We start from the raw sequence: 576,716 nt of genomic DNA, 5'->3' as shown, positions 1-576,716 counted from the left end.
CTGGTAGTGTAAGTCCACCAATGTTGCTCTTCATCAAATTTTATCATCACACATAAGGGACTTCTTTTTTTTTGGAGACAGAGTCCCTCACTGCCACCTGGGCTGGAGTGCAGTGTTGCGATCTCGGTTCATTGCAACCTCTACCTCCTGGGCTCAAGCCTCAGCCTCCTGAGCAGCTGGGATTACAGGTGCCTGCCACAATGCCCAGCTATTTTTTTGTATTTTTAGTAGACACGGGGTTTCACTATGTTGGCCAGGCTGGTCTCAAACTCCTGATCTCATGATTCACCCACCTTGGCCTCCCAAAGTGCTGGGATTAGGACTAAGTTTTATAGGGAAAACATATAAGCCACGGGTCTGGAAGAGAACGCACAGGACCATAATTTCTCACACCACTTGAAGAAGCACTAGGGCCTGGGTGAAGCAGGAGATAGACCACACCTCACCCCTATCTTTTTATCCTTCTTAAAGAGCAATTGTGAAGGCATCCATGTTGGTGAGGAAACAAATTGACTATGCAGGTAATCTGGAATACTTAACTAAAGCAGACAATCTGACTTTAGTTGTCAGAGCTTCACAGAAGTTGCATGAGAAAGCCAGGTTCTAACACTTCCCATCAGAAAGAGAAAGCCGCTGGGAAGTTGAGCTCATGTAAAGCCCTTCCCACTGAGGAATGTGGGAGTCTGAGGCTCCAGAGAGCTCCTCATCTAGGCATCCCAAAGGGAACTCCCAGAATTACCTTTGTACAATTCTGGTCTTTGCACACAAGTGTTATTGTGAATGAAACATTTTGGCTACATTTTATAAAAGACTCTTACATAGTAATGCTATGAATTTTCATGTGCCAACTTTGTGTGAAACCAATTTTTTGACCTGATCATTTTAAAACAGACTTCAATTGGTCAAATTTTACAGGCAGATTTGAATTTTATAAGTAAATAACATTATTCTCTAACATAAAAATAGTACCTTCTTTTTCCTTCCAACGATTACGTCTCAACATTTTTTATCTTGTCTTAATCCCACTGCATGAATCTGGGCCAGTGTTGTGACTTGCTTTAATCTTAGAATGTGGTGGAAGTATCATTGAGCCTGTTCTCTGATGAGGCCTTAAGAGATAACAGCTTTTGCTCTTGAAACCCTGGCACTATAGGACCAACACTAGATTGGTCTTCTGGAGGATGAGAAACCATGATGACAGAGAGAACTTCGTTGTCTCATCTATGACCATCATAAAACAGCCAGGCCCAGATGAGCCATCAGCTGAATGCAGATGCATGCACAAAGCCCAGTTAAGATAATCTAGCATGTCCCACAACAGAACTGCCCAGCTAAGGCCAACTGAACTTGCCAGCTCACACATCATGAGCTAAATAAATTTGTATTTAGAGCTACTCAGTTCTTGTGTGGGTTATGAGGCAGAAGCTGATACGCATATTTAGGATAAATTATACATAAGCAGAGTCTGTTATGCTTTTATCAAATCATTGGATTTGACATGCTCATATTTATTTAGGATCTCTGAATCTACATTTGTAAATGAGTTTGGCTACCACTGATTGGGAGCTAGACTAATTTCTGCTTTTTCCATGTTACTTTGTTACAAGAGGAAAAGCAAACAATGTTATGAAGTAGGGAGACAATCCTGTTAGCATCATTTATTTAAAAACCTTAATGTGATATGCAAGGGCTGCTCCTGACCAAACTGGAGGATTGCCTGGGACACCTCCACCAAGACTGAGGGCTGATTCTGTCATGAGGGAATGTTGCACCCCTTGTAAACCCCAAAAGCTTCCTGGGAAAATGTGTATCCCAGATTTTTTCTCTAACCTACTGTTTGCAAGTAGGAAGACTGAAGCATGTGGTGGACATGGACAATAATATGTGGACATTTTTATAGATCTAGATCATTGTTGATGGAGCCATGTTATTCCATTATATGGGATGCCTTAATTTACTTAATCTCTTATACATGAAGCTTCAGGTTGTTTACAGTCTTCTCATTGCAAAATTCTTAGAATATATTTCTTTCTGAAACCATATTTTTCCACTCATGTAATTTCATCCTAAAAATACATTCTGAGAAGCAGGATCATTGGCTCAAAGACAATGCAAATTGTACATCTGATACATATAGACAAGATCCTCTCCAGCAACTTTGTACCTGTTTTTTTTTCCCCACCAACTTATGTAAGAACACTCATTTCCTCATTTCTACTGACACAGAATTTTTAAAATATTTCACTCTTATCCACCCGATCAGTAAGAAAATGACACTTCAGGGATGGTTTTATTTGCACTTGAATGGCTGTTCTGTTTAAAATTTATAACTGGCAGGAAAATGTATTGCAAGAAAAACTAGGAATAAACCATGATCCAAATGAAGAAACCTATAAGTCAATTAAAACAAAAAAGGAGATTGTTTTTGAAAAAAAATAAAAGACATTGTGGGCTGAGTGCAGTGGCCCATACTTGTAATCCCTGCACTTTGGGAAGCTGAGGTAGGAGGATCACTTGAAACCAGAATGAGACTAACCTGGGCAACAAAGCAATACCCCATCTCTACAAGTAAATTTTTTAAAGAAAATATTAGCTGAACACGGTGGTATATGCCTGTGGTCCCAGCTACTCAGGAGGCTGAGGCAAGAGGATCACTTGAGCCCAGGAGTTCAAGGCTTCAGCAGCGAGCCATGATCAGGCCACTGTACTCCAGCCACCTGGGTGACAGAGCAATACCCTGTTTCCAAAAGAAAAAAAAAAAAAAAGGAAAGAGATCTTCTCTCGAATTCATCTATTATCCCCAATTAAATGACAATTTTGGGAGGAAGCTGACAGAAAGAGCACCCTTTAAAAACACATTATTATACAAGTCTGCTGAGAAGAAGACTGCATCAGTCTGCAATGAACACTGTTGGTTTTTGACATGTTGTTGCTCATTTTAGTAAGTATTAGTTTTATTCAATTAATTTTATTCAGTCTAACCACAGAACACCTATTCTAGTTAATTTTTAATCACATTTAAGGTGTGAGCTGACAAATTTATTCACCTCCTACACTACAAAGTTTCTCTATTGTATGAGATTTCTCACGTCTGTGGGTGTAATTTTCAGTAAAGTTTTACCACAGCTATGTCATCTTGAACATTTCTCTTTGGTGTACACACCAATGAATGAAGGTTATCACTGGAGAAGTCCCATCCATACAATTTTAGATGGTTGCACTGCCACATCAAGCCTTAAAGACTTAAAAGCTTTGAACTCTGAATTACAATGTTGCTTCTGTATGTGGATTCCAATGACAATGAAACATATTGCTACAAAATCCCTCCATGCTAATCAGGATGGCCTAGGCAATGCTGCAGTAACAAATAAACCACCAAAAATCTCAGTGGTGAGACACAATGAATTTTTATTTCTTATTCTAAAAAGAAATCCAACACAGATCAGATGGCGACCTTCTATCAACCCAGTCTGAAATAAGCAGCCTCCAAGTCACCTTGGCAGGGATAGAGAAGCCTGAGAATGTTTATAAAGGCTAGACATGAAAGTGGCTTATGTCACTTTTGCTCACACTCCATTGGCTAGAACTCAAACATGGGCACACTCTTAACTGCAAGAGTTACTGGGAAATAGGCTCTTCTTATTTGCAAGGAAATGGAACCAGTTTGATAACATAGCACTGCCTCTGCCACACCCTTCAAATGCCACTTCTGTAGAGCTTCTCACCTGTGCAGAGAATCTCATGGAAAACCTGAGTACTAACGTTCTTTCACAGTAAGTGCATCGGTTTCATTTCTGAGCACACTTTTGAATGTTCTTCATACAGAGAGTATTTTTCTATTTGGGACTAAAAAAACTCTAAGGACTTCGGCTGAACTGAAGAACTTTCCATAATCATCCCAATTAGAATTTCCATCCTGGACACACCCTTTAATGGAAATTTGACCTCTAACTACAAACACTACCACAAACCACCCATTTGTCAAGAGTAACCTACTTTGCCATTGTAGCATACAGCAGTTGATAGGAGCTTCACAGAAGTTCTTGAAATCCACAAGCCTTGCCTGGCACACTCCAATGCTGCAGGGGGACATTATCAATGGCAGTGTCCCTGTCTTTTGCTCCCCCAGCCCTCACACAGGCTGAGTAAGCCTCTATTATCTGGAATACAGTGTGGCTTCTGTTTTCCTAATTTAACCCTGATTTACTACGTTTATAATGTTTCTCTCTGCTCATGTAGTCTTTGATGAGTCAGAAGGTCTTTGCCATGCTCACAATGTGTGTGCTGTGTCTCATCTATATGCATTCTCTGTTGGGCAAGGAGGTATGAATTACGACTGAAGACCTTACCACATACCTTACACTTACAGGGCCTCTGTTCTGTGTGGACTCTGAGATGAACATGAAGATCTGAATTCCGACTGAAGCCTTTACCACACTCATCACGTTTATATGGTTTCTCTCTGGTGTTATCGCTTTGATGGAAGTGAATATATGAACTGTAACTAAAGCACTTTCCACACACTTCGCATTTATATGGTTTTTCTCCAGTGTGAACTCTGCTGAGTGTGAAGAACAGAGCTATACACAAAATCCTTTCCACACACATTGCATTTGTATGGTTTCTCCTCTGTGTGGACTCTCTGGTGAATGTGAAGGTGTGTACTTTGGCTGAAGCCCTTTCCACACTCACCACACCTATAAGGTTTCTCCCCTGTGTGAAACCTCCAGTGGAGTTGAAGAACGGAGCTTGAACTAAAGCACTTGACACACTCACTGGATTTGTAAGGCTTCTCTCCAGTGTGGACTCTCTGATGGATAAGAAGGTTGGGGCTCTGTTCAAAGCCCTTCCCGCACTCTTCACATTTGTGGGCTTTTTCCCTGTGTGTACTCCCTGATCGGTACAAAGAAGTGACCTAAATCCAAACGCTTTCCCACATACGTCGCATTTGTAGGGCATCTCCCCTGTGTGGACTCGACGATGGTTGTGAAGGGAAGAGTTCACCTGAAGCCCTTGCCATAATCTTTACATTTTTAGGGATTGTCTCCTGAGGGGACTTTCTGACATCTGGGAAGGTCTGAGCTCTGTTTGCAGCCTGTAGGCCATCGTGGAATTCATAGGGAGTCTCCCCTGAGTGGGTTTTACAATGAACAATAAGATATTGGCTCTGACTTAAGTTCTTTCCATACTGGTCACATTTATAAGATTTTTCTCCTAGGTGAGTGCTGTGATGGATACGAGGATCTGTATCATCTGCAAAGGCCACCCCACAGTTATTACATGTGAAAGGCTGCGGTAAAACATGGGCCACATGATGTTGTTCAACTGTTGATTTCATACCCAAGTTTTTCCCACAGTTGCGGTGCCTACCAGGGTCCTCTGCTTTACATTCTTGGGACTCATGATGATCACGTGAGGTCCAATTGAGGCTGTCATCATGCTGAGCACTTCTGTACAATTTCTCTTCCACATAAATTCCCTTATATCTTCCCTGAGATTTCTGGGGCTCGGTCATTATGTTGCCTTTCCTCCAAGATTCTGGGGTAAGAAGCTGTGTCAGGCTTTGCCATGCTGTGATATCTTGATTTTTGATAATGGCATTTACTACATATTTTTCGTTTTCAGAAATCTGAAGAGACACGCCTGCCCACTCTTTACAGAGGGAAACATCTTCTAAATGTGGGGAACACTGTTCTTGAAGGTTCATGATATAATCCTGACACACAGTTTAATCCTGGATCCTTTGTTTCCAAATCTGCCAGCAATGAAGCACTTCTTGAGAAAGGAAACTTAACCCCTTTTACTGAAGATTCAAAATGTTGTTTTTAATCCCATCTCCCATGAGAAGAAAGAGAATTTGTGAATCACCTGTCCAGAGGTTCTGAGAAAATGAAATATGATGGGGTGGGAAGTTGTCCCTGGCTTCTATTGACATGTGAAACAGTTAGAGCAACAATAATTCTAACCTGTGAGCTGCCAATTAGAAATCAAGTGTTGTAGGGAAATTAAGAGAAATCTTGGCCAGGTGCAGTGGCTCATGCCTGTCATAGCAACACTTTCAGAGGCTGAGGTGGGAGGATCACTCAATCTCCGGAGATCAAGACCAGGCTGGGCAGTTTGGTGAGATCGCATCTCTACACAAAAATTAAAAATTGGCTCAGTTTTTCCTATGATTCCAGCTACTTGGAAATCTGAGGTTGGAGGATTGCTTAATAGTGGAGCGCAGAGGCTGCAGTGATCCAAGATTGTGCCACTGCATTCCAGCCAGGGTGACAGAGCAAGGCCTTCCACCCCCACACAGCAAAAAAGAATAAAAGGAAATCTTAGGAAAAATTTATGAAGGAAGAAATTCACCTCCCCTCTATAAGAGTAGTCAATAAAAAGCCTTTAATAGTCTTGCTACAAAAGGTATGGGAAAGGCTCCCATTTTATGTAGTGTATGTGTGTATAGAAATAATACATATTGATGGAGTGTTTTTTATATGTTGGGCAGAGTAAGGGACACAAATGGTCACAAGAAGTTTCAGAAACAAACAGGTTCTATCTCCTGATGTCTTCCCTTCCTTCACATCACTGTCATATGGAGGACTTTGATGTATGTTTGTGTACAACCTGCCCAACTGTACATGGTTAGACTTAAGGGGATGGGGATAAAAAGGCAATGGGGATTGAAATAGGGATAAACATTGTGAAACATGGCCCTGGCATTGTGCGGGGATACATCTGTAAACCTCTGAGACAAGCTTTAAGAGACATCCTTTTTATTTTCCCCAAGGTTCTTTGTCTTCATGAAAAGATAGAGACCACTCAGATCCTATAATCCATTTCCTTAAATTTTGACCTTTTAAGTTATTGCAGAATCCCAAACAGACATGACTATGAGAATGGGGAACAGATATTGTGGTACTGTCAATGGCCTGGCACCCAGGGAAGCAAGACTTAGGTATATAACAAACCGGGAGCTGAGGCAGAAGAGGATGATCATATTTTTGGGACCCTACGATGGGTTTCAAAATGGCATGAATATCATGGTCAAGTCCCACTGGATACTGCTTCTGGTTTAAGGTCCTTTCTGGGTTGTTTTATTGAAAGTGACTTTAGTTTATAAGATAGTATCAGGGAAAAGGAGACCATGAGCTGCACCAAATGGGCTTTAATCAGTGGTTTTCCAATTGTTTTGATTGTAACCCACAATAAAATCAGCATTGTGACTCAGTAGGAATAGGCACGAACATCAACACAGACTGCCCACTAAAACAGAAGTTTTATCAGCTGATACTTACATACGATGTGCAATGCACTTTGATAAATTCTTTTGTTTTCTGTTCTATTAATCTATTTTGCTTTTTAAGAATTGCTAGTTATGACACAGTAATTTGATTTCAGGACTCACCAAGAGGGTTTTATCCTGCAGTTTGAGAAACAACTGCAGGGATATGCAGATTTATGTAAAAGGTCCTGTGTCTACAGATTACGCTTTGGTTTCACGAGGTTATTTATTAAAAACACAGGAACTAGGGCAAGATTAGGGGGGCTCAAATCCTAGTTCTTCTTATAAGCTGTGTGATCATGGGCAAGTTATGAATTCTGTGACTCAGTTGTTTCATCCATTGATATGGTTTGGCTGTGTCCCCACCCAAATCTCGTCTTGAATTGTAACTCCCATAATTCCCAGGTGTCATGTCCCATAATTCCCACATGTCACAGCCTCCACACAGAGTCCCTACCAGGGCCCTACCTAGTGGAGCTGCGAGAAGAGGGCCACTGTCTTTCAGACACCAGAATCCTAGATCCACAAACAGCTTGAACCGTGTGCCTGGAAAAGCCACAAACACTCAACACCAGCCCACAAAAGCAGCCGGAAGGGAGACTATACTCTGCAGAGCCACAGCAGTGGAGCTGCCCAAGACCATGGAAACCTATCTCTTACATCAGCGTGACCAGGATGCAAGACATGGAGTCAAAGGAGATCACTTTCGAGCTTTAAGATTTGACTGCCCTGTTGGATTTCAGACTTGCATGGGGCCTGTAGCCCCTTTGTTTTGGCCAATTTCTCCCATTTGGAACAGCTGCATTTACATAATGCCTGTACATGCACTTTATCTAGGAAGTAAATAAATTGTTTTTTTATTTAACAGACTCATAGATGGAAGAGGCTTGGCTTGTCTCAGATGAGACACTGGACTGTGGACTTTTGAGTTAATGCTGAAATGAGTTAAGACTTTGTGGGACTGTTGGGAGGCATGATTGGTTTTGAAATGTAAGGACATAAGATTTGGGAGGGGCCAGGTTGGGATAATATGGTTTGGCTGTGTCTCCACCCAAATCTCACCTTGAATTGTAACTCCCACAATTCCCATGTGTCATGGGAGGAACCAGGTAGGAGGCCATTGAATTACAGGGATGGGTCTTTCCTGTGTTGTTCTCATGATAATGATGAGTCTCATGAGATCTGATGGTTTTTAAAAGGGAGATTCTGAATGGGTGCAGTGGCTCACACCTGTAATCCCAGAACTTTGGGAGGCCAAAATGGGTGGATCACGAGGTCAAGAGATTGAGACAATCCTGGCCAACGTGGTGAAACCCCGTCTCTACTAACAATACAAAAATTAGCTGGGCATGGTGGTGCATGCCTGTATTCCCAGATACAGGCAGGAGAATTGTCTGAACTTGGTAGTTGGAGGTTGCAGTGAGCCAAGATAGCACCACTGTACTGCAGCCTGGCTACAGAGCCATACTCCTTAAAAAAAAAAAAAAAGGAGGGTTTCCCTGCACAAGCTCTCTTCTCTTGTCTGCCACCATGTGAGATGTGCCTTTCACCTTTCACCATGACTATGAGGCCTCCCCAGGGATGTGGAAGTGTAAGTCCAATACAGGGATAATAACAGTAACTATCCATATTAGTCCATTCTCATGTTACTAATAAAGACATACCCAAGACTGCATAATTTATAAAGTTCCATATGGCTGTGGAGGCCTCACAATCATGACAGAAGGTGAAGGAAGAGCAAAGGGACATCCTACATGGCGGCAGGCAAAGAGAAAGCCTGTAGGGGAACACCAATTTATAAAACCATCAAATCTCATGAGACTTATTCACTCTCATAAGAACAGCATGAGAAACACCCCTGCCCATGATTCAGCTACCTCCTTCCAGGCCCCACCTATGACATGTGGGAATTATGGGAGCTACAATTCAAGATGAGACTTGGGTAGGGATATAGCCAAACCATATCTCTATCTCATAAACTAAACTTAGGTAACACATAACTCTATATGAACCTCTGAGAAATGAAAATGAGGTTACATATTTATCAAAAAGTAATCAAATAAGCCAACACTTAGATTACACTTACTACATACCAGTAAGTATTGGCTATTGTAACTGCCAACCAAACCAAAGTTCTCCCTCGGTTCCTTTAACACTGGTTTATCCAAAACATTGGCTAAACATTGATTTTCCTCCAGAAGCAACCAATAGATCAAGGCTCTTGGTGATGTGTGAATTTTATAGGTCTCATTCTGAGAAATATGAGGAAAGAATGAGAGCCTAAATGTGTGATTAGGGGAGGGAGGGATTACTACCTGCATTGAATGCCCACAGGCCAGGGGTATGAGATTTGGGGAGAGCTCCCTCACAAACCCATCACAAGGGGCCAGATCCTCACACTGATCTGTAAAAGCTTATTAACTGCAGGGTTCTAACCTTCACATGCATCCCTTAGGAGTTTTATTTCCAGTGTCCAAAGTTTCTCTTTGTGATCTAACTGGAGTTTTCTATCTGGTTTGAAATGATGATTTCAGGACACATGTCCAGTGGTCTGATGCTCAGTTACTCATCCACTGAGATGAGGTTCCTGAAGTTTTCCAGCATCACATCTTGGTACAGGTTTATCTGGACTTTAACCAATAGTGCCAGCTCTTCCTTGGTGAAGACAACAGCCATGTCCTTGAATTTCACCCTTTCCTAAAACATCAACCACATGCCACATCAATCATCCACGCAAATGACTGGTCTTAGTCTGTTTGGGCTGTCTTAATAAAATACCACAGTCTGATTAGGTTAAACAATAAACTAACTTCTTACTGTTCTGGAGGTTGGAAAGTCTAAGATCAAGTACCACCAAGATAGGTTTCATTCAGGTTTCATCTCTTGGCTTGTAGACAGCTGTCCTCTCACTCTGTCCTTACATGGCAGAGGGAGAATGAGAGCAAGCTCTGTTGAGGCTCTCTTATAAGGACATTAATCCTATTGGATCAGCGATTCCCAAAGGACAATATTAATAAAATTATAAAATATGGCCCAGGAAATAGGTACAGATAAATCTATACTAACGTGTTGTGCTGACACACGAGTCTAGTACTGTTCCATGAGTTCATTTCTCATCACACACCAAGATTTGGTATTTTCACTTTTTCAGGGCAGATTAATCCATTTTTATCATGTTAAAAGGAACTCAGAAGACAGGGTAACTAAAAGCATGGCTCCTAGATTCAAAAAACACAATAGAGTAAAGGGAGATTATTAGGATAATTAAGAACACTTGGATATCAACTAGGTATTAAAACATAGTGGTATCAATGTGAAATTTCTTGAGTATGTTAACAGTAATGTGGAAATGTAGGAAAATGCTCTTACTCTTAGGAGATACAAGCTGAAATATTTAGAAATGAATTATAATAATGCCTGCAATTTATCCCCTACTGGGTCATCAAAATAAAATACAGATATGTGTATATATATACGTATATTATGTATATGTTTGTGGGTGATTGTTAACAATTGGTGAATCCAGGTAAATATTACACATTATGCTATTCTTTCATTTTCCTGATAAATTGAAATTTCTCAAAATAAAAGGATGTGGGGAATAATCTGATATTAATAACCATCTCCTAATCAAGAAACCAATTTTTACATAAAATATTTCTATCTCTGCATATATCACACTGCTCAGAGTTAAGTATTTACAGATATGTTCTCTCAATAGACTCTGCATCTCTAAATAATGCAGAGCTTTCAAACGAAAGTTGTAAGCGATTACAAAGGATGTCACGAAGAATATGTTCCTAACAATTGTCCAATTACCCAAATCTGACAATGATTAAAATCAAAATCTAAGGGAGTCAGCACGGCTGTCCTAATAGCATCACTCTCTCAGTAACACTACTGTATACCTTCTTCTGTGGGAGGCAACAAAATCGAATTTGAGTTAATCATTCAGGAAATACGGATACCCTGAAGTCTACTTGGGGTGTTCAAATGTAGGGAGAAGGGGTTAGGGATAGAGGTTCACCCAGCCTACGCCCCATTCTCCCTTCTCTGCCTCAACTATAGAGCCTGGGAAAACAAAACACTCATTTCTCCACCACCCTTGTAGCTGGATGGATGCCTTGCAGGAAGCCTAGGCAGTGATTGTCATAGGATGCAGATACAAGGAGAGCCCCCAAATATCAAGAAACCAAATTTATCAACGAATAAACACTTGCAAAAATCTATAAATCTTTTCCTGTCTTAAGTATTCTTGTATAACCATCTATGAAGTATTCTTGTAAAACCTTGAACCTGAATCTATTTAAGCATCTGGTGCTTCCACTTACAAGAAATACTGTGGATAGATAACACATTGAAAGATAAGAAAAGGAAGCAAACAAATGCATTCCAAACATAGGAAAGAACACAGGACACCAAACTTGGTTTCTACAACAAGTCAATAGCAGGAGAGAATAAAGTAGAGGGGCAAATTTCTCTAGATTAAAAGAGATTATGAGACACAACAGCCAACTATATGATAGTATAGACCTTGGTAAGATCCCATTTGAACAAACCAACTGTTAAAAAAATTTTTGAGATAATCAGGTAAATTTGGTTATTGTCTGGGTATTAGATAATACCAAATAATTATTGATTATCTCATTAGTCAATATTTTAGGAAATATATACTGAAATACATAGAGAATGTGGTAAATTAGATTGCTGTTTAGAAATATCCTCTTCCATACTCACTAATCCCACCAAAGGACCAGAGTGTGTTTTCTTACCCCTTAGTTTTGACTTGGCAATGTAACTTACTCTGGCTATCGAAATGAAGCAGAAGTGAGAATGTGCCAGTTCTAACCTGGGCCTTGACAGATCTCACGCGTTCACTTGCTCTCTTGTCCCTCTCTCTTCACTACGAGGGCACACCCAAGCTAACCAAAACCAGCAGAGTGCTACCAAATATTCATGGCATCGGCTTTAGGTCCAGGCCATAACCATTGAGGACACTGTTATACGAGGTTGGAAAAATGGTGACCTGGATGTAGTGGTGAACATTTGGTAAACTGTTGCTGTAATTTAGAAGATAGAAAATTTACCTAATGAATCTTGGACTTGGGCAAGATGGTTTCCAGGCAGAAGGATAAAAGTGTGAGCTCATTCATTTTAGTTGCATATATAATAAAGTACTATACAAAAGTGATGTGCTCAGAGAAAAACCAATACAGTGTAAAATAACATGCCTCTTTAAAATACTCTGGGAAAGAAAAAAATGAAAAAGAGATTAAGCAATGATTAAGCAATGATTAACTTTGGCGAAAAGTTAACCATTGAAACTGCATGATGGGTACTGCAAGTGGAGATTCATAATACCATTTGTCCTTTTTGTGTACTTTCATAATTAATTTTGTTCATGATTAAAAGAAAATCCTTCCTCCACACTGTGATGGTGTTTTTAATGTGACAACTTGGCTAAGCTACAGTCCTCAGTTATTGAATCAAACACAAATCTAGGTATTGCTATGAAGATAATTTGTAGATGTGATTAAAGTCCATAATCAGTTTACTTTAAGGGAGATTATTCTAACTAATCTGAGTATGTCTGATTCAAAAAACTAAAAGGTCTTATGAGCAGAGCTGAGTCTTCCCTGAGAGGTGGAGAAATTCCACCCATAGACAGCGGCTTCAGTCTGTGTCTAAGAGTTCTGGCCATCCTTCCTGAGGGACTGCCATGTGGATTTTGGACTTGCCTAGTTAGCCTCCATAATCATATAAGTCAATTCCTTAAGATAAATCTCTTAATATATATCTCTTACTGGTTCTGCCTTGCTGGTTGAACTCTGACCAATAGATACCCATTCAAATCTTGTTACTTATTGAACGAGACCAGTGACATTTAGAGTATAGTCATGTATATGCTGCCCATGCACTCAGATGCTGCGGCAACACCAAATTGCTATAAAAGTTTCTGAACTTACTCTTGATTCTTTTTCCCTCATGGGGCAGTGATAAGCAGTTCATGGACTGGTACTGCTACATGAACCACACTTAGAGTAGCACCAAAGTAGACATCTTGAAATCTGTGAGTTTGTTTCTTCACTTCTATAAAGGGAGTCAAACCATCTGCCTCACAAAGTCATTATGAGCAAGATGAAGTACCTAATACATAGTAGTCATTCAAAAAATGCTGACCTCCTTTCAGAAAGCAGAAGTGTCTGGTTCCTCAGAATGAACAGTATATTTAAAGAGAAAGAACCCCTTAACTTACCTGGAACTTAATCATACCATCTTCCTTTTGGAAAGGGCAGGATTCTGGAAAAGCAGAACTGCAAAGAAGAAAGAATCCATGAGATCATGGATTCAACAAGTTATAAATGAACATTGGTTCCTTCCTTATCTGTACAAATTTCTCTCAGTTCCTTCTCTCCCTAGATATCGTCTCTTCTCGTTCTGAACAGACTGAACTCCCACCTCCTCAAGACTTCCCTAGATTTGTCCCCAGTCCCTCAATCTCAGACCACTGTGTAACTCCTATCTCTCTCCTCAAGCTTTTGGGTCAAAATCTGCACATTCTTTTCCTTTTCTCAGATTTGTGAATGAACTGACATAATCTACATCTGTATTATGCTGGAAAAAAGGCTCCAGAATTGCTGAATAAGGGAGCAATCTCAGGGCTGGGCACAGTGGCTCACGCCTGTAATCCCCAGCAATTTGGGAACCTGAGACAGGTAGATCACTTGAGGCCAGGAGTTCGAGACCAGCCTGGCCCACATGGTGAAATCCGGTCTCTACTAAAAATACAAAATTAGCTGGGATTGGTGGCGGGCACCTGTAGTCCCAGCTACTCAGGAGGCTGAGGCAGGACAATCACTTGAACCTGGGAGGCAGAGGCTGCAGTGAGCTGTGCTTGCACCACTGCACTCCAGCCTGTGCAACAGAGACAGACTTTGTCTCAAAAAAAAAAAAAAGAAAAAAAAAGAGAGAAATCTCAGGATGACAGGGGCCTTCTGCTATTTCCACTTTTACATGCAAGACTTGACCTTGTATGGCCAGGCCTGTGGTCTAAAGAACTTGCAATTAGCCAAGATATACAAATTAAATCCCAATTTTTATTATTATGTTAATCAATAATGCAAATTTTTAAACATCTACACCTTGACTCTTGGCTTCCTAAACTATCTCTCCAGCAGCCATTCTATCCACTGCTTTTGCAAATATTGATGACACACCTATGACATATAAGACACATCCTCTGCTCTGGAAATGCTCATGGTATACTGAACTATACATGCTCTCAGACAGCAAGTAGCAAATTAGATAGACAGACCTTCTAAGCTTGCCACTTCATATACACTAAAGCCCCTTCCTGTACTGCTTATATCAGTGGATTCCCTTGCCAATTAGATTCCAGTTGGGTTCAGCCAATGGGGAAAGTCAGCAAGAGATCCAGGGAAGGGACAAGAGTGAAGTCAGAATATTTATTCCCCCAGGTTTTTCCCTAAAGGTTGCTGTGGAATGGCTATGATCCATATCCATTGACCAAAGTTCATGGTCACCATCAGGCAGCTGTCATCCAATGAATCTTTCTTCAGGTTTTAGCGACTGCCTCCTCCCTTAGCCCTTCAGTCCTAAAGGCAGTAAGTTACCCTGCTATCAATAGCTCTTAAATATTGCCATACCCTTTGTTGATTACCACAGCCTGCCTACAACTTTATAGATTGTCCCTTTATTAAGCTCTTCTCAAATTACCCCATTTGAGTGTTCTGTCTATTTTTTATTGGGATTCCATCCGATAAACCCTGTAAACACAATTGCCTCTCGCCTTTGTGGAGAAACTTACTGAATAAAATTGCCACTTTAAGCACTGTGGAAACTCCAAAGATTAAAAAATAAAAGCCAAAAACCAGGTTTCTGCCTTCTAAGATAGTGCTTCTCACACTATCTGTGATAAAAGACTAGTTTTTTTATTATTATTACTGTTACTTTCAGTCTGTCACAGACTGATATTTTGGTAAGATACAGTAAAAAGAAATTACTGGAAAAAGGAAATTAAGAAGGTATGCAAATTAAAGCCCAATTGTTATTATTATGTTAATCAATAAGACAAAATTTTAAACATCTACACTCAAGTTCTCAAATTATCTGGTCACAGACCAATATCATTTATTGGCACTGGTCTGTTGGCTACCCTTTGAATTGCAGCTCACAGGGTTATAGAAACAGGTTAATAGAATATGAAATGTCTTTAGGGTAAATCCTTGGACTCTTTTTCTCTCTTTTACTACCTTTAAGAGACATCATTAATCACTTCTTATTTTGGGCTCCAACAAAGGCCAAAATAAGGAATGTTCAAGTCATTAATACAGCATGAATTACATCATTTTAAAATAGTTAAAACCTACCAAGGAAACACTCCTCCTTTCCCCTGTCAAAAAAACTACAAATCCTAAAAACAAACAAACAAACAAACAAACAAACAAAAAACCAAGCCGTAGTCTTTTATCCACTGTACTTGCTAAGGATCTTATCATTTAACAAGCACTCAATCAGTGTTTCTTAATATTAACAAATGCACAAATAGAATTGGCTTGGATATTATACATTAGATGCACGTGCAAAGACATAAACTCACCCTCTACTTCCAGTACCTGTTCTCACTTAAGAGCCAATAATGGGACAGGTTTATTTTCAAGCACACATCTCCACACATGCAGTCACACATATATGGTTGAGGGTTTGGTTTCCTGAATTTCTGGCTTCAGACACTCCCTGCCTGTGTCAACTATGGGCCATGGCAGTAACCAGATGGCACATTCAAATTTGAGGTGAGTTTAATAAACAGACGGCTTACAATGGTGTTGGCTGGGGGTAAGGAAATCAGAGTGGATAAGGCTCTATCCTGGGAAGTGACAGGGAGGTGACATTATACTACCTGGGCTTTAAGAGGTAAGGGGAGGGAGCAGTCCCTGGAGCCTGGAACTGAGAGGACTGTGTGGCCAGGACCACCAAAACCATGACCTGTTGTTTAGAAGGGCAGCTAATCTGTGACAATCCTGCAGAGAGAGAACTCGGGGACAAGATCCTCCAACTCACACTTCTTCCTCTCTCCAAACCTTCCTGTTGAGACTTCCCATTGGCCAAAGACAAGCAATGAAGCAATGCCAAAAGGCAATGGCGGCCTTTCAGGGCAGACAGCAGGGTGGAAAAGGTGGGGAGCCAAAGGCATGGGACACGTGGCACCTCAGGACTCTTGTTTTTTCCCTATCTGCCAAAGTCCACACAGCTCTCTCACACAAATGCCTTTCTCATCCCTCAACCTGACAACTACTCTGATCTGAGGAATAAATCACGAATGAGACCAGATGCCCATACCAACCTCTTCAGCGAATGAAGACCTAGAGGAAATGTGCAGCTGAATCTGGAACTGCAATTGTTCAGAAACACGATCAGAAATGTAATAAAAGCTGCCATTACACCTAAAATAATTAACACTAAATCTCTAACTTTATCAAATATACAGAGAGCATTCAAATTTCAAATTTGTTGAGTGTAATTTAACACTTACATTTGCTCATGTGCTTTATAATACTCAAATTCCGTACTCCCTGGCTCACAGCCTGTGAGGTGAGAATGGAGTTAATAATTTGGGGAAGTTCTTTTCTTTTCTTTTCTTTTTTTTTTTTTTTTTTTTGAGACAGAGTCTCGCTCTGTTGCCCAGGCTGGAGTGCAGTGGCGCGATCTCAGCTCACTGCAAGCTCCGCCTCCCGGGTTCACACCAGTCTCCAACCTCAGCCTCCGGAGTAGCTGGGACTGCAGGCGCCCGCCACCGTGCCCGGCAAATTTTTTGTAATTTTTTTTTTTTTTCAGTAGAGACGGGGTTTCACCGTGTTAGCCAGGATGGTCTCGATCTCCTGACCTCGTGATCCACCCAAAGTGCTGGGATTACAGGAGGGAGGCACCGCGCCAGGCCTGGGACCGTTCTTTTCAAAATGTATGCGGTGATATTAAACTCCTGAGTTATTACAGTCTGAGTTGTTTCTTTATTGCCAGAAGCCGGAACCTCTGCCCTGAAGTCAGAAATGCCCCAATGGAGTCAGAGCTGCTAAAATCCAGAGTTCAGACCCAAGACAATTCCCCATCCAAGAACCTAGGGGTGCTGAGCCAGAATCGCCCGCGCCAAACTGAGCGAGAATAGCCCAAGCCATCCTCTATCTCCAGAGAAAAGCTGCTTAAGCAAATCCCTCATCCCATTCAGGGAGGCACAGCCCCAGCCATTACTCCCAAACTCTGAGCCAGCGCCCCTCTGCCCTCATCCAGAGATGCACATTCCAAGACTGGACCCTAAGCCTCGACCCAAGGTGGCACAGCGCAAGTCGCTGTCACGAAACGTGAAGATGCACGTTTTGTCAAACCCAGGGCTGCTCCCCAAACCGAGCCCACGCGCTTCCCATCCCACCCCGGGTAGGTAGGGGCCGCTGAACTTCCCCAGCCTACCCCACCCACGAGGCCATATCATTGGTCACCAGTCCCCTCTTCCACTCCTCCTACTTCAGTCCACAGGGACAGGTCACAGCTGCACATCCTGCAGCCCTACTCCTGGCTACGCTTCCGAGAGGGGCGCGGTCCACGCGGGACTCACCGCAGCATCCCAAACAATGTCGCCCGCAGCTAGCGTCTGGTACCACGGCGCATGTGCAAGGAGGCCTATGGACTACAATCCCCAGAAAGCCCCGCGCGCAGCAGTGGACATTCGCAAGGCTACCAGGGTGAAGGTAGCCTTTGACTTCCGTGCACTTGGAAGTCCTTTGACTTCCGTGCATTCGTCTAAAATAATGACAATCGTAATAACGATAAAATATTGAAATGTTAAATAAATCACTATCAACGATGAAAAGAAAAAGTTTCAGTATTTTACCACTTGGAAATGAGCACTTTACCATTTTAGTGAAGACTTTTGTGGGTTCTTATTTTATAGGCATGTCTTTTAATGTTAAAACCACGAAACTTTTCAATTAAAATTCACTTAAATATTTCCATCCCCGCCCCCTATCATGTTTTGTTTCTGTTGATGAAGACTGCATAATCTACACTTGCAATATAACGTACCCTGTAATTTGTTTCCTAGTCTCAGAAGAAGCAGAATGAACTAACCACCATTGTCTGAATCCTTAATAGGGGAATTAGTGGAGCACTTGTTACAACATAACAAGAAAACGCGGGAAGTTTTCAGATTCTTTCTGAAAATTTCCCCTTGTTGGGACTTAGGCTTTATTTTACTTTATGTTATTGCACTTAAGATTTAAGATCATTAAAAAGTCAGGAAACAACAGGTGCTGGAGAGGATATGGAGAAATAGGAACACTTTTATACTGTTTGTGGGACTGTAAACTAGTTCAACCATTGTGGAAGTCAGTGTGGCGATTCCTCAGGGATCTAGAAGTAGAAATACCATTTGACCCAGCAATTCCATTACTGGGTATATACCCAAAGGATTATAAATCATGCTGCTATAAAGACACATGCACACGTATGTTCATTGCGGCAGTATTCACAATGGCAAAGACTTGGAACCAACCCAAATGTCCATCAAAGATAGACTGGATTAAGAAAATGTGGCACATATGCACCATGGAATACTATGCAGCCATAATAAATGATGAGTTCATGTCCCTTTTTAGGGGCATGGGTGAAGCTGTAACCATCATTCTCAGCAAACTATAGCAAGGACAAAAAACCAAACACCACATGTTCTCACTCATAGGTGGGAATTGAACAATGAGAACACATGGACACAGGAAGGGGAACATAACACAGCGGGGTCTATTGTGGGGTGGGGAGAAGGGGGAGGGATAGCATTAGGAGATATACTTAATGCTAAATGGGTGCAGCACACCAACATGGCACATGTATACATATGTGACAAACCTGCACGTTGCGCATATGTACCCTACAACTTAAAGTATAATAGTAATAAAATTTTAAAAATTTAAGATTTCTATTAAAGAAAATTTTGGGTACCCTAATGGGGTAAGAAAATTGAATAAGAATTCCATTAGAGACCCACAGTTTTAGCCTGGAGGAAAGCCTTGATAATGGGTGAGAACAATCTCTGTCCTAGGAATGGTCGCCTGGTCCTGCTGGCGGAGGCTCTGCTTGGAATATCTGGCTGGCATTCCGTTTTCCACCCATCCTCAAGCTGTAGGGGTCGTGAGGCAGTTCCAGTCCTAGAATAGACAGGGAAGTGAAGACCCCCACATCTAGGCAATGGGCAGGAAATGGTTGAATAATATCCAACTATAGCTTGACATTGCAACTTAGGGCACATAAAGGGACAGTGCCATTTTTGGGCTTATCTCTGTCTTTTGATGTTTACATGTTTGATGTTCTTATATATTGCTCTAAGTTGAAGGATTACTTGATTTAATTTGACATACTTGAATTTTAAAAAACGAGTTCAGGAACATTTTTATTTTTGACCTAATACAAGGTTAATTTTTGTGACATCTGTGTGTATTGGAAAACAATGTGTGTTCTCTATCAGAGGGATATGCATACATTTATATTTTCACCAGACTTGTTAATTGTTTCTATTTAAATTTCGTACGTGCTTATTTGTGCTCACTTAGATTTTTTCATTATGCATCTGTCAATGATTGAGAAGTTCATGTCAAAAAGTCACCCAGGCTGGGCGTGGTGGCTCAAGCCTGTAATCCCAGTACTTTGGGAGGCCGAAGTGGGTAGACCATGCGGTGAGGAGTTCAAGACTACCCTGGCCAGGATGGTGAAACCCCGTCTCTACTCAAAGTACAAAAATTAGCCGGACATGGTGGCAAGCACATGTAGCCTCAGCTACTTGAGAGGCTGAGACAAGAGAATCGCGTGAACCCAGGAGGCGGAGGTTTCAGTGAGCCGAGATCACGCCACTGCACTCCAGCCTCGGTGACAGAGCGAGACTCTGTCTCAAAAAAAAAAAAAAAAAAAAAGGAATAAAGAAAAAGAAAAAGAAAAAAAGTCTATAATGGTAAATTTGTCATTTTCCTCTCTATAGAATTTGCTTTATTTATTTATTTAATTTATTTTTTGAGACTGAGTCTCGCTCTGTTACCTAGGCTGGAGTGCAGTGGCGCCATCTCAACTCACTGCAAGCTCCACCTCCCAGGTTCACGCCATTCTCCTGCCTCAGCCTCCCGAGTAGCTGGGACTACAGGCGCCCGCCACCATGCCCGGCTAATTTTTTTGTATTTTTAGTAGAGGCAGGGTTTCACCGTGTTAGTCAGGATGGTCTCCATCTCCTTGTGATCTGCCCGCCTCTGCCTCCCAAAGTGCTGGGATTACAGGCGTGAGCCACTGCCCCCAGCCTACTTTATTTTTCAAAAGTCGTGTTATTAGGTATACAAGCGGCTTTACTTTTCAAAAGTCGTGTTATTAGGTATGGAAGTGGCCTGTTCCTTATCTGCAACACTTGGGACCAGAAGAGTTTCAGATTTTTTATTTTTTTCAGATTTTGCAATATTTGCGTATGCACAATGAGATATCTTGAGGATCAGACCCAAGTCTAAAGCAAAATTCATTTGTGTTTCCTATACACCTTACACACTTTCCCTGAAATTAATTTTATAGAATTATTTGATTAATTTTGCTCACAAGGTTTGTATACAATCTTTGTGTGCATTGAACCATCAGAAGCAAAGATTGCCTTCATCGTATGATCAAAGAAAAATCAATTAATGAAAAGAAGAGGTAGAAAGCAAATATTTCAGGTGTGGAAATTTCCTCTTTCGGTGTCATGTTCACATTTCAAAAGTTTCAGATTGTGGAATATTTTGGATTTTTAAATTTAGTGATGCTGACCCTGTGTAAGTTTCATAATGGCCATATCTTCTTGATGGACCAAAAATTTCATTAAAATTTTAAGTACTTTTTATTTTCACCTTGAGTTTACTTTTCATTGCTGACTGTACCTGCTTTCTTTTCATTAGATTTCATCTAGTATTTATTTTTCACTTTGTCCTAAAATTAGCATTTTTTAACTTGTTATTTATATACTCTTTATTATTATAGTTATTTTTAAATGTTACTTTTACCTAATCTAAGAGCTTGTCTTTAGTCTGAAAATACACACTTAAATGGGTGTGTTAGGAACAAAGGGGAAAGTGCTTGTATAATTGATCTAGGAGCTTCTCCTATTTCCCAACTATAGAACAGTGACTCTGGCCTGTAATCCTAGTTGATCAAGCAGCTGAGGTGGGAGGATGGCCTGAGCCTGGAAGGTTCAGGGTGCAGTGGGCTATGATGGTGCCACTGTACTCCAGCTTGGGTGACAGCATGAGATTTTATGTCTAAAAAAAGAAAAAGAAAATGAAAAAGTAGAACAGTGACCCTCAAAGAGGAAGGAAATAACCTCCCTAAGACTCCTTTGAATTGTGTGAGTGATCTTTGCTTGCTCCAGTGACTGGGATATCAGTTTAGTATGCAAAGGTAAGGAATGCTAAACATATTGCATCTGTAAATTAATTCTCTCAACAAAGAAGTCATCCATTCAGAACACCCAACAGTAACCCCTTGAAAATCATTGCTCTAAAGGAAAGAAAATGAAAAACAACAATCTCAATCAAATAAAAGGAGGGAAAGAAACGATCGAATCAGTAAAGAGAAAGTCAAACCGCTGCTGTTTGCTGATGATATGATCATATACCTAGAAAATCCTAAAGACTCCTTCAAAAAGCTTCTAGAACTCATAAATGAATTCAGCAAAGTTTCAGGATACAAAATTAATGTACACAAATCATACCTCTGCTGTACACCAACAGCAACCAAGCTAAGAATGAAATCAAGAACTCAATGCCTTTTACAATAGCTGCAAAAAAAAAAAATACTTAGGAATATTTCTAACCAAGGAGGTGAAAGGCCTCTACAAGGAAAACTATAAAACACTGTTGAAAGAAATCATAGATGACACAAACAAATGGAAACACATCCCATGTTCATGAATGGGTAAATCAACATTGTAAAAATGACCATACTGCCAAAAGCTGTTTTCAAATTCAATGCAAGTTCCATCAAAATAACACCATCATTGTTCCCAGAACTAGAAAAGGCAATTCTAAAATTCGTATGGAACCAAAGAAAAACCCACAGAGCCAAAGCAAGAATAAGCAAAAAGAACAAATCTGGAGGCATCACATTACCTGACTTCAAACTATACCATAAGGCTATAGTCACGTGAACAGCATGGTACTGGCATAAAAATAGACCAAAGACCAATGGAACAGAATACAGAACAAAGAAATAAATTCAAATACTTACAGCCAACTGATATTTGACAAAAGAAACAAAAACATAAAGTAAGGAAAAGACCCCCTATTCAGGCCGGGTGCAGTAGCTCAGGCCTGTAATCTCAGCACTTTGGAAGGCCGAGGTGGGTGGATCACAAGGTCAGGAGATGGAGACCATCCTGGCTAACACGGTGAAACCCCGTCTCTACTAAAAATACAAAAAATTAGACTGGCGTGGTGGCGTGGGACTGTAGTCCCAGCTACTCGGGAGGCTGAGGCAGGAGAATGGATTGAATCAAGGAGGCGGAGCCTGCAGTGACCCGAGATCCCACCACTGAACTCCAGCCTGGGTGACAGAGTGAGACTCCATCTCAAAAAAAAAAAAAAAAAGGCCCCCTATTCAAACAAATGTTGCTGGTGTAATTGGCAAGCCACATGTAGAAGAATGTGAATGGATCCTCATCTCTCACCTTACACAAAAATCAACTCAAGATGGAACAAAAACTTAAAACTTGAAACCGTAAAAATTCTAGAAGATAACATCAGAAAAACCCTTCAAAACATTAGCTTAGGCAAAGACTTGATGACCAATAACCTAAAAGCAAATTCAATAGAAAAAATGAAAAATAGGTGAGACTTAATTTAAGTAAAAAGTTTCTGCACAGCAAAAGAAACACTGAGCAGATTAAACTGACAACCCACAAAGGGGGAGAAAATCTTCACAATCCATACCTCTGAAAATGATGAATATCCAGAATCTACAAGGAACTCAAACAAATTAGCAAGAAAAATATGAAGAATCCCATCAAAAAATGGTCTAAGGACATGAATAGAAAATTCTACAAAGAAAATATACAAATAGCCTACAAACATATGAAAAAATGCTCAACATCACGAATGATCAGGGAAATGCAAATGAGAAACACAATGCAATACCACCTTACAGCTGCAAGAATGGCCATAATAAAAAATTTAAAAAATAATAGATGTTAGTGGGGATGTGCTGAAAAGGGAACACTTTTACATTTCTGCTGGGAATGTAAACTACTGCAACCACTATGGAAAACAGTGTGGTAATTCCTTAACGAACTAAAAGTAGAGCTACCATTTGATTCAACAATCCCATTACTGGGTATCTACCCAGAGGAAAAGAAGTCATTATATGAAAAAGATAGCTGCACACACGTTTATAGCAACATAATATGATGTTTTATAAATATAAGTGATAAAATTCCTCAATTAAAAGTTTATTAGAGTTCATCAGTGTTGATATCATCTTTCCAAATTAAAAAAAAATGTTTTCTGTTCGTTGTTTTGGTTTTTGTTTGTTTGTTTTGATGCATGGTCTTGCTCTTTTGCTTACTGCAGCCTCAGCTTCCTGGGCATGAGTAATCCTCTCACCTCAGTGACCCAGGTAACTGGAACTACAGGTGTGCACCACCATGCCTAATTGATTTTTAAAAATTTTCTTACAGAGTCTCACTGTGTTGCCTAGGCTGGTCTGAAACATCTGTGTTCAAACTATCCTCCCACCTTGGACTGAAAAAATGTTGACATTACAGGCACAAGCCATCATGTCTGGCCAGAAATGTTTTTTCCTTAATTTTTTTTCTTTCTTTCTTTTTTTTTTTTTTTTTTGAGACAGAGTCTCTTCTCTTGCTCTTTTGCCCAGGCTGGAGTGCAATGGCACGATCTTGGCTCACTGCAAGCTCCGACTCCCAGGATCACGCCATTCTTCTGTCTCAGCCTCCCGAGTAGCTGGGACTACAGGTGCCTGCCATCACGCCTGGCTAATTTTTTGTATTTTTAGTAGAGATGGGTTTTCACCGTGTTAGCTAGGATGGTCTCAATCTCCTGACCCCGTGATCCGCCCACCTTCTCCTCAGAAAGTGCTGCGATTACAGGTGTGAGCCACCAGGCCTGGCCCAGAAAATTATTTTTAATAAGCTTTCTTCCTTTCTTCCCCTCTCATCTCCCATATTTATGTCTTCTAGAATCTTAACACTAAATTTTCTTTTTTCCTCACATATAACAATTATTTAGATTTAACCTTAAGATTTACTGTGTATTCTTGCTTGTTGTACATACTGTACATCTTCCTCTAACTTGAATTTATTTATTTTTCTGGACAGTATTCTTAAGAAGTTTTTTCAGACAGTCTGAAGTTGGTAAGTTCCTTGCGTCCTTTTGTCTTATGTCTTCATTCTTCCCTCACAGCAAATGTTGGCTTGCCTGGGCATATAATACTTAGACACAAGTTACAGTTCTTCATAACTTTGAAACATTATCTCTCTCTCTTTTAGTTTTTATTACTGATGAATACTATGATACCAAATTAATTCTTCAATCTCTAATAGGTAATATTTTGGTTTTACTTTTTTTCTTGAGGCATTTAGGATTTTTTTCTTTATCAGCTGAAATTTTACCATAATTTAATTTGATGAGGTTTTTGCTTCTTCCTGTTAAGCACTCAGCAGGAAATTTCAATAAGAATCTCAAATCTCTCCTCCAGCTCTGGGATACTTTATTTTATTTTTTCTTTTGAGGTTTTCCTCCCCATTATTGTATATTCGCTACCTTTGAGATACTCTAATTATCCATATGTTGGTTCCTTTTTTCATGTCTCCTTATATCCATCATATACCCATCATATATACTAATGTGCCATCTTCTTGCATTACTCTCTGGAATAATCCCTTGCCTAATCTTCCAGCTCACTAATTTGCACCTTCAGCAATATGCATCCATTATTCTGCCCATCAATTCATATTTTTGTTTAAAATTCTGAAATAAAATGATTGTCAACTTAGACCCAGTAATAGTTATGCAAACTATAAATTGCCTAAATGGAAAAATACTGGGATTCAGAAAATGTACTTCCTATGTACTCTTTATGTACTCTTAGGAGAAGTAACCCTCATGCTGTTACTTGATTATGTGCTGCAGCAAATGAGGTAATAATTTAAGAAAGAGGAAGACTTAGCATCTAGGGAGTGGGAAATTCGACCCTGGATTTTTTGCTGGATCACAGCGAAAGGAAGTCCCGGGAGACTGAACCAGACAGTAATCAGGCCAAGATGGTAATCAGCCCTCAAGGAAGGATAAAGATGGGGGGATCCAGGGAGGTGGAATCTGGAAAAAGTAGACTCCATACATTATAGAGCATATTTGAAACACTGAAAACTTGGAGAAATAATAACTATATATAATGTACCAAAAAGCATTTAGAAACACCAGGAAAACAAAAACTGTATGAGTGGTAGTAGAATCATAACTTCCCACATGGCTTTATAGTGAATAATATTAATAGAATTTATATTAATGCATATTAATGTAATTATACTAATTGAGACAATGCTGTATTATACTAATGAAGACAATCATCCACACTAATGATACAAGTGGTGTCATATGCTATTGGTAGGTCAAGTAAGATGAGAGACGCTGAAAACTGACTGCTGGATTTGGCGATGTAATCTTAACTAGAGCAGCTATGGGGAAATGTGTGTGCCAGATAAGATGATGCGGAGGTTGTGGGAAGCATGAATGGAGTGAGTTTTAAAAGAATTGGATGAGAGAAGCTGAGGCAGTGTCTCTTGACAACTTGTGGTCAAGAACAGCTGTGAAAGGAGGGAGGGTAGCTAGGAAGGCTAATGGAATCAAATACCATTCCATGCCTACCAAGACTGGAGATGTTAACCGAGTTCCTAAGTTGATGGAAATGCACTGAAAGAGAGTGATGCTGTTGATGCTGGAGAATCGAAGGGGCAGCAGCAGGAACAGAGTACTTGAGTAGGCAAGAAGAGATAGGATCTTCGGCACAAGCTGAGGGGATTACAGTTAGAAGGAGGCACAGCCCAGCCATGGTGACATGAAGGCATATGGGGATTCAGTGCAAGAAATTTGCTAGATTTCATGGTAGAAGGTGGAATATTTTTCCTGATTGATTTTACTTTCTCAGTGAAAGGAGAAGCAAGGTCATGAGCTAGAAGGGAGATTGCCTGGAAGCAGTGAGCACTGGCTCATTGTGGCCTGAAATTTAGAGGAAGACCAGGTAGCACAATTGTGTGTTTTTTTCTCCGGCCACTTCTCAGGTAAGCTTGTGATACATTTTCTTGCTGTTGTAGTTTATTTTGATTTTTTGAGACAGAGTTTTGCTCTTGTTGCCCACGCTGGAGTGCAATGCTGTGATCTCGGCTCACTGCAAGCTCTGCCTCCTGGGTTCAAGCGATTCTCCTGTCCCAGCCTCCTGAGGAGCTGGGGTTACAGGTGCCCACCACCATGCCCCGCTAATTTTTGTATTTTTAGTAGAGATGGGATTTCACCATTCTGGCCAGGCTGTTCTCGAACTCCTGATCTCAGGAGATCCACCCACCTCAGCCTTCTGAAGTGCTGGGATTAAGGCATGAGCCACGATGCCCAACAAGTTTGTGATAAAAATTTGCATTTAATAAGGATAAGAGTTTTGCGACAAGAGCAACAGAGATAATGGAAACAAAACTCAGGATATATAAAATGTTGTGGTTATAATGCACCATGGATTGGGTATGGAGAAAAAAATGTGAACATGAGGTGTGTGATAGAGTCATAGAAATTCATGGGTTTATGAACTGAAGTTTCCCTCAGGACAAGGTATTGCTGGAGTTGGGATACTAGAGGGAAGGATGCATAAACTTCAGGGATGGGGTTGCAGATTGATCATGGAAACTGAGGTATTGATTTTTTTTTAAATAAGGACTAGTGAATGGCCGTGGAGTAGGATGAATGCGATAGAATGAAGAACATCATTTGCTTTCCAAAAGTGACAGAGACATTGACATAAAATGAAAAGATACAAAGGTTTTGAAATACAAAATGCTGTAAATATTCATGTATATGTAATTTTTATATCACAAAGACCAGAAAAAAATGTATGGCTTTTGTTGTGGGTTGAATCGTGTGCCCTCCCATCCCAAAAATATGTTCAAGTCCTGACACCCAGTACCTATGAACATGACTTTATTGACCAACAGGATCTTTGCAGATATAATCAAGTTAAGATGAGACCATATTAGCTTAGGGTGGACCTTAATGTAATGATTTCTGTCCTAAAAAACAGAAGAAACTTTGGACACAGACACACCCAGAGGGAAAACTGCCACTTTAAGATGGAGGCAAAAACTGGAGTGATACAAGCCAGGGGATGCCAAAGATTGCTGGAAACTGAGGCTAGGAAGAGACAGGGAAGAATTCTTCTCTAGAGCTTTTAGGGAGAGCATGGCCCTGCTGACATCTTGATTTCAGATTTCTATTCTCCAGAACTGTGAGAGAATTAATCTCTGTGTTTGAAGCCACCCAGTTTCTGGTACTTTGCTACAGCAGCCTGAGGAAACTAATATAGTTTTCAAACATGCATTAAAAAGCACTGAGAAACAAAGATGAAGAACAAAATATAGACTACATAGGACAGCTCAAGAATTATTTTCTGTGAGAGATTGCAGAAGTGACCAAATCCTTCACTCTTGACAATGTGACATTGTAGCCCCTTATTTCTTCAAGAGCTAAAGTCTATTCCCCTATCCCTTGAAAGCTGGCATTGTGACTTGCTTTATCTGACAGAATGCACACCTCTGTTCAGTCTCTTGGGCCATTGTGACTGCTATGACTTCGTGAGCATGTAACCTGCTGGAGAATAAGACCAAGTGGGGCAGAGATCCCAGTTGAGGGCCCCACCCCATCCCAGGACCCAGCTGGTGCAGTTGACAAGGATGCGTGAGTCCTATTTTATGCAGTGTTAACTTAGAAGTTGACTCAGATGCATGCGTGAGCCTGGCTGAGGCACCCTCAAACTACTGATTTATAGAATCATGAGTTAAACACATAGGAGGTTTTGTTTTTTGTTTGTTTGTTTGTTTTTGAGAAAAGGAATCTCTTGTCTCAGCCTCCTAAGTGGCTGGGATTACAGATGCATGCCACCATATGCAGCTAATTTTTGTATTTTTTGTAGAGACAGGGTTTTGCCATGTTTCCCAGACCGGTCTCGTCCTCCACTGCCTAAGTTCCCAAACTGCTGGGATTAAAGGCCTGAGCCAACTCGCCTGGCACAAATGGTAGTTTTTGAATGCAATAGATAACATATGTCCCAGAACAGAAACCATGTAGGTCACATTCATTGATCATAATGCAATTAAATTCACAAAAGGACATAAAGAGTGGTCTGTAAGTTATTTATTTACCTCAAGATTGAAAGAAACCTGAGGACACTCTTTAAATGCAGGCTTGGATTAAAGAGGAGATCAAAATAATAGTCACATACTATTGAAAATAAATAAAAACAAAAGAAGTACATATCCAAAACAATGGAAAATAGCTTAAAATCATACTCGGAGGAAAACTTGTAACATTGGTTAAATTTATGAAACACAAGAGTGAAAATAAATTAACTTAACTTCCACTTCAAGAAAGTGGTAATAACAGTGGTAGCTGATATGCATTGAGGGTTTGTGTGTTCTAAGTCTTTCATGTGTATTACTTCATTTAATTCTCATGTCACGCTATAAAATGGGCACTTTTATATTGCTAGGTTATCGATGAGGACACTGAGGTACAGAGAACAGCATGTCTAGTAAAAGACAGACCAATTACTAAACAATCTAGTACAACAAACTGAGAGGAAGTTTCCAGAGCTCAAGCTTTTTTTTTTTTTGACAGAGTTTTGATCTTTTTGCCCAGGCTGGAGTGCAATGGCACTATCTCAGCTCACTGCAACCTTTGCCTCCTGGGTTCAAGCGATTCTCCTTCCTCAGCCTCCCAATTAACTGTGATTATAGGCCTGAGCCACCACGCCCCGCTAATTTTTTGATTTTAGTAGAGATGGGGTTTCACCAAGGTCGTCAGGCTGGTCTTGAACTCCTGATCTCACGTGATCCACCTGCCTCGGCCTCCCAAAGTGCTGGGATTAGAGGCATGAGCCACTGCATCTGGCCCCATGCTCTTAACACAGAACTGTCTATGTCTCAGATATACAGCAGCAAAACAAAACCAGAGAAAGTGGAAAGCAGATAATACAGAAGAAACAGAGGTGAAATGAAGAATATAATACTCAGAGAATATATAGGGAATGCAAATATATTTAAGAATCAGTATAAAGGCTAAATAAAACAACAACCTCAGAAGAAACCTAAGGTTCATCCCCAAATAGGAAATCCATTCTGAATGCTCTAAGAGATAAATAAAACAAACCTACAAAGAGGTGATTATTAGAATAAACTTTTCCAGAGAGCAGAACGTGTTAGGAGCTTCTTAACTTATTATATTACTTCCACAAATCCTAGTATAATCTTGATAACCAAATTATACCCTAACAGAGCAACAACAAAAACAACAATAACAATAACAACAACAACAAAAAAAGCCAGAAAACTAAAGGAAAATGTCTCAATGAATAGAACTGAAAAATTTTATGAAAAGCAGCAAACAAAATCCATCAACATATTAAAATTATTACAGTACAACAGTAATGCATGGAAATTCATCATTACTTCATTTAGCAATATAATTCATCTTATTAAGAAATATTACTTTGTAAAACATATCACCATGAAAACAAATGTCAATCAACAGGTAAAAAGTAAATTTCTTGTTAATACATATAACAGAAGAAAAAAGATCAAAACCTAGAATAAAATACACACAAAGGGTTCATAAATAAGATGAATACCTAAACAGAAAGAAACAAGGAGTAAATAGCAAGGGGAATACAAAGGAATAAGCTTATAAGAGGATGAAGAGGCAGGGAGAGATGAATCACACCTGTAATCCCAGCACTTTGAAAGGCCAAGGCAGGAGGAGAGCTTGAGCCCAGGAGTTTGAGACAAGCCTGGGCAACATAATGAGACCTCGACTCTACAAAAAATTTAAAAGAAAATTATCAGGTGCAGTGGTGCACACCTGTAGTTCTAGTTACTCAAGAGACTGAGGATCGCCTGAGGCTCTAATTGTATCATTGTAGTCAAGCCTGGGAGACAGGGTGAGATCCTGTCTCAAAAAATAAGAGGATGGCCAATATCTCCTACCTGGAATAATTAACATAATGTAATGCCATAATTGTTCGCTTGATGGAAAAAGACTAAAAGGATTAATAAGAGCCAGGTTTTTTTGTTTGTTTGTTTTTGTTTTGAGATGGAGTCTTGCTCTGTCACCCAGGCTAGAGTGCAGTGGCATGTGATCTTGGCTCACTGAAACTTCAACCTCCCAGGTTGAGGCAATTCTACTGCCCCAGTCTCCCAAGTAGCTGGGATGACAGGCGTCCACCACTTAAGCAAAAACAAACACACAAACCCCAAGCTCTATTCCTAACTATACACAAATATGTGTGTAAATATATAGAAACCGATCTGAAACAACTGAGGTGAAATTGTTAATAACGGTGATTTTGGGAGGAAAAAGAAAGTAACAAGATAGAAGAGGTTGATATAGCAATGGGGACATTCATTTTAACTTAAAAAAGTTAAAACATAAGCAAATATTATCTTAAACATGCATGTAATTTGCATTAGCAAAAAGAGAAATGAAGTCCCAGAAATATGCCGACATTTAAGAAAACACTACTGATGTGAAGTCATTATCCTCAGCAAACAAATCCAGGAAAAGAAAACCAAACACCACGTTCTCACTTATAGTGGGAGCTTAAAAATGAGAACACATGGACACAGGAAGGGGAACAACACACATTGGGGCCTGTCATGGGGTGAGGTTGGGGGAGGGAGAGCATTAAGAAAAATAGCTCATGCATGCTGGGCTTAATACCTAGGTGATGGGCTGACAGGTGCAGCAAACCACCATGGCACACGTTTACCTATGTAACAAATCTGCACATCCTGCCCATGTACCTCAGAACTTAAAAATAAAACAAAACGCTAGTGGTAAAATAAAGTCTCAAAATGAAAAAGTGACAGACCAATTTTTGGTTCAAATAATGGTTCAAATTTTTGGTTCAAATGAGAATTTGATCACATATTGCAATTAAGACATACAGCAAATGACTAGAAAAATTATTCTCAACACATATGACGGTTAGTAGCTAATTTCCTTAAAAGGAAATGGTCATAAAACAATGAATGGGGGACAATGAACACTTGAAAATGGACGAACAGCTAGGTCTGGTGGTGTGTGCCTGTGGTCCCAGCTACTCAAGAGGCTGTTGCAGGGGAATTTTTTGAGCCCAGGTTTTGGAGGCTATAGTAAGCTGTGATTGGACCACTACAGTTCAGCGTGGATGACACAGCAAGACCTTGTCTCTAATTTTTTGTTTCTTTTTGAGACGGAGTCTAGCTTTGTAGCCAGGCTGGAGTGCAATTACGCCATCTCGGTTCCCTCCAACCTCTGCCTACCAGGTTCAAGCTATTCTTCTGCCTCAGCCACTTGAGTACTTGGGACAACAGGCGCAAGCTACCACGCAGGTAATTTTTGAATTTTTAGTAGAGACGGGGTTTCGCAATGTTGGCCAGGATGGTCTCGATATCTTCACCTCGTGATCCGCCCGTCTCGGCCTCCCAAAGTGCTGGGATTGCAGGTGTGAGCCAGTGAGCCCGGCACAAAAGATTTTTTTAATTAAAAATTAAATAATTAAAAAGTGGGTGAAAGACGTGACAAGGCAGTGAAAAGAAAAATGAGAAAAAGACATCAAATATGATCACCTTGATTGTTAGCAATAAAATGAAAAAAAATCCGTTTTATATATCAAAGATTAAACATTTTTATTGTAAATCAAGTGAACTTCAATAGTGTGAGAAAATAGACCCGTTTACATTTTAGGCTGAGTGAAAAAAACAAAAACTGTATTTCCTCCACTCTCATATCACAACAATTAACAAAGAAGATTTCTGTGTCAACAGGTCTGGGGATTTCTCTCGGTCAGTCAAGCACACAATGCATTCTGCTCTCGACATCAGTTGGGTGTCTTCTAATTCAATTATGAGGCTATCTACCTGGACATAGCGTTAGATTCCACAGGGCTTTGTTCCACAAGACTGGCCTCCCACTCTAATACAAATGGCAAGTCCTAGGTTGTTTTACCTGTGCTTCCGACCAAGAGGCTATAAATCAGGTTTCCACCACTCCTGATTTAGCTTCATTAATTTCCTAGAACACCTGACAGCAAGCAGGAAAACACTTACATTTACCATTTTATTATAGCGGATATGGCAAAAAATTCAGAAAAAAGATTCATGGGGCTCGGCATGGGGGGAGGGGCGCACTACATTCCAGGAAGTTTTACCTAGAAGCTCTCTAAAGCCAGTCCTTTTCAGTTATTATGGAGACTTCATTATACAGGCATCATGAGTTAAACCATAGGCTATTGGTGAACAACTCACCCTGAGGCTCTCAAGCCTCCCTGGAAATTGGGGGTGAGGCATTGCCATTCTCAGAGTAAAAGAATTTACACAAAGTGAAATTTAAAACAAATTACAATAACTGAAAACTTAATTAGATGATTGAATTATCTGGAGCCACACCTTGATATTCCTAACGCAAGCACACTCATCCAATGAATGCTCCACCCAACTGGCACCGGAGTCTCTACGGGGTTCCAGAGTAGAAGAATGTTTATACAAAATATATCTCCAATTTTTCTTCAAAGCCTTTTCAATTACAAGGGTAATTCTTAAGCTGCCATGCATCAGGGTTGGCGGAGGGCTTGTTACAACACAGATCTGAGATCTCCGGGGTTTGTGGGTTGCAAGGACGTTGCTGGCCTCAAAACCACAATGAGGGAACCACAGAACCACTAGTTGGTTTTCAGTGTTTCAGTGCATTTAATTCATAATGTAGTTGACGAAAAAAGCTTGTAAGTTCTTAGATTATCCCAAATGTGTCACAAGACATCAAATCAGGAGAGCAGTTTCCAAAGAGGTGTAGACTGGTAAAGTGGGGATGACTCATGGAAAGGAGTAGAGAAGGTCCGCCCTTTCCGACATCAGGCTGAGCCCAAGGCTATTTAAACCCACCCTGGCGGGCCTGTACTCAGATCTTCCAAGAGCGGAGCAGGTGCCGGAGCGTTATGCTGGCTCTGCGAGGACTTCGAGCTTACAGCGTCTTGCGACTTGGAAGCGGATTCAGAGGACAGAACAGAATACTTGGGTAATTGCATCTCTGTCTGTCTATCTGTCTCATAGGTTGGTTTATTTCCATTTTCTTCAGGAGCACATACCTCACAATACACACATACACACACACAAACAAACACACACGCACTCCTTCATTCTGTGGGTTAGAAAATTGGTAGAGGTCCCTGGGAGCTACAGGTTTCCTAATCATGTCTGCAAATGAGAACAGTAGGCTCTTGTCTGGCTCTTCTTATGAACGGTACCCCAGGCCGGATTCCCCAAGATCCATGCTAGCCTCACCCAGCTTCTCCCTCTCCCCTCTCAGAAACTCAGACTTAAGAGGAAGCTCCTCACCAGGGATCAGGAGCTACAATTCACCATCACCTAGGGCTTCACCACACTCACCTCTGTCATCACCAGAATCCCACAAGCTCCCATTTCCCTATCCTCACCGTGATGGGCAATCAATGAAGCCTTTGGGCTCTCCCGTGTCCTCCTCTGTGGATTCTTTAGAGTCACCACGTTCATCAATAATATACCATATGTTCTTACTGCCATCATCTAGCAGCTCAACCCCAGCTCTCGGGGAGTCTCCTGTGTCTCCCAGCTACTCTCCAAACAACCCAGGATTTCAGCAGGAGTCAGACCCCATACCAAGGAATGACCTACAAACTCACGAGCCTCACGGTGCTCCTCCCCTATGTCTTTCATCTCTTCACCCCCAGGCCTCAAGGACTCTGCCGTGTCTCCCAATTACTTTCCAGCCATCCCCAGATTTCTGCGAGAGTCAGCCCCATGCACTCAGGAGTCCCCCAGAGACTCACAGGTCTTGGGAGATTATGAGGGGTCCCCCAGGGCAGACTCCTCAAGATTCATGCCCGCCTCACCCAGCTTCTCCCTCTCCCCTCCCAGAAACTCAGACCCAAGGGGCAGCTCCCCACCAGGGATGTGGAAGTACTCTACATCATCCCGCAGGGCTTCACCACTCTCACATCCGTCATCAACAGAATTTCACAACGTTACATTTCCCTTTCCTAACCAAGCAGGACAATCACTCATGTCATTGTGCTCTCCCGTGTCCTCCTCCGGAGATTCTTCACAGTCACCTCATTCATCAATAATATACCATATGTTCCTACTGCCATCATCCAGCAGCTCACCCCCATCAATGACTCTCCTGTCTGTCCCAGCTACTCTCCAACTACGCCCAGATTTCAGCGGGAGTCGGTCTCCCACACCCCAGAAGCACCTACAAACTCACAGACTTCAGTGAGATCCTCGCCAGTCTCTCTCACGTCTTCACCCCCAGCCCTTACGGACCCTCCTGTCTCTCTCAACTACTATCCAGCCACGCCCACATTTCAGCGGGAGTCAGTTCCAGCAACCCAGGGATCACCAGCAAGCTCACAACTTTCACTGAGTTACTCCCCAGTCTCTAGCACGTCTTTATCCCCAACCCTCAGGGACTCTCCTGTCTGTCCCAGCTACTCTCCAACCACGCCCACATTTCAGCGAGAGTCAGTTGCAGGCACCCAGAAATCACCACCAAACTCACCAATTTCACTGCGTTACTCCCCAGTCTCTCTCATGTCTTCACCATCCCTCAGGGACTCTCCTGTCTGTCCCAGCTACTCTCCAACCACGCCCACATTTCAGCGGGAGTCACTTCCAGGCACCCCGGAATCACCACCAAACTCACCAATTTCACTCAATTACTCCCCAGTCTCCCTCATGTCTTCACCAGCCCTCAGGGACTCTCCTGTGGGTCCCAACTACTCTCAAACCACGCCCACATTTCAGCGGGAGTCAGTTCCAGGCACCCCGGAATCACCACCAAACTCACCAGTTTCACTCAATTACTCTCCAGTCTCTCTCATGTCTTCACCAGCCCTCAGGGACTCTCCTGCCTGTCCCAGCTACTCTCCAGCCACGCCCAGATGTCAGCTGGAGTCTGTTGCAGGCACCCCGGAGTCACCACCAAACTCACCAGTTTCACTGAGTTACTCCCCGGTCTCTCTCATGTCTTCACCCCCAGCCCTCAGGGACTCTCCTGTGTGTCCCCGCTACTCTCCAACCACGCCCAGATTTCAGCGGGAGTCAGTTCCAGGCACCCAGGGATCACCTACAAACTCCCCAGTTTCACTGAGTTACTCCCCGGTCTCTCTCATGTCTTCACCCCCAGCCCCCTGGGACTCCCCTGTCTGTCCCAGCTACTCTCCTGCCACGCCCAGATTCCAGCGGGAGTCAGCCTCCTGCATTCCAGAGTCACCTACAGACTCACAGACCTCACTGAGATCCTCCCTGGTCTCTCTCAGGTCTTTGCCCTCAGCCCACAGGGACTCTTGTGTCTCTTTCAGCTACTCTCAAAAGTTCTCTAGATTCCAGCTGGAGTCGGTTCCAGGCACCCAGGACACAACACCAAACTCACCAATTTCACTGACTTACTCCCCATTCTCGCTCATGTTGTCACCTCCAGCCCTCAGGGACTCTTCTGTCTCTCTCAGCTACTCTCCAACCATCTCCCGATTTCACCTGGAGTCAGCTTCCCACACCCAGGAATCACCTGCAGACTCACGGACCTTACTGCATCCCTCCCCCATTTCCTTCACCTCTTCACTCCCAGCCTTCAGGGACTCTCCTGTGTCTCCCAGCTTCTCTCCAGGCTTCCCCAGATTTCTGCCACAGTCAGCTCCAGGCACCCAGGAGAACCCTAGACACTCACAGGCCTCACGAGACGATCTCCCTATGACCTGTATCTATACAGGGATGGCTCCCACCTATCCCTCAGTGACCCCAAACCCATCTCCACTTACACTCAGACACTCCCAGGGCCTGACAGCTACTCCCCGTTATTGTCCTTCAGTTCGAAACCCTGGCCAATCTACTGGCCAACATGACGCAGTTACCTGGCCATTTCTCCACATTTCTGGTGCGGGCCCCACACCCAGCCGCAGAAGAGCCTCTCCTGCATTCCGCCCTCACACACAGGCCTGTCCATCTACTTGCTACTGTCACACTCTTGCCAGCAGAAGAGGCCCCTGTATTGGCCGATATCACCACCCAGGCTATCCTCACCCCACAGCTGTGCAGCGGGACCCTCCTGATGGCCCACGTGGCTGCCAGAAATCATGCGGACACGAACCTCCAGCATGTCGGCGTCCCTGCGGGCGACACTACCGGTGACATGGCTAGCACGACCCTCCTCCCTGGCTGTGACACTGTTGATGTGAGCCCCACTTGCAGATCTGTCATTTGTACATAAGGCCATTTCCCCTTTTCTCTCTCTCTTCCGTTCACAGGGCTATTCGTTCTCTCTGTTTCTGCCTCCGTTTCAGATATTTACTCACCTTTTTCCTCTTTCACTCTGTCTGCCGTGGTCTCGATGAGAGTGTGCAACATAAGATTCCCCCATTAAAAGTCATGAATTGAGTGGCTTTTACTGTATTTCTGGTTGTGCACATTCCATTTTAATTCGCAATCCATTTTAGAACATTTTATCACCACCGACCAGAGAAAAACCCTGTAAACATTGGTCACTCCTCATTCTCTCTCAAACCCTCTCCCTGACCCTCAGCCCTAGGTAACAACTACATAGAGCGATCAACCCCATATCCATAGATTTCCATATTGTGGGCATTTCATATAAACACAATTGCACAATATGTGAGCTTTTGTGACTGACTTTACGCTTAGCACAATATTTTCAACATTCATCCACATTGTAGCCATACCCACAGTGGGAAACCATTTTCTTTCTTTTTGGTTTTAGTAACACCGGGTGTTTTCTCCTTCCTTCCTTCTCTCCTTCCTTCCTTCCTTCCTTCCTTCCTTCCTTCCTTCCTTCCTTCCTTCCTTCCTTCCTTCCTTCCTTCCTCCTATTTCTCTCTTACACCTTCTGCCCTGTCTGCTTCATAGGCCTTAGCTGCATCCTACATTCTGCGTTTTTTTTTGGGAAATCCTCGGCAGTTTCCGGAAAATTGTGTTATTATTACTATTTACCGCTGTCTCTCATTCATGATTCTCCATCAATTGTAAACCTCTATTGGTTTTTCCCATTCACTAAGTATATTTTAATTAGGTACGCCTGTTTTTCTTTAGGCAGCCATTTCTGGAGTACAGGGTCAAATACCCAAAAACACTGTGTAACTCAAAAACTCATCTAATATCCCAATATACCCATCACAAAGTTGAAAAATCATAAATCAAACCATGATAAGTCACGGTTTGTCCGTGGATATGGGCTTCATCAATTCCATTGTATTCAATAATGCTGTACACCATTAACAGTGGCAGACTCTTGGGGAGTGGATTTTGATAGCATTTTAAAAAACAGTTATTAGAGGGATACTTTAACCTGACTGAATATGTGATCTAATTGTATTAGCACGGTGAATGATTATGTGAAATGTTTTGAGACAGAGTAGTACATTTGTGAATGAAATTTTATGGCTTTTTTCACTTAGTAGGAACCTTTGTGTGCGGAAAGCTGAGAAAATTACTTTCTGCTGTAGAGCCTGGCATTCGTTGTAGATTAAAGCTTATTTTTCTGCGAATAAATCTTATTCAATAAAATACTATTTTCTAAAATTAAAAAAAAGCACTTGTGCTGTGAAGTCATTATCCTTAGCAAAGTAATCCGGAAAAGAAAACCAAACACCATATTCTCACTTATCATGGGAGCTGAAAAACGAGATCACATGGACACAGGAAGGGGAACAACACACACTGGGGCCTGTCGGGAGGCAGAGCATTAGGAAAAACAGCTAATGCATGCCGGGCTTAATAACTAGGTGATGGGTTGACAGGTGCAGCAAACCACCATGGCACACGTTTACCTTTGTAACAAATCTGCACATCCTGCACATATACCCCAGAACTTAGAAACGAAACGAAACGAAACGAAACGGAAAAACAATAACAAAGGCTAGTGGCAAACTAAAGTTTCAAACTCAGAATGTGACGGACCCACTTTGGTTCAAATCATGGTTCTCAACCCAGGTTCCATAAGGTCAGGATAAAGAATTTGGTTACATATTGTAAATAAGACATACAGCAAATGACTAGAAAAGTTATTCTCAACCTATGTGTGTCTTGTAATTCAAGGATGACGCTATCTACCGGGACACAGCATTAGATTCCAAAGGGCTCAGTCCCGCAAGACTGGCCTCCCACTCTAATAACAATGGGAAGCCCAGCGTTGTTTTACCTCTGCTTCTTAGCAACTGGCTATAAATCGGGTTTCCACCACTCGCAGTTTTAGTTGCATTAATTTGCTGGAAGAGTTCACAGCACGCAGGGAAACACTTACATTTACCATTGTATTATAGCGGATGTTGCCAAAAATTCAGAAAAAAGACTTTGGGCCCGGCATGTGGGGAGGGGCGCACTACCTTCCTGGAAGTGTTATCCAGAAGCCCTCTAAACCCAGTCCTTTCGGGTTTTTATGGAGACCTCATTCTATAGGCATGATGGGTTAAACCATAGGCTATTGGTGAGCAACTCAACCTGAGGCTCTCAACCCTCCCTGGAAATTGGGGTTGAGGCTTTGCCATTCTCAGTCTGAGTAAAGGAATTTACATGAACGGAATTTTAAAAGAGATTAGCATAGCTGGAAACTTAATTAGGTGATTGAATTATCCGGAGCCACACCTTGATGTTCCTAACCCGAGCACCCTCATCCAATGAATGCTCCACCAAACTGGCTCCCAAGTCTCTACGTGGTTCCAGAGCAAAGGAATGTTTATACAAGGCATATCTCCACGTTTTCTTCAAAGTCTTTTCGCTTCCACGGGTAATTCTTAAACTGCCATGCACCAGGGTCAGGGGGAGGGCTTGTTACAACACAGACCTGTGGATCTCCGGGGTTTGAGGGTTGCAAGGACGCTGCTGGTGTGAAAACCACAAGGTGAGAACCACAGAACCACTAGTTGGTTTTCAGTGTTTCAGTGCATTTAATTCATAATATATTTGGCCAAGAAAACTTGTAAGTTCTTAGATTGTCCCAAATGTGGCGCATGAAATCAAATCAGGAGAAGAGTTTCCCAGGAGGTGTAGCCTGGGAAAGTTGGGGGTGACTGATGGAAAGGAGGAGCGAAGCTCCGCCCTTTCCGCTGCTAGGCTGCGCCCGAGGCTATTGAAACCCACCCTGGCGGGCCTGTACTCAGATCTTCGCAGAGCGGAGCAGCGGCCGGAGCGTTTTGCGGGCTCTGCGTGGACTTGGAGCTTACAGCGTCTTGCGACTTGGAAGCGGATTCAGAGGACAGGACAGAACACTTGGGTAAGTGTATCTCTGTCTGTCTGTCTGTCTGTCTGTCTGTCTCATTGGTTGGTTTATTTCCATTTTCTTGAGGAGCACATACCTCACAACACACACACAAACACACACACACACACACACACACACACACACACACACACACTCTTTCATTCTGCGGGTTAGAAAATTGGTAGGGGTCCCTGGGAGCTACAGGTTTCCTAGTCATGTCTGCACCTAAGAACAGTAGGGTCTTGTCTGGCTCTTCTTATGAACGGTCCCCCAGCCCGGACTCCCCAAGATCCATGCTAGCCTCACCCAGCTTCTCCCTCTCCCCTCTCAGAAACTCAGACTTAAGAGGAAGCTCCTCACCAGGGATCCGGAGCTACCATTCACCATCCCCTAGGGCTTCACCACACTCACCTCTGTCATCACCAGAATCCCACAAGCTCCCATTTCCCTTTCCTCACCGTGATGGGCAATCAATGAAGCCGTTGGGCTCTCCCGTGTCCTCCTCTGGGGATTCTTTAGAGTCACCAGGTTCATCAATAATATACCACATGTTCTTACTGCCATCACCCAGCAGCTCACAACCAGCTCTCGGGGAGACTCTTGTGTCTCCCAGCTACTCTCCAAACAACCCCAGATTTCAGCTGGAGTCAGCCCCCCACACCCAGGAATCACCTACAAACTCACGGGCCTCACGGTGCTCCTCCCCTATGTCTTTCATCTCTTCAACCCCAGGACTCAGGGACTCTCCCGTGTCTCCCACTTACTCTCCAGCCATCCCCAGGTTTCTGCGGGAGTCAGCCCCATGCACCCAGGAGTCCCCCAGAGACTCACAGGTTTCGGGAGATTGTGAGCGGTCCCCCATCCCTGACGCCTCAGGATTCATGCCCGCCTCACCCAGCTTCTCCCTCTCCCCTCCCAGAAACTCAGACCCAAGGGGCAGCTCCTCACCAGGGATGTGGAAGTACTCTCCACCATCCCGCAGGGCTTCACCACTCTCACATCCATCATCAACAGACTTTCACAACGTTACATTTCCCTTTCCTAACCAAGCAGGACAATCACTCATGTCATTGTGCTCTCCCGTGTCCTCCTCCGGAGATTCTTCACAGTCACCTCATTCATCAATAATATAACATATGTTCCTACTGCCATCGTCCAGCAGCTCACCCCCAGCCGTCAATGACTCTCCTGTCTGTCCCAGCTACTCTCCAACTACGCCCAGATTTCAGCGGGAGTCGGTCTCCCACACCCCAGAAGCACCTACAAACTCACAGACTTCAGTGAGATCCTCGCCAGTCTCTCTCACGTCTTCACCCCCAGCCCTTATGGACCCTCCTGTCTCTCTCAACTACTATCCAACCACGACCACATTTCAGCGGGAGTCAGTTCCAGGAACCGAGGGATCACCAGCAAGCTCACCACTTTCACTGAGTTACTCCCCAGTCTCTAGCACGTCTTTATCCCCAACCCTCAGGGACTCTCCTGTCTGTCCCAACTACTCTCCAACCACGCCCACATTTCAGCGGGAGTCCGTTGCAGGCACGCAGAAATCACCACCAAACTCACCAATTTCACTGCATTACTCCCCAGTCTCTCTCATGTCTTCACCATCCCTCAGGGACTCTCCTGCCTGTCCCAGCTACCCTCCAATCACGCCCACATTTCAGCGGGAGTCAGTTCCAGGCAGCCCGGAATCACCACCAAACTCACCAATTTCACTCAATTACTCCCCAGTCTCCCTCACGTCTTCACCAGCCCTCAGGGACTCTCCTGTTGGTCCCAACTACTCTCAAACCACGCCCACATTTCAGCGGGAGTCAGTTCCAGGCACCCCGGAATCACCACCAAACTCACCAGTTTCACTCAATTACTCTCCAGTCTCTCTCATGTCTTCACCAGCCCTCAGGGACTCTCCTGCCTGTCCCAGCTACTCTCCAGCCACGCCCAGATGTCAGCTGGAGTCAGTTGCAGGCACCCCGGAGACACCACCAAACTCACCAGTTTCACTGAGTTACTCCCCGGTCTCTCTCATGTCGTCACCCCCAGCCCTCAGGGACTCTCCTGTGTGTCTCCGCTACTCTCCAACCACGCCCAGATTTCAGCGGGAGTCAGTTCCAGGCACCCAGGGATCACCTACAAACTCACCAGTTTCACTGTGTTACTCCCCGGTCTCTCTCATGTCTTCACCCCCAGCCCCCTGGGACTCCCCTGTCTGTCCCAGCTACTCTCCTGTCACGCCCAGATTCCAGCGGGAGTCAGCCTCCTGCATTCCAGAGTCACCTACAGACTCACAGACCTCACTGAGGTCCTCCCTGGTCTCTCTCAGGTCTTTGCCCTCAGCCCACAGGGACACTTGTGTCTCTTTCAGCTACTCTCAAAAGTTCTCTAGATTCCAGCTGGAGTCGGTTCCAGGCACCCAGGACACACCACCAAACTCACCAATTTCACTGACTTACTCCCCAGTCTCGCTCATGTTGTCACCTCCAGCCCTCAGGGACTCTTCTGTCTCTCTCAGCTACTCTCCAACCATCTCCCGATTTCACCTGGAGTCAGCTTCCCACACCCAGGAATCACCTGCAGACTCACGGACCTTACTGCAACCCTCCCCCATTTCTTTCACCTCTTCACACCCAGCCTTCAGGGACTCTCCTGCGTCTCCCAGCTTCTCTCCAGCCTTCCCCAGATTTCTGCCGCAGTCAGCCCCAGGCACCCAGGAGAACCCTAGACACTCACAGGCCTCACGAGACTATCTCCCTATGACCTGTATCTATACAGGGATGGCTCCCACCTATCCCTCAGTGACCCCAAACCCATCTCCACTTACACTCAGACACTCCCAGGGCCTGACAGCTACTCCCCGTTATTGTCCTTCAGTTCGAAGCCCTGGCCAATCTACTAGCCAACATGACGCAGTTACCTGGCCATTTCTCCACATTTCTGGTGCGGGCCCCACACCCAGCCGCAGAAGAGCCTCTCCTGCATTCCGAACTCACACACAGGCCTGTCCATCTACTTGCTACTGTCACACTCTTGCCAGCAGAAGAGGCCCCTGTATTGGCCGATATCACCACCCAGGCTATCCTCACCCCACAGCTGTGCAGCGGGACCCTCCTGCTGGCCCACGTGGCTGCCAGAGCCCATGCGGACACGAACCTCCAGCATGTCGGCGTCCCTGCGGGCGACACTACCGGTGACATGGCTAGCATGACCCTCCTCCCTGGCAGTGACACTGTTGATGTGAGCCCCACTTGCAGATCTGTCATTTGTACATAAGGCCATTTCCCCTTTTCTCTCTCTCTTCCGTTCACCGGGCTATTCGTTCTCTCTGTTTCTGCCTCCGTTTCAGATATTTACTCACCTTTTTCCTCTTTCACTCTGTCTGCCGTGGTCTCGATGAGAGTGTGCCACATAAGATTCCCCCATTAAAAGTCATGAATTGAGTGGCTTTTACTGTATTTCTGGTTGTGCACATTCCATTTTAATTCGCAATCCATTTTAGAACAGTTTATCACCCCCGACCAGAGAAAAACCCTGTAAACATTGGTCACTCCTCATTCTCTCTCAAACCCTCTCCCTGACCCTCAGCCCTAGGTAACAACTACATAGAGCGATCAACCCCATATCCATAGATTTCCATACTGTGGGCATTTCATATAAACACAATTGCACAATATGTGAGCTTTTGTGACTGACTTTACACTTAGCACAATATTTTCAACATTCATCCACATTGTAGCCATACCCACAGTGGGAAACCATTTTCTTTCTTTTTGGTTTTAGTAACACCGGGTGTTTTCTCCTTCCTTCCTTCTCTCCTTCCTTCCGTCCTTCCTTCCTTCCTTCCTTCCTCCTATTTCTCTCTTACACCTTCTGCCCTCTCTGCTTCATAGGCCTTAGCTGCATCCTACATTCTGCGTTTTTTTTGGGAAATCCTCGGCAGTTTCCGGAAAATTGTGTTATTGTTACTATTTACCGCTGTCTCTCATTCATGATTCTCCATCAATTGTAAACCTCTATTGGTTTTTCCCATTCACTAAGTATATTTTAATTAGGTACGCCTGTTTTTCTTTAGGCAGCCATTTCTGGAGGACAGGGTCAAATACTCAAAAACACTGTGTAACTCAAAAACTCATCTAATATCCCAATATACCCATCACAAAGTTGAAAAATCATAAATCAAACCATGATAAGTCACGGTTTGTCCGTGGATATGGGCTTCATCAATTCCATTGTATTCAATAATGCTGTACACCATTAACAGTGGCAGACTGTTGGGGAGTGGATTTTGATAGCATTTTAAAAAACAGTTATTAGAGGGATACTTTAACCTGACTGAATATGTGATCTAATTGTATTAGCACGGTGAATGATTATGTGAAATGTTTTGAGACAGAGTAGTACATTTGTGAATGAAATTTTATGGCTTTTTTCACTTAGTAGGAACCTTTGTGTGCGGAAAGCTGAGAAAATTACTTTCTGCTGTAGAGCCTGGCATTCGTTGTAGATTAAAGCTTATTTTTCTGCGAATAAATCTTATTCAATAAAATACTATTTTCTAAAATTAAAAAAAAGCACTTGTGCTGTGAAGTCATTATCCTCAGCAAAGTAATCCGGAAAAGAAAACCACACACCATATTCTCACTTATCATGGGAGCTGAAAAACGGGATCACATGGACACAGGAAGGGGAACAACACACACTGGGGCCTGTCGGGAGGCAGAGCATTAGGAAAAACAGCTAATGCATGCCGGGCTTAATAACTAGGTGATGGGTTGACAGGTGCAGCAAACCACCATGGCACACGTTTACCTTTGTAACAAATCTGCACATCCTGCACATATACCCCAGAACTTAGAAACGAAACGAAACGAAACGGAAAAACAATAACAAAGGCTAGTGGCAAACTAAAGTTTCAAACTCAGAATGTGACGGACCCACTTTGGTTCAAATCGTGGTTCTCAACCCAGGTTCCATAAGGTCAGGATAAAGAATTTGGTTACATATTGTAAATAAGACATACAGCAAATGACTAGAAAAGTTATTCTCAACCTATGTGTGTCTTGTAATTCAAGGATGACGCTATCTACCGGGACACAGCATTAGATTCCAAAGGGCTCAGTCCCGCAAGACTGGCCTCCCACTCTAATAACAATGGGAAGCCCAGCGTTGTTTTACCTCTGCTTCTTAGCAACTGGCTATAAATCGGGTTTCCACCACTCGCAGTTTTAGTTGCATTAATTTGCTGGAAGAGTTCACAGCACGCAGGGAAACACTTACATTTACCATTGTATTATAGCGGATGTTGCCAAAAATTCAGAAAAAAGACTTTGGGCCCGGCATGTGGGGAGGGGCGCACTACCTTCCTGGAAGTGTTATCCAGAAGCCCTCTAAACCCAGTCCTTTCGGGTTTTTATGGAGACCTCATTCTATAGGCATGATGGGTTAAACCATAGGCTATTGGTGAGCAACTCAACCTGAGGCTCTCAACCCTCCCTGGAAATTGGGGTTGAGGCTTTGCCATTCTCAGTCTGAGTAAAGGAATTTACATGAACGGAATTTTAAAAGAGATTAGCATAGCTGGAAACTTAATTAGGTGATTGAATTATCCGGAGCCACACCTTGATGTTCCTAACCCGAGCACCCTCATCCAATGAATGCTCCACCCAACTGGCTCCCAAGTCTCTACGTGGTTCCAGAGCAAAGGAATGTTTACACAAGGCATATCTCCACGTTTTCTTCAAAGTCTTTTCGCTTCCACGGGTAATTCTTAAACTGCCATGCACCAGGGTCAGGGGGAGGGCTTGTTACAACACAGATCTGTGGATCTCCGGGGTTAGAGGGTTGCAAGGACGCTGCTGGTGTCAAAACCACAAGGTGAGAACCACAGAACCACTAGTTGGTTTTCAGTGTTTCAGTGCATTTAATTCATAATATATTTGGCCAAGAAAACTTGTAAGTTCTTAGATGGTCCCAAACGTGGCGCATGAAATCAAATCAGGAGAAGAGTTTCCTAGGAGGTGTAGCCTGGGAAAGTTGGGGGTGACTGATGGAAAGGAGGAGCGAAGCTCCGCCCTTTCCGCTGCTAGGCTGCGCCCGAGGATATTGAAACCCACCCTGGCGGGCCCGTACTCAGATCTTCGCAGAGCGGAGCAGCGGCCGGAGCGTTTTGCGGGCTCTACGTGGACTTGGAGCTTACAGCATCTTGCGACTTGGAAGCGGATTCAGAGGACAGGACAGAACACTTCGGTAAGTGTATCTCTGTCTGTCTGTCTGTCTGTCTGTCTCATTGGTTGGTTTATTTCTATTTTCTTGAGGAGCACATACCTCACAACACAAACACACACACACACACACACACACACACACACACACACACTCGTTCATTCTGCGGGTTAGAAAATTGGTAGTGGTCCCTAGGAGCTACAGGTTTCCTAGTCATGTCTGCACCTAAGAACAGTAGGGTCTTGTCTGGCTCTTCTTATGAACGGTCCCCCAGCCCGGACTCCCCAAGATCCATGCTAGCCTCACCCAGCTTCTCCCTCTCCCCTCTCAGAAACTCAGACTTAAGAGGAAGCTCTTCACCAGGGATCCGGAGCTACCATTCACCATCCCCTAGGGCTTCACCACACTCACCTCTGTCATCACCAGAATCCCACAAGCTCCCATTTCCCTTTCCTCACCGTGCTGGGCAATCAATGAAGCCGTTGGGCTCTCCCGTGTCCTCCTCTGGGGATTCTTTAGAGTCACCAGGTTCATCAATAATATACCACATGTTCTTACTGCCATCACCCAGCAGCTCACAACCAGCCCTCGGGGAGACTCCTGTGTCTCCCAGCTACACTCCAAACAACCCCAGATTTCAGCTGGAGTCAGCCCGCCACACCCAGGAATCACCTACAAACTCACGGGCCTCACGGTGCTCCTCCCCTATGTCTTTCATCTCTTCAACCCCAGGCCTCAGGGACTCTCCCGTGTCTCCCACTTACTCTCCAGCCATCCCCAGGTTTCTGCGGGAGTCAGCCCCATGCACCCAGGAGTCCCCCAGAGACTCACAGGTTTCGGGAGATTGTGAGCTTTCCCCCATCCCTGACGCCTCAGGATTCATGCCCGCCTCACCCAGCTTCTCCCTCTCCCCTCCCAGAAACTCAGACCCAAGGGGCAGCTCCTCACCAGGGATGTGGAAGTACTCTACATCATCCCGCAGGGCTTCACCACTCTCACATCCATCATCAACAGACTTTCACAACGTTACATTTCCCTTTCCTAACCAAGCAGGACAATCACTCATGTCATTGTGCTCTCCCGTGTCCTCCTCCGGAGATTCTTCACAGTCACCTCATTCATCAATAATATACCATATGTTCCTACTGCCATCATCCAGCAGCTCACCCCCAACCGTCAATGGCTCTCCTGTCTGTCCCAGCTACTCTCCAACTACGCCCAGATTTCAGCGGGAGTCGGTCTCCCACACCCCAGAAGCACCTACAAACTCACAGACTTCAGTGAGATCCTCGCCAGTCTCTCTCACGTCTTCACCCCCAGCCCTTACGGACCCTCCTGTCTCTCTCAACTACTATCCAACCACGCCCGCATTTCGGCGGGAGTCAGTTCCAGGAATCCAGGGATCACCACCAAGCTCACCACTTTCACTGAGTTACTCCCCAGTCTCTAGCACGTCTTTATCCCCAACCCTCAGGGACTCTCCTGTCTGTCCCAGCTACTCTCCAACCACGCCCACATTTCAGCGGGGGTCAGTTGCACGCACCCAGAAATCACCACCAAACTCACCAATTTCACTGCGTTACTCCCCAGTCTCTCTCACGTCTTCACCATCCCTCAGGGACTCTCCTGCCTGTCCGAGCTACTCTCCAACCACGCCCACATTTCAGCGGGAGTCACTTCCAGGCACCCCGGAATCACCACCAAACTCACCAATTTCACTCAATTACTCCCCAGTCTCCCTCATGTCTTCACCAGCCCTCAGGGACTCTCCTGTGGGTCCCAACTACTCTCAAACCACGCCCACATTTCAGCGGGAGTCAGTTCCAGGCACCCCGGAATCACCACCAAACTCACCAGTTTCACTCAGTTACTCTCCAGTCTCTCTCATGTCTTCACCAGCCCTCAGGGACTCTCCTGCCTGTCCCAGCTACTCTCCAGCCACGCCCAGATGTCAGCTGGAGTCAGTTCCAGGCACCCCGGAGTCACCACCAAACTCACCAGTTTCACTGAGTTACTCCCCGGTCTCCCTCATGTCTTCACCCCCAGCCCTCAGGGACTCTCCTGTGTGTCCCCGCTACTCTCCAACCACGCCCAGATTTCAGCGGGAGTCAGTTCCAGGCACCCAGGGATCACCTACAAACTCACCAGTTTCACTGAGTTACTCCCCGGTCTCTCTCATGTCTTCAACCCCAGCCCCCTGGGACTCTCCTGTCTGTCCCAGCTACTCTCCCACCACGTCCAGATTTCAGCGGGAGTCAGCCTCCTACATTCCGGAATCACCTACAGACTCACAGACCTCACTGAGGTCCTCCCTGGTCTCTCTCAGGTCTTTGCCCTCAGCCCACAGGGACTCTTGTGTCTCTTTCAGCTACTCTCAAAAGTTCTCTAGATTCCAGCTGGAGTCGGTTCCAGGCACCCAGGACACACCACCAAACTCACCAATTTCACTGACTTACTCCCCATTCTCGCTCATGTTGTCACCCCCAGCCCTCAGGGACTCTTCTGTCTCTCTCAGCTACTCTCCAACCATCTCCCGATTTCACCTGGAGTCAGCTTCCCACACCCAGGAATCACCTGCAGACTCACGGACCTTACTGCAACCCTCCCCCATTTCTTTCACCTCTTCACACCCAGCCTTCAGGGACTCCCCTGTGTCTCCCAGCTTGTCTCCAGCCTTCCCCAGATTTCTGACGCAGTCAACCCCAGGCACCCAGGAGAACTCTAGACACTCACAGGCCTCACGAGACTATCTCCCTATGACCTGTATCTATACGGGGATGGCTGCCAACTATCCCTCAGTGACCCCAAACCCATCTCCACTTACACTCAGACACACCCAGGGCCTGACAGCTACTCCCCGTTATTGTCCTTCAGTTCGAAGCCCTGGCCAATCTACTAGCCAACATGATGCAGTTACCTGGCCATTTCTCCACATTTCTGGTGCGGGCCCCACACCCAGCCGCAGAAGAGCCTCTCCTGCATTCCGTCCTCACACACAGGCCTGTCCATCTGCTTGCTACTGTCACACTCTTGCCAGCAGAAGAGGCGCCTGTATTGGCCGATATCACCACCCAGGCTATCCTCACCCCACAGCTGTGCAGCGGGACCCTCCTGCTGGCCCACGTGGCTGCCAGAGCCCATGCGGACACGAACCTCCAGCATGTCGGCGTCCCTGCGGGCGACACTACCGGTGACATGGCTAGCATGACCCTCCTCACTGGCAGTGACACTGTTGATGTGAGCCCCACTTGCAGATCTGTCATTTGTATACAAGACCATTTCCCCTTTTCTCTCTCTCTTCCATTCACAGGGCTATTCATTCTCTCTGTTTCTGCCTCCGATTCAGATATTCACTCACCTTTTTCTCTTTCACTATGTCTGCCGTGGTCTCGATGAGAGTGTGCCACATAAGATTCCCCCATTAAAAGTCATGAATTGAGTGGCTTTTACTGTATTTCTGGTTGTGCACATTCCATTTTAATTCGCAATCCATTTTAGAACATTTTATCACCCCCGACCAGAGAAAAACCCTGTAAACATTGGTCACTCCTCATTCTCTCTCAAACCCTCTCCCTGACCCTCAGCCCTAGGTAACAACTACATAGAGCGATCAACCCCATATCCATAGATTTCCATATTGTCGGCATTTCATATAAACACAATTGCACGATATGTGAGCTTTTGTGACTGACTTTACACTTAGCACAATATTTTCAAGATTCATCCACATTGTAGCCATACCCACAGTGGGAAACCATTTTTTTCTTTTTGGTTTTAGTAACGCCGGGTGTCTTCTAATTCCTTCCTTCAGTCCTTCCTTCCTTCCTTCCTTCCTTCCTTCCTTCCTTCCTTCCTTCCTTCCTCCTTTCCTTCCTTCCTTCCTTCTTTCCTTCCTTCCTCCTATTTCTCTCTTACACCTTCTGCCCTCTCTGCTTCATAGGCCTTAGCTGCATCCTACATTCTGCGTTTTTCTTGGGAAATCCTCGGCAGTTTCCGGAAAATTGTGTTATTGTTACTATTTACCGCTGTCTCTCATTGATGATTCTCCATCAGTTGTAAACTTCTATTGCTTTTTCCCAAGTCTCTAAGTATATTTTAATTAGGTACGCCTGTTTTTCTTTATACAGCCATTTCTGGAGTACAGGGTCACATACTCAAAAACACTGTGTAACTCAAAAACGCATCTAATATCCCTATATACCCATCACAAAGTTGAAAGATCATAAATCAAACCATCATAAGTCACGGTTTGTCCGTGGATATGGGCTTCATCAATTCCATTGTATTCAATAATGCTGTACACCATTAACAGTGGCAGACTGATGGGGAGTGGATATTGATAGCATTTTAAAAAACAGTTATTAGAGGGATACTTTAACCTGACTGAATATCTGATCTAATTGTATTAGCACGGTGAATGATTATGTGAAATGTTTTGAGACAGAGTAGTACATTTGTGAATGAAATTTTATGGCTTTTTTCACTTAGTAGGAACCTTTGTGTGCGGAAAGCTGAGAAAATTGCTTTCTGCTGTAGAGTCTGGCATTCATTGTAGATTAAAGCTGATTTTTCCGCGAATAAATCTTATTCAATAAAATTCTATATTTCAAAATAAAAAAAAAAAACACTTGTGGTGTGAAGTCATTATCCTCAGCAAAGTAATCCGGAAAAGAAAACCACACACCATATTCTCACTTATCATGAGAGCTGAAAAATGAGATCACATGGACACAGGAAGGGGAACAACACACACTGGGGCCTGTCGGGAGGCAGAGCATTAAGAAAAACAGCTAATACATGCCGGGCTTAATACCTAGGTGATGGGTTGACAGGTGCAGCAAACCACCATGGCACACGTTTACCTTTGTAACAAATCTGCACATCCTGCACATATACCCCAGAACTTAGAAACGAAACGAAACAGAAAAACAATAACAAAAGGCTAGCGGCAAACTAAAGTTTCAAACTCAGAATGTGACGGACCCACTTTGGTTCAAATCATGGTTCTCAACCCAGGTGCCATAAGGTCAGGATAAAGAATTTGGTTACATATTGTAAATAAGACATACAGCAAATGACTAGAAAAGTTATTCTCAACCTATGTGTGTCTTCCAATTCAATGATGACGCTATCTACCGGGACACAGCATTAGATTCCAAAGGGCTCAGTCCCGCAAGACTGGCCTCCCACTCTAATAACAATGGGAAGCCCAGCGTTGTTTTACCTCTGCTTCTTAGCAACTGGCTATAAATCGGGTTTCCACCACTCGCAGTTTTAGTTGCATTAATTTGCTGGAAGAGTTCACAGCACGCAGGGAAACACTTACATTTACCATTGTATTATAGCGGATGTTGCCAAAAATTCAGAAAAAAGACTTTGGGCCCGGCATGTGGGGAGGGGCGCACTACCTTCCAGGAAGTGTTATCCAGAAGCCCTCTAAACCCAATCCTTTCGGGTTTTTATGGAGACCTCATTCTATAGGCATGATGGGTTAAAGCATAGGCTATTGGTGAGCAACTCAACCTGAGGCTCTCAACCCTCCCTGGAAATTGGGGTTGAGGCTTTGCCATTCTCAGTCTGAGTAAAAGAATTTACGTCAACGGAATTTTAAAAGAGATTAGCATAGCTGGAAACTTCATTAGGTGATTGAATTATCCGGAGCCACACCTTGATGTTCCTAACCCGAGCACCCTCATCCAACGAATGCTCCACCCAACTGGCTCCCAAGTCTCTACGTGGTTCCAGAGCAAAGGAATGTTTATACAAGGCATATCTCCACGTTTTCTTCAAAGTCTTTTCGCTTCCACGGGTAATTCTTAAACTGCCATGCATCACGGTCAGGGGGAGGGCTTGTTACAACACAGATCTGTGGATCTCCGGGGTTTGAGGGTTGCAAGGACGCTGCTGGTGTCAAAACCACAATGTGAGAACCACAGAACCACTAGTTGGTTTTCAGTGTTTCAGTGCATTTAATTCATAAGATATTTGGCCAAGAAAACTTGTAAATTCTTAGATGGTCCCAAACGTGGCGCATGAAATCAAATCAGGAGAAGAGTTTCCCAGGAGGTGTAGCCTGGGAAAGTTGGGGGTGACTGATGGAAAGGAGGAGCGAAGCTCCGCCCTTTCCGCTGCTAGGCTGCGCCCGAGGCTATTGAAACCCACCCTGGCGGGCCTGTACTCAGATCTTCGCAGAGCGGAGCAGCGGCCGGAGGGTTTTGCGGGCTCTGCGTGGACTTGGAGCTTACAGCGTCTTGCGACTTGGAAGCGGATTCAGAGGACAGGACAGAACACTTGGGTAAGTGTATCTCTGTCTGTCTGTCTGTCTCGTTGGTTGGTTTATTTCCATTTTCTTGAGGAGCACATACCTCACAACACACACACACACACACACACACACACGCACACACACACACACACACACACACACACACACACATACTCGTTCATTCTGCGGGTTAGAAAATTGGTAGGGGACCCTGGGAGCTACAGGTTTCCTAGTCATGTCTGCACCTAAGAACAGTAGGGTCTTGTCTGGCTCTTCTTATGAACGGTCCCCCAGCCCGGACTCCCCAAGATCCATGCTAGCCTCACCCAGCTTCTCCCTCTCCCCTCTCAGAAACTCAGACTTAAGAGGAAGCTCCTCACCAGGGATCCGGAGCTACCATTCACCATCCCCTAGGGCTTCACCACACTCACCTCTGTCGTCACCAGAATCCCACAAGCTCCCATTTCCCTTTCCTCACCGTGCTGGGCAATCAATGAAGCCTTTGGGCTCTCCCGTGTCCTCCTCTGGGGATTCTTTAGAGTCACCAGGTTCATCAATAATATACCACATGTTCTTACTGCCATCACCCAGCAGCTCACAACCAGCTCTCGGGGAGACTCCTGTGTCTCCCAGCTACACTCCAAACAACCCCAGATTTCAGCTGGAGTCAGCCCCCCACACCCAGGAATCACCTACAAACTCACGGGCCTCACGGTGCTCCTCCCCTATGTCTTTCATCTCTTCAACCCCAGGCCTCAGGGACTCTCCCGTGTCTCCCACTTACTCTCCAGCCATCCCCAGGTTTCTGCGGGAGTCAGCCCCATGCACCCAGGAGTCCCCCAGAGACTCACAGGTTTCGGGAGATTGTGAGCTTTCCCCCATCCCTGACGCCTCAGGATTCATGCCCGCCTCACCCAGCTTCTCCCTCTCCCCTCCCAGAAACTCAGACCCAAGGGGCAGCTCCTCACCAGGCATGTGGAAGTACTCTACATCATCCCGCAGGGCTTCACCACTCTCACATCCATCATCAACAGACTTTCACAACGTTACATTTCCCTTTCCTAACCAAGCAGGACAATCACTCATGTCATTGTGCTCTCCCGTGTCCTCCTCCGGAGATTCTTCACAGTCACCTCATTCATCAATAATATACCATATGTTCCTACTGCCATCATCCAGCAGCTCACCCCCAGCCGTCAATGGCTCTCCTGTCTGTCCCAGCTACTCTCCAACTACGCCCAGATTTCAGCGGGAGTCGGTCTCCCACACCCCAGAAGCACCTACAAACTCACAGACTTCAGTGAGATCCTCGCCAGTCTCTCTCACGTCTTCACCCCCAGCCCTTACGGACCCTCCTGTCTCTCTCAACTACTATCCAACCACGCCCGCATTTCGGCGGGAGTCAGTTCCAGGAATCCAGGGATCACCACCAAGCTCACCACTTTCACTGAGTTACTCCCCAGTCTCTAGCACGTCTTTATCCCCAACCCTCAGGGACTCTCCTGTCTGTCCCAGCTACTCTCCAACCACGCCCACTTTTCAGCGGGAGTCAGTTGCACGCACCCAGAAATCACCACCAAACTCTCCAATTTCACTGCATTACTCCCCAGTCTCTCTCACGTCTTCACCATCCCTCAGGGACTCTCCTGCCTGTCCGAGCTACTCTCCAACCACGCCCACATTTCAGCGGGAGTCACTTCCAGGCACCCCGGAATCACCACCAAACTCACCAATTTCACTCAATTACTCCCCAGTCTCCCTCATGTCTTCACCAGCCCTCAGGGACTCTCCTGTGGGTCCCAACTACTCTCAAACCACGCCCACATTTCAGCGGGAGTCAGTTCCAGGCACCCCGGAATCACCACCAAACTCACCAGTTTCACTCAGTTACTCTCCAGTCTCTCTCATGTCTTCACCAGCCCTCAGGGACTCTCCTGCCTGTCCCAGCTACTCTCCAGCCACGCCCAGATGTCAGCTGGAGTCAGTTCCAGGCACCCCGGAGTCACCACCAAACTCACCAGTTTCACTGAGTTACTCCCCGGTCTCCCTCATGTCTTCACCCCCAGCCCTCAGGGACTCTCCTGTGTGTCCCCGCTACTCTCCAACCACGCCCAGATTTCAGCGGGAGTCAGTTCCAGGCACCCAGGGATCACCTACAAACTCACCAGTTTCACTGAGTTACTCCCCGGTCTCTCTCATGTCTTCAACCCCAGCCCCCTGGGACTCTCCTGTCTGTCCCAGCTACTCTCCCACCACGTCCAGATTTCAGCGGGAGTCAGCCTCCTACATTCCGGAATCACCTACAGACTCACAGACCTCACTGAGGTCCTCCCTGGTCTCTCTCAGGTCTTTGCCCTCAGCCCACAGGGACTCTTGTGTCTCTTTCAGCTACTCTCAAAAGTTCTCTAGATTCCAGCTGGAGTCGGTTCCAGGCACCCAGGACACACCACCAAACTCACCAATTTCACTGACTTACTCCCCATTCTCGCTCATGTTGTCACCCCCAGCCCTCAGGGACTCTTCTGTCTCTCTCAGCTACTCTCCAACCATCTCCCGATTTCACCTGGAGTCAGCTTCCCACACCCAGGAATCACCTGCAGACTCACGGACCTTACTGCAACCCTCCCCCATTTCTTTCACCTCTTCACACCCAGCCTTCAGGGACTCCCCTGTGTCTCCCAGCTTCTCTCCAGCCTTCCCCAGATTTCTGACGCAGTCAGCCCCAGGCACCCAGGAGAACCCTAGACACTCACAGGCCTCACGAGACTATCTCCCTATGACCTGTATCTATACGGGGATGGCTCCCACCTATCCCTCAGTGACCCCAAACCCATCTCCACTTACACTCAGACACACCCAGGGCCTGACAGCTACTCCCCGTTATTGTCCTTCAGTTCGAAGCCCTGGCCAATCTACTAGCCAACATGACGCAGTTACCTGGCCATTTCTCCACATTTCTGGTGCGGGCCCCACACCCAGCCGCAGAAGAGCCTCTCCTGCATTCCGTCCTCACACACAGGCCTGTCCATCTGCTTGCTACTGTCACACTCTTGCCAGCAGAAGAGGCGCCTGTACTGGCCGATATCACCACCCAGGCTATCCTCACCCCACAGCTGTGCAGCGGGACCCTCCTGCTGGCCCACGTGGCTGCCAGAGCCCATGCGGACACGAACCTCCAGCATGTCGGCGTCCCTGCGGGCGACACTACCGGTGACATGGCTAGCATGACCCTCCTCCCTGGCAGTGACACTGTTGATGTGAGCCCCACTTGCAGATCTGTCATTTGTATACAAGACCATTTCCCCTTTTCTCTCTCTCTTCCATTCACAGGGCTATTCATTCTCTCTGTTTCTGCCTCCGATTCAGATATTTACTCACCTTTTTCTCTTTCACTATGTCTGCCGTGGTCTCGATGAGAGTGTGCCACATAAGATTCCCCCATTAAAAGTCATGAATTGACTGGCTTTTACTGTATTTCTGGTTGTGCACATTCCATTTTAATTCGCAATCCATTTTAGAACATTTTATCACCCCCGACCAGAGAAAAACCCTGTAAACATTGGTCACTCCTCATTCTCTCTCAAACCCTCTCCCTGACCCTCAGCCCTAGGTAACAACTACATAGAGCGATCAACCCCATATCCATAGATTTCCATATTGTCGGCATTTCATATAAACACAATTGCACGATATGTGAGCTTTTGTGACTGACTTTACACTTAGCACAATATTTTCAAGATTCATCCACATTGTAGCCATACCCACAGTGGGAAACCATTTTTTTCTTTTTGGTTTTAGTAACGCCGGGTGTCTTCTCCTTCCTTCCTTCTGTCCTTCCTTCCTTCCTTCCTTCCTTCCTTCCTTCCTTCTTTCCTTCCTTCCTCCTATTTCTCTCTTACACCTTCTGCCCTCTCTGCTTCATATGCCTTAGCTGCATCCTACATTCTGCGTTTCTTTTGGGAAATCCTCGGCAGTTACCGGAAAATTGTGTTATTGGTACTATTTGCCACTGTCTCTCATTCATGATTCTCCATCAGTTGTAAACTTCTATTGCTTTTTCCCAAGTCTCTAAGTATATTTTAATTAGGTACGCCTGTTTTTCTTTATACAGCCATTTCTGGAGTACAGGGTCACATACTCAAAAACACTGTGTAACTCAAAAACGCATCTAATATCCCCATATACCCATCACAACGTTGAAAAATCATAAATCAAACCATCATAAGTCACGGTTTGTCCGTGGATATGGGCTTCATCAATTCCATTGTATTCAATAATGCTGTACACCATTAACAGTGGCAGACTGATGGGGAGTGGATATTGATAGCATTTTAAAAAACAGTTATTAGAGGGATACTTTAACCTGACTGAATATCTGATCTAATTGTATTAGCACGGTGAATGATTATGTGAAATGTTTTGAGACAGAGTAGTACATTTGTGAATGAAATTTTATGGCTTTTTTCACTTAGTAGGAACCTTTGTGTGCGGAAAGCTGAGAAAATTGCTTTCTGCTGTAGAGTCTGGCATTCATTGTAGATTAAAGCTTATTTTTCTGCGAATAAATCTTATTCAATAAAATACTATTTTTTAAAATAAAAAAAACACTTGTGATGTGAAGTCATTATCCTCAGCAAAGTAATCCGGAAAAGAAAACCACACACCATATTCTCACTTATCATGGGAGCTGAAAAATGAGATCACATGGACACAGGAAGGGGAACAACACACACTGGGGCCTGTGGGGAGGCAGAGCATTAAGAAAGACAGCTAATGCATGCCGGGCTTAATACCTAGGTGATGGGTTGACAGGTGCAGCAAACCACCATGGCACACGTTTACCTTTGTAACAAATCTGCACATCCTGCACATATTCCCCAGAACTTAGAAACGAAACGAAACGAAAAAGCAATAGCAAAAGGCTAGCGGCAAATTAAAGTTTCAAACTCAGAATGTGACGGACCCACTTTGGATCAAATCATGGTTCTCAACCCAGGTGCCATAAGGTCAGGATAAAGAATTTGATTACATATTGTAAATAAGACATACAGCAGATGACTAGAAAAGTTATTCTCGACATATCTGTGTCTTCTAACTCAATGATGACGCTCTCTACCGGGACACAGCATTAGATTCCAAAGGGCTCAGTCCCGCAAGACTGGCCTCCCACTCTAATAACAATGGGAAGCCCAGCGTTGTTTTACCTCTGCTTCTTAGCAACTGGCTATAAATCGGGTTTCCACCATTCGCAGTTTTAGTTGCATTAATTTGCTGGAAGAGTTCACAGCACGCAGGGAAACACTTACATTTACCATTGTATTATAGCGGATGTTGCCAAAAATTCAGAAAAAAGACTTTGGGCCCGGCATGTGGGGAGGGGCGCACTACCTTCCTGGAAGTGTTATCCAGAAGCCCTCTAAACCCAGTCCTTTCGAGTTTTTATGGAGACCTGATTCTATAGGCATGATGGGTTAAACCATAGGCTATTGGTGAGCAACTCAACATGAGGCTCTCAACCCTCCCTGGGAGTTGGGGTTGAGGCTTTGCCATTCTCAGTCTGAGAAAAGAATTTACATGAACGGAATTTTAAAAGAGATTAGCATAGCTGGAAACTTCATTAGGTGATTGAATTATCCGGAGCCACACCTTGATGTTCCTAACCCGAGCACCCTCATCCAACGAATGCTCCACCCAACTGGCTCCCAAGTCTCTACGTGGTTCCAGATCAAAGGAATGTTTATACACGGCATATCTCCACGTTTTCTTCAAAGTCTTTTCGCTTCCACGGGTAATTCTTAAACTGCCATGCATCAGGGTCAGGGGGAGGGCTTGTTACAATACAGATCTGTGGATCTCCGGGGTTTGAGGGTTGCAAGGACGCTGCTGGTGTCAAAACCACAATGTGAGAACCACAGAACCACTAGTTGGTTTTCAGTGTTTCAGTGCATTTAATTCCTAATATATTTGGCCAAGAAAACTTGTAAGTTCTTAGATGGTCCCAAATGTGGCGCATGAAATCAAATCAGGAGAAGAGTTTCCTAGGAGGTGTAGCCTGGGAAAGTTGGGGGTGACTGATGGAAAGGAGGAGCGAAGCTCCGCCCTTTCCGATGCTAGTCTGCGCCCAAGGCTATTTAACCCCACCCTGACGGGCCTGTACTCAGATCTTCGCAGAGCGGAGCAGCGGCCGGAGCGTTTTGCGGGCTCTGCGTGGACTTGGAGCTTACAGCGTCTTGCGACTTGGAAGCGGATTCAGAGGACAGGACAGAACTCTTGGGTACGTGTATCTCTGTCTGTCTGTCTGTCCGTCTGTCTGTCTGCCTCATTGGTTGGTTTCTTTCCATTTTCTTGAGGAGGACATACCTCACAACACACACACACACACACACACACACACACACACACACACACTCGTTCATTCTGCGGGTTAGAAAATTGGTAGGCGTCCCTGGGAGCTACAGGTTTCCTAGTCGTGTCTGCACCTAAGAACAGTAGGGTCTTGTCTGGCTCTTCTTATGAACGGTCGCCCAGCCCGGACTCCCCAAGATCCATGCTAGCCTCACCCAGCTTCTCCCTCTCCCCTCTCAGAAACTCAGACTTAAGAGGAAGCTCCTCACCAGGGATCCGGAGCTACCATTCACCGTCCACTGGGGCTTCACCACACTCACCTCTGCCATCGCCAGAATCCCACAAGCTCCCATTTCCTTTTCCTCACCGTGATGGGCAATCAATGAAGCCTTTGGGCTCTCCCTTGTCCTCCTCTGGGGATTCTTTAGAGTCACCACGTTCATCAATAATATACCACGTGTTCTTACTGCCATCACCCAGCAGCTCACAACCAGCTCTCGGGGAGACTCCTGTGTCTCCCAGCTACTCTCCATACAACCCCATATTTCAGCTGGAGTCAGCCCCCCACACCCAGGAATCACCTACAAACTCACGGGTCTCACGGTGCTCCTCCCCTATGTCTTTCATCTCTTCAACCCCAGGCTTCAGGGACTCTCCCGTATCTCCCACTTACTCTCCAGCCATCCCCAGGTTTCTGCGGGAGTCAGCCCCATGTACCCAGGGGTCCCCCAGAGACTCACAGGTTTCGGGAGATTGTGAGCGGTCCCCCATCCCTGACGCCTCAGGATTCATGCCCGCCTCACCCAGCTTCTCCCTCTCCCCTCCCAGAAACTCAGACCCAAGGGGCAGCTCCTCACCAGGGATGTGGAGGTTCTCTACATCATCCCGCAAGGCTTCACCACTCTCACATCCATCATCAACAGAGTTTCACAACGTTACATTTCCCTTTCCTAAGCAAGCAGGACAATCACACATGTCATTGTGCTCTCCCGTGTCCTCCTCCGGAGATTCTTCACAGTCACCTCATTCATCAATAATATACCATATGTTCCTACTGCCATCATCCAGCAGCTCACCCCCAGCAGTCAATGACTCTCCTGTCTGTCCCAGCTACTCTCCAACTACGCCCAGATTTCAGCGGGTGTCGGTCTCCCACACCCCAGAAGCACCTACAAACTCACAGACTTCAGTGAGATCCTCGCCAGTCTCTCTCACGTCTTCACCCCCAGCCCTTACGGACCCTCCTGTCTCTCTCAACTACTATCCAACCACGCCCACATTTCAGCGGGTGTCAGTTCCAGGAACCCAGGGATCACCACCAAACTCACCACTTTCACTGAGTTACTCCCCAGTCTCTAGCACGTCTTTATCCCCAACCCTCAGGGACTCTCCTGTCTGTCCCAGCTACTCTCCAACCACACCCACATTTCAGCGGGAGTCACTTGCAGGCACGCAGAAATCACCACCAAAGTCACCAATTTCACTGCGTTACTCCCCAGTCTCTCTCATGTCTTCACCATCCCTCAGGGACTCTCCTGCCTGTCCGAGCTACTCTGCAACCGCGCCCACATTTCAGCGGGAGTCACTTCCAGGCACCCCGGAATCACCACCAAGCTCACCAATTTCACTCAATTACTCCCCAGTCTCCCTCATGTCTTCCCCAGCCCTCAGGGACTCTCCTGTGGGTCCCAACTACTCTCAAACCACGCCCACATTTCAGTGGGAGTCAGTTCCAGGCACCCCGGAATCACCACCAAACTCACCAGTTTCACTCAATTACTCTCCAGTCTCTCTCATGTCTTCACCAGCCCTCAGGGACTCTCCTCTCTGTCCCATCTACTCTCCAACCACGCCCAGATGTCAGCAGGAGTCACTTCCAGGCACCCCGGAGACACCACCAAACTCACCAGTTGCACTGAGTTACTCCCCGGTCTCTCTCATGTCTTCACCCCCAGCCCTCAGGGACTCTCCTGTGTGTCTCTGCTACTCTCCAACCACGCCCAGATTTCAGCGGGAGTCAGTTCCAGGCACCCAGGGATCACCTACAAACTCACCAGTTTCACTGAGTTACTCCCCGGTCTCTCTCAGGTCTTCACCCCCAGCCCCCTGGGACTCCCCTTTCTGTCTCAGCTACTCTGCTGCCACGCCCAGATTCCAGCGGGAGTCAGCCTCCTACACTCTGGAGTCACCTACAGACTCACAGACTTCACTGAGATCCTCCCTGGTCTCTCTCAGGTCTTTGGCCTCAGCCCACAGGGACTCTTGTGTCTCTTTCAGCTACTCTCAAAAGTTCTCTAGATTCCAGCTGGAGTCGGTTCCAGGCACCCAGGACACACCACCAAACTCACCAATTTCACTGACTTACTCCCCAGTCTCGCTCATGTTGTCAACCCCATCCCTCAGGGACTCTTCTGTCTCTCTCAGCTACTCTCCAACCATCTCTCGATTTCACCTGAAGTCAGCTTCCCACACCCAGGAATCACCTGCAGACTCAGGGACTTTACTGCAACCCTCCCCCATTTCTTTCACCTCTTCACACCCAGCCTTCAGGGACTCTCCTGTGTCTCCCAGCTTCTCTCCAGGCTTCCCCAGATTTCTGCCGCCGTCAGCCCCAGGCACCCAGGAGAACCCTAGACACTCACAGGCCTCACGAGACTATCTCCCTATGACCTGTATCTATACAGGGATGGCTCCCACCTATCCCTCAGTGACCCCAAACCCATCTCCACTTACACTCAGACACACCCAGGGCCTGACAGCTACTCCCCGTTATTGTCCTTCAGTTCGAAGCCCTGGCCAATCTACTAGCCAACCTGACGCAGTTACCTGGCCATTTCTCCACATTTCTGGTGCGGGCCCCACACCCAGCCGCAGAAGAGCCTCTCCTGCATTCCGTCCTCACACACAGGCCTGTCCATCTACTTGCTACTGTCACACTCTTGCCAGCAGAAGAGGCCCCTGTCTTGGCCGATATCACCACCCAGTCTATCCTCACCCCACAGCTGTGCTGCGGGACCCTCCTGCTGGCCCACAAGGCTGCCAGAGCCCATGCTGACACGAACCTCCACGATGTCGGCATCCCTGTGGGCGACACTACCGGTGACATGGCTAGCATGACCCTCCTACCTGCCAGTGACATTGTTGTTGTGCGCCCCCAGCGTCAGTTCTGTGATTTTTAAGTAGGGCCATTTTCCCTTTTCTCTCTTTCTTCCAATTACAGGTCTTTTCTTTCTCTCTGTTTCTGTCTCCATTTCAGATATTTACTCACCCTTTTTCTCTTTTTCACTATGTCTCCCGTGGTCTTAATGAGAGTGCATCACATAAGATTCCCTCATTAAAAGTAATGAATTGAGTGGCTTTTCGTATAGTTGTTGTTGTGCACATTCAATTTTAATTCACAATCCATTTTAGAACATTTTATCTCCCCCTACCAGAGAAAAACCCTGTAAGCATTAATCATTCCTCATTCTGTCTCAAACCCTCTCTCCGATGCTCAGCCCTAGGTAACAACCGCATAGAGCGCTCAAATCTTTCCCCATAGATTTGCATGATCTGGACATTGCCTATAAACAGAATTTTACAATATGTGAGCTTTCATGACTGACTTTGCACTTAGCACAAAATTTTCAAGGTTCATCCACATTGTAGCATTATCCAGAGTGAGAAACCATTTTTTTTGTTTGTTTTAGTAACACCAGGTGTTTTCTCCTGCCTTCCTTCTTTCCTTCCTCCTATTTCTCTCCTACTCTTTCTGCCTTCTCACTTTTATATTCCTTGGGTGCATCCTACATTCTGTGTTGTTTTGGGAAGTCCTAGACAGTTGCAGGAAAATTGTGTTATTGTTTTTATTTACCGGTATCTCTCTTTCATGTTTCTCCATCAATTGTAAACATCTATTGGTTTCTCCCAAGTCACTAAGTATATTGTAATTAGTTACACCTGTTTTTCTTTATATAGCTGTTTCTGGAGTATAGGGTTACATACTGATAAACCCAGTGTCAGTCAAAAACGCATCTAATATCCCAATAAACCCATAGTAGTGTTGAAAAATCATAAATCAAACCATCATAAGTCAGGCTTTGTCCGTGGTTATGGGTTTCATCTATTCCGTTGTACTCAATAATGCTGTACACCTTTAAAAATGGCAAAGTGTTAAAGAAGTGATAATACTAGCATTTTAAGATTCAGTTGTTACAGGGATTCCACATAATATTTTGTCATTTATATGAGGGGGGATGAGGACTGAAAGTTTATCTTGGGTGTTGTAACAGATTCATGGGCACACATTTTAAAGCGATTGGTCCTCAGTTCTGCAGGTTAAGAAACTCCAATTCATTGATTTCCCAGGGTAATGAGAAAATGCCGTGAGTGATATATAACATCCACCACATTCACAGGAAATGCTCTCCTGGATCAAAAACTGATCTGGTCATTGAATTAAGATGGGGAACTCATAAGAATTCCATGGAGAAAGTGATATTCAAGTTGGGTCATGAATTCTGAGTAAAAGTTTAAAAACAAAGGGGAGGATAGCCTTACAGACAGAACAATTGCAGCAAAGTCAGAGACTAGTAGAAATGGAAGACCGGGCTGGAAATTAGGACAGTTCATATTCAAGCAAAAAGGGGTGGGTTTGTGAACAAATGCCTTGAAGCTTTGGATGCCGTGGATCCCTTGACAGTTTTTGAGAATGTATCAAAATAATTAAATAGTCTATTTGGAACTGAGAGTCCTGGAACTTCTAGGATGTAATTTTTGAACGGTAATGAGAATGGAGTAATAAAGGAATGTGTTATCACTCTAATTGACAACTCTTGTTGTGGCACAGAAAAAGATATGTCTATCTTGGCAACAGAATTGTATCCCAGAAAATATCTAATATATAATATATAGAGTAATGTAGTAAGTGATCAAAATAGTATTTCAATCTATACGGAAAGAATAAATTTTTCAGGAAATAATGTTGACATAACTCGACAAACATTTGGAGAATCAGAAAATAAGATCTTCCTTTCATACCACACACAAGGATTAAAAACAATAGAAGCATTAGAAGTGAATATAGACATGTGTTTATTGGGAGTCAGGGTAAGGAAAGTCTTTATGATCCTACAGGAAAATACACAATCCAGAATAAAAAGACAGATAAATTTAGACAAATCAAGGTGTTTTTAATTTAAACTTCTTTACCGTATAACATTTCAAACTTGGGAATAATTAATCATTTATAACAGAGTCAATACCATTAGTTTAGACAGAATTTAAAATAAATGAATGAAGAAAGTGGGCAAAGGATATAAACAGAAAATTCACCCCCATTGATAATATCAACGTCTGTTCAACATTTCCATGATCAACGAAATGCAGTCAATAATAAGACAGCATGATCAGTCTACCAAATCGTGATAAAATTAAGAAAATGATTATTTCTAGTTTAGCTACACTGTAATTGGAAGTATAAGTTTACTGGAGGACAAGATAGTATGGGATCTAAAAACTAAATTATCCTAGGCAACCATTACAAATGATTTCATGATGTAGTGAAAATCTATCTACAATATACGATCTGTGATTGAAAAAAAAATGGTTACAAGCTATTATGGGCCATTTGCTAGAGGGGATTTAAAATATATATATATAGACTCACGAACATCAGAAAATAAGTAAGCGAAGATATTAATAGTGTGTTCACGCGTGCTAGGATTACGTAAGACTTTAAATTCATTAGATTTTTTTTCTTTCTTTATGTTGAATATGCACACCTTTTAAAATAAACCTTTAAATGTAATTTACATCAAAACAACCAGTAATACTGCATATGCAATGGTGATGGATATGGATTTTTTTGAGAATATTGTAAGGTTTTCTTCAACACGAATATGTCAGGAGTGAGTAAAGACGTTCTAAAAATACAAAAAAATTAGCGGGGCGCATTGGTGGGGGCCTGTAATCCCAGCTACTTGGGAGGCTAAGGCAGGAGAATCGCTTGAACCCGGGAGGCGGAGGTTGCAGTAAGCCGAGATCTCGCCACTGCACTCTAGCCTGGTCCACAGAGCGAGACTGCATGTCAAAAAAAAAAAAAAAAAAAAAAGAAAGAAAGAAAGAGAGAGAGAAGAAAGGAAGAAAGGAAGGAAGGAAGGAAGGTGTGGTGGTTCCGAAATCCGAACATACGACCACAGGACAACATGGAGGGCCACCTCTCTTTTCTGAGTAGTGGGGGGCACTCGAGGGGGCGCTCATTTATGGCCCTATGTTGACCCTAATTCAGACCTCCTGGCGGAGGGTTCTGGGAAATGTCCGACCGTCTGGAGTCACTCACTTCCGCTTCCGTCAGGCACCCCACTGAGCTCATCTCAGACAATGCTGAAGCACTCTGGGAAACACTTACATTTACGAGTTTATTATAAAGGATATTGCAGAAATTTCAGAAAAAAAGATTCATGGGCAAGGTATGCCAAGAGATGCACTACCTTCCAGGAAGTTGTATCCAGAAGCTTTCTAAAACCAGTCTTTGGAGGATTTATGGAGGCTTCATTATATAGGCATGATGGGTTCAACCATAGGCTATTGGTGATCAAATCCACCTGCAGCCTCTCTCCCCTTCCTGGAAATTGGGGTTGAGGCTGAAAATCACAGCTCTCTAATCCTGCCTTGGCCTTTCTGGTGAACAGCCCTATCCTGAAGCTACGTAGGGGGGACCAGCCATCAGCAAAGTCATTAGCATATATCCAAACGAAAAACACTTATCCTTTGAATATTGTTAAAACTTTAGGAGTTGTATGCCAGGAAACAAGGATGAAGACCAAATATATGTTACATATACATACATAATATTGGTATAAAATCTTTTCAGAAAAGTCGGCAATATCGGCTACATTTAAAAATGTGCATGACCTTGAAATGATTGCATATCTAGGAATTGATACAAAGACTCTTCCAGGTAAGCTTATAAAAATACATATGAGGGCCAGACGCGATGGCTCACACCTGTAATCTCGGCATTTTGGGAGGCCAAGGCACGTGGGTCACAAGGCCAAGAAATCGAGACCATCCAGGCCAACATCGTACAACCCCGTCTCTACTAAAAATACAAAAATAGTGAAGCATGGTGGCGAACGCCTGTAATCCCAACTAGTTGGGAGACTGAGTCAGCAGAATCACCTGAACCTGGGAGGCGGAGGTTGTAGTGAGCCAAGATCACAGGCCACTGCATTCCAGCCTGGGTGAAAGAGCAAGACTCCATCTCAAAACAAAAACAAACAAACAAAAAACCCTCGCTCTTATTAATCCTTTTAATTTTTTTCCATCAGGCGAACAATTATGGCATTATATTATGTGAATTTTTCCAGGTAGGACATATTGTTCATGCCCACCCCTTTTTGTTTTTTTTTTTTTTTTTGAGAGAGGATCTCACCCTGTCATCCAGGCTTTAGTGCAATGGTCGGATCAGAGCCTCAAGTGATCCTCAGCCTCTTGAGTAGCAGGAACTACAGCTGTGCACCACTGCACCTGATAATTTTCTTTTAAATTTTTTGTGGAGTTGAGGTCTCCCTATGTTGCCCAGGCTTGTCTCAAACTCCTGGGCTCAAGTGATCCTCCTGCTTTGGCCTTCCAAAGTGCTGGGATTACAGGTGTGAGCCATCTCTCCCTGCCTCTTCATCCTCTTATAAGCTTATTCCTTTGTATTCCCCTTGCTATTTACTCGTTGTTTCTTTCCGTTTTGGTATTCATCTTATTTGTGAACTCTTTGTGTGTATTTTTTCTAGGTTTTGATCTTTTTTCTTTTGTTATATGTATTAAGAAGAAATTTACTTTCAACCTGTTGATTGACATTTATTTTCATGGTGATATGTTTTAGAAAGTACTATTTCTTAATAAGATGAATTATATTGCTAAATGTAATAATGATGAATTTCCATACCTTACTGCTGTACTGTAATAATTTTATTGATGGATTTTATTTGCAGCTTTTCATAAAATTTTGCAGTTCTATTCATTTAGACATTTTCCTTTAGTTTTCTGGCTTTTTTTGCTTTTTGTTGTTGTTGTTGTTTTTCTGTTATGGTACAATTTTGTTATCAAGATTATACTCCTCTCCAACCAGCCCCAGATTTTACAACAGTCGAACCCGCACAGCCAGACAACACACAGAAATTCAGAGTCCTCACTGCACTCCTCCCCTATGTGTCCCATCTCTTCACTCCCAGCCCTCGGGGACAATCCCACGTTTCCCAGTTACTCTCCAGACCTCCCCACATTTCTCTGCCAGTCAGCCTCCCACACCCAGGAAACCCCTGGAAACTCAGGGTCCTTGCAGGGCTCCGTCTCCATGTCTCCCAACTCTTTACTCCAGGCCTTCAGCTACTCTCCCATCATCCCAAGGTTTCTGCAACACTCAGCCCCTCACACCTGGGGGTCACAGACAAAGTCACAGATCTCAGTGCCCTCCTCAATCTGTGCTCCTCGGCTATGTCTCCCATCTATGCATCCCCATTCCTCCGAGATTCTCCAGTGTCTCCCTGATCCTCTCCAACCATAACCAGGTTTCTCCTAGGGCCAGCCCCTAACACAGAGAAGTCACCTGGAAACTCACAGACCTCACTGTGCTCCTTTTCCACCTATCTGACCTTTGGACCGCCATTCCTTAGGGTCTCTTCCGTGTCTCCCAGCTACTCTCCAACCATCCCCAGTTTTCTGCAAGAGTCAGACCCCAGCACCCAGGAGACCCCTAGAAATTCACAGAGCTCACCAGATTCTTCCCCAGTGACCTCCATCTCCATGGCAGCAGGCCCCACATATGCCCTGGGGGGCCCACACCCATCTTCTTTTACACTCATACCCTCCCAGGGCCTCACGGTCACTCCTGGTTATCATCATTCAGCTCGAAGTCCTCGCCAGCCTCCTAGCCAACTTGATGCAGTTACCTGGCCATTGCTTCACATTCCTGCTCAGGGCCGCACACCCAGACACAGAAGAGCCCCTCCCACATTCGTCTCTCAAACAGACCTGTCTTTGTACTTGCTACTGTCACACACTTGCTGGCCAACATCACCACCCGGGCTATAGTCACCCCTCAGCTGTGCAGCGGGACCCTCCTGCCTGCCGACATGGCTGCTGGCGCCCATGCCAGCACGAACCCCCAGCCTGTGTCCCTGCGGGCGACACCACTGGCGACATCTCTCACATGACCCTCTTTCCTGGCAGTGACACGATTGGTGTGAACCCCCGTTCTCAGATCTCTGATGTATACATATGACCATTTTCCCTGCGCTCTGCTTCTTCCATTCACAGGCCTCATTGTCTCTCTTTCAGCCTCCACTTCAGACATTTACTCATCCTCTTTCCCTGTGTCTGCCCCTGTCTCCATGTGGATGCCCTGGATAAGATTCACCCGTTTAAGGGGATGAATTTTATGGCCTTTAGTATATTCATAATTGTGCACAGTCCATTTTAAATCACAATAATATTACAACATTTTCATCAACCCCCTAAGAAAATCCCTGTAAACATTAGTCACTCCTCTTTCTATCTCCAGGCACCAACCCCAACCGGTCCTGGGGTGAGTTGGGTCCCTCAACTGGGATCTCTGCTCCACTTGGTCTTTTTTTTTATGAGACAGAGTGCAGATAGAGTGGAGCTCCCTATGGAGCTGTGACCTAGGTCCACAGGGGCCTCAGAGGGTTCCAGCAGAGGCGAATCCTAGGTTCCCTGTCCCATGGCTGGCCCCTGAGGCTTGCTCCACCTGCCAGCTCTTTCCACAAAGACATCAGGATGGCAAACCCAACCCAGCCCCCTCCCAGGGAAAGGGGATTAATATCAGGGCCCATGCCCATCCTGGCCTTTTCAGTAACTGTTTAAGTAGTGAATAGATTAGGCCAGAATGTGCTGCTGTGGCCCCTGGGATCACATCCCTGGAGGGAACTTGCCTGGGGTTGAGAACTGAAGGGCCAGGCTGGACAGCCCACTTGGGGCTCAGTGAGCCGAGACTTAGTTTTCAGCTTAGTTCCCTCTGCCACTCCTGGGGCACTTGGGCTTGTCTAGAGCAAGCATTGAGGATGACCTACAGCATACATTCTGAGCTGTCAGGTGGGTGCCAAAGGGTGAGCATGAGGCATCACGGGGGTTGGAGCCATCAGAAAGCCCTCAGGTCAGCCCAGAGCCAGGCCAGCCTCCGTACCTGGAGCTGCAGGGTGGGCGCTGTGCAGTGGGCTGGTCAGAGTGGACTGAGAAGCCAGTCAGGGAGGGGCTTTCATTGCGCATTTTCCTGCGGTGCAAATCAAGTCCCCAAGGCCACAAGCCAGGTGAGGCAGAAACACTGGGCTGAGGCATCGCCTTCTCTCCTCTTTGGCTCACATAGGCCCCTGACTTTCCTGGGCTTCCCTGAAAGTGAGAGAAGATCCCTCTTCTTGTGAGGGTGGACACAGAAGTCACCAGTCACGTGTGGTGAGGAGGGCTGAGGCACCCCCAGAGTCTTTGCAGGGCAGCACCCACTACTTGCTGGCTGGACTGGGAGGCCAGGCTCGGACATTGTAGGAACTGTGGTCACCAGTCCCCGCTATGCCTCGAATTTTTCTCCAGCCTGCAACATTGGGCCAGCTCAGGCTCTGCCACCAGCTCCCCACATCGTCGTCCCTCAGAGCCCTAGGGTGGGTTCCCCCTACCTAGTGTCTCTGGCCCCTGCTCTCCACTCTCAGGCCTGACAAGCACCCAGCCCCCACACCTGTGTCTTCCTAAAGGCGTGGGTGTTGGGACTGCTGGCACAGAAGTCACAGCTTAGCTACATGTGTGTCCCAAGTTTGCTTAATCAATGGAGCAGTGAACCCGCAGCTTCTGGGGTACAGTCTCCTGCATTTCATGGGTCAGGTAGACAGGCTGCCTCCCTTTCACCCCCAGGTGTGCGCACACACAGTCATCTCCACCTGCAATCCAGTCCCACCTGAAGCTGCACGCTCTGCAACAGAGGCCTGTGCACGACCTCGCTGTGCACCCAGCAGGGGCTGCCCTCTGTCCCTCCCTCTCCCCTAATGTCCCTGCCTCCCAGCCCCACGACCCACAGGAGAAGCCAGTCCCCTAGCCCAGGGAGCCAGGGTGGGTGCGGCCTGGGGACTGGGCGTGGCAAGCTGGCCCATAGGGTCGTCCCTAGCACCTGCCAGAGCGCGTAAGAGGGAGCCGAGGCTGCAGCGCCGGGTGGGCAGCGAGCTCCCTGGAGACCCATGCAGCGGGTCAGGTGCCAGCAGCCCTGGACCGCCGCTTCCGCCACTAAGCCACCCTCCCGGCCTAGGTGACCGGTCGCCCTGCCCAGGGAGCATCGCCCTCCTTCACCGGGGCCCGAGCCTGGCGTGGGGGTTGCAGGCCGGCGCCACAGCCTGAGGACACCCCGACCTCTGCCCATGGGAGCGCGCGTAACGCCAGGTGGGAATGCTGTCGCAGGCCGTGGTGTCGCAGCCCTGCTGGAGGGCAGGGTCCGGCTGGGCGTCGGGGTCCTGGCAGAGACCGCGGCGAACGCAGGAGCAGGTGCACTGGCCGCTGCACAGGCGCCTCCAGGCTCCCAGACTCCGCGGGCGCGCCCCCTGGTGGCAGCCGGCTCCGGAGCTGCGGGAGGGCGGTGCCCAGTCCCCAGCCAGGCGGCAGCGCGAAGCTCCTTCCCAGCTTGGGGGAGTGGGCGTGGCCCAGCAGCCGGAGTGCCTCACTAGTGAAAAAGCTGGGGTTGGAGCTGCCACGGGGGGAGGTGTGGGGGCCTAGGCGGCTCTGCCTGGACCTTCTGGGTGTCCTCCTGCGACCTCAGGTTCCTCACCTGTCTCAGAGGACTGATGGGCTGCTATGGCAGGGTTGTTTGGGGATTAAGCCAGATAGTCCTAGTAAAGCCCCATTAGCACTCCCTGGCCTCTGAATTTTTTTTTTTTTCTGGCTTTCTTAGGAAACTTTCCAGAATGCGTCCACGTATTGAATCAGGAAGGCTGGACACCCTCCCTTGGCGCTGTGGTTCCTTCAAGACGCCCCCTCTTCTTAGGCTCTTTTCAAGCGCACACCCGGCAACATGTGCTCTACCCAAGAGCGCTTCACAGATATTCCTGCGGGTCTAAAACTAGAACGCTTTCTTCCCTGACCCCTGCCCTCCTACCACCCCAACCCTAAGTCTTTTGGCAGAGCTGGCTACGGAGTCGAGTGTCAGTTTAATGCTTCTTCCCTGAGGTCTCCCGAGGGCTGTTAGGACGGCCTTAGGGTTAGGATTCGGGTTCAGGTGCGCCTCTCTGCGCCTGCGCCCCTCTGCGCCTGCGCCGGCGCTGCGTTCTCCTCAGCACACACCCGGAGAGCATCGCGAGGGCGGAGCTGAGCTCTCCTCTGCACAGGCTTCGGAGATACAGCGAAGGCAGATCAGTGTTCTCCTCAGCATAGACCCGGGTGGACGGGGGCACCGCGAGGGCGGAGCTGCGTTCTGCTCAGCACAAACCCGAGGGACACCGCGAAGGCAGAGCAGCTTTCTCCTCAGCACAGACTTTGGGGGCACTGCCTCGCTTTGGGACAACTCGGGGCCGCATCGACGGTGAATAAAATCCTTCCTGTTTGCAGCCCAGTATAATCAGGGTCAGAGACCAGTTAGAAGGGTTCAGTGTGGAAAACGGGAAACCAAAAGCCCCTCTGAATCCTGCCCACTGAGGTTCTCCCCAAGCCAAGGCGAGGCGGCCGCAGTGCGAGATCCACACCGCTGCCTCGGAAGACAAATGCAGCATTCTTAATGCAGACATGACACCCAAAATATGACACCCCCATTGCTCATGTAACAAGCACCTGTAATGCTAATGCACTGCCTCAATACAAAAATATTAATATAAGATCCGCAATTCCCTCGCTGCCCTGCAGTCCTAAGACAGCGATCATAACAATCAACGTTGACATAGTCAATACAAACGTAGTAACGAACCTAGGGTTAAGGTTGGTGTTAGGGTTAGGGGTTAAGTTTAGGGTTAGGGGTTGGAGATAGGGGTTGGGGTCAGGGTTAGGGGTTAGGAGTCAATGTTTAGAGTTACGGGTTAAGAGAGGTTAGGGGTTAGGCATTAGGGGTTATGGTTGGGTTAGGGTGAGGGTGAGGGTTGTGGTTAGGGGTTAGGGTTAGGGGTTAGGGTTAAGGGTTAGGGGTTAGGGGTTAGGGTTAGGGTCAGGGGTTAGGGGTCAGCGTCAGGTGTTAGGGGTCAGGGTCAGGGTTCCCATACTGTGGGTTGTCTATTTACTCTGCTGACTGTTCCCTTTGCCATGCAAAAGCTTTTTAGTTTAATTAAGTCCCAGCTATTTGTCTTTGTTTTTATTGCATTTGCATTTGGGTTCTTGGTTATGAAATCCTTGTCTATGCCAATATCTAGAAGGGTTTATCCAGTGTTATCTTCTAGAATTTTTATAGTTCAGGAATTAGGTTTAAGTTCTTCATCCATCTTGAGTGGATTTTTGTATAAGGTGAGAGATGAGAATGCAGTTTTATTCCCCTACATGTGACTCGCCAATTATCCCGACATCATGTGTTGAAAAGGGTGTTCTTTCCCCACTTTATGTTTTTGTTTACTTTGTCGAAGATCAGTTGGCTGTAAGTATTTGGGTTAATTTCTGGGTTCTCTCTTCTGTTCCATTGGTCTATGTGCCTATTTTTAAACCAGTACCATGTTGTTTTGGTAACTATGGCTTTATTGTACAGTTTGAAATCAAATAGTGTGATGCCTCCAGGTTTGTTTTTCATTGCTTAGCCTTGGTTTGGCTACATGGCTCTCTTTTGGTTCCATATTAATTTTAGAATTGTTTTTGTAATTCTGTGAAGAATGATGGTGGTATTCAGATGGGGATTGCATTGAATTTGTTGATTGCCTTTAACAGAATGGTAGTTTTCACAATATTGGTTGCACCCATCCATGAGCATGGGGATGGGTTTCCATTTGTTTGTGTCATCTATGATTTCTTTTCTTTCTTGTTTGTTTTTTTTTTTTTAATTTCCAGAGGGAGTTTCGCTCTTGTCGCTGAGGTGGGAGTGCAATGGTGTGATCTTGACTCACTACAACTTCTGCCTTCCGGGTTCAAGTGATTCTCCTGCTTCAACTTCCCAAGTAGCTGGGATTATAGGCATGCGCCACTGTGCTTGACTCCATCTATGATTTCTTTTAGCAGTGTTTTGTAATTTTTATTGTAGAGGTCTTTTGATTCCTTTGCTAGGTATATTCCTACGTTTTTTGTTTGTTTGTTTGTTTGTTTGATTTTTTGCAGCTATTGTAAAAGGGGTTGTGTTCTTGATGTGATTCTCTGCTTGGTAGCTGTTGATGTATAGAAGAGCTACTGATTTGTGTCCATTAATCTTGTATCTGGAAACTTTGCTGAATTCTTTTATCAGTTCTAGGAGCTTTCTAGAGGAGTCCGTAGGGTTTTCAAGGCGAAAGATCATATCTTCAGCAACCAGTGACAGTTTGACTTCCTCTTTACCGATTTGGATTTCCTCTATTTCCTTCTTTTGTCTGATTGCTCTGGCTAGGAATTCCAGTACTATGTTGAAGAGGAGTCGTGAGAGTAGGCTCCTCGTCTTGTTCCAGTTCTCAAAGGGAATGCTTTCACCTTTTCCCCATTCAGTATTATGTTGGCTGTGGGTTTGTCATAGATGGCTTTTATTACCTTAAGTTATGTCCCTTGTATGCCTATTTTGCTGAGAGCTTTAATCATAAAGCAATGCTAGATTTTGTCGAATGCTTTTTCTGCATCTGTTGATATAATCATGTAGTTTTTCTTTGAATTTTGTTTATTTGGTGTATCACATTTATTGGCTTGCATATGTTAAACCATTCCTGTATCACTTGTATGAAACCCACTTGATCATGGTGGATTATCTTTTTGATATGTTGTTGGATTCAGTTAGATAGTATTTTGTTAAGGATTTTGGCATCTGCGTTCATCAAGGATATTTGTCTGTAGTTTTCTTTTTTGGTTATGTCCTTTCATGGTTTTGGTATTAGGGTGATGCTGGCTTCATAGAATGAATCAGGGAGGGTTTCTTTTTTCTCTATCTTGTGGAATACTGTGAAAGGATTGGTATCATTTCTTCTTTGAATGAAAGAAGACATTCTTTGAATGTCTGGTAGAATTCTGCTGTGAATCTCTCTGGTCCTCGGCTTTTTTTGTTGGTAATTTTAAAATTACCATTTCAATCTTGCTGCTTGCTTTATTGGTCTGCTTGGGGTATCTAATTCTTCCTGATTTAAGCTAGGAGGGTTGTATTTTTCCAGGAAATTATCCAACTTTTCTAGGTTTTCTAGTTTATGTGCCAAAAGGTGTTTATAGTACCCTTGAATAATCTTTAATATTTCAGTGGTTTCATTTGTAATATCCCCTGTTTCATTTCTTAGTGAGGTTACTTGGATTTCCTCACCCCTTTTCTTGGTTAATCTTGCTAATGGTCTATCAGTTTTATTTATCTTTTCAAATAACCAACTTTTTGTTTAATTTATGTTTTGTATTTTTTTGTTGTTGTTGTTGTGTCAATTTCATTTAGTTCTGCTCTGATCTTGGTTATTTCCTTTGTTTTGCTGGGATTGGGTTTGACTTGTACCTGCTTCTCTAGTTCCCTGAGATGTGAACTTAGATTGTCTGTTTGTGCTTTTTCAGACTTTCTGACATAGGTGTTTAGGGCTAGAAACTTTCCTCTTAGCACTGCCTTTGCTGTATCCCAGAGGTCTTGATAGGTTGTGTCATCCAGTTCGAAGAAATTTTTTACATTTTACATTTCCACCTTGACTTTGTTTTTCACCCAATGCTCATTCTGTGAGGAACCACCAAATTGTTTTCCACAGCGAGTGCATCATTTTCTATTCCTAGCAGCCAGTTCATGAGGGCTCCAATTTCTCCACCTCCTTAGCAACATTGATTTCCTGTGTCATTGTTATGAAAGCCTTACTAGTGGATGCAAAGTGGCATCTCATTTGGGTTTTGTCTTGCATTTTATTAATGAATAACGGTGTTAAGCATCTTTTCTTGTCCTTCTTAGACATTTGTGTATCTTCTTTGGAGAAATGTCTACTCAAGTCCTTTGCCTATTTTTTTATTGAGATGTTAGAAATTCTATTGTTGAATTGTGGGATATTAAGCTTTTATCAGATACACATATTGATTTTATCAGATACGTATTTTCTCACATAGTATGGGTAGTCTTTTTACTCCCTTGATAGTATCCTTTGATGCATAAAGAGTTTTTATTTTGATTAAATCTAATTTACGTGTATTTTCTTTTGTTATCTGTGCTTTTCTGTCATATTTCAAAATACACTTAAAACTCAAAGGTCATAAAGGTTTACCTTGTGTTTTCTTCTAAGAGTTACATATTTTTAGTCCTTACATTTAAGTCTTTTATTAATTTATAATTAATTTTTGTATATACTGCAAGGTAGGGGTCCAATTTCTTTCTTGTGCACTTACATTCAGCTGTTGAAGAGACTGTTCTTTCCTCCCTTGACTAGACTTGGCCACCTTGTTGAACAGTCATTGACCATATATGTGAGGACTAATTTGTAGTATCTCAAATCTGTTCTGTTCTATTGGTCTAAAAGTCTATTGGTCTTATGCCGGTACCACATTCTCTTGATGACTGTAGATTTGTAGTAGGCTGTGAAACTGAAAAATGTGAGTTTTCCAATATTCTTTTTCAAGATTGTTTTGAATGTCAGATCCTTTGAATTTTTTTATGAATTTTAGAACGAGTTTCTTTGTTTCTGCAAAAATGCCTTCGGAATTTTGATGGTATTGCATTGAATCTGTAGATTACTTTAGATGGTATTGTCATTTTAACAATATTGTCTTACAACCTGTGAATGCAGAATGTCTTTCCAGTTATTTCCACACTCTTTATTTTTTTTCAGCAAAGTTTTGTGTGTACCATGACGGTTAGATTTCTGCCTGAATAACTTATTCTTTGATGCTATTATAAATGGAATTTTTAAAATGTTTTCATAGTTCTTTACAACTGTATGGAAATATAGCTCATTTGCCTATGTTTGTTTTGCATCCTGCCTCTTTTATTAGTTATAATCGGTTTTGTGTTTTGTTTGGAGCTTTATACCCATAAGATCATGTGTGGATATAATTTTACTTCTATTTTTTATTTCTAATTTAGATGCCTTTTATTTCTTTGTCTTGCCTAATTGCTCTGGCTAGAACTGCCAGTGCTACATTGAACACAAGTGGCAAATGCACCATCCTTGTCTTGTTCCAGATGTTAGGAAAACAGCTTTCAGTGTTTCATCATTGATCATGATATTAACTGTTGGTTTTTTATACATCCCATTGTCATGTTGCAGAAGTTCCCTTCCATGAGTAGTTTATTGAGTATTTTTATTATAAAAGGGTGTTGTATTTCATCAATGTTTTTTCTGCACCAATGAAAATAATCACCTGCTTATTCATTTTCCTGTTACAGTTTATTACACTGATTGATTTTTTATATGTTGAGCCGCCCTTGCATTTTGGGGATAAATCTCACAGGGTGATAGTTTACAATCCTTTGATTATACAGTATTGCCGCTAGTATTTTGTTAGTATTGCTAGTATTTTGCTGAGATTTTTGCTTATATATTCATAAGGGATATTGTGCTGTAGCTCTCCTTTTTGTGCTCTCTTTGGCTTTGGGGTAAGGATAATGCTGTTATCAAAAAATGAATTAGCAAGTATTCCTTCTTCATATATTTTGTCAGAAGAGTTTGAGAAGAAATGGTATTAATTCTTCTTTAAATGTTAGGTTGACTCAACAGTTAATGCAGCTATTTGGTCATAAATGTTTCTTTGTTAATCGCTTTCGATTACTAATTCAATCTCCTAGGTTATAGGTCTATTCAGATTTTCTCTTTCTTCTTGAGCCACTTTGGTGGTTTGTGTCTTTCTAGCGATTCTTCCATTTCATCCAGGGCACCTAATTTTTTTTAGACAGTTGTTCACAGTATACTCCTGTAATCCTTTTGCATTTCTGTAAAGTTGGTAGGAATGGCTCTGCTTTCATTTATTGTTTTAAAAATTAGTCTTCCATGTTTTGCTCAGTCAATATAGTGAAAGGCTTGATCTTTCAAAGAATCTGTGTTCATTCTACTGCTCTCCAACCTTCTATTTTATTGATTTATGCTCTAATTATGCTGTTTATTATTTCTTTCCTTCTGCTAGCTTTGCATTCAGTCTTTTTTTGTTTTCTTCCACTGCCTTTAGGTATAGAGTGAGGATATTGATTTGAGATTTTTTCTTAAATGTAGTTGTTTATATCCATATATTTTCTACTTTCACTGTATTCAATAAGTTTCGGTATGTTTTGTTTTTATTTTAATTTGTCTCAAGATATTTTATAATGTTGCTTGTGATTTATTTTTTCACTCACTGGTAGTTGAAGACTCTATTGTTTAATTACCACATTTTTGTGAATTTTCCAGTTTTCACTTATTTATCTTTTGTTTCTTCCATTGTGGTTGTAAATTATATTTTGTATGATTTCAAACTTTTAAAAATTATTAGGACATATTTTGTGGATGAAGATATGGCCTATCCTAGAGAAAGTTCCATATACACTTGAAAAGAATGTATATTCTGCTGTTGTTGGATGGACTGTCCTGTATATGTGTATTAGCTCTCAGTGGCTTATACTGTTGTTTAAGTCTTGTATTTCTCATGAAGCTTCTGTCTGGTTTTTCTATCCATTAATTAAAATGAGATATTGAAGTGTCCAACTGTGACTGTTAATTCTTTCAGCTTTACTGAGGTGTAATAGAGAAATAAAAATTGTACATGTGATGCGTGTATATGCACATTCTGAAATGATTACTAAAATGAAGTCAATGAACATGTTAATTACCTCACAGAATAGTTACCTTTTTGTGTGCATGCGTGGGATAAGAAAACTTAACTCTATCCCTTGTGACTGCAGAGTGGCCATTCCAGCTGCTCCAGGCTCCAGCAGAGGAAGACCGGGGCAGTTGACACCACCAGGGGGGCCCTCAGGCATGGCGCGCACGCATTCCAGAGGCCACCCATACCATGCTCCTGGCCGCCCAAGCTGCAGTCTCCCTCTGTGTGCAGGCAGCAGCTGCCTGGCAAACCCCGAGCCCGCTCGCACTCCCAGCCTCGCAGAACCAGGGCCTGGTGTACCAGTGGCTGTGGTCAAGCCAGGCATTCTGCCCGGCGGCGGCTGCACAGGAGCGAGAACTGAGAACCTGCCAATCAGCCCCACACGGGGTGACTGCCGAGTGCCCATGGCAGCAGCCCCGATCTCCCTCAGGTGGAGGAGTGGTTGGCAGGCACGGCCTGGGGGCCCTCAGGCTGGGCACGCTGGCGATCCCGAGGCCGACCAGGCCATGCACCTCCCTCCCGCCTGGGCACCCAAGCTGCAGCCGCCTTCTGTGTGCAGGCAGCAGCCTCCAGGTAACTCCCGAGCCGGCTGACACTCCCCACATCTCGGAAACGGGACCAGATGTTACTGTGGCTGCGGCCAAGCCAGGCGGTCTGCCCTGCAGCAGCTGCACGAGGGCAGGAAGCGGCCCTCTGTCCCATCTCTGGTGGCTGCAGAGGGCCCCTGACTAGAGGTCTCGAGCTCTGACAGAGGAGAAGCCGGGCGGGGGTAGGGTCCGGCTTGACCATTTGGAATTACAATACACTTCACCCATCAACCACAGAACATACAGTGGAGTATCATCTATGTGCAGGTGAGTATACTGCTCAAAGCGATTTACAGATTCAATGCTTTTCCTATCAAACCACTAATGTCATTTTTCACAAAATAGAAAACATTTAAAATTTTTATGGAACCTAAAAGGAGTCTGAATAGCCAAGCCAAAGCAATACTAAAGCAAGACATAAGCTAGAGACATCATATTACATGACTTCAAACTATAATACAAGACTATAGTAATCAAAACAAGATGGTACTGTTAGTAAAACAGACACATAGACCAATGGAACAGACTAGAGTACTAGAAACTAAGTCCACATGCCTGCAACCATCACATCTTTAACGAAGTTGACAAAAGTAAGCAATGGGAAAAAGACTTTTTATTTAATAAATAATGCGGGGATAACTGGCTAGTCATATGCAGTAGAATAAAACTAGACCCCCATATTTCACCAAATACAAAAATTAGCTTAAGATGGATTAAAGAGTTAAATTGAAAATCTCAAGCTATAAAATGCCTAGAAAAATACCTAGGAAATACTTTTCTTGATAATGGCCTTGGCAAATAATTTATGGCTTAGTCCTCAAAAGCAATTGCAACTAAAACAAAAATTGACAAGTGGGGTTTAATTAAACTGAAAAACTTTTGCATAACAAGAGAAACTATAAAAGCAGTAAAGAGATAACCCACAGAATGAAAGAAAATATTCACAAAATACACATCTAACAGAGGTCTATTATTCAGAACCTATAAGGAACTTAAACAAATCAACAAGCAAGCAGCAAGTAACTCCATTAAAAAGTGGGCAACAGCACATGAACAGACACTTCTCAAAAGAAGACATACACACAGGCACCCAACAAACATATGTAAAAGTGCTCATCATCACTATTTATTAGAGAAATGCAAATCAAAACCGAAATGAAATACCATTTCACACCAGTCACAATGGCTTTTTTTTGAAAAGTCAAAAGAAAAACACATATCAGTGACGATTTAGAGAATAGAGAACACTCATACCTTTCTGAAGGAATGTAAATTAGTTCAGCCACTGTGGAAAGCAGGTTTGGAATTTCTTAAAGAACTGAGAGTTGAACTACCATTCAACCCAGTAACCCCATTACTGGGTATATATCCGAAAGAAAATAAATATCTACCAAAAAGACACATGTAGCCATATTTTTATCACAGCACTATTCACAATCACAAAGACATAGACTTAACCCAGGCGTCCAGCAGTGGTGATCTGGATAAAGACTCATGAAATACTATAGAGCCATAAAAAATTATGCCATTTGAAGCAACATGGATGCATTGTTTCCAGCAAGCTAATGCAAAAGCAAAAACAAAATACCGCATGTTCTCTCTCATAAGTGGGAGCTAAATGCTGGGTACAGATGGTCATAATACAGAGGGGCAGGAGGGGCCGGGACTGGTGGCTCACGCCTGTAATCCCAACACTTTGGGAGGCCAAGGTGAGCGGATCACCCGAGGTCAGGAGTTTGAGACCAGCTTGGCCAATGTGGTGAAACCCCGCCTCTAATGGAAACAAAAAAATTAACTGGGCATGGTGGCTGGAGCCTGTAATCCCAGCTACTCGGGTGTCTGAGGCGGAGAGTCGCTTGAATCCGGGGGGCGGAGGTTGTAGTGAGCCAAGATCGCGCCACATCACTCCAGCTTGGGAGACGGAGCAAAACTCTGTCTCAAAAACCAACAAAGAAACAAAGAAACAAACAAAAAACAAAGAGGGAGGAGGGAGGGAATACAGATTGATTAAAACTATCGATTGGTTAGTGTCCTCTCTAAATTGGTAATGAATTCATTCACTTAATTCAAAATTCATCCATTCAATTCATAATTCAGTTCCCCCTGAGAAAAAAATATTCACTTGTCATTAAAATCTCTCTGTATCTTACTGATTTCAGATAGAAGTTAAATTTCACCTTAATAATAGAAACAAAAGAACTAGTTAAACTGACAAAAACTAATAAACGTTTGCTCAAATTTACTGACAGAGTCGTGGGTTCTTCATATAATAGTAACATTCTACCAGTTTTAAGTAAAATAAATAAGGAAACAATCTTATTTCCATCGCCTACCGGGAGGGACGTGCCCCCGCTCCCAGGTGAGTGGGACCCTGCGCTCTGGGCGGGTTGCGCCGCAGCCTCTGGCACCTCTTGTTGGCAGCCTTGCCGTTGCAGGCACAGGGTAGGCATTGGGGGGCGGGAAGCTAGCCAGGCCCAGGCGATTCCTTTGCCAGGGGATGGGCAGGTGCAGAGAGGGGTGGAGCGGTGATGCCCGGGGCGAGGGAGCCTCCAGCTCTGGACGGTTCGCCGCCTCTGCCTCAGGAGGGCGCTGCAGGAGCTGGGTGGGGAAGGGGAGGGACGAGGGGACGCAGGCCAGGCCACGTGGCCCCTTAGACCTGGGTGATGCAGGAGGGGCTGTGGGAGACCAGAGAGGACCCAGAGCAAAAACCGGGAACTGATACCACTGGCTGAATATTTGTCCTCTTGCGGAAGTTTGAAAGTCAGTTATTTCATTAAAGTTTAATTTTATTATAAAAATAACAACCATTAAAAATTCCCTGTAGACACTGGAATGATAAATTTTGGTACAGTTTCAGCATAACAATCTTTGGAGATTTTAGATATTCTAATTATTCAAATTGCGGCCATGCTTCAAAATATATGCCGTATATTTTTATGGCATCCACCCCTGTGTCCCTGTGTCCCGCATCCACCTCTGTGTCCCTGCTGTCTCAGGAAACGAGCTTCTTCCTCCTTCCGCAGACTCGGATCAAGCTGTCCTCCCTCCGGCGCCTGAGGCGGTCATGGGGACAGCCTGCCCTCGAATAGCCCGAGAAGGCCCGGCCTGTGCCCTGTGCTCGGCGTGCTGTCCTGGCTCGTGCCCCTCAGAGCCCCTCACAAAGCAGTGTGACAGGTGTGGAAGGAACCAGCACCAGGCAGCGGTGAGCGGATGGATGCTCCAGGGATGTGGGGCTGCTGGCAGCCAAGAACCCAATGCCAAATTCCATGGCATAATTTTGGATATTTTTCCCTTATATTTTTGTGTAAGGCTTTCAGACTTACACATTTTGAGTTTTTAAAAAAATATAGAATAAACTACAATTCTGACTTCCATACTTTACCTGTTGATAGCAAGTCTTCATAAAGTTTTTTGTTAAAGGGGGCTATGCCCTCTCCATAGGTTGGCCTTTGCACCCTTGTTGAAGATCATTTTGACCATATATACAAGGCTTTTGTGGAGAGAGGTGTCTCTATTATTTACTATGTCCGCATGTCTTGATTTAATACATTTCTTTTTAGATTTTCTCCTTTTTACCTTTTGAGACAGGTTCTCTGTCATCCATGCTGGGGTGCACTGGTGCGACCATGGCTCACTGCAGCCTTGCTCTCCCAGGCTTAAGCAATCCTCTCACCTCAGCCTCTGGAATAGCTGAGACTACAGGTTCATGTCACATTGCCAGGTTAATTTTAATTTTTATTTTAATAGCGATGGGTGTTCTCACTATGATGCCCAGTGGGGTTTGAACTCCTGGGTTCAAGGAATCCTCCTACCTCAGCCTCACAAAGTGCTGAGGTTACACGTGTAAGTCATAGAACCTGGCCTCAAAATACCACATTTGAAAACAGTTCAACAGCGCTGCAATTAGTTTTTGATTTAAAAATTGTGAGGGCTCCCCACTTGACATTCTTTTACAAGTTTAATTGGCTATTTTCAGTCTTGAGATTTCATAGGTTTTAGAATTTTGTATTTCTGCAAGTAAATATTGTTATGATTTATATAGCTATTGAATTTAATCTCTTGTTGATTTCATTAGTATAGACTAAAGAAAATTGTTTTCTAATTTATGAACATGGGATATCTTTTCAATTATCTAATCTATAAACATAGAATATCTTCCCCATTGTTTGTGACTTTTCTTCAGCAACTTCTTACAACTTCTAGCATACTAGTCTTACATCTCTTTGCTTGTTTATTCCAAAGTATATTCTTCTTAATGCTGTTTTCAATGGAATTTTAAAAACTTGGATTGTACATTGTAATGAAGAGAAACACTTAATTTTGTATTCTGCAATTTTGCTAAATGCAACTATTAGCTCTAACAGGTATTGTTTTCAGCATATAGGATTTTTTGTATCTAACATCATATCATAAGTAACAGGTAATTTTACTTCTTCCTTTAGAATGTGGATCTTTTCTTTCTTTCGTTGCCTAGTTGTTTTGCCAGGACCTTCACTGCTATTTTTGAATAGATGTGGCAACAGTGAATATCTTGCCTTATTATTAATCTTAGAGGATAAACTTTCCACACTTCAGAATTCAGTATAATATTAGTGATGATTGTTTCTGTTTTTTTGGTTTTGTTGTTGTTTTTGTTTTTTTGAGATATTATCTTGCTCTGTCACCCAGGCTGGAGTGCAGTGGCATGGTCTGGGCTCACTGCAACCTCCACCTCCCGAGTTCAAGCTGTGCTCATGCCTCAGCCTCCCTGATAGCTGGGACAGCAGGCATACACAACAACGTCCAGCTAATGTTAACATTTTTTGTAGAGAGAGAGATTCACCATGTTTGTCAGGCTGGTCTGGAACTCCCGACCTAAAATCATCTACCCCCCTCAGCCACCCAATCTTTTGAGACTATAGGCATGAGCTGTTGAACCCAGTTGGTGATGAGTTATTTACATAACCTTTGTTATGTTAGTTTCCTTGTATTTCTAGTTTATTGAGTGTTTTTTATCTTGAAAAGATGATTAATATTGTCAATTGACTTTTTTGCATTATTTGAGATGATTGTGTGGTTTATATCTTTTACTCTGTTAATATGATATATTAAATTGATTGATTTAAACTCTTATTCCAATATGGCCAAATAGGAAGAGCTCTGGTCTGCAGCTCCCAGTGTGATCAATGGAAGATGGGTGATTTCTGCATTTCCAACTGAGGCACCTGATTCATCTCATTGGGACAGGTTGGACAGTGAGTTCATCCCATGGAGGGTGAACTGAAGCAGGGGAGGGCATCAACTCACCCAGTAAGTGCAAGGGGTTTGGGGGATTTTACTTTCCTAGCCAAGGGAAGGCATGACAGACAGTACCTGGAAAAACAAGACACTCTCACACAAATACTGCACTTTTCACAGAGTCTTAGCACCTGGCAGACCAGGAGATTCTCTTCTGTGCCTGGTTCATTGGGTCCCACACCCATACAGCCTTGCTCACTGCTAGCACAGCAGTCTGAGATTAACCTTCATGCTGCAGGTATGTGGAGCTGAATCCGCAATTTTTGAGGCTTCAGTAGGCAAACAAAGTGGCCAGGAAGCTTGAAAGCGTAGAGCCACTCACAGCTCAGTAAAGCATACTGCCTTTATAAACTCCACCTCTGTGGGCAGGGCATAGCTGAATAAAAGGTAGCAGAATCATCTGCAGACTTAAACATCCCATCTGACAGCTCTGAAGAGAGCAGTGATTCTCCTGGCATGGTGTTTGAGCTCTGAGAATGGACATACTGCCTCCTCAAGTGGGTCCCTGAACCCCATGTAGCCTAACTAGGAGACACCTCTTAGTAAGGGCCAACAGACACCTCATACAGGTGAGAGACCCACTTCACTGAAGCTTCCAGGGAAGGATCAAGCAGCAGTATTTGCTGTTCTGCAGTCTCCTCTGTTGATACCCAGGCAAACAGGGTCTGAAGTGGACCTCCAGCAAACTCCAACAGACCTGCAGCTGAGGGACCTGACTGTTAGAAGGAAAACTAACAAACAGAAAGGAATAGCAGCAGCATAAACAAAAAGGACTTCTACATCAAAACCTCATCTGTAGGTTACCAACATCAAAGACCAAAGGTAGATAAAACCACAAAGATGGGAAGAAACCAGAGCAGAAAAGCAGAAAATCCTAAAAACCAGAGCACTTCTTTTCCTCCAAAGGATTGCAGCTCCTCACCAGCAACGGAACAAAGCTGGAGGGAGAATGACTTTGACGAGTTGACAGAAGGAGGCTTCAGAAGGCTGGTAATAACAAACTTCTCCGAGCTAAAGGAGCATGTTTGAACACATCGCAAGGAAGCTAAAAACCTTAAAAAAAGGTCAGACAATGGCTAACTAGAATAAGCAGTGTGAAGAATACCTTAAATGACCTTATGGAGCTGATAACCATGGCACAAGAATTGTGTGACACATACACAATCTTCAATAGCTGATTCAATCCAGTGGAAGAAAGGATATCAGTGATTGAAGATCAAATTAATAAAATAAAGTGAGAGGAAAAGTTTAGAGTAAAAAGAGTGAAAAGAAACGAACAAAGTCTCCAGGAAAAATGGGACTATGTGAAAACACCAAATCTAAGTTTGCTTGGTGTACCTAAATGTGACAGAGAGAACGGAACCAAGTTGGAAAGCCCTCCTTAGGATATTATTCAGGAGAATTTTCCCAACGTAGCAAGGCAGGCCAACCTTCAAATTCAGGAAATACAGAGAACACCACAAAGATACTTGGATAAGAGCAACCCCAAGATATTAATTGTTAAATTCACCATGGTTGAAATGAAGGAAAAAATGTTAATGGCAGCCAGAGAGAAAGGTCAGGTTACCCACAAGTGGAAACCCATCAGACTAACAGCAGATCTCTCAGCAGAAACTCTAGAAGCCAGAAGAGAGTGAGGACCAATATTCAACATTCTTAAGGAAAAGAATTTTCAGCCCAGAATTTCATATCCAGCTAAACTAAGCTTCATAAGTGAAGGAGAAATAAAATCCTTTACAGACAAGCAAGTTCTGAGAGATTTTGACATCACCTGGCCTGCCTTAAAAGAGCTCCTGAAGGAAGCACTAAGCATGGAAAGGAACTACTGGTACCAGCCACTGCCAAAAAAATGCCAAATTGTAAAGACCATCGATACTATGAAGAAGCTGCATCAATTAACGGGAAAAACCGTGTGTTAACATAACAATGACAGGATCAAATTCACACATAACATTATTGACCTGAAATGTAAATGGTCTAAATGCCTCAATAAAAAGACATAGACTGTCAAATTGGATAAAGAGTCAAGACCCATCAGAGTGCTGTATTCAGGAGACCAATCTCACATGCAGAGACACACATAGGCTCAAAATAAAGGGATGGAGGAAGATCGACCAAGCAAATGGAAAGCAAAACAAATTAAAAATTAAAAAAGTCAGAGATTGCAATCCTAGTCTCTGATAAAACAGAATTTAAACCAACAAAGATCAAAAGACACAAAGAAGGCCATCACATAATGGTAAAAGGATCAATTCAGCAAGAAGAGCTAACTACCCTAAATATATATGCACCCAGTATAGGAGCACCCAGATTCATAAAGTAAGTCCTCAGACACCTACACACAGACTTAGACTCCCACACAATAATAATGGGAGATTTTAACACTCCACTGTCAATATTAGATAGATCAATAAGACAGAAGGATAACAAGGATATCCAGGACTTGAACTCAGCTCTGCAACAAGCTGACCTAAGAGAAATCTACAGAACTCTCCACCCCATATCAACAGAATAAACATTCTTCTCAGCACCACATCGCACTTATTCTAAAATTGATCACATAATTGGAAGTAAGCACTCCTCATCAAATGTAAAAGATGTCACAACAAATTGTCTCTCAGATAACAGTGCAATCAAATTAGACCTTAGAATTAAGAAACTCACTCAAAATGGCACAAATACATGGAAACAGAACAACCTGCTCCTGAATGGCTACTGGGGAAATAAGGAAATGAAGGCGAAAATAAAGATGTTCCTTGAAACCAGTGAGAACAAAGAGAAAAACACCAGAATCTCTGGGACACATCTAAAGCAGTGTGTAGAGGGAAATTTATAGTACTAAATGCCCACAAGAGAAAGGAGGAAAGATCTAAAATAAACAGCCCCACATCACAATAAAAAGAACTAGAGAAACAAGAGCAAACACATTCAAAAGTAAGCAAAAGTCAAGAAAGATCAGAGCAGAACTAAAGGAGATAGAGACACAAAAAACCCTTAAAAACTTCAGTGAATTTAGGAGCTGATTTTTTGAAACTATCAACAAAATTGATAGACCACTAGCAAGACTAATAAAGAGGAAAAAAGACAAGAATCAAATAGACACAATAAAAAAAGATAAATGGTATATCATCACTGATCCCACAGAAATACAAAATACCATCAGAGAATACTATAAACTCCTCTACACAAATAAACTAGAAAATCTAGAAGAAATGGATAAATTCCTGGACACATACACCCTCCCAAGATTAAACCAGGAAGAAGTTGAATCTCTGAATAGACCAATAACAGGCTCTGAAATTGAGGCAATAATTAATAGCATACCAACAAAAAAATATCCAGGACCAGATGGATTCACAGCTGAATCCTACCAGAGGTACAAAAAAGGAGCTGGAACCATACCATTCCTTCTGAAACTATTCCAATCATTAGAAAAATAGGAAATCCTCCCTAATTCATTTTATAGGACCAGTATCATCCTGATACCAAACCCTGGCAGAGACAAAACAAAAAAAAGAGAATTTTAGACCAATATCCTGGATGAACATCAATGTGAAAATCCTCAATAACATACTGGCAAATGGAATCCAGCAACACATCAAAAAGCTTATGCACCATGATCAAGTAGTCTTCATCCCTGGAATGCAAAGCTGGTGCAACATACACAAATTAATAAATTTAATCCATCACAGAAACAGAATCAATGACAAAAACCACGTGACAATCTCCACAGATATAGAAAAGGCCTTGGACAAAATTCAACAGTCTTTCCTGCTAAAAACTCTCAAGAAACTACATATTGATGAAATGTATCTCAAAATAATAGCTATTTATGACAAACCCACAGCCAATATCATACTAAATCAGTAAAACTGGAACCATTCTCTTTCAAAAATGACACAAGACAAGAATGATTTCTCTCATCTCTCCTATTCAAAATAGTGTTGCAAATTCTGGCCAGGGCAATCAGGCAAGAGAAAGAAACAGAGGTATTCAATTAGGAAGTCAAATTATCTCGTTTGAAGATGACATGATTGTATATTTAGAAAACTTCATTGTCTCAGCCCAAAATCTCCTTAAGCTGATAAGCGACTTTAGCAAAGTGTCAAGATAAGAAATCAATATGCAAAAATCACGAGCATTTCTATACACCAATAACAGACAAACAGAGAGGCAAATCATGAGTCAACTCCCATTCACAATTGCTACAATGAGAATAAAATACCTTGGAATGTATCTTACAAGGGATGTGAAGGACCTCTTCAAGGAGAACTACAAATCACTGCTCAACGAAATAAAACAGGACACAAACAAACGGAAGAACATTCCATGCTCATGGATAGAAAGAATCAATATTGTGAAAATGGTCATACTGCCCTAGGTAATTTACAGATTCAATGCCATCCCCATCAAGCTACCAATGACTTTCTTCACAGAATTGGAAAATACTACTTTAAAGTTCATATGGAACCAAAAAAGAGCCCATATCGCCAAGACAATCTAAGCAAAAAGAACAAAGCCGGAGGCATCATACTACCTGACTTCAATCTATACTTCAAGGCTACAGTAACCAAATAGCATGGTACTGATATCAAAACAGATCTATAGACCAATGGAACAGAACAGAGGCCTCAGAAATAACACCACACATCTACAACCATCTGATCTTTGACAAACCTGACAAAAACAAGCAATGGAGAAAGGATTCCCTATTTAATAAATGGTGCTGAGAAAACTGGCTATCCATATGTAGAAAGCTGAAACTGGATTCCTTCCTTACACCTTATACATAAATTAATTCAACAGGGATTAAAGACTTAAATGTTAGGCCTAAAACCATAAAAACCCTAGAAGAAATTCTAAGTTACACCATTCAGGATAGAGGCATGGGCAAAGATTTCATGACTAAAACACCAAAAGCAATGGCAACAAAAGCCAGAATAGACAAATCAGATCTAATTAAACTAAAGCGCTTCTGCACAGCAAGAGAAACTACAAACAGCGTGAACAGACAACCTACATAATGGGAGAAAATTGTTGGCAATCTATCCATCTGACAAAAGGCTAATATCCAGAATCTTCAAAAAAACTTAAACAAATTTACAAGAAAATAAACCATCAAAAAGTGGGCAAAGGATATGGACAGACAATTCTCAAAAGAAGACATCTACGCAGCCAACAGACACATGAGGAAACGCTCATCATCATTGGTCATCAGAGAAATGCAAATCAAAACCACAATGATATACAATCTCATGCCAGTTATAATGGCGATTATTTGAAAGTCAGGAAACAACAGATGCTGGAGAGGATGTGGAAAAATAGGAAGGCTTTTACACTGTTGGTGGGATTGTAAATTAGTTTCACCATTGTGGAAGACAGTGTGGCCATTCCTCCAGGATCTAGAACAAGAAATACCATTTGACCCAGCGATCTCATCACTGGTATATACCCAAAGGATTATAAATCATGCCACTATAAAGACATGCACACGTATGTTTATTGCAGAACTATTCACAATAGCAAAGACTTGGAACCAACCCAAATGTCCATCAATGATAGAACTGATTAAGAAAATTCAGCAAGTATCTACCATGGAATAGTACACAGCCATAAAAACGGATGAGTTTTTGTCCTTTGCGGGGACTTGGATGAAGCCGGAAACCATCATTTTCAGCAAACTATCACAAGGACAGATAACCAAACACCACATTTTCTCACTCATAGATGGGAATTTACCAATGAGAACACTTGGACACAAGGCAGGTAACATCACACAACGGGGCCTGTCAGGGGCTGGAAGGGCTAGAGGAGAGATAGCAGGAGGAGAAATATCTAATGTAAATGATAAGTTGATGGGTGCAGCAAAACAACATGGCACATGTAAACCTATGTAACAAAAACGCACGTTGTCCACATGTACCCTAGAACTTAAAGTATAATAAAAAAATAAAAAACAATTAGTTGATTTACATGTGTTGAACAATACTTACATTGGAGAGATAACTGCTTCTTCGTCACGGTGTATAATCCTTGCAATATGTTATTGAATTTGGTGTTCTAATGTTCTGAGGAGAACTTTTACATCAATAGTCAAAAGGAAAATTGATTTGTAGTTGTATTTTTTTTTCCTTAGTGTCTTTGTGGGGTTCGGTGTTGTGTTAATGCTGGGCTCATACAATAAGTTGGAAATTGTTTTCTCTTTTTCATTTTTCTGAAGTAGTTTAAGAAGGGTTGGTGTTAACCCTGCTTTAACATTTTGAAAAAAATAATTTAATGAAGTGATCCGTGCCTGGGCTTTTTGAGGGGAGGTTGTTGTTACTACTTATATGCCTATTCAGATCTTTTTATGGTTTATTTTTAGTATAATCTATATTTCTAGACATTTGTCTATATCTCTTAGCTTATCACATTTTTTAGCGTATACTTGGAATTAAACTTTTATAATCTCTTCTTTTCCTACTTTTGTGGCATCAGTAGTAATAGCTCCTCTTTTATTTCTGAATTTAATTATTGAGATAACTTTTTTCTTTTAATCTAACTGTTTGTCAGTTTTTTTAATCTTTTCAATAAAACCAAACTTTAATTGATTTTTCTATGGCTTTTAATTGTTATTTATTTATAACTGCTGAAATTTTTATTCTTTACTTATGTTTGGTTATATTTACTGGTTGATTTAGATAGATTTTTTTAATGTACACATTTACTACTACAATTGAATACAAGCTTTAGATGCATTCAATAATTTTGTTATGCTTTGTCTCCAGTTATGTTGAAATTTTCTCTGTGATTTCTTCTTTAACCCATAATGTTGTTTAGGAGCATGTTACTTGATTTTTATATATTTGCAAATTTTTAAATTTTTCTTCTGGTATTCACTTCTAGTTCCATTCCATTTTAGTTGTAAATGATAATTTGTGTGATTTTAATTTTCTTGAATTGATTTCTTTGTGGTCCGATTTGTGATATAGTTTCAAGAATGTTCCATGTGCGCAGCAGAAGCATGTGCATTCTGTTGTTGAGAAGACCCTTTCTAAAATTCTGCTGGATTTGGTTGAATAACTCCCAGCTCAATCCTCTGTCTTCATTTGGTCTGCCAGGTTGTCCTCTCCGTTATTAAAATCTCCTATCATTTTGCTGGTGGTCTCTATTCCTCCCTTTATTTTTATTTATAATTTTGTTTTTTACACAGACGAAGTGTTGCTATCTTGTCCAGGTTAGTCTCAACTCCTGGGCTCAAGCCATCCTCCTGCCTCAGCCCCCGCCAAGAGGCAGGGATTACAAGCATGCGTGATCCACTGTACTCAGGCTATTTCTCCTTTTAATTCTGTAATTATTTGTGTTATGTGTATGGAATAGTTGCTGATACATGTGCACATTTTAATTATGATGTCTTTTTGGAGATTTATTTTTATTATATAATGTCCTTGTTTGTCTTTATGACAGTTTTTGCTTAAAGTCTAATCATCTAATGTAAGTGTGATCAACTTTTTTATACTTTGGTTGCTATTTTGGATGATTTGGTTACCATATAGAATATAATTTTCCATCCCTGCATTTTCAATCCATGTTTATGCTTAAATAAACAGAATTTATTTGATTTTATATTTTTAGTTTTATAAACAGTTTATAAACAGAATTTATTTGATTTTATATTTTTATTTTTTCAGTGACCTTGTGTCTGTTATTGGAGAATTTAACATTGTTACCTATAAGGTTATTATTTGCAGTTAAGGAGTTACTATCGCCATTTTGTTAATTGTATTGTGTTTCTTTTGTAGTTCTTTTATTAGTTTATTTTATTTCTTGCTGTCTTCCTTTTTGTCTAATTAATTTTTGTACTAATATGTTTTTATTTATTTTTCTTTTGTATACATTCTACATGTATTATCTTTGTGATTACTATACAGATTACATGAAACGTCTCAAAGTTATAACAATCTAGTTTAATCTGATGTTATCTCCAGTAGCATATAAAAACTCCAGTCTTTCACATGACTGTCTTTCCCAACACACACGTTGTTCTTGATGTCACAAATTAGGCCTTTTTATATGATGTATTCTTTAACATACATATAAACTATTTTTGTGTATTTTGTGTCAAATTCTATAAGGGAATTAAAATTACTTACCAACATCACAATAATACAGGATGCCATATTTCTCTATATATTTGCTTTACAGTAGAGTTTTATATTATTGTATGGCTTTTTGGTACTCTCATTTTTTAATTTCAAAGGACTTTCTGGTATTTCTTGAAGAACAATCCTAGTGGTCATAAACTGCTTCGGCTTCAGTTTATCTGAAAAAATCTTAATTTCACTTTCAAGTTTCAATGAGAGTTTTCCCATATATAATGTTCTTGGTTGGTAATTTTTCTCTTTTTTTTTGAACTTGAATATGTCATCCCACAATCTGAACTGCAAAATATCTTTAAATACATCTGTTGATAGTATTAGCAGGCCTAAATTGTATGTGTTTAATCTTTTTTCTCTTGAAATTTTTGAAGTTTTTTCTATGAGATATTTAACAGTTTTATATTGTGTCTCACTTTGGTTTTCTTTAAATTTATTCTGGTCAAAGTCCACTAAAGTTCTTGAGTGTGTTTGTCCATTTCTTTTTTCAAATTTGAGCAGTTTTTGTCCGTTAATTTTGTTTATTTATTTATTTTGAGATGGATTCTCTGTCTGTTGCCCAGACTAGAGTTCAGTGGTGTGTTCTCAGCTCATTGCAACCTCTGCCACCCGGGCTAGAGTGATTCTCTTGCCTCAGCCTCGCAAGTAGCTGGGACCAAAAGTGAGTGCTACCAGGCTTGGCTAATTTTTGTATTTTTGTATTTTTTTTAGTAGAGATGGGGTTTCACTATATTGCCAGGTGGATTTGAACTCTTGACCTCAAGTGATCCACCTGCCTTGGCCTCCCAAACTGCTGGGATTACAGGTATGAGATACCGTGCATGTCATGTCTTTTTTTTTTTTTTTAATAACACACTTGGGACCTGTTATTTATTTCTTCTTTCCTATTTCTCCCTTTTGAAACAGCAATGTCTGTCCTTTGCCTTTCCCACCTTTGTATTTCAAAAACACATAACATGTTAGATTTCATAGATCCACAGCTAAATAAAAATCTTGCATTAGAATGAATTATACCTTGACTTTCACCCATATGAGGTTTGGGCAAGATTTTGAAGTTAGATTTTAAAGTTGATTCTGGAGTGAGTTTAGAATTATGGAGTCTAGTAGATGGAATGATTGTATTTTGTGTGGAATTAAAAATGAATTGGGGACATGAGGCATGGTTTTCATGTTTTTGTTTCCCTTAAAACTTTATGTTGAAAATTAATCCCCAAAGCAGCAGTATTGGGAGGTGTGGTCTTTCGGGATGTATTTAGGTCAGGAGTGCTCTATCCTCATAAATAGATTACTGCTCTTATTAAAAAGTTTGATGAAGAAAGTTTGATGAATTACACATTACAACTTCTCTCCACCTCATATTAATTCGTAGAGTGAAAAAAAAAATGACCCATGGATTGTCTACCTATCTCCAGTCATTCACCTTTTTATAAAACTTAACCTAACACTGTACCAAGTGTGCAGATACAAATGTTCATATGTCATTGTCCATGATCTTGTGTAATTTAACAGAAGATATAAAAATAAACTAAAAAATTCCAGGAAACATGGCACTTATAACTGTTCAGGAAATGTGAAGATAATAAAAGCACAAAAGGAGGGGGCTTCAGTGACATCATTGCATATTTGATGTTTATGGGAAGTGAAGGAAAGAGCAGGCTAGGAGGATGGTTCACATGGGATTGCTAGGGATGACTCAGGACTTTTTGATTGAGGTAACCATGATGGTCGGCACTGAGGAGAGTGGTGGTCTTGGTTGACATAATCACAGAGATTTTCTAAGAAGAGACTTTGTTGTCCTGTTTGTTTTTCCAGATACGCATTTACTTTTCTGATAAAGGACACATCTTCAAATAATAGTGCCATAAAAGTGCTTTTTATTCCATAGAATTGGAATCTCTGTCATGTTCCTTCCTGTCTTCTGGATTTTTGCCTGCTTTTTGGGTTGCAGGCCCAGGTCCTGTGACCAGAGCATCCGTAACTAGACCTTCATCTACATAGTGATGCTCCTACCATGACAAACTTGTTCTCTACAGACATAGATTGGCAAGATGTTCTCTAGAGTGGCCTCAAATAGAAGCCTACTGTCTATCTTAACATGACAATGAGCAGCTTCTTCCCATGCACCACCTGCTCTTTGAGCATACTACAAGCCATTGCCATTAATCCCAGAACGTACTGGTTGGTGAATTTCAAACTCACTCATTTTAGTTATACACTATGAGTTGTCTTCCTCTCATGGATTCTCAACTTCTGTACTAGTAGTGACTGGCTCTATCCCACTAAAGGTAAACCAAATGTAACCTGGGCAAGAATTATTTTTCTTATTTACTCATTTATTACCAAATTTACTCTTTTATTTAATATAACACTTGGGATAATATATTTTTTATTCTTCCATAAATGTGCGTCATATGGATATATCACACATTGTGTACAGTTTGACACAGTGTTAATATAGTTTCGATCTATTTGGATGTTTGTACATTTATTTTATCTCAATATTTGTTCTCAGGAAGAGTATTTTTCTTCATAATCTAAAGTTTCAACAAATTTTAAATGCATTTTACTGAGGTAAATATACTCAGTTTACATTGCTTTTTTGTATTAAGGCACATTTTTCCTCAATCCTGAAAATAACTTTTGAAATATATGTAATTTTAAATTTACATGTCTTTCCCTCAGAACTTTGAAGACCATAATCAACTGGATTCTTGATCTTATTCACATGTTGAGAAATAGGTTTGTTTTCATTGCTTTATAATTAATTTGAATTTTATCGTAGATGGCTTTATGTGATTTTCTCTATTTTGGTATTATGCTTTTAACTATTGTATTTCTTTTAATAGTTAGGCCTTTAAGCTATTATAATTAATTATTTTAATAATTATATATTTTTATTCTCTATTTGACATTCACTCCATTTTATTTATTTAAACTGGGACCTAAACTACATGACTTATTCTAGATTTTTATGTATTTCAATTTTTCATATTGTTTATTTGTTTTAACCCTATTCGGACTTCTAAATATTCACTTCATCCTACATTCTAATTCATAATTCCTTTTTTCATTTATGCAATTTTTCTATTTATTCTATCCTTTACATTGAAAATTTTTTTTACATCTGACATTTTTACCGAATTATTTTCATAATCTACTTTATTTTTTTCTTACTTTTAAACTTTTCCTCTACTATATTTAATCATTATAACTACTTATGTTATTTCTGCACTATATATGCAGTTTGAGGATTAATTAAGAGCTAATTGTACAGCCGTGTTTGGATTAGTATTTTGTTTCTGAATAACTTTGGTCTTGATGACTCTTACTTGGTATATTTTAAAAAGAATAGTAGATTTCATTTTATTATAAATGACTGACCTCAAGTGATGGGGTCATTGAAGATTCTTGGTCGCGGTATTTTATTCCAGTGAAAAGATATCTGTAATGTGAACAATGTTCCCTTTGCAGACACCTGAAATGATTAAGTCAATGTATTTATCTAAATTGTCCTGATTAAAACACAGGGTGTACATATGAACCAGAAACTAATATGAGGATTGGTGTTAATTCCCAAATCAACCAAAGAGGAGAGATACCACCTCCACTAACTACTCTAACCTGTTTTTTCTAAACTTTTGAAAATGTAAGGATTCTACCTTTAGATAGCATAGTCAGATCCAAATACTCCTGCATCTATGCTGCTGTGACATTATATTCACCAATCAGACATGTTCAATTCTAACAACCTGTGCTTCCATTATTAGCAATTCTGAAAGGTAGCATCAACTTCTAGTCTAATTTTTATTCTACAGCTGTGCTTCTTTATTCTTTCCTGAAAAATTAATTGTGGAGGTACCTGCCTTTGAAGTTTCTCTGCATATACGGTTATTTGAGTTTGAAAAGATAAGATTATCTAAATTTTTGCCAGAAATTCTGATACCCACATTATATCTTTGAAATCATTGGTTGTCACACTCCTGCTGACATGTGCATTTAGGAGAACTATATAAATGTCAGTGCTTTGCAGTCTCTGAGGGGTTGAAATAAACAATACCGGCCATCTTGGCCACTGAGGCTCGCATGTAGCTTTTCATTCCCAGTCCAGGCATCTAGATTCAGGGGCACCTTGCTGAAGGGCTTTTGGTCGAGGCCTTCTTCAGAAACTTTTGTTCAGATCCCTGTTTCTGGAGAAGAAATGGAGCTTTGATAACGAATTTTATACATTCTTATTAATACTCCATGCTTTTTACTCTTGCCCATATCACACATTCTCCTCTACGCACTCCTGCCCCCTTTTGTACAAAATTGCAGGCCTGTTTTTAATGAGGGGGCCACCTCGGCAGTGAGACAGTGCCATCTTTGTGCTGATCCATCTGACCCTTTCCTGGTGCTTTTCCATGAGGAAAAAATGGAACAATGAGGAGTCGGTGCTTCATCTGATTTTGCCTGTTGCTTACCACAATCACAGAAAGGAAGACAAAAAGGCTTAACTATTACTTTGATGTGGGCCACTTGCTTTAATTTCCAACTGTGAAATCAAGCAGTTTAGCTCTTCCCAGCTCAGCTCAACTCTTGAAATTTCAAGGAAGAAATTCTGTTTTTATTGGTCTAAATTTTGTGTCATTTATATAGAAAAAAAGGTAATAAAATTGCATCATATATTTAAAAATTGAATGCCTTCTGTTTGGCCATTTTACTGAAGAGAAAATTTGTGTAGCATACTGGAATTACTCACGGTGAAGCTCCAAGTACTAATATTCAGAAAAATTAAGGAATCAAAATATAACTATTTCTCATAGCATTTCTTTTTTTATAAACTTTCTATTTTATTGTTTGTAATTTAAAAACTTTGTAGAAAATAGTTTAAAATTTTCAAAGTTAATACAAATTTAGTTTTAGAATTTCTGTTTGCATAAGTGTTGTAAGTAGCTAATATTAATTAATTGTAATCATCAACTATTGTCTAAGCTGTACATTAAAAAATGTGTTAATATTTGCTACTGCCTAAAATATAATACATATTTACATAATCTAAGTTACTAAAAATAATATAATTTTGCATAGTAACATACACACAGATAAATAATCAACATACACAGGTCTTTTTAAATTTTATTATTATTATACTTTAAGTTTTAGGGTACATGTGCACATTGTGCAGGATATTTACATATGTATACATGTGCCATTTAGCATTAGGTATATCTCCTAAAGCTAACCCTCCCCACTATCCCCACCCCACAGCAGGCCCCAGAGTGTGATGTTCCCCTTCCTGTGTCCATGTGTTCTCGTTGTTCAATTCCCACCTATAAGTGAGAATATACGGTGTTTGGTTTTTTGTTCTTGCGATAGTTTACTGAGAATGATGATTTCCAACTTCATCCATGTCCCTACGAAGGACATGAACTCATCACATAGTATTCCATGGTGTATATGTGTCACATTTTCTTAATCCAGTCTATCATTGTTGGACATTTGGGTTGGTTCCAAGTCTTTGCTATTGTGGATAGTACCACAATAAACATACGTGTGCATGTGTCTTTATAGCAGCATGATTTATAGTCCTTTGGGTATATACCCAGTAACGGGACAGCTGGGTCAAATGGTGTTTCTAGTTCTAGATCCCTGAGGAATCGCCACACTGACTTTCACAATGGTTGAACTAGTTTACAGTCCTACCAACAGTGTAAAAGTGTTCCTATTTCTCCACATCCTCTCCAGCACCTGTTGTTTCCTGACATTTTAATGATCGCCATTCTAACTGGTGTGAGATGGTATCTCATTGTGGTTTTCATTTGCATTTCTCTGATGGCCAGTGATGATGAGCATTTTTACATGTTTTTTTTGGCTACATAAATGTCTTCTTTTGAGAAGTGTCTGTTCATGTCCTTTGCTCACTTTTTGATGGGGTTGTTTGTTTTGTTCTTGTAAATTTGTTGGAGTTCATTGTAGATTCTTGATATTGGCCCTTTGTCAGATGAGTAGGTTGTGAAAATTTTCTCTCATTTTGTAGGTTGCCTGTTCACTCTGATGGTAGCTTCTTTTGCTGTGCAGTAGCTCTTTAGTTTAATGAGATCCCATTTGTCAATTTTGGCTTTTGTTGCCATTGCTTTTGGTGTTTTAGACATGAAGTCCTTGCCCATGCCTATGTCCTGAATGGTAATGCCTAGGTTTTCTTCTAGGGTTTTTATGGTTTTAGGTCTAAAGTTTAGGTCTTTAATCCATCTTGAATTAATTTTTGTATAAAGTGTAAGGAAGGGATCCAGTTTCAGCTTTCTACATATGGCTAGTAGGTGTTCCCAGCACCATTTATTGAATAGGGAATCCTTTCTCCATTGCTTGTTTTTCTCAGGTTTGTCAAAGATCAGATAGTTGTAGATATGTGGCATTATTTCTGAGGGCTCTGTTCTGTTCCCTTGATCTATATCTCTGTTTTGGTACCAGTACCATGCTGTTTTGGTTACTGTAGCATTGTAGTATAATTTGAAGTCAGGTAGCGTGATGCCTCCAGCTTTGTTCTTTTGGCTTAGGATTGACTTGGCGATGCAGGCTCTTTTTTGGTTCCATATGAACTTTAAAGTAGTTTTTTCCAATTCTGAGAAGAAAGTCATTGGTAGCTTGATGGGGATGGCATTGAATGTCTAAATTACCTTGGGCAGTATGGCCATTTTCACGATATTGATTCTTCCTACCCACGAGCATGGAATGTTCTTCCATTTCTTTGTATCCTCTTTTATTTCATTGAACAGTGGTTTGTAGTTCTTTTTGAAGAGGTCCTTCACATCCCTTGTAAGTTGGATTCCTAGGTATTTTATACTCTTTGAAGCAATTGTGAATGGGAGTTCACTCATGATTTGGCTCTCTGTTTGTCTGTTATTGGTGTATGAGAATGCTTTTGATTTTTTACATTGATTTTGTATCCTGAGACCTTGCTGAAGTTGCTTATCAGATTGAGGAGATTTTGGGCTGAGACCGTGGTTTTTCCAGATAAACAATCATGTCCTCTGCAAACAGGGACAATTTGACTTCCTCTTTTCCTAATTGAATACCCTTTATTTCCTTCTCCTGCCTAATTGCCCTGGCCAGAATTTCCAACACTAAGTTGAATAGGAGTGGTGAGAGAGGGCATCCCTGTCTTGTGCCAGTTTTCAAAGGGAATGCTTCCAGTTTTTGCCCATTCAGTTTGATATTGGCTGTGGGTTTGTCATAGATAGCTCTTATTAATTTGAGATACGTCCCATCAATACCTAACTTATTGAGAATTTTAGCATGAAGCGTTGTTGAATTTTGTCAAAGGTCTTTTCTGCATCAGTTGAAATAATCATGTGGTTTTTGTCTTTGGTTCTGTTTTTATGCTATATTACATTTATTGATTTGCGTATATTGAACCATCCTTGCATCCCAGGAATGAAGCGTACTTGATCATGGTGGATAAGCTTTTTGATGTGCTGCTGGATTTGGTTTGCCAGTATTTTATTGAGGATTTTTGCATCATTGTTCATCAAAGATATTAGTCTAAAGTTCTTTTTTGGTTGTGTCTCTGTCCGGCTTTGGTATCAGGATGATGCTGGCCTCATAAAATGAATTAGAGAGGATTCACTCTTTTTCTATTGATTGGAATAATTTCAGAAGGAAGGGTACCAGTTCCTCCTTGTACCTCTGGTAGAATTCGGCTCTGAATCCATCTGGTCCTGTACTCTTTTCGTTGGTAAGGAATTGATTATTGCCACAATTCCAAAGCCTGTTATTGGTCTATTCAGAGACACAACTTCTTCCTTTTTTAGTCTTGGCAGAGGGTATGTGTCGAGGAATTTATCCATTTTTTCTAGATTTTCTAGTTTATTTGCATAGAGCTGTTTGTATTATTCTCTGTTGGTAGTTTGTATTTCTGTGGGTTCGGTGGTGATATCCCCTTTATCATTTTTTATTGCGTCTATTTGATTCTTCTCTGTTTTCTTCTTTTTTAGTCTTGCTAGCGGTCTATCAATTTTGTTGATCCTTTCAAAAAACCAGCTCCTGGATTCATTAATTTTTTGAAGGGTTTTTTGTGTCTCTATTTCCTTCAGTTCTGCTCTGATCTTAGTTATTTTTTGCCTTCTGCTAGCTTTTGAATGTGTTTGCTCTTGCTTTTCTAGTTCTTTTAATTGTGATGTTAGGTTGTCAATTTTGGATATTTCTTGCTTTTTCTTGTAGGCATTTAGTGCTATAAATTTCCCTATACACACCGCTTTGAATGTGTCCCAGAGATTCTGTTATGTTGTGTATTTATTTTTTTTAAGGCAGAGTCTTGCTCTGTCACCCAGCCTTGAGTACAGTGGCTCGATCTCAGTTCACTGCAACCTCCACCTCCCTGGTTCAAGTGATTCTCCTGCCTCAGCCTCCGGATTAGCTGGAATTACAGGTGCCTGCTACCACACCCAGCTAATTTTTGTATTTTTAGTAGAGATGAGGTTTCACCATGTTGGCCAGGCTTGTCTCAAACTCCTGACCTCAAGTGATCCACCTGCCTCAGCCTCCCAAAATGCTGGGATTACAGTTGTGAGCCACCGTGCCCTGCCTCTTTCTTGTATTTGATGATGAAAATCTGTTATTGACAGGCACCTGGACTGTTTCTTGTATTTTATAATGAAAATCTGTTATTGACAGTAAGAGGATGGGGGCTCAGGTTAACAACAGGGTGTTAGAAAAGCAGCAGTAAAATTTGGTTCTCAAAACATTTGATGTCTTATTCCTTTATTTGAACATGGGTTTTGCTAATAAAAGGCCAGCCATTTTGAAACTTTGAATTTATTGTCATGTTTTCATTTTGAAATTCATCTTGTTGTTTGTACGAATTGGCAGCCGTATGAGGTAAATTTCAGTTTTGCATAATTTCAAATTATTTTCACTTTTACATCAGAGATTTTGAACAGATGCTATACAAAAGTATTCATTTATTTATTCAACAAAATTTTGTGCTGGTTATGTTGGAAGCACTTAATGAACTTCATGCTGTACGTGCCTCAGATACTTTTGTGAATGTAATGGCAACATCAAAAACTTTGCCCTTATATACCTTATAAACCTTTAATTTCAAGGCATGTTGATTAGTGGGCATCTGCTATAACATACTTTCATGGTCATTTAATTAACCATTATTTGGGTATACCTTTTTTTAAAACTGATTTTTAAAAACTGGAAAATATTTAACACATCTTCATCTTGCCCTTTCCTTAACATATGTAGATCAAGGGAGTCACTGAGAATCAGTTTTAGGGATAGTTATAAAAATCTTAATTTGCAACTGTTACTTTGTCCTCAATGTAATAACTGGAAAAATAATTTACGTTTCAAAGGCTTTAATCTTTGTATTTCTTTGAAAAGGAAACTTCACCGAGGTTCTTTAAAAATTCTTGCCCTGTCCTAGAGTAGAGACTGATAGACTCATGGATATGGTCCTCTAATGGATCTGTACCACTTCAGTTCTCTGAGTGTCGCCCTCCTGTGGTGAAAATTAAAGCTTATTTTCATTTCATGTCTAGGATGTAGTATGTTCTTTTTGGGAAAAAATGATGTTTCTTGAGAAATAAGTGCCTTCAGTATCACTGTGTGTCACTTAATAAATATGACTAATATCTACTTTCACCAGTTGCTGCAATTTGATCCTTAAACAGCCATCTTTAAATTATACTTTTTCTTTGGTTAAAGTAATTATAATAGACATTAATTATTTTTACATACTTTTCTTATGTGGACAGCCATTCTTAGAACTGAAACATTCATATGTTTATATTACAAGTACAATTATTATTTATTATTATTAATGTCAGTAGCCAAATGTAATCAACTCTCTTCTTTTTACTTCCTTTTTTGAATCAAAATGTTACACTTATACAAGCAAGAGCAACAGCTCTACATCTGTATCACTGCAGTGCCTAGAAGATACAACAGGACAATTTACAAAATCAAATTTCCAGGAAGTCTTTGCACACACCTCTACTACAAAAGATGCTTCAGAGACTAGAGAGTCAGAGGGCAAAGAGAGGAAATATTCAAATCCCAGTTCAGATCAAAAGGGAAGAAAGCCTGGTGTTGAAAGAAATCCAAGAATGACTGAGTCTGCAACTCACTCCTTTCTGTAAAGTTTTCATGGCGTTTTACTTAAAATATTTACTCTTATGATGGTCAATAATATGAATAGTTATGCTTTGTAAGAGATTTATTCTTTACTTATAATTAATGGATCGTTCTAAGTCATTATATGTTTAGTTGCTATAGTAAGATGATATGAAAGATTTGTTGCCTGTTAAATGTTTCTGGGATCTTTACTTTATTTCTATATTATGATCTGTGCTTCCAAAGTTGAGCTGTAATTTTATTGTTTATTCAAATGTAGAATAAAGCTTAAGTTTTGGGAGACAAATAAAAGCTAAAGTTTTCTTTTCAGCTCTATAGAACAGTCATTTATTTCTATAAATGTTCTTTATGTAGCTTTCCTAGTTCCACATTTAGAAAGATAAATATGGGGATCTACACAGGTCTCAGTAAACAATAATTCTTGATTAATAATGCATTTATTATAAAGCTTGAAGTTTAAAGTAGAATTTTGCTCAGCCTACATATCTTTTATAGTCAGGCTGCTATAATTATGTAATACCCAGTTAAATTTCAATTTCAGATAACAGAGAATAATATTTTAGTATAAGCATGTCCCAAATATTGCATGGGATATACTTACACTGAAAAAAGTATTTGTTTATCTGAAATTTAAAATTAACTGGGCATGATATATTTCCTGTGGCAACCTGTTTTATAGAGAACAGAGTAAGTCAGCTAAATTTTATAATACTTAACCCTAACCTGGTGTTCTAAGTCTTTCTTTTTGTAATTATTATTATTATTTGGAGTCAGGGTCGTGCTCTATCACCCAGGCTGGAGTGCAGTGGCACAATCACAGTGCCCTGTAGCCTTGAGCCTCTGTTCTCCAGTGATTCTGGCACCTCTGCCTTTGCCTCCGAAGTAGCTAGTACCACAGGTACGTGAGCCCAGCTAATTTTTTTTTTTCTCATAGAGACAGTGTCTCAGGCTGGTCTGGAACTTCTGGGCTCAAGCAATCCTCCCACCTCTGCCTTCACTTCCTAAATAGTGGAGACCACAGACACACGCCACCACCATACCCAGCTTACTTTTTATCAGGTTGGTGCAAGAGTAATTGTGGGTTTTGCCATTGAAAGTAATGGCAAAACCCGCAATTACTTTTAGCACCACCCTAATAATTTTTTGTGGAGACAGTGTCTTGCCCTGTTGTCTAGGCTGGTTTCCAACTCCTGGGCTCCAGTGACCCTCCTGCCTTGGCCTCTAAAATTCTGGAATTACAGATGGGAGCCACTGCACCAAGCTACTTTGTATAATTGTTAACATAAACATAAATATTTTGAGAAAGAGGAATGTCAAAATCATTGGAGGAAAATATATTGTAAAGTATACAATAGAAAAAATCAAACAAAATACAACAAATACAACAAAAAATTATCAAAATTTTCAGAGGAACAAAACAAAATCTAGTTTTACAATCTTCAGAATTCAATCCCATTATATCAAACATATAAAGAAACATATTCAAAGAAAAAGGCAATCAATAGCGACTGACCTCGAGATGACCCAGATGTTGGAATTAGTGTGGATTTTTAAAGTAGTTATTGTAACTCTTATTAAAATCAAAACCCCAAAAACCCTTAAAATAAATGGATAGGAAATCACAGCAGGGTAGAAGAAACTACAATAATAACAAAGGCTCAAGTGGAAATTCTAGAAGTGAGAAAGTTTTCAAAATTAAAAAATAATCAGTTGTGTTGAGGAGCAGCTTGGAGGTGGTAAAGGGTCAATGAACCTTAAAATACAATTGAAATGATTCAATCTGAAAAATGTGAGCAGTCATAGGTTGGGGTGAGGGAGCTTTTCCTTTGGTTAGTGCTTTTAGGTAATCTTGGTTTTGATAAGATTACTAGACTGATCCGTCAGGGGCTTGCTAAGCCAGAGTTTATCTTGGTTTCAGTAGTGCTTTAAACAAAACTCATATCCTTGTGTACAAGATGGAAGAAGAGTGGACCAGATGACAATATTTAGATGCAGTCATTCTTAATCTCCGTTGCTCTCCCAGTGGTCTAGCTGGGTTTTGTAAAAAGTGGAATGGGAGGAATAGGGAAGGAGCCCCCACCTACCCTCTCCCATGGTCCACTTGTCTTCCTTCACTAGTGGATAAAGTCCACGGGAACAGGCAAGTTATTTTAAATCTGTATCTTCTGTTGTCAAGATCTGTAATTAGTTCTGCTTGCTGGACTGGGGACAGGAACCAAGGGAACATGAGGGTGAACGAGTTAACATGGAGTGCAGGAACACACTGTGCCTACATGCAGAATGTTTGTGACAGGAAAGCCAGTCAGCAGGCAGATGGTCTCAGATACCAAGCTAGTGTTGGAAAGCAAGATTCAGTCTCTTGAAGGCGGTGTTCCTCATTGTGTGGTTTGTATCACTTGCTTCAGAATGACCTGGAGTACTTGTTAAAATGCAAATTTTGAGCCCAATCCTAGACCTCCTAAGCCTGCAACTCTACGGATGGATCTCAGTAGTCGATATTGGAAACGTACAGGTCCCTAGGAGATGCTTATGCATATATATTTGAACTGTTGTGTTTAAGGGTTAGGGAGCTGACAGAAGCAAGGAATAGACCAAGCCCTTGGGTGGGAAGGCTCCATAACCTTGGCACTGTTAGCATTCTTGGCGGAACAGGATTATGCCACATGCTTTGCAGCATCCCTAGCCTCTACCCTCTAACACCGTATTCCAGTTGTGAAAACCAAAAATGTCCCCTGGAAGGCAAAATAGTCACCAGTTGGGAACCGGAACCTCTGCTTTGTGGGATCAGAGTGGTTACTTTGTTCCCAATCCAAGGATCAGAACACACGATGAGAGAAAGTCCAGCTATTGGAACTGGAGTGCCAAGTTGAAGCTAGACCTACAACAAAAGCTCCAAAAGCTCCTTTATAGGGCTGATCCCATGCCTCAGCTACCTAGCTTGTACAGAAGCCATGTAACTCTAGATTTGGTGACAGAAGGAATTTAAAGGCTAGAACTAGATAGGGTCTTTCAGGTTAGGCCAGCACACAACGTGGACTTTTGACATCATCCAGATGGTTGAACCAACCTCAGTCCTGAGGCAGAATTTCCCGTGGCATCTGATACACGGCCTGGATTTGGAGCTCTCACTGGGATTAGATGCCACGGGAATATTGTGTTTAGGAACTCTGAAAGACACAGGCTTCAACAAAGCAACACGTAGCATCTGAACTTCTTTATTAGCTTCCATTCCAGCCCACGAGGACAAAAGCATCACATACATATCCACTGTGGCAAACCTGTCCTCAGTAGGGTTTTTCCCCAGTACTACTCTCGCCTCTGTCCTGAGCCCACTTGCTTCTTTGTAATGTTTCCACTTTCTGTCCCACTCCCTAATAGATGATTTTTCCTCTCTGCCCATCCCCCTGGTTCTGATATTTGGATTGTCTGTGATCTGAGTAGTACTTAGGAGGTAGAATCAAAGCCTTGTTGATTGGATTGGGAGTTTCTCACTTCCTATTAAAGGCACTGATTAAGCATCTATTGTATAAAGTAAAGTAAGATTATGATCCAGTAAGAAAGATTCCACAAGTAGCGCAGGAAGAATTGGTTTCTAGTACACTTCATGCTTCAGGACAGGAAATCCAGAAAAAAATTCCGTGGTACGTTAAATGTGTACTGTAAGTTTCATTTCCATATGAAAAACTGTAGTTAGCTAAAAAGTACATCCATGAAGAATCCTGATTAAACTTGCTTAATCCTGGTTAAACTAGCTAATAGCTAAACAACAATTTCACAACAACTCAGGAACTCTGTAAAAGCATTTCCTCTGAATATTTTATTCAGAAAAAAACACAAAAAGATAAGGCAGAAACAAAAGTCCCAGTCATTTGCAGTATCTGTCGGTTTCAATTTGGCTCTAATGTTAAAACAAAGAAAAATAGTAAAATTAATCTATGTAAAACATGCCATATATATTCAACTGCTAATAAATATAAAAAGCTTTAAAAATGTGTGCTCAATTTTGGTTACTGTGTTACCACAACACTTATATTAAAATATGTATACTTTTAAATTTGGTTTCTATAAAAAATGGATTCTAATCTTATAAAAGTTATTTCCTAATATTCAATAAATGTTGTCTAAGGGCTTTTTCAATCCAAATAGCAATTTTAATTATTCCAGAATTTAATGGTGCTCTAAATTTCCATTTAACAGGGTGAGAATGCTGTATTATTACAAGTGATAAAAGTTACAGGACATAGAGGTTATTCCATTTTAGAGTCCACATCCTGATTATATTTTATAACCTCTTCTTGATTTCTTACAACTACATACATATTCATTTGCTCAGCTGGAAAAAAATTCTTAACATTATTTACCGACTTTAGGTATGAACTCTACCAGCAAGTTAACAGGAAATATGTAATTAAACATTGCCTTTATCAAGTAATGTAAAAAAAGGGTAAGAGTAACTTTGGAACATATGACTTGAATGAGCAGCTGGTGATTATCAAAATCTGGCACTTAATTGATTTATACTTGTACACTCACAGCTAAACATCTCTGTTTTTCTACGTTGTAACTCTAGGACATTACTTGTCTACATAGGAAGAGTAATAAATATTAATAATGTGCTATGATAAACATCCTGCACTCTTCCAAATCTTACAAAAAAACTGCTTCAATTTCACTTGTTTAGCTTTTATACTTAGTTTTTTAATTGATCTATGCTTATTTTAAGGAACCTGAACTACTCTAACAGAATCCACATAATTTTTATATTAGTCAAACTGCTTCTCTCTAAATCTGGTTGTAATAGTTATAAAAAGATAATGATAAATTTATGAAGTAGATACAGTCAAACCTGAATTTCTTAAAGGATATACTTAGAATCGGTTATAATTTTTAGATATTCTTTCTTGACAGTCTTTTCCCAAACTCATGATATCCTCTCTAGGTAATATTGCCACACTCATAAATTAGAAATAAAGACAAAATTGTGAAAACTACAGTAATTTAAGAGAATATAGGTTTTCTACATGCCATTTCTATTGGCTACTGAAAATAGTGGAAATAAGTAAATAAATAGCTACCTGTCCAGAAGCATCTCATGCAAAAATCCATCTTTCTGAGCCTTTTTAAGAATTTTACTGTCTTCTTTAATTATTTTAACTTTGTGGTCTTGGAAGCTCTGAAATTTCTTTCTCCAAAGAAAATGTCTTCATTGAAAAATACCTCAAACTCTGATTATACATATTTACTATTAAATTTATAAATACTGTTAATTTCTTTTTCACTTATTAAAAAGTCTAATTATAGGCCAGGCACAGTGGGTCACACCTGCAATCCCAGCACTTTGGGAGGCCAAGGCAGGCAGATCACTCGAGGTCAGGAGTTCGAGAACAGCCTGGCCAACATGGTGAAACCCCATCTCCACTAAAAATACAAAAATTAGCCGAGCATAGTGGTGTGCGCCCGTAGTCCCAGCTACTCTGGAGGCTGAGAAAGGAGAATCACGTGAACGTGTGAGGTGGAGGTTGTGATGAGCTGAGATCGTGGTGCTGCACTCCAGTCTGGGGGACAGAGCGAGACTCCTTATCGAGGAAGAAAAAAAAAGTCTAACTGTATTTTTTTTAATAAGCTGGAGATTCTGAACAACAAAGACGACCTTCATGACCTCTCAAGAGCAGGGCCACTCATTGACTGGGTACCACAAGGCCCCACTTCTATTAGGGCATGCTGGCTGGAGTCCCCTGTGTCCTGGCCATAGCACAGACTTTGACTGGCATCACGCCCATTCTATGAATTAATAGAGAGATTGACTAACCCGAGTGACTAGCTTTGGGAGCTGGTAGGATGATTAGGAAAACTGAACGCTCAAGAAAAAAAAGCATTTAGCTCAGTGCTCTGTCCTAGAGGCTACATTGTGTTGCCTCTTCTTGTCCATCAGTTTTCATTTTTTCAGACAGGGTCTTGCTCTGTCATCCAGGCTGGAATGCAGTGGTGATCAGAGCTTACTGCAGCCTTGAACTCCTGGGCTCAAACAATCCTCCTGTCTCAGCCTCCCAAGTGGCTGGGCCTAGAGGCATGCACCACCATCCCCAGCTAATTAGGTAATTTATTTTGAAAGCACTTTGAGAAGCACTTCACTGTCAAATGTGTAGGTCTAAAAGGAAAAGCATACATACACATAATTGATTTCACATTGTTTTACATTTCCTTTGTCTTCTTCTGGAATGTCATCTTTTTTCTTGGTTTCTCTTTCAGCACAGGATCTAATCTAGATATTGAAAAAGAGAATCCAATGGGTTATATGTTTATCTTCCACCTTCCCCACTTTACATATCACATAAAACATTCGAGATGATTTCTTATGCAGAAGAAAAAATTAACTGAGCAACAATATTCAGAAAAAGACCGGTTCTGGCTATGTGTTTTTACTTCATATATATAATCTATATGAGTAAGTGCTATCACATGCTTCCTCCTCAGCCCTTGTGTCAGAAACACTACAGACAAAATTATTTCAGAAACATTTTATACATCAGATCCTGCTAGGCAATCAAGCAATCATTAATTTAATTTTGTCCTCCAAGTGAATACACTAGGATCAAATTATCCCTAGTAGACAAGTGTCATTTGGTCAGATTGAAAGCTCAATAGCTATTTCACATTGCACAGGCTATTACCAAACTATTAAAACTTTTAACATTACACAACTTGTTTTTAATTAATTGGAACCCACCTCTTTTAGTAGCTTCTTATGTCCTCCTAAGTTGGATAGATGTTTACTATCACATGTCATAAATTAATTAATCTTCATTCAACAATTAGGATCACCCACAGAACAGGCAATGGGCAATGAATGGTAAGGATTCATGTCTCCTAAGGGATCTCTGTGGCCAGAGTCCAGTTTCAGAGCTGCTTAGAAAGTGATGACAAATAACATGTTTGTGCCAATGACATCTTTGTGACAGTTTTGATTTGAGGGTTCCCAGACCTCAAAACATTCCCTGCTAGGGCCTGTAACACAATGCTACCTTTAGTAAGAGGGATCTGTGTTCTGGTAGATAAGGCAAGGTCCTAAAGGTGAAGGGCTGATAGAGATTAATTAGGACAACCTGCAATTAAATGGTATGAAAAGAGTCCTAAATAATCACTGTTCAGAGCTTCCCAGTACTTAAGTAACCAAAGAGACCCAGAAAACTTTGTATTTCATCTGAAAATTGCTTTAAATAGTGAAAAATGCAATCTTTGTGTATCTTTGTGTCTTTGTATAAGTGCAAAGCACTGCACATATATTTGCAATTGTTGCCTTCAATAACACTTTTGTGATGATATCCAGATGAAAAAAATTTAAACATGATACAATAAAATATAAATAAATTAAATTAAATGCAAGTCACAAACCCATCTGCATTTCCTCAATGACCTGTTTCCTGAGAAGCAATGTGAAATGAAATACTGAAAGTGGCCTCCGGAGTCAGCTGGGCCTGGGTACACATCCTGTCTTACGACACCTTGAAATCACTGTGATTTCCATGAACTGACTGACAAAAACCACGAGGATGTAAGGAGGGTCAGAGGCTGTCTTCCTGTCTGTAAGGCTGAGCTCACATCCACCTGACAGGAGCATTATGGAAATTCAAGACTACAACGCATGTGCCGGATGCATGCAGTGAAAAAATATAGCATTTCACTTCTCTAACTGTAAGAAAATCTCTACATTTTTGATTGAAATTGTTTGAGCTTTAGATTTGAAATTATCTGAAATCAAGACTATTCTAAAAAGAAAATCAAACATATGACCGGAAATCTAACATGAAGCACGTACAGAGAATTGAGAGATGCTTTTAAATTACACTGGCAGTAAAGAAAAATGTAACATAAATTTTTATGCTCTAATTATAAGAATGAAGGGCATTTTAGAAAAGGCATTTGCCCCCTCTCTTAGAGCCTTCCACTCTGGCCCGCACAATGCCAGCAAATCTAGGTCAGACTGGATGCAACTTATGATTCCCAACAGAGACAAACAAATCAAGGTTCACGATGCTCAGTATTGCGTTGGAATGCCAAGACACAGAAAAACCATGTGTTAAGAAGGGGGGAGTTATTCTTTAGACACATCCTGGTATATGTTTATCATTAAAGATCAGTGGCTTTTGTGAGTCTAAGAAATTAGGCCTTAAATGTTTTCATCAAATTCCAGTTAACTACCTGATTTATCTAGGTTATATTCACAGTATTATTTAGAATTTCACCTTGATATGAAGATGTCTGTTTAACTTTTACAATGATGTAAAACAAACAGTAGGATTAGGGAGGGCACAGGCCACTGGTGCAATGGATAACGTGTCTAACTACGGATGAGGGAATTTAGCCTGGAATAAGGAACTTTTATTTCCAGCTTAGTGAGGCACACACATTTTAAAAATAAAATAAAAATCATGTTTCATGTGATTCATGTTTCTCCTAATGCAAAGAAGACAGGTACTATTAATAAAAATATTTTTAAAATGTAAGGGGTAAGGCCCCAGAAGTTCTGCTATGATTTTTTGTTTCATAGAGTGATTATCATCACAGAAGCTAAAGCATTACATAAATACAAATGCTTATACCCCGACCTGGTAATTCTGCTTCTGGAAATTTATCTTCAGGTCCACCTGCACATCCACAAATTGATGCATATTCAATGTTATGTACTGCAGCACTGTTTATAAGAGCAAAAGACTGGAAACAGCCTAAATTTCCATCTATAAAAGACTACATAAATTAAGGTACATCCCTAAAATGGAATATTATGTGGCTTTTAAAAAACAGAGAGAAAAAGAAAAGCAAGAAAAAGAGAAAATTTTGTACATTCAAACTAATAGTAGAAAACTCTCCAAGAAACAATTTTAAGGAAAAAAAATCAGAAGTTGAGAAGACTATAGAGGAGGCTGCCTTTAGTGTAAAAATATTGAAAATTATAAATGTATTCATATGTTTATAAAGAAATTTTAGGAGGCTATAAAAAAACAAAACAAAGGGAAAGAGGAACAGGAGCTGGGACACAGGTGAGTAAGAAGCATGGCAGGCATATGTCTTCATCTTCATATGGTTTTATTTAAAAATGTTGGATCACGTGTACATGTTATCTATTTTAAAAATTAGATTTTAAAATACAAGCAAGAAAACAAGAAAATGAAAGCTTAAAAAGAGCATGTGGAACTACCAGAAAAAAATACTAATCCATGGAGATAATGGCAAGGCAGCTCCTAGATCAACTGATTTCTCTACAACATTGTATAAACAAGCCATCAACTATGTGACTTATAATTAAAAATGAGTCTATTTGAAACAGCACATTAAAAAAGCTATTAACTAAACCTTTAATGTGACAGTAAATGATGATTTAACATTTTAAAGAGATACAGTCACATCGCATGTGTGAATGCAGTCATCCGTATAAAATGTCATCATTACCTTGATCATTTCTTCTTCTCCTGCTGTTTTACTTTTTGCTTCTATGTCTCCTGCTTCATTGCATCTAATAAAGCAGTTATTTGAGGCCAATAAAGCCATTTTCCCCTAAGTGAAACAAAATAACAAAATAGCCATGAGGATACTTCTTGTAGAAGAAACATTAAGTGTTTAGACTGAATTAATTTTTCCTCCCTGATTTAAAAATCACAGAAAAGAACTTAAGAGAAGAACGTAAAAAATATAATACAAGAACATATAGAAAAGGAAACCAAAATTACCTTTCATTTTACTATTCAAAGATTACCACAATAAACATTTGTAGTGTATCTTCCTAGTAGGACTAAATTCTAATTAGATGAGGTAGGATTGCTTCCTTTCTAAAAGATCTACTGAAGATAAAACTGTTTAGTTCTGTTTGAAAAATTAACTTTAAAGACAAGAACATAATTATGAATGCATACTCTATTAAAATATTAGCATTTTAAGTAAAATTTATTTTCTTCGGAATTAGAAAACATGAAAAGGTATATACAATGCCTTTGGTGTTTTGAACTTAAGAATCAATGACTGAGGGACTTTTGTGTGTGAAAATAAATATTCATATACTATTTTAGTTGTTTAATGTTTGATGTATTCACTGCTTTCTATTAAACAAAATTTTAAAAACTGATTTTATTGTGTATCTAAATCTGGGTTATAAATATGGTTAGCTTAACTCCCATAACAAATAAAATGTTTATTTATAACTTGTATTTGATTGATTCTTTTGGAAAACTTGGAATACCATAATATTTAGACAAAATATTTATAAATATAATGATTACAAAATATGTTAACCTTATATCACATCCAGTTAAAAACGTGCTGATAACATGGATTTAATATCTTAGTCAAGTCACAAGGGCTGGGTGGTCTCTCATCTGGATGGCTCCTGGTGAGCCCTGGAACATGGCGGTTCACATCGCATGGTGTGGTCCAGGTGATTTAAACCTCTGCCACAGATTATTCAGCTGAGTCCTTTTTGCAATAGAGTTTAAAGACCCTCTTTCATTTAAATTTAAATTTTTGAAACTTAGTGTCATTCCTAAAAATAAAATGAAATGAACTTTCCTAAAGTGTTGTATTATTAGTACTATCTAAGTCATCATCCTGGCCTTATGAAATATTGGCATTTTCTACTGGTGTAACTTTTATTAGAAGTATCTCATCATAACTAGTAGGATCATCTCAAAGGGGTTGCAACACATTACAGGTAATGAAATCAATGTAGTGTTTCCTGAACGGTATTGGGTGGGTGGGGGGGAAAAGGAATACACACAGACACACAGAGGAAGGGGTAAAAGAGAATAAGAAATATCAAGGTGCATAACACATGGATAAGTAAGTATTGTTAAGTACAACTCTTGCTTCAGTTATACATATGTGTGTGCTGGGCTGCAATGTAAAAATGCATTTCTCAATGGATTAGGTCAAAACAGTTTTCAAGTCACTGACTTAAGATTTTATCCTAGGGGATGAGGAACTTAGTCTAAGTGATTACCTCTTTCTGGTAGGATGTTGGTTTAATCTGTCATCTTAGAAAACACTGCTGACTTCCTATTTTCAGTTCATTATTGTATACTACTAAAGCTGCTACTCAAAGGCTGAACTTATCTTCTATTTGCTTGTTCTGCGTGGTGCCCACTGGTCCTTACTGTTTCTGATATAGTGATCTACTTTTTAAAGACAGTTTAGCACTCACATATTTTTGTTAAATCTTTACTTCTCACACAAACAGAAAAGGGAAATTATGTATTCTGTATCAACAAAGATTTAACAAATCATCCATATACTACAACTGTCTACTTACTAAAATTAAGAATTAGTATATTATCATTTTTCTTCTTATATTAAAACTATCTTTTCGTAAACTATTTTAAGCTTATGAACTGAAAGTCTTTTAGAGATAATTTACTTCAATGAACTATTATTATTTATATTTTATACACAAATTGTCACAACTTTGTCTTAGCTAGCTCCACAGTTCGCTTACAGTCTGTAATGTTTCTGAAAGCATCCATGATTTCTGCTACAAAGAAGATACTTAGGAACTATTCTGTTTTCCTACTCTGAGACCTAAAATTGACTGGTTCTTCAATGGAAATGAGATCCATATCTAGGCACTAAGGGTATACAGAAATAATTGTGGGCAAAAGTACTAATGCTATTTTTGTTGCACTATATTATGAGATCTCTTTAAGGCTCTATGTTCTTACTGATTTATTCCAGTTTAATGTATTATACTATTGCATCCTACTTTTTCTTTTTAAATATATTATGATTGACTGTTACAGACTTTCTGTTAAACTGACAGGAAGTTTTTGTAAACAATAACAGCACTTACATTTGAAAGACTGGATCCCCCTGTTCTCTTGGTTCAATTGCATCTGAACGCTCAACAACAAGTTCATCTGAATTTATACGAAGATATTTTCTATAGCCAGATTTCAGGGCAATTCTATACATTAATATGATAGATAAAAGTTAAAAACTGAGAGAAAATTAATTATAGAACATCAAAACAGGACATGTGTATGTGTGTGGGTGTGTACATATCTAAAATTTCAGACTGGACATATTCCAAGTGTTCAAAAGATGCATGTGGCTGAATGGTGACTCACTCCTGTAATCTCTGTGCTTTGGGAAGGCAATGGGAGAATTGCTTGAGGTAAGGAGTTCAAGATCAGCCTGGACAACAGAGTGAGACTCCATCTCTACAAAATATTTAAAAAGTTAGCTGGGCATGGTGGTGTGCGCAGTTTTAAATTTAGTTTTATATTTTGCTGTTTTAATATAAACATTGTACCTTATATATTACATAACAAATATTTTCAAAATTCATCATTCTTCAATTATACCTCTTTAGTTATAAGTTCAATAATAAATTACTAAAACTTACTTTTTCTCTTATCACAAATAGTACTATTTACATCTATTCTGTACATAAAACTGATTTATCCTTAGAAAAAATTCCTAGAAATAATTGGATCGAAGGGTATAAACTATAAAGTTCTTATGTCATCACACTGTTTTCCAGAAAATGCTGCTTCCATTTACATTCTTACCTCAAATTAACAGAGTATGTTTTGTATCATGGATTTTTTTTTAAAATTATGACTCTAAGAAAATACTTGAAAACCTGATATGGGAAAAGAACAGTATCCTATTAATTTGTATTTTAGTAGTTAACTAGAATAACAATTGTTTTTTTTTTTTTTCCTTTCCTTTTTAGTTTTTAGATTATCTGGTAATGTCCCTGTTCATTTTTCTATTCAGATCTGACTGTTCGCAATTTTTCTACTGGGGTCTTCAGTGCTATGAATTCTAAACAAGATACATATGAAGAGTAAAATCTCACTGCCTATTAAGGTTGTTGCAAATATTTTCCTCATTTGTCAGTTAACTTTCTTTATAATCTTTTTTTGTTTATAATTGTAAAGCAGTTTAAAACTATTGAAATTTTTCTTCCTCTGCTTTTATTCTTTGTCTTTCACCCTACTTATCAGACTTTCGAAGAAAGTATAGAAATAATCATCTTAATGTGATTTTTTAAAATTATGATTTCTTTCACCTTACCAAGAATCTCCTCGGATGCCAGAATTGAATTTTACTCCTTTATACATTAATGATTATATAACGGAAATCATTATCATGTTGATGTAACCAATTACTAAAATATGTAAATTCACTTTCAGTATCTTTTACCCAAAGAATCATTCTATACTGCTGCACAAGGAGAGAATAAAAAAGGTTATTTTATAAAATGACTGTAAAAATAGTGAGTAAATATATTCTTTTGGTAGTTACAATGCTGTAACATTCTCTGCTGGTTTCAACAATATTCCTTTTTTTAGTCTTCCTGTTTGTCTTTAGCCTTCCAAACAGTGAGTTTAAATATCATAGCAACAATGAACCAGGTTTTATACTATTTGATTTATTTTTTAATCTATCTCATTTGGTGTGTGAAATTATTAATCTGCATTTTTTAACTTACACATCTTTTTTCCAGCCTAGCATTATATATTGATAGGAAATCCATTAAAATTAGATCACAAAATCTACTTTTAAAAAAGCTATTTTGTTTTTTATATCAAAATTACCGTGGGCTTAAGACAGATACTAAAATTTTTAATGAATACAATTAAATTTTTAAAATAACTAGTTACTAATTATATTACAATATAAGATCACCTGGAATCAGATAATTTGACAGCCATAAACTGCTCTGGAGGACTAGGGCCCTCATCAATTATTGGAGAAAAAACATGTGAAAATAAATTTGACATTTGCTGTAAATATAAAGACATTATTTTGCTTTAAAAAATGTGGTTATTTTCTTCTGCAATTAAATGTAAGAATATTCAGATATACTGATGTCACTGTAATACTGTATCTTTGGAATCAAGATATATTTTACCTTCTTTTAACTACAATGTTAATTTTATACACTGAGTAAGACAGGGTGATATAATGCTTATTTAATAACTTTCGAGATAGCTTCTCTTTATGTTTTAAAATACAGTCATAAATAAGCATTTATTTAAAAAGCTAAATGCTTTCATTTATTTAATGGATGGCCTTGCTGACCAAATGATACTGCTTTTTATCTACTAATTACTTTGTAACTCGTTAGTGCTTCCTCTAATGGACTAAAGAAAATGAGCAAACTTCAAATTGTTAAATGCACCCAGGTTAGTTTTGGTAACAGGTCTGAATAAAAAAGAAATTCAAACATGTTTGACTCAAATATGTTTCCTTTTTCTTTCCACTTACTATTTTATTTATTCATGTTGTTTTGATTTCCAAAGATACCCTTCTGGAACTACACGGAATGTTTTCAAATGCTTATGTTAGAAAGAGGGACTTGCCAATGGCTGGTAAATATTAAGGAATTAAAAAATAATGGAAGAGTCAAATTCAATGGTTCCATTCCTTTGGAAAATATTTGAGACTAGTTAGAGTTTGGCCTAAGTGAATGAATGTCCTAAAATCTACACTTGCGGCAGGATCTTCCCTTCCAGACACAAACCTTCTTAGTGTGGAGCTCCCAGGGTAAAAAGACCATTGTTAAGTGCTTGTTTATAGGTTCCCTCATCCATTTCAATGGCTATGGTTCCTGAAATTTCGCCAAAGTTTTTTACTGTCCACCAGGTTCCTAAAAAATAAAATTGATATTTCAACTTTATATTTTAGTTTTGACACAGAGTTCTTTGTTATTATAACTTAGTTTTAAAACTTTTTATTTTCAGTCGTAAGAAATAATACAAAGATCTCACATATCCTTTACTCGCTTTGTCTCAATGATGACATCTTGCATAAGTATCATACACTGTTAGAATCAGGAAACTGACATTGATATAATCCATGAAGCTTATTCAGATTTCACCAGTTTTACATGTATATGCATGTATGTGCACAGATTCATGCAACTACCAGCACAGTCAGAATTAAGTTTTTAAAATACAAAATAGCAACATACAGCCAGCCATGGGGGTGTATGCCTGTAATCCCAGCTACTCGGGGAGCTGGAAAAGAGAATCACTTGAGCCCAGGAGTTCAAGGTTATAGTGAGCTATGATCACGCCACTGCACTCTAGCCTGAGTGACAGAGCACGGTCCTGTCTCAGAAAAAGACCAAAACAAAACAAAAGACAACATGTAAGATACAAATTGATATATGGAGAATGGTCACTCTCATGAAAGACCCCAGCCATCTATTCATGCCTGCTTTCCAGAGGCAATGTCTATCATAATGTTTCTTAAAAATGCCTCTACAGGAAGACTTTCTAGCATAGTAATCTTTTCTTTTTTTTTTTTTTTGAGACGGAGTCTCACTCTTTCACCCAGGCTGGAGTGCAGTGGTGCGATCTTGGCTTACTGCGACCTCTGCCTCCCGGGTTCAAACAATTCTCTGCCTCAGCTTCCCGAGTAGCTGGGGTTACAAGAGCCTGCCAACATGCCTGAATAATTTTTTTTGTATTTTCAGTAGAGACGGGGTTTCACCACATTGGCCAGGCTGGTCTTGAACTCCTGACCTCGTGATCCACCCGCCTCTGCTTCCCAAAGTGCTGGGATTACAGGTGGGAGCCACGGCGCCTGGCCAGTAATCTTAACTATGATTTTAGATTGAAAGCAAAACGAGCAGAATCTGTGTCTATGTATACTAAATTCCGATTTTCCAATAGAAATATTAGACTCTAGCAAAAATTATTTTAACAGTTGTTATAAAAGTTTATATCTTAATGTTAAAAAATATCCTCAAACCTCCTCCTAAATTGTACTTTAACTAGAATAGAAATGAGTCAATCATCAACTGGATATTACATATTAAGGAATTCTTGTTAATTTTACAAGGTCTGATAATGACATACTATAATGTATAAAAATAAAGAAAACAGGTGATGAGAGAAATACATACCACGTTAAGAAATGTACATTTATGTAGTTATGGGTAAAATGACATAATATCTGTGATTTTACTTAAAATTTTCTACGAAAAAATGTGTGTGTGGGTGATTAAGTAAATGAAATGAGATTGGCAAAATATTGATAATTAATGCTGGGGCCTGGGCACATGGGGATCCATTATATTCTATGTATGGATTAGCTTGGATATTTCCATAATAAAAAGGTTTTAAAGATTCAGTTAATTCCACTGCACAAAATTTTCTATTCAACTAAACATTTCATGCTTTTCATAATCAATTTTAAAATACATAAAATTTTAGCTAAAATGAAGTTGGACCCTTATCTAACACCAAATACAAAAAGTAACTTAAAATAGACCAAAGACCTAAATGTAAGAGCTAAAGTTAGAAAACTTTTAGAAGAAAATGGGAAAAGCTTCACGACAATGAATTTGGCAATGATTTCTTATATAAAGCATCAAAGGCACAGGCAACAAAAGAAAACATAGACAAACTGGACTTCATCAGAATTAAAAACGTTTGTGCATCAAGAACCACTGTCAACAGAGTAAAAGGCAACCCAGAGAATGGAGAAAATATTTGTAAATTACATACATTGTAAGGAATTAATATCCAGACTATATAGAGAACTCCAAAAAGACAAACACCACAATTCAAAACTGGGCAAAGGATATACACGGACATTGCTCCAAAGATGATATACAAATGGCCAATAAGCACTCGAAAAGATGCTCAACATCACTAGTCACTAGGGAAATATAAATCAAAACCATAATGCAGTACGACTTCACACCCATTAGAATGCTATTATCAAAACAAACAAAAAACAAAAAACAGAAACCAAGAAAACCAGAAAAACAAATGTTGGGCAGGATGTGGAGAAACTGAAACCCTCTGCAATGCTGGTGGGAAGGTAAAATGGTGCATGCATTTAAATGCCACTGAAGTGTACACGTGAAAATAGAAAAACTGGCAAATTCTATATTCTGTGTATTTTACCTCCACACACACACAAAACCAATGGAGAAAAAGAACATTAATCAAAATTAAAATTTCATCTAAAGATGATTAGAAAGCAATAAAACTAATGACAATTTAGATGATTGAGTTATACCTACAATTGTTTTCAGGAAAAGAAATAATGCTTTATTCTGAATCATTATGAACAGTGTTATGATTAGCAAGTCTTTCTTATAAATGTAATAGTTAATAATTTTAAATTAGTTTTACTTTGTATGTTCTATGCCACATTCACCAAGTACACTTAATATTAAATAAAATCACTTAAATATAATATCTCATTAATGTTTTGCAAATGAAGAAGAAATTTCTGGCAGACAAACTCCTCAAAATTTTCACACTCTGTCCAAGTAGGGAAATGATACAATAACATTACTTACAATATTGTCAACTGAAAAAGAAATTACTTTGAGCAGATGCCAGTATTTTTTCTCAATGAGATTTCAAAGAATAAGAAAGCTAAACACACTATCATCAAGAATTAAATGTGAGCATTCTGCCTATTTTCTGCAAGTGGCCTACATTCAACCTTTGGAGGTATGCTTATATGTTTAACGACTAAAGTAACATAACATAATACTTAACAGTGCCACTCGGGGGTTTTAGCTGTGAAAAAGCAGTGGATCCTAAGAACAGTGGGCACTGAAGTTGCCTGTCTCTATGTCAGGTTACAGCTCAAGCTGTGTATATGCTGCAGACGCCCAAGCTGAATTTAAGAGAATCCGCTCTAAAACATTACTTGCTATTTAGACACATGCTTAAAGTTATTTCCCTTTAAACCTTAGGCAGATTGTGAAATATTCCCGCAGTGTTGTCTCACAATGCATAATAAAGCTTTTCACATATTTTCACATAGTTTATAATGTTTACATATGTCTGGCATGCCTGTAATCTAGCACTTTGAGAGGTGGAAGCAGGAGAATCGCTTAAGCCCAGGAGTTCAAAATCAGCCTAGGTAACAACAGGAGACCCCCATCTTTACAAAAAAATTAAGAAATTAGCTGGGTATGTTGGTACAAGACTGTGGTCCCAGCTACTCGGGAGTCCGACATGAGAGGATTGCTTGAGTCTATGAGGTTGAGCGTGCACTGAGCCATGATCATGTCACTGCACTCCAGCCTGAGCAACAAAGCAAGAGCCTGTCTCAAAAAAAAAAAAAAAAAAAAATGGCCTGATGCACCAGTGTCATGGCTGATAAGATACTACCAGGGCACCCTCATTCTAGTATCAAGGCTGTGTGACAGCTCACCTCGCCTTCTGACTAACTCAGTGCTTCTGTGTTAAGGGCCCCTTTAAATCTCTGCCTTCATTATTTGCTTGGCACAAAGGAATGATATATCTTAGATTTTGTAATGGAATTTTCTTCCCCAATCTTACTGTAGTCTAAGTACCCTTCACAGACCTTCTATTAACCCATAGCTTACTTAGCTTTAGTTCCTGGGTAAATCAAATCTGTGTATTGCAAACTACGATGTTGTAAGTTCAATTGCTTCTGAATCTAGCAGAACTCAGTGAAACTCTTTGCTTACAGACATGCTCATTTTTATGAATGTCACACATGGGATTCTCCATGTGAAAGGCAGAATTTCTTTCATCCTATTTACCAATCCCTTCAGATCCCTGTGAGCAACCAACAGAACAGCTTTAAAAAATTAAAAGTTTTTTTTCTTTCCCTTCACAAATAGACCATGCTTACTTATACGGCAAGTTTAGAAAATCCACAATGCAAAAGAAGGTGGAAGAACAAAGAGAAAAAGACACAGAAGGACTTCCTCTTCCAGCCGAGATGGACTTGCCCTCCCACGATGCCCAATGAGAAAACTGAAACTGGATAGAATATTTGAGAAAACTGTTTTCGGGGATTGGAACACAGGCAGAACGGGACTGTGATATTTGAGAACAGGAAAACGCAGGAAGCAAATCTCACACACATTTCTGTTTTCTGCCCAATGGCAGTTTCTTGACCACACAGAGAGAGGTAGAGACCTCCAAAAATAAGGCAATGTCACTGTCACTAAGCTGAGAGTCTTGCAGTGCTAACATGTTTGGAGTTTATAGAATAAGGTACAGGAGAAGAGGGAACTACATACAGGTGAGGCCACAAAAGTGTATGCAAAAGTTCTCTGCAGGTCTGGGGCCAAGGGCTGGGGGGAGTGCATACAGTAGGCAGGCTCCACAAGGCCTATACAGAGTGGCTGGCACTTCTGAGGGCTGACTGGAGATGCCAGAGATCACACAAATTTGGGACACAGCAGAGTGGCGAGAACTCACCAAGTATACCTAGAACATGTGGCTGAGGCCCATGAGGATGAGCCTTTCCTAGAGTAAGAGTCACTGTCTAAGTCTACAGGCAAAAACCTAATAAATAAGCACAAACTAACAAAGCCCCAGGCTTGACAGAAGCAAAAGGGTGGTCAAATAATTTAACTAGGCATTAAGACATTTAACAGAAATAAAGGTTAAAATGTTATGGAAATGAAAGACTGAATTCATGAGGAAGACTTAAAAATCCTAAATGTGTACACATGACAGCTTCAAAATACTTTAAGCAAAAACTGCTCAAGTAGACAGATCTAGAATTACAGCTGGAGATTTTAACATAACTCGCAATACATTGCAGGGTGAGTAAAAAATCAGTAAGGACCCAGAAGATGTGCAGTCACAAGCTCCACCAGTTCATCTAACTGACATCTAAAGAACACTGAACCACCGGGCGCCACGGCTCACGTCCGTAATCCCAGCACTTTGGAAGGCCGAGGTGGGTGGGTCTCCTGAAGTCAGGAGTTTGAGACCAGCTTGGCCAACGTGGTGAATCCCCGCCTCTATTAAAAATATAAAAAAATTAGCCAGGCGTGGTGGCAGGTGCCTGTAATTCCAGCTCCTCCGGAGGCTGAGGCAGGAGAATCACTTGAACCAGAGAGGTGGAGTCTGCAGTGGAGCCTAGATTGCGCCACTGCACTCCAGCCTGCTGGGCAACAGGGCGAGACTTCATCTCCAAAAAAAAAAAAAAAAAAAAAAAAACAAAAAAAAAAAACAAAAAACCCCTGAACCAACATCTGCAGAATACACATTCTTTTCAAGTGTACATGGAAATTCACTAAGAAAGTATATTCTCCAACTATACTATAAATGAATTAGAAATCAGCAACAATAACATACCTATAATATGTCTATGTAGTAGAAATAAAAAACAATACACTTTTAAATAACTCAAGTGTCCACGAAAAGAAAAATCACAAGGAAAACTAGATAATATTTTGAATGGAATGAAAATGAAAACAAAATGTGTTGACTGTAACTAAAACTAAAGTGGAATGAAGAGATCTAACTCCCTTCTTAAGAAGCAATAAAACAAGAGCAAAGTAAACTGAAAATAAGTTAAAGGGAGGAAAAAAAAGACTAAAAATAAATGAAATAGAAAATGAAAAAAAGAAAATAAGTAATACTGAAACAGGCTTGTCCAATCTGAGGGCTGCCTGTGGTACAGGCCAGCTTTGAATGCAGCCCAACACAAATTCATAAACTTTCTTGAAACATTATGAGATTTTTTTGCTTTTCCTTTTCTTTTGGCTCATCAGCTTATCGTTATTGTATTCTATGTGTGGCCCAAGACAGTTCTTCTCATTCCATTGTGGTCCAGAGAAGCTAAAAGATTGCATACCCCTGTACTAAAAGATCATTAATCATCTAAAATAAGTGATCTTATAAAGAATTGATAAACCTCCAGCTAGACTGACTGATCCAGGAAAAAATACAAAAAACACAAATTACCAATATGAAGAGACTGCAATACAGATTAGATTCTACAGGCATTAAAAGGATATTAAAGGAATATTCTGAACAATTTTATGCCAATAAATCCAACAACTTGGATGAAAGGAAGTTTTCCTAAAAGACACAAATTACCAAAACTGACAACAGAAAAATCTGAAAATATCTCTTAAAAAATCTTAATTCTCCCACAAAAAAACTAAAACCAAACCAAACCAAACCCTCTAGGTTCAGATGACTTCACTGGTAAATCCTATCAAACATGTAAAGAAGAAATCATACCCATGTTACACAGCTATTTCCAAAAACAGGGAAGAGACAGCATTCCCATCTAATTTTATGACACCCAATATCACTTGACACCAAAATCAAATAAAGACATTACAAGAAAAGGATACAAAAGTCCACTATCTCCCATCAACCCCAATATAGAAATCTTAAATAAAAAAAAAAAACACCTAGAATTTAACTCTAGCAATATTCCAAAGAACAATGCACCACAACCAAGTGGGGTTTATCTCAGGGATGTAAAGTTAGTTTAAAAGTTGAAAATGAAACCAATGTAATTCATTGGCAGAATGAAGAAAGTTGTATAATCATCTCAACAGATACAGAAAGAGGCATTTGACATCATTAAACATCGTTATGATAAAAACTCCCAAGAAACAAAGTTTAAAACGAATGTATTCATTTTGATAAAGGTTTTCTCTGCAGATCCTATAGACATCACACCATATGGTGGACTACTGAAAGCTTTCTGCCTAAGCTTGGAAAAAATTCAATTATGCGCATTCTCGTGACTTCTGTTCAACACTATGGAAGTGCTGGACAGTATAATAACCAATAAAAAGCAAGACAAGACATAAGGATTAGAAAGAAAGAAGTAAAACGATAGTCACAGAAAACATAATTGCAAATTTCTTAGTTTTCTACATAAACAAAGCACAAGAAGTAATAAGTGAAACAGACTTATCAGACTACAAAGTCACTATACAAAAATCAACTGCATATCTATATACTGACAGCAAAAAACTGGAAAATCAAATTCAAAAGTTGTATTGACAGTAGTGCAAAATTATAAAACACTTAAGAATAAATTTTTAAACAGGCATGCAAGACTGCTACATTGAAAATTATGAAATATTGAGGCCCAATATTAAGATGTTGATTCTCCCTCAAATGTTCTGGACTCAATACAAAATCTGAGAAAATCCAACAGGCTTCACTGTAGAAATTAATAAACTAATAGCAAGTACAAAGTTGGAGGACACACACTACCTGATCTCAAGACTTCATGAAATTATAACAATCAAGAGAAATATACCAACAGAAAAACAGACAATCGATAGAACACAGTCCAGAAATAGACAAATACATAGAAAGGTAATTGATTTTTTATGAAGATACAAGACTGGATTAATGGAAAAAGGAAACACCAGTGGTGCTGGCACAAATGTCTATCAAGATGTTAAAAAAAAAAAGTAAATCTTGAAACCAAACTCACACGATGCCAAAAATTAATTTGATATTAATGACAGATTTAATGTAAAAACTAAAACTATGATGCCTCTAAAAGACAATGTACAATATTTTCCTGACTTTGGGATAAGCAAAGATCTCTTAGGTCAAAGAGATAAAGCAGTAACCATAAAAGAAAAAAATAAATTAAACTTTTTAAAAATTAAAAGCTTCTGACCATCCTGGCTAACATGGTAAAACCATGTCGCTACTAAAAACACAAAAAATTAGCTGGGTGTGGTGGCGGGTGCCTGTAGTTCCAGATACTTGGGAGGCTGAGGCAGGAGAATGGCATGAACCTGGGAGGTGGAGCTTGCAGTGAACCGAGATCACGCCACTGCCCTCCAGCCTGGGCGACAGAGCGAGACTCCATCTCAAAAAAAAAAAAAAAAAAAAAAAAAAAAAATGCTGTCCATCCGAAAACCATCTTTAAGAAACTGAAAAGATAAAACTCAGACTGGGAGAAAAGACTGATAACACCATCAACTCTTGGCAAGGATGTAACTGGAGCACTAATTCATTCTTGGTGGGAGGGTAAAATGGCACAACCACTTTAGAAAATTTTTGGCAGTTTCTTACATAGTTAAACATTCACCTATCCTTTGACACAGCAATTCCACATCTACATATCTACCCTAGATATTTACCCTAATTTTAGAATTGTTGATTTGCCATTTCAAAAGCAATGATTCTTCCAGAACAGTAGCTTTATACCATTCCATATTTTATATTTTTTTTAAGCTACCATAATTTATGAAGATTCAAAATGCAACTTGCCAAGTTTTAAAAGAGAAAAAAAAAAGTATGGAAACAACTAAATGGAAAATAGGCTGGTTAAATGTGTTTGGATCAGTTTATTTCTAGTATCATTTACAGGCTACCCTGATATTTATTTAAAATTTTCATTCATTTTAGAGTTGACAAAATAATGATTTTTCCTGTGAAGATACTTCGTTTAAGAGACAACTGACTTCTATAACTAAAATGTATACATGTTCAAAGACAACAACTTGTAAAATATATTTGGTTGAATAACATTTACATTAAGCCTTTAAAATTATGTATCAGAATCTCCGGCTACTAAGCAGTCTAATGGTGCCTACTAAGTCAGAGAGTTGTAATTCCTCTCTCCTGTGCTCTGTTCTGACAATGAAGTAAAGGCATCAATAGCATCTACTGTGCTAAAGAATAAATGGAATTCACAACTGTAGGTAATATTTAAGCACTTTAAGACAAATATGAATACATCATATATTTCTAACTAGGAAAATATTTTCAATGAGATCTCAAGAAATGTTAACTTTTTTCAGAACACAGCACTGAAAACTGACTCACCAACACTATCAAGCTGGGTTTCTTCATCTTCTTCTCATTTTCTCTTCTTTGCTCTTTTTTTTCTTACTACAGGACGTAATTTATATAGATGCGTTTAGGTATATTGATTTGTGTGATAAATAAATATCATAAGATTGAAACTTGGAAGTCTTTTAAGCTGTTTCATTTATAAATTATTGACTTAGGAAGACTTACATTGCTATGCCCTCTTAAATACAATACTGAGAATTTGCTTCAGGCTTTGTACATATTATGTTAAAGTTCAAAGCAGATTGTAGAGCCACACTGCCAGATTTTAAATCCTGATTCTGTCACTTCTTAGCTCTGCGATTTTTGGAAAAGGTACTGAATCTCTCTGTGAGTCAGTTTCTCCACTTAAAAAATTAGGATAATAACTTAACCCTTAAGGCTATTGTGAGGATTAAGAGGTAATATGCATCTTCACACATTGCTGGTGGAGATGTAAAATGGTGCAGCATCTACAGGAAACAGTTTGTGGTTCCTCAAAATGTTAGAGTTACCATATGACCCAGCAATTTTACTCCTAAATATGTATACCCAAGGGAAATGAAAACATATGCCCACAAAAATACTTACATAAGAATATTCACACTAGCATTAGTCAAAATAGTCAAAAAGGGGAAACAACCTAAATTTTCATCAACTGACGAATGGATGAACAAAGTGTTACATCCATAAAATGGACCACTACGCAGCCATAAAAAGGAACAAGTGCTACAACAATGATGGACCTCAAGAATATTATAAGTGAAAGAAGCCATATACAAAAGGCCACATGTTGCATGATTTCTTAGGAAATGTTCAGAATAGGCAATTTCACATAGATAGCAGACTAGTGGTTGCCAAGGACTAGGAGAGGGAGAGGATGGGATGTGACTGCTTTAATGGGTAGGAAGAGATTTCCTTCTGAGATGACGAAAATGCTCAGCAACTAGACAGTGGTGAACCTCATGAATATATACTAAAAACCACTGACTGTACAAAAGGGTGAATTTTATAATTATGAATTACATCGCAATAAAAAAATAAAAAATCAAGAGTGATTTGAAAAAAGTTAATGTGCAAAGTGCCTACAACAATTTCTTGGCACACTGAAAGTGCTATATAAGCATTAATTATGATCATTACGATAATCTTAAGACACTCTTGTCTGCATTTTCATCATAAAGTTTTCAGAAGATAACTCTCCTCTCCTCACAGGAAATTCACAGAGTAAAAATCTCAGATTCATTCAGAACATACCTGCCACTTATTCTGGCATCTTCATGAGCCCAGACTCCTCGAGAGGGTTCTCAAGGGCAGTGGCCTCAGCTCACTCCTTGATACTTTCTTTCCATCTCGTCTAAAAATATCAAAACCTCTGTTTATCACGGAGACCAGGAGGAAATGCTCAATATTTCTATGTACAGTCAACCTCGGGCAAATCTGCCAGTTATAAAAGAAGCGGGGATATGAGTGGACAGGTATTTTTCTCCTAAAGAGCTAATAAATTACCACTACGACCTCCTCCTCACATTTGGCTCAATTTATTTACTGCATATATGTTCTCTCATTTAATCCTCACCGTCTTCTAAAGGTATAAAAAATGGTCTGAAAGTATAAATGTGTAAACGGAGGTTCAAAGATATTTGATCTGTTAATGAGTAAATGGAAGTTCAGACATATTAACCAATTTGACACAAATTACAAAATTAGTAAATGACAGAGTGCAGGGTCGAGCCCACATCCCTATCAAAGCCCATATACACTTCAACCACTGTGTGATTCATCCTGGTTTCACTCTACATATTAGCTTAGAAAAAATTAATCAATAATTTTTCCAGGAAGAGACAATGGAGAAAATAATCATCCCTAACAAAGGAAGTTATTATCATGAACTACGAGATCAGACTAACGCAGACCACCAGGCAGAGGCCTGGAGAGATACCTCAGGGGACCCAAACTCGTGGGTACGGGTCCACGGGTCACCCGCCCGTCTATCCTGTTTCCAGGGTCGTCCGCGCGGGAGGCTGTTCCTCTCTGCACAGGCACCAGGAACTGCGGTCCTGCCTCTGTCCAGCCTGGAGAGGGGCCAGGGCGAAGCCTGGGAGGCCACAAAGTCGGCTCTCCGGGCCACGACTTCTACCGGATTCGCGGGGGTGGAGTGCGTCCGAAAAGAACTGAAGAGTCTCCCGCCCGAGCTGCAGGACCCACCTCTTCGCCTTGGTTCCCTTGAGCACAAGCTTGGTCGACTTCACATAAGAGTTCTCGGCCATGGCTCCGGGAGGCTCCTGCACGGAGAGGATGAAGCCGACTCAGGACGAGTATGTGACCCGCAGCAGCACCAGGGCGGAGAGGAACAGAAGTGGAGGGGAAGTAAACACTCCTTGACAGCGTACGTCTGTCCAGAACCCGCCTTTGTCTTGACCCAAACGCTGAATGGCTGAGATTTCCACTTCCGCGTTTCTGCCGGAGAGCTACGGCGGCCGCAGAGGGCCGAAAGATGTCCGCACGCAGCTGCTCCCTGGCTCCCTCTCGAGGAGCCCCTGAGGATTCGCGCCTCCCCGAGGGGAGGAAAGCCCGCCTGAGGCGCAGGTGCGGGCTGTGGTGGGGCTGCCGGGCGCACTGTGGAACCGCCTCCCGCTAGAGCTGCGGGCTGGCGACGGTCCCCGCGGGGGCGGGAAGCGGCTCAGGCTGCCCTCGCCGGCCTGCGGTGGCGCGGCTGGAAGCGCGGGCCACTGGTGCGCAGGTCACTCGGGGCTGTGCCTCGCGCGACTGTGTGTGCAGGAAACAAGCAGGAAATACCCTAAAATAGAATGAAGCGCCATGTTGAGGGCGGCGGACGTCGCGAGTGCTGTGGGAATGTGGGCTGAGGTGGAGAGTTATGGTGGCGCGTGTTACAGGCTCAGGGGTCAGGAAGAAGCCTAATCGTGGAGGCGGCATCTGAGGAGGGTCTTGAACGCTGGGCAGGCTTTTGCCCGATAGAGATGGAGGAAGCTAGTTCTGTCTGATGGAGGAAACAGGGCGGAGGCGTGGAGGGAGCCATGCAGCGCTGGTGTGAGGAGCCGCGAGCAGGCCAGGCCTGTAAAGCAGAGTGATAGGAACCAGGATAGAGAAGGCAAGTCGGGGTCCTGTGGTCGCTGAAGAATTTGAATGAAATCAGTAAACAGGTGAGAGGGATCCATCGCAAGAGCATGGGATGAAACAAGGAGTAGTCCACAGTGATTCTTCAGCAGAGGTGGGTATTATTCATCGCGTATGTGACACTAAAACGGTGGGTATTATTGACCGCGTATGTGACACCAAAACCACCCCACTCAAGCTGTGGCTCTTTCCCTAAATTAGAAAACAGAGACCAGTTGGGTTCCAAGCATCCACGAAGATCTTATTAAATTCGTGATCCCTGGTGGCACGATGGAGTCAGGATTGGCTCATCTCAAACCTGATTCAGAAACAAAACCATCTCAATGTGCAGAGATGAACGGCCTTACCCGCTATCATAACGTATTTTCTGGTGTTTTCACAGTGCTGCACTTCCTAATCCCCATTCCACCGCAATCCACATGCCGTGATGCCCAGAGGCATTAACAAAGGAGACACACAGGGGCTCCTCACGTTTGCTTTCCATGGTTTTGATGAAAATCTGTTTCCTCATCTCATACAATGTGGTTAGTAATAGTATCATTTAGGTTTGAAGAATTAAATGGTACAGATTATACAGGGTGCTTATTATAACCTACATGGAAAATGACTAGGATATGTTAGCTATGCTCATCACCAACATCGTTATATGATGGTAATAATCAGATAGTCAACAAGGCCGACACCAAGAAAATGGATACATGCTCTGAGGGAATGAATGTGGAGAGATCAGAAGGTCAAGAACAAAGCCGCACAACATGTCTGCAGTAAAGGGATAGAGAAAAGAAGGGCTATAAAAGAAGGAATGAAACACAGTTAGAGTAAAATTATAAAATCAAAGCTAAGGAGAATTTCCAGAAATGGTAATATCATTTAATATCATAGAAATTTAGGAGCACAAGGTGGAAAAAAGGCCTCTGGGTAACTGACATCAAGGCAGTCTTTAGGGAAGCTCCATTTCCAATAGAGAAGTAGACAGAAAGTCAGCTTGAAACAGGGACTAGATGAAGAAGCTGTTGGCTGGTCGCATGGGGAAATAAATAAGGGATGGCATATGCCATATTTCTGGATTTCTTTCTTTCTTGCCCAGCCTCTATATATGCATAGAGTTTGGCGAAAACTTACAAAAAATAAAAATGAAACCAATTTCGTTTGTAGACTCAAATACAAAGTTTTGTGTTAGAATCAAGATAAATTCATGCCTCTCCCTTCTATTGTCACCGTCAGTTTTGAAATTAAACATCAGCTTTTCTTCTTCATTAAAATCAATTTCAACTCCTCCCAGGTGTTGGTGGTTTGGGGGGTTACATAAGCAGTCAGGTCTTGATAAGTAGAGGAGGAGGGAACAAACACTTTCAGCAAAGGCAGAATTCTGAAATTCTGCTCATATTTTTCTCCAGTAACTTTCCTATGTTTGTGAGGATATTCAGTCATAAAGATCCTAGTGAAATTTTTTTCAAGCTTGACTAATCGTAGTCACTGTGGACATTTGTTTAAAATGTGTATTCCCAGGCCTCTCACCTGCTGATTCTGATTCAGGAGATCACGGATGGGACTCAGAATACATGTGTTTGACAAGTATCACAAGTGGTTCTTATGGTCAGGCAAATTTGGGAATCTAACCAGAAATTTATGTTTTTATGACTGACAGCTAGAAAAGATTCCTAGAGTTTTGCTTTTTGAAAATAAAATATTTCTTTTTTAAAAGGAAAATTGTATTACTAGATACAACATTTATACATGTGGCACATGTACTATACTGTGTACTTTTGTCATATTTACAATTAAAGATGTGTAAGAACACTCTGAGAAAAATTATATATTAAATGCAAAGAGGGGTAAGTCAGGGTGGGGGAGAAATGGGAAGGCTGTGCTTATTGTCGCTAAAAGGTAGAAAAGCCAGAATAATAGCCATCTAAGGTTGCAAATAGCACATTGTAAGTTGAGGGAGCTTCATAATCATGTCTGAAAGTTTCTTTGATATACTGAGTTGAAAAGAGTGGCTTTGGACAAGATTTGAGGGAGAAACCAACTATGCTTTAAAGTGTTCATTTAAAAGTCTTTAATTAAAAGAAAGTCTTTGCATTTACTTGAGCTAATTTAACTTCAGGACTTTAACAAATTACTAGCCCTTAACCTCTTAAAAATTCTCTTTCATTTCAAATGAAAGTTTAAGGTGGCCTTTATGTTCGATTGGTATACATGTGCGAAGACTTAACAGCAAGGTATTGTACATTTCTAAATGTTTGCTTCTTAATTTTGCTGGAAGAAATATACTACTCAATTGATTATTTTTAAAGCAAAGTAAAACAATTTGTTTTGACAAGCAACACTGTATTTTCCCAGTTTTCTGGTGGCAAAGATTAGGCTTAACATCACTAATCATCAGAGAAATGCAAATCAAAACCAAAACGAGATACCATCCTACAACAGTCAGAATAGCTACTATTAAAAAATAGAAAAACAACAGATCTTTGGAGGCTGTGGAGAAAAGGGAACATTTACACATAATTGGTGCGAATGTAAATTACTTCAGCCACTGTTGAAAGCAGTTTGGAAATTTCTCAAAGAATTTAAAATAGAATTACCATTCAAGCCAACAATTGCATTACTGTTATATGACCCAAAGAAAATCAGTTATTCTACCAAAAAGACACATGCACTTGCATGTTCATAGCAGCACTATTCACAATAACAAAGACATGGAGTCAGCCTAGGTGCCCATCAACAGTGGATTGCATCAATAAATTGTGGTACATCTACACTGTATTATTAGGCCGTTCTTGCATTGCTATGAAGAAATACCTGAGGCTGGGTAATTTATAAGGAAAAGAGATTTAATTGGCTCATAGCTCTGCAGGCTGTATAGGAAGAATGGTGACGGCATCTGCATGGTGCCTGTGGAGTCTCCAGGGAGGTTTTACTCATGATGGAAGGCTAAGAGGGAGTAGGCACATCACATGGCCAGAGCAGGAGAAAGAGAGAATGGGATTGGGGGTAAATACCACACACTCTTACACAACCAGATCTTGAAATAATTCACTATCACAACAACGGCGTCAGGCCATGAGAGATCCACCCCCATAACCCAAGCACCTCCTACCAGGCCCCACCTCCAACACTAAGGATCACATTTCACCATGAGATTTATAGGGGCCACCTTCCAAATCACTTCACACACCATGGAATACTATGCCACCATAAAAATAATAAAATCATGTCCTTTGAAGCAACATGGATGTAGCTGAAGGCCGTTATCCTAAACGAATTAATGCAGGAATACAAAATGAAATACCACATGATCTCACTTATAAGTGGGAGCTAAACACTGGGTACTCATGGACATAAAGATGGAAAGAATAAACACCGGGACTACTAGAGGGGAGAAGGAGGAAGGCAAGGTTTGACAAACTAACTATTGGGTACTATGCTCATGTATTAATCTGTTCTCACGCTGCTATATAGAACTACGCGAGACTGGGTAATTTATAAAGAAAAGAGTTTTAACTGACTCACATTTCCACAGGCTGTACAGGAAGCATGGCTGGGAGGCTTCAGGAAACTTATAATCGTGGCAGAAGGTGAAGGGGGAAGCAAGGCACGTTCTACCATGGCGGCAGGAGAGCAACTGAGCAAGGGTCAATGTGCCATATGTTTAAACCATCAGATCTCATGAGAACTCACTTACCATCTAAGAAAAGCAAGGGGGAAATCTGCGCTCATGAGCCAATCACCTCCCACCAGGTCATTCCCCCTACATTGGGAATTACAATTCAACATGGGATTTGGGAGGGGACACAGAGCCAAACCATACCAAATCAGCATCTGGATGATGGGATCATTCATACCCCAAAACTCAGCATTATGAGATATACCCTTGTAACAAACTGGCACATGTACCCCGAATGGAAAATACAAGTTAAAATTATTTTCAAAATAATTAATGAATAAATAAATATGATTAAATTAAATTAAAATATTGAAATAAAAATTTTGAGAGTGATTTCAGCTTGACAGTTATGTAAGTTATGTAAATGGAAACAGTGAGTTCTGTAGGGTTCGGATCAATTGCACTATCTGTACTAAGTTGATGTCCAGTTGTTTGGAGGAAAAGAAAACAGGAGAAACATATAGATCTAAGAGGAAAAAATGGACAAATTTTTATCATAGCAAAAAGAAGAATGGAGGAAATAGGACTGAGGTTATAGTGATTGATAGATATAAATAAACGACTAAGTCAAAAGACACTGGTCGCAGAAAATATTGATTAATTTCGTTTTATTCCAGTCAGACAACAAAATACTATAACCTGCCTCTAGAGAAAACCCTTTTAGCCCTGTAATTATCTTTATTCCAAGCACCATTCCATTCATTCAGTAGTGTATAGGGTGATTAATAAGTGAATTATTCACAGAATTAAGACAGAAGTTTTGAGTATTTCAGGATATTAATAGTATAGTCAATGAACTAAAATAAAATTTGACTAGAGGTGTGATCACCGTGAATGCCATGTTGGTATCTTGTTAGATCTGGCAACCTAAAGTTGACAAATTTATTAATAAAATAAACGTTCCTTGATGATTAATTTACATTTAGTAGACACGCTCTTTCTTCTTCCTTCCCTTTCTTATTCATTCATTCATTCCTACAGAGCAGTGACTTTCATTCTAAGATTCCCGGAATCCTAAGGAATTCTTGAATGTCATCATAGGGAGCCAGGTGTGAGGATTCCCAAAAGTTGTATTTAATACTTGAAAAATCTCGAAAAGTTATATATTTACACCAGAAAAAGCTATACAGATTTTGTTATATATATATATGGTTGAATACTTTTTATTTCTATCCAGAACTAAGTCATTAGTGTTAATAATGTTGATTATTTCATACTGACCTAATGGGTAGGCTTTATATATCATTGATTACTTATTAGTAAAATAAGACCCCCCCAAAATTACAAAGTAAACATATTTTGTGGGTTTCTCTTAAGGCTTTTGAAATGTAAAATCAGAGGAGAGGATTAAAAGTAATCCTTGATTGTTAAAAAGGCAGGGAACTACTAACTTAGAAAATTGTATGAAAACAGCAAGATATATACATGGCCCTCAGACCAGCTGCCTGTTTTAATAAAATTTTACTGGAGCACATCCATGGATCTATGGGGCTTTCCTGCTACAATGGTAGAGTTGAATGGTTGCTATAGACACCGTATGGTTTGCAAAGCCTAAAATATTTATTATCTGGTCCTTTATAGCAAAAGTGAACCCAGTTTTAAAACATTCACTTTACAAATTAAGACACAGTGCATGCTGCCTTAACTGACCTCCACTTAACTGATTTGCAATCAGCACTTTCTGGCACCCCTGTACAACTTATTGACTGATGTCCACTGCAAACTGAAAGTCGTTGAGCTACTTTTAATGCCTGTACATTTCTCCTTCCATCACAGAAGTTGTATAGTTTCTAAGAAGAAGCTGTGTTCATTCCTAAATATGTTTACGCCATTTGTTCTTGCTCTTGTAGTTATACAATTTAATTAAATATTATGTTGAGAGCCTGAGACGGGCGTATCACTAGGTCATGAGATCGAGACCATCCTGGCTAACACGGTGAAACCCCGTCTCTACTGAAAATACAAAAAAATTAGCTGTGCGTGGTGGTGGGCACCTGTACTCCCAGCTACTGGGGAGGCTGAGGCGGGAGAATGGCATGAACCCAGGAGGCGGAGCTTGCAGTGAGCAGAGATGGAACCACTGCACTCCAGCCTGGGTGACAGAGCGAGACTCTGTCTCAAAATAAATAAATAAATAAATAAATAAATAAATATTATCTAAACTGAGAAAATGAGTACAACAAGAGTAGTATTGTTGTTTCTCTGAGAAATAAACTAAATGTGTTGGAAAAATGAGAAACTCAAACAGTTTCTGTCAGCTTAACTGTTGGCAAGACAACTAGAAACAAATGGGAAAAATTGTGTAATCTAAGATTTCAGATTGCTTTACCCCAGTTGTCTTCACAGAAAGTGAACAAGAAATCAATGACAACATATCATTGGCATAGTTTCCACAAGAAACTCCACTCTGAATCCGTGCAAGGCTTTGACCTTGTCATCAAAATTCTGGCAAATTTATTTACACATGTCTTTTAAATTAAAGTTTTAAGGACTTACATCTAATACTTCTTATGATTCCTGCATCTAACTTAAATTTGTGATTAATCTGTTTATTACTGGCCCTAATCTGATTGAATAAGGGGGTTTCTACCGTTTTTGGCAACCAAAAGTTTACTTTGATGAAGATGGAATTATAAATAAAATAATTCAAGTTTAAAGAATAGAATGGTAATGGTTAAAACAACTTAGTATGCCTAAAAATCACTTGAAAAGCTTACTAACAATGTAAATGCTTGTGCCTTAGGCCTGAGATTTTGGTTCAATAGGTCTAGCATGGGGCATAGGAATCTGTATTTTTAGGAATGATAAAGGAAAATTGCTTAAAATAGGGTAAATTATGACTTACAAATATAAAATGAATACTTGTCTAAGATTTTAGTTTAACTCATTTATTTAATGAGGGAGCCAGTAAGATGTTATACTGAGTTTTATGGAGAATTAAAAGAGCCACACATATCTAGGCACTAAGGAACACTGAAATAAATTCGCTAGGTAGGTTCAAAACTGACTTCTTGATGGAAGGTGGAAAAAGGAAAATTAATTATACTTCCATCAAAATCAATCATTTGCCTGTCTATAGACAAGAATATTTGCATTACTCTCAGTAATCTACAACTAACAGAATTGCAAATAACAAGGAAAACAAAAGGCACAGAGACCCCATAGAAACAGATAACCCAGTTATTCTAGACAAGGCTGAGATTTCCATTAAAGACACTCAGTGGTAATTTTGTTGGTCCATCTTAAAATCTTTCCATGTTCTCCTGAAACAAATTGCTTAAGCAATTCAAATACAATGAATGTGGTCATTGGGTCACACCTGGAGAAATCATTTTCTAACCTATAATAAAGACTGTTGAATTACTCCCTTTACTGGAAAGAATAAAATATTACCACATAAATTCGTATTATGATAATGGCCCACTATGAATATTTTGGTGTTCTTAATTTTCTTAAGATTTATTAATATTTCTGAAGTAACTACTAAATGCCAAGCAATATATTTTCTAATTTAATCATTCATTGACTTTTACTTTCACTTTAATTGAGCTACTCACTTTCATGGCTATAAACTCAACTTTTCAATAACTTAAAAATTGATTTCTAATGTTATAAACTTTAATGTTCCACTCTGTGACCTGCTCTTTCAGACTCTCTCTTCCTTACTGCCAACTCACCTTCTTTTCTGCCTCTTCCAGTGCCCCAGTATTTTGACTCTTCCATTTTCTTTTTTCTTTTCTTTTATTAAGAGGATACATGATAATTTCACATGTTGATGGGGTACAGTGTGGTATTTTGATACATGACACATCGTTAAAAACCTCTCCTCCCTATCTTTCCCAGTCTGGTAACCTCTCTTCTACTCTCTATTAGATCAGTGTTTTTAGATTTCACATATGAATGAGATCATGTGATATTTGTCTTTCCGTGGTTAGCTTATTTCACTTACCACAATGTCCTCTATGCTCATTCATGTTGTCAGAAGTGACACGATTTTACCCTTTTTTATGGCCAAATGTGCATATGATATAGTTTAGATATTTCTCCTGACCCATATCTCATGTTATATTTTAATCCCCGCTGTTAAAGATGGGGCCTGGTACGGGGTGTTTGGGTCATGGAGGTGGATCCCTCATGGCTTGGTGCTATCCTCATGATAGCGAATGAGTTCTCAAGCTTCCTGACTAGTCAAGCAGATGTTGGCACTATGCTCCCTGTACAGCCCATGGAGCCAATTAAGTCTCTTTTCTTATAAATTATCCAATCTCAGGTATTTCTTTATAGCAATGCAAGAATGGCCAAATACAGCATATATGCCACATTTTCTTCATTCATTCATTGATGGACACTTCGGTTGATACTAGGCTATTGTTCATAGTGCTGTAATAAACATGAGAGTCCAGAAATGTCTTTGACATACTGATTTAATATTCTTTGAATATACACCCAGTAGTGGGATTGCTGGATTATGTGGTAAGTCTATTTTTAATGTTTTTGGAAGTCATATTGTTTTCCATAACAATTGCTCCAATTTACATTTCCGCCAACAGTGTTTGAACATTCCTCTTTCTTCACATCCTTGCCAGCATTTGTTATTTTTTGACTTTTTCATTAAAAGCATTCTAAACAGGGTGAGATGATATCTCACTGTGCGTTTGACTTACATTTCTCTGATTATTAGTGATGGTGAGCATTTTTTCATATAACCGTTGGTGATTTTTTTGTCTTATTTAGAGAAATGTCTATTCGGCTCTCTTGACTATTTTCTAATCCAATTATTTATATTTTTGCAATTGAGTTGTTTGAGTTTTCTGTAAATTTGGGATATTTACCCCTTATCAAGTGAATAGTTTGCAGATATTTTCCTCCATTTTGTAGGTTGTCTCTTCACTCTTGTGATTGTTTCTTATGCAGTGCAGAAGCTTTTATTTGGTGTATTCCCATTTGTTTATTTTTGCTTTTGTTGTGCATGTCTTTTGATGTCTTTTCCAAAAAGTCCTTGCCCAGACCAATGACATATAACATTTCACCTATGTTTTCTTCTACTAGTTTCATAGTTTGGGATCTTACATTGAAATATTTAATTTATTTTGAGTTGACTTTTGTATATGATGAGAGATAGGGGTCTACTTTCATTCTTTTGTGTGTGGATATTCACTTTTCCCAGCACTATTTGTTGAAAAGATTGTCTTTTCCCCATTGAATGTTTGCATCTTTGTCAAAAATAAGTTGCATGTAAATGTGTGGATTTATGCCTGGGTTCTCTATTTTTGTTCCACTGGTCTACATGCCTGTTTTTATGCCAATATCATGCTGTTTTAGTTAGGATAGCTTTGTAATATATTTTGAAATTAGATAGTGTAATACCTCTAGCATTGCTCTTTTTGCGTAAGAATTATTTGGCTATTTGGGGTGTTTTGTAGTTTCACATGTATTTTAAGATCTTTTTTAATATCTGTGAAGAATGAAATTGGAAATTTGATAGAGATTATATTGGATTTATAGATTGATTTTGGTAGTATGGTCATTTCAACAATATTAATTCTTCTAGTCCATGAACAAGGGATATCTTTCTATTTATTTTAATTTTTAATTGCTTTTATCAATGTTTAATAATTTTCATCTTTCCATGGCTTAATTTACTTGTAGTTATTTTGTTTTTTTAATTGCTATTTTAAATGGGATTACTTTCTTGATTCCTTTTTCAGATACTCTGCTATTGGTGTATAGAGATGTTACTGATTTTTATGTTGCTTTTGTATCCTGAAACCTGATTGTATTCATTTACCATTTCTGATTCTCAGTGGCATATTTAGGGTTTTTTACATATATGATCATGTCATCTGCAAAGAGGGATAATTTGACTTTTTTTTTTGCAATTTGTATGCCTTTTCTTTCTCTTACCTAATTTTTCTGACTATGACTTCCAGTACTATGTTGAAAAAAGTGATTAAAGTGAACCTCCTTGTCTTATTCCAGATCCTAGAGGCAAAGTTTTCACGTTTTCACCATTCACTATAATGTTGCCTGTGGGTTATCACATATGGTCTTTATTTTATTAGGTTCTTTTATAACTAATTTGTTAAAAGGTTTGATCATAAAAGGATGTCTAATTTTGTCAAATGCTTTTTCTGCATCTATTGAAACGAGTATAGGTTTTTTATCCTTCATTTTTTAATGTGATGTATCACATTTTATTGATTTACATGTATTAGACTATCCTTACCTCCCCGGGTAAATACCACTTGATTATGGTGAATAATATTTTTAATGTGCTTTTGAATTATCATTGCTAGAACTGCTGGTTTTGAATGTTTGCATCTACGTTTATCAATGATATTGGCCTGGAGTTTTCTTTTATTTGCTGTTCTTGTCTCATTTTGGAATCAGAAAATGCTGTCTTCATAGAATGAGTTTGGAAGAGTTCCCTCCTTTTCAATTTTTTGAAATAGTTTATAAATAATTTGTATAAGTTTTAAATGTTTTGTAGAATTTGTCAGCGAAAACCACCAAGTCGTGAACTTTTCTTTCTTCCTCTATTATTTTAGAGACAGGGTCTCACTCTATCACTGAGGCTGGCATACAGTGGTGCAGTCATAGCTGACTGCAGCCTCAAACTCCTGGTCTTAAGTGATCCTCCTGCCTCAGCCTCCTGAGTACAAGTACACATCACTATACCTGGGGAATTTTTATTTTTATTTTTAGAGATGGAGTCTCGTTGTGTTGCCCAGGCTAATCTTGAACTCCTGGCCTCTAGTGGTTCTCCTGCCTTGGGCTCCTAAACTGTGAGATTACAGGTGTGAGCTACCGTGTGAAATCTTTTGGATTTTCCTTGACTGAGAGCCTAAATCATTCCTTCAATCTCATTATTTGTCATTGGTGTGTTCACATTTTCTATTTCTTCTTTCTTCAATTTTGATGGGTTATATGTGTCCAGAGTATACGTGTTTCTTCCAAGTTTTTCAATTTATTGGCGTATAATTGTTTGTAGTACTTACTCATGATTCCTTATATTTCTCTAGAGTTTATCATAGTATATCCTTTTTCATCTCTGATTTTATGTGAATTTTCTCTTTTTTTCTTAGTCTGACAAAACATTTGTCAATTATACCTTTTCAAAAAAGATTCCTTCATTTAATTAGTCGTTTGTATTTTTTGTCTTCGTTTTGTATATTTGTGCTCTAATCTTTATATTCTTTTGCTAATTTGGGTCTTAGTTTGTTCTTGATTTTATAGTTCCTTGAAATACATTGCTAGATGTTTTATTCATTATCTTTCTTCTTTATTGATGTAGAAATATATTGCTATAAGCTTCCCTCTAAGAACTGGTTTGCTGTATTTCATAAGTTTTCATATGTTCTGATTTCATTTTTATTTGTCTTGACATGTTTTATATTAATTTTTTTTTCATTGACCCATTGGTTGTTTATGGATATGTTATTTAATTTGTATGTATTTGCACAATTTCTGAAGTTCCTCCTGTTGTTTATTTCTAGCTTTATTCCATATGGTCAAAAAAACACATGATATGATTTGATTTTTTGATTAGCTAAGACTTGTTTTGTGGTCTAACATATCTATCATGGACAATATTCCATACGCAGGTGAAAACACAGTGAATTATGCAATTGTTGGATGAAATGTTATGTAAATAACCGTTAAATTCTTTTGATCTAGAGTGCAGTTTAAATGTTTCTTTGTTGAGATTCTCTCGCAATCATCTGTTCATTGCTGAAAATGGGATGTCGAGGTTTCTTACTATTATTGTACAGTTTTTTGTCTCTCCTTTTAGATCTATTAATGTTTGCTTTATATATTTAGGTTCTCCAATGTTGAATGCATTATATATTTACAATTATTATATTCTCTTGTTGTACTGACCCCTTTATTATTACATAATGGTCTTGTTTGTCTGTGTTTACAGTTTTTTTACTTGAAGTCTATTTTATTTGATATAAATATACCTACTTCTGCATTCTTTTGATTTCCATTGTCATAAAATATATTTTCCATTTGATCACTTTCAATTTATGTGTGTATTTACAGGTGATGGGAGTCTCTTGTAGAAAGAATATAGTTAGGCCTTGTTTTTAATCCATAATCCATTTACCCATTCTCTGTGTTCTTACTGGATGATTTAATCTATTTACATTCAAGGTAATTATTGATAGATAAGGATTTGTACTGCCATATACTGTTTTCTTGTTGTCTTTTATAATTTTTGTACCTTTTTGTCCGTTTATTGTCTTCTTTTGTAGTTAAGTGATTTTCTCTGTGTGTTTTTGTTTCTTGTTCTTTTATTTTTAGTGTATCTAATAAAGATGTTTGCCTTTTGGTTATTATGAGGCATGCGAAGAATATTTTATAGTTTCAATAGGTAATTTTGAATGGATAACAACTTAATTTTGATAATAAGAAATGGGGAAAAGCAATCACTCTGCTATTTAACTCAATCACTCCCCCACATTTTGCATTTTTGATGTCTTAATTTACATCTTTTATATCACTTATCCCTTAACAAATTATTGTAGTTGTTATTATTTTTGTTTTGTATTTTTACCTTCTTACTAAAAACATGTAAGTGGTTTACATTCAATTATTCCTGTATTAGAGCATCCTGAATTTGTCTGAATATTCATTTTTACCTGCGGATTTATACCTTCCAATTTTTTGTATTACATATTAGTGCCCTTTTCTTTCAGTTTGAAGACTGTTCTTTAACCTTTCTTTTAAGGCAGGTATGGTTACAATGAATTCCTTCATCTTTTGTTTGTCTTAGAATGTTTTAACCTCTCCTTCATTTCTAAATGAGAGCTGTGCTGGATACTGTATTCATGGTTGACAGTTTTGTTCTTCAGCACTTGATTCTATTATCCTACTCTCTCCTGGCCCATATTGTTTCTGCTGAGAAGTCTGCTGCCAGGCACATTGGAATTCTCCTATGTGTTATATGCTTCCCTTTTCTTAGTGCTTTCAGGACGTACTCTTTGTTTTTGACATTTGAAATTTAATTATAATACGTCTTGTGGTTGTCTTATTCACATTAAATCAGATTAGTGAGGTTTGGCCATCCTAAACATCTTAATCCTTCTCCAAGTTTAAAAAGTTTTCTGTTATTTCTCTGAATAAGCTCCTAACGCTTTTTCATTCTTAGTTGCACTTTAACAATGTAGATTTGTTTTTTTTTGATGGTGCCCCAAGGATCTCATAAGTTTTCTTTGTTTCTTCTCATTTGTTTCTCTTTTCTACTCTGACAGTGAATTTTCAAAGAGCCTGTCTTTGAGCTCACTGTTTTTTTCTCTTCTACTTGATCAGTTATTCTCTTGATGCCCTCTAGTGCATTTTTCAGTGTGTTTACTGAACTTTTCACCTCCAGGATTTCCATTTGATTTTTTTCCATTATTTTAAATTCTTTGTTGAATTTCTCATAAATTTCCATATTTTTTCTCTGTACCCTGTTGAAGCTCACAGATTTTTTCTTTAAAAAGCAGCTATTTGAATTTTTTTGTCTGCCACATCATTCATTTGCATGTCTTTAGGTTCAGTTGCTGACACCTTGTTTTCTCCATTTGGGGAGGCAGTTTTTCCTAGGCTATTCTTATTTTTTGTAGATATACATCTCTGTCTACACCTTGATGAATTAAATATTTCAATCTTCTCAGTCTGGGTTTGTTTTTGACTGTTTCTCAGTGGGCTTGTTTAGAAACTCTGTGTGGATTTCCATTATATTCCATTTTAGCATTAGGAGGTGCCCAAGGCAAAGGTTAGACATAAGTCTTGCAATGGGGCTTCACCACTGATGCAATGTAACTGGATGGGCCCATGGGTGATCCACAGAAAGGCTGCTGTCTGTAGGGGGAGAACAAGTCAGGCCATCAAATATGTACAGTCTGTGTATCATGTTTCCCACAGCGTGGTGCCCATAAACAACCTGTCTGGTATAATGTTTCCTCTGGTAGGAATGGCTAGCCACTGCTAAGTTTCATATAGTAAGTATTGCTAACCCAATCCTTTCTCTATGTCCCTAGCATGCCTCTGGTGGTTCAGCTCTGTTGACACTCATGATGCTTCTTGTGAGCTGATGCAGGAGTAAGTCTACTGTGAAGGCACTCAGTATGGAGGAAAAAAATATTCAACTTCTGCTCACTTTATTCAGTGTAAGAACTGTGAGTTCAGGAGGACTTTCTGCATATTATACCATAATGGCCTGGGGGAGGAGTATCACAGTCACAGAGTACTGGTTCCCTTACTGTCCAAGCATGGTTTTACTCCTCTTTGCAGTCCAAAGGGTCTTCATAGACTCACTCATGTATTCAGGGTTCATTAGCTCTTGTAAAGTTAATTTCATATGTGGATAGTTGTTCATATAGATGTGTCCATAGGGGTATGATTACTGGAGAGATCTACTCCACTACCTTGCTCTGCCCAAATCCTTCCCCTTTCCAACAGGAGTTTACCACCTCCTAGTTTTCTTTTTTCTTAACCAAACTAAGTTTAGCCTTTTAATCCTTCACCCTCCTCCACTTCTAATACCATTGCTTCTTTATATGCTTATTGTATTTTCCATGCTATATGACTTTCAGCTGGTTATTTACAGTATGTAAGTTTTAATATCCCATAAAACGGGGATAATAATAGCATCCATTTGATAGGGATGTTAAAGATATTAAATGACACTGTCCATGTTAAATAACTTTTTGAGATACATTGTTTCTGTACTTCCTTGCTCTGGTCTTTTTGTTGAATGAGAGGAATCTATTGCCATGAAAAGCAATAAAACTTTGGTAGTAGAAATTAAAAGTGAGTAGGAACTTTTTTAAAAATCATCATTCCCCTTTTCAATGCAAAAAAAAGAACTAGAAACTTTTAATAAGGCAATAGTCCAAAGAAATAACTTATGGAAGAGAACATGGGTTTTTTAATCCTGAAGGGTTCTTTTTTATATTCAAGGGTCGAGATTGGCTACCTTGAATCCTACTAAAATTTCAATGTAAGTTTTAGAGAAGGAGGAAAGAGTCAAAGAAAAAATTGCACTGGAAAAAGTTAAATAAGTAAGGAAGATATTATTCAAGCTATTGCAATAGGGGAGAGAGGTCCGACCTAGTCTGAACTCAGCTCCCCTGATACAAAGGGCAGTGGAGTTTTTGAAAGTGAGGGTAAGGGGGCGATCATAGGGCACCTGTCTTTGCTAACTGACTTTTCTCAAAGGAAAAATAAACTTCTTTTATCTTTATGATATAAGGTAGTTTTTACAACTTGGAGCAAGATTATGCTCTTACTCTGTCATGGAGACTGGGAAATAAGGTATTATCTTTCTGGAGGATTACATTTGAAAGGATGGCTCCCAGATCCTTGAAAAAGGAAATTTTCTGCTTACAAGTTACACATGCCACTTCTAGCTGCATTTCACTGGCCAAGCAGGTCACATGTCTAAATCTGACCCTTCCTTCAATAGAACAGAAGTGTATAATCTTCTAGGAAAGGGCCACTGTGGTAGGAAGACCAGGTAATGGGAGAATGGTAATATAATCTACCACAATGACCACAGTGAAAACGTTAGTAATCCTCAGGGTTAAACCAAGTCTTCTTGAACACTTAGGTTGATTCTAGGCTATTGTGAATAGTGGAATAATAAAAAATAAAGAGAATAGCCCATTTACTTTTTGCAGAGAAGCTAGACAATTCACAGTAACTTATGGCCTAGACAATTTTATTTCTTGATCAACACGTCTCTTTATACATGCCTGTGGTCCAAAACTGCATATTCCTAATCACCCCCAAAAAGAAGGGAACCTCTGCAAGGCAACCTGGGAGGGAGTTTAGGATTGTTCTGAGGCAGTGAGAGCCATTGAGATTCACATGTGAAAGGGTAGAGAAAGGGAATCCACATGTATTGATCCCTCCATGCGCTGGATATAACTTGGTATTCATTACATTGCACCACCTTTGGTGTCAGAGAGAACTGGATTTGGATCCCAGTTCCACCAGTCATTATGATTTGATGGTGAATGTGTTTTCAATTTGTCTGAGCCTCAGTTTGCTCATCTATAATAGGTGGGATTGTTATGAGACTTGCATAAGGTAAGTGTGTAAAAATCTGGGAATAATCCCTGTAATTTAAAAGACGGGGTTGTGATGAGGCTTCAATAAGGTAAGTGTGTAAAAATCTGGACACAATGTTACTAATTTTGTAGGTTTTCAATATATAGAGAAGGAGGATTATTTTTCTCTCATTTAATTTTTAGAACAAGTTTATAAAATTGGTGTTATTCATATTTTTGAGATAATCAAAGGATCAGTAAGTTCAAACAAATCACTATAGTCACAAAGCAGTTCACAATCTATTGACTGGATAATTGCTAATGAAAAGTAGCAATGATGATCACATTGAAAATCTTGTGTTAGGTGGTGGTTTTCTCTTGCATAAGCCTCTTCATTTGTTGAAACCATAGATTCTAAGTTTGCTCTATCAAAGTGATCATTAGAAAAATATAATGTACTTAGTGTATAAATTTTAGAAAATTTCCTTTTTGGTCCTGTTAATTTGATTGAATATGTGCATTTTGAATTATGAATATAAATATGAATATGTATGACATATGAAATATGACTTGACATCACAGAGTAACCTTACGTCGTGTCAATGTTTTCTTCTGAAAGCACCTGCAGAAATGTATCTTCTTTCTAGTTTCCAAAAAACTCAGAGGTCATGGGGGAAGAGGGGACTTTGGCTGTCAGATAGTGCATGAGGTACATTAGGATACAGTAATTTCATCATAATTCATATTCATAATTCACAGTGAGGAAACCTGAAAGTTGCTACTAGCTACCAATAAATGAAAGGTGGGGCGGGGTCACTGGGGGGCGCGGCTTTGTGAGCCAGTGCCTGGACTCCCACGTCACAAATGGAAGGCCAGCGCGTGGAGAGAACTCAAGGCCTGATTGGTTCTTTCTATGCAGGACACGATCTGGTTGGCAGGGCAACCCGCCTTCAGTTGGTAGCCTTCAGTGTGTGCCTTAAGTTGGTGGCATTTGGTTGCCTTTCCTGGGGAGAGGCGGCAGGTGCTCAGCTCTGCGGACCTGGGGGCAAGCGAAGGCCCAGGCTGCCTCGAGAAGAGGAGAGGTGCCCAATGGAGACAACTATGACCGGTCGCATGTGCACCAAAGCCAGCCCCCGGCAGGGCCAGCGCAGGGGTTCTGCAGGGCCGTCCTGTGGCTCTGATATCTATGAGTGGGTGGCCAGCAAAGTCACAGGCACCAGCAGAGAGGAGCAGAGACGACCAGAACATGCTGTCCTCCAATGCCAGCCCCAAGCGGGGCCAGCTTAGGGTGCGGTGGGCAGAGCCATCCTGCAGCTCTCAGATCCACGAGGTGGAGGTGGGAGTAGCGCCAGGCTCCACTGCGTTGGAGCTCGCACAATTTGAGCCCAATTTGATTCCGGAGCCAGGACCTGCAGCACATTGGCGACCAGAAGACGCCCAAAGGTAGGGAGGCGACAGATACCGCTTGGCCTCAGGAGCTCCTCTGGCCGTTGCTGAACCAAGGTTCCCCCAGAGACATCCACAGCCTGGGGCTCCTCCCTTCTTCACCTAGTTCCTTTCCTAGGCCCAGGCCCCAGTCATGAGGACTGGCTCTGCCTGGCTTCTCCATCCCTTCGTCTTTCCCTGTTGCATCCAGCCGGTTTCTTTTCCCCTCCCTACCCATATGCCCAGTTCTGGACCCTCTTCTTCCTAGAGGCTGGCCAAAAACTAAGTTTTCAAAGTACAAAATGGATGCTACAGATTTCGTTACTGTAGAGGAAATGTCTGACAGCTCTTGTATTTAAACTTAAGTAGCTACACTGGGACTCACAATTTCATATCTTGAGTTCTAGACCAGAGCTCTGTACCCTAAAGCAACGGCAAGGGGTTAGATGTACTTTTCTTGATTCTAATAATAAAAAATGATTTTTTTGTAGGGACAAGGTCTCACTGTGTTGCCCAAGCTGGTCTCAAACCCCTGGCCTCAAGTGATTCACCTACCTTGGCCTCCCACACTGCTGGGATGACAGGCAAGAGCCACCACACCTTGTCATTGGAGGTGCTCTTCGTTTGTGTGTTTCGGCTGGTCTTCAGGCACAGCTGTCAGTAAGATGCTCCTGCAGTATAGTTCTAAGTCTTTCTGCACGGATTCAGTGGATCCTGTGATTTTTTTTACATGGAATAGCCCCTTTATTTATTTCAGAGAAGCTAGACAATTCATATTAACCTACGGCCTAGAAAATTTTCTTTCTTGATCAACACAACTCTTTATAGATGCTTGTGGTCCAAAAATTCAGATTCCTAATCATCCCCACGAATAAGGGGGCCGTTGCAAGGCAACCTGGGAGGGAGTTTAGGATTGCTCTGAGGCAGCGAAAGCTATTGAAATTCCCACATGAGGGGGCAGGAAAGGGAATCCACATGTTTTGATCCCTCCATGTTCTGGGTGTAACTTGGTCCTCTTTAAATTGCACCATTTTTGGCATCAGAGAGAACCGGATTTGAATCCCAGTTCCATCCCTCATTATGATTTGGTGGTGAATGTGTTTTTAACTGCTCTGAGCCTCAGTGTGCTGTTCTATAAAATACGTGATTGTTACCGGGCTTCTATAACGTACATGTGTAAAAATCATGGCAAAGTGCTTGTAATTTAAAAGAGAGCGTTGTTAGGAGACTTCTATCAGGTAAGTACGTAAAAACCTGGACACAATGTGTATAATTTTGTAAGTGTTCAATATATGGAGAAGGAGGATTACTTTTCTTTCATTTAATTTTTAGAGCAACTTTATAAAATTGATGATACTCATATATTTGAGATAATCAAAGCAAGGATCAGAAAGGCTAAATAAATCACCATAGTCACAAAGCAGTTCACAATACATTTACTGTATAATTTCTAGTTAAATGTAGCAATGATGATCACATTGAAAATCTTGTATTATCTGATGGTTTTCTCTTACATAAGTTTCCTGGAATTTAGTAAGATAAGTTGCATCTCAAAAAGTATATCCGTAGAATATTTTATTCCAGAGATTGTAGTGGGGGCCAAAGTATTGCATGAGTTTTGTTGGGAACAAGGTGTAGGCTGAGAATCTAAGCAAGCTTCAGTTGGTGGTTTTCAGTTGGTGGGCAGTGGCAGAAGGAGGAGGAGCTCCGTCTGTGCTCTCTCTTCCCCCAGTCACAGTCCTCAGGCTTGTTGCATCCTGGCCCTTCTAAGTTAAACCAGGCAGGTTGACAGGTTTATTTAGCATTTAGCAGACAAGTCAGCTCAGGGTAGGCGGGTGAGTTGGGGTGTGGGCTGCTAGTACAGTGCCGCCCTTTGACCCAGGGCTGCCCATGTCCATGGGGCTATTCCATATATTATATATTATATATATATATATAATATTTATATATATGTATATAAGCCTGTTGGTTTGTTAAAACCAAGGATTCTAAGTTGCCCTATCAACGTGATCATTAGAAAATTGTGATGTACTTAGTGTGTAAATTTTAGAACGTTTCTTCTGTTAGTCTTGTTAATACTCAATTCTTTCCTAAAACACCTAGCCCAAATCTCCATAGGTTTTAATCAAATTATATTATAATTGGGATTTTCTGGTCTGCCTATATTCCAAATAATAAAATCCTTAAAATTAATTTTCTATTGCTGCCATAACAAATTACCACAACTTTCTGGCTTAAATCAAAGACTTACGACCCTATAGTTCTGTAGGGCAAACCTCTGACCGTGGTCTTACTGGGCCTAAGTCAAGGTGTTGTCGGGGCTGTATTGCTTTCTGGAGGCTCTATAGAGAATCCATTTCCTTTTCCAACTTTTAGATGCTGTCCCTATTCCGTGGATCATGGGACCATCCCTCCATCTTCAAAGCCAGTAATGTGGGATGTCTGTGACCATTGTTCTGTAGTCATATCACCTTCCGACTGTACTTAGGAAAGATTCTCTGATTTTATAGACACATGCAATTAGATTGGCCCGCAAGATAATCAAGGATAATCCCCCTAACTCAACGGTTAATCACATCACAAAGTCCCTTTTGCCCCATGTAAAGTAATATGGTTACAGATTCCAGGGACTAGAACATCTTTATGGTGTCATTATTTTGACTGTCACAAAAGCAAAGTCTTGGACTTATGCATATCTAGATTTTCTTTGCTTAATTTCAGAGCCTAGAACACATTGGACTCTAAATAAATGTGAATGGGTGATAAATATTATATTTACAGATTGCTGCCACGTTGCAATTCTGTCCTCCCACTGGTGGTGGAATAATATGTACTTTTTACCATCTACATTTTGCATTCAGACTGAACATGGCTATGCTATTCCTTTCACCTGGGTGATTTGAAACCATCTCTCTATTTCTATTTGTAGAGATCTTATCTATCAAGCCCTTCTCAAATGCCACTTCAAAATCTTTTTCTAATCCCCAATTGTCTTAGTCAATTTATGCTCTTACAACAAAATAACACTGACTAGGCAATTTATTAAAACCAGACATTTATCTGTCACAGTTCTGGAGACTAGGAAGTCCAAGATCCAGGCATTGGCAGGCCTGATGTCTGGTAAGGCTGTTCTCTCTGTTCAAGATGGTGTCTTGATGCTGCATCTTCCAGAGACAAGGAACACTGTGTCCTCACATGGTGGAAGGCGGGAGGGCAAGAGGGATGAACTCCCTCCATGGAGCCGTTTCATGAGGGCTCCTAAACCCATTCCTGAGATAGGAGTCCTGATGGCCTAATCACTTACTGTAGGCTCCACCTCAACACTATCACATTGTCAACGCTGAAGCTCGGAGGAGGCACAGTGAAACCACAGCACCAATCAAGTATGATCTTTCTCTCCTCAGAAACCCCCTCATATGTTTAGACCTCCCATGCACTTTTGTACATTTTGTCTCATGGCTTCTTCCTGTACAAATAAGGTGCTATAAATGGATAGCTATAGTTTTGGGTTTCATTTCAACAAAACACCCTTCCTAGGTTTTGAAACCCAAGCGAAATATGAAGACAGGCCCCACCTTCCATTACAAAAGCTGAAAGGGATTGCATGATCCTTTTTGCAGTTTCTTGGCCACTCACGTGTGGGCACATATCTAGGCCCAGCCAACTGATGTCTCTTTATTAGTACTTGGAACCCTATGAAATGATACAAAATACCTGAAAGAATCAGAGATGATTCTGAGAAATTGAGCAGAGATGCAGGTCCAAGAATCTGGCAGCAAGTGCCTAGGTTCAGCAGAGCCCAGCTACATGGTGACAAGTGTCAAATGGCAACATCCTAGTGGTGGCATCTCAAGATCTGCTTCCATCGAGTGAACTTGGCTGTGCTGAGTTTCCCTCAGTTCTTACTTTGTTTCTCCAGCATCTTCAATGATTTCGTGAGCTATTCAATATCTTTTCATTGAATTCCTATTTTGCTTAAGTTGTATAGAATTTGTTATTTTCAGTGAAAAATGTAAACCAATTATCCCCTCACATTAAAACACACTCCACTTAGGCATATCCTGTGATCTCACTGGAGAAAAGTGTGGACTTTATTTTTAATTTGACTCAGAATGATAGGATTAGTTTGGTACTAGTAACAATGGAGATAAGTAACTAACATTTTGTGAAATTTCTTCTTGGGGTGAAACAAAATCTATTGTGGAAACTCTTTCCAATCATCTCTGGAAATGTATTAAGTGACGTAGTATATAATGATAATTTACCATGATATTTGATAAAATAGTTTTGTGTGTTCAGAATAATTTCTTTTTTCTTTACCTTTGAAAATAATGCATCGATAGTTAATTTTCTCCTAAATTGGCTGTTTTTATTTCCAAAAAAGGTATTTATTGAATGTCTCCTTACTTTTAATGTAACTAGGCATTGTGTGGTCAAAATAAAATAAATATGTTCTTGTTTCTGGAATTACTAAAGCTTTGAAAATGGACTTATCGACCTCAAACCAATGGGACATATTCCCATGTGACTTGCTCTCCTGTTAGGGTTCCCAGGGTAAGTGGTGATTCCTTTTCTGTCTTTTAAAGATTTTAGAAATGCAGCTTCTGTGGTGGGCCACTAGGCGGAGTACTTCAGAGCAGGGTTTGTGGGTGTACAAAACTAACTTCTGCTGCTTTTGCTTCATGCTTCCGCAGCTTCCCTGACTATTGCGGATGATAAGTAACCATTTTCTTCCTCTTCTTTCTTTTTTCCCCTCACTCTTTGGAGTGAACTTGAAACATTTAGGAAGTTTGTTGATCAACATATACCGTGTTTATGAAAATCCAGCTAAGATAATATGGTAAGACTCCTTTGGTTATAAATAATAGACTTCAAACTCAAACTGGTCTAAGCCAAAAAAATATTAATTTGTGGACTCGTATAATGGAAAAATACAGGATGTAGCTTCAGAATGGCTGAACGTAGGGACTCAGGACTTGGCTCCTCTCAGCTTCCTTGCTTTTTTCTTCCCCATTGATTTTATTCTCAGACAAGTTTTCTCTTTGTGCTGCAATGTGGCCATCATCACTCCTCCAGTTTACATTTCCTTAGTTCCACAGCCCCAGAATAAAGCAAAAAGAGAAACACTTCTAATATTTTCAATAAGAGACTAGAGATTGACTTTGGGTGTGAGGCTTGGATTTCATGTCCATCTCTAGTTTCATCTGTGCCAGGATTAGAAGTATATTCATTGGCCAGGTGTGTGTCACGAGCTCATACAGGGTTTCCACTTTCCACACAGTGCCTTTGCAAGTATTAGAAAATGGCTCTCCTTTCTCCAGTTAGATGCAACCATGTATCGGGGTGTGAGGCTTGGAGAAGAGCATGCAGGCTGGATTTCAGCCCTCCTTTCTCCCTTAACTGGGTTTCTTCCTTGAGTGAACAACATACTTGTTATTAGCTGTCCTGTGCTTATTCCTGAAACTGGGGGTGAAATCAGCCCCCACCCCAAAACTGAAGGACAGAAGGTGGTTTCATCTAGGGTATCAGATAATGGCAAATAACAAAGGGAGGGGAAAGAGGGTGCTGTGTGGGCAAAAGGAGCACAAAATAATCCTAACCTGTCTAGACTTCATCTCAGAAGCCATATGCAACCTTCTTCAATGGAAATATTTAACACTTCAAGAGTGTCAAGAAGGCTATAAGGAGCATATCTCTTAAGGACCTAATTTAGGGCATTCTAGAATGTATGCTTTATGGATTTACCTTATAAATATATAACATTGACTAATACACACAGAAAATATATTGCAGAGTAACATAGATAACACAGCTTGAAATACATGATATTCTACCGCAGTCTATCATTATTTTCTAACTTATCAACGGACTCAGAGGATCTTTTTTTTCGTATTGATAAATTCCTAACCAGAGCCCTATTTACTCGTGTCTTGAAAAACAGAGTATTTGCAAATATGTCTGAAGAGGGAAGAGAAAGAAAATGATTCCAAAAAAGTTGATAACGTTAAGACAGCTTTTTATAGAAGATGTGAATTTGCAACCACAAATCAAAAACCTATAGGAGATACACAAAATGTGAAGAAAAATAAATGAAACCAAACCACTACAAGAAATAACTAAACTAAGAAGACAGTAAGAGAGGAAAAAAAAAAAAAGAACTGCAAAACATATGAAAAACAATTAACAAAATGCAAGTTACTCCTTACCTATCAACAATGACTTTAAATGTGAAAGGGTTAAACTATCTAATTAAAAGACATAGAGTGACACAATGTGTAAAAGATACTCATCAGTACATATTTATAAGAGAGTCACTTTAGATATAAAGATTCATAAAGGCTCAAAATGAAGGGATGGGAAAAGATACTCTACGCAAATGGTAACCAAAAAGAGCATGGGTATCTATACTTAGATTAGAAAAAATAGACTTGAAATCAAAAACTGTCCCTAGAGACTAAGAAGGTCATTATACAATGATAAAAGTTCACTTCAATGGGAAGATTGTAAATATATATCCACCCAACATTAGAACACCTAAATATATCAAGTTAATATCAACAAAGCTAAGGGGAGAAATCGTAACACTAAAGAAATAGTAGCCAACTTCAGTACCCCAAATTCAATAATGGATAGAACATCTAGGCAGGAATAAAAAAAGAGGTAACAGCTGACTTGAACAACACAGTAGATTAAACACTGACATATACAGAACTTTCCATCCAACAGCAGCAGAACATACATTCTTCTCAAGTGCACACAGAATGTTCTCTGAGATAGATCAAATCTTAGGTCACAAGGCATCGTACAAATTTAAGAAGTTTGATATAATGCCAAGTATCTTCTCAGACCACAATGGAATAAAATTAGAAGTCAATAACAAAGAAAACAGAAACATTTACAAAAATGCAGAAACTAAACAACACACTCTTGAACAACCATTGGGTAAAAGAACAAATCAAAAGGGAATTTTTAAAATATCTTGAGACAAACATAAATGAACATACAACTCAAGAAAACTTACAGGATGCAGCAAAAGAAGTGCTAAGAGGGAAATGTTACAGTGATAAATACCTACATTAAAAAATAAGAAAGATCTCACTCGAACAACCTAACTTTACAAATAAACAATTAGAAAAAGAAAAACTAACTAAACCCAAAGTTAGCATAATGAAGTAAATAATAAAGATTCAGAAAGGAAAATGGAGACATTATAACAAATGTACGGGAATACAAATGATTATAAAGGACAATTAAGCAGTTATATGCCAACAAATTGGATAACCTAGAAGAAATGGATAAATTCTTTGAAAGATGCACTCTACCAAAGTGGAACAAAAAAGAAATAGAACAGACCAAAAGCAAGCAAAGAGATTTAATCAGTAATGAAAAATTTCCCAACAAAGAAAATCCCAGGTGCAGATGCTTTCATGGGCAACTTCTACCAAACATTCAAAGAACTAACACCAAAACTTCTTAAACTCTATAGAATAAATAGAAGGAGGATACTCCCAAACTCATTTCATGAGGCCGATATTACCATGACTTAAAAGCTAGACGAAGACAACACAAGAAAAAAATAATTACAGACCAGTATCCTTAATGAATATACATGCAAAAATTCTCAATAAAGTACTAACTAGCAAAGGGGAAAACTGACGCTAGAATCTGGGCCTCCTGGCTGAATCTGAGTCCACAGCCTGATGAGTAGGATGAGGTAGTCTCAGAAATCCAAGCCAGCCAGAACCCATGAGGTGTGCTCTGCAGATATTGACCGGCGAGCTGCATTAAGATGTTTCATTCCATTGAGCAAACATTCCTTGGTGGGTTAGGTTAGCATCCCACAAGAGCAGAGACAAATTCTTCAGAATTTGTCCATGAAGCTATAGTCCTAGAGCTTATATTTCAAGGGAGGAGGGAGGAAACAGCATCTCAGGATGGTAGGTGATTACAGCTAAACCGAATTCTGAAAATAAAAGGAACCCTATGTCTTTGTCTGCTCAGGCTGCTGCTACAAACAACTGTAGACTGAGTGGCTTAAACATCACATACTTGTTTCTCACGGTTGTGGGAATTCAAAGATTAAAATCTGGGCCAGCAGAGCCAGTGTCTGGTGAAGGCCTTCTTACTGGTTTGCAGGTGTTCTTGTTGTATCTTTACATGGCTGAGAGAAGAGGGCTCTAGTCTCCTCCGCTTCTTATTAGGATGCTAACCCCATTGTGGGAACTCCATCCTCATCGAAACCAAATTACTTCCCAAAGGTCACCCTTCCAATGCCATTCTATAGTTAGAGTTTCAACATGTGCATTTGTTGATGCAAACATGCAGTGCACAACATCTTATCTAATCAAATCAGTTGTCCCTTGAATAAAATTATAGCTCCTATAACAGGACTTACAATTATGAATTGGTTGTTGCCAAAACTGTCTATCTGGATTTGCTTGAAATCAAACATACTTGAATATTTCCTCTAAAGATTTTCTCATTCCTACCCTATTGTGTATATTTACAGAATTCTTAAATAATTACGTACCCAAGGCTTCTATTAGGTCTGATGAGAGCTTCTATTAGCTTTGACTATTGCAAGCAGTTTTATAGCACTGTAGGTATAAGCATGTGCTTTGAAATAATACGATAAATTTATTAAATGCTAAGCACTTTATATTCACTATTTAATTTTATCATCTTTATCACTTTCATTGTTACCTCCATTTAATGCCATTTTTTGGCTACTTATATTATTCTGATTTTGGCAATCTAAATTTGAGAGGCTTTCCCAATGTCACATAAGTTAATAAGTGGCATAGCTGGGGTTTGAATTAAAGTCTACCTGATTCCAAGATCTATTTACCATTGTTCTACAATATGTACTTTTTAGGTCCCTGAGAATGCTAACAGCCTTTCTTTTAAAATCTGCCTTCTTTCTTGATAGCAGCTTTATAAATATGTGATTAGGGCACCATATTTCAGGCAACAAATTCTTTGAAATATTTCATTTCCATAGTGAGATAAGGATAAGTTCTGTGGCACTGTCAGCCAGAAAACATCATTTGGAGACTATCTTGTACAAGAAGTAGAAGACACAGCTGGGGGCCTGCGGAGGACAGAAAGCTCACAGCTTCTGTCCATACCCCTTTCAATTCCTCCTCAAGGAGATGGACCTCTGTGGTTGGTCAAGCTTGAGGATCTTTTATGTGCCACAGCTAATGGTGAAATCTTCCTAATTCTAGGTGAAGATTAATAGGCAAGTTGGAGACTTAAGGTAGCTTGTGGCTGCTCCTTTTAGAAGAAAGTCTTATCATTGCTTTCTTATTTGTGGAACCCCTCTGTTCCCCCAAATGCTTGGTAAGACACACATGAAGACCAATCCTGTGTCAGTAGACTTCATATCTACTCTCTTCTACCAATCACATAACTACAGACAAATAAGAAAAATAAAACAAAGCTGAGACACACTCCCCTGGCACGGAAGCCACTCTCCAGCTGGCTGCTTTTCTCTAACCTGGCGCCTCCTGGGCATTTGGCTCTTTCTTAGATCAAACCGAGACATGGGTTTGAGATTAAAGAGAAGTAGGTGAAAGGGGTCTCTGGCCTGTTTTGGCACTAGACCAAGTAAATAACAGAGTTCTGGCTTAAGCTTAGCTCTGTAGAGCTTTCTCTGTGTTTGGGGAAAATCTCTGTTAGTAATGAAGTGGTATTTTACTGTGCTTCGTTTTCTGTACATATATCTCTTTCTTAGGTATGTTGTGAGGAGATTCGTTCCCTGGACAAATACCATCTTAATCACCTTCATTATGACCAACTTTATTTTATTTGCAGAATTAAAATTTAAATAGACATTCAGGAAACAAGTCTGGTGAGAGAATTATGTTATGAGGTTAATCTTTCAGCATCTACCTTAGGGACATTGATTATTTTCTCCCTTGTTTTTCACCAAGCTCCAGGCTTGCAAAAGAACTGTGATGTGGTCTCAGGCAAACTTACTGATGGGCTAGTGGTAAGTTAAACCATAACCTGTAGGACCACTGGGAACCATTGCTTGTCACCGGCCAGAAATCCACTGTTTGGAGGTGTGCGCTGGGAAGGATATTCATACTTATTGATACATGCTTTGTTCTTGGCACTATGTTAAGTACTGGACACATGCAACAATTTGGAATATCGTTTCATTCAACCCTCACAATAGTCTGATGTATATGTTATTAGTCCCGTATTAGAGACGAGTAAACAAGATTAGAAGAAGAAAAGCACACAGCTGGAACCACACAGGCTGCACTGGGATTGGAAGCAGTTCTGTCTCACCCTGGACCACCATTTCTATGCTGTGTCTCCACTAGAGGATCCTTTCTTTGGTTCTTCTAAATCATTAGTCATCAATAATTTATCTCCAAACTGTAGGTTTCACAGGAGGAGATGCCACTTGAAGCTTCATGGCTTAAAATGGAGATGGAATGTGGAACATGGTGGGAAGCACCCGGAGGGGTTATTGATAAATTTCAAGTACTTTGTGGGGCTCTGAAAGACTGTCTTCAAATTATTTGTCCTACTACCTCTTTCGTATTAGTTCAAATGTCATATGGGTATATCTTTTGGGTTAAATTAAGGAAAATCTCCATGAAAAGTACAAAACAAACAAAAAACCCCCCAAAAGAATAGAAGGAGATACGATGAAAAATCAACTCAGATTTCTCAGAGTTTTATTAACTCAAAGAAGCCTTGGTCCATTTGGAAGAAGACAGAATTGATTTTGACAATCTCTAGCAAACCCTTTAGCGTTCAATGCACTCTAGACCATGAGTATAAAGAAGTTCACTTAATAGATTCACCAAATTAGTTAGTTTGTGTGGTTCAAAGGGAAACAGACACACAGGACTGTGAGGTTTTGAAAGGGGCGAAAGGCAAGTCTGGGTCCAGTGAGCCCAGGCAGGCCATGAAGGGGCAGGGCAGGAGAAGGATGGTGCTGGGAGGCTAGGGAAGTGGCCACCTCTGTGCTGGCTGAAGATCACAAAAATCAACACAGCTTTCTCCAAACGCTGCCCGTGTCTGATGGAATTAAACAGAGCTCTGAGAAAGACAGCACCGGGGCCGGGGATGGGTCCTGAGCTGCCTACAGTCATCAATATCTTGGGCAATGGCTATGCACTCAGGGGCAATTTGGCTAACTTTCTTGATCCACACCAGAAAATTCACTTTTGAAGTGGTTTGGAAAGCTCCAAAAGGGACGTGCTTCATGCTATTGTTATTGCTGCCAAAAAGAAAAGATTCTGCTTTTCATCAGCTGTTGATTTTTTCTCTCTGTATTTCTCTAGCATCTGTTGCTGGTGGCCCTGGTTATGCTAACAAGCAGATAGTGTAGCTGCAGCAGCAGAACAGAAAAGACTCTCCTGGATTCTCAGTTTCAGGCTGGCCTGGGAACAGGCTTAGGGATGTTTCAATGCTTGAATGCAGGTGAGCTGGAGATCTGTGGCAATTCTTTCGACATGAGGCTGGACATTCTTTATAGCTTCCGCAGACACAGGAATTGGCAGGGCTTGAAAAAGAATCACTGGCAGGAGGTTCATTTTTTTTTTTTGCTACCTCCCCAGCCATAAAACTAAAAGCTTTTTACCTAAATCACGTTAGCCATCTCGTGGGAGTAGGAGATCATTTCCTTCAGAGTCTTTCCTGAATGAAGTCCAGTCCCAGGATGGTTTGAATGGTCCGTTTGAATTTGAAGAGCTTTCTAATTGATTCTTCTCATCCCCTCTCCAACCAGTCTTATTTGGTGTCATCTGCCTTTCCCCTTCCTCCCTACCAAACCTCAGAGTCTTGAAATAAAAATCTTTGTATTTTAAACTTCATCATGCTAATTTCATCACTTCAAACGAACGTTCCCTTGTTTGAGTTTCCTCCAACTATGTGACTTAGGGCTGTTGAACTCTTTCAAATACACAAGAAAATGGAAACCTCTTTTGGTGTCTAGTGATTGTATAATAAAACATTTTAAGATGCTAATCACATGCTTTGTGCTTTGTTAATGAATGGAAATCTAAGGATATTCTTATTTGAAAGGTTTAAAAATATAATAACTGTCATTACATCTAATTCTGTCTACATTTCTGGTGTGAAATGAGAAGTCAGGAGCCCTGCCATTTACACAGTGCATGGTTCTACCAGCTATTTCTGTGTCACTTCAAGCAAATCGCTTCTTTTCTGCCTTTTCTTTCTTTTTATGTAAAATATGGATAACTATCTGTCTCACTGAATTCACAGAGTGACTGTATTATGTACAACAAAATTTATTGAAAAGCATAAATCTCTACAATTAAGTAGAATGTTCCCTGTGATTTATAAGCTTTTTAAATCCTGGAGCAGTGGAGGAAGTATTCCTCTTACTGTAAAAGGACATCCCTCTAATAATCTCCCTTCTTTTCCTGACTTTTCAGGGATTCTGTTCATTGCTTTTCCATTTGTCATCTGCATCTTCAATCTCTCTCCTTCTTGATGCATTCTGTCAGCATTTAAATATAAATTTTTCATTTAAAAAATCTTCTATCTTGGAGGAACCTTAAATTTGGCTCTGTGTGTCTTTCTAGCTATCAAGCCATATCCTCCTTTCTTGGCAAGTTTTTCTCAAGGATTTTCCACACTTACTATCTCCTTTTGCTCATCTTCCTTTCACTCTTTATTCAGGTCAGTTTGGCTTTCACTTTCACCAAGCCTGTGAAACTGGTTGTGGTAAGGTCACCATATAAGAGTGCTAGGGGCTTCCATCACAAGCTGCCACAGATTGAGTGTTTTATCTTCTCACAGCTCTGAAGACTGGAAATCCAGGATAGAATGTCAGCAGGTTTGTCTTCTTCTGAGAACTGCTGCCTTGCAGATACCTCCCTTCCTACTGCGTCTTCAGGCTGTGTTGCCTGTGTCTCAATCTCTTTTTAGATGGATAGCGGCCATATTGGTTTAGGGTCCACCCATATGGCTTCATTTGACTTCACTTACCTCTTTGAATGCCTTCTCTAAATCAATCCCCTCTGAGGCAGTGGGGATCAGCTCTTCAACATAGGAATCTGGGGGGACACAATTCAGCACCCCCAGAATTGGTGATTCCTAAACATCGTGAACACTATTCCTCTTTTTCTCTTTCTTTCTTTCTTTCTTCTTTCTTTCTTTCTTTCTTTTTTCTTTCTTTCTCTCTCTTTCATTCTTTCCTCTTTCTTTCTTTCTCCCTTCCTTCCCTCCCTTTCCTTTCCTTTCCTCGCTCTCCCTTCCTTCTTTCCTTTCCTTTCCTTTCCCTTCCCTTCCTATCCTTGCTCTCCCTTCCTTCTTTCCTTTCCTTTCCTCACCCTTCCTTCCTTCCTTCTCTCTTTCTCCCTTCCTTCTATTTATTTACTTTTGTTTATATAAAATTTGTGGGATACATGTGCAATTTTGTTCCGTGCATAGTGGTCAGTTCAAAGCTATTAGGGTATCCATCACCCAAGTAACATATATTGTACATATTATGTAATATATAAGTCCAATGGGGCCTCAGGAACATTCGGTAGAGTAGACCCGTGACCTCTTCATCTAGCTTGAACTATTTTCTTATCTGCTTCTCCCTCTTTGCCCAAACTTTAAATGTTGAAGTTCCTAAATCCTGGGTCCTCTTCTGTTCTTATTCCATACTAAGCTTGTCCAACCCATGGCCTCCGGGCCACGTGTGGCCCAGGACAGCTTTGAATGCAGCCCCACACAAATTTGTAAATATTCTTCAAGCATTATAAGATATTTTATGATTTTTTTGTAGCTCATCAGCTATTGTTAATGTTAGTATAATTTATGTGTGGCCCAAGAAAATTCTTCTTATTCGAATGCAGCAAGGGAAGCCAAAAGATTGGACACCCCTGCCTACACAGACTCTAGAAAATGTTTTATTAATTCCTAAGGCTTTAGATACCATTTATATGCATATGGCTCCTACAGACCTCTCCTCCCAAGCTCCGAAAGATTATGTGCACCTGCCATCTTGAAATCTCCATTGGGATTTTCACAGGCATTCCTAAAATCAGAATTCAAAACTCATGAGTTCTGCCCCCACGTCTATGCCACTTCCTCAATCATTTCCCTTTTGTTAGTTTATTTCTTCTTCAGCCTTAGCATTCTTTATAAAAATTATCTTCATTTTCCTGTTTGCTTCTTCCAGAAAGCATCATCATCCTTGATGCTTTCTTCTTCCTGCAACCCCCCTACCATCACAACTTGCAACCAAGTACTGTTATTTCACCTTCAAAATATGTGTTAAAATTATCCGCTTCTGTCATCCGCATCTTTCACCTGGTCTGCAAACATATACTCCTCTTTCCAACTTTTTGCCTCTCCAATACCTTCTCTATGGCACACCCAGAGAGGTTCTTCAAAAATTTCAATTAGATCACGTCTCTCCTTCGTTTAAAAATCTTTAATGATTTTCTACCCACGAAATAATTCTGCTAGACTGCAAGCTCTAAAGATGCAAGGACAAGGTTTGCCTTATTTGTTTCTGTTTATGCAGAGCCTAGCCTTGCATTTAGTAGGAACTTAACACATTGACCTAGATCTTGTCCACCTTCTCAGCCTCACCTCTCATGGAAGCACTCATAGACCTCAGTCCAGTTACTCTTTTCTCAGATCCCTGAGCTGGCCTGGTCCAGGGCTGCCTGGGCCGTGATGCGTTCACTCCTGCTTTGTTGGCTGTTATCTGCTTATATTCTTGCTACTGTAAATGATGTCCAAGGCAGTCACATAGGCATCCCTGGGAGCTTGCTAGAGCTCAGGCACCGCTCTAGATCCAATGAATCAGAATCTGCATGTTGACAAGGTCCCCAGGTGGTTCATATGCACATTCAAGTTTACAGTGCTTTGCTCTGGACCCAGCCTGAGTGCTAGTTCTTTAAAGAGACCTTTCCCAACTGGCCAAATCTTATTAGGTCATGTGATGGATTCACCTACACGGTCTGTGATACAGAAGGGAGAAGGAGTTGAGGCCTATTGATCAGAAGCTGCTCACTTAAGAGTTTTACCTAAGTGTGATCCTATCAAAAGTTCTGGATTTTCTAGAGAAGCATACAAAGTATGTGAATAGTTTGATTTGAGCAAATTGAAAATTGCCAGTTTTCTTTGCTTTAACCAATATGTTTGCTTTCCCTCTGAAAATCCCTTGTTACAGGTCCTTAGTTTTAGTTTGCCACATTATGACACGATGGGAATAATGCACAGCAGTGATCCTCAGTTGGTTTGGGTTTTCAATACATAATTGATCCATGGTTGTGGCATGCGTTGTAAAATGTCTAGCTAGAACACCTATTCTTTCAATTGCTTTCATTACTTTCAATGGCAAAACCACAATTACTTTTGCACTAACCTAATAGCTTTGCTACAAGTCAGTTGTTCAGTTTTTTTGTTGTTGTTGTTTGTTTTAATTTTTGCAAACACCTTAGATACTGCATAGTGGATGCCTTAGTTTGGTTCCTGGGATCTTCTGTGTATTCTGTTGAAGCTCAATAATCACATTACTGCGGACCTCCAAAATTTTACAAGGGACTGCATAGTGAGTATTCAGCCGATAAACTAAACCACAGCTTATTACTGTGAGATGAAAGAAAGCACACCAATTAAAAGTAAACACTGTTTAAACTTATCTCAATGCATTTCTAAAGTGTCATACATTTATTATATTCTCTACTTGTAAAATATTTTGTTGTGTGTATTGCCAAGTGTTTCAAGATTTTATGGGTATAATGTATTCTATTAATTTAACTGGAAAACTTGTAGTTATTCAACAAGAAAACTAAAAGTGTTGGCAGAAATGTAATTTTAAAGCACAATCCCACTCACTCATTCAGTATTACAGCTGCTCCTTGTCTGTTTAATAATAGAACTGATGAGTAGTTAATTTGAGAGGAAAGCTGGTGCCGGTGTAGTGCTATTTAGATGTCATGGAGGACGCATGTGACATCTGCAGCTAGCTATATTGTAAAAGCAAAACAGAAGTTAAAATCAGCCCTGTGTCAAATCTGCATAGTTTTAGGCTTCAGGGAGTTTCTCTATATGTTGAGGCAGGAAGTTTAGTAGAATTCCAAGGTAATAAGAGAGGAACCAACATTTGTAGTATTTGCCTTCTATGGGGGAACTCATTCAATCATCAGGAGAACTCTTCAATAGGTTTTATTTGCTCCGGTTTACCTAGATGAAAAATTGAGACCCAGAATCCATGTTTTCTTTCCTGGTTACACATTAGAATCACCAATGTGACATTAAACACACACACTCACACACACTGCACACCCATTAGGATGGCTGCTATAAAAAAAGAAAAAACAAAAAAATCGGGGCCAGGCACACTGGTTCACACCTGTAATCCCAGCCCTTTGGGATCACCTGAGGTCGGGAGTTTGACAGCAGCCTGGCCAACATGGTGAAACCTCATCTGTACCAAAAAAATAAAAATAAAACAAAAAACAACACACACACACACACACACACACACACAAAATTAGTCGGTCATGGTAGCACACATGTGTAATCTCAGCTAATTGAGAGGCTAAGGCACGAGAATCGCTTGAACCTGGGAGGCGGAGGTTGCAGTGAGCCGAGATCACGCCACCGTACTCCAGCCTGGAGACAGAAGGAGACTCGGCCTCAAAACAAACCAAAAACACCCAGAAAATAACAAGTGCTGACAAGGATGTGGAAAGATTGTAACTCCTGTGCATTGAGGGTGGGTATGAAAAATAGTACATCAGCTATGGAAAACATACGGTTCCTCAAAAATTTAGACATAGAATTACCATATGATTCAGTAATCCCACTCACATCTATAAGTCTCTATATCTGTATCTTTATCTACCTATATGTATCTTCAAAAGAATGGAAAGCAGTTACTCAAATAGATACTTGTACACCTCTGTTCTCCCCATCCTCCCTCTTTTTTTTAAATAAATGGGGTCTCAGTATATTTCCCAGACCGGAGTGCCGTGGCTGTTTATAGGCACGACACCCTGCTGCGAGGCTGTCCACAGGCACGACCCCCTGCTGCGGGGCTGTTTACAGGCATGATCCCCATGCTGCGGGGCTGTCCACAGGCACGGACATCTGCTGCCGGGCTGTCCACAGGCACGACCCCCTGCTGAGGGGCTGTCCCCAGGCACGATCTCCCTACTGAGGGGCTGCCCACAGGCACGATCTCCCTGCTGCGGGGCTGTCCACAGGCACGATCTCCCTGCTGCGGGGCTGTCCACAGGCACGATCTCCCTGCTGCGGGGCTGTCCACAGGCACGATCTCCCTGCTGCGGGGCTGTCCACAGGCACGATCTCCCTGCTGCGTGGCTGTTCACAGGCATGACCCCCTGCTGGTCAACCTGGGAGTTGTGCCCTGCTTTGTCTCCAACCCAGGCCGGTCCGCCCCTCCTTAGGCAAAGTGGTAGTCTCTTATCCCAGGAGGTCACTGTACTAATTTCTAATTTCGTGCAGACATCTGATCAACACAGCACACTGCAGCCCAGGACACCTGGGCTCAAGCGATCTTCCCGCCTCAGAAGCCTGAGTAGCAGGAACTACAGGCACATGCCACCACTCCTGGCTGCTACACCTGTGTTCATTGCAGCATCACAGCAGCCTTATATACAGGAACCACAAGGTGGAAACAACCTAAAAAGTCTATTGAGGGTTAGATGGATAAACAAAATGTAGTATAGACATAAAATGGAATATTAGTGATCTTTGAAAAGGGAGGGAATTCTGATACTTGCTACCACATAGATAAAACATAAAAACATTACACTAAGTGAGACGTCAAACACAGACTACGTGATTCCATCTACATGAAGAACTTGGAACAGGCAAATTAATAGAGACACAAAGTAGAATAGAGGTTTTCAGGACTGGCAAGAGGTGGAAATGGGCGGGGTTAGTGTCTAATGGGCACAGAGTTCCTGTCTGGGATGATAGAATGTTTCAGAAATGGATAATGGTGATGATTGCACACCATTGTGAATGTAGCTAATGACAATGAATTCTTTACCAGAAAACAAAAACAAAAACAGAAACACATTGCTTAAGCTTCCCAGTCAGACAGGTGACGTGCTTGGTGTGAGCTGGGGCCTGAGCCCAGGCTGCCCTCGCCAGAGCTGCTTCAAGACCCCTCTTGGTTGTACTTAGGCCTGATTGCTCTGGACAGTCCCATACATGAAAGCCAGCTCTTGTTCTATCTCTCTCACTCCAGTCCTCCCTGCCCCCACCATCCCTTAGCTGGGCATTATGAGAAAAGCAAGATGACTATGAGTTTTCTGATTATTTATATGACCAAATAATCCCAAGGACTATTGCTAACTAACCTATGGGACTCCCACTACCTTCATGAGGTTCAGACGAGGTGAAGGGTCTCTAAAATCCTGCCACCTAGTCAGGAACTCAGTTGTCAATAACTTCTTTATTTTTGATACAAGCAGGGGTGGGGAAAGAGAAATGAACAGACTTGGAAGCTTCTCCGAGGCCCTAGAGAAGACCTCTGGGCTCCGATCACCAGACGCTAGGAACAAGGAGGGTAGTTCGTGACTCCCCACTCTTTCTCTAGCCCCTGCTCCTCTGTTTCTCCCCTTCACCCACTTCAGCTTCCTCAGGTCCTGGGTCCCGCGCCATCATCTCTTCGAATCACCACCATTCTATCCCTGTTAATAAAGGAGCATCAGCTGAGTGAATATGGTGATTTGCATTCACTTACATTGATTCAGAAATTGTGTTTAATTCCACACAAGAAAAAGAATGGATCTTTTTCACTGGCAAAAAAAAAGTTGCTATATATCATCTTAATCATATTTTCCTGGGATATAATCTATACATGACGCCTATTTAAGCCTTCATTGCATCTGTGCACGTGGCTTGCTTTCCTCTCATGTGAAATAGTGTTGGACCACACGGGTTTGGGCCACAGCCCAGGAAGACACAATCCTGAACGTCATAATCCCAAATGTTGAAGTCCCAAAAGATCTAAATCTGTACAGTCTAAAATCCTGAAAATTACAATCCTAAAAAAACAAAATTCTGAAAATAGAATTCTGGAAAAAAATTATTAACACATTCTTTAAAAAGCATTTATTGGGCAGTGTATGGTGGCTCATGCCTTTAATCCCAGCACTTTTGGAGGCCGAGGTGTGTGAATCACAAAATCAGGAGATGGAGACCATCCTGGCTAACACGGTGAAACCCCATCTTTACTAAAAATACAAAAAATTAGCCAGGCATCGTGACGGGTGCCCACAGTCCCAGCTACTCAGGAGACTGAGGCAGGAGAATTGCTTGAACCTAGGAGGTGGAGGTTACAGTGAGCCGTGATCGCACCACTGTACTCCAGCCTGCGTGACAGAGTGAGACGCTGTCTAAAAACAACAACAAAAAAGCATTTATTTATATTTTTAAGATGGAATTTATTTGAGAAACGTATAAAAACACAGCAGAACGCTTCCTAGGCCACTTTACACAATCAATAGGCAATAACAACATACATATATTTGCAAGCATAAAACTCAGGTATGCTAACGATAGTCTTACGGGTATAATGGTAATGAGCAGATGAGTTGTATTTGTAAAGAAATGGGTCAAAAAGCAAAATGTATAAAAGCATGGTTTGTAACTGGCTGCACTCAGCTTTATAGCTTATGTCATCTGGAATACTGTGACAGACAACCTAAGTCTTTTGACCTGATTCATCAAAAGCTGGGATGGGTTACCATCTAATATGCAGTCAAAGAGCTGAGATCCTGAGGAATTTTCTCTTTCCCAAATGCAAATGTGCAAAAAGGGTATCTTCTCATTTATTGAGGAAACTTTAATGTTTTTATGTACATGTACAATGCTTACACACAAAGTCAGTGTTGTCATAATGCACTCTTGTGGAGTCAAATTCGCAAAAAAAAAAAAAAATGCACAAAACAAATTAGAACTCTCTAAAAGTCTTTGCAAAATTTATACCTCCAATATTGGAAATGATACTAAGATGAAATACATAGCATAGCAAGTTGTAAAAAATAATGCTGAAAATTTAAAATAGTGGAAAAATGGAAAAAGAAATAACTAAAAAGAAAATTGACATATAAAAAGTATATTACATGTATAGATTATGGGCAATTGCAGAGTTCATCATAGCTGGCTGACTTTCATGATCATTAACTATATTTTGAAGTCTTGCATCGTGATGAATAGTTGCCTATTTTGTTTTTAGAGTTTGACTCTCCTCATAAAATACATTCACATTCATTTTCTATGTGGTACTGCTCTTTTTGAAATTCTTCTATAACTTGATACACACTGACATAAGCATTTCCTATTACATTTTCCAATCTTCTATGCCATTCTTGTCTATTGTTTTGAGTATGTGGAAATCCACTTTGCAGGCCCTCATATACAGGCCACTCATTTGGCAGAAACAATACTCTTGATTGAACAGCAACACCGTTGCCTAAATGACTTCTTATCCTACCTTGCACATCATTATTTTCAAACCAGTATGTAATATTTCTGGCTTCTTCAGGAAATTGTGGTTTTAATTGATCAAAAGCTCCTGGAATTTTATCGGGTGCAAGGAATGCCAATACAGACAAGTGACACATTTTTAAACTAAAATTTTCATCATTGCCATATGGCCTGGCCAATCCACTCACCTGAATTTTCTGGCAAATGAGCTGGGCTGAATGGAAGATATAAACTTTACTGGTAACAACTTGCAATTCACTTTTAGAAGGCTTGATCACATCTAATTAAAAACTTGTCATTATAATTTGGGGATCCAATTGAAATCTATTTTCTTCTGCAAAGCCCTCCAAATCTTCAAATAAGCTTTTATAAAGTACTTCACTTTTTCCAGTTATTAAACCATAAACATGCAGATTAAATTACAGAATTCTGTAATCCAATGGGGGCATAAACTGTATGAAGTTGATTTAGAAAACCCACTGGGGACAATTTTGAAAGTGCCGTTCATCAGCCAAAGTGAAACATGCACCAGTTTTGTTATGTTAAACTTAGTGGTAAATAAATATGTTTATCTTTTTTGAGAGTCAAATCCCTAATCAAGAATAGTTCATGATTTCATATGTGTTGTAGCACAGGAGGAAGCTGTGTGCCAGGAGGTGTCTGGCTCAGAAGGCCACTGAATTTGTTGAAATCTTTTCATTATCTGACAAAAGGCATTTTGTGAAGGCAAGCATGGTGCTACGTGTAGAGGTGCTTGGTACATGATTGCATAATTTGGCAGACAAGATTTTGTGCATTATTTACTTTCATTTTCACTTCTTCTGTGATATGCAAGATATTCAAAACAGTGGCAGCAGATCTTCCCCACCTAGTCTGCTCAGACCCACACACAGATCTCTTCTGAGAAAACTATCACAGACATACCCAAAATAATGTTTTCCCAGCTTTCCAGGGATTCCTTAATCCAGTCAAGTTGACACCTGAAATTAAGTCTGCAAGTCCACCCCTTGTAGATTTGGCACCCATATGGACCTCCTTAAACCATACATAATTTCCAAATAAAAAGAAAGCAAAGCAACAGTTATACGTAACACGATGCAACTACCGTGGTACAACTCTCTTGTGATTGTGATTTTCTGGATTTTAGATGTTAAAAATTCAGTCTTTAGGACTGGGCATGGTGGCTCATGCCTGTATTCCCAGCACTTTGGGAGGCCAAGTCAGGAAGATCACTTGAGCCCTGGAGTTTGAAATCAGCCGGGGTAATAAAGTGAGACCCCATGATATGGTTTGGCTGTGTCTCCAACTAAATCTCATCTTTTATTGTGGTTCCCGTAATTCTCACATATCATGATGGGGACCCAGTGGGAGGTAATTGAATCATGGAGACATTTACCCCCATGCTGTTCTCGTGATAGTGAGTGAGTTCTCACAAGATCTGTTGGTTTTATAAGGAACTTTTCCCTCTTTGCTTGCACTTCTCCTTCCTGCCACCTCGTGAAGAAGGTGACTTGCTTCCCCTTCGCATTCTACCATGCTTGTAAGTTTCCTGAGGCCTCCCCAGTTATGATGAACTGTGAGTCAATTAAACCTCTTTACTTTAAAAATTACTCAAGCTTGGTTATGTCTTTATTAGCAGCATGAGAATGGACTGATACAGTAAATTGGTACTGAGGTAGTGGGGCGTTGCTATAAGGATACCTAAAAATGTGGAACTGAATTTGGAACTGGGTAACAGGCAGAGGTTGAACAGTTTGCAGGGTTTGGAAGAAGACAGAAAAATGTGAGGAAGTTTGGAACTTCCTAGAGACTTGCAGAATGGTTTTGAGGAAAATGCTGATAGTGACATGGACAATGAAGTCCAGGCTGAGGTGGTCTCGTATGACGATGAAGAACTTGTTGGGAACTGGAGTAAAGGTGACTCTTGCTATGCAAAGAGACTGACGGCATTTTGCCCCTGCCCTAGAAATCTGTGGAACATTAAACTTGAGAGACATGTTTTAGGGTATCTGGTAGAAGAAATTCCTCAGTAGCAAAGTGTTCAAGAGGAAGCAAAGCATAAAAGTTTGAAAAATTTTGCAGCTTGATGATGAGATAGAAAAGGAAAACCCATTTTCTGCAGAGAAATTCAAGCCAGCTGCAGAAATTTGCATAAGTAACGAGGAGCTGAATATTAATCACCAAGACAATGGGAAATGTCTTGGTGACATGACATGTCTTCAGGACATGTCAGAGACCTTCACGGCAACTCAAACCATCACAGGCCAGGAGGCCTTGGAGGAAAAACATGGCTTCATGGGCCCGGTGCAGGGACTTTCTGCTCTGTGCAGTCTCAGGACTTGGTGCCCTGTGTCCCAATCATGGCTAAAGGGCCAATGTACAGCTCAGGCCATGGCTTCAGAGGGTACAAGCCCCAAGCCTTGGCAGCTTACATGAGGCGTTGGGCCTGTGGGTGCACAGAAGTCAAGAATTGAGGTTTGGGAATCTATGCCTAAATTTCAGAGGATGCATGGAAACGCCTGGGTGTTCAGGCACAAATTTGTGAGGGGATGGAGCCCCCATGGGGAACCTCTGCTAGGGCAGTGAGTGCAGAAGGGAAATGTGAGGTCAGCGCCCCCACAGAGTCTCCACTGGGGCACCGCCTAGTGGAGCTGAGAGAAGAGGGCCACCATCCTCCAGACTCCAGAATGGTAGATACACTGACAGCTTGCTACACTGACAGCTTGCACCGTATTGCCTGGAAAAGCCACAGACATTCAGCACCAGCCAGTGAAAGCAGCCAGGAGGAGGGCTGTACCCTGCAAATCAACAGGGGTGGAGCTGCCCAAGGCCATGAGAGCCGACCTCTTGCTTCAGTGTGACCTGGATGTGAGACATGAAGTCAAAGGAAATCATTTCAGAGCTTCAAGATTTGACTGACCCATTGAATTTTGGACTTTCATGGGGTCGGCAGTCCCTTCATTTTGGCCAATTTCTCCTATTTGGAACAGGGGTATTTACCCAATGTCTATATCCTCATTGTATCTATGAAGTAACTAACTTGATTTTGATTTTAGAGGCTCATAAGCAGAAGGACCTTGCCTTGTCTAAGATAAGACTTTGGACTTGGACATTTGGGTTAATGCTGGAATGAGCTAAGACTTTGGGGGACTGTTAGAAAGGCATGATCATGTTTTAAAATGGAAGGACATGAGATTTGGAAGGCGCTGGGGGCAGAATGATATGGTTTGGCTGTGTCCCCACCCAAATCTCACCTTGAATTGTAGTTTCCATAATCCCTACATGTTGTGGGAGGAACCCAGTTGGAGGTAATTGAATCATGTGGGTGGTTATCCCCGTGCTGTTCTCATGACAGTGAGCGATACCTGAAGGTTTTATAAGGGGCTTTTCTCCTTTTGCTCAGCACATTCTGCTGCCTTATGAAGAAGGTGCCTTGCTTCTTGTTTGCATTCGCCATGATTGTAAGTTTTCTGAAGCCTTCCCAGACATACTGAACTTGAGTCAATTAAACCTCTTTATTTTATAAATTACCCAGGCTCGTGTATGTCTTTATTGGGAGCATGAGAATGAACCAATTCACTGTGTCTCCGTTAAAAAAAAAAAAATTTAGACCTTAGGAATTTTGATCTTTCAGGATTTCAACATTCAGGGTTATGGTGTTTGTCACTGGGTCTTCTGGGATTATGATCCTCACCTGGACTAAACAGCCTCGCAGCTCTCTTCAAACTATGATCCTATTCTCCCACTGCCTCCTGAGTTCAGCCTCTTTCTTCAACTTGGCTGAGCCTGCCTTTCCTTTCCTATCTGTCTGCTTTCTTCCTCTGATTAATCCAAAGTAAAATTTGACTTTTTTTTTCATTCCAACAACTCCATCTTCTATCACATATCTCCTTTTATGAAGTTGGCCCCGATAATGTTTCTGTTGACATCAGTATAATATAGACAAGATTGCACATAGTAAAAGTACGTATTTTATTTATTTGGTGGCAGCATTCTGATAAGAAATTAAAACTCTTTCTTTTAAAATCATAATTTAATCACCAGGCAGAGCAAGTAAAGAGAAATAAGTTCCAGAATCTCACATCTGTCAAAAGTAAATGCTGATTTTTATTGAGGACTTCCTTATTTCTGCCACCAGTTGTCTCTCATACAGCTTGTTCCCAATAGAACCAAGTGTAGAATTGGCAAATGGGGTGTCATACATGCAGCGCTCTACTGGAGCTGATAATTAAGTACTCAGAAATTTTATGAAGTGTTTGTCAAACCATCAGTAGAAATATTTACACAATGGAAATCAGCAAATGCTACAAATCTGGGCTTCTCCCAACCCAACCCATAGGTTTACTAGCATAGAACTTTTATTCATCTTGTAAACGTTCAGAATTTATATAAATATTCATAGACACTCCTATACTCAGTGTCTCAGAATAACTCGAATTTCTTACAATAGCCAGTGAGGCTGAGTGTGAGTTGACCCACCCCAGTCCCTCTCTCTGACCTGTCTCCTGTTAGCCTTCTGACTCCCAGTGTTCTCTACTTCATGCACATGGGCCAGGCACCCTGCAGTTTGCTTGCCTTTTCTTCCTCGAGTGCTCTTCCCCAGATATCTGCATAGCTGGTGCCCTCACCTCCTTGGAATCTTTGTTCAAATGTTATCTTCTCAGTGGACCTTCTATATAAGTTTTCTATGACTGCTGGAATAAATTAGCACACCTCTAGTAGCCTAAGAGAACACACACTCTCTCTAGGGGAGAGAGAACACTTTCTTACCTTCTCCAGCTTTGAAAGGATGCCTGCATCCCTTGGCCCCTGGCCCCCTTCCAGGCAGCAACCACATCATTCTGACCCTAGCTGTCACGCTTCTTGCCTCAGACTCTCCTGCCTCCCTCTTTGCTTTTAAGTACTCTTCTGATGACATTGGGTCAAGCTGGGTAATCCAGAATAATCTCCTCATCTCATGATCCATAACTTCATCACATTCACAAGTCCTTTTTGCCATATAGGGATATGGACATGTAGAAAGGCCATTCTTCTGCCTATTACTCCCTCCTTGAGCATTCTAACTACCTTCACATCCACCCGCTCTCAGCATTCCTGAGCTCCCTTCCACGCTTCATTTTTCTCTGTGCCACTTATTACCTTCTGGCATATTATATATTTTACATATTTATTTTATTAATGATCTGTCTTTTCTCACTGGAATGCAATTTGCATGAGGGTAAACATTTTTATTTTATATAATTGCCATATTTTCATTATGTTGAACAGTGCCTTGCTATTAGTAAGGATTCAAGAAATATATATGTTTTGGCTGAATAAATTATGTTGCGAAGTTTGGGGGAAAATCCTGGCATGATACAGAAGACGGTTCCCAGTGATGGGAAAGGGCCATGTGGTGGGGCCTCCACAGGAAAACGGGATGCTCCAGAGGTCCCCCATGGCAGAGCTGCTTTGCTCACACAGAACTGTTTGCCCAAGTTCTGATTTCTAATGTTTTCTTTCATATTTGTTTTTGCTCTGCCTTTTTTTTAATTAACTTTTTATAGAAATGAGGTTTTACTATATTTCTCAGGCTGATATCAAACTCATGAGCTCAAGCAATCTTCCCACCTAGGCCTCCCAAAGTGTTATTACTACACGTGCAAGCCACCATACCCGGCCTGCTTTTGCTCTTTCTTTGAAATATACTCAAAATATTTATATTGGTTTCTAACTATACATCATGAACTCCTGAAGCAAAGTAACCACTTTGTTCTTCATTATTTCTTTCACTCTTCTACTCTGCACGGTGCCAGGTATTGGATATGTAGGTGCCAGACATTTGATTTTCTGATTTCTTACATATTATTCCTTCAAAATCAGCCTAACCACGTTGTAGAGAGGGATGATTTCCTTCCTTTGTTCTGAAAATTTGTACATGCCCAATGCTTACATTGTGTGGTTCAATGTTGCTTCAGCTTTTTTTTTTTTTTCTATTTTTGCCAGACTTTCGAAACTCTTAAAACTTGTTTGTGGTCAGCACAGCAAGGAACACGCTTTAGCTTTGAAAAAATCCTTAACATGAAAAAATGCACTGACATTGTTTTTAATGTAAGATAGGCTAGAATTTGCCTATGTTTGCACATGCTGAGAATTGTCCCACCCGGCTGATGTGTTCACCTCTTCAGCTTGCATCCTGTTGTGGATTTATTTACAAACATCAATTATCTTCAAGCCATCCTTTCTGCTGTATGTTTTGCAGCCTTCTATAGTAGATACACAACAAATAATATGGAGAGAAAAGACATAAGAAGAGGAAGGTAATGAGAGACTTTGTCAAGGTTGTAACCTTCTTGGTTTCTTTGAAGAATTTGTTGCCCTTCTACTAAGACAGCGAAGCAGCATTTTGTTACTGACCACCTAAAACCACTTAATCTCAGGTGAATGCACCACTTGCCAAGCTGTTGGAATGCTATTTGTGTTTTGTTGCACAATTTTTTGGTTGTTTATTTGGTTGTCTTTTTGGAAGGCAAATTTGGAAAGGGGACCTACACAGAAGTGCTGACCCAACCACATTCCCTTATTATCATTACAAACAAGAAGAAGCTAGCATAGCTAAGAATGGAGTGAAGAAAGGCAGTGTAATAAGCACCAGCAAAGAGTTGAGGGCTGTTGCTCTCTAAATTATTATTTGATTATTTTAAAATTATGGAAATTTTCTAGTCACTGAAGAAAGGAGGGGAAAGTGCACTTATTTTTATATGGAGTTACTTAACTACCTCCTAAACACATAAGTTGAAATTGTTTTTGCTGTTGCAAAGTATTTTAATTAGCAAGAATTCATATATTGAGATTATAATTAGAGAGCTCAATTTATACATTTGCTATCCTGCTCAAGCCTGACATGGCAAAAAAAAAAAAAAAAGAAAACCAGTTTCACTCCAAAGTATATAGCTTCAAAATAAAAAAAACTGGAAAATTTGCTGTGATAACTATTTTGTACTTTTGAACAAAAAACCTAAAGAACAAATTACCTAAAGAACAATTTGCTAAACATGAGCAATTTCTCCCTTTGAGTATATACAGGTAAGATAGGAAGAGTGTTCAGACCAGGAAATTATAGTTTATATTGAAGATAAAATTCAGTTGACTCATAACAAATAACCAGCATTCATGATAATAGTTCAGCATTTCCAAGGTGCCAAGTGTACTGATTTTTAAAAATATACTTTAGAAGGAATTTAGAACTGGTGTTTTTATTTTTATTTATTTAATTTTTTATTATTATTATACTTTAGATTTTATGGTACATGTGCGCAATGTGCAGGTTAGTTACATATGTACACATGCGCCATGCTGTTGCACTGCACCCACTAACTCGTCATCTAGCATTAGATATATCTCCCAAAGTTAACCCTCCCCCTTCCCCCCACCCCACAACAGTCGCCAGAGTGTGATGTTCCCCTTCCTGTGTCCATGTGTTCTCATTTTTCAATTCCCACCTATGAGTGAGAATATGCGGTGTTTGGTTTTTTGTTCTTGTGATAGTTTACTGAGAATGATGATTTCCAATTTCATCCATGTCCCTACAAAGGACATGAACTCATCATTTTTTATGGCTGCATAGTATTCCATGGTGTATATGTGCCACATTTTCTTAATCCAGTCTATCATTGTTGGACATTTGGGTTGGTTCCAAGTCTTTGCTATTGTGAATAATGCCACAATAAACATACGTGTGCATGTGTCTTTATAGCAGCATGATTTATAGTCCTTTGGGTATATACCCAGTGAAGGGATGGCTGGGTCAAATGGAATTTCTAGTTCTAGATCCCTGAGGAATCGCCACACTGACTTCCACAAGGGCTGAAGTAGTTTACAGTCCCACCAACAGTGTAAAAGTGTTCCTATTTCTCCACATCCTCTCCAGCACCTGTTGTTTCCTGACTTTTTAATGATCGCCATTCTAACTGTTGTGAGATGGTATCCCATTGTGGTTTTGATTTGCATTTCTCTGATGGCCAGTGATGGTGAGCATTTTTTCATGTGTTTTTTGGCTGCATAAATGTCTTCTTTTGAGAAGTGTCTGTTCATGTCCTTCACCCACTTTTTGGTGGAGTTGTTTGTTTTTTTCTTGTAAATTTGTTGGAGTTCAGTGTAGATTCTGGATATTAGCCATTTCTCAGATGAGTAGGTTGCGAAAATTTTCTCCCCTTTTGTAGGTTGCCTGTTCACTCTGATGGTAGTTTCTTTTGCTGTGCAGAAGCTCTTGAGTTTAATTAGATTCCATTTGTCAATTTTGGCTTTTGTTGCCATTGCCTTTGGTGTTTTAGACATGAAGTCCTTGCCCATGCCTATGTCCTGAATGGTAATGCCTAGGTTTTCTTCTAGGGTTTTTATGGTTTTAGGTCTAACATGTAAGTCTTTAATCCATCTTGAATTGATTTTTGTATAAGGTGTAAGGAACGGATCCGGTTTCAGTTTTCTACATATGGCTAGCCAGTTTTCCCAGCACCATTTATTAAATAGGGAATCCTTTCCCCATTTCTTGTTTTTCTCAGGTTTGTCAAAGATCAGATAGTTGTAGATATGTGGCATTATTTCTGAGGGCTCTGTTCTGTTCCATTGATCTATATCTCTGTTTTGGTACCAGTACCATGCTGTTTTGATTACTGTAGCCTTGTAGTATAGTTTGAAGTCAGGTAGTGTGATGATCCAGCTTTGTTCTTTTGGCTTAGGATTGACGGGTGATGCGGGCTCTTTTTTGGTTCCATATGAACTTTTAAGTAGATTTCCCAATTCTGTGAAGAAAGTCATTGGTAGTTTGATGGGGATGGCATTGAATCTCTAAATTACCTTGGGCAGTATGGCCATTTTCACGATATTGATTCTTCCTACCCATGAAAATGCAATGTTCTTCCATTTCTTTGTATCCTCTTTTATTTCCTTGAGCAGTGGCTGGTAGTTCTCCTTGAAGAGATCCTTCACATTTTTTGTAAGTTGTATTCCTAGGTATTTTATTCCCTTTGAAGCAATTGTGAATGGGAGTTCACTCATGATTTGGCTCTCTGTTTGTCTGTTATTGGTGTATAAGAATGCTTGTGATTTTTGTACATTGATTTTGTATCCTGAGACTTTGCTGAAGTTGCTTATCAGCTTAAGGAGATTTTGCGCTGAGACAATGGGGTTTTCTAGATATATAATCATGTCGTCTGCAAACAGAGACAATTTGACTTCCTCTTTTCCTAATTGAATACCCTTTATTTTCTTCTCCTGCCTAATTTCCCTGGCCAGAAGTTCCAACAATATGTTGAACAGAAGTGGTGAGAGAGGGCATCCCTGTCTTGTGCCAGTTTTCAAAGGGAATGCTTCCAGTTTTTGCCCATTCAGTATGATGTTGGCTGTGGGTTTGTCATAGATAGCTCTCATTATTTTGAGATACATCCCATCAATACCTAAATTATTGAGAGTTTTTAGCATGAAGGTTGTTGAATTTTGTCAAAGATCTTTTCTGCATCTATTGAGATAATCATTTGGTTTTTGACTTTGGTTCTGTTTATATGCTGGATTACATTTATTGATTTCCGTGTATTGAACCAGCCTTGCATCCCAGGGATGAAGCCCACTTGATCATGGTGGATAAGCTTTTTGATGTGCTGCTGGATTCAGTTTGCCAGTATTTTATTGAGGACTTTTGTATCAATGTTCATCAAGGATATTGGTCTAAAATTCTCTTTTTTGGTTGTGTCTCTGCCCGGCTTTGGTATCAGGATGATGCTGGCCTCATAAAATGAGTTAGGGAGGATTCCCTCTTTTGCTATTGATTGGAATAGTTTCAGAAGGAATGGTACCAGTTCCTCCTTGTACATCTGGTAGAATTCGGCTGTGAACCCATCTAGTCCTGGACTTTTTTTGGTTGGTAAGCTATTGATTATTGCCACAATTTCAGATCTTGTTATTGGTCTATTCAGAGATTCAACTTCTTCCTGGTTTAGTCTTGGGAGGGTGTATGTGTTGAGCAATTTATCCATTTCTTCTAGATTTTCTAGTTTATTTGCATAGAGGTGTTTGTAGTATTCTCTGATGATAGTTTGTATTTCTGTGGGATCAATGGTGATATCCCCTTTATCATTTTTTATTGCATCTATTTGATTCTTCTCTCTTTTTCTCTTTATTAATCTTGCTAGCAGTCTATCTGTTTTGTTGATCCTTTCAAAAAACCAGCTCCTGGATTCATTAATTTTTTGAAGGGTTTTATGTGTCTCTATTTCCTTCAGTTCTGCTCTGATTTTAGTTATTTCTTGCCTTCTGCTAGCTTTTGAATGTGTTTGCTCTTGCTTTTCTAGTTCTTTTAATTGTGACGTTAGGGTGTCAATTTTGGATCTTTCCTGCTTTCTCTTATGGGCATTTAGTGATATAAATTTCCCTCTACACACCACTTTGATTGCATCCAAGAGATTCTGGTATGTTGTGTCTTGGTTCTCGTTGGTTTGAAAGAACTTCTTTATTTCTGCCTTCATTTCGTTATGTACCCAGTAGTCATTCAGGAGCAGGTTGTTCAGTTTCCATGTAGTTGAGCGGTTTTGAGTGAGATTCTTAATCCGGAGTTCTAGCTTGATTGCACTGTGATCTGAGAGATAGTTTGTTATAATTTCTGTTCTTTTACATTTAGAGAGGAGAGCTTTACTTCCAAGTATATGGTCAATTTTGGAATAGGTGTGGTGTGGTGCTGAAAAAAATGTATATTCTGTTGATTTGGGGTGGAGAGTTCTGTAGATGTCTATGAGGTCTGGTTGGTGCAGAGCTGAGTTCAATTCCTGGGTATCCTTCTTGACTTTCTGTCTCGTTGATCTGTCTAATGTTGACAGTGGGGTGTTAAAGTCTCCCATTATTAATGTGTGGGAGTCTAAGTCTCTTTGTAGGTCACTCAGGACTTGCTTTATGAATCTGGGTGCTCCTGTATTGGGTGCATATATATTTAGGATAGTTAGCTCTTCTTGTTGAATTAATACCTTTACCAGTATGTAATGGCCTTCTTTGTCTCTTTTGATCTTTGTTTCTTTAAAGTCTGTTTTATCAGAGACCAGGATTGCAACCCCTGCCTTTTTTTGTTTTTCATTTACTTGGTAGGTCTTCCTCCATCCTTTTATTTTGAGCCTATATGTGTCTCTGCACGTGAGATGGGTTTCCTGAATACAGCACACTGATGGGTCTTGAGTCTTTATCCAATTTGCCAGTCTGTGTCTTTTAATTGAAGCATTTAGTCCATTTACAATTAAAGTTAATATTGTTATGTGTGAATTTGATCCTGTCATTTTGATGTTAGCTGGTTATTTTGCTCGTTAGTTGTTGCAGTTTTTTCCTAGACTCGAAGGTCTTTACATTTTGGCATGATTTTGCAGTGGCTGCTACCGGTTGTGCCTTTCCATGTTTTGCACTTCCTTCAGGAGCTCTTTTAGGGCAGGCCTGGTGGTGACAACATCTCTCAGCATTTGCTTGTCTGTAAAGTATTTTATTTCTCCTTCACTTATGAAGCTTAGTTAGGCTGGATATGAAATTCTGGGTTGAAAATTCTTTTCTTTAAGAATGTTGAATATTGGCCCCCACTCTCTTCTGGCTTGTAGAGTTTCTGCCAAGAGATCTGCTGTTAGTCTGATGGGCTTCCCTTTGAGGGTAACCCGACCTTTCTCTCTGGCTGCCCTTAACATTTTTTCCTTCATTTCAACTTTGGTGAATCTGACAATTATGTGTCTTGGAGTTGCTCTTCTCGAAGAGTATCTTTGTGGCGTTCTCTGTATTTCCTGAATCTGAATGTTGGCCTGCCTTGCAAGATTGGGGAAGTTCTCCTGGATAATATCCTGCAGAGTGTTTTCCAACTTGGTTCCATTCTCCCCGTCACTTTCAGGTACACCAATCACACGTAGATTTGGCCTTTTCACATAGTCCCACATTTCTTGGAGGCTTTGCACGTTTCTTTTTATTCTTTTTTCTCTAAACTTCCCTTCTTGCTTCATTTCATTCATTTCATCTTCCATGGCTGATACCCTTTCTTCCATTTGATCGCATCGGCTCCTGAGGCTTCTGCATTCTTCACGTAGTTCTCGAACCTTGGTTTTCAGCTCCATCAGCTCCTTTAAGCACTTCTCTGTATTGGTTATTCTAGTTATGCATTCTCCTAAATTTTTTTCAAAGTTTTCAACTTGTTTGCCTTTGGTTTGAATATCCTCCTGTAGCTAGGAGTAATTTGATCATCTGAAGCCTTCTTCTCTCAACTCGCCAAAGTCATTCTCCCTCCAGATTTGTTCCATTGCTGGTGAGGAACTGCGTTCCTTTGGAGGAGGAGAGGCACTCTGCTTTTTAGAGTTTCCAGTTTTCCTGCTCTGTTTTTTCCCCATCTTTGTGGTTTTATCTACTTTTGGTCTTTGATGGTGGTGATGTACAGATGGGTTTTTGGTGTGGATGTCCTTTCTGTTAGTTTTCCTTCTAACAGACAGGACCCTCAGCTGCAGGTCTGTTGGAGTACCCAGCCGGCCGTGTGAGTTGTCAGTCTGCCCCTCCTGGGGGGTGCCTCCTCGTTAGGCTGCTTGGGTGTCAGGCGTCAGGGACCCACTTGAGGAGGCAGTCTGCCCGTTCTCAGATCTCCAGCTGCGTGCTGGGAGAACCACTGCTCTCCTCAAAGCTGTCAGACAGGGACATTTAAGTCTGCAGAGGTTAATGCTGTCTTTTTATTTGTCTGTGCCCTGCCCCCAGAGGTGGAGCCTTCAGAGGCAGGCAGGCCTCCTTGAGCTGTGGTGGGCTCCACCCAGTTCAAGCTTGCCGGCTGCTTTGTTTACCTAAGCGAGCCTGGGCAATGGCGGGCGTCCCTCCCCCAGCCTCGCTGCTGCCTTTCTGTTTGATCTCAGACTGCTGTGCTAGCAATCAGGAGACTCCGTGGGCGTAGGACCCTCTGAGCCAGTTGCGGGCTATAATCTCCTGGGGCACCGTTTCCTAAGCCCATCGGAAAAGCACAGTTTTCGGGTGGGAGTGGCCCAATTTTCCAGGTGCCATCCTCTGTCACCCGTGGAAAGGGAACTGCCTGACCCCTTTTGCTTCATGAGTGAGGCAATGCCTCCCCCCTGCTTCGGCTGGTGCACGGTGCGCTCCCCCACTGACCTGCGCCCACTGTCTGGCACTCCCTAGTGAGATGAACACGGTACCTCAGATGGAAATGCAGAAATCACCCGTCTTCTGCGTCACTCACGCTGGGAACTGTAGACCAGAGCTGTTCCTATTCGGCCATCTTGGCTCCTCCCCCAGAACTGGTGTTTTTAATGAAAATCAGCATCTCTGATGTTGCAACATGTATGTGAAATGGGTGTTACATCTATCCTGCCGTTTAACGCCACCGTTAACAAAATGGCTGAAAATAACAGTAAGAAAAAATCAATCTAAGGGAGAAAACCACTAATGCTTTCAATTCTCTCTCTCTCTCTCTGTGTGTGTTAAGGGGGATGGCGGGAGGTGGTCTTAATTCTTCAAAGAAAGCTTCTTTGTATAGGAAGCATATTTCGGTTTAGGTACAATGATGAGAAAATTTAATTTTTTAATCCAGAAGACCAGATACCTTCAGAAATGATTTTTCCTGTGGGATTTCTATGACTGATATTCTGACTAGTGTGAAATGACAAGTTTGGATATCTATATCTACACCCATCAAAACCTCAGAGCTTCATGTGCTGCTATAACTTTTCTGTTAACTCTGGGTAAATTAGGAGGGTGGTACAGGGAATAATTTTAACTTCAGATTTTACAGTTTGTTTATGTTAAGTGCAGAAAGATCTACTTTTAAATTATCTGTATTTTAAGATATTGAGTTTTCCTGGTGCTATTTTATGATTATGGAGAAAATAGAATTCTTATTAGAAATCTCAACTCTGAATTGAGATAGATGTTTTGATACTTGTCCTGCTGTGGCCTGAGACTTGGAATCATGAAGTAAAAAAGACCTTGCTGTTTATCTACAGATTAGAACACACAAATAAACATCAGCGTAACATCCTCATTAGCAATCTGGTAGTTACATTTACTTATTCCAGAGCAAAATTAATATATAATAAGAAGTGGAATATTTTCTGTTGATATCTAGGGAATTGTGACAACAACCTTTCTTAGAAAAGAAACAGTGTATTATGAGGACAGTGGATGCTACAACATTATTTGCCTTCAAGGCATTGCGAACAACTGGGATCAATTGAATAACCTTCTCAAGCACAAGCCAACAGTGCAATGAAAATCATTTATCTGAAACAGCAGGCAAGAGCTTCATTGGTACACTCGGAAGGTGGCTCACTAACCCTGCCAAAGTTTTGCTCCATCTGATCAGGGCATAAACGTTTCATTGGCCCAATAACCAAGGTCTTAGAGTTTCACAGTGTTTTCTCTCCAATAGCTAATACAGGGAGCGTTGCTGATATTCTGCCCATGGTTGCCAAGGCTGAAATCAAACGTGCTTTGAATAATACTATAAAAACTTTGAAATTAATCTTTGCCATAGGAACCAATGTTCAACTGTGGGCTCTATACAAAGCCGCTTAAGGTGGGAGGGAGCAAACTTTTCAAGTTGGTTTTAGGTAACAGAAACAGACGTCTTTATTGGATTTGTCTGGAAAAAAAGTAAGGAAAATCCCAACATTATCTGTTCTGTCGAAGAAGTATAAGGCTCAGTCTCGTTTTATTTCTCTCCTCCTTTGGATCTTTTTTCCTTATTCTTGACTCTATACATGGAGAAAAAGTTCAAGTGCATCTAAAGCAGTAATGCTGGGAACTTGCCAACTTATTCCCATGATGCTACTATTTCTCATAAAGCATTTTGAGGATTCTTGTATTCAGAGCTATTGATAAGCCGCAAGAGGAAGTCAGTCTTGCTGGAGTACAGCTGCATTTTGGGTTCATGTATAGAAAAGCTAACATGGATTTCAGAGTCTCCCAGGTGTTTGAAATCCAGGCTCTGCTCTCAGGACTTTTGAGGTCTTAGATAAGTTGCTCAATCTCTTTGAGCCTCAGTTTTCTGAGTACAATGGCACATACCTTACAGGACTGCGGTGTGGATGAATTGTGATGATGTGTATGAATCCAGCTCAGGGTCTTCTTTCCTTCCTTCTTTCTTCCCTGACTCTGAATTTACACCAAGCTGTACTTCTGAGGTCTGACTCCTGATACGCTAGACACACAGTGAAGCTTGATGATTGCTAGAAACTGAGGGACTAGACTTGAGTGTTAGGGAACCTGGGAATAACATCTGTCATCCATCCGGGAAGGCCGAGGAGGAAAGCGAGGCAAGGCAGCAGAGCGGGAAGTGGTGCCCATGGAGGCCACTTTTGGGCTGGAGCCTGCTCAAAGCACTTTAGTGCTGAGTCATTTGGGGCCCAAGGTAGGGACAGATAGAAGAGAAGGAGGGCAGTTATCGCCTAGTCACAGGGGCAGATAGAAGAGAAGGAGGGCAGTTATCGCCTAGTCACAGGGGCAGATAGAAGAGAAGGACGGCAGTTATTGCCTAGTCAGGAGTTTAACAATCTCTATTTCCTTTGAAACCTCGTTTCAACCCTTCCATCCCAGTCAAATTCACAGGCAATTAAACTTCCTCCTGCATCTCGGAGCAGGCCTCTGCATCATCATTTCTCCTCTGCAAGTGTATCTTCTTCAGGCACGTGGGAAGGTCTTAGTACACCTGTGGTATTTAGGGACTTGATCCTCTCTCCTCTTTATTGTCAAAGTTGTGGCTTGCTGAAGTCAGGACAGAGTCTGGTTATGACATGTTAGCAATCGTCACCTCTCATTTTTAAGTAGGTATAGTTTTATGCAGTTTGAGCTCCCATTCATGTCATTTATTAATTTGTTCATTCGTTAACACATTCATTTGTGGAGGATTTGGCCTATAAAAGAGAAGAAACCCTTCCTTAGCATTAAGGGAGGAGAGAAAACAAAATGCACAGAGACACATGCTTGGTTTTGTATAACTTTGACAGTTTCTCAAATAAAACAATGCCTAACTTGGAAAACCGAAACCTATCATTGAAATATTTTCATAATCTAAAAAGTCAGTTTCAAAAGAACTTCCAAAATGTTTTAAAAAATGACTATCCTTTACAATAATGACGTAGCATACCAATGTTTTAGTGTGCAACCAGCATTTATTACTGCCTGCTGGGTGCCTGAGGCAGGACATTTGTAGTGAGAGCCACAAACATGAATTGAAAAACCGCTGCCCATATGTTCACAGTCCTTGCCAAATCATAGAACCCCCTGTAGATAGAGCCCCCTGTATAAGATGCCCTGTGTTCTGGGCGAGAGGATACACTAGGTCTGCAGGTATATCTGGTGGGCAGAACAGGAAAGGTGTCACTAAGGAGGTGCTATGTGAGTTAGTTGTGAAAAATGAGTACTGGTTTATGAGGCAGATATGAGAGGCACTTTGTTGAAGTTACAACTCCTATCAGTCACTCGTTTGAATTTTCTGTTTCATTTGCTCTTTGGAGATTGCTTGTTGGTACACTTACATCTTCTATGCCAGTCTTAAAAGAGAGGAGTGAGTGTGCATGTGTGTGTGTGTGTCTGTGTTTAGTATTTTTCGCAGAGTTTCTTTTTGTTTCCAAGCTTACTTTAGAGCTGAAGCTTGTCAGACTTCTCATAACAAATGTGTGATTGAACTAAATTCCAACCGGCCGCCTCTGGCATTGGAGCCTTACGGCACCTCAGTGCATTCATGGGGTGTGCTCTACCATCTACCTTCATAATTTATTTAAAGACCAAATCATAATGAATAACAATTCTTAGGCTTAAACCTATTGCAGGGGTAGGAACTAGTTCAAACCTTCTGACTTACATGAACAAATGCAATCTTCAAAAACTACTGTTTTCTAATCTGCATGAAAGTACTGAACTCGTTGCCACCTTCATTTAAATGAAGCATGGAATTTTCTTCCATTTGTTTGTATCCTCTTTTATTTCATTGAGCAGTGGTTTGTAGTTCTCCTTGAAGAGGTCCTTCACATCCCTTGTAAGTTGGATTCTTAGGTATTTTATTCTCTTTGAAGCAGTTGTGAATGGGAGTTGACTCATGATTTGGCTCTCTGCTTGTCTGTTATTGGTGTATGAGAATGCTTGTGATCTTTTACATTGATTTTGTATCCTGAAACTTTCTGAAGTTGCTTATCAGCTTAAGTAGATTTTGGGCTGAGACCATGGGTTTTCTAGATACACAATCATGTCATCTGCAAACAGGGACAATTTGACTTCCTCTTTTCCTAATTGAATACCCTGTATTTCCTTCTCCTGCCTAATTGCCTTGTCCAGAACTTCCAACACTATGTTGAATAGGAGTGGTGAGAGAGGGCATCCCTGTCTTGTGCCAATTTTCAAAGGGAATGCTTCCAGCTTTTGCCTATTCACTATGACATTGGCTGTGGGTTTGTCATAGATAGCTCTTATTATTTTGAGATACGTCCCATCAATACCACATTTATTCAGTGTTTTTAGCATGAAGGTTGATGAATTTTGTCAAAGGCCTTTTCTGCATCTATTGAGATAATCATGTGATTTTTGTCTTTGGTTCTGTTTATTGCTGTATTACATTTATTGATTTGTGTATGTTGAACCAGCGTTGCATCCCAGGGATGAAGCCCCCTTGATCATGGTGGATAACCTTTTTGATATGCTGATGGCTTTTGTTTGCCAATATTTTATTGAGGATTTTTGCATCAACGTTCATCAAAGGTATTGGTCTAAAATTCTCTTTTTTTGTTGTGTCTCTGCCTGGCTTTGGTATCAGGATGATGCTGTCCTCATAAAATGAGTTAGGGAGGATTCACTCTTTTTCTATTGATTGGAATAGTTTCAGAAGGAACGAAAGCAGCTCCTCCTTGTACCTCTGGTAGAATTTGGCTGTGAATCCACCTGGTCCTGGACTTTTTTTCATTGGTAAGCTATTGATTATTGCCTCAATTTCAGAGCCTATTATTGGTCTATTCAGAGATTCAACTTCTTCCTGGTTTAGTCTTGGGAGGATGTATGTGTCGAGAAATTTATCCATTTCTTCTACATTTTCTAGTTTATTTGCTTAGGGGTGTTCATAGTATTCTCTGATGGTAGTTTGTATTTCTGTGGGATCGGTGGTGATATCCCCTTTATCATTTTTTATTGCGTCTATTTGATTCTTCTCTCTTTTCTTCTTTATTAGTCTTGCTAGTGGTCTATCAATTTTGTTGATTTTTTCAAAAAAAACAGCTCCTGGATTCATTAATTTTTTGAAGGGTTTTTTGTGTCTTTATTTCCTTCAGTTCTGCTCTGATCTTAGTTATTTCTTGCCTTCTGCTAGCTTTTGAATGTGTTTGCTCTGGCTTTTCTAGTTCTATTAATTGAGATGTTAGGGTGTCAATTTTAGATATTTCCTACTTTCTCTTGTGGGCATTTAGTGCTGTAAATTTCCCTCTACACACTGTTTGAATGTGTTCCAGAGATTCTGTTATGCTGCATCTTTGTTCTCGTTGGTTTCAAACAACATCTTTATTTCTGCCTTTATTTTGTTATGTACCTAGTAGTCACTCAGGAGCAGGTAGTTCAGTTTCCATGTAGTTGAGTGGTTTTGAGTGAGTTTCTTAATCCTGAGTTCTGGCTTGATTGCACTGTGGTCTGAGAGACAGTTTGTTATAATTTCTGTTCTTTTACATTTGCTGAGGAATGTTTTACTTCCAAGTATGTGGTCAATTTTGTAATAGGTGTGATGTGGTGCTGAAAAGAATGTATATTGTGTTGATTTGGGGCGGAGAATTCTGTAGATGTCTATTAGGTCCGCTTGGTGCAGAGCTGAGTTCAATTTCTGGGTATCATTGTTAACTTTCTGTCTCATTGATCTGTCTAATGTTGACAGTGTGGTATTAAAGTCTCCCATTATTATTGTGTGGGAGTCTAAGTCTCTTTGTATGTAATTAAGGACTTGCTTATTGACATCTCACAGAGTTTTACCTTTCTTTTGATTGAGCAGTTTGGAAACACTCTTTTTTGTAGAATCCACAAGTGGACATTTGTAGCGCTTTGTGTCTTATGGTAGAAAAGGAAATATCTTCACATAAAATCTAAACAGAAGCAATGTGAGAAAGTTCCTGTGATGTATACATTTATCTCACGGAGTTAAACCTTTCTTTTGATTGAGCAGTTTTGAAGCTCTTTATTTGTAGAATTTGCAAGTGGACCTTTGGAATGCTTTGAGGCCTATGGTGGAAAGGGAAATATCTTCACATAAAAACTAGACAGAAAAATTATGAGAAACTTCTTTGTGATGTGTGCATTCATCTCACAGAGTTGAACCTTTCTTTTGATTAAGCAGTTTGGAAACCCTCTTTTTGTAGAATCTGCAAGTGAACATTGGGAGCACTTTGAGGCCTATGGAAGAAAAGGAAATATCTTCACATAAAATCTAGACAGAAGCAAACTGAGAAACTTTTTTGTGATGTGTGCTTTGATCTCACAGAATTAAATCTCTCCTTTGATTGGGCAGTTTTTAAATTCTCTTTTCTGCAAGTGGACATTTGGAGCGCTTTGCATCCTATGGTGGAATAGAAATATCTTCACATAAAAACTAGACAGAAGAATTCTGAGAAACTACTTTGTGATGTGTGCGTTCATCTCACAGAGTTGAACTTTTCTTCTGATTGAGCATTTTGGAAACCCTCTTTTTGTAGAATCTGCAAGTGGACATTTGGAGTGTTTTGAGGCCTATGGCAGAAAAGGAAATATCTTCACATAAAAACTAGACAGAAGAATTCTGAGAAACTTCTTTTTGATGTGTGGGTTCATTTTACAGAGTTTAACCTTTCTTTTGATTAAGCAGTTTGGAAACACTCTTTTAGTAGAATCTGCTTAGGGTGGAAAAGGTAATATCGTCACATAAATACTAGACAGAAGTATTCTGACAAACTACTTTGTGATGTGTGTGATCCTCTCACAGAGTTGAACATTTCTTTTGGTTGAGCAGTTTGGAAACCCTTTTTTTGTAGGATCTGCAAGTGGACGTTTGAAGTGCTTTGCGGCCTACGGTAGAAAAGGAAATATCTTCACATAAAATCTAGACGGAAGCAAGCTGAGAAACTGCTTTGTGATGTGTGCATTTATCTCACAAAGTTAAAACTTTCTTTTATTGAGCTGTTTTGAAACTCGCTTTTTGTAGAATCTGCAAGTGGACAGTTGGAGCGCTTTGAAGCCTATGGTGGTAAAGGAAATATCTTCACATAAAAACTAGACAGAAGAATTCTGAGAAACTTCTTTGTGATGCATGCATTCATCTCCCAGAGTTGAACGTTTCTTTTGATTGAGCAGTTTGGAAACCCTTTTTTTGTAGAATCTGCAAGTGGACATTTGAAGCGCTTTGTGGCCTATGGTAGAAAAGAAAATATCTTCACATAAAATCTAGACAGAAGCAAACTGTGAAACTTCTTTGTGATGTGTGCATTCATCTCACTGAGTTAAAACTTTCTTTTGATTGAGCAGTTTTGAAACTCTCTTTCTGTAGAATCTGCAAGTGGACATTTGGAGCACTTTAAGGCCTATGGTGGAAAAGGAAATACCTTCACATAAAAACTAGAAAGAAGAATTCTAATTAACTTCTTTGGGATATGTGCATTCATCTCACAGAGTTATACCTTTCTTTTGATTGAACAGTTTGTAAACACTCTTTGTGTAGCTTCTGCAAGTGGGCATTTAGGGTGTTTTGTGGTCTATGGTAGAAAAGAAAATATCTTCACATAAAATCTAGACAGAAGCAATCTGAGAAATTTCCTTGTGTAATGTGCATTCACCTCACTGAGTTAAACCTTTCTTTTGATTCAGAAGTTTTTCAACTCTCTTTTTGTAGAATCTGCAAGTGGACATTTGGAGCGCTTTGAGCCCTATGGTGGAAAAGGAAATCTCTTCAAATAAAAACTAGACAGAAGAATTTTGAGAAACTCTTTTGCGATATATGCGTTAATGTCACACTGTTGTACCTTTCTTTTGATTGAGCAGTTTGGAAACACTCTTTGTGTAGAATCTGCAAGTTGATATTTGGAGCGCTTTGTGGCCTATGGTAGAAAAGGAAATATCTTCACATAAAATCTAGACAGAAGCAATCTGAGAAACTTCTTTTTGATCTGTGCATTCATCTCACAGAGGTAAACCTTTCTTTTGATTGAGCAGTGGTGAAACTTTCTTTTTGTAGAATCTGCAAGTGGATATTTGGAGCGCTTTGAGGCCTATGGTAGAAAAGGAAATATTGTCACATAAAATCTAGACAGAAGAAATCTGAGAAACTTCTTTGAGATGTGTGCATTCATCTCACAGAGTTAAACCTTTCTTTTGATTGAGCAGTTTTGATCCTCTCTTTCTGTAGAATCTGTAAGTGGACATTTGGAGCGCTTTGAGGTCTGTGGTGGAAAAGGAAAAATCTTCACATAAAAACTAGACAGAAGAATTCTGAACAACTTCTTTGAGATCTGTGCATTCATCTCACATAGTTGAACATTTCTTTTGTCTGAGCAGTTTGGAAACACTCTTTTTGTTGAATCTGCATGAGGACATTTGGAGTGCTTTGGGTACAATGGTAGAAAAGGAAATATCTTCACATAAAATCTAGACAGAAGCAATCTGAGAAACTTCTTTGTGATCTGTGCATTCATCTCACAGAGGTAAACCTTTCTTTTGATTGAGCAGTGGTGAAACTTTCTTTTTGTAGAATCTGCAAGTGGATATTTGGAGCGCTTTGAGGCCTATGGTAGAAAAGGAAATATTGTCACATAAAATCTAGACAGAAGAAATCTGAGAAACTTCTTTGAGATGTGTGCATTCACCTCACAGAGTTAAACCTTTCTTTTGATTGAGCAGTTTTGATCCTCTCTTTTTGTAGAATCTGCAAGTGGACATTTCGAGCACTTTGAGGTCTGTGGTGGAAAAGGAAAAATCTTCATATAAAAACTAGACAGAAGAATTCTGAGCAACTTCTTTGTGATGTGTGCTTTCATCTCACATAGTTGAACCTTTCTTTTTTTTGAGCAGTTTGGAAGCACTCTTTCTGTTGAATCTGTATGAGGACATTTGGAGCGCTTTGGGTACAATGGTAGAAAAGGAAATATCTTCACATAAAATCTAGACAGAAGCAATCTGAGAAACTTCTCTGTGATGTGTGCATTCATCTCAGAGACTTAAACGTTTCTTTTGAATGAGCAGTTTTGAAAATCTCTTTTTGTAGAATCTGCAAGTGGACATTTGGATCGCTTTGAGGCCTGTGGTGGAAAAGGAAATATCTTCACATAAAAACTAGAAAGAAGAATTCAGAGAAACTTCTTTGTGATATGTGCGTTCAACTCACAGAGTTGAACCCTTCTTTTGATTGAGCAGTTTGGAAACCCTCTTTTTGTAGAATCTGCAAGTGGACATTATTAGCGTTTGGTGGCCTATGGCAGAAAAGGAAATATCTTCACCTAAAATCTTGGCAGAAGCAATCTGAGAAACCTCTTTGGGATGTGTGCATTCATCTCACAGAGTCAAACCTTTCTTTTTATTGGGCAGTTTTGAAACTCTATTTTTGTAGAATCTGTAAGTGGATATTTGGAGCACTTTGAGGCCTATGGTGGAAAAGGAAACATCTTCACATAAAAACTAGACAGAAGAATTCTGAGAAACTTCTTCCTGGTGCGTGCGTTCATCTCACAGAGTTGAATCTTTCTTTTGATTGAGCAGTTTGTAAACAGTATTTTGGTAGAATCTGCAAGTGGACATTTGGAGGGCTTTGAGGCCTATGGTAGAAAAGGAAATATCTTCACATAAAATCTAGACAGAAGCAATCTGAGAATCTTCTTTGTGATGTATGCATTCATCTCACAGAGTGAAACCTTTCTTTTGATAGAGCAGTTTTGAATCTCTCTTTTTGTAGAATCTGCTAGTGGATATTTGGAGCGCTTTCAGGTCAATGTTGGAAAAGGAAATATCTTCACATAAAAACTAGACAGAAGAATTCTGACAAACTTCTTTGTGATGTGTGCATTCATCTCAGAGAGTTGAATCTTTCTTTTGATTGAGCAGTTTGGAAACACTCTTTTTGTAGAATCTGCAAGTGGACTTTTGGAGCATTTTGCGGCCTAAGTTGGAAAAGGAATTATCTTCACATTATCCTAGACAGAACCTTTCTGAGAAATTTCTTTGTGATGTGTTTATTCGTCTCACAGAGTTGAACCTCACTTTCAATGGAGCAGTATTGAAACACTCTTTTTGTAGAATCTGCAAGTTGACATTTGGTGTGCTTTGAGGCCTGCGGTGGATAATGAAATATCTTCATGTAATAACTAGACAGAAGCATTCTGAGAAACTTCTTTGTGATTTGTGCATTCATCACAAACAGAGTTGAACCTTTCTTTTATTCAACACCTGTGAAACACTCTTTTTGTAGAATCTGCAAGTGGATATTTGGAGCACGTTGAGGTCTATGGTGGAAAAGGAAATATGTTCACAAAAAAACTAGACAGAAGAATCCTGAGAAACGTCTTTGTGATCTGAGCATTCATTTCATGTAGTTGAAACTCTCTTTTGATTGATCAGTTTAGAAACACTCTTTTTGTGGAATCTGCAAGTGGACATTTGAAGCGCTTTGAGGCCTATGGTGGAAAATGAAACATCTTCACATAAAAAATAGACAGAAGCCTTCTGAGAAACTTCTTTGTGTTGTGTGCTGTCATCTCACAGAGTTGAACCTTTCTTTTGATTGAGCAGTTTTGAAACTCTCTTTCTGTCGAATCTGCAAGTGGACATATGGAGGGCTTGTAGGCCTATGGTGGAAAAGGAAATATCTTCACATAAAAACCAGACAGAAGCATTCTGACAACCTTCTTTGTGATATATGCATTCATCTCAGAGAGTTGAAGCTTTCTTTTCATTGAGCAGTTTTCAAACACCCTTTTTGTACTGTCTTCATGTGGACATTTGGAGTGCTGGGAGGCCTATGGTGGAAAAGGAAATATCTTCACATAAGAACTATACAGAAGCATTCTGATAAATTTCTTTGTGATATGTGCATTCATCTCACAGAGTTGAACCTTGCTTTCAATTGAGCAGTTTTGAAACACTCTTTTTGTAGAATCTTTAAGTGGATTTTTGGAGTGCTTTGAGGCCTAAGGTCGATAACGAAATATCTGTATATAATAACTAGACAGAAGCATTCCACCAAACTTCTTTGTGATGTGTGCATTCATCTCATGGAGCAGAACTTTTCTTTTGATTGAGCAGCTTTCAAAAACTCTTTTGGTAGAATCCGTAGGTGGACATTTGGAGTGCTTTGAGGCCTATGATGGAAAAGGAAATACCTTCACATTAAAACTAGACAGAATCAATCTTACAAACTTGTTTGTGATGTGTGCATTCATCTCACATAGTTGAACCTTACTTTTCATTGAGCAGCTTTCATACACTCTTTTTATGGAATCTGTAAGTGGACACTTGGAGCGCTTTGAGGTCTATGGTGGAAAAGGAAATATCTTCACATAAAAACTAGACAAAAGCATTCTGTCAAACTTCTTTGTGATGTGTGCATTCATCTCACAGAGTTGAACCTTAGTTTTCATTGAGAAGTTTTGAAGCACTCTTTTTGGAAAATCTGCAATTGGACATGTGGAGCACTTTGAGGCCTATGGTGGAAAAGGAAATATCTTCACATAAAAACTAGACAGAAGCATTCTGAGAAACTTCCTTGTGATGGGTGCATTAATCTCGCATAGTTGAACCTTTGTTTTGATTGAGCAGTTTGGAAAACCTCTTTTTGTAGAATCTGCAAGTGGACATTTGGGGTGCTTTTAGGCCTATGGTGGAAAACGAAATATCTTCACATGAAAACTAGACAGAACCATTCTGAAATCCTTCTTTGTGATATGTGCATTCATCTCAGAGGTTGAACCTTGCCTTTGAATGAGCAGTTTTGAAAAACCCTTTTTGTACTATCTGCAAGTGGATATTTGGAGTGCTTTCAGGCATATCTTGGAAAAGGAAATATCTTCACATACAAGCTAGACAGAAGCATTCTGAGAAATTACTTCGTGATGTGTGCAATCATCTCACAGAGTTGAACCTTACTGTCTATTGAGCAGTTTTGAAACCCTCTTTTTATAGAATCTGAAAGTGGACAATTGGAGCGCTTTGAGGCTTATGGTGGAAAAGGAAATATCTTCTCATAAAAGCTAGACAGAAGCATTCTGACAAACTTCTTTGTGATTTATACATTCATCTCACAGAGTTGAACCTTTCTTTTGATTGAACAGCTTTGAAACACTCTTTTTGTAGAATCTGCAATTGGACATTTGGAGGGCTTTGAGGCCTATGGTGGAAAAGGTAATATGTTCACATAAAAACTAGAGAGAATCACTCTGACAAACTTCTTTGTGATGTGTGCATTCATCTCACAGAGTTGAACGTTACTTTTCATTGAGCAGCTCTGAAACACTCTTTTTGTAGAATCTGCAAATGGACATTTGGAGCACCTTGAGGCCTATGGTGGATAACGAAATATCTTCATATAGTAATTAGACAGAAGCATTCTGAGAAACTTCTATGTGATGTGTGCACTCATCTCAAAGAGTTGAAATTTTCTTTTGATTGAGAAACTTTGAAACACTCTTTTTGTAGTATCTGCAAGAGGACATTTGGAGCGGTTTGAGGCCTATGGTGGAAAAGGAAATATCTTCACATAAAAACTAAACAGAAGCATTCTCACAAACTTCTTTGGATGTGTGAATTCATATCACAGAGTTGCACATTACTTTTGAGTAGTTTGGAAACACTGTATTTGTAGAGTCTGCAAGTGGACATTTGGAGCACTTTGAGGCCTATGGTGGAAAACTAAATATCTTCACATAAAAACTAGACAGAAGAATTCTGAGAAAGTTCTTTGTGATGTGTGCATTCATCTCACAGAGTTGAACCTTTCTTTTGATTGAGCAGTTTTGAAAGTCTGTTTTTGTAGAATCTGCAAGTCTACAATTGGAGCGCTTTGAGGCCTGTGGTGGAAAAGGATATATCTTCACATAGAAAATTTATGGAAACATTCTGACAAACTTCTTTGTGATGTGTGCATTCATCTCACACAGTTGAAACTTTCTTTGCATTGAGCAGTTTTGAAAAACCCTCTTTGTAGAATATGCAAGTGTACACTTGGAGCGCTTTGAAGCCTATTCTGGAAAAGGTAATAACTACACATAAAATATAGACAGGATCATTCTGAGAAAGTGCTTTGTGGTGTGTTCATTCATCTCACAGAGTTGAACCTTACATTTGAATAAGCAGTTCTGAAACACTTTTTTTGTAGAATCGGCAAGTGGATATTTGGAGCTACTTGAGGCCTATCGTGGAAAAGGAAATATCTTCACATAAAAACTACATAGAAGTATTCTGAGAAACTTCTTTGTGATGTGTGCATTCAACTCACAGTGTTGACTCTGTCTTTTGATAGAGTAATATTGAATCTCTCGTTTTGTAGAATCTGCAAGTGGATATTTGGAGCCCATTGCCCCCTATGGTGGAAAAGCAAATATCTTCAAATAAAAACTACACAGAAGCATTCAGAGAAACAACTTAGTGATGAGTACATTCATCACACAGAGTTGATTTTTTCTTTTGATTCAGCAGTTTTGAAACATTCTTTTTGTAGAATCTGGAAGTGGATATTTGGAGGGCTTTGAGACCTTTTTTGGAAAAAGAAATGTCTTCTCATAAAAACTACACAGAAGCATTCTGAGAAACTTCTTTGTGAGGCGTGCATTCAACTCACAGAATTGAACCTATCTTTTGCTTGAGTAGTTTTGAATCTCTCTTTTAGCAGAATCAGCAAGTGGATATTTGGAGCGCTTTGACTCCCACTGTGGAAAAGCAAATGTCTTCACATAAAAACGACACAGAAGCATTCTGAGAAACTTTTTGTAATGAGTGCATTCATCTGAAAGCGTTGAACCTATGTTATGATTGAGCAGTTTGGAAACAGTCTTTTTGTAGAATTTGTAATTGGATATTTGGAGTGCTTTGAGGCCAATTGTGGAAAAGGAAATATCTTCACATAAAAACTACACAGAAACATTCTGAGGAACTTCTTTTTGCTGTGTGCATTCATCTTACAGAGTTGATCCTATTTTTTGATTGAGCAGTTGTGAATCTCTCTTTTTGTTGAATCTGCAAGTGGATATTGGGAGCCCTTTGTGGCCTATGGTGGAAAAGGTAATATCTTTAAATAAAAACTACACAGGAGCATTCTGGGAAACTTCTTTGTGATGTGTGCATTCATCTCACAAAATTGAACCTATCTTATGATTGAGCAGTTTTGAAACACTCTTTTTGTAGAATCTGGATGTGGATATTTGGAGAGCTTTGAGGCCTAATTTGGAAAAGGAAATATCTTCACATAAAAACTTCACAGAAGTGTTCTGAGAAATTCTTTGTGATGTGTGCATTCATCTCACAGTGTTGCACCTATCTTTTGATTGAGAAATTTTGAATCTCTCTTTTTGCAGAATCTGCAAGTGGATATTTGGAGAGCTTTGAAGCCTATTGTGGAAAGGAAATATCTTCACATAAAAACTACACAGACGCATTCTGAGTAACTTCTTTTTTTTTTCTTTTTTTATTTTATTATTATTATTATTATTATATTTTACGTTTTATGGTACATGTGCGCAATGAGCACGTAAGTTACATATGTATACATGTGCCATGCTGGCGTTCTGCACCCACTAACTCGTCATCTAGCATTAGGTATATCTCCCAATGCTATCCCTCCCCCCTCCCCCCACCCACAACTTTGTGTTGTGTGCATTCAACTCACGGAGTTGAACCTATCTTTTTATTGAGCAGTTTTGAATCTCTATTTTTGTAGAATCTGCAAGTGGATATTTGGAGCCTTCTGCAGCCTATGGTAGACAAGCTAATATCTTCAAATAAAAACTACACAGCAGCATTCTGAGAAACTTCTTTGTGAGAGGTGCATTCAACTCACAGAGTCGAACGTATGTTTTGATTGAGCTGTTTTGAATCTTTTTGCAGAATCTGCAAGTGGATATTTGGAGAGCTTTGAGGCCGATTGTGCAAAAGGACATATCTTCACATAAAAACTACACAGAAGCATTCTGAGAAACTTCTTTGTGATGTGTGCATTCAACTCACAGAGTCGAACTTATCTTTTGATTGAACAGTTTTGAAACCCTGTTTTTGTAGAATCTGCAAGTGAATATTTGGAGCGATTTGAGTCCTACTGTCGAAAAGCAAATATCTTCACATAAAAACTACACAGAAGCATTCTGAGAAACTTCTTTGTGATGTGTGTATTCATCTCACTTAGTTGAATCTTTCTTTTGATTGAGTAGTTTTGAAACACACTTTTTGTAGAATCTGCAAGTGGATATTTGGAGCGATTTTAGGCCTATTGTAGCAAAGGAAATATCTTCATATAAAAACTACATAGAAGCCTTCTGAGAGAATTCTTTGTGATGATTGCATTCAGCTCACATAGTTGAGCTTATCTTTTTATTGAGCAGTTTGGAATCTCTCTTTTTGTAGAATCTGCAAGTGGATATTTGGAGCCCTTTGTCGCCTATGGTGGAAAAGGAAATATCTTCATATAAAAACTACACAGAAGCATTCTGAGAAACTTCTTTGTGATGTGTGCATTCAAGGCACAGAGTTGAACCTATCTTTTGATTAAGCAGTTTTGAATCTGTCTCTTTGTAGAATCTGCAAGTTGATATTTGGAGCCCTTTGTGCCCTTTGGTGGAAAAGGAAGTATCCAATATTAAAACTACACAGAAGCATTGAGAGAAAATTCTTTGAGATGAGTGCATTTCTCACACAGAGTTGAACCTTTCTTTTGATTGAGCAGTTCTGAAACACTCTTTTTGTAGAATCTGGAAGTGAATATTTGGAGGGCTTTTTGACCTATTTTGGAAAAGGAAATATCTTCGCATAAAAACTACACAGAAGCATTCTGAGAAACTTCTTTGTGATGTGTGTATTCAACTCACAAAGTTGAACCTATCTTTTGATATAGCAGTCTCTTTTTGCAGAATCTGCAAATGTATATTTGGAGTCCTTTGAGGGCAACTGTGAAAAGCAAATATCTTCACATAAAAACTACACAAAAGCATTCTGAGAAACTTCTTTGTGAGGTGTGCATTCAACTCACAGAGTCGAACCTATCTTTTGATTAAGTACTTTTGAATCTCTCTTCTTGTAGAATCAGCAAGTGGATATTTGGAGCCCTTTGCAGCCTATGATGGAAAAGGAAATATCTTCACATAAAAACTACAGAGAAGCATTCTGAGAAACTTCTTTGTGATGTGTGCATTCATCTCACAGGATTGAACCTATGTTATGATTGAGCAGTTTGGAAACGCTCTTTTTGTAAAATCTGCAAGTGGATATTTGGAGCGCTTTGAGTCCTATTGTGGAAAAGGAAATATCTTCACATAAAAACTACACAGAATAATTCTGAGAAACTTCTTTGTGATGTGTGCATTCGTCTCCCACAGTTGATCCTCTGTTTTGACTGAGCAGTTTTGAAACACTGTTTTTGTTGCATCTGAAATTAGATATTTGGAGCACTTTGAGGCCTTCTGTGGAAAAGCAAATATATTCACATAAAAACTACACAGAGGCATTCTGAGAAACTTCTTTGTGATGTGTGCATTCATCTCACAGGGTTGAACCTATTTTTTGATTGAGCAGTTTTGAATCTCTCTTTTTGTGGAATCTGCAAGTGGATATTTGGAGCCCTTTGAGACCTGTGGTTGAAAAGGAAATATCTTCAAATAAAAACTACACAGAAATATTCAGAGAAACTATTTTGTGATAAGTGCTTTCATCACACAGTGTTGAAACTCTCTTTTGATCGAGCCATTTTGAAAAACTATTTTTGTGGAATCTGGAAGTGAATATTTAGAGGGCTTTGAGTCGTACTTTTGAAAAGGAAATAACTTCTCATAAAAACTACACAGAAGCATTCTGAAAAACTTCTTTGTTATGTGAGCATTCAACTCACAGTGTTGAACCTATCTTTTGGTTGAGTAGTTTCGAATCTCTCTTTTTGCAAAATCTGCAAGTGGATATTTGGAGCACTTTGAGGCCTACTGGGGAAAAACAAATATCTTCACGTAAACACTACATAGAAGCATTTTGAGAAACTTCTTTGTGTGGTGTGCATTCAACTCAGAGTCGAACCTATCTTTTGATTGAGGAGTTTTGAGTCTCTCTTTTTGTAGACTCTTCAAGTGGATATTTGGAGAGCTTTGAGGTCTACTGTGGAAAAGGAAATATCTTCATATAAAAACTACACAGAAATATTCTGAGAAACTTTTTTCTGATGTGTACATTCAACTCACCAAGTTGCATCTATCTTTTGCTTGAGCAGTTTTGAATCTCTATTTTTGTAGAATCTGCAAGTGGATATTTGAAGCCTTTTGTGGCCTATGGTAGAAAAGGAAATATCTTCAAATAAAAACTACACAGCAGCATTCTGAAAAACTTCTTTGTGTGGGGTGCATTCAACTCACAGAGTCGAACGTATGTTTTGATTGGCTGTTTTGAATCTTTTTGCAGAATCTGCAAGTGGATATTTGGAGAGCTTTGAGGCCAATTGTGCAAAAGGATATATCTTCACATAAAAACTACACAGAAGCATTCTGAGAAACTTCTTTGTGATGTGTGCATTCAACTCATAGAGTTGAACCTATCTTTTGAATGAGCAGCTTTGAATGTCTGTTTTTGTAGAATCTGCAAGTGGATATTTGGAGCCCTTTGCACACTATGGTGGAAAAGGAAATATCTTCAAATAAAAACAACCCAGAAGCATTCAGAGAAACTTCTTTGTGAGACATATATTCAACTCACAGGGTCGAAACTATCTTTTGATTGAACAGTTTTGAAACCCCGTTTTTGTAGAATCTGCAAGTGAATATTTGGAGCGACTTGAGGCCTACTGTCGAAAAGCAAATATCTTCACATAAAAACTACACAGAAGCATTCTGAGAAACTTCTTTGTGATGTGTGCATTCATCTCACAGAGTTGAAGTTTTCTTTTGATTAAGCAGATTTGAAACACTCTTTTTGTAGAATCTGCAAGTGGATATTTGGAGGGATTTGAGGCTTATTGTGGAAAAGGAAATATCTGTATATAAAACTACATAGAAGGATTCTGAGAAACCTGTTTGTGATGAGTGCCTTCAACTCACAGTGTAGAACCTATCTTTTTATTGAGCAGTTTTGAATCTCTCTTTTTGTAGAATGTGGAAGTGAATATTCGGAGCCCTTTGCACCCTATTGTGGAAAAGGAAATATCTTCAAATAAAAACTAAAGAGAAGCATTCTGAGAAAGTTCTTTGTGATGAGTACATTCATCACACATAGTTGAACTTTCTTGTGATTGAGCAGTTTTGAAACACTCTTTTTGTTGAATGTGGAAGTGGATATTTGGAGGGCTTTGAGGTCTATTTAGGAAAAGGAAACATCTTCAAATAAAAACTACACAGAAGTATTCTGAGAATCTCCTTTGTGATGTGTGCATTCAACTCACAGTGTTGAACCTATCTTTTGATTGAGCAGTTTTGAATCTCCCTTTTTGTAGAATCTGCATGGGGATATTTGGAGCCCTTTGCAGCCTACGGTGGAAAAGGAAATATCTTCAAATAAAAACTACACGGAAGGTTTATGAGAAACTTCTTTGTTAGGTGTGCATGCATCTCACAGAGTCGAACATATCTTTTGCTTCAGCAGTTTTGAATCCCTCTTTTTGAAGAATCTGCAAGTGGATATTTGGAGAGCTTTAAGGTCTATTGTGGAAAAGGAAATATCTTCACATAAAAACTACACAGAAGCATTCTGAGAAACTTCTTAGTGTCGTGTGCATTCAACTCAGAGAGTTGAACTTATCTTTTGATTGAGAAGGTTTGAATCTCCCTTTTTGTAGAATCAGCAAGTGGATGTTTGGAGCCCTTTGCGGCCTATTGTGGAAAAGGAAATATCTTCAAATAAAAAGTACACAGAAGCATTCTGAGAAACTTCTTTTTGATGTGTGCATTCATCTCATAGGGTTCAACCTATCTCTGATTGATCAGTTTTGAAACGCTGTTTTTGTAGAATCTGCAAGTGGATATTTGGAGCACGTTGAGGCCTACTGTGGAAAAGCAAATATCTTCACATAAAAACTACACAAAAGCATTCTGAGAAACTTCTTTATGATGAGTGCATTCATCTCACAGAGTTGAAACTTTCTTTTGAGCAGTTTTGAAACACTCTTTTTGTGGAATCTGATAGTGGATATTTGGAGCGATTTGTGGCCTATTGTGGAAAAGGAAATATCTTCACATAAAAACTACACAGAAGCATTCTGGGAAACTTCTTTGAGATGTGTGCATTGAACTCACAGATTTGAATCTATCTTTTGATTGAGCAGTTTTGAATCTCTCTTTTGCAGATTCTGCAAGTGGATTTGTGGAACGCTTTGAGGCCTACTGGAAAAGCAAATAACTTTACTTAAAAACTACACAGAAACATTCTGACAAACTTCTTTGTGAGGTGTGAATTCAACTCACAGAGTCGAAGCTATCTTTTGATTGAGCAGTTTTGAATCTCTCTTTTTGCAGAATTTGCAAGTGGATATTTGGAGAGCTTTGAGGCCTACTGTGGAAAAGGATATATCTTCACATAAAGACTACACAGAAGCATTCTGAGAAACTTATTTGTGATGAGTGCATTCTACTCACAGAGTTGAACATATCTTTTGATGGAGCAGTTTTGAATCTCTCTTTTTGTAGAATCTGAAAGTGGATATTTAGAGCCCTTTGCGGCCTATGGTGGAAAAGGAAATATCTTCACATAAAAACTACACAGAAGCATTCTGAGAAACTTCTTTGTGATGTGTGCATTCATCTCACTAAGTTGAACCTACCTTATGATTGAGCAGTTTTGAAACTATGTTTTTGTAGAATCTGGAAGTGGATATTTGGAGAGCTTTGAGGTCTATTTTGGAAAAGGAAATATCTTCACATAAAAACTACACGGAAACATTCTGAGAAACTTCTTTGTAATGTGTGCATTCATCTCAAAGGATTGAACCAAACTTATGATTGAACAGTTTTGAAACACTCTTTTTGTAGAATTTGGAATTGGATATTTGGAGTGCTTTGAGGTCAATTGTAGAAAAGGAAATATCTTCACATAAAAACTACACAGAAGTATTCTGAGAAACTTCTTTTTCATGTGTGCATTCATCTTAGAGAGTTTATCCTTTCTTTTGATTGAGCAGTTTTGACACACTGTTTTTGTTGAATCTGCAATTGGATATTTAGAGAGCTTTGAGGCCTGCCGTGGAAAAGCAAATATCTTCACATTGAAACTACACAGAAACATTCTGAGAAACATCTTTGTGCTGTGTGCACTCATCTCACACAGTCTAATCTTTCCTTTGATTGAGAAGTTTTGAAATACTCTTTTTGTAGAATGTGCACGTGGATATTTTGAGTGGTTTGAGGTCTATTGTGGAAAAGGAAATATCTTCACATAAAAACTACACAGAAGCATTCTGAGAAACTTCTTTGTGATGTGTGCATTCAACTCAAAGAATTGAACCTATCTTTTGATTGAGCACTATTGAATCTCTGTTTTTGTAGAATCTGCAAGTGGATATTTGGAACCTTTTGCAGCCTATGTTGGAAAAGGAAATATGTTCAAATAAAAACTCTACAGATGCATTCTGGTAACCTTATTTGTGATGTGTGCATTCATCTCACAGAATTGATCCTTTCTTTTGATTGAGCAGTTTTGAAACAGTGTTTTTGTGGAATTTGCAAGTGGATATTTGGAGTGCTGTGATGCCTATGGTGGTAAAGCAAATATCTTCACAAAAAAACTACACAGAAGCATTCTGAGAGACTTCTTTGTGAGGTGTGCATTCAACTTACAGAGTCGAACTTATCTTTTGGTTCATCAATTTTGAATCTTTCTTTTTGCAGAATCTGCAATTGGATATTTGGAGAGCTTTGAGGAATATTGTAGAAAAGGAAATATCTTCACATAAAAGCTAGGCAGAGATATTCTGAGAAACTTCTTTGTGATGTGTGCATTCCACTCACACAGTTGAACCTATGTTTTGACTATGCAGCTTTGAATCTCTCTTTTTGTAGAATCTGCAAGTGGATATTTGAAGCCCTTTGCAGCCTATGGTGGAAAAGGAAACATCTTCAAATAAAAACTACACAGAAGCATTCTGAGAAACTACCTTGTGATGTGTGCATTCATCTCACAAGGTTGAATCTATCGTATGAACACGAAGTTTTGAATCACTCTTTTTGTAGAATCTGCAAGTGGATATTTGGAGGGCTTTGAGGCCTATTGTAGAAAAGGAAATATCTTCACATAAAAACTACACAGAAACATTCTGAGAAACTGCTTTGTGATGTGTGCATTCATCTCACAGGGTTGATTCTTTCTTTTGATTAAGCAGTTTTGAAACACTGTTTTAGTAGAATCTGCAAGGTGATAGTTGGAGCGATTTGAGGCCTACTGTGGAAAAGGAAATATCTTCACATAAAAACTAGACAGAAGAATTCTGAGAAACTACTTTGTGATGTGTGCGTTCATCTCACAGAGTTGAACCTTTCTTCTGATTGAGCAGTTTTGAAACCCGCTTTTTGTAGGATCTGAAAGTGGATATTTGGAAAGATTTGATATCTATTTTGGAAAAGGAAATATCTTTACATAAAACTACACAGAAGCATTCTGAGAAACTTCTTTGTGATGTGTGCATTCAACTCACAGAATCGAATTTATCTTTTGATTGAGCAGTTTTGAATCTCACTTTTTGTAGAATCTGCAAATGAATATTTGCAGCCCTTTGTGGCCTATGGTGGAAAAGGAAATATCTTCCCATTAAGACTGCACAGAAGCATTCTGAGAAACTCCTTTGTGATGTGCGTATTCAACTCAAAGGGTTGAACCTACCTTTTGATTGCGCAGTTTTGAATGTCTCTTTTTGTAGAACCTGCAAGTGAATATTTGGAGCCCTTTGCGGCATATGGTGGAAAAGGAAATATCTTCATATAAAAACTACAGAGAAGCATTCTGGGAAGCTTGTTTGTGATGTGTGCGTTCAACTCACAGAGTCGAACATATCTTTTGATGGAGCAGATTTGAATCTCTCTTTTTGCAGAATATGCAAGTGGATATTTGGAGCCCTTTGTGGCCTATTGTGGAAAAAGAAATATCTTCAAATAAAAACTACACAGAAGCATTCTGAGAAACTTCTTTGTTATGTGTGCATTCATCTCACATGGTTGAACCTATCTTTTTATTGAGCAGTTTTGAAACACACTTTTTGTAGAATCTGCGAGTGGATATTAGGAGGGCTTTGAGGCCTACTGTAGAAAGGGTAATATCTTCACATAAAAACTACATGGAAGCATTCTGAGAAACTTCTTTGTAAGGTGTGCATTCAACTCACAGTGTCGAACCTATCTTGTGATTCAGCAGTGTTGAATCTCTCTTTTTGCAGAATCTGCAAGTGGATATTTGGAGCCTTTGCGGCCTACGGTGGTAAAGGAAATCTCTTCACATAAAAACTGCACAGGAGCATTCTCAGAAACTTCTTTGTGATGTGTGCATTCATCTCACATAGTTGAACCTTTCTCTTGATTGAGCAGTTTTGAAACTCTCTTTTTGTAGAATCAGCAAGTGGATATTTGGAGCACTTTAAGGCCTATTGTGGAAAAGGAAGTATCTTCACTTAAAAACTACACGAAAGCATTCTGAGAAACTTCTTTGTGATGTGTGCATTAGTCTCACACAGCTGAACCTTTCTTTTGATTCAGCAGTTTTGACACACTCTTTTTCTAGAATCTGCAAGTGGATATTTCGAGAGCTCTGAGACCTATGGTGGAAAAGGTAATATCTTCCCATTAAAACTGCACAGAAGCATTCTGAGAAACTTCTTTGTGACGTGTGCCTTCATCTCACAGAGTTGAACCTGTCTTTTGATTGGGCAGTTTTGAAACACTCTTTTTGTAGAATCTGCAATTGGATTTTTGGAACACTTTGAGACCTATGGTGGAAAAGGAAATATCTTCACATAAATACTACACAAAGCATTCTGAGAAACTTCTTTGTGATGTGTTCATTCATCTCACACAGTTGAGCCTTTCATTTGCTTGAGCAGTTTTTCTAATGTATTTATTTATTTTATTTTATTATTAAACTTTAAGTTTTAGGGTAAATATGCACAACATGCAGGTTACTTACATGTGCAATGTTTGTGTGCTGCACCCATTAACTCATCATTTAGCATTTGGAATATCTGCTAATGGTATCACTTCCCCCTCCCCACAACCCACAACAATCCCCAGAATGTGATGTTCCCCTGCCTGTGTTCATGTGTTCTCATTGTTCATTTCCCACCTATGAGTGAGAACATGTGGTGTTTGGTTTTTTCCTTGCAATATTTTGCTGAGAATGATGGTTTCCAGCTTCATCTATGTCCAAACAAAAGACATGAACTCATCATTTTTTATGGCTGCATAGTATTCCATGGTGTATATGTGCCACATTTTCTTGATCCAGTCTATCATTGTTGGACATTTGGGTTGGTTCTAAGACTTTGCTATTGTGAATAGTGCCACAATAAACATATGTGTGCATGTGTCTTTATAGCAGCATGATTTATAGTCCTTTGAGTATATACCCAGTAATCGGATGGCTGTGTCAAATGGTATTTCTAGTTCTAGATCCCTGAGGAATTGCCACACTGACTTACACAATGGTTGAACTAGTTTACAGTCCCACCAACAGTGTAAAAGTGTTCCTATTTGTCCATATCCTCTCCAGCACCTGTTGTTTGCATATTTTTTAATGATTGCCATTGCAACTGGTGTGAGATGGTATCTCATTGTGGTTTTGATTTGCATTTCTCTGATAGCCAGTGATGGTGAGCATTTTTTCTTGTGTTTTTTGGCTGCATAAATGTCTTCTTTTGAGAAGTGTCCATTCATGTCCTTCACCCATTTTTGATGGGGTTGTTTATTTTTTTCTTGTAAATTTGTTTGAGTTCATTGTAGATTCTGGATATTAGCCCTTTGTCAGATGAGTAGGTTGTGAAAATTTTCTCCCATTTTGTAGGTTGCCTGTTCACTCTGATGGTAGTTTCTTTTGCTGTGCAGAAGCTCTTTAGTTTAATTAGATCCCATTTGTCAATTTTGGCTTTTGTTGCCATTGCTTTTGGTGTTTTAGACATGAAGTCCTTGCCCATGCCTATGTCCTGAATGGTAATGCCTAGGTTTTCTTCTAGGGTTTTTATGGTTTTAGGTCTAACATTTAAGTCTTTAATCCATCTTCAATTAATTTTTGTATAAGGTGCAAGGAAGCGATCCAGTTTCAGCTTTCTACGTATGGCTAGCCAGTTTTCCCAGCACCATTTATTAAATAGGGAATCCTTTCCCCCACTGCTTGTTTTTGTCAGGTTTGTCAAAGATCAGATAGTTGTAGATATGCGGCATTATTTCTGAGGGCTCTTTTCTGTTCCATTGATCTATATCTCTGTTTTGGTACCAGTACCATGGTGTTTTGGTTACTGTAGCCTTGTAGTATAGTTTGAAGTCAGGTAGCGTGATGCCTCCAGCTTTGTTCTTTTGGTTTAAGATTGACTTGGAGATGTGAGCTCTTTTTTGGTTCCATGTGAACTTTAAGGTAATTTTTTCCAATTCTCTGAAGAAAGTCATTGGTAGCTTGATGGGGATGGCATTGAATCTATAAATTACCTTGGGCAGTATGACCATTTTCAGGATATTCATTCTTCCTACCCATGAGCATGGAATGTTCTTCCATTTGCCTGCATCCTGCTTTATTTCATTGAGCAGTGGTTTGTAGTTCTCCTTGAAGAGGTCTTTCACGTGCCTTGTAAGTTGGATTCCTAGGTATTTTATTCTCTTTGAAGCAATTGTGAATGGGAGTTCACTCATGATTTGGCTCTCTCCTTATCTGTTATTGGTGTATGAGAATGCTTGTGATTTTTGTACATTGATTTTGTATCCTGAGACTTTGCTGAAGTTGCTTATCAGCTTAAGGAGATTTTGGGCTGAGATGATGGGATTTTCTAGATATACAGTCATGTCACCTGCAAACAGGGACAATTTGACTTCCTCTTTTCCTAATTGAATACCCTTTATTTCCTTCTCCTCCCTAATTGCCCGGTCCAGAACTTCCAACACTATGTTGAATAGCAGTGGTGAGAGAGGGCATCCCTGTCTTGTTTCAGTTTTCAAAGGAAATGCTTCCAGTTTTTGCCCATTCAGTATGATATTGGCTGTGGGTTTGTTGTAGTTAGCTCTTATTATTTTGAGATACGTCCCATCAATACCAAATTTATTGAGAGTTTTTAGCATGAAGGGTTGTTGAATTTTGTGCAAGGTCTTTTCTGCATCTATTGAGATAATCATGTGATTTTTGTCTTTGGTACTGTTTATAGGCTGGATTACATTTATTGATTTGTGTATATTGAACCAGCCTTGCATCCCAGGGATGAAGCCCACTTGATCATGGTGGATAAGCTTTTTGATTTGCTGCAGGATTTGGTTTGCCAGTATTTTATAGAGGATTTTTGCATCAATGTTCCTCAAGGATATTGGTCTAAAATTATCTTTTTTCTTTGTGACTCTGCTCGGCTTTGGTATCATGATGATGCTGGCCACATAAAATGAGTTAGGGAGGATTCCCTCTTTTTCTACTGATTGGAAAAGTTTCAGAAGGAATGGTATCAATTCCTCCTTGTACCTCTGGTAGAATTCGGCTGTGAATCCATCTGGTCCAGGACTCATTTTTTTTGGTAAGCTATTTATTATTGCCACAATTTCAGAACCTGTTATTGGTCTATTCAGAAATTCAACTTCTTCCTGGTTTAGTCTTGGGAGGGTGTATGTGTTGAGGGATTTATCCATTTCTTCTAGATTTTCTAGTTTATTTGCATAGAGGTGTTTGTAGTATTCTGTGATGGTAGTTTGTATTTCTGTGGAATCAGTGGTGATATCACCTTTATCATTTTTTATTGCATCTATTTGATTCTTCTCTCTTTTCTTCTTCATTTGTATTGCTAGCATTCTGTCAATTTTGTTGATCCTTTCAAAAAACCAACCCCTGGATTCAAAGAGACAACATACCCGAATCTCTGGCACACATTCAAAGCAGTGTGTAGAGGGAAATTTATTCCACTAAATGCCCACAAGATAAAGCAGGAAAGATCCCAAATTGACACCCTAACATCGTAATTAAAAGCAGTAGAAAAGCAAGAGCAAACATGTTCAAAAGCTAGCAGAAGGCAAGAAATAACTAAAATCAGAGCAGAACTGAAGGAAGTAGAGACACAAAAAACCCTTCAAAAGTTTATGAATCCAGGAACTGGTTTTAGAAACTTTCTTTTGATTGAGCTGTTTTGAAACACTCTTTTCATAGAATCTGGAAGAGGATATTTGAAACGCTTTGAGGCTTATTGTGGAAAAGGAAATATCTTCACATAAAAACTACAAGGAAGGATTATCAGAAACTTCTTTGTGATGTGTGCACTCATCTCACAGAGTTGAAACTTTCTTTTGATTGAGAAATTTTGAAACACTATTTTGTAGAATCTGCAAGTGGATATTTTGAGCGCTTTGGGGCCTGTTGTGGAAAAGGAAATATCTTCACATAAAAACTATAGAGAAGCATTCTGAGAAACTTCTTTGTGATGCGTACATTAATCTAACAGAGTTGAACCTTTCTTTTGGTTGAGGAGTTTGGAAACACTCTTTTTGTGGAATCTGCATGTGGATATTTGGAGTGCTTTAAAACCTATGGTGGAAAAGGAAATATCTTCACATGAAAACCACACAGAAGCATTCTGGGAAACTTCGTTGTGATGTTTGCATTCATCTCACAGATTTGAAACTCTCTTTTGATTGAACAGTTTGGAAACACTCTTTCTGGAGAATCTGCAAGTGGATATTTGTAGAAATTTGAGGCCTATGGTGGAAAAGGAAATATCTTCACATAAAAACTATACAGAAGCATTCTGAGAAACTTCTTTTTGATGTGTGCAGTCATCTCAAAGTGTTGAACCTTTCTTTTATTGAGCAGTTTTGAAACACTCTTTTTGTAGAATCTGCAAGTGGATATTTGGATCACTTTGAGTTCTATGGTGGAAAAGGAAATATCTTCACATGAAAACTACACAGAAGCATTCTGAGAAATTTCTTTGTGATGTGTGCATTCAACTCGCAGAGTTGAACCTCTCTTTTCATTGAGCAGTTTTGAATCTCTCCTTTTTAGAATCTGCAAATGGATATTTGGAGCCATTTGCCGTCTGTTTTGGAAAAGGAAACATCTTCACCTAAAAACTACACTGGAGCATTTTGAGAAACTTCTTTGTGATGTATTCATTCATCTCACAGAGTTGAACCTTTCTTGGTTGAGCAGTTTTGAAACACTCTTTTTATAGAATCTGCAAGTGGATATTTGAAGCTCTTTGAGGCTTATTGTGGAAAAAGAAATATCTTCACATAAAAACTACACAGTAGCATTCTCAGAAACTTCGTTGTGATGTGTGTATTCATCTCAGAAAGGAGAAACTTTCTTTTGATAGGGCAGTTTTCAAACTCTCTTTCTGTAGAATCTGCAAGTGGATATTTGGAGCACTCTGCGGCCTATGGTGGGAAAGTAAATATCTTCACATAAAAACTACACAAAAGCATTCCCATAAACTTCTTTGTGATTTGTGCATTCATCTCACAGAGTTGAGCCTTTCATTTGATTGAATAGTTTTAAAACACTCTTTTTGTAGTATCTGCAAGTGGATATTTGGAGCGCTACTAGGCCTCTGGTGGAAAAAGGGAATATCTTCACATGAAAACTACACAGAAGCATTCTCAGCATCTTCATTGTGATGTGTGCATTTATCTCACAGATTTGAACCTTTCTTTTGTTTGAGCACTTATGAAACACCCTTTTTGTAGAATCTGCATGTGAATATTTGGAGGGCTTTAAGGCCTATGTTGGAAAAGGAAATATCTTCACATAAAAAAACACAGAAGCATTCTGAAGAAACTTCTTTGTGAAGTGCTAATTCACCTCACAGAGTTGAATCTCTCATTTAATTGAGCAGTTTTGAAACACTCTTTTTGTAGTATCTACAAGAGTGTATTTTGAGTGCTTTGAGGCCTATTGTTGAAAAGGAAATATCTTCACATCAAAATTACACAGAAACATTCTGAGAAACTTCTTTGTGAAGTGTGCATTCGTCTCACAGAGTTGAACCTATCTTTTGATAGGTCAGTTTTGAAACTCTCCTTTCGTAGAATCTGCAAGTGTATATTTGGAGCCCTTTGCTGCCTATTGTGGAAAAGGAAATATCTTCTCATAAAAACTACACAGAAGCATTCTGAGACACTAGTTTGTGATGTGTGCATTCAACTCATGGAGTTGAACCTAACTTTTGATAGAGCAGTTTTGAAACTCTCTTTATAGAATTTGTAAGTGGATATTTGGAGCTCTTTGCAGCCTATGATGGAAAAGGAAATATCTTCACATAAAAACTAAACAAAAGCATTCTGAGAAACTTCTTTGTGATCTGTGCATTCATCTCAAAGGGTTGAATCTCTCTTTTGATTGAGCAGTTTAGTAAACCCTCTTTTGTAGAATATGCAAGTTGATATAATGAGCTCTTTGAGGCGCGTTGTGTAAAAGTAAATAGCTTCACATAAAAACTACACAGAAGTCTTCTGAGAAACTTTTTTGTGATATGTGAATTCTTCTCACAGAGTTGAAACTTTCCATTGATTGTGCAGTATTGAAAAACTCTTTTTGTAGCATCTGAAAGTGTATATTTGGAGCACGTTGAGACCTATGGTGGAAAAGGTAATATCTTCACATAAAACTACACAGAAGTATTCTGAGAAACTTCTTTGTGGTGTGTGCATTCAACTCACAGAGTTGAACCATACTTTTGATAGAGCAGTTTTGAAACACACATTTTGAAGAACCTGCAAGTGGATATTTGGAGCCCTTTGCAGCCTATGGTGGAAAAGGAAGTATCTTCAAATAAAAACTACACAGAAGTATTCTGAGAAACTTCTTTGTGATGTGTGCATTCACCTCACAGAGTTGAACCTATCTTTTGATAGAGCAGTTTTGAAACCCTCTTTTTGTTTAATCTGCAAATGTATATTTTGAGACTTTTGCGGCCTATGGAGGAAAAGGAAATATCTTCTCATAAAAACTACACAGAAGCATTCTGAGAAACTTCTTTGTGATGTGTGCATTCAACTCGCAGAGTTGAAGCTAACTTTTGATAGAGTAGCTTTGAAACTCTCTTTTTGTAGAATCTGTAAGTGGATATTTGGCGCCCTTTGGGGCCTATAGTGGAAAAGAAAATATCTTCACATAAAAAGTACACAGAAGCATTCAGAGACACTTATTTGTGATCTGTGCGTTCATCTCACAGAGTTGAATCTCCCTTTTGATTGAGCCGTTTGTAAACACCCTTTTTGTACAATATGCAACTGGATATAAGGAGCGCTTTGAGACGTGTTGTGGAAAACGAAATATCTTCACATAAAACCTACACAGAAGCATTCTGAGAAATGTTTTTGCGATTTGTGCTTTCTTCTCACAGAGTTCAAACTTTCTATTGATTGAGCAGTTTTGAAGCACTCTTTTCGTAGCATCTGTAAGTAGACATTTGGAGCGATTTGAGAGCTATGGTGGAAAAGGTAATATCTTCACATAAAACTACACAGAAGCATTCTGAAAAACTTCTTTGTGATGTGTGCATTCACATCACAGAGTTCAAATTCTCTTTTGATTGAGCAGCTTTGAGACACTTTTTGTAGAATCTGCAAGTGGATACATGGAGCGCTTTGAGGTCTATGGTTGAAAAGGAACTATCTTCTTCTAATAACTACACAGAAGCATTCTGAGAAACTTCTTTGTGATGTGTGCATTTAACTGAAAGAGTTGAAAGTATCTTTTGATAGAGCAAATTTGATACTCCCGTTTTGTATAATATGCAAGTGGATATTTTGACCCCTTTGCAGCCTATTGTGGAAAAGTAAATATCTTCAGATAAAAACTATACAGAAGCATTCTGAGAAACTTCTTGTAATGTGTGCATTCATCTAACAGAGTTGAAACTGTCTTTTCATAGAGCAGTATTGAAACTCTCTTTTTGTAGAATTTCAAAGTGGATATTTGGATCCCCATAGCAGCCTATGGAGAAAAAGGAAATACCTTCAATTAAAAACTACACAGAAGCATTCTGGGAAACTTCTATGTGATGTGTGCATTCATCTCATAGAGGTGAAATTTTCATTTGATTGAGCACTTTTTAAAACCGCTATTTGTAGATTCTGCATTTGGATATTTGTAGGGCTTTGAGGCCTATTGTGGAAAAGGAAATATCTTCACATAAAAACTACACAGAAGCATTCTCAGAAGCTTCTTTATTTTGTGTGCATTGATCCCAGAGTGTTGAACCTTTATTTTGATTGAGCAGTATTGAGGAACTCTTTTTGTAGAATCTGCATGTGGATATTTGGAGTGCTTTGAAGCCTCTGATGGAAAAGGAAATATCTTCAGATAAAAACTACACAGAAATATTCTGAGAAGTTTCTTTGTGATGTGTGCATTCCACTTGCAGAGGTGAACATATATATTTATAGAGGAGTTCTGAAACTCTCTTTTTGTAGAATCTGAAAGTGGTTATTTGGAGCCCTTTGTGGCTGATGGATGAAATGGAAATATCTTCTCATAAAAAGCCTAAGGTGGAAAAGGTAGTATCTTCACATAAAAACTACCCAGAAGCATTCTGAGAAACTTCTTTGTGAAGTGTGCATTCATCTCACAGAGTTGAACCTCTCTTTTGATTGTGCAGTTTTGAGACGCTCTTTTTGTGGAATCTGCAAGTGGAAACATAGAGTGCTTTGAATTCTATGGTTGAAAAGGAAATATCTTCTCATAATAACTACACAGAAATATTCTGAGAAACTTCTTTGTGATGTGTGCGTTCATCTCAAAGGGTTGAACCTATTTTTGATAGAGCAGATTTGACACTTCCTTTTTGTATAATACGGAAATGGATATTTTGAACCGTTTGCGGCCTATTGTGAAAAAGTAAATATCTTCACATAAAAACTATGCAGAAGCATCCTGAGAAGCTTCATTGTGATGTGTGCATTCATCTCAGAGAGTTGAAAATTTCATTTGGTTGAGCAGTTTCGAAACACTCTTTTTGCAGAATCTGCAAGTGTATATTTGGAGTGCATTGTGGCCTATGGTGAAAAAGGTAGTATCTTCACATAAAAACTACACAGACGCATTCTGAGAAAGATTTTGTGATGTGTGCATTCATCTCAGACAGTTGCACCTATCTTCTGATAGAGGAGTTTTGAAGCTCTCTTTTGCAGAATCTGCAAGTGGATATTCGGAGCCCTTTGCAGACTTTGGCGGAAAAGGAAATATCTTCAAATAAAAACTACACAGAATCATTCTGAGAAACTACTTGTGATAAGTGCATTCATCTCACAGAGTTGAACCGATCTTTTGATAGAGCAGTTTTGAAACTCTCTTTTTGTAGAATCTGCAAGTGGATATTTGGAGCACTTTGCGGCCTATGGTGGAAAAGGAAATATCTTCACAAAAAAACTACATAGAAGTATTCTGAGAAACTTCGCTGTGATGGGTGCATTCATCTCACAGAGTTAAAACTATCTTTTGATTGATCAGTTTGGAAACACTCTTTTAATAGTATCTGCAACTGAATGCTTGGAGCCCTTGGAGGTGTATTGTGGAAAAGGAAATATGTTCACATAAAAACTACACAGAAACATTCTGAGAAACTTCTTTTTGATGTGTGCCTTCATCTCAGAGATTTGAACCTATCTTCTGATACAGCAGTTTTGATACTCTCCTTTTGTAGAATCTGCAAGTGGATATTTGGTGCCCATTGCAGCCTAAGGTGGAAAAGGTAGTATTTTCATATAAAAACTACACAGAAGCATTCTGAGAAACTTCTTTGTGATGTGTGAACTTATCTCACAGAGTCGAACCGCTCTTTTGATTGTGCAGTTTTGAGACACTCTTTTTGTTGAATCTGCAAGTGGAAACATGGAATGCTTTGAATTCTATGGTAGAAAAGGAAATATATTCTCATAATAACTACAGAAGCATTCTGAGAAACTTCTTTGGGATGTGTGCATTCATCTCAAAGGGTTGAACGTATTTTTGATAGAGCAGATTTGACACTCCCTTTTTGTATAATATGCAAGTGGATATTTTAAGCCCTTTGCGGCCTATTGTGGAAAAGTAAATATCTTCACATAAAAACTACACAGAAGCATTCTGAGAAATTTCGTTGTGATGTGTGCATTCATCTCAGAGAGTTGAAAGTTTCATTTGATTGAGCAGTTTGGAAACACTCTTTTGCAGAATCTGCAAGTGTATATTTGGAGCGCATTGTGGCCTATGGTGGAAAAGGAAGCATTCTGAGAAATTTTTTTTGATGTGTGCTTTCATCTCAGAGAGTTGCACCTATCTTCGGATAGAGCAGTTTTGAAGGTCTCTTTTGTAGAATCTGCAAGTGAATATTTGGAGCCCTTTGCAGACTTTGGTGGAAAAGGAAACATCTTCAAATAAAAACTACACAGAATCATTCTGAGGAACTTCTTTGTGATGAGTGCATTCATCTCACAGAGTTTAACCTATCTTTTCATAGAGCAGTTTTGAAACTCTCTGTTTGTATAATCTGCAAGTGGATATTTGGAGCACTTTGCAGCCTATGGTGGAAAAGGAAATATCTTCACATAAAAACTACACAGAAGTATTCTGAGAAACTTCGCTGTGATGTGTGCCTTCATCTCGGAGAGTTGAACCTATCTTCTGATAGAGCAGTTTTGAAACTCTCTTTTTGTAGAATCTGCAAGTGGATATGTGATGCCCTTTGCTGCCCAAGGTGGAAAAGGTAGTATTTTCACAAAAAAACTACACAGAAGCATTCTGAGAAACTTCTTTGTGATGTGTGCACTTACGTCACAGAGTTGAACCTCTCTTTTGATTGGGCAGTTTTGAGACACTCTTTTTGTTGAATCTGGAAGTGGAAACATGGAGTGCTTTGAATTCTATGGTTGAAAAGGAAATATCTTAACATAAAAACTACAGAGAAGCATTCTGAGAAACTTCTGTGTGATGGGTGCATTCAGCTCACGGAGTTGGACATATCTTTTGATAGTTTATTTTTGAAATTGTCTTTTTGTAGAATCTACAAGGGGACATTTGGAGCCCTTTGGGGCCTAGGTGGAAAAGGATATATCTTCACATAAAAATTACACAGAAGCATTCTGAGAAACTTCTTTGTGATGTGTGCATTCATCTCAGAGAGTTGAAGCTGTCTTTTGACTGAGCAGTTTGGAAACACTCTTTTTGTAGAATCTGCAAGTGTATATATGGAGCGCTTTGAGGTCTGTTGTGGAAAAGGAAATATCTTCATATAAAAACTACACAGAAGCATTCTGAGTAATTTCTTTGTGATGTTTGCATTCATCTCACAGAGTTGAACCTATCTTTTTATAGTGCAGTTTTGAAACTATCTTTTTGTGGAATCTGCATTTGGATATTTGAAGCCCTTTGAAGCATATGGTGGAAAGAGATCTATCTTCACATAAAAACTACACAGAAGCATTCTGAGAAACTTCTTGTGAAGTGTGTAATCAACACGCAGAGTTAAAAATGTCTTTTTATAGAGCAGTTTTGAAACTCTCTTTTTATAGAGTCTGCATGTGGTTATTTGGAGACCTTTTTGACTGATGGTGGAAAAGGAAATATCTTCCCCTAAAAACTACACAGAAGCATTCTAAGAAACTTCTTTGTGATGTGTGCATTCATCTCACCGAGTTGAACATTTCATTTGTTTGAGCAGTTTTGAAACACTCTTTTTGTGGAATCTGCAATTGGATACTTGGAGTGCTTTTAGGCCTACTGTGGAAATGGAATTATCTTCCCATAAAACTACACAGAAGCATTCTCAGAAACTTCTTTGTTTTGTGTGCATTCATCTCACAGAGTCAAACTTTCTTTTGATTGAACAGTTTTGAAAGACACTTTCTGTAGAATCTGCAAGAGGATATTTGGAGCCCTCTGCAGCCTTTGGTGGAGAAGGAAATATCTTAACATAAAAACTACACTGAAGCATTCTGAGAAACTTCTCGGTGATGTGTGCATTTGACTCACAGAGTTAAACCTATCTTTTGATAGAGCAGTTTTGAACCTCTTTCTGTAGAATCTGCAATTGGATATTTGGAGCCCTTTCTGGCCTATTGTGGAAAAGGAAATATCTTCACATAAAATCTGCACATAAGTATTCTGAGAAACTTCGTTGTGATGGGTGCATTCACCTCTCAGTGTTGAAACTTTCTTTTGATTGTGCAGTTTTGAAAAACTCTTTTCGTAGGGTTTGCAAATGGATATTTGTAGTGCTTTGAGGCCTATGGTGGAAAAGGAAAGGTATTCACGTAAAAACTACACAGAAGCATGCTGGAAACTTGTTTGTGATGCGTGCATTCAACTCGCAGTGTTGAACCTATATTTCAATAGAGCAGTTTTGAAACTCTCTTTTTGTAGAATATGTATGTGGTTATTTGGAGCCCTTTGTGGCCGATGGTGGAAAAGGAAATATATTCACTTAAAACCTACACAGAATCATTCTGAGAAACTTTTTGTGATGAGTGCATTCATCTCACAGAGTTGAAACTTTCATTTGATTGAGCAGTTTCAAAACTTTTTTTTGTAGAATCTGCAATTGTATATTTGCGGTGCTTTTTGGCCTTTTGTGGAAAAGGAAATATATTCACATAAAAACTACACTGAAGTATTCTCAGAAACTTCTTTGTTTTGTGTGCATTCATCTCACAGAGATGAACCTTTCTGTTGATTGTGCAGTTTTGAAACACCCTTTTTATAGAATCTGCAAGTGGTTATGTGGAGCGCTTGGAGTCCTATGGTGGAAAAGGAAATATCTTCACATAAATACTACACAGAAGCATTCTGATAAACTTCTTTGTGTTGTGTGCATTCAACTTATGGAGTTGAACAGATCTTTCGATAGAGTAGTTTTGAAACTGTCTGTTTGTAGAATCTACAAGTGGATATTTGGAGCCTTTTGTGGCCTATGGTGCGAAAGGAAATATCTTCACATAAAAATTACACAGAAGCATTGTGAGAAACTTCTTTGTGATGTGTACATTCATCTCACTGAGATGAACCTATCTTTTGATAGAGCAGTTTTGAAAAACTGTTTTCGTAGAATCTGCAAGTGGATATTTGGAGTGCTTTGAGGCTCTCGGTGGAAAACGAAATATCTTCCCAAAAAGATTACACAGAAGCATCCTGAGAAACTTCTTTGTGATGGGTATAATCAAATCACAGAATTTAGAATGTCTTTTTAAAGAGCAGTTTTGAATCTCTCTTTTTGTAGAATCTGCATGTGGTTATTTGAAGACCTTTGTGACCGATGGTGGAAAAGGAAATATCTTCCCCTAAAAACTACACAGAAGCATTCTGAGAAGCTTCTTTTTGATGTGTGCATTCATCTCACAGAATTGACCATTTTATTTGATTGAGGAGTTTTGAAACTCGCTCTATGTAGGTTCTGTAAGTGGATATTTGCAGCACTTTGAGGATTATTGTGGAAAATGAAATATCTTCCCATAAAAACTACACAGAAGCATTCTCAGAAACTGCTTTTTGACGTGTGCACTTGTCTTCAGAGTTGAACTTTTCTTTTGTTGGAGCAGTTTTGAAACACTCTTTTAGTAGAATCTGCCAGTGGATATTTCTAGCCCATTGAAGCCTACTGTGGAAAAGGAAATATCTTCACATAAAAACTACACAGAAGCATTCTGACAAACTGCTTTCTGAGGTGTGCATTCACCTCACCGATTTGAACATTTTTTTTGATTGAGCAGTTTTGTTTAAATCTATTTGTAGGATATGCAAGTGGATATTGGAACCTCTGAGGCCTATGGTTGAAAAGGAAATATCTTAACATAAAAACTACACAGAACCATTCTTAGAAACTTCTTTGTGATGTGTGCATTCAACTCACGGAGTTGAACATATCTTTTGATAGAGTAGTTTTGAAACTGTCTTTTTGTAAAATCTACAAGTGGATATTTGGAGCCCTTTGGGGCCTATGGTGGAAAACGAAATATCTTCACATAAAAATTACACAGAAGCATTCTGAGAAACTACTTTGTGATGTGTGCATTCATCTCAGAGAGTCGAAGCTCTCTTTTGACTGAACAGTTTGGAAACACTCTTTTTGTAGAATCTGAAAGTGGATATATGGAGCGCTTTGAGGCCTATTGTGGAAAAGGAAATATCTTCACATAAAAACTACACAGAAGCATTCTGAGAAACATCTTTGTGATGTGTGCATTCATCTCACAGAGTTGAACCCATCTTTTGATAGAGCAGTTCTGAAACTATCTTTTTGTAGAATCTGCAATTGGATATTTGGAGCCCTTTGAAGCGTATGGTGGAAAGGTTTCAACCTTCACATAAAAACTACACAGAAGTAGTCTGAGAAACTTCTTTGTGATGTGTGCATTCGTCTCACAGACTTGAAACTTTCTTTTGATTGAGCAGTTTTGAAAAACTGTTTTCGTAGAATCTGCAAGTGGATATTTGGAGTCCTTTGAGGCCCTTGGTGGAAAAGGAAATATCTTCACAAAAAAACTACACAGAAGCATTCTGAGAAACTTCTTTGTGATGTGTGTAATCAACTCACAGAGTTGAAAATATCTTTTTATAGAGCAGTTTTGAAACTCTCTATTTGTAGGATCTGCATGTGGTTATTTGGAGACGTTTGTGAGCAATGGTGGAAAAGGAAATATCTTCCCCTAAAAACTACACAGAAGCATTCTGAGAAACTTCTTTGTGATGTATGCATTCATCTCACAGAGTCGAAACTTTCATTTGTTTGAGCAGTTTTGAAACACTCTTTTTGTGGAATCTGCAATTGGATACTTGGAGTGCTTTGAGGCCTACTGTGGAAAAGGAAATATCTTCACATAAAAACTACACAGAAGCATTCTCGGAATCTTCTTTGTTTTGTGTGCATTCATCTCACAGAGTTGAACTTTCTTTTGATTGAGCAGTTTTGAAAGACACTTTCTGTAGAATCTGCAAGTGGATATTTGGAACACTTTGACGCCTATGGTGTAAAAGGAAATATCTTCACATAAAAACTACACAGAAGCATTCTGAGAAACTTCTTTGTGATGTGTGCATTGAACTTGCAGAATTGAAACTGTCATTTGATAGAGCAGTTTTGAAAGTATTTTATTGTGGAAATCTACAAGTGGCTATGCGGAGCCCTTTGTTGCAGAGGGTGGAGAAGGAAATATCTTCCCAGAAAAACTACACAGAAGCATTCTCAGAAACTTCTTTGTGATGTGTGCATTCATCTCAGAGAGTTGAAACTCTTTGACTGAGCAGTTTGGAACACTCTTTTTGTAGAATCTGCAAGTGGATATATGGAGCACTTTGAGGCCTATTGTGGAAAAGGAAATGTCTTCACATAAAAACTACACAGAAGCATTCTCTGAAATTTCTTCATTTTGTGTGCATTCATCTCACAGAGTTGAACGTTTCTGTTGATTGTGCAGTTTTGAAACAGTCTTTTTGTGCAATCTGCAAGTGGATATTTGGTGTGCTTTGAGGCCTATGGTGGAAAAGGTAGTATCTTCACATAAAAACTACACAGAAGCATTCTCAGAAACTTCTTTATGATGTGTGCATTCATCTCACAGAGTTAAACCTATCTTTTGATAGAGCAGTTTTGTAACTCTCTTTTAGTAGAATCTGCAAGTGGATATTTGGAGCCCTTTGCAGTCTTTGGTGGAAAAGGAAATATCTTAACATAAAAATTACACACAAGCATTCTGAGAAATTTCTTTGTGATGTGTGAATTCATCTCAGAGAGTTGAACCTATCTTTTGATAGAGCAATTTTGAACCTCTCTTTTTGTAGAATCTGCAAGTCAATATTGGGAGCCCTTTGTGGCCTATGGTGGAAAAAGAAATATCTTCACATTAAAACTACAGAGAAGCATTCAGAGAAACTTCGTTGTGATGTGTGCATTTATCTTACAGATGAAACTTTCTTTTGATTGAGCAGTTTTGAAAAACTCTTTTCGTAGAATGTAGGCCTATGGTGGAAAAGGAAATATATTCACATAAAAACTACACAGAAGCATGCTGGAAACTTCTTTGTGTTGTGTGCATTCAACTCTCATGGTTGAACCTATCTTCTGATAGAGCAGTTTTGAAAGTCTTTTTTTTTTTTAGAATCTGCATGTGGTTATTTGGAGCCCTTTGTGGCTGATGGTGGAAAAGGAAATATCTTCACATAAAAACTACAGAGAAACATTCTGAGAAACTTCTTTGTGATGTGTGCATTCATCTCACAGAGTTGAAACTTTCATTCAATTAGCAGTTTTAAAACACTTTATTTTGTAGAATCAGCAATTGTATATTTGGGGAGCTTTGTGTCTCTTTGTGGAAAAGGAAATATATTCACATAAAAACTTCAATGAAGCATTCTCAGAAACTACTTTGTTTTGTGTGCATTCATCTCACAGAGTTGAACCTTTCTGTTGATTGTGCAGTTTTGAAACACTCTCTTTGTAGAATCTGCAAGTGGATATTTGGAGCGCTTTGAGGCCTATGGTAGAAAAGGAAATACCTTCACAAAAAAACTACACAGAAGCATTCTGAGAAACCTCTTTGTGATGTGTGCATTCAACTGGCATTGTGGAACCTATCTTTTCATAGAGCAGTTTTGAAACTCTCTTATTGTTGAATCGGCATATGGTTGTTTGGAGCTCTTTGTGGCCAATGGTGGAAGAGGAAATATATTCCCCTGAACACTACACAGAAGCATTCTGAGAAACTTCTTTGTGATGTGTGCGTTCATCTCACAGAATTGACCATTTCATTTCATTGAGCAGTGTTGAAACGTAGTTTTTGTAAGTTCTGCAAGTGGATATTTGCAACTCTTTGTGGACTATTGTGGAAAAGGAAATATCTTCCATAAAAACTACATAGAAGCATTCTCAGAAACTTCTTTTTGATGACTGCATTCATCTCACAGAGTTGAAACTTTCATTCAATTAGCAGTTTTGAAACACTTTATTTTGTAGAATCAGCATGTATATTTGGGGAGCTTTGTGTCTCTTTGTGGAAAAGGAAATATATTCACATAAAAACTTCAATGAAGCATTCTCAGAAACTACTTTGTTTTGTGTGCATTCATCTCACAGAGTTGAACCTTTCTGTTGATTGTGCAGTTTTGAAACACTCTCTTTGTAGAATCTGCAAGTGGATATTTGGAGCGCTTTGAGGCCTATGGTAGAAAAGGAAATACCTTCACAAAAAAACTACACAGAAAAACTATACGTTCAACTCACAGGGTTGAACGTATCCTTCATAGAGCAGTTTTGAAACTCTCTTTTTGCAGAATTTGCATGTGGTTATTTGGAGCCCTTTGTGGCCGATGATGGAAAAGGGAATAGCTTCACATAAAAACTACACAGAGGCATTCAGAGAAACTTCTTTGTGTTGTGTGCATTCATCTCACAGAGTTGAAACTTTCATTAGATTGAGCGGTTTTGAAACTTTTTTTGTAGAATCTGCAATGGCATATTTGGAGCACTTTGTGGCATTTTGTGGAAAAGGAAATATCTTCCCCTAAAAACTACACAGAAACATTCTGAGAAACATCTTTGTGATGTGTACATTCATCTCACAGAATTGACCATTTCATTTCATTGAGAATTTTTGAAACTCACTTTATGTAGGTTCTGCAAATGGATATTTGCACTGCTTTGAGGTCTATAGTGGAAAAGGAAATATCTTCCCATAAAAACTACACAGAAGCATTCTCAGAAAATTCTTTTTGATGTGTGCATTCATCTCGTAGAGTTGAACTTTTCTTTTGAATGAGCAGTTTTCAAACACTCATTTAGTAGAATGTGCAAGCGGATATTTGGAGCCCTTGTAGGTCTATTGTGGAAAAGGAAACATCTTCACATACAAACTACAGAGAAGCATTCTGAGAAACGGCTTTGTGATGTGTGCATTCAACTCACAGAGTTGAACGTATCTTTTGAAAGAGCAGTTTTTAAACACCCTTTTTGTAGAATTTGCAAGTGGTTATCTGGAACCCGTTGTGGCCAACGGTGGAAAAGGAAAATACCTTCCCATAAAAACTACACAGAAGCATTCTGAGTTACTTCTTTGTGATATAAGCATTCATCTCAGACTTGAACATTTCACATGATTGAGCAGTTTTGAAACACATTGTTGTAGAATCTGAAAGAGGATATTTGCAGTGCTATGAGGCCTATTGTGGAAAAGGAAATATCTTCATATAAAAACTACACAGAAGCATTTTGAGAAACTTCTTTGTGATGTGTGCACTCATCTCACAGAGTTGAGCCTTTCTTTTGATTGAGCAGTTTGGAAACACTCTTTTTGTAGAATCTGCAGCTGGCTATTTTGAGCCCTTTGTGGCCGATGGTAGAAAAGGAAATATCTTCACATAAAAACTGCACGCAATCATTCTGAAAAACTTCTTTGTGATGTGTGCATTCAACTGACAGAGTTGAACCTATCTTTTGATAGAGCAGTTTTGAAACTCTGTTTTTGTAGAATCAGCAAGTGTATATTTGGAGCCCTTTGCGGCCTTTGGTGGAAAATGAAATATCTTCACATAAAAACTACACAGAAGGATTATGAGAAACTTCTTTGTGATGTGTGCATTCATCTCACAGAGTTGAACCTCTCTTTTGATTGAGCAGTTTGGAAACACTCTTTTTGGATAATCTGCAAGTAGATATATGGAGCGCTTAGGGTCCTGTTGTGGAAAAGGAAATATCTGCAAATAAAAACTATACAGAAGCAATCTGGGAAACTTCTTTGTAATGTGTGCATTCATCTCACAGAGTTGAATTTTTCTTTTGATTGAACAGTTTCAAAACAGTCTTTTAATAGAATCTGCAAGTGAATGTTTGGAGTTCTAGGAGGCGTATTGTGGAAAAGGAAATATCTTCCCATAAAAACTACACAGAAGCATTCTCAGAAACTGCTTTTTGATGTATGCATTCATCTTGCAGAGTTGAACTTTTCTTTTGATTAAGCAGTTTTGAAACACTCTTTTAGTAGAATCTGCAAGTGGGTATTTCTAGCCCTTTGAAGCCTATTGTGGAAAAGGAAATATCTTCACATAGAAACTACACAGAAGCATTCTGAGAAACTGCTTTGTGATGTGTGCATTCACCTTACAGATTTGAATCTTTCTTTTGATAGAGAAGTTTTGTTTAAATCTATTTGTAGGACCTGTAAGTGGATATTTGGAACCCCTGAGGCATATGGTTGAAAAGGAAATATCTTTACGTAAAAACTACACAGAAGCATTCTGAGAAACTTCTTTGTGATGTGTGCATTCAACTCACAGAGTTGAACATATCTTTTGACAGAGTAGTTTTGAAACCCTCTTTTTCTAGAATCTACAAGTGGATATTTGGGGCCCTTTGGGGCCAATGGTGGAAAAGGAAATATCTTTACATAAAAATTACACAGAAGCATTTTGAGAGACTTCTTTGTGATGTGTGCATTCGTCTCACAGACTTGAACCTATCTTTTGATAGAGCAGTTTTGAAACTATCATTTTGTAGAATCTGCAATTGGATATTTGGAGCCCTTTGAAGCATATGGTGGAAAGGTTCTATCTTCACATAAAAACTACACAGAAGCATTCTGAGAAACTTCTTTGTGACGTGTGCATTCATTTCACAGAGTTGAACATATCTTTTGATTGAGCAGTTTTGAAACACTGTTGTCGTAGAATCTGCAAGTGGATATTTGGAGCACTTTGAGGAACTTGATGGAAAAGGAAATATCTTTACAAAAAAACTACACAGAAGCATTCTGAGAAATTTCTTTGTGATGTGTGTAATCAACTCGCAGAGTTGAAAGTGTCTTCTTATAGAGCAGTTTTGAAACTCTCTTTTTCTAGAATCTGCAAGTCGATATTTGGAGCCCTTTGTGGCCAATGGTTGAAAACGAAAACTCTTCACATAAAAGAATACACAGAAGCATTCTTAGAAACTTCTTTGTGATGTCTGCATTCATCTCACAGAGTTGAAACTTTCTTTTGATTGAGCAGTTTTGAAACACTCTTTTTGTAGAATCTGCAAGTGGATATTTGGAGTGCTTTGAGGCCAATGGTGGAAAAGGAAATACCTTCACATAAAAACTAGGCAGAATCATTCTCAGAAACTTCTTTTTGATGTGTGCATTCCACTCACAGAGTTGAACACATCTTTTGATAGAACGGTTTTGAGCCTCAATTTTTGTAGAATCCGCAAGGGGATATTTGGAACCCTTTTTTGCCTATATAGGAAAAGGAAATATCTTCACATGAAAACTACACAGAAGCATTCTGAGATACTTCTTTGTGATGTGTGCATTTATCTCACAGGGTTGAGCATTTCATTTGATTGAGCAGTTTTGAAACACACTTTTTGTAAAATCTGCAAGTGGATATTTGAAGCGATTTGAGGCATATGGTGGAAAAGGAAATATCCTCACATTAAAACTATACAGAAGCATTCTGAAAACCTTCTTTCTGATGTATGCATTCATCTCACAAGTTGTACCTATCCTTTGAGCAGTTTTGAATCTCTCTTTCTGTAGTATCTGAAAGTGGATATTTGGAGCCCTTTGCAGCCCATTTTGGTAAACGAAATATGTTCACCTAAAAACCACACAGAAGCATTCAGAGAAACTTCTTTGTGATGTGTGCATTCATTCCACAATGTTGGACATTTTTTTTTGGTTGCACAGTCTTGAAACACTCTTTTTGTAGAATATGCAGGTGGATATTTGGAGCACTTTGAAGCCTATTGTGGAAAAGGAAATATCTTCACATAAAAACTACACAGACGCATTCTGAGTAACTTCTTTGTGTTGTGTGCATTCAACTCACGGAGTTGAACCTATCTTTTTATTGAGCAGTTTGGAAACACTCTTTTTGTAGTGTCTGCAATTGGATATTTGGAGCGCTTTGAGGCCTATGGTGGAAAATGAAATATCTTCACCTAAAAACCTCAGAGAAACATTCTAAGAAATTTCTTTGTGATGTGTGCATTCAACTCACACAGTTGAAACCATCTTTGATAGAGCAGTGTTGAAACTCACTTTTGAAGAATCTGCAAGTTGATATTTGGAGTACTTTGAGGCCTATGGTGGAAAAGGAAACATCTTCACATAAAAACTACACAGTAGCATTCTGAGAAACTTCTTTGTGATGTGTGCATTCAACTCCCAGAGTTGAACCTATGTTTTGATTTAGCAGTTTTGAATCTCTCTTTTTTTAGGATCTGCAAGTGGATATTTGGAGCCCTTGGCGGCCTGTTTTGTAAGAGGAAATATCTTCACAAAAAAACTTCACAGAAGAGCTTTGAAAAACTCCTTTGTGATGTGTGCATTCATCTCAGATAGCTGAACCTATCTTTTGATAGAGATGTTTTGACACTCTCGTTTTGTAGAATCTGCAAGTGTATATTTGGAGCCCATTGTGGCCTATGGTGGAAAATGAGATATCTTCACAGAAAGCTACACAGAAGCATTCTGAGAAACATCTTTGTGATGTGCACATTCATCTCACAGAATTGAACCTTTCTTTTGTATGAGCAGATTTGAATCACTCTGTAGAATCTGAAAGTTGATATTTGGAGTCCTTTGTGGCCTGTTGTGGAAATGGAAATATCGTCACTTAAAAATTACACAGAAACATTCTGAGAAACTTCTTTTTGACGTGTGCATTGAACTCACAGAGTTGCAACTTTCTTTTCATTTTGCAGTTTTGAATCAATCATTTTGTAGAATCTGCAAGTGCACATTTGAAGTGCTTTGAGCACTTTGAGGCCTATTGTGGAAAAGGAAATATCTTCACACAGAAATAACACAGAAGCATTCTGAGAAACTTCCTTGTGATGTGTGCATTCAACTCACAGAGTTGAACCTATCTTTGGAGTGAGCAGTTTTAGACTCTCTTTTTGTAGAATCTACAAGTGGATATTTGGAGACCTTGTGGTCTATGTAGGAAAAGGAAATATGTTCACATAAAAACTACACAGAAGCATTCTGAGAAACATCTTTGTGATGTGTGCATTCATATCTGAGAGTTGAACCTTTCTTTTGGTGGAGCAGTTTGGAAACACTCTTTTTGTAGGATCTGCAAGTGAGTATTTGTAGTGCTCTGTGGCCAATGGTGGAAAGGGAAATATCTTCACATAAAAATTACACAGAAGTATTCTGGGAAACTTATTAGTGGTGTGCGTTTCACTCAGTGTTGAAACTATCATTTGATAGAGCAGTTTTGAACCTCTATTTTTGTAGAATCTGCAAGAGGATATTTGGAGTCCTTTGCTACCTGCATAGGAAAGGGAAATATCTTCACATGAAAACTACACAGAAGCATTCTAAGAAACTTCTTTGTGATGTGTGCATTCATCCCACAGGTTTGAGCCTTTCATTTGATTGAGGAGTTTTGAATCACTCTTTTTGTAAAATCTGCTAGTGGATATTTGGTGCGATTTGAGGCCTATGGTGGAAAGGGAAATATCCTCACATAAAAATTACACAGAAGCATTCTGAGAAAATTCTTTCTGATGTGTGCATTTAACTCACAGAGTTAAACTTATCTTCTGAATGAGCAGTTTTTAAACTCTCTTTTTCTATAATCTGCAAATTGTTATTTGGAGCCCTTTGTAGCCTATGGTGGAAAAGGAAATATCTTCACATAAAAACTACACAGATGCATTCTGAGAAACTTCTTTGTGATGTGTGCATTCATCTCACAGGGTTGAGCATTTCATTTGATTGAGCAGTTTTGAAACACACATTTTGTAAAATCTGCAAAGTGGATATTTGCAGCGACTTGAGGCCTACTGTGGAAAAGGAAATATCTTCACATAAAAACTATACAGAAACATTCTGAGAAACTTCCTTTCGATGTGTGCACTCATCACACAGAGTTGAACCTGTTCTTTGATTAAGCAGTTTTGAATCTCTCTTTCTGTAGTTTCTGAAAGTGAATATTTGTAGCCCTTTGTGGCCTATTTAGGAAAAGGAAATATGTTCACCTATAAACTGTACAGAAGCATTCTGAGAAACTTCTTTGTGATGTGTGCATTCATGCCACAATGTTGTACGTTTATTTTGATTGAGCAGTCTTGAAACACTCTTTTTTTAGAATCTGCAAGTGAATATTTGCAGCGCTTTGAGGCCTATTGTGGAAAAGGAAATATCTTCACATAAAAAGTACACAGAAGCATTCTGAGAAACTTCTTCAGATGTGTGTATTCATCTCACAATGTTGAACCTTCTTTTGCCGTTTGGAAACACTCTTTTTGTAGTATCTGCAATTGGATGTTTGGAGTGCTTTGAGGCCTTTGGTGGAAAAGGAAATATCTTCGCATTAAAACCTCAGAGAAGCATTCTAAGAAACTTCTTTTTGATGTGTGCATTCAACTAACACAGTTGAACACAACTTTTGTTAGAGCAGTTTTGAAACTCACTTTTGAAGTACTGCAAGTGGATATTTGGAGTGCTTTGAGGCCTATGGTGGAAAAGCAAACATCTTCACATAAAAACTACACAGTAGCATACTGAGAAACTTCTTTGTGATGTGTGCATTCAACTCACAGAGTTGAACATATCTTTTGACAGAGTAGTTTTGAAACCCTCTTTTTCTAGAATCTACAAGTGGATATTTGGGGCCCTTTGGGGCCTATGGTGGAAAAGGAAATATCTTTACATAAAAATTACACAGAATCATTTTGAGAGACTTCTTTGTGATGTGTGCATTCGTCTCACAGAGTTGAACCTATCTTTTGATAGAGCAGTTTTGAAACTATCATTTTGTAGAATCTGCAATTGGATATTTGGAGCCCTTTGAAGCATATGGTGGAAAGGTTCTATCTTCACATAAAAACTACACAGAAGCATTCTGAGAAACTTCTTTGTGACGTGTGCATTCATTTCACAGAGTTGAACATATCTTTTGATTGAGCAGTTTTGAAACACTGTTGTCGTAGAATCTGCAAGTGGATATTTGGAGCACTTTGAGGAACTTGGTGGAAAAGGAAATATCTTTACAAAAAAACTACACAGAAGCATTCTGAGAAATTTCTTTGTGATGTGTGTAATCAACTCGCAGAGTTGAAAATGTCTTCTTATAGAGCAGTTTTGAGACTCTCTTTTTCTAGAATCTGCAAGTCGATATTTGGAGCCCTTTGTGGCCAATGGTTGAAAACGAAAACTCTTCACATAAAAGAATACACAGAAGCATTCTTAGAAACTTCTTTGTGATGTCTGCATTCATCTCACAGAGTTGAAACTTTCTTTTGATTGAGCAGTTTTGAAACACTCTTTTTGTAGAATCTGCAAGTGGATATTTGGAGCCCTCTGCAGCCTATGGTGGAAAAGGATATATCCTCAAGTAAAAACCATACAGAAGCATTCTGAGAAACATCTTTGTGATGTGCGAATTCAGAACACACAGTTGGACTTTCTTTTGATTGAGCAGTTTTGAAACACTCTTTTTGTAGAATGTGAAAGTGGATATTTGGAGTGCTTTGAGACGCATGGTGGAAAAGGAAATATCTTCACATAAAAACTTCACAGAAGCATTGTCAGAAACTTCTGATGTGTGCATTCATCTCACAGAGTTGAACTTTTCTTTTCATTGAGCAGCTTAGAACTGCCCTTTAAGTGGAATCAACAAGTGGATATTTAGAGATCTTGATGGCGTATTGTGGAAAAGGAAATATCTTCACATAAAAACTACACAAAAGCATTCTGAGAAACTTATTTTTGATGTGAGCATTCAGCTCACAGAATTGAACCTATCTTTTAAATGAGCAGTTTCAAACTCTCTTTTTGTAGAATCTGCAAGTGGATATTTGGAGCGCTTTGTGGCCTGTGGTGGAAAAGGAAATATCTTCACATAAAAACTACACAGAAGCATCCTCACAAACTTCTTTGTGATGTGTGTATTCATCTCACAGAGTTGAACCTTTCTACTGATTGAGCAGATTTTTAACCTCTTTTTATAGAATCTACAAGTGGATATTTGGAGTCTTTTGAGGCCTATGGTGTAAAAGGAAATATCTTCACATATCAACTACATAGAAGCATTCTGAGAAACTACCTTGTGATGTGCGCATTCATCTCACAGAACTGAACCTTTCTTTTCATTGAGCTGTTTGGAAACACTCTTTTTGTAGAATCTCTAAGTGCATATTTGGAGCGCTTTGATTCCTTCTGTGGAAAAGGAAATATCTTCACATAAAAAATACGCAAGAGCATTCTGAGAAATTTCTTTGTGATGTGTGCATTCAACTCACAGAGTTGAACCTATCTTTGGAATGAGCAGTTTTAAACTCTCATGTGTAAAATCTACAAGTGGATATTTGGAGCCCTTTGTGGCCTATGGTTTAAAAGGAAATATGTTCACATAAAAACTACACAGAAGCATTCTGAGAAACTTCTCTGTGATATGTGCATTCATCTCAAAGTATTGAACCTTTCATTTGATTGGGCAGTTTTGAAACACCCTTTTTGTACAATTTGCAAGTGGATATTTGGATCGCTTTGAGGCCTGTTGTGGAAAAGGAAGTATCTTCACATAAAAGCTACACAGAAGCATTCTGAGAAACTTCCCTTTGATGTGTGCATTCATCTCACAGATTTGAACGTCTCTTTTGAATGAGCAGTTCTGATACACTCTTTTTTGTAGAATCTGCAAAGGGATATTTTGAGAGCTTTGAGGCATGTGGTGGAAAAGGTAATATCTTCACATAAAAACTACACACACAAATTCTGTGAAACTTCTTTGTGATGTGTGCATTCAACACACGGAGATGAACATATCTTTTGATTGAGCAGTTTTGAATCTCTCTTTTTGTAGAATCTGCAAGTGGATATTTAGAGCCCTTTGTGGTCTCTTGTGGAAAAGGAAATAGCTTCACATAAAAACTACACAGAAGCATTCTGAGGAACTTATTTGTGATGTGTGTATTCATCTCACAGAGTTGAACCTTTCTTTTATTGAGCAGTTTTGAAACACTCTTTCTATCGAATCCACAAGTGGATATTTGAAGGGCATTGGGGCCTATTTTTTAAAAGGAAATACCTTCACATAAAAACTACACAGAAGCATTCTGAGAAACTTCTTTATGATGTGTGCATTCATCTCACAGATTGAACCTTTCTTTTGATTGAGCAGTTCTGAATCTCTCTTTTTGTAGAATCTGCAATTGGACATTTTGAGTCCTTTCCAGCCTATTTTGTAAAAGAAATTAAGTTGACATAAAAACTACACAGAAGAAGTCTGAGAAACCACTTTGTGACGTGTGCATTCGTCTCAAAGTGTTGAAACTTTCTTTTGATTGAGCAGTTTTGAAACACTCACTTTATAGTACCTGCAAGAAGATATTTGAAGCGCTTTGAGGACTATTGTGGAAAAGGAAATATCCTCACATAAAAACTACACAGAAGCATTCTGAGAAACTTTTTTGTAATGTGTGCATTCATTGCACAGAGTTGAATCTTTCTTTTTATTCAGCAGTTTTGAAAGACACTTTTTGTAGAATCTGCAAGTGGATATTAGGAGCCCTTTGCAGCCTATGGTGGAAAAGGAAATATTTTCACATGAAAACTACACAGAAGCAGTTTGAGAAGCTTCTTTGTGATGAGTGCATTCATCTCACAGAGTTAAACCTTTCCTTTGATTGAGCAGTTTTGAAAGACTCCTTTGTAGATTCTGCAAGTGGATATTTGGAGCTCTATGGGGCCTATGGTGGAAAAGGAAATATCTTCACATAAAAACTACACAGAGACATTCTGAGAAACTTCTTTGCAATGTCTGCATTGATCCCACAGAGTTGAACCTTTCTTTTGATTGAGTGGTTTTGAAACACTCTTTTTGTAGAATATGCAAGTGGATATTTGGAGCATTTTGAGGCCAATGGTGGAAAATGAAATATCTTCACATAAAAACTACAGAGAAGCATTCCGAGAAACTTCTTTGGGATGTGTGAATTCAACTCACAGAATTGAAACTATCTGGTCATACAGCAGTTTTGAAACTCACTTTTGTAGAATCTGCAAGTGGATATTTGGAGCCTTTTGTGGCCTATTGTGGAAAAGGAAATAAGTTCTCATAAAAACTACACAGAAGCATTCTGAGAAACTGCTTTGTGATGTGTGCATTCAACTCAATGAGTTAAACCTATGATTTGATTGGGCAGTTTTGAATCTCCCTTTTGGTAGAATCTGCAAGTGGATATTCGAGCCCCTTGGGGTCTAATTTGGAGAAGGAAATATCTTCATGTAAAAACTACACTGAAGCATTCTGAGGAACTTTTTTGTGATGTGTGCATTCAACTCACAGAGTTGAAATTTTCTTTTAATTGAGCAGTTTTGAAACACTCTTTTTATAGAATGTGCAAGTGGATATATGAACTTTCTTGAGACATATTGTGGAAAAGTAAATGTCTTCGCATAAAAACTACACAAAAGCATTCTGAGAAACTACTTTGTGCTGTGTGCATTCATCTCACAGAGTAGAATCTTTCTTTTAATTGAGCCATTTGGAAACACTCTTTTTGTAGAATCTGCATGAGGATATTTGGAGTGATTTGAGGCCTGTTGTGGAAAAGGAAATATCTTCACATGAAAACTACACAGAAGCATTCTGAGAAACTTCTTTGTGATGTGTGCATTCAACTCACAGAGTGGAACATTTCTTTTGATTGAGAAGCTCGGAAACACTCTTTTTGTAGAATCTGCAAGTGGATATTTACAGCATTTTGAGGCCTATGGTGGAAAAGGAAATATCTTCACATAAAAAATACACATAAACATTATGAGAAACTACTTTGTGGTGTGTGCATTCAACTCACAGAGTTGAAAATATCTTTTGATAGAGCAGTTTTGAAACTCTCTTTTTGTTGAATCCACAAGTGGATATTTGGAGCCCTTTGCAGCCTATGGTGGAAAAGGAAATATCTTCAAATAAATACTACACAGAAGAATTCTGAGAAACTTCTTTGTGATATGTGCATTCCTCTCAAAATGTTGAACCTTTCATTTGATTGGGCAGTTTTGAACCACCTTTTTTGTAGAATTTGCAAGTGGATATTTGGATTGCTTTGAGGCCTATTGTGGAAAAGGAAATATCTTCACATAAAAACTACACAGAAGCATTCTGAGATACTTCTTTCTGATTTGTGCATTAATCTCACAAATTTGATCATTTCTTTTGATTGAGCAATTTAGAACCACTCTTTTTTTCGGATCTGCAGGTGGATATTTGGAGCTCTTTGATGCACATGGCAGAAAAGGAATTATCTTCACATAAAACCTACACAGAAGCATTCTGTGAAACTTCTTTGTTATGTGTGCATTCAACTCACAGAGTTGAACACATCTTTTGATTGAGCAGTTTTGAATCTCTTTTTGTGGAATCTGCAAGTGGCATTTGGAGCCCTTTGTGGCCTATGGTGGAAAAGGAAGCATCTTCACATAAAAATTACACAGAAGCATTCTGAGAAAATTCTTTGGGATGTGTGCATTTATCTCTTGCTGTTGAGCCTTTCTTTTGATTGAACAGTTCTGAAGTACTCTTTTTGTAGTATCTGCAAGTGGATATTTGGAGTGCTTTATGGCCTACTGTGGTAAAGGAAATATCTTCATATAAAAACTACACAGAAGCATTCTGAGGAACTTCTTTGTGATGTGTGCATTCATCTCACACAGTTGAATCTTTCTTTGATTAAGCAGTTTTGAAACACTCTTTTTATACAATCTAAAAGTGGATATTTGAAGCGCTTTGAGGCCTATTGTTTAAAAGAAAATATCTTCACATAAAAACTACACACAAGCATTCTGAGAAACTTCTTTGTGATGTGTGCATTCATGTCACAGAGTTGAAACTTTCTTTTGATTGAGCAGTTTGGAAACACTCTTTTTGTAGACTTTGTGATTATATATTTGGAGTGCTTTGAGGCCTATGGTGGAAAAGGAAATATCTTCACATAAAAACTATACAGAAGCATTCTGACAAACTCCTTTGTGCTGTGTGCATTCATGTCACAGAGTTGAAATTTTCTTTTGATTGAGCAGTTTGGAAACACTCTTTTTGTAGAATTTACAATTGTATATTTGGAGCGCTTTGAGGCCTATGGTGGAAAAGGAAATATCTTCACATGAAAACTACACAGAAGCATTCTGAGAAACTTCTTTGTGATGAGTGCATTCAACTCCCAGAGTTGAAACTATCTTTTGATTGGGCAGTTTTGAATCTCTCTTTTTGTAGAATCTGCAAGTGGATATTTGGAGCACTTTGAGGTCTATGGTGGAAAAGTTAATATCTTGACATAAAAACTACACAGAATCATTCTGATCAACTTCTTTGTGATGTGTGCATTGAAGTCACAGAATTGTACCTATATTTTGATTGAACAGTTTTGAATCTCTCTTTTTGTAGAATCTACAAGTGGATGTTTGGAGCCCTTTGTGGCCTATTTTGGAAAAGGAAATATTTTCACAGAAACACTACACAGAAGGATTCTGAGAGACTTCTTTGTGATCTGTGCATTCATCTCACGTAGTTTATCCTTTCTTTTGATTGAGCAGTTTTGCTGCTGGCCATCAAGATGTCAGAATAGGTACAGCTCTGGTCTACAGCTCCCAGTGTGAGTGATGCAGGAGATGGGTGAATTCTGCATTTCCATCTGAGCTTTGAAGACAGCAGTTGCTCTCCCAGCACACAGCTGGAGATCTGAGAATGGGCAGACTGCCTCCTCAAGTGGTTCCCTGACCCCTGACCCCCGAGCAGCCTAACTGGGAGGCACCCCCCAGTAGGGGCAGACTGACACCTCACATGGCCGGGTACTCCTCTGAAACAAACTTCCAGAGGAACGTTCAGACAGCAACATTCACGTTTCATGAAAATCCGCTGTTCTGCAGCCACTGCTGCTGGTATCCAGGCAAACAGGTTCTGGAGTGGACCTCTAGCAAACTCCAAGAGACCTGCAGCTGAGGGTCTGCTTTGTTAGAAGGACAACTAACAAACAGAAAGGATATCTGCACAAAAAAACCCATGTGTACATCACCATCATCAAAGACCAAAAGTAGATAAAATCACAAAGATGGGGAAAAAACAGAGCAGAAAAACTGGAAACTCTAAAAAGCAGAGCGCCTCTCATCCTCCAAAGGAACGCATCTCCTCACCAGACACAGAACAAAGCTGGAGGGAGAATGACTTTGACAAGTTGAGAGAAGAAGGCTTCAGATGATCAAACTACCCTGAGCTACAGGAGGAAATTCAAACGAAAGGCAAAGAAGTTGAAAACTTTGAAAAAAATTTAGACAAATGTATAACTAGAATAACCAATACAGAGAAGTGCTGAAAGGAGCTGATGGAGCTGAAAGCCAAGGCTCGATAACTACATGAAGAATGCAGAAGCCTCAGAAGCCAATGTGATCAACTGGAAGAAAGGGTATCAGGGATGGAAGATGAAATGAATGAAATGAAGCAAGAAGGGAAGTTTAGAGAAAAAAGAATAAAAAGAAATGACCAAAGCCTCCAAGAAATATGGGACTATGTGAAAAGACAAAATCTACTTCTCATTGGTGTACCTCAAAGTGACAGGGAGAACAGAACCAAGTTGGAAAACAATCAGCAGGATATTATCCAGGAGACCTTCCCCAATCTAGCAATGCAGGCCAACATTCAGATTCAGGAAATACAGAGAACACCAAAAAGATACTCCACGAGAAGAGCAACTCCAAGACACAAAATTGTCAGGTTCACCGAAGTTGAAATGAAGGAAAAAGTGTTAAGGGCAGGCAGAGAGAAAGGTCAGGTTACCCACAAAGGGAAGCTCATCAGACTAACAGTGGATGTCTTGGCAGAAACACTACAAGCAAGAAAAGAGTGGGGGCCAATATTCAACATTCTTAAAGAAAAGAATTTTCAACCCAGAATTTTATATCCAGCCAAACTAAGCTTCATAAATGAAGGAGAAATAAAATCCTTTACAGACAAGCAAATGCTGAGAGATTTTGTCACCACCAGGCCTGCCCTAAAAGAGCTCCTGAAGGAAGCACTAAACATGGAAAGGAAAAACTTTTACCAACTACTGCAATATCCTCCCAAATTGTAAAGACCATCGAGTCTAGGAAGGAACTGCATCAACTAACGAGCAAAATAACCAGCTAACATCATAATGACAGGATCAAATTCACACATAACAATATTAACTTTAAAGGTAAATGGACTAAATTCTCCAATTAAAAGACACAGACTGACAAACTGGATAAAGAGTCAAGACCCATCAGTGTGCTGTATTCAGGAAACCCATCTCACATACAGAGACACACATACGCTCAAAATAAAAGGTTAGAGGAAGATCTACCAAGCAAATGGAAAACAAAAAAAGGCAGCGGTTGCAATCCTAGTCTCTGATAAAACAGACTTTAAACCAACAAAGATCAAAAGAGACAAAGAAAGCCATTACATAATGGTAAAGGGATCAATTCAGCAAGAAGAGCTAACTATCCTAAATATATATGCACCAAATACAGGAGCACTCAGATTCATAAAGCAAGTCCTGAGTGACCTACAAAGAGACTTAGATTCCCACACAATAATAATGGGAGATTTTAACACCCTACTGTCAACATTAGATAGATCAACAAGACAGAAAATTAACAAGGATACCCAGGAATTGAACTCAGCTCTGCACCAAGCGGACCTAATAGACATCTACAGAACTCTCCACCCCAAATCAACAGAATATACATTTTTTTCAGCACCATACCACATCTATTCCAAAATTGACCACATAGTTGGAAGTAAAGCTCTCTTCAGCAAATGTAAAAGAACAGAAATTATAACAAGCTGTCTCTCAGACCACAGTGCAAACAAACTAGAACTCACGATTAAGGAGTTCACTCAAAACAGCTCAACTACATGGAAACTGAGCAATCTGCTCCTGAATGACTACTGGGTACATAACGAAATGAAGGCAGAAACAAAGATGTTCTTTGAAACCAACGAGAATGAAGACACAACATACAAGAATCTCTGGGACACACTCAAAGCAGTGTGTAGAGGGAAATTTATAGCACTAAATGCCCACAAGAGAAAGCAGGAAAGATCCAAAATTGACACCCTAACATCACAATTAAAAGAACTAGAAAAGCAAGAGCAAACACATTCAAAAGCTAGCAGAAGGCAAGAAGTAAATAAAATCAGAGCAGAACTGAAGGAAATAGAGACACAAAAAATCCTTCAAAAAGTCAATGAATCCAGGAGCTGGTTTTTTGAAAAGATCAACAAAATTGATAGACTGCTAGCAAGATTAATAAAGAAAAAAAGAGAGAAGAATCAAATAGACACAATAAAAAATGATAAAGGGGATATCACCACCGATCCCACAGAAATACAAACTACCATTAAAGAATACTACAAACACCTCTGTGCAAATAAACTAGAAAATCTAGAAGAAATGGATGAACTCCTCAACACATACACCCTCCCAAGGCTAAACCAGGAAGAAGTTGAATCTCTGAATAGACAAATATCAGGCTCTGAAATTGTGGCAATAATAAATAGCTTACCAACCAAAAAGAGTCCAGGACAAGATGGATTCACAGCTGAATTCTACCAGAGGTACAAGAAGGAACTGGTACCATTCCTTCTGACACTATTCCAATCAAAAGAAAAAGAGGAAATCCACCCTAACTCATTTTATGAGGCCAGCATCATCCTGATACCAAAGCCTGGCAGAGACACAACCAAAAAAGAGAATTTTAGACCAATATCCTTGATGAACATTATTCAAAAATCCTCAGTAAAATATTGGCAAACCGAATCCAGCAGCACATCAAAAAGCTTATCCACCATGATAAAGTGAGCTTTATCCCTGGGGATACAAGGCTGGTTCAACATACGAAAATCAAAAAACGTAATCTAGCATATAAACATAATCAAAGCCAAAAACCACAAGATTATCTCAATAGATGCAGAAAAGGCCTCTGAAAAAATTCAAAAACTCTTCATGCTAAAACCTCTCAATAAATTAGGTATTGATGGGACGTACCTCAAAATAATAACAGCTATCTATGAGAAACCCACAGCCAATGTCATAGTGAATAGGCAAAAGCTGGAAGCATTCCCTTTGAAAACTGGCACAAGACAGGGATGCCCTCTCTCACCACTCCTATTCAACATAGTGTTGGAAGTTCTAGCCAGGGCAATTAGGCAGGAGAAAGAAATAAAGAGTATTCAATTAGGAAAAAAGGAAGGCAAATTGTCCCTGTTACATGATTGTATACCTACAAAACACCACTTTTTCAGCCCAAAATCTCGTTAAGCTGATAAGCAACTTCAGCAAAGTCTCAGGATACAAAATCAATGTATAAAAATCACAAGCATTCTTATACATCAATAACAGACAAACAGAGAGCCAAATCATGAGTGAACTCCCATTCACAATTGCTTCAAAGAGAATAAAATACCTAGGAATCCAACTTACAAGGGACGTGGAGGACCTCTTCAAGGAGAACTACAAACCACTACTCAACGAAATAAAAGAGGATACATACAAATGGAAGAACATACCATAATCATGGGTAGGAAGAATCAATATCGTGAAAATGGCCATACTGCCCAAGGTAATTTATAGATTCAATGCCATCCCCATCAAGCTACCAATGACTTTCTTCACAGAATTGGAAAAAAACTACTTTAAAGTTTATATGGAACCAAAAAAGAGCCCACATCACAAAGTCAATCCTAAGCCAAAAGAACAAAGCTGGAGGCATCATGCTACCTGACTTCAAACTATACTACGAGGCTACAGTAACCAAAACAGCATGGTACTGGTACCGAAACAGAAATATAGATCAATGGAACAGAACAGAGCCGTCAGAAATAATGCCACATATCTACAACTATCTGTTCTTTGACAAACCTGAGAAAAACAAGCAATGGGGAAAGGATTCCCTATTTAATAAATGGTGCTGGGAAAACTGGCTAGCCATATGGAGAAAGCTGAAACTGGATCCCTTCCTTACACCTTATACAAAAATTAATTCAAGATGGATTAAAGACTTAAACGTTAGATCTAAAAGCATAAAAACCCTAGAAGAAAACCTAGGAATTACAATTCAGGACATAGGCGTGGGCAAGGACTTCATGTCTAAAACACCAAAAGCAATGGCAACAAAAGCCGAAATTGACAAATGGGATCTAATTAACCTAAAGGGCTTCTGCACAGCAAAAGAATCTACCATCAGAGTGAACAGGCAACCTACAAAATGGGAGAAAATTTTTGCAACCTATTCATCTGACAATGGGCTAATATCCAGAATCTACAGTGAACACAAACAAATTTACAAGAAAAAAACAAACAACCCCATCAAAAAGTGGGCAAAGGACATGAACAAACACTTTTCAAAAGAAGACATTTATGCAGCCAAAAAACACATGAAAAAATGCTCACCATCACTGGCCATCAGAGAAATGCAAATCAAAACCACAATGAGATACCATCTCACACCAGTTAGAATGGCAATCATTAAAAAGTCAGGAAACAACAGGTGCTGGAGAGGATGTGGAGAAATAGGAACACTTTTACACTGTTGGTGGGACTGTAAACTAGTTCAACCATTGTGGAAGTCAGTGTGGTGATTCCTCAGGGCTCTAGAACTAGAAATATCATTTGAGCCAGCCATCCCATTACTAGCTATATAACCAAAGGAGTGTAAATCATGCTGCTATAAAGACACATGCAGACGTATGGTTATTGTGGTACTTTTCACAATAGCAAAGACTTGGAACCAACCCAAATGTCCAACAATGATAGACTGGATTAAGAAAATGTGGCATATATACACCATAGAATACTATGTAGCTATAAAAATTGATGAGTTCATGTCCTTTGTAGGGACATGGATGAAATTGGAAATCATCATTCTCTGTAAACTATCGCAAGAACAAAAAAACAAACACTGCATATTCACACTCATAGGTGGGAATTGGACAATGAGAACAAATGGATACAGTAAGGGGAATATCACACTCTAGGGAGTGTTGTGGGGTGGGAGGAGGGGGGAGGGGTAGCTTCAGGAGAAATACCTAATGCTAAATGACGAGTTAATCGTGCAGGACACCAGCATTGCACATGTATACATATGTAACCTGCACATTGTGCACATGTACACTAAAACATAAAGTACAATAATAATAATAATAAAAGAAAACCACTCAGCTGAATCTGTAGTGGACCCATAGAAATTCAAAAGATAATACTCATAATCATAATCATAATAATAAATTGGGATTTCAAGTCAAATAAAGAAACACTCATTTTACAGAATCTGCAAGTGGATATTTGAGGCCTATTGTGGCAAAGGAAATATCTTCACATAAAAACTACACAGAAGCATTCTGAGAAACTTCTTGGTGATGTGTGCTTTCACTTCACAGAGGTGAACTTTTGTATTCATTTAGTAGATTGCAAACACTCTTTCTGTAGAATCTGCTAGTGGGTATTTGGAGCACTTTGAAGCCAATGGTGGAAAAGGAGATATCTTCACACAAAAACTACACAGAAGCATTTTGAGAAACTTGTTTGTGATGTGTGCATTCATCTCACAGAGTTAACCTTTCTTTTTTATGAGCAGTTTGGAAACACTCTTGTTGCACATTCTGCAAATCGATATTTGGGGTGCTTTGAGGCCAATGGTGGAAAAGGAAATATCTTCACATCAAAACTACACAGAAGCATTCTGAGAAACTTCTTTGTGATGTGTGCATTCAACACACGTAGTTGAAGCTATGTTTTGATTGAGCAGTTTTGAATCTCTTTTCGTAGAATCTGCAAGTGGATATTTGGAGCCCTTTCCACCCTATATTCGAAAACGAAATAACCTCATATAAAAACTACACAGAAGCATTCTGAGAAAATTTTTTGTGATGCGTGAATCCATCTCACAGAGTTCAGCCTTTCCTTTGATTGTGCATTTTTTAAACACTCTTTTGGCAGATTCTGCAAGAGGATATTTGGAGAGCTTTGAGGTTTATGGTGGAAAACGAAATATCTTCACATAAATACTACACAGCAGCATTCTGTGAAACTTCTCTGTGAAGTGTGCATTCACCTCATATAGTTGAAATTTCCTTTTGATTGAGCAGATTTGAAACACTCTTTTTGTAGAATCTCCAGGAGAATATTTGGAGCGTTTTGAGGCCTAATGTGGAAAGGGAAATTTCTTCTTATAAAAACTACACAGTAGCATTCTGAGAAACTTCTTTGTGATGTGTGCCTACAACTCACAGAGTTGAAAATATCTTTTGAATGAGCAGTTTCGAAACTCTCTTTTTGTAGAATCTGCAAGTTGTTATTTGGAGTCCTTTGCAGTCTATGGTGGGAAAGGAAATATGTTCATATAAAAACTACACAGAAGCATTCTGAGAAACTTCTTGGTGATGTGTGCATTCATCTCACACAGTTGAAACTTTCTTTTGATTGAGCAGTCTTGAAACACTCATTTTGTAGAATCTGCATGTGGATATTTGGAGTGCTTTGAGGCCTGTTGTGGAAAAGGAAGTATCCTCACATAAAAACTACACAGAAGTATTCTGAGAAACTTCTTTATGATGTGTTCATTCATCTCAAAGAGTTGAATCTTTCTTTTGATTGAGCAGCTTTGAAACACTCTTTTTGTAAAATCTGCAGGTGTATATTTTGAGCGCTTTGAGGCCTATTGTGAAAAAGGAAATAACTTCACATAAACACTACACAGAAGCATCGTGAGAAACTTCTTTGTGATGTGTGCATTCATCTCACAGAGTTGAAGATTTCTTTTGAGTGAGCAGTTTTGAAACACTCTTTTTGTAGAATCTACAAGTGGATATTTGGAGCACTTTGAGGACTATGGTGGCAAAGGAAATATCTTCACATGAAAACTACACAGAAGCTTTCTGACAAACTTCATTGTGAGGTGTGGTTAAACTCATAGAGTTGAACTTATCTTTGGATAGAGTAGTTTGGAAACTCTCTTTTTGTAAAATTTGCAAGCGTGTATATGGAGCCTTTGCAGCCTATTGTGGAAAACGAAACATCTTCACTAAAAGTTACACAGAAGCATTCTAAGAAACTTCTTTGTGATGTGTGCATTCAACTCACAGAGTTGAACCTATCTTTTGATTGAGCAGTTTTGAATCTCTCTTTTTGAAGAATCTGCAAGTGGATATTTGGAGCCCTTTGTGGCCTATTTTGGAAAAGGAAATATCTTCACTCAAAAACTACACAGAAGCATTCTGAGAAACTTATTTCTAATGTGTGCAATCATTTCACAGGGTTAAACATTTCTATTGAATGTGCAGTTTTGAAACACTCCTTTTGTAGAATCTGTAAGTGGGTATTTGGAGCGCTTTGAGGCCTACTGTGGAAAAGGACATGTCTTCACATAAAAACTACACAGAAGCATTCTGAGAAAGTTCTCTGTGATGTGTGCATTAATCCTACAGAGTTGAAAAATTCTTTGATCATTTTGGAAACACAATTTTTGTGGAATCTGCAAGTGGATATTTGGAATGCTTTGAGGCCTACAGTGGAAAAGGAAATACCTTCACATAAAAACTACAAAGAAGCATTCTGAGAAACATTTTTGTGATGTGTGCATTCAACTCACAGTGTTTAAACTTTCTTTTGATAAAGCAGTTTGAAAATCACTTTTGTAGAATCTGCAAGATGATACTTGGAGCCCTTTTCGGCCAATGGTGGAAAAGGAAGCATTTTCACAAAAAAACTACACAGAGGTATTTTCAAAAACTTCTTTGTGATGTGTGCATTCATCTCACAGAGTTGAACCTTTCTTTTGATTGACTAGTTTTGAATCTCTCTTTTTGCACAATCTGCAAGTGGATATTTGGAGTGCTTTGAGGCCTATGGTGGAAAAGGAAATATCTTCACATAAAAACTACACAGAAGCATTCTGAGATACTTCTTTGTGAAGTGTGCATTGATCTCACAGAGTTTAAAAGTTCTTTTGATTGAGCAGTTTTGAAACACTCTGTTTGTACAATCTGCATATGCATATTTGGGGCCTTTTCTGACCTATTTTGGAAAAGGAAATAAGTTTACAGAAAACCTACACAGAAGCATTCTGAGAAACTTCTTTGTGATGTGTGCATTCATCTCACAGAGTTGAATGTTTCTTTTGATTGAGCAGTTTGGAAACACTTTTTGTAGAGTCTGCAAGTGGATATCTGGAGTGCTTTTAGGCCTATTGTGGAAAAGGAAATATCTTCACATTAAAACTACTCAGAAGCATTCTGAGAAACTACTTTTTGATGTATGCATTCATCTCACATAGTGGAAACTTTCTTTTAATTGAGCAGTTGGGAAACATTGTTTTTGTAGAATCTGCAAGTGGAGCACTTTAAGGCCTGTGGTGGAAAAGGAAATATCTTCACATAAAAACTACACAGAAGTATTCTGAGAAACTACTTTGTGATATGTGCAGTTCATCCCACAGAGTTTAACCTTTCTTTTGATTGAGCAGTGTGGAAACACTCTTTTTGTAGAATCTTCCAGTGGATATATACACGGCTTTGAAGCATATGGTGGAAAAGGAAATATCTTCACATAAATCTAGACAGAAGCATTCTGAGAATCTTCTTGGTGATGTGTGCCTTAATCTCACAGGGTTCAAACTTTCTTTTGACTGAGCAGGTTTGATACACTCTTTTTGTATTTTCTGCATGTGTATATTTGGAGCACTTTGGGGCCTCTGGTGGAAAAGAAAATATCTTCACATAAAAACTACACAGAAACACTCTATGATACTACATTTTGATGTGTGTGTTCAACTCAGAGCTGAACTTTTCTTTTGATTGAGGACTTTTGAAACATTCTTTGTGTAGTATCTGCAAATTGATATTTAGAGCGGTTTGAGGCCTATGGGGGAATAGGAAAAATCTTCACATAAATACTAGACAGAAGCAATATGAGAAACTTCTTTGTGATGTTTGAATTCACCTCACAGACTTGAAACTTTCTTTTCATTGAGCAGTTTTGAAACACTCTTTTTATAGAATCTGTAAGGGGATATTGTGATTGCTTTGTGGCCTCTAGTGGAAAAGGAAATATCTTCACATAAAAACTAGACAGAAGCATTCTGAGAAACTTCCTTGTGATGTGTGCATTCATCTCACAGAGTTGAACCTTTTTTCTGATTGAGCAGTTCTGAAAAACTCTTTTTATATGATCTGCAAGTGGATATTTGGAGCACTTTGAGGCCCATGGTGGAAAAGGAAATATCTTCACATAAAAACTAGACAGAAGTATTCTGAGAAACTCATTTGTGATGTGTGCGTTCATCTCACAGTGTTGAACATTTCTTTTGATTGATCAGTTTTGAAACACTGTCTTTGTAGAATCTGCAAGAGGATATTTGGAGTGCTTTGTGGCCTATGGTGTAAAAGGAAATATCTTCTCATAAAAACCAGACAGAAGCATTCTGAGAAACTTCTTTATGATGTGTGCATTCATCACACAAAGGTGAACCTTTCTATTGATTGAGCAGTTTACAAACCCTCCTTTTGTAGAATCTAAAATTGAATATTTGGGGTGATTTGCAGCGTATGGTGCAAAAGGAAATATCTTCACATAAAAACAAGACAGAAGCATTCTGAGAAACTTCTTTGTGATGTGTGTGTTCATCTCAGAGATTTGAACCTTTCTTTTGAATGAGCAGTTTTTAAACACTCTATTTGTAGAATCTGCAAGTGGATATTTGAAGCGCTTTGAGGTCAATGGTGGATAAGGAAAAATCTTCATATAACGATTAGACAGAAACATATTGAGAAACTTCTTAGTGATGTGTGCGTCCATCTCACAGAGTTGAAGATTTCTTTTGATTGAGCAGTTTTGAAACACTGCTTTTGTAGAATCTGCAGGTGGATACTTGAAGTGATTCGAGGCCTATGGTGCAAAAGGATATATCTTCACATGAAAATTAGACAGAAGCATTCTGAGAAACTTCTCTTTGATGTGTGCATTCGTCTCACAGAGTTACACATTTCTATTGGTGGAAGAGTTTTCAAACACTGTTTTTGTAGAATCTACAAGTGGATATTTGGAGCTCTTTGAGCCCTGTGGTGGAAAAGGAAATATCTTCACATAAAAATTAGACTGAAGCATTCTGAGAAACTTCTTTGTGATGTGTGCATTAATCTCACAGAGATGAACCTTTCTTTGATTGAGCAGTTTTGAAAAACTCTTTGTATAATCTACAAGTGGCTATTTGGAGCACTTTGAAGCCCATGGTGGTAAAGGAAATATCTTCACATAAAAACTACACGGAAACAATCTGGGAAACTTCTTTGTGATGTGTGCATTCAACTCACAGAGTTGAAACTTTCTTTCAATTGAGCAGTTTTGAAACACTCTTTTTGTAGCATCTGCAAATGGATATTTGGAGTGGATTGAGGCCTATGATGGAAAAGGACATATGTTCACATAAATACTAGACAGAAGCATTCTGAGAAACATATTTGTGATGTGTGCATTGAACTCACAGAGTTGAAATTTTCTTTTGAATGACCAGTTTTAAAACACACTTCTTGTAGAATCTGCAAGTGGATATTTGGAGAGCATTGAAGCCTATGGTGGAAAAGGAAGTATCTTCACAAAAAAACTTGACAGAAGCATTCTGAGAAACTTCTTTGTGATATATGCCTTCATCTCACAGAGTTGAACCTTTCTTTTTATTGAGAAGTTTTGAAACAGTCCTTTTGTGGTATTTGCATGTGGATGTTTGGAGTACCTTTGGGCCTATGGTGGAAAAAGAAATATCTTCACATAAAAACTAAAGAGGAGAATTCTGAGAAACTTTTCTGTGATGTTTGCATTCATCTCACAGAGTTAAACCTTTGTTTTAATTGAGCAGTGTTGAAACACTCTTTTTATACTATCTGAAAGTGGATATTTGGAGCGCTTTGAAGCCTATGGTGGAAAAGGAAATATCTTCACATAAAAGCTAGACAGAAGCATTCTGAGAACCTTCTTTGTGATGTGTGCATTCATCTCACAATTTTGAATTGTTCTTTTGATTGAGCAGTTTTTAAACACAGTTTTAGTAGAATCTGCAAGTGGATATTTTGCGTGATTTGTGACCTTTACTGGAAAAGGAAATATTTTCACATAAAAACAAGACAGAAGCATTCTGAGAAACTTCTTTGTGATGTGTGCATTCATCTCACAGAGTTGAACCTTTCTTTTAATTAATCAGTTTTGAAACACTCTTTTTGTAGAATCTGCAAGTGGATATTTGGATAACTTTGAGGGCTATGGTGGAAAAGGAAATATCTTCATGTAAAAACTAGACAGATGCATTCTGAGAAACTTCTTTGTGATGTCTGCATTCATCTCACAGAGTTGAACCTTTATTTTGATTGAGCAGGGTTAAAACACTCTTTTTGTAGAACCTGCAATTGGATATTTGGAGAGTTTGAGGCCCATGGAGGAAAAGGAAATATCTTCACATAAAAACTAGACGGAAGCATTCTGAGAAACTATTTTGTGATGTGTGCATTCATCTCACAGAGTTGAACCTTTCTTTTGACTGAGCAGTTTTTAAATACTCTATTTGTAGAATTTGCAAGTGGATATTTGGAGAGCTTTGAGGTCAAGGTTTGAAAAGCAAATATCTTCATATAAAGAAAAGACCGATGCATTCTGGGAAACATCCTAGAGATGTGTGCATTCATCTCACAGAGTTGAACATTTCTTTTGATTGAGCAGTTTTGAAACACTCTTCTGTAGAATCTACAGGTGGATAGTTGGAGTGCTTTGAGGCCTATGTTGGAAAAGGAAATATATTCACATAAAAATTAGACCAAAGCATTCTGAGAAACTTCTTTGTGATGTGTGCATTCATCTCACAGAGTTGAACCTTAGTTTTGATTGAGCAGTTTTGAAACACTCTTTTTGTAGAACCTGCAATTGGATATTTGGACAGTTTGAGGCCCATGGAGGAAAAGGAAATATCTTCACATAAAAACTAGACAGAAGTATTCTGAGAAACTATTTTGTGATGTGTGCATTCATCTCACAGAGTTGAACCTTTCTTTTGACTGAGCAGTTTTTAAACACTCTATTTGTAGAATCTGCAAGTGGATATTTGGAGAGCTTTGAGGTCAAAGTTTGAAAAGGAAATATCTTCATATAAAGAAAAGACAGATGCATTCTGAGAAACATCCTAGTGATGTGTGCGTTCATCTCACAGAGTTGAACATTTCTTTTGATTGAGCAGTTTTGAAACACTCTTTTGTAGAATCTACAGGTGGATAGTTGGAGTGCTTTGAGGCCTATGGTGGAAAAGGAAATATATTCACATAAAAATTAGACCGAAGCATTCTGAGAAACTTCTTTGTGATGTGTGCATTCATCTCACAGAGTTGAACCTTAGTTTTGATTGAGCAGTTTTGAAACACTCTTTTTGTAGAATCTCCATGTGGATATTTGGAGCAATTTGGGGCCTATGGTGTAAAAGAAAATATCTTCACATTAAAACTACACAGAAGGAATCTGAGAAAATTTTTCGTGATGTGTGTATTCAACTCACAGAGTTGAACCTTTCTTTTGATTGATCAGTTTTGAAACATTCTTTTTGTAATATCTTCAAATGGATATTTGGAGCGGATTGAGGCATACGGTGGAAAAGGACATATCTTCACGTTAATACTAGTCAGGAGCATTCTGAGAAACTCATTTGTGATGAGTGCATTCAACTCACAGAGTTTAAACTTTCTTTTGATTGAGCAGTTTGAAACACACTTTTGTAGAATCTGCAGGTGGATATTTGGAGAGCTGTGAGGCCTATGGTGGAAAAGGAAATATCTTCACATGAAAATTAGACAGAAGCATTCTGAGAAACTTCTTTTTGATCTGTGCATTCATCTCACAGAGTTGAAACTTTCTATTGATTGAGCAGTTTTGAAACTCTCTTTTTGTAGAATCTGCAAGTGGATATTTGCAGCACTTTCAGAGTTGAACCTTTCTTTTTATTGAGCAGTTTCAAAACACTCTTTTTTTAGAATCTGCATGTGGATGTTTGGAGCACTTTGTGGCCTATGGTGTAAAAGGAAATATCTGCACACAGATACTAAACAGAAGCATTCTGAGAAACTCCCTTTTGATGTGTGCATTGGACTCACAGAGCTGACGCTTTCTTTTGATTGAGGAGTTTTGAAACACTCTTTATGTAGTATCTGCAAATGGATATTTGGAGCAGATTGAGGCCTATGGTGGAAAAGGACATATCTTCACATAAATACCGGACAGAAGCATTCTGAGAAACTTATTTGTGATGTTTGCATTCAACTCACAGAGATTAAACCTTCTTTTGATTGAGCAGTTTTGAAACACTCTTATTGTAGAATCTTCAAGTGGATATTTGGAGCACTTTGCAGCCTAGAGTGGAAAAGCAAATATCTTCACACAAAAACTAGACAGAAGCATTCTGAGAAACTTCTTTGTGATGTGTGCATTCATCTCACAGAGTTGAATCCTTCTTTTGATTGAGCAGTTTTGAAACAGTCCTTTTATAGAATCTGCAACTGGATGTTTGGAGCGCCTTGGGGCCTACACTGGAAAAGGAAATATCTTCACATAAAAACTAAACAGGAGCATTCTGAGACACTTCTTTGCGATGTTTGCATTCGTCTCAGAGTTGAATATTTCTTTTTATTGAGAAGTTTTGAAACACTCTGTTTTACAATCTGAAAGTGAATATTTGCAGCACTTTGAGGCCTATCATGGAAAAGGAAATATCTTCACTTAAAAAGTACGCAGAAGCACTATGAGAAACTTCTTTGTGATGTGTGCATTCATCTCACAGAGATGAATCTTTCTTTCGATTTTGCAGTTGTGAAACACTGTTTTTGTAGAAACTGCAATTGGATATTTGGAGTGCTTTGAAGCCTATGTTGGAAAAGGTAATATCTTCAAATAAAAATGAGACAGAAGCATTCTGAGAAACTTCTTTGTGATGTCTCCATTCATCTCACAGAGTTGAACCTATCTTTTGATCGACCAGTTTTGAAACACTCTTTTTGTAGAATGTGCAAGTGGATATTTGGAATGCTTTGTGGCTTATGGTGGAAAAGAAATATATTCACATAAAAACTAGAAAGAAGCATTCTGAGAAAATTCTTTGTGATGTGTGCATTCATCTCACAGAGTTGAAGCTTTGTTTTTATTGACAAGTTTTGAAACACTCTTTTTGTAAAATCTGCAAGTGGATTTTTAGAGCGCTTTGAGGCCTATGGTGGAAAAGGAAATATTTTCACATAAAAACTACACAGAAACATTCTGAGAAACTTCTTTGAGACGTGTGCATTCAACTCACAGAGTTGAAACGTTATTTTGATTGAGCAGTTTTGAAACACTCTTTTTGCAGATTCTGCAAGTGGATATTTTGAGTGCTTTGAGGGCTATAATCAAAAGGAAATTTCTTCACATAAAAACTAGACAGAAGCATTCTGAGAGACTTATTTGTGATGTGTGCATTCATCTCAGAGAGTTGAACCTTTCTTTTGATTGAGCAGTTTGGACATACTGTTTTTGTGGAATCTGCAAATGGGTATTTGGAGACCTTTGCTTCCTACGGTGGAAAAGGAAATATCTTCACATAAAAACTAGAAAGAAGCATTCTGAGAAACTTCTTTGTGATGTTTGCCTTCATCTCACAGAGTTGAACTTTTCTTTTAATTGTGCAGCTTTGAAAAAGTCTTTTTGTAGTATCTGCAGGTGGATATTTGGAGTGCTTTGCGGCCTAGAGTGGAAAAGGTGATATCTTCAGATAGAAACTAGACAGAAGCATTCTGAGAAACTTCTTTGTGATGTGTGCATTCATATCACAGAGGTAAACCTTTCTTTTGATTGAGCAGTTTGGAAACAGTCGTTTTGTGCTATATGCAAAGGGATATTTGTGAACCCATTGAGGCCTCTGGGGCAATAGGAAATGTCTTCACATAAAAACTAGACAGAAACTTTCTGATAAGCTTCTTTTTGATGTGTGCTTTCATCTCACAGAGTTGAACCTTTCTTTTGATCGAGAAGTTTGAAACACTCTTATAGAATCTGCAAGTGGATAATTGGTTCGCTTTGCAGCCTATACTTGAAAAGGAAATATGTTCACGTCAAAACTACACAGAAGCATTCTGAGAAACTTCTTTGTGATGTGTGCGTTCATCCCACAGAGTTGAGCCTTTCTTTAATTTGAGTGGTTTTGAATCCATTGCTTTCTAGAATCTGCAAATGGATATTTTGGAGCCCTTTGTGGCCTCTAGGGAAACTGAAAATAATTTCACATAGAAACTAGACAGAAACTTTCTGAGAAATTTTCTTGTGATATGTGCCTTCTTCTTACAGAGCTGAAACTTTCTTTTGATTGAGCAGTTTGGAAACATTCTTTTTGTAGAATCCATAATTGGAAATTTGGAGTGCTTTGCAGCCTCTGGTGGAAAAGGAAATATCGTCACATAAAAACTAGAGTGAAGCATTCTGAGAAACTTCTTTGAGGTGTGTGCTTCCAACTCACAGAGTTTAACCTATCTTTTGATTGAGCAGTTTGGAAACTTTCTTTTTGTAGCATCTACAAATGTATATTTTGAGCACTTAGAGGCCTATATTTGAAAAGGAAATATCTCCACATAAAGACTAGACAGAAGCATTCTGAGAAACTTCTTAGTGATGTGTGCATTCAACTGGTAGAGTTGAACCACTCTTTTGTTTGAGCAGTTTGGAAACAGTTTTTTTCTAATATCTGCACGTGGATATTTTGAGAACTGTGCGGCCAATGGTGGAAAAGGAAATATCTTCACACAAAAACTAGACAGAAGCATTCTGAGAAACTTTTTGTGATGTGTACATTCATCTCAAAGAGTTGAACCTTTCTTTTCATTGAACAGTTTTGAAACACTCTTTTTGTAGAATCTGCAAGTGGATATTTGGAGAGCTTTGGTGCCTAAAATGGAAAAGGTAATATCTTCACATAAAACCTAGACAGAAGCATTCTGAGAAACTTCTTTCTGATGTGTGCATTAAACTCACAGAGTTAAAACTTTCTTTGGATTGAGCAGTTTTGAAACACACTTTTTGTAGAATCTGCAATGGATAATTGGAGCGTTTTGAGGCCTAAGGTGGAAAAGAAAATATCTTCACTTAAAAACTAGACAGAAGCATTCTGAGAAAATTCTTTGTGATGTGTGCATTCAACTCACAGAGTTGAACCTTTCTACTGATTGAGCAGTTTGGAAACAAGCTTTTTGTAGAATCTGCAATTGGATACTTGGAGCACTTCGAGGCCTTTTGTGGAAAAGGAAATATCTTCACATAAAAACTACAGAGAAGCATTATGAGAAAATTCTTTGTAATGTGTGTATTCAACCCTCAAAGTTAAAACTTTCTTTTGACTGAGCAGTTTGGAAATAGTATTTCTGTAGTATCTGAAAATGTATATTTGGAGCACTTTGAGGCTTATGGTGGAAAAGGAAATACCTTCACATAAAAAATAGACAGAAGTATTCTGAGAAACTTCTTTGTGATATGTGCATTGACCTCACATAGTTAAACTTTTCTTTTGATTGAGCAGTTTTGAAACAATCTTTTTGCAGAATCTGCAAGTGGATATTTGGAGTACTTTTGTGGCCTCTAGTGGAAAAGGAAATATCTTCACATAAAAACTAGACATAAGCATTATGAGATACTTCTTTGGGATGTGTGCATTCACCTCACAGAGTTGAACCTTTCTTTTCATAGAGCAGTTTTGAAACCCTGTTTTTATAGAATCTGCAAGTGGATATTTGGAACGCTTTGCAGCCACTACTGGAAAAGGAAATATCTTCACAGAAAAACTAGACAGAAGCCTTCTGAGAACCTTCTTTTTAATGGGTGCATTCATCTCCCTGAGTTGAAAGTTTCTTTTGATTCAGCAATCTTGAAACACTCTTTTTGTAGAATCTGCAATTGGATTTTTTAGCGCTTTGAGGCCTACATTCGAAAGGAAGTATCTTCACATTAAAACTTGACAGAAGCATTCTGAGAAAGTTCATTGTGATGTATGCATTCCTCTCACAGAATTGAACATTTCTTTTGATTGAGCAGTTTTGAAACACTCTTTTTGTAGAATCTGCAAGTAGATATTTGGAATGCTTTGAGGCCTACGGTGGAAAAGGTAATACCTTCATATAAAAATTAGACAGAAGCATTCTGAGAAACTTCTTTGTGATATTTTCATTCATCTCAAATAGTTGAACCTTTCTTTTCATTCAGCAGTTTTGAAACATTCTTTTTGTAGAATCTGCAAGTGGATATTTGGAGCGATTGGTGGCCTACAATGGAAAAGGAAATATCTTCACATAAAAAACACACAGAAGCATTCTGAGTAATTTCTTTGTGATGTGTGCATTCAACTCACAGAGTTGAACAACTCTTTTGTCTGAGCTGTTTGGAAATAGTCCTTTTGTAGTATCTGCAAATTGATATTTGGAGCACTTTAAGGCCTATGGTGGAAAAGGAAATATCTTCACATAAAAATTAGACACAGAAGAATGCTGAGAAACTTCTGTGTTTTGTGCATTTACCTCACAGGGTTGAACATTTCTTTTGATTGAGCATTTTTGAAACACTCTTTTTGTAGTATCTGCAAGTGGATATTTTGAGCGTTTGGTTGCCTCTAGTGGAAAAGGAAATATCTTCAAATAAAAACTAGACAGAAGCATTCTGAGAAACTTCTTTGTGATGTGTGCATTCACCTCACAGATTTGAACCATTCTGTTGATTGAGCAGTTTTGAAACACACTTTTTGTAGAATCTGCAGGTGGATGTTTGGTGCGCTTTGGGGCCTATGGTGGTATAGGGAATATCTTCACATGAAAACTAGACAGAAGCAATCTGAGAAACTTCTTAGTGCTGTGTGCATTCAACTCACAGAGTTGAACTTTTCTTTTGATTGAGCAATTTTGAAACACTTTTTGTAGAATCTGAAATTGGATATTTGGAGCGCTTTGCGGACTCTAGTGAAAAGGAAATATCTTCACATAAAAACTCGACAGAAGCATTCTGAGAAACTGCTTTGTGATGTGTGCATTCAACTCACAGAGTTGAATCTTTCCTTTGATTGAGCAGTTTGGAAATGTCTATCTGTAGAATCTGCAAAGTGATATTTGTGAATGCTTTGAGGCTTATGGTGAAAAAGGAAATATCTTCAAATAAAAACTAGACAGAAGGTTTCTGATAAACTTCTTTGTGATGTGTGCATTCATCAAACAGAGTTGAACCTTTCTTTTTTTTTTTTTTTTTTTTTTTTTCCATTCTCAGAAATAATGCTTTATTTAAATCTGGAGTTCATCTCCAGGAGTGAATTTGAAGAACCGCCAAGTAGTAAGCAGAGGCCTTAGATAGAACGGGCATTTGCCTGGGTCTTTCAATCATGAAAAATCTCAAATTTAGATGCTTGATCTTATCTCTACCTGAGGTTGTATACCATCATAGTACTGCAGTACCAGGATTGAAAGATGACTGCATTTACACCCTTTAATGTTTTATCCATATTGCCTAAAATTTTTGGCAATAGGAATTAAATATTTCTTATATATCTGTTCATTACCTGGTAAATGGCATACCTATGTTGTTTGTATCCTATTTTGTGCTAACAGCATTAATTTGTTAATGTAAACCTTGGAAATTATACCATGACTTTAGTCACCCTCTTTTGACATTTATTCAAGCAAGAGACTTGGTCTGTCTTTGTGTCTGGGAGCATACAACCTGTGATGTTAGGTCCAGCACTTAGAGTCTTTCTAGGGATACTATGTACAGCCTAAACAGTGATTCTTTGGCTGTATATTTATTGTCACTACTTTTTTTTTTTCTTTTATTGTAATTATTATTATTATAATTATTATACTTTAGGTTTTATGGTACATGTGCCCAATGTGCAGTAAGTTACATATGTATACATGTGCCATGCTGGTGCACTGCACCCACCAACTCGTCATCTAGCATTAGGTATATCTCCCAATGTTATCCCTCCCCCATCCCCCCAACCCACAACAGTCCCTGAAGTGTGATGTTCCCCTTCCTGTGTCCATGTGTTCTCATTGTTCAATTCCCACCTATGAGTGAGAATATGCGGTGTTTGGTTTTTTGTTCTTGCGATAGTTTACTGAGAATGATGATTTCCAATTTCATCCATGTCCCTACAAAGGACATGAACTCATCATTTCTTATGGCTGCATAGTATTCCATGGTGTATATGTGCCACATTTTCTTAATCCAGTCTATCATTGTTGGACATTTGGGTTGGTTCCAAGTCTTTGCTATTGTGAATAATGCGGCAATAAACATACATGTGCATGTGTCTTTATAGCAGCATGATTTATAGTCCCTTGGGTATATACCCAGTAATGGGATGGCTGGGTCGAATGGAATTTCTAGTTCTAGATCCCTGAGGAATCGCCACACTGACTTCCACAAGGGTTGAACTAGTTTACAGTCCCACCAACAGTGTAAAAGTGTTCCTATTTCTCCACATCCTCTCCAGCACCTGTTGTTTCCTGACTTTTTAATGATCGCCATTCTAACTGGTGTGAGATGGTATCTCATTGTGGTTTTGATTTGCATTTCTCTGATGGCCAGTGATGGTGAGCATTTTTTCATGTGTCTTTTGGCTGCATAAATGTCTTCTTTTGAGAAGTGTCTGTTCATGTCCTTCACCCAATTTTTGATGGGGTTGTTTGTTTTTTTCTTGTAAATTTGTTGGAGTTCATTGTAGATTCTGGATATTAGCCCTTTGTCAGATGAGTAGGTTGCGAAAATTTTCTCCCATTTTGTAGGTTGCCTGTTCACTCTGATGGTAGTTTCCTTTGCTGTGCAGAAGCTCTTTAGTTTAATGAGATCCCATTTGTCAATTTTGGCTTTTGTTGCCATTGCTTTTGGTGTTTTAGACATGAAGTCCTTGCCCATGCCTATGTCCTGAATGGTATTGCCTAGGTTTTCTTCTAGGGTTTTTATGGTTTTAGGTCTAACATTTAAGTCTTTAATCCATCTTGAATTGATTTTTGTATAAGGTGTAAGGAAGGGATCCAGTTTCAGCTTTCTACATATGGCTAGCCAGTTTTCCCAGCACTATTTATTAAATAGGGAATCCTTTCCCCATTTCTTGTTTTTCTCAGGTTTGTCAAAGATCAGATGGTTGTAGATATGTGGCATTATTTCTGACGGCTCTGTTCTGTTCCATTGATCTATATCTCTGTTTTGGTACCAGTACCATGCTGTTTTGGTTACTGTAGCCTTGTAGTATAGTTTGAAGTCAGGTAGCATGATGCCTCCAGCTTTGTTCTTTTGGCTTAGGATTGACTTGGCGATGCGGGCTCTTTTTTGGTTCCATATGAACTTTAAAGTAGTTTTTTCCAATTCTGTGAAGAAAGTCATTGGTAGCTTGATGGGGATGGCATTGAATCTGTAAATTACCTTGGGAAGGATGGCCATTTTCATGATATTGATTCTTCCTACCCACGAGCATGGAATGTTCTTCCATTTGTTTGTATCCTCTTTTATTTCCTTGAGCAGTGGTTTGTAGTTCTCCTTGAAGAGGTCTTTCACATCCCTTGTAAGTTGGATTCCTAGGTATTTTATTCTCTTTGAAGCAATTGTGAATGGGAGTTCACTCATGATTTGGCTCTCTGTTTGTCTGTTATTGATGTATAAGAATGCTTGTGATTTTTGCACATTGATTTTGTATCCTGAGACTTTGCTGAAGTTGCTTATCAGCTTAAGAAGATTTTGTGCTGAGACAATGGGGTTTTCTAGATATACTATCATGTCATCTGCAAACAGGGACAATTTGACTTCCTCTTTTCCTAATTGAATACCCTTGATTTCCTTCTCCTGCCTAATTGCCCTGGCCAGAACTTCCAACACTATGTTGAATAGAAGTGGCGAGAGAGGGCATCCCTGTCTTGTGCCAGTTTTCAAAGGGAATGCTTTCAGTTTTTGCCCATTCAGTATGATATTGGCTGTGGGTTTGTCATAAATAGCTCTTATTATTTTGAGATACGTCCCATCAATTCCTAATTTATTGAGAGTTTTTAGCATGAAGGGTTGTTGAATTTTGTCAAAGGCCTTTTCTGCATCTATTGAGATAATCATGTGGTTTTTGTCTTTGGTTCTGTTTATATGCTGGATTACATTTATTGATTTGCGTATATTGAACCAGCCTTGCATCCCAGGGATGAAGCCCACTTGATCATGGTGGATAAGCTTTTTGATGTGCTGCTGGATTCTGTTTGCCAGTATTTTATTGAGGATTTTTGCATCAATGTTCATCAAGGATATTGGTCTAAAATTCTCTTTTTTTGTTGTGTCTCTGCCAGGCTTTGGTATCAGGATGATGCTGGCCTCATAAAATGAGTTAGGGAGGATTCCCTCTTTTTCTATTGATTGGAATAGTTTCAGAAGGAATGGTACCAGCTCCTCCTTGTACCTCTGGTAGAATTCAGCTGTGAACCCATCTGGTCCTGGACTTTTTTTGGTTGGTAAGCTATTGATTATTGCCATAATTTCAGCTCCTGTTATTGGTCTATTCAGAGATTGAACTTCTTCTTGGTTTATTCTTGGGAGGGTGTATGTGTTGAGGAATTTATCCATTTCTTCTAGATTTTCTAGTTTATTTGCATAGAGGTGTTTGTAATATTCTCTGATGGTAGTTTGTATTTCTGTGGGATCGGTGGTGATATCCCCTTTATCATTTTTTATTGCATCTATTTGATTCTTCTCTCTTTTTTTCTTTATTAATCTTGCTAGCGGTCTATCAATTTTGTTGATCCTTTCAAAAAACCAGCTCCTGGATTCATTTATTTTTTGAAGGGTTTTTTGTGTCTCTATTTCCTTCAGTTCTGCTCTGATTTTAGTTATTTCTTGCCTTCTGCTAGCTTTTGAATGTGTTTGCTCTTGCTTTTCTAGTTCTTTTAATTGTGACGTTAGGTGTCAATTTTGGATCTTTCCTGCTTTCTCTTGTGGGCATTTAGTGCTATAAATTTCCCTCTACACACTGCTTTGAATGCATCCCAGAGATTCTGGTATGTTGTGTCTTGGTTCTCGTTGGTTTCAAAGAACATCTTTATTTCTGCCTTCATTTCGTTATGTACCCAGTAGTCATTCAGGAGCAGGTTGTTAAGTTTCCACGTAGTTGAGCGGTTTTGAGTGAGATTCTTAATCCTGAGTTCTAGCTTGATTGCACTGTGATCTGAGAGACAGTTTGTTACAATTTCTGTTCTTTTACATTTATTGAGGAGAGCTTTACTTCCAAGGATATGGTCAATTTTGGAATAGGTGTGGTGCGGTGCTGAAAAAAATGTATATTCTGTTGATTTGGGGTGGAGAGTTCTGTAGATGTCTATTAGGTCTGCTTGGTGCAGAGCTGAGTTCAATTCCTGGGTATCCTTGTTGACTTTCTGTCTCGTTGATCTGTCTAATGTTGACAGTGGGGTGTTAAAGTCTCCCATTATTAATGTGTGGGAGTCTAAGTCTCTTTGTAGGTCACTCAGGACTTGCTTTATGAATCTGGGTGCTCCTGTATTGGGTGCATATATATTTAGGATAGTTAGCTCTTCTTGTTGAATTAATCCCTTTACCATTATGTAATGGCCTTCTTTGTCTCTTTTGATCTTTGTTGGTTTAAAGTCTGTTTTATCAGAGACTAGGATTGCAACCCCTGCCTTTTTTTGTTTTCCATTTGCTTGGTAGATCTTCCACCATCCTTTTATTTTGAGCCTATGTGTGTCTCTGCACGTGAGATGGGTTTCCTGAATACAGCACACTGATGGGACTTGAGTCTTTATCCAATTTGCCAGTCTGTGTCTTTTAATTGGACCATTTAGTCCATTTACATTTAAAGTTAATATTGTTATGTGTGAATTTGATCCTGTCATTATGATGTTAGCTCGATGTTTTGCTCGTTAGTTGATGCAGTCTCTTCCTAGTCTCAATGGTCTTTACATTTCGGTATGATTTTGCAGTGGCTGGTACCGGTTGTGCCTTTCCATGTTTAGCGCTTCCTTCAAGAGCTCTTTTAGGGCAGGCCTGGTGGTGACAAAATCTCTCAGCATTTGCTTGTCTGTAAAGTATTTTATTTCTCCTTCACTTATGAAGCTTAGTTTGGCAGGATATGAAATTCTGGGTTGAAAATTCTTTTCTTTAAGAATGTTGAATATTGGCCCCCACTCTCTTCTGGCTTGTAGGGTTTCTGCCGAGAGATCCGCTGTTAGTCTGATGGGCTTCCCTTTGATGGTAACCCGACCTTTCTCTCTGGCTGCCCTTAACATTTTTTCCTTCATTTCAACTTTGGTGAATCTGACAATTATGTGTCTTGGAGTTGCTCTTCTCGAAGAGTATCTTTGTGGCGTTCTCTGTATTTCCTGAATCTGAATGTTGGCCTGCCTTGCTAGATTGGGGAAGTTCTCCTGGATAATATCCTGCAGAGTGTTTTCCAACTTGTTTGCATTCTCCCCATCACTTTCAGGTACACCAATCAGACGTAGATTTGGTCTTTTCACATAGTCCCACATTTCTTGGAGGCTTTGCTCATTTCTTTTTATTCTTTTTTCTCTAAACTTCCCCTCTCGCTTCATTTCATTCATTTCATCTTCCAGGGCTGATACCCTTTCTTCCATTTGATCGCATCGGCTCCTGAGGCTTCTGCATTCTTCACGTAGTTCTCGAGCCTTGGTTTTCAGCTCCATCAGCTCCTTTAAGCACTTCTCTGTATTGGTTATTCTAGTTATACATTCTTCTAAATTTTTTTCAAAGTTTTCAACTTCTTTGCCTTTGGATTGAATATCCTCCCGTAGCTCGGAGTAATTTGATCGTCTGAAGCCTTCATCTCTCAGCTCGTCAAAGTCATTCTCCGTCCAGCTTTGTTCCGTTGCCGGTGAGGAACTGCGTTCCTTTGGAGGAGGAGAGGTACTCTGGTTTTTAGAGTTTCCAGTTTTTCTGCTCTGTTTTTTCCCCATCTTTGTGGTTTTATCTACTTTTGGTCTTTGATGATGGTGATGTACAGATGGGTTTTTGGTGTGGATGTCCTTTCTGTTAGTTTTCCTTCTAACAGACAGAACCCTCAGCTGCAGGTCTGTTGGAGTACCTGGCCGGCCGTGTGAGGTGTCAGTCTGCCCCTGCTGGTGGGTGCCTCCCAGTTAGGCTGCTCGGGGGTCAGGGGTCAGGGACCCACTTGAGGAGGCAGTCAGCCCGTTCTCAGATCTCCAGCTGCGTGCTGGGAGAACCACTGCTCTCCTCACAGCTGTCAGACAGGGACATTTAAGTCTGCAGAGGTTACTGCTGTCTTTTTGTTTGTCTGTGCCCTGCCCCCAGAGGTGGAGCCTACAGAGGCAGGCAGGCCTCCTTGAGCTGTGGTGGGCTCCACCCAGTTCAAGCTTCCAGGCTGCTTTGTTTACCTAAGCGAGCCTGGGCAATGGCGGGCGCCCCTCCCCCAGCCTCGCTGCCGACTTGCTGCTTGATCTCAGACTGCTGTGCTAGCAATCAGCGAGACTCCGTGGGCGTAGGACCCTCTGAGCCAGGTGCGGGCTATACTCTCCTGGGGCACCGTTTCCTAAGCCCGTCGGAAAAGCACAGTATTCGGGTGGGAGTGGCCTGATTTTCCAGGTGCCGTCTGTCACCTCTGGAAGGGGAACTCCCTGACCCCTTGCGCTTCCCGAGTGAGGCAATGCCTCGCCCCTGCTTCAGCTGGCGCACGGTGCGCTCACCCACTGACCTGCGCCCACTGTCTGGCACTCCCTAGTGAGATGAACATGGTACCTCAGATGGAGATGCAGAAATCACCCGTCTTCTGCGTCGCTCGCGCTGGGAGCTGTAGACCGGAGCTGTTCCTATTCGGCCATCTTGGCTCCTCTCTCGAACCTTTCTTTTGATTGAGCAGTTTTTAAACAGTCTTTTTGGAGTATCTGCAAAAGGATACTTATGGGCAGGTTGAGGCCCATGGTGAGAAAGGAAATATATTCACAGAAAAGCAGACAGAAATTTCTGAGAAACTTATTTGTGATGTGTGCATTCATCTCACCGCTTTGAACCTTTCTTTTGATTGAGCAGTTTGGAAACAATGTTTTTGTAGAACCTGCAAAGAGATATTAGTGATCCATTTTTGGCCTATGGTGAAAAAGGAAATGTCTTCACATAAAAACTTGACAAAAGCTTTCTGAGAAACTTCTTTGTGATGTATGCATTCATCTCAGAGTGGAACCTTTCTTCTGATTGAGCAGTTTGGAAACAAGCTTTTTGAAGAATCTGCAGAGTTATATATGTAGGACGTTTGACACCTATGGTGAAAAATGAAATGTCTTCATATAAAAACTAGACAGAATCTTTCTGGGAATCTTCTTTGTGATGTGTGCATTCATCACACAGAGTTGAAACTTTCTTTTGATTGAGCAGTTTGTAAATAGTCTTTTTGTAGATTCTGCAAAGGGATATTTATGAGCCCTTTCAGGCTTATTGTGGAAAAGGAAATATCCACTAAAAAAATTTGGACAGAATCTTTCTGTGAAACTTCTTTGTGATGGGTGCATTCATCTCACAGGTTTGAACCTTTCTTTTGGTTGAGCATTTTGGAAACAGTCTTTTGGTAGAATCTGCAAAGTGATATTTCTGGGCACTTTGAGGTATATGGTGAAAAAGGAAATACATGCACATGAAAACTTAACAGAATCTTTCTGAGAAACTTATTTGTGATGTATGCATTCATCTCATGGATTTGAAGCTTCCTTTTGATTCAGAATTTTGGAAGCAGTATTTTTATAGAATCTGCATAGGGATATTTGTGAAAATGTTGAGGCATATGGTGAAAAAGGTAATATATTCACATAAAAACTATAGAGAAGCATTCTGAGAAACTACTTTGTGATGTGTGTATTCATCTCACAGAGTTGAACCTGTGTTTTGATTGAGCAGTTTGGAAACAGTGTCTTTGGAGAATCTGTAAAGGTCTATTTTTGAGCAGTTTGAGGCCTAAGGTGAAAAAGGAAATATCCACAAATAAAATCTAGACTGAAGCTTTCTGTGAAACTTCTTTGTGATGTGTGCATTCATCTCACAGAGTTGAATCTTTGTTTTGACTGAGCAGTTTGGGAGCTGTCTTTTTGTATAATCTACAAAGTGATATTTATGCACAATTTGAGGTTTATGGTGAAAAAGGAAACGTCTTCACAAAAAAAACTAGACAGAAACAGTCTGAGAAACTTCTTTGTGATGTGTGCCTTAATCTCACAGAGTTGAAGCTTCCTTTTCATTGATCAGATTGGAAGCATTCTTTTTGTAGAATCTGCATAGGGATATTTGTGGACCCTTTGAGGCCTATGGTGAAAAAGGAAATATCTTCATGTAAAAACTAGAGGGAAGCATTCTGAGAAACTTCATCATGTTGTGTGCTTTCATCTCAGAGAGTTGAAATTTTCTTTTCTTTCTTTTTTGTTTTTTAAGATGGAGTCTCACTCTTTCAGCCAGGCTGCAGTGCAGTAGTGCTATCTCGGCTCACTGCAAGCTCCACCTTCTGGGTTCACACCATTCTCCTGCCTCAGCCTTCCGAGTAGCTGGCACTACAGGCACCCATCACCATGCCTGGCTAACTTTTTGTATTTTTAGTAGAGACGGGGTTTCACTGTGTTAGCCTGGATGGTCTCAATCTCCTGACCTCATGATCCACCTGCCTCAGCCTCCCAAAGTGCTGGGATTACAGGCCTGGGCCACCACACCTGGCCGAAACTTTGTTTTCATTGAACAGTTTGGAAACAGTCTTTATGTAGAATCTGCACAGGGACATTTGTGAGCAATTTGAGGCCTATTGTGAAAAAGGAAATATCTTCACATAAAAACTAGACAGAAGCATTCTGAGAAACTTATTTGTGATGTGTGCATTCAGTTCACACTGTTGAACCCCTCTTTAGATTGAGCAGTTTGGAAAAAGTGTCTTTGTAGAATCTGCAAAGGGATATCTGTGAGACTTTTGAGGCCTATGGTGAAAAAAGAAATATCCACAAATAATATCTAGACAGAAGCTCTCTGAGAAACTTCTTTGTGATGTGTGCATTCATCTCACAGACTTGAATCTTCCTTTTGATTGAGTAGTTTGGAAACAGTCTTTTTGTAGAATCTGCATGGGGATATTTTTGAGCCCATTGAGGCCTATGTTGAAAAAGGAATTATCTTCATGTAAAAACTAGACAGAAGCTTTCTGAGAAACTTCTTTGTGATGTGTGTGTTCATCTCACAGAGTTGAACCTCTCTTTTGATTGAGTAGTTTGGAAACAGTCTTTTTTAGAAACTACAAGGAATATTTGTGAGCAGTTTGAAACCTATGGTGAAAAAGGAATTATCCACAAATAAAATCTAAACAGAAGCTTTCTGAGAAACTTCTTTGTGATGTGTGCATTCATCTCACATAGTTGAACTTTTGTTTTGATTGAGCAGTTTTTAAACAATCTTTTTGTACAATCTACAAAGTGTTATCTGTGAATGCTTTCAGGCTTATGGTGAAAAAGGAAATATATTCACCTAAACCTATGAAGAAGCTTTCTGAGAAACTTTTTTAGGATGTGTGCATTCATCTCACAGAGTTGAACATTTGTTTTGATTCACCAGTTCACAAACAGTCTTTTTGAAGAATCTGTAAGGAGACATTTTTGAGCTCTTTGAGGCCTGTGGTGAAAAAGGAAATATCTTTACATAAAAACTATACAGAAGCTTCCTTAGAAACTTCTGTGAGATGTGTGCATTCATCTCACAGAGTTGAACCTTTGTGTTCATTGAATAGTTTGGAAAAAGTCTTTTTGTAGAATCTGTAAAGGGATATTTGAAGGCGTTTTGAGGCATATGGTGAAAAAGGAAATATCTTCACATAAAAACTGTACAGAAACTTTCTGAGAAACTTCCTTGTGATGTGTGAATTCATCTCACAGAGTTGAAACTTTCTTTCAACTTATCGGGTTGGAAACAGCCTTTTGTAGAATATGCAAGGGTATATTTATGAGTGGTTTGAAGTCTGCAGTGAGAAAGAAAATATCTTCACATAAAACCTAGACAGAAGCATTCTGAGAAACTTCTTTGTGATGTGTGCATTCATTTCAGAGAGTTGAACCTTTCTTTTCATTGGGCAGTTTCAAAACCGTCTTTTTGTAGAATCTGCAAAGTGATATGTTTCAGCAGTTTGAGTCCTATGGTGAAAAAGGAAATATCAAAAAATAAAATGTAGACAGCAGCTTTCTGAAAGACTTTTTTGTGATGCATGCAGTCATCTCACAGGGTTGAAATTTTCTTTTGATTGAGCAGTTTGGAAACAGTCTTTTCATAGAACCTGAAAAGTTATATTTGTGAATGCTTTGAGGCTTATGGTGAAGAAGGAAATAACTTCACATAAAAACTAGACTCATGTTTTCTGGGAAACATCTTTGTGATGGGGGTATGCATCTCAAAGAGTTCAATCTTTCTTTTGATTGAGCAGTTTGATAAAAGTCTTTTTGGAGAATATGCAAAGGGATGTTTTTGAGTGGTTTGAGGCATGTGGTGAAAAAGGAAATATCTTCATATAAAATCTAGACAGAAGCATTCTGAGAAACCACTTTGTGATGTGTGCATTCATCTCACAGAGTTGAGTTTTCTTTCATTGAGTAGTTTGGAAACAGTCTTTTTGTAGAATATGCAAAGGAATATTTGTGAGCTTCTTGAGGCCTATTGTGAAAAAGGAAATATCCACAAATAAAATCTGGACAGAAGCCTTCTGAGAAACTTCTTTGTGATGTGTGCATTCATCACGCAGAGTTGAACCTTTCTTTTGATTAAGCTGTTTGGAAACAGTCTTTTCATAGAATCTGCAAAGGAAAACTTGTGAACGCTTTGAGGCTTATGGTGAAAAAGAAGTATCTTCACATAAAAACTAGACAGAAACGTTCTGAGAAACTTCTTTGTAATGTGTGCATGCATCTCACACAGCTGAACTTTCGTTTGATTGAGCAGTTTGGAATCAATCCTTTTGTAGAATCTGCAAAGGGTTATTTATGAGCAGTTTAAGGCCTGTGGTGAAAAAGGGAGTATCGACAAATAAGAACTAGACAGAAATTTTCTGAGAAACTTCTCTGTGATGTGTGCATTCATCTCACAGAGTAGAAAGCTTTCTTTGATTGAGCAGTTTGGAAACAATCTTTTTGTAGAATCTGCAAAGGGATATATGTAGGAGGTTTCAGGTCTATGGTGAAAATGGAAATATCTTCACATAAAAACTAGACAGAAGCTTTCTGAGAAAATTCTTTGTGATGTGTTCATTCATCTCACAGATTTGAAGTCTTCTTTTCATTGACCAGTTTGGATAGAGTCTTTTTGTCAAATATGCTTTGTGATATTTCTGAGCCCTTTGAAGCCTATGGTGAAAAAAGAAATATCTTCACACAAAAACTAGACAGAAGCTTTCTGAGAAACTTTGTTGTGATGTGCGCATTCATCCCAAAGAGCTGAACCTGTCTTTGGATTGAGCAGTTTGGAAACAGTCCTTTTGTAGAATGTACAAAGAGATATTTGGGATCCCTTTTTGGCCTATGGTGAAAAAGGAAATATCTTCACATAAAAACTAGACAGAAGCACTCTAAGAAACTTCTTTTTGATGTGTGCATTCTTCTTACAGCGTTGAACCTTTCTTTAGATAGAGTATGTTGGAAAATGTCTTTTTGTAGAATCTGCAAAGTGATCATTTGAATGCTTTGAGACTTATGGTGAGAAAGGAAGTATCTTCACATAAAAACTGGATGGAACCTTTCTGAGAAACTTCTTTGTGATGTGTGCATTCATCTCAAAGAGTTGAAGTTTTATTTAGGTTGAGCAGTTTGGGAACAGTCTTTTTGTAAAATCTGTAAAGGGACATTTGTGAGGGCTTTGAGGCCTATATTGAAAAAGCAAACATCTTCAAATAAAAACTAGACAGAAGCTTTCTGAGAAACTTCTTTGTTATGTGTGCATTCACCTTACAGAGTTGAACCTTTCTTTTGATTGAGTAGTTTGGAAACAGTCTTTTTGTAGAATCTGCAAAGGGTTATTTATGAGTAGTTTGAGGCCTATGGTGAAAAAGGGAGTATCAACAAATAAAAACTAGACAGAAACTTTCTGAGAAACTTCTCTGTGATGTGTGCTTTCATCTCACAGAGTGGAGGTTTTCTTTAAGCCGTTTGGAAACAGTCTTTTTGTAGAATCTGCAAAGGGATATATGTAGGCTGTTTGAGGACTATGGTGAAAATGGAAATATCTTGACATAAAAACTAACTGCTCAATGGGAAGAAACTTTTACTTCTGTGTGGTGAATGCACACGTCACAAAGGAGTTACTCAGAAAATTTCTTTCTACTTTTTATGTGAAGATATTTCCTTTTTCACCATATGCCTCAACATGCTCCCAGATATCCCTTTGCAATACCTATGAAAAGACTGTTTCCAAACTGCTCAATAAACAGAATGGTTCAACCCTGTGAGACGAATGTGTACATCACAAAGAAGTTTCTCAGAAAACTTCCTTCTCGTTTTTATTTGAAGATATTTCCTTTTTGAATGTAGGCCTCAACAGACTCCCAAATATACCTTTGCAGAATCTACAAAAAGACTGTTTCCAAACTGCTCAATCAAAAGAAATATTCAACTCTGTGTGATGAATGCACACATCAGAAAGTAGTTTCTCAGCAAGCTTCTCACTAGTTTTTATGTGAAGATAGTTCCTTTTTCAACCTGGGTCTCAAAACACTCAAAAATACCCCTTTGTAGATTCTAGAATAACAGAGTTTACAAACTGCTCAATGAAAAGAAACGTTTACCTCTGTGAGATGAATACACATATCTTAAAACAGCTTCTCAGAATGCTTCTTTCTAGTTTTTATGTGAAGATACTTCCTTTTTCACCATAGGCCTTAACACGCTCCTAAATATCCCTTTGCAGATTGTACAAAAAGACTGTTTCTGAATTGCTCAATCCAAAGAATGTTTCAACTCTGTGAGATGAATGCACACATCACAAAGAAGTTTCTCAGAAACTTTCTTTATAATTTTTCTGTGAAAATATTTCCTTTTTCACCATAGGCCTCAAAGCCCTCACAAATATCCCTTTGCAAATTCTACAAAAAGACTGTTTCCAAACTGCTCAATAAAAGGAATTATTGAACACTGTGAGATGAATGCACACATCTCAAAGAAGTTTCTCAGAAACCTTCAGTCTAGTTTTTATGTGAATATATTTCCTTTTTCACCATAGGCCTCAAAGTGCTCCAAATATCCATTTGCAGATTCTACAAAAAGACTGTTTCTAAAATGCTCAATCAAAACAAAGGTTCAACTCTGTGTGATGAATGCACACATCACAAAGAAGTTTCTCAGAATGCTTCTGTCTAGATTTTATGTGAAGATACTTGCTTTTTCACCATAGGCTTCAAAGTGCTCACAAATATCCCTTTACAGATTCTACAAAAATACTTTTTCCAAATTGCTCAATCAAAAGAAAGGTTCAACTCTGTGAGATGTATGCACACCACAGAGAGGTTTCTCTGAAAGTTTCTCTCTAGTTTTTATGTGAAGATATTTCCTTTTTCACCATAGGCCTCAAAACGTTCACAAAGATCCCTTTGCAGATTCTACAAAAAGACTCTTTACACACTGCTCAATCAAAAGAATGTTTCAACTCTGTGAGATAAATGCTCACATTGCCAGGATGTTTCTCAGAAAGCTTCTGTGTAGTTTTTATGTGAAGACATTTCTTTTTCACCGTACGCATCAAAGGGCACAGAAATATCCCTTTGCAGATTTTACAATAAAAGAGTTTCCAATCTTCTCAATGAAAAGAGACAGACACATCTGGGAGATGAATGCACATATCACAAAGCAGTTTCTCAGAAACATTCTGTCTAGTTTTCATGTGAAGGTATTTCCTTTTTCACTACTGGATGCAAAGCACTCAAAATTGTCCCTTTGCAGATTCTACAAAAAGTCTGTTTCCACACTGCTCATCAAAAGAAAAGTTCTACTCTGTGAGATGAATACACACGTCAAAAAGAAGTTTCTCAGAAAGCTTCTATTAAGTTTTTATGTGAATGTTTCCTTTTTCACCATGAGCCTCAAAGTGTTCACAAATATACACTTGAAGAATATTTAAAAAGACTGTTTCCAAACTCCTCAATCAAAAGAAAGTTTGAACTGTGTGAGATGAATGCACACATCACAAAGAAGTTTCTCAGAAACCTTCTTTATAGTTTTTCTGCGAAGATATTTCCTTTTTCACCATAGGACTCAAAGCCCTCACAAATATCTCTTTGCAGATTCTACAAAAAGATTGTTTCCAAACTGCTCAATAAAAAGAATTATTGAACTTTGTGAGATGAATGCACACATCTCAAAGAAGTTTCTCAGAAACCTTCAGTCTAGTTTTTATATGAATATATTTCCTTTTTCACCATAGGCCTGAGAGTGCTGCAAATATCCATTTACAGGTTCTACAAAAAGACTGTTTCCAAACGGCTCAATGAAAAGAAAGTTTCAACCCTGTGAGACGAATGCACAAATAATTAAGAAGTTTTGCAGGAGGATTCTGCCTAATTTTTATATGAAGACATTTCCTTTTTCACCATAGGCCTCCATCTGCTCACAAATATCCCTTGACAGATTCTACAAGAACAGAATTTCCGGACTGATCAAAGAAAACAAACGTTTTCCTCTGTGAGATGAATGCACACATGAGAAAACTGTTTCTCAGAAACGTTCTTTATACTTTTTATGTGATGATATTTCTTTTTTCTGCCTAGGACTCAAAGTGCTCAAAAATATCCCTTTGCAGATTCTACAAAAAGATTGTTTCCAAACACTTCCATAAAAAAAATAGTTCAACTCCATGAGATGAATGCATATATCACAAGAAGTTTCTCAGAAACCTTCTTTACAGTTTTTATGTGAAGATATTTCCTTTTTCATCATAGGCCTCAAAGTTCTCAGCAATATCCCTTTGCAGATTCTGCAAAAAGACTGCTTCCAAACTGCTCAATCAAATGAATGCTTGAACTCTGTGAGATAGATGCACACATCACAAAGAGGTTTCTCACGGGTCTTCTGTCCATTTTTTATGTAAAGATATTTCCTTTTTCACCATAGCACTCAAAGTCCTGACAAATATCCCTTGCAGATTCTACAAAAAGACTGTTTCCAGATTGCTCAATCAAAAGAATGGTTCAACTCTGTGAGATGATTGCACACATCACAAAGAAGCCACTAAGAAAGCTTCTGTCTAGTTTTTATGTGAAGATATTTCCTTTTTCACCATAGGCCTCAAAGCACTCACAAATGTTCCTTTGAAGATTCTACAAGAACAGTTTCCAGACTGATCAGAGAAAACAAATGTTTACCTTTGTGAGATCAATGCCCACATCACAAAGCTGTTTCTAAGAAACTTTCTTTGTAACTTTTATATGAATATATTTCCTTTTTCACCATTGGCCTCAAAGCGCTCATAAATATCCCTTTGCAGATTCCACAAACAGACCATTTCCATACTGCTCAATCGAAAGTAAGTTTCATCTTTGTGAGATGAGTGCCCACATCACAAAGAGGTTTCTCAGAAAGCCTCTCTCTAATTTTTATGTGAAGATATTTCCTTTTTCACCATAGGCCTCAAAGCACTCACAAATATCCCTTTGCAGACTCTACAAGAACAGTTTCCAGACTAACCAGAGAAAAGAAACGTTTGCCTCTGTGAGATGAATGCATACATCACAAAGCTGTTTCTGAGAAACCTTGTTTATACTTTTTATGTGTATATATTTCCTTTTTCACCATAGGCCTCAAAGCACTCATAAATATCCCTTTGCTGATTCTACAAAAAGACTGTTTCCAAACAGTTCAATCAAAAGAATGGTTGAACTCTATGAGATGAATGCACACATCACAAAGAAATTTCTTGGAAAGCTTCTGTCTAGTTTCTATGTGAAGACATTTCCTATTTCATCATAGGCCTCAAAGCTCTCAAGAATATGCCTTCCAGATTCTACTAAAATACTGTTTCCAAATTGCTCAATCCAAAGAAAGGTTCAAATCTGTGAGTTGAATGCACACATCACAAAGAGGTTTCTCAGAAAGCTTTTCTCTAGTTTTCATGTGAAAATATTTCCTTTTTCACCATAGGCTTCAAAGCATCACGAATATCCCTTTGCAGATTCTACCAAAATACTGTTTACAAACTGCTCAATTAAAAGAATGCCTCAACTCTGTGAGATGAATTCTTGCATCTCCAAGATGTTTCACAGAAAGCTTCTGTCTAGTTTTTACATGAAGATAATTACTTTTTCACCATACACCTCAAAGCGCTGACAAATATCCCTTTGCAGATTTTACAAGAACAGAATCTGCTCAATGAAGAGAAATGGTTACCTCTGTGAGGTGAAAGCACCTATCACAAAGCAGTTTCTCAGAAATATTCTCTCTAGTATTTATGTAAAGATAATTCCTTTCTAAACATAGGACACAAAGTGCTAACTAATAACCCTTTGGAAATTCTACAAAATACTGTTTCCAAACTGCTCATCAAAAGAAAGGTTCACCTCTGTGGAATGAATGCATATATCAAAAAGATGCTTCTCAGAAAGCTTGTTTTTATGTGAATGTGTTTCCTTTTTCACCATGGGCCTCAAAGTGCTCAAATATATCCCTTTGCAGATCCTAAAAAAAGACTTTCCAAACTGCTGTGTCAAAGAAATGGTTCCACTCTGTGAGATGAATGCACACATCACAAAGAAGTTGTTCACAAACCATCTTTATAGTTTTTATGTGAAGATATTTCCCTTTAACCATAGACCTCAAAGGGCTCAGAAATATACTTTGCAGATTCTACAAAAAGACGGTTTCCCAACTGCTCAATCAAAATAATCGTTGAACTCTGTGAGATGAATGCATACATCACAAAGAAGTTTCTCAAATTCTTTAGTCTAGTTTTTATGTGAAGATATTTTCTCTTTCACCATAGGCCTTAAAGTGCTCAGAAATATCTCTTTAAAGGTTCCACAAAAAGACGTTTCCAAACTGCTCAATCAAAAGAAAGTTTCAGTTCTGTGAGATGAGTGCACACATCACCAAGAAGTTTCTCAGTAGGCATCTGTCTAGTTTTTATGTGAAGACAATTCCTTTTTCACCATGGGGTTCTATGCACTCACAAATATCCCTTAGCAGATTCTAAAACAACAGAGTTTCCCAACTGATCAAAGAAAAGAATCGTTTACCTCTGTGAGATGAACACAGACATCACAAAACAGTTTCTCAGAAACCTTCTTTATACTTTTCTGTGAAGATACTTCTTTTTCTGCATAGGCCTCAAAATGCTCACAAATATCAGTTTGCAGATTCTGCAAATATACCATTTCCAAACTGATGAATCAAAAGAGAGTTTCAACTCTGTGAGATAAATGCACATATCACAAAGAAGTATCTCAGAAACTTTATACTTTGTATGTGAAGACATTTCCTTTGTCAACACAGGCCTCAAAGTGCCCCAAAATACCCTTTTTCAGATTTTACAAGAACAGAGTTTCCAGACTGATCAGACAAAAGAAACCACTTACCTCTGTGAGATGAATTCACACATCACAAGGCTGTTTTTAGGAAACCTGCTTTACAGTTCTTATGTGAAGATATGTCCTTTTCCACCATTGGCCTCACAGCACTCCAAATATCCACTTGCAGATTCTACAAAAAGAGTGTTTCAAAACTGCTCAATCAAAGGAAAGTTTCAACTCTGTGAGATGAATGCAAACATCACAAAGCAGTTTCTCAGAATGCTTCGGTCTAGTTTTTATATGAAGATATTTCCTTTTCCAAGATAGGCCTCAAATCGCCACAAATATCCACTTACAGATTCTACAAAAAGAGCATTTCAAAACCGGTCAATCAAAAGAAAGTTTGAACTCGTTGAGATGAATGCACACATCACAAAGAAGTTTCTCAGAATGCTTCTGTCTAGTTTTTATGTGAAGATATTTCCTTTTCCACTCTAGGCCGCAAAGCGCTCCATATATCCACTTGCAGATTCTACAAAAAGAGTGTTTCAAAACTGCTCAATCAAAAGAAAGGATCAACTCTGTAAGTTGAATGCACACAACACAAAGAAGTTTCTCAGAATGCTTCTGTCCAGTTTTTATGGGGAGATATTTCCTTTTCCAACATAGGGCTAAAAGTGACACAAATATCCACTTGCAGATTCTACAAAAAGAGTTTTTCAAAACTGCTCAATCAGAAGAAAGGTTCAACTCTGTGAGATGAATGAACACATCACAAAGAATTTTCTTAGAAATTTTCTGTCTAATTTTTATGGAAGATATTTCTTTTTCAACATAGGCCTCAAAGCATTGCAAGTATCCACTTGCAGATTCTACAAAAATACTGTTTCCAAACTGCTAAATCAAAGGAAAGTTCAACTGTGTGAGAATAATTCACACATCATAAAGAAGGTTCTCAGAAAGCTTCTGTCTAGTTTTCATGTGAAGCCAGTTGCTATTTCACTCTTGGCTCAATGCCCTCCAAATATCTATTTGCAGACTCTACAAAAAGACTGTTTCCAAAATGCTCAATCAAAAGACAGGTTCAATTCTGTGAGATGAAAGATCACATCACATAGAAGTTTCTCAGAAAGCTTCTGTCTAGTTTTTATGTGAAGATATTTCCTGTTTCACCATAGACCTCAAAGGGCTCACAAATATCCCTTTCCAGATTCTACAAATACCAGTTTCCCAACTACTCAATCAGAAGAAAGGTTCAACTGTGTGAGATGAAAGCACACATCCCAAAGAAGTTTCTCAGAAAGCTTCTGTCTAGTTTTTATGAGAAGATATTTCCTATTTCACCATATGCCTCAATGAGTTCACAAATATCCCTTTGCATATTCTACAAAAAGACTGTTTCCAAACTGCTCAGTCAAAAGAAGGTTTTAACTCTGTGAGATGAGTGCACAGCTCACAAAGAAGTTTATGATAATGCTTCTGTCTAGTTTTTATGTGAAGATATTTCCTATTTCACCATAGGCCTGAAAATGCTCCCAAATATCCCTTTGCAGATTTTATAAAAATACTTTTTCCAAGCTCCTCTATCTAAAGAAAGTTTCAACTCTGTGAGATGAATGAACACATCACAAATAAGTGTCTCAGAATGCTTCTGTCTAGTTTTTATGTGATGATATTTCTTTTTCACCATAGGGCTCAAACCACTCAGAAATATCCCTTTGCATATTGAGCAAAAACACTATTTCCTAACTGCTCAATGAAAAGATAGGTTCAACTCTGTGAGGTGAATGCAAACATCACAAAAAAATTTCTCAGAAAGCGTCTGTCTGGTTTTCATGTGAAGATATTTCCTTTTTCACCGAAGGCCTCAAAGCCCACCAAATATCCATTTGCAGATTATATGAAAAGACTGTTTCCAAACTGCTCAATCAAAAGAATAGTTCAACTCTCTGAAATGACAGAATACACCACAAAGAAGTTTCTCGGAAAGCCTCTATCTATTTTTTATAAGAAGATATTTCCTGTTTCACCGTAGGCCACAAAGGGCTCTCAAATATCCCTTTTCAGTTCTGTGAAGAAAGTCATTGGTAGCTTGATGGGGATGGCATTGAATCTGTAAATTACCTTGTGCAATATGGCCATTTTCACAATACTGATTCTTCCTACCCATGAGGAAGGAATGTTCTTACATTTCTTTATATCCTCTTTTAATTCATTGAGCAGTGGTTTGTAGTTCTCCTTGAACAGGTCCTTCATGTCCCTTGAAAGCTGGATTCCTAGGTATTTTATTCTCTTTGAAGCTATGCAGCCATAAAAAATGATGAGTTCATGTCTTTGTAGGGACATGGATGAAATTGGAAATCATCTTTCTCAGTAAACTATCACAAGAACAAAAAACCAAACACCACATATTCTCACTCATAGGTGGGAATTGTACAATGACAACACATGGACATAGGAAGGGGAACATCACCCTCTGGGGACTGTTGTGGGGTGAGGGGAGTGGGGAGGGATAGCATTAGGAGATATACCTAATGCTACATGACAAGTTAATGGGTGCAACACACCAGCATGGCAAATGTATACATATGTAACTAATCTGCACATTGTGCACATGTACCCTAAAACTTCCCTAAAACTTAAAGTATAATAATAAACTAAAAATAAATATAAATATAAAAATTAAAAAATAAAAAATATATCCCTTTGCAGATTCCATGAACAGACTGTTTCCCAACTGCTCAATCAAAAGAAAGGTTCAACACTATGAGATGAAAGCACACATAACAAAGCACATATAACAAAGCTGTTTCGTATAAAACTTCTGTCTAGTTTTTATGTGAAGATATTTCCTAATCCACCATAGGCCTCAAAGGGCTCACAAATATCCCTTCGCAGATTCTACAAAAATACTGTTTCCAACTGCTCAATCAAAAGAAAGGTGCAACTCTTTGAGATAAACGCACACATCACAAAAAAGTTTCTCGGAATGCTTCTATACAGTTTCTATTTGAAGATATTTCCTATTTCACCATAGTCCTCAAAGGGCTCAAAACTATCCCTTTGCAGATTCTACAAAAAGATTGTTTCCAAACTGCTAAACCAAAAGAAAGGTTCAACTCTATGGGATGAATGCACACATCACAAAGAAGTTTCTCAAAATGCTTCTGTCTAGTTTTTATGTGAAGATATTTCCTATTTCACCAAAGTTCTCAAAGGGCTCAAAACTATCCTTTTGCAGATTCCACAAAAAGACCATTTCCAAACTGCTCTATGAATAGTAAGGTTCAACTCTATCAGATGAATGAAAAAATCACAAGAAGTTTCTCAAAAAGTTTCTGTCTAGTTTTCACATGAGGATATTTCCTATTTCACCTTAGGCCTGAAAGAGCTCAAAAATATCCCTTTGCAAATTCTTCAAAAAGACTGCTTCCAAACTGCTCAATCAAAAGAAAGGTTCAACTTTGTGCATTTAATGAACACATCACAAAGATGTTTCTCAGAATCCTTCTGTCTAGTTTTTATTTGAAGATATCTCCTTTTTCACCATAGTTCTCAAACCTCTCACAAATATCCCTCTGCAGATTTTCAAAAAGATTGTTTCCAAAGTGCTCAATCAAAAGAAAGATTGACCTCTGTTAAATGAATGCACATATCAGAAAGAAGTTTCTCAAAATGTTTCTGTCTAGTTTTAATGTGAAGATATTTCCTTTTTGACTTTAGTTCTCAAACCGCTCACAAATATCCCTCTGCATATTCTACAAAAAGACTGTTTCCAAACTGCTCAATCAAAAGAAAGTTTCAACTCTGTGAGATGAACGCACAAATCACAAAGAAGTTTCTCAGAAAGCTTCTGTCTAGTATTTATGTGAAGATATTTCCTTTTTCACTATAGGCCTCAAAGCCCACCAAATATCCATTTGCAGATTCTACAAAAAGACGTTTCCAAACTGCTCAATCAAAAGAAAATTTCAACTCTGTGAGATGAACGCACACATCACAAAGAAGTTACTCAGAAAGTGTCTGACAAATTTTATGTGAAAGTATTTCCTATTTCACCAAAGGCCTCAAAGAGCTCACAAATATCCCATTTCAGATTCTGCAAAAAGACTGTTTGCAAACTGCTTAATCAAAAGAAATGTTAATCTCTGTGAGATGAATGCACATATCACAAAGAAGTTTCTCAGAATGCTTCTGTCTAGTCTTTATGTGAAGATAGTTTCTTTTTCACTATAGGCCTCAAACTGCTCACAAATATCCCTCTTTAGATTCTACAAAAAGAGTGTTTCCAAACTGCTCAATCTAAAGAAAAGTTCAACTCTGTGAGATGAATGCACACATCACAAAGAAGTTTGTCAGAAAGCTTCTGTCTAGTTTTTATGTGAAGAGAATTCCTATTTCACCCTAGGATCAAATCGCTCCAAGTATCTATTTGCAGGCTCCACAAAAAGATGGTTTCCAAACTGCTCAATCAAAAGAAAGGTTCAACTCTGTAAGGTGAATGCACACATCCTAAAGAAGTTTCTCAGAATGCTTCTGTCTAGTTTTTATGTGAAGACATTTCCTTTTTCAACATAGACCTTAAACCACTTACAAATATCCCTCTGCAGATACCAAAAACAGACTGTTTCCAAACTGCTCAATCAAAATAAAGGTTCAACTCTGTGAGATGAATGCACACATCACAAAGAAGTTTCTCAGTAGGTTTCTGTCTAGTTTTTAGGTGAAGATATTTCCTATTTCAACACAGGCATCAGTGGGCTCAGAAATATCCTTTCGCAGGTTCTACAAAAGGACTGTTTCCAAACTGCTCAATCAAAAGAAATTTTCAACTCTTTGAAATGAAAGCACACATCACAAAGAAGTTTCTCAGAAATCTTCTCTTTAGTTTTTATCTCAAGATAATTCTTATTTTGCCACAGGCCTCAATGGGCTCACAAATATCCCTTTTCAGATTCTACAAAAGTTCTGTTTCCAAACTGCTCAATCAAAAGAAATGTTCAACATTGTGAGATGAGTGCACACATCACAAAGAAGATTCTCAGAATGCTTCTGTCTAGTTATTATGTGAAAATATTTCCTTTTTCACCATAGTCTTTAATCTGCTCAAAAATATCCCTCTGCAGATATTATAAAAAGACTGTTTCCAAACTGGTCCATCAAAGAAAGTTTCAACTCTGTGAGATGAATGGACTCATCACAAAGAAGTTTCTCAGAATTCTTCTGTCTAGTTTTTATGTGAACATATATCCTTTTTCACTCTAGGTTGCAAAGTGCTCCATATATCCACTTGCAGGTTCTACAAAAAGAGTGTTTCAAAATTGCTCAATCAAAAGAAAGGCTCAACTCTGTGAGATGAAAGCACACATCCCAAAGAAGTTTCTCAGAAAGCTTCTGTCTGCTTTTTATATGAAGGTATTTCCTTTTGCATCATAGGCCTTTAACTGCAAAGAAATATAACTCTGCTTATACTACCAAGAGACTTTCTCCAAATTGCTAAATCAAAAGAAATGTTCAACTCTGTGAAATGAATGCACACATCACAAAGAAGTTTCTCAAAATGCTTCTGTCTAGTTTTCATGTGAAGACATTTATTTTTCACCATTGGCCTCAAACTGCTCAGAAATATCCCTTTGCAGTTTGTGCAAAAAGACTGTTTCCAAACTGCTCAATGAAAAGAAATGGTCAACCATTAAAGGTGAATGGAAATGTCACAAAGTGTTTTCTCAAAGAGCTACTGTCTAGTTTTTATGTGAAGATATGTACTTTTTCGCTATAGGCCTTATTACGCTCCAAATATCCATTTGCAGATTCTACAAAAAGACTGTTTCCAAACTGCTCAATCAAAAGAAAGGTTCAACCCTGTGACATGAATGGACAAATCACAAAGAAGTTTCTCAGAATGCTTCTGTCTAGTTTTTATGTGCAGATATTTACTTTCCACCATAGGCCTCAAATGGCTCAGAAATATCCCTTTGCAGATTGTACAAAAAGACTGTTTCCAAACTACTCAATCAAAAGAAAGATTCAACTCTGTGAAATGAAAGTGCACATCACAAAGAAGTTTGTCGAAGTGCTTCTATCTAGTTATTATGTGAATATATTTCCTTTTTGACCATGGGCCTCAAAGCTCTCCAAATATCCATTTCTAGATTCTTCAAAAAGACTGTTTCCAAAGTGATCAACCAAAAGAAAGGCTCAACTCTGTAGGATGAAAGCACACATCACAAAGAAGTTTCCCAGAAAGCTTCTGTCTAGTATTTATGTGAAGAGATTTCCTATTTCTCCATAGGCTGCAAAGGGATCACAAATATCCCTTTGCAGATTCTACAAAAAGACTCTTTCCAAACTGCTCAATGAAAAGGAAATTTCAACTCTGTGAGGTGAATGCACAGATAAAAAAGAAGTTTTTCAGAATGCTTCTGTCTAGTTTTTATGTGAAGATATTTCCTTTTCACCACAGGCCTGAAAACACTCAGAAATATTCCTTTGCAGATTGCACAAAAAGAATGTTTCAGAACTCCTCAATGAACAGAAAGGTTCAACTCTTTGAGATGAATGCAAACATCACAAAGAGTTATCTCAAAAAGCTTCTGTCTGGTTTTTATGTGAAGATATTTAGTTTTTCACCATAGGCCTCAAACCGATCACAAATATACCTTTGCAGATTCTACACAATGACTTGATCTCAAACTGCTCAATGAAAAGACATGTCCAAATCTGTGAGATGAAAGCATGCATCACAAAGAAGTTGCTCAGAAAGTTTCTGTCTAATTTTTAGGTGCAGATACTTCCTTTTTCACCTTATGCCTCAAAGCGCTCCAAATATCCATTTACAGATTCTACAAAAAGAGTGTTTACAAACTGCTCAATCAAAAGAAAGGTTCAACTCTGTGAAATGAAAGCACACATCACAAAGAAGTTTCTCAGAATGCTTCTGTCTAGTTATTATGTGAAGATATTTCCTATTTCACTATAGGACTCAAAGGGCTCAGAAATATCCCTTTGCAGATTCTACAAAAGGACTGTTTCCAAACTGTTCAATCAAAAAAAGGTTCAACTCTGTGAGATGAAAGCAAACATCACAAAGAAGTTTCTCAAAAAGCTTCTGTCTAGTTTTTATGTGAAGATATTTCCTATTTCACCATAGGCCTCAAAGGGCTCAGAAATATCCCTTTGCAGATTCTATGAAAAGACTGTTTCTGAACTACTGAATGAAATGAAAGTTTCAACTCTGTGGGATGAATGCACACATAACAAAGAAGTTTCCCGCAATGCTTCTGTCTGATTTTTATGTGAAGATATTTCTTTTTCACCATAGGCCTCAAACCACTCAGAAATATCCCTTTACAGATTGTGCAAAAAGACTGTTTCTAAACAGCTCAATGAAGAGGAAAATTCAACTCTGGGAGATGAATGCAAACATCACAAAGAGGTTTCTCAAAAAGCTTCTGTCTGGTTTTTATGTGAAGGTATTTCCTTTTTCACCATAGGCCTCAAACTGCTCACAAATATCCCTTTGCAGATACTACAAAAAGACAATTTCCATACTGCTCAATGAAAAGAAAGGTTAAACTCTGTGAGATGAAAGCACACATCACAAAGAGGTTCCTCAGAATGCTTTTGTCTAGTGTTATGTGAAGAAGTTTCCTTTTTCACCATAGGCCTCAAAGCACTCCAAATATCCATTTGCAGATTCTACGAAAAGACTGTTTCCAAATTGCTCAATCAAAAGAGTGGTTCAACCCTTTGAGATGAATGCACACATCCCAAAGAAATTTCTCAGAAAACTTCTGTTTAGTTTTTATGTGAAGACATTTCCTTTTTCACCATGGGCCTCAAAGCACTCCAAATATCCACTTGCAGATTCTACAAAAAGAATGTTTCCAATCTGCTCAATCAAAAGAAAGGTTCAACTCTGTGAGATGAAAGCACACATCACAAAGAAGTTTCTTAGAAACCTTATATCTAGTTTTTTGTGAATATATTTCATATTTCAAAATAGGCCTCAATGGGCTCAGAAGTATACTCTTGCAGATGCTACAAAAAAGAGTGTTTCCAAACAACTCAATCAAAAGAAATGTTAAACTCTGTGAGATGAATGCACACATTACAAAGAAGTTTCTCAGAATGCTGCTTTCTAGTTTTTTTCAGAAGTCATTTCCTTTTCACTATAGGCCTCAGTCTGCTCACTAATAGCCCTCTGCAGATACTAGAAAAAGACTCTTTCCAAATGCTCAATCAAAATAAAGGTTCAAATCTGGGATATGAAAGCCCACGTCACAAAGAAGTTTCTCAGAAAGTTTCTGTCTAGTTTTTATGTGAAGATATTTCCTATTTCACCTTAGGCCTCAAAGGGATCAAAAATATCCCCTTTCAGATTCTACAAAGAAACTGTTTCCAAACTGCTTCATCCAAAGAAAGGTTCAACTCTATGAGATGAATACATACATAAAAAATTCGCTTCTCAGAATGCTTCTGTCTTGTTTTTATGTGAAGATATTACTTTTTCACCGTAAGTCTCAAACCACAAACAAATATTCCTTTGCAGATTGCAGAAAAAGTATGTTTCCACACTGCTCAGTGAACAGAAAGGTTCAACTCAGTGAGATGAATGCAAATATCACAAAGAGTTTTCTCAAAATGCTTCTGTCTAGGTTTTATGTGAAGATATTTACTTACTCACCATAGGCTTCAAACTGCTCACATATATCCCTTTGCAGATTCTACAAAATGACTTGTTGCCAAACTGCTCAATGAAAAGGAAGGTCCAAATCTGAGAAGAAAGCACGCATCACAAAGAAGTTACTCAGAAAGTTTCTGTCTAGTTTTTATGTGCAGATCCATTTCCAGGTTCTACAAAAAGAGCATTTCCAAACTGCTCAATCAAAAGAGAGGTTCAACTCTGTGAGATGAAAGCACACAGCACAAAGAAGTTTTTTGGAAAGCTTCCATCTAGTTTTTATGCAAAGACATTTCCTGTTTCACCATAGACCTCAACGGGCTCACAAATACCCCTTTGCAGATTCTACAAAAGGACCCTTTCCAAACTTCTCAATCCAAGGAAAGTTTCAATCCTGTGACATGAACGCACACATCACAAAGAAGTTTCTCAGAATGTTTCTGTCTAGTTTTAATATGAAGATGTTTCTCTTTCCACCTAGACTGCAAAGTGCTCCAAATATCCACTTGCAGATTCTACAAAAGGACAGTTTCCAAACTGCTCAATCAAAAGAAAGATTCAACTCTGTGAGATGAATGCACAAGTCACAGGAAGTTACTCAGAATGCTTCTATCTAGTTTTTATGTGAAGTTATTTCCTTTTCCACTATAGGCCACAAAGCGCTCCAAATATATATGTGCAGATTCTATAAAAAGTGGGTTTCCAAACTGCTCAATCAAAAGAAAGGTTCAATTCTGTGAGATGAATGCACATATCACAGAGAAGATTCTCAGAATGCTTCTGTCTAGGTTTCATGTGAAGATAGATCTTTTTCCTCTATAGGCCCCAAGATGCTACAAATATCCACTTGAAGATACCACAAGAAGAGTGTTTCAAAACCACTCAATCAAAAGAAAGCTTCAACTCTGTGAAATGAATGCATACATAAAAAAGAAGTTCCTCAGAATGCTTCTGTCAAGTTTTCATGCGAATAAATTTCCTTTTCAACGTAAAAAGCATAAAAAGTGCTCCAAATATCCATTTGCAGATAATACAGAAAGACTGTTTCCAAACTGCTCAATCAAAAGAAAGGTTCAAATCTGTGAGATGAATGCACACATCAGAAGGAAGTTTCTTAGAATGTTTCTGTCTAGTTCTTATCTGAAGATATTTCCTATTTCCCCAGAGGCCTCAGTGGTCTGAGAAATATCCCTCTACAGAGTCTACAAAATGACTGTTTCCAAACTGCTCAATCAATACAAAGGTTCAAGTCTGTGAAATGAATGCACACATCACAAAGAAGTTTCTCAGAACGCTTCTGTCTGTTTTTTACCTGAAGATATTTCTTTTTCACCATTGGTTTCAAAGTGCTCCAAATATCCACTTGCAGATTCTACAAAGAGACTGATTCCAAACTGACCAATCAAAAGAAAGTTTCAACACTGTGAGATGAAAGCACACATTACAAAGAATTTTCTCAGAAATTATGTTTAGTTTTTATGTGAAGATATTTCCTATTACCCCATAGGCCTCAATGGGCTCAAAAATACCCCTTTGCTGATTCTACAAAATGACTGGTACCAAACTGCTCAATTAAAAGAAAGTTCAACTCTGTGAGATGAATGCACACATCACAAAGAAGTTTCTCAGAATGCTTCTGTCTAGTTTCTATCTGAAGATATCACCTTTTCCACTCTAGGTTGCAAAGCACTCCAAATATCCACCTGCAGATACGACAAAAAGACTTTTTCAAAGCTGCACAATTGAAAGAAAAGTTCAACTCTGTGAGATGAAGGCAAACATCACAAAGAAGTTTCTCAGAATGCTTCTTTCTAGTTTTTATATGAAGATATTTCCTTTTCCACCGTAGGAAGCAAAGGTCTCCAAATACCCATTTGCAGATTCTACAAAAACAGTATGTCCAAACTGCTCAATCAAAAGAAAGGTTCAACTCTCTGAGATGAATGCACACATCACAAATAAGTCTCTCCGAATGCTTCTGTCTAGTTTTTATGTGAAGAAATTTCCTTTTGATCATAGGCCTAACAGCACTCACAATATCCACTTACAGAATCTGCAAAAAGAGTGTTTCAAAACTGCTCAATCAAAATAACGTTTCAACTCTGTGAGTTGAATGCACACATCACAAAGAAGTTTCTCAGAATGTTTCTGTGTAGTTTTTATGTGAAAATATTTCCTTTTCCACCATAGGCCTCAAAGCGCTCTAAAAATCCACTTGCAGATTTTACAAAAAGAGTTTTTCAAAACTGGTCAACAAAAAGAATGCTTCAACTCTGTGAGATGAATGCACACATCACAAAGAAGTTTCTCAGAATGCTTCTTTCTAGTTTTTATGTGAATATATTTCTTTTCCACCATAAGCCACAAAGCGTTCCAAATATCCACTGGCACATTCTACAAAAAGAGTGTTTCAAAACTGGTCGATCAAAAGATAGGTTCAACTCTGTGAGATGAATGGAGACATCACAAAGAAGTTTCTCAGAATGCTTCTGTCTCATTTTTATGTGAAGATATTACCTTTTCCAACATAGGCCTCAAAGTGCTCCAAATATCCAATTGCAGTTTCTACAAAAACAGTGTTTCACAACTGCAAAATCGAAAGAAAGATTCATCTCTGTGAGATGAATGCACACATCACAAAGAAGTTTCTCATAGTGCTGCTGTGTACTTTTTAAGTGAAGATATTTCCTTTTCCACCATAGGGCTCAAAGTGCTCCAAATATCCACTTGCAGATTCTACAAAAAGAGAGTTTCAAAACTGCTCAATCAATAGAAACTTTCAACTCTGTGAGATGAATGTACAGATGAAAAAGAAGTTTCTCAGAATGCTTCTGTCTAATTTTCATGTGAATATATTTCCTTTTCCACCATAGGCCTCAAAGCACTCCAAATATCCACCTGCAGATTCTACAGAAGAGTGTTTCAAAAGTGCTCAATCAAAAGAAATGTTCAACTCTGTGAGATGAATGCACACATCACTAGGATGTTTCTCAGAATGCATCTGTCTTTTCTTTATATGAAGATATTTCCCTTTCAAACTTTGACCTCAAAGATCCCCAAATATCCACTTGCAGATTCTACAAATAGAGTGTTTAAAAACTGCTCAGTCAAAAGAAATGTTCAACTCTGTGAGATGAATGCACACATCACAAAATAGTTTCTCAGAATGCTTCTGTCTAGTTTTTATGTGAAGATATTTCCTTTTCCTCCATGGGCCTTAAACTCTCCGAATATCCAATTGCAGGTTCTACAAAAAGAGTGTTTTAACACTGCTCAATCAAAATAAAGGTTCAACTCTGTGAGATGAATGCAGACATCACAAAGAAGTTTCTCAGAATGCATCTGTCTAGTTTTTACATGAAGATATTTCCTTTTCCACCATAGCCCTCAAAGTGATCCAAATATCCACTTGCAGATTCTACAAAAAGAGTGTTTCAACACTGATCAATTAAAAGAAAGGTTCAACACTGTGGGATGAATCCACACATCACAAAGAAGTTTCTCAGAATGTTTCTGTCTAGTTTTTATGTGAAGATATTTCCTTTTCCAGTAAAGGTCACAAATCATGCAAAATATCCACTTGCAGATTCTACTAAAACTGTTTTTAAAAACTGCTCAATCAAAAGAACAATTCAAAGTTGTGAGTTGAATGCACACATCACAAAGAACTTTCTCAGAATGCTTCTGTCTAGTTTTATGTGAAGATATTTCCTTTTCCACCATAGGCCTCAAAGCGCTCCAAATATCCACTTGCAGATAGTACAAAAAGAGTGTTTCAACACTGCTCAATTAAAAAAAAGGTTTAACTCTGTGAGATGAATGCAAACATCACAGAGAAGTTTCTCAGAATGCTTCTGTTTAGTTTTTATGTGAAGATATTTCTTTTTCGACCGTAGGCCCCAAGGCACTCCAAACATCCACATGCAAATACTACAAAAGGACTGTTTCAAAACTTCTCAATAAAAAGAAGGGTTCAACTCTGTCAGATGAAGGCACATATCACAAAGGAGTTTCTCAGAAAGCTTCTGTCAAGTTTTTATGAGAAGATACTTCCTTTTCCACCATAGGCCTCAATGCTCTCCAAATATCCACTTGCAGATTCTACAAGAAGAACGATTCAAAACTGGTGATTTTAAAGAAAATTCTGTGAGTTCAATGTGCACATCACAAATAAGTTTCTCAGAATGCTGTCTAGTGTTTATGTGAAGATATGTCCTTTTTCATCATAAGCCTCAATACCCTCCAAATATCCATTTACAGATACTACAAAAAGAGTGTTTCAAAACTGCTCAATCAAAAGGAAGATTCAACACTGTGAGTTGAATGCACACATCACAAAGAAGTTTCTCAGATTGCTTCCGTGTAGTTTTTATGTGAAGATATTTCCTTTTCCAGCATGGGCTTCAAAGTGCTCCAAATATCCACTTGTAGATTATACAAAGAGTTTTTCAAAACTGCTCAATCAAAAGAAAGGTTCTGCTCTGTGAGATTAATGCACGCATCACAAAGAAGTTTCTCAGAATGCTTCAGTCTGATTTTTATTTGAAGATATTTCCTTTTCCACCACAGGGCTCAAAGAGCTCCAAATATCCACTTGTAGATTCTATAAAAACAGTGTTTGAAAACTGTTCCCTCAATAGAAATGTTCAACTCTGTGAGATGAATGCACACATCAAAGAGAAGTTTCTCAGAATGCTTCTGTCTAATTTTCATGTGAAGATATATCCTTTTCAACCATAGGCCTCAAAGCACTTCAAGTATCCACCTGCGGATTCTACAAAAACAGTGTTTCAAAACCGCTGAATCAAAAGAAATCTTCAACTCTGTGAGATGGACGCACACATCACTAAGAAATTTCTCAGTATGCTTCTGTCTAATCTTTATATGAAGATTTTTCCTTATCCACTATTGACCTCAAAGCACTTCAAATATCCACTTGCAGATTCTACAAATAGAGTGTATAAAAATTGCTCATTCAAAAGAAAGATTCAAATCTGTGAGATGAACACACACATCACAAAGAAGTTTCTCAGAATGCTTCTGTCTAGTGTTTATGTGAAGATATTTCCTTTTGCACCACGGGCCGCAAATCGCTCCAAATATTCAATTTTAGATGCTACAAAAGGAGTGTTTGTAAACTGCTCAATCAATAGAAAGTTTCATCTTTGTGTGATGAATGCACACATCACAAAGAAGTTTCTCAGAATGCTTCGGTCTGGTTTTTATGAGAAGATATTTCCTTTTACACCATAGGCCATAAAGCACTCCAAATATCCTCTTGCAGATTCTACAAAGACAGTGTTTCAAAACTGATCAATCAAAAGAAATGTTCAACACTGTGAGATGAATGCACACATCACAAAGAAGTTTCTCAGAATGCTTCTGTCTTGTTTTTATGTGAAGATATTTCATTTTCCACCATGGGCCTCAAAGCGCTCCAAATATCCACTTGCAGATTATATAAAAAGAGGTTTTCAAAACTGCTCAATCAAAAACAAGGTTCAACTCTGTGAGATGAATGCACACATCACAAAGAAGTTTCTCAGAATGCTTCTGTCTAGTTTTTATGTGAAGATATTTCCTTTTCCACTAGAGGCCGCAAAGCAATCACAATATCCCCTTGCAGAGTCTACAAAAAGAGTGTTTGAAAACTGCTCAATCAAAAGAAAGTTTCAAGTCTGTGAGGTGAATGCAAACATCACAAAGAAGTTTCTCATATTGCTTCTGTCTAGTATTTATATGAAGATTTTTCCTATTCCTCCATAGGCCTCAAACCGCTCCAAATATCGATTTGCAGATACTACAAAAAGAGTGTTTCAAAACTGCTCAATCAAAAGAAAAGTTCAACTCTGAATTGAACACACACATCAAAAACTAGTATCACAGAGTGTTTCTGTGTAGTTTTTATGTGAAGATATTTTCTTTTCCACCAGAGGCCCCAAAGTGCTCCAAATATCCACATGCAGATAATACAAAAAGAGTGTATCAAACCTGCTCAGTCAAAAGAAAATTTGAACCCTGTGAGATTAAGGCACACATCACCAAGAAGAGTCTCAGAATGCTTCTGTCTAGATTTAAGTGAAGATATTTCCTTTTCCACCATAGGCTTCAAAGCCTTGTATATATCCACTGGAAGATTCTACAAAAAGAGTGTTTCCACACTGCTTAATCAAAAGAAAGGTTAAACTCTGTGAGATGAACTGCACATATCACAAACTAGTTTCTCAGAATGCTTCTGTGTAGTTTTTATGTGAAGATATTTCCTTTTCCACCACAGGCCTTAAAGTGCTCCAAATTTCCACTTGCAGATTCTACAAAAACAGTGTTTCCCAACTGCTCAATTAAAAGAAAGTTTCCACCATGTGAGATGAATGCACACATCAAAAAGTAGTTTCTCAGAATGCTTCTGAGTAGTTTTAACGTGAAGATATTTCCTTTTCCACAATAGGCCTAAAAGCGCTCCAGATATCCACTTGCAGACTCTACAAAAAGTGTTTCCAAACTGCTCAATCAAAAGAAACGTTCAACTCTGTGAGATGAATGCACACATCACAAAGAAGTTTCTCAGAATGCTTCTGTGTAGTTTTTATGTGAACATACCACCTTTTCCACCATAGGCCACCAAGGGCTGCAAATATCCACTGGCAGATTTTACAAAAAGAGAGTTTCAAAATCGCTCTATCAAAAGATAGGTTCAACTCTGCGAGTTGAATGCACAAATCACAAAGAAGTTTCTCAGAATGCATCTGTGTAGTTTTTATGTGAAGATATTTCCTTTTCCACCATAGGCCTCAAAGTGTTCCAAATATCCACTTGCAGATTCTACAAAAACAGTGTTTCAAAATTGCACCATCAAAAGAAAGGTTCAATTCTGGGAGATGGATGCACACATTACAAAGAAGCTTCTCGTAATGCTTCTGTGTAGTTTTTATGTGAAGATATTTCCTTTTCCAAATAGGCCACAGAGGTCTCCAAATATCCACTTGCAGATTCTACAGAAAGAGAGATTCAAAACTGCTCTATCAAAAGATAGTTTCAACTCAGTGAGTTGAATGCACACATCACAGAGAAGTTTCTCAGAATGCCATGTCTGTTTTTTATGTGAAGATATTTCCTTTTCCACCATAGAGCTCAAAGCGCTCCAAATATCCACTTGTAGATTCTACAAAAAGAGATTTTCAATACTGCTCTATTAAAAGATAGGTTCAACTCTGTGAGATCAATACACACACCACAGAGAAGTTTCTCAGAATGTTAATGTGTAGTTTTTATGTGAAGATATTTCATTTACCACCGTAGGTTTCAAAGTGCTCCAAATATCCACTTGTAGATCCTACAAAAAGAATGTTTCCAAACTGCTCAATCAGCAGAAAATTTCAACTCTGTGAGATGAATGCACACATTGCAAAGATGTTTCTCAGAATACTTCTGTGTGGTTTTTATGTGAAGATATTTCCTTTTCCACCACAGGCCTCAAAGGGCTCCAAATATCCACTTGCTGATTCTCCAAGAAGAGAGATTCAAAAATACTTAATCAAAAGATAGGTTTGACTCTGTGAGTTGAATGCACACCTCACAAAGAAGTTTCTCAGAATGCTTCTGTGTAGTTCTTATGTTAAGATATTTGCTTTTCACAGTTGCCCTCAAAGGACTCCAAATATACACTTGCAGATTCTGCAAAAAGAGAGATTAAAAACTGCTATATCAAAAGATAGGTTCAACATCGTGAGCTGAATACGCACATCACAAAGAAGTTTCTCAGAATGCTTCTGTGTAGTTTTTATGTGAAGATATTTCCTTTTCCAAAGTGGGTCAAAAAGCCCTCCAAATATCCACTTCCAGATTCCACAAAAAGAGTGTTTCAAAACTGCTCAATCAAAAGAAAGGTTCAACTCTGTGTGAGAAATGCACTCATCTCAAAGAATTTTCTCTCAATTCTTCTGTGTAGTTTTAATATTAGATACTTCCTTCTCCACCAAAGGGCGCAAAGGGCTCCAAATATCAACTTGTAGATTCTACAAAGAGACAGATTCAAAACTGCTTAATCAAAAGATAGGTTCAACTCTGTGCCTTGAATGCACACATCACAAAGAAGTTTCTCAGAATGCTTCTGTGTGGTTTTTATATGAAGATATTTTCTTTTCCACCGTAGGCCACAAAGGGCTCCAAATATCCATTTGCAGATTCTACAAAACAGAGATTCAAAACTGCTCAATAAAAAGATAAGTTCAACTCTGTGAGCTGAATGTACTCATCCAAAGAAGTTTCTCAGAAGGCTTCTATGTAGTTTTTATATGAAGTTATTTCCTTTGCTACAATAGGCCTCAAATGGCTCCAAATATCCACTTGCAGATTCTACAAAAAGAGTGTTTCACAACTGCTCAATCAAAAGAAAGGTTCAACTAAGTGAGATGAATACACACATCACCAAGAAGTTTCTCAGAATGCTTCTGTGTAGTTTTTGTGTGAAGATATTTGCTTTTCGACCGTAGGCCTCAAATCGCTCCAAATATTCACTTGCAGATTCTACAAAAACAAGGTTTCAAAACTATTCAATCAAAAGATAATTTCGACTCTGTGAGTTGAATGTTCACCTCACAAAGAAGTTTCTCTGAATGCTTCTGGGTTGTTTTTATTTGAAAATATTTCCTTTTCCACCACAGGGTGCAAAGGGCTCCAAATATCCACTTGCAGATTCTACAAAAACAGAGATTCAAAACTGCTCAATCAAAAGATAGGTTCAACTCTGTGAGTTGAATGCACACATCACAAAGAAGTTTCTCAGAATGCTTCTGTGTAGTTTTTATGTGAAGATATATCCTTTTGCACAATCAGCCTCAAAGCTCTCCAAATATCCACTTGCAGATTCTGCAAAAAGATTCAAAACAGCTCAATCAAAACATACGTTCAACTCTGTGAGTTGAATGCAACCCTCACAAAGAAGTTCCTCAGAATGCTGCCGTGTAGTTTTTTTTTTTTTTTTTTGAAGATATTAGCTTTTCTACCATAGGCCGCAAAAGCCTCCAAATATCCTCTTGCAGATTCTACAAAAATAGAGATTCAAAACTGCTCAATAAAAAGATAGGTTCAACTCCGTGAGTTGAAAGCACACGACACAAAGAAGTTACTCAGAATGCGTCTTTGTAGTTTTTATGTGATGATATTTCCTTTTCCACAATAGGCCTCAAAGCTCTCCAAATATACACTTGCAGATTCTGCAAAAAGAGAGATTCAAAACTGCTCAATCAAAAGATAGGTGCAACACTGTGAGATGAATGCACACATCACAAATAATTTTTCAGAACACTTCTGTGAAGTTTTTATGTGAAGATATTTCCTTTTCCAAATTAGGCCTTAAAGCTCTCCAAATATCCACATCCAGATTCTACAAAAAGAGTGTTTCAAAACTGCTCAATCATAAGATATGTTCAACTTTGTGAGATGAATGCACACATCACAAAGAAGTTTCTCAGAATGCTTCTGTGTAGTTTTTATTTAAAGATATTACCTTTTCCACCATAGGCTGCAAAGGGCTCCCAATATCCACTTGCAGATTCTACAAAAAGAGAGATTCACAACTGCTCAATCAAAAGATAGGATCAACTCTGTAAGATGAATGCACACAGCAAAAAGAAGTTCCTCAGAATGTTTCTGTGTAGTTTTTTGTGAAGATATTTCCTTTTCCACAATTGGCCTCAAAGCACTCCAAATATCCAATTACAAATTCTACAAAAAGACTGTTTCCAAACTGCTCAATCATAACATAGGTTGAACGCTTTCAGATGAATGCACTCATTACAAAGAAGTTTCTCAGAATGCTTCTGTGTAGTTTTTATGTGACGATATTTGCTTTTCCACAGTGGGAGTCAAAGCGCTCCAAATATCCACTTGCAGATTCTGCAAAAAGAGAGACTCAAAACTGCTCAATCAAAAGATACGTTCGATTCTGTGAGTTGAATGCACGCCTCACAAAGAAGTTTCTCAGAATGCTTCTGTGTTGTTTTTATGAGAAGATATTTCTTTTTCCAAAATAGGTCTCAAAGCCCTCCAAATATCCACTTCCAGATTCTACAAAAAGAGTGTTTCAAAACTGCTGAATCAAAAGAAAAATTCAACTCTATGTGATGAATGTACTCATCACTAAGTTGTTTGTCTGAATGCTTCTGTGTAGTTTTTATTTGAAGATATTTGCTTTTCCACCATAGGGGGCAAAGGGCTCCAAATATCCACTTGCAGATTCTTCAAAACAAGAGATTCAATATTGCTTTATCAAAAGACAGAGCCAACACTGTGAGTTGAATGCACACATCACAAAGAAGTTTCTCTGAATACTTCTGTGTAGTTTTTATGTGAAGATATTTCCTTTTCCACAATAGGCATCAAGTTGCTCCAAATATCCACTTGCCGATTCTACAAAAAAAGTGTTTCAGAACTGCTTATTCAAATGTAAGGTTCAACTCTGTGAGATGAATGAGCACATCACAAAGCATTTTCTCAGAATGATCCTGTCTATATTTTATGTGTAGTTATTACTTTTCCAGAATAGGCTTCAAAGCGCTCCAAGTGTACACTTGTATATTCTACAAAGAGGGGTTTTCAAAACTGCTCAATGCAAAGAAACTTTCAACTGTGTGAGATGAATGCACGCATCACAAAGAAGTTTGTCAGAATGTTTCCGTAAATTTTTTATGTGAAGATATTTCCTTTTCCACCATAGGCCTCAAAGCGCTCCAATTGTAGACTTGCAGATTCTACAAAAAGAGATTTTCAAAACTGCTCAACCAAAATAAAGGTTCAACTCTGTGAGATGGATGCACACATCTCAAAGAAGTATATCAGAATGCTTCAGTCTAGTTTTTACGTGAAGATATTTCCTTTTCAACAATAGGTCACAAAACCCTCCAAAAGTCCATTTGCAGATTCTACACAAAGAAAATTAAATAACTGCTCAATCAGAAGAAAGGTTCAACTCTCTGATATGAATGCACACATCACAAATAGGTTTCTCAAAATGCTTCTGTCTAGTTCTTACGTGAAGATATTTCCTTTTCCATGATAGGCCTCATAGTGCTCAAAATGTCCACTTGCAGATTCTACAGAAAGAGATTTTCCAAATTACTCAATCAAAAGAAAGGTTCAACTCTGTGAGATGAATGCACACATCCCAAAGAAATTTGTCAGGATGCTTCTGTCCAATTTTATGTGAAGATATTTCCTTTTCCAACATAGGCCTCAAAGCACTCCAAAAGTCCACTTGCAAATAGTACAAAAAGGGTGTTTCAAAACTGGACAGAAACATTCTGACAAACTTCTTTGTGTTATGTGCCTTCATCTCACAGAGGTGAAACTTACTTTTCATTGAGAAGTTTTGAAACACACTTTTTGAACTATCTACAAATGATCATTTGGAGTTCTTTGAGGCTTATGGTGGAAAAGGAAATTTCTTCGCATAAAAACTAAGCAGAGGCATTCTGTCAAATTTCTTTGTGATGTGTGCATTCATCTCACAGAGTTAGACCTTTCTTTCGGTTGAGTAGTTTGCAAACCCTCTTTTCGTAGAATCTGCAAGTGGACATTTGGAGCGCTTTACGGCCTATGGTGGAAAAGGAAATATCTTCACATACAAACTAGACAGAAGCATTCTGAAAAACTTCCTTGTGATGTGTGCATTCATGTCACAGAGTTTAAACTTTCTGTTCATTGAACAGCTTTGAAACACTATTTTTGTAGAATCTGCAAGGGGACATTTGGGGCGCTTTTGGCCTATGATGGAAAAGGAAATATCTTCACCTATATACTAGACAGAAGCATTCTGACACACTTCTTTATTATGTGTGCATTCATCTCACTGAGTTGAAACTTATTTTCCATTGAGCAATTTAGAGACATTCTTTTTGTAGAATCTGCAACTGGACATTTGGAGCGCTTTGAAGCCTATGGTGGAAAAGGAAATATCTTCACATGAAAACTAGACATAATCATTCTGGGAAAATTTTTTGAGATGTGTGCATTCATTTCACAGAGGTGAACATTTCTTTTGATTGAGCAGTTTTGAAACACTCTGTTTGTAGAATCTGAAAGTGGACATTTGGAGCACTTTGAGGCCTATGGTGGAAAAGGAAATATCTTCACATAAAAACTGGACAGAATCATTCTGTGAAAATTATTTGTGATGTGTGCATTCATCTCACAGAGTTGAAACTTTCTTTTGGTTGAGCAGCTTTGAAACACTCTTTTTGTAGAATCTTCAAGTGGACATTTGGAGTGCTTTGTGGCCTATGGTGGAAAAGGAAATATCTTCACATAAAAACCATACAGAAACATTCTGACAAACTTCTTTGTGATGTGTGCGTTCATCTCAAAGAGTTGAACCTTTCTTTTCATTGAGCAGTTTTGAAACATTCTTTTTGATATATCTGCAAGTGTACATTTGGTGCGCTTTGAGGTCTATGGTGGAAAAGGAAATATCTTCACATAAAAAATAGACAGAAGCATTCTGACAAACCTCTTTGTGAAGTGTGCATTCATCTCACAGAGGTGAACCTTACTTTTCATTGAGCAGTTTTGAAACACTCGTTTTGTAGAATCTGCAATTGGAAATTTGGAGCGCTTTGCAGCCTATGGTGGAAAAGGCAATATCTTCACATAATTACTAGACAGAAGCATTCCGAAAAACTTCTTTGTGAAGTGTGCATTCACCTCACAGAGTTGAACCTTACTTTCAATTCAGCAGTTTGGAAACACTCTTTCTGTGGAATCTGCAAGTGTACTTTTGGAGCGCTTTGAGGCCTATGTTGAAAAGGAAATATCTTTACATAAAAACTGGACAGAAGGATTTTGAAAAACTTCTTTTTGATATGTACATTCATCTCACAGAGTTGAATCTTAATTTTGATTAGGCAGTTCTGAAACACCCTTTTTGTACTATCTGCAAGTGGACATTTGGAGTGCTTTGAGGCCTATGTTGGAAAGGGAAATATCTTCAAATATATACTAGACAGAAGCATTCTGACGAACTCTTTGTGACGTGTGCATTCATCTCACAGAGTTGAATCTTTCTTTTGATTGAGCAGTTTTGAAACACTACTTTGTGGAATCTCCAAGCAGACATTTCGAGAGATTTGAGGCCTATGGTGTAAAAGGAAATATCTTCACATAACAACTGGACAGGAGCATTCTGACAAACTTCTTTCTGATGTGCACATTCATCTCACAGACTTGAACCATATTTTCGATTGAGCAGTTTTGAAACACTCTTTTTGTAGAACCTCCAAGCGGAGATTTGGAACGCTTTGAGGCCTATGGTGGAAAACGAAATATCTTCACATAATAACTAGACAGAAGTATTCTGAGAAATTTCTTTATATGTGCATTCATCTCACGGAGTTGAACTTTTTTTTTCATTTAGCAGCTTTGAAACACTGTTTTTGCATATTCTGCAAGGGGACATTTATAGAGCTTTGAGGCCTAAGGTGGAAAGGGAAATATCTTCACATAAAAACTATACAGAAACATTCTGAAAAACTTCTTTTTAATGTGTGCATTCATCTCACAGATTTGAACCTTTCTTTTCATTGAGAAGTTTTGAAACACTGTTTTTATAGAATGTGCAAGTGTACATTTGGAGCACTTTGAGGCCAATGGTGAAAAAGGAAATATCTTCACATAATAACTAGACGGAAGCATTCTGAGAAAATTCTATGTGATGAGTGCATTCATCTCACATTGTTGAACATTTCTTTTGATTGAGCAGTTTTGAAACACTCTTTTTGTACAATCTCTAAGCGTAAATCTGGAGTGCTTTGAGGCCTATGGTGGAGAAGGAAATGTCTTCACATAAAAATGAGACAAAAGAATTCTGAGAAACTTCTTTGTGATGGGTGCATTCATCTCACCGAGTTGAATCTTTTTTTTTTTGATTTAGCAGTTTGGAAACACTGTTTTTGTAGAATCTGCAAGTGGATAATTGGAGCCCTTTAAGCTCTATTGTGGAAAAAGAAATATTTTCACATAAGAAAGTTTGTCAGAATGCTTTTGTCTAATTTCTATGTGAAGATATTGACTTTTCCACCATAGGCCACAAAGCTGTCTAAATATCCTCTTGCAAATTCTACAGAAAGAATGTTTCAAAGCTGCTCAATCAAAAGAAATGTTCAACTCTGTGAGATGAATGCACTCATCACAAAGAAGTTTCTCAGAATTCTTTGGTCTCGTTTTTATGTGAAGACATTTCCTTCTCAACCAGAGGCCTCAAAGCACTCCAAATTTACACTTGCAGATTGTACAAAAAGAGTGTTTCAAAACTGCTCAATCAGAAGAAATGTTCAACAATGTGAGATGAATGCACACATCATATAGAATTTTCTCAGAATGCTTCTGTCTAGTTATTATGTGAAGGTATTTCCTTTTCCACCATTGGCCTCAAAGTGCTCCAAATATCCAGTTGCAGATTCTACAAAAAGAGAGTTTCAAAACTCTTAGTCAAAAGAAAGATTTAACTCTGTAGATGAATGCACATGTCTCAAAGAACTTTCTCAGACTGCTTCTGTCTAAATTGTTTGGGAAGATATTTACTTTTCCACCATAGGCCTCAAAGAGCTCCAAATCTCCTCTTGCACCTCTTGCAGATACTACAAAAAGAGTGTTTCAATGTTGCTCAATCAAAACAAAGTTTCAACTCTGTGATATGAATGCACACATCACAGAGAAGTTTCTCAGAATGCTTCTGTCTAGTTACTATATGAAGATATTTCGTTATCCACCATAGGCCCCAAAGCGCTCTAAATGTCCAATTGCGGATTCTACAAAACGAGTGTTTCAAAGCTGATCAACCACAAGAGAGGTTCAACTCTGTGAGATGAATGCACACATCACAAAGAAGTTTGTCAGAATGCTTCTGGGTAGTTTTTATGTGAAGATATTTCCTTTTCCACTATAGGTCTCAAAGTGCTCAAAATGTCCACTTGCAGATTCTAATAAAACAGTGTTTCAAAACTGCTCAACGAAAAGTAAGGTTCAACTCTGTGAGATAAATGCACACATCACAAAGAACTTTGTCAGAATGCTTCTGTCTAGTTTTTATGTGAAGATATTTCCTTTTCCACCATAGGCCTCAAAGCACTCCAAATATCCACTTGCAGATTCTATAAAAGAGTGTTTCAAAGCTCCTCAATCAAAAGAAACGTTCACAGTTAGAATGGCAATCATTAAAAAGTCAGGAAACAACAGGTGCTGGAGAGGATGTGGAGAAATAGGAACACTTTTACACTCTTGGTGGGACTGTAAACTAGTTCAACCATTGTGGAAGTCAGTGTGGCGATTCCTCAGGGATCTAGAACTAGAAATTCCATTAGATCCAGCCATCCCATTACTGGGTATATACCCAAAGGACTATAAATCATGCTGCTATAAAGACACATGCACACATATGTTTATTGTGGCATTATTCACAATAGCAAAGATTTGGAATCAACCCAAATGTCCAACAATGATAGACTGGATTAAGAAAATGTGGCACATATACACCATGGAATACTATGCAGCCATAAAAAATGGTGAGTTCATGTCCTTTGTAGGGACATGGATGAAATTGGGAATCATCATTCTCAGTAAACTATCGCAAGAACAAGAAACCAAACACCGCATATTCTCACTCATAGGTGGGAATTGAACAATGAGAACACATGGACACAGGAAGGGGAACATCACACTTCAGGGACTGTTGTGGGGTGGGGGGAGGGGGGAGGGATAGCATTGGGAGATATACCTAATGCTAGATGACAAGTTAGTGGGTGCAGTGCACCAGCATGGCACATGTATACATATGTAACTTACCTGCACATTGTGCACATGTACCATAAAACCTAAAGTATAATAATAATAAAAAAATAAGAAGAAACAAAAGAAAGGTTCAACTCTGTGAGATGAATGCACACGCCACAAACAAACTTGTCAGAATGCTTATGTCTAGTTTTTATGTGAAGATATTTCCTTTTCCACCATTGCTCTCAAAGTGCTCAAAATGTCCACCTGCAGATTCTCCAAAAAGAGTGCTTCAAAATTGCTGAAAGAAAAATAAGTTGCAACTTTCTGAGATGAATGTACACATCACAAAGAAGTTTGTCAGAATGCTTCTGTCTAGTTTTTATGTGAAGATATTTCCTTTACCACCGTATGTCTCAAAGCACTATAAATGTCCACTTGCTGATTCTACATAAAGAGTGTTTCAAACCTGCTCAATGAAAACAAAGGTTCAACACTGTAAGATGAATATACACATCACGTAGAAGTTTCTCAGAATGCTTCTATCGACTTATTATACGTAGATATTCCATTATACACCATAGGCCACAAAGCGCTTGAAATGTCCACTTGCAGATTCTACAAACAGAGTGTTTCAAATCTGCTCAATCAAAAGAAAGGTTCAACTCTGTAAGATGAATGCACACATCACAAAGAAGTTTCTTGGAATGCTTCTGTCTAGTTTTTATGTAAGGATATTTCCTTTTCCACCATAGACATCAAAGCGCTCCAAATGTCCGCTTGCAGATTCTACAAAAAGAGTATTTCATAGCTGCTCAATCGAAAGAATGTTTCAATTCGGTGAGATGAAGGCACACATCACAGAGAAGTTTGTCAGAATGCTCCTGTCTTGTTTTTATGTGACGATATTTTCTTTTCCACCATAGGCCTCAAATCTCTGCAAATGTCCACGTGCAGATTATACAAAAAAAGTGTTTCAAAGCTGCTCAATGAAAAGAAAGTTTCAATTCAGTGAGATGAATGTACACATCACAAAGAATTTTTTTCTGGATGCTTCTGTCTAGTATTTATGTGAAGATATTTCCTTTTCCACCATAGGCATCAAAGTGCTCCAAATGTTCACTATCAGATTCTACAAAAAGAGTGTTTCAAAAATGCTCAATGCAAAGTTAGGTACAACTCTGTGAGATAAATGCAGGCATCACAAAGAGGTTTGTCAGAATGCTTCTGTCTAGTTTTTTGTGAAGATATTTCCTTTTCCACCATAGGCCTCAAATCGCTCCAAATGTCCACTTGTAGATTCTACAAAAAGAGTATTTGAAAGCTGTTCAATGAAAAGTAAGGTTCAACTCTGTGAGATGAATTCACACATCACAAAGAAGTTTGTCAGAATGCTTCTGTCTAGTTTTTGTTTGAAGATATTTCCTTTTCTACCATAGGCCACAAAGCGCTCCAAATGTCCACTTGCAGATTCTACAAAAAGAGTGTTTCAAAGCTCCTCAATGAAAAGGAAGTTTTAACTCTGTGAGATGAATGCACACATCACAGAGAAGTTTCTCAGAATGCTTCTGTCTAGTTATTATATGAAGATATTTTGTTATCCACCATAGGCTTCAAAGCCCGCTAAATGTCCACTTGCAGATTCTACAAAAAGAGTGTTTCAAAACTACTCAATGAAAAGTAAGGGTCAACTCTGGGAGATGAAAGCACACTTCACAAAATGTTTGTCAGAATGCTTCTGTCTAGTTTTTATGTGAAGATATTTCTTTTTCCACCAGAGGCCTCAAAGCGCTCCAAATGTCCACATGCAGATTCTACAAAAAGAGTGTTTCCAGACTGATGAATCAAAAGAAACGTTCAACTCTGTCAGATGAATGCACACATCCAAAGAAGTTTCTCAGAATGCTTCTGTCTAGATTTTATGTGAAGATATTTCCTTTTCTACCATAGGCCTAAAAGTCCTCCAAATCTCCAATTGCACATTGTACAAACAGAGCGTTTCATAGCTCCTCAATCAAAGAAAGGTCCAACTCTGTGAGATGAATGCACGCATCACAAGGAAGTTTCTCAGAATGCTTCTGTATAGTTTTTCTGTGAAGATATATCCTTTCCCAACATAGGCCTCAAAGCCCTCCAAATGTCCAATTGCAGATTCTACAAAAAGAGTTTTTCAAAGCTGCTGAATAAAAAGAAAGGTTCAACTCTGTGAGATGAATGCACACACCACAAAGAAATTTGTCAGAATGCTTCTGTCTAGTTTTTAAGTGAAGATATTTCCTTTTCCACCATTGGCTGCAAAGCGCTCCAAATGTCCACTTGCAGTTTCTACAGAAAGAGTGTTTCCAAGCTGCTCAATAAAAAGAAAGGTTCAACTCTGTAAGATAAATGCACACATCACAGAGAAGTTTCTCAGAATACTTCTGTCTAGTTATTACATGAAGTTATTTCGTTATCCACCATAGGCTTCAAAGCCCTCCAAATATCCACTTGCAGATTCTACAAAAAGAGTGTTTCAAAACTGCTCAATGAAAAATAAGGTTCAACTCTGTGAGATGATTGCACACATCACAAAGAAGTTTGTCAGAATGCTTCTGTCTAATTTTTATGTGAAGATAGATATTTCCTTTTCTACCATAGGCCGCAAAGCACTCTGAATGTCCACTTGCAGATTCTACAGAAAGTTTTTCAAAGCTCCTCACTGAAAAGAAAGATTCAAGTCTGAGATGAATGCACACATCACAAAGAAGTTTCTCAGAATACTTCTGTCTAGTTACTATATGAAGATATTTCGTTATCAACCATAGGCCTCAAGGTGCTCCAAATGTCCACTTGCAGATTCTACAAAAAGAGTGTTTCAGAACTACTCAATGAAAAGTAATGTTCAACTCCGTGAGATGAATGCACACATCACAAAGAAGTTTGTCAGAATGATTCTGTCAAGTTTTTATGTGAACATATTTCCTTTTCCACCATAGGCCACAAAGCACTCCAAATGTCCACTTGCAGATTCTACAAAAAGAGTGTTTCAAAGCTGCTCAATCAAAAGAAAGGTTCAACTCTGTGAGATGAATGTAAACATCACAAAGAAGTTTGTCAGAATGCTTCTGTCTAGCTTTTATGAGAAGATATTTCCTTTTCCACCATAAGCCTCAAAGCACTCCAAATGTCCACTTGCAGATTCTACAAAAAGAGTGTTTCAGAACTGCTCAATAGACAGTAAGGTTCAACTCTGTGAGATGATTGCACACATCACAAAGTAATTTCTCAGAATGCTTCTGTCTAGCTTGTATGTGAAGTTATTTCCTTTTCCAAGATAGGCCTGAAAGCACCCCAAATATCCACTTGCGGATAGTACAAAAAGGGTTTTTCAAAACTGCTCATTCAAAAGTAGGGTTCAACTCTCTGAGATGAATGCACATATCGCAAAGAAGGATTTCAGAATGCTTCTGTCTAGTTTTCATGTGAAGACATTTCCTTTTCCACCATAGGCCTAAAAGTGCTCCAAATGTTCACTTGCAGATTCTACAAAAAGAGGGTTTCCAAACTGCTCAATCAAAACAAAGGTTCAACTGTGTGAGATGAATGCACACATCACAAAGAAGTTTCTCAGAATGCTTCTGTCTAGTTTTCATGTGAAGATATTTCCTTTTCCACTGTAGGCCTCAAAGTGCTCCGCATGTCCAATTGCAGATTTTCCAAAAAGAGTGTTTCAAAACTTCTCAATGAAAACTAAGGTTCAACTCTGTGAGATGAATGCACACATCACAAAGAAGTTTGACAGAATGCTTTTGTCTAGTTTTTATGTGAAGATATTTCCTTTTCCACAATAGACCTCAAAGCGCTCCAAATGTCCACTTACAGATTCCATAAAAAGACTGTATGAAAGCTGCTCAATGAAAAGTAAGGTTCAACTATGTGAGATGAATGCACACATCACAAACAAGTTTGTAAGATTGATTCTATCTAGTTTTAATGTGAAGGTATTTCCATTTCCATCATAGGCCTCAAAGCGCTCCAAATGTCCACCTGCGGATTCTACCAAAAGAGTTTTTGAAAGCTGCTCAATCAAAAGAAAAGTTCTGCTCCATGAGATGAATGCACACATCACAAAGAAGTTTGGAGGAATGCTTCTGTCTAGTTATTATATACAGATATTTCGTTATCCACCTTAGGCCTCAAAGCGCTCCAAAAATCCACTTAAAGATTCTACAAAAAGAGTGTTTCAAAACTGCTCAATTGAAAGCAAGGTTCAACTCTGTGAGATGAATGCACACATCATGAAGAAATTTCTCAGAATGCTTCTGTATAGTTCTTATGTGAAGATATTTCCTTTTCCACCATAGGCCTCCCAGCACTCCAAATGTCCACATGAAGATAGTACAAAAAGGGTGTTTGAAAACTGTTCAATGAAAAGAAAGCTTCAACTCTGTGAGATGAATGCATATATCACAAAGAAGATTGTCAGAATGCTTCTGTCTAGTTTTTAAGTGAGGATATTTCCTTTTCCACCATAGGCCTACAAGCCCTCCATATGTCCACTTGCCGATTCGACAGAAAGAGAGTTTCCAAACTGCTCAATCAAAAGAAAGGTTCAACTCTGTGAGATGACAGCACACAACACAAAGAAGTTTCTCAGAAGTCTTCTTTCTATTTTTTATGTGAAGATGTTTCATTTTCCACCATAGGCCTCAAAGCGCTTCAAATGTCCACTTGCAGATTCCACAAAAAGAGTGTTTCTAAACTGATCAATCAAAAGAGAGTTTCAACTACATGAAATGAATGCTCAGATCACAAAGACGTTTCTCAGGATTCTTCTGTCTAGTTTTTTTGTGAACATATTTCCTTTTCCACCATAGACCTCAACGTGCTTCAAAGGTCCACTTGCAGATTCTTCAAAAAGAGTGCTTTAAAGCTGTTGAATCAGAGAAAGATTCAACTCTGTTTGTGATGAATGCACAAATCACAAAGAAGTTTCTCAGAATGCTTCTGTCTAGTTATTACATGAAGATATTTCGTTATCCACCGCAGGCCTCAAAGCACACCAAATGTCCTCTTGCAGATTCTACAAAAAGAGTGTTTCAATACTGCTCCATCGAAAGTAATGTTCAACTCTGTGAGATGAATAAACACATCACAAATAAATTTCTCAGAAAGGTTCTGTCTAGTATAATGTGAAGATAATTCCTTTTCCAAACTAGGCCGCAAAATTCTCCAAATGTCCATATGCAGATTCTACAAAAAGAATGTTTCCAAACTGCTCAATCAAAAGAAAGATTCAACTGTCTGAGATGAATGCACACATCACAAAGAAGTTTGTCAGAATTCTTCTGTCTAGTTTTTATGTGAAGATATTTCCTTTTCCAACATTGGCCTGAAAGCGTTCCAAATATCCACTAGCAGATTCTACAAAAAGAGAGATTCAAAACTGCTCTATCAAAAGAAAGGTTTAACTCTGTGAGATGAATGCATACATCACAATGGAGTTTCTCAGATTGCTTCTGTCTAGATTTTATGTGAAGATATTTCCTTTTCTACCATAGGGCTCAAAGCGCTCCAAATGTCCACTTGCAGATTCTACCAAAATACTGTTTACAAACTGCTCAATCAAAAGAAAGGTTCAACTCTGTGAGATGAACGCACGCATCATGAAGAAGTTTCTCAGAATTCTTCTGTATAGTTTTTATGTGAAGATGTTTCCTTTTCCACCATAGGCCTCAAAGCCCTCCAAATATCCACTTGCAGATTCTACAAAAATAGAGTTTCAAAACTGCTCAATCAAAAGAAAGGTTTAACTCTGTGAGATGAATGCACAGGTCACAAAGAGGTTTCTCAGATTGCTTCTGTCAAGATTTTAGGTGAAGATATTTCCTTTTCTACCATAGGCCACAAAACGCTAATAATGTCCACTTGTAGATTCTACAAAAAGAGGGTTTCCAAACTGCTCAATCAAAAGAAAGGTTCAACTCTGTGAGTTGAACGCACACATCACAAAGAAGTTTCTCTGAATTCTTCTTTCTAGTTTTTATGTGAAGATATTTCCTTTTCCACCGCAGGACTCAAAGCGCTCCAAATGTACGCTTGCAGATTCTACAAAAAGAGATTTTCAAAACTGCTCATTCAAAAGAAACGTTTAAGTCTCTGAGATGAATGCACACATCACAGAGAAGTTTCTCAGATTGCTTCTGTCTAGATTTTATGTGAAGATATTTCCTTTTCTACCATTGTACCCAAAGCGCTCCAAATGTCCTCATGCAGATTCAACAAAAAGAGTGTTTCCCAACTGCTCAAACAAAAGAAAGGTTCAACTATGTGAGATGAATGCACACATCACAAAAAAGTTGCTCATAATTCTTCTGTCTAGTTTTTATGTGAAGATTTTTCCTTTTCCACTGCAGACCTCAAAGCCCTCCAAATGTCCACTTGCAGATTCTACAAAAAGAGAGTATCAAAACTGCTCAATCAAAAGAAAGGTTTAACTCTGTGAGATGAATGCACACATCTCAAAGAAGTTTCTCAGATTGCTTCTGTCTAGATTTTATGTGACAATATTTACTTTTCTACCGTAGGCCTCAAAGCGCTCCAAATATCCACTTGCAGATTCTACAAAAAGAAAGTTTCATCACTGCTCAATCAAAAGGAAGGTTTACTTCTATGAGATGAATGCACAGATCACAAAGAAGTTTCTCAGATTGCTTCTGTCTAGATTTTATGTGAAGATATTTCCTTTTCTACCATAGGCCAAAAAGCGCTCCAAATATCTACTTGCAGATTCCACACAAAGAGTGTTTCCAAACTGCTCAATCAAAAGAAAGGTACAACAGTGTGACATTAATGCACACATCCCAAAAAAGTTTCTCAGAATTCTTCTGTCTAGTTTTTATGTGAAGATATTTCCTTTTCCACCACAGGCCTCAAAGCGCTCCAAATGTCCACTTGCAGATTCTACAAAAAGAGAGTTCCAAAACTGCTGAATCAAAAGAAAGGTTTAACTCCGTGAGGTGAATGCAGATAACAAAAAGAAATTTCTCAGATTGCTTCTGTCTAGATTTTATGTGAAGATATTTTCTTTTCTACCATAGACCGCAAAACACCCCAAATGCCCACTTGCAGATGCTACACAAAGAGTGTTTCCAAACTGCTCAATCAAAAGACAGATTCAACTCTGTGAGATGAATGCACACATCCAAAAGAAGTTACTCAGAATTCTTCTGTCTAGTTTTTATGTGATCCACTTACAGATTCTACAGAAAGGGAGTTTCAAAACTGCTCAAACAATCAAAAGAAAGTTTTAACTCAGTGAAATGAATGCACACATCACAAAGAAGTTTCTCAGTTTGCTTCTGTCTAGATTTTATGTGAAGATATTTTCTTTTCTACCATAGGCCACAAAGTGCTTCAAATGTCCACTTGCAGATTCTACAAAAAAAGAGTTTCCAAACTGCTCAATCAAAAGAAACGTTCAACTCTGTGAGATGAATGCACGCATCACAAAGAAGTTTCTCAGAATTCTTCTGTCTAGTTTTTATGTGAAGATATTTCCTTTTCCACCAGAGGCCTCAAAGTGCTCCAACTGTCCACTTGCAGATTCTACAAAAAGTGAGTTTCAAAACAGCTCAATAAAAGAAAGGTTTAACTTTGTGAGATCAATGCACACATCACAAAGCAGTTTCTCAGCTTGCTTCTGTCTAGAATTTATGTGAAGATATTTCCTTTTCTACCATAGGCCACAAAGCACTTCAAATGTCCACTTGCAGATTCTACAAAAAAAGGGTTGCCAAACTGCTCAATCAAAAGAAATGTTCAACTCTGTGAGAGGATCGTACACATTACAAAGTAGTTTTTCAGAATACTTCTGTCTAGTATTTATGTGAAGATATTACCTTTTCCACCCTAAGCAGATTCTGCTAAGAGAGTGTCTCCAAACTGCTCAATCTAAAGAAAGGTTCAACTCTGTAAGATGAACGCACACATCAAAAAGAAGTTTCTCAGAATTCTTCTCTCTAGTTTTTATGTGAAGATATTTCCTTTTCTGCCATAGGCCTCAAAACGCTCCAAATATCCACTTGCAGATTCTACAAAAAGAGGGTTTCCAAAATGCTCAATCAGAAGAAAAGTTCAACTCTGTGAGATGAATGCACACATCACAAAGTAGTTTCTCAGAATTCTTCTGTCTAGTTTTTATGTGAAGATATTTCCTTTTCCACCATAGGCTGCAAAGTGCTCCAAATGTTCACTTGCAGAAAAGAGAGTTTAAAAACTGCCCAATCAAAGGAGAGATTTAATTCTGTGAGATCAATGCATACTTCTCAGTTTGCTTCTGTCTAGATTTTATCTGAAGATATTTCCTTTTCTTCCATAGGCCTCAAAGCGCTACAAATGTCCACTTGCAGATTCTACAAAAAGAGGGTGTCCAAACTGCTTAATCAAAAGACAGGTTCAACTCTGTGAGATGAATACACACATCACTGAGAAGTTTCTTATAATTATTCTGTCTAGTTTTTATGTGAAGATATTTCCTTTTCCACCATAAGCCTCAAAGCGTTCCAAATGTCCACTTCCAAATTCTACAAATAGAGAGTTTCAAAACTGCTCAATCAAAAGAAAGTTTTAACTCTGTGAGATGAATATACACATCACAAGAACTTTCTCACATTGCTTCTGTTTAGATTTTATGTGAAGATATTTCTTTTTCTACCATAAGACGCAAAGTGCTACAAATGTCCACTTGTGGATTTTACCAAAAGAGTGTTTCCAAACTGCTCAATCAAAAGAAAGTTAAAACTCTGTGAGATGTCATTAAGCAAGTCCTTAATTACATACAAAGAGACTTAGACTCCCACACAATAATAATGGGAGACTTTAATAGCCCACTGTCAACATTAGACAGATCAATGAGACAGAAAGTTAAAAATGATACCCAGAAATTGAACTCAGCTCTGCACCAAGCGGACCTAATAGATATCTGCAGAAACCTCCACCCCAAATCAACACAATATGCATTCTTTTCATCACCACACCACACCTATTACAAAACTGACCACATAGTTGGAATTAAAACATTCCTCAGCAAATGTAAGAGAACAGAAATTATAACAAACTGTCTCTCAGACCAGAGTGCAATCAAGCCAGAACTCAGGATTAAGAAACTCACTCAAAACCACTCAACTACATGGAAACTGAACTACCTGCTCCTGAGTGACTACTGGGTACATAACGAAATGAAGGCAGAAATAAAGATGTTCTTTGAAACCAATGAGAACAAAGATACAACATGACAGAATCTCTGGAACACATTCAAACAGTATGTAGAGGGAAATTTACAGCACTAAATGCCCACAAGAGAAAGTAGGAAATATCTAAAATTGACACCCTAACATCACAATTAAATGAACTAGAAAAGCAAGAGCAAACACACTCAAAAGCTAGCAGAAGGCAAGAAATAAGTAAGATCAGAGCAGAAAAGAAGGAAATAAAGACACAAAAAACCCTTCAAAAAATTAATGAATCCAGGAGCTGGTTTTTTTTTGAAAAAATCATCAAAATTGATAGACCACTAGCAAGACTAATAAAGAAGAAAAGAGAGAAGAATCAAATAGACACAATAAAAATGATAAAGGGGATATCACCACCGATGCCACAGAAATACAAACTACCATCAGAGAATACTATGAACACCCCTACGCAAATAATCTAGAAAATGTAGAAGAAATGGATAAATTTCTCGACACATACATCTCCCCAAGATTAAACCAGGAAGAAGTTGAATCTCTGAATAGACCAATAATAGGCGCTGAAATTGAGGCAATAATCAATAGCTTACCAATGGAAAAAAGTCCAGGACCAGGTGGATTCACAGCCGAATTCTACCAGAGGTACAAGGAGGAGCTGGTATCGTTCCTTCTGAAACTATTCCAATCAACAGAAAAAGAGTGAATCCTCCCTAACTCATTTTATGAGGCCAGCATCATCCTGATACCAAAGCCAGGCAGAGACACAACCAAAAAAAAGAATTTTAGACCAATATCTGATGAACATTGATGCAAAAATCCTCAATAAAATATTGGCAAACAAAATCCAGCAGCATATCAAAAAAGTTATCCACTATGATCAAGGGAGCTTCATCCCTGGGATGCAACGCTGGTTCAACATACACAAATCAATAAACGTAATACAGCAATAAACAGAACCAAAGACAGAAACCACATGATTATCTCAATAGATGCAGAAAAGGCCTTTTACAAAATTCAACAACCTTCATGCTAAAAACTCTCAGTAAATTTGGTATTGATGGGACGTATCTCAAAATAATAAGAGCTAACTATGACAAACCTACAGCCAATGTCATAGTGAATAGGCAAACACTGGAAGCATTCCCATTGAAAACTGGCACAAGACATGGATGCCCTCTCTTACCACTCCTATTCAACATAGTGTTGGAAGTTCTGGACAGGGCAATTAGGCAGGAGAAGGAAATAAATTGTATTCAATTAGGAAAAGAGGAAGTCAAATTGTCCCTGTTTGCAGATGACATGATTGTGTATCTAGAAAACCCATGGTCTCAGCCCAAAATCTCCTTAGGCTGATAAGCAACTTCAGCAAAGTCTCAGGATACGAAATCAATGTACAAAAATCACAAGCATTCTTATACACCAATAACAGACAAGGAGAGAGCCAAATCATGAGTGAACTCCCATTTGCAATTGCTTAAAAGAGAATAAAATACCTAAGAATCCAACTTACAAGGGATGTGAAGGACCTCTTCAAGGAGAACTACAAACCACTGCTCAATGAAATAAAAGAGGATACAAACAAATGGAAGAACATTCCATGCTGATAGGTAGAAAGAATCAATACCATGAAAATGGCCATACTGTCCAAGGTAATTTATAGATTCAATGCCATGCCCATCAAGCTACCAATGACTTTCTTCACAGAATTGGAAAAATACTACTTTAAAGTTCATTTGGAACCAAAAAAGAGGTGGCATCTCCAAGTCAATCCTAAGCTAAAAGAACAAAGCTGGAGGCATCACGCTACCTGACTTCAAACTTACTACAAGGCTACAGTAACCAAAACAGCATGGTACTGGTGCCAAAACAGAGATATGGACCAATGGAACAGAACAGAGACATCAGAAATAATGCCTCATATCTACAACCATCTGATCTTTGACAAACCTGACAAAAACAAGAAATGGGGAAAGGATTCCGTATTTAATAAATGGTGCTGGGAAAACTGGCTAGCCATATATAGAAAGCTGAAACTGGATCCCTTCCTTACACTTTATACAAAAATTTACTCAAGAAGTATTAAAGACTTAACTGTTAGACCTAAAACCATAAAAACCCTACAAGAAAACCTAGGCAATACCATTCAGGACATAGGCATGGGCAAGGACTTCATGTCTAAAACACCAAAAGCAATGGCAACAAAAGCCAAAATTGACAAATGGGATCTAATTAAACTAAAGAGCTTCCACACAGCAAAAGAAACTACCATCAGAGTGAACAGGCAACCTGCAGAATGGGAGAAAGTTTTTGCAACCTACTCATCTGACAAAGGACTAATATCCAGAATCTACAAAGAACTCAAACAAATTCACAAGAAAAAAACAAACAACCCTATCAAAAAGTGGGCAAAGGATATGAATCGACACTTCTCGAAAGAAAACATTTATGCAGCCAAAAAAACATGAAAAAATGCTCACCATCACTGGCCATCAGGGAAATGCAAATCAATACCACAATGAGATACCATCTCACACCAGTTACAATGGCAATCATTAAAAAGTCAGGAAACAACAGGTGCTGGAGAGGATGTGGAGAAATAGGAACACTTTTACACTGTTGGTGGGACTGTAAACTAGTTCAACCATTGTGGAAGTCAGTGTGGCGATTCCTCAGGGATCTAGAACTGGAAATACCATTTGACACAGCCATCCCATTACTGGGTATATACCCAAAGGATTATAAATCATGCTGCTATAAAGACACATGCACAAGTATGTTTATTGTGGCACTATTCACAATAGCAAAGACTTGGAACCAACCCAAATATCCAACAATGATAGACTGGATTAACAAAATGTGGCACATATACACCATGGAATACTATGCAGCCATAAAAAAGGATGAGTTCATGTCCTTTCTAGGGACATGGATGAAACTAGAAACCATCATTCTCAGCAAACTATCACAAGGACAAAAAACAAAACACCGCATATTCTCACTCATAGGTGGGAATTGAACAATGAGAACACATGGACACAGGAAGGGGAACATCACACACCAGGGACTGATGTGGGTTGGGAGAAGGGGGCAGGGATAGCATTAGGAGATATACCTAATGCTATTTGACGAGTTAATGGGTGCAGCACACCAACATGGCACATGTATACATATGTAACAAACCTTCACGTTGTGCACATGTACCCTAAAACTGAAAGTATAATAATAATAAAATAAAATAAAAGTTAAAAAACAGAGGAAGTAAGCCATGCTGATTCCTGATGAGAAAGCATTCCAGGCAAAGGGGACCACACATGCAAAGGCCCTGAGGCAGAAGCACATCTGCCTGGTGTCTTTGAAGATTGCAACAATAAATGGGAGACTGATTGGACTAGACATCAGAGAAGTGTCAGGGGACATGATGGTTTAAAACATTCCTAGCCATGGAAGTTTTTAAGCCAATGAAAACTTTATTTTTCTTATGCTTTAAAAAGACTTTCTCTGGATCACATGAGGTCAGGATTTCGAGACCAGCCTGGCCAACATGTCAAAACCGCATCTCTATTAAAAACACAAAAATTAGCCAGGCTTGGTGGTGTATGCCTGTAGTCCCAACTACTTGGGAGGCTGAGGCAGGAGAATCACTTTAACCCAGGAGGTAGAGGTTGTAGTGAACCCAGATTGCACCAGTGCACTCCAGCCTGGGTGAGAGAGGAGACTCTGTCTCAAAAAAAAATAAAATAAATAAAGACTTGCTCTGGTTGTTCAGTGAAGAACAAAGGACAGGGAGAAAGAGAAAATGGGAGAGGTGTTAGGAGGCTATTTTGATAATCCATGAAAGCAATGACGTAAAGTGAAGCAGGGTATACACAATGGGTGTGGCAAGGGAAGCTCAGATTCTTAATACAGTTCAACAGTGTATGCTGATATTAGGTTTAAGAAACAAAGAGGGGTCAAGGCAAGTTTTCTGGCCTAATGGCTGTTACGCTGGTGGTGCTGTTTACTGAGACAGAGAAGACTGAGGATTGTCGGGCCCAGGGGTTGAAGGTGGAGGATCAAGAATTCCCTTATGGATGTGTGATAGCTGAGTTGTCTATTAGTCTTCCAAGTGGTGATAATTGGCAGATAATTAGATATGAGTCTAAATTTTAGGGGAGAGGTAGGAGCTGGAAACATGTGTTCATGGACCATGCACATATACATGGAATTTAATGCCATTGGGCTTCATAAGATCACAGAGGCATGAGTGCACCTAGAAAAATGGTTGAGAACTGAGACCCGGGATGCTCCCTTGTTAAAGGGTAAACGTTCCTTCTACATTTTGAATTTATAGAAATAATGACACAGTAGCCAGTAGCTGAAACACTACACAGTTCAGAGTAAAACAAAATTCCTATTTTATAAATCATTGAATGGCATTTAAAATTCAGAATACTTGCAGAGATCCCAAATATCTTAATAAAGATGAAAGCCTAAGTTCACATTGGTGGCCTAGACTCTGCCTTCCCTGATCGTCTATTTAAAAATAACAATAATGATAATAATAAGAAGAAATATTCATGAATCACTAGATATGTTGAAATACACTCAAAGGTAGATTCATTTCTTTTCTACTATACCCTTGTAACTATCAGTCTATAAAATAGATTTATTAGAAAGGCACAGTCACCCTCAAGCCAATAGCAGCTTATAAATACGGGGCAACGAGCCTGGTGTGGGGAGGCTGAGAAATAATTGAGAGAACCAGTAGATATGAAGCTAACAAATAACACTGTCGACCAGAATGAGGCAGATAAGCCAGAGGCAGTGCAAGTGGCCGGTCAAGACAGGTAGACAGACAGAAGCCAGGAGTGAGAGATGGGAGGTCCAAAGTGCAATAAAACACTCAAGCACCAGTCAATCCATGGGGGCTTACAGCGGGGGGTTGGATGAGGGAGGAGCATCCAGGTAGAGCGGAAGGAATGGAGGTGTGAACAGGAAGCCGAAGGGCACAAGCTATTTGATATGTTTGGAGAGTGAGGTGCTTTTTTGGGCTGAGAAAATAACTGGAAGCCAGAATCTGGAGGACTGGGTAGACCATGTTAAACAGCAAGCACTTGATTCTGCACGTGTTGGAAGCCAGTGCAGGGCTTCTAAGCAAGGCAGTGACATGATCACATCACATTTTAGGAGGGGTATAAATTAGGCATGACTACAGGCAGGAAGACCTGAGGGATCTCTCACAGTCAGGGATAAGAGTCTAAATGACAAGGTGGCCATGAACAGTCAAAGAAAGAAGACTGAAGAGACTTTAGAGGGCAGGCCCCACGGGACCTGAGTGAAGGGCTTTGGGAGACTCACAGCTTTGTGCTGTGAAGTCAAGGATATCACAAACTATCGGAATAAAGGAAACAGTCCTATGGTTGTGGGTAGGTGGATGAATGTGGTTCCATTTTGAAAAAGAGGACAAAATTCAGGTAATTCATTTTGATTGATCAAGCAAAATAATTTGAAGCTGAACATTATAGAAGCAAAAATTCTTATGATATTGGGGTAAAGGAAACAGGCCCAAGAAAGCATACTATTTCCTGTTTCTCTTCTGATTCAATAAATAATATTTTCTGTTAAGGTTTTTGATAAACTGTTGTTTTAATTAATCAAAAGGAGACAAGATAAATTTGAATTTAAAAGCATAAGAAAATCAGTTGTCTTTTTAGAAAAGGTGAGTCAGTATTTCCTATGGTCTTAAATCATCCTTCAAATAATGGGCTATGAAACAAAGGAGATCCTACTTATCTAGCCTTTTCCTTGATAGATTAAAAACTGTACCAAATTCTTACTATATTGCAAAGACACTAATTCACTCAAGTGAGAATCCACAGTATACAAACATATAAATCAAGGGAAGTTTAAAACCAATCATTGTGTTCAAAATTGGAAGACTATTCCAAATTTTTTCTACACATTTTAGAATAATTTTGCAGGTTAAAACCCTGTAATTTATAAAATCATTATCCAGTATTTAAAAAAATATATCTATAACAATATCAAAATTGGAATTTAACAGTTTAGAAAGCACTTTTGATACATCACATTTAAATGAAGGTGGCAACGAGTTCAGTACATTCATGCAGATTAGAAAACAGTAGTTTTTGAAGATTGCATTTGTTCATGTAAGTCAGAGGGTTTGAATTATTTCCTACCCCTGCTATAGGTTTAAGCCTAAGAATTGTTATTCATTATGATTTGGTCTTTAAATAAATTATGAAGGTAGAGGGTAGAGCACACCCCATGAATGCACTGAGGTGCCGTAAGGCTCCAATGCCAGAGGTGGCAGGTTGGAATTTAGTTCAATCACACGTTTGTTATGAGAAGTCTGAGAAGCTTCAGCTCTAAAGTAAGCTTGGAAACACAAAGAAACTCTGCGAAAAATACTAAACACAGACACACACACACACACACACACTCAATCCTCTCTTTTAAGACCGGCATAGAAGACGTAAGTGTACCAACAAGCAACCTCCAAAGAGCAAAGGAAACAGGAAATTCAAACGAGTGCCTGGTAGGAGTTGTAACTTCAACAAAGTGCCTCTTATCTCTGCCTCATAAACCAGTACTCATTTTTCACAACTAACTCACATAGCACCTCCTCAGTGACACCTTTCCTGTTCTGCCCAGCAGATGTACCTGCAGACCTAGTGTATCCTCTCGCCCAGAACACAGGGCATCTTATACATGGGGCTCTATCTACAGGGGGCTCTATGCTTTGACAGGGTCTGTGAACATATGGACAGCGTTTTTTCAATTCATGTTTGTGGCTCTCATTACAAATATCCTGCCTCAGGCACCCAGCAGGCAGTAATAAATGCTGGTTGAACACTAAAACCTTGGAATGCTACATCATTATTCTAAAGGATAGTCGTTTTTTAAAACATTTTGGAAGTTCTTTTGAAACTGACTTTTTAGATTATGAAAATATCTCTATGATAGGTTTCGGTTTTCCAAGTTAGACCTTGTTTTATTTTAGAAACTGTCAAAGTTATACAAAACCAAGCATGTGTCTCTGTGCATTTTGTTTTCTCTCCTCCCTTAATGCTAAGGAAGGGTTTCTTCCCCTTTATAGGCCGAATGCTCCACAAATGAATGTGTTAACGAATGAACAAATTAATAAATGACATGAATGGGAGCTCAAACTGCATAAAAGTATACCTACTTAAAAATGAGAGGTGATGATTGCTAACATGTCATAACCAGACTCTGTCCTGACCTCAGCAAGCCACAACTTTGACAATAAAGAGGAAAGAGGATCAAGTCCCTAAATACCGCAGGTGCACTAAGACCTTCCCACGTGCCTGAAGATGATACACTTGCAGAGGAGAAATCATGATGCAGAGGCCTGCTCTGAGATGCAGGAGGAAGTTTAATTGCCTGTGAATTTGACTGGGATGGAAGGGATGAAACGAGGTTTCAAAGGAAATAGAGATTGTTAAACTCCTGACTAGGCAATAACTGCCGTCCTTCTCTTCTATCTGCCCCTGTGACTAGGCGATAACTGCCCTCCTTCTCTTCTATCTGCCCCTACCTTGGGCCCCAAATGACTCAGCACTAAAGTGCCTTGAGCAGGCTCCAGCCCAAAAGTGGCCTCCATGGGCACCACTTCCCGCTCTGCTGCCCTGCCTCGCTTTCCTCCTCGGCCTTCCCGGATGGATGACAGATGTCTTTCCCAGGTTCCCTAACACTCAAGTCTAGTACCTCAGTTTCTAGCAAGCATCAAGCTTCACTGTGTGTCTAGCGTATCAGGAGTCAGACCTCAGAAGTACAGCTTGGTGTAAATTCAGAGGCAGGGAAGAAAGAAGGAAGGAAAAAAGACCCTTAGCTGGATTCATACACATCATCGCAATTCATCCACACCGCAGTCCTGCAAGGTATGTGCCATTGTACTCAGAAAACTGAGGCTCAAAGAGATTGAGCAACTTAACTTATCTAAGACCTCACAGGTCCTGAGAGCAGAGCCTGGATTTCAAACACCTGGGAGACTCTGAAATCCATGTTAGCTCTTCTATACATGAGCCCAAAATGCAGCTGTATGCCAGCAAGACTGACTTCCTCTTGCGGCTTATCAATAGCTCTGAATACAGGAATCCTCAAAATGCTTTATAAGCAATAGTAGCATCATGGGAATAAGTTGGCAAGTTCCCAGCATTACTGCTTTAGATGCACTTGAACTTTTTCTCCATGTATATATTCAAGAATAAGGAAAAAGGATCCAAAGGAGGAGAGAAATAAAACGGGACTGAGCCTTATACTTCTTGGACAGAACAGATAATGTTGGGATTTTCCTTACTTTTTTTCCAGACAAACCCAATAAAGACGTCTGTTTCTGTTACCTAAAACCAACTTGAAAAGTTTGCTCCCTCCCACCTTAAGCGGCTTTGCATAGAGCCCACAGTTGAACATTGGTTCCTACGGCAAAGATTAATTTCAAAGTTTTTATAGTATTATTCAAAGCACGTTTGATTTCAGCCTTGGCAACCATGGGCAGAATGTCAGCAATGCTCCCTGTATTAGCTATTGGAGAGAAAACACTGTGAAACCAAGACCTTGGTTATTGGGCCAATGAAAGGTTTATGCCCTGATCAGATGGAGCAAAACTTCGGCAGGGTTAGTGAGCCACCTTCCGATGTACCAATGAAGCTCTTGCTTGCTGTTTCAGATAAATGATTTTCATTTCATTGTTGGCTTGTGCTTGAGAAGGTTATTCAATTGATTCCAGTTGTTTGCAATTCCTTGAAGGCAAATAATCTTGCAGCATCCACTGTCCTCATAATACACTGTTTCTTTTCTAAGGAAGGTTGTTGCCATAATGCCCTAGATATCAACAGAAAATATTCCACTTTTTATTATATATTAATTTTGCTCTTTAATAAGTAAATGTAACTACCAGAATGCTAACGAGGATGTTACGCTGATGTTTATTTGTGTGTTCTAATCTGTAGATAAACAGCAAGGTCTCTTTTACTTCATGATTCCAAGTCTCAGGCCACAGCAGGACAAGTATCAAAACATCTATTCTCAATTCGGAGTTGAGATTTCTAATAAGAATTCTATTTTCTCCATAATCATAAAATAGCACCAGGAAAACTCAATATCTTAAAATACAGATCATTTAAAAGTAGATCTTACTGCACTTAACATAAACAAACTGTAAAATCTAAAGTTAAAATTATTCCTTGTGCCACCCTCCTAATTTACCCAGAGTTAACAGAAAAGTTATAGCAGCGCATGAAGCTCTGAGGTTTTGATGGGTGTAGATATAGACATCCAAACCTGTCATTTCACACTAGTCAGAATATCAGTCATAGAAATCCCACAGGAAAAATCATTTCTGAAGGTATCTGGTCTTATGGATTATAAAATTAAACTTTCTTATCATTGTACCTAAACCGAAATATGCTTCCTATACAAAGAAGGTTTCTTTCAAGAGTTAAGACCACCTTCCGCCATCCCCCTTAACACACACACACACACACACACACACACACACACAGAAAGAGAGAGAGAGAGAATTGAGAGCATTAGTGGTTTTCTCCCTTAGACTGATTTTTTCTTACTGTTATTTTCAGCCACTTTGTTAACGATGGGGTTAAAGGGCAGGATAGATGTAACACCCATTTCACATACATGTTGCAACTTCAGAGATGCTGATTTTCATTAAAAACACCAGTTCTAAATTCCTTCTAAAGTATATTTTTTAAAATCAGTGCACTTGGCAACTTTGGAAATGCTGAAATGTTATCATGAATGCTGGTTATTTGTTATGAGTCAACTGAATATTATCTTCAATATAAACTATAATTTACTGGTCTGAACACTCTTCCTATCTTACCTGTATATACTCAACGGGAGAAATTGCTCATGTTTAGCAAATTGTTCTTTAGGTAATTTGTTCTTTAGGTTTTTTGTACAAAAGTACAAAATAGTTATCACAGAAAATTTTCCAGTATTTTTTATTTTGAAGCTATATATTTTGGAGAGAACTTGGCTTTCCTTCTTTTTTTTTTTTTTTTTTTTGCCATGTCAGGCTTGAGCAGGATAGCAAATATATAAATTGAGCTCTCTAATTATAATCTCAATATATGAATTCTTGCTAATTAAAATACTTTGAACCAGCAAAAACAATTTCCACTTATGTGTTTAGGAGGTAGTTAAGTAACTCCATATAAAAATAAGTGCACTTTCCCCTCCTTTCTTCAGTGACTAGAAAACTTCCATACTTTTAAAATAATCAAATAATAATTTAGAGAGCAACAGCCCTCAACTCTTTGCTGGTGCTTATTACACTGACTTTCTTCACTCAATTCTTAGCTATGCTAGCTTCTTCTTGTTTGTAATGATAATAAGGGAATGTTGGTGGGTCAGCACTTCTGTGTAGGTCCCCTTTCCAAATTTGCCTTCCAAAAAGACAACCAAATAAACAACCAAAAAATTGTGCAACAAAACACAAATAGCATTCCAACAGCTTGGCAAGTGGTGCATTCACCTGAGATTAAGTGGTTTTAGGTGGTCAGTAACAAAATGCTGCTTCGCTGTCTTAGTAGAAGGGCAACAAATTCTTCAAAGAAACCAAGAAGGTTACAACCTTGACAACGTCTCTCATTACCTTCCTCCTCTTATGTCTTTTCTCTCCATATTATCTGTTGTGTATCTACTATAGAAGGCTGCAAAACATACAGCAGAAAGGATGGCTTGAAGGTAATTGATATTTGTAAATAAATCCACAAGAGGATCCAAGCTGAAGAGGTGAACACATCAGCCGGGTGGGACAATTCTCAGCATGTGCAAACATAGGCAAATTCTAGCCTATGTTACATTAAAAACAATGTCAGTGCATTTTTTCATGTTAAAGATTTTTTCAAAGCTAAAGCGTGTTCCTTGCTGTGCTGACCACAAACAAGTTTTAAGAGTTTTGAAAGTCTGGCAAAAATAGAAAAAAAGCTGAAGCAGCATTGAACCACACAATGTAAGCACTGGGCATGTACAAATTTTCAAAACAAAGGAAGGAAATCATCCCTCTCTACAACGTGATTAGGTTGATTTTTAAGGAATAAAATGCAAGAAATCAGAAAATCAAATGTCTGGCACCTACATATCCAATATCTGGCACCCTGCAGAGTAGAAGAGTGAAAGAAATAATGAAGAACAAAGTGTTTACTTTGTTTCAGGAGTTCATGGTCTATAGTTAGAAACCAATATAAACATTTTGAGTATATTTCAAAGAAAGAGCAAAAGCAGGCCGGGTGTTATGGCTTGCACGTGTAGTAATAACATTTTGGGAGGTCGAGGTGGGAAGATTGCTTGAGCTTATGAGTTTGATACCAGCCTGAGAAATATAGTAAAACCTCACCTCTATAAAAAATTTAATTAAAAAAAGGCAGAGCAAAAACAAATATGAAAGAAAACATTAGAAATCAGAACTTGGGCAAAGAGTTCTGCGTGAGCAAAGCAGCTCTGCCATGGGGGACCTCTGGAGCATCCCGTTTTCCTGTGGAGGCCCCACCACATGGCCCTTTCCCATCACTGGGAACCGTCTTCTGTATCATGCCAGGATTTCCCCCAACCTTAGCAACATAATTTATTCAGCCAAAACATATATATTTCTTGAATCCTTACTAATAGCACGGCACTGTTCAACATAATGAAAATATGGCAATGATATAAAACAAAAATGTTTACCCTCATGTAAATTACATTCCAGTGAGAAAAGACAGATCATTAATAAAATAAATATGTAAAATATATAATATGCCAGAAGGTAATAAATGGCACAGAGAAAAATTAAGCGTGGAAGGGAGCTCAGGAATGCTGAGAGCGGGTAGATGTGAAGGTAGTTAGAATGCTCAAGGAGGGAGTAATAGGCAGAAGAATGGCCTTTCTACATGTCCATATCCCTATATGGCAAAAAGGACTTGTGGATGTGATGAAGTTATGGATCATGAGATGAGGAGATTATTCTGGATTACCCAGCTTGGCCCAATGTCATCACAAGAGTACTTAAAAGCAAAAGAGGGAGGCAGGAGAGTCTGAGGCAAGAAGCGTGACAGCTAGGGTCAGAATGATGTGGTTGCTGCCTGGAAGGGGGCCAGGGGCCAAGGGATGCAGGCATCCTTTCAAAGCTGGAGAAGGTAAGAAAGTGTTCTCTCTCCCCTAGAGAGAGTGTGTGTTCTCGTAGGCTACTAAAAGTGTGCTAATTTATTCCAGCAGTCATAGGAAACTTATATAGAAGGTCTCACTGAGAAGATAACATTTGAACAAACATTCCAAGGAGGTGAGGGCACCAGCTATGCAGATATCTGGGGAAGAGCACTCGAGGAAGAAAAGGCAGGCAAACTGCAGGGTGCCTGGCCCATGTGCATGAAGTAGAGAACACTGGGAGTCAGAAGGCTAACAGGTGACAGGTCAGAGAGTGGGACTGGGGTGGGTCAACTCACACTCAGCCTCACTGGCTATTGTAAGAAATTCGAGTTATTCTGAGACACTGAATATAGGAGAGTCTATGAATATTTGTATAAATTCTGAACATTTACAAGATGAATAAAAGTTTTATGCTAGTAAACCTATGGGTTGGGTGGGGAGAAGCCTAGATTTGTAGCATTTGCTGATTTCCATTGTGTAAATGTTTCTACTGATGGTTTGACAAACACTTCATAAAATTTCTGGGTACTTAATTATCAGCTCCAGTAGAGCACTGCATGTATGGCACCCCATTTGCCAATTCCACATTTGATTCTATTGGGAACAAGCTGTATGAGAGACAACTGGTGGCAGAAATAAGGAAGTCCTCAATAAAAATCAGCATTTACTTTTGACAGATGTGAGATTCTGGAACTTATTTCTCTTTACTTGCTCTACCTGGTGATTAAATTATGATTTTAAAAGAAAATTTTAATTTCTTATCAGAATGCTGCCACCAAATAAATAAAATACGTACTTTACCTATGTGCAATCTTGTCTATATTATACTGTTGTCAACAGAAACATTATTAGGGGCCAACTTCATGAAAGGAGATACGTGATAGAAGATGGAGTTGTTGGAATGAAAAAAAAGTCAAATTTTACTTTGGATTAATCAGAGGGAAGAAAGCAGACAGATAGGAAAGGAAAGGCAGGCTCAGCCAAGTTGAAGAAAGAGGCTGAACTCAGGAGGCAGTGGGAGAATAGGATCATAGTTTGAAGAGAGCTGCGAGGCTGTTTATTCCAGATGAGGATCATAATCCTCTGGATCATAATCCCAGAAGACCCAGTCACAAACACCATAACCCTGAATGTTGAAATCCTGAAAGATCAAAATTCCTAAGGTCTAAATTCTTTTTTTTTTTAATAGAGACAGAGTGAATTGTTTCATTCTCATGCTTTCAATAAAGACATACACAAGCCTGGGTAATTTATAAAATAAAGAGGTTTAATTGACTCACAGTTCAGCATGACTGGGAAGGCTTCAGAAAACTTACAATCATGGTGAATGCAAACAAGAAGCAAGGCACCTTCTTCATAAGGCACCAGAAGGTGCTGAGCAAAAGGGGAAAAGCCCCTTATAAAACCTTCAGGTATCGCTCACTGTCATGAGAACAGCACGGGGATAACCACCCACATGATTCAATTACCTCCAACTGGGTTCCTCCCACAACACGTAGGGATTATGGAAACTACAATTCAAAGTGAGATTTGGGTGGGGACACAGCCAAACCATATCATTCTGCCCCCAGCCCCTTCCAAATCTCATGTCCTTACATTTTAAAACATGATCATGCCTTTCTAACAGTCCCCCAAAGTCTTAGCTCATTCCAGCATTAACCCAAATGTCCAAGTCCAAAGTCTTATCTTAGACAAGGCAAGGTCCTTCTGCCTATGAGCCTGTAAAATCAAAATCAAGTTAGTTACTTCATAGATACAATGAGGATATAGACATTGGGTAAATACCCCTGTTCCAAATGGGAGAAATTGGCCAAAATGAAGGGACTGCCGACCCCATGAAAGTCCAAAATTCAATGGGTCAGTTAAATCTTGAAGCTCTGAAATGATTTCCTTTGACTTCATGTCTCATATCCAGGTCACACTGAAGCAAGAGGTCGGCTCTCATGGCCTTGGGCAGCTCCACCCCTATTGATTTGTAGGGTACAGCCCTCCTCCTGGCTGCTTTTACAGGCTGGTGCTGAGTGTCTGTGGCTTTTCCAGGCAATACGGTGCAAGCTGTCAGTGTATCTACCATTCTGGAGTCTGGAGGATGGTGGCCCTCTTCTCTCAGCTCCACTAGGCGGTGCCCCAGTGGAGACTGTGTGGGGGCTCTGACCTCACATTTCCCTTCTGCACTCACTGCCCTAGCAGAGGTTCCCCATGGGGGCTCCGTCCCTGTCACAAATTTGTGCCTGAACACCCAGGCGTTTCCATGCATCCTCTGAAATTTAGGCATAGATTCCCAAACCTCAATTCTTGACTGCTGTGCACCCACAGGCCCAACGCCTCATGTAAGCTGCCAAGGCTTGGGGCTTGTACCCTCTGAAGCCATGGCCTGAGCTGTACATTGGCCCTTTAGCCATGATTGGGACACAGGGCACCAAGTCCTGAGACAGCACCGAGCAGCAAGTCCCTGCACCGGGCCCATGAAGCCATTTTTTTCCTCCTAGACCTCCTGGCCTGTGATGGTTTGAGTTGCTGTGAAGGTCTCTGACATGTCCTGAAGACATTTTCCCGCTGTCTTGGTGATTAATATTCAGCTCCTCGTTACTTATGCAAATTTCTGCAGCTGGCTTGAATTTCTCTCCAGAAAATGGGTTTTCCTTTTCTATCTCATCATCAAGCTGCAAAATTTTTAAAACTTTTATGCTTTGCTTCCTCTTGAACACTTTGCTACTGAGGAATTTCTTCTGCCAGATACCCTAAACCATGTCTCTCAAGTTTAAAGTTCCAAGATTTCTAGGGCAGGGGCAAAATGCCGTCAGTCTCTTCATAGCAAGAGTCACCTTTACTCCAAGTTCTTCATCGTCACACGAGACCACCTCAGCCTGGACTTCATTGTCCATGTCACTATCAGCATTTTCCTCAAAACCATTCTGCAAGTCTCTAGGAAGTTCCAAACATCCTCACATTTTTCTGTCTTCTTCCAAACCCTGCAAACTGTTCAACCTCTGCCTGTTACCCAGTTCCAAATTCAGTTCCACATTTTTAGGTATCCTTATAGCAACGCCACACTACCTCAGTACCAATTTACTGTATCAGTCCATTCTCATGCTGCTAATAAAGACATGACCAAGCTTGAGTAATTTATAAAGGAAAGAGGTTTAATTGACTCACAGTTCATCATAGCTGGGGAGGCCTCAGGAAACTTACAAGCATGGTAGAATGCGAAGGGGAAGCAAGTTACCTTCTTCACGAGGTGGCAGGAAGGAGAAATGCAAGCAGAGGGAAAAGCTCCTTATAAAACCATCAGATCTTGTGAGAACTCACTCACTATCACGAGAACAGCATGGGGGTAACTGTCTCCATGATTCAATTACCTCCCACTGGGTCCCCATCATGATATGTGAGAATTACGGGAACCACAATTAAAGATGAGATTTAGTTGGAGACACAGCCAAACCATATCATGGGGTCTCACTTTATTGCCCCGGCTGATTTCAAACTCCTGTGCTCAAGTGATCCTCCTGACTTGGCCTCCCAAAGTGCTGGGAATACAGGCATGAGCCACCATGCCCAGTCCTAAAGACTAAATTTTTAACATCTAAAATCCAGAAAATCACAAGCACAGGAGAGTTGTACCATGTTAGTTGCATCGTGTTAGGTACAACTGTTGCTTTGCTTTCTTTTTATTTGGAAATTATGTATGGTTTAAGGAGGTCCATATGGGTGCCAAATCTACAAGGGGTGGACTTGCAGACTTAATTTCATGTGTCAACTTGACTGGATTAAGGAATCCCTGAAAGCTGGGAAAGCATTATTTTGGGTATGTCTGTGATAGTTTTCTCAGAAGAGATCAGTGTGTGGGTCTGAGCAGACTAGGTGGGGAAGATCTGCTGTCACTGTTTTGAATGTCTTCAATATCACAGAAGAAGTGAAAATGAAAGTAAAAAATGCACAAAATCTTGTCTGCCAAATTATGTAATCATGTATCAAGCACCTCTACACGTAGCACCATGCTTGCCTTCACAAAATGCCTTTTGTCAGATAATAAAAAGATTTCAACAAATTCAGTGGCCTTCTGAGCCAGACACCTCCTGGCACAGAGCTTCCTCCAGTGCTACAAGACATATTAAATCATGAACTATTCTTGATTAGGGATTTGACTCTCAAAAAAGATAAACATATTTATTTACCACTAAATTTAACATAACAAAACTGGTGCATGTTTCACTTTGGCTGATGAACGGCACTTTCAAAATTGTCCCCAGTGGGTTTTTTAAATCAACTTCATACAGTTTATGCCCCCATTGGATTACAGAATTCTGTAATTTAATCTGCATGTTTATGGTTTAATAACTGGAAAAATATGAAGTATTTTATAAAAGCTTATTTGAAGATTTGGAGGGCTTTGCAGAAGAAAATAGATTTCAATTGGATTCCCAAATTATAATGACAAGTTTTTAATTAGATGTGATCAAGCCTTCTAAAAGTGAATTGCAAGTTGTTACCAGTAAAGTTTATATCTTCCATTCAGCCCAGCTCATTTGCCAGAAAATTCAGGTGAGTAGATTGGCCAGGCCATATGGCAATGATGAAAATATTAGTTTAAAAATGTGTCATCTGTCTGTATTGGCATTCCTTCCACCCGATAAAATTCCAGGAGCTTTTGATAAATTAAAGCCACAATTACCTGAAGAAGCCAGAAATATTACATACTGGTTTGAAAATAATGATGTGCAAGGTAGGATAAGAAGTCATTTAGGCAACGGTGTTGCTGTTCAATCAAGAGTATTGTTTCTGCCAAATGAGTGGCCTGTATATGAGGGCCTGCAAAATGGATTTCCACATGTTCAAAACAATAGACAAGAATGGCATAGAAGATTGGAAAATGTAATAGGAAATGCTCATGTCAGTGTGTATCAAATTATAGAAGAATTTCAAAAAGAGCAGTGCCACATAGAAAATGAATGTGAATGTATTTTATGAGGAGAGTCAAACCCTAAAAACAAAATAGCAACTATTCATCATGATGCAAGACTTCAAAATACAGTTAATGATCATGAAATTCAGCCAGCTATGATGAACTCTGCAATTGCCCATAATCTATCCATGTAATATACTTTTTATATGTCAATTTTCTTTTTAGTTATTTCTTTTTCCATTTTTTCCACTATTTTAAACTGTCAGCATTATTTTTTACAACTTGCTATGCTATGTATTTCATCTTAGTATCATTTCCAATACTGGAGGTATAAATTTTGCAAAGACTTTTAGAGAGTTCTAATTTGTTTTATGCGTTTTTTTTTTTGCAAATTTGACTCCACAAGAGTGCATTATGACAACACTGACTTTGTGTGTAAGCATTGTACATGTAAATAAAAACATTAAAGTTTCCTCAATAAATGAGAAGATATCCTTTTTGAACATTTGCATTTGAGAAAGAGAAAATTCCTCAGGAACTCAGCTCTTTGACTGCATATTAGATGGTAACCCATCCCAGCTTTTCATGAATCTGGTCAAAAGACTTAGGTTGTCTGTCACAGTATTCCAGATGACCTAAGTTATAAAGCTGAGTGCACCCAGTTACCAACCATGCTTTTATACATTTTGCTTTTTGACCCATTTCTTTACAAATACAACTCATCTGCTCATTACCATTATACCCGTGAGACTATCGTTTTCATACCTGAGTTTTATGCTTGCAAATATATGTATGTTATTATTGCCTATTGATTGTGTAAAGTGGCCTAGGAAGGGTTCTGTTGGGTTTTTATACTTTTCTCAAATAAATTCCATCTTAAAAATATAAATAAATGCTTTTTTGTTGTTGTTTTTAGACAGCATCTCACTCTGTCACGCAGGCTGGAGTACAGTGGTGGGATCACGGCTCACAGTAACCTCCACCTCCTAGGTTCAAGCGATTCTCCTGCCTCAGCCTCCTGAGTAGCTGGGACTGTGGGCACCCATCACGATGCCTGGCTAATTTTTTGTATTTTTAGTAAAGATCGGGTTTCACCATGTTAGCCGGATGGTCTCCATCTCCTGATTTTGTGATCCACCCGCCTCGGACTCCAAAAGTGCTGGGATTAAAGGCATGAGCCACCATGAACTGCCCAATAAATGCTTTTTAAAGAATGTGTTAATAATTTTTTTCCAGAATTCTATTTTCAGAATTTTGTTTTTTTAGGATTGTAATTTTCAGGATTTTAGACTGTACAGATTTAGATCTTTTGGGACTTCAACATTTGGGATTATGACGTTCAGGATTGTGTCTTCCTGGGTTGTGGCCCAAACCTGTGTGGTCCAACAGTATTTCACATGAGAGGAAAGCAAACCATGTGCACAGATGCAATGAAGGCTTAAATAGGCATCATGTATAGATTACAGCCCAGGAAAATATGATTAAGATGATGCATAGCAATTTTTTTTTCCCAGTGAAAAGGATCCATTCTTTTTCTTGTGTGGAATTAAACACAATTTCTGAATCAATGTAAGTGAATGCAAATCACCATGTTCACTTAGCTGATGCTCCTTTATTAACAGGGATAGAACGGAGGTGAATCGAAGAGATGATGGTGCGGGACCCAGTACCTGAGGAAGCTGCAGTGGGTGAAGGGGAAAAACAGAGGAGCAGGGGCTGGAGAAAGAGTGGGGAGTCATGAACTACCCTCCTTGCTCCTAGCGTCTGGTGTTCGGAGCCCAGAGGTCTTCTCTAGGGCCTCGGAGAAGCTTCCAAGTCTGTTCATTTCTCTTTCCCCACCCCTGCTTGTATCACAAATAAAGAAATTACTGACAACTGAGTTCCTGACTAGGTGGCAGGATTTTAGAGACCCTTCACCTCGTCTGAACCTCATGAAGGTAGTGGGAGTCCCATAGGTTAGTTAGCAATAGTCCTTGAGATTATTTGGTCATATAAATAATCAGAAAACTCATAGTCATCTTGCTTTTCTCATAATGCCCAGCTGGGGGATGGTGGGGGCAGGGAGGACCACATTTTGTTTATCCATCTATCCCTCAATAGACTTTTTAGGTTGTTTCCACCTTGTGTTTCCTGTATATAAGGCTGCTGTGATGCTGCAATGAACACAGGTGTAGCAGCCAGGAGTGGTGGCATGTGCCTGTAGTTCCTGCTACTCAGGCTTCTGAGGCGGGAAGATCGCTTGAGCCCAGGAGTACTGGGCTGCAGTGTGCTGTGTTGATCAGAAGTCTGCACGAAATTAGACACTAGTACAGTGACCTTCTGAGATAAGGGACTACCATGTTGCTAAGAAGGGGCAAACCAGCCTGGGTTGGAGACAAAGCAGGGCACAACTCCCAGTTTGACCAGCAGGAGGTCATGCCTGTGAACAGCCCCGCAGCAGGGAGATCGTACCTGTGGACAGCCCCGCAGCAGGGAGATCGTGCCAGTGGGCAGCCCCTCAGTAGGGGGTTGTGCCTGTGGACAGCCCGGCAGCAGATGTCCGTGCCTGTGGACAGCCCCGCAGCATGGGGATCATGCCTGTAAACAGCCCCGCAGCAGGGGGTCATGCCTGTGGACAGCCTCTCAGCAGGGGTCCGTGCCTGTGAACAGCTCCGCTGCAGGGAGATCATGGTTATAAACAGCCCCGCAGCAGGGGGTCGTGCCTGTGGACAGCCTCGCTGCACGGGGTCATGCCTATAAACAGCCACTGCACTTCGGCCTGGGAAACATAGTGAGACCACGTTTATTAAAAAAAAAAAGGGGGGGTGGGGGAGAACACAGGTGTACAAGTATGTATTTGAGTATCTGCTTTCCATTCTTTTGAAGATACGTATAGGTAGATAAAGATACAAATATAGAGATTTATAGATGTGAGTGGGATTACTGAATCATATGGTAATTCTATGTCTAAATTTTTGAGGAACCGTATGTTTTCCACAGCTGATGTACTATTTTTCATACCCACCCTCAATGCACAGGAATTACAATTTTTCCACATCCTTGTCAGCACTTGTTATTTTCTGGGTGTTTTTGGTTTGTTTTGAGGTCGAGTCTCCTTCTGTCTCCAGGCTGGAGTACAGTGGCTTGATCTCGGCTCACTGCAACCTCCGCCTCCCAGGTTCAAGCGATTCTCATGCCTCAGCCTCTCAATTAGCTGAGATTAAACATGTGTGCCACCATGACCGACTAACAGTGTGTAAGTGTGTGTGTGTGTTGTTTTTTGTTTTATTTTTATTTTTTTTGGTACAGATGAGGTTTAACCACATTGGCCAGGCTGCTGTCAAACTCCCGACCTCAGGTGATCCCAAAGGGCTGGCATTACAGGTGTGAACCAGTGTGCCTGGCCCCGATTTCTTGTTTTTTTTTTTTTTTTTGATAGCAGCCATCCTAATGGGTGTGCAGTGTGTGTGTGTGTGTGTGTGTGTGTTTAATGTCACATTGGTGATTCTAATGTGTAACCAGGAAAGAAAAGCATGGATTCTGGGTCTCAATTTTTCATCTAGGTAAACCGGAGCAAATAAAACCTATTGAAGAGTTCTCCTGATGATTGAATGAGTTCCCTCATAGAAGGCAAATACTACAAATGTTGGTTCCTCCCTTATTAACTTGGAATTCTACTAAACTTCCTGCCTCAACATATAGAGAAACTCCCTGAAGCCTAAAACTATGCAGATTTGACACAGGGCTGATTTTAACTTCTGTTTTGCTTTTACAATATAGCTAGCTGCAGATGTCACATGTGTCCTCCATGACATCTAAATAGCACTACACCTGCACCAGCTTTCCTCTCAAATTAACTACTCATCAGTTCTATTTTTAAACAAGGAGCAGCTGTAATACTGAAGGAATGAGTGGGATTGTACTTTAAAATTACATCTCTGCCATCACTTTTAGTTTTCTTGTTGAATAACTACAAGTTTTCCAGTTAAATTAATAGAATACATTATACCCATAAAATCTTGAAATACTTGGCAATACACACAACAAAATATTTTACAAGTAGAGAATATAATAAATGTATGAAACTTTAGAAATGCATTGAGATAAGTTTAAACAGTGTTTACTTTTAATTGGTGTGCTTTCTTTCATCTCACAGTAATAAGCTGTGGTTTAGTTTATCAGCTGAATACTCACTATGCAGTCCTTTGTAAAATTTTGGAGGTCCGCAGTAATGTGATTATTGAACTTCAACAGAATACACAGAAGATCACAGGAACGAAACTAAATCATCCACCATGCAGTATCTAAAGTGTTTGCAAAAATTAAAACAAACAACAACAAAAAAAACTGGACAACTGACTTGTAGCAAAGCTATCAGGTTAGTGCAAAAGTAATTGTGGTTTTTCCATTGAAAATAATGAGAGTAATTGAAAGAATAGGTGTTCTAGCTGGACATTTTACAATGCATGCCACAACCATGGATCAATTATGTATTGAAAACCCAAACCAACTGAGGATCACTGCTGTGCATTTTTCCCATCGTGTCATAATGTGGAAAACTAAAACTAAGGACCTGTAACAAGGGATTTTCAGAGGGAAAGCAAAAATATTGGTTAAAACAAAGAAAACTGGCAATTTTCAATTTGCTCAAATCAAACTATTCACATACTTTGTATGCTTCTCTACAAATTCCGGAACTTTTGATAGGATCACACTTAGGTAAAACTCTTAAGTGAGCAGCTTCTGATCAATAGACCTCAACTCCTTTTCCCTTCTGTATCACAGACCGTGTGGGTGAATCCATCACATGACCTAATATGATTTGGCCAGTTGGGAAAGGTCTCTTTAAAGAACTAGCACTCAGGCTGGGATCCAGAGCAAAGCACCGTAAACTTGAATGTGCATATGAACCACCTGGGGAACTTGTCAACATGCAGATTCTGATTCATTGGATCTAGGGCGGTGCGTGAGCCCTAGCAAGCTCCCAGGGATGCCTATGTGACTGCCTTGGACTTCAGTTACAGTAGCAAGAATATAAGCAGATACCAGCCAACAAAGCAGGAGTGAACGCATCACGGCCCAGGCAGCCCTGGACCAGGCCAGCTAAGGGATCTGAGAAAAGAGTAACTGGACTGAGGTCAATGAGTGCTTCCATGAGAGGTGAGGCTGAGAAGGTGGACAATATCTAGGTCAATGTGTTAAGTTCCTACTAAATGCAAGGCTAGGCTCTGCATAAACAGAAACAAATAAGGCAAACCTTGTCCTTGCATCTTTAGAGCTTGCAGTCTAGCAGAATTATTTCGTGGGTAGAAAATCATTAAAGATTTTTAAACGAAGGAGAGACATGATCTAATTGAAATTTTTGAAGAACCTCTCTGGGTGTGCCATAGAGAAGGTATTGGACAGGCAACAAGTTGGAAAGAGGAGTATATGTTTGCAGACCAGGTGAAAGATGCAGATGACAGAAGCGGATAATTTTAGCACATATTTTGAAGGTGAAATAACAGTACTTGGTTCCAAGTTGTGATGGTAGGGGGGTTGCAGGAAGAAGAAAGTATCAAGGATGATGATGCTTTCTGGAAGAAGCAAATGGGTAAATGGAGATAATTTTTATAAAGAATGCTAAGGCTGAAGAAGAAATAAACTAACAAAAGGGAAATGATTGAGGAAGTGGCATAGACGTGGGGGCAGAACTCATGAGTTTTGAATTCTGATTTTAGGAATGCCTGTGAAAATCCCAATGGAGATTTCAAGATGGCAGGTGCACATAATCTTTTGGAGCTTGGGAGGAGAGGTCTGTAGGAGCCATATGCATATAAATGGTATCTAAAGCCATAGGAATTAATAAAACTTTGTCTAGAGTCTGTGTAGGCAGGGGTATCCAATCTTTTGGCTTCCCTGGCTGCATTCGAATAAGAAGAATTGTCTTGGGCCACACAGAAAATATACTAACATTAACAATAGCTGATGAGCTACAAAAAATCATAAAATATCTTATAATGCTTGAAGAATATTTACAAATTTGTGTGGGGCTGCATTCAAAGTTGTCCTGGGCCACACGTGGCCCACAGGCCATGGGTTGGACAAGCTTAGTATGGAATAAGAACAGAAGAGGACTCAGGATTTAGGAACTTCAACATTTAAAGTTTGGGCAAAGAGGGGGATGCAGATAAGGAAATAGTTCAAGCTCGATGAAGAGGTCAGAGGTCTACTCTATCGAATGTTCCTGAGACCCCATTGGACTTATATATTACATAATATGTACAATATATGTTACTTGGGTGATGGATACCCTAATAGCTTTGAACTGACCACTATGCATGGAACAAAATTGCACATGTATCCCACAAATTTTATATAAACAAAAGTAAATAAATATAAGGAAGGGAGAAAGAGAGAAGGAAGGAAGGAAGGAAAGGCAAGGAAAGGAAAGGAAAGAAGGGAGAGCAAGGATAGGAAGGGAAGGGAAAGGAAAGGAAAGGAAAGAAGGAAGGGTGAGTGAGGAAAGGAAAGGAAAGGGAGGGAAGGAAGGGAGAAAGAAAGAAAGAGAAAAGAATGAAAGAGAGAGAAAGAAAGAAAGAAAGAAAGAAAGAAAGAAAGAAAGAAAGAAAGAAAGAAAGAAAGAAAGAAAGAATAAAGAAAGAAAGAGAGAAAGAGGAATAGTGTTCATGATGTTTAGGAATCACCAATTCTGGGGGCGCTGAATTGTGTCTCCCCAGATTCCTATGTTGAAGAGCTGATCCCCACTGCCTCAGAGGGGACTGATTTAGAGAAGGCATTCAAAGAGGTAAGTGAAGTCAAATGAAGCCATATGGGTGGACCCTAAAACAATATGGCAGCTATCCATCTAAAAAGAGATTGAGACACAGGCAACACAGCCTGAGGACACAGCAGGAAGGGAGGTATCTGCAAGGCAGCAGATCTCAGAAGAAGGAAAACCTGCTGACATTCCATCCTGGATTTCCAGTCTTCAGAGCTGTGAGAAGATAAACCACTCAATCTGTGGCAGCTTGTGATGGAAGCCCCTAGTACACTTATATGGTGACCTTAGCACAACCAGTTTCACAGGCTTGGTGAAAGTGAAAGCCAAACTGACCTGAATAAAGAGTGAAAGGAAGATGAGCAAAAGGAGATAGTAAGTGTGGAAAATCCTTGAGAAAAACTTGCCAAGAAATGAGGAGGTGGCTTGATAGCTAGAAAGACATACAAAGTTAAGGTTCCTCCAAGATAGAAGATTTTTTAAATGAAAAATTTATATTTAAATGCTGACAGGATGCATCAAGAAGGATAGAGATTGAAGATGCAGATGACAAATGGAAAAGCAATGAACAGAATCCCTGAAAAGTCAGGAAAAGAAGGGAGATTATTAGAGGGATGTCCTTTTACAGTAAGAGGAATACTTCCTCCACTGCTCCAGGATTTAAAAAGCTTATAAATCACAGGTAATATTCTACTTAATTATAGAGATTTACGCTTTTCAATAAATTTTGTTGTACATAATACAGTCACTCTGTGAATTGAGTGAGACAGACAGTTATCCACATTTTACATAAAAAGAAAGAAAAGCCAGAAAAGAAGTGATTTGCGTGAAGTGACACAGAAATAGCTGGTAGAACCATGCACTGTGTAGATGGCAGGGCTCCTGACTTCTCATTTCACACCAGAAATGTAGACAGAATTAGATATAATGACAGTTATTATATTTTTAAATGTTTCAAATAAGAATATCCTTAGATATCCATTCATTAACAAAGCACAAAGCATGTGATTAGCATCTGAAAATGTTTTATTATACAATCACTAGACACCAAAAGAGGTTTCCATTTTCTTGTGTATTTGAAAGAGTTCAACAGCCCTAAGTCACATAGTTGGAGGAAACTCAAACAAGGGAACGTTCGTTTGAAGTGATGAAATTAGCATGATGAAGTTTAAAATACAAAGATTTTTATTTCAAGACTCTGAGGTTTGGTAGGGAGGAAGGGGAAAGGCAGATGACACCAAATAAGACTGGTTGGAGCGGGGATGAGAAGAATCAATTAGAAAGCTCTTCAAATTCAAACGGACCATTCAAACCATCCTGGGACTGGACTTCAATCAGGAAAGGCTCTGAAGGAAATGATCTACTCCTACGAGATGGCTAACGTGAATTAGGTAAAAAGCTTTTAGTTTTATGGCTGGGGAGGTAGCAAAAAAAAAAAAAAAAAATGAACCTCCTGCCAGTGATTCTTTTTCAAGCCCTGCCAATTCCTGTGTCTGGGGAAGCTATAAAGAATGTCCAGCCTCATGTCGAAAGAATTGCCACAGATCTCCAGCTCGCCTGCATTCAAGCATTGAAACATCCATAAGCCTGTTCCCAGGCCAGCCTGATACGGAGAATCCAGGAGAGTCTTTTCTGTTCTGCTGCTGCAGCTACACTATCTACTTGTTAGCATAACCAGGGCCACCAGCAACAGATGCTAGAGAAATACAGAGAGCAAAAATCAACAGCTGATGAAAAGCAGAATCTTTTCTTTTTGGCAGCAATAACAATAGCATGAAGCACGTCCCTTTTGGAGATTTCCAAACCACTTCAAAAGCGAGTTTTCTGGTGTGGATCAAGAAAGCTAGACAAATTGCCCCTGAGGGCATAGCCACTGGCCAATATATTGATGACTGTAGGCAGCTCAGGACCCATCCCCGGCCCCGGTGCTGTCTTTCTCAGAGCTCTGTTTAATTCCATCTGGCACGGGCAGCGTTTGGAGAAAGCTGTGTTGATTTTTGTGATCTTCAGCCAGCACAGAGGTGGCCAGTTCCCCAGCCTCCCAGCACCATCCTTCTCCTGCCCTGCCCCTTCATGGCCTGCCTGGGCTCACTGGACCCAGACTTGCCTTTCGCCCCTTTCAAAACCTCACAGTCCTGTGTGTCTGTTTCCCTTTGAACTACACAAACTAACTAATTTGGTGAATCTATTAAGTGAACTTCTTTATACTCATGGTCTAGAGTGCATTGAACGCTAAAAGGTTTGCTAGAGATTGTCAAAATCAATTCTGTCTTCTTCCAACTGGACCAAGGCTTCTTTAAGTTAATAAAACTCTGAGAAATCTGAGTTGATTTTTCATAGTATCTCTTTCTATTCTTTTGGGGGTTTTTTTGTTTGTTTTGTACTTTTCATGGAGATTTTCCTTAATTTAACCCGAAAGATATACCCATATGACATTTGAACTAATACGAAAGAGGTAGTAGGACAAAGAATTTGAAGACAGTCTTTCAGAGCCCCACAAAGTACTTGAAATTTATCAATAAACCCCTCCCGGTGCTTCCCACCATGTTCCACATTCCATCTCCATTTTAAGCCATGAAGCTTCAAGTGGCATCTCCTCCTGTGAAACCTACAGTTTGGAGATAAATTATTGATGACTAATGATTTAGAAGAACCAAAGAAAGGATCCTCTAGTGGAGACACAGCATAGAAATGGTGGTGCAGGGTGAGACAGAACTGCTTCCAATCCCAGTGCCACCTGTGTGGTTCCAGCTGTGTGCTTCTCTTCCTCTAATCTTGTTTACTCGTCTCTAATACGGCAGTGATAACGTATACATCAGACTATTGTGAATGTTGAATGTAACGATATTCCAAATTGTTGCATGTGTCCAGTACTTAACATAGTGCCAAGAACAAAGCATGTATCAATAAGTATGAATAGCCTTCCCAGCGCACACCTCCAAACAGTAGATTTCTGACCAGTGACAAGCAATGGTTCCCAGCGGTCCTACAGGTTATGGTTTAACTTACCACTAGACAATCAGTAAGTTTGCCTGAGACCACATCACAATTCTTTTGTAAGCCTGGAGCTTGGTGAAAAACAAAGGGGAAAATAATCAATGTCCCTAAGGCAGATACTGAAAGATTAACCTCATAACATAATTCTCTCACCAGACTTGTTTCCTGAATGTCTATTTAAATTTCAGTTCTGCAAATAAAATAAAGTTGATCATAATGAAGGTGATTAAGATGGTATTTGTTCAGGGAATGAATCTCCTCACAACATACCTAAGAAAGAGATATATATACAGAAAACGAAGCACAGTAAAATACCACTTCATTACTATCGAAGATTTTCCCCAAACACAGAGAAATCTCTACAGAGCTGAGCTTAAGCCAGAACTCTGTTATTTACCTGGTCTAATGCCAAAACGGGCCAGAGACCTCTTTCACCTACTTCTCTTTAATCCCAAACCCATGTCTTGGTTTGATCTAAGAAAGAGCCAAATGCCCAGGAGGCTCCAGGGTAGAGAAAAGCAGCCAGCTGGAGAGTGGCCTCCGTGCCAGGGGAGTGTGTCTCAGCTTTGTTTTATTTTTCTTATTTTTCTGTAATTGTGTGATTGGTAGAAGAGAGAAGATATGAAGTCTACTGACACAGGATTGGTCTTCAGGCATGTCTTACCAAACATTTTGGGGGAACAGAGGGGTTCCACAAATAAGAGAGCAATGATAAGACTTTCTTCTAAAAGGAGCAGACACAAGCTAACTTAACTCTCCAACTTGCCCATTAATCTTCACCTGGAATTAGGAAGATTTCTCCATTAGCTGTGGCCCATAAAAGATCCTTAAGCTTGACCAACCACAGAGGTCCATCTCCTTGAGGAGGAAGTGAAAGGGGTATGGACAGAAGCTGTGAGCTTTCTGTCCTCTGCAGGCCCCCAGCTGTGTCTTCTACTTCTTGTACAAGATAGTCTCCAAATGATGTTTTCTGGCTGACAATGCCACAGAATTGATCCTTATCTCACTATGGAAATGAAAGAATGCCTTATCTCACTATGCCTTATCTCAATATGGCAGCCAGAGAGAAAGGTCGGGTTACCATCAAAGGGAAGCCCATCAGACTAACAGCAGATCTCTCGGCAGAAAACCTACAAGCCAGAAGAGAGTGGGGGCCAATATTCAACATTCTTAAAGAAAAGAATTTTCAACCCAGAATTTCATATCCTGCCAAACTAAGCTTCATAAGTGAAGGAGAAATAAAATACTTTACAGACAAGCAAATGCTGAGAGATTTTGTCACCACCAGGCCTGCCCTAAAAGACCTCCTGAAGGAAGTGCTAAACATGGAAAGGAACAACCGGTACCAGCCACTGCAAAATCATACTGAAATGTAAAGACCATCGAGACTAGGAAGAGACTGCATCAACTAACGAGAAAAATATCCAGCTAACATCATAATGACAGGATCAAATTCACACATAACAATATTAACTTTAAATGTAAATGGACTAAATGCTCCAATTAAAAGACACAGACTGGCAAATTGGATAAAGACTCAAGACCCATCAGTGTGCTGTATTCAGGAAACCCATCTCACGTGCAGAGACACACAAAGGCTCAAAATAAAAGGATGGAGGAAGATCTACCAAGCAAACGGAAAACAAAAAAAGGCAGGGGTTGCAATCCTAGTCTCTGATAAAACAGACTTTAAACCAACAAAGATCAAAAGAGACAAAGAAGGCCATTACATAATGGTAAAGGGATTAATTCAACAAGAAGAGCTAACTATCCTAAATATATATGCACCCAATACAGGAGCACCCAGATTCATAAAGCAAGTCCTAAGTGACCTACAAAGACACTTAGACTCCCACACATTAATAACGGGAGACCTTAACACCCCACTGTCAACATTAGACAGATCAACGAGACAGAAAGTCAAGAAGGATACCCAGGAATTGAGCTCAGCTCTGCACCAAGCGGACCTAATAGACATCTACAGAACTCTCCACCCCAAATCAACAGAATATACATTTTTTTCAGCACCACACCACACCTATTCCAAAATTGACCATATAATTGGAAGTAAAGCTCTCCTCAATAAATGTAAAAGAACAGAAATTGTAACAAACTGTCTCTCAGATCACAGTGCAATCAAGCTAGAACTCAGGATTAAGAATCTCACTCAAAACCGCTCAACTACGTGGAAACTGAACAACCTGCTCCTGAATGACTACTGGGTACATAACGAAATGAAGGCAGAAATAAAGACGTTCTTTGAAACCAACGAGAACCAAGACACAACATACCAGATTCTCTGGGATGCGTTCAAAGCAGTGTGTAGAGGGAAATTTATAGCACTAAATGCCCACAAGAGAAAGCAGGAAAGATCCAAAATTGACACCCTAACATCACAATTAAAAGAACTAGAAAAGCAAGAGCAAACACATTCAAAAGCTAGCAGAAGGCAAGAAATAACTAAAATCAGAGCAGAACTGAAGGAAATAGAGACACAAAAAACCCTTCAAAAAATAAATGAATCCAGGAGCTGGTTTTTTGAAAGGATCAACAAAATTGATAGACCGCTAGCAAGATTAATAAAGAAAAAAAGAGAGAAGAACCAAATAGATGCAATAAAAAATGATAAAGGGGATATCACCACCAATCCCACAGAAATACAAACTACCATCAGAGAATTTTACAAACACCTCTATGCAAATAAACTAGAAAATTTAGAAGAAATGGATAAATTCCTCAACACATACACTCTCCCAAGACTAAACCAGGAAGAAGTTGAATCTCTGAATAGACCAATAACAGGAGCTGAAATTGTGGCAATAATCAATAGCTTACCAACCAAAAAAAGTCCAGGACCAGATGGGTTCACAGCCGAAATCTACCAGAGGTACAAGGAGGAGCTGGTACCATTCCTTCTGAAACTATTCCAATCAATAGAAAAAGAGGGAATCCTCCCTAACTCATTTGATGAGGCCAGCATCATCCTGATACCAAAGCCTGGCAGAGACACAACAAAAAAAGAGAATTTTAGACCAATATCCTTGATGAACATTGATGCAAAAATCCTCAATAAGATACTGGCAAACAGAATCCAGCAGCACATCAAAAAGCTTATCCACCATGATCAAGTGGGCTTCATCCCTGGGATGCAAGGCTGGTTCAATATACGCAAATCAATAAATGTAATCCAGCATATAAACAGAACCAAAGACAAAAACCACATGATTATCTCAATGGATGCAGAAAAGGCCTTTGAGAAAATTCAACAACACTTCATGCTAAAAACTCTCAATAAATTAGGAATTGATGGGACGTATCTCAAAATAATAAGAGCTATTTATGAGAAACCCACAGCCAATATCGTACTGAATGGGCAAAAACTGGAAGCATTCCCTTTGAAAACTGGCACAAGACAGGGATGCCCTCTCTCGCCACTTCTATTCAACATAGTGTTGGAAGTTCTGGCCAGGGCAATTAGGCAGGTGAAGGAAATAAAGGGTATTCAAGTAGGAAAAGAGGAAGTCAAATTGTCCTTGTTTGCAGATGACATGATAGTATATCTAGAAAACCCCATTGTTTCAGCCCAAAATCTCCTTAAGCTGATAAGCAACTTCAGCAAAGTCTCAGGATACAAAATCAATGTTCAAAAATCTCAAGCATTCTTATACATCAATAACAGACAAACAGAGAGCCAAATCATGAGTGAACTCCCATTCACAATTGCTTCAAAGAGAATAAAATACCTAGGAATCCAACTTACAAGGGATGTGAAAGACCTCTTCAAGGAGAAATACAAACCACTGCTCAAGGAAATAAAAGAGGATACAAACAAATGGAAGAACATTCCATGCTCATGGGTAGGAAGAATCAATATCATGAAAATGGCCATCCTTCCCAAGGTAATTTACAGATTCAATGCCATACCCATCAAGCTACCAATGACTTTCTTCACAGAATTGGAAAAAACTACTTTAAAGTTCATATGGAACCAAAAAAGAGCCCGCATCGCCAAGTCAATCCTAAGCCAAAAGAACAAAGCTGGAGGCATCACACTACCTGACTTCAAACTATACTACAAGGCTACAGTAACCAAAACAGCATGGTACTGGTACCAAAACAGAGATATAGATCAATGGAACAGAACAGAGCCGTCAGAAATAATGCCACATATCTACAACTATCTGATCTTTGACAAACCTGACAAAAACAAGAAATGGGGAAAGGATTCCCTATTTAATAAATGGTGCTGGGAAAACTGGCTAGCCATATGTAGAAAGCTGAAACTGGATCCCTTCCTTACACCTTATACAAAAATCAATTCAAGATGGATTAAAGACTTAAATGTTAGACCTAAAACCATAAAAACCCTAGAAGAAAATCTAGGCATTACCATTCAAGACATAGGCATGGGCAAGGACTTCATGTCTAAAACACCAAAAGCAATGGCAACAAAAGCCAAAATTGACAAATGGGATCTCATTAAACTAAAGAGCTTCTGCACAGCAAAGGAAACTACCATCAGAGTGAACAGGCAACCTACAAAATGGGAGAACATCTTCGCAACCTACTCATCTGACAAAGGGCTAATATCCAGAATCTACAATGAACTCCAACAAATTTACAAGAAAAAAACAAACAACCGTATCAAAAAGTGGGCGAAGGACATGAACAGACACTTCTCAAAAGAAGACATTTATGCAGCCAAAAAACATGAAAAAATGCTCACCATCACTGGCCATCAGAGAAACGCAAATCAAAACCACAATGAGATACCATCTCACACCAGTTAGAATGGACATCATTAAAAAGTCAGGAAACAACAGGTGCTGGAGAGGATGTGGAGAAATAGGAACACTTTTACACTGTTGGTGGGACTGTAAACTAGTTCAACCCTTGTGGAAGTCAGTGTGGCGATTCCTCAGGGATCTAGAACTAGAAATTCCATTCGACCCTGCCATCCCATTACTGGGTATATACCCAAAGGACTATAAATCATGCTGCTATAAAGACACATGCACACGTATGTTTATTGCCGCATTATTCACAATAGCAAAGACTTGGAACCAACCCAAATGTCCAACAATGGTAGACTGGATTAAGAAAATGTGGCACATATACACCATGGAATACTATGCAGCCATAAAAAATGATGAGTTCACGTCCTTTGTAGGGACATGGATGAAACTGGAAATCATCATTCTCAGTAAACTATCGCAAGAACAAAAAACCAAACACCACATATTCTCACTCATAGGTGGGAATTGAACAATCAGAACACATGGACACAGGAAGGGGAACATCACACTTCAGGGACTGTTGTGGGGTGGGGGGAGGGGGGAGGGATAGCATTGGGAGATATACCTAATGCTAGATGACAAATTGGTGGGTGCAGCGCACCAGCATGGCAGATGTATAAATATGTAACTTACCTGCACATTGCGCACATGTACCATAAAACCCAAAGTATAATAATGATAATAATAATAATAAAAGAAAAATAATAATAATAATAAATAAAAATAAAAATAAATAAATAACTAAATAAAAATAAATAAATAAAAAATAAAAAATTAAAAAAAAGAAAGATTTCAAATAATTTGTTGCCTGAAATATGGTGCCCTAATCACATATTAATAAAGCTGCTATCCAGAAAGAATGCAGATTTCAAAAGAAAGGCTGCTAGCATTCTCAGGGACCTAAAAAGTACATATTGTAGAACAATGGTAAATAGATCTTGGAATCAGTTAGACTTTAATTCAAACCCCAGCTATGCCACTCATTAACTTATGTGACATTGGGAAAGCCTCTCAAATTTAGATTTGCAAAATCAGAATAATATAAGTAGCCAACAAATAGCATTTAATGGAGGTAATAATGAAGGTGATTAAGATGATAAAATTAAATAGTGAATTTAAAGTGTTTAGCATGTAATAAAATTATTGTATGATTTCAAAGCACATGCTTTTACCTACAGTGCTATAAAACTACTTGCAATAGTCAAAGCTAATAGAAGCTCTCATAAGAACTAATAGAAGCCTTGGGTATGTAATTATTTAAGAATTCTGTAAATATACACAATAGGGTAGGAATGAGAAAATCTTTAGAGGAAATATTCAAGTATGTTTGATTTCTAGCAAATCCAGATAGACAGTTTTGGCAACAACCAAGTCATAATTGTAAGTCTTGTTATAGGAGCTAGAATTTTATTCAAGGGACAACTCATTTGATTAGATAAGATGTTGTGCACTGCATGTTTGCATCAACAAATGCACATGTTGAAACTCTAACTATAGAATGGCATTGGAAGGAGGACCTTCAGGAAGTAATTTGGTTTCGATGAGGATGGAGTTCCCACAATGGGGTTAGCATCCTAATAAGAAGAGGAGGAGACTAGAGCCCTCTTCTCTCAGCCATGTAAAGATACAACAAGAACACCTGCAAACCAGTAAGAGGGCCTTCACCAGACACTGGCTCTGCTGGCCCAGATTTTAATCTTTGAATTCCCACAACCGTGAGAAACAAGTATGTGCTGTTTAAGCCACTCAGTCTACAGTTGTTTGTAGCAGCAGCCTGAGCAGACAAAGACATAGGGTTCCTTTTATTTTCAGAATTCGGTTTAGCTGTAATCACCTACCACCCTGAGATGCTGTTTCCTCCCTCCTCCCTTGAAATATAAGCTCTAGGACTATAGCTTCATGGACAAATTCTGAAGAATTTGTCTCTACTCTTGTGGGATGCTAACCTAACCAATCAAGGAATGTTTGCTCAATGGAATGAAACATCTTAATGCAGCTCGCCGGTCAATATCTGCAGAGCACACCTCATGGGTTCTGGCTGGCTTGGATTTCTGAGACTACCTCATCCTACTCATCAGGCTGCGGACTCAGATTCAGCCAGGAGGCCCAGATTCTAGCGTCAGTCTTCCCCTTGGGATACAAATGCACATCCTGCTTCACTGAACATGAAACCCTGAATATTTGGCCATTACTCTGGCAATTGTCCTCTCTCCCTATGCCAATTGCCAATCAACCCAACTCCCAGGCAGCCTTGGCGGTTATGTCTGCTTGGCCTGCTGTAGCAGCCAATGACTTAGTAAAAGTCAGAACATAGATCTGCTAGCTCCCTGTCCAGAATTTCCCCATAACTCGTCCATGTATATATTAAACAACTAGGCTTGCTTTTAAAATTCGTTTTCATTTATCTCTTCTTAGAACATATCATTTTGAGAATCCTGACCTGTCAACATTCCATAATCTTTCTGAAAGTGACACACCAAATACGATGCATGCACACTGCTAACTGCAGCTGATTTCATTTTCCTTCATCTATAATGCACATAAGGGAATTCTAAACCAGCAGTAAAATCTATTTATAAAGAATGTTGATTTGTTTTCTGCACTTTCCAACACAGAGCTTCAATTTATTTCCTTACCATAAAAAACAATTACTTTTTAAAACAATCATAGTTAGCATATTTTCTAAATGTTTTAATTTTTCTAAAGTTCAACTTGGAAATTAGAGTGTAAATAGCTTTCTTAAAATAGAAGGAACCGCGTTAGACCCAGCATGGTGATTGATGATTTCACTGTGCCTCAAAGCAGACGATTTCACAGTCATTGGGTATATAATGTAATGAGATTTTAGAAAGCAATTGATATCACTAAAAATATAATTATAATAAATAAAATTATAGGGAAAATGAAATCTTCATTCTAACAATGCCAAATTTTTTAACTAATTCATTGTTAAAAGATAATGTTTCTACATGAAAAATTTTACACATTTTTTCTATGAGATACACATGATAACACCTTGAAAACTTAATAGTTATGGAAAAGGAACTACTGTGATTTTTTTAGAGAATGTCGTGTTCTTGATGTTCTCGAGTGAGCTGTCTCATGTTATTAGAAGGGAAACAGCCGCACCTTGTGGACAAACAAAGAAAGTGAATGAATTTTTAGGACACGCTGCAGTGGTTCAGGCCTGTAATCCCAGCACTTTGGAAGACGTGGGTGGAGGGTACCTTGAGCCCAAGAGTTCAAGACCAGCCTGGGCAACACAGCGACACGCTGATCTTTACCAAAAATTGAAAAATTCGCTGGGCTTGGTGGCTCATACCTCAGGTCCAATCTGCTTGGAAGGCTGAGGTAGGAGGATCGCTTAAGCCCAGGAGGTCAAGGCTTCAGTGGGTGTGATCATACCACTGCATTCCAGCCTGGGTGACACAGCAAGACCCTATCTCAAAAAAATTATATTTATGTAGCACTTTCTACAAGGAATATAGTATCATGTTTGTATTTAAATGACATCAGGACCAGCATGGTGGCTTACACCTGTAATCTCAGCTCCTCAGACGGTGGAAGGTAGGAGGATCGCTTGAGGCCAGGAGTTGGAAGACCAGACTGGGCAGCATAATGAAACCCCCATTTCTACAAAAATAATAATAGTTATCAAAAGCTAGGGATGCTGGCACACACCTGCAGACCTAGCTACTGTGGAGGCTGAGTGGAAGGATCATTTTGAGCCCAGGAGTTTGACTGTATTGTGTACTGTGAGCTGTGATCAAGCCACTCCACTCCAGACAACATGGCAAGACCCAGTCTCTAAACAAAATGAAGGGACATCAGAGCATTGTTTATAGAGATTTATAAATGATCCCAAAATGTCTTCAGGGAGATAAATCATCTAAATATAGCTATATCGACACTTCCTAAATTCCAAATTTGGGTGGGAAAAATAAATGAGATAGAAGCAAGACTCAGGAAGACAAAACAAAAACTTTCATTAGGCAGTATCAAGAATGTTCATTAATGCAATTTCTAATTTATGATACGATCATCTAAAGAGGAAATCCCGGCAACTAGATGCCAAAGGAAAGGGAAAAGAAATGAAAACAACGACCATACTTTCTACACTTCCAACCTCTTCTCTACCACCTCTCAGCAAGACCTCCCACAGCCAATCACTGCTTTCTCTTGCGGACTTACCCTCTACTCTGTGAACACATAAGCCAGAGAAACCTGAGAAGTCCCTGAGTCCCTTCCAGGGACTCTGCAAGGTCAAAAGTCTTTTCATAAAAATACACAGGTTTTGTTTACCTTTTCCACTTTCATTCTCTCACAAGTATAATTGGAGTTCCCCAGAGGCTACCTGACATGGGATGTCACAAGAAATTAAACATAGAAGCAGAAAGGAGAATCAAGTTTTCTTCTTTTAAACCAGACATTAAAGACATAACTAAAAATATAAAACAATGTCACTGTTCTCACCAACTTTACGGCTTAAAAATGATAATTTTAAATAAAAATGTGATTTATGTAAACATATAAGTATATTATTTTATTTTTTGTAATTTCTCAGTTTTAATGTTTACTATGATAAATATAGATAGATATAATCCAAATAAATGAAAGCTCTTTGGGTCCTCGATAACGTTCAAAAATGTAAAGTGTTCCTGAAACCAAAAAGTTTGAGGATTGATGCTCTAAAGCTCATAACCTTTGATGTAGCTTCCACCCAGGTCATTTCTTAAATACTTGATCAGTCATTTCCCATGTCCCTCACCCTATCCTTGTTGCAAAATTCCATTTTCCTACTCCAGCCCTCCCTCTCATGAGAAAGTTTCTCAGGTTGTAGACATGATTTACTAAATCTTTCTTAACGGCTTTATCATGATAACATGACATATACAAATTGTATAAATTTAAGGTAACTTAATGTTTTGATATTTCTATACTTTTTGAAATAATCATCACAATCAAGCAATTAGCATATTAACTCTACATATTTACCATTGTGTGTGTGTTGACAGTAATTAATTTATGATCTAATCCTTTAGCAGAACACAAGAATATGATACAGTGTTTTTCCATCTTGTACATTATATCTCCAGAAATTATTATAACTTGAACATTGCACAATTTAATTAACATCACCCCATTTCCCCTTCCTGAGCCTCTGGCAACCACTGTCCTATTCTCTGTTTTTATGAATTTGACTGTTGTGGATTCCACATGTAAGTGAGATCATGAAGTGTTTGTCTCTGTGTCTTGGATTTTTGCTTGGCGCAATATCTTCCAGCTCCATCCATGTTTTCACAAACAGACGGATTTCCTTCTTTTTTAAGGTTGTATAATATTTCATTTGATATATACACGTCACATTTTCTTTACCCATTCATCTGTTCCTCTGCCAAAGGACATTTAGGTTATTTTCATATTTTGGTCATTGTGTGTCATGCTGCAATGAACAGGGGATGACAGACACCTCTCTAAGACTCTTATGTCAGTTTCACTGGACATATATCCAGAAGTGAAATTGTTGGATTATGAGGTAGTTCTTTTTTTTTTATTTTTGAAACTGGGTCTCACTCTGTCATCCAGGGTAAAGTCCAGGAGCAAGATCATAGCTCAGTGCAGCCTTGAACTCCTGGGCTCAAGCGATCCTCCTACCTCAGCCTCCTGAGTAGCTGGGACTACAGGTGTACAACACCATGTCTGGCTAATTTTAATTTTTTTCAGAAATGAGGTCTTGCTATGTTACCCAGGCTGGTCCGGAGCTCCTGGCCTCCTGCCTTGGCTTCCCCTAATCCTGGGATTACAGGTGTGAGCCAATACACCAGACCAGTGCTATTTTCAATTTTCTTTGGAGGAACTTCAATACTGTTTTCTGTGTTTTACTAATTTGCATTCCCATCAATAGTGTATAATGGTTTCCTTTTCTCCACATTCTTACCAACACTTATCTTTTCTCTTTTTGATAATAGCCATTTTAACAGGTGTGACATGATATCTCATTGTGGTTTTGATTTGCATTACTCTGAAGTTTAGAGATGTTGACCACATTTTAATATACCTGTTAGCCATTTGAATTTCTTCTTTTGAGATGTATTTATTTAGGTTCTTTGCCTTAAAATAAAATTAGGTTATTTATAATTGTGGAATTGCTGTGTATGTGTGCTTCTTATTTTTTGAACTCCTTATAAGAGATATGGTTTACAAATATTTTCCCCATTTCATAGGTTGTCTTATCATTTCATTAGTTGTTTTCTTTGCTGTGCATAAGCTTTTTAGTTCGATGTAATTCATTTATCTATTTTGCCTTTGTTGCCTGTGCTTTTGGCATCATATCTAAACAAATTATTGCCAAGACCAATGTCAAGAATGTTTTCTCCTGTCTTCTTCCAGGAGTTTGATGGTTTCAGTTATTACATTTAAATGTTTAATCCATTTTGAGTTAATTTTTACATTAAGGCTTGAGCTAGGGATCCGATTTCATTCTTTTACATGTAGACATCCAGCTTTCCTAACACCATTTGGTCAAGAGCATCTCCTCTCCCTATAGTGTCTCCTCATCACCTTCCAGCGTGATCAATTGCTGCAAATGTGTGGGTTATGCCTAGGTTCTCTATTTTGTTTCAATGGTTTATGTGTCTGTTTTTATGCCCGTACCACAGTGTTTTTCTTTCTACAGCTTTGTAATTTAATTTGAATTCAGGAAGTGTGATACCTGTAGCTTTGTTCTTGCTCAAAATTGCTTCAGCCACTCAGGGATTTTTGTGATTCTATATGAATTTTAGGATTATTTTTTTCTATTTCTGTGAGAGATACCGTTGGGATTTTGATATGGATTACATTAAATGTGTAGATTGCTTTGAGTAATATGGACACTTTAATAATACGGTACTAACTCTTTCAATCCATGGGTTGTCTTTCAATCTACTTTGGTTTAAATTTCTGTCATCAATCTTTTGTAATTTGTAGTGTTTAAGTCTTTCACTTCTTTGGTTAGTTCCAAAGTAGTTTATTTGATACTGTTTCTTAAATTTCCCTTTCAGACAATTCATTGTTAGTGTTTAGAAATAGCAATGATTTTTGTATGTCAGTTGTGTATCCTACAACTTTAGTAATTTTATTGTATAGTCAGTCCTTCCTATCCATGGGTTCTGCAACCATGAACTCAATCAACCATGAACCTAACTTGTACATATTTTCCATCTGTGGTGGTTTGAATCCACAGATGTGGACCCATGTATGCATAGGGCCAACTGTACAGGATTTTATGTGAGGAAGTTGATCATCACAGATTTTATTATCCGAGGGGGTCCTGAAAAAAATCCCCAGCAGATATGAAAGACTGACTGTATTATTTCTAACCATTTTCTGTGGAGTCTTTAGAGTTTTCAATGAATAATAATCATGTCTTCTGTTAACAGAGGTAACTACATCTTTCCTTTCAATTTTGATGCTTTTTATTTCTCTTGCCTGATTGCTCTGGCTAGGACTTCCAGTACTATATTGAAAAGGAGTGATGAGAATAGACATCCTTGTCTTGTTCCAGATATTAAAGAAAAAGCTTTCAGTTTTTCCCCATTGATTATAATATTAGATATAAGTTTTCCATATACAGCCTTTATAGTGTGGAGGTAAGTTTCTTGCATACTTATTTTGTTGAGAGTTTTATCATGAATGTATATTGAATTTTGTCAAATGTGTTTTCTGGATCTATTGGAATGTTATTTTTGCCTTTCATTCTGTTAATGTGATATATCACATTATTAATTTTTACACATTGAACCATCCTTGTATCCCATAGATAAATTCTAATTGGTCATGGTGTATGACCTTTTCAATGTGCTTTTGAATTCAGATTGCTAGTTAGTACTTTATTGAGAATTTTTGCATGTATATTCATTAAGGATACTGGTCTGTAATTATTTTTTCTTGTGTTGTCTTCGTCTAGCTTTTAAGTCATGGTAACATCGGCCTCATGAAATGAGTTTGGGAGTATTCTCCTTCTATTTTTTCTAAAGAGTTTAAGAAGTTTTGGTGTTAGTTCTTTGAATGTTTGGTAGAAGTTGCCCATGAAAGCATCTGCACCTGGGATTTTCTTGGTTGGGAAATTTTTGATTACTGGTTAAATCTCTTTGCTTGCTTTTGGTCTGTTCTATTTCTTTTTTATTCCACCTTGGTAGAGTGCATCTTTCAAAGAATTTATCCATTTCTTCTAGGTTATCGAATTTATTGGCATATAATTGCTTAATTGTTCTTTATAATCATTTGTATTCCCGTACATTTGTTATAATGTCTCCATTTTCATTTCTGAATCTTTATTATTTACTTCATTATGCTAACTTTGGGTTTAGTTAGTTTTTCTTTTTCTAATTGTTTATTTGTAAAGTTAGGTTGTTCGAGTGAGATCTTTCTTATTTTTTAATGTAGGTATTTATCACTGTAACATTTCCCTCTTAGCACTTCTTTTGCTGCACCCTGTAAGATTTGTTGAGTTGTATGTTCATTTTTGTTTGTCTCAAGATATTTTAAAAATTCCCTTTTGATTTATTCTTTTACCCAATGGTTGTTCAAGAGTGTGTTGTTTAGTTTCTGCATTTTTGTAAATGTTTCTGTTTTCTTTGTTATTGACTTCTAATTTTATTCCATTGTGGTCTGAGAAGATACTTGGCATTATATCAAACTTCTTAAATTTGTACGATGCCTTGTGACCTAAGATTTGATCTATCTCAGAGAATATTCTGTGTGCACTTGAGAAGAATGTATGTTCTGCTGCTGTTGGATGGAAAGTTCTGTATATGTCAGTGTTTAATCTACTGTGTTGTTCAAGTCAGCTGTTACCTCTTTTTTTATTCCTGCCTTGATGTTCTATCCATTATTGAATTTGGGGTACTGAAGTTGGCTACTATTACTTTAGTGTTACTGATTTCTCCCCTTAGCTTTGTTGATATTAACTTGATATATTTAGGTGTTCTAATGTTGGGTGGATACATATTTACAATCTTCCCATTGAAGTGAACTTTTATTATTGTATAATGACCTTCTTAGTCTCTAGGCACAGTTTTTGATTTCAAGTCTATTTTTTCTAATCTAAGTATAGATACCCTTGCTCTTTTTTGGTTACCATTTGCGTGGAGAATCTTTTCCCATCCCTTCACTTTGAGTCTTTATGAATCTTTGTATCTAAAGTGACTCCCTTATAAATATGTACTGATGAGTATCTTTTACGCATTGTGTCACGCTATGTCTTTTAATTAGATAGTTTAATACTTTCACATTTAAAGTCATTGTTGATAGGTAAGGAGTAACTTGCATTTTGTTAATTGTTTTTCATATGTTTTGCAGTTCTTTTTTTTTCCTCTCTTACTGTCTTCTTACTTTAGTTATTTCTTGTAGTGTTTTGGTTTCATTTATTTTTCTTCACATTTTGTGTATCTCCAATAAGTTTTTAATTTGTGGTTGCAAATTTACATCTTCTATAAATAGCTGTCTTAATGTTATCAACTTTTTTAGAATCATTTTCTTTCTCTTCCCTCTTCAGACATATTTGCAAATACACTGTTTCTCAAGACACAAGTAAATAGGGCTCTGGTTAGAAATTTATCAATACGAAAAAAAATCCTCTGAGTCTGTTGATAAGTTAGAAAATAATGATAGACTGCGGTAGAATGTCATGTATTTCTAGCTGTGTTATCTATGTTACTCTGCAATATATTTTCTGTGTGTATTAGTCAATGTTATATATTTATAAGGTAAATCCATAAAGCATACATTCTAGAATGCCCTAACTTAGGTTCTTAAGAGATATGCTCCTTATAGCCTTCTTGGCACTCTTGAAGTGTTAAATATTTCCATTGAAGAAGGTTGCATATGGCTTCTGAGATGAAGTCTAGACAGGTCAGGATTATTTTTTGATCCTTTTGCCCACACAGCACCCACTGTCCCCTCCTTTTGTTATTTGCCATTATCTGATACCCTAGATGAAGCCACCTTCTGTGCTTCAGTTTTGGCGTGGGGGCTGATTTCACCCCCAGTTTCAGAAATAAGCACAGGACAGCTAATAACAAGTATGTTGTTCACTCAAGGAAGAAACCCAGCTAAGGGAGAAAGGAGGGCTGAAATCCAGCCTGCATGCTCTTCTCCAAGCCTCATGACTCGATACAGGGCTGCATCTAACTGGAGAAAGGGGAGCCATTTTCTAATACTTGCAAAGGCACTGTGTGGACAGTGGAAACCCTGTATGAGCTCGTGACACAGACCTGGCCAATGAATATACTTCTAATCCTGGCACAGATGAAACGAGATGGACATGAAATCCAAGCCTCACACCCGAAGTCAGTCTCTAGTCTCTTATTGAAAATATTAGAAGTGTTTCTCTTTTTGCTTTATTCTGGGGCTGTAGAACTAAGGAAATGTAAGCAGGAGGAGTGATGATGGCCACATTGCAGCACAAAGAGAAAACTTGTCTGAGAATAAAATCAATGGGGAAGAAAAAAGCAAGGAAGCTGAGAGGAGCCAAGACCTGAATCCCTACGTTCAGCCATTCTGAAGCCACACCTTGGATTTTTCCATTATACGAGTCCGCAAATTAATATTTTTTTGGCTTAGACCAGTTTGAGTTTGAATTCTATTATTTATAACCAAAGGAGTCCTACCATATTATCTTAGCTGGATTTTCATAAACACGGTATATGTTGATCAACAAACTTCCTAAATGTTTCAAGTTCACTCCAAAGAGTGAGGGGAAAGAAGGAAGGGAGGAAGAAAATGGTTACTTATCATCCACAATAGTCAAGGAAGCTGCAGAAGCATCAAGCAAAAGCAGCAGAAGTTAGCTTTGTACTCCCACAAACCCTGCTCTGAAGTACTCGGCCTAGTGGCCCACAACAGAAGCTGCATTTCTAAAATCTTTAAGACAGAAAAGGAATCACCACTTACCCTGGGAATCCTAACAGGAGAGCAGGCCACATGGGAATATGTCCCATTGGTTTGAGGTCGATAAGTCCATTTTCAAAGCTTTAGTAATTCCAGAAACAAGAACATATTTATTTTACTTTGATCACACAATGCCTAGTTACATTAAAAGTAAGGAGACATTCAATAAATACCTTTTATGGAAATAAAAACAGCCAATTTAGGAGAAAATTAACTATCGATGCATTATTTTCAAAGGTAAAGAAAAAAGAAATTATTCTGAACACACAAAACTATTTTATCAAATATCATGGTAAATTATCATTATATACTACGTCACTTAATACATTTCCAGAGATGATTGGAAAGAGTTTCCGCAATAGATTTTGTTTCACCCCAGGAAGAAGTTTCACAAAAAGTTAGTTACTTATCTCCATTGTTACTAGTACCAAACTAATCCTATCATTCTGAGTCAAATTAAAAATAACGTCCACACTTTTCTCCAGTGATATCACAGGATATGCCTAAGTGGAGTGTGTTTTAATGTGAGGGGATAATTGGTTTATATTTTTCACTGAAAATAACAAATTCTAGACAAGCAAAATAGGAATTCAATGAAAAGATATGGAATAGTTCACAAAATAATTGAAGATGCTGGAGAAGCAAGGTAAGAACTGAGGGAAACTCAGCACAGCCAAGTTCATTCGACGGAAGCAGATCTTGAGATGCCACCACTAGGATGTTGCCATTTGACACTTGTCACCGTGTAGCTGGGCTCTGCAGAATCTAGGCACTTGCTGCCACATTCTTGGACCTGCATCTCTGCTCAATTTCTCAGAATCATCTCTGATTCTTTCAGGTATTTTGCATCATTTCATCGGGTTCCAAGTTCTAATAAAGAGACATCAGTTGGCTGGGTCTAGATATGTGCCCACACGTGAGTGGCCAAGAAACTGGAAAAAGGATCATGCACTCCCTTTCAGCTTTTGTAATGGAAGGTGGGGCCTGTCCTCATATTTCTCTTGGGGTTCAAAACCTAGGAAGGGTGTTTTGTTGAAATGAAACCCAAAACTATAGCTATCCATTTATAGCACCTTATTTGTACAGGAAGAAACCATGACACAAAATGTACAAAAGTGCATGGGAGGTCTAAACATATGAGGGGGTTTCTGAGGAGAGAAAGATCATACTTGATTGGTGCTGTGGTTTCACTGTGCCTCCTCCAAGATTTAGCGTTGACAATGTGATAGTGTTGAGGTGGAGCCTACAGGAAGTGATTAGGCCATCAGAACTCCTACCTCAGGAATGGGTTTAGGAGCCCTCATGAAACGGCTCCATGGAGGGAGTTCATCCCTCTTGCCCTCCCGCCTTCCACCATGTGAGGACACAGTGTTCCTTGTCTCTGGAAGATGCAGCATCAAGACACCATCTTGAACAGAGAGAACAGCCTTACCAGACATCAGACCTGCCAACGCCTGGATCTTGGACTTCCTAGTCTCCAGAACTGTGACAGATAAATGTCTGGTTTTAATAAATTGCCTAGACTGTGTTATTTTGCTGTAAGAGCATAAATTGACTAAGACAATTGGGGATTAGAAAAAGTTTTTTGAAGTGGCATTTGAGAAGGGCTTGATAGATAAGATCTCTACAAATAGAAATAGAGAGATGGTTTCAAATCACCCAGGTGAAAAGAATAACATAGCCATGTTCAGTCTGAATGCAAAATGGAGATGGTAAAAAGTACATAGGATTCCACCACCAGTGGGAGGACAGAATTGCAATGTGGCAGCAATCTGTAAATATAATATTTATCACTCATTCACATTTATTTAGAGTCTAATGTGTTCTAGGCTCTGAAATTAAGCAAAGAAAATCTAGATATACGTAAGTCCAAGACTTTGCTTTTGTGACAGTCAAAATAATGACCCCATAAAGATGTTCTAGTGCCTGGAAACTGTGACCATGTTACTTTACATGGGGCAAAAGGGACTTTGTGATGTGATTAACCGTTGAGTTAGGGGGATTATCCTTGATTATCTTGGGGGCCGATCTAATTGCATGTGTCTATAAAATCAGAGAATCTTTCCTAAGTACAGTCGGAAGGTGATATGACTACAGAACAATGGTCACAGACATCCCACATTACTAGCTTTGAAGATGGAGGGATCGTCCCATGATCCAGGGAATAGGGACAGCATCTAAAAGTTGGAAAAGGAAATGGATTCTCTATAGAGCCTCCAGAAAGCAATACAGCCCTGACAACACCTTGACTTAAGCCCAGTAAGACCAGGGTCAGAGGTTTGCCCTACAGAACTATAGGGTCGTAAGTCTTTGATTTAAGCCACAAAGTTGTGGTAATTTGTTATGGCAGCAATAGAAAATTAATTTTAAGGATTTTATTACTTGGAATATAGGCAGACCAGAAAATCCCAATTATAATATAATTTGATTAAAACCTATGGAGATTTGGGCTAGGTGTTTTAGAAAAGAATTGAGTATTAACAAGACTAACAGAAGAAATGTTCTAAAATTTACGCCCTAAGTACATCACATTTTTCTAATGATCACGTGGATAGAGCAACTTAGAATCCATGGTTTTAACAAACCAAAAGGCTTATATACATATATATATAAATATTATATAGAGAGAGATATATAGTATATAATATATGGAATAGCCCAATGGGCATGGGCAGCCCTGGGTCAAAGGGCGGCACTGTACTAGCAGCCCACACCCCACCTCACCCGCCTACCCTGAGCTGACTTCTCTGCTAAATGCTAAATAAACCTGTCAACCTGCCTGGTTTAACTTGGAAGAGCCAGGATGCAACAAGCCTGAGGGCAGTGACTGGGGTAAGAGAGAGCACACATGGAGCTCTTCCTCCTTCTGCCACTGCCCATCATCTGAAAACCACCAACTGAAGCTTGCTTAGATTCTCAGCCTACATCTTGTTCCGAACAAAACTCATGCAATACTTTAACCCCCACTAAAATCTCTGGAATAAAATATTCTACGGATCTGCTTTTTGAGCTGCAACATATCTTACTAAATTCTAAGAAACGTATGTAAGAGAAAACAACCAGATAATACAAGATTTTCAATGTGATCATCATTGCTACATTTAACTAGAAATTATCCAGTAAATGTTGTGTGAACTGCTTTGTGACTATGGTGATTTATTTAGTCTTTCTGATCCTTGGTTTGATTATCTCAAATATATGAGTATCACCAATTTTATAAAGTTGCTCTAAAAATTAAATGAAAGAAAAATAATCCTCCGTCTCCATATATTGAACACTTACAAAATTATAGACATTGTGTCCAGGTTTTTACGTACTTACCTGATAGAAGTCTCCTAACAACCCTCTCTTTTAAATTACAAGCACTTTGCCATGATTTTTACACATGTACGTCATGGAAGCCCCGTAACAATCATATATTTTGTAGATCAGCAAACTGAGGCTCAGACGAGTTAAAAACACATTCACCATCAAATCATAATGAGGGATGGAACTGGGATTCAAATCTGGTTCTCTCTGATGCCAAAAATGGTGCAATTTAAAGAGGACCAAGTTACACCCAGAACATGGAGGGATCAAAACATGTGGATTCGCTTTTCTGCCCACTCATGTGGGAATTTCAATAAATTTCACTGCCTCAGAGCAATCCTAAACTCCCTCCCAAGTTGCCTTGCAATGGCCCCCTTATTCGTGGGGATGATTAGGAATCTGAATTTTTGGACCACAAGCATCTATAAAGAGTTGTGTTGATCAAGAAATAAAATTTTCTAGGCCATAGGTTACTATGAATTGTCTAGCTTCTCTGAAAAAAATAGAGGGGCTATTCCATGTAAAAAAAATCACAGGATCCACTGAATCTGTGCTGAAAGACTTAGAACTATACTGCAGGAGCATCTTACTGACAGCTGCACCTAAAGACCAGCCGAAACACACAAAGCAAGAGCACCTCCAATGACAAGGTGTGGTGGCTCTTGCCTGTCATCCCAGCAGTGTGGGAGGCTAAGGTAGGTGAATCACTTGAGGCCAGGGGTTTGAGACCAGCTTGGGCAACACAGTGAGACCTTGTCCCTTCAAAAAAATCATTTTTTATTATTAGAATCAAGAAAAGTACCTCTAACCTCTTGCCGTTGCTTTAGGGTAGAGAGCTCTGGTCTAGAACTCAAGATATGAAATTGTGAGTCCCAGTGTAGCTACTTAAGTTTAAATACAAGAGCTGTCAGACATTTCCTCTACAGCAAACGAAATCTGTAGCATCCATTTTGTACTTTGAAAACAGTTTTTGGCCAGCTTCTAGGAAGAAGAGGGTCCAGAACAGGGCATATGGGTAGTGAGGGGAAAAGAAACCGGCTGGATGCAACAGGGAAAGACGAAGGGATGGAGAAGCCAGGCAGAGCCAGTCCTCATGACTGGGGCCTGGGCCTGGGAAAGGAACTAGGTGAAGAAAGGAGCCCGAAGCTGTGGATGTCTCTGGGGGAAGCTTGGTTCAGCAACGGCCAGAGGAGCTCCTGAGGCCAAGCGGTATCTGTCGCCTCCCTACCTTTGGGCGTCTTCTGGTTGCCAATGTGCTGCAGGTCCTGGCTCCAGAATCAAACTGGGCTCAAATTGTGCGAGCTCCAACGCAATGGAGCCTGGCGCTACTCCCATCTCCACCTCGTGGATCTCAGAGCTGCAGGATGGCTCTGCCCACCGCACCCTAAGCTGGCCCCGCTTGGGGCTGGCATTGGAGGACAGCATGTTCTGGTCGTCTCTGCTCCTCTCTGCTGGTGCCTGTGTCTTTGCTGGCCACCCACTCATAGATGTCAGAGCCACAGGACGGCCCTGCAGAACCCCTGAGCTGGCCCTGCCGGGGGCTGGCTGTGGTGCACATGCAAGCAGTCATAGCGGTCTCCATTGGGAACCTCTCCTCTTCTCGAGGCAGCCTGGGCCTTCGCTTGCCCCCACGTCCGCAGAGCTGAGTACCTGCCACCTCTCCCCAGGAAAGGCAACCAAATGCCACCAACTTAAGGCACACACTGAAGGCTACCAACTGAAAGCTGGTTGCCCTGCCAACCAGATCATCTCCTGCATAGAAAGAACCAATCAGGCCTTGAGTTCTCTCCACTCGCTGGCCTTCCATTTGTGACGTGGGAGTCCAGGCACTGGCTCACAAAGCCGCGCCCCCTAGCGACCCCGCCTCACCTTTCATTTATTGGTAGCTGGTAGCAACTTTCAGTTTCCTCACTGTGAATTATGAATATGAATTATGATGAAATTACTGTATCCTAATGTACCTCATGCACTATCTGACAGCCAAAGTCCCCTCTTCCCCCATGGCCTCTGAGTTTTTTGGAAACTAGAAAGAAGATACATTTTTGCAGGTGCTTTCAGAAGAAAACATTGACACGACGTAAGGTTACTCTGTGATGTCAAGTCATATTTCATATGTCATACATATTCATATTTATATTCATAATTCAAAATGCACATATTCAATCAAATTAACAGGACTAAAAAGCCTAAAATTTATACACTAAGTACATTATATTTTTCTAATGATCACTTTGATAGAGCAAACTTAGAATCTATGGTTTCAACAAATGAAGAGGCTTATGCAAGAGAAAACCACCACCTAACACAAGATTTTCAATGTGATCATCATTGCCACTTTTCACTAGCAATTATCCAGTCAATAGATTGTGAACTGCTTTGTGACTATAGTGATTTATTTAAACTTACTGATCCTTTGATTATCTCAAAAATATGAATAATACCAATTTTATAAACTTGTTCTAAAAATTAAATGAGAGAAAAGTAATCCTCCTTCTCTATATATTGAAAACTTACAAAATTAGTAACATTGTGTCCAGATTTTTACACACTTACCTTATTGAAGCCTCATCACAACCCCATCTTTTAAATTACAGGGATTATTCCCAGATTTTTACACACTTACCTTATGCAAGTCTCATAACAATTCCACCTTTTATAGATGAGCAAACTGAGGCTCACACAAGTTAAAAACACATTCACCATCAAATCATAATGATTGATGGAACTAGGATTCGAATCCAGTTCTCTCTGACACCAAAGGTTGTGCAATGTAATGAAGACCAAGTTATATCCAGCGCATGGAGGGATCAAAACATGTGGATTCCCTTTCTCTACCCTCTCACATGTGAATCTCAATGGCTCTCACTGCCTCAGAACAATCCTAAACTCCCTCCCAGGTTGCCTTGCAGAGGTTCCCTTCTTTTTGGGGATGATTAGGAATATGCAGTTTTGGACCACAGGCATCTATAAAGAGATGTGTTGATCAAGAAATAAAATTGTCTAGGCCATAAGTAACTGTGAATTGTCTAGCTTCTCTGCAAAAAATAAATGGGCTATTCTCTTTATTTTTTATTATTCCACTATTCACAATAGCCTAGAATCAACCTAAGTGTCCAAGAAGACTTGGTTTAACCCTGAGGATTACTAACGTTTTCGCTGTGGTCATTGTGGTAGATTATATTACCATTCTCCCATTATCTGGTCTTCCTACCGCAGTGGACCTTTCCTAGAAGATTATACACTTCTGTTCTATTGAAGGAAGGGTCAGATTTAGACATGTGACCTGTTTGGTCAGTGAAATGCAGTTAGAAGTGACATGTGTAACTTGTAAGCAGAAAATTTCCTTTTTCAAGGATCTGGGAGCCATCCCTTCAAATGTAATCCTCCAGAAAGATAATACCTTATTTCCCAGTCTCCATGAGAGAGTAAGAGCCTAATCTTGCTCTAAGTTGTAAAAATTACCTTATATCATAAAGATAAAAGGAAGTTTATTTTTCCTTTGAGAAAAGACAGTTAGCAAAGACAGGTGGCCTATGATCGCCCCCTTACCCTCAATTTCAAAAACTCCACTGCCCTTTGTATCAGGGGAGCTGAGTTCAGACTAGGTCGGACCTCTCTCCCCTATTGCAATAGCTTGAATAATATCTTCCTTACTTATTTAACTTTTTCCAGTGCAATTGTTTCTTTGACACTTTCCTCCCTCTCTAAAACTTACATTGAAATTTTAGTAGGATTCAAGGCAGCCAATCTCGACCCTTGAAGACAAAAAAGAACGCTTTAGGATTAAAAAACCCATGTTCTCTTCCAAAAGTTATTTCTTTGGACTATTGCCTTATTAAAAGTTTCTAGTTCTTATTTTTGCATTGAAAAGGAGAATGATGATTTTTAAATAAGTTCCTACTCACTTTTAATTTCTGCTACCACAGTTTTATTGCTTTTCATGGCAATAGATTCCTCTCATTCAACAAAAAGTCCAGAACAAGGAAGTACAGAAACATCTCAATATATCTCAAAAAGGTATTTAACATGGACAGTGTCATTTAATATCTTTAACTTCCCTATCAAATGGATGCTATTATTATCCCCCTTTTACAGAATATTAAAACTTACAAACTGTAAATAACCAGCTGAAAGTCATATAGCATGGAAAATACAATAAGCATACAAAGAAGCAATGGCATTTGAAGTGGAGGAGGGCGAAGGATTAAAAGGCTAAACTTAGTTTGGTTAAGAAAAAAGAAAACTAGGAGGTGGTAAAGTCTTGTTGGAAAGGGGAAAGATTTGGGCAGAGCAAGGTAGTGGAGTAGATCTCTTCAGTAATCATACCCCTATGGACACATCTATATGAACAACTACCCACATATGAAATTAACTTTACAAGAGCTAATGAAACCTGAATACATGAGTGAGTCTATGAAGACCCTTTGGACTGCAAAGAGGAGTAAAACCATGCTTGGACAGTAAGGGAACCAGTACTCTGTGACTGTGATACTCCTCCCCCAGGCCATTATGGTATCATATGCAGAAAGTCCTCCTGAACTCACAGTTCTTACACTGAATAAAGTGAGCAAAGTTGAATATTTTTTTCTTCCATACTGAGTGCCTTCACGGTAGACTTACTCCTGTATCAGCTCACAAGCAGCACCATGAGTGTCAACAGAGCTGAACTACCAGAGGTGTGCTAGGGACATAGAGAAGGGATTGGGTTAGCAATACTTACTATATGAAACTTAGCAGTGGCTAGCCATTCCTACCAGAGGAAACATTATACCAGACAGGTTGTTTATGGGCACCACGCTGTGGGAAACATGATACACAGACTGTCCATATTTGATGGCCTGACTTGTTCTCCCCCAAAAGACATCAGCCTTTCTGTGGATCACCCAATGGCCCATCCAGTTACATTGCATCAGTGGTGAAGCCCCATTGCAAGACTTATGTCTAAACTTTGCTTTGGGCACCTCCTAATGCTAAAATGGAATATAATGGAAATCCACACAGAATTTCTAAACAAGCCCACTGAGAAACAGTCAAAAACATACCCAGACTGACAAGACTGAAATAAATATTTAATTCATCAATGTGTAGACAGAGATGTACATCTACAAAAAATAAGAATAGCCTAGGAAAAACTGCCTCCCCAAATGGAGAAAACAAGGTGTCAGCAACTGAACCTAAAGACATGCAAATGAATGATGTGGCAGACAAAAAAATTCAAATAGCTGCTTTTTTAAAAAACATCTGTGAACTTCAACATAGTACAGAAAAACAATATGGAAATTTATGAGAAATTCAACAAAGAATTTAAAATAATGGGAAAAAATCAAATGGAAATCCTGGAGGTGGAAAGTTCAGTAAACACACTGAAAAATGCCCTAGAGGGCATCAAGAGCATAACTTATCAAGTAGGAGAAAAAAAAAACAGTGAGCTCAAAGACAGGCTCTTTGAAAATACACTGTCAGAGTAGAAAAGAGAAACAAATGAGAAGAAACAAAGAAAACTTATGAGATCCTTGGGACACCATAAAAAAAAAAAACAAATCTACAGTGTTAAAGTGGAACTAAGAATGAAAAAGAGTTAGAAGCTTATTCAGAGAAATAACAGACAACTTTTTAAACTTTTAGAAGGATTAAGATGTTTAGGATGGCCAAAGCTCACTAGTCTGATTGAATGTGAATAAGACAAACACAAGACATATTATAATTAAACTTTCAAATGTCAAAAATAAAGAGTACGTCCTGAAAACACTAAGAAAAGGGAAGCATATAACACATAGGAGAATTCCAATGTGCCTGGCAGCAGACTTCTCAGAAGAAACAATACGGGCCAGGAGAGAGTAGGATAATAGAATCAAGGGCTGAAGAACAAAACTGTCAACCATGAATACAGTATCCAGCACAGCTCTCATTTAGAAATGAAGGAGAGGTTAAAACATTCTAAGACAAACAAAAGATGAAGGAATTCATTGTAACCATACCTGCCTTAAAATAAATGTTAAAGAACAGTCTTCAAACTGAAAGAAAAGGGCACTAATATGTAATACAAAAAATTGGAAGGTATAAGTCTGCAGGTAAAAATGAATATTCAGACAAGTTCAGGATGCTCTAATATAGTAATAATTGAATGTAAACCACTTACATGTTTTTAGTAAGAAGGTAAAAATACAAAACAAAAATAATAACAACTACAATAATTTGTTAAGGGATAAGTGATATAAAAGATGTAAATTAAGACATCAAAAATGCAAAATGTGGGGGAGTGATTGAGTTAAAGAGCAGAGTGATTGCTGTTCCCCATTTCTTATTATCAAAATTAAGTTGTTATCCATTCAAAATTACCTGTTGAAACTATAAAACATTCTTCGCATGCCTCACAGTAACCAAAAGGCAAACATTTTTACTAGATACACTAAAAATAAAAGAACAAGAAACAAAAGCACACAGAGAAAATCACTTAACTACAAAAGAAGACAATAAACGGACAAAAAGGTACAAAAATTATAAAATACAACAAGAAAACAGTATATGACAGTGCAAGTCCTTATCTATCAATAATTACCTTGAATGTAAATAGATTAAATTATCCAGTAAGAAGACAGAGAATGGGTAAATGGATTAAAAACAAGGCCTAACTATATTCTTTCTACAAGAGACTCCCATCACCTGTAAATACACACATAAATTGAAAGTGATCAGATGGAAAAACATATTTTATGACAATGGAAATCAAAAGAATGCAGAAGTAAGTATATTTATATCAAATAAAATAGACTTCAAATAAAAAAGCTGTAAACACAGAAAAACAAGGTCATTATGTAATAATAAAGAGGTCAGTACAACAAGAGAATATAATTATTGTAAATATATAATGCATTCAACATTGGGGAACCTAAACATATAAAGCAAACATTAATACATCTAAAAGGAGAGACAAAAAACTGTACAATAATAGTAAGAAACCTCGACATCCCATTTTCAGCAATGAGCAGATCATTGAGAGAGAATCTCAACAAAGAAACATTTAAACTGCACTCTAGATCAGAAGAATTTAACAGTTATTTACATAACATTTCATCCAACAATTGCATAATTCACTGTGTTTTCACCTGCATATGGAATATTGTCCATGATAGATATGTTATACCACAAAACAAGTCTTAGCTAATCAAAAAATCGAATCATATCACGTGTTTTTTTGACCATATGGAATAAAGCTAGAAATAAACAACAGGAGGAACTTAGAAATTGTGCAAATACATACAAATTAAACAACATATCCCTAAACAACCAATGGGTCAATGAAAAAAAAATTAATTTTAAAAATCTCTTAAGACAAATAAAAATGAAATCAGAACATATGAAAACTTACGAAATACAGCACAACAGTTTTTAGAGGGAAGCTTATAGCAATACATTTCTACATCAATAAAGAAGAAAGATAATGAATAAAACATCTAACAATGTATTTCAAGGAAGTATAAATTCAAGAACAAACTAAGACCCAAATTAACAAAAGAATATAAAGATCAGAGCACAAATACACAAAATGAAGACAAAAAATACAAACGACTAATTAAATGAAGGAATCCTTTTTGAAAAGGTAAAATTGACAAATGTTTTGTCAGACTAAGAAAAAAAGAGAAAATTCACATAAAATCAGAGATGAAAAAGGATATACTATGATAGACTCTAGAGAAATATAAGGAATCATGAGTAAGTACTACAAACAATTATACGCCAATAAATTGAGAAACTTAGAAGAAACATGTATGCTCTGGACACATATAACCCATCAAAATTGAAGAAAGAAGAAATAGAAAATATGAACACACCAATGACAAATAATGAGATTGAAGGAATGATTTAGGCACTCAGTCAAGGAAAATCCAAAAGACTTCACACAGTAGCTCACACCTGTAATCTCACAGTTTAGGAGCCCAAGGCAGGAGAATCACTAGAGGCCAGGAGTTCAAGATTAGCCTGGGCAACACAACGAGACTCCATCTCTAAAAATAAAATTAAAAACTCCCCAGGTACAGTGGTGTGTACTTGTACTCAGGAGGCTGAGGCAGGAGGATCACTTAAGACCAGGAGTTTGAGGCTGCAGTCAGCTATGACTGCACCACTGTATGCCAGCCTCAGTGATAGAGTGAGACCCTGTCTCTAAAATAATAGAGGAAGAAAGAAAAGTTCACGACTTGGTGGTTTTTGCTGACAAATTCTACAAAACATTTTAAAAACTTATACAAATTATTTACAAACTATTTCAAAAAAATGAAAAGGAGGGAACTCTTCCAAACTCATTCTATGAAGACAGCATTTCCTGATTCCAAAATGAAACAAGAACAGCAAATTAAAGAAAACTCCAGGCCAATATCATTGATAAACGTAGATGCATACATTCAAAACCAGCAGTTCTAGCAATGATAATTAAAAAGTACATTAAAAAGATTATTCACCATAATCAAGTGGTATTTACCCGGGGAGGTAAGGATAGTCTAATACATGTAAATCAATAAAATGTGATACATCACATTAAACAATGAAGGATAAAAAACCTATACTCATTTCAATAGATGCAGGAAAAGCATTTGACAAAATTAGACATCCTTTTATGATCAAACCTTTTAACAAATTAGTTATAAAAGAACCTAATAAAATAAAGACCATATGTGATAACCCACAGGCGACATTATACTGAATGGTGAAAACTTGAAAACTTTGCCTCTAGGATCTGGATCAAGACAAGGATGTTCACTTTAATCACTTTTTTCAACATAGTACTGGAAGTCCTAGTCAGAAAAATTAGGTAAGAGAAAGAAATAAAAGGCATACAAATTGCAAAAAAAAAAAGTCAAATTATCCCTCTTTGCAGATGACATGATGATACATGTGAAAAACCCTAAATACGCCACTGAAAATCAGAAATGGTAAATGAATGCAATAAGGTTTCCAGATACAAAAGCAACATAAAAAATCAGTAACATATCTATACACGAATAGCAGACTATCTGAAAAAGGATTCAAGAAAGTAATCCCGTTTAAAATAGTTATTAAAAAACCAAAATACCTACAAGTAAATTAAGCCATGGAAAGATGAAAATTATTAAAGATTGATAAAAGCAATTAAAAATTAAAATAAATAGAAAGATATCCCTTGTTCATGGACTAGAAGAATTAATATTGTTGAAATGACCATACTACCAAAATCAATCTATAAATCCAACATAATCTCTATCAAATTTCCAATTTCATTCTTCACAGATATTAAAAAAGATCTTAAAATACATGTGAAACTACAAAACACCCCAAATAGCCAAATAAGTCTTAAGCAAAAAGAGCAATGCTAGAGGTATTACACTATCTAATTTCAAAATATATTACAAAGCTATCCTAACTAAAACAGCATGATATTGGCATAAAAACAGGCATGTAGACCAGTGGAACAAAAATAGAGAACCCAGGCATAAATCCACACATTTACATGCAACTTATTTTTGACAAAGGTGCAAACATTCAATGGGGAAAAGACAATCTTTTCAACAAATGGTGCTGGGAAAAGTGCATATCCACATACAAAAGAATGAAAGTAGACCCCTGTCTCTCATCATATACAAAAGTCAACTCAAAATAAATTAAATATTTCAATGTAAGATCCCAAACTATGAAACTAGTAGAAGAAAACATAGGTGAAATATTATATGTCATTGGTCTGGGCAAGGACTTTTTAGAAAAGACATAAAAAGACATGCACAACAAAAGCAAAAATAAACAAATGGGATTGCACCAAATAAAAACTTCTGCGCTGCATAGGAAACAATCACAAGAGGGAAGAGACAACGTACAAAATGGAGGAAAATATCTGCAAACTATTCACTTGATAAGGGGTAAATATCCCAAATTTATAGAAATCTCAAACAAATCAATTGCAAAAATATAAATAATTGGATTAGAAAATAGTCAAGAGAGCGGAATAGACATTTCTTCAAATAAGACAAAAAAATCACCAACAGTTATATGAAAAAATGTTCACCATCACTAATAATCAGAGAAATGCAAGTCAAACCCACAGTGAGATATGATCTCACCCTGTTTAGAATGCTTTTTATGAAAAAGTCAAAAAATAACAAATGCTGGCAAGGATGTGAAGAAAGGGGAATGTTCAAACACTGTTGGCGGAAATGTAAATTGGAGCAATTGTTATGGAAAACAATATAACTTCCAAAAACATTAAAAATAGACTTACCACATAATCCAGCAATCCCACTACTGGGTATATATTCAAAGAATATTAAATCAGTATGTCAAAGACATTTCTGGACTCTCATGTTTATTACAGCACTACTAACAATAGCCTAGAATAAACCTAAGTGTCCATCAATGAATGAATGAAGAAAATGTGGCATATATGCCTTATTTGGCCATTCTTGCATTGCTATAAAGAAATACCTGAGATTGGATAAATTATAAGAAAAGAGACTTAATTGGTTCTATGGGCTGTACAGGGAGCATAGTGCCAACATCTGCTTGACTAGTCAGGAAGCTTGAGAACTCATTCACTATCATGAGGAAAGCACCAAGCCATGAGGGATCCACCTCCATGACCCAAACACCCCCTACCAGGCCCCATCTTTAACAGCGGGGATTAAAATATAACATGAGATATGGGTCAGGACAAATACCTAAACTATATCATATGCACATTTGGCCATAAAAAAAGGGTAAAATCGTGTCAATTGTGACAACGTGAATGAGCATAGAGGACATTGTGGTAAGTGAAATAAGCTAACCACGGAAAGACAAATATCACATGATCTCATTCATATGTGAAATCTAAAAACACTGATCTAATAGAGAGTAGAAGAGAGGTTACCAGACTGGGAAAGATAGGGAGGAGAGGTTTTTAACGATGTGTCATGTATCAAAATACCACACTGTACCCCATCAACATGTGAAATTATCATGTATCCTCTTAATAAAAGAAAAGAAAAAAGAAAATGGAAGAGTCAAAATACTGGGGCACTGGAAGAGACAGAAAAGAAAGTGAGTTGGCAGTAAGGGAGAGAGAGTCTGAAAGAGCAGGTCACAGAGTGGAACATTAAAGTTTATAACATTAGAAATCAATTTTTAAGTTATTGAAGAGTTAAGTTTATAGCCATGAAAGTGAGTAGCTCAATTAAAGTGAAAGTAAAAGTCAATGAAAGATTAAATTAGAAAATATATTGCTTGGCATTTAGTAGTTACTTCAGAAATATTAATGAATCTTAAGAAAATTAAGAACACCAAAGCACTCATAGTGGGCCATTATCATAATACGAATTTATGTGGTAATATTTTATTCTTTCCAGTAAAGGGAGTAATTCAACAGCCTTTATTGTAGGTTAGAAAATGATTTCTCCAGGTGTGACCCACTGACCACATTCATTGTATTTGAATTGCTTAAGCAATTTGTTTCAGGAGAACATGGAAAGATTTTAAGATGGACCAACAAAATTACCACTGAGTGTCTTTAATGGAAATCTCAGCCTTGTCTAGAATAACTGGGTTATCTGCTTCTATGGGGTCTCTGTGCCTTTTGTTTTCCTTGTTATTTGCAATTCTGTTAGTTGTAGATTACTGAGAGTAATGCAAATATTCTTGTCTATAGACAGGCAAATGATTCATTTTGATGGAAGTATAATTAATTTTCCTTTATCCACCTTCCATCAAGAAGTCAGTTTTGAACCTATCAAGCGAATTTATTTCAGTGTTCCTTGGTGCCTAGATATGTGCGGCTCCTTTAAATCTCCATAAAACTCAGTATAACATCTTACTGGCTCCTTCATTAAATAAATGAGTTAAACAAAAATCTTAGACAAGTGTTCATTTTATATTTGTAAGTCATAATTTACCCTATTTTAAGCAATTTTCCTTTATCATTCCTAAAAATACAGATTCCTATGCCCCATGCTAGACCTATTGAATCAAAATCTCAGGCCTAAGGCACAAGAATTTACATTGTTAGTAAGCTTTTCAGGTGATTTTTAGGCATACTAAATTGTATTAACCATTACCATTCTAATTCTTTAAACATGAATTATTATATTTATAATTCCATCTTCATCAAAGTAAACTTTTGGTTAGCAAAAACGGTAGAAACCCCCTGATTCAATCAGATTGGGACCAGTAATAAACAGATTAATCACAAATTTAAGTTAGATGGAGGAATCATAAGAAGTATTAGATGTAAGTCCTTAAAACGTAACTTTAATTTAAAAGACATCTGTCAATAAATTTGCCAGAATTTTGATGACAAGCTCAAAGCCTTGCACGGATTCACAGAGGAGTTTCTTGTGGAAACTATGCCAATGATATGTGGTCATTGATTTCTTGTTCGCTTTCTGTGAAGACAACTGGGGTAAAGCAATCTGAAATCCTAGATTACACAATTTTTCCCATTTGTTTCTAGTTGTCTTGCCAACAGTTAAGCTGACAAAAACTGTTTGAGTTTCTCATTTTTCCAACACATTTAGTTTATTTCTCAGAGAAACAACAATACTACTCTTGTTGTACTCATTTTCTCAGTTTACATAATATTTATTTATTTGTTTATTTATTTATTTGAGACGGAGTCTCGCTCTGTCACCCAGGCTGGAGTGCAGTGGTTCGATCTCTGCTCACTGCAAGCTCCACCTCCCTGGTTCATGTCATTCTCCCGCCTCAGCCTCCCCAGTAGCTGGGAGTACAGGCGCCCGCCACCACGCACAGCTAAATTTTTTGTATTTTCAGTAGAGACAGCGTTTCACCGTGTTAGCCAGGAAGGTCTCGATCTCCTGACCTAGTGATCTGCCTGTCTCAGCCTCTCAACACAATATTTAATTAAATTGCATAACTACAAGAGCAAGAAAAAATGCTGTAAACATATTTAGGAATGAACACAGCTTCTTCTTAGAAACTATACAATTTCTGTGATGGAAGGAGAAATGTACAGGCATTAAAAGTAGCTCAAAGACTTTCAATTTGCAGTGGGCAACAGTCAATAAGTTGCTGATTGCAAATCAGTTAAGTGGAGGTCAGTTAAGGCAGCATCCAATCCACTGTATCTTAATTTGTAAAGTGAGTGTTCTAAAACTGGGTTCACTTTTTCTCTAAAGGACCAGATAATAAATATTTTAGGCTTTGCAAACCATATGGTGTCTATAGCAACCATTCAACTCTACCATTGTAGCAGGAAAGCACCATAGATCCATGGATGTGCTCCAATAAAATTTTATTAAAACAGGCAGCTGGTCTGAGGGCCATGTATATATCTTGCTGTTTTCATACAATTTTCTAAGTTAGTAGTTCCCTGCCTTTTTAACAATCAAGGATTACTTTTAATCCTCTCCTCTGATTTTACGTTTCAAAAGCCTTAAGAGAAACCCACAAAATATGCTTTACTTTGTAATTTTGTGGGGGTTCTTATTTTACTAATAAGTAATCAATTATATATAAAGGCTACCCATTAGGTCAGTATGAAATAATCAACATTATTAACCCTAATGACTCAGTTCTGGAGAGAAATAAAAAGTATTCAACCATATATATATATATAACTTAAAATCTGTATAGCTTTTTCTGGTGTAAATATATAACTTTTCGAGATTTTTCAAGTATTAAATACAACTTTTGGGAATCCTCACACCTGGCTCCCTATGATGACATTCAAGAATTCCTTAGGATTCTGGGAATCTTAGAATGAAGGTCACTGCTCTGTAGGAATGAATGAATGAATGAATAAGAAAGGGAAGGAAGAAGAAAGAGCGTGTCTACTAAATGTAAATTAATCATCAAGGAACGTTTATTTTATTAATAAATTTGTCAACTTTAGGTTGCCAAATCTAACAAGATACCAACATGGCATTCATGGTGATCACACCTCTAGTCAAATTTTATTTTAGTTCATTGACTATACTATTAATATCCTGAAATACTCAAAACTTCTGTCTTAATTCTGTGAATAATTCACTTATTAATCACCCTATACACTACTGAATGAATGGAATGGTGCTTGGAATAAAGATAATTACAGGGCTAAAAGGGTTTTCTCTAGAGGCAGGTTATAGTATTTTTTTGTCTGACTGGAATAAAACAAAATTAATCAATATTTTCTGTGACCAGTGGCTTTTGACTTAGTCTGTTAATATCTATCAATCACTATAACCTCAGTCCTATTTCCTCCATTCTTCTTTTTGCTATGATAAAAATTTGTCCATTTTTTTCCTCTTAGATCTATATGTTTCTCCTGTTTTCTTTTCATCCAAGCAACTGGACGTCAACTTAGTACAGATAGTGCAATTGATCCGAACCCTACAGAACTCACTGTTTCCCTTTACATAACTTATAAAACTGTCAAGCTGAAATCACTCTCAAATTTTTTTATTTCAATATTTTAATTTAATTTAATCAGATTCATTAATTAATTTATTTTGAAAATAATTTTAACTTGTATTTTACATTCAGGGGTACATGTGCCAGTTTGTTACATGGGTATATCTCATAATGCTGAGTTTTGGGGTATGAATGATCCCATCATCCAGATGCTGATTTGGTATGGTTTGACTCTGTGTCCCCACCCAAATCTCATGCTGAATTGTAATTCCCAATGTATGGGGAATGACCTGGTGGCAGGTGATTAGCTCATGAGGGCAGAATTCCCCCTTGCTGTTCTTAGATGGTAAGATCTGATGGTTTAAACATATGGCACACCTACTCTGGCTCACTTGCTCTCCTGCCACCATGGTAGAACGTGCCTTGCTTCCCCCTTCACCTTCTGCCATGACCATAAATTTCCTGAAGCCTCCCAGCCATGCTTCCTGTACAGCTTGTGGAACTGTGAGTCAGTTAAACCTCTTTTCTTTATAAATTACCCAGTCTCACGTAGTTCTATATAGCAGTGTGAGAACAGATTAATACATGAGCATAGTACCCAATAGTTAGTTTGTCAAACCTTGCCTTCCTCCTTCTCCCCTCTAGTAGTCCCGGTGTTTATTCTTTCCATCTTTATGTCCATGAGTACCCAGTGTTTAGCTCCCACTTATAAGTGAGATCATGTGGTATTTCATTTTGTATTCCTGCATTAATTCGTTTAGGATAATGGGCTTCAGCTACATCCATGTTGCTTCAAAGGACATGATTTTATTACTTTTATGGTGGCATAGTATTCCATGGTGTGTGAAATGGTTTGGAAGGTGGCCGCTATAAATCTCATAGTGAAATGTGATCCTCAGTGTTGGAGGTGGGGCCTGGTAGGAGGTGCTTGGGTCATGGGGGTGGATCTCTCATGGCCTGATGCCGTCGTTGTGATAGTGAATTCTTTCAAGATCTGGTTGTGTAAGGGTGTGTGGTATTTACCCCCAATCCCATCCTCTCTTGCTCCTGCTCTGGCCATGTGATGTGCCTACTCCCTCTTCGCCTTCCATCATGAGTAAAACCTCCCTGGAGACTCCACAGGCACCATGCAGATGCCGTCACCATGCTTCCTGTACAGCCTGCAGAGCTATGAGCCAATTAAATCTCTTTTCCTTATAAATTACCCAGCCTCAGGTATTTCTTCATAGCAATGCAAGAACGGCCTAATAATACAGTGGAAATGTACCACATTCCATTGATGCAATCCACTGTTGATGGGCACCTAGGCTGACTCCATGTCTTTGTTATTGTGAATAGTGCTGCTATGAACATGCAAGTGCATGTGTCTTTTTGGTAGAATAACTGATTTTCTTTGGGTCATATAACAGTAATGCAATTGTTGGCTTGAATGGTAATTCTATTTTAAATTCTTTGAGAAATTTCCAAACTGCTTTCAACAGTGGCTGAAGTAATTTACATTCACACCAATTATGTGTAAATGTTCCCTTTTCTCCACAGCCTCCAAAGATCTGTTGTTTTTCTATTTTTTAATAGTAGCTATTCTGACTGGTGTAGGATGGTATCTCGTTTTGGTTTTGATTTGCATTTCTCTGATGATTAGTGATGTTAAGCCTAATCTTTGCCACCAGAAAACTGGGAAAATACAGTGTTGCTTGTCAAAACAAATTGTTTTACTTTGCTTTAAAAATAATCAATTGAGTAGTATATTTCTTCCAGCAAAATTAAGAAGTAAACAATTAGAAATGTACAATACCTTGCTGTTAAGTCTTCGCACATGTATACCAATCGAACATAAAGGCCACCTTAAACTTTCGTTTGAAATGAAAGAGAATTTTTAAGAGGTTAAGGGCTAGTAATTTGTTAAAGTCCTGAAGTTAAATTAGCTCAAGTAAATGCAAAGACTTTCTTTTAATTAAAGACTTTTAAATGAACACTTTAAAGCATAGTTGGTTTCTCCCTCAAATCTTGTCCAAAGCCACTCTTTTCAACTCAGTATATCAAAGAAACTTTCAGACATGATTATGAAGCTCCCTCAACTTACAATGTGCTATTTGCAACCTTAGATGGCTATTATTCTGGCTTTTCTACCTTTTAGCGACAATAAGCACAGCCTTCCCATTTCTCCCCCACCCTGACTTACCCCTCTTTGCATTTAATATATAATTTTTCTCAGAGTGTTCTTACACATCTTTAATTGTAAATATGACAAAAGTACACAGTATAGTACATGTGCCACATGAATAAATGTTGTATCTAGTCATACAATTTTCCTTTTAAAAAAGAAATATTTTATTTTAAAAAAGCAATGACTCTAGGAAACTCTTCGAGCTGCCAGTCATAAAAACATAAATTCCTTGTTAGATTCCCAAATTTGCCTGACCATAAGAACCACTTGTGATACTTGTCAAACACATGTATTCTGAGTCCCATCCGTGATCTCCTGAATCAGAATCAGCAGGTGAGAGGCCTGGGAATACACATTTTAAACAAACGTCCACAGTGATTACGATTAGTTAAGCTTGAAAAAAATTTCACTAGGATCTTTATGACTGAATAACCTCACAAACATAGGAAAGTTACTGGAGAAAAATATGAGCAGAATTTCAGAATTCTGCCTTTGCTGAAAGTGTTTGTTCCCTCTTCCTCTAGTCATCAAGACCTGACTGCTTATGTAACGCCCCCAAACCACCAACACCTGGGAGGAGTTGAAAATGATTTTAATGAAGAAGAAAAGCTGATGTTTAATTTCAAAACTCACGGTGACAATAGAAGGGAGAGGCATGAATTTATCTTGATTCTAATACAAAGCATTGTATTTGAGTCTACAAACGAAATTGGTTTCATTTTTATTTTTTGTAAGTTTTCGCCAAACTCTATGCATATATAGAGGCTGGGCAAGAAAGAAAGAAATCCAGAAATATGGCTTATGCCATCCCTTATTTATTTCCCAATGCGACCAGCCAACATCTTCTTCACCAATCCCTGTTTCAAGCTGACTTTCTGTCTACTACTCTATTGGAAATGGAGCTTCCCTAAAGACTGCCTCAATGTCAGTTACCCAGAGGCCTTTTTTCCATCTTGTGCTCCTAAATTTCTATGATATTAAATGATATTACCCTTTCTGGAAATTCTCCTGAGCTTTGATTTTATAATTTTACTCTAACTCTGTTTCATTCCTTCTTTTATAGCCTTTCTTTTCTCTATCCCTTTACTGCAGACATGTTGTACGGCTTTGTTCTTGACCTTCTGATCTCTCCACATTCATTCCCTCAGAGCATGTATCCATTTTCTTGGTGTCAGCCTTCTTGACTATCTGATTATTACCATCATATAATGATGTTGGTGATGAGCATAGCTAACATATCCTAGTCATTTTCCATGTAGGTTATAATAAGCACCCTATATAATTTGTACCATTTAATTCTTCAACCCTAAATGATACTATTACTAACCACATTGTATGCGAAGACGAAACAGATTTTCATCAAAACCATGGAAAGCCAACGTGAGGAGCGCCTGTGTGTTTCCTTTGTTAATGCCTCTGGGCATCATGGCATGTGGATTGCCGTGGAATGGGGATTAGGAAGCGCAGTACTGTGAAAACACCAGAAAATACGTTATGATAGCGGGTAAGGCCGCTCATCTCTGCACCTTGAGTTGTTTTTTTTTTCTGAGTCAGGTTTGAGATGAGCCAATCCTGACTCCATCGTGCCACCAGGGATCACGAATTTAATAAGATCTTCGTGGATGCTTGGAACCCAACTGGTCTCTGTTTTCTACTTTAGGGAAAGAGCCACAGCTTGAGTGGGGTGGTTTTGGTGTCACATAAGCTATCAGTAATACCCACCGTTTTGGTGTCACATACGCGATGAATAATACCCACCTCTGCAGAGGAATCACTGTGGACTACTCCTCGTTTCATCCCATGCTCTTGCGATGGATCCCTCTCACCTGTTTACTGATTTCATTCAAATTCTTCAGCGACCACAGGACCCCGACTTGCCTTCTCTATCCTGGTTCCCATCACTCTGCTTTACAGGCCTGGCCTGCTCGCGGCTCCTCACACCAGCGCTGCATGGCTCCCTCCATGCCTCCGCCCTGTTTCCTCCATCAGACAGAACTAGCTTCCTCCATCTCTATCGGGCAAAAGCCTGCCCAGCGTTCAAGACCCTCCTCAGATGCCGCCTCCACGATTAGGCTTCTTCCTGACCCCTGAGCCTGTAACACACGCCACCATAACTCTCCACCTCAGCCCACATTCCCACAGCACTCGCGACGTCCGCCGCCCTCAACATGGCGCTTCATTCTATTTTAGGGTATTTCCTGCTTCTTTCCTGCACACACAGTCGCGCGAGGCACAGCCCCGAGTGACCCGCGCACCAGTGGCCCGCGCTTCCCGCCGCGCCACCGCAGGCTGGCGAGGGCAGCCTGAGCCGCTTCCCGCCCCCGCGGGGCCCGTCGCCAGCCCGCAGCTCTAGCGGGAGGCGGTTCCACAGCGCGCCTGGCAGCCCCACCACAGCCCGCACCGGCGCCTCAGGCGGGCTTTCCTCCCCTCGGGGAGGCGCGAATCCTCAGGAGCTCCTCGAGAGGGAGCGAGGGAGCAGCTGCGTGCGGACATCTTTCGGCCCTCTGCGGCCGCCATAGCTCCCCGGCAGAAACGCGGAAGTGGAAATCTCAGCCATTCAGCGTTTGGATCAAGACGAAGGTGGGTTCTGGACAGACGTATGCTGTCAAGGAGTGTTTACTTCGCCTCCACTTCTGTTCCTCCCCGCCCTGGTGCTGCTGCGGGTCACATACTCGTCCTGAGTCGGCTTCAGCCTCTCCGCGCACTAGTCTCCCGGAACCATGGCCGAGTACTCTTATATGAAGTCTACCAAGCTTGTGCTCAAGGGAACCAAGGCGAAGAGGTGGGTCCTGCAGCTCCGGCGGGAGTCTCTTCAGTTCTTTTCGGACGCACTCCACCCCCGCGAATCCGGTAGAAGTCGTGGCCCGGAGAGCCGGCTTTGTGGCCTCCCAGGCTTCGCCCTGGCCCCTCTCCAGACTGGACAGAGGCAGGACCGCGGTTCCTGGCGCCTGTGCAGAGAGGAGCAGCCTCCCGCGCGGACGACCCTGGAAACAGGATAGACGGGTGGGTGACCCGTGGCCCCGTACCCACGAGTTTGGGTCCCCTGAGGCATCTCTCCAGGGCTCTGCCTGGTGGTCTGCGCTACTCTGATCTCGTAGTTCATGATAATAACTTCCTTTGTTAGGGATGATTATTTTCTCCATTGTCTCTTCCTGGAAAAATTATTGATTAATTTTTTCTAAGCTAATATGTAGAGTGAAACCAGGATGAATCACACAGGATGAATTTTTGAGGTGTATATGGGCTTTGATAGGGATGTGGGCTCGAACCTGCACTCTGTCATTTACTAATTTTGTAATTTGTGTCAAATTGGTTAATATGTCTGAACTTCCATTTACTGATTAACAGATCAAATATCTTTGACCCTCCGTTTACACATTTATACTTTCAGACCATTTTTTATACCTTTAGAAGACGGTGAGGATTAAATGAGAGAACATATATGCAGTAAATAAATTGAGCCAAATGTGAGGAGGAGGTCGTAGTGGTAATTTATTAGCTCTTTAGGAGAAAAATACCTGTGCACTCATATCCCCGCTTCTTTTATAAGTGGCAGATTTGCCCGAGGTTGACTGTGCATACAAATATTGAGCATTTCCTCCTGGTCTCCGTGATAAACAGAGGTCTTGATATTTTTAGGTGAGATGGAAAGAAAGTATCAAGGAGTGAGCTGAAGCCACTGCCCTTGAGAACCCTCTCGAGGAGTCTGGGCTCATGAAGATGCCAGAATAAGTGGCAGGTATATCCTGAATGAATGAGAGATTTTTACTCTGTGAATTTCCTGTGAGGAGAGGAGAGTTATCTTCTGAAAACTTTATGATGAAAATGCAGACAAGAGTGTCTTAAGATTATCGTAATGATCATAATTAATGCTTATATAGCACTTTCAGTGTGCCAAGAAATTGTTGTAGGCACTTTGCACATTAACTTTTTTTCAAATCACTCTTTTTTATTTTTTTATTGCGATGTAATTCATAATTAAAAATTCACCCTTTTGTACAGTCAGTGGTTTTTAGTATATATTCAAGAGGTTCACCACTGTCTAGTTGCTCAGCATTTTCGTCATCTCAGAAGGAAATCTCTTCCTACCCATTAAAGCAGTCACACCCCATCCTCTCCCTCTCCTAGTCCTTGGCAACCACTAGTCTGCTATCTATGTGAAATTGCCTATTGTGAATATTTCCTAAGAAATCATGCAACATGTGGCCTTTTGTATATGGCTTCTTTCACTTATAACATTTTTGAGGTCCATGATTGTTGTAGCACTTGTTCCTTTTTATGGCTGCGTAGTAGTCCATTGTATGGATGTAACATTTTGTTCATCCATTCATCAGCTGATGAACATTTAGTTTGTTTCTTGTTTCCCCTTTTTGACTATTGTGACTAATGCTAGTGTGAATAATCTTATGTAATATTTTTGTGGGCATATGTTTTCATTTCCCTTGGGTATACATACTTAAGAGTAAAATTGCTGGGTCATATGGTAACTCTAACTTTTTGAGGAACCACAAACTGTTTTCTGTAGATGCTGCACCATTTTACATTTCCACCAGCAATGTGTGAAGATGCATATTACCTCTTAATTCTCACAACAGCCTTGAGAGTTAAGTTATTATCCTAATTTTTTAAGTGGGGAAACTGACTCCCAGAGAGATTCAGTACCTTTTCCAAAAATTGCAGAGCTAAGAATTGACAGAATCAGGATTTAAAATCTGGCAGTGTGGCTCTACAATCTGCTTTGAACTTTAACATAATATGTACAAAGCCTGAAGCAAATTCTCAGTACTGTGTTTAAGAGGGCATAGCAATGTAAGTCTTCCTAAATCAATAATTTATAAATGAAACAGCTTAAAAGACTTCCAAGTTTCAATCTTACGATATTTATTTATCACACAAATCAATATACCTAAACTCATCTATATAAATTACGTCCTGTAGTAAGAAGAAAAAGAGCAAAGATAAGAAGAGAAAAAGAGAAGATGAAGAAACCCAGCTTGATATTGTTGGTGAGTCAGTTTTCAGTGCTCTATTCTGAAAAAAGTTAACATTTCTTGAGATCTCATTGAAAATATTTTCCTAGTTAGAAATTTATGATGTATTCATATTTGTCTTAAAGTCCTTAAATATTACCTACAGTTGTAAATTCCATTTATTCTTTAGCACAGTAGATGCTACTGATGCCTTTACTTCATTGTCAGAACAGAGCACAGGAGAGAAGAATTACAACCCTCTGACTTAGTAGGCACCATTAGACTGCTTAATAGCCGGAGATTCCGATACATAATTTTAAAGGCTTAATGTAAATGTTACTCAACCAAATATATTTTACAAGTTCTTTTCTTTGAACATGTATACATTTTAATTATAGAAGTCAGTTGTCTCTTAAACGAAGTATTTTCACAGGAAAAATCATTATTTTGTGAACTCTGAAATGAATGAAAATTTTAAATACAATATCAGAGTAGCCTGTAAATGATACTAGAAATAAACTGACCCAAACACACTTAACCAGCCTAGTTTCCATTTAGTTGTTTCCTTACTTTTTTTTTTTCTTTTAAAACTTGGCAAGTTGCATTTTGAATCTTCATAAATTATGTTAGCTTAAAAAATATATAAAATATGGAATGGTATAAAGCCAATGTTCTGGAAGAATCATTGCTTTTGAAATGGCAAATCAACAATTCTAAAATTAGGGTAAATATCTAGGGTAGGTATATAGATGTGGAATTGCTGTGTCAAAGGATAGGTGAATGTTTAACTATGGAAGAAACTGCCAAAAATTTTCTAAAGTGGTTGTGCCATTTTACCCTCCCACCAAGAATGAATTAGTGCTCCAGTTACATCCTTTCCAAGAGTTGATGGTGTTATCAGTCTTTTCTCCCAGTCTGAGTTTTACCTTTTCAGTTTCTTAATGGTGGTTTTCGGATGGATAGCTTTTTTTTTTTTTTTTTTTTTTGTGATGGAGTCTCGCTCTGTCGCCCAGGCCTCCAGCCAGTGGCGCGATCTTGGTTCACTGCAAGCTCCACCTCCCAGGTTCATGCCATTCTCCTGCCTCAGCCTCCCAAATAGCTGGGACTACGGGCACCTGCCACCACGCCCAGCTAATTTTTTGTGTTTTTAGTAGTGACATCGTTTCACCATGTTAGCCAGGATGGTCAGAAGCTTTTAATTTTTATAAAGCTTAGTTTATTTTTTTTTCTTTTATGGTTACTGCCTTATCTCTTTGATCTAAGAGATCTTTGCTTACCCCAAAGTCAGGAAAATATTTTACATTGTCTTTTAGAGGCATTATAGTTTTAGTTTTTACATTAAATCTGTAATTAATCTCAAATTAATTTTTGGCATGGTGTGAGTTTGGTTTCAAGATTTACTTTTTGTTTTTTTTTAACATCTTGATAACCATTTATGCCAGCACCACTGGTGTTTCCTTTTTCCATTAACCCAGTTTCATATCTTCATAAAAAATCAATTAACTTTCTACGTATTAGTCTATTTCTGGACTCTGTTCTATCGATTGTCTGTTTTTCTGTTGGTATATTTCTCTTGATTGCTATAATTTCATGAAGTTTTGAGATCAGGTAGTGTGAGACCTCTAACTTTGTACTTACTAACTATTAGTTTATTAATTTCTACAGTGAAGTCTGTTGGATTTTCTCAGAGAATTGTATTGAGTCCAGATCATTTGGGGGAGAATCAACATCTTAATATTGGGCCTCAATATTTCAAAATTTTCAATGTAGCTGTCTTGATGCCTGTTTAAAAATTTATTCTTAAGTATTTTATAATTTTACACTACTGTCAATAGAACTTTTGAATTTGATTTTCCAGTTTTTTGCTGTTAGTACGTAGATCTACAATTGATTTTTGTATAGTGAATTTGTAGTCTGATAAGTCTGTTTCACTTATTACTTCTAGTGGATTGTTTATACAGAAAACTAAGAAATTTGCAATTATGTTTCCTGTGACTATCGTTTTACTTCTTTCTTTCTAATCCTTATGTCTTGTCTTGCTTTTTATTGGTTTATTATACTGTTCAGGACTTCCATAGTGTTGAATAGAAGTCGCGAGAATGGTCATAATTGCATTGTTTCCAAGCTTAGGCAGAAAGCTTTCAGTAGTCCACCATATGGTATGATGTCTGTAGGGTCTCCAGAGAAAACCTTTATCAAGATGAGGACATTCCTTTTAAACTTTGTTTCTTGGGAGTTTTTATCATAACGATGTTTAATGCTGTCAAATACCTCTTTCTGTATCTGCTGAGACGATTATACAACTTTCTTCATTCTGCCTATGAATTACATTGGTCTCATTTTCAACTTTTAAACTAACTTTACATCCCTGAGATAAACCCCACTTGGTTGTGATGCGTTGTCCTTTGGGATATTGCTAGATTTGATTTTGGTGTCAAGGTGATATTGGGTGTCATAAAATTAGATGGAAAGTGCTGTCTCCTTCCCTGTTTTTGGAAATAGCTGCATAAGATGGGTATGATTTCTTCTTTACATGTTTGATAGGATTTACCAGTGAAGTCATCTGAACCTAGAGGGTTTTTTTTGGTTTGGTTTTAGTTTTTTGTGGGAGAATTACGATTTTTTAAGAGATATTTTCAGATTTTTCTGTTGTCAGATTTGGTAATTTGTGTCTTTTAGGAAAATTTCCTTTAATCCAAGTTGTTGGATTTATTGGCATAAAATTTTTCAGAATATTCCTTTAATATCCTTTTAATGCCTGTAGAATCTAATCTGTATTGCAGTCTCTTCATATTGGTAATTTGTGTTTTTTCTGTTTTTTCCTGGATCAGTCAGTCTAGCTGGAGGTTTATCAATTCTTTATAAGATCACTTATTTTAGATCATTAATGATCTTTTAGTACACGGGTATGCAATCTTTTAGCTTCCCTGGACCACAATGGAAGGAGAAGAACTGACTTAGGCCACACATAGAATACACTAACGATAAGCTGACAAGCCAAAAAAAAAAAAGAAAAAGCAAAAAAATCTCATAATGTTTCAAGAAAGATTATGAATTTTTGTTGGGCTGCATTCAAAGCTGGCCTGGGCCACATGCAGCCCTCAGGTTGGACAAGCCTGTTTCCTTATTACTTATTTTCTCTTTTTTTCATTTTCTATTTCATTTATTTTCATTCTTTTTTTTCCTCCCTTTAACTTATTTTCAGTTTACTTTGCTCTTGTTTTATTGCTTCTTAAGAAGGAGGTTAGATCTCTTCATTCCACTTTAGTTTTAGTTATAGTCAACACATTTTGCTTTCATTTTCATTCCATTCAATATATCATCTAGTTTTCCTTGTGATTTTTCTTTTCACGGACACTTGAGTTATTTAAAAGTGTATTGTTTTTAATTTCTACTACATAGAGATATTATAGGTATGTTATTGTTGCTGATTTCTAATTCATTTATAGTATAGTTGGAGAACATACTTTCTTAGTGAATTTCCATATACACTTGAAAAGAATGTGTATTCTGCAGATGCTGGTTCAGGGTTTTTTTGGTTTTTTTTTGTTTTTTGGAGATGAAGTCGCGCTCTGTTGCCCAGCAGGCTAGAGTGCAGTGGCACGATCTCGGCTCACTGCAGCCTCCGCCTCCCAGGTTCAAGTGATTCTCCTGCCTCAGCCTCCGGAGGAGCTGGAATTACAGGCACCTGCCACCACGCCTGGCTAATTTTTTTATATTTTTTAATAGAGGCGGGGTTTCACCACGTTAGCCAAGCTGGTCTCAAACTCCTGACCTCAGGCGATCCACCTGCCTCGGCCTCCCAAAGTGCTGGGATTATGGATGTGAACCGTGGCGCCCAGCGGTTCAGTGTTCTTTAGATGTCAGTTAGATCAACTGGTGGAGCTTGTGACTATGCACATCTTCTGTGTCCTTACTGATTTTTTACTCATCCTACAATGTAGTGAGAGTGATGTTGAAATCTCAAGCTGTAATTCTAGATCTGTCTACTTGAGCAGTTTTTGCTTAAATATTTTGAAGTTGTCATGTGTTCACATTTAGGATTGTTAAGTCTTCCTTATAAATTCAGTCTCTGTTGATAAATAGATTAATAAAAATGAGCATGTCTATAAGCAAAGAGTTTCACTGGGTTCTGCTAGATTCAGAAGCAATTGAATTTACAACATCGTAGTTTGCAATACACAGATTTGATTTACCCAGGAACTAAAGCTAAGTAAGCTATGGGTTAATAGAAGGTCTGTGAAGGGTACTTAGACTACAGTAAGAATGGAGAAGAAAATTCCATTTCCAAATCTAAGATATATCGTTCGTTTGTGCCAAGCAAATAATGAAGGCGGAGTTTTAAAGGGGTCCTTAGCACAGAAGCACTGGGTTAGTCAGAAGGCGAGGTGAGCTGTCACACAGGCTTGATGCTAGAATGAGGGTGCCCTGGTAGTATCTTATCAGCCATGACACTGGTGCATCAGGCCATTTTTATTTTTTTGAGACAGGCTCTTGCTTTGTTGCTCAGGCTGGAGTGCAGTGACATGATCATGGCTCAGTGCACGCTGGACTTCGTAGGCTCAAGCAATCCTCTCACCTCGGACTCCCGAGTAGCTGGGACCACAGTCTTGTACCACCATACCCAGCTAATTTCTTAATTTTTTTGTAAAGATGGGGGTCTCCTTTTATTACCTAGGCTGATTTTGAACTCCTGGGCTTAAGTGATTCACCTGCTTCCACCTCTCAAAGTGCTAGATTACAGGCATGGCAGACATATGTAAACATTCTAAACTATGTGAAAGTATGTGAAAAGCTTTATTATGCATTGTGAGACAACACAGCGGGAATATTTCACCATCTGCCTAAGGTTTAAAAGGAAATAACTTTAAGCATGTGTCTAAATAGCAAGTAATGTTTTAGAGCGGATTCTCTTAAATTCAGCTTGGGCATCTGCAGCATATACACAGCTTGAGCTGTAACCTGACCTAGAGACAGGCAACTTCAGTGCCCACTGTTCTTAGGATCTACTGCTTTTTCACAGCTAAAACCCCCGAGTGGCACTGTTAAGTATTATGTTATGTTACTTTAGTCGTTAAACATATAAGCATACCTCCAAAGGTTCAATGTAGGCCACTTGCAGAAAATAGGCAGAATACTCACATTTAATTCTTGATGATAGTGTGTTTAGCTTTCTTATTCTTTGAAATCTCATTGAGAAAAAATGCTGGCATCTGCTCATAGTAATTTCTTTTTCAGTTGACAATATTATAAGTAACGTTATTGTATCATTTCCCTACTTGGACAGAGTGTGAAAATTTTGAGGGGCTTGTCTGCCAGAAATTTCTTCTTCATTTGCAAAACATTAATGAGATATTATATTTAAATGATTTCATTTAATATAAAGTGTACTTGGTGAATGTGGCATAGAACATACAGAATAAAACTAATTTAAAATTATTGACTATTACATTTATAAGAAAGACTTGCTAATCATAACACTGTTCATAATGATTCAGAATAAAGCATTATTTCTTTTACTGAAAACAATTGCAGCTATAACTCAATCATCCAAATTGTCATTAGTTTTATTGCTTTCTAATCGTCTTTAGCTGAAATTTTAATTTGGTTAATTTTCTTTTTCTCCATTGGTTTTGTGTGTGTGTGGTGGTAAAATATACAGAATATAGAATTTGCCAGTTTTTCTATTTTTACGTGTACACTTCAGTGGCATTTAAATGCATGCACCATTTTACCTTCCCACCAGCATTGCAGAGGCTTTCAGTTTCGCCACATCCTGCCCAACATTTGTTTTTCTGGTTTTCTTGGTTTCTGTTTTTTGTTTTTTGTTTGTTTTGATAATAGCATTCTAATGGGTGTGAAGTCGTATTGCATTATGGTTTGATTTATATTTCCCTTGTGACTAGTGATGTTGAGCGTCTTTTCGAGTGCTTATTGGCCATTGGTATATCATCTTTGGAGCAATGTCTGTGTATATCCTTTGCCCAGTTTTGAATTGTGGTGTCTGTCTTTTTGGAGTTCTCTATATAGTCTGGATGTGAATTCCTTACAATGTATGTAATTTACAAATATTTTCTCCATTCTCTGGGTTGCCTTTTACTCTGTTGACAGTGGTTCTTCATGCACAAAAGTTTTTAATTCTGATGAAGTCCAGTTTGTCTATCTTTTCTTTTGTTGCCTGTGCCTTTGATGTTCTATATAAGAAATCATTGCCAAATTCATTGTCGTGAAGCTTTTCCCATTTTCTTCCAAAAGTTTTCTAACTTTAGCTCTTACATTTAGGTCTTTGGTCTATTTTAAGTTACTTTTTGTATTTGGTATTAGATAAGGGTCCAACTTCATTTTAGCTAAACTTTTATGTATTTTAAAATTGATTATGAAAATCATGAAATGTTTAGTTGAATACAAAATTATGTGCAGTGGAATTAACTGAATCTTTAAAACCTTTTTATTATGGAAATATCCAAACTAATCCACACATAGAAGAATATAATGAGTCCCCATGTGCCCAGGCCCCAGCATCAATTATCAATATTTTGCCAATCTCGTTTCATTTACTTAATCACCCACACACACATTTTTTCCTGGAAAATTTTAAGTAAAATCACAGATATTATGTCATTTTACCCATAAGTACATAAATGTACATTTCTTAACGTGATATGTATTTCTCTCATCACCTGTTTTGTTCTTTATACATTATACTATGTCATTATCAGACCTTGTAAAATTAACAAGAATTCCTTAATATATCATATCCAGTTGATGATTGACTCATTTCTACTCTAGTTAAAGTACAATTTAGGAGGAGGTTTGAGGATATTTTTTAACATTAAGATATAAACTTTTATAACAACTGTTAAAATAATTTTTGCAAGAGTCTAACATTTCTATTGGCAAATTGGAAATTAGTATACGTAGACACAGATTCTGCTCGTTTTGCTTTCAATCTAAAATCATAGTTAAGATTACTGGCCGGGCACCGTGGCTCACACCTGTAATCCCAGCACTTTGGGAGGCAGAGGCGGGTGGATCACGAGGTCAGGAGTTCAAGACCAGCCTGGCCAATGTGGTGAAACCTCGTCTCTACTGAAAATACAAAAAAAAATTATTTGGGCATGGTAGCAGGCTCTTGTAACCCCAGCTACTCGGGAAGCTGAGGCAGATAATTGTTTGAACCTGGGAGGCAGAGGTCGCAGTAAGCCAAGGTCGCGTCACTGCACTCCAGCCTGGGCGAAAGAGCGAGACTCCGTCTCAAAAAAAAAAAAAAAAATCTATGCTAGAAAGTCTACCTGTAGAGGCATTTTTAAGAAACATTATGATAGGCATTGCCTCTGGAAAGCAGGCATGAATAGATGGCTGGAGTCTATCATGAGAGAGACCGTTCTCCATATATCAATTTGTATGTTTTACATGTTGTCTTTTGTTTTGGTCTTTTTTTCAGACGGGACCTTGCTCTGTCACTCAGGCTAGAGTACAGTGGCGTGATCATAGCTCACTCTAACCTTGAACTCCTGAGCTCAAGTGATTCTCTTTCCCAGCTCCCCGAGTAGCTGGGATTACAGGCATGCACCCCCATGGCTGGCTGTATGTTGCTATTTTGTATTTAAAAAACCTAATTCTGACTGTGCTGGTAGTTGCATGAATCTGTGCACATACATGCAAACATATACATGTAAAACTAGTGAAATCTGAATAAGCTTCATGGATTATATCAATGTCAGTTTCCTGATTCTAACAGTGTATGATACTTATGCAAGATGTCATCATTGTGACAAACTGAGTAAAGGATATGTGAGATCTTTGTATTATTTCTTACGACTGAAAATAAAAACTTTTTAAAACTAAGTTATAATAACAAAGAACTCTGTGTCAAAACTAAAATATAAAGTTGAAATATCAATTTTATTTTTTAGGAATCTGGTGGACAGTAAAAAACTTTGGCGAAATTTCAGGAACCATAGCCATTGAAATGGATGAGGGAACCTATATACATGCACTCGACAATGGTCTTTTTACCCTGGGAGCTCCACAGAAAGAAGCTTTGTGTCTGGAAGGGAAGATCCTGCCACAAGTGTAGATTTTAGGACATTCATTCACTTAGGCCAAACTCTAACTAGTCTCAAACATTTTCCAAAGGAATGGAACCATTGCATTTGACTCTTCCATTTTTTTTTTAATTCCTTAATATTTACCAGCCATTGGCAAGTCCCTCTTTCTAACATAAGCATTTGAAAACATTCCGTGTAGTTCCAGAAGAGTATCTTTGGAAATCAAAACAACATGAATAATTAAAATAGTAAGTGGAAAGAAAAAAGAAAACCTATTTGAGTCAAACATATTTGAATTTCTTTTTTATTCAGACCTGTTACCAAAACTAACCTGGGTGCATTTAACAATTTGAAGTTTCCTCATTTTCTTTAGCCCATTAGGGGAAGCACTAATGAGATACAAAATAATTAGAAGATAAAAAGCAGTATCATTTGGTCAGCAAGGCCATCCATTGAATAAATGAAAGCATTTAGCTTTTTAAATAAGTGTTTATTTATGACTGTATTTTAAAACATAAAGAGAAGCTATCTCGAAATTTATTAAATAAGCATTATATCACCCTGTCTTACTCAGTGTATAAAATTAACACTGTAGTTAAAAGAAGGTAAAATAGATCTTGATTCCAAAGTTACAGTATTACAGTGACATCAGTATATCTGAATATTCTTACATTTAATTGCAGAAGAAAATAACCACATTTTTTAAAGCAAAATAATGTCTTTATATTTACAGCAAAAGTCAAATTTATTTTCAAATGTTTTTTCTCCAATAATTGATGAGGGCCCTAGTCCTGCAGAGCAGTTTATGGCTGTCAAATTATCTGATTCCAGGTGAGCTTATGTTGTAATATAATTAGTAACCAGTTATTTTAAAAATTTAATTGTATTCATTAAAAATTTTAGTATCTGTCTTAAGCCCACGGTAATTTTGATATAAAAAACAAAATAGCTTCTTTGAAAAGTAGATTTTGTGATCTACTTTTAGTGGATTTCCTATCAGTATATAATGCTAGGCTGGAAAAAAGATGTGTAAGTTAAAAAATGCAGATTAATAATTTCACACACCAAATGAGATAGATTAAAAAATAAATCAAATAGTACAAAACCTGGTTCACTGATGCTATGATATTTAAACTCCCTGTCTGGAAGTCTAAAGACAAACAGGAAGACTAAAAAAAGGAATACTGTTGAAACCAGCAGAGAATGTTACAGCATCGTAACAACAAAAGAATATTTTTACTCACTATTTTTACAGTCATTTTATAAAATAAACTTTTGTATTCTCACTTTGTGCAGAAGTATAGAATGATTCTTTGGGTAAAAGATACTGAAAGTGAATTTACATATTTTAGTAATTGGTTATATCAACACGATAATGATTTCCATTATATAATCATTAACGTATAAAGGAGTAAAAGTCAATTCTGGCATCCGAGGAGATTCTTGGTAAGGTGAAAGAAATCATAATTTTACAAAATCACATTAAGATGATTATTTCTATAGTTTCTTTGAAAGTCTGATAAGTAGGTTGAAAGACAAAGAATAAAAGCAGAGAAAGAAAAAATTCAATAGTTTTAAACTGCTTTACAATTATAAACAAAAAAGGATTATATAGAAAATTAACTGACAAATGAGGAAAATATTTGCAACAACCTTAATAGGCAGTGAGTTTTTACTCTTCATATGTATCTTGTATAGAATTCATAGCACTGAAGACCCCAGTAGAAAAATTGCGAACAATCAGATCTGAATAGAAAAATGGACAAGGGACATTACCAGATAATCTAAAAACTAAAAAGGAAAGGAAAAGAAAAACAATTGTTATTCTAGTTAACTACTAAAATGCAAATTAATAGGATCCTTTTTTTTTCCATATCAGGTTTTCTTTTTTTTTTTTTTTTATTGCCATGAGTAAGATTTTATTTTTTTATTTTCCTATTTTAATTTTTTTTTCCTCTTTTTTCTTTTTATTATTATTATTATTATAATACTTTAGGCTCTATGGTACATGTGCACAACGTGCAGGTAAGTTACATATGTATACATGTGCCATGCTGTTGCGCTGCACCCAGCAACTCGTCATCTAGCAGTAGGTATCTCTCCCAATGCTATCCCTCCCCACTCCCCCCACCGCACAACAGTCCCCGAAGTGTGATGTTCCCCTTCCTGTGTCCATGTGTTCTCATTGTTCAATTCCCACCTATGAGTGAGAATATGCGGTGTTTGGTTTTTTGTTCTTGCGATAGTTTACTGAGAATGACGATTTCCAATTTCATCCATGTCCCTACAAAGGACGTGAACTCATCATTTTTTATGTCTGCATAGTATTCCATGGTGTATATGTGCCACATTTTCTTAATCCAGTCTATCATTGTTGGACATTTGGGTTGGTTCCAAGTCTTTGCTATTGTGAATAATGCTGCAATAAACATACGTGTGCATGTGTCTTTATAGCAGCATGATTTATAGTCCTTTGGGTATATACCCAGTAATGGGATGGCTGGGTCAAATGGAATTTCTAGTTCTAGATACCTGAGGAATCGCCACACTGACTTCCACAATGGTTGAACTAGTTTACAGTCCCACCAACAGTGTAAAAGTGTTCCTATTTCTCCACATCCTCTCCAGCACCTGTTGTTTCCTGACTTTTTAATGATTGCCATTCTAACTGGTGTGAGATGGTATCTCATTGTGGTTTTGATTTGCATTTCTCTGATGGCCAGTGATGGTGAGCATTTTTTCATGTGTTTTTTGGCTGCATAAATGTCTTCTTTTGAGAAGTGTCTGTTCATGTCCTTCACCCACTTTTTGATGGGGTTGTTTGTTTTTTTCTTGAAAATTTGTTGGAGTTCATTGTAGATTCTGGATATTAGCCCTTTGTCAGATGAGTAGGTTGTGAAAATTTTCTCCCATTTTGTAGGTTGCCTGTTCACTCTGATGGTAGTTTCCTTTGCTGTGCAGAAGCTCTTTAGTTTAATGAGATCCCATTTGTCAATTTTGGCTTTTGTTGCCATTGCTTTTGGTGTTTTAGACATGAAGTCCTTGCCCATGCCTATGTCCTGAAGGGGAATGCCTAGGTTTTCTTCTAGGGTTTTTATGGTTTTAGGTCTAACATTTAAGTCTTTAATCCATCTTGAATTGATTTTTGTATAAGGTGTAAGGAAGGGATCCAGTTTCAGCTTTCTCCATATGGCTAGCCAGTTTTCCCAGCACCATTTATTAAATAGGGAATCCTTTCCCCATTTCTTGTTTTTGTCAGGTTTGTCAAAGATCAGATAGTTGTAGATATGTGGCATTATTTCTGACGGCTCTGTTCTGTTCCGTTGATCTATATCTCTGTTTTGGTACCAGTACCATGCTGTTTTGGTTACTGTACCCTTATAGTATAGTTTGAAGTCAGGTAGTGTGATGCCTCCAGCTTTGTTCTTTTGGCTTAGGATTGACTTGGTGATGTGGGCTGTTTTTTGGTTCCATATGAACTTTAAAGTAGTTTTTTCCAATTCTGTGAAGAAAGTCATTGGTAATTTGATGGGGATGGCATTGAATCTGTAAATTACCTCGGGAAGGATGGCCATTTTCATGATATTGATTCTTCCTACCCATGAGCATGGAATGTTCTTCCATTTGTTTGTATCCTCTTTTATTTCCTTGAGCAGTGGTTTGTAGTTCTCCTTGAAGAGGTCCTTCACATCCCTTGTAAGTTGGATTCCTAGGTATTTTATTCTCTTTGAAGCAATTGTGAATGGGAGTTCACTCATGATTTGGCTCTCTGTTTGTCTGTTATTGATGTATAAGAATGCTTGGGAGTTTTGTACATTGATTTTGTATCCTGAGAATTTGCTGAAGTTGCTTATCAGCTTAAGGAGACTTTGGGCTGAGACAATGGGGTTTTCTAGATATACTATCATGTCATCTGCAAACAGGGACAATTTGACTTCCTCTTTTCCTACTTGAATACCCTTTATTTCCTTCTCCTGCCTAATTGCCGTGGCCAGAACTTCCAACACTATGTTGAATAGAAGTGGTGAGAGAGGGCATCCCTGTCTTGTGCCAGTTTTCAAAGGGAATGCTTCCAGTTTTTGCCCATTCAGTATGATATTGGCTGTGGGTTTGTCATAAATAGCTCTTATTATTTTGAGATACGTCCCATCAATACCTAATTTATTGAGAGTTTTTAGCATGAAGGGTTGTTGAATTTTGTCAAAGGCCTTTTCTGCATCTATTGAGATAATCATGTGGTTTTTGTCTTTGGTTCTGTTTATATGCTGGATTACATTTATTGATTTGCGTATATTGAACCAGCCTTGCATCCCAGGGATGAAGCCCACTTGATCATGGTGGATAAGTTTTTGATGTGCTGATGGATTCGGTTTGCCAGTATTTTATTGAGGATTTTTGCATCAAAGTTCATCAAGGATATTGGTCTAAAATTCTCTTTTTTTGTTGTGTCTCTGCCAGGCTTTGGTATCAGGATGATGCTGGCCTCATAAAATGAGTTAGGGAGGATTCCCTCTAGAACTCAGGATTAAGAATCTCACTCAAAACCGCTCAACTACATGGAAACTGAACAACCTGCTCCTGAATAACTACTGGGCACATAACGAAATGAAGGCAGAAATAAAGATGTTCTTTGAAACCAATGAGAACAAAGACACAACATACCAGAATCTCTGGGATGCATTCAAAGCAGTGTGTAGAGGGAAATTTATAGCACTAAATGCCCACAAGAGAAAGCAGGAAAGATCCAAAATTGACACCCTAACATCACAATTAAAAGAACTAGAAAAGCAAGAGCAAACACATTCAAAAGCTAGCAGAAGGCAAGAAATAACTAAAATCAGAGCAGAACTGAAGGAAATAGAGACACAAAAAACCCTTCAAAAAATAAATGAATCCAGGAGCTGGTTTTTTGAAAGGATCAACAAAATTGATAGACCGCTAGCAAGATTAATGAAGAAAAAAAGAGAGAAGAATCAAATAGATGCAATAAAAAATGATAAAGGGGATATCACCACCGATCCCACAGAAATACAAACTACCATCAGAGAATATTACAAACACCTCTACACAAATAAACTAGAAAATCTAGAAGAAATGAATAAATTCCTCAACACATACACCCTCCCAAGACTAAACCAGGAAGAAGTTGAATCTCTGAATAGACCAATAACAGGAGCTGAAATTGTGGCAATAATCAATAGCTTACCAACCAAAAAAAGTCCAGGACCAGATGGGTTCATAGCCGAATTCTACCAGAGGTACAAGGAGGAGCTCGTACCATTCCTTCTGAAACCATATCAGGTTTTCAAGTATTTTTTTAGAGTCATAATGTTTAAAAAAAAATCCATGAGAAAAAACATGCTCTCTTAATTTGAGGTAAGAATGTAAATGGAAGCAGCATTTTCTGGAAAGCAGTTTGATGATATAAGAACTTTATAGTTTATACCCTTCGATCCAATTATTTCTGGGAATTTTTTCTAAGGATAAATCAGTTTTATGTACAGAATAGATGTAAATAGAACTATTTATGATAAGCGAAAAAGTAAGTTTTAGTAATGTATTATTGAACTTTATAACTAAAGAGGTATAATTGAAGAATGATGAATTTTGAAAATATTTGTTACATAATGTATAAGGTACAATGTTTATATTAAAAAAGCAAAATATAAAACTAAATTTAAAACTGCGCACACCACCATGCCCAGCTAACTTTTTAAATTTTTTGTAGAGATGGAGTCTCACTCTGTTGTCCAGGCTGATCTTGAACTTCTTGCCTCAAGCAGTTCTCCCATTGGCTTCCCAAAGCACAGAGATTACAGGAGTGAGTCACCACTCAGCCACATGCATCTTTTGAACACTTGGAATATGTCCAGTCTGAAATTTTAGATATGTACACACCCACAAACATACACATGTCCTGTTTTGATGTTCTATAATTAATTTTCTCTCAGTTTTTAACTTTTATCTATCTTATTAATGTATAGAATTGCCCTGAAATCTGGCTATGGAAAATATCTTGGTATAAATTCAGATGAACTTGTTGTTGAGCGTTCAGATGCAATTGGACCAAGAGAACAATGGGAACCAGTCTTTCAAAATGTAAGTGCTGTTTTTGTTTATAAAATATTCCTGTCAGTTTAACAGAAAGTCTGTAACAGTCAATCATAATATATTTAAAATGAAAAAATAGGATGCAATAGTATAATATATTAAACTGGAATAAATCAGTAAGAACATAGAGCCTTAAAGAGATCTCAAAATATAGTGCAACAAAAATAGCATTAGTACTTTTGCCCACAATTATTTCTGTATACCCTTAGTGCCTAGATATGGATCTCATTTCCATTGAAGAACCAGTCAATTTTAGGTCTCAGAGTAGGAAAACAGAATAGTTCCTAAGTATCTTCTTTGTAGCAGAAATCATGGATGCTTTCAGAAACATTACAGACTGTAACCGAAATGTGGAGCCAGCTAAGTCCAAATTGTGACAATTTGCGTATAAAATATAAATAATAATAGTTCATTGAAGTAAATTATCTCTAAAAGACTTTCAGTTCATAAGCTAATAGTTTATGAAAAGATAGTTTTAATTTAAGAAGAAAAAAGGGAATATACTAATTCTTCATTTTAGTAAGTAGACAGTTGTAGTATATGGATGTTTTGTTAAAACTTTATTGATACAGAATACATAATTTCCCTTTTGTGTTTGTGTGAGAAGTAAAGATTGAACAAAAATATGTGAGTGCTAAACTGTCTTTAAAAAGTAGAGAACTATATCAGAAACAGTAAGGACCAGTGGGCACCACGCAGAACAAGCAAATAGAAGATAAGCTCAGCCTATGAGTAGCAGCTTTGGTAGTATAAAATAATGAACTGAAAATAGGAAGTCAGCAGTGTTTTCTAAGATGACAGATTAAACAAACATCCTACCAGAAAGAGGTAATCACTTAGACTAAGTTCCTCATCCCCTAGGATAAAATCTTAAGTCAGTGACTTGAAAACTATTTTGACCTAATCCATTGAGAAATGCATTTTTACATTGCAGCCCAGCACACACATATGTATAACCGAAGCAAGAGTTGTACTTAACAATACTTACTTATCCATGTGTTATGCACCTTGATATTTCTTATTTTCTTTTATCCCTTCCTCTGTGGGTCTGTGTGTATTCCTTTTCCCCCCCACCCACCCAATACCGTTCAGGAAACACTACATTGATTTCATTACCTGTAATGTGTTGCAACCGCTTTGAGATGATCCTACTAGTTATGATGAGATACTTCTAATAAAAGTTACACCAGTAGAAAATGCCAATATTTCATAAGGCCAGGGTGATGACTTAGATAGTACTAATAATACAACACTTTAGGAAAGTTCATTTCATTTTATTTTTAGGAAGGACACTAAGTTTCAAAAATTTAAATTTAAATGAAAGAGGGTCTTAAAACTCTATTGCAAAAAGGACTCAGCTGAATAATCTGTGGCACAGGTTTAAATCGCCTGGACCACACCATGCGATGTGAACCGTCATGTTCCAGGGCTCACCAGGAGCCATCCAGATGAGAGACCATCCAGCCCTTGTGACTTGACTAAGATATTAAATCCATGTTATCAGCACATTTTTAACTGGATGTGATATAAGGTTAACATATTTTGTAATCATTGTATTTATAAATATTTTGTCTAAATGTTATGGTATTCCAAGCTTTCCAAAACAATCAACGAAATACAAGTTATAAATAAACATTTTATTTGTTACGGGAGTTAAGCTAACCAAATTTATAACCCAGATTTATATACACAAGAAAATCAGTTTTTAAAGTTTTGTTTAATAGCAGTGTAATACATCAAACATTAAGCAACTGAAAAAGTATATGAATATTTATTTTCACACACAAAAGTCCCTCAGACATTGATTCTTAAATTCAAAACACCAAAGGCATTGTATATACCTTTTCATGTTTTCTAATTCTGAAGAAAATAAATGTTACTTAAAATGCTAATATTTGAATAAAGTATGCATTCATAATTATGTTCTTGTCTTTAAAGTTAATTTTTGAAACAGAACTAAACAGTTTTATCTTCAGTAGATCTTTTAGAAAGGAAGCAATCCTACCTCATCTAATTAGAATTTAGTCCTACTAGGAAGATACACTACAAATGTTTATTGTGGTAATCTTTGAATAGTAAAATGAAAGGTGATTTTGGTTTACTTTTCTATATGTTCTTGTATTATATTTTCCACGTTCCTTTCTTAAGTTCTTTTCTGTGATTTTTAAATCAGGGAGGAAAAATTAATTCAGTCTAAACACTTAATGTTTCTTCTAGAAGAAGTATCCTCATGGCTATTTTGTTATTTTGTTTCACTTAGGGGAAAATGGCTTTATTGGCCTCAAATAGCTGCTTTATTAGATGCAATGAAGCAGGAGACATAGAAGCAAAAAGTAAAACAGCAGGAGAAGAGGAAATGATCAAGGTAATGATGACATTTTATACGGATGACTGCATTCACACATGCGATGTGACTGTATCTCTTTAAAATGTTAAATCATCATTTACTGTCACTTTAAAGATTTAGTTAATAGCTTTTTATAATGTGCTGTTTCAAATAGACTCATTTTTAATTATAAATCCCATAGTGGATGGCTTGTTTATACAATGTGGTAGAGAAATCAGTGCATCTAGGAGCTACCTTGCCATTATCTCCATGGATTAGTATCTTTTTGTGGTAGTTCCACATGCTCTTTTTAAGCTTTCATTTTCTTGTTTTCTTGCTTGTATTTTAAAATCTAATTTTTAAAATAGATAACATGTACACGTGATCCAACATTTTTAAATAAAAGCATATGAAGATGAAGACATATGCCTGCCATGCATCTTACTCACCTGTGTCCCAGCTCCTGTTCCTCTTTCCCTTTGTTTTGTTTTTCTATAGCCTCCTAAAATTTCTTTATAAACATATGAATACATTTATAATTTTCAACATTTTTACACTAAAGGCAGCCTCCTCTATAGTCTTCTCAGCTTTTGATTTTTTTTTTCCTTAAAATGGTATCTTGGAGAGTTTTCTACTATTAGTTTGAATGTACAAAATTTTCTCTTTTTCTTGCTTTTCTTCTCTTTCTCTCTCTCTCTTTTTTAACAGCCACATAATATTCCATTTTAGTTATGTACCTTAATTTATGTAGTCTTTTATAGATGGAAATTTAGGCTGTTTCCAGTCTTTTGCTCTTACAAACAGTGCTGCAGTACGTAACATTGAATATGCATCAATTTGTAGATGAGCGAGTGGACCTGAAGATAAATTTCCAGAAGCAGAATTACCAGGTCGGGGTATACGCATTTGTATTTATGTAATGCTTGAGCTTCTGTGATGATAATCACTCTATGAAACAAAAAATCATAGCAGAACTTCTGGGGCCTTAGCCCTTATATTTTAAAAATATTTTTATTAATAGTACCTGTCTTCTTTGCATTACGAGAAACATGAATCACATAAAACATGATTTTTATTTTATTTTTAAAATGTGTGTGCCTCACTAAGCTGGAAATAAAAGTTCCTTATTCCAGGCTAAATTCCCTCATCCGTAGTCAGACGCGTTATCCATTTCACCAGTGGCCTGTGCCCTCCCTAATCCTACTGTTTGTTTTACATCATTGTAAAAGTTAAACAGACATCTTCATATCAAGGTGAAATTCTAAATAATACTGTTAATATAACCTAGGTAAATCAGGTAGTTAACTGGAATTTGATGCAAACATTTAAGGCTTAATTTCTTAGACTCACAAAAGGCACTGATCTTTAATGATAAACATATACCAGGATGTGTCTAAAGAATAACTCCCCCCTTCTTGACACATGGTTTTTCTGTGTCTTGGCATTCCAACGCAGTACTGAGCATCGTGAACCTTGCTTTGTTTGTCTCTGTTGGGAATCACAAGTTGCATCCAGTATGACCCAGATTTGTTGGCATTGTGGGGGCCAGAGTAGAAGGCTCTAAGAGAGGAGGCCAAAGCCTTTTCTAAAATGCCCTTCATTCCTATAATTAGAGCATAAAAATTTATGTTACATTTTTCTCTACTGCCAGTGTAATTTAAAAGCATCTCTCAATTCTCTGTACGTGCTTCATGTTAGATTTCCGGTCATATGTTTGATTTTCTTTTTAGAATAGTTTTGATTTCAGATAATTTCAAATCTAAAGCTCAAACAATTTCAATCTAAAATGTAGATATTTTCTTACAGTTAGAGAAGTGAAATGCTATATTTTTTCACTGCATGCATCCAACACATGCGTTGTAGTCTTGAATTTCCATAATGCTCCTGTCAGGTGGATGTGAGCTCAGCCTTACAGACAGGAAGACAGCCTCTGACCCTCCTTACATCCTCGTGGTTTTTGTCAGTCAGTTCATGGACATCACAGTGATTTCAAGGTGTGGTAAGACAGGATGTGTACCCAGGCTCAGCTGACTCCAGAGGCCACTCTCAGTATTTCATAGCACATTGCTTCTCAGGAAACAGGTCATTGAGGAAATGCAGATGGGTTTGTGTCTTGCATTTAATTTAATTTATTTATATTTTATTGTATCATGTTTAAATTTTTTTCATCTGGATATCATCACAAAAATGTTATTGAAGGCAACAATTGCAAATATATGTGCAGTGCTTTTCACTTATACAAAGACACAAAGATACACAAAGATTGCATTTTTCACTGTTTAAAGCAATTTTCAGATGAAATACAAAGTTTTCTGGGTCTCTTTGGTTGGTCAATTACGTGGAAGCTCTGAACAGTGATTATTTAGGACTCTTTTCGTACCACTTAATTGCAGGCTGTCCTAATTAATCTCTGTCAGCCCTTCACTTTTAGGACCTTGCCTTATCTGCCAGAACACAGATCCCTCTTACTAAAGGTAGCATTGTGTTACAGGCCCTAGCAGGGAATGTTTTGAGGTCTGGGACCCCTCAAATCAAAACTGTCACAAAGATGTCATTGGCACAAACATGTTATTTGTCATCACTTTCTAAGCAGCTCTGAAGCTGGACTCCGGCCACAGAGATCCCTTAGGAGACATGAATCCTTACCATTGCCCATTGCCTGTTCTGTGGGTGATCCTAATTGTTGAATGCAGATTAATTAACTTATGACATGTGATAGTAAACATCTGTCCAACTTAGGAGGACATAAGAAGCTACTAAAAGAGGTGGGTTCCAATTAATTAAAAACAAGTTGTGTAATGTTAAAAGTTTTAATAGTTTGATAATAGCCTGAGCAATGTAAAATAGCTATTGAGCTTTCAATCTGATCAAATGACACTTGTCTACTAGGGATAATTTGATCCTAGTGTATTCACTTGGAGGACAAAATTAAATTAATGATTGCTTTATTGCCTAGCAGGATCTGATGTATAAAATGTTTCTGAAATAATTTTGTCTGTAGTGTTTCTGACACAAGGGCTGAGGAGGAAGCATGTGATAGCACTTACTCATATAGATTATATATATGAAGTAAAAACATATAGCCAGAACCCGTCTTTTTCTGAATATTATTGCTCAGTTAATTTTTTCTTCTGCATAAGAAATCATCTCAAATGTTCTTATGTGATATGTAAAGTGGGAAAGGTGGAAGATAAACACATAACCCATTGGATTCTCTTTTCCAATATCTAGATTAGATCCTGCAGTGAAAGAGAAACCAAGAAAAAAGATGACATTCCAGAAGAAGACAAAAGAAATGTAAAACAATGTGAAATCAGTTATGTGTATGTATGCTTTTCCTTTTAGACCTACAGATTTTACAGTGAAGTGCTTCTCAAAGTGCTTTCAAAATAAATTACTTAATTAGCTGGGGATGGTGGTGCATGCCTGTAGGCCCAGCCACTTGGGGGGCTGAGACAGGAGGATTGTTTGAGCCCAGGAGTTCAAGGCTGTAGTAAGCTCTGATCACCACTGCATTCCAGCCTGTGTCACAGAGCAAGACCCTGTCTGAAAAAATGGAAACTGATGGACAAGAAGAGGCAACACAATGTAGCCTCTAGGACAGAGCACTGAGCTAAATGCTTTTTTTTCTTGAGGGTTCAGTTTTCCTAATCATCCTACCAGCTCCCAAAGCTAGTTACTCGGGTTAGTCAATCTCTCTATTAATTCATAGAATGGGCATGATGCCAGTCAAAGGCTGTGCTATGGCCAGGACACAGGGGACTCCAGCCAGCATGCCCTAATAGAAGTGGGGCCTTGTGCTACCCAGTCAATGAGTGGCCCTGCTCTTGAGAGGTCATGAAGGTCATCTTTGTTGTTCAGAATCTCCAGCTTATTAAAAAAAATACAGTTAGACTTTTTTTTCTTCCTCAAGATGGAGTCTCGCTCTGTCCCCCAGACTGGAGTGCAGTGCCACGATCTCAGCTCATCGCAACCTCTGCCTCCCAGGTTCATGTGATTCCCCTTTCTCAGCCTCCCGAGTAGCTGGGACTACAGGTGCACGCCACTATGCTCGCCTAATTTTTGTATTTTTAGAGGGGACGGGGTTTCACCATGTTGGCCAGGCTGTTCTCGAACTCCTGACCTCGAGTGATCTGCCTGCCTTGGCCTCCAAAAGTGCTGGAATTGCAGGTGTGACCCACTGTGCCTGGCCTATAATTAGACTTTTTAATAAGTAAAAAGGAAATTAACAGTATTTATAAATTTAATAGTAAATATATATAATCAGAGTTTGAGATATTTTTCAATGAAGACATTTTCTTTGCAGAAAGAAATTTCAGAGCTTCCAAGACCACAAAGTTAAAATAAGTAAAGAAGACAGTAAAATTCTTAAAAAGGCTCAGAAAGATGGATTTTTGCATGAGATGCTTCTGGACAGGTAGCTATTTATTTACTTATTTCCACTATTTTAAGTAGCTAATAGAAATGGCATGTAGAAAACCTATATTCTCTTAAATTACTGTAGTTTTCACATTTTTGTCTTTATTTCTAATTTATGAGTGTGGCAATATTACCTAGAGAGGACATCATGAGTTTGGGAAAAGACTGTCAAGAAAGAATATCTAAAAATTATAACCGATTCTAAGTATATACTTTAAGAAATTCAGGTTTGACTGTATCTACTTCATAAATTTATCATTATCTTTTTATAACTATTACAACCAGAGTTAGAAAGAAGCAGTTTGACTAATATAAAAATTATGTGGATTCTGTTAGTGTAGTTCGGGTTCCTTAAAATAAGCATAGATCAACTAAAAAACTAAGTATAAAAGCTAAACATGTGAAATTGAAGCAGTTTTATTGTAAGATTTAGAAGAGTGCAGGATGCTTATCATAGCACATTATTAATATTTATCACTCTTCCTATGTAGATAAGTAATGTCCTAGAGTTACAACGTAGAAAAACAGAGATGTTTAGCTGTGAGTGTACAAGTATAAATCAATTAAGTGTCAGATTTTGATAATCACCAGCCGCTCATTCAAGTCGTATGTTCCAAAGTTACTCTTACCCTTTTTGTACATTACTTGATAAAGGCAATGTTTAATTACATATTTCCTGTTAACTAGCTGGTAGAGTTCATACCTAAAATTAGTAAATAATGTTAAGAATTTTTTTCCAGCTGAGCAAATGAATATGTATGTAGTTGTAAGAAATCAAGAAGATGTTATAAAATATAATCAGGATGTGGACACTAAAACGGAATAACGTCTATGTCCTGTAACTTTTGTCACTTGTAATAATACAGCATTCTCACCCTGTTAAATGGAAATTTAGAGCACCATTAAATTCTGGAATAATTAAAATTGCTATTTGGATTGAAAAAGCCCTTAGACAACATTTATTGAATATTAGGAAATAACTTTTATAAGATTAGAATCCATTTTTTATAGAAACCAAATTTAAAAGTATACATATTTTAATATAAGTGTTGTGGTAACACAGTAACCAAAATTGAGCACACATTTTTAAAGCTTTTTATATTTATTAGCAGTTGAATATATATGGCATGTTATACATAGATAAATTTTACTATTTTTCTTTGTTTTAACAGGAGAGCCAAATTGAAACCGACAGATACTGCAAATGACTGGGACTTTTGTTTCTGCCTTATCTTTTTGTGTATTTTTCTGAATAAAATATTCAGAGGAAACGCTTTTACAGAATTCTTGAGTTGTTGTGAAATTGTTATTTAGCTAGCAGCTAGTTTAACCAGGATTAAGCAAGTTTAATCAGGATTCTTCACGGATGTACTTTTTAGCTAACTACAGTTTTTCATATGGAAATGAAACTTACAGTACACACTTAACGTACCACAGAATTTTTTTCTGGATTTCCTGTCCTGAAGCATGAAGTATACTAGAAACCAATTCTTCCTGTGCTACTTGTGGAATCTTTCTTACTGGATCATAATCTTACTTTACTTTATACAATTGATGCTTAATCAGTGCCTTTAATAGGAAGTGAGAAACTCCCAATCCAATCAACAAGGCTTTGATTCTACCTCCTATGTACTACCCAGATCACAGACAATCCAAATATCAGAACTAGGGGGCTGGGCAGAGAGGAAAAATCATCTATTAGGGAGTGGGACAGAAAGTGGAAACATTACAAAGAAGCAAGTGGGCTCAGGACAGAGGCGAGAGTAGTACTGGGGAAAAACCCTACTGAGGACAAGTTTGCCACAGTGGATATGTATGTGATGCTTTTGTCCTCGTGGGCTGGAATGGAAGCTAATAAAGAAGTTCAGACGCTACGTGTTGCTTAGGTCTGCTTTGTTGAAGCCTGTCTCTTTCAGAGTTCCTAAACACAATATTCCCATGGCATCTAATCCCAGTGAGAGCTCCAAATCCAGGCCATGTATCAGATGCCATGGGAAATTCTGCCTCAGGACTGAGGTTGGTTCAAATATCTGGATGATGTCAAAAGTCCACGTTGTGTGCTGGCCTAACCTGAACGACCCTATCTAGTTCTAGCCTCTAAATTCCTTCTGTCACCAAATCTAGAGTTACATGGCATCTGTACAAGCTAGGTAGCTGAGGCATGGGATCAGCCCCATAAAGGAGCTTTTGGAGCTTTTGTTGTAGGTCTAGGTTCAACTTGGCACTCCAGTTCCAATAGCTGGACTTTCTCTCATCTTGTGTTCTGATCCTTGGATTGGGAACAAAGTAACCACTCTGATCCCACAAAGCAGAGGTTTCGGTTCCCAACTGGTGACTATTTTGCCTCCCAGGGGACATTTTTGGTTTTCACAACTGGAATATGGTGTTAGAGGGTACAGGCTAGGGATGCTGCAAAGCATGTGGCAGAATCCTGTTCCACCCAGAATGCTAACAGTGCCAAGGTTATGGAGCCTTTCCACCCAAGGGCTTGGTATATTCCTTGCTTCTGTCAGCTCCCTAAACCTTAAACAAAACAGTTCAAATATATATATGCATAAGCATCTCCTAGGGACCTGCACGTTTCCAATATCGACTACTGAGATCCATCCGTAGAGATGCAGGCTTAGGAGGTCTAGGATTGGGCTCAAAATTTGCATTTTAACAAGTACTCCAGGTCATTCTGAAGCAAGTGATACAAACCACACAATGAGGAACACCGCCTTCAAGAGACTGAATCTTCCTTCCCAACACTAGCTTGGTATCTGAGACCATCTGCCTGCTGACTGGCTTTCCTGTCACAAACATTCTGCATGTAGGCACAGTGTGTTCCTGGACTCCATGTTAACTCGTTCACCCTCATGTTCCCTTGGTTCCTGTCCCCAGTCCAGCGAGCAGAACTAATTACAGATCTTGACAACAGAAGATACAGATTTAAAATAACTTGCCTGTTCCCGTGGACTTTATCCACTAGTGAAGGAGGACAAGTGGACCAGGGGAGAGGGTAGGTGGGGGCTCCTTCCCTATTCCTCCCATTCCACTTTATACAAACCCCAGCTAGACCACTGGGAGAGCAACGGAAGTTAAGAATGACTGCATCTAAATATTGTCATCTGGTCCACTCTTCTTCTATCTTGTACACAAGGATATGAGTTTTGTTTAAAGCACTACTGAAACCAAGATAAACTCTGGCTTAGTAAGCCCCTGACGGATCAGTCTAGTAATCTTATCAAAACCAACATTACCTAAAAGCACTAACCAAAGGAAAAGCTCCTTCACCCCAACCTATGACTGCTCACATTTTTCAGATTGAATCATTTCAATTGTATTTTAAGTTTCATAGACCCTTTACCACCTCCAAGCTGCTCCTCAAAACAACTGATTATTATTTTTTAATTTTGAAATCTTTCTCACTTCTAGAATTTCCACTTGTGCCTTTGTTATTATTGTAGTTTCTTCTACTCTGCTGTGATTTCCTATCCATTTATTTTAAGGGTTTTTGGGGTTTTGATTTTAATAAGAATTACAATAACTACTTTAAAAATCCACACTAATTCCAACATCTGGGTCATCTCGAGGTCAGTCGCTATTGATTGCATTTTTCTTTGAATATGTTTCTTTATATGTTTGATATAATGGGATTGAATTCTGAAGATTGTAAAACTAGATTTTGTTTTGTTCCTCTGAAAATTTTGATAATTTTTTGTTGTATTTGTTGTATTTTGTTTGATTTTTTATATTGTATACTTTACAATATATTTTCCTCCAATGATTTTGACATTTCTATTTCTCAAAATATTTACGTTTATGTTAACAATTATACAAAGTAGCTTGGTGCAGTGGCTACCATCTATAATTCCAGAATTTTAGAGGCCAAGGCAGGAGGGTCACTGGAGCCCAGGAGCTGGAAACCAGCCTAGACAACAGCGCAAGACACTGTCTCCACAAATATTATTAGGGTGGTGCAAAAAGTAATTGCGGGTTTTGCCATCACTTTCAATGGCAAAACCCACAATTACTCTTGCACCAACCTGATTAAAAATAAGCTGGGTATGGTGGTGGCATGTGCCTGTGGTCTCCGCTATTTGGGAAGTGAAGGCAGAGGTGGGAGGATTGCTTGAGCCCAGGAGTTCCAGACCAGCCTGAGACACTGTCTCTATGAGAAAAAAAAAATTAGCTAGGCCGACGTGCCTGTGGTACTAGCTACTTCGGAGGCAAAGTCAGAGGTGCCAGAATCACTGGAGAACAGAAGCTCAAGGCTACAGGGCACTGTGATTGTGCCACCGCACTCCAGCCTGGGTGATGGAGCACGACCCTGACTCCAAATAATAATAATAATTACAAAAAGGAAAGACTTAGAACACCAGGTTAGGGTTAACTATTCTAAAATTTAGCTGACTTACTCTGTTCTCTATAAAACAGGTTGCCAAAGAAAATATATCATGCCCAGTTAATTTTAAATTTCAGATAAACAGATAGTTTATTCAGTGTAAGTATATCCCATGCAATATTTGGGACATGCTTATACTAAAATATTATTCTCTGTTATCTGAAATTGAAATTTAACTGGATATTACATAATTATAGCAGTCTGACCATAAAAGATATGTAGGCTGAGCAAAATTCTACTTTAAACTTCAAGCTTTATAATAAATGCATTATTAATCAAGAATTATTATTTACTGAGACCTGTGTAGATCCCCATATTTATCTTTTTAAATGTGGAACTAGGAAAGCTACATAAAGAACATTTATAGAAATAAATGACTGTTCTATAGAGCTGAAAAGAAAACACTAGCTTTTATTTGTCTCCCCAAACTTAAGCTTTATTCTACATTTGAATAAACAATAAAATTACAGCTCAACTTTGGAAGCACAGATCATAATGTAAAAATAAAGTAAAGATCCCAGAAACATTTAACAGGCAACAAATATTTCATATCATCTTACTATAGCAACTAAACATACAATAACTTAGAACGATCCATTAATTATAAGTAAAGAATAAATCCCTTACAAAGCATAACTATTCATATTATTGACCATCATAAGAGTAAATATTTTAAGTAAAACGCCATGAAAACTTTACAGAAAGGAGTGAGTTGCAGACACAGTCATTCTTGGATTTCTTTCAACACCAGGATTTCTTCCCTTTTGACCTGAACTGGGAGTTGAATATTTCCTCTCTTTGCCCTCTGACCCTCTAGTCTCTGAAGCATCTTTTGTACTAGAGGTGTGTGCAAAGACTTCCTGGAAATTTGGTTTTGTAAATTGTCCTGTTGTATCTTCTAGGCACTGCAGTGATACCGATGTAGAACTGTTGCTCTTGCTTGTATAAGTGTAACATTTTGATTCAAAAAAGGAAGTAAAAAGAAGAGAGTTGATTACATTTTGCTACTGACATTAATAATAATAAATAATAATTGTACTTGTAATATAAACATATGAATGTTTTAGTTCTAAGAATGGCTGTCCACATAAGAAAAGTATGTAAAAATAATCAATGTCTATTATAATTACTTTAACCAAAGAAAAAGTATAATTTAAAGATGGCTGCTTAAGGATCAAATTGCAGCAACTGGTGAAAGTAGATATTAGTCATATTTATTAAGTGACACACAGTGATACTGAAGGCACTTATTTCTCAAGAAACATCATTATTTCCCAACAAGAACATACTACATCCTAGACATGAAATGAAAATAAGCTTTAATTTTCACCACAGGAGGGCGACACTCAGAGAACTGAGGTGGTACAGATCCATTAGAGGACCATATCCATGAGTCTATCAGTCTCTAGGACAGAACAAGAATTTTTAAAGAACCTCGGTGAAGTTTCCTTTTCAAAGAAATACAAAGATTAAAGCCTTTGAAACGTAAATTATTTTTCCAGTGATTACATTGAGGACAAAGTTACAGTTGCAAAGTTAAGATTTTTATAACTATCCCTAAAACTGATTCTCAGTGACTCCCTTCATCTACATATGTTAAGGAAAAAGGCAAGATGAAGATGTGTTAAATATTTTCCAGTTTTTAAAATTCAGTTATAATAAAAGGTATACCCAAATAATGGTTAATTAAATGACGATGAAAGTATGTTACAGCAGATGTCCACTCATCAACATGCCTTGAAATTAAAGGTTTATAAGATGTATAAGGGCAAAGTTTTTGATGTTGCCATTACATTCACAAAAGTATCTGAGGCACGTACAGCATGAAGTTCACTAAGTGCTTCCAACATAACCAGCACAAAATTTTGTTGAAAAAATAAATGAATACTTTTGTATAGCATCTGTTCAAAATCTCTGATGTAAAAATGAAAATAATTTTAAAATATGCAAAACTGAAATTTCCCTCATACGGCTGCCAATTCGTACAAACAACAAGATGAATTTCAAAATGAAAACATGACAATAAAATGAAAGTTTCAAAATGGCTGGCCTTTTATTAGCAAAACCCATGTTCAAATAAAGGAATAAGACATCAAATGTTTTGAGAACCAAATTTTACTGCTGCTTTTCTAACACCCTGTTGTTAACCTGAGCCCCCATCCTCTTACTGTCAATAACAGATTTTCATTATAAAATACAAGAAACAGGCCAGGTGCCTGTCAATAACAGATTTTCATCATCAAATACAAGAAAGAGGCAGGGCACGGTGGCTCACAACTGTAATCCCAGCATTTTGGGAGGCTGAGACGGGTGGATCACTTGAGGTCAGGAGTTTGAGACAAGCCTGGCCAACATGGTGAAACCTCATCTCTACTAAAAATACAAAAATTAGCTGGGTGTGGTAGCAGGCGCCTGTAATTCCAGCTAATCCGGAGGCTGAGGCAGGAGAATCACCTGAACCAGGGAAGTGGAGTTTGCAGTGAACTGAGATCGAGCCACTGTACTCAAGACTGGGTGACAGAGCAAGACTCTGCCTTAAAAAAAAAAATACACAACATAACAGAATCTCTGGGACACACTCAAAGCGGTGTGTATAGGGAAATTTATAGCACTAAATGCCTACAAGAAAAAGCAAGAAAGATCCAAAATTGACAACCTAACATCACAATTAAAAGAACTAGAAAAGCAAGAGCAAACACATTCAAAAGCTAGCAGAAGGCAAAAAATAACTAAAATCAGAGCAGAACTGAAGGAAATAGAGACACAAAAAACCCTTCAAAAAATTAATGAATCCAGGAGCTGGTTTTTTGAAAGGATCAACAAAATTGATAGACCGCTAGCAAGACTGAAAAAGAAGAAAACAGAGAAGAATCGAATAGACGCAATAAAAAATGATAAAGGGGATATCACCACCGAACGCACAGAAATACAAACTACCAACAGAGAATAATACAAACAGCTCTATGCAAATAAACTAGAAAATCTAGAAAAAATGGATAAATTCCTCGACACGTACACTCTGCCAAGACTAAACCAGGAAGAAGTTTTGTCTCTGAATAGACCAATAACAAGCTTTGGAATTGTGGCAATAATCAATTCCTAACCAATGAAAAAGAGTACAGGACCAGATGGATTCATAGCCGAATTCTACCAGAGGTACAAGGAGGAACTGGTACCCTTCCTTCTGAAATTATTCCAATCAATAGAAAAAGAGTGCATCCTCTCTAATTCATTTTATGAGGCCAGCATCATCCTGATACCAAAGCCGGACAGAGACACAACCAAAAAAGAGAACTTTAGACTAATACCTTTGATGAACATTGATACAAAAATCCTCAATAAAATACTGGCAAACCAAATCCAGCAGCACATCAAAAAGCTTATCCACCGTGATCAAGTATGCTTCATTCCTGGGATGCAAGGATGGTTCAATATACGCAAATCAATAAATGTAATATAGCATAAAAACAGAACCAAAGACAAAAACCACATGATTATTTCAACCGATGCAGAAAAGACCTTTGACAAAATTCAACAATGCTTCATGCTAAAATTCTCAATAAGTTAGGTATTGATGGGACGTATCACAAATTAATAAGAGCTATCTATCATAAACCCACAGCCAATATCATACTGAATGGGCAAAAACTGGAAGCATTCCCTTTGAAAACTGGCACAAGACAGGGATGCCCTCTCTCACCACTCCTATTCAACATAGTGTTGGAAATTCTGGCCAGGGCAATTAGGCAGGAGAAGGAAATAAAGGGTATTCAAGTAGGAAAAGAGGAAGTCAAATTATCCCTGTTTGCAGAGGACATGATTGTATATCTGGAAAAACCACGGTCTTAGCCCAAAATCTCCTTAATCTGATAAGCAACTTCAGCAAGGTCTCAGGATACAAAATCAATGTAAAAAATCACAAGCATTCTCATACACCAATAACAGACAAACAGAGAGCCAAATCATGAGTGAACTCCCATTCACAATTGCTTCAAAGAGTATAAAAAACCTAGGAATCCAATTTACAAGGGATGTGAAGGACCTCTTCAAAAAGATCTACAAACCACTGTTCAATGAAATAAAAGAGGATACAAAGAAATGGAAGAACATTCCATGCTCGTGGGTAAGAAGAATCAATATCGTGAAAATGGCCATACTGCCCAAGGTAATTTAGACATTCATTGCCATCCCCATCAAGCTACCAATGGCTTTCTTCACAGAATTGGAAAAAACTACTTTAAAGTTCATATGGAACCAAAAAAGAGCCTGCATCGCCAAGTCAATCCTAAGCCAAAAGAGCAAAGCTGGAGGCATCACGCTACCTGACTTCAAACTATACTACAATGCTACAGTAACCAAAACAGCATGGTACTGGTACCAAAACAGAGATATAGATCAATGGAACAGAACAGAGCCCTCAGAAATAATGCCACATATCTACAACTATCTGATCTTTGACAAACCTGAGAAAAACAAGAAATGGGGAAAGGATTCCCTATTCAATAAATGGTGCTGGGAACACCTACTAGTCATATGTAGAAAGCTGAAACTGGATCCCTTCCTTACACCTTATACAAAAATTAATTCAAGATGGATTAAAGACCTAAACTTTAGACCTAAAACCATAAAAACCCTAGAAGAAAACCTAGGCATTACCATTCAGGACATAGGCATGGGCAAGGACTTCATGTCTAAAACACCAAAAGCAATGGCATCAAAAGCCAGAATTGACAAATGGGATCTCATTAAACTAAAGAGCTTCTGCACAGCAAAAGAAGCTACCGTCAGAGTGAACAGGCAACCTACAAAATGGGAGAAAATTTTCACAACCTACTCATCTGACAAAGGGCCAATATCAAGAATCTACAATGAACTCCAACAAATTTACAAGAAAAAAACAAACAACCCCATCAAAAAGTAAGCAAAGGACATGAACAGACGCTTCTCAAAAGAAGACATTTATGTAGCCAAAAAAACATGTAAAAATGCTCATCATCACTGGCCTTCAGAGAAATGCAAATCAAAACCACAATGAGATACCATCTCACACCAGTTATAATGGCGATCATTAAAATGTCAGGAAACAACAGGTGCTGGAGAGGATGTGGAGAAATAGGAACACTTTTACACTGTTAGTAGGACTGTAAACTAGTTCAACCATTGTGAAAGTCAGTGTGGCGATTCCTCAGGGATCTAGAACTAGAAACACCATTTGACCCAGCTGTCCCGTTACTGGGTATATACCCAAAGGACTATAAATCATGCTGCTATAAAGACACATGCACACGTATGTTTATTGTGGCACTATCCACAATAGCAAAGACTTGGAACCAACCCAAATGTCCAACAATGATAGACTGGATTAAGAAAATGTGACACATATACACCATGGAATACTATGTGATGAGTTCATGTCCTTTGTAGGGACATTTGTGAAGTTGGAAATCATCATTCTCAGTAAACTATCACAAGAACAAAAAACCAAACACCGTATATTCTCACTTATAGATGGGAATTGACCAACGAGAACACATGGACACAGGAAGGGGAACATCACACTCTGGGGCCTGCTGTGGGGTGGGGATAGTGGGGAGGGTTAGCTTTAGGAGATATACCTAATGCTAAATGGCACATGTATATATATGTAAAAATCCTGCACAATGTGCACATGTACCCTAAAACTTAAAGTATAATAATAATAAAATTTAAAAAGACCTGTGTATGTTGATTATTTATCTGTGTGTATGTTACTATGCAAAATTATATTATTTTTAGTAACTTAGATTATGTAAATATGTATTATATTTTAGGCAGTAGCAAATATTAACACATTTTTTAATGTACAGCTTAGATAATAGTTGATGATTACAATTAATTAAAATTAGCTACTTACAACACTTATGCAAACAGAAATTCTAAAACTAAATTTGTATTAACTTTGAAAATTTTATACTATTTTCTACAAAGTTTTTAAATTACAAACAATAAAATAGAAAGTTTATAAAAAAAGAAATGCTATGAGAAATAGTTATATTTTGATTCCTTAATTTTTCTGAATATTAGTACTTGGAGCTTCACCGTGAGTAATTCCAATAGGCTACACAAGTTTTCTCTTCAGTAAAATAGCCAAACAGAAGGCATTCAATTTTTAAATATATGATGCAATTTTATTACCTTTTTTCTATATAAATGACACAAAATTTTGACCAATAAAAACAGAATTTCTTCCTTGAAATTTCAAGGGTTGAGCTGAGCTGGGAAGAGCTAAACTGCTTGATTTCAGAGTTGGAAATTAAAGCAAGTGACCCACATCAAAGTAATAGTTAAGCCTTTTTGTCTTCCTTTCTGTGATTGTGGTAAGCAACAGGCAAAATCAGATGAAGCACCGACTCCTCATTGTTCCATTTTTTCCTCATGGAAAAGCACCAGGAAAGGGTCAGATGGATCAGCACAAACATGGCACTGTCTCACTGCCGAGGTGGCCCCCTCATTAAAAACAGGCCTGCAATTTTGTACAAAAGGGGGCAGGAGTGCGTAGAGGAGAATGTATGATATGAGCAAGAGTAAAAAGCATGGAGTATTAATAAGAATGTATAAAATTCATTATCAAAGCTCCATTTCTTCTCCAGAAACAGGGATCTGAACAAAAGTTTCTGAAGAAGGCCTCGACCAAAAGCCCCTCAGCAAGGTGCCCCTGAATCTAGATGCCTGGACTGGGAATGAAAAGCTACATGCGAGCCTCAGTGGCCAAGATGGCTGATATTGTTTATTTCAACCCCGCAGAGACTGCAAAGCACTGACATTTATATAGTTCTCCTAAATGCACATGTCAGCAGGAGTGTGACAACCAATGATTTCAAAGATATAATGTGGGTATCAGAATTTCTGGCAAAAATTTAGATAATCTTATCTTTTCAAACTCAAATAACCATATATGCAGAGAAACTTCAAAGGCAGGTACCTCCACAATTAATTTTTCAGGAAAGAATAAAGAAGCACAGCTGTAGAATAAAAATTAGACTAGAAGTTGATGCTACCTTTCAGAATTGCTAATAATGGAAGCACAGGTTGTTAGAATTGAACATGTCTGATTGGTGAATATCATGTCACAGCAGCATAGATGCAGGAGTATTTGGATCTGACTATGCTATCTAAAGGTAGAATCCTTACATTTTCAAAAGTTTAGAAAAAATAGGTTAGAGTAGTTAGTGGAGGTGGTATCTCTCTTCTTTGGTTGATTTGGGAATTAACACCAATCCTCATATTAGTTTCTAGTTCATATGTACACTCTGTGTTTTAATCAGGACAATTTAGATAAATACATTGACTTAATCATTTCAGGTGTCTGCAAAGGGAACATTGTTCACATTACAGATATCTTTTCACTGGAATAAAATACCTCGACCAAGAATCTTCAATGACCCCATCACTTGAGGTCAGTCATTTATAATAAAATGAAATCTACTATTCTTTTTAAAATATACCAAGTAAGAGTCATCAAGACCAAAGTTATTCAGAAACAAAATACTAATCCAAACACGGCTGTACAATTAGCTCTTAATAAATCCCCAAACTGCATATATAGTGTAGAAATAACATAAGTAGTTATAATGATTAAATATAGTAGAGGAAAAGTTTAAAAGTAAGAAAAAAATAAAGTAGATTATGAAAATAATTCGGTAAAAATGTTAGATGTAAAAAAATTTTCAATGTAAAGGATAGAATAAATAGAAAAATTGCATAAATGAAAAAATGAATTATGAATTAGAATGTAGGATGAAGTGAATATTTAGAAGTCCGAATAGGGTTAAAACAAATAAACAATATGAAAAATTGAAATACATAAAAATCTAGAATAAGTCATGTAGTTTAAGTCCCAGTTTAAATAAAAAAAATGGAGTGAATGTCAAATAGAGAATAAAAATATGTAATTATTAAAATAATTAATTACAATAGCTTAAAGGCATAACTATTAAAAGAAATACAATAGTTAAAAGCATAATAACAAAATAGAGAAAATCACATAAAGCCATCTAAGATAAAATTCAAATTAATTATAAAGCAATGAAAACAAACCTATTTCTCAATATGTGAATAAGATCAAGAATCCAGTTGATTATGGTCTTCAAAGTTCTGAGGGAAAGACATGTAAATTTAAAATTACATATATTTCAAAAGTTATTTTCAGGATTGAGGAAAAATGTGCCTTAATACAAAAAAGCAATGTAAACTGAGTATATTTACCTCAGTAAAATGCATTTAAAATTTATTGAAACTTCAGATTATGAAGAAAAATACTCTTCCTGAGAACAAATATTGAGATAAAATAAATGTACAAATATCCAAATAGATCGAAACTATATTAACACTGTGTCAAACTATACACAATGTGTGATATATCCATATGAAGCACATTTATGGAAGAATAAAAGAAAATATTATCCCAAGTGTTATATTAAATAAAAGAGTAAATTTGGTAATAAATGAGTAAATAAGAAAAATAATTCTTGCGCAGGTTACATTTGGTTTAGCTTTAGTGGGGTAGAGCCAGTCACTACTAATACAGAAGTTGAGAATCCGTGAGAGAAAGACAACACATAGTGTATAACTAAAATGAGTGAGTTTGAAATTCACCAACCAGTACGTTCTGGGATTAATGGCAATGGCTTGTAGTATGCTCAAAGAGTAGGTGGTGCATGGGAAGAAGCTGCTCATTGTCATGTTAAGATAGACAGTAGGCTTCTATTTGAGGCCACTCTAGAGACCATCTTGCCAATCTATGTCTGTAGAGAACAAGTTTGTCATGGTAGGAGCATCACTATGTAGATGAAGGCCTAGTTACGGATGCTCTGGTCACAGGACCTGGGCCTGCAACCCAAAAAGGAGGCAAAAATCCAGAAGACAGGAAGGAACATGACAGAGATTCCAATTCTATGGAATAAAAAGCACTTTTATGGCACTATTATTTGAAGATGTGTCCTTTATCAGAAAAGTAAATGCATATCTGGAAAAACAAACAGGACAACAAAGTCTCTTCTTAGAAAATCTCTGTGATTATGTCAACCAAGACCACCACTCTCCTCAGTGCCGACCATCATGGTTACCTCAATCAAAAAGTCCTGAGTCATCCCTAGCAATCCCATGTGAACCATTCTCCTAGCCTGCTCTTTCCTTCACTTCCCATAAACATCAAATATGCAATGATGCCACTGAAGCCCCCTCCTTTTGTGCTTTTATTATCTTCACATTTCCTGAACAGTTATAAGTACCATGTTTCCTGGAATTTTTTAGTTTATTTTTATATCTTCTGTTAAATTACACAAGATCATGGACAATGACATATGAACATTTGTATCTGCACACTTGGTACAGTGTTAGGTTAAATTTTATAAAAAGGTGAATGACTGGAGATAAGTAGACAATCCATGGGTCATTTTTTTTCACTCTACGAATTAATATGAGGTGGAGAGAATTTGTAATGTGTAATTGACCAAACTTTCTTCATCAAACGTTTTAATAAGAGCAGTAATCTATTTATGAGGATAGAGCACTCCTGACCTAAACACATCCCGAAAGACCACACCTCCCAATACTGCTGCTTTGGGGATTAATTTTCAACATAAAGTTTTAAGGGAAACAAAAACATGAAAACCATGCCTCATGTCCCCAATTCATTTTTAATTCCACACAAAATACAATCATTCCATCTACTAGACTCTATAATTCTAAACTCACTCCAGATTCAACTTTAAAATCTAACTTCAAAGTCTTGTCCAAACCTCATATGGGTGAAAGTCAAGGTATAATTCATTCTAATGCAAGATTTTCTTTAGCTGTGGATCTATGAAATCTAACATGTTATGTGTTTTTGAAATACAAAAGTGGGAAAGGCAAAGGACAGACATTGCTGTTTCAAAAGGGAGAAATAGGCAAGAAGAAATAAATAATAAGTCCCAAGTGTGTTATTTAAAAAAAGAAGACAGGCCATGCACGGTATCTCATACCTGTAATCCCAGCAGTTTGGGAGGCCAAGGCAGGTGGATCACTTGAGGTCAAGAGTTCAAATCCACCTGGCAAGATGGTGAAACCCCATCTCTACTAAAAAAAATACAAAAATACAAAAATTAGCCAAGCCTGGTAGCACTCACTTTTGGTCCCAGCTACTTGGGAGGCTGAGGCAAGAGAATCACTCTAGCCCGGGTGGCAATGAGCTGAGATCACACCACTGAACTCTAGTCTGGGCAACAGAGTGAGAATCCATCTCAAAATAAATAAATAAACAAACAAAATTAACGGACAAAAACTGCTCAAATTTGAAAAAAGAAATGGACAAACACACTCAAGAACTTTAGTGGACTTTGACCAGCATAAAATTTAAAGAAAACCAAAGTGAGACACAATATAAAACTTAAATATCTCATAGAAAAAACTTCAAAAATTTCAAGAGAAAAAAGATTAAACACATAAAATTTAGGCCCACTAATACTATCAACAGATGTATTTAAAGATATTTTGCAGTTCAGAGTGTGGGATGATATATTCAAGTTCAAAAAAAAAAAGAGAAAAATTACCAACCAGGAACATTATATATGGGAAAACTCTCATTGAAACATGAAGGTGAAATTAAGATTTTTTCAGATAAACTGAAGCCGAAGGAGTTTATGACCACTAAGTTTGTTCTTCAAGAAATGCCAGAAAGTCCTTTAAGATTAAAAAATGAGAGTACCAAAAAAGCCATACAATAGTATAAAACTCTATTGTAAAGCAAATATATAGAGAAATATAGCATCCTGTATTATTGTGATGTTGGTAAGTAATTTTAATTCCCTTATGGAATTTGACACAAAATACACAAAAATATTTTGTATGTATGTTAAAGAATACATCATATAAAAAGGCCTAATTTATGACATCAAGAACAACGTGTGTGTTGGGAAAGACAGTCATGTAAAAGACAGGAGTTTTTATATGCTACTGGAGATAACATCAGATTAAACTAGATTGTTATAACTTTGAGACGTTTCATGTAATCTGTATAGTAATCACAAAGATAATACATGTAGAATGTATACAAAAGAAAAAGAAATAAAAACATATTAGTACAAAAATTAACTAGACAAAAAGGAAGACAGCAAGAAATAAAATAAATAAATAAAAGAACTACAAAAGAAACACAATACAATTAACAAAATGGTGGTAGTAACTCCTTAACTGCAAATAATAACCTTATAGGTAACAATGTTAAATTCTCCAATAACAGACACAAGGTCACTGAAAAATTAAAAATATAAAATCAAATAAATTCTGTTTATAAACTGTTTCTAAAACTAAAAATATAAAATCAAATAAATTCTGTTTAGTTAAGCATAAACATGGATTGAAAATGCAGGGATGGAAAATTATATTCTATATGGTAACCAAATCATCCTAAATAGCAACCAAAATAGAAAAAAGTTGGTCACACTTACATTAGATGATTAGACTTTAAGCAAAAAACTGTCATAAAGACAAACAAGGACATTATATAATAAAAATAAATCTCGAAGAAGATATCATAATTAAAATATGCACATGTATCAGCAACTATTCCAAACACATAACACAAATAATTACAGAATTAAAAGGAGAAATAGCCTGAGTACAGTGGCTCACGCCTGCTTGTAATCCCTGCCTCTTGGCGGGGGCTGAGGCAGGAGGATGGCTTGAGCCCAGGAGTTGAGACTAACCTGGACAAGATAGCAACACTTCGTCTGTGTAAAAAACAAAATTATAAATAAAAATAAAGGGAGGAATAGAGACCACCACCAAAATGATAGGAGATTTTAATAACGGAGAGGACAACCTGGCAGACCAAATGAAGACAGAGGATTGAGCAGGGAGTGATTCAACCAAATCCAACAGACTTTTAGAAAGGGTCTTCTCAACAACAGAATGAACATGCTTCTGCTGCGCACATGGAACATTCTTGAGACTATATCACAAATCGGACCACAAAGAAATCAATTCAAGAAAATTAAAATCATACAAAATATCATTTACGACTAAAATGGAATGGAACTAGAAGTGAATACCAGAAGAAAAATTTTAAAATTTGCAAATACATAAAAATCAAGTAACATGCTCCTAAACAACATTATGGGTTAAAGAAGAAATCACAGTGAAAATTTCAACATAACTGGAGACAAAGCATAACAAAATTATTGAATGCATCTAAAGCTTGTATTCAATTGTAGTAGTAAATGTGTACATTAAAAAAATCTGTCTAAATCAACCAGTAAATATAACCAAACATAAGTAAAGAATAAAAATTTCAGCAGTTATAAATAACAATTAAAAGCCATAGAAAAATCAATTAAAATTTGGTTTTATTGAAAAGATTAAGAAAACTGACAAACAGTTAGATTAAAAGAAAAAAGAAGATATCTCAATTAATTAAATTCAGAAATAAAAGAGTAGCTATTTCTACTGATGCCACAAAAGTAGGAAAAGAAGAGATTATAAAAGTTTAATTCCAACTATACGCCAAAAAATGTGATAAGCTAAGAGATATAGACAAGTGTTTAGAAATATAGATTATACTAAAAATAAACCATAAAAAGATCTGAATAGGCATATAAGTAGTAACAACAACCTCCCCTCAAAAAGCCCAGGCCCGGATCACTTCATTAAATTTTTTTTTTTCAAAATGTTAAAGCAGGTTTAACACCAACTCTTCTTAAACTACTTCAGAAAAATGAAAAAGACAAAACAATTTCCAACTTATTTTATGAGCCCAGCATTAACACAACACCGAACCCCACAAAGACACTAAGGAAAAAAAAAATACAACTACAAATCAATTTTCCTGTTGACTATTGATGTAAAAATTCTCCTCAGAACATTAGAACACCAAATTCAATAACATATTGCGAGGATTATACACCGTGACGAAGAAGGAGTTATCTCTCCAATGTAAGTATTGTTCAACACATGTAAATCAATCTAATTGTTTTTTATTTTTTTATTATACTTTAAGTTCTAGGGTACATGTGGACAACGTGCGGGTTTGTTACATAGGTTTACATGTGCCATGTTGTTTTGCTGCACCCATCAACTCATCATTTACATTAGATATTTCTCCTACTGCTATCTCTCTTCTAGCCCTTCCAGCCCCTGACAGGCCCCGTTGTGTGATGTTACCTGCCTTGTGTCCAAGTGTTCTCATTGGTAAATTCCCATCTATGAGTGAGAACATGTGGTGTTTGGTTATCCGTCCTTGTGATAGTTTGCTGAAAATGATGGTTTCCGGCTTCATCCAAGTCCCCGCAAAGGACAAAAACTCATCCGTTTTTATGGCTGCGTACTATTCCATGGTATATACTTGCTGCATTTTCTTAATCAGTTCTATCATTGATGGACATTTGGGTTGGTTCCAAGTATTTGCTATTGTAAATAGTGCTGCAATAAACATACGTGTGCATGTGTCTTTATAGTGGCATGATTTATAATCCTTTGGGTATATACCCAGTGATGAGATCGCTGGGTCAGATGGTATTCCTAGTTCTAGATCCTGGAGGAATGGCAACACTCTCTTCCACAATGGTGGAACTAATTTACAATCCCACCAACAGTGTAAAAGCCTTCCTATTTTTCCACATCCTCTCCAGCGTCTGTTGTTTCCTGACTTTCAAATAATCGCCATTCTAACTGGCATGAGATTGCATCTCATTGTAGTTTTGATTTGCATTTCTCTGATGACCAGTGATGATGAGCATTTTCTCATGTGTTTGTTGGCTGCATAGATGTCTTTTTTTAGAATTATCTGTCCATATCCTTTGCCCACTTTTTGATGGTGTTTTTTTCTTGTAAATTTGTTTAAGTTTTTTGAAGATTCTGGATATTAGCCCTTTGTCAGATGGATAGATTGCCAACAATTTTCTCCCATTCTGTAGGTTGTCTGTTCACGCTCTTGGTAGTTTCTCTTGCTGTGCAGAAGCGCTTTAGTTTAATTAGATCTGATTTGTCTATTCTGGCTTTTGTTGCCATTGCTTTTGGTGTTTTAGTCATGAAGTCTTTGCCCATGCCTGTGTCCTGAATGGTGTAGCCTAGGATTTATTCTAGGGTTTTTATGGTTTTAGGCCTAACATTTAATGCTTTAATCCCTGTTGAATTAATTTGTGTATAAGGTGTAAGGAAGGAATCCAGTTTCAGCTTTCTACATATGGCTAGCCAGTTTTCCCAGCACCATTTATTAAATAGGGAATCCTTTCTCCGTTGCTTGTTTTTGTCAGGTTTGTTAAAGATCAGATGGTTGTAGATGTTTGGTGTTATTTCTGAGGCCTCTGTTCTGTTCCATTGGTCTATATATCTGTTTTGATATCAGTACCATGCTATTTGTTTACTGTAGCCTTGAAGTATAGATTGAAGTCAGGTAGTATGATGCCTCCAGCTTTGTTCTTTTTGCTCAGATTGTCTTGGCGATATGGGCTCTTTTTTGGTTCCATATGAACTTTAAAGTAGTATTTTCTAATTCTGTGAAGAAAGTCATTGGTAGCTTGATGGGGATGGCATTGAATCTGTAAATTACCTAGGGCAGTATGACCATTTTCACAATATTGATTCTTCCCATCCATGAGCATGGAGTGTTCTTCCGTTTGTTTGTGTCCTCTTTTATTTCGTTGAGCAGTGATTTGTAGTTTTCCTTGAAGAGGTCCTTCACATCCCTTGTAAGATATATTCCAAGTTATTTTATTCTCTTTGTAGCAATTGTGAATGGGAGTTCACTCATGATTTGCCTCTCTGTTTGTCTGTTATTGGTGTATAGAAATGCTTGTGATTTTTGCATATTGTTTTCTTATCTTGAGACTTTGCTAAAGTCACTTATCAGCTTAAGGAGATTTTGGGCTGAGATGATGAGGTTTTCTAAATATACAATCATGTCATCTGCAAACAGAGATAATTTGACTTCCTAATTGAATACCTCTGTTTCTTTCTCTTGCTTGATTGCCCTGGCCAGAATTTCCAACACTATTTTGAATAGGAGAGATGAGAGAGGGCATTCTTGTCTTCTGTCATTTTTGAAAGAGAATGGTTCCAGTTTTACTGATGTAGTATGATATTGGCTATGGGTTTGTCATAAATAGTTTTTATTTTGAGATACATTTCATCAATATGTAGTTTATTGAGAGTTTTTAGCAGGAAAGACTGTTGAATTTTGTCAAAGGACTTTTCTATATCTATGGAGATACTCATGTGGTTTTTGTCATTGATTCTGTTTGTGTGATGAATTAAATTTATTAATTTCTGTATGTTGCACCAGCTTTGCATTCCAGGGATGAAGACTACTTGATCATGGTGGATAAGCTTTTTGATGTGTTGCTGGATTCCATTTGCCAGCATTTTATTGAGGATTTTCACATTGATGTTCATCAAGGATATTGGTCTAAAATTCTCTTTTTTTGTTTTGTCTCTGCCAGGGTTTGGTGTCAGGATGATACTGGTCCCATAAAATGAACTGGGAGGATTTCCTATTTTTCTAATGATTGGAATAGTTTCAGAAGGAATGGTATGGTACCAGCTCCTTTTTGTACCTCTGGTAGGATTCAGCTGTGAATCCATCTGGTCCTGGATATTTTTTTGTTGGTATGCTGTTAATTATTGCCTCAGTTTCAGAACCTGTTATTGGTCTATTCAGAGATTCAACTTCTTCCTGGTTTAGTCTTAGGAGGGTGTATGTGTCCAGGAATTTATCCATTTCTTCTAGATTTTCTAGTTTATTTGTGTAGAGGAGTTTATTGTATTCTCTGATGGTAGTTTGTATTTCTGTGGGATCAGTGATGATATACCATTTATCTTTTTTTTATTGTGTCTATTTGATTCTTGTCTTTTCTCCTCTTTATTATTCTTGCTAGTGGTCTATCAATTTTGTTGATATTTTCAAAAAATCAGCTCCTACATTCATTGATTTTTTTAAAGGGTTTTTTGTGTCTCTATCTCCTTTAGTTCTGCTCTGATCTTTCTTGCCTTTTGCTTACTTTTGAGTGTGTTTGCTCTTGTTTCTCTAGTTCTTTTAATTGTGATGTGGGGCTGTCGATTTTAGATCATTCCTCCTTTCTCTTGTTGGCATTTAGTGCTATAAATTTCCCTCTACACACTGCTTTACATGTGTCCCAGAGATTCTGGTGTTTTTTTGTCTTTGTTCTCACTGGTTTCAAAGAACATCTTTATTTTTGTCTTCATTTCCTTATTTACCCAGTAGCCATTCAGGAGCAGGTTGTTCTGTTTCCATGTATTTGTGCCATTTTGAGTGAGTTTCTTAATCATCAGTTCTATTTTCATTGCACTGTGATCTGAGAGACAGTTTGTTGTGACATCTATTCTTTTAGATTTGATGAAGAGGGCTTACTTCCAATTATGTGATCAATTTTAGAATAAGTGCGATGTGGTGCTGAGAAGAATGTTTATTCTGTTGATATGGGGTGGAGAGTTCTGTAGATTTCTATTAGGTCAGCTTGTTGCAGAGCTGAGTTCAAGTCCTGGATATCCTTGTTAACCTTCTGTCTTGTTGATCTATCTAATATTGACAGTGGAGTGTTAAAGTCTCCCATTATTATTGTGTGGGAGTCTAAGTCTGTTTGTAGGTATCTAAGGACTTACTTTATGAATCTGGGTGCTCCTATACTGGGTGCATATATATTTAGGGTAGTTAGCTCTTCTTGCTGAATTGATCCTTTCACCACTATGTGATGGCCTTCTTTGCGTCTTTTGATCTTTGTTGGTTTAAATTCTGTTTTATCAGAGACTAGGATTGCAATCCCTGCTTTTTTAAAATTTTTAATTTGTTTTGCTTTCCATTTGCTTGGTCGATCTTCCTCCATCCCTTTATTTTGAGCCTATGTGTGTCTCTGCATGTGAGATGGGTCTCCTGAATACAGCACTCTGATGGGTCTTGACTCTTTATCCAATTTGATAGTCTATGTCTTTTTATTGAGGCATTTAGACCATTTACATTTAATGTCTATATTGTTATGTGTGAATTTGATCCTGTCATTGTTATGTTAGCTCACTGTTTTTCCCGTTAATTGATGCAGCTTTTTCATAGTATCGACGGTCTTTACAATTTGGCATATTTTTTGCAGTGGCTGGTACCAGTAGTTCCTTTCCATGCTTAGTGCTTCCTCCAGGAGCTCTTTTAAGGCAGGCCAGGTGGTGTCAAAAATCTCTCAGAACTTGCTTGTCTGTAAAGGATTTTATTTCTCCTTCACTTATGAAGCTTAGTTTAGCTGGATATGAAATTCTGGGCTGAAAATTCTTTTCTTTAAGAATGTTGAATATTGGTCCCCACTTTCTTCTGGCTTCTAGGGTTTCTGCTGAGAGATCTGCTGTTAGTCTGATGAGTGTCCACTTGTGGGTAACCCGACCTTTCTCTCTGGCTGCCCTTAACTTTTTTTCCTTCATTTCAACCCTGGTGAATCTAACGATTAATATCTTGGGGTTGCTCTTATCCAGAAGTATCTTTGTGGTGTTCTCTGTATTTCCTGAATTTGAAGGTTGGCCTGCCTTGCTACGTTGGGAAAATTCTCCTGAGTAATATCCTAAGGAGTGCTTTCCAGCTGGTTCCATTCTCTCTGTCACATTTAGGTACACCAAGAAAACTTAGATTTGGTGTTTTCACACAGTCCCATTTTTCCTGGAGGCTTTGTTCATTTCTTTTCACTCTTTTTACTCTAAACTTTTCCTCTCACTTTATTTTATTAATTTGATCTTCAATCACTGATATCCTTTCTTCCACTGGATTGAATTAGCTATTGAAGATTGTGCATGTGTCACACAGTTCTTGTGCCATGGTTATGAGCTCCATAAGGTCATTTAAGGTATTCTCTACACTGCTTATTCTAGTTAGCCATTGTCTGACCTTTTTTCAAGGTTTTTAGCTTCCTTGCGATGTGTTCGAACATGCTACTTTAGCTCGGAGAAGTTTGTTATTACCAGCCTTCTGAAGCCTCCTTCTGTCAACTCGTCAAAGTCATTCACCCTCCAGCTTTGTTCCGTTGCTGGTGAGGAGCTGCAATCCTTTGGAGGAAAAGAAGTGCTCTGGTTTTTAGGATTTTCCACTTTTCTGTTCTGGTTTCTTCCCATCTTTGTGGTTTCATCTACTTTTGGTCTTTGATGTTGGTAACCTACAGATGGGGTTTTGATGTGGAAGTCCTTTTTGTTTATGCTGATGCTATTCCTTTCTGTTAGTTAGTTTTCCTTCTAACAGTGAGGTCCCTCAGCTGCAGGTCTGTTGGAGTTTGCTGGAGGTCCACTCCAGACCTGTTTGCCTGGGTATCAACAGAGGAGGCTGCAGAACAGCAAATATTGCTGCTTGATCCTTCCCTGGAAGTTTCATCGAAGAGGATTTCCCACCTGTATGAGGTGTCTTTTGGCCCTTAGTAGGAGGTGTCTCCCAGTTAGGTTACATGGGGTTCAGGGACCCAATTGAGGAGGCAGTATGTCCATTCTCAGAGCTCAAACACCATGCCAGGAGAACCACTGCTCTCTTCAGAGCTGTCAGATGGGATGTTTAAGTCTGCAGAAGTTTCTGCTGCCTTTTATTCAGCTATGCCCTGCCCACAGAGGTGGAGTTTAAAAAGGCAGTACGCTTTGCTGAGCTGTGAGTGGCTCTACCCTGTTCAAGCTTCCTGGCCACTTTGTTTACCTACTGAAACCTCAAAAATTGCGAATTCAGCTCCACATGCTCAGCTGCAGCATGAAGGTTAAACTCAGACTGCTGTGCTAGCAGTGAGCAAGGTTCCATGGGTGTGGGACCCAATGAACCAGGCACAGGAGGGAATCTCCTGGTCTGCCAGGTGCTAAGACTGTGTGAAAAGTGCAGTATTTGGGTGAGAGTGTCCTGGTTTTCCAGGTACAGTCTGTCATGCCTTCCCTTGGCTAGGAAAGGAAAATCCCCCAAACCCCTTGCACTTCCTGGGTGAGTTGATGCCCTCTCCTGCTTCAGCTCACCCTCCATGGGATGAACTCACTGTCCAATCAGTCCCAATGAGATGAATCAGGTACCTCAGTTGGAAATGCAGAAATCACCCATCTTCCATTGATCACACTGGGAGCTGCAGACCAGAGCTCTTCCTATTTGGCCATATTCGAATGAGAGTTTAAATCAATCAATTTAATATATCATATTAACAGAGTAAAAGATATAAACCACACAATCATCTCAAACAATGCATAAAAGTCAATTGACAATATTAACCATCTTTTCAAGATAAAAAAACACTCAATATACTAGAAATAAAAGGAAACTAACATAACAAAAGATATATAAATAACTCATCAGCAACTGGGTTCAACAGCTCATGCCTATAGTCCCAACAGTTTGGGTGGCTGAGGTGGGTGGATGATTTTAGGTCAGGAGTTCCAGACCAGCCTGACCAACATGGTGAATCCCTGTATCTACAAAAAATGTTAACATTAGCTGGACGTTGTGGTGTAGGCCTGCAGTCCCAGCTATCAGGGAGGCTGAGGCATGAGAACAGCTTGAACTCAGGAGGTGGAGGTTGCAGTGAGCCCAGATCATGCCACTGCACTCCAGCCTGGGTAACAGAGGAAGATCCTATCTCAAAAAAACCAAAACAACAACAAAAACAAAACAAAAAAAATCATCACTAATATTATACTGAATTCTGAAGTGTGGAAAGTTTATCCTCTAAGATTAATAATAAGGCAAGATATTCACTGTTGCCACATATATTCAAAAATAGCAGTGAAGGTCCTGGCAAAACAACCAGGCAATGAAAGAAAGAAAAGATCCACATTATAAAGGAAGAAGTAAAATTACCTGTTACTTATGATATGATGTTAGATACAAAAAATCCTATATGCTGAAAACAATACCTGTTAGAACTAATAGTTGCATTTAGCAAAATTGCAGAATACAAAATTAAGTGTGTTTCTCTTTATTACAATGTACAATCCATGTTTTTAAAATTCCTTTGAAAACAGCATTAAGAAGAATATACTTTGGAATAAACAAGCAAAGAGATGTAAGACTAGTATACTAGAAGTTACAAGATGTTGCTGAAGAAAAGTCACAAACAATGGGGAAGATATTCTATATTTATAGATTAGACAATTGAAAAGATATCCCATATTCATAAATTAGAAAACAATTTTTTTAGTCTATACTAATGAAATCAACAACAGATTAAATGCAATAGCTATATAAATCATAACAATATTTACTTGCAGAAATACAAAATTCTAAAACCTATGAAATCTCATGACTGAAAATAGCCAATTAAACTTGTAAAATAATGTCAAGTGGGGAGCCCTGAAAATTTTTAAATCAAAAACTAATTGCAGTGCTGGTGAACTCTTTTCAAATGTGGTATTTTGAGGCCAGGTTCTATGACTTACACGTGTAACCTCAGCACTTTGTGAGGCTGAGGTAGGAGGATTCCTTGAACCCAGGAGTTCAAACCACACTGGGCATCATAGTGTGAACACCCATCGCTATAAAAAAAAATTAAAATTAACCTGGCAATGTGACATGACCCTGTAGTCTCAGCTATTCCAGAGGCTGAGGTGAGAGGATTGTTTAAGCCTGGGAGAGCAAGGCTGCAGTGAGCCATGGTCGCACCAGTGCACCCCAGCATGGATGACAGAGAACCTGTCTCAAAAAGTAAAAAGGAGAAAATCTAAAAAGAAATGTATTAAATCAAGACATGTGGACATAGCAAATAATAGAGACACCTCTCTCCACAAAAGCCTTGTATATATGGTCAAAATGATCTTCAACAAGGGTGCAAAGGCCAACCTATGGAGAGGGAATAGCCCCCTTTAACAAAAAAACTGTATGAAGACTTGCTATCAACAGGTAAAATATAGAAGTCAGAATTGTAGTTTATACTATATTTTTTTAAAAACTCAAAATGTGTAAGTCTGAAAGCCTTACACAAAAATTTAAGGGAAAAATATCCAAAATTATGCCATGGAATTTGGCATTGGGTTCTTGGCTGCCAGCAGCCCCACATCCCTGGATCATCCATCCGCTCACCGCTGCCTGGTGCTGGGTCCTTCCCCACCTGTCACACTGCTTTGTGCGGGGCTCTGAGGGGCACGAGCCAGGACAGCACGCCGAGCACAGGGCACAGGCCGGGCTTTCTCGGGCTATTGGAGGGCAGGCTGTCCCCATGACCGCCTCAGGCGCCGGAGGGAGGACAGCTTGATCCGAGTCTGCGGAAGGAGGAAGAAGCTCGTTTCCTGAGCCAGCAGGGACACAGAGGCAGATGCGGGACACAGGGACACAGGAGTGGATGCCATAAAAATATACGGCATATATTTTGAAGCATGGCCGCAATTTGAATAATTAGAATATCTAAAATCTCCAAAGATTGTTATGCTGAAACTGTACCAAAATTCATCATTCCAGTGACTACAGGGAATTTTTAATAGTTGTTATGTTTATAATAAAATTAAACTTTAATGAAATAACTGACTTTCAAACTTCCGCAAGAGGACAAATATTCAGCCAGAGGTATCAGTTCCCGGTTTCTGCTCCGGGTCCTCTCTGGTCTCCCACAGCCCCTCCTGCATCACCCAGGTCTAAGGGGCCACCTGGCCTGGCCTGCGTCCCCTCGTCACTCCGCTTCCCCACCCAGCTCCTGCAGCGCCCTCCTGAGGCAGGGGCGGCGAACCGTCCAGAGTGGGAGGCTCCCTCGCCCAGGGCAGCACCGCTCCGCCCCTCTCCGCACCTGCCCAGCCCCTGGCAAAGGAATCGCCTGGGCCTGGCCAGCTTCCCGCCCCCCAATGCCTGCCCTGTGCCTGCAATGGCGAGGCTGCCAACAAGAGGTGCCAGAGGCTGCGGCGTAACCCGCCCAGAGCGCAAGGTCCCACTCACCTGGGAGCGGGGACACGTCCCTCCCGGTAGGCGATGGAATTAAGATTGTTTCCTTATTTATTTTACTTAAAACTGGTAGAATGTTACTATTATATGAAGTACCCATGACTCTGTCAGTAAATTTGAGCAAACTTTTATTAGTTTTTGTCAGTTTAAGTAGTTCTCTTGTTTCTATTATTAAGGTGAAATTTAACTTCTATCTGAAAACCATAAGATGCAGAGAGATTTTAATGACAAGTGAATATTTTTTTCTCAGGGGGAACTGAATTATGAATTGAATGAATTAACTATGAATTAAATGAATGAATTCATTACGAAGGTAGAGAGGACACTAACCAATCGGTAGTTTTAATAAATCTGTGTTCCCTCCCTCCTCCCTCTTTGTATTTTTGTTTATTTGTTTGTTTTTGAGACAGAGTTTTGCTCAGTCGCCCATGCTGGAGTGATGTGACGCGATCTTGACTCACTACAACCTCCGCCCCCCCGGGTTCAAGCGACTCTCTGCCTCAGACCCGCGTGTAGCTGGGACAACAGGCGCCAGCCACCATGCCCAGTTAATTTTTGTGTTTTCATTAGAGGCGGGGTTTCCCCACGTTGGCCAGGCTAGTCTCAAACTCCTGACCTCGGGTGATCCGCTCACCTTGGCCTCCCAAAATGTTGGCATTACAGGAGTGAGCCACCAGTCCCGGCCCCTCCCGCCCCTCTACATTATGACCATGTGTACCCAGCATTTAGCTCCCACTTATGAGAAAGAACATGCGGTATTTTGTTTTTTGCTTTTCATTTGTTTGCTGGAAACAATGCATCCATGTTGCTTCAAATGGCATAATTTTGAGTTTTTTTATGGCTGTATAGTATTCCATGAATCTTTATCCAGACCACCACTGATGGACGCCTGGGTTAAGTCAATGTCTTTGTGATTGTGAATACTGCTGTGATAAAAATATGGCTATATGTGTCTTTTTGGTAGGATATTTATTTTCTTTCGGGTATATACCCACTAATGGGGTTACTTGGTTGAATGGTAGTTCAACTCTCAGTTCTTTAAGAAATCCCCAACCTGCTTTCCACAGTGGCTGAACTAATTTACATTCCTTCATAAAGTGTATGAGTGTTCTCTATTCTTTAAATCTTCACCGATATGTGTTTTTCTTTTGACTTTTCAAAAAAAGCCATTCTGACTGGTGTGAAATGGTATTTCATTTCGGTTTTGATTTGCATTTCTTTAATAAATAATGATGATGAGCACTTTTACATATGTTTGTTGGGTGCTTGTGGTTATGTCTTCTTTTGAGAAGTGCCTGTTTATGTCCTGTTGCCCACTTTTTAATGGAGTTACTTGCTGCTTGTTTGTTGGTTTGTTTAAGTTCCTTATAGGTTCTGAATTAAAGACCTCTGTTAGATGCATAGTTTGTGAATATTTTCTTTCATTCTGTGGGTTATCTCTTTACTATCTTGATAGTTTCTCTTGTTGTACAAAAGTTTTTCAGTTTAATTAAATCCCACTTGCCAATTTTTGTTTTAGTTGCAATTGCTTTTGAGGACTTAGACATAAATTATTTGCCAAGGCCATTATCAAGAAAAGTATTCCCTAGGTTTTTTATAGCTTGAGATTTTACATTTAACTCTTTTATCCATCTTAAGTTAATTTTTGTATTTGGTGAAATATGGGAGTCTAGATTTATTCTTCTGCATATGAGTAGCCAGTTATCCTCGCATTATTTATTAAATAAAAAGTCTTTTTCCCATTGCTTGCTTTTTCAACTTTGTTAAAGATGTGATGGTTGCAGTCATGGGGACTTAGTTTCTAGTACTCTAGTCTGTTCCATTGGTCTATGTGTCTGTTTTTCTACCAGTACCATGTTGTTTTGATTACTATAGTCTTCTATTATAGTTTGAAGTCATGTAATATTATGTCTCTAGCCTATGTCTCTAGCCTTAGTATTGCTTTGGCTTGGCTATTCAGACTCCTTTTAGGTTCCATATAAATTTTAGATGTTCTCTATTTTGTGAAAAATGACATTAGTAGTTGGATAGGAAAAGCATTGAATCTGTAAACCGCTTTGAGCAGTATACTCATCTACACGCAGATGATACTCCAGTGTATGTTCTGTGGTTGATGAGTGAAGTGTATTATAATTCCAAATGGTCAAGCATTGAATTTAAATGCGGAATTTATTTATTAGTTTTCTGCATCAATGATCTGTCTAACACTGTCATTGGGGTGTGTTCCAATCTGTGTGCTCCAATGTTGGCTGCATATATATTTAGAATGTATATATATATTGCATATATATTTAGAATATATCAAAATATATTTTACTTACTGGTGCTTCACTCACTTTTATTAGCTGGATGCCATCATGGGGGCAGTTTGCCTCCATTCTCCTTCCCGGGATCTGGTGTCTCCTTCATGATTCTGGTGGATTCCTATTCTTCTTCTTAAATTAAAGCTCAGAGAGTTGACATTTATGCACTATTGTGCTACATCCATGTGGCTGAAGCATGCTTAAAGTCTCTAATCCATCAACTTGAAAAAAAATTTAATCTAAATTTGAGTTTAGAAAAGGAAAATTGTATATTTTATTAAGTGGTTGTTATTCTCGAGCTAAAAGATTAATCTCTTAAATACACATATTTATCTTCAGTGCCAGAACCAAATAATTAATTGGTGCCACCAACACGTATCGGCACAGTCATATTGTTTGTGTTTTCTGTCATTTTGGACACAAGAATAGTAAGAAAAAAATTAACTTTAAAACACAATGGTATCCACATTATAAGAATTGTAGTAGTTGGCTCAAAAATTAGTGTGTTTCTCCAATGGGTCTCTGGAGGTAGTTGGAGCTAATCTTGGACAGAAGAGCACCAAGGTTCCCATGGATTGGAGTTGAGAGATAACAAAAGACACAATTAAATTTGAACTTGAGATAAATAATAGATAAAATTCAGTGTATTTACATTTAAAGTATTGCATAAACATATTGCATACAAGTATGCAGATATCATAATAGAAAATTATTACTTTTGTCAAAATCTTGAACTTAAGTATATTCTATATGACTATTTGCTGAATTTTCATAATAGAAAATTATTACTTTTTTCAAAATCTTGAACTTAAGTATATTCTATATGACTATTTGCTGAATCTTGTAGATCCACCATGAAAATAATCATGGGTCTTGGAAAATATGATATGTACCAGGAGAAGTGATATAGAATTAAAATTTATAGAATTCATATAGTTTGGTCAGAGTGTAAAAGAGTGTAATCAGGTCCTAATACATACATTCAAAATGTAAAATCTGAATACAAACCTCAGCACTCACTGTAAGAAGTGACAATTAAGCTAGAGTGAATCCCCTGACCACTCTCAAAAGACACATAATGCATTCGAGACCAGCCTGGCCAACATGGCAAAACCACGTCTCTACTAAAAATATAAAAATTAGCCAGGTATGGTGATGTGCACCTGCAATCCCAGCTACTTGAGAGGCTGAGGCAGGAGAATCACTTGAACACCAGAGGCAGAGGTTGCAGTGAGCTGAGATCACACCATTGCACTCCAGCCTGGGCAACAAGAGCAAGATTCCGTCTCAAAAAAAAAAAAAAAAAAAAAGAAGAAGAAGACAGATAATGCATATCAATGTGATCACTATTATGACTTCACTTTAGGCTATTCTCCATAGAATAAGTTCCAAAGTATGTGATCATCATGGGTAATGGTGGAGAAGATGACATAAATAATGAGTCTTTATGTTATAGGTTATCTCTTAGGTATTAAATCTACGTTGGATAAAGAACATCTGAAGTGAGATTGCTATTATTTTGAAGATAATATCAAATTATTTTCTGCAAGTTGCATTTGGTCACTATGAGACAACTTACTGATGCGTGGGAAAATGCCAACTATCAAGATTTACATATAATTTACATTACAAAATTTTAGAAGAAAAACCAAACCCTTTGAGGGATTTTAAGAGGTTTATTTTGAGCTTACATGAATTACTGTGGCCCAGTGAATCACAGGTTTAAGGAGTCCTGAGAAATTGCATGCACAGCAGTTGAATTACAGTTGATTTTCCATTTTAGAGAGGGAGAAATTATAGGGAAATACATAAATCAATACACAAAAGGTATACATTTGTTTGACCCAAGAAACATTCTTTGAAAGATCAAGCCTTTCACTATATTGACTTAGAAAAAGATGGAAGACTAATTATTAAAATAATAAATGAAAGCTGAGCCATTACTATCAACTTTACAGAAATACAAAAGGATTACAGGAGTATACTGTGAATAAATGTCTAACAACAAATTAGGTGCCCTGGATGAAATGGACGAATCGCTAGAAAGACACAATCTACCAAAGTGGCTCAAGAAGAAAGAGAAAATCTGAATAGACCTATAATCTATGAGATTGAATTAGTAATTGAAAGGGATTAACAAAGAAATATTTATGACCAAATGGCTGCATTAACTGGTGAGTCAACCTAACATTAAAAGAAGAATTAATCCCATTTCTTCTCAAACTCTTCTGACAAAATATATGAAGAAGGAATACTTGCTAATTCATTTTTTGATAACAGCATTATCCTTATACCAAAGCCAAAGAGAGCACAAAAGAGAGAACTACAGCACAATATCCCTTATGAATATATAAGCAAAAATCTCAGCAAAATACTAGCAATACCAGCAAAATACTAGCAGCAATACTATGTAATCAAAGGATTGTAAACTATCACCCTAGGAGATCTATCCCCAAAATGCAAGGGTGGCTCAACATATAAAAAATCAATCAGAGTAATATACTGTAACAGTAAAATGAATAAGCACGTTATTATTTCAATTGATGCAGAAAAAACATTGATGAAATACAACACCTTTCTATAATAAAAATACTCAATAAACTAGGCATAGAAGGGAACTTCTGCAACATGACGATGGGATGTATAAAAAACCAACAGTTAATATCATGATCAATGATGAAACACTGAAAGCTGTTTTCCTAACATCTAGAACAAGATGAGGATGGTGCATTTGCCACCTGTATTCAACGTAGCACTGGCAGTTCTAGCCAGAGTAATTAGGCAAGACAAAGAAATAAAAAGCATCTAAATTAGAAATAAAAAATAGGAGTAAAATTATATCTACACATGATCTTATGTGTATAAAGCTCCAAACAAAACACAAAACCGATTATAACTAATAAAAGAGGCAGGATGCAAAACAAACATAGGCAAATGAGGAAAAGAGAATGGAAATAACTCGAAAGACATTCTATGTTCACGGGTTGTAAGACAATATTGTTAAAATTACAAAACCATCGAAAGTAATCTACAGATTCAATGTAATACCATCAAAATTCCAAAGGCATTTTTGCAGAAACAAAGAAACTCATTCTAAAATCATACAAAAATTCAAAGGATCTGACAGACAAAACAGTCTTGAAAAAGAATATTGGAAAACTTACATTTTTCAGTTTCACAGCCTACTACAAATCTACAGTAGTTAGGAGAGTGTGGTACTGGCATGAGACCAATAGACTTTTAGACCAATAGAATAGAACAGATTTGAGATTCTACAAATTAGTCCTCACATATACGGTCAATGACTGTTCAACAAGGTGGCCAAATCTAGTCAAGGGAGGAAAGAACAGTCTCTTCAACAGCTGGATGTCAGTGCACAAGAGAGAAGTTAGACCCCTACCTTGCAGTATATACAAAAATTAATTTTAAATTAATAAAAGACTTAAATGTAAGGACTAAAAATATGTAACTCTTAGAAGAAAACACAAGGTTAACCTTTATGACCTTTGAGTTTTAAATGTATTTTGAAATATGACAGAAAAGCACAGATAACAAAATAAAATACATGTAAATTAGATTTAATCAAAATCTAATTTTGATCGCCAGCGCACCCAGCCTGAGGGCCCCAAGGCCGTGCCTCTCGCCCACTCCTCCACCTGAGGGAAATCGGGGCCGCTGGCACGGGCACCCGGCAGTCACCCCATGCGGAGTTGAGCGGCGGGTTCTCAGTTCTCGCTCCTGTGCAGCCGCTGCCGCTGGGCAGAATGCCTGGTTTGGTCGCAGCCACTGGGACACCTGGCCCTGGTTCTGCGATGCTGGGAGCGCGAGCCGGCTCGGGGGTTGTCAGGCAGCTGCTGCCTGCACACAGAGAGCGACTGCTGCTTGGGCGCCCAGGCGGCGGGGAATGGTCTGGGTGGCCTCTGGAATGCGTACGCTCCAGGACTGAGGACCCCCCTGGTGGTGCCACCTGCCCCGCTGCTGGGCGCCTCCCTGCACCTGCGCCGGCGCTGGGTCTTCGCGAGGGCGGAGCTGCTTTCTTCTCAGCACAGACCTGGAGAACATCGCGAGGGCGGAGCGGAGTTCTCCTCTGCACATACTTGGGAGATACAGCGAAGGCGGAGCGGTGTTCTCCTCAGCACAGATATGGGCGGGCGGGCCGGGGGCACCGCGAGGGCGGAGCTGCGTTCTGCTCAGCACAGACCTTGGGGGCACTGCCTCGCTTTGGGACAACTCGGGGCCGCATCGACGGTGAATAAAACCCTTCTTGTTTGTAGCCCTGAATAATCAGCGTCAGAGACCAGTTAGAAGGGTTCAGTATGGAAAACGGGAAACCAAAAGCCCCTCTGAATCCTGCCCACCGAGATTTTCCCCAGCCAAGGCGAGGCGGCCGCAGTGCGAGATCCACACCGCTGCCTCGGAAGACAAATGCAGCATTCTTAATGCAGACATGACACCCAAAATATGACACCCCCATTGCTCATGTAACAAGCACCTGTAATGCTAATGCACTGCCTCAATACGAAAATATTAATATAAGATCCGCAATTCCCTCGCTGCCGTGCAGTCCTAAGACAGCAATCATAATAATCAACATTGACATAGTCAATACAAACGTAGTAACGAACCTAGGGTTAAGGTTGGTGTTAGGGTTAGGGGTTAGGGGTTAAGTTTAGGGTTAGGGGTTGGAGATAGGGGTTGGGGTCAGAGTTAGGGGTTAGGAGTCAACGTTTAGAGTTAGGGGTTAAGAGAGGTTAGGGGTTAGGGATTAGGAGTTAGGGTTAGGTTAGGGTGAGGATAAGGGTTGTGGTTAGGTGTTAGGGTTAAGGGTTAGGGATAGGGGTTAGGGTTAGGGTCAGTGATTAGGGGTCAGGGTCAGGGGTCCCACTCTGTGGGTTGGCTATTTACTCTGCTGACTGCTCCCTTTGCCATGCAAGAGCTCTTTAGTTTTATTAAGTCCCAGTTATTTATCTTTGTTTTTATTACATTTGCATTTGGGTTCTTGGTCTTGAAATCCTTTCCTATGCCAATGTCTAGAAGGGTTTATCCCGTGTTATCTTCTAGAATTTTTATAGTTCAGGAATTGGGTTTAAGTTCTTAATCTACCTTGAGTAGATTTTTGTATAAGGTAAGAGATGAGAATGCAGTTTTATTCCCCTACATGTGGCTCGCCAATTATCCCTACATCATGTGTTGAAAAGGGTGTCCGTTCCCCACTTTACGTTTTTGTTTACTTTGTCGAAGATCAGTTGGCTGACTATACTTAGGCATATGTCTAAACAAGACATGTATAAATCTGTATGCAGAAAATCATGAAACACTATTGCAGGAAAATAAAGAACACTTAAATGAAGGGACTTGTTATATTAATGAACTGGAAAACTCAATGAGATAAAGACAGATCTACTGATTTAACATAATGTCAATGAAAATGCCAGCTGAATTTTTGGTAGATATAAATAAGCCGATTCTAATATGCATATGGAAAGGCAAAGGAACCAGAATAGCTAAAAACAATTTTGGAAAAAAAAGAATAAATTTGGAGGAATCAAACTATCCTTTCTTAAGATTTACTATCAAGCTACAGTAAAAATGATATCTTGGTAGTGGTGAAGAGAGACACACATAGATCAATTTAGCAGAACTTGGTACAAAAATAAACCCAAATAAGTAGTGTTGGGATGGTTGGTCATTCATATGTAAAGAAATAAACCCCAACTTAACCATCGCATATTGTTAAAATGTTAACTCACAATGGATCACAGATTTAAGTGTAAAACCATAAAACTGCAAGAACAAGAGAAAATCTTCATGACCTGGGGCTAGGCAGACTTCTTAGATATGACATCAAAAGCACAATTCAAAAAAGATAACATTGATAAATCAGATGTCATTAAAATTAGAAATTTTGTTCTGCAAAATACACTATTAAGAGAATGAAAAGAAAAGCTGCAGGCTGAGAAGAAACATTTGCAAATCACTCATCCAACAAAGGACTTATAGTCAGAATATATAAATAGCTCTCAAAAATCAACAATGGGAAAAATATAACCCATTGTAAAACTGGGCAAAGCATGCATACAGACACTTCCGCAAGGAAGATATAAGGATGGCAAAGAAACAACAACAAAAAAGTAATATCTGCTGACCACCATTAGCCATTAGGGAAATGTAAATTAAACTCACAATGCTTAGAATGGCTAAAATAAAAAAATAAGGAAAATACTAAGTGCTGATGAAGATGTAAATAAACTGGAACTTTCTACATCATTGGTGAGAATGCAAAATGGTACAGTTACTAGAGTTTGGCAGTTTCTTATAAAGTTAAACATGCATTTCCCATATGACCCAGTAACCCTACTCCTGGCTTCGTATCCTACAGAAATAAGCAAAAAAAACCTTACATGAATGTTTATATCAGCTCTATTCAGAAATGCCAAAAAGTGGGGGAAAATGTCGATCAGCCAGTGAGTAGATGAACTATGATATATCCATAAACTGGATACTTCTGTTAACCAGAAGTAAACAGAAATGAAGCACTGATACGTATAACAACTTGGATGAATGTCAAGAGCAATTTGCTATGTAAAAGAATCCGGTCTCAATCTTACATATAGCGTCAGTCCATTTATATGACATTCTCGAAAAGACAAAGCTATAGAGTTTTAGTGCTTATGGTAGTTGCCAGTGGTTACAGGTATGGTGAGGGGTAATTATGAGGGAAGACATGAGCAGAGTTTTTGGGGTAATGGAAATGTTCTTTTTCTGACTATGATAGTCGTTACACAAACTATGCCTGTGTTGTAAAGAATTGTACCCCAAAAATAACAAAATAGTCAATTTTACTGTGGAAACAATTTTTAAAAACCTGTTTTAAAAACCTGGAATCAGAATCTCAGTTATAAGGCATGGTCTATCAATGTTGCTATCATTTCTAACAACTTGTTTCTTAGGAATCTTTTTTAGATTATCAAAACATAACCAATCATTGCTCTTCAACTCTTCAATATTCTGAAATAGTTGGTGGATTATATAACCTACCAATATTAAGTGAGATTAAGGAATCTATCCAGGGGTTATTTCTATTCTATTTTGATACCTAGCTCCAATTCTACACTGCAAATCCTTGATGCCAGCTGTCTGTTGAGTAGCTACTCTAACCATAAACACTTAACAACTTTGTACGATGTGCTGGACACATAGAGAAAAATATGACATGGTCCCAGAAATAGAAGAACTTTCAGAGTATGAATTTAGATAAAGAGAAATAAGAAACAAGGAGCTATAAAACTTAAGCAAGGCAAACTCTACACTGGAACAAAAAATTCATCACCATCCTTCTCCAAGGTAAAACTCTCTTGCGTCCCCTAGCGTCCTCAAGTAAGGACCATTCTGTAAGCTGCAACGAATGAAAACCTTAGAGTAGCTGCTGGCATTTCCCTTTCACGGTCTTGGATACAAGCAATTTATGATCATCAATGTTTGACAATTATGACAATCAGTCAAACAATATTATTCTAAGTCAATGTTAGAGATTTGGTTTAAAATACTGAAACAAAAAAAAGGGGCAGAGAGTTGATCAGAGACTGGCAAATATTAACAAAGCTTGAAGCTGGGAGATGCTTCCACAGAATTATTTTAGTCATATTACATTTGGCTATGCTTATACATTTCCATAGTAAAAACTTAAGGGAAAAATAAAAGCTATGAAGCCTATTTGGTTAAACACGGGTAAAAATCCAAAAAGAAGTCTACTGGAAGAGGAAAATATTGAATTAATATTGTTATTGTTATATCTTGTGGTTAGCATAATTAAATTTTTTCTTTTAATCTTTCTATACTTCCTTAATCTTTTACAATATGCAATCATTTATATAATCAGAATATGAACTGTAAATATTTCAAATAAAATTAAATTACAGATAACTAAAAAAAAAATAAAAAATTCAAAGCTCATTAATCTCGCTTTTACTGTCCTCTAGAAAAATCCAAACATGTCTTCTGAAGCTGACACTAAACACATCAAGAACTAAGGCAATGGATGGAAACTATCTGAATTCAAATCCCAGCTCAGGCTCTTACCACCTGGGTGACCTAAAGGTAAACCACCTATGCTGTGTGACTGTTTGATTATCTTTAAGATGGGAATGGTGGCACCCAACCCAGCCTCAAAGGGCTCTTGTGAGGATTAAATATGTTAATTAATATCAAACGCTTAGAATGAACAGCACTCAATGTTTAAATACTATCGTTATTACTCATGCCCAAGTACTCCCTCATCCATTTCTGCATTTATTGAACAAATATCAGGGTATCTTCGAGCAGAATTTGCTAATGAATGAAGGAAATATCGTCTCCCCTGGGAAGAAAGGATGATAAGTACTACTCAAGTGAGACTCCACTGCCAAGTGCCAAAGGGTCATTCCCTCCTTCTCCCTGCAGCCTTTTACAAGAAGTCAAGGCTAAAGAAGGAAAGGAGGATGGAAGAAATCAGAACTCCTGCATGAATTACAGTGGACTGCCCAGACAGCCCGGAGTGATCCTCTCCTAAAGAAAAATCTCTCAGTGATCAGAAAAGGGCCAGGGATACTCTCCAGCTGGAGCTCTGACCCCATCCTGGGTTCACAGAAGCTTTCAGGGAACTGAGTCCTTCTCAGAAAATTAAAAACTGCTAAAAACAAGAGGTCCATCTTCTACCACCTGTCAGGCTCTGTTCCAAATCTTTTTATTTAACTCTCAAAAGAACTCCATTAGATAGATACTAGCACCATTTTAAAGAAAAAGAAACATAGGCAGAGAGATTAAGATACTCGCCTTTTATTATACTGCTAGGAAATCGCAGAGCTGGCTGATGGTCAGGGGAAAGGGTTGGGGGTGTACAGAACCCAGGAGATCCCCAGTCCCTGCGATGTAGGATCCTGGACCCCTGGCTCTAAGTGGGGTTGGGCCAGCTGCCCCACACTGCAGAAGGCTCATTCAAAGAAAACAAATCCCACCCTTCGCCGCAAGTGGATTCTCCTCCCCTAGAGCTACTGCCCAGTTGCTACTGGCCCCCAGCAAAACGAATATCAGTATGGACGGAAGGAGCAGGACGCAGAGCGGGGAGGGTCACCTTTCTGGGAGGAAAGAAGGCCGTGGCCTAGCGTATCTTGGGTGGAAGTGGCTCTGCCTACAGAGACCTCCTGGACTACGCTTCCCAGAATTCCCGACGGGATCAGGGAGACGGCCTCAGCCTCCTAGAGCGGAAGTTACCCGACTACATGGGGCTCCCAAACTACACTTCCCAGAATTCCTAGGAAAACTGTTCACTTCTCTGCCTGCCTAGGACGCAAGTTCCTGGTGCCAAGCTGAGAGCCTGGATCATATTTCACATGTGCCGGTCCCAAAGGAATTCCTTAACTCCCCCTTCCTGGAACCGAAATGCTTCCAAAGACAGAGAGCCCCTATATATATTTCTCTGTTTTCCCCAGAGGATCGTGCATGAAAGGCGCCTTTCCTGGCGCGTGTGTCTCTGACCCTCTAGATCTTCTGGACAATTCCCGGAATTTCTTGCAGGGCAGCACTTCCCCTTAAGTCGTCTCTTTCTCGTTTGGATAGTCAGTATTTGTATAGTCACTATTCTCTTTTGGTTAGCCCTCTAATTTTATACTGCTAGTCCAGCTCTACTACCTTCTCCCTAGAGTTTGAATTTATTTTTCTTCAAAGGCTACAGAAAACCAAATAAACTCAACCAAAGCGGACTTTACCTACCTTCCTACCTACCTACCAAGAAAATATCCCATAAAGGAGAGAACGGAGAAGCTTGCAATACAGGAAGAAAAAAAAAAGAATTACAGAATGGAAGCGATGTGTGTGCTAAAAATGCAGGCACTTAAAGGAAATTGGGCTGATTTGTACTGGACACCGAATTTGAGGAATACAGGACCTCAACCTTTCTTTGACTGGATTGCTTTTTTATTCCATTTTGGTGTGGACGCGTCTGAAACTGATAGTGCTGCTGCTACCTACCATAATGTGTGTGTTGCAAGATCCACAAGAACGTGGATGCCAAGAATCCACAAAAAAACAGATGCAACCATTGATAAGGCCATAAGCAGAAACAGCAAGTGTTTCCCACGTTTTCTCTGCTTTAATAAGGCAAATAGTAGGGCTGTACTGATACAGACAAAATGTTATTATTATGGGAAGGGATAAGTCCCTTGTAAAACCTTGAATTTTTTTTCTTCTTTGAGAAAAATCTATCACCTATTTTCACCCTGCTCTTGATATAGCAAATATTGTACGTTGTCTTATGGAGGATGATTCAGGGAGGACGGTGAATGGGTTGACTCAATCCAGAAAAGGAAGAGGAAAATAAAAAGACATAACGACCAATCTGTGAAAATGCTCAGTGGCTTAAGAGAGTATTAAGAGATGAGACTATTTGATTCTTTATTTAACTCCTTTCCAAGGAAATGTTTTTGAAAATCCACACGGTTTACATATTAAAGAGGATCAATCTGATAATAGGTGATTTTTTTGATAAAATGAAAGGAAAATTTGAAAATAAAAGTGACAGAATAATACTTTGTATACTTCCACTTCCAGTAATAATAAAATGAGTGATTTGGAACAAACATCTAGCAGAGGAAAGGTGAGCAAACTTTTAAAATGTCAAAAGTCATCAAAAGACAAGATAATGGAGAAATGGTGGGCCAAAATTCAGAAACGGTTGAGAGGGTCATGCATTTGGGGCTACTTTTCTCCTGGGGATGCTGGTCTAGTCTAGGATCTGAAAAGCCTAGAAGTTCTGCAGCGCTTTTGACACCTATATGAAGCTGGGGGAACAAAAGATTCTAGCAAAAACTAAAATGCACATCTTTTCAAGCGCACATAAGATTTGTACAAATGAGTAAAATGATATGGGATTTCAAAATACTGAAATACTATGTTTTCGAATACAGTGAAATTTGGCTAGAAATCAATAAAAATACAACTAAATGATTCATGTGTGCATTTAATAAATATTGTCTCATCTCCAAACTCACCATTCTTCACTCTGCTTCATGGGGCTGGAATGGGGGAATCTGCAGCCAATCTTTCCCGACCTCCACACCCCCAATCTGGTTCTGTGTTCGGCAACTATTAGCTGAAGAGTATAGGGGTGGTGGGGGCAGGGAGATATACTATATCCTGTGCCTTCCAGCCAGCAGTACTTTTCCTTGTAGCAACTCCCTAATTTTCAGTTTTTCTAACACTTAAATACCTATTTCATCATGGCCCTTTATAAACATTTTTAAACAACTTCCCAAAGACTGACCCTTAGATGTCTAAGTCCTAAAACTGCAGGGCCCTGTTTCTGAGCTCAGAGACAGCAGAACCAGCTGAACACTGGCCTCTCCTTAGAGATCTGAGTTTCAGGTGAGCATGACCTTCCTCCAAGCTTCTAAGTTTTAGTAATTCCTGTCTCTTCACTTTTTGTTTCCTCAGACCTCAGGTGGTTGCTGCTTGCTGCAGTTGCTACTTCCTGCAGTTGTTACTTCCATCATATATTAGAGGTTTTCTTTTTTTTGACAGGGGGTCACTCAGTTCCCCAGGCTGAAGTGCAGTGGTGCCATCTTGGCTCACTGCAACCCCTGCATCTCGGCTCCAAGCAATTCTCCTGCCTCAGCCTCCCAAGTAGCTGGGATTACAGACATGCACAACCACGCCCAACTAATTTTTGTATTATCAGTAGAGATGAGGTTTCACCATGTTGGCCAGGCTGCTCTTGAACTCCTGACCTCTTGATCCACCTACCTCAGCCTCCGAAAGTGCTGGGATTACAGGCGTGAGCCACTGCATCTGGCCTAGAGTTCTTTTTCTGCTCTTTCAGAAATCTAGCTACCAACTCTACAATATGCTAATTTTTCTTTTCAAATAATTGGTAAGGTTTCAGTGGATCCTAAATTATAAACGTGTTTGGAAATTAATCAAACCACTTTTAAGTAATCCATAGATAAAAAGTATGGCATTGAAATTTGGTGTCATCAGTGAATTCTACCAAATATTTAAAGAAGAAATCATGTTAGTCTCAAAATTATTCCTTAGAATAACAAAGTAGGAAGCACTTTCCAACTAACTTCATGAGGCCACTATAATAACACTGACAAAATTTGTGAGAGGCTTCATTAGAATAGAAAATGACAGGTCTGGCTGGGCATGGTGGCTCATGCCTGTAATCCCAGCACTTTGGGGAGCTAAGGCGAGCAGATCATGAGATCAGGAGATCCAGACCATTCTGGCTAACACAGTGAAACCCCGTTTCTACTAAAAATACAAAAAAAAAAAAAAAAGCCAGGTGTGGAGGCACGCGCCTGTATTCCCAGCTACTTGGGAGGCTGAGGCAGGAGAATCGCTTGAACCTGGGAGATGGAGATTGCAGTGAGCTGAGATCGTGCCTCTGCTCTCCAGCCTGGGTGACAGAGTGCGACTCCATCTCAAGAAAATAAAAGAAAAGAAAAAAGAAAGGAAAAGAAAATGACAGGTCTATCTCGTCATAAATATACTTTCAAAAATACTAAACAAAATGTTGCCAATGATATATAAAAGGGCAACACATCATGATCTAGGTATCAGAAACAGAAAAAGAAAGTTTACTTAATCACCCATTTGTCATAAGAAAATTTAGGCAACTAAGCGATAGTAAAGATCTACAAAAATGGCAACAAATATCAAAAGGAATAGTGAAATATTGAAAACATTTCCTCTACGATGGGTAACAAAATAATGATGTCCACTCCAACCATTTCTACTAAATACCACATTTGCTCCTTTATCCTGCAATCTTGCCAACTAATCTAATTAATTTTTATATTTTATGTGTAGATCTTTTGAATTTTATATGCATGCTCATGTTGACTGCAGATCTGCAACAAATGTGGCACTGCAGCACCATAGGAACACGGCAAATATTCAATACATGTTGCTGTTAAATTGAGTATTGTGAAATAAAACTGAAATTGACCTATACCTGCCACTATATGCAACAATCTAAGGCTGGTGTATTGTAGAGCCCAATTTGAAAAGCATTTCTTATGACACTTAAATCTACTCAGTATATAAACCCATAAGAAATGTGTACCAAAATACACATATAAGAATGTTCATAGCAGGATCATTCATCACAATGACATGCTGAGAATACTCCAGATGTCTATCGATGATAGTATGGATAAATATTTTTTGTTATTTACACAAGGTAAGAGCAAGGGCATTGAACAAACTTTAGCTGTACATGCAATACCATGATGACTCCCATAAATATGTTGAGCAAAATAACTAGACAAACCCAGTAGATGCAGAGTGATTCCACTTGTACCAAGTTCATTAGACATGCAAAATTCATCAGTAGGAGGATTTTGGACACTTAAATAGTAAAAATATAAAGAAAAGCAGGGGAACCTTAAAACTTAGGGTAGTGGTCTCTTTTCATGGGGAAGAAAGCATCATGATGCTGTGAGAGTGGGGTGTGTGCAATTCTACCATGCTCCATTTTTGGTTGTGGGTGGTGATTATACAGCTGTTCATTTTATGTTCATACTCTCACATGTATATTTATGATTTGGACACTTTTCTGAATGTAAGTGATATTTCAATCCGTAAAAATCAATGATATATGACAAACAAACTGTGGTACATCAATACAATAGAGTATTATTCAACCATAAAAAGAAATGAGATATGAAGTTATGAAAACACATAGAATAACCTTAAATTCATATTGTTAATGGAAAGAAGCCAGTCTGTCAGAGCTACATACTGTAATTCAACTATATGATAATCTGGAAAAGGCAAAACTAAAGGTCAGTAAAGTGATCAGTGGTTGTTAGAGGTTCAGGGAGATTAATTGGCAGAGCACAGGGTATTTTTGAGCAGTGACACTATTCTGTATGATACGGTATGGTGGATATATGAAGTTATGCTTTGTCAAAACCCATGGAATGTACAACACAAAGAGTAAGCCCTAATGTCAACCACAGACTTTAGTTAATAATAATGTATCGATATTGGTTCATTAGTTGTAACAAATATGCCACACACATGCAAGATGCAAACAATTGGAGAAACTGGGCAAGGGAAAGGAGAGTATATGGGAAATATTAATATTTTCTCTAGAATTTTTTCTGTAACCCTAAAACAGCTCTTAAAATAAAGTCTATTTTAAAAAATCAATGATATATTTCAAAGGAAACTGAATATATGGCATAGACATTTATTCAGAACTTAGAGGGAAGGGCTAAAAATAATAAGGAACTCTGTAATGAATAGGAACATATTGATCAGGTGTATCTTATAAGCTAATGAGAAAAAATAAGGATTAGAGAAAGAAGCAGATTGTAATAAATAAATCATTAAGAGAGAATAAACAATTTATCCAAATGGGCAAAATCGCATATTGGAAGGAGGAGAAGAAGATGGAGGAGAAGTGGGTGGAAGGCCAGGGTGTGTAGGAGGAGAAGTAGGAGGAGGAAGAGTAAGAGAAAAAGAAGGAAGAGACTCCTAGAGATGCACTTGTAGACACTGAGAAATTTTTTTAATGGTAAGGCCGAAGACTAAAGAATTGAGTCAATTTCAAACGAATGAAAAAATAAGCTTTTCATTTGAATTATTGTCTGCAACATTAAAAGCAGTAATAAAATATAAAAATAATCTATGGGATTTTGAGATGAAAAGATTGATCCTTCTATGGTCAGAGAATGTTTTGTTCATGTCTACTATTCTTGGCATACAAGATTCAGTGGCGAATCACTTCTAAATTCTTTCTGGAAAATATTCTTCAAGACGTATTACAGGCCTTTGGCAACAACACAGATAAAGCTTCCACAGACCATCTTCCTAGTTTATTACATAGAAATACTGAATAAAATGTGAACATAAAAATATTTATTTGAATACGGGAATGTTTGAGGGCATACATATGAAAAAGAAAAAAAAACATTATTTATTTGTTCCTTTATATCCCCCACTACCCACTCTCAATTTCTCTCCTGTAGCATCAGTAGCCAGGTCGATCTGTTTAATGTGTGCCTGTTGTTGGTATGTCTTTTTGGCAAAGTGTGTGGAATTTCGGATGCATATATATACCTTGTGTTATAAGACTGTTAAAATTTGTCACTCAAAGCAATGTTTTTCTCAATATTTTACGAAAAAATATTTTTTTTGAAACAGGGTCTTACCTTGTCACCTAGGCTAGAGTGCAGTGGCATGATCACAGTTCACTGCAGTCTTGACCACCTGGGCTCAAGCCATCTTCCCACCTCAGCCTCCAAAGTAGCTGGGACTATAGGTGTGCCCAACCACACCTGGATTTTTGTTTTTTTCCTAAGATAGAGTCCCATTATGTTGCCCACGCTGGTCTCAAACTCCTGGCCTCAAGTGATCCTCCCACCTTGGCCTCCAAATGTGCTGGCATTATAGGCAGGAGCCACTGTACCTAGCTCTGAAATTTTATGACATAAAGAAGAGTTGGAAGAATTATACAGTAGTCAACCATATATTCTCAGCTTAGATGCTAAAATTAGCAGCATTTATGTCTTAGTTATCCATCTAGATATCTTACTTATTACTTATCCATCAGAACATTAGCATTACCCAACAGATTCCCTCATGACACTTACCAGTCAGTCTCTGACCCCTTCTCCCAGTGGCAACCACTGTTCCACTTTTTCACCATAAATTTTACTAATTTTAGAATATGAAATATATGGAACCATATGGTAAGAACTCTTCTGCATTACAATTCTTTGAATATAGTGTTTTTCTGATCCATCCATGTTGATGCACATATCAGTCATTTGATCCTTTTTATTACTGAGTGATGTTCTATTGCATGAATATATGTCTTTGGCAACTTGCTCACATTTTAATTGTCTAAATATTTTTATGAATAAAGATCCTGCAGCATACTTATAAAAGTCTTTTTGTGGGCATACGCTTTCTTTTCTCTGGAATAAATATCTATGATTAGAATTGCTTGATGTGTTTAACTGCTTAAGAAAACACCAGATCATCTCCCAAAAGATTAATTTTACACTGTCTCCCAAAATATATGCAATTTCTGATTGTTTTGAATCCTAAGAAGCTTTTGCTGTTATTAGTATTTCTTTTTTGAGACAGAGTTTCACTCTTGTCATGCAGGCTGGAGTGCAGTGGCATGATCTTGACTCACTGCCACCTCTGCCTCCTGGGTTCAAACGATCCTCCTGCCTCAGCCTCCTGAGTAGCTGGGATTACAGGCACCTGCCACCATGCCTGGCTGGCTAATTTTTGTATTTTTAGTAGAGATGGGGTTTCTCCACGTTGGCCAGGCTTGTCTCGAACTCCTGACCTTGGATGATCTGCCCACCTTGGCCTCCCAAAATACTGGGATTACAGGTGTGAGCCACTGCGCCTGGCCTGTTATCAGTATTTTTAATATCTGCCATTCTGGTGGTTGTGTAGTTGTATCTGTCTGCAGTTTTCATTTGCTTTTTCCTGATGAGCAATAATGTTACACTTCTTCACGGGCTATATTAACAATTTGTATGTCTTCCTTTGTAAAGTAACTGTTCAAATTTTGCCCATTATAATTGAGATGTTGGGCTCTTTAATATTTTATTGTACAAGTCTTTATATATTCTGGGTGTCAGTCAGTCTGAAATTTGGGCAGAGTTTAATGTAGAATAAGGGGCAATTCTTTGCTTGACATCTTGTTCTCAGGATTTATTCCCTCACTTTCCAGGTCCTGTGGTTACCTCAATCTCTGTCGTCTAGATCTTCATGCCAGTGGATACTACAGAAGCATCCACAGATTCAATGAAAAAGGGATCAAAAATATTCAGGAAAAAATACAAATTAGCAACACAACAATAAAAATAACACAAATGAAAAACGAAATACAGTATGACAACTATTTACAGGGCATGTTTATTGTACAGGGATAGAAATAATTTGAAGTATGCAGGGTGATATGAAAAGGTTACATGAGAATATTATGGCCATTTTACATAACAGACTTGAGCATCCAAGGATTTTCATTTCCATAAGGGTCCCTGAATCAATTCTCCACCGATACCAAGGGACAAATGTATTCAGGATTTTTTCACCTGGTTCATGAAGGATATTCATCTGTAGTTTTCTTTCCTTATAATTTCTTTGTCTTGTTTGGTATTATCAGATTAATGCTGGCCTCATGAGACAAGCTGGGGGTGGGTAGGTGTTCCCTTCTCTTTTTGTTTCTGGGTTTATTTAAAATTCACATCTTTACTCTTTAAATGTTTAGTGGAATCCACCAATGAATTAGTCTCAGTATTGCTGTTGTTGTCGGAAGGCTTTATCTATTAAATCAGTTTTGAAATATATATCAGGCCAGGCAGGTGCAGTGTCTCAAGCCTGTAATCCCAGCACATTGGGAGACCAAGGTGGGCAGAGCACTTGAGCCCAGGAGTTCAAGACCAGCCCAGGCAACATGGTAAAAACCCATCTCTACAAAATATAGAAAAAATTAACTGCGCATATATATATATATGTGTGTGTGTAAAAATTGTATGTACACACCCATACATACATGCAACTATCTAGATTATCCATTCTGAGAGAGCTTTGGTAGTTTGTGCCTTTCGAGTAATATTCTATGCCATGTAAATTGATGAATTTATGGACAAAGTGTTGTTTGTAATGTTCCCTTATAATCCTTTTAATATCTGCAAAATCTGTAATAACGTTCCCTCCCTCCTGATTTTTGTTTTCTTCTTTTCCCTGTGGGTGAGTCAGTTGAAAGGTTTATAAACTATATTGACCTTCTCAAAGAATAAGGTTATGATTTTGTTGATTTTTAGAGATTGTTTTTGTGTTTCCAATTTCATTGACTTGTGTAGCTGCCACAAAACTTCACTGTATCCTCTCCAGGACCCAGGACCCAGCTGGGCTCAAGAATTAAATTAACATAACACAGATTAACAGGACAATAGCAGGCAAATTTATTTAATACAAGTTTTACATGTGATCAGAGCCTTCATTACAAAATGAAGCTCCAAAGAAACAGTCAGTTTTGTATACACTGTAGTGAACAAAGAATAGTAAGTTGTTAAGAAGCAATTAGGCCGGGCCTGGTGGCTCATGCTTGTAATCCCAGCACTTTGGGAGACAGAGGCAGGAGGATAGCCTGTAGCCAGGAGTTTGAGACCATCCTGGGCAACACAGTAAGATCGCATCTCTACAAAATAAAAATAAATGAATTTTTTTTAAAGAAGCAACTAAATCATGTGGACAGGCTTGAAAGATGTTATTTTAAGGTGGTCTGTACAGAATTCTTTTGGGCTTGACTTCTCATTTTGAGGAAATGTATATTGCTCCTTTTTTCTAGTATAAGGAGTGGATCTTCTTTCCTCCTTCCCACCCTCCCTCCTTCCTTCCTACATTTTCCCACAGATGTTCCAGCAGAATGTGCTAATTAGTAAATATCTTCTGCCCTGAGAAGAGAGATGACACGGCAAGAAGAAGGATGCTAAGTCATACTCAGTTAAGGTTCTGCTGCTAGGAGCTGAAGAGTCATTCTTTCCTCATTCCTGTGACCATCTGCGAGAAATCAGAACTGTGTCTCCCTCCTGCATGAATCACAGAGGACATCCCCATACAATAGCCTGGAGTGATTCCCGCCCCACCCCCGCACCCCCATCCCCACCACCACTTTTTTAAAAAGGGAATCCAGGAATCGTCCTGCTTCCTGTAGGGGTCAGAAAGAAGGGGCAAAATAGCACTGCAGGTGGAACTCTGATCCCTTCCCAGGCTCACAGAAGCTTTCAGGTAACTGGGGCTTCTCGGGAAATTAAAAAAAAATTAATAAAATGAACCACACTTACCACCTTTTACTTGTGACTATCTCATTTAATTCTCCACTGAACTGCGTTGGTTTGATACTTCTATTCCCCTCATGTTACATAAAAGGAATGCTAGGCACATACAGTTTGAATTACTTCCCAATTTCACACCCCTAGAAGGTGGCAGAACTTCCTGGTCAGTCCTGGAGTAGGAAGACAGCGCACAAAATACAAGAGATCCTCAACCCACCAAGACCAAATGCTGCAAACTCGACAAAGGCGCACTCACCTGGGGCCTAACCCCATCTTCCACTGCTAGCCACGGATGCTCTTCTTGAAGACAAGGAGGGCCACCGCCAGGCTAAAGAAAACATTGCTGTCTCAGGACTCACTCAACTTCCTGAAAGGAATGCTGACCTCACTTTCATGGAGCAGAAGTGACTGTAGTTACCCACAATTCCTGGATTATAACCTCAGAATTCCCAATGAGATAATCGTCACAGCCACGCCCTCCTGTAGAGGAAGCCCGGCTGCCTACACAGAGCTCCAAGGTTACTGCTCCCAGAATCCTCGCAAAGAATTGGCAATGTCGTTGCCTTTCTCTGGTGGAAGGCTGGCTACTACTCTTTGAATTTGGAATGTATGTCATACAATTCTAGAGCAGAATGCAAAGTCAGCACTGTCCTCTTTGAACCAAAATGTCCCCAAAAACAGGATTCTAATTTTTATTTAATATTTCCCCCAGAAGCCCAATCATTAAAGCTACCTTTCCTGGAACAAAAGTGTTTTTGACGCCGTGAAACCTTTGGACCATTTCCCAGAATCCTCTTCAGGTAGCGCTTCTCACCAGCGTTTCCCTTTTTATTTTGAATAACTAGGTTCAGTCCGAATCATTCTATCTCACTGGTCAAGCTCAGCATTCTTTTTCCTTATTCTCATTTTTTTTTCTTTCACAGGTGACAAAACAAATGTATTTGAACGCCCCTCCCACCCTGTCCCCCACCCATTTCCCTTTAGTAGAGAACACAGTTTAAAATGAAAAGGAGGCATAAATTATAAAAGGGAAGATATGTGTGAGCTAAAAATGCAGAACTTAGAAACTGGGCACGAAGGTAAGGAACACACGATCTGAAACCTACTTTGACTGGATTTTCTACTTTCATCCATGTGTGTTGGATGCATCTAGAACTCTTGGCGGTGTTATCTGATATCAGCTATTCATTCCATGATACAAGAACCCACAAGAAGGTCATGCAAAGTTTATTAAAGTATAAAGCAGAAGCAGCAAAAGCTTTTGGGTGTTCCTTGAGTTTAATTGTTCATTGTAAAACATGGCTCATGAGGCAAATGAAAGGAGGTGTGTTCATGTGGAGGAATTATTATATGAAAAGAGATAAATATATAAAAATTTAAAATTTCTTTTTGTTCAAGTTCAAATATCACATCACCCACTTCCAGCCTATTCTTATTATCATAAATACAATAATAACTATTTCATTCAAGTGAGTCGATTGAGAGTTGGACGCAAATCCAGAAAATCCAACAAATAAAAATACCCGAAGGGTCTGCTTAACACTTTTCTTCTGGACAAGAACTAAACATTTCCATACCTTTATATTATGAAAAATTTCAAACATTGATAGAAGTAAAGAGTGAAGTATTCCATCACCTCATCACCCAGATTCAGCAATTTTCAAGTGGCAGCACACTTCCTTTATCTATCAATATTGTCTTTCTGCCCTTTTTGTTATTGTAATTTTAAAACAAAATCATGACACTGTATTATTTTCCCCCTAAACACTCCCATGCATACTTCAAAGAATTACATTTTCTAATATAACAAAAATACAACTATCACACTGAAGAAAGTTAATAATTCCTTAGTTTTATTTTATACCGTACAAAACAAAACTTCAAAATTTCCAGTCATCTCAAAATTACCCATTCTTTGCATGTGACTGCTTTCTCTCTTGAGTCTCTTTCAATCTGGAAGAGTATCTCCCCTTTGATCCTCTTTAAATTCATGCTTTTGGCCTATAGAAGACATCAGGTCAGTTGTCAAGTAAGATGTCCCAAATTCTGGATTTTTAAAAATGTTTCATTATGCTGCCAGTTAACATTTTCTTGAATATCTCCTGTGGCTCTGGTAAACTACAATTTAGATTTAGAGAGAAGATGAGATTAAGGTTCATTGTTTTCGGCAAGAACACTTCCCCATAGGTAGGTTTATTCTGTCCTTGTTCAGTAGCATCACCTTCTCCTTAGTGCAGATCACACCACATTCTTCAATATTACTGTTTCCTACAGCACCTAAGATACTACACCTCAATCATGCACACAAATGTCCATTACAAGAAGAACAAGATTCAAAGACTTTGAGGGAAAAGGTGAAGATTTTAAGAATCAAAATGTTTTCTCTTCCAATTGCTAATCTCATCCTATTAAGCATCCATAGTCTTGCAAAGTGTGAAAGAAAAATAAATCTCAGAATCCCCAAATCACTAAGCCAGAGGGAAAAGTCAAGCTAGGAACTGTGTCAGGCAAACCTTCCATTTTATTACTTAATAAGAAAGCTATAAAGAAGAAAAAGCTACATACCTCCTTCACAATTTGTCGACAAGGAAATTCCTTGTGGGCCTGAACGTCTTTATCCAAAAGCATTTCTGTTGAATTTCACACTGGTAATGTAAATTGATAGCTTATATTCACAGGTGTGGGACAAAGGACAGACAGAAAAAGTCATTCCTCTGTTCACCTGAAACAAACGCATATCTGATTGCTTCCTCTTCCCTATTTTTTCTGTAATAATGCATATTCACTAAGCAACATTAAGATCTAAGTCACTATTCGTCTACCCACCTCTCACGTGTGAGTTTTGTATTCAGTAAAAGGCTAATCAGAGCCTCAAAATAATGCCACAGTTTCTCTCTTATCTACCTATGATGTAGATGCTCCCACTCCCATTCGAGATTGTCCTGCCTTTCTGGACTTAAGCAATGTATAACTTGCACATACTGTTTGTTGCCTGATTTCTCCTAAAAGGTATAAAATCAAGCTGTGCCCTGAACACTTTTGGCACATATCGTCAGAACCTCCTAAGTCTGTGTCACAGGTGCGTACTTAACCTTGGCAAACTAAATGTTCTAAATTGATTGAGACCTGTCTCACATACTTTAGCGTTCACAAAAGTATGCTTTAGTGAACACCCATGTCCATTTGTTTTTGATCTTTAAATGAGTGTTACCATAATATAATTCCTTGAATGGGGACCCTTGAATCTAAGAGTATGCATAGTGCATAGAGTCATATTACCAACCTTATCCCCAAACAAGTGACATGATTGACTGAGCCAATAGTATTTGGGAACCTTTTCCCCAAAAATAGATGCTATGAATTGAAATATCTCCTTGCATGGCATGTTTAAAATACTTCTACCATTGCACATACCGACTTATCAAAGTTATCCGATCTCTGATCTCTGTACCTATAAAGCAATGCTTCCCAGCCAAGGTCACATACACTGAGAAAATGTCTCACAAATAACTTTTAAGTGATAACTGATACTAAATCTGATGTTATTCAAAAACAAAAACAGAGGCAAGTCAATATTCCTCACATAATAGCATCACCGGCACCTGAACTGGTTTGCTGTCTAGAGTAGGAGACCCAAAGATGATTTTAAAGCTGCTGGGCCAGGTAATATATTTAACTTGTAGCCTTTGGGAGATATGCTATTGACTGGCTCACAGAGCATCCATTCATAATCCCTTTGACCCTGCATGTCTCTTCTATAAAATCAGGGGGGAAAATCAAAATACTTTTTTAATGTTCCTTAAGTCTACGTTTGTCATGGGACAATATTTTGAACAATTAGGTGTAAGTGTAAGTCTTCTGTTTATACTAGAAAGAAGAGAAAAGATTTGGTTGGTATTGAGGATATGAGATGGATAAGGGATATTGAAAATGCAATAGGATCAATGAATTGTAGAAATTGATGAGGTCAATATCACAGTAAACCATAGGAAGATCTGGCAAGAGAATATGTAGGGCAGAGTGTAATGCCTTAAATGGAGACTATGGAGGGATTGCAGCTATTGCTAATTTAAGGCCTATAGTATGACCATGGAAATGAGTACCCCAAGTAGGATAGACAAAAAAGATGACCAGAGGCATGGAAGTCAGCATGTATCTCTTAAATTGTAAAACATTTCATATATACATAAAATTATGAGAATAATTTTTAAACACATCCCAGATGTCCAGGTTTAACAAGTGCACATTCACTCAATAGAATATAACACAATCATTAAAGATGAACTTTATGAAGAATGTGGGAAACAGCAAAATTAACTTATTGTATATTACTAACTGAAATACTAATTTAAAATTTACACATTTAATAAAAAGCAAATATGTACATAAGTATAAAATAAACCAAAATGAAAATGTTTACATGAGGGTGGTGCTAGTAGGATTATAGTAAGTCCTAACTTACTTCTGAACTTACTTGTAATGAGGTCCTGCCACTTAAAAAAAATAAAGTTCCAGACACTTTTAAAAAGTCACATTTATTGAAGTGCAATATACATACATTATAAAGTCTACTACTGTTAAGTATATAGTTCAATGAGTTTTAAGAAATATGTACAGACAGGTAACTACCAACACAATCAAGTTACAGAATATTTCCAACGCCTCAAAAACTTCCCTAGGAAGCAGCAATGCTGATTGGTGGGTCCAACACAAGGGCTACGGGAGTACAGGACCCAAGAGACCATCAAACCCAATGATGCAAGACCCTGCCTCATTCCCCAAACCGGGACTCAGGAACCTCCCCTAACACTAGAAAGCTCTACTGAGTTGAGGGAAATGCAAACACTTCCAATCCTAATCCTCCGTCGGCTGCCACTTTTCCTCCTCAAGACAGAGGGTCTTGACCATCTTTGGTCCCTCACCCAGGCTGAGGAAGCGCAGAAGCCTCGCTGGGGCCCAAGTCTCGCATGCAGCATGATGGCCGCAACTTTCCCTGGAGCGGAAGTTCCTGCAACTCACTTCCCAGAGTCCGGAGTCACACGAGAGGGCCACACCCTGTACTCCCGAAGAGGAAGTGTTGTCGACTATATGAAATGTCTGACCCACACTTCCCAGAATGTTTAAGCAGGACGACGACAAGGACTCCACCAGCCTGGGCGAAAATACTTCCGACTACAGTTCCCAGAACACCCAGCACTCTAGTGTTTCTGCTTTCCTACAGCTCATTCTGTTGGTTAAGTGCGTTCAAACTGAAGGTCACTGCTGCATCGCGATTAGCCCTTGGGCTTTTTATTTTTGTAATTTTTTTTTCTCAAGAAAAAATGAATATGTGAAAATATAAAGAAAATATAACTATTTGGGGATAAAAGTGAAGGTTTTAGTATGAAAGGAAACACAGTTTAGCGGAAAAGTGATGAGTATGAGAAAAAAACAAGATTCTAAAAGGGAGTTGGGCTGTCCACTGGACATAATCTTAAGGAATACGGAATCTCAGACGTGGTTTAACTCCGTTGCCTCTTTATATGTGCCTGTAGTCATCTAGACCTCTGCTTATGCTATCTGGCATGGACAATTTATTTCAAGATGTCAAGAATCCACAATGAATTCCGAGGACAAATCAGTCTTGAAATCAAGCACAGAAAGAGCAAGTTGTATCTGAAAAATGAAGGAAGCTGTACCGGCAGGAAATTTAGAAAATATGATATGGAAAATGGCTCCTGTCTTGAAATTTTTCGCGTTCAAATCAGGCTTGGAATTGGCTATTCCTCTGTTGCCTGTTGACCTCATATATTTAACATGAATGTATCTTTTCTACAAATCTGTTTAAGCCATGTGAATTTATTGTTATTCAGGAAGAGGTGGGTAGGTTGAGATGGGAGACGGACTCCAGATAACTATAAGAAGTCAACCTACAGGAAATATGTACTTACCACTTTCCTTCTGGGCAGGAAAAAAAATTTTTTAATGAAACTTTCGATATTAACACAAAAAGGCAGAGCTTGCAGTGAGCTGAGATCGCGCCACTGCACTTCAGCCTGGGCGACAGAGGAGACTCCATCTCAAAAACAAAAAAGAAAAAGAAAAAAAAGAAAATGATAACATGAAACACCAAATACGCCTTCCCTAAATTGAACACTTCCCAGCATTTTGCCATACAGGCAATATCTATGACTATTGAATTTTGTTACTGAAATATTTTAAAGCAGATCCCTGGCCTTGTCCCTTCCCAATACTATCTGTATCACTTAAAAATAATGATGTTTTAACATAACCACAAAATCGTTACCTTATGAAATAAAATTAGCAATTCTTAGTGTTATCTAATATGCATCCCAATTTGAATCCTGTTTTTTTGGGGAAGAAATACTTTTACAGCTGGTTTATTCCAGTCATTATCCGAATATTTTGATCCATTGTATTTGATTTTTATCTCACCAGGAAGTCATTTACTCTAAAACTATGCCCCCACCCCGACCCACACACACACTGCACCACCACCACCATTTTTTATTTCCTTGAACTGTTGGGGAAATAAAAATGTCAAATTAGGTGTCTAAATTCTGGATTTGTCTAAAGGCATCCCCATATTTTCTCCTCTGCTCTTTTAAATGTTCTGTAAAGTAGAAATTTGATGTAAAGTCTAGATAAAATACAAGTTACTGGTTTTTGCAATACTTCATAGAAGGGACTGGAAATATTTGAAACAGAAACCATATTCTCTCCAACTAAAGTCAATGCAAATCCTCAGCAAGTTTCCCTCTGAAGAGAAAGACAAAAATAAATAACAGCAAATATGCAAAAAGAGACAGATTAAAATATGGAAACCATCATAAGAAATCAGATTCTAGACTGAGTACAATGGCTCATACCTGTAATCTCCAGCATTTTGGGAGGCTGAGGTGGGAGGATTGCTTGAGCCAAGGAGTTTGACACCAGCCTGGGCAATACTGTGAAACCTTGTCTCTGCAAAAAATCCATTAAGGTAAGCTAGGTATTTGAGACCACTTTTATCTCAAAAAAAGTTTGAGGTGGAATTTGCCAATTCCTTAAGGTAAAAACCTGAGAAGCTGATAGTTGGATTCTAGGAGCTGCCAAAGATGGAGTGGATAACCATGGTTTAAAAAATCACTTGGGGTGCGGTGGCTCACGCCTGTAATACCAGCACTTTGAGAGGCCAAGGTGGGCAGATCACGAGGTCAGAAGATTGAGACCATGCTGGCTAACACGGTGAAACACTGTCTCTACTAAAAATACAAAAATTAGCCGGTTGTGTTGGCACACACCTGTAGTCCCAGCTACTCAGGAGGCTGAGGCAGGAGAATCACTTGAACCCGGGAAGCAGAGGTTGCAGTGAGCTGAGATCGTACTACTGCACTCCAGACTGGGCTACAGAGGGTGACTCCGTCTCAAAAAAAAAAAAAAAAAAAAATCACTTGGGTTTTGTGTATGGAGCACCAAAGGGCTGCATCGTAGGAGTAAAGTTGAATGGGAAGTAGGCCCAACCTGGCAGGTATTCAAATCCAAATCCAAGTCAACTCAATCCCTGACCCTGTATTGCTTGTAAATCTGGCAGAAATAAATAAAATCCTCTATAGAGATCCTAAGCATCCAATTTTTTTAACCTTTAATTTTAAAATAATCACAGATTCATATGAAATTGAAAAGATAGTAGAAAGAGGTCCCATGTACCCTTCACCCAGTTTCACCCAATGATTATACTGTCCTTAATTAAAATACAATATCAAAACCAGGGAATTATATTGATACCATGAATATGTGTAGTTGTATATTATCACTTGTAGACTGATATAGCTACTACCACAATCAAGATAAATAACTATTCCATCACTGCAAAGCCCTCCTTCTTGCTACATCTTGATAGTCACACCCACTCCCCTCCCTTCCACCATTCCTGATATCTAGAAACAACTAATCTGCTTTCTATCTCTATAATTTGGTCATTTCAAGAGTGTTATACAACTAGAACCATAAAATAGATTCACATTTTTCACTTAGCATAATTATCTTAAGATCCCTCTAAGTTGTGTGTGTATCAATAGTCCATTCCTTTTTATTGCTGAGTAGTATTCCACGGTATGGATGTACCACGATTTGTTTAACATTTACCTATTAGGGAACATTTTGGTTGTTTCCAGTCTTTTGCCATTATGAATAAAGCTACTATGAACATTCATGTACAGGTTTGTGTACATTTGTTTGTGTATGTAAGTTTTCATTTCTCTGGAGTACATGTCCAGTATTGAAGTTATGGAGTTCTATGGTAAGGATATGTTTAATTTTTTAAGGAACTCTAAATTGTTTTCCGGAGTGGCTCTACTACTTTACATTCCCAACAGAAACTTATGAGACTTCCAGTCTCTTTACGTCCTTGCCAGAGTTTGACATTGTTGCTATTTTTAATTTTAGCTGTTCTAATAGATGTGTAGTGATATTTCATTGTGGTCTTGATTTATATTTCCCTAATGACTAATGATGTTGATTATCTTTGCATGTGCCCCTTTGTCATACGTATATCTTTTTCAGTGAAGTGTTTGTTTAAATCTTTTAGCTTAAAAAATTGGATTGTTTTCTTATTGAGTTTTGAGAGTTCTTTATATGTTCTCTATACACGAGTTTTACACATATATGGTTTGCAAATAGTCTATCACTCCCTAGCTGGTCTTTTCATACCTGTGTAAGAGTTATGATTTTATTTTTTGAAAATTATTTTGTTAACAGTTTTGGGGGTCCCACAGAGATGCCAAATAGATAGATGTAACAAATCCAGGTGATGTTTGTCACCAGAAAAGTACACCTCAGTGATGGTCTTAAGCCCAGTTGCATTGTCTCTTGGCTCCCAGAGGTAAATACAAAGTGGCAATAGAAATTTGTTGATCCTCTGTTTTTCTCATTTTAATTTTCTTCTAAGTTTGTCTTTCATTTGTGTTTTGTTTTGTGTTCACTTATGGCTGACAAATTTTCACCATTGGCAACAATAATTGGGAATTTTTTATGATCTTCTTTTTAAAGTGACTATCAGTGCTGCTCCCAATGTTCTCAACTTTTTCAGAACTATCCTTGTCAAAAGGCTTATAGTCTTAGACAAATTTATATGACACATTTATTCAGCTGCTGAAAAATATAATTCAACTAACTCATCATCAGTAAATAACTTTTCTTGATTAACAGATTAGCCGCCCTAAAACTTACTTTAGTTATACCCTCATTTTCATTTGTTATTTTATAAAAGTAATTCTGCTTTCATAAGATATTCCATTTTAATTTTTTTATTTTTGGCCATAATTATCTGTGATTTGGAAATATTGGGATAAAGTTTTAATCTGGCAGTATTAATGTTATAATTTTTCTTCTTGTGCAGCTGTCACTGCATAACAAACACAATAGTCAGCCGTCTGATTCTATAACAAAATAATCTACACTTTACTATACCTTAAAAGCATAACATTCAAAATTTGATTTTCTCTTCTTGTTTTGACATGATGAATATGCAAAATAAATAAAATATCATAGTAGAGTGATACATATGGCACTCAAAAATCTGTTAACTTGTAATAACTGTGTTACTGTGATTTATGATACACTGAGTAGCAGTATGAAGTGATGAGAGCATTATATATTGTCTCTATCATAAGTACACAACTGTACCAATATAATATGAAAACAGTAACAGACAATATGTAAACCAATAAGCATGACTGTGTTTCAACCAAAATTTATGAATTTTGAAATTTGAACTTTATATACTTATAATATGTCATAAAATATTCTTCTTTTGATTTTTTTGAGTATTTAAAAGTGTAGGCTGGGTATGGTAGCTCACACCTGTAATCCCAGCACTTTGGCAGGCCGAGGAGGGCCGAATGCTTGAGCTCAGGAGTTTGAGACCAGCCTGAGCAACATGGTAAAACCCCATCGCTACAAAAATGCAAAAAATTAGCTGGACGTGGTGGTGCATGCTTATAGTCCCAGCTACTCAGGAAGTTAAGATAAGAGGATTTTTTGATCCCAGGAGGTTGATGCTGCAGTGAGCCAATATCATGCCACTGCACTCCAGTCTGGGCGATGGAGTGAGATCCTGTCTCAATAAAAAATGCAAAAGCCATTATTATTTCATGGGGGTATGCAAAAACAGTCAGTATACCATATTAACCATTAGGCCAGAATTTCCCAGCCACTGGCTGACTCCATCTTACCCAGAACCAGAATTCAAAATTGATCTATAAAGTCAACACAATATCAATCAAATTTACAGCAGGTTTTTGCAGAAAATAATATTAAGATTTACATTGAAATGCAAAAAACAGCCAACTAAAAAAACTAGAATATTCAAAATTGTTTCGAAAAGGAAGAACATCATTAGAGGAATAACAGTATCAGATTTCAAAACTTATTCTAAAGCTTCGGTAGTCAAAACATAGTAATAGCTTAATAATATTTATATAAATCAGTGGAACAGAAGTGATTGCAGAAAATAGAGCCAAGTACATATGATCAGTTTATTTTCGGTGCAGCCACAAAGATAATTCGATGAGGGAAAGTTGTTTCAAAAAATAGCACAGAACACCTGGATATCTATTCGAAAATTATGAACCTCAACACTTACCTCACATCATACACAAAAAAACTCAAAATAGGTAACGGACCTAAATGAAAAGCTAAAACTACAAATTTTACAAGAAAATATAAGAGAAAATTTTTAAAACCTTGGGATAGGCAAAAAAAGATTTCAAAGGTAGGCAAAAAAGAGCACAAAATCTAATTTAAAAAGATAAACCAGAACTTCATCAAATTAACTTCCTCTCTTAAAGACATCATTAACAAAATGAAGAGGCAACCCAAGACTAGGAAAAATATTCATAATGTATTTATCTGAGAAATAATTGGTATCTAAGCTATATTAAGAAATCTTACAACCCAACATTAAGGAAACAAACCAACAAAAAACAAGCAAAACTTTCAAAAGTTCTTTTCCAAAGAAGATATAAAATGACCAATCAGCACATGATAAAATGACTGATAACCACATCATTACTTATCAGGGAAATGCTAATTAAACCACAGTGAGATAACACTACAAATAATCCCAATGACTAAAAATCCCAAGTGTTGGTTAGCATGTAGAACAACTGATCTTTCTTTGATTGCTAATGGAAGTATAAAGTGGTATAGTCACTTTTAGAAATGGTAAAGTTAAACAGACACTTAGCATATTCACTGTTATTTGCCTTGTACCAAAAGTATAATTCTTAAAGATGTGAGATAGTGGTTTGAGAATAAACAAAAATTGGCTGGGTATGGTGGCTCATGCTTGTAATCCCAGCACTTTGGGATGCCGAGGTGGGTGGATGATGAGGTCAGGAGAACATCTTGGCCAGCATGATGAAACCTCCTCTCTACTAAAAATACAAAAATTAGCTGGGCATGTTGGCGGGCGCCTGTAATGCCAGCTACTCAGGAGGCTGAGGCAGGAGAATCACTTGAACCCAGGAAGCGGAAGTTGCAGTGAGCCAAGATCGTGCCACTGCATTCCAGCCTGGTGACAGAGCAAGATTCTATCTCAAAAAAAAAAAAAAAAAAGTCAGAGATTTCAGTAATAAACATGGAAGATAGGAGACTCTAGGAATGGATATACCTAGTGTAGTATAAATGTGACCTTTAAGATCAGTAAATAAAAAAGGGACTCATCAATAAATGTTGAAAGCCTTGACTATCCAATTGGAAAAAATTAAAATTAGACTTGTGCCTGACACCATTTAAAATATATTCTTCATGTTTTGAAAATAATTAGTGCCTAGGAGTATGGGAAAGTTTTCTTTTACAAAATCATTATACAAAAATTTCATAAACATATTGAAATTTTAAGCACATAAATTTTTTTAGCTAAGTTGCCCAGGCTAGAGTGCAGTGGCTATTCACAGGCATGATTGTAGCACCCAATAGCCTCAAACTCCTGCCCTCAAGTCATCCTTCTGCCTCCCCAGTAGTTGAGACTACAGGTATGTTACAGGTATGTGCCGCCTCACACAGCCCAACCACATAAAGAATTTAAGTGAACAGTAAAGTACCTCATTCTTTATGTTAATAGACAAGGACAGGCAATTCTTCATAAAGATAACATACACTTAGCCTATGACAGCAATTCAACTCTTAGGTATTTACCCAAGAGAAATCAAAGCATATGTCTGCAAAAACGCCAATACAAGTATATTCTTAGTAGCTTAATTCAAAATTTCCAAAACCTGGAAACAAATGTTCACCAACGTGAGAATGAGAAAACTGTGGTAATTTCCTGATTACTCTGAACATAAAATGAAGACTGACAAGCATAATAGTATAAATGAAGTTAAAAACATTATGTTAAATGGAGGCAGCTTCTATTGAAAACAGAACGGCAGATCCTGAAAAAATTGAAAATACAATTACCATATGATCCAGTAATTCCACTTCGGGGTGTGTGTTCAAAAGAATTGAAAGCAAGGTCTTGAAGAGATATTTGTACTCCTATGTTCATAATAGCATTATTCACAGTAGCCAAAATTGGAAGAAACCCAAGTGTACAAAGGAAGAAAATTCTGACATATTCTACAACACAAATAAATCTTAAGGACACTATGGTAAGTTAAATAAGCCAGTCACAAAAAGGCAAACACTGGGCCAGGTGTGGTGGCTCACGCCTGTAATCCCAGCACTTTGGGGGGCCGAGGTGGGTGGATCACAAGGTCAGGAGATCGAGACAATCCTGGCTAACATGGGGAAACCCCATCTCTATTAAAAATACAAAAAATTAGCCAGGCGTGGCGGAATGTGCCTGTAGTCCCAGATACTCAGGAGGCTGAGGCAGGAAGATGGCGTGCATGAGCCCTGGAGGCGGAGCTTGCAGTGAGCCAAGATGGAACCACTGCACTCCAGCCTGGGTGACAGAGCGAGACTCCATTTCAAAAGAAAAAAAAAAAGTCAAATACTGTATGATTCCATTTATGTGACTCAGAAGTCAAATGCATAGAGACACAAAGTATAGTGGTTGCCAATGGCTGGGAGCAGGGGAAAATTGAGGGTTGCTGTTGAATGGGATAGAGTTTTAGTTTTGCAAGATAAAATGGGTTTTGGAGATTGGTTGTACAACAATGTAAATGTACTTAACACTACTAAGCTATACACTTAAAAATGTTGAAGATGGTTCCATATGAACTTTAAAGTAGTTTTTCCAATTCTGTGAAGAAAGTCATTGGTAGCTTGATGGGGATGGCATTGAATCTGTAAATTACCTTGGGAAGGATGGCCATTTTCATGATATTGATTCTTCCTACCTATGAGCATGGAATGTTCTTCCATTTGTTTGTATCCTCTTTTATTTCCTTGAGCAGTGGTTTGTAGTTCTCCTTGAAGAGGTCTTTCACATCCCTTGTAAGTTGGATTCCTAGGTATTTTATTCTCTTTGAAGCAATTGTGAATGGGAGTTCACTCATGATTTGGCTCTCTGTTTGTCTGTTATTGATGTATAAGAATGCTTGTGATTTTTGCACATTGATTTTGTATCCTGAGACTTTGCTGAAGTTGCTTATCAGCTTAAGGAGATTTTGGGCTGAGACAATGGGGTTTTCTAGATATACTATCATGTCATCTGCAAACAAGGACAATTTGACTTCCTCTTTTCCTAATTGAATACCCTTTATTTCCTTCTCCTGCCTAATTGCCCCGGCCAGAACTTCCAACACTATGTTGAATAGAAGTGGTGAGAGAGGGCATCCCTGTCTTGTGCCAGTTTTCAAAGGGAATGCTTCCAGTTTTTGCCCATTCAGTACGATATTGGCTGTGGGTTTGTCATAAATAGCTCTTATTATTTTGAGATACGTCCCATCAATTCCTAATTTATTGAGAGTTTTTAGCATGAAGGGTTGTTGAATTTTGTCAAAGGCCTTTTCTGCATCTATTGAGATAATCATGTGGTTTTTGTCTTTGGTTCTGTTTATATGCTGGATTACATTTATTGATTTGCGTATATTGAACCAGCCTTGCATCCCAGGGATGAAGCCCACTTGATCATGGTGGATAAGCTTTTTGATGTGCTGCTGGATTCTGTTTGCCAGTATCTTATTGAGGATTTTTGCATCAATGTTCATCAAGGATATTGGTCTAAAATTCTCTTTTTTTGTTGTGTCTCTGCCAGGCTTTGGTATCAGGATGATGCTGGCCTCATAAAATGAGTTAGGGAGGATTCCCTCTTTTTCTATTGATTGGAATAGTTTCAGAAGGAATGGTACCAGTTCCTCCTTGTACCTCTGGTAGAATTCGGCTGTGAACCCATCTGGTCCTGGACTTTTTTTGGTTGGTAAGCTATTGATTATTGCCACAATTTCAGCTCCTGTTATTGGTCTATTCAGAGATTCAACTTCTTCCGGGTTCGCCAAGTCAATCCTAAGCCAAAAGAACAAAGCTGGAGGCATCACACTACCTGACTTCAAACTATACTACAAGGCTACAGTAACCAAAACAGCATGGTACTGGTACCAAAACAGAGATATACATCAATGGAACAGAACAGAGCCGTCAGAAATAATGCCACATATCTACAAGTATCTGATCTTTGACAAACCTGACAAAAACAAGAAATGGGGAAAGGATTCCCTATTTAATAAATGGTGCTGGGAAAACTGGCTAGCCATATGTAGAAAGCTGAAACTGGATCCCTTCCTTACACCTTATACAAAAATCAATTCAAGATGGATTAAAGACTTAAATGTTAGACCTAAAACCATAAAAACCCTAGAAGAAAACCTAGGCATTACCATTCAGGACATAGGCATGGGCAAGGACTTCATGTCTAAAACACCAAAAGCAATGGCAACAAAAGCCAAAATTGACAAATGGGATCTAATTAAACTAAAGAGTTTCTGCACAGCAAAGGAAACTACCATCAGAGTGAACAGGCAACCTACAAAATGGGAGAACATTTTCGCAACCAACTCATCTGACAAAGGGCTAATATCCAGAATCTACAATGAACTCCAACAAATTTACAAGAAAAAAACAAACAACCCCATCAAAAAGTGGGCGAAGGACATGAACAGACACTTCTCAAAAGAAGACATTTATGCAGCCAAAAAACACATGAAAAAATGCTCACCATCACTGGCCATCAGAGAAATGCAAATCAAAACCACAATGAGATACCATCTCACACCAGTTAGAATGGCAATCATTAAAAAGTCAGGAAACAACAGGTGCTGGAGAGGATGTGGAGAAATAGGAACACTTTTACACTGTTGGTGGGACTGTAAACTAGTTCAACCCTTGTGGAAGTCAGTGTGGCGATTCCTCAGGGATCTAGAATTAGAAATTCCATTCGACCCAGCCATCCCATTACTGGGTATATACCCAAGGGACTATAAATCATGCTGCTATAAAGACACATGCACACGTATGTTTATTGCCGCATTATTCACAATAGCAAAGACTTGGAACCAACCCAAATGTCCAACAATGATAGACTGGATTAAGAAAATGTGGCACATATACACCATGGAATGCTATGCAGCCATAAAAAATGATGAGTTCACGTCCTTTGTAGGGACATGGATGAAACTGGAAATCATCATTCTCAGTAAACTATCGCAAGAACAAAAAACCAAACACCGCATATTCTCACTCATAGGTGGGAATTGAACAATGAGAACACATGGACACAGGAAGGGGAACATCACACTTCGGGGACTGTTGTGGGGTGGGGGGAGGGGGGAGGGATAGCATTGGGAGATATACCTAATGCTAGATGACAAGTTGGTGGGTGTAGCGCACCAGCATGGCACATGTATACATATGTAACTTACCTGCACATTGCGCACATGTACCATAAAACCTAAAGTATAATAATGATAATAATAATAATAATAAAAGAAAAAATAAAAAAATAAAAAAATAAAAACATTTTTTTTCAGTGTAAAAAAAAAAAAATGTTGAAGATGGTAAATTTCATGTTATGTATATTTCACCAGTAAAAAATTGTAAAAAGCTGAAAGCATTCCAGGCAGCTCTAGTTTGCATCTAAGATTAAGAGACATTTATTTCCATCAAAAACCAAGGATCTGAAAGTAACCAATTTATGAGCTCACAAGTTAGCCTGACAGTCTCACAGATGCTGGCACAAGACGAGAGACTCCTGGCTCTGAGACAAAGGACTTTATTTAGTCACAACCACAGCAGTAGCCAGAGTGTCATTCTTTGCAATGACTTTTGGCATTCTAATCCCATAGAGTGACATGGAAAGCCAGGTGCTGCAGGCCTTGCAGGCTACATTGTAGGAATAGAACCCTAAGCTTAGGAAACCTGAATCTTTTATGATAGCCCATGGGAACAAAACCACTGCCCTTCACCCTAGAGGGAGACACTGTCTTCACTAGAGTGGGCCATAAACAAATCTACTGCTCTAGAGGGAGACACTATATTTTTGTTCCCTAACATGCACCTTTGAAAAGGCAGTGGGGAACAAAAGTGACCAGTGTCTCCACTCAAAGCCATGCAGAAAAAGAGAAGTAGACACCTAAGTAACCATAGTGTCTGCAGAAAAATAAAAGAAAATAATAAGGGAAGTAGATACAGAGAATGAGTGGGGAATGAGGAATAATAACTAATGCTACATTCTAATTCAAAGCCAGTTGACTTCAGAAGAAAAAGGCCAATTCTGGGGTTACATCTCCTCTGTTAGTGGTATGCTAATAAATGTTTAATAAATGGCTCTCCAGAAAGAAAAGTATGTACATTATAGAAGTTTACTATAAATTTTACTAACATAGAATGTTTTTGGAACAAAATTTATAAACAATAGAAAATATGCAACACTCTTTATTATAAATTACTAATTTAGAAAACCATGTTGAATGAAAAAAAGCCAAATACAAGAGTATATTACAGTATGACTTAATTTATATAAAGTTCAAGAACAGACAAATCCAACATATGGTGATAGAAACCAAAACAGTGATTATATCCTTTTTTGGAAAGAAATGAAGGGAAAGGGGCACAAGGGAACTTTTTGGGGTAAAGAAAATGTTTAACATGTTGAATGTGCATTATTAACAAGGATATGTACATTTTTAAAACAAATGTAGTTAAAATCTGCACTTTATGTAAATTATACCTGAACAAAATGGGTTAAAAAAATGACAAGACAGATCAGACACCTTTGGTAGCTGTTACTATGTGTTTCTATGGGCAGTCTAGTGGAGGCACAGCCACTGATCCCAGTCTTCCAGCTGCATGTTATTTGTATTTATTACCTGCAATTTTATGAAGAACTAGTGTTAAGTAGCCAGTGAACCCAGCATCAGTTATTAAAATGACTATTATTTCTCCAACATATTCAAGGCTGATAAACTGACTTACTGTATACATGTGGATCTGTTTTTGGACTCCCTATTCTTTTCCATTGATCTATTTTTTTCTCTCCTGAGCTAATACTACACTGTATTAATTACAGAAAATTTATAATAAATGTTGATCTCTTGTAGTGTAAGTCCACCAATGTTGCTCTTCATCAAATTTTATCATCACACATAAGGGACTTCTTTTTTTTTTTTTGAGACAGAGTCTCTCCCTGTCGCCTGGGCTGGAGTGCAGTGGTGCGATCTTGGCTCATTGCAACCTCCACCTCCTGGGCTCAAGCCTCAGCCTCCTGAGTAGCTGGGATTACAGGTGCCTGCCACTATGACCAGCTAATTTTTTGTATTTTTAGTAGAGACGGGGTTTCACTATGTTGGCCAGGCTGGTCTTAAACTCCTGATCTCTTGATTCACCCACCTCGGCCTCCCAAAGTGCTGGGATTAGGACGAAGTTTTATAGGGAAAACACATAAGCTAAGGATCTGGAAGAGAACGCACAGGACCACAATTTCTCTCACCACTTGAAGAATCACCAGGGCCTGGGTGAAGGAGGAGATAGACCACACCTCACCCCTATGCTTTTATCCTTCTTAAAGAGCAATTGTGAAGGCATCTATGTTGGTGGGGGAACAAATTGACTATGAAGGTAATCTGGACTACTTAATTAAGGCAGAAAATCTGGCTTTAGTTGTCAGATCAAATGACTAACTGATCCAACATATTGACTAAAACAGACAATCTGGCTTTAGTTGTCAGAGCTTCACAGAAGTTGCATGAGAAAGCCAGGTTCTAACACCTCCCATCAGAAAGAGAAAGCCGCTGGGAAGTTGAGCTCATGTAAAGCCCTTCCCACTGAAGAATGTGGGAGTCGGAGGCTCCAGATAGCTCCTCACCTACGCATCCCAAAGGGAACTCCCAGAATTACCTTTGGACAATTCTGGTCTTTGCACACAATTGTTATTGTGAATGAAACATTTTGGCTGCATTTTATAAAAGACACTTACATAGTGATGCTATGAATTTTCATGTGCCAATTTCGTGTGAAACCAATTTTTTGACCTGATAATTTTAAAACAGACTTCAACTGGTCAAATTTTACAGGTGAATTTGAATTTTATGAGTAAATAACATTATTCTCTAACATAAAAATAGTTCCTTCGTTTTCCTTCCAATGATTATGTCTCAACATTTTTTATCTCGTCTTAATCCCACCGCATGAATCTAGGCCAGTGTTGTGACTTGCTTTAATCATTAGAATGTGGTGGAAGTATCATTGGGCCTGTTCTCTGATGAGGCCTTAAGAGATCACAGTTTTTGCTCTTGAAACCCTGGCACTATGGGACCAACCCTAGATTGGTCTTCTGGAGGATGAGAGACCATGATGACAGAGAGAACTTCATTGTCTCATCTACGACCATCATAAAACAGCCAGGCCCAGATGAGCCATCAGCTGAATTCAGATGCATGCACAAAGCCCAGTTAAGGTAATCTAGCATGTCCCACAACAGAACTGCTCAGCTAAGGCCAACTGAACTTGCCAGCTCACACATCATGAGCTAAATAAATTTGTATTTAGAGCTACTCAGTTCTTGTGTGTGTTATGAGGCAGAAGCTGATAAGCATATTTAGGATAAATTATACATGAGCAGAGTCTGTTATGCTTTTATCAAACCATTGGATTTGACATGCTCATATTTATTTAGGATCTCTGCATCTACATTTGTAAATGAGATTGGCTCCCACTGATTGGGTGCTAGACTAATTTCTGCTTTTTCCATGCTACTTTGTTACAAGAGGAAAAGCAAACAATGTTATGAAGTAGGGAGACAATCCTGTTAGCATCATATATTTAAAAACCTTAATGTGATATGCAAGGGCTGCTCCTGACCAAACTGGAGTATTGCCTGGGACACCTCCACCAAGGCTGAGGGCTGAGTCTGTCATGAGGGAATGTAGCACCCATTGTAAACCCCAAAAGCTTCCTGGGATAATGTGTATCCCAGATTTTTTCTCTAACCTACTGTTTGCGTAGGAAGACTGGAGTATGTAGTGGACATGGACAATAATATGTGGACATGTTTATAGATCTAGATCATTGTTGATAGAGTCATGTTATTCCATTATATGGGATGCCTTAATTTACTTAATCTCTTACACATGAAGCTTCAGGTTGTTTACGGTCTTCTCATTGCAAAATTCTTAGAATATATTTCTTTCTGAACCCATATTTTTCCACTCATGTAATTACATCCTAAAAATACATTCTGAGAAGGAGGATCATTGGCTCAAAGACAATGCAAATTGTACATCTGATATATATAGACAAGATCCTCTCCAGCAACTTTGTACCCGTTTTTTTTCCCCACCAACTTATGTAAGAACACTCATTTCCTCATTTCTACTGACATAGAATTTTTAAAATACTTCACTCTTATCCACCTGATCAGTAAGAAAATGACACTTCAGGGACGGTTTTATTTGCACTTGACTGGCTATTCTATTTACAAACTATAACTGGCAGGAAAATGTAATGAAGGAAAAACTAGGAATAAACCATGATCCAAATGAAGAAACCTATAAGTCAATTAAAACAAAAAAGGACATTGTTTTTGAAGAAAAAATAAAAGACATTGTGGGCTGAGTACAGTGGCCCACACTTGTAATCCCTGCACTTTGGGAAGCTGAGTTAGGAGGATCACTTGAAACCAGAATGAGACTAACCTGGGAAATAAAGCAAGACCCCATCTCTACAAGTAAATTTTTTAAAGAAAACATTAGCTGAACATGGTGGTATATGCCTGTAGTCCCAGCTACTCAGGAGGCTGAGGGAGGAGGATCACTTGAGCCCAGGAGTTCAAGGCTTCAGCAGTGAGCCATGATCAGGCCACTGCACTCCAGCCACCTGGGTGACAGAGCAATACCCTGTTTCCAAAAAAAAAAAAAAAAAAAAAAGAGCAAAGAGATCGCCTCTCGAATTCATCTGTTATCCCCAATTAAATGACAATTTTGGGAGGAAGCTGACAGAAAGAGCACCCTTTAAAAACCCATTATTATACAAGTCTGCTGAGAAGAAGACTGCATCAGTCTGAAATGAACACTGTTGGTTTTTTACATGTTATTGCTCACTTTAGTAAATGTTAGCTTTATTCAATTAATTTTATTAAGACTAACCACAGAACACCTATTCTAGTTAATTTTTAATCGCATTTAATGTGTGCGCTGACAAATTTATTCAGCTCCCACACTACAGAGTTTCTCTATTGTATGAGATTTCTTACGTCTGTGGGTTGTACTTTTCAGTAAAGTTTTACCACAGCTATATCATCTTGAACATTTCTTTTTGGTGTACACACCAAAGAATGAAGGTTATCACTGGAGAAGTCCCATCCATACCATTTTAGATGGTTGCACTGCCACATCAAGCCTTAAAGACTTAAAAGCTTTGAACTCTGAATTACAATGTTGCTTCCGTATGTGGACTCCAATGACAATGAAACATATTGCTATAAAATCCCTCCATGCTAGTCAGGATGGCCTAGGCAATGCTGCAGTAAAAATTAAACCACTAAAAATCTCAGTAGTGAGACACAATGAATTTTTATTTCTTACTCTAAAAAGAAATCCAACACAGATCAGATAGCGACCTTCTATCGACACAGTCTGGTATAAGCAGCCTCCAAGGTCACCTTGGCAGGGATAGAGAAGCCTGAGGATGTTTATAAAGGCTAGACCTGAAAGTGGCTTGTATCACTTTTGCTCACACTCCATTGGCTAGAACTCAAACATGGGCACACTCAACTGCAAGAGTTACTGAGGAATAGAGTCTTCTTATTTGCAAGGAAATGGAACCAGTGTGATTAATACAGCACTGCCTTTGCCGCATCCTTCAAATGTCACTTCTGCAGAGCTTCTTGCCTGTGCAAAAAATCTCATAGAAAACCTGAGTACTAATATTCTTTCATAGTAAGAGCATTGGTTTCATTTCTGAGCACACTTTTGAATGTTCTTCATACAGAGAATATTTTTCCGTTGGGGACTAAAAAAAATCTAGGGACTTTGGCTAAACTGAAGACCTTACCATAATCATCCCAATTAGAATTTTTTTCCTGGATACACCCTTTAATGGAAATTTGACCTCTAACTACAAACACTACCACAAACCACCCATTTGTCAAGAGTAACCTACTTTGCCATTGTAGCATACAGAAGTTCTTGAAATCCACAATACTTGCCTGGCACACCCCAGTGCAGCGGGCTGACATTGTCGATGGCATTGTCCCTGTCTTTTGCTCCCCCAGCCCTCCCACAGGCTGAGTAAGCTTCTATTATCTGGAATACAGTGTGGCTTCTGTTTTCCTAATTTAACCCTGACTTACTACGTTTATAATGTTTCTCTCTGCTCATGTAGTCTTTGGTGAGTCAGAAGGTCTTTGCCATGCTCACAATGTGTGTACTGTGTCTCACATATATGCACTCTCTGTTGTGCAAGGAGGTGTGAATTACGACTGAAGCCCTTACCACATGCCTTACACTTATAGGGTCTCTGTCCTGTGTGGACTCTGAGATGAACATGAAGATCTGAATTCCGGCTGAAGCCTTTACCACACTCATCACATTTATATAGTTTCTCTCTGGTGTGATCACTCTGATGGAAGTGAAAATATGAACAGTAACTAAAGCACTTTCCACACACTTCACATTTATATGGTTTTTCTCCAATGTGAACTCTCTGATGAGTGTGAAGTACAGAGCTATAAGCAAAATCCTTTCCACACACATTGCATTTGTATGGTTTCTCCCCTGTGTGGACTCTCTGGTGAATGTGAAGCTGTGTACTTTGGCTGAAGCCCTTTCCACACTCACCACACTTATAAGGTTTCACCCCTGTGTGAAACCTCCAGTGGACTTGAAGAACGGAGCTTGAACTAAAACACTTGCCACACTCACTGGATTTGTAGGGCTTCTCTCCAGTGTGGACTCTCTGATGCATAAGAAGGTTGGAGTACTGTTCAAAGCCCTTCCCACACTCTTCACCAATTGTAGGGCTTTTTCCCTGTGTGTACTCCCTGATGAATACAAAGAAGTGACCTAAATCCAAACGCTTTCCCACATAAGTCGCATTTGTAGGGCATCTCCCCTTTGTGGACTCGATGATGGTTGTGAAGGGAGGAGTTGCACCTGAAGCCCTTGCCACATTCTTTACATTTGTAGGGATTGTCTCCTGAGGGGACTTTCTGACATCTGGGAAAGTCTGAGCTCTGTTAGCAGCCTGTAGGCCATTCATGGAATTCATAGGGAGTCTCTTCTGAGTGGCTTTTACAATGAATGATAAGATATTGGCTCCGACTTAAGTTCTTTCCATACTGGTCACATTTATAAGATTTTTCTCCTAGGTGAGTGCTGTGATGGACACGAGGATCTGTATCATCTGCAAAGGCCACCCCACAGTTATTACATGTGAAAGGCTGTGGTAAAGCATGGGCCGCATCATGTTGTTCAACTGTTGATTTCATACTCAAGTTTTTCCCACAGTTGGGGTGTCTACCAGGGTCCTCTCCTTTACATTCTTGGGACTCATGATGATCACGTGAGGTCCAATTGAGGCTGTCATCATGCCAAGCACGTCTGTACAATTTCTTTTCCACGTAAATTCCTTTATATCTTCCCTGAGATTTCTGGGGCTCGGTCATTATGTTGGCTTTCTTCCAAGATTCTGGGGTAAGAACCTGTGTCAGGCTTTGCCATGCTGTAATATCTCGATTTTTGATAATGGCATTTACTCCATAGTTTTTGTTTTCAGAAATCTGAAGAGACATGCCTGCCCACTCTTCACAGAGGTAAACATCTTCTAAATGTGGGGAACACTGTTCTTGAAGGTTCATGATATAATCCTGACTCACACTTAAATCCCGGATCCTTTGTTTCCAAATCTGCCAGCAATGAAGCACTTCTTGAGAAAGGCAATTTAACCCCTTTTCCTGAAGATTCAAAATGTTTTTTTAATCCCGTCTCCCATGAGAAGAAAGAGAATTTGTGAATCACCTGTCCAGAGGTTTTGAGAAAATGAAATATTATGATGGGGTGGGAAGTTGTCCCTGGCTCCCATTGACATGTGAAACAGTTAGAGCAACAATAATTCTAACCTGTGAGCTTCCAATTAGAAATCAAGTATTGTAGGGAAATTAAGAGAAATCTTGGCCAGGTGCAGTGGCTTATGCTTGTCATAGCAACACTTTCAGAGGCTGAGGTGGGAGGGTCACTCAAGTTCAGGAGGTTAAGACCAGGCTGGGCAGTACGGTGAGATCGCATCTCTACAAAAAAATTAAAAATTGTCTCGGTTTTGCCTATGATCCCAGCTACTTGGAAATCTGAGGTTGGAAGATTGCTTAATCCTGTGATGCAGAGGCTGCAGTGATCCAAGATTGTGCCACCTTATTCCAGCCTGGGTGAAACGGCAAGACCTTTCAACCCCCACACAGCAAAAAAGAATAAAAGACAATCTTAGGAAAAATTTATGAAGGAAGAAATTCACCTCCCCGCTATAAGAGTAGTCAATAAAAAGACTTTAATAATCTTGCTACAAAAAGCATGGGAAAGGCTCCGATTTTATGTAGTATATGTGTGTATAGAAATAATACATATTGATGGAGTGTTTTTCATATGTTGGGCAGAGTAAGGGACACAAAGGGTCACAAGAGGTTTCAGAAACAAACAGGTTCTATCTCCTGATGGCTTCCCTTCCTTCACATCACTGTCATATGGAGGACTATCATGTATGTTTGTGTACAAATTGCACAACTCTACATGGTGAGCCTTAAGGGGAAGGGGATAAAAAGGCAATGGGGATTGAAATAGGGATAAACACTGTGAAACATGGTCCTGGCATTGTGCGGGGATGCATATGTAAACCTCTGAGACAAGCTCTAAGAGACAGTCTTTTTATGTTCCCCGAGGTTCTTTGTCTTCATGAAAAGATAGAGACCACTCAGATCCTATATTCCATTTCCTTAAGTTCTGACCTTTTAAGTTATTGCAGAATCTCAAACAGCCATGACTATGAGAATGGGGAACAGATACTGTGGATTGTCAATGGCCTGGCACCCAGGGAAGCAAGATTGTGGTATATAACAAACCGGGGGCTGAGGCAGAAGAGGATGATCATATTTTTGGGACCCTACGATGGGTTTCAAAATGGCATGAATATCATGATCAAGTCCCACTGGATACTGCTTCTGGTTTAAGGTCCTTTCTGGGTTGTTTGATTGAAAGTGACTTTAGTTTATAAGATAGTATCAGGGAAAGGGAGACCATGAGCAGCCCCAAGTGGGCTTTAAGCAGTGGTTTCCCAATTGTTCTGATTGTAACCCCCAATAAAATCAGCACTGTGATTCAGTAGGAATAGGCACGAACATCAACACACACTGCTCACTAAAACAGAAGTTTTATCAGCTGATACTTACATAAAATGTGCAATGAACTTTGATAAATTCTTTTGTTTTCTGTTCTATTAATCTATTTTGCTTTTTAAAAATTGCTAGTTATGACACAGTAATTTGATTTCAGGACTCACCAAGAGGGTTTTATCCTGCAGCCTGAGAAACAACTGCAGGGATATGCAGATTTATGTAGAAGGTCCTGTGTTTACAGATTACGCTTTGGTTTCACGAGGTTATTTATTAAAAACACAGGACCTAGGGCAAGATTAGGAGGGCTCAAATCCTAGTTCTTCTTATAAGCTGTGTGATTATGGGCAAGTTATTAATTCTGTGACTCAGTTGTTTCATCCATTGATATGGTTTGGCTGTGTCCCCACCCAAATCTCTTCTTGAATTGTAACTCCCATAATTCCCAGCTGTCATGTCCCATAATTCCCACATGTCACAGCCCCCACACAGAGTCCCTACCAGGGCACTACCTAGTGGAGCTGTGAGATGAGGGCCACTGTCCTTCAGACAACAGAATGCTAGATCCGACAGCTTGCACCGTGTGCCTGGAAAAGCCACAAACACTCAACACCAGCCCACAAAAGCAGCCGGAAGGGAGACTATACTCTGCAGAGCCACAGGGATGGAGCTGCCCAAGACCATGGAAACCCATCTCTTACATCAGCGTGACCAGGATGCAAGACATGGAGTCAAAGGAGATCACTATCGAGCTTTAAGATTTGACTGCCCCGTTGGATTTCAGACTTGCATGGGGCCTGTAGCCCCTTTGTTTTGGCCAAGTTCTCCCATTTGGAACAGCTGCATTTACACAATGCCTGTACCTGCACTGTATCTAGGAAGTAAATACATTGTTTTTTTATTTTACAGGCTCATAGATGGAAGAGACTTGGCTTGTCTCAGATGAGACACTGGACTGTGGACTTTTGAGTTAATGCTGAAATGAGTTAAGACTTTGTGGGACTGTTGGGAGGCACGATTGGTTTGAAATGTAAGGACATAAGATTTGGGAGGGTCTGGGGTGGGATAATATGGTTTGGCTGTGTCCCCACTCAAATCTCATCTTGAATTGTAACTCCCACAATTCCCATGTGTCATGGGAGGAACCCGGTAGGGGGCGATTGAATTATGGGGGTGGGTCTTTCCTGTGTTATTCTCATGATAGTGAATGAGTCTCATGAGATCTGATGGTTTTTAAAAGGGAGATTCTGAATGGGCGCAGTGGCTCACACCTGTAATCCCAGCACTTTGGGAGGCCAAAGTGGGTTGATCAGGAGGTCAAGAGATTGAGACAATCCTAGCCAACATGGTGAAACCCCGTCTCTACTAAAAAATACAAAAATTAGCTGGGCATGGTGGCGCATGCCTGTATTCCCAGATACTGGGTTGGTTAAGGCAGGAGAATTGCCTGAACTTGGTAGTTGGAGGTTGCAGTGAGCCAAGATAGCACCACTGTACTGCAGCCTGGCTACAGAGCCAGACTCAAAAAAAAAAGGGGGGGGGGTAGTTTCCCTGCACAAACTCTCTTCTCTTGTCTACCACCATGTGAGACGTGCCTTTCACCTTGCACCATGACTATGAGGCCTCCCCAGGGATGTGGAACTGTAAGTCCAATACATCTCTATCTATTGTAAATTGCCCAGTCTCGTGTATGTCTTTATCAGCAGTGTGAAAACAGAGTAATACGTCCATAAAAGGGGGATAATAACAGTAACTATCTGTATTAGTCCATTCTCATGTTGCTAATAAAGACATACCCAAGACTGGGTAATATATAAAGGAAAGAGGTTTAATTGACTCATAGTTCCATGTGGCTGTGGAGGCCTCACAATCATGGCAGAAGGTGAAGGAAGAGCAAAGGGACATCCTACATGGCGGCAGGCAAACAGAAAGCCTGTGCAGGGGAACACCAATTTATAAAACCATCAAATCCCATGAGACGTAGTCACTCTCATAAGAACAGCACGAGAAAGACCCCTGCCCCATGATTCAGTTACCTCCCACCAGGCCCCTCCTACAACATGTGGGAATTATGGGAGCTACAATTCAAGATGAGACTTGGGTAGGGATATAGCCAAACCATATCTCTATCTCATAAACTAAACTTAGGTAACACATAACTGTATATGAACCTCTGAGAAATGAAAACGAGGTTAGATATTTATCAAAAAGTAATCAAATAAGCCAACACTTAGATTACACTTACTACGTACAAGTAAGTGTTGGCTATTGTAACTGCCAACCAAACCAAAGTTCTCCCTTTGTTCATTTAACACTGGTTTATCCAAAACATTGGATAAACATGGATTTTTCTGCAGAAGCAACCCATAGATCAAGGCTCTTGGTGATGTGTGAATTTTATAAGTCTCATTCTGAGAAATACAAGGAAAGAATGAGAGCCTACATGTGTGATTAGGGGAGGGAGTGATTACTAACTGCATTGAATGCCCACAGGCCAGGGGTATGAGATTTGGGGAGAGCTCCCTCACAAATCCATCACAAGGGGCCAGATCCTCACACTGATCTGTAAAAACTCATTAACTGCAGGGTTCTAACCTGCACATGCATCTCTTAGGAGTTTTCTTTCCAGTGGTCAAAGTTTCTGTTTGTGATCTAACTGGAGTTTTCTATCTGGTATGAAACGACGATTTCAGGACACAGGTCCAGTGGTCTGATGCTCAGTTACTCACCCACTGAGATGAGGTTCCTGAAGTTTTCCAGCATCGCATCTTGGTACAGGTTTATCTGGGTTTTATCCAATAGAGCAAGCTCTTCCTTGGTGAAGACAACAGCCATGTCCTTGAATGTCACCCTTTCCTAAAACATCAACCACATGCCACATCAATCATCCACGCAAATGACTGGTCCTAGTCTGTTTGGGCTGCCTTAATAAAATACCACAGTCTGATTAGGTTAAACAAAATAAACTATCTTCTTACTGTTCTGGAGTTTGGAAAGTCTAAGATCAAGTACCACCAAGATAGGTTTCATTCAGGTTTCTTCTCTTGGCTTGTAGACAGTTGTCCTCTCACTGTGTCCTTACATGGCAGAGGGAGAACGAGAGCAAGCTCTGTTGAGGATCTCTCACTAGGATATTAATCCTATTGGATCAGGGATTCCCAAAGGACAATATTAATCAAATTATTAAATACAGCCCAGGAAATAGGCACAGATAAATCTATATTAAGGTGTTGTGCGATACACAAGTCTAGTACTGTTCCATGATTTCATTTCTCATCACACACCAAGATTTGGTATTTTCACTTTTTCATGGCAGATTAATCTATTTTTATCATGTTAAAAGGAACTAAGAAGACAGGGTAACTAAAATCCTGGCTCCTAGATTCAAAAAACACAATAGAGAAAAGGGAGATTATTAGGATAAGTAAGAACACTTGGATATCAACTCGGTATTAAAAAATAGTGGTATCAATGTGAAATTTCTTGAGTATGTTAGCAGTAATGTGGAAATGTAGGAAAATGCTCTTACTCTTAGGAGATACAAGCTGAAATATTTAGGGATGAATTATAATAATGCCTGCAATTTATCCCCAACTGGCTCATCAAAATACAATATAGATATGTGTGTATATACGTATATTATGCATATGTTTGTGGGTGATTGTCAACAATTGGTGAATCTAGGTGAATATTACACATTATGCTATTCTTTCATTTTCCTGATAAATTGAAATTTCTCAAAATAAAAGGATGTGGGGAGTAATCTGATATTAATAACCATCTCCTAATCAAGAAACCAATTTTTACATAAAATATTTCTATCGCTGCATATATCACACTGCTCAGAGTTAAGTATTTACAGATATGTTCTCTCAATAGACTCTGCATCTCTAAATAATGCAGAGCTTTCAAACGAAAGTTGCAAGTGGTTACAAAGGATGTCACAAAGAATATGTTCCTAACAATTGTCCAATTACCCAAATCTGACAGTGATTAAAAACAAAATCTAGGGGAGTCAGCACGGTTGTCCTAATAGCATCACTCTCTCAGTAACACTACTGTATACCTTCTTCTGTGGGAGGCAACAAAATCGAATTTGAGTTAATCATTCAGGAAATACAGATACCCTGAAGTCTACTTGGGGTGTTCAAATGTAGGGAGAAGGGGTTAGGGATAGAGGTTCACCCAGCCTACGCCCCATTCTCCCTTCTCTGCCTCAACTATAGAGCCTGGGAAAACAAAACACTCATTTCTCCACCACCCTTGTAGCTGGATTGATGCCTTGTAGGAAGCCTAGGCAGCGATTGTCACAGGATGCAGATACAAGGAGAGCCCCAAAATATTAAGAAACCAAATTTATCAACGAATAAACACTTGCAAAAATCTATAAATCTTTTCCTGTCTTAAGTATTCTTGTATAACCATCTATGAAGTATTCTTGTAAAACCTTGAACCTGAATCTATTCAAGCATCTGGTGCTTCCACTTACAAGAAATACTGTGGATAGATAACACATTGAAAGATAAGAAAAGGAAGCAAACAAATGCATTCCAAACATAGGAAAGAACACAGGACACCAAACTTGGTTTCTACAACAAGTCAATAGCAGGAGAGAATAAAGTAGAGGGGCAAATTTCTCTAGATTAAAAGAGATTATGAGACACAACAGCCAACTATATGATAGTATAGACCTTGGTAAGATCCCATTTGAACAAACCAACTGTTAAAAATTTTTTGAGATAATCAGGGAAATTTGGTTATTGTCTGGGTATTAGATAATCCCAAATAATTATTGATTATCTCATTAGTCAATTTTTAAGAAATACATACTAAAATACATAGAGGATGTGGTAAATTAGATTGCTGTTTAGAAATATCCTCTTCCATGCTCACTAATCCCACTAAAGGACCAGAGTGTGTTTTCTTACCCCTTTAGTTTTGACTTGGCAATGTAACTTACTCTGGCTATCAAAATGAAGCAGAAGTGAGAATGTGCCAGTTCTAACCTGGGCCTTGACAGATCTCACGTGTTCACTTGCTCTCTTGTCCCTCCGTCTTCACTATGAGGGCACACCCAAGCTAACCAAAACCAGCAGAGTGCTACCAAATATTCATGGCATCGGCTTTAGTTCTAGGCCATAACCATTGACGACACTGTTATAGGAGGCTGGAAAAATGGTGACCTGGATGTACTGGTGAACATTTGGTAAACTGTTGCTCTAATTTAGAAGATAGAAAATGTACCTAATGAATCCTGGACTTGGGCAAGATGGTTTCCAGGCAGAAGGATAAAAGTGTGAGCTCATTCATTTTAGTTGCATATATAATAAAGTACTATACAAAAGTGATGTGCTCAGAGAAAAACCAATACAGTGTAAAATAACATGCCTCTTAAAAATACTCTGGGAAAGAAAAAAATGAAAAAGAGATTAAGCAAATCTCTTTGGCAAAAAGTTAACCATTGAAACTGCATGATGGGTACTGCAAGTGGAGATTCATAATACCATTTGTTCTTTTTGTGTACTTTCATAATTAATTTTTTATGATTGAAAGAAAATCCTTCCTCCACACTGTGATGGTGTTTTTAATGTGACAACTTGGCTAAGCTACAGTCCTCAGTTATTGAATCAAACACTAATCAAGGTATTGCTATAAAGATAAATTGTAGATGTGATTAAAGTCCATCATCAGTTTACTTTAAGGGAGATTATTCTAACTAATCTGAGTATGTCTGATTCAAAAAACTGAAGGTCTTATGAGCAGAGCTGAGGCTTCCCTGAGAGGTGGAGAAATTCCACCCATAGACAGCGGCTTCAGTCTGTGTCTAAGAGTTCTGGCCATCCTTCCTGAGGGACTGCCATGTGGATTTTGGACTTGCCTAGTTAGCCTCCATAATCATGTAAGTCAATTCCTTAAGATAAATCTCTTAATATATATCTCTTACTGGTTCTGCCTTGCTGGTTGAAATCTGACTAATACATACCCATTCAAATCTTGTCACTTATCGAACGAGACCAGTGACATTTAGAGTATAGTCAATGTATATGCTGCCCATGCACTTGGATGCTGCGGCAACACCAAATTGCTATAAAAGTTTCTGAACTTACTCTTGATTCTTTTTCCCTCATGGGGCAGTGATAAGCAGTTCATGGACTGGTACTGGTACATGAACCACACTTAGAGTAGCACCAAAGTAGACATCTTGAAATCTGTGAGTTTGTTTCTTCACTTCTATAAAGGGAGTCAAACCATCTGCCTCACAAAGTCATTATGAGCAAGATGAAGTACCTAATACATAGTAGTCATTCAAAAAATGCTGACCTCCTTTCAGAAAGCAGAAGTGTCTGGTTCCTCAGAATGAACAGTATATTTAAAGAGAAAGAAACCTTTCACTTACCTGGAACTTAATCATACCGTCTTCCTTTTGGAAAGGGCAGGATTCTGGAAAAGCAGAACTGCAAAGAAGAAAGAATCCATGAGATCATGGATTCAACAAGTTATAAATGAACATTGGTTCCTTCCTTATCTGAACAAATTTCTCACAATTTTTTCTCTCCCTAGATATCATCTCTTCTCTTTCTGAACAGACTGAACTCCCACCTCCTCAAGACTTCCCTAGATTTGTCCACAGTCCCTCAATCTCAGACCACTGTGTAACTCCTATCTCTCTCCTCAAGCTTTTGGGTCAAAACCTGCACATTCTTTTCCTTTTCTCAGACTTGTGAATGAACTGACATAATCTACATCTGAATTATGCTGGAAAAAAGGATCCAGAATTGCTGAATAAGGGATCAATCTCAGGGCTAGGCACAGTGGCTCACGCCTGTAATCCCCAGCAATTTGGGAACCCGAGATGGGTGGATCATTTGAGGCCAGGAGTTCGAAACCAGCCTGGCCAACATGGTGAAACCCCGTCTCTACTAAAAATACAAAATTAGCTGGGCTCGGTGTTTGGCACCTGTAATCCCAGCTACTCAGGAGGCTGAGGCAGGACAATCACTTGAACCTGGGAGGCAGAAGCTGCAGTGAGCTGTGCTTGCACCACTGCACTCCAGCCTGGGCAAAAGAGACAGACATTGTCTCAAAAAAAAAAAAAGAAAAAAAAAAGAGAGCAATCTTAGGATGACAGGGGTCTTCTGCTGTTTCCACTTTCACATGCAAGACTTGATCTTGTATGGCCAGGCATGTGGTCTAAAGAACTTGCGATTAGCCAAGATATACAAATTAAATTCCAATTTTTATTATTATGCTAATCAATAATACAAATTTTTAAACATATACACCTTGACTCTTGGCTTCCTAAACTATCTCTCCAGCACCCATTCTATCCCTTGCTTTTGCAAATATTGATGACACACCTATGACATATAAGACACATCCTCTGCTCTGGAAATGCTCATCGTATACTGAACTATACATGCTCTCAGACTGCACGTAGCAAAGTAGATAGACAGACCTTCTAAGCTTGCCACTTCATATACACTAAAGCCCCTTCCTGTTCTGCTTATATCAGTGGATTCCCTTGCCAATTAGCTTCCAGTTGAGTTTAGCCAATGGGGAAAGCCAGCAAGAGATCCAGGGAAGGGACAAGAGTGAAGTCAGAATATTTATTCCCCCAAGTTTTTCCCTACAGGTTGCTGTGGAATGGCTATGTTCCATATCCATTGACCAAAGGTCATGGCCACCATCAGGCAGCTGTCATCCAATAAATATTTCTTCAGGTTTTTGCGACTGCTTCCTCCCTTAGCCCTTCAGTCCAAAAGGCAGTAAGTTACCCTGCTATCACCAGCTCTGAAATATTGCCATATCCTTTGTTGATTACCACAGCCTGCCTAAAACTTTATAGATTGTCCCTTTATTAAGCTCTTCTCAAATTACCCCATTTGAGTGTTCTGTTTATTTTTTATTGGGATTCCATCAGATAAACCCTGTAAACACAATTGCCTTTCACCTTTGTGGAGAAACTTACTGTATAAAATTGGCACTTTAAGCACTGTGGAAACTCCAAAGATTAAAAAATAAAAGCCAAAAACCAGGTTCCTGCCTTCTAAGATAGTGCTTCTCACACTATCTGTGATAAAGGACTAGTTTTTTTATTATTATTACTGTTACTTTCAGTCTGTCACAGACTGATATTTTGGTAAGATACACTAAAAAGAAATTACTGGAAAAAGGAAATTAAGAAGGTATGCAAATTAAAGCCCAATTGTTATTATTATGTTAATCAATAAGACAAAATTTTAAACATCTACAATCAAGTTCTCAAATTATCTGGTCACAGACTAATATCATTTATTGGCACTGGTCTGTTGGCTACCCTTTGAATTGCAGCTCACAGGGTTATAGAATGAGGTTAATAGAATACGAAATGTCTTTATGGTAAATCCTTGGACTCTTTTTCTCTCCTTTACTACCTTTAAGAGACATCATTAATCACTTCTTATTTTGGGCTCCAACAAAGGCCAAAATAAGGAATGTTCAAGTCATTAATACAGCATGAATTAAATCATTTTGCAATAGTTAAGACCTACCAAGGAACACTCCTCCTTTCCCCTGTCAAAAAACTACAAATCCTAAAAAAAAAAAAAAAAAAAAAACAACAAGCTGTAGTCTTTTATCCACTGTACTTGCTAAGGATCTTATCATTTAACAAGCACTCAATCAATGTTTCTTAATATTAACAAACGCACAAATAGAATTGGCTTGGATATTATATATTAGATACACGTGCAAAGACATAAACTAACCCTCTACTTCCAGTACCTGTTCTCACTTAAGAGCCAATAATGGGACAGGTTTATTTTCAAGCACACATCTCCACACATGCAGTCACACATATATGGTTGAGGGTTTGGTTTCCTGAATTTCTGGCTTCAGACACTCCCTGCCTGTGTGAACTATGGGCCGTGGCAGGAACCAGATGGCACATTCAAATTTGAGGGGAGTTTAATAAACAGACGGCTTACAATGGTGTTGGCTGGGGGTAAGGAAATCAGAGTGGATAAGGCTCTATCCTGGGAAGTGACAGGGACGTGCCATTATACTACCTGGGCCTTAAGAGGTAAGGGGAGGGAGCAGTCTCTGGAGCCTGGAACTGAGAGGACTGTGTGGCCAGGACCACCAAAACCATGACCTGTTGTTTAGAAGGGCAGCTAATCTGTGACAATCCTGCAGAGAGAGAACTCGGGGACAAGATCCTCCAACTCACACTTCTTCCTCTCTCCAAACTTTCCTGTTGAGACTTCCCATTGGCCAAAGACAAGCAAGGCCAGAAGGCAATGGTGGCCTTTCAGGGCAGACAGCAGGGTGGAAAAGGTGGGGAGCCAAAGGCATGGGACACATGGCACTTCAGGACTCTTGTTTTTTTCCCTATCTGCCAAAGTCCACACAGCTCTCTCACACAAATGCCTTTCTCATCCCTCAACCTGACAACTACTCTGATCTGAGGAATACATCACGAATGAGACCAGACGCCCATATCAACCTCTTCAGCGAATGAAGACCTAGAGGAAAAGTGCAGCTGAATTTGGAACTGCAATTGTTCAGAAACACGATCAGAAATGTAATAAAAGCTGCTATTACACGTAAAATAATTAACACTAAATCTCTAACTTTATCAAATATACAGAAAGGATTCAAATTTCAAATTCGTTGAGTGTAATTTAACACTTACATTTGCTCATGTGCTTTATAATACTCAAATTCTGTACTCCCTGGCTCACAGCATGTGAGGTGAGAATGGAGTTAATAATTTGGGGAAGTTCTTTTCTTTTCTTTTCTTTTTTTTTTTTTTGAGACAGAGTCTCACTCTGTTGCCCAGGCTGGAGTGCAGTGGCGCGATCTCAGCTCACTGCAAGCTCCGCCTCCCGGGTTCACACCATTCTCCAACCTCAGCCTCCGGAGTAGCTGGGACTACAGGCGCCTGCCACCACGCCCGGCAAATTTTTTGTAAATTTTTTTTTTTTTAGTAGAGACAGGGTTTCACCGTGTTAGCCAGGATGGTCTCGATCTCTTGACCTCGTGATCCACCCAAAGTGCTGGGATTACAGGAGGGAGGCACCGCGCCAGGCCTGGGACCGTTCTTTTCAAAATGTATGCGGTGATATTAAACTCCTGAGTTATTACAGTCTGAGTTGTTTCCTTATTGCCAGAAGCCGGAACCTCTGCCCTGAAGTCATAAATGCCCCAATGGAGTCAGAGCTGCTAAAATCCAGAGTTCAGACCCAAGACAACTCCCCATCCAAGAACCTAGGGGTGCTGAGCCAGAATCGCCCGCGCCAAACTGAGCGAGAATAGCCCAAGCCATCATCTATCTCCAGAGAAAAGCTGCTTAAGCAAATCCCTCATCCCATTCAGGGAGGCACAGCCCCAGCCATTACTCCCAAACTCTGAGCCAGCGCCCCTCTGCCCTCATCCAGAGATGCACATTCCAAGACTGGACCCTAAGCCTCGAACCAAGGTGGCACAGCGCAAGTCGCTGTCACGAAACGTGAAGATGCACGTTTTGTCAAACCCAGGGCTGCTCCCCAAACCGAGCCCACGCGCTTCCCATCCCACCCCGGGTAGGTAGGGGCCGCTGAACTTCCCTAGCCTACCCCACCCACGAGGCCTTATCATTGGTCACCAGTCCCCTCTTCCACTCCTCCTACTTCAGTCCACAGGGACGGGTCACAGCTGCACATCCTGCAGCCCTATTCCTGGCTACGCTTCCGAGAGGGGCGCGGTCCACGCGGGACTCACCCCAGCATCCCAAACAATGTCGCCCTCAGCTAGCGTCTGGTACCACGGCGCATGCGCAAGGAGGCCTATGGACTACAATCCCCAGAAAGCCCCGCGCGCAGCAGTGGACATTCGCAAGGCTACCAGGGTGAAGGTAGCCTTTGACTTCCGTGCGCTTGGAAGTCCTTTGACTTCCGTGCATTCGTCTAAAACAATGACAATCGTAATAACGATAAAATATTGAAATGTTAAATAAATCACTATCAACGATGAAAAGAAAAAGTTTCAGTATTTTACCACTTGGAAATGAGCACTTTACCATTTTAGTGAAGACTTTTATGGGTTCTTATTTTATAGGCATGTCTTTTAATGTTAAAACCACGAAACTTTTCAATTAAAATTCACTTAAATATTTCCATCCCCGCCCCCTATCATGTTTTGTTTCTGTTGATGAAGACTGCATAATCTACACTTGCAATATAACATACCCTGTAATTTGTTTCCTAGTCTCAGAAGAAGCAGAATGAATTAACCACCATTGTCTGAATCCTTAATAGGGGAATTACAGGAGCACTAGTTACAACATAACAAGAAAACGCGGGAAGTTTTCAGATTCTTTCTGAAAATTTCCCCTTATTGGGACTTAGGCTTTATTTTACTTTATGTTATTGCATTTAAGATTTAAGATCATTAAAAAGTCAGGAAACAACAGGTGCTGGAGAGGATATGGAGAAATAGGAACACTTTTACACTGTTGGTGGGACTGTAAACTAGTTCAACCATTGTGGAAGTCAGTGTGGCGATTCCTCAGGGATCTAGAAGTAGAAATACCATTTGACCCAGCAATTCCATTACTGGGTATATACCCAAAGGATTATAAATCATGCTGCTATAAAGACACATGCACACGTATGTTCACTGCGGCAGTATTCACAATGGCAAAGACTTGGAACCAACCCAAATGTCCAACAAAGATAGACTGGATTAAGAAAATGTGGCACATATGCACCATGGAATACTATGCAGCCATAATAAATGATGAGTTCATGTCCCTTTTTAGGGGCATGGATGAAGCTGTAAACCATCATTCTCAGCAAACTATAGCAAGGACAAAAAACCAAACACCACATGTTCTCACTCATAGGTGGGAATTGAACAATGAGAACACATGGACACAGGAAGGGGAACATAACACAGCGGGGTCTATTGTGGGGTGGGGAGAAGGGGAAGGGATAGCATTAGGAGATATACTTAATGCTAAATGCGTGCAGCACACCAACATGGCACATGTATACATATGTGACAAACCTGCACGTTGCGCACATGTTCCCTACAACTTAAAGTATAATAGTAATAAAATTTTAAAAATTTAAGATTTCTATTAAAGAAAATTTTGGGTACCCTAATGGGGTAAGAAAATTGAATAAGAATTCCATTAGAGACCCACAGTTTTAGCCTGGAGGAAAGCCTTGATAATGGGTGAGAACAATCTCTGTCCTAGAAATGGTCGCCTGGTTCTGCTGGCGGAGGCTCTGCTTAGAATATCTGGCTGGCATTCCGTTTTCCACTCATCCTCAAGCTGTAGGGGTCGTGAGGCAGTTCCAGTCCTAGAATAGACAGGGAAGTGAAGACCCCCACATCTAGGCAATGGGCAGGAAATGGTTGAATAATATCCAACTATAGCTTGACATTGCAACTTTGGGCACATAAAGGGACAGTGCCATTTTTGGGCTTATCTCTGTCTTTTGATGTTTACATGTTTGATGTTCTTATATATTGCTCTAAGTTGAAGGATTACTTGATTTAATTTGACATACTTGAATTTTAAAAAACGAGTTCAGGAACATTTTTATTTTTGACCTAATACAAGGTTAATTTTTGTGACATCTGTGTGTATTGGAAAACAATGTGTGTTCTCTATCAGAGGGATATGCATACGTTTATATTTTCACCAGACTTGTTAATTGTTTCTATTTAAATTTCGTACGTGCTTATTTGTGCTTACTTAGATTTTTTCATTATGCATCTGTCAATGATTGAGAAGTTCATGTCAAAAAGTCACCCAGGCTGGGCGTGGTGGCTCAAGCCTGTAATCCCAGTACTTTGGGAGGCCGAAGTGGGTAGACCATGCGGTGAGGAGTTCAAGACTACCCTGGCCAGGATGGTGAAACACCGTCTCTACTCAAAGTACAAAAATTAGCCAGACATGGTGGCAAGCACATGTAGCCTCAGCTACTTGGGAGGCTGAGACAAGAGAATCGCGTGAACCCAGGAGGCGGAGGTTTCAGTGAGCCGAGATCATGCCACTGCACTCCAGCCTCGGCGACAGAGCAAGACTCTGTCTCAAAAAAAAAAAAAAAAAAAGAATAAAGAAAAAAAGTCTATAATGGTAAATTTGTCATTTTCCTCTCTATAGAATTTGCTTTATTTATTTATTTAATTTATTTTTTGAGACTGAGTCTGGCTCTGTTACCCAGGCTGGAGTGCAGAGGCGCCATCTCAACTCACTGCAAGCTCCACCTCCCAGGTTCACGCCATTCTCCTGCCTCAGCCTCCCGAGTAGCTGGGACTACAGGCGCCCGCCACCATGCCCGGCTAATTTTTTGTATTTTTAGTAGAGGCAGGGTTTCACCGTGTTAGTCAGGATGGTCTCCATCTCCTTGTGATCTGCCCACCTCTGCCTCTCAAAGTGCTGGGATTACAGGCGTGAGCCACCGCACCCAGCCTACTTCATTTTTCAAAAGTCGTGTTATTAGGTATACAAGCGGCTTTACTTTTCAAAAGTCGTGTTATTAGGTATGGAAGTGGCCTGTTCCTTATCTGCAACACTTGGGACCAGAAGAGTTTCAGATTTTTTATTTTTTTCAGATTTTGCAATATTTGCATATGCACAATGAGATATCTTGAGGATCAGACCCAAGTCTAAAGCAAAATTCATTTGTGTTTCCTATACACCTTATACACTTTCCCTGAAATTAATTTTATAGAATTATTTGATTAATTTTGCTCACAAGGTTTGTATACAATCTTTGTCTGCATTGAACCATCAGAAGCAAAGATTGCCTTCATCGTATGATCAAAGAAAAATCAATTAATGAAAAGAAGAGGAAGAAAGCAAATATTTCAGGTGTGGAAATTTCCTCTTTTGGTGTCATGTTCACATTTCAAAAGTTTCAGATTGTGGAATATTTTGGATTTTTAAATTTAGTGATGCTGACCCTGTGTAAGTTTCATAATGGTCATATCTTCTTGATGGACCAAAAATTTCATTAAAATTTTAAGTACTTTTTATTTTCACCTTGAGTTTACTTTTCATTGCTGACTGTACGTGCTTTCTTTTCATTAGATTTCATCTAGTATTTATTTTTCACTTTGTCCTAAAATTAGCATTTTTACCTTGTTATTTTTATACTCTTTATTATTATAGTTATTTTTAAATGTTACTTTTACCTAATCTAAGAGCTTGTCTTTAGTCTGAAAATACACACTTAAATGGGTGTGTTAGGAACAAAGGAGAAAGTGCTTGTATAATTGATCTAGGAGCTTCTCCTATTTCCAAACTATGGAACAGTGGCTCTGGCCTGTAATCCTAGTTGATCAAGCAGCTGAGGTGGGAGGATGGCTTGAGCCTGGAAGGTTCAGGGTGCAGTGGGCTATGATGGTGCCACTGTACTCCAGCTTGGGTGACAGCATGAGATTTTATGTCTAAAAAAAGAAAAAGAAAATGAAAAAGTAGGACAGTGACCCTCAAGGAGGAAGGAAATAGCCTCCCTAAGACTCCTTTGAATTGTGTGAGTGATCTTTGCTTGCTCCAGTGACTGGGATATGAGTTTAGTATGCAGAGGTAAGGAATGCTAAACATATTGCTTCTGTAAATTAATTCTCTCAACAAAGAAGTCATCCATTCAGAACACCCAACAGTAACCCCTTGAAAATCATTGCTCTAAAGGAAAGAAAATGAAAAACAACAACCTCAGTCAAATAAAAGGAGGGAAAGAAATGATCGAATCAGTAAAGAGAAAGTCAAACTGCTGCTGTTTGCTGATGATATGATCATATACCTAGAAAACCCTAAAGACTCCTTCAAAAAGCTTCTAGAACTCATAAATGAATTCAGCAAAGTTTCAGCATACAAAATTAATGTACACAAATCATACCTCTGCTGTACACCAACAGCAACCAAGCTAAGAATGAAATCAAGAACTCAATGCCTTTTACAATAGCTGCAAAAAAAAAAAAAATACTTAGGAATATTTCTAACCAAGGAGGTGAAAGGCCTCTACAAGGAAAACTATAAAACACTGTTGAAAGAAATCATAGATGACACAAACAAATGGAAACACATCCCATGTTCATGAATGGGTAAATCAACATTGTAAAAATGACCATACTGCCAAAAGCTGTTTACAAATTCAATGCAAGTTCCATCAAAATAACACCAACATTGTTCCCAGAACTAGAAAAGACAATTCTAAAATTCGTATGGAACCAAAGAAAAGCCCACAGAGCCAAAGCAAGAATAAGCAAAAAGAACAAATCTGGAGACATTACATTACCTGACTTCAAACTATACCATAAGGCTATAGTCACGTGAACAGCGTGGTACTGGCATAAAAATAGACCAAAGACCAATGGAACAGAATACGGAACCAAGAAATAAGTTCAAATACTTACCGCCAACTGATATTTGACAAAACAAACAAAAACATAAAGTAAGGAAAAGACCCCCTATTCAGGCCGTGTGCAGTAGCTCAGGCCTGTAATCTCAGCACTTTGGAAGGCCGAGGTGGGTGGATCACAAGGTCAGGAGATGGAGACCATCCTGGCTAACACGGTGAAACCCCGTCTCTACTAAAAATACAAAAAATTAGACTGGCGTGGTGGCGTGGGACTGTAGTCCCAGCTACTCGGGAGGCTGAGGCAGGAGAATGGATTGAACCAAGGAGGCAGAGCCTGCAGTGAGCCGAGATCCCACCACTGAACTCCAGCCTGGGTGACAGAGCGAGACTCCGTCTCAAAAAAAAAAAAAGTCCCCCTATTCAAACAAATGTTGCTGGTGTAATTGGCAAGCCACATGTAGAAGAATGTGAATGGATCCTCATCTCTCACCTTATACAAAAATCAACTCAAGATGGAACAAAAACTTAAAACTTGAAACCATAAAAATTCTAGAAGATAACATCAGAAAAACCCTTCAAAATATTAGCTTAGACAAAGACTTGTTGACCAATAACCTAAAAGCAAATTCAATAGAAAAAATGATAAATAGGTGAGACTTAATTTAAGTAAAAAGTTTCTGCACAGCAAAAGAAACACTGAGCATATTAAACTGACAACCCACAAAGGGGGAGAAAATCTTCACAATCCATACCTCTGAAAAGGATGAATATCCAGAATCTACAAGGAACTCAAACAAATTAGCAAGAAAAATATGAAGAATCCCATCAAAGAATGGTCTAAGGACATGAATAGACTATTCTACAAAGAAAATATACAAATGCCTACAAACATATGAAAAAAATGCTCAACATCACGAATCATCAAGGAAATGCAAATGAGAAACACAATGCAGTACCACCTTACAGCTGCAAGAATGGCCATAATAAAAAATTTAAAAAATAATAGATGTTAGTGGGGATGTGCTGAAAAGGGATCACTTTTACATTTCTGCTGGGAATGTAAACTACTGCAACCACTATGGAAAACAGTGTGGTAATTCCTTAACGAACTAAAAGTAGAACTACTATTTGATTCAACAATCCCACTACTGAGTATCTACCCAGAGGAAAAGAAGTCATTATATGAAAAAGATAGCTGCACACACGTTTATAGCAACATAATATGATGTTTTATAAATATAAGTGATAAAATTCCTCAATTAAAAGTTTATTATTGTTCATCAGTGTTGATATCATCTTTCCAAATTAAAAAAAAAATGTTTTCTGTTCGTTGTTTTGGTTTTTGTTTGTTTGTTTTGATGCATGGTCTTGCTCTTTTGCTTACTGCAGCCTCAGCTTCCTGGGCATGAGTAATCCTCTCACCTCAGTGACCCAGGTAACTGGAACTACAGGTGTGCACCACCATGCCTAATTGATTTTTAAAAATTTTCTTACAGAGTCTCACTGTGTTGCCTAGGCTGGTCTGAAACATCTGTGTTCAAACAATCCTCCCACCTTGGACTGAAAAAATGTTGACATTACAGGCACAAGCCATCCTGTCTGGCCAGAAGTGTTTTTCCTTATTTTTTTCTTTCTTTTTTTTTTTTTTTTTTTTTTTTTGAGACAGAGTCTCTTGCTCTTTTGCCCAGGCTGGAGTGCAATTGCACAATCTTGGCTCACTGCAAGCTCCGACTCCCAGGATCACGCCATTCTCCTGTCTCAGCCTCCCGAGTAGCTGGGACTACAGGTGCCTGCCACCACGCCCGGCTAATTTTTTGTATTTTTGGTAGAGATGGGTTTTCACCGTGTTAGCTAGGATGGTCTCAATCTCCTGACCCCGTGATCCGCCCACCTTCTCCTCAGAAAGTGCTGCGATTACAGGTGTGAGCCACCAGGCCTGGCCCAGAAAATTATTTTTAATAAGCTTTCTTCCTTTCTTCCCCTCTCATCTCCCATATTTATGTCTCCTAGAATCTTAACACTAAATTTTCTTTTTTCCTCACATATAACAATTATTTAGATTTAACCTTAAGATTTACTGTGTATTCTTGCTTGTTGTACATACTGTACATCTTCCTCTAACTTGAATTTATTTATTTTTCTGGACAGTATTCTTAAGAAGTTTTTTCAGACAGTTTGAAGTTGGTAAGTTCATTGCGTCCTTTTGTCTTATGTCTTCATTCTTCCCTCACAGCAAATGTTGGCTTGCCTGGGCATATAATACTTAGACACAAGTTACAGTTCTTCATAACTTTGAAACATTATCTCTCTCTCTTTTAGTTTTTATTACTGATGTATACTATGATACCAAATTAATTCTTCAATCTCTAATAGGTAATATTTGGGTTTTACTTTTTTTCTTGAGGCATTTAGGATTTTTTTCTTTATCAGCTGAAATTTTACCATAATTTAATTTGATGAGGTTTTTGCTTCTTCCTGTTAAGCACTCAGCACGAAATTTCAATAAGAATCTCAAATCTCTCCTCCAGCTCTGGGATATTTTATTTTATTTTTTCTTTTGAGGTTTTCCTCCCCATTATTGTATATTCGCTACCTTTGTGATACTCTAATTATCAATATGTTGGTTCCTTTTTTCATGTCTCCTTATATCCATCATATACCCATCATATATACTAATGTGCCATCTTCTTGCATTACTCTCTGGAATAATCCCTTGCCTAATCTTCCAGCTCACTAATTTGCACATTCAGCAATATGCATCCATTATTCTGCCCATCAATTCATATTTTTGTTTAAAATTCTGAAATAAAATTATTGTCAACTTAGACCCAGTAATAGTTATGCAAACTATAAATTGCCTAAATGGAAAAATACTGGGATTCAGAAAATGTACTTCCTATGTACTCTTTATGTACTCTTAGGAGAAGTAACCCTCATGCTGTTACTTGATTGTGTGCTGCAGCAAATGAGGTAATAATTTAATAAAGAGGAAGACTTAGCATCTAGGGAGTGGGAAATTCGACCCTGGATTTTTTGCTGGATCACAGCGAAAGGAAGTCCCAGGAGACTGAACCAGACAGTAATCAGGCCAAGATGGTAATCAGCCCTCAAGGAAGGATAAATTTGGGGGGATCCAGGAAGCTGGAATCTGGACAAAGTAGACTCCATACATTATAGAGCATATTTGAAACACTGAAAACTCGGAGAAATAATAACTATATATAATGTACCAAAAAGCATTTAGAAACACCAGGAAAACAAAAACTGTATGAGTGGTAGTAGAATCATAACCTCCCACATGGTTTTATAGTGAATAATATTAATAGAATTTATATTAATGCATATTAATATAATTATACTGATTGAGACAATGCTGCATTATACTAATGAAGACAATCATCCACACTAATGATACAAGTGGTGTCATATGCTACTCGTAGGTGAAGTAAGATGAGAGACTCTGGAAACTGACTGCTGGATTTGGCGATGTAATCTTAACTAGAGCAGCTATGGGGAAATGTGTGTGCCTGATAAGATGATGCGGAGGTTGTGGGAAGCATGAATGGAGTGAGTTTTAAAAGAATTGGATGAGAGAAGCTGAGGCAGTGTCTCTTGACAACTTGTGGTCAAGAACAGCAGTGAAAGGAGGGAGGGTAGCTAGGAAGGCTAATGGAATCAAATACCATTCCATGCCTACCAAGACTGGAGATGTTAACCAAGTTCCTAAGTTGATGGGAATGCACTGAAAGAGAGTGAAGCTGTTGATGCTGGAGAATCGAAGGGGCAGCAGCAGGAACAGAGTACTTGAGCAGGCAAGAAGAGATAGGATATTGGGCACAAGCTGAGGGGATTACAGTTAGAAGGAGGCACAGCCCAGCCATGGTGACATGAAGGCATATGGGGATTCAGTGCAAGAAATTTGCTAGATTTCTTGGTAGAAGGTGGAATATTTTTCCTGATTGATTTTACTTTCTCAGTGAAAGGAGAAGCAAGGTCATGAGCTAGAAGGGAGATTGCCTGGAAGCAGTGAGCACTGGCTCATTGTCTGTGCCCTGAAATTTAGAGGAAGACCAGGTAGCACAATTGTGTGTTTTTTTCTCCGGCCACTGCTCAGGTAAGCTTGTGATACATTTTCTTGCTGTTGTAGTTTATTTTGATTTTTTGAGACAGAGTTTTGCTCTTGTTGCCCACGCTGGAGTGCAATGCTGTGATCTCGGCTCACTGCAAGCTCTGCCTCCTGGGTTCAAGCCATTCTCCTGTCTCAGCCTCCTGAGGAGCTGGGGTTACAGGTGCCCACCACCATGCCCCGCTAATTTTTGTATTTTTAGTAGAGATGGGATTTCACCATTTTGGCCAGGCTGTTCTCGAACTCCTGATCTCAGGAGATCCACCCACCTCAGCCTCCAGAAGTGCTGGGATTACAGGCATGAGCCACCATGTCCAACAAGTTTGTTATAAAAATTTGCATTTAATAAGGATAAGAGTTTTGCGACAAGAGCAACAGAGATAATGGAAACAAAACTCAGGATATATAAAATGTTGTGGTTATAATGCACCATGGATTGGGTATGGAGAAAAAAATGAACATGAGGTGTGTGATAAAGTCATAGAAATTCATGGGTTTATGAACTGAAGTTTCCCTCAGGACAAGGTATTGCTGGAGTTGGGATACTAGAGGGAAGGATGCATAAACTTCAGGGATGGGGTTGCAGATTGATCATGGAAACTGAGGTATTGATTTTTTTTTTAAATAAGGACTAGTGAATGGCCGTGGAGTAGGATGAATGCGATAGAATGAAGAAAATCATTTGCTTTCCAAAAGTGACAGAGACATTGACATAAAATGAAAAGATACAAAGGTTTTGAAATACAAAATGCTGTAAATATTCATGTATATGTAATTTTTATATCACAAAGACCAGAAAAAAATGTATGGCTTTTGTTGTGGGTTGAATCGTGTGCCCTCCCATCCCAAAAATATGTTCAAGTCCTGACACCCAGTACCAATGAACATGACTTTATTGACCAACAGGATCTTTGCAGATATAATCAAGTTAAGATGAGACCACATTAGCTTAGGGTGGACCTTAATGTAATGATTTCTGTCCTAAAAAACAGAAGAAACTTTGGACACAGACACACCCAGAGGGAAAACTGCCACTTTAAGATGGAGGCAAAAACTGGAGTGATACAAGCCAGGGGATGCCAAAGATTGCTGGAAACTGAGGCTAGGAAGAGACAGGGAAGAATTCTTCTCTAGAGCTTTTAGGGAGAGCATGGCCCTGCTGACATCTTGATTTCAGATTTCTATTCTTCAGAACTGTGAGATAATTAATCTCTGTGTTTGAAGCCACCCAGTTTCTGGTACTTTGTTACAGCAGCCTGAGGAAACTAATACAGTTTTCAAACATGCATTAAAAAGCACTGAGAAAATAAGATGAAGAATAAAATATAGACTACATATGACAGCTCAAGAATTATTTTCTGTGGGAGATTGCAGAAGTGACCAAATCCTTCACTCTTGACAATGTGACATTGTAGCCCCTTATTTCTTCAAGAGCTAAAGTCTATTCCCCTATCCCTTGAAAGCTGGCATTGTGACTTGCTTTATCTGAGAGAATGCACACCTCTGTTCAGTCTCTTGGGCCATTGTGACTGCTATGACTTCGTGAGCATGTAACCTGCTGGAGAATAAGACCAAGTGGGGCAGAGATCCCAGTTGAGGACCCCACCCCATCCCAGGACCCAGCTGGTGCAGTTGACAAGGATGCGTGAGTTCTATTTTATGCAGTGTTAACTTAGAAGTGGACTCAGATGCATGCGTGAGCCTGGCTGAGGCACACTCAAACTACTGATTTATAGAATCATGAGTTAAACACATAGTAGGTTTTGTTTTTTGTTTGTTTGTTTGTTTTTGAGACAAGGAATCTCTTGTCTCAGCCTCCTAAGTGGCTGGGATTACAGATGCATGCCACCATATGCAGCTAATTTTTGTATTTTTTGTAGAGACAGGGTTTTGCCATGTTTCCCAGACCGGTCTCGTCCTCCACTGCCTAAGTTCCCAAACTGCTGGGATTAAAGGCCTGAGCCAACTCGCCTGGCTCAAATGGTAGTTTTTGAATGCAATAGATAACATATGTCCCAGAACAGAAACCATGTAGGTCACATTCATTGATCATAATGCAATTAAATTCACAAAAGGACATAAAGAGTGGTCTGTAAGTTATTTATTCACCTCAAGATTGAAAGGAACCTGAGGACACTCTTTAAATGCAGGCTTCGATTAAAGAGGAGATCAAAATAATAGTCACATACTATTGAAAATAAATAAAAACAAAAGAAGTACATATCCAAAACAATGGAAAATAGCTTAAAATCATACTCGGAGGAAAACTTGTAACATTGGTTAAATTTATGAAACAGAAGAGTGAAAATAAATTAACTTAACTTCCACTTCAAGAAAGTGGTAATAACAGTGGTATCTGATATGCATTGACGGTTTGTGTGTTCTAAGCCTTTCATGTGTATTACTTCATTTAATTCTCATGTCACGCTATAAAATGGGCACTTTTATATTGCTAGGTTATCGATGAGGACACTGAGGTACAGAGAACAGCATGTCTAGTAAAAGACAGACCAATTACTAAACAATCTAGTACAACAAACTGAGAGGAAGTTTCCAGAGCTCAAGCTTTTTTTTTTTTTTGACAGAGTTTTGATCTTTTTGCCCAGGCTGGAGTGCAATGGCACTATCTCAGCTCACTGCAACCTTTGCCTCCTGGGTTCAAGCTATTCTTCTTCCTCAGCCTCCCAATTAGCTGTGATTATAGGCCTGAGCCACCACACCCCGCTAATTTTTTGATTTTAGTAGAGATGGGGTTTCACCAAGGTCGTCAGGCTGGTCTTGAACTCCTGATCTCACGTGATCCACCTGCCTCGGCCTCCCAAAGTGCTGGGATTAGAGGCATGAGCCACTGCATCTGGCCCCATGCTCTTAACACAGAACTACCTATGTCTCAGATATACAGCAGCAAAACAAAACCAGAGAAAGTGGAAAGCAGATAATACAGAAGAAACAGAGGTGAAATGAAGAATATAATACTCAGAGAATATATAGAGAATGCAAATATATTTAAGAATCAGTATAAAGGCTAAATAAAACAACAACCTCAGAAGAAACCTAAGGTTCATCCCCAAATAGGAAATCCATTCTGAATGCTCTAAGAGATAAATAACACAAACCTACAAAGAGGTGATTATTAGAATAAACTTTTCCAGAGAGCAGAACGTGTTAGGAGCTTCTTAACTTATTATATTACTTCCACAAATCCTAGTATAATCTTGATAACCAAATTATACCCTAACAGAGCAACAACAAAACAACAATAACAACAACAACAACAACAACAAAAGCCAGAAAACTAAAGGAAAATGTCTCAATGAATAGAACTGAAAAATTTTATGAAAAGCAGCAAACAAAATCCATCAACATATTAAAATTATTACAGTACAACAGTAATGCATGGAAATTCATCATTACTTCATTTAGCAATATAATTCATCTTATTAAGAAATATTACTTTCTAAAACATATCACCATGAAAACAAATGTCAATCAACAGGTAAAAAGTAAATTTCTTGTTAATACATATAACAGAAGAAAAAAGATCAAAACCTAGAAAAAAATACACACAAAGGGTTCATAAATAAGATGAATACCTAAACAGAAAGAAACAAGGAGTAAATAGCAAGGGGAATACAAAGGAATAAGCTTATAAGAGGATGAAGAGGCAAGGAGAGATGAATTACACCTGTAATCCCAGCACTTTGAAAGGCCAAGGCAGGAGGAGAGCTTGAGCCCAGGAGTTTGAGACAAGCCTGGGCAACATAGTGAGACCTCGACTCTACAAAAAATTTAAAAGAAAATTATCAGGTGCAGTGGTGCACACCTGTAGTTCTAGTTACTCAAGAGACTGAGGATCGCCTGAGGCTCTAATTGTATCATTGTAGTCAAGCCTGGGAGACAGGGTGAGATCCTGTCTCAAAAAATAAGAGGATGGCCAATATCTCCTACCTGGAAAAATTAACATAATGTAATGCCATAATTGTTCGCTTGATGGAAAAAGACTAAAAGGATTAATAAAAGCCAGGTTTTTTTGTTTGTTTGTTTTTGTTTTGAGATGGAGTCTTGCTCTGTCACCCAGGCTAGAGTGCAGTGGCATGTGATCTTGGCTCACTGCAACTTCAACCTCCCAGGTTGAGGCAATTCTACTGCCCCAGTCTCCCAAGTAGCTGGGATGACAGGCGTCCACCACTTAAGCAAAAACAAACACACAAACCCCAAGCTCTATTCCTAACTATACACAAATATGTGTGTAAATATATAGAAACCGATCTGAAACAACTGAGGTGAAATTGTTAATAACGGTGATTTTGGGAGGAAAAAGAAAGTAACAAGATAGAAGAGGTTGATATAGCAATGGGGACATCCATTTTAACTTAAAAAAATTAAAACATAAGCAAATATTATCTTAAACATGCATGTAATTTGCATTAGCAAAAAGAGAAATGAAGTCCCAGAAATATGCCGACATTTAAGAAAACACTACTGATGTGAAGTCATTATCCTCAGCAAACAAATCCAGGAACAGAAAACCAAACACCACGTTCTCACTTATAGTGGGAGCTTAAAAATGAGAACACATGGACACAGGAAGGGGAACAACACACATTGGGGCCTGTCATGGGGTGAGGTTGGGGGAGGGAGAGCATTAAGAAAAATAGCTCATGCATGCTGGGCTTAATACCTAGGTGATGGGCTGACAGGTGCAGCAAACCACCATGGCACACGTTTACTTTTGTAACAAATCTGCACATCCTGCCCATGTACCTCAGAACTTAAAAATAAAACAAAACGCTAGTGGTAAAATAAAGTCTCAAAATGAAAAAGTGACAGACCAATTTTTGGTTCAAATAATGGTTTTCAACCCAGGTGTCATAAAGTAAAGACAAAGAATTTGATTACATATTGCAATTAAGACATACAGCAAATGACTAGAAAAATTATTCTCAACACATATGACGGTTAGTAGCTAATTTCCTTAAGAGGAAATGGTCATAAAACAATGAATGGGGGACAATGAACACTTGAAAATGGACGAACAGCTAGGTCTGGTGGTGTGTGCCTGTGGTCCCAGCTACTCAAGAGGCTGTTGCAGGGGAATTTTTGAGCCCAGGGTTTGGAGGCTATAGTAAGTTGTGATTGGACCACTACAGTTCAGCGTGGATGACACAGCAAGACCTTGTCTCTAATTTTTTGTTTCTTTTTGAGAGGAGTCTAGCTTTGTAGCCAGGCTGGAGTGCAATTCCGCCATCTCGGTTCCCTCCAACCTCTGCCTACCAGGTTCAAGCTATTCTTCTGCCTCAGCCACATGAGTACTTGGGACAACAGGCGCAAGCTACCACGCAGGTAATTTTTGAATTTTTAGTAGAGACGGGGTTTCGCAATGTTGGCCAGGATGGTCTCGATATCTTCACCTCGTGATCCGCCCGTCTCGGCCTCCCAAAGTGCTGGGATGGCAGGTGTGAGCCAGTGCGCCCGGCACAAAAGATTTTTTTAATTAAAAATTAAATAATTAAAAAGTGGGTGAAAGACGTGACAAGGCAGTGAAAAGAAAAATGAGAAAAAGACATCAAATATGATCACCTTGATTGTTAGCAATAAAATGAAAAAAAAATCCGTTTTATATATCAAAGATTAAACATTTTTATTGTAAATCAAGTGAACCTCAATAGTGTGAGAAAATAGACCCGTTTACATTTTAGGCTGAGTGAAAAAAACAAAAACTGTATTTCCTCCACTCTCATATCACAATTAACAAAGATTTCTGTGTCAACAGGTCCGGGGATTTCTCTCGGTCAGTCAAGCACACAGTGAATTCTGCTCTCGACATCAGTTGGGTGTCTTCTAATTCAATTATGAGGCTATCTACCTGGACATAGCGTTAGATTCCCCAGGGCTTTGTTCCACAAGACTGGCCTCCCACTCTAATACAAATGGCAAGTCCTAGGTTGTTTTACCTGTGCTTCCGACCAAGAGGCTATAAATCAGGTTTCCACCACTCCTGATTTAGCTGCATTAATTTCCTCGAACACCTCACAGCAAGCAGGAAAACACTTACATTTACTATTTTATTATAGCGGAAACGGCAAAAATTTCAGAAAAAAGATTCATGGGGCTCGGCATGGGAGGAGGGGCGCACTACATTTCAGGAAGTTTTACCTAGAAGCTCTCAAAAGCCAGTCCTTTTCAGTTATTATGGAGATTTCATTATACAGGCATCAAGAGTTAAACCATAGGCTATTGGTGAACAACTCACGCTGAGGATCTCAACCTTACCTGGAAATTGGGGTTGAGGAATTCCCATTCTCAGCCTGAGTAAAAGAATTTACACAAACTGAATTTTAAAACAAATTACCATAACTGAAAACTTAAATAGATGATTGAATTATCAGGAGCCACACTTTGATACTCCTAACCCGAGCACACTCATCCAATGAATGCTCCACCCAACTGGCACCGGAGTCTCTAAGGAGATCCAGAGTACAAGAATGTTTATACAATGTATATCTCCAATTTTTCTTCAAAGCCTTTTCACTTACAAGGGTAATTCTTAAGCTGCCATGCATCAGGGTTAGGGAGAGGGATTGTTAAAACACAGATCTGTGGATCTCCGGGGTTTCAGGGTTGCAAGGATACTGCTGGTATCAAAACCACAAGGTGAGAACCACAGAACCACTAGTTGGTTTTCAGTGTTTCAGTGCATTTAATTCGTAATATATTTGGCCAAGAAAACTTGTAAGTTCTTAGATGGTCCCAAATGTGGCGCATGAAATGAAATCAGGAGAAGAGTTTCCTAGGAGGTGTAGCCTCGGAAAGTTGCGGGTGACGGATGGAAAGGAGGAGTGAAGCTCCCCCATTTCCGCTGCTAGGCTGCGCCCGAGGCTATTTAAACCCACCCTGGCGGGCCTGTACTCAGATCTTCACAGAGCAGAGCAGCCGCCGGAGCGTTTTGCGGTCTCTGCGTGGACTTGGAGCTTACAGCGTCTTGCGACTTGGAAGCGGATTCAGAGGACAGGACAGAACACTTGGGTAAGTGTATCTCTGTCTGTCTGTCTGTCTGTCTGTCTGTCTCATTGGTTGGTTTATTTCCATTTTCTTGAGGAGCACATACCTCACAACACACACACACACACACACACACACACACACACACACACACACACACACTCGTTCATTCTGCGGGTTAGAAAATTGGTAGGGGCCCCTGGGAGCTACAGGTTTCCTAGTCATGTCTGCACCTAAGAACAGTAGGGTCTTGTCTGGCTCTTCTTATGAACGGTCCCCCAGCCCGGACTCCCCAAGATCCATGCTAGCCTCACCCAGCTTCTCCCTCTCCCCTCTCAGAAACTCAGAGGTAAGAGGAAGCTCCTCACCAGGGATCCGGAGCTACCATTCACCATCCCCTAGGGCTTCACCACACTCACCTCTGTCATCACCAGAATCCGACAAGCTCCCATTTCCCTTTCCTCACCGTGATGGGCAATCAATGAAGCCTTTGGGCTCTCCCGTGTCCTCCTCTGGGGATTCTTTAGAGTCACCAGGTTCATCAATAATATACCACATGTTCTTACTGCCATCACCCAGCAGCTCACAACCAGCTCTCGGGGAGACTACTGTGTCTCGCAGCTACTCCCCAAACAACCCCAGATTTCAGCTGGAGTCAGCCCCCCACACCCAGGAATCACCTACAAACTCACGGGCCTCACGGTGCTCCTCCTCTCTGTCTTTCATCTCTTCAACCCCAGGGCTCAGGGACTCTCCCGTGTCTCCCACTTACTCTCCAGCCATCCCCAGGTTTCTGCGGGAGTCAGCCCCATGCACCCAGGAGTCCCCCAGAGACTCACGGGTTTCGGGAGATTGTGAGCGGTCCCCCGTCCCTGACGCCTCAGGATTCATGCCCGCCTCACCCAGCTTCTCCCTCTCCCCTCCCAGAAACTCAGACCCAAGGGGCAGCTCCTCACCAGGGATGTGGAAGTACTCTACATCATCCCGCAGGGCTTCACCACTCTCACATCCATCATCAACAGACTTTCACAACGTTACATTTCCCTTTCCTAACCAAGCAGGACAATCACTCATGTCATTGTGCTCTCCCGTGTCCTCCTCCGGAGATTCTTCACAGTCACCTCATTCATCAATAATATACCATATGTTCCTACTGCCATCATCCAGCAGCTCACCCCCAGCCGTCAATGGCTCTCCTGTCTGTCCCAGCTACTCTCCAACTAGGCCCAGATTTCAGCGGGAGTCGGTCTCCCACACCCCAGAAGCACCTACAAACTCACAGACTTCAGTGAGATCCTCGCCAGTCTCTCTCACGTCTTCACCCCCAGCCCTTACGGACCCTCCTGTCTCTCTCAACTACTATCCAACCACGCCCAAATTTCGGCAGGAGTCAGTTCCAGGAACCCAGGGATCACCAGCAAGCTCACCACTTTCACTGAGTTACTCCCCAGTCTCTAGCACGTCTTTACCCCAACCCTCAGGGACTCTCCCGTCTGTCCCAGCTACTCTCCAACCACGCCCACATTTCAGCGAGAGTCAGTTGCAAGCACCCAGAAGTCACCACCAAACACACAAATTTCACTGCGTTACTCCCCTGTCTCTCTCATGTCTTCACCATCCCTCAGGGACTCTCCTGCCTGTCCCAGCTACTCTCCAACCACGCCCACATTTCAGCGGGAGTCACTTCCAGGCACCCCGGAATCACCAAAGAACTCACCAATTTCACACAATTACTCCCCAGTCTCCCTCATGTCTTCACCAGCCCTCAGGGACTCTCCTGTGGGTCCCAACTACTCTCAAACCACGCCCACATTTCAGCGGGAGTCAGTTCCAGGCACCCCGGAATCACCACCAAACTCACCAGTTTCACTCAATTACTCTCCAGTCTCTCTCATGTCTTCACCAGCCCTCAGGGACTCTCCTGCCTGTCCCAGCTACTCTCCAGCCACGCCCAGATGTCAGCTGGAGTCAGTTCCAGGCACCCCGGAGTCACCACCAAACTCACCAGTTTCACTGAGTTACTCCCGGTCTCTCTCATGTCTTCACCCCCAGCCCTCAGGGACTTTCCTGTGTGTCCCCGCTTCTCTCCAACCACGCCCAGATTTCAGCGGGAGTCAGTTCCAGGCACCCAGGGATCACCTACAAACTCACCAGATCACTGAGTTACTCCCCTGTCTCTCTCATGTCTTCACCCCCAGCCCCCTGGGACTCCCCTGTCTGTCCCAGCTACTCTCCTGCCACGCCCAGATTCCAGCGGGAGTCAGCCTCCTACACTCCGGAGTCACCTACAGACTCACAGACCTCACTGAGATCCTCCCTGGTCTCCCTCAGGTCTTTGCCCTCAGCCCACAGGGACTCTTGTGTCTCTTTCAGCTACTCTCAAAACTTCCCTAGATTCCAGCTGGAGTCGGTTCCAGGCACCCAGGACACACCACCAAACTCACCAATTTCACTGACTTACTCCCCATTCTCGCTCATGTTGTCACCCCCAGCAATCAGGGACTCTTCTGTCTCTCTCAGCTACTCTCCAACCATCTCTCGATTTCACCTGGAGTCAGCGTCCCACACCCAGGAATCACCTGCCGACACACGGACCTTACTGCAACCCTCCCCCATTTCTTTCACCTCTTCACACCCAGCCTTCAGGGACTCTCCTGTGTCTCCCAGCTTCTCTCCAGCCTTCCCCAGATTTCTGCCGCAGTCAGCCCCAGGCACCCAGGAGAACCCTAGACACTAACAGGCCTCACGAGACTATCTCCCTATGACCTGTATCTATACAGGGATGGCTCCCACCTATCCCTCAGTGACCCCAAACCCATCTCCACTTACACTCAGACACTCCCAGGGCCTGACAGCTACTCCCCGTTATTGTCCTTCAGTTCGAATCCCTGGACAATCTACTAGCCAACATGACGCAGTTACCTGGCCATTTCTCCACATTTCTGGTGCGGGCCCCACACCCAGCCGCAGAAGAGCCTCTCCTGCATTCCGTCCTCACACACAGGCCTGTCCATCTGCTTGCTACTGTCACACTCTTGCCAGCAGAAGAGGCCCCTGTATTGGCCGATATCACCACCCAGGCTATCCTCACCCCACAGCTGTGCAGCGGGACCCTCCTGCTGGCCCACCTGGCTGCCAGAGCCCATGCGGACACGAACCTCCAGCGTGTCGGCGTCCCTGCGGGCGACACTACCGGTGACATGGCTAGCATGACCCTCCTCCCTGGCTGTGACACTGTTTATGTGAGCCCCACTCGCAGATCTGTCATTTGTACGTAAGGCCGTTTCCCCTTTTCTCTCTCTCTTCCATTCACAGGGCTATTCATTCTCTCTGTTTCTGCCTCCGTTTCAGATATTTACTCACCTTTTTCTCTTTCACTATGTCTGCCGTGGTCTCGATGAGAGTGTGCCACATAAGATTCCCCCATTAAAAGTCATGAATTGAGTGGCTTTTACTGTATTTCTGGTTGTGCACATTCCATTTTAATTCGCAATCCATTTTAGAACATTTTATCACCACCGACCAGAGAAAAACCCTGTAAACATTGGTCACTCCTCATTCTCTCTCAAACCCTCTCCCTGACCCTCAGCCCTAGGTAACAACTACATAGAGCGATCAACCCCATATCCATAGATTTCCATATTGTGGGCATTTCATATAAACACAATTGCACCATATGTGAACTTTTGTGACTGACTTTACACTTAGCACAATATTTTCAAGATTCATCCACATTCTAGCCATACCCACAGTGGGAAACCATTTTCTTTCTTTTTGGTTTTAGTAACACCGGGTGTTTTCTCCTTCCTTCCTTCTCTCCTTCCTTCCTTCCTTCCTTCCTTCCTTCCTTCCTTCCTTCCTTCCTTCCACCTATCTCTCTCTTACACTTTCTGCCCTCTCTGCTTCATAGGCCTTAGCTGCATCCTACGTTCTGCGTTTTTTTTGGGAAATCCTCGGCAGTTTCCGGAAAATTGTGTTATTGTTACTATTTACCGCTGTCTCTCATTCATGATTCTCCATCAATTGTAAACCTCTATTGGTTTTTCCCGAGTCACTAAGTATATTTTAATTAGGTACGCCTGTTTTTCTTTCTACAGCCATTTCTGGAGTACAGGGTCACATACTCAAAAACACTGTGTAACTCAAAAACTCATCTAATATCCCAATATACCCATCACAAAATTGAAAAATCATAAATCAAACCATCATAAGTCACGGTTTGTCCGTGGATATGGGCTTCATCAATTCCATTGTATTCAATAATGCTGTACACCATTAACAGTGGCAGACTGTTGGGGAGTGGATTTTGATAGCACTTTAAAAAACAGTTATTAGAGGGATACTTTAACCTGACTGAATATCTGATCTAATTGTATTAGCACGGTGAATGATTATGTGAAATGTTTTGAGACAGAGTAGTACATTTGTGAATGAAATTTTATGGCTTTTTTCACTTAGTAGGAACCTTTGTGTGCGGAAAGCTGAGAAAATTACTTTCTGCTGTAGAGTCTGGCATTCATTGTAGATTAAAGCTTATTTTTCTGCGAGTAAATCTTATTCAATAAAATACTATTTTTTAAAATAAAAAGAAAAAAAACACTTGTGATGTGTAGTCATTATCCTCAGCAAAGTAATCCGGAAAGGAAAACCAAACACCATATTCTCACTTATCATGGGAGCTGAAAAATGGGATCACATGGACACAGGAAGGGGAACAACACACACTGGGGCCTGTCGGGAGGCAGAGCATTAGGAAAAACAGCTAATGCATGCCGGGCTTAATAACTAGGTGATGGGTTGACAGGTGCAGCAAACCACCATGGCACACGTTTACCTTTGTAACAAATCTGCACATCCTGCACATATACCCCAGAACTTAGAAACGAAACGAAACGAAACGGAAACACAATAACAAAAGGCTAGCGGCAAACTAAAGTTTCAAACTCAGAATGTGACGGACCCACTTTGGTTCAAATCATGGTTCTCAACCCAGGTGCCATAAGGTCAGGATAAAGAATTTGGTTACATATTGTAAATAAGACATACAGCAAATGACTAGAAAAGTGATTCTCAACCTATGTGTGTCTTGTAATTCAAGGATGACGCTATCTACCGGGACACAGCATTAGATTCCAAAGGGCTCAGTCCCGCAAGACTGGCCTCCCACTCTATTAACAATGGGAAGCCCAGCGTTGTTTTACCTCTGCTTCTTAGCAACTGGCTATAAATCGGGTTTCCACCACTCGCAGTTTTAGTTGCATTAATTTGCTGGAAGAGTTCACAGCACGCAGGGAAACACTTACATTTACCATTTTATTATAGCGGATGTTGCCAAAAATTCAGAAAAAAGACTTTGGGCCCGGCATGTGGGGAGGGGCGCACTACCTTCCAGGAAGTGTTATCCAGAAGCCCTCTAAACCCAGTCCTTTCGGGTTTTTATGGAGACCTCATTCTATAGGCATGATGGGTTAAACCATAGGCTATTGGTGAGCAACTCAACCTGAGGCTCTCAACCCTCCCTGGAAATTGGGGTTGAGGCTTTCCCATTCTCAGTCTGAGTAAAGGAATTTACATGAACGGAATTTTAAAAGAGATTAGCATAGCTGGAAACTTAATTAGGTGATTGAATTATCCGGAGCCACACCTTGATGTTCCTAACCCGAGCACCCTCATCCAACGAATGCTCCACCCAACTGGCTCCCAAGTCTCTACGTGGTTCCAGAGCAAAGGAATGTTTATACAAGGCATATCTCCACGTTTTCTTCAAAGTCTTTTCGCTTCCACGGGTAATTCTTAAACTGCCATGCATCAGGGTCAGGGGCAGGGCTTGTTACAACACAGATCTGTGCATCTCCGGGGTTTGAGGGTTGCAAGGACGCTGCTGGTGTCAAAACCACAAGGTGAGAACCACAGAACCACTAGTTGGTTTTCAGTGTTTCAGTGCATTTAATTCATAATATATTTGGCCAAGAAAACTTGTAAGTTCTTAGATTGTCCCAAATGTGGCGCATGAAATCAAATCAGGAGAAGAGTTTCCTAGGAGGTGTAGCCTGGGAAAGTTGGGGGTGACTGATGGAAAGGAGGAGCGAAGCTCCGCCCTTTCCGCTGCTAGGCTGCGCCCGAGGCTATTTAAACCCACCCTGGCGGGCCTGTACTCAGATCTTCGCAGAGCGGAGCAGCGGCCGGAGCGTTTTGCGGGCTCTGCGTGGACTTGGAGCTTACAGCGTCTTGCGACCTGGAAGCGGATTCAGAGGACAGGACAGAACACTTGGGTAAGTGTATCTCTGTCTGTCTGTCTGTCTGTCTGTCTGTCTGTCTCATTGGTTGGTTTATTTCCATTTTCTTGAGGAGCACATACCTCACAACACACACACACACACACACACACACACACACACACACACACAGACACTCGTTCATTCTGCGGGTTAGTAAATTGGTAGGGGTCCCTGGGAGCTACAGGTTTCCTAGTCATGTCTGCACCTAAGAACAGTAGGGTCTTGTCTGCCTCTTCTTATGAAAGGTCCCCCAGCCCGGACTCCCCAAGATCCATGCTAGCCTCACCCAGCTTCTCCCTCTCCCCTCTCAGAAACTCAGACTTAAGAGGAAGCTCCTCACCAGGGATCCGGAGCTACCATTCACCATCCCCTAGGGCTTCACCACACTCACCTCTGTCATCACCAGAATCCCACAAGCTCCCATTTCCCTTTCCTCACCGTGATGGGCAATCAATGAAGCCTTTGGGCTCTCCCGTGTCCTCCTCTGGGGATTCTTTAGAGTCACCAGGTTCATCAATAATATACCACATGTTCTTACTGCCATCACCCAGCAGCTCACAACCAGCTCTCGGGGAGACTCTTGTGTCTCCCAGCTACTCTCCAAACAACCCCAGATTTCAGCTGGAGTCAGCCCCCCACACCCAGGAATCACCTACAAACTCACGGGCCTCACGGCGCTCCTCCCCTATGTCTTTCATCTCTTCAACCCCAGGCCTCAGGGACTCTCCCGTGTCTCCCACTTACTCTCCAGCCATCCCCAGGTTTCTGCGGGAGTCAGCCCCATGCACCCAGGAGTCCCCCAGAGACTCACAGGTTTCGGGAGATTGTGAGCGGTCCCCCGTCCCTGACGCCTCAGGATTCATGCCCGCCTCACCCAGCTTCTCCCTCTCCCCTCCCAGAAACTCAGACCCAAGGGTCAGCTCCCCACCAGGGATGTGGAAGTACTCTACATCATCCCGCAGGGCTTCACCACTCTCACATCCATCATCAACAGAATTTCACAACGTTACATTTCCCTTTCCTAACCAAGCAGGACAATCACTCATGTCATTGTGCTCTCCCGTGTCCTCCTCCGGAGATTCTTCACAGTCACCTCATTCATCAATAATATACCATATGTTCCTACTGCCATCATCCAGCAGCTCACCCCCAGCCGTCAATGACTCTCCTGTCTGTCCCAGCTACTCTCCAACTACGCCCAGATTTCAGCGGGAGTCGGTCTCCCACACCCCAGAAGCACCTACAAACTCACAGACTTCAGTGAGATCCTCGCCAGTCTCTCTCACGTCTTCACCCCCAGCCCTTACGGACCCTCCTGTCTCTCTCAACTACTATCCAACCGCGCCCAGATTTCAGCGGGAGTCAGTTCCAGCAACCCAGGGATCACCAGCAAGCTCACCACTTTCACTGAGTTACTCCCCAGTCTCTAGCACGTCTTTATCCCCAACCCTCAGGGACTCTCCTGTCTGTCCCAGCTGCTCTCCAACCACGCCCACATTTCAGCGAGAGTCAGTTGCAGGCACCCAGAAATCACCACCAAACTCACCAATTTCACTGCGTTACTCCCCAGTCTCTCTCATGTCTTCACCATCCCTCAGGGACTCTCCTGTCTGTCCCAGCTACTCTCCAACCACGCCCACATTTCAGCGAGAGTCAGTTGCAGGCACCCAGAAATCACCACCAAACTCACCAATTTCACTGCGTTACTCCCCAGTCTCTCTCATGTCTTCACCATCCCTCAGGGACTCTCCTGCCTGTCCCAGCTACTCTCCAACCACGCCCACATTTCAGCGGGAGTCACTTCCAGGCACCCCGGAATCACCACCAAACTCACCAATTTCACTCAATTACTCCCCAGTCTCCCTCATGTCTTCACCAGCCCTCAGGGACTCTCCTGTGGGTCCCAACTACTCTCAAACCACGCCCACATTTCAGCGGGAGTCAGTTCCAGGCACCCCGGAATCACCACCAAACTCACCAGTTTCACTCAATTACTCTCCAGTCTCTCTCATGTCTTCACCAGCCCTCAGGGACTCTCCTGCCTGTCCCAGCTACTCTCCAGCCACGCCCAGATGTCAGCTGGAGTCAGTTCCAGGCACCCCGGAGTCACCACCAAACTCACCAGTTTCACTGAGTTACTCCCCGGTCTCTCTCATGTCTTCACCCCCAGCCCTCAGGGACTCTCCTGTGTGTCCCCGCTACTCTCCAACCACGCCCAGATTTCAGCGGGAGTCAGTTCCAGGCACCCAGGGATCACCTACAAACTCACCAGTTTCACTGAGTTACTCCCCGGTCTCTCTCATGTCTTCACCCCCAGCCCCCTGGGACTCCCCTGTCTGTCCCAGCTACTCTCCTGCCACGCCCAGATTCCAGCGGGAGTCAGCCTCCTGCATTCCGGAGTCACCTACAGACTCACAGACCTCACTGAGATCCTCCCTGGTCTCTCTCAGGTCTTTGCCCTCAGCCCACAGGGACTCTTGTGTCTCTTTCAGCTACTCTCAAAAGTTCTCTAGATTCCAGCTAGAGTCGGTTCCAGGCACCCAGGACACAACACCAAACTCACCAATTTCACTGACTTACTCCCCATTCTCGCTCATGTTGTCACCTCCAGCCCTCAGGGACTCTTCTGTCTCTCTCAGCTACTCTCCAACCATCTCCCGATTTCACCTGGAGTCAGCTTCCCACACCCAGGAATCACCTGCCGACTCACGGACCTTACTGCATCCCTCCCCCATTTCCTTCACCTCTTCACTCCCAGCCCTCAGGGACTCTCCTGCGTCTCCCAGCTTCTCTCCAGCCTTCCCCAGATTTCTGCCGCAGTCAGCCCCAGGCACCCAGGAGAACCCTAGACACTCACAGGCCTCACGAGACTATCTCCCTATGACCTGTATCTATACAGGGATGGCTCCCACCTATCCCTCAGTGACCCCAAACCCATCTCCACTTACACTCAGACACTCCCAGGGCCTGACAGCTACTCCCCGTTATTGTCCTTCAGTTCGAAACCCTGGCCAATCTACTAGCCAACATGACGCAGTTACCTGGCCATTTCTCCACATTTCTGGTGCGGGCCCCACACCCAGCCGCAGAAGAGCCTCTCCTGCATTCCGTCCTCACACACAGGCCTGTCCATCTACTTGCTACTGTCACACTCTTGCCAGCAGAAGAGGCCCCTGTATTGGCCGATATCACCACCCAGGCTATCCTCACCCCACAGCTGTGCAGCGGGACCCTCCTGCTGGCCCACCTGGCTGCCAGAGCCCATGCGGACACGAACCTCCAGCGTGTCGGCGTCCCTGCGGGCGACACTACCGGTGACATGGCTAGCATGACCCTCCTCCCTGGCAGTGGCACTGTTGATGTGAGCCCCACTCGCAGATCTGTCATTTGTACGTAAGGCCGTTTCCCCTTTTCTCTCTCTCTTCCATTCACAGGGCTATTCATTCTCTCTGTTTCTGCCTCCGTTTCAGATATTTACTCACCTTTTTCTCTTTCACTATGTCTGCCGTGGTCTCGATGAGAGTGTGCCACATAAGATTCCCCCATTAAAAGTCATGAATTGAGTGGCTTTTACTGTATTTCTGGTTGTGCACATTCCATTTTAATTCGCAATCCATTTTAGAACATTTTATCACCACCGACCAGAGAAAAACCCTGTAAACATTGGTCACTCCTCATTCTCTCTCAAACCCCCTCCCTGACCCTCAGCCCTAGGTAACAACTACATAGAGCGATCAACCCCATATCCATAGATTTCCATATTGTGGGCATTTCACATAAACACAATTGCACCATATGTGAGCTTTTGTGACTGACTTTACACTTAGCACAATATTTTCAAGATTCATCCACATTCTAGCCATACCCACAGTGGGAAACCATTTTCTTTCTTTTTGGTTTTAGTAACACCGGGTGTTTTCTCCTTCCTTCCTTCTCTCCTTCCTTCCTTCCTTCCTTCCTTCCTTCCTTCCTTCCTTCCTTCCTTCCTTCCTTCCTTCCTCCTATTTCTCTCTTACACTTTCTGGCCTCTCTGCTTCATAGGCCTTAGCTGCATCCTACGTTCTGCGTTTTTTTTGGGAAATCCTCGGCAGTTTCCGCAAAATTGTGTTATTGTTACTATTTACCGCTGTCTCTCATTCATGATTCTCCATCAATTGTAAACCTCTATTGGTTTTTCCCGAGTCACTAAGTATATTTTAATTAGGTACGCCTGTTTTTCTTTCTACAGCCATTTCTGGAGTACAGGGTCACATACTCAAAAACACTGTGTAACTCAAAAACTCATCTAATATCCCAATATACCCATCACAAAATTGAAAAATCATAAATCAAACCATCATAAGTCACGGTTTGTCCGTGGATATGGGCTTCATCAATTCCATTGTATTCAATAATGCTGTACACCATTAACAGTGGCAGACTGTTGGGGAGTGGATTTTGATAGCACTTTAAAAAACAGTTATTAGAGGGATACTTTAACCTGACTGAATATCTGATCTAATTGTATTAGCACGGTGAATGATTATGTGAAATGTTTTGAGACAGAGTAGTACATTTCTGAATGAAATTTTATGGCTTTTTTCACTTAGTAGGAACCTTTGTGTGCGGAAAGCTGAGAAAATTACTTTCTGCTGTAGAGTCTGGCATTCATTGTAGATTAAAGCTTATTTTTCTGCGAATAAATCTTATTCAATAAAATACTATTTTTTAAAAGAAAAAGAAGAAAAACACTTGTGATGTGTAGTCATTATCCTCAGCAAAGTAATCCGGAAAGGAAAACCAAACACCATATTCTCACTTATCATGGGAGCTGAAAAATGGGATCACATGGACACAGGAAGGGGAACAACACACACTGGGGCCTGTCGGGAGGCAGAGCATTAGGAAAAACAGCTAATGCATGCCGGGCTTAATAACTAGGTGATGGGTTGACAGGTGCAGCAAACCACCATGGCACACGTTTACCTTTGTAACAAATCTGCACATCCTGCACATATACCCCAGAACTTAGAAACGAAACGAAACGAAACGGAAACACAATAACAAAAGGCTAGCGGCAAACTAAAGTTTCAAACTCAGAATGTGACGGACCCACTTTGGTTCAAATCATGGTTCTCAACCCAGGTGCCATAAGGTCAGGATAAAGAATTTGGTTACATATTGTAAATAAGACATACAGCAAATGACTAGAAAAGTGATTCTCAACCTATGTGTGTCTTGTAATTCAAGGATGACGCTATCTACCGGGACACAGCATTAGATTCCAAAGGGCTCAGTCCCGCAAGACTGGCCTCCCACTCTATTAACAATGGGAAGCCCAGCGTTGTTTTACCTCTGCTTCTTAGCAACTGGCTATAAATCGGGTTTCCACCACTCGCAGTTTTAGTTGCATTAATTTGCTGGAAGAGTTCACAGCACGCAGGGAAACACTTACATTTACCATTTTATTATAGCGGATGTTGCCAAAAATTCAGAAAAAAGACTTTGGGCCCGGCATGTGGGGAGGGGCGCACTACCTTCCAGGAAGTGTTATCCAGAAGCCCTCTAAACCCAGTCCTTTCGGGTTTTTATGGAGACCTCATTCTATAGGCATGATGGGTTAAACCATAGGCTATTGGTGAGCAACTCAACCTGAGGCTCTCAACCCTCCCTGGAAATCGGGGTTGAGGCTTTCCCATTCTCAGTCTGAGTAAAGGAATTTACACGAACGGAATTTTAAAAGAGATTAGCATAGCTGGAAACTTAATTAGGTGATTGAATTATCCGGAGCCACACCTTGATGTTCCTAACCCGAGCACCCTCATCCAACGAATGCTCCACCCAACTGGCTCCCAAGTCTCTACGTGGTTCCAGAGCAAAGGAATGTTTATACAGGGCATATCTCCACGTTTTCTTCAAAGTCTTTTCGCTTCCACGGGTAATTCTTAGACTGCCATGCATCAGGGTCAGGGGGAGGGCTTGTTACAACACAGATCTGTGGATCTCCGGGGTTTGAGGGTTGCAAGGACGCTGCTGGTGTCAAAAGCACAAGGTGAGAACCACAGAACCACTAGTTGGTTTTCAGTGTTTCAGTGCATTTAATTCATAATATATTTGGCCAAGAAAACTTGTAAGTTCTTAGATTGTCCCAAATGTGGCGCATGAAATCAAATCAGGAGAAGAGTTTCCTAGGAGGTGTAGCCTGGGAAAGTTGGGGGTGACTGATGGAAAGGAGGAGCGAAGCTCCGCCCTTTCCGCTGCTAGGCTGCGCCCGAGGCTATTTAAACCCACCCTGGCGGGCCTGTACTCAGATCTTCGCAGAGCGGAGCAGCCGCCGGAGCGTTTTGCGGGCTCTGCGTGGACTTGGAGCTTACAGCGTCTTGCGACTTGGAAGCGGATTCAGAGGACAGGACAGAACACTTGGGTAAGTGTATCTCTGTCTGTCTGTCTGTCTGTCTGTCTCATTGGTTGGTTTATTTCCATTTTCTTGAGGAGCACATACCTCACAACACACACACACACACACACACACACACACACACTCGTTCATTCTGCGGGTTAGAAATTTGGTAGGGGTCCCTGGGAGCTACAGGTTTCCTAGTCATGTCTGCACCTAAGAACAGTAGGGTCTTGTCTGCCTCTTCTTATGAAAGGTCCCCCAGCCCGGACTCCCCAAGATCCATGCTAGCCTCACCCAGCTTCTCCCTCTCCCCTCTCAGAAACTCAGACTTAAGAGGAAGCTCCTCACCAGGGATCCGGAGCTACCATTCACCATCCCCTAGGGCTTCTCCACACTCACCTCTGTCATCACCAGAATCCCACAAGCTCCCATTTCCCTTTCCTCACCGTGATGGGCAATCAATGAAGCCTTTGGGCTCTCCCGTGTCCTCCTCTGGGGATTCTTTAGAGTCACCAGGTTCATCAATAATATACCACATGTTCTTACTGCCATCACCCAGCAGCTCACAACCAGCTCTCGGGGAGACTCTTGTGTCTCCCAGCTACTCTCCAAACAACCCCAGATTTCAGCTGGAGTCAGCCCCCCACACCCAGGAATCACCTACAAACTCACGGGCCTCACGGTGCTCCTCCCCTATGTCTTTCATCTCTTCAACCCCAGGCCTCAGGGACTCTCCCGTGTCTCCCACTTACTCTCCAGCCATCCCCAGGTTTCTGCGGGAGTCAGCCCCATGCACCCAGGAGTCCCCCAGAGACTCACAGGTTTCGGGAGATTGCGAGCGGTCCCCCGTCCCTGACGCCTCAGGATTCATGCCCGCCTCACCCAGCTTCTCCCTCTCCCCTCCCAGAAACTCAGACCCAAGGGTCAGCTCCCCACCAGGGATGTGGAAGTACTCTACATCATCCCGCAGGGCTTCACCACTCTCACATCCATCACCAACAGAATTTCCCAACGTTACATTTCCCTTTCCTAACCAAGCAGGACAATCACTCATGTCATTGTGCTCTCCCGTGTCCTCCTCCGGAGATTCTTCACAGTCACCTCATTCATCAATAATATACCATATGTTCCTACTGCCATCATCCAGCAGCTCACCCCCAGCCGTCAATGACTCTCCTGTCTGTCCCAGCTACTCTCCAACTACGCCCAGATTTCAGCGGGAGTCGGTCTCCCACACCCCAGAAGCACCTACAAACTCACAGACTTCAGTGAGATCCTCGCCAGTCTCTCTCACGTCTTCACCCCCAGCCCTTACGGACCCTCCTGTCTCTCTCAACTACTATCCAACCACGCCCACATTTCAGCGGGAGTCAGTTCCAGCAACCCAGGGATCACCAGCAAGCTCACCAATTTCACTGAGTTACTCCCCAGTCTCTAGCACGTCTTTATCCCCAACCCTCAGGGACTCTCCTGTCTGTCCGAGCTACTCTCCAACCACGCCCACATTTCAGCGAGAGTCAGTTGCAGGCACCCAGAAATCACCACCAAACTCACCAATTTCACTGCGTTACTCCCCAGTCTCTCTCATGTCTTCACCATCCCTCAGGGACTCTCCTGTCTGTCCCAGCTACTCTCCAACCACGCCCACATTTCAGCGAGAGTCAGTTGCAGGCACCCAGAAATCACCACCAAACTCACCAATTTCACTGCGTTACTCCCCAGTCTCTCTCATGTCTTCACCATCCCTCAGGGACTCTCCTGCCTGTCCCAGCTGCTCTCCAACCACGCCCACATTTCAGCGGGAGTCACTTCCAGGCACCCCGGAATCACCACCAAACTCACCAATTTCACTCAATTACTCCCCAGTCTCCCTCATGTCTTCACCAGCCCTCAGGGACTCTCCTGTGGGTCCCAACTACTCTCAAACCACGCCCACATTTCAGCGGGAGTCAGTTCCAGGCACCCCGGAATCACCACCAAACTCACCAGTTTCACTCAATTACTCTCCAGTCTCTCTCATGTCTTCACCAGCCCTCAGGGACTCTCCTGCCTGTCCCAGCTACTCTCCAGCCACGCCCAGATGTCAGCTGGAGTCAGTTCCAGGCACCCCGGAGTCACCACCAAACTCACCAGTTTCACTGAGTTACTCCCCGGTCTCTCTCATGTCTTCACCCCCAGCCCTCAGGGACTCTCCTGTGTGTCCCCGCTACTCTCCAACCACGCCCAGATTTCAGCGGGAGTCAGTTCCAGGCACCCAGGGATCACCTACAAACTCACCAGTTTCACTGAGTTACTCCCCAGTCTCTCTCATGTCTTCACCCCCAGCCCCCTGGGACTCCCCTGTCTGTCCCAGCTACTCTCCTGCCACGCCCAGATTCCAGCGGGAGTCAGCCTCCTGCATTCCGGAGTCACCTACAGACTCACAGACCTCACTGAGATCCTCCCTGGTCTCTCTCAGGTCTTTGCCCTCAGCCCACAGGGACTCTTGTGTCTCTTTCAGCTACTCTCAAAAGTTCTCTAGATTCCAGCTGGAGTCGGTTCCAGGCACCCAGGACACAACACCAAACTCACCAATTTCACTGACTTACTCCCCATTCTCGCTCATGTTGTCACCTCCAGCCCTCAGGGACTCTTCTGTCTCTCTCAGCTACTCTCCAACCATCTCCCGATTTCACCTGGAGTCAGCTTCCCACACCCAGGAATCACCTGCAGACTCACGGACCTTACTGCATCCCTCCCCCATTTCCTTCACCTCTTCACTCCCAGCCCTCAGGGACTCTCCTGCGTCTCCCAGCTTCTCTCCAGCCTTCCCCAGATTTCTGCCGCAGTCAGCCCCAGGCACCCAGGAGAACCCTGGACACTCACAGGCCTCACGAGACTATCTCCCTATGACCTGTATCTATACAGGGATGGCTCCCACCTATCCCTCAGTGACCCCAAACCCATCTCCACTTACACTCAGACACTCCCAGGGCCTGACAGCTACTCCCCCTTATCGTCCTTCAGTTCGAAGCCCTGGCCAATCTACTAGCCAACATGACGCAGTTACCTGGCCATTTCTCCACATTTCTGGTGCGGGCCCCACACCCAGCCGCAGAAGAGCCTCTCCTGCATTCCGTCCTCACACACAGGCCTGTCCATCTACTTGCTACTGTCACACTCTTGCCAGCAGAAGAGGCCCCTGTATTGGCCGATATCACCACCCAGGCTATCCTCACCCCACAGCTGTGCAGCGGGACCCTCCTGCTGGCCCACCTGGCTGCCAGAGCCCATGCGGACACGAGCCTCCAGCATGTCGGCCTCCCTGCGGGCGACACTACCGGTGACATGGCTAGCATGACCCTCCTCCCTGGCAGTGACACTGTTGATGTCAGCCCCACTCGCAGATCTGTCATTTGTACATAAGGCCGTTTCCCCTTTTCTCTCTCTCTTCCATTCACAGGGCTATTCATTCTCTCTGTTTCTGCCTCCGTTTCAGATATTTACTCACCTATTTCTCTTTCACTATGTCTGCCATGGTCTCGATGAGAGTGTGCCACATAAGATTCCCCCATTAAAAGTCATGAATTGAGTGGCTTTTACTGTATTTCTGGTTGTGCACATTCCATTTTAATTCGCAATCCATTTTAGAACATTTTATCACCCCCGACCAGAGAAAAACCCTGTAAACATTGGTCACTCCTCATTCTCTCTCAAACCCTCTCCCTGACCCTCAGCCCTAGGTAACAACTACATAGAGCGATCAACCCCATATCCATAGATTTCCATATTGTGGGCATTTCATATAAACACAATTGCACAATATGTGAACTTTTGTGACTGACTTTACACTTAGTACAATATTTTCAAGATTCATCCACATTCTAGCCATACCCACAGTGGGAAACCATTTTCTTTCTTTTTGGTTTTAGTAACACCGGGTGTTTTCTCCTTCCTTCCTTCCTTCCTTCCTTCCTTCCTTCCTTCCTTCCTTCCTTCCTTCCTCCTATTTTTCTCTTACACCTTCTGCCCTCTCTGCTTCATATGACTTAGCTGTTTCCTACATTCTGCGTTTTTTTTGGGAAATCCTCGGCAGTTTCCGGGAAGTTGTGTTATTGTTACTATTTACCGCTGTCTCTCATTCATGATTCTCCATCAGTTGTAAACCTCTATTGGTTTTTCCCAAGTCACTAAGTATATTTTAATTAGGTACGCCTGTTTTTCTTTATACAGCCATTTCTGGAATATAGGGTCACATACTCCAAAACACTGTGTAACTCAAAAACGCATCTAATATCCGAATATACCCATCACAAAGTTGAAAAATCATAAATCAAACCATCATAAGTCACGGTTTGTCCGTGGATATGGGCTTCATCAATTCCATTGTATTCAACAATGCTGTACACCATTAACAGTGGCAGACTGATGGGGAGTGGATATTGATAGCATTTTAAAAAAGTTATTACAGGGATACTTTAACCTGACTGAATATCTGATCTAATTGTATTAGCACGGTGAATGATTACGTGAAATGTTTTGAGACAGAGTAGTACATTTGTGAATGAAATTTTATGGCTTTTTTCACTTAGTATTAACCTTTGTGTGCGGAAAGTTGTGAATATTGCTTTCTGCTGTAGAGTCTGGCTTTCATTGCAGATTAAAGTTATTTTTCTGTGAATAAATCTTATTGAATAAAATACTATTTTTAAAAATTAAAAAAAGACACTTGTGATGTGAAGTCATTATCCTCAGCAAAGTAATCCGGAAAAGAAAACCAAACACCATATTCTCACTTATCATGGGAGCTGAAAAATGAGACCACATGGACACAGGAAGGGGAACAACACACACTGGGGCCTGTCGGGAGGCAGAGCATTAGGAAAAACAGCTAATGCATGCCGGGCTTAATACCTAGGTGATGGGTTGACAGGTGCAGCAAACCACCATGGCACACGTTTACCTTTGTAACAAATCTGCACATCCTGCACATATACCCCAGAACTTAGAAACGAAACGAAACGAAACGGAAACACAATAACAAAAGGCTAGCGGCAAACTAAAGTTTCAAACTCAGAATGTGACGGACCCACTTTGGTTCAAATCATGGTTCTCAACCCAGGTGCCATAAGGTCAGGATGAAGAATTTGATTACATATTGTAAATAAGACATACAGCAAATGACTAGAAAAGTTATTCTCAACATATGTGTGTCTTGTAATTCAAGGATGACGCTATCTACCGGGACACAGCATTAGATTCCAAAGGGCTCAGTCCCGCAAGACTGGCCTCCCACTCTATTAACAATGGGAAGCCCAGCGTTGTTTTACCTCTGCTTCTTAGCAACTGGCTATAAATCGGGTTTCCATCACTCGCAGTTTTAGTTGCATTAATTTGCTGGAAGAGTTCACAGCACGCAGGGAAACACTTACATTTACCATTTTATTATAGCGGATGTTGCCAAAAATTCAGAAAAAAGACTTTGGGCCCGGCATGTGGGGAGGGGCGCACTACCTTCCAGGAAGTGTTATCCAGAAGCCCTCTAAACCCAGTCCTTTCGGGTTTTTATGGAGACCTCGTTCTATAGGCATGATGGGTTAAACCATAAGCTATTTGTGAGCAACTCCCCCAGAGGCTCCCAAACCTCCCTGGAAATTGGGGTTGAGGCTTTGCCATTCTCAGTCTGAGAAAAGAATTTACGTGAACGGAATTTTAAAAGAGATTAGCATAGCTGGAAACTTAATTAGGTGATTGAATTATCCGGAGCCACACCTTGATGTTCCTAACCCGAGCACCCTCATCCAACGAATGCTCCACCCAACTGGCTCCCAAGTCTCTACTTGGTTCCAGAGCAAAGGAATGTTTATACAAGGCGTATCTCCACGTTTTCTTCAAAGTCTTTTCGCTTCCACGGGTAATTCTTCAACTTCCATGCATCAGGGTCAGGGGGAGGGCTTGTTACAACACAGATCTGTGGATCTCCGGGGTTTGAGGGTTGAAAGGACGCTGCTGGTGTCAAAACCACAATGTGAGAACCACAGAACCACTAGTTGGTTTTCAGTGTTTCAGTGCATTTAATTCATAATATATTTGGCGAAGAAATCTTGTAAGTTCTTAGATTGTCCCAAATGTGGCGCATGAAATCAAATCAGGAGAAGAGTTTCCTAGGAGGTGTAGCCTGGGAAAGTTGGGGGTGACTGATGGCAAGGAGGAGCGAAGCTCCGCCCTTTCCGCTGCTAGGCTGCGCCCGAGGCTATTTAAACCCACCCTGGCGGGCCTGTACTCAGATCTTCGCAGAGCCGAGCAGCGGCCGGGGCGTTTTTCGGGCTCTGCGTGGACTTGGAGCTTACAGCGTCTTGCGACTTGGAAGCGGATTCAGAGGACAGGACAGAACTCTTGATTAAGTGTATCTCTGTCTGTCTGTCTGTCTGTCTGTCTGTCTCATTGGTTGGTTTATTTCCATTTTTTTGAGGAGCACATACCTCACAACACACACACACACACACACACACACACTCGTTCATTCTGCGGGTTAGAAAATTGGTAGGGGTCCCTGGGAGCTACAGGTTTCCTAGTCATGTCTTCACCTAAGAACAGTAGGGTCTTGTCTGGCTCTTCTTATGAACGGTCCCCCAGCCCGGACTCCTCAAGATCCATGCGAGCCTCACCCAGCTTCTCCCTCTCCCCTCTCAGAAGCTCAGACTTAAGTGGAAGCTCCTCACCAGGGATCCGGAGCTACCATTCACCATCCCCTAGGGCTTCACCACACTCACCTCTGTCATCACCAGAATCCCACAAGCTCCCGTTTCCCTTTCCTCACCGTGATGGTCAATCAATGAAGCCTTTGTGCTCTCCCGTGTCCTCCTGTAGGGATTCTTTTGAACCACCACGTTCATCAATATTATACCATATGTTCTTACTGCCATCACCCAGCAACTCACCCCCAGCTCTCGGGGAGACCCCTGTGTCTCCCAGCTACTCTCCAAACAACCCCAGATTTCAGCTGGAGTCAGTCCCCCACACCTAGGAATCACCTACAAACTCACGATCCTTACTGTGCTCCTCCCCTATGTCTTTCATCTCTTCAACCCCAGGCCTCAGAGACTCTCCCGTGTCTCCCACTTACTCTCCAGCCATCCCCAGGTTTCTGCGGGAGTCAGCCCCATGCAAGCAGGGGTCCCCCAGAGACCCACAGGTCTCAGGAGTTTATGAGCAGTCGCCCAGTCCTTACTCTTCAAGATTCATGCCTGCCTCACACAGCTTCTCCCAGGAACCCAGAAATCACCACCAAACTCACCAATTTCACTCAATTACTCTCTAGTCTGTGTCATGTCTTCACTAGACCTCAGGGACTTTCCTGTCTTTCCCAGCTACTCTCCAACCACACCCAGATTTGCGGGGGAGTCCATTGCAGGCACCCGGAAAGACTACGGGACTCTCCAATTTCACGGTTGCTCTCCTGTCTCTCTCATGTCTTCACCAGCCCTCAGGGACTTTCCTGGCTGTCCCAGCTACGCTCCACCCACGCCCTAGATTTTAGCTGGAGTCAATTCCAGGCACTGCGGAATCACCACCAAACTCACCAATTTCACTGAGTTACTCCCCAGTCTCTCTCATGTGTTCACCCACAGCCCTCAGTGACTCTCCTGTCTTTCCCAGCTACTCTCCAACCACACCCAGATTTGAACGGGAATCAGTTCCATGCACCCATGAATCACCTACAAACCCACCAGTTTCACAGAGTTACTCCTCAGTCTCTCTCTTGTCTTCACCCCCAGCCCCCTGGGACTCTCCTGTCTCTCCCAGCTTCTGTCCAGCCTTCCCCAGATTTCTGCCGCAGTCAGCCCCATGCATCCAGGAACACCCTAGAAACTTAATGGCCTTCACACGACAGTTTCCCTATGACCAGTGTCTATACAGTGATGGCTCCCTCGTATCCCTCAGTGACCCAAAACCCATCTCCACTTACAGTCAGACCCACCCAGGGCCTATCAGCTACTCCCCGTTATTGTCCTTCAGTTCGAAGCCCTGGCCAATCTATTAGCCATCATGACACAGTTTCCTGGCCATTTCTCCACATTTCTGGTGAGGTCCCCACACTCAGCGACAGAAGAGCCCCTCCTGCATTCCATTCTCACACACAGGCCTGTCCATCTGCTTGCTACTGTCACACTCTTGCCAGCAGAAGAGGCCCCTGTATTGGCCGATATCACCACCCAGGCTATCCTCACCCCACAGCTGTGCAGCGGGACCCTCCTGCTGGCCCACAAGGCTGCCAGAGCCCATGCTGACACGAACCTCCACCATGTCGGCATCCCTGTGGGCGACACTACCGGTGACATGGCTAGCATGACCCTCCTACCTGCCAGTGAGATTGTTGATGTGCGCCCCCAGTGTCAGTTCTGTGATTTTTAAGTAGGGCCATTTTCCCTTTTCTCTCTTTCTTCCAATCACAGGGCTTTTCTTTCTCTCTGTTTCTGTCTCCATTTCAGATATTTACTCACCTTTTTCTCTTTTTCACTATGTCTCCCGTGGTCTTAATGAGAGTGAATCACATAAGATTCCCTCATTAAAAGTGATGAATTGAGTGTCTTTTCGTATAGTTGTTGTTGTGCACATTCAATGTTAATTCACAATCCATTTTAGAACATTTTATCTCCCCCTACCAGAGAAAAACCCTGTAAGCATTAATCATTCCTCATTCTGTCTCAAACCCTCTCTCCGATGCTCAGCCCTAGGTAACAACTGCATAGAGCGCTCAAACCTTTCTCCATAGATTTGCATGATCTGGACATTGCCTATAAACAGAATTTTACAATATGTGAGCTTTTATGACTGACTTTGCACTGAGGACAAAATTTTCTAGGTTCATCCACATTGTAGCATTATCCAGAGTGAGAAACCATTTTTTTTGTTTGTTTTAGTAACACCAGGTGTTTTCTCCTGCCTTCCTTCTTTCCTTCCTCCTATTTCTCTCCTACTCTTTCTGCCTTCTCTCTTTTATATTCCTTGGGTGCATCCTACATTCTGTGTTGTTTTGGGAAGTCCTAGACAGTTGCAGGAAAATTGTGTTATTGTTTTTATTTACCGGTATCTCTCTTTCATGTTTCTCCATCAATTGTAAACATCTATTGGTTTCTCCCAAGTCACTAAGTATATTGTAATTAGTTACACCTGTTTTTCTTTATACAGCTGTTTCTGGAGTATAGGGTTACATACTGATAAACCCAGTGTCAGTCAAAAACGCATCTAATATCCCAATAAACCCATAGTAGTGTTGAAAAATCATAAATCAAACCATCATAAGTCAGGCTTTGTCCGTGATTATGGGTTTCATCTATACCTTTGTACTCAACAATGCTGTACACCTTTAAAAATGGCAAACTGGTAAAGAAAGGATAATACTAGCATTTTAAGATTCAGTTGTTACAGGGATTCCACATAATATTTTGTCATTTATATGAGGGAGGATGATGACTGAAAGTTCGTCTTGGGTCTTGGAACAGATTCATGGGCACACATTTTAAAGCGATTGGTCCTCAGTTCTGCAGGTTAAGAAACTCCAATTTATTGATTTCCCAGGGTAACGAGAAAATGCCGTGAGTGATATATAACATCCACCACATTCACAGGAAATGCTCTCCTGGATCAAAAACTGATCTAGTCATTGAATTATGATGGGGAACTCATAAGGATTCCATAGAGAAAGTGATATTCAAGTTGGGTCATGAATTCTGAGTAAAAGTTTAAAAACAAAGGGGAGGATAGCCTTACAGACAGAACAATTGCAGCAAAGTCAGAGACTAGTAGAAATGGAAGACCGGGCTGGAAATTAGGACAGTTCATATTCAAGCAAAAAGGGGTGGGTTTGTGAACAAATGCCTTGAAGCTTTGGATGCCGTGGAGCCCTTGACAGTTTTTGAGAATGTATCAAAATAATTAAATAGTCTATTTGGAACTGAGAGTCCTGGAACTTCTAGGATGTAATTTTTGAACGGTAATGAGAATGGAATAATAAAGGAATGTGTTATCACTCTAATTGACAACTCTTGTTATGGCACAGAAAAAGATATGTCTAGCTTGGCAACAGAATTGTATCCCAGAAAATATCTAATATATAATATATAGAGTAATGTAGTAAGTGATCAAAATAGTATTTCAATCTATGCGGAAATAATAAATTTTTCAGGAAATAATGTTGACATAACTCGACAAACATTTGGAGAATCAGAAAATAATATCTTCCTTTCATACCACACACAGGGATTAAAAACAATAGAAGCATTAGAAGTGAATATAGACATGTGTTTATTGGGAGTCAGGGTAAGGAAAGTCTTTATGATCCTACAGGAAAATACACAATCCAGAATAAAAAGACAGATAAATTTAGACAAATGAAGGTGTTTTTAATTTAAACTTCTTTACCGTATAACATTTCAAACTTGGGAATAATTAATCATTTATAACAGAGTCAATAATATTAGTTTAGACAGAATTTAAAATAAATGAATGAAGAAAGTGGGCAAAGGATATAAACAGAAAATTCACCCCCATTGATAATATCAACGTCTGTTCAAAATTTCCATGATCAACGAAATGCAGTCAATAATAAGACAGCATGATCAGTCTACCAAATCGTGATAAAATTAAGAAAATGATTATTTCTAGTTTAGCTACACTGTAATTGGAAGTATAAGTTTACTGGAGGACAAGGTAGTATGGGATCTAAAAACTAAATTATCCTAGGCAACCATTACAAATGATTTCATGATGTAGTGAAAATCTATCTACAATATACGATCTGTTATTGAAAAAAAAATGGTTACAAGCTATTATGGGCCATTTGCTAGAGGGGATTTAAAATATATATATATAGACTCACGAACATCAGAAAATAAGTAAGCGAAGATATTAATAGTGTGTTCACGTGTGCTAGGATTACGTAAGACTTTAAATTCATTAGATATTTTTTCTTTCTTTATGTTGAATATGCACACCTTTTGAAATAAACCTTTAAATGTAATTTACATCAAAACAACCAGTAATACTGCATATGCAATGGTGATGGATATGGATTTTTTTGAGAATATTGTAAGGTTTTCTTCAACACGAATATGTCAGGAGTGAGTAAAGACGTTCTAAAAATACAAAAAAATTAGCGGAGTTCATTGGTGGGGGCCTGTAATCCCAGCTACTTGGGAGGCTAAGGCAGGAGAATCGCTTGAACCCGGGAGGCAGAGGTTGCAGTGAGCCGAGATCTCGCCACTCCACTCTAGCCTGGTCCACAGAGCGAGACTGCATGTCAAAAAAAAAAAGAAAAAGAAAGAAAGAAAGAGAGAGAGAAGAAAGGAAGAAAGGAAGGAAGGAAGGAAGGTGTGGTGGTTCCGAAACCCGAACATACGACCACAGGACAACATGGAGGGCCACCTCTCTTTTCTCAGTAGTGGGGGGCACTCGAGGGGGCGCTCATTTATGGTCCTATGTTGAACCTAATTCAGACCTCCTGGCGGAGGGTTCTGGGAAATGTCCGACCGTCTGAAGTCACTCACTTCCGCTTCCGTCAGGCACCCCACTGAGCTCATCTCAGACAATGCTGAAGCACTCTGGGAAACACTTACATTTACGAGTTTATTATAAAGGATATTGCAGAAATTTCAGAAAAAAAGATTCATGGGGCAAGGTATGCCAAGAGATGCACTACCTTCCAGGAAGTTGTATCCAGAAGCTTTCTAAACCCAGTCTTTGGAGGATTTATGGAGGCTTCATTATATAGGCATGATGGGTTCAACCATAGGCTATTGGTGATCAAATCCACCTGCAGCCTCTCTCCCCTTCCTGGAAATTGGGGTTGAGGCTGAAAATCACAGCTCTCTAATCCTGCCTTGGCCTTTCTTGTGAACAGCCCTATCCTGAAGCTACGTAGGGGGGACCAGCCATCAGCAAACTCATTAGCATATATCCAAAAGAAAAACACTTATCCTTTGAATATTGTTAAAACTTTAGGAGTTGTATGTCAGGAAACAAGGATGAAGACCAAATATATGTTACATATACATACATAATATTGGTATAAAATCTTTTCAGAAAAGTCGGCAATATCGGCTACATTTAAAAATGTGCATGACCTTGAAATGATTGCATATCTAGGAATTGATACAAAGACTCTTCCAGGTAAGCTTATAAAAATACATATGAGGGCCAGACGTGATGGCTCTCACCTGTAATCTCCGCATTTTGGGAGGCCAAGGCACGTGGGTCACAAGGCCAAGAAATGGAGACCATCCGGGCCAACATCGTACAACCCCGTCTCTACTAAAAATACAAAAATAGTGAAGCATGGTGGCGAACGCCTGTAATCCCAACTACTTGGGAGACTGAGTCAGCAGAATCACCTGAACCTGGGAGGCGGAGGTTGCAGTGAGCCAAGATCACAGACCACTGCATTCCAGCCTGGGTGAAAGAGCAAGACTCCATCTCAAAACAAAAACAAACAAACAAAAAACCCTCGCTCTTATTAATCCTTTTAATTTTTTTCCATCAGGCGAACAATTATGGCATTATATTATGTGAATTTTTCCAGGTAGGACATATTGTTCATGCCCACCCCTTTTTTTTTTTTTTTTTTTTGAGAGAGGATCTCACCCTGTCATCCAGGCTTTAGTGCAATGGTCGGATCAGAGCCTCAAGTGATCCTCAGCCTCTTGAGTAGCAGGAACTACAGCTGTGCACCACTGAACCTGATAATTTTCTTTTAAATTTTTTGTGGAGTTGAGGTCTCCCTATGTTGCCCAGGCTTGTCTCAAACTCCTGGGCTCAAGTGATCCTCCTGCCTTGGCCTTCCAAAGTGCTGGGATTACAGGTGTGAGCCATCTCTCCCTGCCTCTTCATCCTCTTATAAGCTTATTCCTTTGTATTCCCCTTGCTATTTACTCGTTGTTTCTTTCCGTTTTGGTATTCATCTTATTTGTGAACTCTTTGTGTGTATTTTTTCTAGGTTTTGATCTCTTTTCTTCTGTTATATGTATTAAGAAGAAATTTACTTTCAACCTGTTGATTGACATTTATTTTCATGGTGATATGTTTTAGAAAGTACTATTTCTTAATAAGATGAATTATATTGCTAAATGTAATAATGATGAATTTCCATACCTTACTGCTGTACTGTAATAATTTTATTGATGGATTTTATTTGCAGCTTTTCATAAAATTTTGCAGTTCTATTCATTTAGACATTTTCCTTTAGTTTTCTGGCTTTTTTTGCTTTTTGTTGTTGTTGTTGTTCTGTTATGGTACAATTTTGTTATAAAGATTATACTCCTCTCCAACCAGCCCCAGATTTTACAACAGTCGAACCCGCAAAGCCAGACAACACACAGAAATTCAGCGTCCTCACTGCACTCCTCCCCTATGTGTCCCATCTCTTCACTCCCAGCCCTCGGGGACACTCCCACATTTCCCAGTTACTCTCCAGACCTCCCCACATTTCTCTGCCAGTCAGCCTCCCACACCCAGGAAACCCCTGGAAACTCAGGGTCCTTGCAGGGCTCCGTCTCCATGTTTCTCAACTCTTTACTCCAGGCCCTCAGCTACTCTCCCATCATCCCAAGGTTTCTGCAACACTCAGCCCCTCTCACCTGGGGGTCACAGACAAAGTCACAGATCTCAGTGCCCTCCTCAATCTGTGCTCCTCGGCTATGTCTCCCATCTATGCATCCCCATTCCTCCGAGATTCTCCAGTGTCTCCCTGATCCTCTCCAACCATAACCAGGTTTCTCCTAGGGCCAACCCCTAACACAGAGAAGTCACCTGGAAACTCACAGACCTCACTGTGCTCCTCTTCCACCTATCTGACCTTTGGACCGCCATTCCTTAGGGTCTCTTCCGTGTCTCCCAGCTACTCTCCAACCATCCCCAGTTTTCTGCAAGAGTCAGACCCCAGCACCCAGGAGACCCCTAGAAATTCACAGAGCTCACCAGATTCTTCCCCAGTGACCTCCATCTCCATGGCAGCAGGCCCCACACATGCCCTGGGGGGCCCACACCCATCTTCTTTTACACTCAGACCCTCCCAGGGCCTCACAGTCACTCCTGGTTATCATCATTCAGCTCGAAGTCCTTGCCAGCCTCCTAGCCAACTTGATGCAGTTACCTGGCCATTGCTTCACATTCCTGCCCAGGGCCGCACACCCAGACACAGAAGAGCCCCTCTCACATTCGTCTCACAAACAGACCTGTCTTTCTACTTGCTACTGTCACACACTTGCTGGCCAACATCACCACCCGGGCTATAGTCACCCCTCAGCTGTGAGGCGGGACCCTCCTGCCTGCCGACATGGCTGCTGGCACCCATGCCAGCACGAACCCCCAACCTGTCTGTGTCCCTGCGGGCGACACCACTGGCGACATCGCTCACATGACCCTCTTTCCTGGCAGTGACACGATTGGTGTGAACCCCCGTTCTGAGATCTCTGATGTATACATATGACCATTTTCCCTGCGCTCGGCTTCTTCCATTCACAGGCCTCATTGTCTCTCTTTCAGCCTCCACTTCAGACATGTACTCATCCTCTTTCCCTGTGTCTGCCCCTGTCTCCATGTGGATGCCCTGGATAAGATTCACCCGTTTAAGGGGATGAATTTTATGGCCTTTAGTATATTCATAATTGTGCACAGTCCATTTTAAATCACAATAATATTACAACATTTTCATCAACCCCCTAAGAAAATCCCTGTAAACATTAGTCACTCCTCTTTCTATCTCCAGGCCCCAACCCCAACCGGTCCTGGGGTGAGGTGGGTCCCTCAACTGGGATCTCTTCTCCACTTGGTCTTTTTTTTTTTTGAGACAGAGTGCAGATAGAGTGGAGCTCCCTATGGAGCTGTGACCTAGGTCCACAGGGGCCTCAGAGGGTTCCAGCAGAGGCGAGTCCTAGGTTCCCTGTCCCATGGCTGTCCCCTGAGGCTTGCCTCACCTGCCAGCTCTTTCCACAAAGACATCAGGATGGCAAACCCAACCCAGCCCCCTCCCAGGGAAAGGGGATTAATATCAGGGCCCATGCCCATCCTGGCCTTTTCAGTAACTGTTTAAGTAGTGAATAGGTTAGGCCAGAATGTGCTGCTGTGGCCCCTGGGATCACATCCCTGGAGGGAACTTACCTGGGGTTGAGAACTGAAGGGCCAGGCTGGACAGCCCACTTGGGGTTCAGTGAGCCGAGACTTAGTTTTCAGCTTAGTTCCCTCTGCCACTCCTGGGGCACTTGGGCTTGTCTAGAGCAAGCATTGAGGATGACATACAGCATACATTCTGAGCTGTCAGGTGGGTGCCAAAGGGTGAGCATGAGGCATCACGGGGGTTGGAGCCATCAGAAGGCCCTCAGGTCAGCCCAGAGCCAGGCCAGCCTCCGTACCTGGAGCTGCAGGGTGGGCGCTGTGCAGTGGGCTGGTCAGAGTGGACTGAGAAGCCAGTCAGGGAGGGGCTTTCATTGCGCATTTTCCTGCGGTGCAAATCAAGTCCCCAAGGCCACAAGCCAGGTGAGGCAGAAACACAGGGCTGAGGCATCGCCTTCTCTCCTCTTTGGCTCACATAGGCCCCTGACTTTCCTGGGCTTCCCTGAAAGTGAAAAAGATCCCTCTTCTTGTGAGGGTGGACACAGAAGTCACCAGTCACGTGTGGTGAGGAGGGCTGAGGCACCCCCAGAGTCTTTGCAGGGCAGCACCCACTACTTGCTGGCTGGACTGGGAGGCCAGGCTGGGACATTGTAGGAACTGCGGTCACCAGTCCCCGCTATGCCTCGAATTTTTCTCCAGCCTGCAACATTGGGCCAGCTCAGGCTCTGCCACCAGCTCCCCACATCGTCGTCCCTCAGAGCCCTAGGGTGGGTTCCCCCTACCTAGTGTCTCTGGCCCCTGCTCTCCACTCTCAGGCCTGACAAGCACCCAGCCCCCACACCTGTGTCTTCCTGAAGGCGTGGGTGTTGGGACTGCTGGCACAGAAGTCACAGCTTAGCTACATGTGTGTCCCAGATTTGCTTAATCAATGGAGCAGTGAACCCGCAGCTTCTGGGGTACAGTCTCCTGCATTTCATGGGTCAGGTAGACAGGCTGCCTCCCTTTCACCCCCAGGTGTGCGCACACACAGTCATCTCCACCTGCAATCCAGTCCCACCTGAAGCTGCACGCTCTGCAACAGAGGCCTGTGCACGACCTCGCTGTGCACCCAGCAGGGGCTGCCCTCGGTCCCTCCCTCTCCCCTAATGTCCCTGTCTCCCAGCCCCACGACCCACAGGAGAAGCCAGTCCCCTAGCCCAGGGAGCCAGGGTGGGTGCGGCCTGGGGACTGGGCGTGGCAAGCTGGCCTATAGGGTCGTCCCTAGCACCTGCCAGAGCGCATAAGAGGGAGCCGAGGCTGCAGCGCCGTGTGGGCAGCTAGCTCCCTGGAGACCCATGCAGCGGGTCAGGAGTCAGCGGCCCCCAGGTCTGGGCGCCGGGCCGGGCCACCAGGGTGAGGCTTCCCGCTCTGGAGAGTTTATGGCCCCTGTCATCGGACGGCTCCGCAGCCGCCAGGGAGGGACTGAAGGGACCGCGGCTGCGACAGACTGCTGCGCCAGGCAGCCCTGGACCGCCGCTTCCGCCACTAAGCCACCCTCCCGGCCCAGGTGACCGGTCGCCCTACCCAGGGAGCATCGCCCTCCTTCACCGGGGCCCGAGCCTGGCGTGGGGGTTGCAGGCCGGCGCCACAGCCTGTGGACACCCCGACCTCTGCCCCTGGGAGCGCCCGTAACGCCAGGTGGGAATGCTGTCGCAGGCCGTGGTGTCGCAGCCCCGCTGGAGGGCAGGGTCCGGCTGGGCGTCGGGGTCCTGGCAGAGACCGCGGCGAGCGCAGGAGCAGGTGCACTGGCCGCTGCACAGGCGCCTCCAGGCTCCCAGACTCCGCGGGCGCGCCCCCTGGTGGCAGCCGGCTCCGGAGATGCGGGAGGGCGGTGCCCAGTCCCCAGCCAGGCGGCAGCGCGAAGCTCCTTCCCAGCTTGGGGGAGTGGGTGTGGCCCAGCAGCCGGAGTGCCTCACTAGTGAAAAAGCTGGGGTTGGAGCTGCCACGGGGGGAGGTGTGGGGGCCTAGGGGGCTCTGCCTGAACCTTCTGGGTGTCCTCCTGCGACCTCAGGTTCCTCACCTGTCTCAGAGGACTGATGGGCTGCTATGGCAGGGTTGTTTGGGGATTAAGCCAGATAGTCCTAGTAAAGCCCCATTAGCACCCCCTGGCCTCTGGATTTTTTTTTTTTTTTCTGGCTTTCTTATGAAACTTTCCGGAATGCGTCCAGGTGTTGAATCAGGAAGGCTGGACACCCTCCCTTGGCGCTGTGGTTCCTTCTAGACGGCCCCTCTTCTTAGGCTTTTTCCAAGCGCACACCCGGCAACATGTGCTCTACCCAAGAGCGCTTCACAGATATTCCTGCGGGTCTAAAACCAGAACGCTTTCTTCCCTGACCCCTGCCCTCATATCAACCCAACCCCAAGTCTTTTGGCAGAGCCGGCTACAGAGTCGAGTGTCAGTTTAATGCTTTTTCCCTAAGGTCTCCCGAGGGCTGTTAGGACGGCCTTAGGGTTAGGATTCGGGTTCAGGTGCGCCCCTCTGCGCCTGCGCCGGCGCTGCGTTCTCCTCAGCACACACCCGGAGAGCATCGCGAGGGCGGAGCTGAGCTCTCCTCTGCACAGGCTTCGGAGATACAGCGAAGGCAGATCAGTGTTCTCCTCAGCATAGACCCGGGCGGACGGGGGCACCGCGAGGACGGAGCTGCGTTCTGCTCAGCACAGACCCAAGGGACACCGCGAAGGCAGAGCAGCTTTCTCCTCAGCACAGACTTTGGGGGCACTGCCTCGCTTTGGGACAACTCGGGGCCGCATCGACGGTGAATAAAATCCTTCCTGTTTGCAGCCCAGTATAATCAGGGTCAGAGACCAGTTAGAAGGGTTCAGTGTGGAAAACGGGAAACCAAAAGCCCCTCTGAATCCTGTCCACTGAGGTACTCCCCAGCCAAGATGAGGCGGCCGCAGTGCGAGATCCACACCGCTGCCTCGGAAGACAAATGCAGTATTCCTAATGCAGACATGACACCCAAAATATGACACCCCCATTTCTCATGTAACAAGCACCTGCAATGCTAATGCACTGTCTCAATACAAAAATATTAATATAAGATCCGCAATCCCCTCGCTGCCGTGCAGTCCTAAGGCAGTGATCATAACAATCAACTTTGACATAGTCAATACAAACGTAGTAACGAACCTAGGGTTAAGGTTGGTGTTAGGGTTAGGGTTTAAGTTTAGGGTTAAGGGTTGGAGATAGGGGTTGGGGTCAGAGTTAGGGGTTAGGAGTCAATGTTTAGAGTTACGGGTTAAGAGAGGTTAGGGGTTAGGCATTAGAGGTTATGGTTGGGTTAGGGTGAGGGTGAGGGTTGTGGTTAGGCGTTAGGGTTAGGGGTTAGGGTTAAGGGTTAGGGGTTAGGGGTTAGGGTTAGGGTCAGGGGTTAGGGGTCAGCGTCAGGTGTTAGGGGTCAGGGTCAGGGTTCCCAGTCTGTGGGTTGTCTATTTACTCTGCTGACTGTTCCCTTTGCCATGCAAAAGCTTTTTAGTTTAATTAAGTCCCAGCTATTTGTATTTGTTTTTATTGCATTTGCATTTGGGTTCTTGGTCATGAAATCCTTGTCTATGCCAATATCTAGAAGGGTCTATGCAGTGTTATCTTCTAGAATTTTTATAGTTCAGGAATTAGGTTTAAGTTCTTAATCCATCTTGAGTAGATTTTTGTATAAGGTGAGAGATGAGAATGCAGTTTTATTCCCCTACATTTGACTCTCCAATTATCCCGACATCATATGTTGAAAAGCGTGTTCTTTCCCCACTTTATGTTTTTGTTTACTTTGTCGAAGATCAGTTGGCTGTAAGTATTTGGGTTAATTTCTGGGTTCTCTCTTCTGTTCCATTGGTCTATGTGCCTATTTTTAAGCCAGTACCATGTTGTTTTGGTAACTATGGCTTTAATGTACAGTTCAAAATTAAGTAGTGTGATGCCTTCAGGTTGGGTTTTTTTTTTTTTATTTTTTATTTTTTATTTTTTTGCTTAGCCTTGGTTTGGCTACATGGCTCTCTTTTGGTTCCATATTAATTTTAGAATTGTTTTTATAATTCTGTGAAGAATGATGGTGGTATTCAGATGGGGATTGCATTGAATTTGTTGATTGCCTTTAACAGAATGGTAGTTTTCACAATATTGGTTGCACCCATCCATGAGCAAGCATGGGGATGGGTTTCCATTTGTTTGTGTGATCTATGATTTCTTTTCTTTCTTGTTTTTTTTTTTTTTTTTTTTTCAGAGGGAGTTTCGCTCCTGTCGCTGAGGTGAGAGTGCAATGGTGTGATCTCGACTCACTACAATTTCTGCCTCCCGTGTTCAAGTGATTCTCCTGCTTCAACTTCCCAAGTAGCTGGGATTATAGGCATGCGCCACTGTGCTTGACTCCATCTATGATTTCTTTCAGCAGTGTTTTGTAATTTTTATTGTAGAGGTCTTTTGATTCCTTTGCTAGATATATTCCTGCATTTTTTTTGTTTGTTTGATTTTTTGCAGCTATTGTAAAAGGGGTTGTGTTCTTGATGTGATTCTCTGCTTGGTAGCTGTTGATGTATAGAAGAGCTACTGATTTGTGTCCATTAATCTTGTATCTGGAAACTTTGCTGAATTCTTTTATCACTTCTAGGAGCTTTCTAGAGGAGTCCGTAGGGTTTTCAAGGCGAAAGATCATATCGTCAGCAACCAGTGACAGTTTGACTTCCTCTTTACCGATTTGGATTTCCTCTATTTCCTTCTTTTGTCTGATTGCTCTGGCTAGGAATTCCAGTACTATGTTGAAGAGGAGTCATGAGAGTAGGCTCCTCGTCTTGTTCCAGTTCTCAAAGGGAATGCTTTCACCTTTTCCCCATTCAGTATTATGTTGGCTGTGGGTTTGTCATAGATGGCTTTTATTACCTTAAGCTATGTCCCTTGTATGCCTATTTTACTGAGAGCTTTAATCATAAAGCAATGCTAGATTTTGTCGAATGCTTTTTCTGCATCTGTTGGTACAATCATGTTGTTTTTCTTTGAATTCTGTTTATTTGGTGTATCACATTTATTGGCTTGCATATGTTAAACCATTCCTGTATCACTTGTATGAAACCCACTTGATCATGGTGGATTATCTTTTTGATATGTTGTTGGATTCAGTTAGATAGTATTTTGTTAAGGATTTTGGCATCTGCGTTCATCAAGGATATTAGTCTGTAGTTTTCTTTTTTGGTTGTGTCCTTTCATGGTTTTGGTATTAGGGTGATGCTGGCTTCATAGAATGAATCAAGGAAGGTTTCTTTTTTCTCTGTCTTGTGGAATAGTGTGAAAGGATTGGTATCATTTCTTCTTTGAATGAAAGAAGACATTCTTTGAATGTCTGGTAGAATTCTGCTGTGAATCTCTTTGGTCCTCGGCTTTTTCTGTTGGTAATTTTAAAATTATCATTTCAATCTTGCTGCTTGCTTTATTGGTCTGCTTGGGGTATCTAATTCTTCCTGATTTAAGCTAGGAGGGTTGTATTTTTCCTGGAATTTATCCAACTTTTCTAGGTTTTCTAGTTTATGTGCCAAAAGGTGTTTATAGTACCCTTGAATAATCTTTAATATTTCAGTGGTTTCATTTGCAATATTCCCTGTTTCATTTCTTAGTGAGGTTTCTTGGATTTCCTCTCTCCTTTTCTTGGTTAATCTTGCTAATGGTCTATCAGTTTTATTTATCTTTTCAAATAACCAACTTTTTGTTTATGTTTTGTTTTTTTGTTGTTGTTGTTGTGTCAATTTCATTTAGTTCTGCTCTGATCTTGGTTATTTCCTTTGTTTGCTGGGATTGGGTTTGACTTGTACCTGCTTCTCTAGTTCCCTGAGATGTGAACATAGATTGTCTCTTTGTGCTTTTTCAGACTTTTTGACATAGGTGTTTAGGGCTAGAAACTTTCCTCTTAGCACTGCCTTTGCTGTATCCCAGAGGTCTTGATAGGTTGTGTCATCCAGTTCGAAGAAATTTTTTACATTTTACATTTCCATCTTGATTTCGTTTTACACCCAATGCTCATTCTGTGAGGAACCACCAAATTGTTTTCCACTGCAAGTGCGTCATTTTCTATTCCTAGCAGCCAGTTCATGAGGGCTCCAATTTCTCCACCTCCTTAGCAACATTGATTTCCTGTGTCATTGTTATGAAAGCCCTACTAGTGGATGCAAAGTGGCATCTCATTTGGGTTTTGTCTTGCATTTTATTAATGAATAACGGTGTTTAGCATCTTTTCTTGTCCTTCTTAGACATTTGTGTATCTTCTTTGGAGAAATGTCTATTCAAGTCCTTTGCCTATTTTTTTATTGAGATGTTAGAAATTCTCTTGTTGAATTGTGGGATATTAAGCTTTTATCAGATACACATTTTGATTTTATAAGATACATATTTTCTCACATACTATGGGTAGTCTTTTTACTCCCTTGATAGTATCCTTTGATGCATAATGGGTTTTTATTTTGATTAAATCTAATTTACGTGTATTTTCTTTTGTTATCTGTGCTTTTCTGTCATATTTCAAAATACACTTAAAACTCAAAGGTCATAAAGATTTACCTTGTGTTTTCTTCTAAGAGTTACATATTTTTAGTCCTTACATTTAAGTTTTTTATTAATTTATAATTAATTTTTGTATATACTGCAAGGTAGGGGTCCAATTTCTTTCTTGTGCACTTACATTCAGCTGTTGAAGAGACTGTTCTTTCCTCCCTTGACTAGACTTGGCCACCTTGTTGAACAGTCATTGACCATATATGCGAGGACTAATTTGTAGTATCTCAAATCTGTTCTGTTCTATTGGTCTAAAAGTCTATTGGTCTTATGCCGGTACCACATTCTCTTGATGACTGTAGATTTGTAGTAGGCTGTGAAACTGAAAAATGTGAGTTTTCCAATATTCTTTATCAAGATTGTTTTGAATGTCAGATCCTTTGAATTTTTGTATGAATTTTAGAGCGAATTTCTTTGTTTCTGCACAAATGCCTTCGGAATTTTGATGGTATTGCATTGAATCTGTAGATTACTTTAGATGGTATTGTCATCTTAACAATATTGTCTTACAATCCGTGAATGCAGAATGTCTTTCCAGTTATTTCCACACTCTTTATTTTTTTTCAGCAAAGTTTTGTGTGTACCATGATGGTTAGATTTCTGCCTGAATAATTTATTCTTTGATGCTATTATAAATGGAATTTTTAAAATGTTTTCATAGTTCTTTACAACTATATGGAAATATAGCTCATTTGCCTATGTTTGTTTTGCATCCTGCCTCTTTTATTAGTTATAATCGGTTTTGTGTTTTGTTTGGAGCTTTATACCCATAAGATCATGGGTAGATATAATTTTACTTCTATTTTTTATTTCTAATTTCGATGCCTTTTATTTCTTTGTGTTGCCTAATTGCTCTGGCTAGAACTGCCAGTGCTACATTGAACACAAGTGGCAAATGCACCATCCTTGTCTTGTTCCAGATGTTAGGAAAACAGCTTTCACTGTTTCATCATTGATCATGATATTAACTGTTGGTTTTTTATACATCCCATTGTCATGTTGCAGAAGTTCCCTTCCATGCGTAGTTTATTGAGTATTTTTATTATAAAAGGGTGTTGTATTTCATCAATGTTTTTTCTGCACCAATGGAAATAATCACTTGCTTATTTCTTTTCCTGTTACAGTTTATTACACTGATTGATTTTTTATATGTTGAGCCACCCTTGCATTTTGGGGATAAATCTCACAGGGTGATAGTTTACAATCCTTTGATTATACAGTATTGCTGCTAGTATTTTGTTAGTATTGCTAGTATTTTGCTGAGATTTTTGCTTATATATTCATAAGGGATATTGTGCTGTAGTTCTCCTTTTTGTGCTCTCTTTGGCTTTGGGATAAGGATAATGCTGTTATCAAACAATGAATTAGCAAGTATTCCTTCTTCATATATTTTGTCAGAAGAGTTTGAGAAGAAATGGTATTAATTCATCTTTAAATGTTAGGTTGACTCAACAGTTAATGCAGCTATTTGGTCATAAATGTTTCTTTGTTAATCGCTTTCGATTACTAATTCAATCTCCTAGGTTATAGGTCTATTCAGATTTTCTCTTTCTTCTTGAGCCACTTTGGTAGTTTGTGTCTTTCTAGCGATTCATCCATTTCATCCAGGGCCCCTAATTTGTTGTTAGACAGTTGTTCACAGTATACTCCTGTAATCCTTTTGCATTTCTGTAAAGTTGGTAGTAATGGCTCTGCTTTCATTTATTGTTTTAAAAATTAGTCTTCCATGTATTGCTCTGTCAATATTGTGAAAGGCTTGATCTTTCAAAGAATCTGTGTTCATTCTACTGCTCTCCAACCTTCTATTTTGTTGATTTATGCTCTAATTATGCTGTTTATTATTTCTTTCCTTCTGCTAGCTTTGCATTCAGTCTTTTTTTGTTTTCTTCCACTGCCTTTAGGTATAGAGTGAAGATATTGATTTGAGATTTTTTCTTAAATGTAGTTGTTTATATCCATATATTTTCTACATTCACTGTATTCAATAAGTTTTGGTATGTGTTGTTTTTATTTTAATTTGTCTCAAGATATTTTATAATGTTGCTTGTGATTTATTTTTTCACTCACTGGTAGTTGAAGACTGTATTGTTTAATTACCACATTTTTGTGAATTTTCCAGTTTTCACTTATTTATCTTTTGTTTCTTCCATTGTGGTTATAAATTATATTTTGTATAATTTCAAACTTTTAAAAATGATTAGGACATATTTTGTGGATGAAGATATGGCCTATCCTAGAGAAAGTTCCATATACACTTGAAAAGAATGTATATTCTGCTGTTGTTGGATGGACTGTCCTGTATATGTGTATTAGCTCTCAGTGGCTTATACTGTTGTTTAAGTCTTGTATTTCTCATGAAGCTTCTGTCTGGTTTTTCTATCCATTAATTAAAATGAGATATTGAAGGGTCCAACTGTGACTGTTAATTCTTTCAGCTTTACTGAGGTGTAATAGAGAAATAAAAATTGTACATGTGATGCGTTTATATGCACATTCTGAAATGATTACTAAAATGAAGTCAATGAACATGTTAATTACCTCACAGAATAGTTACCTTTTTGTGTGCATGCGTGGGATAAGAAAACTTAACTCTATCCCCTGTGACTGCAGAATGGCCATTCCAGCTGCTCCAGGCTCCAGCAGAGGAAGGCCGGGGCAGTTGACACCACCAGGGGGGACCTCAGGCATGGCGCGCACGCATTCCAGAGGCCACCCATACCATGCTCTGCCTCCTGGCCGCCCAAGCTGCAGTCTCCCTCTGTGTGCAGGCAGCAGCTGCCTGGCAACCCCCGAGCCCGCTCGCACTCCCAGCCTCGCAGAACCAGGGCCTGGTGTACCAGTGGATTTGGTCAAGCCAGGCATTCTATCCGGCGGCGGCTGCACAGGAGTGAGAACTGGGAACCCGCCACTCAGCCCCACACGGGGTGACTGCCGAGTGCCCATGGCAGCAGCCCCGATCTCCCTCAGGTGGAGGAGTGGTTGGCAGGCACGGCCTGGGGGCCCTCAGGCTGGGCACGCTGGCGATCCCGAGGCCGACCAGGCCATGCACCTCCAGCCCGCCTGGGTACCCAAGCTGCAGCCGCCTTCTGTGTGCAGGCAACAGCCTCCAGGTAACTCCCGAGCCCGCCGACACTCCCCACATCTCGGAAACAGGATCAGATGTTACTGTGGCTGCGGCCAAACCAGGTGGTCTGCCCTGCAGCAGCCGCACGAGGGCAGGAAGCGGCCGTCTGTCCCATCTCTGGTGGCTGCAGAGGGCCCCTGACTAGAGGTCTCGAGCTCTGACAGAGGAGGAGCCGGGCGGGGGTAGGGTCCGGCTTGACCATTTGGAATTACAATACACTTCACCCATCAACCACAGAACATACAGTGGAGTATCATCTGTGTGCAGATGAGTATACTGCTCAAAGCGATTTACAGATTCAATGCTTTTCCTATCAAACCACTAATGTCATTTTTCACAAAATAGAAAACATTTAAAATTTTTATTGAACCTAAAAGGAGTCTGAATAGCCAAGCCAAAGCAATACTAAAGCAAGACATAAGCTAGAGACATCGTATTACATGACTTCAAACTATAATAGAAGACTATAGTAATCAAAACAACATGGTACTGTTAGTAAAACAGACACATAGACCAATGGAACAGACTAGAGTACTAGAAACTAAGTCCACATGGCTGCAACCATCACATCTTTAACAAAGTTGACAAAAGTAAGCAATGGGAAAAATACTTTTTATTTAATAAATAATGCGGGGATAACTGGCTAGTCATATGCAGTAGAGTAAAACTAGACCCCTATATTTCACCAAATACAAAAATTAGCTTAAGATGGATTAAAGAGTTAAATTGAAAATCTCAAGCTATAAAATGCCTAGAAAAATACCTAGGAAATACTTTTCTTGATAATGGCCTTGGCAAATAATTTATGGCTTAGTCCTCAAAAGCAATTGCAACTAAAACAAAAATTGACAAGTGGGATTTAATTAAACTGAAAAACTTTTGCATAACAAGAGAAACTATAAAAGTAGTAAAGAGATAACCCACAGAATGAAAGAAAATATTCACAAACTACACATCTAACAGAGGTCTATTATTCAGAACCTATAAGGAACTTAAACAAATCAACAAGCAAGCAGCAAGTAACTCCATTAAAAAGTGGGCAACAGCACATGAACAGACACTTCTCAAAAGAAGACATACACACAAGCACCCAACAAACATATGTAAAAGTGCTCATCATCACTATTTATTAGAGAAATGCAAATCAAAACCGAAATGAAATACCATTTCACATCAGTCACAATGGCTTTTTTGAAAAGTCAAAAGAAAAACACATATCAGTGACGATTTAGAGAATAGAGAACACTCATACACTTTCTGAAGGAATGTAAATTAGTTCAGCCACTGTGGAAAGCAGGTTTGGAATTTCTTAAAGAACTGAGAGTTGAGCTACCATTCAACCCAGTAACCCCATTACTGGGTATATATCCGAAAGAAAATAAATATCTACCAAAAAGACACATGTAGCCATATTTTTATCACAGCACTATTCACAATCACAAAGACATAGACTTAACCCAGGCGTCCAGCAGTGGTGATCTGGATAAAGACTCATGAAATACTATACAGCCATAAAAAATTATGCCATTTGAAGCAACATGGATGCATTGTTTCCAGCAAGCTAATGCAAAAGCAAAAACAAAATACCGCATTTTCTCTCTCATAAGTGGGAGCTAAATGCTGGGTACAGATGGTCATAATACAGAGGGGCAGGAGGGGCCGGGACTGGTGGCTCACGCCTGTAATCCCAACACTTTGGGAGGCCAAGGTGAGTGGATCACCCGAGGTCAGGAGTTTGAGACCAGCTTGGCCAATGTGGTGAAACCCCGCCTCTAATGGAAACAGAAAAATTAACTGGGCATGGTGGCTGGCGCCTGTAATCCCAGCTACTCGGGGGTCTGAGGCGGAGAGTCGCTTGAATACGGGGGGCGGAGGTTGTAGTGAGCCAAGATCGCGCCACATCACTCCAGCCTGGGAGACGGAGCAAAACTCTGTCTCAAAAAGCAACAAAGAAACAAACAAACAAACAAAAAACAAAGAGGGAGGAGGGAGGGAATACAGATTGATTAAAACTATCGATTGGTTAGTGTCCTCTCTACATTGGTAATGAATTCATTCACTTAATTCAAAATTCATCCATTCAATTCATAATTAAGTTCCCCCTGAGAAAAAAATATTCACATGTCATTAAAATCTCTCTGTATCTTACTGATTTCAGATTGAAGTTAAATTTCACCTTAATAATAGAAACAAAAGAACTAGTTAAACTGACAAAAACTAGTAAACGTTTGTTCAAATTTACTGACAGAGTCGTGTGTTCTTCATATAATGGTAACATTCTACCAATTTTAAGTAAAATAAATAAGGAAACAATCTTAATTCCATCGCCTACAGGGAGGGACGTGCCCCCGCTCCCAGGTGAGTGGGACCCTGCGCTCTGGGCGGGTTGCGCCGCAGCCTCTGGCACCTCTTGTTGGCAGCCTCGCCATTGCAGGCACAGGGCAGGCATTGGGGGGCGGGAAGCTAGCCAGGCCCAGGCGATTCCTTTGCCGGGGCTGGGCAGGTGCAGAGAGGGGTGGAGCGGTGATGCCCGGGGCGAGGGAGCCTCCAGCTCTGGACGGTTCGCCGCCTCTGCCTCAGGAGGGCGCTGCAGGAGCTGGGTGGGGAAGGGGAGGGACGAGGGGACGCAGGCCAGGCCACGTGGGCCCTTAGACCTGGTGATGCAGGAGCGGCTGTGGGAGACCAGAGAGGACCCGGAGCAAAAACCGGGAACTGATACTTCTGGCTGAATATTTGTCCTCTTGCGGAAGTTTGAAAGTCAGTTATTTCATTAAAGTTTAATTTTATTATAAAAATAACAACTATTAAAAATTCCCTGTAGACACTGGAATGATAAATTTTGGTGCAGTTTCAGCATAACAATCTTTGGAGATTTTAGATATTCTAATTATTCAAATTGCGGCCATGCTTCAAAATATATGCCGTATATTTTTATGGCATCCACCCCTGTGTCCCTGTGTCCCTGTGTCCCGCATCTGCCTCTGTGTCCCTGCTGCCTCAGGAAACGAGCTTCTTCCTCCTTCCGCAGACTCGGATCAGGCCGTCCTCCCTCCGGCGCCTGAGGCGGTCATGGGGACAGCCTGCCCTCGAATAGCCCGAGAAAGCCCGGCCTGTGCCCTGTGCTCGGCGTGCTGTCCTGGCTCGTGCCCCTCAGAGCCCCTCACAAAGCAGTGTGACAGGTGTGGAAGGACCCAGCACCAGGCAGCGGTGAGCGGATGGATGCTCCAGGGATGTGGGGCTGCTGGCAGCCAAGAACCCAATGCCAAATTCCATGGCATAATTTTGGATATTTTTCTCTTATATTTTTGTGTAAGGCTTTCAGACTTACACATTTTTAGTTTTTAAAAAATTATAGAATAAACTACAATTCTGACTTCCATACTTTACCTGTTGATAGCAAGTCTTCATAAAGTTTTTTGTTAAAGGGGGCTATTCTCTCTCCATAGGTTGGCCTTTGCACCCTTGTTGAAGATCATTTTGACCATATATACAAGGCTTTTGTGGAGAGAGGTGTCTCTATTATTTACTATGTCCACAAGTCTTGATTTAATACATTTCTTTTTAGTTTTTCTCCTTTTTACTTTTTGAGACAGGTTCTCTGTCATCCATGCTGGGGTGCACTGGTGCGACCATGGCTCACTGCAGCCTTGCTCTCCCAGGCTTAAGCAATCCTCTCACCTCAGCCTCTGGAATAGCTGAGACTACAGGTTCATGTCACATTGCCAGGTTAATTTTAATTTTTATTTTAATAGCGATGGGTGTTCTCACTATGATGCCCAGTGTGGTTTGATCTCCTGGGTTCAAGCAATCCTCCTACCTCAGCCTCACAAAGAGCTGAGGTTACACGTGTAAGTCATAGAACCTGGCCTCAAAATACCACATTTGAAAAGCGTTCAACAGCACTGCAATTAGTTTTTGATTTAAAAATTGTGAGGGCTCCCCACTTGACATTCTTTTACAAGTTTAATTGGCTATTTTCAGTCTTGAGATTTCATAGGTTTTAGAATTTTGTATTTCTGCAAGTAAATATTGTTATGATTTATATAGTTATTGCATTTAATCTGTTGTTGATTTCATTAGTATAGACTAAAGAAAATTGTTTTCTAATTTATGAATATGGGACATCTTTTCAATTATCTAATCTATAAACATAGAATATCTTCCCCATTGTTTGTGACTTTTCTTCAGCAACATCTTACAACTTCTAGCATACTAGTCTTACATCTCTTTGCTTGTTTATTCCAAAGTATATTCTTCTTAATGCTGTTTTCAATGGAATTTTAAAAACTTGGATTGTACATTGTAATGAAGAGAAACACTTAATTTTGTATTCTGCAATTTTGCTAAATGCAACTATTAGCTCTAACAGGTATTGTTTTCAGCATATAGGATTTTTTATATCTAACATCATATCATAAGTAAGAGGTAATTTTACTTCTTCCTTTAGAATGTGGATCTTTTCATTCTTTCGTTGCCTAGTTGTTTTGCCAGGACCTTCACTGCTATTTTTGAGTAGATGTGGCAACAGTGAATATCTTGCCTTATTATTAATCTTAGAGGATAATCTTTCCACACTTCAGAATTCAGTATAATATTAGTGATGATTGTTTCTGCTTTTTTGGTTTTGTTGTTGTTTTTGTTTTTTTGAGATAGGATCTTGCTCTGTCACCCAGGCTGGAATGCAGTGGCATGATCTGGGCTCACTGCAACCTCCACCTCCCGAGTTCAAGCTGGTCTCATGCCTCAGCCTCCCTGATAGCTGGGACAGCAGGCATACACCACAACATCCAGCTAATGTTAACATTTTTTGTAGAGAGAGGGATTCACCATGTTGGTCAGGCTGGTCTGGAACTCCTGACCTAAAATCATCTACCCCCCTCAGCCACCCAAACTTTTGAGACTATAGGCATGAGCTGTTGAACCCAGTTGGTGATGAGTTATTTACATATCTTTTGTTATGTTAGTTTCCTTTTATTTCTAGTTTATTGAGTGTTTTTTTATGTTGAAAAGATGATTAGTATTGTCAATTGACTTTTTTGCATTATTTGAGATGCTTGTGTGGTTTATATCTTTTAATCTGTTAATATGATAAATTAAATTGATTGATTTAAACTCTTATTCCAATATGGCCAAATAGGAAGAGCTCTGGTCTGCAGCTCCCAGTGTGATCAATGGAAGATGGGTGATTTCTGCATTTCCAACTGAGGTACCTGATTCATCTCATTGGGACTGGTTGGACAGTGAGTTCATCCCATGGAGGGTGAGCTGAAGCAGGGGAGGGCATCAACTCACCCAGTAAGTGCAAGGGGTTTGGGGGATTTTTCTTTCCTAGCCAAGGGAAGGCATGACAGACAGTACCTGGAAAAACAAGACACTCTCACCCAAATACTGCACTTTTCACACAGTCTTAGCACCTGGCAGACCAGGAGATTCTCTCCTGTGCCTGGTTCATTGGGTCCCACACCCATACAGCCTTGCTCACTGCTAGCACAGCAGTCTGAGATTAAGCTTCATGCTGCAGGTATGTGGAGCTGAATCCGCAATTTTTGAGGCTTCAGTAGGGAAACAAAGTGGCCAGGAAGCTTGAAAGCATAGAGCCACTCACAGCTCAGCAAAGCCTACTGCCTTTATAAACTCCACCTCTGTGGGCAGGGCATAGCTGAATAAAAGGTAGCAGAAACTTCTGCAGACTTAAACATCCCATCTGACAGCTCTGAAGAGAGCAGTGGTTCTCCTGGCATGGTGTTTGAGCTCTGAGAATGGACATACTGACTCCTCAAGTGGGTCCCTGAACCCCATGTAGCCTAACTAGGAGACACCTCTTAGTAAGGGCCAACAGACACCTCATACAGGTGAGAGACCCACTTCACTGAAGCTTCCAGGGAAGGATCAAGCAGCAGTATTTGCTGTTCTGCAGTCTCCTCTGTTGATACCCAGGCAAACAGGGTCTGAAGTGGACCTCCAGCAAACTCCAACAGACCTGCAGCTGAGGGACCTGACTGTTAGAAGGAAAACTAACAAACAGAAAGTAATAGCAGCAGCATAAACAAAAAGGACTTCCACATCAAAACCTCATCTGTAGGTTACCAACATCAAAGACCAAAGGTAGATAAAACCACAAAGATGGGAAGAAACCAGAGCAGAAAAGCAGAAAATCCTAAAAACCAGAGCATTTCTTTTCCTCCAAAGGATTGCAGCTCCTCACCAGCAACGGAACAAAGCTGGAGGGAGAATGACTTTGACGAGTTGACAGAAGGAGGCTTCAGAAGGCTGGTAATAACAAACTTCTCCGAGCTAAAGGAGCATGTTTGAACACATCGCAAGGAAGCTAAAAACCTTAAAAAAAGGTCAGACAATGGCTAACTAGAATAAGCAGTGTAGAGAATACCTTAAATGACCTCATGGAGCTGATAACCATGGCACAAGAATTGTGTGACACATGCACAATCTTCAATAGCTGATTCAATCCAGTGGAAGAAAGGATATCAGTGATTGAAGATCAAATTAATAAAATAAAGTGAGAGGAAAAGTTTAGAGTAAAAAGAGTGAAAAGAAACGAACAAAGTCTCCAGGAAAAATGGGACTATGTGAAAACACCAAATCTAAGTTTGCTTGGTGTACCTAAATGTGACAGAGAGAACGGAACCAAGTTGGAAAGTGCTCCTTAGGATATTATTCAGGAGAATTTTCCCAACGTAGCAAGGCCGGCCAACCTTCAAATTCAGGAAATACAGAGAACACCACAAAGATACTTGGATAAGAGCAACCCCAAGATATTAATTGTTAAATTCACCATGGTTGAAATGAAGGAAAAAATGTTAATGGCAGCCAGAGAGAAAGGTCGGGTTACCCACAAGTGGAAACCCATCAGACTAACAGCAGATCTCTCAGCAGAAACCCTAGAAGCCAGAAGAGAGTGGGGACCAATATTCAACATTCTTAAGGAAAAGAATTTTCAGCCCAGAATTTCATATCCAGCTAAACTAAGCTTCATAAGTGAAGGAGAAATAAAATCCTTTACAGACAAGCAAGTTCTGAGAGATTTTGACATCACCTGGCCTGCCTTAAAAGAGCTCCTGAAGGAAGCACTAAGCATGGAAAGGAACTACTGGTACCAGCCACTGCAAAAAAAAATGCCAAATTGTAAAGACCATCGATACTATGAAGAAGCTGCATCAATTAACGGGAAAAACAGTGAGTTAACATAACAATGACAGGATCAAATTCACACATAACATTATTGACCTGAAATGTAAATGGTCTAAATGCCTCAATAAAAAGACATAGACTGTCAAATTGGATAAAGAGTCAAGACCCATCAGAGTGCTGTATTCAGGAGACCCATCTCACATGCAGAGACACACATAGGCTCAAAATAAAGGGATGGAGGAAGATCGACCAAGCAAATGGAAAGCAAAACAAATTAAAAATTAAAAAAAATCAGGGATTGCAATCTTAGTCTCTGATAAAACAGAATTTAAACTAACAAAGATCAAAAGACGCAAAGAAGGCCATCACATAATAGTAAAAGGATCAATTCAGCAAGAAGAGCTAACTACCCTAAATATATATGCACCCAGTATAGGAGCACCAAGATTCATAAAGTAAGTCCTCAGATACCTACAAACAGACTTAGACTCCCACACAATAATAATGGGAGATTTTAACACTCCACTGTCAATATTAGATAGATCAATAAGACAGAAGGATAACAAGGATATCCAGGACTTGAACTCAGCTCTGCAACAAGCTGACCTAATAGAAATCTACAGAACTCTCCACCCCATATCAACAGAATAAACATTCTTCTCAGCACCACATCGCACTTATTCTAAAATTGGTCACATAATTGGAAGTAAGCACTCCTCATCAAATGTAAAAGAATAGATGTCACAACAAACTGTCTCTCAGATCACAGTGCAATCAAATTAGAACTTAGAATTAAGAAACTCACTCAAAACGGCACAAATACATGGAAACAGAACAACCTGCTCCTGAATGGCTACTGGGGAAATAAGGAAATGAAGGCAAAAATAAAGATGTTCCTTGAAACCAGTGAGAACAAAGAGAAAAACACCAGAATCTCTGGGACACATCTAAAGCAGTGTGTAGAGGGAAATTTATAGTACTAAATGCCCACAAGAGAAAGGTGGAAAGATCTAAAATAAACAGCCCCACATCACAATAAAAAGAACTAGAGAAACAAAAGCAAACACATTCAAAAGTAAGCAAAAGGCAAGAAAGATCAGAGCAGAATTAAAGGAGATAGAGACACAAAAAACTCTTAAAAAAATTCAATGAATTTAGAAGCTGATTTTTTGAAACTATCAACAAAATTGATAGACCACTAGCAAGACTAATAAAGAGGAAAAAAGACAAGAATCAAATAGACACAATAAAAAAAGATAAATGGTATATCATCACTGATCCCACAGAAATAAAAAATACCATCAGAGAATACTATAAACTCCTCTACACAAATAAACTAGAAAATCTAGAAGAAATGGATAAATTCCTGGACACATACACCCTCCCAAGATTAAACCAGGAAGAAGTTGAATCTCTGCATAGACCAATAACAGGCTCTAAAATTGAGGCAATAATTAATAGCATACCAACAAAAGAATATCCAGGACCAGATGGATTCACAGCTGAATCCTACCAGAGGTATAAAAAGGAGCTGGAACCATACCATTCCTTCTGAAACTATTCCAGTCATTAGAAAAATAGGAAATCCTCCCTAATTCATTTTATGGGACCAGTATCATCCTGATACTAAACCCTGGCAGAGACAAAACAAAAAAAAGAGAATTTTAGATCAATATCCTTGATGAACATCAATGAGAAAATCCTCAATAAAATACTGGCAAATGGAATCCAGCAACACAAGAAAAAGCTTATGCACCATGATCAAGTAGTCTTCATCCCTGGAATGCAAAGCGGGTGCAACATACACAAATTAATAAATTTAATTCATCACACAAACAAAATCAATGACAAAAACCACGTGACTATCTCCATAGATATAGAAAAGGCCTTGGACAAAATTCAACAGTCTTTCCTGCTAAAAACTCTCAAGAAACTACATATTGATGAAATGTATCTCAAAATAATAAGAGCTATTTATGACAAACCCACAGCCAATATCATACTAAATCAGTAAAACTGGAACCATTCTCTTTCAAAAATGACACAAGACAAGAATGATTTCTCTCATCTCTCCTATTCAAAATAGTGTTGCAAATTCTGGCCAGGGCAATCAGGCAAGAGAAAGAAACAGAGATATTCAATTAGGAAGTCAAATTATCTCGTTTGCAGATGACATGATTGTATATTTAGAAAACTTCATTGTCTCAGCCCAAAATCTCCTTAAGCTGATAAGCGACTTTAGCAAAGTCTCAAGATAAGAAATCAATATGCAAAAATCACGAGCATTTCTATACACCAATAACAGACAAACAGAGAGGCAAATCATGAGTCAACTCCCATTCACAATTGCTACAAAGAGAATAAAATACCTTGGAATATATCTTACAAGGGATGTGAAGGACCTCTTCAAGGAAAACTACAAATCACTGCTCAACGAAATAAAAGAGGACACAAACAAACGGAAGAACATTCCATGCTCATGGATAGAAAGAATCAATATTGTGAAAATGGTCATACTGCCCTAGGTAATTTACAGATTCAATGCCATCCCCATCAAGCTACCAATGACTTTCTTCACAGAATTGGAAAATACTACTTTAAAGTTCATATGGAACCAAAAAAGAGCCCATATCGCCAAGACAATCTAAGCAAAAAGAACAAAGCTGGAGGCATCATACTACCTGACTTCAATCTATACTTCAAGGCTACAGTAACCAAATAGCATGGTACTGATATCAAAACAGATCTATAGACCAATGGAACAGAACAGAGGCCTCAGAAATAACACCACACATCTACAACCATCTGATCTTTGACAAACCTGACAAAAACAAGCAATGGAGAAAGGATTCCCTATTTAATAAATTGTGCTGAGAAAACTGGCTAGCCATATGTAGAAAGCTGAAACTGGATTCCTTCCTTACACCTTATACACAAATTAATTCAACAGGGATTAAAGACTTAAATGTTAGGCCTAAAACCATAAAAACCCTAGAAGAAATTCTAAGTTACACCATTCAGGATATAGGCATGGGCAAAGATTTCATGACTAAAACTCCAAAAGCAATGGCAACAAAAGCCAGAATAGACAAATCAGATCTAATTAAACTAAAGTGCTTCTGCACAGCAAGAGAAACTACCAACAGCGTGAACAGACAACCTACAGAATGGGAGAAAATTGTTGGCAATCTATCCATCTGACAAAAGGCTAATATCCAGAATCTTCAAAAAAAACTTAAACAAATTTACAAGAAAAAAACACCATCAAAAAGTGGGCAAAGGATATGGACAGACAATTCTCAAAAGAAGACATCTACGCAGCCAACAGACACATGAGAAAATGCTCATCATCATTGGTCATCAGAGAAATGCAAATCAAAACCACAATGATATACAATCTCATGCCAGTTATAATGGCGATTATTTGAAAGTCAGGAAACAACAGATGCTGGAGAGGATGTGGAAAAATAGGAAGGCTTTTACACTGTTGGTGGGATTTTAAATTAGTTCCACCATTGTGGAAGACAGTGTGGCCATTCCTCCAGGATCTAGAACTAGAAATACCATCTGACCCAGCGATCTCATCACTGGTATATACCCAAAGGATTATAAATCATGCCACTATAAAGACATGCACACGTATGTTTATTGCAGCACTATTCACAATAGCAAAGACTTGGAACCAACCCAAATGTCCATCAATGATAGAACTGATTAAGAAAATTCAGCAAGTATCTACCATGGAATAGTACACAGCCATAAAAACGGATGAGTTTTTGTCCTTTGCGGGGACTTGGATGAAGCCGGAAACCATCATTTTCAGCAAACGATCACAAGGACAGATAACCAAACACCATATTTTCTCACTCATAGATGGGAATTTACCAATGAGAACACTTGGACACAAGGCAGGTAACATCACACAACGGGGCCTGTCAGGGGCTGGAAGGGCTAGAGGAGAGATAGCAGTAGGAGAAATATCTAATGTAAATGATAAGTTGATGGGTGCAGCAAAACAACATGGCACATGTAAACCTATGTAACAAACCCGCGCGTTGTCCACATGTACCCTAGAACTTAAAGTATAATAAAAAAATAAAAAACAATTAGTTGATTTACATGTGTTGAACAATACTTACATTGGAGAGATAACTCCTTCTTCATCACGGTGTATAATCCTTGCAATATGTTATTGAATTTTGTGTTCTAATGTTCTGAGGAGAATTTTTACATCAATAGTCAAAAGGAAAATTGATTTGTAGTTGTATTTTTTTTTCCTTAGTGTCTTTGTGGGGTTCGGTGTTGTGTTAATGCTGGGCTCATACAATAAGTTGGAAATTGTTTTCTCTTTTACATTTTTCTGAAGTAGTTTAAGAAGGGTTGGTGTTAACCCTGCTTTAACATTTTGAAAAAAATAATTTAATGAAGTGATCCATGCCTGGGCTTTTTGAGGGGAGGTTGTTGTTACTACTTATATGCCTATTCAGATCTTTTTATGGTTTATTTTTAGTATAATCTATATTTCTAGACATTTGTCTATATCTCTTAGCTTATCACATCTTTAGCGTATACTTGGAATTAAACTTTTATAATCTCTTCTTTTCCTACTTTTGTGGCATCAGTAGTAATAGCTCCTCTTTTATTTCTGAATTTAATTATTTGAGATAACTTCTTTTTTCTTTTAATCTGTCAGTTTTCTTAATCTTTTCAATAAAACCAAACTTTAATTAATTTTTCTATGGCTTTTAATTGTTATTTATTTATAACTGCTGAAATTTTATTGTTTACTTATGTTTGGTTACATTTACTGGTTGATTTAGATGGATTTTTTTAATGTACACATTTACTACTACAATTGAATACAAGCTTTAGATGCATTCAATAATTTTGTTATGCTTTGTCTCCAGTTATGTTAAAATTTTCTGTGTGATTTCTTCTTTAACCCATAATGTTGTTTAGGAGCATGTTACTTGATTTTTCTGTATTTGCAAATTTTTAAATTTTTCTTCTGGTATTCACTTCTAGTTCCATTCCATTTTAGTTGTAAATGATATTTTGTATGATTTTAATTTTCTTGAATTGATTTCTTTGCGGTCCGATTTGTGATATAGTCTCAAGAATGTTCCATGTGTGCAGCAGAAGCATGTTCATTCTGTTGTTGAGAAGACCCTTTCTAAAATTCTGCTGGATTTAGTTGAATAACTCCCTGCTCAATCCTCTGTCTTCATTTGGTCTGCCAGGTTGCCCTCTCCGTTATTAAAATCTCCTATCATTTTGGTGGTGGTCTCTATTCCTCCCTTTATTTTTATTTATAATTTTGTTTTTTACACAGACGAAGTGTTGCTATCTTGTCCAGGTTAGTCTCAACTCCTTGGCTCAAGCCATCCTCCTGCCTCAGCCCCCGCCAAGAGGCAGGGATTGCAAGCATGCGTGATCCACTGTACTCAGGCTATTTCTCCTTTTAATTCTGTAATTATTTGTGTTATGTGTATGGAATAGTTGCTGATACATGTGCACATTTTAATTATGATGTCTTCTTGGAGATTTATTTTTATTATATAATGTCCTTGTTTGTCTTTATGACAGTTTTTGCTTAAAGTCTAATCATCTAATGTAAGGGTGATCAACATTTTTATACTTTGGTTGCTATTTAGGATGATTTGGTTACCATATAGAATATAATTTTCCATCCCTGCATTTTCAATCCATGTTTATGCTTAAATAAACAGAATTTATTTGATTTTATATTTTTAGTTTTATAAAGTTTATAAACAGAATTTATTTGATTTTATATTTTTATTTTTTCAGTGACCTTGTGTCTGTTATTGGAGAATTTAACATTGTTACCTATAAGGTTATTATTTGCAGTTAAGGAGTTACTATCGCCATTTTGTTAATTGTATTGTGTTTCTTTTGTAGTTCTTTTATTTATTTATTTTATTTCTTGCTGTCTTCCTTTTTGTCTAATTAATTTTTGTACTAATATGTTTTTATTTATTTTTCTTTTGTATACATTCTACATGTATTATCTTTGTGATTACTATACAGATTACATGAAACGTCTCAAAGTTATAACAATCTAGTTTAATCTGATGTTATCTCCAGTAGCATATAAAAACTCCAGTCTTTCACATGACTGTCTTTCCCAACACACACGTTGTTCTTGATGTCACAAATTAGGCCTTTTTATATGATGTATTCTTTAACATACATATAAAATATTTTTGTGTATTTTGTGTCAAATTCCATAAGGGAATTAAAATTACTTACCAACATCACAATAATACAGGATGCCATATTTCTCTATATATTTGCTTTACAGTAGAGTTTTATATTATTGTATGGCTTTTTGGTACTCTCATTTTTTAATTTCAAAGGACCTTCTGGTATTTCTTGAACAATCCTAGTGGTCATAAACTGCTTCGGCTTCAGTTTATCTGAAAAAATCTTAATTTCACATTCATATTTCAATGAGAGTTTTCCCATATATAATGTTCTTGGTTGGTAATTTTTCTCTTTTTTTTTTGAACTTGAATATGTCATCCCACAATCTGAACTGCAAAATATCTTTAAATACATCTGTTGACAGTATTAGCAGGCCTAAATTGTATGTGTTTAATTTTTTTCTCTTGAAATTTTTGAAGTTTTTTCTATGAGATATTTAACAGTTTTATATTGTGTCTCACTTTGGTTTTCTTTAAATTTATGCTGGTCAAAGTCCACTAAAGTTCTTGAGTGTGTTTGTCCATTTCTTTTTTCAAATTTGAGCAGTTTTTGTCCATTAATTTTGTTTATTTATTTATTTTGAGATGGATTCTCTGTCTGTTGCCCAGACTAGAGTTCAGTGGTGTGTTCTCAGCTCATTGCAACCTCTGCCACCCGGGCTGGAGTGATTCTCTTGCCTCAGCCTCGCAAGTAGCTGGGACCAAAAGTGAGTGCTACCAGGCTTGGCTAATTTTTGTATTTTTGTATTTTTTTTAGTAGAGATGGGGTTTCACTATATTGCCAGGTGGATGTGAACTCTTGACCTCAAGTGATCCACCTGCCTTGGCCTCCCAAACTGCTGAGATTACAGGTATGAGATACCGTGATTGGCATGTCTTTTTTTTTTTTTTTAATAACACACTTGGGACCTGTTATTTATTTCTTCTTGCCTATTTCTCCCTTTTGAAACAGCAATGTCTGTCCTTTGCCTTTCCCACCTTTGTATTTCAAAAACACATAACATGTTAGATTTCATAGATCCACAGCTAAAGAAAAATCTTGCATTAGAATGAATTATACCTTGACTTTCACCCATATGAGGTTTGGGCAAGACTTTGAAGTTAGATTTTAAAGTTGATTCTGGAGTGAGTTTAGAATTATAGAGTCTAGTAGATGGAATGATTGTATTTTGTGTGGAATTAAAAATGAATTGGGGACATGAGTCATGGTTTTCATGTTTTTGTTTCCCTTAAAACTTTATGTTTAAAATTAATCCCCAAAGCAGCAGTATTGGGAGGTGTGGTCTTTCGGGATGTGTTTAGGTCAGGAATGCTCTATCCTCATAAATAGATTACTGCTCTTATTAAAAAGTTTGATGAAGAAAGTTTGATCAACTACACATTACAACTTCTCTCCACCTCATATTAATTCATAGAGTAAAAAAAAAAGACCCATGGATTGTCTACCTATCTCCAGTTATTCACCTTTTTATAAAACTTAACCTAACACCGTAACAAGTGTGCAGATACAAATGTTCATATGTCATTGTCCATGATCTTGTGTAATTTAACAGAAGATATAAAAATAAACTAAAAAATTCCAGGAAACATGGCACTTATAACTGTTCAGGAAATGTGAAGATAATAAAAGCACAAAAGGAGGGGGCTTCAGTGGCATCATTGCATATTTGATGTTTATGGGAAGTGAAGGAAAGAGCAGGCTAGGAGGATGGTTCACATGGGATTGCTAGGGATGACTCAGGACTTTTTGATTGAGGTAACCATGATGGTCGGCACTGAGGAGAGTGGTGGTCTTGGTTGACATAATCACAGAGATTTTCTAAGAAGAGACTTTGTTGTCCTGTTTGTTTTTCCAGATATGCATTTACTTTTCTGATAAAGGACACATCTTCAAATAATAGTGCCATAAAAGTGCTTTTTATTCCATAGAATTGGAATCTCTGTCATGTTCCTTCCTGTCTTCTGGATTTTTGCCTGCTTTTTGGGTTGCAGGCCCAGGTCCTGTGACCAGAGCATCCGTAACTAGGCCTTCATCTACATAGTGATGCTCCTACTATGACAAACTTGTTCTCTACAGACATAGATTGGCAAGATGTTCTCTAGAGTGGCCTCAAATAGAAGCCCACTGTCTATCTTAACATGACAATGAGCAGCTTCTTCCCATGCACCACCTGCTCTTTGAGCATACTACAAGCCATTGCCATTAATCCCAGAACGTACTGGTTGGTGAATTTCAAACTCACTCATTTTAGTTATACACTATGTGTTGTCTTCCTCTCATGGATTCTCAACTTCTGTATTAGTAGTGACTGGCTCTACCCCACTAAAGCTAAACCAAATGTAACCTGGGCAAGAATTATTTTTCTTATTTACTCATTTATTACCAAATTTACTCTTTTATTTAATATAACACTTGGGATAATATTTTCTTTTATTCTTCCATAAATGTGCTTCATATGGATATATCGCACATTGTGTATAGTTTGACACAGTGTTAATATAGTTTCGATCTATTTGGATGTTTGTACATTTATTTTATCTCAATATTTGTATTCAGGAAGAGTATTTTTCTTCATAATCTAAAGTTTCAACAAATTTTAAATGTATTTTACTGAGGTAAATATACTCAGTTTACATTGCTTTTTTGTATTAAGGCACATTTTTCCTCAATCCTGAAAATAACTTTTGAAATATATGTAATTTTAAATTTACATGTCTTTCCCTCAGAACTTTGAAGACCATAATCAACTGGATTCTTGATCTTATTCACATATTGAGAAATAGGTTTGTTTTCATTGCTTTATAATTAATTTGAATTTTATCTTAGATGGCTTTATGTGATTTTCTCTATTTTGGTATTATGCTTTTAACTATTGTATTTCTTTTAATAGTTATGCCTTTAAGCTATTATAATTAATTATTTTAATAATTACATATTTTTATTCTCTAATTGACATTCACTCCATTTTATTTATTTAAACTGGGACTTAAACTACATGACTTATTCTAGATTTTTATGTATTTCAATTTTTCATATTGTTTATTTGTTTTAACCCTATTCAGACTTCTAAATATTCACTTCATCCTACATTCTAATTCATAATTCCTTTTTTCATTTATGCAATTTTTCTATTTATTCTATCCTTTACATTGAAAATTTTTTTTACATCTAACATTTTTACCGAATTATTTTCATAATCTACTTTATTTTTTCTTACTTTTAAACTTTTCCTCTACTATATTTAATCATTATAACTACTTATGTAATTTCTACACTATATATGCAGTTTGAGGATTTATTAAGATCTAATTGTACAGCCGTGTTTGGATTAGTATTTTGTTTCTGAATAACTTTGGTCTTGATGACTCTTACTTGGTATATTTTAAAAAGAATAGTAGATTTCATTTTATTATAAATGACTGACCTCAAGTGATGGGGTCATTGAAGATTCTTGGTCGAGGTATTTTATTCCAGTGAAAAGATATCTGTAATGTGAACAATGTTCCCTTTGCAGACACCTGAAATGATTAAGTCAATGTATTTATCTAAATTGTCCTGATTAAAACACAGGGTGTACATATGAACCAGTAACTAATATGAGTTTTGGTGTTAATTTCCAAATCAACCAAAGAGGAGAGATACCACCTCCACTAACTACTCTAACCTATTTTTTCTAAACTTTTGAAAATGTAAGGATTCTACCTTTAGATAGCATAGTCAGATCCAAACACTCCTGCATCTATGCTGCTGTGACATTATATTCACCAATCAGACATGTTCAATTCTAACAACCTGTGCTTCCATTATTAGCAATTCCGAAAGGTAGCATCAACTTCTAGTCTAATTTTTATTCTACAGCTGTGCTTCTTTATTCTTTCCTGAAAAATTAATTGTGGAGGTACCTGCCTTTGAAGTTTCTCTGCATATATGGTTATTTGAGTTTGAAAAGATAAGATTATCTAAATTTTTGCCAGAAATTCTGATACCCACATTATATCTTTGAAATCATTGGTTGTCACACTCCTGCTGACATGTGCATTTAGGAGAACTATATAAATGTCAGTGCTTTGCAGTCTCTGAGGGGTTGAAATAAACAATACCGGCCATCTTGGCCACTGAGGCTCGCATGTAGCTTTTCATTCCCAGTCCAGGCATCTAGATTCAGGGGCACCTTGCTGAGGGGCTTTTGGTCGAGGCTTTCTTCAGAAACTTTTGTTCAGATCCCTGTTTCTGGAGAAGAAATGGAGCTTTGATACATTTTATACATTTTATACATAAGAATTTTATACATTCTTATTAATACTCCATGCTTTTTACTTTTGCTCATATCATACATTCTCCTCTACGCACTCCTGCCCCCTTTTGTACAAAATTGCAGGCGTGTTTTTAATGAGGGGGCCACCTCGGCAGTGAGACAGTGCCATGTTTGTGCTGATCCATCTGACCCTTTCCTGGTGCTTTTCCATGAGGAAAAAATGGAACAATGAGGAGTCGGTGCTTCATCTGATTTTGCCTGTTGCTTACCACAATCACAGAAAGGAAGACAAAAAGGCTTAACTATTACTTTGATGTGGGCCACTTGCTTTAGTTTCCAACTCTTGCAGTTTAGCTCTTCCCAGCTCAGCTCAACTCTTGAAATTTCAAGGAAGAAATTGTTTTTATTGGTCTAAATTTTGTGTCATTTATATAGAAAAAAAGGTAATAAAATTGCATCATATATTTAAAAATTGAATGCCTTCTGTTTGGCCATTTTACTGAAGAGAAAATTTGTGTAGCCTACTGGAATTACTCACGGTGAAGCTCCAAGTACTAATAATCAGAAAAATTAAGGAATCAAAATATAACTATTTCTCATAGCATTTCTTTTTTTATAAACTTTCTATTTTATTGTTTGTAATTTAAAAACTTTGTAGAAAATAGTTTAAAATTTTCAAAGTTAATACAAATTTAGTTTTAGAATTTCTGTTTGCATAAGTGTTGTAAGTAGCTAATACTAATTAATTGTAATCATCAACTATTATCTAAGCTGTACATTAAAAAATGTGTTAATATTTGCTACTGCCTAAAATATAATACATATTTACATAATCTAAGTTACTAAAAATAATATAATTTTGCATAGTAACATACACACAGATAAATAATCAACATACACAGGTCTTTTTAAATTTTATTATTATTATACTTTAAGTTTTAGGGTACATGTGCACATTGTGCAGGATATTTACATATGTATACATGTGCCATTTAGCATTAGGTATATCTCCTAAAGCTAACCCTCCCCACTATCCCCACCCCACAGCAGGCCCCAGAGTGTGATGTTCCCCTTCCTGTGTCCATGTGTTCTCGTTTTTCAATTCCCACATATAAGTGAGAATATACGGTGTTTGGTTTTTTGTTCTTGCAATAGTTTACTGAGAATGATGATTTCCAACTTCACCCATGTCCCTACAAAGGACATGAACTCATCACATAGTATTCCATGGTGTATATGTGTCACATTTTCCTAATCCAGTCTATCATTGTTGGACATTTGGGTTGGTTCCAAGTCTTTGCTATTGTAGATAGTGCCACAATAAACATACGTGTGCATGTGTCTTTATAGCAGCATGATTTATAGTCCTTTGGGTATATACCCAGTAACTGGACAGCTGGGTCAAATGGTGTTTCTAGTTCTAGATCCCTGAGGAATCGCCACACTGACTTTCACAATGGTTGAACTAGTTTACAGTCCCACCAACAGTGTAAAAGTGTTCCTATTTCTCCACATCCTCTCCAGCACCTGTTGTTTCCTGACATTTTAATGATCGCCATTCTAACTGGTGTGAGATGGTATCTCATTGTGGTTTTGATTTGCATTTCTCTGATGGCCAGTGATGATGACCATTTTTACATGTTTTTTTGGCTACATAAATGTCTTCTTTTGAGAAGTGTCTGTTCATGTCCTTTGCTCACTTTTTGATGGGGTTGTTTGTTTTTTTCTTGTAAATTTGCTGGAGTTCATTGTAGATTGTTGATATTGGCCCTTTGTCAGATGAGTAGGTTGTGAAAATTTTCTCCCATTTTGTAGGTTGCCTGTTCACTCTGATGGTAGCTTCTTTTGCTGTGCAGAAGCTCTTTAGTTTAATTAGATCCCATTTGTCAATTTTGGCTTTAGTTGCCATTGCTTTTGGTGTTTTAGACATGAAGTCCTTGCCCATGCCTATGTCCTGAATGGTAATGCCTAGGTTTTCTTCTAGGGTTTTTATGGTTTTAGGTCTAAAGTTTAGGTCTTTAATCCATCTTGAATTAATTTTTGTATAAGGTGTAAGGAAGGGATGCAGTTTCAGCTTTCTACATATGGCTAGTAGGTGTTCCCAGCACCATTTATTAAATAGGGAATCCTTTCCCCATTGCTTTTCTCAGGTTTGTCAAAGATCAGATAGTTGTAGATATGTGGCATTATTTCTGAGGGCTCTGTTCTGTTCCATTGATCTATATCTCTGTTTTGGTACCAGTACCATGCTGTTTTGGTTACTGTAGCATTGTAGTATAGTTTGAAGTCAGGTAGCGTGATGCCTCCAGCTTTGCTCTTTTGGCTTAGGATTGACTTGGCGATGCAGGCTCTTTTTTGGTTCCATATGAACTTTAAAGTAGTTTTTTCCAATTCTGTGAAGAAAGTCATTGGTAGCTTGATGGGGATGGCATTGAATGTCTAAATTACTTTGGGCAGTATGGCCATTTTCACGATATTGATTCTTCCTACCCACGAGCATGGAATGTTCTTCCATTTCTTTGTATCCTCTTTTATTTCATTGAACAGTGGTTTGCAGTTCTTTTTGAAGAGGTCCTTCACATCCCTTGTAAGTTGGATTCCTAGGTATTTTATACTCTTTGAAGCAATTGTGAATGGGAGTTCACTCATGATTTGGCTCTCTGTTTGTCTGTTATTGGTGTATGAGAATGCTTGTGATTTTTTACATTGATTTTGTATCCTGAAACCTTGCTGAAATTGCTTATCAGATTAAGGAGATTTTGGGCTGAGACCGTGGTTTTTCCAGATACACAATCATGTCCTCTGCAAACAGGGACAATTTGACTTCCTCTTTTCCTAATTGAATACACTTTTTTTCCTTCTCCTGCCTAATTGCCCTGGCCAGAATTTCCAACACTATGTTGAAAAGGAGTGGTGAGAGAGGGCATCCCTGTCTTGTGCCAGTTTTCAAAGGGAATGCTTCCAGTTTTTGCCCATTCAGTTTGATATTGGCTGTGGGTTTGTCATAGATAGCTCTTATTAATTTGATATAAGTCCCATCAATACCTAACTTATTGAGAATTTTAGCATGAAGCGTTGTTGAATTTTGTCAAAGGTCTTTTCTGCATCAGTTGAAATAATCATGTGGTTTTTTTCTTTGGTTCTGTTTTTATGCTATATTACATTTATTGATTTGCGTATATTGAACCACCCTTGCATCCCAGGAATGAAGCATACTTGATCATGGTGGATAAGCTTTTTGATGTGCTGCTGGATTTGGTTTGCCAGTATTTTATTGAGGATTTTTGCATCAATGTTCATCAAAGATATTAGTCTAAAGTTCTCTTTTTTGGTTGTGTCTCTGTCTGGCTTTGTTATCAGGATGATGTTGGCCTCATAAAATGAATTAGATAGGATTCACTCTTTTTCTATTGATTGGAATAATTTCAGAAGGAAGGGTACCAGTTCCTCCTTGTACCTCTGGTAGAATTCGGCTCTGAATCCATCTGGTCCTGTACTCTTTTTCGTTGGTAAGGAATTGATTATTGCCACAATTTCAAAGCCTGTTATTGGTCTATTCAGAGACACAACTTATTTCTGGTTTAGTCTTGGCAGAGTGTATGTGTCGAGGAATTTATCCATTTTTTCTAGATTTTCTAGTTTATTTGCATAGAGCTGTTTGTATTATTCTCTGTTGGTAGTTTGTATTTCTGTGGGTTCGTTGGTGATATCCCCTTTATCATTTTTTATTGCGTCTATTTGATTCTTCTCTGTTTTCTTCTTTTTTTGTCTTGCTAGTGGTCTATCAATTTTGTTGATCCTTTCAAAAAACCAGCTCCTGGATTCATTAATTTTTTGAAGGGTTTTTTGTGTCTCTATTTCCTTCAGTTCTGCTCTGATTTTAGTTACTTTTTGCCTTCTGCTAGCTTTCGAATGTGTTTGCTCTTGCTTTTCTAGTTCTTTTAATTGTGATGTTAGGATGTCAATTTTGGATCTTTCTTTCTTTTTCTTGTAGGCATTTAGTGCTATAAATTTCCCTATACACACCGCTTTGAATGTGTCCCAGAGATTCTGTTATGTTGTGTATTTATTTTTTTTAAGGCAGAGTCTTGCTCTGTCGCCCAGGCTTGTGTACAGTGGCTCGATCTCAGTTCACTGCAACCTCCACCTCCCTGGTTCAAGTGATTCTCCTGCCTCAGCCTCCGGATTAGCTGGAATTACAGGCGCCTGCTACCACACCCAGCTAATTTTTGTATTTTTAGCAGAGATGAGGTTTCACCATGTTGGCCAGGCTTGTCTCAAACTCCTGACCTCAAGTGATCCACCCGCCTCAGCCTCCCAAAATGCTGGGATTACAGTTGTGAGCCACCATGCCCTGCCTCTTTCTTGTATTTGATGATGAAAATCTGTTATTGACAGGCACCTGGCCTGTTTCTTGTATTTTATAATGAAAATCTGTTATTGACAGTAAGAGGATACGGGCTCAGGTTAACAACAGGGTGTTAGAAAAGTAGCAGTAAAATTTGGTTCTCAAAACATTTGATGTCTTATTCCTTTATTTGAACATGAGTTTTGCTAATAAAAGGCCAGCCATTTTAAAACTTTGATTTTATTGTCATGTTTTCATTTTGAAATTCATCTTGTTGTTTTTACGAATTGGCAGCCGTATGAGGGAAATTTCAGTTTTGCATATTTTCAAATTATTTTCATTTTTACATCAGAGATTTTGAACAGATGCTATACGAAAGTATTCATTTATTTATTCAACAAAATTTTGTGCTGGTTATGTTGGAAGCACTTAGTGAACTTCATGCTGTACGTGCCTCAGATACTTTTGTGAATGTAATGGCAACATCAAAAACTTTGCCCTTATACACCTTATAAACCTTTCATTTCAAGGCATGTTGATGAGTGGGCATCTGCTATAACATACTTTCATGGTCATTTAATTAACCATTATTTGGGTATACCTTTTATTAAAACTGATTTTTAAAAAGTCTAAAATACTTAACACATCTTCATCTTGCCCTTTTCCTTAACATATGTAGATCAAGGGAGTCACTGAGAATCAGTTTTAGGGATAGTTATAAAAATCTTAATTTGCAACTGTAACTTTGTCCTCAATGTAATAACTGGAAAAATAATTTACGTTTCAAAGGCTTTAATCTTTGTATTTCTTTGAAAAGGAAACTTCACCGAGGTTCTTTAAAAATTCTTGCTATGTCCTAGAGTAGAGACTGATAAGACTCATGGATATGGTCCCCTAATGGAACTGTACCACCTCAGTTCTCTGAGTGTCGCCCTCCTGTGGTGAAAATTAAAGCTTATTTTCATTTCATGTCTAGGATGTAGTATGTCCTTGTTGGGAAAAAATGATGTTTCTTGAGAAATAAGTGCCTTCAGTATCACTGTGTGTCACTTAATAAATATGACTAATATCTACTTTCACCAGTTGCTGCAATTTGATCCTTAAACAGCCATCTTTAAATTATACTTTTTCTTTGGTTAAAGTAATTATAATAGACATTAATTATTTTTACATACTTTTCTTATGTGGACAGCCATTCTTAGAACTGAAACATTCATATGTTTATATTACAAGTACAATTATTATTTATTATTATTAATGTCAGTAGCCAAATGTAATCAACTCTCTTCTTTTTACTTCCTTTTTTGAATCAAAATGTTACACTTATACAAGCAAGAGCAACAGCTCTACATCTGTATCACTGGAGTGCCTAGAAGATACAACAGGACAATTTACAAAATCAAATTTCCAGGAAGTCTTTGCACACACCTCTAGTACAAAAGATGCTTCAGAGACTAGAGGGTCAGAGGGCAAAGAGAGGAAAATTCAACTCCCAGTTCAGGTCAAAAGGGAAGAAAGCCTGGTGTTGAAAGAAATCCAAGAATGATTGTGTCTGCAACTCACTCCTTTCTGTAAAGTTTTCATGGCATTTTACTTAAAATATTTACTCTTATGATGGTCAATAATATGAATAGTTATGCTTTGTAACAGATTTATTCTTTACTTATAATTAATGGATCGTTCTAAGTTATTATATGTTTAGTTGCTATAGTAAGATGATATGAAAGATTTGTTGCCTGTTAAATGTTTCTGGGATCTTTACTTTATTTCTATATTATGATCTGTGCTTCCAAAGTTGAGCTGTAATTTTATTGTTTATTCAAATGTAGAATAAAGCTTAAGTTTTGGGAGACAAATAAAAGCTAGAGTTTTCTTTTCAGCTCTATAGAACAGTCATTTATTTCTATAAATGTTCTTTATGTAGCTTTCCTAGTTACACATTTAAAAAGATAAATATGGGGATCTACACAGGTCTCAGTAAATAATAATTCTTGATTAATAATGCATTTATTATAAAGTTTGAAGTTTTAAGTAGAATTTTTCTCAGCCTACATATCTTTTATAGTCAGGCTGCTACAATTATGTAATACCCAGTTAAATTTCAATTTCAGATAACAGAGAATAATATTTTAGTATAAGCATGTCCCAAATATTGCATGGGATATACTTACACTGAAAAAAGTATTTGTTTATCTGAAATTTAAAATTAACTGGGCATGATATATTTTCTGTGGCAACCTGTTTTATAGAGAACAGAGTAAGTCAGCTAAATTTTATAATACTTAACCCTAACCTGGTGTTCTAAGTCTTTCTTTTTGTAATTATTATTATTATTTGGAGTCAGGGTCATGCTCCATCACCCAGGCTGGAGTGCAGTGGCACAATCACAGTGCCCTGTAGCCTTGAGCCTCTGTTCTCCAGTGATTCTGGCACCTCTGCCTTTGCCTCCGAAGTAGCTAGTACCACAGGTACGTGGGCCCAGCTAATTTTTTTTTTCTCATAGAGACAGTGTCTCAGGCTGGTCTGGAACTTCTGGGCTCAAGGAATCCTCCCACCTCTGCCTTCACTTCCCAAATAGCGGAGACCACAGACACATGCCACCACCATACCCAGCTTAGTTTTTATCAGGTTGGTGCAAGAGTAATTGTGGGTTTTGCCATTGAAAGTAATGGCAAAACCCGCAATTACTTTTTGCACCACCCTAATAATTTTTTGTGGAGACAGTGTCTTGCCCTGTTGTCTAGGCTGGTTTCCAACTCCTGGGCTCCAGTGACCCTTCTGCCTTGGCCTCTAAAATTCTGGAATTACAGATGGGAGCCACTGCACCAAGCTACTTTGTATAATTGTTAACATAAACATAAATATTTTGAGAAAGAGAAATGTCAAATCATTGGAGGAAAATATATTGTAAAGTATACAATAGAAAAAATCAAAATACAACAAATACAACAAAAAATTATCAAAATTTTCAGAGGAACAAAACAAATCTAGTTTTACAATCTTCAGAATTCAATCCCATTATATCAAACATATAAAGAAACATATTCAAAGAAAAAGGCAATCAATAGCGACTGACCTCGAGATGATCCAGATGTTGGAATTAGTGTGGATTTTCAAAGTAGCTATTGTAATTCTTATTAAAATCAAAACCCCAAAAACCCTTAAAATAAATGGATAGGAAATCACAGCAGGGTAGAAGAAACTACAATAATAACAAAGGCTCAAGTGGAATTTCTAGAAGAGAGAAAGTTTTCAAAATTAAAAAATAATAATCAGTTGTGTTGAGGAGCAGCTTGGAGGTGGTAAAGGGTCAATGAACCTTAAAATACAATTGAAATGATTCAATCTGAAAAATGTGAGCAGTCATAGGTTGGGGTGAGGGAGCTTTTCCTTTGGTTAGTGTTTTTAGGTAATCTTGGTTTTGATAAGATTACTAGACTGATCCGTCAGGGGCTTGCTAAGCCAGAGTTTATCTTGGTTTCAGTAGTGCTTTAAACAAAACTCATATCCTTATGTACAAGATGGAAGAAGAGTGGACCAGATGACAATATTTAGATGCAGTCATTCTTAACTTCCGTTGCTCTCCCAGTGGTCTAGCTGGGGTTTGTAAAAAGTGGAATGGGAGGAATAGGGAAGGAGCCCCCACCTACCCTCTCCCATGGTCCACTTGTCTTCCTTCACTAGTGGATAAAGTCCACGGGAACAGGCAAGTTATTTTAAATCTGTATCTTCTGTTGTCAAGATCTGTAATCAGTTCTGCTCGCTGGACTGGGGACAGGAACCAAGGGAACATGAGGGTGAACGAGTTAACATGGACTCTAGGAACACACTGTGCCTACATGCAGAATGTTTGTGACAGGAAAGCCAGTCAGCAGGCCGATGGTCTCAGATACCAAGCTAGTGTTGGGAAGCAAGATTCAGTCTCTTGAAGGCGGTGTTCCTCATTGTGTGGTTTGTATCACTTGCTTCAGAATGACCTGGAGTACTTGTTAAAATGCAAACTTTGAGCCCAATCCTAGACCTCCTAAGCCTGCAACTCTACGGATGGGTCTCAGTAGTTGATATTGGAAACGTGCAGGTCCCTAGGAGATGCTTATGCATATATATTTGAACTGTTGTGTTTAAGGGTTAGGGAGCTGACAGAAGCAAGGAATAGACCAAGCCCTTGGGTGGGAAGGCTCCATAACCTTGGCACTGTTAGCATTCTTGGCGGAACAGGATTATGCCACATGCTTTGCAGCATCCCTAGCCTCTACCCTCTAACACCGTATTCCAGTTGTGAAAACCAAAAATGTCCCCTGGGAGGCAAAATAGTCACCAGTTGGGAACCGGAACCTCTGCTTTGTGGGATCAGAGTGGTTACTTTGTTCCCAATCCAAGGATCAGAACACACGATGAGAGAAAGTCCAGCTATTGGAACTGGAGTGCCAAGTTGAAGCTAGACCTACAACAAAAGCTCCAAAAGCTCCTTTATAGGGCTGATCCCATGCCTCAGCTACCTAGCTTGTACAGATGCCATGTAACTCTAGATTTGGTGACAGAAGGAATTTAAAGGCTAGAACTAGATAGGGTCTTTCAGGTTAGGCCAGCACACAACGTGGACTTTTGACATCATCCAGATGCTTGAACCAACCTCAGTCCTGAGGCAGAATTTCCCGTGGCATCTGATACACAGCCTGGATTTGGAGCTCTCACTGGGATTAGATGCCACGGGAATATTGTGTTTAGGAACTCTGAAAGAGACAGGCTTCAACAAAGCAGACCTAAGCAACACGTAGCATCTGAACTTCTTTATTAGCTTCCATTTCAGCCCACGAGGACAAAAGCATCACATACATATCCACTGTGGCAAACCTGTCGTCAGTAGGGATTTTCCCCAGTACTACTCTCGCCTCTGTCCTGAGCCCACTTGCTTCTTTGTAATGTTTCCACTTTCTGTCCCACTCCCTAATAGATGATTTTTCCTCTCTGCCCAGCCCCCTAGTTCTGATATTTGGATTGTCTGTGATCTGAGTAGTACTTAGGAGGTAGAATCAAAGCCTTGTTGATTGGATTGGGAGTTTCTCACTTCCTATTAAAGGCACTGATTAAGCATCTATTGTATAAAGTAAAGTAAGATTATGATCCAGTAAGAAAGATTCCACAAGTAGCGCAGGAAGAATTGGTTTCTAGTACACTTCATGCTTCAGGACAGGAAATCCAGAAAAAAATTCTGTGGTACGTTAAATGTGTACTGTAAGTTTCATTTCCATATGAGAAACTGTAGTTAGCTAAAAAGTACATCCATGAAGAATCCTGATTAAACTTGCTTAATCCTGGATAAACTAGCAGCTAGCTAAACAACAATTTCACAACAACTCAAGAACTCTGTAAAAGCATTTCCTATGAATATTTTATTCAGAAAAAAATACAAAAAGATAAGGCAGAAACAAAAGTCCCAGTCATTTGCAGTATCTGTCCGTTTCAATTTGGCTCTCCTGTTAAAACAAAGAAAAATAGTAAAATTAATCTATGTAAAACATGCCATATATATTCAACTGCTACTAAATATAAAAAGCTTTAAAAATGTGTGCTCAATTTTGGTTACTGTGTTACCACAACACTTATATTAAAATATGTATACTTTTAAATTTGGTTTCTATAAAAAATGGATTCTAATCTTATAAAAGTTATTTCCTAATATTCAATAAATGTTGTCTAAGGGCTTTTTCAATCCAAATAGCAATTTTAATTATTCCAGAATTTAATGGTGCTCTAAATTTCCATTTAACAGGGTGAGAATGCTGTATTATTACAAGTGATAAAAGTTACAGGACATAGAGGTTATTCCGTTTTAGAGTCCACATCCTGATTATATTTTATAACCTCTTCTTGATTTCTTACAACTACATACATATTCATTTGCTCAGCTGGAAAAAAATTCTTAACATTATTTACCGACTTTAGGTATGAACTCTACCAGCTAGTTAACAGGAAATATGTAATTAAACATTGCCTTTATCAAGTAATGTAAAAAAAGGGTAAGAGTAACTTTGGAACATATGACTTGAATGAGCGGCTGGTGATTATCCAAATCTGGCACTTAATTGATTTATACTTGTACACTCACAGCTAAACATCTCTGTTTTTCTACGTTGCAACTCTAGGACATTACTTGTCTACATAGGAAGAGTAATAAATATTAATAATGTGCTATGATAAACATCCTGTACTCTTCCAAATCTTACAAAAAAACTGCTTCAATTTCACTTGTTTAGCTTATATACTTAGTTTTTTAATTGATCTATGCTTATTTTAAGGAACCTGAACTACTGTAACAGAATCCACATAATTTTTATATTAGTTAAACTGCTTCTCTCTAACTCTGGTTGTAATAGTTATAAAAAGATAATGATAAATTTATGAAGTAGATACAGTCAAACCTGAATTTCTTAAAGTATATACTTAGAATCGGTTATAATTTTTAGATATTCTTTCTTGACAGTCTTTTCCCAAACTCATGATATCCTCTCTAGGTAATATTGCCACACTCATAAATTAGAAATAAAGACAAAAATGTGAAAACTACAGTAATTTAAGAGAATATAGGTTTTCTACATGCCATTTCTATTGGCTACTGAAAATAGTGGAAATAAGTAAATAAATAGCTACTTGTCCAGAAGCATCTCATGCAAAAATCCATCTTTCTGAGCCTTTTTAAGAATTTTACTGTCTTCTTTAATTATTTTAACTTTGTGGTCTTGGAAGCTCTGAAATTTCTTTCTCCAAAGAAAATGTCTTCATTGAAAAATACCTCAAACTCTGATTATACATATTTACTATTAAATTTATAAATACTGTTAATTTCTTTTTCACTTATTAAAAAGTCTAATTATAGGCCAGGCACAGTGGGTCACACCTGCAATCCCAGCACTTTGGGAGGCCAAGGCAGGCAGATCACTCGAGGTCAGGAGTTCGAGAACAGCCTGGCCAACATGGTGAAACCCCGTCTCCACTAAAAATACAAAAATTAGCAGAGCATAGTGGCGTGCGCCTGTAGTCCCAGCTACTCGGGAGGCTGAGAAAGGAGAATCACATGAACGTGGGAGGCGGAGGTTGCAATGAGCTGAGATCGTGGCACTGCACTCCAGTCTGGGGGACAGAGAGAGACTCCTTATTGAGGAAGAAAAAAAAGTCTAACTGTATTTTTTTTAATAAGCTGGAGATTCTGAACAACAAAGACGACCTTCATGACCTCTCAAGAGCAGGGCCACTCATTGACTGGGTACCACAAGGCCCCACTTCTATTAGGGCATGCTGGCTGGAGTCCCCTGTGTCCTGGCCATAGCACAGACTTTGACTGGCATCATGCCCATTCTATGAATGAATAGAGAGATTGACTAACCCGAGTGACTAGCTTTGGGAGCTGGTAGGATGATTAGGAAAACTGAACCCTCCAGAAAAAAAAGCATTTAGCTCAGTGCTCTGTCCTAGAGGCTACATTGTGTTGCCTCTTCTTGTCCATCAGTTTTCATTTTTTCAGACAGGGTCTTGCTCTGTCACCCAGGCTGGAATGCAGTGGTGATCAGAGCTTACTGCAGCCTTGAACCCCTGGGCTCAAACAATCCTCCTGTCTCAGCCTCCCAAGTGGCTGGGCCTAGAGGCATGCACCACCATCCCCAGCTAATTAGGTAATTTATTTTGAAAGCACTTTGAGAAGCACTTCACTGTCAAATGTGTAGGTCTAAAAGGAAAAGCATACATACACATAATTGATTTCACATTGTTTTACATTTCCTTTGTCTTCTTCTGGAATGTCATCTTTTTTCTTGGTTTCTCTTTCAGCGCAGGATCTAATCTAGATATTGGAAAAGAGAATCCAATGGGTTATATGTTTATCTTCCACCTTCCCCACTTTACATATCACATAAGAACATCCGAGATGATTTCTTATGCAGAAGAAAAAATTAACTGAGCAACAATATTCAGAAAAAGACCGGTTCTGGCTATGTGTTTTTACTTCATATATATAATCTATATGAGTAAGTGCTATCACATGCTTCCTCCTCAGCCCTTGTGTCAGAAACACTACAGACAAAATTATTTCAGAAACATTTTATACATCAGATCCTGCTAGGCAATAAAGCAATCATTAATTTAATTTTGTCCTCCAAGTGAATACACTAGGATCAAATTATCCCTAGTAGACAAGTGTCATTTGATCAGATTGAAAGCTCAATAGCTATTTTACATTGCACAGGCTATTACCAAACTATTAAAACTTTTAACATTACACAACTTGTTTTTAATTAATTGGAACCCACCTCTTTTAGTAGCTTCTTATGTCCTCCTAAGTTGGATAGATGTTTACTATCACATGTCATAAGTTAATTAATCTGCATTCAACAATTAGGATCACCCACAGAACAGGCAATGGGCAATGGTAAGGATTCATGTCTCTTAAGGGATCTCTGTGGCCAGAGTCCAGTTTCAGAGCTGCTTAGAAAGTGATGACAAATAACATGTTTGTGCCAATGACATCTTTGTGACAGTTTTGATTTGAGGGGTCCCAGACCTCAAAACATTCCCTGCTAGGGCCTGTAACACAATGCTACCTTTAGTAAGAGGGATCCGTGTTCTGGTAGATAAGGCAAGGTCCTAAAGGTGAAGGGCTGACAGAGATTAATTAGGACAGCCTGCAATTAAATGGTATGAAAAGAGTCCTAAATAATCACTGTTCAGAGCTTCCAAGTACTTGAGTAACCAAAGAGACCCAGAAAACTTTGTATTTCATCTGAAAATTGCTTTAAATAGTGAAAAATGCAATCTTTGTGTATCTTTGTGTCTTTGTATAAGTGCAAAGCACTGCACATATATTTGCAATTGTTGCCTTCAATAACACTTTTGTGATGATATCCAGATGAAAAAAATTTAAACATGATACAATAAAATATAAATAAATTAAATTAAATGCAAGTCACAAACCCATCTGCATTTCCTCAATGACCTGTTTCCTGAGAAGCAATGTGCTATGAAATACTGAGAGTGGCCTCTGGAGTCAGCTGAGCCTGGGTACACATCCTGTCTTACCACACCTTGAAATCACTGTGATTTCCATGAACTGACTGACAAAAACCACGAGGATGTAAGGAGGGTCAGAGGCTCTCTTCCTGTCTGTAAGGCTGAGGTCACATCCACCTGACAGGAGCATTATGGAAATTCAAGACTACAACGCATGTGCCGGATGCATGCAGTGAAAAAATATAGCATTTCACTTCTCTAACTGCAAGAAAATATCTACATTTTTGATTGAAATTGTTTGAGCTTCAGATTTGAAATTATCTGAAATCAAGACTATTCTAAAAAGAAAATCAAACATATGACCGGAAATCTAACATGAAGCACGTACAGAGAATTGAGAGATGCTTTTAAATTACACTGGCAGTAAAGAAAAATGTAACATAAATTTTTATGCTCTAATTATAAGAATGAAGGGCATTTTAGAAAAGGCATTTGCCCCCTCTCTTAGAGCCTTCCATTCTGGCACCCACAATGCCAACAAATCTGGGTCAGACTGGATGTAACTTGTGATTCCCAACAGAGACAAACAAAGCAAGGTTCACGATGCTCAGTACTGCGTTGGAATGCCAAGACACAGAAAAACCATGTGTCAAGAAGGTGGGAGTTATTCTTTAGACACATCCTGGTATATGTTTATCATTAAAGAGCACTGCCTTTGCTCAGCACTGGGATGGAATGCCAAGACACAGAAAAACCATGTGTCAAGAAGGGGGGAGTTATTCTTTAGACACATCCTGGTATATGTTTATCATTAAAGATCAGTGGCTTTTGTGAGTCTAAGAAATTAAGCCTTAAATGTTTTCATCAAATTCCAGTTAACTACCTGATTTATCTAGGTTATATTAACAGTATTATTTAGAATTTCACCTTGATATGAAGATGTCTGTTTAACTTTTACAATGATGTAAAACAAACAGTAGGATTAGGGAGGGCACAGGCCACTGGTGCAATGGATAACGTGTCTAACTACGGATGAGGGAATATAGCCTGGAATAAGGAACTTTTATTTCCAGCTTAGTGAGGCACACACATTTTAAAAATAAAATAAAAATCATGTTTCATGTGATTCGTGTTTCTCCTAATGCAAAGAAGACAGGTACTATTAATAAAAATATTTTTAAAATGTAAGGGCTAAGGCCCCAGAAGTTCTGCTATGATTTTTTGTTTCATAGAGTGATTATCATCACAGAAGCTCAAGCATTACATAAATACAAACGCGTATACCCCAACCTGGTAATTCTGCTTCTGGAAATTTATCTTCAGGTCCACCTGCACATCTACAAATTGATGCATATTCAATGTTATGAGCTGCAGCACTGTTTATAAGAGCAAAAGACTGGAAACAGGCTAAATTTCCATCTATAAAAGACTACATAAATTAAGGTACATCCCTAAAATGGAATATTATGTGGCTGTTAAAAAAGAGAGAGAAAAAGAAAAGCAAGAAAAAGAGAAAATTTTGTACATTCAAACTAATAATAGAAAACTCTCCAAGATACAATTTTAAGGAAAAAAATTCAGAAGTTGAGAAGACTATAGAGGAGGCAGCCTTTAGTGTAAAAAAGTTGAAAATTATAAATGTATTCATATGTTTATAAAGAAATTTTAGGAGGCTATAAAAAAACAAAACAAAGGGAAAGAGGAACAGGAGCTAGGACACAGGTGAGTAAGATGCATGGCAGGCATATGTCTTCATCTTCATATGCTTTTATTTAAAAATGTTGGATCACGTGTACATGTTATCTATTTTAAAAATTAGATTTTAAAATACAAGCAAGAAAACAAGAAAATGAAAACTTAAAAAGAGCATGTGGAACTACCAGAAAAAAATACTAATCCATGGAGATAATGGCAAGGCAGCTCCTAGATGAACTGATTTCTCTACCACATTGTATAAACAAGCCATCAACTATGTGACTTATAATTAAAAATGAGTCTATTTGAAACAGCACATTAAAAAAAGCTATTAACTAAATCTTTAAAGTGACAGTAAATGATGATTTAACATTTTAAAGAGATACAGTCACATCACATGTGTGAATGCAGTCATCCGTATAAAATGTCATCATTACCTTGATCATTTCTTCTTCTCCTGCTGTTTTACTTTTTGCTTCTATGTCTCCTGCTTCATTGCATCTAATAAAGCAGCTATTTGAGGCCAATAAAGCCATTTTCCCCTAAGTGAAACAAAATAACAAAATAGCCATGAGGATACTTCTTCTAGAAGAAACATTAAGTGTTTAGACTGAATTAATTTTTCCTCCCTGATTTAAAAATCACAGAAAAGGACTTAAGAGAAGAACATAAAAAACATAATACAAGAACATATAGAAAAGGAAACCAAAATCACCTTTCATTTTACTATTCAAAGATTACCACAATAAACATTTGTAGTGTATCTTCCTAGTAGGACTAAATTCTAATTAGATGAGGTAGGATTGCTTCCTTTCTAAAAGATCTACTGAAGATAAAACTGTTTAGTTCTGTTTGAAAAATTAACTTTAAAGACAAGAACATAATTATGAATGCATACTCTATTAAAATATTAGCATTTTAAGTAAAATTTATTTTCTTCCGAATTAGAAAACATGAAAAGTTATATACAATGCCTTTGGTGTTTTGAATTTAAGAATCAATGACTGAGGGACTTTTGTGTGTGAAAATAAATATTCATATACTGTTTTAGTTGTTTAATGTTTGATGTATTCACTGCTTTCTATTAAACAAAATTTTAAAAACTGATTTTCTTGTGTATCTAAATCTGGGTTATAAATATGGTTAGCTTAACTCCCATAACAAATAAAATGTTTATTTATAACTTGTATTTGATTGATTCTTTTGGAAAACTTGGAATACCATAATATTTAGACAAAATATTTATAAATATAATGATTACAAAATATGTTAACCTTATATCACATCCAGTTAAAAACGTGCTGATAACATGGATTTAATATCTTAGTCAAGTCACAAGGGCTGGGTGGTCTCTCATCTGGATGGCTCCTGGTGAGCCCTGGAACATGGCAGTTCACATCGCATGGTGTGGTCCAGGTGATTTAAACCTCTGCCACAGATTATTCAGCTGAGTCCTTTTTGCAATAGAGTTTAAAGACCCTCTTTCATTTAAATTTAAATTTTTGAAACTTAGTGTCATTCCTAAAAATAAAATGAAATGAACTTTCCTAAAGTGTTGTATTATTAGTACTATCTAAGTCATCATCCTGGCCTTATGAAATATTGGCATTTTCTACTGGTGTAACTTTTATTAGAAGTATCTCATCATAACTAGTAGGATCATCTCAAAGGGGTTGCAACACATTACAGGTAATGAAATCAATGTAGTGTTTCCTGAACGGTATTGGGTGGGTGGGGGGGAAAAGGAATACACACAGACACACAGAGGAAGGGGTAAAAGAGAATAAGAAATATCAAGGTGCATAACACATGGATAAGTAAGTATTGTTAAGTACAACTCTTGCTTCAGTTATACATATGTGTGTGCTGGGCTGTAATGTAAAAATGCATTTCTCAATGGATTAGGTAAAAACAGTTTTCAAGTCACTGACTTAAGATTTTATCCTAGGGGATGAGGAACTTAGTCTAAGTGATTACCTCTTTCTGGTAGGATGTTTGTTTAATCTGTCATCTTAGAAAACACTGCTGACTTCCTATTTTCAGTTCGTTATTGTATACTACCAAAGCTGCTACTCAAAGGCTGAGCTTATCTTCTATTTGCTTGTTCTGCGTGGTGCCCACTGGTCCTTACTGTTTCTGATATAGTGATCTACTTTTTAAAGACTGTTTAGCACTCACATATTTTTGTTCAATCTTTACTTCTCAAACAAACAGAAAAGGGAAATTATGTATTCTGTATCAACAAAGATTTAACAAAACATCCATATAATACAACTGTCTACTTATTAAAATGAAGAATTAGTATATTATCTTTTTTCTTCTTATATTAAAACTATCTTTTTGTAAACTATTTTAAGCTTATGAACTGAAAGTCTTTTAGAGATAATTTACTTCAATGAACTATTATTATTTATATTTTATACACAAATTGTCACAACTTTGTCTTAGCTAGCTCCACAGTTCGCTTACTGTCTGTAATGTTTCTGAAAGCATCCATGATTTCTGCTACAAAGAAGATACTTAGGAACTATTCTGTTTTCCTACTCTGAGACCTAAAATTGACTGGTTCTTCAATGGAAATGAGATCCATATCTAGGCACTAAGGGTATACAGAAATAATTGTGGGCAAAAGTACTAATGCTATTTTTGTTGCACTATATTATGAGATCTCTTTAAGGCTCTATGTTCTTACTGATTTATTCCAGTTTAATGTATTATACTATTGCATCCTACTTTTTCTTTTTAAATATATTATGATTGACTGTTACAGACTTTCTGTTAAACTGACAGGAAGATTTTATAAACAATAACAGCACTTACATTTTGAAAGACTGGTTCCCATTGTTCTCTTGGTCCAATTGCATCTGAACGCTCAACAACAAGTCCATCTGAATTTATAACAAGATATTTTCCATAGCCAGATTTCAGGGCAGTTCTATACATTAAAAAGATAGATAAAAGTTAAAAACTGAGAGAAAATTAATTATAGAACAACAAAACAGGACATGTGTATGTGTGTGGGTGTGTACATATCTAAAGTTTCAGACTGGACATATTCCAAGTATTCAAAAGATGCATGTGGCTGAGTGGTGACTCACTCCTGTAATCTCTGTGCTTTGGGAAGCCAATGGGAGAACTGCTTGAGGCAAGAAATTCAAGATCAGCCTGGACAACAGAGTGAGACTCCATCTCTACAAAAAATTTAAAAAGTTAGCTGGGCATGGTGGTGTGCGCAGTTTTAAATTTAGTTTTATATTTTGCTTTTTTAATATAAACATTGTACCTTATATATTATGTAACAAATATTTTCAAAATTCATCATTCTTCAATTATACCTCTTTGGTTATAAAGTTCAATAATACATTACTAAAACTTACTTTTTCGCTTATCATAAATAGTTCTATTTACATCTATTCTGTATATAAAACTGATTTATCCTTAGAAAAAATTCCCAGAAATAATTGGATCGAAGGGTATAAACTATAAAGTTCTTATGTCATCAAACTGTTTTCCAGAAAATGCTGCTTCCATTTACATTCTTACCTCAAATTAACAGAGTATGTTTTGTCTCATGGATTTTTTTTTAAACATTATGACTCTAAAAAAATACTTGAAAACCTGATATGGAAAAAAAACAGTATCCTATTAATTTGCATTTTAGTAGTTAACTAGAATAACAATTGTTTTCTTTTCCTTTCCTTTTTAGTTTTTAGATTATCTGGTAATGTCCCTTGTCCATTTTTCTATTCAGATCTGATTGTTCGCAATTTTTCTACTGGGGTCCTCAGTGCTATGAAATCTATACAATATACATATGAAGAGTAAAAACTCACTGCCTATAAAGGTTGTTGCAAATATTTTCCTCATTTGTCAGTTAATTTTCTTTATAATCATTTTTTGTTTATAATTGTAAAGCAGTTTAAAACTATTGAATTTTTTCTTCCTCTGCTTTTATTCTTTGTCTTTCAACCTACTTATCAGACTTTCAAAGAAACTATAGAAATAATCATCTTAATGTGATTTTTTAAAATTATGATTTCTTTCACCTTACCAAGAATCTCCTCGGATGCCAGAATTGACTTTTACTCCTTTATACGTTAATGATTATATAATGGAAATCATTATCGTGTTGATATAACTAATTACTAAACTATGTAAATTCACTTTCAGTATCTTTTACCCAAAGAATCATTCTATACTTCTGCACAAAGTGAGAATAAAAAAGGTTATTTTATAAAATGACTGTAAAAATAGTGAGTAAAAATATTCTTTTGGTCGTTATGATGCTGTAACATTCTCTGCTGGTTTCAACAATATTTCTTTTTTTAGTCTTCCTGTTTGTCTTTAGACTTTCAAACAGGGAGTTTAAATATCATAGCAACAGTGAACCAGGTTTTGTACTATTTGATTTATTTTTTAATCTATCTTATTTGCTGTGTGAAATTATTAATCTGCGTTTTTTAACTTACACATCTTTTTTCCAGCCTAGCATTATATATTGATAGGAAATCCATTAAAAGTAGATCACAAAATCTACTTTTCAAAAAAGCTATTTTGTTTTTTATACCAAAATTACCGTGGGCTTAAGACAGATACTAAAATTTTTAATGAATACAATTAAATTTTTAAAATAACTAGTTACTAATTATATTACAACATAAGCTCACCTGGGAATCAGATAATCTGACAGCCATAAACTGCTCTGGAGGACTAAGGCCCTCATCAATTATTGGAGAAAAAACATTTGAAAATAAATTTGACATTTGCTGTAAATATAAAGACATTATTTTGCTTTAAAAAATGTGGTTATTTTCTTCTGCAATTAAAAGTAAGAATATTCAGATATACTGATGTCACTGTAATACTGTATCTTTGGAATCAAGATCTATTTTACCTTCTTTTAACTACAGTGTTAATTTTATACACTGAATAAAACAGGGTGATTAATGCTTATTTAATAACTTTTGAGATAGCTTCTCTTTATGTTTTAAAATACAGTCATAAATAAGCACTTATTTAAAAAGCTAAATGCTTTCATTTATTCAATGGATGACCTTGCTGACCAAATGATACTGCTTTTTATCTTCTAATTACTTTGTATCTCATTAGTGCTTCCTCTAATGGGCTAAAGAAAATGAGGAAACTTCAAATTGTTAAATGCACCCAGGTTAGTTTTGGTAACAGGTCTGAATAAAAAAGAAATTCAAACATGTTTGACTCAAATAGGTTTTCTTTTTTCTTTCCACTTATTATTTTAATTATTCATGTTGTTTTGATTTCCAAAGATACTCTTCTGGAACTACACGGAATGTTTTCAAATGCTTATATTAGAAAGAGGGACTTGCCAATGGCTGGTAAATATTAAGGAATTAAAAAAAAAAAGGAAGAGTCAAATGCAATGGTTCCATTCCTTTGGAAAATGTTTGAGACTAGTTAGAGTTTGGCCTAAGTGAATGAATGTCCTAAAATCTACACTTGTGGCAGGATCTTTCCTTCCAGACACAAAGCTTCTTTGTGTGGAGCTCCCAGGGTAAAAAGACCATTGTCGAGTGCATGTATATAGGTTCCCTCATCCATTTCAATGGCTATGGTTCCTGAAATTTCACCAAAGTTTGTTACTGTCCACCAGATTCCTAAAAAATAAAATTGATATTTCAACTTTATATTTTAGTTTTGACACAGAGTTCTTTGTTATTATAACTTAGTTTTAAAAACTTTTTATTTTCAGTCGTAAGAAATAATACAAAGATCTCACATATCCTTTATTCGCTTTGTCTCAATGATGACATCTTGCATAAGTATCATACACTGTTAGAATCAGGAAACTGACATTGATATAATCCATGAAGCTTATTCAGATTTCACCAGTTTTACATGTATATGCATGTATGTGCACAGATTCATGCAACTACCAGCACAGTCAGAATTAAGTTTTTAAAATACAAAATAGCAACATACAGCCAGCCATGGGGGTGCATGCCTGTAATCCCAGCTACTCGGGGAGCTGGAAAAGAGAATCACTTGAGCCCAGGAGTTCAAGGTTATAGTGAGCTATGATCATGCCACTGCACTCTAGCCTGAGTGACAGAGCAAGGTCCTGTCTCAGAAAAAGACCAAAACAAAACAAAAGACAACATGTAAGATACAAATTGATATGTGGAGAATGGTCACTCTCATGAAAGACCCCAGCCATCTATTCATGCCTGCTTTCCAGAGGCAATGTCTATCATAATGTTTCTTAAAAATGTCTCTACAGGAAGACTTTCTAGCATAGCAATTTTTTTTTTTTTTTTTGAGACGCAGTCTCACTCTTTCACCCAGGCTGGAGTGCAGTGGTGCGATCTTGGCTTACTGCGACCTCTGCCTCCCGGGTTCAAACAATTCTCTGCCTCAGCTTCCCGAGTAGCTGGGGTTACAAGGGCCTGCCACCATGCCTGAATAATTTTTTTGTATTTTCAGTAGAGACGGGGTTTCACCACATTGGCCAGGCTGGTCTTGAACTCCTGACCTCGTGATCCACCCGCCTCTGCCTCCCAAAGTGCTGGGATTACAGGTGTGAGCCGCGGCGCCTGGCCAGTAATCTTAACTATAATTTTAGATTGAAAGCAAAATGAGCAGAATTTGTGTCTATGTATACTAAATTCCGATTTTCCAATAGAAATATTAGACTCTAGCAAAAATTATTTTAAAAGTTGTTATAAAAGTTTATATCTTAATGTTAAAAAATATCCTCAATCCTCCTCCTAAATTGTACTTTAACTAGAGTAGAAATGAGTCAATCATCAACTGGATATTACATATTAAGGAATTCTTGTTAATTTTACAAGGTCTGATAATGACATACTATAATGTATAAAAATAAAGAACAAAACAGGTGATGAGAGAAATACATACCACGTTAAGAAATGTACATTTATGTACTTATGGTTAAAATGACATAATATCTGTGATTTTACTTAAAATTTTCTACGAAAAAGTGTGTGTGGGTGATTAAGTAAATGAAATTAGATTGGCAAAATATTGATAATTAATGCTGGGGCCTGGGCACATGGGGATCCATTATATTCTTCTATGTATGGATTAGCTTGGATATTTCCATAATAAAAAGGTTTTAAATATTCAGTTAATTCCACTGCACAAAATTTTCTATTCAACTAAACATTTCATGCTTTTCATAATCAATTTTAAAATACATAAAATTTTAGCTAAAATGAATTTGGACCCTTATCTAACACCAAATACAAAAAGTAACTTAAAATAGACCAAAGACCTAAATGTAAGAGCTAAAGTTAGAAAACTTTTAGAAGAAAATGGGAAAATCTTCACGACAATGAATTTGGCAATGATTTCTTATATAGAGCATCAAAGGCACAGGCAACAAAACAAAACATAGACAAACTGGACTTCATCAGAATTAAAAACTTTTGTGCATCAAGAACCACTGTCAACAGAGTAAAAGGCAACCCAGAGAATGGAGAAAATATTTGTAAACTACATACATTGTAAGGAATTCATATCCAGACTATATAGAGAACTCTAAAAAGACAAACACCACAATTCAAAACTGGGCAAAGGATATACACGGACATTGGTCCAAAGATGATATACGAATGGCCAATAAGCACTCGAAAAGATGCTCAACATCACTAGTCACTAGGGAAATATAAATCAAAACCATAATGAAATACCACTTCACACCCATTAGAATGCTATTATCAAAACAAACAAAAAACAAAAAACAGAAACCAAGAAAACCAGAAAAACAAATGTTGGGCAGGATGTGGAGAAACTGAAACCTTCTGCAATGCTGGTGGGAAGGTAAAATGGTGCATGCATTTAAATGCCACTGAAGTGTACACGTGAAAATAGAAAAACTGGCAAATTCTATATTCTGTGTATTTTACCTCCACACACACACAAAACCAATGGAGAAAAAGAACATTAATCAAAATTAAAATTTCAGCTAAAGACGATTAGAAAGCAATAAAACTAATGACAATTTAGATGATTGAGTTATAGCTACAATTCTTTTCAGTAAAAGAAATAATGCTTTATTCTGAATCATTATGAACAGTGTTATGATTAGCAAGTCTTTCTTATAAATGTAATAGTTAATAATTTTAAATTAGTTTTACTTTGTATGTTCTATGCCACATTCACCAAGTACACTTAAAATTAAATAAAATCATTTAAATATAATATCTCATTAATGTTTTGCAAATGAAGAAGAAATTTCTGGCAGACAAGCTCCTCAAAATTTTCACACCCTGTCCAAGTAGGGAAATGATACAATAACATTACTTACAATATTGTCAACTGAAAAAGAAATTACTTTGAGCAGATGCCAGTATTTTTTCTCAATGAGATTTCAAAGAATAAGAAAGCTAAACACACTATCATCAAGAATTAAATGTGAGTATTCTGCCTATTTTCTGCAAGTGGCCTACATTCAACCTTTGGAGGTATGCTTATATGTTTAACGACTAAAGTAACATAACATAATACTTAACAGTGCCACTCGGGGGTTTTAGCTGTGAAAAAGCAGTGGATCCTAAGAACAGTGGGCACTGAAGTTGCCTCTCTCTATGTCAGGTTACAGCTCAAGCTGCGTATATGCTGCAGACGCCCAAGCTGAATTTAAGAGAATCCGCTCTAAAACATTACTTGCTATTTAGACACATGCTTAAAGTTATTTCCCTTTAAACCTTAGGCAGATTGTGAAATATTCCCGCTGTGTTGTCTCACAATGCATAATAAAGCTTTTCACATATTTTCACATAGTTTATAATGTTTACATATGTCTGGCATGCCTGTAATCCCAGCACTTTGAGAGGTGGAAGCAGGAGAATCACTTAAGCCCAGGAGTTCAAAATCAGCCTAGGTAACAAAAGGAGACCCCCACCTTTACAAAAAAATTAAGAAATTAGCTGGGTATGTTGGTACAAGACTGTGGTCCCAGCTACTCGGGAGTCCGAGATGAGAGGATTGCTTGAGTCTATGAGGTTGAACGTGCACTGAGCCATGATCATGTCACTGCACTCCAGCCTGAGCAACAAAGCAAGAGCCTATCTCAAAAAAAAAAAAAAAAAAAAAAAATGGCCTGATGCACCAGTGTCATGGCTGATAAGATACTACCAGGGCACCCTCATTCTAGTATCAAGGCTGTGTGACAGCTCACCTCGCCTTCTGACTAACTCAGTGCTTCTGTGCTGAGGGCCCCTTTAAATCTCTGCCTTCATTATTTGCTTGGCACAAAGGAATGATATATCTTAGATTTTGTAATGGAATTTTCTTCCCCAATCTTACTGTAATCTAAGTACCCTTCACAGACCTTCTATTAACCCATAGCTTACTTAGCTTTAGTTCCTGGGTAAATCAAATCTGTGTTTTGCAAACTACGATGTTGTAAGTTCAATTGCTTCTGAATCTAGCAGAACTCAGTGAAACTCTTTGCTTACAGACATGCTCATTTTTATTAATGTCACACATGGGATTCTCCATGTGAAAGGCAGAATTTCTTTCATCCTATTTACCAATCCCTTCAGATCCCTGTGAGCAACCAACAGAACAGCTTTAAAAAATTAAAAGGTTTTTTTCTTTCCCTTCACAAATAGACCATGCTTACTTATACGGCAAGTTTAGAAAATCCACAATGCAAAAGAAGGTGGAAGGACAAAGAGAAAAAGACGCAGAAGGACTTCCTCTTCCAGCCGAGATGGACTTGCCCTCCACGATGACCAATGAGAAAACTGAAACTGGATAGAATATTTGAGAAAACTGTTTTCGGGGATTGGAACACAGGCAGAACGGGACTGTGATATTTGAGAACAGGAAAACACAGGAAGCAAATCTCACACACACTTCTGTTTTCTGCCCAATGGCAGTTTCTTGACCACACACAGAGAGGTAGAGACATCCAAAAATGAGGCAATGTCACTGTCACTAAGCTGAGAGTCTTGCAGTGCTAACATGTTTGGAGTTTATAGAATAAGGTACAGGAGAAGAGGGAACTACATACAGGTGAGGCCTCAAAAGTGTATGCAAAAGTTCTCTGCAGGTCTGGGGCCAAGGGCTGGGGGGAGTGCATACAGTAGGCCGGCTCCACAAGGCCTATGCAGAGTGGCTGGCACTTCTGAGGGCTGACTGGAGATGCCAGAGATCACACAAATTTGGGACACAGCAGAGTGGCGAGAACTCACCAAGTATACCTAGAACATGTGGCTGAGGCCCATGAGGATGAGCCTTTCCTAGAGTAAGAGTCACTGTCTAAGTCTGCAGGCAAAAACCTAATAAATAAGCACAAACTAACAAAGGCCCAGGCTTGACAGAAGCAAAAGGGTGGTCAAATAATTTAACTAGGCATTAAGACATTTAACAGAAATAAAGGTTAAAATGTTATGAAAATGAAAGACTGAATTCATGAGGAAGACTTAAAAATCCTAAATGTGTACACATGACAGCTTCAAAATATTTTAAACAAAAACTGCTCAAATAGACAGACCTAGAATTACAGCTGGAGATTTTAACATAACTGGCAATACATTGCAGGATGAGTAAAAAATCAGTAAGGACCCAGAAGATGTGCAGTCACAAGCTCCACCAGTTCATCTAACTGACATCTAAAGAACACTGAACCACCGGGCGCCACGGCTCACGTCCGTAATCCCAGCACTTTGGAAGGCCGAGGTGGGTGGGTCTCCTGAAGTCAGGAGTTTGAGACCAGCTTGGCCAACGTGGTGAATCCCCGCCTCTATTAAAAATATAAAAAAAAAATTAGCCAGGCGTGGTGGCAGGTGCCTGTAATTCCAGCTCCTCCGGAGGCTGAGGCAGGAGAATCACTTGAACCAGAGAGGTGGAGGCTGCAGTGGAGCCTAGATTGTGCCACTGCACTCCAGCCTGCTGGGCAACAGGGCGAGAATTCATCTCCAAAAAAAAAAAACAAAAAAAACCCTGAACCAACATCTGCAGAATACACATTCTTTTCAAGTGTACATGGAAATTCACTAAGAAAGTATATTCTCCAACTATACTATAAATGAATTAGAAATCAGCAACAATAACATACCTATAATGTCTCTATGTAGTAGAAATAAAAAACAATACACTTTTAAATAACTCAAGTGTCCACGAAAAAAAAAATCACAAGGAAAACTAGATAATATTTTGAATGGAATGAAAATGAAAACAAAATGTGTTGACTGTAACTAAAACTAAAGTGGAATGAAGAGACCTAACTCCCTTCTTAAGAAGCAATAAAACAAGAGCAAAGTAAACTGAAAATAAGTTAAAGGGAGGAAAAAAAAGACTAAAAATAAATGAAATAGAAAATGAAAAAAAGAGAAAATAAGTAATACTGAAACAGGCTTGTCCAATCTGAGGGCTGCATGTGGTACAGGCCAGCTTTGAATGCAGCCCAACACAAATTCATAAACTTTCTTGAAACATTATGAGATTTTTTTGCTTTTCCTTTTCTTTTGGCTCATCAGCTTATCGTTATTGTATTCTATGTGTGGCCCAAGACAGTTCTTCTCCTTCCATTGTGGTCCAGGGAAGGTAAAAGATTGCATACCCCTGTACTAAAAGATCATTAATCATCTAAAATAAGTGATCTTATAAAGAATTGATAAACCTCCAGCTAGACTGACTGATCCAGGAAAAAACACAAAAAACACCAATTACCAATATGAAGAGACTGCAATACAGATTAGATTCTACAGGCATTAAAAGGATATTAAAGGAATATTCTGAACAATTTTATGCCAATAAATCCAACAACTTGAATGAAAGGAAATTTTCCTAAAAGACACAAATTACCAAAACTGACAACAGAAAAATCTGAAAATATCTCTTAAAAAATCTTAATTCTCCCACAAAAAACTAAAACAAAACCAAACCAAACCCTCTAGGTTCAGATGACTTCACTGGTAAATCCTATCAAACATGTAAAGAAGAAATCATACCCATGTTACACAACTATTTCCAAAAACAGGGAAGGAGACAGCACTTCCCACCTAATTTTATGACACCCAATATCACTTGACACCAAAATCAAATAAAGACATTACAGGAAAAGGATACAAAAGTCCAATATCTCCCATCAACCCCAATATAGAAATCTTAAATAAAAAAAAAAAAAAACACCTAGAAGTTAACTCTAGCAATATTCCAAAGGACAATGCACCACAACCAAGTGGGGTTTATCTCAGGGATGTAAAGTTAGTTTAAAAGTTGAAAATGAAACCAATGTAATTCATTGGCAGAATGAAGAAAGTTGTATAATCATCTCAACAGATACAGAAAGAGGCATTTGACAGCATTAAACATCATTATGATAAAAACTCCCAAGAAACAAAGTTTAAAAGGAATGTCTTCATTTTGATAAAGGTTTTCTCTGCAGATCCTATAGACATCACACCATATGGTGGACTACTGAAAGCTTTCTGCCTAAGCTTGGAAAAAATGCAATTATGCGCATTCTCGTGACTTCTGTTCAACACTATGGAAGTGCTGGACAGTATAATAACCAATAAAAAGCAAGACAAGACATAAGGATTAGAAAGAAAGAAGTAAAACGATAGTCACAGGAAACATAATTGCAAATTTCTTAGTTTTCTACATAAACAAAGCACTAGAAGTAATAAGTGAAACACACTTATCAGACTACAAAGTCACTATACAAAAATCAACTGCATATCTATATACTGACAGCAAAAAACTGGAAAATCAAATTCAAAGTTGTATTGACAGTAGTGCAAAATTATAAAACACTTAAGAATAAATTTTTAAACAGGCATGCAAGACTGCTACATTGAAAATTATGAAATATTGAGGCCCAATATTAAGATGTTGATTCTCCCTCAAATGTTCTGGACTCAATACAAAATCTGAGAAAATCCAACAGGCTTCACTGTAGAAATTAATAAACTAATAGCAAGTACAAAGTTGGAGGACACACACTACCTGATCTCAAGACTTCATGAAATTATAACAATCAAGAGAAACATACCAACAGAAAACAGACAATCGATAGAACACAGTCCAGAAATAGACCAATACATAGAAAAGTAATTGATTTTTTATGAAGATACAAGACCGGATTAATGGAAAAAGGAAATGCCAGTGGTGCTGGCACAAATGTCTATCAAGATGTTAAAAAAAAAAAAAAAGTAAATCTTGAAACCAAACTCACACCATGCCAAAAATTAATTTGAGATTAATGACTGATTTAATGTAAAAACTAAAACTATGATGCCTCTAAAAGACAATGTACAATATTTTCCTGACTTTGGGATAAGCAAAGATCTCTTAGATCAAAGAGATAAGGCAGTAACCATAAAAGAAAAAATAAATTAAGCTTTATAAAAATTAAAAGCTTCTGACCATCCTGGCTAACATGGTAAAACCATGTCGCTACTAAAAACACAAAAAATTAGCTGGGCGTGGTGGCGGGTGCCTGTAGTTCCAGATACTTGTGAGGCTGAGGCAGGAGAATGGCATGAACCTGGGAGGTGGAGCTTGCAGTGAACCGAGATCACGCCACTGCCCTCCAGCCTGGGCGACAGAGCGAGACTCCATCTCAAAAAAAAAAAAAAAAAAAATGCTGTCCATCCAAAAACCACCATTAAGAAACTGAAAAGATAAAACTCAGACTGGGAGAAAAGACTGATAACACCATCAACTCTTGGCAAGGATTTAACTGGAGCACTAATTCATTCTTGGTGGGAGGGTAAAATGGCACAACCACTTTAGAAAATTTTTGGCAGTTTCTTACATAGTTAAACATTCACCTATCCTTTGACACAGCAATTACACATCTACATATCTACCCTAGATATTTACCCTAATTTTAGAATTGTTGATTTGCCATTTCAAAAGCAATGATTCTTCCAGAACAGTAGCTTTATACCATTCCATATTTTATATATTTTTTAAGCTACCAAAATTTATGAAGATTCAAAATGCAACTTGCCAAGTTTTAAAAGAGAAAAAAAAAGTATGGAAACAACTAAATGGAAAATAGGCTGGTTAAATGTGTTTGGATCAGTTTATTTCTAGTATCATTTACAGGCTACCCTGATATTTATTTAAAATTTTCATTCATTTTAGAGTTGACAAAATAATGATTTTTCCTGTGAAGATACTTCGTTTAAGAGACAACTGACTTCTATAACTAAAATGTATACATGTTCAAAGACAACAACTTGTAAAGTATATTTGGTTGAATAACATTTACATTAAGACTTTAAAATTATGTATCAGAATCTCTGGCTACTAAGCAGTCTAATGGTGCCTACTAAGTCAGAGAGTTGTAATTCCTCTCTCCTGTGCTCTGTTCTGACAATGAAGTAAAGGCATCAATAGCATCTACTGTGCTAAAGAATAAATGGAATTCACAACTGTAGGTAATATTTAAGCACTTTAAGACAAATATGAATACATCATAAATTTCTAACTAGGAAAATATTTTCAATGAGATCTCAGGAAATGTTAAATTTTTCAGAATACAGCACTGAAAACTGACTCACCAACACTATCAAGCTGGGTTTCTTCATCTTCTTCTCATTTTCTCTTCTTATCTTTGCTCTTTTTCTTCTTACTACAGGACGTAATTTATATAGATGAGTTTAGGTATATTGATTTGTGTGATAAATAAATATCATAAGATTGAAACTTAGAAGTCTTTTAAGCTGTTTCATTTATAAATTATTGACTTAGGAAGACTTACATTGCTATGCCGTCTTAAATACAGTACTGAGAATTTGCTTCAGGCTTTGTCCATATTATGTTAAAGTTCAACGCAGATTGTAGAGCCACACTGCCAGATTTTAAATCCTGATTCTGTCACTTCTTAGCTCTGTGATTTTTGGAAAAGGTACTGAATCTCTCTGTGAGTCAGTTTCTCCACTAATAAATTAGGATAATAACTTAACCCTTAAGGCTATTGTGAGGATTAAGAGGTAATATGCATCTTCACACATTGCTGGTGGAAATGTAAAATGGTTCAGCATCTACAGGAAACAGTTTGTGGTTCCTCAAAATGTTAGAGTTACCATATGACCCAGCAATTTTACTCCTAAGTATGTAAACCCAAGGGAAATGAAAACATATGCCCACAAAAATACTTACATAAGAATATTCACACTAGCATTAGTCAAAATAGTCAAAAAGGGGAAACAACCTAAATTTTCATCAACTGACGAATGGATGAACAAAGTGTTACATCCATAAAATGGACTACTACGCAGCCATAAAAAGGAACAAGTGCTACAACAATGATGGACCTCAAGAATATTATAAGTGAAAGAAGCCATATACAAAAGGCCACATATTGCATGATTTCTTAGGAAATATTCAGAATAGGCAATTTCACATAGATAGCAGACTAGTGGTTGCCAAGGACTAGGAGAGGGAGAGGATGGGATGTGACTGCTTTAATGGGTAGGAAGAGATTTCCTTCTGAGATGAAGAAAATGCTCAGCAACTAGACAGAGGTGAACCTCTTGAATATATACTAAAAACCACTGACTGTAAAAAAGGGTGAATTTTATAATTATGAATTACATCGCAATAAAAAAATAAAAAATCAAGAGCGATTTGAAAAAAAGTTAATGTGCAAAGTGCCTACAACAATTTCTTGGCACACTGAAAGTGCTATATAAGCATTAATTATGATCATTACGATAATCTTAAGACACTCTTGTCTGCATTTTCATCATAAAGTTTTCAGAAGATAACTCACCACTCCTCACAGGAAATTCACAGAGTAAAAATCTCAGATTCATTCAGAACATACCTGCCACTTATTCTGGCATCTTCATGAGCCCAGACTCCTCGAGAGGCTTCTCAAGGGCAGTGGCTTCAGCTCACTCCTTGATACTTTCTTTCCATCTCGTCTAAAAATATCAAAAGCTCTGTTTATCACGGAGACCAGGAGAAAATGCTCAATATTTCTATGTACAGTCAACCTCGGGCAAATCTGCCAGTTATAAAAGAAGCGGGGATATGAGTGCACAGGCATTTTTCTCCTAAAGAGCTAATAAATTACCACTACGACCTCCTCCTCACATTTGGCTCAATTTATTTACTGCATATATGTTCTCTCATTTAATCCTCACAGACTTCTAAAGGTATAAAAAATGGTCTGAAAGTATAAATGTGTAAACGGAGGTTCAAAGATATTAGATCTGTTAATGAGTAAATGGAAGTTCAGACATATTAACCAATTTGCCACAAATTCCAAAATTAGTAAATGACAGAGTGCAGGTTCGAGCCCACTTCCCTATCAAAGCCCATATACACCTCAACCACTGTGTGATTCATCCTGGTTTCACTCTACATATTAGCTTAGAAAAAATTAATCAATAATTTTTCCAGGAAGAGACAATGGAGAAAATAATCATCCCTAACAAAGGAAGTTATTATCATGAACTACGAGATCAGACTAACGCAGACCACCAGGCAGAAGCCTGGAGAGATGCCTCAGGGGACCCAAACTCGTGGGTACGGGTCCACGGGTCACCCGCCCGTCTATCCTGTTTCCAGGGTCGTCCGCGCGGGAGGCTGCTCCTCTCTGCACAGGCGCCAGGAACCGTGGTCCGGCCTCTGTCCAGCCTGGAGAGGGGCCAGGGCGAAGCCTGGGAGGCCACAAAGCCGGCTCTCCGGGCCACGACTTCTACCGGATTCGCGGGGGTGGAGTGCGTCCGAAAAGAACTGAGGAGGCTCCCGCCGGAGCTGCAGGACCCACCTCTTCGCCTTGGTTCCCTTGAGCACAAGCTTGGTCGACTTCACATAAGAGTTCTCGGCCATGGCTCCGGGAGACTCCTGCACGGAGAGGCTGAAGCCGACTCAGGACGAGTATGTGACCCGCAGCAGCACCAGGGCGGGGAGGAACAGAAGTGGAGGCGAATTAACACTCCTTGACAGCGTACGTCTGTCCAGAACCCGCCTTCGTCTTGACCCAAACGCTGAATGGTTGAGATTTCCACTTCCGCGTTTCTGCTGGGGAGCTACGGCGGCCGCAGAGGGCCAAAAGGTGTCCTTACGCAGCTGCTCCCTGGCTCCCTCTCAAGGAGCCCCTGAAGATTCGCGCCTCCCCGAGGGGAGGAAAGCCCGCCTGAGGCGCCGGTGCGCGCTGTGGTGGGGCTGCCGCGTGCGCTGTGGAACCGCCTCCCGCTAGAGCTATGGGCTGGCGACGGGCCCCGTGGGGGCGGGAAGCGGCTCAGGCTGCCCTCGCCGGCCTGCGGTGGCGCGGCTGGAAGCGCGGGCCACTGGTGCGCGGGTCACTCGGGGCTGTTCCTCGCGCGACTGTGTGTGCAAGAAACAGCAGGAAATACCCTACAACAGAATGAAGCGCCTTGTTGAGGGCCGCGGACGTCGCGAGTGCTGTGGGAATGTGGGCTGAGGTGGAGAGTTATGGTGGCGCGTGTTACAGGCTCAGGGGTCAGGAAGAAGCCTAATCGTGGAAGCGGCATCTGAGGAGGGTCTTGAACGCTGGGCAGGCTTTTGCCCGATAGAGATGGAGGAAGCTAGTTCTGTCTGATGGAGGAAACAGGGCGGAGGCGTGGAGGGAGCCATGCAGCGCTGGTGTGAGGAGCCGCGAGCAGGCCAGGCCTGTAAAGCAGAGTGATGGGAACCAGGATAGAGAAGGCAAGTCGGGGTCCTGTGGTCGCTGAAGAATTTGAATGAAATCAGTAAACAGGTGAGAGGGATCCATCGCAAGAGCATGGGATGAAACGAGGAGTAGTCCACAGTGATTCCTCTGCAGAGGTGGGTATTATTCATCGCGTATGTGACACCAAAACCACCCTACTCAAGCTGTGGCTCTTTCCCTAAAGTAGAAAACAGAGACCAGTTGGGTTCCAAGCATCCACGAAGATCTTATTAAATTCGTGATCCCTGGTGGCACCTTGGAGTCAGGATTGGCTCATCTCAAACCTGATTCAGAAACAAAACCAGCTCAATGTGCAGAGATGAGCGGCCTTACCACTATCATAACGTATTTTCTGGTGTTTTCACAGTGCTGCACTTCCTAATCCCCATTCCACGGCAATCCACATGCCGTGATGCCCAGAGGCATTAACAAAGGAGACACACAGGGGCTCCTCACGTTTGCTTTCCATGGTTTTGATGAAAATCTGTTTCCTCATCTCATACAATGTGGTTAGCAATAGTATCATTTACGGTTGAAGAATTAAATGGTACAAATTATATAGGGTGCTTATTACAACCTACATGGAAAATGACTAGAATATGTTAGCTATGCTCATCACCAACATCGTTATATGATGGTAATAATCAGATAGTCAAGAAGGCTGACACCAAGAAAATGGATACATGCTCTGAGGGAATGAATGTGGAGAGATCAGAAGGTCAAGAACAAAGCCGTAGAACATGTCTGCAGTAAAGGGATAGAGAAAAGAAAGGCTATAAAAGAAGGAATGAAACAGAGTTAGAGTAAAATTATAAAATCAAAGCTAAGGAGAATTTCCAGAAAGAGAAATATCATTTAATATCATAGAAGTTTAGGAGCACAAGATGGAAAAAAGGCCTCTGGGTAACTGACATTGAGGCAGTCTTTAGGGAAGCACCATTTCCAATAGAGAAGTAAACAAAGTCAGCTTGAAGCAGGGACTAGGTGAAGAAGCTGTTGGCTGGTCACATGGGGAAATAAATAAGGGATGGCATATGCCATATTTCTGGATTTCTTTCTTTCTTGCCCAGCCTCTATATATGCATACAGTTTGGCGAAAACTTACAAAAAATAAAAATGAAACCAATTTCGTTTGTAGATTCAAATACAATGTTTTGTGTTAGAATTAAGATAAATTCATGCCTCTCCCTTCTATTGTCACCGTCAGTTTTGAAATTAAACATCAGCTTTTCTTCTTCATTAAAATCATTTTCAACTCCTCCCAGCTGTTGGTGGTTTGGGGGAGTTACATAAGCAGTCAGGTCTTGATGAGTAGAGGAGGAGGGAACAAACACTTTCAGCAAAGGCAGAATTCTGAAATTCTGCTCTTATTTTTCTCAGGAACTTTCCTATGTTTGTGAGGTTATTCAGTCATAAAGATCCTAGTGAAATTTTTTTCAAGCTTGACTTATCGTAATCACTGTGGACGTTTGTTTAAAATGTGTATTCCCAGGCCTCTCACCTGCTGATTCTGATTCAGGAGATCACGGATGGGACTCAGAATACATGT

General features: G+C 39.1%; 3 protein-coding genes, 1 long non-coding RNA gene and 2 pseudogenes across 5 annotated transcripts; 2 read left to right on the top strand and 4 right to left on the bottom strand.

Moving 5' to 3' along the window:
• Positions 1–4,178: 4,178 nt before the first annotated feature.
• LOC129053399 (zinc finger protein 285-like) lies at positions 4,179–17,942 on the bottom strand (annotated as a pseudogene).
• An 85,052-nt stretch (positions 17,943–102,994) lies between these two features.
• On the bottom strand, positions 102,995–116,316 carry LOC129053699 (protein FRG1B-like). The gene is made up of 5 exons (XM_063722933.1): positions 116,191–116,316; positions 111,123–111,227; positions 107,846–107,937; positions 106,751–106,861; positions 102,995–105,573 (listed from the first exon to the last, which is right to left on the bottom strand). Exons 1-5 carry the CDS (start codon positions 116,254–116,256, stop codon positions 105,435–105,437), a joined length of 513 nt encoding a protein of 170 aa, XP_063579003.1. The 5' UTR covers positions 116,257–116,316; the 3' UTR covers positions 102,995–105,434.
• On the bottom strand, positions 116,262–560,475 carry LOC129053719 (protein FRG1-like). 2 transcript variants are annotated; one of them, XM_063722935.1, is made up of 5 exons: positions 560,338–560,475; positions 557,955–558,059; positions 557,113–557,151; positions 554,568–554,659; positions 116,262–116,316 (listed from the first exon to the last, which is right to left on the bottom strand). In XM_063722935.1, exons 1-5 carry the CDS (start codon positions 560,458–560,460, stop codon positions 116,262–116,264), a joined length of 414 nt encoding a protein of 137 aa, XP_063579005.1. In that variant the 5' UTR covers positions 560,461–560,475. The 2 variants fall into 2 exon arrangements, with proteins under 2 accessions (XP_063579005.1, XP_063579004.1); XM_063722934.1 differs by lacking the exons at positions 116,262–116,316; positions 557,113–557,151 and adding an exon at positions 553,160–553,584.
• Positions 434,626–436,159, top strand: LOC129056135 (uncharacterized). Its single transcript, XR_010139483.1, has 2 exons — positions 434,626–434,760; positions 435,720–436,159. It is a non-coding gene; the product is annotated as an uncharacterized LOC129056135 (long non-coding RNA).
• Positions 457,528–467,414, bottom strand: LOC134761178 (zinc finger protein 285-like; annotated as a pseudogene).
• On the top strand, positions 524,333–524,986 carry LOC134761191 (mucin-19-like). The gene has a single exon (XM_063722946.1). It carries the CDS (start codon positions 524,333–524,335, stop codon positions 524,984–524,986), a length of 654 nt encoding a protein of 217 aa, XP_063579016.1.
• Positions 560,476–576,716: the final 16,241 nt, after the last annotated feature.

Source organism: Pongo abelii, chromosome 23, assembly GCF_028885655.2.
Source record: "Pongo abelii isolate AG06213 chromosome 23, NHGRI_mPonAbe1-v2.0_pri, whole genome shotgun sequence".
In the NCBI taxonomy this organism is placed as follows: Eukaryota; Metazoa; Chordata; class Mammalia; order Primates; family Hominidae; genus Pongo; species Pongo abelii.
This window is presented reverse-complemented; position numbering and strand designations above follow the sequence as displayed.

Excerpts from the sequence above, each read along its gene's own strand:
- LOC129053699 (XM_063722933.1), bottom strand. The coding sequence starts at position 116,256 with ATGAGGGAACCTATAAACAAGCACTTAACAATGGTCTTTTTACCCTGG. Across the intron at positions 107,938-111,122 it reads GAGAAGAAGAAATGATCAAG|ATTAGATCCTGTGCTGAAAG; the intron begins GTAATGATGACA and ends TTCAATATCTAG. Across the intron at positions 106,862-107,845 it reads CAATGTGAAATCAATTATGT|AAAGAAATTTCAGAGCTTCC; the intron begins GTATGTATGCTT and ends TTTTCTTTGGAG.
- LOC134761191 (XM_063722946.1), top strand. The coding sequence starts at position 524,333 with ATGGCCATTCCAGCTGCTCCAGGCTCCAGCAGAGGAAGGCCGGGGCAG.
- LOC129053719 (XM_063722934.1), bottom strand. The coding sequence starts at position 560,460 with ATGTATAGAACTGCCCTGAAATCTGGCTATGGAAAATATCTTGTTATA. Across the intron at positions 558,060-560,337 it reads GGGAACCAGTCTTTCAAAAT|GGGAAAATGGCTTTATTGGC; the intron begins GTAAGTGCTGTT and ends TGTTTCACTTAG. Across the intron at positions 553,585-554,567 it reads CAATGTGAAATCAATTATGT|AAAGAAATTTCAGAGCTTCC; the intron begins GTATGTATGCTT and ends TTTTCTTTGGAG.